We start from the raw sequence: 487,458 nt of genomic DNA on the forward strand, positions 1-487,458 counted from the left end.
GTAAGAAAGCTGGTGCTGTTCATTTTATTACTGTATATACAGTCAAGACACAGGTTTCATTGCTTACATGGTGTGTGTGTGTGTGTGTGTGTGTGTGTGTGTGTGTGTGTGTGTGTGTGTGTGTGTGTGTGTGTGTGTGTGTGTTATTAAATCAGTGACTGCAGGCTGCTCAGTGAAGCAGCTCCAAACACTAACCTTTCCATTACCGTGCTTTACAGCTGCTACGAGGTTCTTCTCCCGCGTTTTCTGGTCTGCACAAAATAGATGTTGCTCAGTCTGTTAGAGTAATCAAACAAATGACTACATTTGTGAATCCTGCACATCTTACTAAATATAGTTTTTACAAAGGCGCAGAATGGGAAACACATGTAAATTATTTTTCTTTGCTGCACGGTGTGATTTAATGCAGACTTTAATCTCTTAGCAGACTCAAAGGCATCCACAAGCTTTGTTCTGAGTCCCTGAGAGCTCTCTTTAGATCGTGGCGTGGTGATACACACTTCAAAAGCAAAGCCCACACCAGAACCCAGATGTTAGAGTTTTACATGAAGTAAAACATTTCACATTAGAAGCCCTCTAATTGATTACTTTGAATGCATGATAGATGTTGGGTTTGCTTACTTTTTCCATGAGATATCTTTTTTAGTTTCATTTGATTATTTAAAAAGTCAACAATCTATTTTGTATCTGACCCTTGTAAGAAATCTTTGTGCACAACCTGACCTCACTGTCATGTCCTGTACCCTGTCTGTGTAGGCTCTTTGGTTCAACATCACAGTCCTCACAAACTCTCTGAGTTGGGGTGCTGCCAGGGTCCCTTTTGGCTCCCTGGTCCTGCCCCCTGCTGGAGAATCAGTAGACCTGTATACAATTGAATTGTTATTTTTATGATATTCATAAATTTAAGAGACAGAATTTGCCCGAGCTGATCAGCGAGCAGGCTGTAGCATTGACTTTGTGCAGATCCTGCACATCCGCAGCACAGTGTAGATTTTACTGGAATAAAGGCCCATCTTTAAATTCACCACTGTAAGCTTAGATTCAAAGCAAAACTTGTTTAAATGCAACAGAAACTCCAACAAAGCTCTCAGCATTATACATTCATTCCTGATGTACTAACAGCACAAACTTAGAGACTAAGAGAGTCGTTTTTGATATTGTGTATTTGGGTTGAATGTTTCCTTTAAACTGCCCTGCATAGCAGCTACTGAGAGGGATGAGTGATTAATGGAAGCGACGGCTGGAACGCCACCATATTACATCCCAGAGTACTCAGAGAATATAGGCTGTGTGTGTGTGTGTGTGTGTGTGTGTGTGTGTGTGTGTGTGTGTGTGTGTGTGTGTGTGTGTGTGTGTGTGTGTGTGTTATTGGGTGGTGGGACTGGCGGAAATTTCATTCTTCATCAGTCCCATCTCAAAGATCATGACTACCTCAGCTGTGATCTCTCATGTGGAAATAAAGTCATAGGCTGAACGTCTTTGTTTGTTTTTGCAAAATTTCATCATCTGTATGATTCCAATGCAAAACTATGTTAAATTGTTTAATAGTGGAACACAGCTGCTTATCGTTCAGTTCAGCTCAATTTTATCAATATCGCGCCGAACCACAACGAGGAGAAGAACCAACAATAACAGAGAGAAAAGCCCACAGTGAGCTGCCACCCGAGCATTCGTTGACGGTGGGAAGGAAAACGGACGTTTTCCTCCAGCAAGTAACCTCCAGCAAAACCAGGTTCATGGAGGGACAGCCATCTGCCACAGAACCAAAGACACACTGTGGAAGAGACCCAGAGATTAATAATAACTAAACGCAGATCGGTGTGAGTGAAGAAGTTTCCCACGATGATCACGGGAAGCCCCCTAACTATGTTACATCTGTGCAGCACTGTAACACTAGAGTGGATCTGATGTCAAGACACACAAATGGGACAAAACCTAATTTAAACAATCAGTTAGCATCTTTATTTCATTTTTCGCTCAATTTGTAATTAGGAACAGTAAATGCAAATAGCATTTTTCAACCTCTGCTTTCATTTTCAGAACGATAAAGCTTCTCACAAAACAGAAGAGCTCAAATGTACACAAATGTATATGTGTGACAGTCGTCTCTGAAACAATGTAATGACTGGTGTGCGTCGTCTGTCTGAACTTTGTGATGTTCACGGTGCAGGACGTCAGTCATCCCTCGCCTACACAAAGATATGAAATACTGGAAGTGAGAATTTGTTTTTCTCTCACCGAGAGGAAAAAAATGCATGACTGGAAAGCTTCCTTAAAAGGATTGCATTATAAACACAGCGATTTCCCTCAGCAAGAAAAATCTTATACCGAGCCAGAATTGCATAATAAGGCAAACAGACTGCAGGCTACATATTTACACTAACAGGGATCATAAAACCAGCCCTCCTGAGTCATTTGTGCTCAGGGCAAAGTGCTCTCAAGGAAAGAGATTTATTTGGCTTCATTATGTTTGCATGGTGAGGCTGGTGCAGCCATCATTTCTATTAGACACTTTTCTGGCCCATTAAACCTCATTACATATTGATCCTGTTCCTCTGGATGATAACGTGCCATTTATTTCCATCGGTTCCACTTCTCCCTCTTTATACTTTCATTGTTCATTAAGTGTCACTGAGTGTCAGAGGAGATGTATGTGGTGGGTTTTAGATTGCAGCACTTCTCCTGTCAAGACAACAGCAGCAAACGAAATCTGGATGATTGTCTGACAAACATCTTTGGAATATTTACAGCCGACGCTGAATCTCATTACGCCGTCACCTGATAACATTTTATATTCAAAAGGTAGAACATCAACGGTGTGGTATAGATGATGTCTGCGTGAGACTGTTTTAAAAATCTATAAAAGGACCATATAAGTCAACTTGGTATCGTTCCTTCGTTCCGTCTGCTGTAGCAGCGCCTCTCTCCTCTCCTCGAGAATCAATCTGTCACGCGATTGATTCCTCAATGAGGCAGTGTATGACATACTTTTAGGACTGTTTGTGTAATACTCATAGGAAGGCCACTCTGCATGTTTCTGCACATATGCTTTACAGCCAGCATCTGCTGCATCATTTCCCTTACCCTAATTGCATCTAAGTTCTGTTTATGCAGTTTCCGCACTCTGCTTTACCCTCAGTGAGTCGCTCTGCACGTTGTCATATTCTGCTTACTTTGGAATGTAGATGACTCCAAACCATGATGGCACAAAACTACCAGTAAAATTTACATAACATGCCGTTTTCTTTATTACGCTGCTATCTGCAGCCCACGCTGAACGTTGCTATTGCATCTTTTTTTCTGCACTTCTGCTGCTGCAACAATGCAATTGCCCTGCAGGCATCATTAAAGTTTCATCTCATCCCTGCATACATTAGCCGGTTTTACCACCTCCCTTTTTACATCACACCAGACTGTCTCTGATGAAGAGAACCTGCCATTTAAGAGTATAACATCCAAGTCATCCGTATTTGTATTTGTTATTTTCTTGCCAATTAACGATAAAAAAGCCTGAGCTCTGTCTTATTTATATTAACACAGTAGTTTCTGTCAAGGCTGTAAACTCACCTCTGCGACGTGATCAGCTGGGACACGGGCACGGCCCCACAGTGGTCATTCTTGCTGCCACAGCGGTGAGGTCTCTGTCTGAGGCCACCTGGCTTCCCTCGGGGACGTAATTTATGATGCTAATGAAATGTGAGTATGCATAGACCATCTGAAAGCAAGTGATGAATCTCTTGCACAGACCTCGTCATCCATCACCGAGGTCCCCCCCCGCCTGTGGAAGCCTACAGGAAGCCCGAGCCTGTTCTTCTCTGATTAATGTTTAGACTGATGCACCTCCAAGATTATCTGTTTTGATCGTGTCATCTCTTTGTTTTGGCTGCTGCAGGCTTTCTCAGATTAGATCATAGACTCGGGGCTCTGTTTTAATATAAAGTCATAGTGAGAAATATTTGACTTTGCCTACAGTGGAATTAAATCATCAAGCAGAATAACGCATCTGCAAGGCTGCTCTGCAAACCAGATTTCCACTGCTGCCATTCCCTCACTTAACCTTGCCTATTTTCCACAGAGAAAGTTTAGCTGCATGCCAATTGTGCCAAATAAGTTCTATTGTTTAAATGCAGATTGGATCCATTTATTTTTACTCAGAGACAGAACATTTGAAGGGACAGTGGGGATTTTTGCAATTACATTTATCTGTGAATGTCCGTCTCTTTGTACGAGGAAAAGTAATTTTGGTCAGCAGAGATTTGCAACCACTGCCACAGCTGCTGAATTTTAACAGTCTTTAAGGCATGTTTATTAAAGCCCAGTATCAGTGGGAAAGTTTTACCCTCTGGAATGGCTGCTTCAATAAAAGGTGTTTTCAAATAAATGCAAATATATACCCCTCCCTCTCGCTGCCTGTCCTTGTCTATCAGTCTGTGGACAAATTAAATTTTTCATGCGAGGAAGGATTTAAGCAGATTCCAGATAGCTGGGTTTATGCCTTCCACCCCAGCCACGCATCATTATTTTGACAAGCTGCAACTCAGCATTGTTTTATTATTATTGTTATCATCATTATCTTCATCATAATTGTCATAATTATAATGCTATCGCTCTTTTCTGGGGCAAAAAGTGACGTGTGCAGATTGGTTGTGTTTAAGCAGACTGTTTGTACGGCTTCACATAATATGAGCAGTATTATTATTATTTAACAAACAAAAACTAGGATAATATGAGGGACATACGGTCACACCAAAAACACAAACCTGTGAAAAACTAGGTAAACCCCAGCTTGAGCAGCAATGAGGTGGAAGTGTTGCATCCATATGACTTTATCAGTCTGCCACAATCACTGTGGAAGAATTCTGGCCCACTCGTCTTTACAGCATTGCTTCAGCTCATTGAGGTTTGCAGCTATTCAGTTACCCACAGCTCCCACAGCTCCCACAGCATTTACGTTAGGGATCTGTGTCCTGTTGTATTTCCCTATCTGAGCCAAGCTTTAGCTATTGGACAGATAGAATAGAATACTTTAGTATACAGAGGAGTTCATGGGTGACTCAGTGACTGCAAGGCGCCCAAGACCTTGTTTCAAAACAAGCCCAAATCACCAGCCCAGCACCTCCGTGCTCGACAGCTGGCACCAGGCGCTTGTGCCGATACGCTGCAGTTTCCTCCAAACATGGTGGTGTGCACGACGACCAAACATTTCCACTTTGGTCTCATCTGTCCACAGGATATTGTTCCAGAAGTGTTGTTTCTTATTCAGATTCCAGTATTTAATGGTTCCAGTGACCTTTTAGTGAGAACAGGCTTTTGCCTGAGGCCTGCAGAGTTTGAGAGGTAGCTCTTCAGTTTGTTGCAGTTTCTCTGAACATTGTGTGCTCTGACCTTGGGGTGAATGCGCTACGACATCCACTCCTGGGACAACTGTGACATTGTGTTAACACACACTTGAATGCATTTGCTCTAATGGAGGTGTGCTTGCTGATTATCAATTGATCCAGTTTTAATCAAGGTAACTGACTGCTTTGTACTCTTAATTCCTATGAAAGCAGTAAGAGTGTACTTGGGTTTTTACAGGAGAGTCATGTGAAACTCTATTTATCACATGACTTTTCTAACAAAGCCTACAGATCCTTGAGTCTGTAAAGACACTGAATGAATCAATCTGAGTGAACTTTAACCACTGTGACTGCGCTGTAACCGATGCTTTGAGTGGCTTGCTGAGGCATAGAAACATGTTTCTGCATTTGCTGGTTATGTTTTCTTCTTTTTTTTCAGTGATTTACTGAATGCCTCTCACATTAAAGTCAAGCAGATCTGAGAGCCGCACTATGAGATTAATGGGACACTTACGTTGCTCCTGCTCCACAGAAGGTTATGCATTCAGGTTCTAACTGTCATGTTAGAAATAAATGCCAGCATTGAGAGTGCACTGAGTGGTAAAATAAAAATATTAACTCATGAATCCACAAGATTAATAGTATTCTGCAGCACTGCTCTCTTGCATTTATTTTTTTGAAGCATCTGTTTTCTGTTTTGCTGTGATATTTTTCTTTTAATGTCCTTGATATCTTTCCATAACCTGTTCCTCCTGGCTGAGTAGGCGGCACTTGGTCTATTTTGTGCAGAAGAGGTGAATTTGGTATATCGAATGATGCGTCAAATTCCATCTTTTATGAGTGCACCCAGAGCCTGAAGCAGAAAGCCTGGGTTAAAAAGAAAGTAAGTGATGCCCATTACCTGTGAAAGGGGTTTGAGGTTGTCTCGAGCCAGCTATCGCAAAGGAATTCCAGCTATTTTGAACTTGCTTCACAAGCACACCCATCCATCAGGATTATGTTCATGACAAGATTGCTCGCAGCAGGGCGCTACATCCGAAGTGCAAATTCAGTGAAAATTGATGCAGCGTTACTAAGTTCAGGTGTTCACAATGTTACAAACTCAGCCGAGGATGTGGAATCGCAAACGCACAACGAGAGAAACCAAACTGTCACGTTAACCTGTCGACAGTGAGCACAAACCCTGTGTGTGCCCTTTCCACACTATAAGTGGTGTTAATAAAGTGTGTGTGCATACCTCACACACTCTTCATGCATAGTTTTTCTTTTAGAGTGAGTCAAGTGAGCTAGCATTTCTAATTATCGTTATTTATTTTGTATTTACTAAAACACTGGCCTTTATTAACAATGCACAATTAACCAGTTACAAAATCCAGTTCAAAATGTTTTTTTTCTTGCTGTTGTTGGTAATTGTAGTGCTCAAAAGGACAGGAGCCTGAAGTAAAGGTGGTAAGATTTTCTTTTAGTGTGATCGGGTTGGCAAGGATCAGGACTGAGCCTATCAGAGGGACAGCTCAAGTTTGAGGGAAGACAAAGTGTGTGATAGTGGTTATCAGGTCTTTAAGTGATGACATGATGAATCCTGCTTCCGGGCCCAAGCTACCCTGCGTTTAATAATGCTGTTGTGTTTTTAACTTGTTTTAATGCTTTGTATCTTGTTCTATTTAATCTCAACAAGCTCCTAAATACAGTCAGTGATCACTGTCGGCCTCTCTCGGTTTTTATCACCACTGTTCATTTTAAAGCTCAGTTTTTAAACCCTTACGATGTAACTACAGTCCAGCCCATGCAGCAGTATATTAATGACTAACCTGGTATTGTGGATGGATTATCTCAGTTGTTCTCCTGACTGAAGTTTGGTCCGTTTACAGCATCCTGCCATGCGATTGCATTTGTCCCTAACCATCGGGAACCCTCACGTTAACTTTTATCGAGTGGAAAAAAGTTAGCATTCATCCTCCAGCTTCACTGTGTGTATGCTATGCTAACATAGCTGTTAGCTAGCGATCACATAGCACATCATTATATAGCAGCTAGCCCAACTTCAGTAACCCTACAAACGTCACTGCTGTTTAGTTTCCTTTCTTCATTTATGTTGGAAGTGATAGCAGAGCTGTACGTTTGAATGTTTCAGAAATCTCTCAGTCAGAACATGCTATATCATGTTTAGGTGGAAGCTAGCGAGCTAACTTCCTGCTAACTGCTAACTCTGTTAAATGTAATAAATTCTGTTTTCATGGATGTTAAACTTCATTGTTACACCTGGTAAAGCAGCAACACTGATCATTTTATTAAAGATGAAAGAATTTAGACAGTTTTTAACTCTCAGTGATGCCGCAGTGTTCGTTTGACTTTGACCTGAGGGGAAGTTTGGGTCCAGACACGGCTGATGACGTCAGACTTAAAGAGCAGATAGCAGACAAACAATGTTGAATATGGAGGAGGACACACTGAGGCTTGGTTTGACAGAAGAGGATGTTATAGAGAGGGTGAAATGGAGCCAGTTAAATGTAGCATAACAACAATAAGAAGAAAAGTTGTTATAGTGATGTAAATTCAGTTATAAGGAACTGCAGCGCCGGCTGCTCCCCTTCTGTGAATACTGCTTTACCTTTCACTTTTAGAGTCGGAAAACTTCATTGTCTCTTAACTGCCATCTCTAATAACTTGTGATGGACGCAGCTGTTTTATACGCAAATGAATCTACATATGTGGTGGACAACATATCTAAAACGTATCTGTCTCTGGGCCCTTTTATAAAAAAACACATCGCAAGCTGCGATTTACACATGAGGGCCATGTGTCCGCAGGGGTTTATGAAACTGATTAACAAACAATACTTTTGTCCATTTCTGTTTTTGTTTTAGTCATAAATTTCGGGTGTAGTTTGACCCCCAAAAAGAGCACTTACCCACCGCTTTCTGGAATACCAGCAAGCAGACACCGATCTCTGGACAACTGTGCAAAAGCAAAGTACTGGTGCGTCTGCACGGCGTGACACACCACTAGCTTTACAAAACAAATGAGGGAGTAGGAGGTTTACGCTGTGCTGTGTTCCTGCACACGTTTCCACGCAGTTCTGACATGACAGTCTACAGCACATGACAGCAAGTTTGGATTAGAACAGTGATGTGTTTGTTTTAATGCTGAGAAGCTCAACACGAACACCAAACATCTGGATCCAGAAATTTCCATTACTGATGAGTCATGATTTATATGCTGTTGAACCTCCTCTGCTAGCAGCAGCCACGCCTGGAGGCATCATGGTTTTGGCTCGTCTTTCCGTATCATGAACACAGCATCTATTACCGTATGGAGTCAAGGGAATTTCTTCAACTTTGGCACAAAAATCCAATTGAACTCAACTCATGTGCTGATCATGAACGTCTTATCGGATAAATTGGTCAGTTTGACTGAAGAGACACAGGCACCTAAGCGCTACTGTTTTATTAAAGTTAAAAGAGTCACAATATATGCTAGTACTGTTGCCATCTGAGCCCCCACAGTTACGCCTCTGACACAGTCCAGGCCTGCATATGTAGAGTATGTGCATGCAGCATATAAAGAATTAGTGTTTACATAATTAGGCGAGGGCAGCTCGTTATCTGGGCTGCTCTGTTCCCGCTCCTCCCTGCACACAGCAGGCTCTGCAGTGAGTCTGAACGAAACAACCCATTTAAGACACGCTCCTTCGCCCCCGCCCCTCCTGCCGCTGTCATCTCCGACAGATATGCGCGTTGCCTCAATGCAGTGCTGGGCTCTGCCCCCCCGTGCACACAGACTGGTGAGCCAGCAGAGTACAGAAAACAGACGCAGCTGGTGTGAGACATGAGGCAACACTTCCTGCACCCACTGTAGATGATGTGTTACAGGGCTGCACAGCACAAAACATAAACCACTTCTAAATTAATTAGCTGCAGTCTGAATAGTAATTAGTTTGAAAGTGCCAGGGATTTTCTTTCTGTGAGATAAATGTGTGGTGGAGGGGAGAGCGGCTTCACTCAGTGTAGGAACATGACAAGGGCCTCTTCTGCTCGTCTCACAGGCCAAGCTATACATGTTTGCCTTTTAAAATCTGCCATATTTTATCTTCTCCTCCTGCCTGTCTCGTTACAAAGCTGGCCCACTAATCACAGCTTTTTCCTTCTTTCTGTTTGCTTACCTATGTTAATATTGTTTCTAGAGATAAAACGACCTTGAGGCTGACACTAATTAAAGGGAGTGCGAAGAAAATAAAACACCTTTTTCTCCTGTAACCAAACTGTAATGAATTCCTGTGGAAATGAGACATGAAGGAGAAAAAAACATCATCATCATTAAATACTCTGGGTTTCCTTGTTCTTTAGTGTCTGTTTGTTGCTAATATATGCATGCATGGTGTAAATGCACACCTAAGATGCGGACGGAGAAATCTGAACATGAAGGATTTGGCTGCTGTTTTTTCCCTCTTTGTTTAAACACAGGCATTTCTGGGATGTGTACAGCTGAATAAAACATTAGCTATTTGGGGGTACTTGACATAAAAGCTGCACGTAAACAGTATGGGAACTAATATGGCGCGCACTGACTGTTAGACACTTTTCAGTTGTGTTGTTTGACTGCTGTTGTAGCGGCCTTGCATTTGTCAGACCAGGCTGTTTTTCACTACCCTTCCACCCTGCTGGAGGGGCTCATGCCATCTGTCAGCCAGCTCACTATTCACAAATGTACATTTCTGCTGTGTGGGTGCTTACATACAGATTTTACACACAATGGCATGTGGCATAACTCAATTTTACAGCAGTCAACCCCAGTCTGTCACCTCATACAGAAGGAAATTGTTAATGTGAAAAATATGCTCCATGCTGACACATTCATAACCACTCCAGAGCTGAATAGCTGTTGCTAAGAGTGATTTAATAGTTACTCCACAGCTTACACAACCAATTTTAATCTTATTCCCACCTTCCCCGTGGCTTACAGCACCCCAAACTACACAGTGATTACAGTAACATTAAATCTGCACATCTGTAAGAGTTTTATGATATTTTTTTTTGAGAAAAAATGGTTCCCACTGTTTTGTCTGTGTGTTTGTAAATAACATGAGGCTTGGATGGGAATAATAATTGTTCATTTTTATAGCTGGCTGTGTGATTGTGTGTGAACGTACATTATTGCACTTTGCACAGCTGGATCTCGCCTGCTAGTGGCTCAAAGACACTGAAGTCTTTATTATGCAGACTTTCCTGAATTAGTGCAGGTGACAAATTAAAAGAACAACCTGAAACAGCGATAGGATGATATGGGTCTACTTTTAGTAGTCGCTGGGGAAACGTGTGTATTATTTGACGAAACGATAGCAGGCTGTTGCAGGATGAAATCAGCTGCACCAAAAGCCTTCTTGTGATTGCTTTGGTTGGTAGCAGATTACTGTGGCGACTCATAGTTTGTGTGGAAGACACAGACTTATCTGCAAACACTCGTGAATCAACCGCTGAGTGGTAGTGAAACTTGAAATAGAGATGGGTTACCTTTAAAATAAATGTTTAAAAATCCCATTTTGCATTGAGCTGACAATAAAAATCTTAGGCTACAGACACCAACACAAATCCATATCCAACTGACGACACTCTTTAGTTTTTTACACGCGGACACAAAACAACAGCACAAAGTTGAACATCAGGCCGAAGAGCACCAGGCGCCACAGTGATGCTACTATAGGAATATGAGGAGGATGTTATAGACAGAGTGACATCTGCATTGTGTTTCGTTCATGTTCAATCAAACATGGATGCTACAGTGCTGCACGACTGCCTTTGTATAAAGGTTAGGGTCTGCTGCTGGGCTGGGCTCAACTTTAATAAAACATTATTCTTTGATGGGGTTTTTCTGTCTCCCCAGTGTGCAGATACCTAAAGAACCTTTGCAATGCAGGCAGCAACATGATTGTAACTATAATGAAATTACTGAATTGAGTAACAGGTAACATTACTGCACTGACAGACAGCACTTACTTTGAAAAAACATAGTAAAAAGTGTTTGTACAGATGAGTGAATGAGGCAAGTTGTATAAAGTGCTGTGATTGGTCAGGTAGAGTAGAAAAGCAGGATATAAGAAGCAGTACATTTACCAATACTTTGGTAAATGGATTTACACCCAATGCCAACTGCAGCATTTCTCAACAGTAGAAGAGAATACAGGTAACGTCCAGCTGTTTTCTGCCCTTCATCCTGTGGTTCGAAAGGTCAGGGGTCAAAGAGGCCGTATAATGGAAACAGATCTGTTTAGGATCACCCCACAAGGCTTAAAGACTGTAATGCCACATTGCAGAGCACCTGCGTCCTGAAATCCACTCAAAGCTAAGCAGCTAGCCCTCATGTGGTCAGCGTGATTACACTAATACGATTAGCGCTCGCGTTCTATCCAGTCTGGATTAGGCCGGTGGATAGCTGAACAGAGAGAAACATATTTTAGACTTTATTGATTCAAAAGATTACAAGCTCCATGGGACTACATCCTGCACACGTGCAGGGGGCGATGATGGCACGATGCATGCTGACTACTTTAATGAAGCTGTTGTGCAACTACGATGGATGACAGAAGACGGGCATCAGATTTTTCCATCAGTTAGTAGCTCTTTGCAAAATGTTACAATCCTTGCTTACTTAGAGCTAAACTACAAGATCTGCAGTTTTACAAATTTATTGCATTAGTGCTACAATTCAAAATATACTGTGTAGCCTGTACAGCCTTTTTGGTGGTTTTATTTGTTTTGAATAACCAATTAATCGTGTGAAAATTAAACTTAAACATTTTCTAAGAAATGAAAGTTTAGAGGTCTTATTTTCCCAACCATGAATTCAAAGATATTGATGGTATTGAAGTAAAAACAAAGAAAAAAAAGAAAGAAAAAAGATAAAATTATTTTAGGAGATGAAATTATCAAGTGTGTGACAATTTTGCTTGAAAGATAATTGTTCTATTATGTCAACCCGAGATCACACGCCGGTCCATCGTGTCCATTTTCCACTTTACTGCATGCAGAAGTTGCATTACCTGCAGGGGGAGAATGTATTTAAAGCTAAGAAGCAGACAGTAAGCAAAAAATGAATGAAGTACATTCCAGCATCCTTAATCGCCATAAACAATTAAGCTAGGCAGCTACTATGTAATTACCTCTAAATGTGTTATTAATGTCTGTTTGCCTTAGCTTGAAATAAGACATCTCCCTCTGCTGTTACTGCAGCTCACTGCAACTTCTGCATGCGTGTACATTTCACGGTTTGGAGAGCCAAAGCGAGAAATGGACACGGAGGACAGTTTTGCTATAATACTGGATTCAACCCTCAGTGATTTAATCTTACTAAGCCAGCTATATTTCTAAGAAAGTCACAACAACAAATTAAATTACTGTGTTTTTGCAGAAGTGTTTGCTTCAATCCAAACTTGTGTTCTCCTTTCACACTGTACAGTAAGTAGACACACTACCTGCTGCTGTCTCTGGCTTTTGGCAGTGACGTGGACTCTCTTTTCATCCTTGTGCCTTCAAGAACCGGGTTATTATCAACCCGGGTTGTGTTTAAGAGTAAGTGACAGTCCAATGAGTTCTAGATGACACACATTTTGGGAAAATGCCTATATTTGTAGCCCAGCAGGCTGAGCCATAACATTTTCCGTTTAATAAGCAACAGCCTGCAGGGAGCCCTGGGCTTATTCGTTCTCCGGTACCTTTCTGCTGAACACACGGCACTCAGCTGCGAGCAGAGCACTCAGCTGAGCTTCATCTGGTTTCTGAGGACATAAAAGCACCGGAAACACCAAGCTGGAGCTTTGGTTCAGTGGCTTAAAATGTGCCTGTGAGTTCACTCATGTGTGCTGCTTGGGTCCACGCTGGACACCTGAGACCGAGGCATGTTTACTCTAGTCATACATGCACCGGTGGTTACATTTAGAGATTGCTAGCAGGATGGATGGTGAGGCCCTTTACCTGAATGTAATAATGTTAAAATGCTGAACAATCCAGACAGTAATACAGGGCATCAATACTGCTGTCTTTAGACTGGTTGTAGGTCTGATACCCAACATAAGTGATGTCATGTAAACAATCACAGAACCATTTGAATGTGTTGGGGGGGGGGGGGTACCAAAGAGCCTTTTCTTTAGTTTATCAAAGGTCTCAGGTTTACAAAATATAAATAATAATAAAAAAACACTAATTTTCAAAGGATGCCACGGACGTCGCACGCTCGTACGTCACTGTCATGAGACACTCTCACAAACAAAATCACGGCTTAGTAACGCAGTAACGCAGTGCAAGGTAACAGTAATCTAATTACTTTGTTTTGCAATAGTTATCCCTTACATTACTACACTACTTCTTGAAAAAAGTAATCCGATTACAGTAAGACGTTACTTGTAACAGTTGAGTCAAAAGTGAAAGTACGTTTGTTGTTTTTACTCTAAGTTCGTGTTACAGCTTCTACATTCACACCAACTTTCTTAGTTTGGAAATTAGCAAAGATTCCGAGCATGAAAAAGACACTTTGTTGCTAGTTCATGTTGTTGATGATGTCATGTGATGACATGTGTGATGACTTGTTGGCTATTTTAGGAAGCAGTTTTTCTTCATTCAGCCTGTCACGTTTCTTTGTTGCCCTGCCAGATAGTGCTCAGTCTTGATAGCAGAGCGTCGCCCTACACTTCTTTCAGTGGAGACACTTTTCCCGGCCTTGTGTCTCATCCTTCTTGCTGTCCTCGTTTTAAGCCAGCTGCTTCTCTCCTTGCATCCTTTGTTCTTTTGCTCTGGGCAACACCTTTTTCTCCTCAGACTGAGATGCGAAAGAATGATGGCTGCTTTTGCAGCACAGCTGATATAGAATAAAAGCAGCTTGTCACACGAGGTGCTTTTCCCTCTCTAACAGATGGCAGATTTGCTATCACAAGACTTTGTCTTCATATCTGGAGGAGGGATGGCTCATGTCAAACACTGTGGAGAGGCTGCAGTGCAGCATTGTTTCTTTTTTGCCATCGGCGGTTTGACAATAAATCAAATTTCACGGCATAACTATAATCATCTCCCCCTGATTTGCACGAATTATATGCTATAACTGAGCAGAGTTTTTCATTTATCCTCCTATTTTCTTTATTTAACTGCATGGGTAGATAAATAATTTCCACTTCAATCTAAGCTAAACCTTTTTACATAAAAGCTGTTCACTCTCCCCAAGGCCCATTTCCTCGTCTTTTCTGAGGCTATTAGCAAGGATAAAGAACTACTAGGAAAAATCCTGCACCACCATGACTTATGGGCCATAATCCTCCTCTTATGCATTGACGAGGCATCCCAAACACACAAAGCGTATCCCTTTCTCTACACCCACACAGTCTAAAAGGATGAAGCAATAGGACCGAATCTCCTAATGGCTTTTATCCTCATTTCTCTATCAAGCGCTTTTCTCCTCTACAGACTCTGGCATGTAGTCCTGTTATATTTGTAGCTGGAAATAGATTAGCTTCTTATCAGATAAAGTACAAATTCCACCAGGTTTCACGTTGCATGTAGGTGATGTCAGGATCAAGCAGCAAATCTTGCAGCTATTACAACAGGCCAGAGAAAGGCCTACCCCAAGTTTATCATTGGATGTATAGGTAACAGGAGCTTGGACTACTGGCTTACACTAACTCCTTTTACCTCCTAGACTGGTATCTCTTTCATGGGAATGGCTGAGCCCTACTCAGTATGAAACAATATCATATAAACACTTTTCTCAGGTTTGAGCAAGTGGGGGTGAAATTTCATTTTTGATGTGTCGTGACCCAAGAGGACCAGAGAGAATCTTGATTCCTGAAGGTCTCGATGCAATCTTTTCTCATGTACCCATGGATCACTGCCAAAGTCTGTCTGAGCTGAGAGAGGATGAAGCTGCAGAGAGATATTGCCTGCGCAGACCCTCGATGGAAACATAGAGTGGCGTCGGTGAGATTCAAAGACACGCTGTAAAGACTAGAAAGGTGAAATACATAGCTCTGATTACACTGTAAAGCCACATTTTGACTTTGATAGATGAATCCTTTGTAAAGCAGCAATGGCACTTTACACTTCACAGCACGATCCCCCTGACACTAGTTACTGCTGCTGTCGCTGCACTTCACCAAAGGTCTACACTTGTGCTGTACAAAAGGGTGAAATCCTATCAGCGAGAAACTGGCTGACATACATAGGAGGCTTTGCTTGGATTAGACAGCATGGGTGACATCATTGGGTTTACACCAGCGTGGTTTTACTACAGCGTAGTTTTCCAGCACCAGAAAACTGTAAATATCATTCAATGATCAGTTTAATTTAGCAAAAATCGATTGAAATACACAAGAATGATGTTGATAATCAAAGTGAAGATGGGGGATGTTAAATAAAGCAATCACTATTTGTTACTGAAGCGAGTGAACATGCAACACGTTCTCACTCCCATTTTACGCTAGGTGACAAATCGTCAGTATGTTACGCTACCCAACACGGCCCTAGATTACAAGATCGGAAAAATGAGGAAACATGAGAACCGTTTGGAATGAATCTACACATGTATGTTCGTTTCACTTAAATCAGGTTGGAAAACACTGTCTTACATCATTAAAGTGCTAGTTAGTGTTGGGGATAAGTTTAGGGTTAGGGCTGGAATACAGGGCTGCAACGTGTATTACCGCAGGAGCGTCATTCTACCAGATTTCTTCCATAACCTGGCGCGTAGCATAAGAACACGGACGGTCATCTTTCCTCAGGAACGCCGCAGGACTTAACAAATCGTCATTATGTTACGTTCTCATTAGTGAGAACGGGCTGCAACACAAAAGTATTCGTGTTAGTGATGGCCTAGATATGACTGCAATAAAGGAAACCACTTCATTGATAAACTAGTACCCTATTCCACTATTCCAAGTCACTTTATATTGTAAGGTACAGGTATAAGGTCACAAACCCACTATGAGCAAACACTTGGCGACAATGGGAAGGACGAACTCCCTTTTAACAGGAAGAAGATGGAGTACATGGAGGGGGGCAGGAGGCTAAAGCTAAGGTTTGGTGGTTCAGTCCCTGGCTGATCCATTCTGTATGCAGAAGTATCCTTGTGACCTCAGGTTGCTCTCTGATATGTTCCCATCTTTACAATTCATATGCATCATGTCATGTATGAATGCTGGGTAGAAAGCACCGGGGTGTAGACAAACATGGTTGTGCGAATGGGTGAGGCATGGGTGAGGCATGGGTGAGGCATGGGTGAGGCACGTGGAAACATTGTATTAAAATGTTTTATTACAGTAGAAAAGTGGTGTGTAAGAAAATACAGAGCCAAAAAAAAAAAAAACTTAATGCATGATGGGATGGCAGGGTAACTAAGAGAGGGTTCAGGCGCACCTGATCCAGCCACAACTGTACGCTTTAAGCAGAACCTGCACAGGAAGCCTTTCACCATCGGGTACTACAGCTTCCTCTCACAGTCCAACAACATCCATGTAAGGTTAACTGGTGTGAATGGTTGTCTGCTTCTGTGTGTTAGCCCTGCAGTAGATGGTTATAGCATGCAAGCAGAAATATACCTAATATGCACACGCATGCATACTAAAAACACACATGCAAGCCCTCAGTAGCTGATTAATAAGCCCTAGGCATTTACCACCACTCCATTATTCAGTTTGATTATCTGGAGGAAATGATAGAGTATTTGAGCTTTTAATGACTTTGGCATCCCCTCGTGAATTACTTGCTGATGAGAATGGTTTTAATCATTGTGCTGCGCTAACTTGGTCCAGAATCACAGCAGCATATTAATGCAATGTGTTGCGAACTATACACAAACAGGTTAACGGGCCTCATAAGCAGAAAAAGAGCAACATGGGGACTCTGGCAAATTAAAATACATGATTAATACGCTGATGCTTTAGAAGAGCTGGGAATTTGTTCTATTGGACCTGTGATAGTGTCGGTGGGGAAAATTATGCAGCCTGCAAAGGTAAATAAGCCAACAAATGCTGACAGTGGATGCATAGATCATTTCTAATTCCCAGGGCCTGACAATTTATATTATACACAAGAGTGTGAAAAACAGCGGTCTAGGAAACAAGCCGGAACTGCTCGTCTTTGCATGGGAGCCGATTAAAAACAGGTTATTCATTTTGCTCACACTGCACAGTAGCTCCAACAGTGGTGGAGGATTGGTGACTGACTGGACAGTTTTGGCAATACCCAGAATCCCCAGTTGCTCCCAGCGTGTTCATCGGTGTATAAATGTTAGACAGAGAGCATCTGAGCATTCATGTGCAAGAAAAACAGCACTGTATAACATATATATTGTTGTTTTATACTATATAACAACGAGTCCACTTACCAGCTGTCCAAGTTAATGTTACAGGCTTACATTTTGTGCACTCCTTTTACTGTACATCTTCATAATTATTTAGGTAAAAATGAACGTCGGCTACAAAGAATAATCGAGACTTTTTCATGAACCATGGCATGTTGAGTGCCAAACCACCTGAATACTTTGAAAATTGGAGTGAATTATCCATTTAGTGCAGATGGACACTCAAATAACCAAAACTCTAATACCAGTTATTACTTATATTGAAGCTATTATGAGCCCTTTTATTTGCTGCTGACTGTGAAAATCCATTCAGAGGCCAGATGAGTAGAGCCAGAAGACTTGCCACCAGAGTAGCAGTTCATGATGCCAGGGAGTAAAACAGGTTGGAGGGGGTGTCCAAAAATGCCCCCTCCACATAACTTTACACATGGCACAATGCAGTCAGACAAGTACTTTTCTCCTGATAGCTGTCAAACCCAGACTCGTCCGTTGGATTGGAGACAGAGAAGCTTATTTCGTCATGAAAGAGAACACGTCTCCACTGCTCTAGAGTCCAGTGGCGGTGTGCTTTACACTGTTCCCTCTCTAATGTTGGTAATTCCACACATTGCCGGAAACCCAAACAAAACACAAAATAAGAGGCTCTAATGTGAGCACACAATGGACCCAGAGCCAGCACCACAGAGCCAGCAGTGCACGGGCAGGAATGCATGTCTGACTCCACATTTAAAGAAGAGAGGGATGGGTGAAATCTGAGCATGCAATGCAAACTCTGTTTGTCAGCAACCAAGCTGCTCTCAGCGTCAAACGACTCCAACCTAAAGAAACATCTGGAACTAAGTTCTTTTTTAAATGCTAATGTTAGCCTACTGCAGCTAGCTTGTTTTAGCTAGCTTGTGGTAGCTTCCTGGGTTATGTGCCACTTCAGTATCTTCGATGTACTACTGCTGTGTGTTACTATTACTGAAGGCTAACACCGAGCTAACATTGTTAGCTGGCGTTAGCTGAGTTAGTTCATAGACTGCAGACTGTTAGACTTGATGGACAGCATCACCTGCTAACTGCAAATAATCATGTGCAGTTCTTAAAGCAGTCTATGGATGCAGCTGCCATGAAAACCCATTCCATGAAGCTCTCTACACACTGTTGATCTAATCTGAAGGCCACATGAAGTCTGGAGGTCTGTAGTGATTGGCTCTGTAGAAACTTGGAAGAACCTGACTGGCCTGCACAGAGTCCTGATGTCAACCTGACAGAACACTTTTGGAATAAATTACAGCAGAGACTGGAAGTCAGGCCTTCATGTCAAACATGTGGAACAATGGTTCAAAATTCCCATGAACACACTCCTTTCCCAAAATAGGTGGTGTTATATGGAGGTGGAGGTGTTATAGCTGCAAATGGTGGGCCGACATCAAATTAAACCCTATGGATAAAGAATGGGACGTCACTGAAGTTAAAATGCATGTAAAGGCAGGTGAGCGAACACTTTTGACAGTACACTAAATCTCCACTTAGCTCACTCATTTCCAGGATGAACAACAACATTGCATGGATTTGGTCTCAGTGGGAATTAAATGCTATCATTTCACTGCGCAAGCATTTAAAAAATTACAGCACAGAGCTTATTATACAGTGTTTATTTAATAGATTTGACAGGTTGTCGATCTACAGCACACTGTGATATAAATGCTCTGAATACATTTGTTTCCTGTAACTTCGTCCTGGGAGGTCGAAGTCCAAGACACAAACAGCTTTCTCTGTGCGTCTCATGAATTTAGTTTAAGCCTGAAGCATTCGCTCGTGTTACTTTCATTATGTTTTCACACTGTATTATATTTTACACACTTAAACATGTAGTAGCTGCTCTGCTCTCACTGGCAGAATATGACTCTCTCGTCATTCTCCAGGATATAAAATACGCTCAGCACTGAGGTGGTGTCACCTCAGGCATGTCTGCCATCATCATAATATACAGTATCTGAGCAGCAGCAGAATCATAATGAAGCCTCGTGCTGTAATCATAGACACATATCTGCTTCGGGCTGAAAGACTGACCAGTATGATCTGTGACTACAGCAGTGATGGAAACCTCATATAACTGACTGAAGGATTTTTTGATTGCCTGAATGTGACGTACATTTACACAGCCAAAGTGATGTAGAAGATGATTTTCACAGCGCAGTCAGGTGAATGTGTTAGCGCGCTGACAGCTCGAGCATATGAGGTTAAACCTGGCGTTGCTAACTAGGACAGCAGGGCAGGATTTAATATGACACATAAATGACAGTGGCTTCCTAAAAAGGCTCGAGAATCAATTTTCAATCTGCCGCAGCCCGCTATGACCCACGCAGACCGGCAGTACCCCTCCTCCCCTCTGCTGCTCTTAGCAGAGTGCAGTCCAACCACAGGGCTTGAATAAATCTGCATTCAATTAACGGATTAGACACTGTTTAAACACGGCTTCCTCTATTTGCCACTAATCTGCCAAGTGGGTTTCTGTGAGTGACACAACGCAGCATTTCAACACGTTGATATTTGAAATAGCTGGAAGATGATTTGAGGAGGTTTTCTGTGTGCAAATGAAGATCTACAATCAGAAGAAAAAGATGCAATGGTACAGATACTCTGACAGGGAAGGAATGAAAACAAAATGTGTAGTATTTGCAGCGCAGTAAATCATTTCAGACAGCTCAGATGTTGTAATGGGAAACTGGCAGCAGAATGTCAGGATGCATGCAGGCTCTGAATATGGACGTGAGGGTAATTTTTGGTTGCTTTCTATATTTTCCCTCATTATTTCTTCATGCTGACACACTGTCTCTATGTCACATACACTTGAGCAATTATTGGCTGTGCATGCGCTGATCTTATTCCATGTGATGGCATTTCCACAGTTCACTGTCATTAATATCAATTCGGGGCTCATCTGTTTCATTCTGGCATCCTTACCTCTGACCTCATCTACTCGTGGCCTCAGCCTTCCTCTTTACCTCACATGAATCCTTCATCCTGTTTCTTCCCAGAAGTCATGACTTCATTGGTCCCATTTTGCAAAGGAAGCAGAAGAAAAAGGTATTAGGTTATAGGTATCATGCTATAGGTAAAATCATACCTATCACTATAAATAGTGATAGGTATGATTTTAAATTAATAAAAGACTATTCTAGACATCAAAAATGACCTTTTTACTTTCTTTTTGTTTTTAGTTTTTGATTTTCTGACAGTTTTATTTAAATTTTACTTCAAGAAGTGGTGACTTGTAAGATTACAAGATCATTAGTTTCCTGTTACTCTTGTCCAAATATCTCATCGGCTGGATGGATTTCCACAAAACTCTTTACAAACACAATCTCTATAAAATGAATCCTGGGAGGGGGGTCTGCTCTAAAGACAAGGTTTAAAATTCCTTGGATTGTGCCAACTGGGCTTTAGGCCAGCTGACTGAAGAGGGGCTAAAGTGTAAAAATCATCTCTCTAAAGTGCATTTACAGAATGCGCTTCTGGTGGAGTGGCATGTTTGCACACAGTGATGATGAGCTCTGTTAATTAGCTCAAATGACTCTGCTCCTTAATTTAAAGCAACCCACTTACGATCCTGTTCCATCTGCCAATCTGCCATGCAGTCTGACAAAGCCATGCATCGCACAGTCGCACCAAAGCTGTGCTCTGTGCACCACAAACAAATCTGTGATGTTGTATTTGGAGACTTTAATGGCGGACTGACGTTTATATGGTGGCCCTGAGAGGTCAAAACTACCAGCATGTCCACGCAATTGCATATAAAACACAACAGAAGACATTAAGGTGACAGAACAGCTGCAGAAGAGACCAACACATGCGAAGGACTGCAGAGGACTCTTCAGTGATGTGATGGAGAAACAGATAATTCAATTCAATTCAATTTTATTTATATATAGCGCCAAATCACAACAAAAGTCACCTCAAGGCGCTTCATAGATACAGAGAAAAACCCAACAATCATATGACCCCCTATGAGCAAGCACTTTGGCGACAGTGGGAAGGAAAAACTCCCTTTTAACAGGAAGAAACCTCCAGCAGAACCTGGCTCAGGGAGGGGCGGGGCCATCTGCTGCGACCGGTTGGGGTGAGAGAAGGAAAACAGGATAAAGACATGCTGTGGAAGAGAGACAGAGATTAATAACAGATATGATTCGATGCAGAGAGGTCTATTAACACATAGTGAGTGAGAAAGGTGACTGGAAAGGAAAAACTCAATGCATCATGGGAATCCCCGGCAGCCTACGTCTATTGCAGCATAACTAAGGGAGGATTCAGGGTCACCTGGTCCAGCCCTAACTATATGCTTTAGCAAAAAGGAAAGTTTGAAGCCTAATCTTGAAAGTAGAGATAGTGTCTGTCTCCTGAATCCAAACTGGAAGCTGGTTCCACAGAAGAGGGGCCTGAAAACTGAAGGCTCTGCCTCCCATTCTACTTTTAAATACTCTAGGAACAACAAGTAGGCCTGCAGTGTGAGAGCGAAGTGCTCTAATAGGGTGATAATGTAGGTTTTCATCACATGATCAATACAGTACTATAGATATAGGTTTGCTATTAGCTATTGTTAGCTTGTCACGTCTGCTCTGTCACCTTATTGTCTCCACCTATTTCTGCTGTGGTTTATTCAACTCCCATTATGTTACATGAGCTTTTTCAGAATTTTTCTATTCGATGGTGTTTTCTTAATTTGCTCTGGTTTAATTATTCACAGGTCAATTAATACATGTGATCAAGTGAGGTTGTTATTCATGGTTCATTTTGAAATGTTTCAAGAAATATTGGTATAAAGATTTCGTTCAAGCATTCATGATGAATCAAAAATAATTTGGCCAGTATGCCTCCTGTTTTCACCAGGTTTCACCGTCATCAGGGTGAAATTTGCAAAAACGTGTTCGGTGTTAATGCACAAAGTAGCATGCTAAAAAAAAAAAAGAACATGCACATCAGTATGCTACATTTGCCGCTCTGAGTATGTTAGCTTAAAGTGCTGCTATACATGACTGTGGTCCATAAAACCGCTAACATGCTGAAAAATGTATCTTAGCGAGCATAAAATTATTTTACCAAGTAAAAAATCTGTGCTGACCTCAGGGTTGAACAGAGATAAGAGGAAAGAGGAAAGAAGTAACTGAGAGAGTTTCTCAGCATTTTTGCTACACTGGCTGTTGGGGGCACATAAATACATATGGTGTTCAAATTCACTTCAATAAAGAAAAAAATAGCTTAGCTTACCTGCTCGACACCTTTATTCTTACAAAGAAGCCGCTGCTGTAACACCAATACAACACACTTCACTTGCTCTCTAACAGCAGTTGTTGTGTTCAGAGGAGAAAATCAAATCTTTACAGCTGGCAACAGCAGAATGTGTCAAGATTGTGATAAAGAGAACAAAAAGCAGCATTTTTCTATGCAAATGGGCGTAATGGATGAAACAGCTGTGATGGGCATGTGCGTAAGGATGTAATGGAACAGAGTTCTTTAATCAGCGAGCCAATATTAATGAAGGCCGCTGCGTTAGCCTCCACATTAGGACAGCACTCCAACTTTCCAATAACAACTCATTAACAGAGCTCCTATCTGCAGTCAGGACGGAGAAAAGTGCGTCAAACTCAATTTATTTTTCTCAGCGCGACATCCTTTCGGAGCAAGAACAGAGTCTGCACGCCCGCAGACATACTTGCACACGTTGCAGCATTTTGACAGCATGCTTCAAGCAGCCATTGAAACATACAGTACACACACACACACAGGCATGCTCGCATTCACAGGCTCGGCCCATCCTCACTGAGAAGACAGATCTTTTGAGCTGTAGCCGACATCATGTACTTAGCGTGTCATACAGATGTCACGGCGATGTAGCTCAGACTGCCAGAGAGAGAGAGCAGTCAGCTATGAATGGCAGAGCCTGCAATGAATTCCTCTGTCTGCCACAGCCAGTGGACCATCTCACGCCCCCGCAACCGCCCCAATGAATTACTGAGATAAGTGGCTTTCACGGGCCACTTTGTGCGTCTCTGTATCTGCCTCCTTGGCTGATAAGAGCCTGTATCATATATCTGGCTATAAAAAATATTAGCTCCTCCATCCTCTACAAACATAAACAAAAAAGGTTCATTTATTAATGCGTGTGGTCCACAGGATAACTGAGTTAGGAGTGGAAATAAGAAAGTGGGGAATATTTTTCCGCCACTCCTAAAAAGCTCGAAGATCTCAATTTCATTTGTATTCAGATGAACTTCTGAAAGCCATTAGCTTATTCATGCTGTGGAGCTACCACAGGTTCAGTCTCATTTCCCTGGTATTTGCAGGCCTCCTTCTTTAAAAGCTCGTCTTTCAAAATTCTGGTGAATGATTGCCCCAACAGTGCCAGACGAATTACTCAGTCGCTCAGTGCAAAAACAAAATTATAACTAAATAATGCTGGAAGTCATTGAAGCAGTAACAAATGTCTCTCCAAGTAAGTGGCAGGCTGAAGGCAGGAAAAACACTTTGTTCCTGCTGTAGTTCTTGGCATGCGGACAAGTGTGGCGCAGTGACACTGTAATAGAAGCTAATGAACCATTTATCAGGGGAGATGATGTGCTGCCTAGATATGGTGCTAATATTGATGACAGAGGCAAAGGTAGCCACAACAACACTTCAGACCACCCATCACATCCCACTGCCCCCAGAGGGAAGAAGAGACCAATTAATTACTGACTGGTAGTTCAATGGCAATTAGACTGCTTGTAAGCTCAAATTCACTCCACTCCACCAAGTTTCCTCTCCTCAGTGCCGCCGTTTAAAAACCCAACAAGGAACCCAGAAACAGGCTAAACGCAGCACAGATGCTAATCTGTTGCATGATGCTCGCATTTACATCCGCAGTGAATTTAGACCAATTAGGCTAACCCCATGGATGTTTTTGGACTGGGATGGTGCCAGAGTACCCAGAGAGACCAGTGCGGACACATAAGGGCCCCAGGAGGGTTTCCTTGCTGCGAGACAACAGTACCAACCATCATGGTTCCCAACATGAGACATCCAAAGCAATAAATGTATTACTGGATATCCAAAGCTGCTGATACAGTTTATAGCAAAGTTATACTGAGACATGTGAGACAACTTTGTTAAGATATTTTATTTGGACTTAAGTTGTCAGCTAACTGACAGATTCACTGACACGTTCCCCAGAGGACTTGAAACCTGATTTATTTAATGAAAAATGTGTCAAAATAATGAAGCAGCTCTGAAAATTATCCGTTTGGCTGTTTTTACTTCAAATCAAACTCAGAAAGCAGAAGAACCATCAGGATATTGCTGTGCTTTTCATCGCCACATGTGAAAATCCCAAAGTTTCGATAAAACAGTGCTTTGCCACTGACTTATCTATTGTATATTTGTTAAGACTCCTGCTGCAGGGCTGTGCATGCTAACTGCTGACTTCACCTTTGAAGGTCGTTTACTAACTTTTGACTCGTTTGACTCTATAAGTTCCAGCTGGTCTGTGAAATCTGGGGACAATCAAACATTACGAGGATACTGTAGTCTCTTTCTGGCTTTGAGAAAACCAGGCGTCTGAAATTATTAAAGACACTATACTACAAGAAATCTTCAAAGAAACTACAAAGTGTTTGTTTCTTTGTTTCTTTGCCACCCAGTGAAATGAATTGAAATCTACCATGGTAATGATTTTCTACTTAACAGTTTATTGACAATCTATAAACCGTTAATAAGTGTTATGGCTTTTGAATGTCTTATTTAACTATAAAAGTGCAACTATTGTTACTTCTGAAGTTATTATAAGGACTTACTAACTATTAACTCTTAGAAAGTTAATATATTGTTTTAGCCAGCCTTTATTTCATAGCAGAGCAATAACTGACATGTTTTGGATGAAAGGACAAACTTTAATGAGAAATGGAGAAAAGTGACTGCTTGTTTTTCTCCTATTTCAAAAGGAATAAGTGAGAAAAGAAGCCAAACTAAAGACAAACAGGTCTTTACAGATCATCTGTGATAACCTTGTAAATTAGAAGCATCAGAGTGTAACTGTAACAGCAATGATTCTGTGTGCTAACTGTAAATGATATGATCACGTGTGTTTCGGCAAAGTGCGCGCACACAGTTTAAAGGGTCATTTATCCTGCACGCCTGTTTCAAGCTGCGAGTGTGTAAATGCAGTGTGCCAGAGCCAGCATGATGTATCTGGGTTGGCCACCTGTCTGAGCGGCTGACAGGGGCATTTTCTAATCTGACAGATAATCTACGCCGAGGACACAGTGACAAACGACTCGCAGCGGTCACAGCCCCCTCCCCATTTCTGCCAAGACTGAGTCAGTCACATGACCAGATCAGTGTTCTGTTCAGAGACAGATGGAGCTGCCAGGTGTGGAAAGTGACGCCAATGTGGAAGTCCATTAAATTTTTTTAATACTGGCCATTCTTTTTATGTTCCACCACCAAAGGTGTTCCTTTCACAGTCAGTGTCCCGGTCTGGGTCTGGTTACTCGGTGTTTGTGTCTTTGGTTTAATATTTAATACTTAACTCACTTAATGTACAGAATTCACCTGCTTGCTGCTGCTGCTACTACTGCACATTCACCTAATGTATATACTATATATATAATGTTCTTCCATTATATAGTCTACCACAGCCTTTGTCACATCGCTGTGATGTAATCGGCCTACAAATGCGGCCTCGGGAGGATGCAGCCTATGAATTTGGGGACCCCCTCTATGTTCCCTGTGTCTCCCCAGTCACTATGTTGAGTGACGGTTCAGTGTATTCAGTTTGGCTTCCTCCCCATCTCGTTATGTTAGATTAGTCCCAGCTGTAGTCCTACCCCGTTCCCCTCCTTACTCCCTTGTGTATTTAAGCCCCGTGTTTTCCTCGGTCCGTTCTGTCCTTGCATTCCTTTGTTTTTGAGTCCTGCATTTGGGTCCTGCCTGCCACAGCACCAAACCATCACAGTCATCGGGCAGTTCTGTGATGGTCCATCTACCAGCAGTGTACAAAGTAGATGGTAGATCTGGACTGAAGGTCACGTTTGCTTCAACTGTTGTTGGTCCATCAGTCAGCTGAGCAGAAGAGCGACGTTATAACACAAGTGTCCACTGCAGCCATCGTCTGTTCTTTTCATGCTGTATTTTTTTAATCTTTGTTTTTTTGCAGTTCTCCCGTTTCCTGCTGTCACTCCCTTTCTGGTTCCAACCCAGTTGCCAACCAATCAGCAATCGAAAGATGCATACATCATCCGCGTCTAGCAACACACAGAAATCCGTACACAGATTTTGAAAGAGAGAGAAAACAGCCCTTGTCCCCGACCTCAGCAAAAACAATGATGAGTTTATGGTCTCATCACTCGTTTTGAGTCATAATAAATACAACATTAATATCATTTTTTGAATAATAGTTATTTAATTAAATTCACAACAGCAATAGAAAGCATTAGAAAGACACCTCAACAATGAGACAACTATCTACGAGCAAGGACTTGGTGACTTTGGAACTTGGGAAGGAAAAACTCCCTTTTAACAGCAATCCACCTTAACCAGTTAAGGTGGATTGCTGGTAAGAAATCAAAAAGGAGGCAATGGAGGAAATTATCCAGAATCTTCTCATTGTCAACAAATGAGCTTGTGGTTTCACAGTCAGATGCCTTCCTAACGTCCCATGTTTAGCTCGTGGCATCATCAAGCGGTGACATGGCTACAAACATCTTTTCTACTCTCTGTGGTTCTGCGTTTAAACGTGAAGCAGGTATGCACCGCGCAGAGCGGCTAAGTGTGTATTTACAGTACACAGAGTCTGATTAAAAAAAGCAGGTGGATCCAATATGTCCTGTGTGTTTGAATCATGTTAGGGCCTAACGATAGAGACTAATGAGGAAAAAATATCTATTGGTCCATTTAATCTCTGATGAAATATTTATAGACATTGCAGTTGTGATATAAAAAATAAAAGCTCAACATGAGTCCATTTCATCCCAGAGTTTATCAGTATGTTCTCCTGTAGTCCAACCAGTTCATCTAGCTGTATTTTATCTGTGTGACCGATGATCTGGACTATTAAAAATAAACAAACAGTGTTTCCTTGTGGTTATAATTGAGCTCACCACTATGAGAGAGCTTCCTTTCTCCTTGGGGACAAAGGAAGCTCTCTCATGTAAAGCAAATTAAACAAGGGAGCTAGCATTTCTTAATTTGCACTGCAAAGGTAAATTGCCCAAGGGGCGAGCGCCACCGCAAGCTCATTCCTTCATTTATAAACTGGCTGAGTTACTTTAAAGAAACTGCTAAATATTGTGGTTTTCCTGCAGTGCTTGAGGGTCAAGCCAAGATTCTAATTAATGACAAATATCTCGGCCTGGTTAGAGTATTTTCTATTACGGGCCGCTAGCATTGTATAATGAAGATATGAAGGGCGTGAAATTGGGCTATGGAGCTTTGGTGCTGATTCAAATTCAGCAGCACGTCTGCTGTAAAGGTGCGTCGAGCTTTGTGGTGCCCACAGGTCTTCTGGTGGACTGAGATCTGCTTCCTGTTAGTGGAGTATTGTCATTCTCAGACCTCGGAATGAAAATATTTCATCACTGGATAAAAATGGTTGCTTAGAATAATTAGATGTTAACGCTAACCTTTGTATCCCTCTAACTATCAACACATTCACTGCGTCCCATTGCTCTCAGGCCATAAGCCTTTCTTTGATTTGTTTGATGAGGGTTTTTTATTCTGATTTCATACCAATATATCAAATATCATCTCCTTTACAAAGGAATTATGTGCAAAGAAATATTTTTGTTAATAATTTGCAATAATACATTAACAAGTTAAGCCTGAGTGCTCTTGAGCTTGGAGCACATCCCAAACTTATGCAGTGAACAGCAGTGAAGTTAAAAACGAGCTTTTCCGTCTGCTGTCTGTAGCGTGTATGTGGACCTCCTTAAAAATGTAAATCTGTGTTGCAGGCTCTGTGAAAACTGGAACAGTCTATGTGAACTGATCGGGACTCTTGATTTGTGTTTACTGCAGCTGACAACAGCAGCTGGATGATAAAAGATGAAATTGGAAATAGAACAAATGAAAAAAGTCAAGCTGGAAATGACGTTTCTCTCGTGTCTAAATGTTAAAAAAACTGCAGAATCTGAACCTTGGTTGGTTTAGTGTACAACATTATTTCATTTCACAATAATAAACTGTCTGTACCTGACGCAGTTAGTTCACTATGTTACTGCCACTGACAATACAGAAGCAGGGACAGCACTGAGACATGCAAATAAAATGTCATCTCTCTGCTGCAAAATAAATCAGACTATTTGTGCAGCAAGCACATTGGCAATCTAGAGTTTTATTGTAAGTCTTCCTTCATTTGCTTTTGGCTGTCTTTTATGGTAAAGCAGACAGATAGCTTTGATTCATCAGTCGATTTGTGGAGAAGCGATTACTGAATATTGGAATGACTGCAGCAGCTTGGCCCTCTCCTCCCTCAATTTCTCCTGCTTTGCTCTGTAAAGGCCTCTCAGCATGGAGTGCATGGCTCCATCCTTCTCTCACTCAACACAGAAAGTGCAAAAAGCAAATTGTGACTATCGACTGCTGCTGTGAATTAGGAGACACTATTCTAACCAAGAACATTTCCCAGTGTTACAAGTGTTTGGGCAGGATCAGCTACGCTATCTGAAGCAGAAGCCTTAAATATTCTTCCCTACTCTTTTGGCTCTGAGATTGGTTATTTTCATTTACATATTTGGTGAGAATATGCAAGCAAATGAGGCAGGGAAATTGGAAGAAAGGGAAGCCAAAGTGGTTCCAGGTGGTGCACTGTGATTTTAACAGGGGTGGAATAATTGGATGTATTATGAAATCATAAAAGATTCATTATAGCCGCCGTGCAGGAAATGGGATGGGAGTGAGGCTGCTCTCTGCGACTCAGGTGGCACCGACACAGGAAGATGTGTAAGTCAAAATAAAGAATGCTGGGTGATTATGTGACAGCTTACTTTGAGGTTTCATCAAAATTCTCTCAGCGCGCTCATTGTTTTATGATGTTTATGTCTGCAGAAGCATTACTGCTTTAGCAGGAATGCAGTCCAAATGAGAAAAGTCACACGTTAAAAGAATCCATATTGTCAGTCGTTTTTCCAATATATGCAGTCAGCTGTGTGTGTGTGTGTGTGTGTGTGTGTGTGTGTGTGTGTGTGTGCATATGTGTGTGTGTGTGTGTGTGTGTGTGTGTGTGTGTGTGTGTGTAAGATGAACCACTTCAAATGCAAAAGAAAGAAAAGTCTAAAGCGGCCCATGCCAGCAGTAATTCCAGAGGTTCAGGAGAGCATGGATGGAAATGTGCAGTTGTCAGAGCCATGCAAGCCTTCAGCACTTGTCTGTGTGGGGTCAGTGCTGAGGTCAACTGTATTGGGTGTCGGCCGATTCACATGTCAAACTCGCTCAGATGGATATACAGCGGATGCCAGGTTCCTGTCATAACGAGACATGTGGAGGGAGAATGAAACTGGGAGAGCTAACAAAGCGTCTGAGTCCACAGTGTTATGCTGCACAGCTCTTTGCTTGATAATAAACACACCTCCTTTTACGTGACGCTTGTCACATAAACACCGAACAAGGCTAAAATATAAATATCCAGCATCTATGGAGCATGAAGAATTTATGAAACCTAATTAAGTCTTGTCGGTTTAATAGGCGTGGGGTATGTTCATCATTAGGAGACTCATCATATATTAATTATCGACCTAATTGTGTGTCTTCCTTGCAGCTTTGGTCCAAAAAAAGCTTTTATATAAAAAGAAATAATTGCACTCCTTTGATCCGTACAATAGCTCGTAAAATGTCTTTGGGTTGCATGTTGAAATGACTCTTTAATGGTGTACTATACCTTCAGGCATTGAACAACGAGCTCTGCCTGTTTTGTGCCAACTGTGACTTAAACTCTGCTTTTCTGAGTCATTAAGTACAAAAAATTAAGAAAAGTGTCATCAACTTTTAGCAGAACTCTGTGGAAATATGTAATGTCATGTCTTTGCACTGTGTATGTGTAGTAACAGATATATATATTAAACACATTAAAAATCTTTCAGGCTTTTTTTGTTCCGATCAAAAGTTATTTGTTTATATGGCCATTTACTTTCTGACCATTAGCAGCTTCTGTGCAAACATCACTGTTGTGCTCACGGCGTCAAAGCCGACAACCCCCGGAGAGGTGACTACTGTGAAACGGTCCTTAAATGTTGCCTCTGAGTTTAAGCGGCACACACAGAGGCATCATAGCCCCTACGCCTGCAAGAAGCTGCTTTTAGGTGCTTTTCATGAATATACTGCATATATGAACAGCCTTGTGTTTACGTTAAAATGCATAAGATGTAACTCTTATGAAAAACCAGGTCACAGGGTGAGCATTGCTTGAGTTTGGGGCTTTTCTTTATACGGTAAAGGAAAATTACAGGTAACGCAGGTATTTGAACAGTGACGCACTTTTTGTAGTTTTGTGTCCAAGAGCTCAAGGAAGGAGGATGTGAGAGATATCGATACGAGGCCTGTCAGAGCATCTTCAGGGAGGAAATACAGCATTTGGTAACATTGATGGGCTCATGACAGTTTTTAAACAGAATCAGTATGTCCAATTACTCTGAAAAAAGACGATTATACACAAAAAGAATTAATGCAGCACTTTTGTTAAAAGGCTGGAATTGAACCGCACGTCTGTATTGGTGCACAGAGGCAAAATTATATGAATTCGATTTATTATTGTCCAAATATTTAGGGACCTAATTTTAGATTTTACATGACCGTACGGGGTTTTTTGCTGTGCTTTTTTAGTTATTTCTGTTTCTACTTATCAGCAAACTTTGTGATTTCTACTGAGGTGCTGAATCGCTGTGTGATGCTGTTAGTTTGGCTAATTTGGTTTGTCCTCCTTCACTACATCCGTGAACTTTCTCTGTGGTCGTCCTCGTTTCCTCCTGCCTGGCAGCTCCGTCTTCAACATCCTTTATCCAGTATGTCAGCTATCCCTCCTCTGCACATGTCCAAACCACCTCACCACTACAGTCTCTAACTAGGGATAGCAATTGATAAGAATTTAGCAATTCTTATTACATTATCAATATCACTCATCAATTCTTTGTCGATTATCATTGCGTTCTCACTGGCTCCGCTTTGAGAGTCGCCGCCATTGCTAAGCAGCAATAAAGACATTACAGTCCTGTAAATTAGCTGCATACTGTGGGTGTTTGTGGGTGCTGGAGGTATTTCCCTTTTTGTTGCAATCAGGGTTGGAGTCATTCCTCAAAAAGCAGTTATTACACATATTACATGGAACACTTTTACTTACTTACACAGTACTTAATTACTCCCAGGAGAAAGTAATTAATTATACTGGTGGTTACATTATTTTCATGTTACTCTGTAAAACAGCTGAAACACACTGCCTCATAAATACCGTTTGACAATAAAAACTCTACCACACCAAACCGAGGACACATATGATCTTTGTCTCAGTATTTAGGTCCACTCACTGATTCTACTGTAGAAACATGAACAGGTAGCGCTGAGGCTGACTGCTCATCGGTTTGTTACCTGCTGAAGTTCAGAATTCTTGGCTAGCTTAGCGTTAGCATGCTTACTGCAAATAGCCAAAGTTGTGCTAGCAACATCATGCAGCTGTGTCTGTCCTGCATACACTGTACCAGTGCGTTCTCATCCTTCTGTGCAATAAAAATAAAAGTAATGCCCACATCCAGTCTTTAGACTGCGCCACTACTTTCCTTCTCTGAATGGTTGCAGCCCTGGTGCTGTACAGCAGCGGTCCCCAACCTTTTTTGCCTCACGGACCGGTTTATGCCCGACAATATTTTCACGGACCGGCCTTTAAGGTGTCGCGGATGAATACAACAAAATAAAACTAGTACCGGTACCGAAAAAAAGAAGATTTATTCATAACACACGTGAAAAGACCCAGGAAAACCGAGTTAACGATAAAAACGATAACAAAACAACGCTGAAAACTGATAAAAACCCTGAAAACCATACATTTCACACCTGAGCCTCAACTCTCGCGGCCCGGTACCAAACGACTCACGGACCGGTACCGGTCCGAGGCCCGGGGGTTGGGGACCGCTGCTGTACAGTGCACCACAGGACAGATATCAGTGAACTCTTCCAAACACAACGATCGGACGTTATCACGTCTCAAAATATTTGTTTTTAAATAAAAGCAACGCACTTCTGCAATTATCTGTATCACAGCTTCACAACCTGAGATGGAGTTTGATTGCTGGCACTATCATACAGCAGGACTGTCTTTCATAGTTACTGTTAGCACCACAGTTTCTACACATTAAAGATCACTCTCCCACAGACTGCTGCGCACACACCTTTTAGTATTTACAGACTGTTTACCACACAGAAGTGAGCCTTTGACGTGTGAGAGAAACAGCTGCTGGTGTCACAGAGATGCGTATAAATCCGGCTCATTTAGCCGAAGTTGTCGTGCTGCTGCGTAGCGGAGTACCTTCAGAGCGCAGAGATGTACCGTTGTAGCGCTGAGGCAACATGCTTTGTCCTCACCTTCATATGTTATTGTAGCGTGGTCATAAACAGTATGAACCTTTAGCTCCAAGCTGACAGCAAGCCGTATGATTTTACAGCCCAATGTAAACAATAACTGTGATGTGGTGACGGTAGCATAAATAATGCATTTCATGAATGAATGCGCAGGGGATTGCGAAAGGTCAGGGAAAGTTTACGCAGCAATGTGTGGCAGATGGAGGGCAAAAACCAAGTGTGAATAATTTAAAAGGGAAATTGACAGCGTGGTGACAGAAGGACGATTCAGAATTAATGTCGTTTACCAACCTCGTCCGCCAACGTATCTCACGTGTCTCTTATGGACCCCAGAGCAAAACTAACGTGATTTAACCTTCTGTTAACTTTGTTAAATTCGGTGTAGTTCCACATATATCAAGCGCACAGCTGCTGATTTGCATTAATAGCTTCTTAGCGAGCCACAAAACCACCAAGCAACAGCAGCAAATGTAAACTTGAAACAGTTACCAGACGAGCACCGTCACAACTTCAGTTGCAACACCAAATTCCAAATTGATGTCCACGGATGGATCATGCAGACCACAGCACTGAGCGCTGTCAGTCATGCAGTTAAACCTATAGCAGCTCTTTCATTCCCTTACAGTAGCCACCCAAGAGGTTTCACTCCTCTTTTACATAATGCAGCACAACATGCATGCCCATCTCCTGATGTGTGCCTCTAGTGTTCATTTTCTGGGAAGGAAAAGCGTGGCGCGTGTCTGCATGAGGTTGTACCTACACGTGTCCACGTCCGCTCAAGGCGGCCACTGTGCGCCCGTAACTCAGCCAAAGAATTCTGGACACATGTCAAGTCCTTTCATGTTTTATGAGGGTGCCGGCCGAGGGCTTGTTCACAGCGTGAGCTAAAGGCACAACAAGGGCACCTGTCACTTGATAGCACACCTATTGTGCTTTCCTTTCTCTCGGCCATGTTTCAAAGAGAAACCCTTAAGAGATGTAAGGGGAGGAGGAAGGAGCAGGGGAGGGGGAGGGGGTACAGCCTTGTATCTTTTACCTCGGCTCGCCGCTACTTCAATAATGACCGCAGCTGATAATTGACAGTAAAAGCTCAGCAAAGTAATGGGTGGCTTAATTCAGATCTACAGTGTGTCAGTCGGCTGGAGGGTATTGATGTTAAAATGTTAAGATCCACTGATGAACGCCTGCTGGCATATAATTTTTAAAGTGGATAAAGAGAGTCATACTGTAACTGCTCAATTTTTAACACTAGGCAGTCATTTGAAAGGTCTAACTGTAATTTTCTTTAAGACGCACATTATCAGGAGAGCAGTCATTATTGTTCACTGTCAGTGCGCAGCTACATTTCAGTTTTAGTCGGTCTGGCATTAATGCCACACTGGCCCAATATTGATATAAAACGTAACAGCGCTGCTGTTTGAAATGATCATTCTTCGAGCATTTGTACACCTCGCAGTTAATTTCTCATTAATTTGACACCGATAACAGGAAAAGCACATTGTTCTCCCTACATAGTACAGAGCAAGGTGACGTGCCGTGCATAGCAACTCTTCTTACCTCCGAGGTGTTTACATATTTTTGGTTCATTTGGAGCGAGTGCCTATTAACTTCTCTTAGATTAAACACAGGATAGCAGCACCAACAAACACGCAGCTTGTGAAGGCTTCCTGTTTGACAATGTTTTCCATTTGGATACTAAATGAGCCGAATTTTCTGCTGTGACATGGGAAACTCACACTCCTCATACCCAATGACTGCTCCATCACCAGTAGGTCCTGAAATGACACACACCAATCAGCTGTATCCATACTGGAGGGATCAGAAAAGGTCAGTATTTGGTATGACCACCTTTATGTGGTCACCGTTTGTGTTTTCCAAAAGTTTTATAGTAAGCAAAAAAGTTGGATCTAGTCCTGATTCCAGGTGGGATTTTGACATTTCAGGACTAGCAAGTGCGTGGGGACAAAAGAGAGAAGACAAACAGGTGATTCTGTCCTCGGTGGTCTGCCAGTATCTGAAAGAAAACTCATCGACGGACTTTAACCTGCTGCTGATCGGGGATAACTTCATATCTTTCAAATATTTCACTTCAGTTCATCTCATCACCGTTGATATATTTCAGTCTGAAGAAGGCGTGGCACTGAATCCAGCATCTCCTGACACATGCAGTTGTTTGACCTTGAGCTGGATTTACTGTTTTGCGTGTATTTGCTCTGCGGTTATGCAGGGAGAGGGTACAGAGACAGATCTGCATGCAGTCCTCAGCACCAGTGTTACTGATGTATGTGTTGGAACTACAGTGAAGTAAACATACCCATAGCTGCAATGGCTTCTAAATGCTTTCAGTTCTTAGTTTCACTGCAATATAAAGACGTTCTTTGACGTCCTTGTCTGCTCCTTGGCAGGACAAAGACATAAAGTACCAACAATAGTACAAACACAAACAAGAGTAGCCCAGTTTGCTGGATGCTATACATACACATACAGTTTTGAAGCTACAACATGTAGAAAGCTTGGCTTAGCACCCAAGCACTACCAACATAGCACCAAGCTATGCCTGTAAATTTACAGACTATTTGTTTTTCACTCACACACGGCATCCTTCAACAGACTAAGAGGAAGAGAAGCCTTCTACAAGACGGAGAAAGAAACAAAACAAAAAAACAAATGAAAAATGATCGTGAAAGCCCAAAGACCCGGCTCGGGAGCACCACCACTCCACCCAGGAGCTGTGACGCTGATGTCAGGGCAGACAGATGACATGAAGTGTTTCTTTTTCTGTGCGAGTGTAATGTCTCCCATCCCTCCTTTCTGAAGGACGGCTAAAGCTCCTTAGGCAAAGACAGAACTCGTATTAGCAAAAGAATTAGATGACACTGATAAGACTTTTTAAAGAAGCACTCGAAGGGACTCGTAAATTCCCCTGACATGTGTTCTTGTTAGTGCGTTAAATGCTAACAGCTAACAGAGACCAAATGTGATGGTTTAAACTCATTTCCACGCTTTTCCAAGCTAACAATACATTTAAGTGCTTGAAGTATAACAGGAGAGCAATGCAGCCAGCTCTTGTTTCTCCCCTGAATGCAGATCCCCCTTCGGTTGTAATTTAATCCAGAGTGCTTTAAATCCTTTATTGCAAATCATTTGCTTACTGTAGCTGTCGGGCTGCGTTGTAAGTCTGGCATTTATGGTCTATAATCAGCGTTTTGCTTTCATACACTAATGATTATTATACACTGTTAAAACCAAGTGTCAGAACATTTCTTGGCACCACATCGCTGCTGCAAAAAGCTTTTTTTCAAATTGGTTAGTGCAGTCTGACGATGGCTGCTCAGCTCTTGCATGTTTAAATGTGAACAGCAGCACGTATAGTAGGAGAGATGTCATAAAGAAACAGTTACCTTTAGCCCAGCTGTCTGTCAGTGTCACAGGCAGATAGTAATTCTTACTTGGACGTGTGACAGCTGAGACTTTGGCACACTGTAAAGCACAGTGAGTGAAACAAAGCAGAAAGCTCCGTGCATGAAGGATTTTTCTGCTTCTACACCAACATCACCCCCGCGCACCACTTTAAACTTTAAGACACAAGTTAGAGAAGGCCAATAGGCTCTCGAGCTTCTCTTTCAGCCGGCGAAGAGGTTTTATTTACAGTGACAGCAGCGTGTCTCTCGTTTTCTCTCAGCTGTTCATCGGGCTTGCTGCACCGTCAGCTCGCTGCTGCATTGTGGGAAAAGCCTGGCGGCGGCAGTATCTGTGCAAAGCTTCACAGGGAGCTCTGAGTGATCTCCTGGAAGAGGATTTAAACTCTGAGCTCTTTAATGTGTTTCTGGGGAGGCAGGCAGGTGAGCCCACGGTTCCCATCGTCTCCCCCTGGAGATGCTGTGGATGGTGCCTGAAATGTGAATAAATTAGGAGGCAGGCATTGTGTTGATGCTTCAGGAGATAACCGGGGAAACTAGTGAAAGATTCTTCTGCAAATAGTTCCCATGTGAGCGATAGCAAACTATTCATCTTTGCGCTTTTAAGCAAGGCACGCTTGTGGTCTGAGCCCAAGGTGATGCAGTGATGATTTATTTTCATCTTCTTTGCTTTGGGCTATGGCGCCCTTTTCTGCTCCTTTCTGCCAGGTAAACTACACCCTAAATGTTTTCCACCAGTGCAGAAGGTGTGGTGTTAACAGCATGAAACACAAATGCTCAGATGTCATCGACCAGTTTAAATGTAAATAGCCATGAGGCTGCAGACCTCATTAGACATTTATCAACTGTTTCAAGAAGCAATAAGAAATTAACATTATTCTCCATCTGAATCTGATCTCAGTGTGATTTTCTATAACATGGTGACTCAACAAACATCATAAATATAAAAAATATATATAAAACACAAAGTATAGAAACCAAAATCAAACAAAGAAACCTCATTTTCTCAAATGCATCTCCAAATAAGTGTCTACATAATCCCATGCTGCTCAAAGGAAGAGGTTTCAGTTGGATTCTGTTAGCATACATACCGTTCTTCCCATGCTGTGTCACTGTACTGTAGTCTTCAGAGTCATCATCACTGCCAGTGTCCTCTCCTCAAAGTCGCCAGCATTTTGATTCAGATCAGCAGCAATACGGCAGCCTAATATTAAGAGTGTGATGCTGTCAGAGCCATATGCTTTAGATGCATCACCTCGAGTCGTGCCGGTGCTTATTATGCATGAGCTTGCAACGAAAGACTGATAGACGTCGGCCTTGGGCATTCTGGCTTTTACAGCCTCCTCCTTCTCCTATCATCCCTAATGATTCACTCAGGACCTGATCTGAAAATCAAATCCCAATGGAAGGTTTGGAATATGCCATTAAACAAGCAACAACACATTATGCCCAGGGTCAGTGAAAGCCATTAGTAGAATTGCGTCAGTTTTTAGGTTCATTACCTCTGTGTGAGTGGAATGGCCTTATTGGAACGTTTTACTCTGCAGGCTTGTGTGGGCCAAGCTGCCCTGGTGAGCACACACTACACTGCAGGACTGAGCGCTGTTAATACAATTAGTTACTAACATTGTTGGGAAGGTTACTTTTAAAATGTATTCCACTACAGATTACACAATACATGCCCCAAAATGTAATGTATTCTATTAAGTTACTCAGTGTTAGTGAATACTTTGGATTACTTAATATATTATCATGCTTTTTACAGCTACATGAATGTACTACTGCTGTGTGTTACTATTACTGAAGGCTAACACTGAGCTAACATTGTTAGCCGGTGTTAGCTGAGGTTAGTTCATAGACTGCAGACTGTTAGACTTGATGGATAGCATTAACAACCTGCTAGCTGCAAATAATCATGTGCAGTTCTGAGAGCAGTCTATGAACTAACCTCAGCTAATGCCAGCTAACAATGTTAGCTCAGTGTTAGCCTTTAGTAATAGCAATAAATCACACAGCAAAAGTACATCGAAGATACTGAAGTGGCACATAACCCAGGTAGCTAGCACAACTAAAACAAGCTAGCTGCAGTAGGCTAAGGTTAGCTTTTTAAAAAGAACTTAGTTCCAGATGTCTCTTCAGGTTGGAGTCTTTGGATGCTGACAGTTTGCATTGCACGGTCAAATTTCACCCAGCCCCCTCTTCTTTAAATGTGAAGTCAGACATGCATTCCTGCCCGTGCACTGCTGGCTCTGTGGTGCTGGCTCCGTGTAACTGATGCCACCAACATTAACAGGGCACTCACATTAGAGCCTCTTATTTTGTGTTTTGTTTGGGTTACTGGCAATGTGTGGAATTACCAAAATTAGAGAGGGGACAGCCTAACATATGAAACTGGAAAAGACCGCTGTGTAATCCATTTATTTCAACAAAGTAACTGTATTCTAATTATCACCTATTTAAATGGCAACTGTAACGAAATACAGTTACTTGTATTTTGTATTTTAAAAATCTAACACCAGTACATGTACTCCATTCCTTCCCAACACCAATTACTAATAAATAGATAGATGTTTATAAACATTTGAAAGCACAGATGTTGCCATTTTATTGCTAGCAGGTTATCATTTTGTTACCAAAACATTTCTATAGTGTTACTAATTGGTTTTATTTTATAGGCGTGTCCTTGTTTCTCATCATTCTCTTCATGCCCGTCTGTTTTTACACAATTACATAAATTTCAATGTAATTTTACTTAGTAGTCCCCACTGTTAATACAAGATAATTATTTGAATAATGTAATTAAGTAGTAAAAACTTCCACCTTCATTTCCTACTATTGCCATATTATTACAGACTTAGGTTGACAGACTCTGCCCACAGACAGGTCTAAGAGTCATGTTTGTCTTTTCTTCTTCAAACCAAATGTACCTTTAAGATTGTTAAAATGCTCATTTTCTTCTCACCTAGTACGTTCTGAGAATGTCACCAACAAATGGCTGTAAGTGTTAGACATCTGTGACATCAGTGGTTTGGAGCTTTCAAGTCAATGAAGGCAATTTCTCATTCTTCACTTTGGTTCATAAGGCAGCTGTCAGGAATGTGACTCAGACTCTAAAATTGAAAATGAAATTGCTTGCAGAGTAGTGTTAATGTTATGAGGTTCAAGAGTCTTGGGTATTTCAGAATAGACATAAATATATTCGTCTTTTTCTGTCACGTTCTTGTGTTTAACATTACAACATTCATACCAGTGTTTGTAATTTCTCAGATCTAGAAAGAGTAAATAAAGCTTGACTCATCTGGTTACTATAAACTATAAGGAAAATGAAATTATACGGCCTTTCTTAAGTCAGCATACAGACTCAAACATGCTATGAAACTGTTACATAAGATGTACTGAGACAGTTCATGTTGGCAGAAATGATTCTTTGACTTCAGAAATATAAAAGCTGCAGACCTCATGGGGCCGTATTCATGCACACTGTTGTACCAAGTTGTTTTGCTTATTTGCATCATGTGTTCAATATGTGACACAGTTGTTTCTTTTGGATACACTCGTCTGTAGTGTTGATCTGTGCTTCCCTCTGATGAGCGAAGAAGTTAGAGAGAAACTTGTACAGGCTGGCAAAGAATGACTGGCTCCTAATTCAAAAACAGCATTTCAGCATTTTCAGCAGAAACCTTGATATGATCCAGGTAGACCGCATCCTGATGGAGGCTCCTGTGGAGGAAAATAATCCCAAAAGGCATTGTTTTCATTTTGAAGGCTTTTTTATGGAAGGAAAAATTAAAAAGAAGGAAAACGTGAGATATGAGGACGTGGCACAACGGCTTCTCTCAGTGAATGTGTCCAAAGCTTTTCATGTGCTGAAGTTCATTGATTCACACAGATGCAAAGGCACTCGCAGACACATTAGTCTGGAAATACCAGATCGACACACTCGCATGATGTGTATCGATTGCACTCAGGGGTAAGAAGAGTGTTAATTCTGTCAGACACAACATCACACTGATGCATTCTGCTCTGAGGATATAACATAATATAATAAGAACATATAAATTTGATTTAGATATATAAAAAATAGCATGTCTGGTGGATTGCAACTCCAGCTTATTTTATACAAAGACATATGTGCTCCTGTGGTTTAGCTCTATGTGGAGCATAACTGAGGCCAAACTATTACAGCATGAAGCTGCAGAATCTCTGTGATCGTTATTTTGCTGTGATGTCACCCACATTTAGAGTCATACACACTGCAAAATTAGCTCCGTATTGGAAGGACTGACATGAAAGCATGACATTTTACCCAGCACACATGATTTACATGCATGTCTTATTTTTATTGGGTTAGTAGCATTTATTCTTCGTCCTTCATTTCCACATAGCCCCTTGTGAGAGATTGAGGACCAAGTACAGGACACAGAAGATGAGACGAAAGTGAGCCTTTTATTCAAGTTTTAGGGATAAAAAGTCCAAAGATATGAAGATAAAAGTAATCTAAAGCACAGCTGTATACACAGGGAATAACAACAGATACTAAGACTGTGGACAGAGGGAAGACTGAATACTAATGAGAAACAGGAGGGAGTGGAAAACACCGGCTAAAGCAATTAACAACAGGCAAAACTAACCAGGGAGCCATTGGAGGGCAGACAGGAAGCCAAACAGGACACTAAAGAAAACAACCCTTCAAATTAAAACAGGAAACAAACAACACTAAACAGAATGTACGTGATAAGGAAACCAAGGTCTAAACACAGTATGAGACAGATCGTTGTCTACTCCTCACTCGTCACCACAGCAGGTAGCTCCACACGTTTGATTTGTCAGTTTCATGGTGAATGCTGTTTCACATCTCCAGCTGGAACCTCCAACATTTGTTATGTGAATGTGTAAACGTCACAGAGCCACACATCACTACCAAACAGACATGAACTAAAAACTAAAATGACTGATTTAAAGACTTGATAATGGCAGACTTAACAGTCACATAAAACTACAATAATGAGAAACTGGAACAAAACATCTGAAAATTCACCAAATAAAAACTGCAAACAATAAAATAAATTAAGACTCAAATAAATACATACGACTAACAATCCAAGACAGAAAAAACAGCACAGTCAGAGAACCAGGGCAGCTTTAAGTCAGTAATATGTTTTATGTTGTGCAAACTAGTGATTCTTTTTATTAGGATTATGTTGTGGACTTGGACAATAAAGCGAAATCATGCAATGCATGCTCATGTAATAAACAGTCTAAAATGGCATTGCATGGTACATATTTATCTATATGTATCTGATTTTAAAACTCCCGTGATGAAGGGACAACCTCGTTTTTAGCTGCTGTGTGCAGAGGCCTGTTACAGAGGGACATTTCCCTGTGCTGTGCTGCTCTGCAGGAGGCTCGAACACATGGAGATAAAACAATATAATGAGTTGTCGCTGGTATGTGTGTTTGTGCAGCTGAATGCCAACCGTATCTTTATCTAGCTTACGTCTCCTGTGATGGTCGACATTCAGTCTCTCAGAGCTGGTGGCGTTCAGGGTCAACATTATCCTTTTTTTCTCCCTCAGGCATAATGTTGTCAGCTTCACCGTGTCAAAGCAAAGGTAACTACATGGAACAGACAAGGGCAATGGCCACCTTTTCATTCAGCAGGTTGATGACATGAATCAGCAAAAACAGGACAGTCGCTGTCTGACACGTGGTGAGCTCTGCACCGTGGTGCTCCATGTCCTTTTGCTTTTTCTCACATGTGTTCTCAGAAGAAGATCATCAGTGTTCGATTTCCAAAAATATCACTCCTTATACTCACTGTCTAATAAACGGTCGTCAGTGAAGTATGTTTAGGTGACGTTCAAACAGTCCGTGTGCAGTGTTTCTATTGTGCTTTTCCAAACAATGCTCCGGCTTTCAAATCTCCAGATATTCTGTTCTGCTCCACGCTGATGCAACAGCTACCAACAATATGCAGAAGTGCAGCTGTGCTGAGGAGCTTGGCCTCCTTCCTGCTGCTTCTTTGTTCCCTCCTCATGCCACCTTTCTGCTGCTGTCTTTTTGTGACATAGCTCCTTATATTAACCGGCCGTGTTTCTAACTTACACCTTTTATGCGCGAACGCAAACACACATCTGGACTGTAGCCGAAGCGCCGTGAGGCACGAGTGGGGGGTGGGCAAAGGTTTGACGGGAGACAGCAACTGTTGCTTAACAGACAAGTGGTGAAATGCATGCTGGGGTAATTGCAATGAAGGGATAATTTGACAGGCGCTTGGTTACATTTCTCTTACTCTCCCAGAATCCTTACGCTGACACACGCAGACACTCGCTGCATACAAACAAGCTACACAAGCATGCTCTTTACAGCATTACCCTTGTTCTTACAGACTTACCTCTCGGTAAACCCCTGTCATATTCCTACGCCTGTTTTCACATTTCTTCTTCTATTAAAGTCATCTGTGTTTAGAGGTAGTGTATATAATCAGTGTCAAGACATTTCAGTGCAGGGGGAGGTAATGCGTCTGTGGCATATTATTTTTCAGAGAAAGGTTTCTGTTCTTAGTTCGCTGCAACTGACAGCGCAATTCATCACTCGCAGGTCTATGAGAATACCTTATTTAAACAATGCCAGTGCATCATTGCTCAAGGACTAAAGAGAAGGAGCATTGCATACCGGCCAAACATTTCATCTTTCATCTTTTCCTTTTTTCTTTTTTTTTGCTCTCTTTCTCGGGCAAAATGAAGCCGTCTCACTTGTGTTTCCTTCTGCTCAGACTCCTGCTTTGCTCAAGGACATGGAACTGAATAAAACATGACGGACATCCTGTCAACAGAGAAGACAGGCTGAGATCGGGAAGGGAAATAGAAAACCTCACCTCTGCTTACAGTATTTGTCGGTGTGGGCTCAAAAGTGGCAGTTATTGGTGCAATTTCTCAATCTCAGGATCTGAAACAATTTGTAGCTTTACCAGCTACCAGTCGTCTTTTATCAAAGCAGAATTTCCCAATCTTATACATTAAAACTGTACATCTGCTGGTTACTCAGGCAACTGCCCTGGGCTCTGTGAACACCAATACTTAATATCTCGGTAATCGCGCCGTAATGTTCTTCTGATCTTAATCCAACACTGATCTCATCCTTTGCTGAGGATTCTCCTCCTTCCAACCTAAACCTTACGTCACATTTCCTCCAGCTCTCTGGCCAGTTTATTTTTCCTCCCAGATACATCAGACAGAAAGCCTTTCACACACTCCGTCCCCCACCCGCCCCTCTGAGCTGAAGTGGCATGATGTACGACTTTACACCAGGCCTTCTGGCCCCATTGCCATCACTGCAATCACATGGAGCTAAAGTCATAACCTAGGAGGAAAAAATACTCTGTGAGCATACTGCATACACATGTGCTGGTGAGGTACATGAATACTATGAATCTGTCCCTAAAAATGAATAGTGACTTGTTTCATCACAGTCCTGTGAGCAACTAATTTTGATTGGAACAAGATGTCTGTGACGGTTCTCAGTCATCCAGGTCGTCGTAGTCTAAGGAGCTTGGAAAGAAAAGCCTTTTAAGTTGCTTGAAACATTGTAACAAGGCAGAGCAAGTAGATATTTTACAGAAGCAGAAATACCACAGTGCAGAAAATACCTACAAGTCCTCTTGTTTGCTGGCACGTCTGCTGTCAGAAAATAGCAAAGGTAAGTGGCTGTATAGTATCTCTGGGCTCTGTTGCTATGACCACTTTTAGTCTGAGATTTAGTAGAATTGTAAAAAGCAGTTTCGTTACATGATAAATTTGCCCATTTTCCTCCCTGAAACAGTAGTCGCAAGCTTTTGCTTCACTTATCAATACAAGAGAAACATTTCAGTGATATGTTGCTTAGAGCTTGCAGTTCTGGCTCCTCAGCATTACCGTTTATAGAAAAACAGCCTCATCTTATCAGTTTAGCTAAACTTCTCAGTGAGGATACAGCTGTGTCTGTGCGCATGTGAGGAAAAGGGATACTGTACATACACTGACCTCATTATATAGATACAGATCTAAGGAAAAGTGTAACCTGTTTGGTAACACAGCCACTGACGAAGTGTGTAATTCATGCATTCGTTCATTGTGGATGAGAAAATAATGAATATTAAATAAACATGTAAAAAAATGAACATTAATACAGCATTTGGGAGATATTTTTTGCTTTTTGCTTTGTGTCTAAAAATACCTGAAGTTATGCAATACTCAACTTGTACTGTAATTATTTCTTTGTTTCCAGTAAAAACCTGACATGTTACCACCTTATTCTAGTGTGCTTGATATGCTTTAAGTATGTATAGGTAAATATAACTATTAACTATATAAATATTACACTGTCATTAAAAGAAAATTCATTTAATTACAGAGCAATTAGGCCTTTAGTTGCTTGCCATATTATAAAGTGTTACTGGAAGTGTACTTATTTCCATCCTCTTACCAAACTCTAATTTCCTTAAATAAACATTTGAACTTTGGTCCACAGACTAATAAATGTTGAGCTCTAAGAGAAATCCCAGATCTGCCCATTAGTACCAAACGATCTTTCTTTGACACACGTAATCAAACAGCTCACACTCATTAAACTTGAAACATTGTTTTACATACGTTTATTGTGAGCCTGGGGGCAAATACATTACCGTTTTGGTAAGAACTTCCATCAGTGTGTAATGAAGGGATCATCACGGGAGGCTGTTATTAGAGCCAGCGTGTCTGCGGTGGCTGCTGACTCGGAAATTCTTCCACTCGTGCGTTCATGCTCTGTGGAGCCATGGATTAAACGTGGGTGGGGGCGTTTGGTAAATATTTCATTCTTTTCGTTGCTATAACAGTTCATTTGTTGCTTTTAAATTAAACACTTCTTGATGTAAATGATAAAATCATCCATTATCCTGGCTGCTTGGCTCTGAAATGCAATTTCCTCAAGTCACTTAAATTCTCTCCAACAGCTGTGCCGCTGACCTTACAAGAGAGTCGGAGGGATCCTTTCAACTAGTGCAATTAAAAGAACAGCGGGATATAGATTTCCTTTGGCTCGATAAATGTGGTTAGGAGAATTATAATGTGTGTGACTAATGGTATACCCGCAGTATTTAAGCATGCTTCTCATTAATATGCTAAGCAGCCAGCACTAGCTTTGTCTTTAACACGGCTCCTCAGCTCATTTGTTCAATGCTGGGCTCAAATCTTACACCCTTCCCATCTTGCCGGACATATGCTTTGAGATTTCACATTGTTCAAATAACTTTTAGAGGATATCAGTGGAGATGGAGAAGTCTTTGGGGCTGCAGGCGTGCCGGTAAATTTCCCTGTCACAAAGGTTGTAGAAGTGGTTTTGGAAGTGTAGGTTAGAGATTAGATGAAATCTAATAATCCCCCATATCATTCCTCAAACCACGAAACAGCCGTGGTTAATGATGAATGGCTTATTGATCATAAGGAACATTTTTCATGCTCACAGGTGCTGAGATCTGCAGTGCGAAGACCCGAATTGCACCCAGACCAGCTCTGTCAAGACCTGACAACCTGCAGTATTTCTAGCCTTGTTGCCAGATTGGACCACTTTGTTATCCACCTGTCACAAGCAGTCTATCAGTTTGTTTTGTAGCTTGCCATTCAGAGCGCACTCCTGCTGAATGTAAGTGTCAAGATACAGCAGGTCCATAATCGATGCCCTTGTCTTCCTCAATGAATTTATGATGCCACGTGGGCCTTTGAAATCCTTCAGAAGTATCCTATTACCTCTGGGCCGCTAAGATGCCTGCGTGTAATTACAAGCTGTGATCATAACCTACAAGCTCAGAGATAAAGAGCAAAAGATGCACCATAAACTTTGTATAAGATCTGAGGCAGGTTACCATGGCAACCTAGGTACATTTGTAAATAGTCCAACTCGGTTAATTTGCCTCGGGAACATAATATTCACCGCAGCCATGCAGCAACTCAAATGCGAGACCTTATTGTGAATGTTAATAGAATTCATCAGAACCACTTGTTTCCATAGCAGGTTTTTAATGTGGAACTTTGTGTTACATCGACTCCGGATGTTTTACGGTTCTTAAAGAAGAAAGCTAATTAAAGAGTTTGACATTAGCGAACACGAGTAAAATGATCTGCTACTTTAAAACGTAACAAAGCAAAGCGGAGCCTTTGTTTTGTGTGCGCTGCTTATTGTTCATTAGCGCATTGTCAGGAAATCTTTTCACCATCTCAACACAATGTTTTCATATTTTTTAGATTTGTTTATGTCATTTTTTTAATTTGAAAGACGATTAAAATTCATAAAGTGCATAGCCTCAGGATGTCTGATTTACAAACACTGATTCAAACATTTTGTGCTGTGTGGTGTTAATGTTGTTGCCAATCATCAGACTAAATCTGAGGTGTCTACAGTTGCTTGGCTTGAGTGGGAGTCACTGGCTTGTTTTCCTTGAGCAAACCACTTACTGTGGGGGACACGGGGGTATGAATAAAGCCGGTCAAGAGTCTGCAGCGGGAGATGGCAGCTGCACCGTCAGCCGTTTTACCTCGCGCCGATGCGTTCGAACAGACGACGCCGGGGTATGAGGGTAATTTTTCATTTGATTTGAGAATTCCACACTCGGATCAGTGCGCACAGGCGTTACAGTGTCCACCTAGCCAGCAGAAACAAAACCTGTGAACCGTGTACCAGTTTACTCAGACAGACAGCAAGGTCAGAGGCACTCGACTCGCTCACAGCAGCTCACTCTGCAAGGCCTTCGAAACAAACAAATCCTTTTGTGCCAAAGTAGATGAGATCAGGTGTTTTCCCATCATTCCTCGTGTGCTGCTTTGACGTGAACATTATCGGGAACATGGCTGTCACGGTGTGGGCACGCCCTGGAGGTATCGTGTGTTTTTTTTCTGCACCTCTATCACTCTAAATGTCCCTTTGAGTTCTAGGTAGAACGGTGGGTTCTGTGCAGTTCTGCTCAGGATTTCCTCGTCATCTTATTTAAGGGCTGCGTCTCAGTCAATTTACTGCCACGGTGATAATCAGGCTTCTTTTGTCTGCTCCGCTGTTTCTGCTTCTACAGAGGACGTTACCCAAGACTTACCTGCCTGCCCACTCACCACCTTCACACCATTCACCCTTCTGAAAGCCAGCCTGCCCTCCAAAGACCCCTGGAGCCTCCAAGTACCAGCTAATGCAGTTCTCCACCTCTTTCCACAAAACGCATGTCCATCCTGGCCTCAGCTAACTTCTCCTCTCGTCTCCCACAGAGCTCCCGATTGTGTCGCTGCTGTCAAAACAAAGTCTCAGTTTTCAGATTTGTTCCTTATTGAGAACTGGCTGTTTTTAATAAAACTTTTAAACTACCAACAGTGTTTTGAGTCTGAATCCAAAGTCCTGCACTGACCAAAATTTGACAGTTAGGGCTCCTTAAAAGTCAGTGAAACCATCAGATTAGTAAGACTTCCTCTACTAACTGATTAATTTTATTTATTTATTTTGCAATATGACATTTTCAGTCATTACGGAGGAGGATTTCTGTTTCCATGCCTTTTTCAGAGTTTCACTTATCACTTGGCAGTGCATCAGTCCTGAACAGTAACTTACTGTGTGTGCATGTGTTTGATTTTTTAATGATTGGAAAACATGTTCAGGATTTCTTTGTTTAAGTGTTGTTTAAATGATTAAACGGATACATTGGGAGAGAGACTCGATATTTGAATTATAATTGTTCCGTTTGCTTTGCACTGCATCCCATACAAATCTAAATGTAACTTGAAAAGAATTTGGTCCAATTATATCAGTCAAACGTCAGTTTAAAAATGTGTTTTTCAGATAAATATAAATTGCACTCCTCCCACCACACAACAACTTGACAGCATCCAGCGCCAGAACGGAGCTGGAGTCGTAAATACATCACAGAGTTGTCGTTTATCTCAATAAAAATGAAAGTGTGCTTTGAGAGCAGCTCATCTAAACTGCAGCACGCAGCAAAGCAGCCCTGTCAAGACAGAGATATTTTCTGCAGCTGGCATATGGACGAGATCGAGGCTGAGCCAGTACAGATGGAGCTTCTTGTTGCTCCCCATCAGCACGTACCGTCTGCGCAGTCTCGTGGGAATCTCAGCGAAGAGATTTGCTCGGCGTTTAATAAAACTTTCACTGGAACCGAACAAGTGTCACCCTTAATAATCCGCTTTTAATTGCACAGATTTCGGTTTCGATGTTGTGAATGCGCACCAGTATGATTGCAAAGACTTGGGGGATTTAAATTGCCGGCTTTTTTGATTCCACAAAATGGAAAAGAAATGATCAAAATCCCTCTGAAACTTTGAATTTAAACATAATTTAATACTATATATGAGTACAGTTGTTGCCTTTGCAAGCTGCTGCCATCCTTCTTTGTCATGATGTATGTGACCCTGTTTTCCTCGGTAACAACCTGTTTCCAGCAAGATAATGTGTCACATGTCACAAAGCTCAAATCATCTCAAGCGAGTTTCTTGAACATACAGCGTCAAATTTGCATCATTAATGTTTAGCCCACAAATCTGTGTGGTGCTGTCATGTCAACATAGACCAATATCTCTGAGGAAGCGTCTGCAGCTCCTGCGGGACTGAAGTGTATGTAACTCCGTGATTTAACATCATAGTCGTACTAATACACGGTGATGGATATTTTATCTCGTGTTACGCTCTTCTGATCGACATCTTTACATATTAATTTACTTTTTCTTTTTTGTTTTACATGGATTGTCTTTTTAAAGGCAAACCATATCATTTGGGCACCAGGTCAAATCCTCAGAAGAGAAGTATACTGGAAAGAGATCATCCTTCTGATCCCCATAATCTGTCTGGGAACAACGCCTCTCCATTATGAAAACAGAAAACAAGCATAACAAGTGTTATCCCCGGGGCTCCCTGCTACTCTCTTCTACATGTGATTTCACTGCTGTTGTGTAGATGTTTTGTTTTGTTGGGAGTTTTTTTAAGCAGAGCTAACAGTTTCCATGTTTCTATTGCACTGTGTGTTTATGGGCACGTAATGAAAGACATGCTGTAAAAACATCGTCACCCTGGAGGTTCGATTCTGATGACGCCAGCTTCCTCCATAACGCTCTGCTGTGTTAGGTGGGTCAGTAAATTAATGACTGTAAAACGACTCATCTCCAGTGATGCAAGCCAAAGGAGAGAGATGAGAATCAAACAGAGTCGTACTGCAGACGTCTCTCCCCTTTTTCCCATCTTTTTACCACCTCCTCTCACTCCTGGGTCCCTGCAGGGAACCTCCTGCGCCCCACCATGCAAGGAAAATATTACCCATGTCATTTTGTCTTTTACAATCCTTTTCATTTAGAAGCTTACAAATTCTATTAAGGTGATCTTGTGCGCATCGCATAGTTACTGCAGGAGTAGAGGGAGAGGCACTAATACTAATGCCTCCTCTGCCCTAAGACATGAGGGGAGACGGCCCACGGTAGTTGGAAAACAACCCTCCCTCACATTCCACAAAGACCCCCCCACCCCACCACCATGTATATGCACAAAACATCATCATACCCTCTTCAGGGCTTCACCAATTACACTGTATTTTTCATGGCACGGTGGACAGATCAAGTGTTTTTAAATAAAAAGCTAAAAAAACACACTCATAAATTGATGATGATCATATTAGCTTAAAGACTTCATCGTACCATATCACCCCAATAGAGCACTTGGCTTTACTGCTTTCTCTCTGCTGGCTTACTTGCAGCTCCTAGAGTCTTCCAGTTTTGTTTCGGGAGCCAGACGCTATCTCTACTTTTAAGATAAGGCTTAAAACATTCCTTTTTGATGAAGCTTATAGTTATGTGACAGTTACACTGTAATAGGCCCCTAGGCTGCGGGAAAATAAAAACTTTTATAAATAAAACCTTTCTTTATGAATGGCTGTAACCAAATTCTTAACTGTTACCAGCTATTCACTGGAAATTAAACCAGTAAACAAAAAAAATTAGATTTAAAAAAAAAATGTAAATTAAGTGTCTACCTTCTTATCAGCCCGCCCCTCCCTGAGCCCGGTTCTGCCGCAGGTTTCTTCCTGTTAAAAAGGAGTTTTTCCTTCCCACTGTCGCCAAAGTGCAAAGTGTGCCAAATCAGAGTCATCTGATTGGTGGGGTGTTTACCTTACAATATTGTACTATTTCCACCATGTGGCCTAGGGTTTGGGTGGGGGCGGTAGCCCCAAGGTTAAGAAAAGGACAGGAAGTATTAGGTGACAGGTGGGGGCCTGCATTGTGCAACCTTCAAAGGGAGCCTGTTCAGTGGATGTCGGTTGCAGCTATGAGTAATGGGTTGGATTAGCTAGCGAGAGAAACTTCGACAAATCAAGAAAAGGTGTCGAATTGCTCTGGTGATGCTTGTGGAAAAAAATGAACACATAGGTCATCGTTACAGCGTAAGCTCGAGAAACAAGAACAGACTGCTGAACAAGTGATCCACGTCCAAGGAATAATTTACACACGGCTCCGTACCAGAGCGAGGCTCCAGCTTTAATTTGAACCTTCATTATTTATGAATTTGACATTGTAATAGCAGAAATACTGCAACACATTCCCAACCTCACAGTCCCTCTGAAGACTCTCCATGACTTCATTATATTGGAATTGAAAACACATGCTTCTATCAGGCCTCAGTTGAGCTCGACATGAGTAAAGCAGACTGAAATCATTCTGTTTTATCTCAAGTGGCTCAACTTGATGTTGAACTTGTCGTCTCATGAATTAGTTAGTGCTGAATGTTTCTGTAATTGAGCTGTAGATGTGCTTTTCAAATAAAGCCATTTCTGTGCTTTGTTTGCCGTGTTCACATCTGACAGCATCTTTAGTTTAAAAAGCTGTATGTTGTTGTTTTAGTAGGTCAGCTATCATTTTCAATATTTCTACTTGTCATTCAAAGAACTTATCAGCAGCTCTTTATTTGTGGTCCATGTTGCTGGAGATAAACATAGCAGCGTGTTTGCTTTGTATTGCTTTCTGTTTCCATCTGTTTTTATATTATTCCTTGCCCTTGTGTTTGGACGTTTTTTCTGGTGTGTATGCACAGACGACAACTATAGAAAACCCCAGCATCAGAGAGAAAAAAGAAAGAATAACAGCTCGAGTGCATCGACTCATCTGGTGAAATAATGAATACACGTGTAAATGATTTCCTCTTCCAGCCGAACATGCAGTGAAAGGTCATCGTTGGCATTTCAAATGAGTGCGAGTTCACAGAGATGCCTCCAGAACCGCACACATCAAACCCGCACTTGTATTTTAAACTCAGCACACGTTAAATAAATGCTGCACTTACCTTCTAAGACTTAAAAGAACCCGTGACAGCCAGCTATTATTTGTTCACTTCTTCAACAGCACCTTTTCACAGCAGTTAATGGTGTTACTAATTACACCACCAACCCGACTGTGAGCACGCTCGCACTGTTCCAGGACGCAGAAGTGCAAGAAGCTAAACAGACTCTTTCTGCACACCTTTGTTTTTCAGAATGGGCGTAGTTATTGAAAATATACTCAAAATTCTGGAGAATGTTAAATCTACTGATAGACGGATTATCAAATAGCTTTTTACCTTTTAGCAGCTTTGATCTTGTCTAATGCACATGCTGTACTGCACAGCAGCATGCTGTAGCATAGAGTACAGCATGCTGTGCAAAGAGACTGACGTTGTTGCTTTTCGTGTCATTTCTGCTCAAAATTTAGTTGGATTTTTCTCAAATGTTGACAGTGTGGATTATTGTTATTATCTCATCATTTTATGTAAAATCTCACTTTGGTATAAATCTTTCAACATTGTTCTCATTCTAAAGTGACTCATGTTTTTCCTTCTATAACATCTGATCCAAAAAGTCATGCTAGCAGTCAAATCAAGCCGTTTAAGTGTAAACAGATGTTGCATCCTGATAGCAACCAGTGTTTGATTTTAGTGCAATTTAAATCCCCCCAAATCGATTTTTGAATAAATTGCAAATAAAAACAACTGGCAATGATTTGCTGATGATTTAAACCTTGAATTTAAAATGATTTCATCATACAGGACAAAAATTCTTAAACAGTTTTTGGGAAATATGTGCTGATGTAGAATTTGATGCCAGCAATACAGAGTGCATGAGGGGCATGTTTACCACTGTCTTGCCTTCTTTTAACATCACTTTAGCATTTGGAAACTGACAAGACCGATTTCTGTGGTTTTAGAAAGCAAATGTTTTTCCAGCAGTGCTGATATTGAGTTTCAGCTGCTCACTAGTTCAGGACCTCTCTGGTTAGTAGCAGCTCTGGACTACAGACAGGCCAACAGAGTCCCTAAATAAGCACTGAGACTCTTTGATGGCATCATCTACTGCTCAAAAATCTCCAGCTATCATTGAGCACTGATGGGACTGCCATGTGCATTAATACGCCCCCGGACCATAACGTTAGCTGGAATTTGAACTGAAAGCTAAAAAACCACATGGTCCCCGTCCTGTTTAGAAAGCAAAATGAATTTCGAATTTTAATTGGTCACATTTTTCCTCTTTCCCTTGAAATGAGTTTGGAGCCACCGACGGTGACTGGGTCTTAAATTTGTCAGCACAACCGTCCATCTGTTTTGAATGCACTGCTGTCTGAAGGTGCAAATATAATTCAGTGTGAGCGTGTGGCCTCGTTTGTCTGAACGCTGATGCTTTTAATAGTATTACTGTACTGTGTACTGCAGATAATGAAATCCTCAAATCCTCTGTAATTTTAGGTGGAGCAGTTTTGCTCATAAATTGTTGAATTATTTGCCCATGAAGTCTTTGACAGGATGCTGAAGCTCGCTGCACTTTTCCTCCTGACTTTTGTTTACGTCCTCCATCTTCAGTGTTAGCTCTGACCTAGCTTTCACAAAAGTAACGCTGCTGGACCTGAATACAAAATGATCGTGTCATCTTCAAAATATTCAAATAAATTCAATTTGCCATTTTAAACATTTGATTCATTTTTTCTTTGCTTGTTTCAGAGGGTTTAAATTGTTTCCATTCAAATTTTGTAAAACAACTTTTTTTTGAAATAATCAGTAAATTATTTAAAATTAACGTTCTATGATGGTGAATGCGAGTCTTATCCAAAGCCCAAACAGTCAACAATGATTGATTGTGTGAGCCAACTGAGGAACCATGAGCTAAGAGGATTTTGACAGGCCCCATATATTAAATCCAGAGAGGCTTTTCAGTCCATGCTGTCATCATTACAGGTACAAGCCTCACTCATACTGATCTGTATAATCAATCATTCTAATTCACTTTTCTGCTTTAAAAAGTCATTTTTCCAATGAAACATATTCACACATTAGCCTGTGGACGCTTTAAATGCTGCTTCTTCTTCTTTTTTTAATGTGACAGTAGAGACACATTGAAGCTATTCATAATTTAGGTCAGCTTTTAAACAGCAGGTCATGTGCCACAATTTAGCAGCGAGTATGTCACATGCCTGTCATGTATTGCTTGCACTTTAAGGTCATTACCCACTTGTAAGGCCTTCGGGGACAAGTCATTAGTGATGAATATTATACCTCCCACACGCAGTGTGTTAGAGACATTGTAGTCCCCACTATACCTTTGATGAATAGCATCAACAAATCCTATTTACTAAGTGAACACAACAACACAGAACAAAGAGGCAATAGTGCAACTCTACACAGATACAGTGGGATGAGAACTATTTAAAGTAATAAAGGCTATTATAGGGTTTGCTAGCACAGCTGTAGGAGGAAAAGGAATCTCTTTGTTGCTATAAGCGCTCAGGAAATCAAGCTGTATTGCACCCATGTTGTCATTACATCCCAGCTGAGCCTTTTCCCTGACAAGACGAGATAATAAGGATGAAGATGCACAAATGGGATAAAGGTAAAAGCTGGAAATGAGGAGGGTGTGATAATATGCACGATTCTATTTTGTTAATCTGATTCCTTAATTACTACCATCTGCTGTCTGAAGAGGAAAGCAGGGAGTGAAGTTTTGCATTCTGACTTGGCAATTAAAGATAAATAAGCACTGTAACAGGAGAAATGCATTTTCAGGTGGCATGATAGCCGATCTGTGATTGACCTATCCCCTCAGCTTCATCCTTTTACAGACTTCTCAGGTGGAAAATACCTGTGCTATAAAACAGTTGTTATAAAAGCCTGACTGTGTTGGCTTATTGGATTTTGAGTCTATTTTATAACAGTTTCTCAACTTTTGTCATTTAGTTCTTGAGTTTATTTTCTTCCAGCAGCTTCTGTTTTCCTGTGTAAAAAGCCTGATGATTGAATCCAATCACAAAATAGGGGTCAAGAAAACATTATTATAGCAAGCTGGAGACACTACAGCTGGAAAGAATGATCCCTGAGTCTTTTGTTGTGCAGAGAGTCGTGAAGGCAGTGGTCAGCGGTCCGAGCCACTTATCCAGATGACCACTTCACACATTTACTGAAAATATTTCCACTTTATCAGCCTTCAAATCCCTGGATCCAGTTTGTTGTGTGGCAGTGAATGAAGCTGTGGAGGCACAGAAAGTTTGGGCAAAGGTGTAATTAAAGCTAATTATGGCACGGCAGAGGAGAGGGTAGAGGAGCACATTTATCTTCCCCACAAATGAGCAGAGGCTGGGAGAGCTGAATTAGCTGCCTCGCTGTTGCCCTGCCACACCACTTCTCACAAGGACACTCCTCCTGGAAGATGAGGTGGGGTCAAGTGCATGTGTATCCCCCAGCATTATTCTTACAGGCAGATGGGGTCCCTGTTCCACTGGGCGCTGGGAATTGAAGCACTTTAAGCAAGCTCTGAGCCAAGCCACTCAGCCTCTGCATCATTAGACTGAGCTAAAAATACATATCCCACCCATGGTTGGGTGCAGAGGACCAGTTCACTGACTTTCCCCAATTCCTGTTTGTGAGAGGTGTGACATCCTCCCCCCCTTTTCTTTTTTTTTTTGTTAGATATGATCAGTTTCATGAGGTTTTGACACCCTACACCCAATAAAGCTGTTATTAAATTAAATTATTATTGAATATAGTACAAATTCACACTGTTGTAGTTACACTGTTATTAATGCTCACCCCACGGTATTAATGGACCCAAAAATCAATGCATGTTGTGGTAATGCTGCAGTGACATGTGCTACGAGGCATTCACTCGATCCACATTTATGGAACATAAAGCTGCAAATATTGAAATATTTTTAATATTATCTGATTAATTATCTCCATTAAAATATGCATTACTACTTTAATACTGATTTTCAGTCGGCAGAAAGCAAAAACATCTTCAGCCACGTTTTTTGCATCTAAATATATATAAAACTGTCCTCCTAGGTTATGTTGGTGAGCGTATTATTCACCTGGTATGTTTCCATGCAGAAGACTTTAAAAGAGCAAAACATGTTCCAGTGATATTCACCAGCAGCCACTGTAAATCTCAACCTGATGCTTGACTGCTTTTCATGAATGACACTGAACAACCTGAACTGAATAGATTTATTCCTGCCTAATGATGCACAACTTGGATGTTGAATAACTCCATGTTTTCTTTCTTTATTACAATATAAATGCAAAACACGATACCAACACAATGAATAAGCTACAGAACCTTTACTCCGAGCTTGTTTGCAGTCACTAAACTGCACGTATTGCTTTGACAGCTTATTGGGGCAACGGCGTGGGCGCTGGAAACTCGGGACACGCATAATCTCGTGGCCCCACACATGCAAGTAATTGTCTGATTGCAAAGTCTGGGGTGACTAACAACTCAGTGCTGCGAAGCAGCTTTCCAGGGTAAATATTTTCTTTAAATGTGGGAAATATGCTGTGCTTCTTTAGTCTTTTATTATTCACTGCCGCTGGTACCGTAAGGTCAGACACCACCTGCAGGGTGGGGGGAGAGTTAGTTGGCCACAGGTGTCCTTGAAGCGAGAGTTCGTATCACTTTTATGAGAACATTTTAGCTAATTTATCTGTTCTGAAGAAGGGGAATAAATAATGAATTATTTAAAATTACTAAATAATTTGGATAAAAATAAAGATACAGTCGTTAAACTAATAGGTGAATGACTATATGTTTAAACAAACTGCGTAAAAAATGAGTTGCTGCTTCTCTTCTCCATAAAATCAGTTATGTGCCTATAGCTTGGTGGGCGTTAACGATCTCAGGCTGCTGTTCAATTTAGTATTTAAGCAATTATGCTAATGAATGCACATTTTACCGTTTAATGATAAAGCCGAAGTTCATGAAGTAATGACCGGACACTGTCTCCTAGTATTGATTACCACCCACAGCCAACTTTACTGTGACATGCACTTCCTACTTGTACCGTTCACCTGACTTGCATTTGCAATTATTTTGTCATGTACGATAAAAACATAAAAAAATGCACCCATTGCAAATCATAATTAAGTTTGGAAATAACAAGACTGTATAAACCGACTCCAGCACATTTGACTTGCAGCTAAGTTACTAGCAGTACTGTATCTTTAGCGTTACTCGCAGAACAAATATCCACAGACAGCACTATTTGCGCCGAGGAGGAAGCGTGCAGCCTGTAAAGCGGCACTGCGGCATCGCCGTATCACTGCGCCCCGGTCTCCCTTCTCCGGGATCCTGAAGCTCGGATCTGGGGAGAGGAGGAGGAGATACCCTATGGTTTTCCTTCGCGGGATTTATTTTGCCAGCTCCAAACCTTCTTGTGCTTTATCTTTATTTTTTTTTTAGTGACTGAAGGCCTTCAACTTGTCCGGACGGTCCCTCCTCACTCGCAAGGGTTTGCAATTCTTGGTTTTGCATGACGTGTCTTGGAGCAAAAGGAAAAAAAAGAAGAGAGAGAGAGAGAGAGAGAGAGGCTTGCTTTTGTTGTGTGTCTTATAGTAGAAAATGAAGCTTGGAGAGCCGGAGCAGGAGGCAGTGCCAGTCCGCTGCTGCTGCTGCTGTGGGCTGGACTGGATTACAGAGCCTGAGATCTTTACTGACAGCACAGGCAGACAAAAAGGGACTGTGAGCTAAGACAAGAGAAAGAGTCTTTGCTGAGCTGGAAAAGCCAGGGCGAGTGCTAGGACACAGTTTGTGTGTGTGTGTGTGTGTTTTTAAATAAGCGATATTTTGGGAGCTATTTGCACAGTGTCTGTGTGCCATTAGATGAGTATTGGCATGGGGCATCAGGTTAAAGGCACAGGTACTTAAAAAAGGCTTAGAAGCATTATCACGGTAAAGGTGCATTTGCCTTCTTGTGGATTTGCCTTTTTGTGGGTGTTGTTAGAAGACTGAACATGTACTGTGAAATGAATAGCTTTAAATGGTTGATGCACACTTAATTGTTGGCATGCAGGCTTGTTAGTGCCTTTGTTATGTATCCCTTTGATCAAGCCCCCCAAAATGGTTGTGATTGTGCAAGCTTAAAACATTTGTCACTTTGCAGGGTCGAGCAGAGCATGTATGCTGCAGAATCCAGATGGGCTCCACTACATGACAGCCCGTGTCCAAGGAGACAATGTAAAGTTGAAGATGGTGGTTGACTGTGACAGACTGGTTTTTGGTTTGGGTGGTGATGCAGAAAAGGGTTCATTCCTCTGTGCTTGAAACGTCCACCTGGATTCTGGAGGCTTAGTAAAAGCCTGCAGTTTGTTCAGTCTGAAGCAGTTTTCTTCAACATACGAATACCATTTCTGTGATGTCATGGATGGGAATTATTATTCTGGACACACTGAGAAGCCATATGTGTTTTGGACTACAATGCCAGAGTGACTTTCTGTGGCTTTAGGCCTCGTCTGCTGGGCTGCTCCTTGAGAATGATGTAGAATAGCACTGCAAGCTGTTGAATGTTGCATCCTAATATTATAAAGCAGCCAGATGCCTTCAGTGTCAGTGAAGGTAGGCTCTGCTAAGCTCTGCAGCCACACAGGATAACATTAATAAAGGCTCGTGGCATTTGTTTAGAGTGTGTGTAAAACCTCAAACGCGTGTCTCTGTTCAATTAGACTGACTTTGAATTTGTGAAAGGGAGAAATGTAGTCATGTCTGTGAGCCAAGGTGACGTTTTGAAAGAAATGAATGGTGAACTGAAACAGGTAGTCAGGGGGAATTTGTTAATTTCAGCGATTCATTTATGGATGCCTACAAGTCAAAGCTATATTATTCAAGCACAGCTCCCAAGTCTTGACTCATCTAATATGTCTCTTATCTCTGTTTATGCTGCAACTTTATTATTAGTGAGGTTGCACAGTGAAAGTGAATGAAATGTCATTTCTGATGCATGTGTGTGTGTGCCAAAATGTTGATCATTTGAATTAAAACTAATGTAAGATAAGATAAGATAACCTTTATTAGTCCCACACGTGGGAAGTTTGTAGTGAGCAGACAAATAGAGCAAGTAAACAGGTGTATTGTTCACCTTGTCAGTTTAATTATTGTAGTAGGAACAAAGTGCTGCATAGTGCTGAAGCGCTGTCACAGAGTTTAGAGTTTATACATTTGTAGCTGTCACCAGGCCAAAAATAATCCCAAGAAACTTAAACCATCGTGTAGCAAAATAACAGTGGGATTATATAATTTACACAAGGAGCTCAATCATTTAAAAACACAGTTTATGTTAGAAAACTTGGCAAAAGCTTTTGAGACACCAGTAAAAGAGCACTTACAACACATAATCATCTCGTCTCAGGGCTTAATGACCTGGCAGTGTAAAAAGCACAGTATATTCAGCAGATGCGACTAATAAAACATTCATCTTGCATTATGCACAAAGCCAAGAACCTTCTGTTGTAGCATGCAGCACCTATCGCAAAATGGCTCATTAGCTCCAATGCACTGTTGAACTTGCTGAGTGAACATGTTGCAAATGCATGCACTCTCTCTTTCTCTCTCTGTCCATCTTTATTTTGCAGGAGGCTGAGTTTGCTGACCTTGGGTAAGAGCAGTTCCTGGAGAAGAAAGATGTGGCGGCACCTGCTCAACTCACCACGGCGGCGCACGTTCACCGAGCAGACATTTGCTTTAACTTGAAAAGTCCTTCCCCTGGCAAAATCGACAGCTTGGCGATAACGTGTTTAATAGATCCTTTTACACCTCCGTTGTAGGATTTGATGGACTGCCTTTGGGGATCTTTTCGTGAAGCCTAGCTCGGTTCACTGAGTCAGTGCGCTTTTGAGTTTCCCATAAAAGGCTTCATCTGTTGGATATTATGATTACCTTGGATCTATCCCACTGATAACATTCTCTTGGATATTGTGGAGATTCTCCTCAAGGGGCTCTTTGCCCAAGTGGAGGTTTAGCAGTGCCGCGTTGGGCCCTCGAAGGCTTTGATTCCCGGTTAACAGGAGGGTTTATTCGGATGTTTCCAATGAAGGACATGGATGGCCCTCGATCTAGTGGTCTCCGGAAGAAGAGGAAGTCGAGGTCCGAGAGGGATCGGGAGAGGAGATCAAATGGGATACAGAACAACCATGTGAAGGGCTCAGTGTTTCGCTTCTCCTCTGACTCAGAGCGGGAGGGTGACAGGGAGCCCTCGTCGTCCCGACCTCGACCTCCACGAAGAAAGCGGAAGGAGTCTACTTCTGCCGAAGAGGACATCATTGACGGCTTTTCCATCACAGGGTTCGTGACCCTCGAGGCTCTGGAGGTGAGTTCTTTACCACAGAGTGGGAGGGGACTTGTTTGCACTTACACATTAAACTCGAGCTGTCAGATTGGTCAGGTATTTTTGTTTTTAGCTCCTACCTGTGTGTTTGGCTGTGGTGTGAGCTGGTGTTCAGCAGATGCAGAGCCTTAGCCTCAGATTAGTATCTGTGCCGCCAAGAGGCTGATGTTGTCTGGATTTGTTTTCTTGCAAAGCCTCACACCAGATGAAGTATGTCGAGCTATGGTTGTAGAAGCTGTTGTGCCTTTGTGCGCTTTGGAACGAGAGAGCAATTTGATCCATGTTACAACAGTTTATTCACTGGTAGTAATTTATTATGTACTGGCTATCCATTTTCCTTGGAATGCAAACGGAGCGCAGGCTGACTTCCAGTGATATGGTTCTAAATTATGACTTGCATGAGCAAGCGTTTTATATAGAGCCTAACTGCTACATTTTTCTATAATGGCAATTTACACAGTTGTGTGACAAACTGAAAGTTGATCTCTTGGGGAAACCTTTGCAGTTTTGGAAATATTCTGCCCCAGGTGTTGCTATTTGTCCATGTCAGTTTTTAGCTATCGCTGAGTCTATTTTTAAGTGGCATCTGTTTTTGCCTATGGATATTGCACAATGTCATGACTGTAGAATAAGGACAGCGATTGACAGGAAGAAGCGTCATGAGGAAACAAACGGCAACAGGAAGTACAGATGTGTCTACATATTTGACCCACAGACATTTGAGCAGATAGGGTTGCTACATTAACCGGTGGTTATTCTCCATCCAACATTACTGATCTACATTATTGGCTTTAACCAGTATCTGTCCTCTCAAGGTTCGAGTGGGGGCCGTCTTGGTATAACTAAGTTTGACTTGCACTAATGTATCCAGTGCAGTGCTAATCTCTCGTTCACTAGTTTGACACATATCAAGGATATAAAGAGTCATACTTGTCCTCATTGTATCCTTTTGTTAGACAGAGCCATACTTTTCGCAGTTTAAGAGTTGCTTATAGTCATGTTTTTATTCCTCTGTATTCAGAGTGACTCCACTGAACAGTCGTGGGCTCTTGTGCTTCTCTGTGCGTCCTTTCTTTCTCCTCGCTCTGCCTGACCTTCTTTCAGTTGTTTTTTCCGTTGATGTTTTCTGCATCAGTCTGCTAAAGAATTGCTGTTCAGTTTGAGTGTCTGGCTAAAATGACAACGACCCAGCGTATATGCAAAACAGAAGGCAAGAGGAGACCTTGACAGAACTTCACCCCCCCCAACAAATGACTGCAGTGCAACCTGTGCTATGGACTACAGCTTCATATCAAGGGTGTCTTGATTGTTCAGTTTTAGTAAACTTTTGTCTTTGTCAGTAGTAAGCTCTACACCAGGGGTCCCCAATCCCAGTCCATGAGGGCCGGTGTCCCTGCAGGTTTTAGATCTCACCCTGGGTCAACACACCTGAATCACATGATTAGTTCATTACCAGGCCTCTGGAGAACTTCAGGACATGTTGAGAAGGTAATTTATCCATTTAAATCAGCTGTGATGATCAAGGACACATCTAAAACCTGCAGGGACACCGGCCCTCGTGGACTGCGATTGGGGACCCCTGCTCTACACTGTCTGCTGCTGTAGCCATGATACCCTCCAGGTCCCTGAACACACCCCAAATTGAGAGTTTACTAATACACAAAAATCTACTAATAGGTTTAATTGGTGGCATTATATGGTAAATGGACTGATTCTTATATAGCGCTTTTCTACTCTCCTGGAGTACTCAAAGCGCTCTATACAACATGCCTCATTCACCCAATCACACCCACTCATCAAGTGCAACTAATAAGCATTCACATACATTCACACTCCGATGGACGCATCGGAGGGCAATTTGGTGTTAGTATCTTTCCCAAGGATATTTGGCATGCAGACTGGAGGAGCCAGGAATCGAACCACCAACCTTCCAATCAGTAGCTGATGTGCTCTACCACCTGAGCCACAGCCACCCCCCCACATTACATCATACGTAAACGTTAGCTCTATAACTCGTCCCATAGCCTTTGTCGTTGAGACACGGTTCTTGGACCAGATCGATGGTGGAGTGCTGTTTTATTTGTAGCATATACATTTTGTTGTGTTACATATATACACACAAACACGGTGCATTTTTGTGCACCATGTGGAAAAAAATGGTGATGGTGAGCTGGTCCTGATGTTTTTAAAAGAAACTCAAATTATTGGTTCATCGAATATTCAAGAGAGAGAATTTCATGGTTTGATCAGCAGTTGAAGCGGTTTCGCGACCACTTTGGTCCATATTTCAGGATGTCGGGGGCAGTTTGAGCTCCTATTAGCAGAGTTGGAGGCAGAGAAATCATTTCAGGGACGGCTGACCCTGAGCAGCATCTAGCTGTGTGTCTGAGGTAAAATAGGATTATTTTACTGTTTGTATGTTCAGCACCAGAGTGCATTTTGAACTGCAGCACACTTGTTGCCAAACACAGTAGTCTGATTGGTCAGATTTGTTTATTCAGACCTAAGAAATCTTATTAAACAGGAAAAAACAAAAAACTGAGCATGGTTTGAAAAAATAAATGTTATAAATTTGTCTGTGCGGTCTGTGTGAATTTAAAATAGATTTGTCTGAAAATGATTTTTAATGCACAGAATAATCACGCGGATGTTACACATGCAGTAGTAGACCAGAAATCTTTAAAATCATCATATCATGTAATTACTTACTGGATGTTATCAATGCTGCTTTAACGCTGCTAAGATTTAAAATTAAAAAAGAGGGTTTTTTTAGATGCTCATAGATGTCAGATTTTCAAAAAAACCTTGTATAATTGAGGATTTTTATCCTCATGGTCTTCAAGCTGTCAGGTTTTCAAATTTAAATTTGGTTCTTAATTAGTCAAACTAAATAGCTTATAATAAAAATTCCCACCAACCTGCTGACCTCTGACTCTCTTTTTAGCAACAAACCACAGACCAACTCTGTAACAACAGGACCAGAGAAACTGCAGTTTACTGAAGGTTTAAGTTTGATTGTACTTTAACATTTGATTATAACAGATTTATTATCTGCAGCCTCGTCTCGGTGCCTTACGAGAGCCGTTTGCGTAGTCTGTTCATTTATCAGTCTGTTACTGAATTTTAAACAGAATAATGAATGAAAATATTTCAGTGTCATTAAATTAATATTGAGTCACAGCGATCTAGAACAATCTCGTCAGAGTGGTTTACTCAGTAATAAATATGCTCTTCAAGTAAGAGTAGCAGGAAAAACTAATTATACTTGGTTTGTGTGCCAGTTCTCTCTCTCTCACACACACACACTCTCACTCACACACACACACACACAGAGACATTTCTTTAATTCAGCATCCTCTAACAGAGAATAAAGATGGCACTATTGAAGTATACTATAATACTTCTACTTTTTGGAGAGCATTAAGTGCAGGGCTTTGTTGAAATGTGCCTCAGATGTAATAATTCAGACGCTGTGAAGTGAGAGAGGTTTATCTTTCGCTGGAAACCCACTTCCTCCTGACTGGATGTAATAACATGTTTTTCGGTCTTTGTCCGAGTGTGTTCAGTTCAAAATGTTTGCACGTGTGTTTCATCGGTCTGCTGATTTGTCCCCAACTCATCAATTAATTTTTAGATCTCTAAAATGTTTATTTTGTTTTTTTTTAATACAAAAAATGCTAATCTCAGGTTAAAGAATGAATGTAGCGAATATATTTTAATTCACTGATTGATTAATTGAACACATCAGGCTGACCGGAGCCGAAGTTTAGTGATTCAGATGTTGAGCTCTGAACAAGATTTCACTCTAGTTTCCACGTCTGGAGTCCCAGCACACACACACACACACACACACACACACACACACACACACACACACACACACACACACACACACACACACAGAGCTGCTGACTTTAAATTATGACTGAGGGGAATCGAGGAGTTTTTGATGCAGTCAGGTTTGTAAGTCTTCCAAAGAAAAACTGTGCAGTGTGTTTCCTTTCGAACGATTGCCATTTCCTGAGGAATGCTTTGATGTGATAAATGCTGTTGGTGAGACTCCTTACAGCTACTCGCATATGGATAAGACTACTTAGGATTGAAAGGATTTTCATGGCAGTAGACATGGTTTTCATTTTCATATGAATAATTAGGCAACACTTCAATCTTATCTTACTGAGAATCTTTGATTTCTCCGTCTCTGTGTTACTTTATCCCCCTTTATTTTATTTTTTTTATTATTATTTCTTTTAATTGCACACTAGTGACCCCAGTTTGCTTTGTTTGGACCACATAATATTTCGAGCACACGTATATCACAGGCACGAGTGGCTCTGTTTCTGTCTGGGTAAAGTTAAATTCTGATGAGGTCAGACCCCTGGAGGTAGATGCCAGTGCTCTCCATCTGTCACCACGGTGCACACTGCTCCCAGGCCTGCTTTCAGTCTGCATGCTGATATCCTAGCTTTAGGAGCTAAGGCTTCATTGATGAGGCTCCTGAGACCTTCGTCTACCAAGTAGCTTTTGGTAGCAGTTGTACAGTATGTGGTTGTCACAGTTCCTTTGTTGATTGTCGGTGCTTTTCAGTTCGTGTTCGTTGGTACTGTTGTTAAAAGAAGTAGTTGCTGCTTGAAAAAACCTCACAGCCTTCACCTGCAGTCAGCTCGTAATGTAACAGTTATAGAAGGTGGGCGATATAACCTTAAAATAATATCATCATATTTCTATAAAACTTGTGATCATATTTCTGATGATCTAAGGAAACTATCCAGTGAGTTACTGTCGCTGATGACAGACTACATAATTAAATGTGTGACTCTATTAGCATAAGCTGCTAGCTATAATGCCATAGTAGTGACACAGCGTAAGTCAAATCTAAGCCAAAATGTAACGTTGGTATTTTTCCTGAAAATTGTAAGTAAAAGTATAACGAGACACTGTAGTAGTAACACTGAACCTTGTAACTGTTCAGGAGTTGTTACATTTCATTTTAATGTTTTTATGTATTTTTTGCATGGGGTGTATCTTGCATTAAGCTTTTTAACCAGCTGCTCAAAGCCCTGTAGTTTTACCATTGAACCACATCAGTAATTTCGATCAACCGTCAGCTCTTCCTGTCTTATGGAGTGCAGCTCGCTGTTCTCGGTGGAGCCATTTGTGAACATTTGGGTCACGCGTCACCAGCTGCAAATATCTCTTCCTTCATAGTCTGGATGGACAGCGAAACATGTTTGTTGTTTCCACCTTTCGTGGAAAGTTTTCTCAAGGAAATAAGGGAAAGCACGTGTAACAGCCTGTGCTTTCCTAATTGTCGTGTGCATCAAGCAGTGTAAATTCATGGGAATGACACTTTTACATCATGTAAACATTTACACTGATATTATTGCAGATGCGGCAACAGTACTTTGTGCACATGTAGGATGTAAGGAATACTTGTACTCATACATGTTCATTACTGTGCAAACCTCTGTCTGTTGGTTTAAGGGATGTAGAAGTAGAAAACATCGTCGTCACAATCTTGTAAATGTGAACACAAAACAAGGCTACACATTTACTATTAGCAGTTCTTTATGAGCAGAAGGCTGTTTCTAGTCAAGCGTTAGCCCGAAGGCATTGTGATATTGCTTTATTGAGTGTAGAAACACTATGTACTTTCCTGCCCTCTGTGTGCAATCGTAGTTCATGGATAGCAGATCTAATGCAGTGATACTAAGCAGCTATTCAGTTATTATGACTGTTAGTGTAATAATGTAGCCAAAGCATGCTACAGTATCCAGTGTGACACTGACCATTTGCAACTGTTGTTTCCTTCTAATGTGTTTTTTCGGTCTCATACAGCTCAGTGTTCTCATTTTCACAAACTAAACCTGGTACAAAGACAGAGAAGTGTTTACTTGTTGCACTGAGATCAAAGTACGTAGCAGAAGCTGTCTGAAGGATTTGGTTTAGAGACAGATTTCTATTGAGAGAAGCCTGAGCAGCAACCTATTACACCATTTGAAGAAATGACTAAATTATTGAGTGCTTTGTCCTCCACAAACCTTTGCTGTCTTGCACCCATTTCAGTTGAAAGGGGTCCCTAACCTCAGCGTGGCCCCGCTGACCACAACTGATTTAAAAATGTTGCCTTAGTTAACCCGTTGCTCCGTTCTTTCCCCGTAATTAGTGCTCTGTGATGTCTTTATGTTTGCATTACATGCACACGTGCACAGAAAAGTTCCCCTTACCATTGGTCTCTGTCTATAGTAAGGACTGTATCAGTGCCATCACCATTTTAACCTCTTTCACTATTGTCCAAGGTTATGCCTGAAGGCTCGTTCTGTCTAATAACACCTGATCTTCTTACAAAGGAGGTTAACAGCAGTCTATTACATGACTGACTGCCCATGATAATACAGTGAACAGCATAAAAGCAGCACTGTGTTAATGAGTACATTTGTCTGTTCGACTTTGATTTTCACTCCAGAAAGACGTCTTCATTCACAGCACCCTGCAGAGTTCCTGCCAGGTTTCTTCTTCCTCTAAATAATTTTCCTCTCTAACTTAATTTGTTACACACTTTAAAAAGCAGAAGAAAACACATTGGCCTAATGCGCACACACACTGCATCGAACGGACCGGGCGTATAAATGGGTTACAATGCATATAGGTGAGATGGGGAGAGGAGCCTCGCGTTGGTAAGGACGAGCTGACACAAGCATTTTGCATCAGCATAGACTGGCTCTCTCTGTGACTTGGAGGAGGGTTAAAAAAACTGTGTGGGTGTGGAGGTGAAAGGAGGGGCTCTTTGTATATTTATGACACTTTTTTGTCACATTTGTAATGAATGTGAATTATGAGACTGAAGTGGTAGCTCTCTCAAAGTCTAGGTGCACTGAAGGGTCTTGATATTTTTCTTCATTTGAAATTTTGTCCCTGTTCACTTTGGAGCGAGTGCCATTTAATTAGACTATCCTGCTTTTTTTTGTACTGAATAAAACAGCTTACAAATGGTTTGATCCTGTGAATGTGCTACTGTGAGAGCAAATCTAACATCTTTGTAAGAATTATTAATCTGACAATTAATAATTTAATCCAGCAAATGTTAATCCACATCTGGATCTCTAAAGGATCTGGTGGTTATGATTTACCAAAAGCTTTAGATGAAGCTGTTGTTGCCATGTTGTTACTCTGAAGTGGAAATTACTCCACTTGAATTCTTTAAACAAATCTGAATGGCGGTTTTTGTAGCTGCCCCCGGTATCCCCTTCCCTTTCATCGGGTGTAACACTAGCTCGGTACCGGCGCGTCTGGTATCCAAGCTCATAAAAGCCCATATAAACCATTTCTGCGACCACTAAACAGTGAAACAATAAACAAATGAACATTTTCTAAAAGCCAAAATCGCACAGATTCCAAAACTGCAAGTTTTATCACGCTTCGACCAAAAGAACGCCACAAAAGTGTTTGACGCTTGATAAACGGTAACGTGAATCAGACTTACCTTTGCCGACTACGGCTCGTTTCATGACTAACTCGATCTCCCACAATGCCTCAGAGCCGTTTCCCATCAAAAATCACCAGTTACAGACATTTGATTGGACGAGGGCATGTGTTGTAAATTTAGCATCAGGTGTGTTTCTTGCCTTGCAGCTTCTGATTGGTGGAACTGATGTTACGGTGATTCTATTGGCTCAAACAATTAAAAAGAGTTACGGCTCCTCAGATTTTAACGGGAAAAGGCCCAGTGTATGTGAGTGTGTGGGTGATTCTTCACAAAATATTCAAAAAACAAGCAATTTTCTGCAGATGGTGTCAAAATGAGTTTGTAATTTCAGAGAAATCCTGTGTTCATGTTGGGCATGTCATTTTCGAGCAGGGACCTCAGAAAGACCCTTGGGGGCTCAAGAGGTTTAGAAAAAGTAAAGAGAAAAGATTTGGACTGGGAATTTCTGACTCCCAACTTTCTCCTCAGCATGTAAGCACTAGATCACTTGTAGCCCTTACTGTCCCCTTAAATTCTGGAAAAAATGGTCACCCTGGTACGTTTGCTGGCTGCGGTACCAAAGGACAACAAGTAATATTGCATTTTTCAAGTTTTAGTCAAAAACTGGTGCAGTGAGTATTGGTTTTGGTGGGATCCCGGCACAGAACTAAAAACCAGTTTTGAGGAGTGTGTCTGTTGTATACTTGTCCACCAAAAATCAGTCAGTATTTATAATATTGGTTTAAATTCAGATGACAAGAAACTATAACCAGAGCATGCTGTCTGTTCAGAGAAGGCTGGCTTGTGTTTATTAGACTGCAGCTCCCAAATATCATGTTAGCATTAGCCTGCACTGCAAATGCAGCTTCTAACGTGCTTGTGGAGCATAAAGACGAGGAAGCTGTGCTTTAGTTAGAAGGATTATACTTGAATTTGTCTTTCATTATCATTCATTGGCATTTTTGTCAGCAAGTGCTCGTTAATTTCTATATTGATGAACTGTTTCCTGTAGCACACGTACCAGTAAAAATGTCTGGAAGCCTAGCTAGATGTGCTAAACTAGATTTGGGGTCTCGCAGTACATAACAGATGAGGTTGGATACTGGAATCCACCACACCACAGTGCCTAAATGGACCAAACTGCAGAGTCCTTTGCTGCTGACCAGAAAGCTCAGCCCATTACAAAAGCCTTTAATGCATTTCACTGCAGGCTTCACATCACTCTAACAAAAAAGTCTATAAAAGTGATAGTATAGCATAAGTGTGTGCTGCAGTAGGAATGCGTCTGTAAAGCCTGTGGAAATCCTCCACCTGTCCTTTCTGACTGTTTACATTTGTTTTGCTTACACTCTACACCACCAGGACCTTGGTGCTTCCAATGAAGTGCCAATATTTTTTGCTTTTTCTTTTTTAATGTCTGCTGCTATTTCATTTTGGGCACCGGTTTCCCACCCATCTGTCACACCCACACTGGCCTCGGGAGACGTGGCACATTCAAACCGAGGCGCCGTCAAGATGCATGGATTAAGTTGAGTTATCAGCGTGTGTGGGCGAAGGCCGGAGGTGGTATGAAGCGAGGAGTTCAGCGAAATGATAAGTTCATCGATAAGTTGTCAGACCTTCAAATACCAAATAATGCTTAGCTCATTAATGGCTCGTGACATTTAAAAGTAGAGCAGGACAGGTTGGTAGCCTTAGCTAAGAGATCAGCTGCAGTAATGAAGTCAATAAACGATATTCCTCTCACGGCCAAATGAAGATGATGAATTACAGTTTAACGGTCTGGCATTTTTCTTTGTGTGTGCTGTTTGTGGGATGATGCCGTCAGCTCGCCAGCATTTCAAAAACAATTGATTTTCTCTGGCACAGCCCCCAGAAGTCTGCCTAGAGGAGGACTTGTAAGGGGGAGAAGAAGGCATCGATTGGTACTTCATTGTAAGAAAGAGGCTAATGTAAAATCAAATCTATTGACAGCTTGTTTCTGAAAGAATGTAAAAAAAAAAAAAACTAATAAAAGAAGACAGTTTGAACTGATTAATACAGACGAGTATGAAGCCAGGTCTTTTTAAAGCGCTGATCCTGTGAGAGAATCGCAGAATGATGAACACGAACACCTTCAGAAGAGCTTTTTGTCATGACTGCTCTCCTTTGGCCAAGCTAGCCTTGACAGATATTCCTGTCTGCTGAATAATACCTCTTTACCAGCCCCTTAATTAATTTTCCACCTTTCACACATGTATTTATTTCAGTCTCCTGGCAGTAATGGCAGATGTTCATTTAGCTACATTTTGGAGCCACGGTGATGTATGGCATGCATTAATATGCTGTGACAGCCCAGTGAGTGACGCACTAATGAAATAAGCTGTCATCTCTGAACATTCAAAGAAATATTGGGATTAGATGATCGCTCTGTTATTTGCAGTTGCTTGATGGATCTTAATGTGTGTACTAACATTGAACGTACTCATTAAATGAACTTCTCATTCCTCTTGTGGATGTGTGGTCGCTTTAGAGGCTGAGGATGTCTTTCATTTGAACATAATCTGAACCAGGGCCATGTTTAAACTAGTGTACATTCAGCATCCTGGCTGTGTAAAGGACCTCTCAAGCAACCAGTCTACTAAATGTTGGCCGGCGCTGATAAAACGCATCGTTCCCTTCAAATCGGGTTTATGGTCGTGCCTTTTTTTTCAGTCTCTCCACTGTGGGGACTCGGTTATGCTGTATCGGGCGTTTTGTTGGCATGGTAGGGATCCATTTGTCCCCATTGAGGGGAAGGTCACCACAAATCAATAGAGAGTTGTTCTGAGTAATAGCCCTGATTCTGTAATTAAATGTTTCCATCTGTTTCAGAGTGGCACCTATCCATAGAGGAGGAGGGCGTCACTGAACAGTTTGATAAGTTAGAAAATGAAACTGCGTAGTTCAGCCTAGGGCCACGATTAGTTGACTATCAAAATCGTCGACAACTAATTTAATAGTCGACGCGTCGTTTGAAGTTTTGTAAGATCCTGAAATACGCAGGAATAAGCCGTAGGATTTAAGAGTGTAATAACGGACTGGAACAGAAGATGGCAGCACTGCATGTACAAGGATGCCAGCTGCTAAAACTCCAAAGAAGAAGAAGCAGCAGTCTCCGGTATCGTAGCTGTGTCCAAATTCAGAGGCCACATTTGTAGGCCGATTACATCACAGCGGCGCGACAAAGGCGGTCCAAATTCAAAGACTCCTCCGAATGCGGCCGATAAATGCGTCCTTCTTTTCCCCAGATTTGAAGGATGGGTCGGGTGTGTCCTTCATGGCCCAACCTACCACTTGAAGCTGTAAGCTAATGATAGTTATATAAGTACAGATGCATGCTGGTGCAATAAGCTGTACGTTTTACATCCAGTGGATGCATAATCCGATTAGTCGACTATCAAAATAATCGTTTGTGGCAGCCCTAATCAGGCCCTTGTAGAGCAAAATTTAGTATTTTGGTCTAGACAACCCAAAATGAAGGTCCTAGGAGGTTAAATGCCATATGAGGAGTATGTCGTGGAACAATTCTCTTCTATCACTCCAGAGTGCACGTTTTAGACTCATTGTCTGATTTTTCTCCCCTCGGATTTGTCCGCTGTCTGCCTAGCAACAGGATTATCAGAAACGAACACTAAAGGAGAGTGACGAAATAAAAACAAGTGGTCTGACGTTGTGAACTGACTTTTGGCATGTTCATCTAACCATGTTACATCCTACCCAGAAACAACAAGTTGCGTCTGGAATGGGCTGTGCAACAGCTTTGATAGATGTCGTGATGTGAGCTCAGCTCATGAGCACTTGAGTCACGTGCCTAACACTGACACACTCTTCTCTCTCGCTGAGGGAGACACTGGTGCATTTATATGAACTTGGGCAAAACAAATAGCTCAGCAGCAGGGGAAATGTGCAACAACCAGCATCAGTGTTTGGAGTATACATACAGACAGAAGGAATGGGACTGTGGGATGTTGGAGCAAGGTGGAGAGATGATCGTCCTCACACACAGGGAAACTCCACAAACACAGTCTAAAACAGTCCTCTCCATTATTTTAATTTGAATTTAGTCGCTACAAAGAGCTGCGTCGGCTACTCTGATGGGGAGGGCTGGAATTGATTGAGAATCGATTGATTTTCAGAACCCACCGATGTTTAAGAAAGATGCTTTTTTTTTCATGGGGTGCAGAAATGAAATTGAAATTCGACTGTATTGTTTTGCTTTTACTTGATTGGCAATTTGATTAAACAGTTGAAACATGTTTCATTCAGTCTGTCTGGGTGAGACAAAGGGGACTTTATTTGTTTGCAGTGTTTGTAAAATGCATTGCTGGGACAGATTTATGAATAACAACCAGTGCCAGTTTCCACGCGAGTCCTCAGCTTAAGGCTACTTTACCAGCTAATGTTCGGTTAACGGCACATCAGGAGTGGCTGAAAAACGTCGGATTAATGCTTCCACCTCTCTAAGACCCAAGTCTCCTCGATACTTGTTGATGTAGTACGCAGCTCTGAAATGAAGTTCCAGTGTGTCCTTATCCATGTATTAGCACAGAAGCAAATCACATCCTTGTCGTAATGGAATCGACTTTTCTCTTTTAAGAGGAATACATTTCCCTGGTGTGTGCCACCAGGTCATTAAGTTCTCTGCTTTTCTTTTCACTTCTCCTCTGCTTAATTCAGGCAGGCTCCACAGGTGTGAGGGTTTAAAGACAAAAAATCAGATAAGGGTTTGCACAGGCTGATTGTAAATGCTATCTAGAAGCAGAGCTGCGACCAGTGTCACGCGGTCCCCTTTGTGCATAATGGTCCCCATCAGGGTGCATTTGGACAGATATTTTTCCTTCTTGAGAGAAGAACCTTTTCATTCTTAACTGCACAGTGCATACTCATGGTGGTGTGGTTAGGACTGTGTGGGCATTTGTGTGTCTTTGCACCACACCGCCTGTGGACTTATGGACAGAGCCCTGTTGAGATCTCTACCTGGAGCTTTTGATCCCCCCCTCTCTTCTCTGATCCTTCTTTAAAACGCAGCCAACCCACCACTGCTTCCATTTCCATCTGCTTCCATTGCTGCACACTCTGATAAGCTTTGCTCACTAACTGCACTGCTTTACTTGTTTTGGTTCTTAAGTGCCAAACTATAATCCAGAGTTACATGCTTTTTTGCAATATTTAGAAAATGAGCACACGTCATGGAAGCGTGTCCTCAGCGTTTTGCTTTGCTTTAAGCACCTTGGTTATCATGAGGCTTTACTATGCAGCCCAATTTGCAGTTACATATTTTCCAGGTCAGATGATATTGAGACACTAATTAAAGGCTTCATGGCTGTGTCTCAGTACGATGTCACCCCTCCCTGCCTTTGCTCAGTAGGAGGGTTTGAACTGAAACTGCTTCAGATGAAAATCACTGAGGTTCATGCGATACAGATTTTCAGTTAGTCATGCTCTGTACTTCAGTTCAACATCCACTGTGAAGTTGTTTTGGGCCATCGACTTTGGTTGGACATATTTGAAGCAGGCTTTTGCAAGCAGCTGTGGATATTTCACCCAGTCCCATTTAGTAAGTCCAGCCTACTGAATGTAGCCTGGGAAATGCTTTTGGCACATCTTCTCAATGAATAGATTTCAACCCACTGAAAAAGTAACTAAAGTTTTACTTTACTTTACAAGTGGCGAAGCACAGTGTGTCCACAATTACAGCATAGGGCTGTTCGATATAACGATATATATCGGATGACGATATAAAAACGTCTATCGTTTCATTTTACGCTATCGTTTGTTTCGTGGTGTCGCAAAATAAACTGTTTACGGCAACATTTTTTCATTATTTTGATGGTCACTGTAGTGGCTATATTAATTTCCTAAAGTTCTCTCTTTCTCTTATATTTAATATAACCACACTACAGACGGACAAGCGCTTGTTTTTATGCGTTGTCGTTAGCAACAACGACGGTAAAACCACCTCGTGTCCGCTTGTTTATTTTCCACATAAACCTTTCACAATAAAGCTCAAGATCCTGTTGAGACTTTTCAAAATAAACTGAATCACGTGAAAGATGCAGAGTATTTACGGATGAGAAGCAAAAAAGAGCCGTCAGGTGCTAAAAAATAAACCTTAGACTCAAACGTTAGAACAGGCTTTTCCCCGCAGCACGCTGTGTAATAAATACAAAGAAAACGGTGGCCGTTACAACTTATGTCTAAAAATGTATCGTTTCATGCATCAGTTAAAACACTCGACTCCAGGTACGACGCCCAGCTGGAAACACTTCACACAAGTCGAGCTGCCCGAGATTCACAGAATTTACAGAAAATGTTACATTTTTGTGATTTATATCGTTATCGGACGATAGATGTCTTAATATCGGGATATGAGATTTTGGTCATATCGCACAGCCCTATTACAGCACTATCCAAAGAAAACCATGTCAATTAAAAATGAATAAAAACACGACTAACAAAAAATATCAGAACGCTTGATTAAACTAAAACACTCACCCTACAACATTTAACATTAAACAGATGAGACACGACATTAGAGAATTACACTTGAATGACTTTTTGTTCAATAGCTGTTGATTTGTGTCTTCTGCATTTACCCTTCACTGTAATTGCAATAAGTGCAATATTTAGATAAATATTACATGTTTATGTGGATACTCTGCAATTTTCTAACATACCCTTAATCAAAAACGGAGCTGCTGTCCCCATGGCACAAGCTGCCCTTTCACTTTAACACCTTCAGGCCTCCTGGTAAAGATGGAAGAGTTTTACGTCTTTAAACAGATGTGGATGAAAACAGAATGTTAAGATTTACATTACAAAGTGAAGGGCAAGGCCAAAGATTGCAGGCAACAGACTATTTAAAATAATTATGAAGCATATTTGATCTGTAGTGATAGTCAATGCACGATGAAGACAGCCATGCAAAAGTGTTACAAAAGCTCCACCGGCTGCCGGTAAAATATGTTTCTTATCACGGAGCATGAAGGTGCATGGCATATCTGGTTCCAGCGCTTACATGGTTGGAATATTAAGCATGAAAGTGAAGGCTTAGGTGGGAGGAGTAAAGATGGTGGTAATATAAACGCACGGATCCTGTGACAAATGCTCTGCTGGGGAATTCCTCAAAAGGTTTGGTGGAATAGTGAAAGGAGAGCGAGGTGTGTTAGGCTGTGTGTGTGTGTGTGTGTGTGTGTGTGTGTGTGTGTGTGTGTGTGTGTGTGTGAGTGTGTGTGTGTGTGTGTGTGTGAGTGTAAAAATGGCTGTAACTGTTGATTTACACCTGTCATTGATCATACTGTTGTTCTGCATGCAGGATTGTTGCGATTTATGTAATCGCTAAGGATGAATCTGTAATGCTGCCGGGGTGAACAATGCAGGGACATTTTTCTTTTGTTGCTATGATGCTTGGAGCTGAAGCCAAGATTGTGTGTTTCTGTACACTGAAGAATACTTAGATGGCAAAAGATGTACAAAAGATGGCAGGGTGTGTTTTTCATTCATGTTTTTAAAGATGATGTTTCTTAAGATGTAAAGTTGTTTCTATTCAGTAAATATAAACTCTTGGTCAATTTGGGGCCAAGCCTTGTAATCATCCTGTAGCTTGACTGAGGGGAATTCATTTAAGTGTGGATAGCTGTGTGTGTGTGTGTGTGTGTGTTGGTAAATGTGTACGATGGGGACAGTTATGCTCCAGAAAGCCAGATGGATTTAGAGCTCTCTACTCCAAATGAAAACATTGGCCTGTATTGTTTTTGGTGAGTGCTGTACACTCTGTGCCTTCAGCTGCAGGGAACAGATCCCACAGTGTACCATCTACTGTGGGATGACTCGTTTCTTTACAGTATCCACAAACTGCTCAGTGATATAGTTTTCCACAGAAGAGTCATTGACACATTTGCTCCTGAGCATTATTTCCTTAAGAAGTTACACACGACAGCTTTTTCATTCCTTTTTAGATGATTCGGTTCTGTTCACTTTTTTATGTTTATGCTGTCGGGGCCTTTGTTACTGTGACAAAGTCTCAGTGTCCTAATGTTTATTGAGAACAGCTGAGGACTACAGAAAGTATCATTCCTGCTGTGACACCGGATTATTCCTGGTAATAAGAAGTATGTTTCATTTTTTTTAAATGTAATTTTAATTTTGCTGGCATTACACGTTATGATTTTCTTATTTTTGATGAACTTTAGCAAAATGAGTCCTGCGCAGAAGTGCTGCCTCACGATAATGAGATGTTTAATGTGTGCTTGTTTATGAAAACAGTTCATTTACACATTTATGTGACGCTGAGAAACTGAAATGTTTTTATGAAGATTAGCAGTGCGCTAAAATAAATCGCGTTTTACTGACATGAGAAGCGTGTTGCTGGCGAATCTTCACGTGTTCACGCTCAACGTGAAAAGTAGACCGTCACCGAGGCGCTCTCTGCTTCCTGTGAAAATACTTGAGGAAAACATCATTTTTAGGTGAAACTATTTGGCAGGTAGCTGTTTATCGTCTGCTGTGCCGTTAGCCTCCCGACGCTGCTCAGGTCAGGGTCAAAGGGCTTTGGAGGACCCTCTGTGTGACCCCTAAGGCTGCTGCTTTATCGCTCACCTGAACCCACCTGTGCTTCTGTAACCCTTCTGTCCTGTGGCAGTGCAAGACTTTTGTAAATGGGAGGTTTACATTGAAACAAAAGGTCCTCTTATGTAAATGCCAGCGGGGTCTTTGTTGATTTAGCACTTCCCAGTGTGTGTGTGTGAAGTGTACACACACACGCTGGCTCGCATTAACACACTCCCTCTCTGGCTAGGCAGGGCTTTAGGATGGATTTAGTTTTGCCAGCTAATAGCAGGGTATCAGCTGTATAGTACAAACAGTGAGTGGAAGCAGCCCGTAGGCTATCCACACAGGCCTTATCACTCAGAAAGCAGACCCCATGATAAGGTATTATGTTTTTCACAATAGTCTGCTCTGTTTTCTCCTGTTTGTGCAGTTTCCCCGTTGTGTGTGCTGTAATAACCCAAGGCTGCCAATTACACAGACCGAGTGTGTTAGTGGTGTGTAAGCCTCTGTCGTCACATCCATCGGGTTTGAAAGCACCGTTTTGATTCAGCAGCGCGAGCGGCAGTGAGGAATTTCCAGAAGCCTGAAATCTCGGCCCGTGCTATTTGATTTACAAGATTTCTACTCTGTGTGAGTTTAAGAGCACAGTTATACCGAACCCTCCTCATTTATCTGCTCTGCAGGATTACTCCTGGTTGAACGGGTATCAGAAGCTCGATGACTTGGCAGTCGTATCGATTTCTTTTATTCAGAGGTGTAAGAAGGTTTTGCCAGGATCTGAAAGAAATCTGATGATTGAAAAAAAATAGTGAAAAAATCCTTTCTTTTCTCCACTGGCTTGTGCAAGTGCTGGCACTATTTGTGTTTAGTTATTTTTGTGCTGTATTGCAGTTCTGTGAGGGCAGCAGAAATGTTCCAGAGTGAACATAATCCAATGGTTCTGCATTAATGTGCACTTTACCCAATCTCACAAAAACCACAGTGCTGAATATTGTTGTTATTCATCCTGTCGTCTCGTGTCAACATACTGTTGCTGTGCTTAGCTTCCATTTCGCCGGATCTGTGATGAAGGTATTTCTGCATCTAAAGGCTAAACGGGCGCTGCTCTTGTGGCGACCTGCAGCAGACGTTTTATAACAAACATGAGCTTAGGAGGCTCATTGTGTTGTTAAATGTTTGAACCATCCACTTCACAGTGAGTCTGACTTGCTGCTCTTTTCGAGGACCTGTGAGGAAGAACAAGAGACTCCAGGTTTCTTTTATTCCTACTGCAACTCATCTCCTTAATGGCAAATAACTGTCTTGTGGCTTTTTATTACTATTATTGTTATTGTGATTATTAATATTGTTGTTTTGTTTATTCTTAATGTTGCCTTGCTGCTAAACTCATTTCCCTTGTGAGACAATAAAGAATTTGAATTGAATTGAAAAAAGCAGTCAGCTTTTTGTGTGACAGGCTACTGCTGCTGTTGATTGGCTTAGAGAAATATGTTCCATGAGACATGGAAATAGTCCTGTCCTCCACATAATGCATCCTTTTCCTCGTTGGGGTAATGCAAATGCACGCCTAACTTCTTTGATATTTTTCCAGTGTGGATTATTCTGAAAGAAAATGGGAACATAATAACAATTTGTTAAAAACGGAGAAATATTCTGATTCAGAGGTGCAGCTTACAACTTCCCACCAACCAGGTCTCTCAGATGGATTTGCTATTTGTGGTGGTGTCATTTTTTTGGGGGGGGGGGAGTAGCTAAAAAGAAATGCAAAATACAGCCAATGGGTGCTTATCGTGTTGGGAATAAGAGGGTTGAGCAGTTTGTGACAGTGGCTGTACTGGATGTTTGTTTCTGTTGTGTCGACGAAATGCTTCTATTAAATCTTTCTGTCAGTAAACAGAAGGTTGATTTGAATTTCCCTCACCAGCAGACAACACACGGACATGCTGGTGATTTATCTGCCAATCTTTCCCACTTTCAACAGAGTCAAAGGATCATTCAAATGGATCAGTCCACTCTCTGCTCTCAGCTGTTGTTGGGTTTAGTTTTTTAAATTCTATTAAATCACGTCTGTCTGGATACTTTAGTCTCATTGGGTTTACCAGACGCCGAGATCCAAGTCTTACATTATTTTACTTGTTGTCAAATCCTGTCATCAAGTGGAAACCAACTTTAATTAGTGTGTTCACATATTTTACATCCTGTCAGTGCTGTTTGTGTTTCCACTGTAGGCTTCCTTCCAAACTGCAAAGTTATGGTTGACACAGTTGGTGTTAAATATTTGACCGTATGAGCATATGTGTCCGTGTCACCTGACGTTCCCCACTAAGGTGGAAAGTGTTTGGTTCTGTGGCCTCGAGGCACTCGACATAAGTCAGCTGGCACAGCGCCACGTGCAGCGAAAGTGATTCACTGCTCGCTCTGCAGCCTACGTCAGCATAAACGCCCCGTCACGCATCGCGTCCCCTTTGTTTGTATGTAAGAGTGTAAGAGTGCTAAAATGGAGTCTCAGTCCTTGCTGGGTTTGTAAGTGCAGCCCTGGGAAAGACAGCTTTGGGTGGAGATTGTTGGTTAGTGGTGACTTCTGTTTGTCAGCTGTCGTTCTGGCGCTCTCACAGGGCTCGGGCTTCAGGGCCGACGCTGGCGATCTGTGCTGATGCTGAGACCGTGGATGCTGACGCTCACCCACTGATCTCCTGCTCTGAGCAGCCCTTCTCCCAGAAGGAAGGTTATGAAATGAGGCATCGATTGCCCCGTGCATACGCCCCCCTCTGTACGATTTCAAAGCTTGGAACTGAAATGGGCGTATGGTTATTAGGCTTTTACATTAGATTTGAACCTTTTCTGTACTGTCTAATCAAACACCACTCAAAGTAAAACAGTGACTCGATTTGCTGGCGCATCACCGTCCTTTGTAAATCTTTAACTGCACTGTAGAGTGCCCGGTCGTGGCTCCGCACATGGTCTCTTTGGCCTGTTAGCTGAGTAGTAAAGCTGAAAAATGCTAAATAATGTGTTAGTGCAGCGGTCCCCAACCCCCGGGTCACGGACCAGTACTGGGCCGTGAGTCGTTTGGTACCGGGCTGCAAGAGTTGAGGCTCGGGTGCGAAATTTATGCTTTTCAGGGTTCTTGTCGATAACTCGGTTTCCCTGGGTTTTTCCCGTGTTGTAGTTGTGTGTCTTATTTTATAAGAAATATTTCCGTGTTACCATAGCGACCAGAGAGCATTAAGGGGCAGAGAGGAGGACGTTACTCTCAGTGTTGTTGGCGCATTTCAGGAGGACACTGCTAATACAGTTACTCAGTGAATTCATGTTTATTATTATATTTACAAAATACCACAGTTTTTGTCTTGGTCGTATCATTTTATTTTGTTGTATTTATCCACTGACACCTTAAAGGCCGGTCTGTGAAAATACTGTCTGACATTAAACTGGTCTGTGGCATAAAAAATGTTGGGGACCGCTGGTTTAGTGTACCACTTCTTGGCAGACAGCCCAAAAAATGAATTTCAGACAAGACCTGGATGAAAGTGGTCATCTGTAGGTTCCTTCTGGTCTTGATGCAGCTGCCTGTGCTCGGTTAGTTCTGCTGATAAGAAATCTCCTGCTGCTAATAATTACTGAACATTTCTTTATTAACCCCAAGAAAGCATTGATATTAAACCTGCCGAAGCTTTGAGAGATGAAAACGTTACACTGTTATTGCATCATTACCTGTAGTGCAGTGACAGTTTTGTTTTATAAAAACAGCTATTTTTTTAAGCATGTAATGAACTGTGAAGATCTGTCATTTGTGGTACTGTGGATCAGGATGTGACTGGTGGGTAGTGTTATCCAGATAATGATGCTAATTATTGTATTGTCATCCACTTGTTTTGACAGTTCCATTTGCTTTTCCCTTCATTAGAAATGATAAACAGTTTGCTGAACGCCAGCCAACAGTTTTGCTTCAGAGCTGTCCAGTGAGAGCGTACATAGCTCCCCAGGACGTGTCTTGGAGCTTGTTAATGATATACGCAGTGAAAAGAAACACACCTACACACACTTGGACAAACTGAAAATGCTCACATACAGTTTCTGTACGCCAAGTAAACAGTTTAGACATGAAACAGAAAACATGCATTTATTATGTTTACAACCCATAGCACAGCCAGACATGGAGCCTTTCCTACTCATTACATGTTATTCCAGCACATATCATGGTTTTTATCATTGTTAATGAAAGCATGAAGCCTTCTGTGAATTTGACATTTTACCTGCATGACAAAGGACGACATAAAGATCACAAAGTGTCTCTGCCACACAGTTTATTTGCACAGATCAAAACTTGCATTTTTCCACAATCAAGGCGGCAGGAACAGGATAGTACAGTTAGCTGCTAAGTGTCTGTAACGTTCCAGAACCAGGATATGAAACAGAGAGGTCACACGTCTCAAACAAGATTTACCAAAGTAGCATCGACTTAATGCGAGCACCAAATCACAACAGTCACCTCCAAAGGGCTTATAATAATAATATATTTTACTTTATCCGTCCCTTATATTATAGTCCCTCATAGCTTATCCCAGCATCTTTACACTCTACACATTTAAATATAAATATGTTATATGCATTGTTATTATCTGTGTGATGTTGCTTTTGTAGTATTGTCTGGAAAACAAAACCTAAAACCCTAAAAGACCCTAATTTTCTGTCCTGGTGTTCACCTGTGTGTCACCTCTGCTGTTACATCTACCAGACTGCTAATGAACTTAGTCAAACTACGTTGGTCAGCTAATGTGTTTGTGCTGTGACTTGTTGGTAAAGCAAATTAGACTGGCAGCACCTTCACACTTCTCAGAGGTGGGTGGCTGATGACTCACGGTAACCACAGAAATGAAAATGTTCATAAAATAACTATTAATGATTTTGATCCCTTGACAGAATTTACCGTTTGTCCCCCGGTTTGACTTTATAGCCTCATTTAAGCATTTTAACACTTGGTTATATCTTAGTCTAAACCAAGATCAGCTTCATTTGTTGGTGGGATTGGTAAATTACACGTTGCCTCCTACTGAAACTTTGTGTCTCTGCCTGAATAATTAGTGTTAGAGCACTTTCAGAGCGGCGCTGTAGCAGCAGGGAAACGACAGCAATGGACGTGAGCAGATCGAGGGTAATGATTGAAGCGTCGCTGTGAAGTTTTTTTATTCTGACCCATACAAGTCGGCACTTGATTCGAGTGGTGGTTGAGCAAGATTTTCTCTTAAGCTGCAACAACGTAACGCTTTTGTGAGTAGATTAAAGTGCTGGTGGAATGGTGTCAGGAAAACAAGCTGCCAAAGCCACGAATGGGTAGAGCCGTAATTACTGCCTCGCATTATTCTCTGTCCTTGTTGTCTGAAAGTGATGTGTAATGATCTTTGTGGAGATGATGATATGAGTGAAACCAGGGAAAGCACTCAGCAGGGTTCTTTTTATCACAGGAAAGCCCAGTTTAGAAAGGTGCAGGTATTTTTCAGTTTTGCTTCTAAAAGCGTTCCACAAAAGTCATAACAAAATGTTATTTCAGTTTAACTTCTTACATGTTTAAAGTTAATTATGTTGCCACAAAGCGACAACAGTCTTTGTTGTTTTTGTGCATCCCTGGTGGGATCAGCTACATGGTGACCCTGTCTGTGTATTGTTCTCCTTACTATCCAGTAAAGCAACTTCCTGCAAAATAACATTTTACAGAATAACCTTTTGACACATCTATCCTTTTTTCTCATTTATCTCAGGAACCCAAAAGGCACGTGTGGTTTCACGCTGAGGATCTTTTGTCTGCTTGGGAAGCTCAGTAACTTTCACTGTGTTCCGGTTCTGGTGTTGGTCTAACATTTGTAGGTTTGCACGCTCATGAGGCCTGGACTGGTGTGTGTGGTGTTTTTGAGGGTGGGGGTTGTAATGAATCTGAGATGGCCAGATTAAAAGGTCCACTACGCAGTTAAATCAGCACTGAGCGATACTGTTAGAAAAAAATTCAGAGAATGAGTAAAATAACAAACAAACAAAAATAACAAACATTTAAAGTGATTGTTGGTTAATTATGAAGGTACAGTTTATCTCCACTTGAAAATCTGAAGCATCTTTGAGCTGGTTTTTGTGGATATGTGGTTTAGAGGTGCAAGATGAGTGGTGAGGGAGACAGAATTTAATGTTTAAAGAATCAAACTTTGCATAAGAGCCTGAGCTAAACAGATGTGTTTATGTACATTTCCAGTAAAGCTTTTGTCAGACTTTAGTTCATTTACAAGACACGTTGGTATCGTCACGTACTGTTTCCTTCAAAGAGGTTATTTTTGCTCGTTGCTCGTGTCTGTCTCACTGTGGCTACTTGAAATTTTGTCTGCAGATTGCACATCTCCTCGTGTACATACGTACACACTTGATGTTTGAATTTCGAATTCAGCAAAGCTTGAAAGCCGGCGCTGTTGAATGTGCTTCTTGTCACAGCGCGGTCTTTTATCTCTAGGTGTCAAGAAAGAGCTGCTTTGCAAGGGAAATTGGGTTTTGGCAGACAGATCTGGAAAATCTAATCAGAGACAACAGAGTTGGAAGTAGTTAGCTTACCCACAGTCTGCCAGCCCACATTCTGTATGCTGTCACTGTCACAAATATTTTGCACGACTCTCACAATATTGTACAAAGCAGCAGAAAACCAGCATTTGCTGTTGCCCCTTACATTAATTGAATTGGTATGAAAGATGAAGTGAACACAAAAAATCAGGTAATTACATCTGTCACAGACGCAGTGTCAGCACTGGTTCTCTCCATTTTTAAACCATTTGCAGCAGAGAGCTTGGATCATGATTCAGCCTTAGGAAGGAGAAAAACTGGTTCATACAGTTTAATGCTTTCAAACACCAAACCTCTCAGACGGCCACGAGTGTGATGATGTACCAGGACACTGTGGAGTCTCTGTATTATCTTAGTTTGATCTGTTGTAATGTGAGAAGACTGGCCGTGTCTGACATTGATTGGGACACCTATACCATAGGGTGTGGACCTGCACCGTCATTAAACTCCTGTTTCAATTATCTATTTCCCATAATATTGGGTATATGTATACAACGAACCAATGTCTGGTCCCGATCCCTGATACTCTGACCAGAAACCAGATGAGCCACTGTTTTGGTAACTATTCAGATGAAGTGATGCGAGAGCAATGCAGAGCTGCAGGAATGTGACGAGAATCTGAGGAAATGCACTGAAAGAAAAACCAAAAATAGTTTTTTTTTTGGTTTTTTTTGCTCGTTCTTCTTTCTCCCAGAAGAGACAAAGTCATTGGCTAGTGAGGATGCACCTGACTGATGGTGTTTTGATGAATAACTAGTAAAGATGGGGTAGTAAGGTTGGGCGATTGGACGCGCTGTTTTAACGGCACCATCTTCCAGCTGCGAGCAAATGCAGCGATTCATTTATTCAAACTCAGAACAGAAAGAAAGGAAGAACTGCAGCAGCCTGTGTTCAGGGAAAAAACAACAAACATTTTATTTAAATAAAAACCCCACGATGGTGTGGAGGGAAACAAAGAGACACTGGCTTCTGTTTCCCACAGTAACCGTGTTTATCTGTCTGACACTCGACTAAACAACAGATAAGTTAAAAATCTAAATGTCTCTTCCAGCGAACATTAAAAAAATCTCTGACGTAAAGTTAAGTCTTTTGTGTGATTTGGCGCATCTCAAATAAATAAACAAATAAATAAATGAATAATCTAAAAAGTAGCTACATTAATACTGAAACAAACAAAAGAAAGTAAAATATTCCCTCCAAACAAAACATATAAATTCTAAATGTGCAAATCAGATTACTTTGCTCCGCCCATCAAAGAGTCTGCGGATGCGTGAATATATCGCCTATCGTTGGTTATTCTGGGATAGCTCAGTAGGTACAGTCTTAACCCCATGATCGGAAAGGGCGGGGGTTCGAATCCGCCGAACGGCTACCCTGAGGTGCCTTTGAGCAAGGTACCGTCTCTACACACTGCTCCCCGGGTGCTGGATGGGTAGCTGCTCACTGTGAATGAATGTGAATGGGTTAAATGCAGAGGACAACATGTGGGACTATCAGGGTGTAAAAATAAAAAATAAAATTATTGGACTGATGATTGGAAAATACATATCGCCCGACCTCGTGGGGCAGTGCACTAGGAAAAAGGTCATTTTGGACCAAAATGAGAATGGTTGGCAAGAATATTTTTTATGCGACAAAGAAGGTAATTTCAATACAATTTAAAAATTTCAGTCTTTTCCACTTTCCTTCTATAAGCCAAACTACATCTTTCTGGTTAAATACTGTCCTTGTAAGAAAGGCTGGGAGCATGACTCTGTTTTACTTTAGTATTAGCTTCATGTAAACAGCAAACCAAACTCAGCTGTGAGTAAGATGCTTATAGACCAAGGCTGTAAACTAAATGAATGTCTGGCAGATCTTTTCTTCCCTTTCTAAATGTATCATTTAGCAACAGTAATTGATATTGATATGTGCTGCAGGAAGTGGCCCTAAATCACAGCCAGACCAGTGGTGTGAGTTTAACAGTCCCAAAATGGTGTGAGTTACGTGTGAATAAGTAACCGCCGCCTTTAATGATGTGTTGCTGCCTCCTGCTCCTGCCGGGGAGCTCTGACAGGCCTGATGGATGAAGTGGTCCTGATGCGCCCTCCTGCAATCACCTCCGTGTGGTTTCAGTCAATAGTCCATTAGAATTTCTGATCACTGCAGTGAAGAAATGTTTCTTTTATACATTTATTTTTTGTATTTGATGGGGAATAAATAATCAGTCATGTGTGTTTTCTCCATGTAATTTATAGTTAGTTTCAGTTGTAGTTCATTTTTTGTGCAGACAAGACAGTAACGTCCTCGGTGTCCAGGTTAGTGTCCACTTTAGCATTCACATTCACTTCAAGTAGCTCTTAGCAGTGGGTGCTCTGTGTTAGTCAGAGTGCAAACATTAACATCGTGCTCCCTTGTCCCCATCTGCCCCTCCAAACAATCGAGCGGCACATTCATTCGTGTGCTCGCAGAATTGACTTTGTCCAGTTTGGCTTGTCGTTAGCAGCTGATCAATCAAGCATGGGAAAATGTAAGGACCAATTGGATTGATTCGATTTGGCGAGGTGATCGACCTGTCAGACATCTCCTCTGGTCATCGTAACCATCAAGTGAACACTTGAACTGCATTATAGTATTGGTTTTTAAGGGCTTCTGGGGATTTGGACCGTGCATTTAGCAGTAAATCAGTACAGCAATAAACTTTGCGCCTATGCGTAGATAACACTGTGAATGACCACGATGCATGAACATGCTTTGCAGCATCTCTTTATTATTATTTCACCACGGTTGCTGTATAAACCACAGCTGCAGCTCTTAGCTCACAGCTCAACACACCACCACCAACAAACAACGCAGGACCCAGTACAATATTTAAGTCTGCGGGGCATGATAGCGGATGCCGTGCAGGTGCGTCCGCCTTGCCTGCACGGCACCGCTGGCCACGCCCGCGGCATAGACATACTCCTATGATGCAACACAATTAATATTTGCAATAAAAAAACGTGGATAGTTTTAAAGCCTATGAGATTTTTATTATACTACTCTAAAAAAAATCTCACTTGGCAATTAATGAAGGCGGTCACTGCGTGATTTGTTAACAGGAAACACATAAACTATAAAATCCATCCTTTGTGATGCAATTACAATAATTTAGGACGATGATATTTTGATCAGCCCCGCCCATGTGTGCAGTTTACAGCAGCTGCATTGTCACTGGGTGTACTGTGGCGTGTTGGGTTACTCTGAAACAAAGCAAATGTTCTCACACTAATAGGCTGAGGTTAATTAAATCACCTCTTTGTCAGCCCTCAGGTGCTAATCTTCCCTTAATTGAAAGGATTGTGGTAAATCAGGGGAAACGTGCCCCCTGAGCACTGAATTACACAATCCTTCCTAATTGTGACTGGGTTTAGCAAAGTAATTTAACTCTCTATTGTCTGGTGGGCATCGGGATATGGAGATGAAAGAAAACCTCGGTCAGACTTGATAGTGTTCCTCCTACTATGGTTACAGTTTGCTTGTGCTGTATTATAGTGGGTTCTTTGACTCAACACAATGGGACCAGAGGGAGGCGAGAATGGAGAGGAGGAAGAAACGGGAGTTTGCTGTGCAACCTGACATTATTTGCTTTGTGGAAGGAGACTCCCGGGGACACTCGGAGAAGAGAGGAGAGGAGGGAAAGACTGATGTTTGTTTTCCTAAGAGGCTGAGCTCTGTGTGTGGCAGAGAAGATCCAGCCTGTGGGCAGACAGACACACGAGGAAAGAAAGGTGAACGGACAAGTGGAGATAGGGAAGAAAGCAAAGGCTGACTGACAAGCAAACATGCACAGGGAGAAAGCGGACGAGCCAGCCGACACTCCTTGCTGTCAGTGGGGTTGTGGGCTCATCCAAGCAAACTCGAGAACTGTTAGTGAAGATGGACGGCTCATTCTCGGCGCCTTTCGCACTGTGACAAAACACAAAAATAGCAGGCTAGAGAGAAATCTGTTATCTGCAGACAAATCAGAGAATTTCAGTGCACAAAGCATTTCTGCAGCTAGACCAGCAACTGAACAGAAAGACGTGAGGCAGCCCTTTGTGCTCAGAGTTTACAGTACGGCACCGCAGCCACAAAAGTAGACGCTAATGTGGCACAAGAGTCAACAGCTCCTCAACAGCCCGACGCACCGGGCGGCTGAGCGGGCTTCACAATGACAAACAGCTGTTAGCAGCCTGGAGCAATTTTTACACCGTAGTAATATTTGTAATAGAGGCAGATTACATCGCCACCAGCTAATATTCAGCCAGAGTCTGTATGTGCTCTGTCACAGCTTCACTTGCTCTTGTGCCCTTTAAGTTGGAAAAAATGGTCTAAATGTAGGTAAACTGGTAGTGGGAACATTTCCATCAGCAGCACCAGTGTCTGCTCGTTTGTGCAAGAAGCAACAGGAGAACCACAAGATGACGTCCAGTATGTCTCTGGCCAAATGATCAGGAACAGCCTGATTACAGACATCCACCTGTCAGGCCCCGCCCTGAGGAGCCTGATTGCCGTTTGCCTTAGAGTACTGGAATTGGCATGTCCACCACCACACTGTGCTTTTCACACATAAGACCAGGTTTACTCTGAGCACGTGTGACAAAAGGGAGCGGAGAAGCTGCGAACATCGTTCAGCATGAGGGATATTCGTTAGTCGGTGATGGTCTCGTGATCTGTCCATGGGAGGGATACACAGACCCACAGCCTGACTGCTATTTGATATCATGATGAAATCCTTTGGCCGCCTGTCAGACCCCTACGCTGGTGCAGTCCTGGGTTCCTCTGGTGCACAACAATGCCCGGCCTTATGGGTTGATTTTCATTTCCATCAAATGACGTGGCGTCCTTTCGTTCCTAATCTACATCACTATAGATATCAAACATGACTGTTTTTTCTCCATTGAGATCTGATTAATTTTTTTGAGCAGTGTACTCTGGTTTGTGTGTAAGATGGATCCACATCCATCCATTTTCTACCGCTTATCCTTGTCAGGGTCGCGGGGGGTGGAGCCTATCCCAACTGTCTTAGGGTGAGAGGCGGGGTCCACCCTGGACAGGTCGCCAGTCTGCCGCGGGGCTAACACACAGACACAGACAACCATTCGAGCTCACATTTACACCTATTTAGACTTTCCAGTTAAGCCATCCCCACTAACTGCACGTCTTTGGACTGTGGGAGGAAGCCGGAGTACCCGCAGAGACGCAAACGCAGGGAGAACATGCAGACTGAGTGGAAAATGAATTTTCCATTTTCACTTTGTTGTTTGCTCATTTTATTTGCCCTCTAACCATTTCTACACCCTGTTTTTAACCAGTTGCTAATTTAAACATGTCCCTATTATTACACATGCTAAATGTTAGTCATTTATCTCTGGACAGGATTAATTTTCCTTTTGACCTTTTAGCTAAAATTTGGGTACTCTTGGCTGAGTTGTTGCTGTAGCCTTATTGCATTTATGGCCTAAATCATGAAGCACTAGAACAGTCTCCGTCCCCAGTGTGCAGGCACACATGCATGATTGCACACATGGACACACACAGCATATCCACAGCTTTTACAGTGAGAGAGGGAGATGAGCGCTCTGCAGCGGAGGCTTTGGTGCCTCCCAGGTAATTGCAGTATCTGTTTCAACTGAGGGTAGTGATTTCTGAGAGGTGTGAATTGTTTTTGTTTTTTTCCTGCAGTTTAGCTCGTAATGCTGACGGTAACCCGAACAGCATGCTGGGTGTACCTCTCTCCTGCTGAGCCTTCTGATAAAAATTTCAGATGTGTGACCCGTCGCTTTCCTCACCCAGTGTCCCGGCATCCATCAGAGCGGGGTCCCTTCTCTCCCACCTTCTGCCCCCAGAGATGGCTCTCGTCGTACGGCTTCTGTCGTCGCTGGCAGGAGAAGGACCGCTGCGGGAAAGCACTGACCAACAAGTTGTTGGTGATAAACACGTATAATAGGCTGCATATTTTGTTGTGATTACACAGGAATTAGGCCACATATGGTTTTTCTGTAATGATGTCTCACACAGTAGCAGATGGTTTGTAACATGCTTAATGCCAGCATATGTGTGGAGTCATTTTAGACCCTCCCATTTTAACTGGACATCTTTTTTTCTTTGTACTCAGAGCTGCAAAGGGAGCGGAGCAGGAATTAGCCCAACACCTTCTCCTGTGTTATTCCTTTTATGGAAAAATGGGTCGGACTTTTAAAGGCAGATTTGATTCATGTAATAATAATGTCACTTTGGGAAACGCTGTCACTAAAGTAGTTTGGGCATCTTATTAGATTCTTGTTATTTCAACTAAATGAAAACAAATAAAACTAATACGAGCTGTCCAGTTTAAAAGGAAGAAGTGGTGGAAAAGCTCCACAGCAAACAAAGCAGCAGCGCCAGCGGAGCATGAAGTGGCTGGAAATGAGACAGCCTCAAGTTGATCTGGCATGTTTCACCTTCCTCACGAGGAATGGAGGAAAAATACAGTTTCAGGGTGATCTGTGTCTACGTTTGTTATGATTTCCTTTCCATGAGGCTCCATTATTCCCGGGATACGCAGCGTTTTGCAGGAGCTTTGTAAGATTCAAAGAGATCAGTGCGTTTCATTCTGCGTGCTTTTTCTAAACTTCAGGTTTCCATCGCCCTGTGAGGAAAGTTCACTACCAGAGGCTGCAGACGCCATCGCATGTCTTTTCCTGACCGTCAAATCAGCACATTCAGACAAATTGCATCTTGTTGCATCCCAGCCCAGGTGCCTCTTTGTTACTCTGTGCTTTTGTTCTCCTAGTTGCTATTTTCTGTGAAGGGTGAACTAACGTCTAAAGCTTTATGTCAATTTAAAGTTAGACACCTGTCAAACTGACACACCTCTCCCAAGCACGGGAGTGTTTTTGGAAAAGAAGCCAGGTCCAGAACAGCAACATGATTTCCTAAAGCTTCCCGACATCTTTTCCACACTTCAAAGGTAGCCAGCTTCTAAGCATTACAGTTAAGCACTCAGTTGATTCTGTTATTAATATTGTATTATCCAAGGCCGAAGAAGAAATTCTAATTACAGTGATTCACACAGAGTTTGTTTTTTTCAAACCTGCCAAGTTCAGGTCAAAGGCGTCTCTGTTCGGATCATATGAACATCTTATGATGACTCAGTGCTGCTGTGTGTGTTTGAATTATTCGACTGTTAAACTATTAGTTTGATTAGTAACTTGGAGTACGAGAGGAAACGAAGCCTCGACCAGAAGAACTAATGTTAGTGCTGAGTTCATAAAGTTTATGGAGGGTGGAATGATTATTGTACCTGCTGATAACACTGAGTGTGATTGTCGATGGCGGGGTCCTCCTCGACTCCATGCTGTCACTCATTAATATTACTTTGGCTATCACTGTGACGGGTGTTCTTTAATCAGTGATCTCTCTCTGTTATAACTGGCCATCGACTGAAGGATTGATTTTAACTCTGCGTTGGCAGGAGAAAAAAACTCCTCCTGTTCTGTGTGTGTTTTTGTCAGGGAGATGATGCAAAAATGAAGCCTGGACATGTGATCATGCTGAAAGCCTTTGTTCAGAGACAATAAGACTGTCTTTAAAGTGATAAAATGCACATAAATGTGTAGCTAACAACACCATAACAGGTGAGAAGAGTGTTCTGCTGTGGACTGTTGCCATCCAAGAGGGCACGAGCTGTGTGAATGACACAGTGGGAGACGGAGCAGTTTGATTTTAAACTGCACCACAGTTCTCACAATTAAGTTCACTGATGGCTTAAACATGCACAGAGGCTCTGTAGATAGAGCACGTGCAGGCAGCAACACAGACAGGAAAGCACTGCAGAGGGTCATCAACACAGCCCAGAAGATCACTGGCTGCTCTCTGCCCAGCCTGGAGGTCATTGCAAACTCTCGGTACCTCAGCAGAGCTGGCAATATCATCAAGGACTACTCTCACCCCAGTAACCAACTGTTTGAACTATTACCGTCAGGCCGACGGTACAGGTCACATAAAACCAGGACAAACAGATTCAGGGATAGCTTCTTTCCCAGAGCCATCACCGTTGTAAATAAGCACAAAAACAATTGAACCTGCTTAACTATACCATATTGTCACTGTCACTATATTATGCTGCTATTCATACTATCATTATATTAATGCTGCTATCCTGTACTTACGATTGTTTTATTGTACTTTTTATATTTTACATATTTTACATTTATATTTATTATTGCATTTTGCACCAAGGGAGTGGCACTCCAATTTCGTTGTACCCTGTGCAATGACAATAAAGGCTATTCTATTCTTATGTTTGCTAATTGATCTAATGGGATTGGTCTGTAATTCTTTCCTTGTGTGGCGCTGGCACCGCCAAACACTGAAATGAGACCGGCTTTATTCTTTGATTAACCTACGTGACACATTCTCACAGGTTTAGTCGCTGCCTAATTTGGCTGTCGGTGTTTCGGGGTAATTAGCATGACTCGTTTGATAGGCTGATGCAGCACATTGTTCCAGATTACATCTGCTGATTTGGCAGCTCCTTTTCAAACAGGAGATGTTGAACAAGTTGTGCACCAGCGTATTGTCAGGCTTGCATTAGATGAGCCATTTCCACATGAGCGCTGTTCCAACATTTGTGCACATGTGATCTGCATGTGTGCAAATGTCTGTCTTGGTCAGATTGTCCCAGAGAGCTGGAACAGTGAAGAACATTAATGTGCAAACTAATCTAATATGTATGAATAACACAGGTGAGTGGCTGGTGAGGTGGTCACGTGTCACGCCTCCTGCAAGCTATAAAGCATTCGATGCTAACAAATTTCTGTTGTTTGTTACGTTTGCAGCTTCAGAAGACGCCTCGATGCTAGTTCAAATATCTATAGTTTAAATAGGCTTTTTTATATCTCAGATTTCATCTGTGTCCTTGATATTTCTCCCCTTAATTAACGTTGGGTCAAGACGAGTGAACCTAACACAGTTGATGCAATGCGGCAATGGCAGATCTACTGTTACACTTATTATCTTCCTCAAACCACAGCTGTGGTCCTGCCAGAGTGGAACACAACGAGTAGCGCCAGCGGTGCTGTCTTGCATTATGGCAGTAACCTGCAGCGTTAACGCACCTGTATTTGCTGTGTGACTGGAAATGCTTTACGTCTGGATTAACATGTCATTTTCTATAATCTGACACTGCTAATTATGTTACAGTCGTGCGGTTGTTGAGCAACACCGCAGAATCTCATCACTCTGAAGCATTTAAAACTGAATAATTAATGTCACAGTAAAGTTTTGCGAGCGCTTTGAATTTGCAGTGCAAAGATTTATACGCACAGCACCCGGACACTCAGATTTGGAGGTGGCAGACCTTAACCACTGTTTTGGACTGCTGCACTAAGCAGAGGGGCAGTGTTAGCCTCCCACTCTGTTTCCTCATGATTCAGTTTACATGCTTTCAAGGACAGCATCGAGTCTCCAGCACCACTAAACTGTCCTCGTCTCCTTTCAGCTTCTTTTTCATTTCCTCTTTCCATCAGGTAGAGTGGTGGCAGTGCAAACAAGCCACTAAGATTATATTGCGCTAATTGGCAGCTCTGTGATCATTAAGAGCTCATAATCCCTGAGCAACTATTGCTTTTGATGATAAGCATTTGGTTTGCCTCATTACATTGCTGCTTACATTGTGTGTGTGCGCGTGTTTGTGTTTCTCAAGTGGAAATTCTCTGTGGTTAGTTTAATTATGCCTGCAAGGAGTGGAGCACGTCACGGGCCATCCCGACGAGGGCGACTCTTTACCATTCCTCTTTCATCCAGTCGCGTTATAATGACAGTGTGAGCAAACTAGGGCTGGGCGAAAAAAACTGACAAAACTTTTCAAATAATTTTTAAGATGTAACAGCTCCTTTTTCAAACAATGTAACACAAAATTCTTAAATAACAAATAAAAATGAAGATGAATGCACTAAAATTTTAAATTAAAAAATACAAGTAAAATATCAGTAAAACAGTAAATTGTAAGTTGTTTGTTTCTCAGTTGGAACAGATCAGTCTGCTGGTGTTAGGGCCTCCTTTCTTCTTTCCACCTGACTGACTGGGCGTTTGTGGAGGGTGCAGTTTTTGGCTTTCCTCATATTCCAAAATGTGTTTCGTCTCTTTGCTGTTACTGTCGCCCGGCATCATTTGTAGATGATATTTTTCTGCTCAACGTCCGACTGCTTAAACCCAAACCAGGTCCATATGACCGACGTCGCACCGTCTTCTTTGTAAGCACCTCCTCCTCCCCACCTGTAAGTGCCATGCTTGCAGCTACTGCGATGCTTTCGTCCAAAACAGGCGCAGATTGATGACATCATCAACATGCAGTAGAGTGGTATAGTCAAAATCTCTACTGTTGGCCAAATTCATATCGTTTCTACTGTATACCGTTTATACCGCCCACCCCTACTGCTAACATTTACAGGGCCACAGCCCCCCATGCTTCTTTCATGTGTTCCACTGTAGAAACATAAGTGGGCTCTGCTTGTTTCAACAACAGCGTCGAGTCAGGTTCATGAATATTTGGACTCACAGTGGATTTTTAAGTCAAGCAGGGGACTGAGTGCAGACTTTCATCTTCAGGGTGCATTAACTGTTTAGAAAACGTCTTTAACACCCCTTCCAGTTCTTCTGTAGTGGTATGGTGTGTTATCTGCCACCTCTGTCATCAGTTTTGCCAGTAACCGTGACACCCAGTGCTGTCAATGAGTTAGAAGTACTTCTTTAATAAATGTTATGTAAATACTACTCGAAAAGATTCTTTTTATAGTGACTGTAACTGTTTTTTACAGCCCGAACTCCCGAACTCCCAGACTCGTGTGCTCCTTTTTAATGAGATCATTGGACGAGGGCCTGTCCACTGAAGTAGCCGCTGAGCCGCCGTTCCTTTCACTTTCTTTCATGTGTGGAATGTATTTCATACAGCAGCTGTGTTCTCCCTCAGCGGTGACAAAGGGTCATCCCGCTATGATGAAAACAGCTCAGCAGCATGAGTCTCCTGTTTCTGTCTCACCCCAGGCTCTGTAACTCTTCTAAAGACACAAACAGCTCTTTCGCCTCATGGGGACATTTTAATGGCTGCAAACCACACATCCATCTCCTCCTACATGTCACCTTCAAATAGGCTCGGAGATGGCGAGGGACGGCAGATGCATGAAGAGGGGAGCTTGCTTGCTTTTGTGCGTGCACGTGTCTGTGCGTGTGAGCAAAAACAGGAGCGGGCTGGGTAGATTTTTCATTCGTGAGCCCTTCACCCCTGGCAGTCACAACAGAGCGTTTCATCTTCCTGTTCATTCATCTTGGATACATGGACCCGCGAAGAGCAGGGAAGCATAAATAATGCACTTTATACCACGAGGCCCCCAGACGCTCTAACAGTTCACGTGAGCTATACAATTCATGCAGTTGATGATACATTGGTGCTGTTTATGGCTGACCGCCATGCATTGCTCTGTCATAGGATTCAGTTATAGTTGTGTTTTTAATGGCATGTGTAAAAGCAGTAACTCGGTTCGTATCATTCAGAGTTTGTCCCTTATGTTACCATCAAATAAAAATATCTGTTTTTCATTTGACATTTTGGGCGCAGAGACACTCGAAGGAATTGAGCAGTGTGGGAGGGAATACCAGATGACTTTCTCAGAGAATCAATCACGTTGTCAGCTGCTCAGCTGGCAGCTTTATTGGGACTCCAGTGTTTGAGATCTCCTCAGATAACAATGATATGAACAGTTCATCAAAATATGGGATGACAGTGAATGTGGAAAAGGCAATGGCGCTACTTTTTATTTTCCCTTTTCTTTTATCTTTAATGTTTCTGGCCAACTTTTCCTTATGCCGCTGTATAGCATCGTGCTTTTGAGCTTTAATACTGTGCTTGAGTGAGATAAATGAAGTCTGGATATACCTAGTTGGCAAACATATTACCGTATTTTTCGGACAATAAGGCGCATTAAGCGAAACAAAACACTCAGATAAATCAAACTTTACTCAACTCATTCTTCTTGCTTCCTCCACTTCCGTACCATTGATTCATTAATGCTGAATTCTCTGGCAGCTGCTCTATTCCCATGTTGTTGCAGTATATTAATGACTAACCTCGTATTGTGGATGGATTATCTCAGTTGTTCTCCTGACTGAAGTTTGGTCCGTTTACAGCATCCTGCCATGCGATTGCATTTGTCCCTAACCATCAGGAACCCTCACGTTAACTTTTATCGAGTGGAAAAAAGTTAGCGTTCATCCTCCAGCTTCACTTTATGCTATGCTAACATAGCTGTGTCGCTAGCGATCACGTAGCACATCATTATATAGCAGCTAGCCCAACTTCAGTAACCCTACAAACGTCACTGCTGTTTAGTTTTCTGTCTTCATTTATGTTGGAAGTGATAGCAGAGCTGTACGTTTGAATGTTTCAGAAATCTCTCAGTCAGAACATGCTATATCATGTTTAGGTGGAAGCTAGCAAGCTAACTTCCTGCTAACTGCTAACTCTGTTAAATGTAATAAATTCTGTTTTCATGGATGCCTGGATGTTAAACTTAATAGTTACACCTGGTAAAGCAGCAACGCTGATCATTTTATTAAAGATGAAAGAATTTAGACAGTTTTTAACTCTCAGTGATGCCGCAGTGTTCGTTTGACTTTGGGACCTGAAGCTGATGGAGTTTAGGACCCAGATTACTCCGCGAGGCTCCTGACTACCGTAGCCATCAAGCAGTGCGGCTCCGTAGTTTACCAAAGTCGTACTAAAACATTTTTGACAGATTTTTGAGCGCCGTGTGCCACATAAGATTGGTTCGAGTTCAGTAAGCACAACCAGAATTCATACATAAGGTGCACTGTCGATTTTTGAGAAAATTAAAGGATTTAAGTGCGCCTTATAGTGCGGAAAATACGGTATATATGCTTTTGTACAAAGCAGCACTTTGCAGCTGATTAAGTTTTTCCGTCACAGAATAAGTTTGACATGTTTATAAATATCCAAAAAAACTTCATGTCTGCAATCAGACACATGTAGTGCTACTGTAAGTGAGAAAATGCCAAAAAAGCATAAAAATTGAAAGCATCTGTGGTCATCCATCACAGGAAATGACGTCATTGTGTTAGTGATTTCTAATATCAGCTCGAGACAGTCGTGTTTCCCTGTAAACCTGAACATGTTTTCATGCATACTAACAGCATCCATCTCCTGTGGATTTGGAAATAGTCAAATTTAGCTGGTGTCTACTTTAACTTTAGCTTTTTATTGGTAAGTTTCTCATTCTTGGAACTTGTTGAAAACTATAGCTTGAGCGTTAAATATGAGGATGAATCTCATTTTTTAAAAGCTGTACGCTGACAGTAATGCATCTGTCATGCTTCAGTGCAGATCATTCTTCGCACGATATGTAAATCTACAAACTTGCACACGCGTCATATCTGATTCATTGCTCATTTGTGTGTCCTCACATTTAGAGAGCTAGCACAGCCCTGCTGGCTCACTGACACTGTTCTGTGGTGGCGAGTGTTTGTGTTTACCTTGGCAGACAGCGCTCTGCTGCAGGCTGATGGGACCTGACTGTCTGGATTTGCAGGAGGGCCTTCCATTTGTCTTCATCAGGGACTGAGCCCAGATAATGAGAAGGGATTGCTGCGGCAGAAGTGATTAGTTGAATTAAAAGGGCAATATTACTTAATTAGAGGATTCACATCTGGTAATATTATGGTCTGTGACAGTCCAGTATCTTGTTTCTGCATACAACTGCCAAATATTTAATCTCCAGTTTAAATGGGTTAGCCTTAAAGGGAATAAAGCACTAAGGTCCCTGCAGGGCTTCATCTATTAAAGTGAATACAATGTGCTGTGCTGGGTTTTTAACATAGGTTTTGAATATTAAGAACAGGTGTAGAGGACCGTGATTGGCTGGTCCTGGTTCCAGATTGTAAAGAACAAAGTATGTTTGTTGTCACATATGAGGCAGTTATGTGTGAAAATTGCAGCTAATAAATAAGCTGGTAGTGTCAGTCATGTTGCTCGTGGGTCATGACTGTGGGGGGATTCATTTTATCAGAATGAAATGCACTGTGCATTTAAAGGTCGTTGTATGTGAACAGGGGGAAAACGGCATTTTTTATGTAAGAAGCTCGATGTGTATGTTTAACAAGCCGCCTGCTTTTCTAACTAAAAATGTTACTGTGTTACTCGAGTTATGCAGACTTACGTAGATGTTGTAATAGTATGCTAGTATGGAGTTAAGCTGAAAAACCTCATATTAATTTTAACTTTTTAAAAATTTGAATGTATAACACCAAAAAAAGCACCTGAGCAACTATTTTAATTTTCATTATCTATACACATTAGAAAAGCCTCATCTGTGAGTACTGTAAGGACGAATTTATCGACAATTGATGAAAGGCTGAGGCCATCGTCGATCGTTTTTACCAGGGCGATTTATTTATTTGTCCACGAATAAGTGTGCTAATAATGTTGGACGAAGCTAACAGAAGCAGTCAACAGAAATAAATTACAGGACTGTTTTAACAGCCCCCTCCTCAGAGTGCAGCAGCGATTCATTTACTCAAACTCAGAACAGAAAGAAAGAACGGCAGCAGCCTGTGTTCAGGAAAAACATTTTATTTAAATAAAAAACCACGATGGTGGGGAGGGAACGAAGAGACGTGGCTTCTTTTTCGTGTTTATCTGTCTGACACACTCGAACAAACAACAAATATGTTAAAAATCAAAATGTCTCTTCCAGCGAACATAAAAAAATCTCTGAGGTATAGTTTAGTCTTTTGTGCGATTCGGCGCATCTCAAATAAGTAATCCAAAAAGTAGCTACATTAATAAGAAACAAACGAGAAAAGAAGGTCAGATATTCCCTACAAACCAAACGTATAAATTCTTTGACAGGAAAACGAGCGTGTTTACTTCATCAGGTGTTAGCAGTATGGTTAGCAACATTAGCAGCGGTGCTGCAGGCGTGCTCGTGGCTGGTATACACAGATGTTTCCGTGTCATGTGTGACATCAGTGGGAAACGTTTTTTTAATGCATTTTTCACCGTGCCAGCGGATCGTCCTCTCCGGCTACGACCTCCTCGCTGAGCTAACAGTCCATTTCTATCTGCACCTTCTCCTCCAGTGACAATTAGTTCGTCCATGTTTGGACTTCTTCTGTGTTCTAAATGCTCAAATCAGTCCGTGCACGATTATATTGCTCCGCCCATCAAAAAGTCTGCGCATGCGTGAATATGTTGCCTGTCGGACTGACGATTGTCGGCTGGAAAACTTCTACACATCGCCCAACCTTAGCTTATTGTCCAATCTCTGCCAAATTATTCATTCATGTGACATCACAGATTAAAGATGAGTTAGTTTCAGCAAAGTCTGAGAGGACAGGACAACATTGGTCTCATCACTGCATTTGTGTTTAAAAGGGAACGTAGCAGAAAGCTTAGCAACATGTAAGTGAGATTAACACAGTTCAATGAAATAAAAAGGCATTAAATAGTTTTAACATCCAACTGGGATTAAAGGCAACCTTGGTTTCCTCAAGCTGTGTGATTAGACGAACGAACTGCTACAACTAGATTCAAGTAACTTTCGGATGTCCTACTGAATCAGCGGTCCCCAACCCCTGGGCCATGGACCGGTACCGGTCCGTGAGTCGTTTGGTACCAGGCTGGGAGAGTTGAGGCTCGGGTGTGAAATTTATGGTTTTTAAGGTTTTTATCGTTAACTCTGTTTCCCTGGGTCTTTTCCTGTGTGTTATGAATAAATCTTTTTTGGTACCAGTACTGGTTTTAGTTTGTTGTATTTATCCGCGACACCTTAAAGGCCGGTCCGTGAAAATATTGTCGGACATAAACCGGTTGCGCTTTGCTAAATGTTTTCACAGGCTTTTGCATTTTAATGAAAACTTTCTCAAAAAGGCCGTCATCTGATGTTTTCAATAACTGTTGATTCATTTTATTGACAGTAGAAAAAAGTTAAAAAAAACATCCATTGTAGGCGCCATCAGAGGGAATTTCTTAATTTCTGTGACTTAATCTCCATATTTGAGAAGCTGGAAGCATCGACTATTTTCTCATTTATTATTTTGAATCAAGCACTCAGATTAAATGCTGTCATGATTTTGGCTCAGTCATGACGTGCTTGTTTTCACACAAAGTTGCTGAGCAGTCGTTGCTGCTACGGTCTAAAAATGCACATCGACTAAAATGTACCTTAACGTTGTGTAACAGCTGGCTTTCACAAAACTCACCTGGACCTCTTTATCCGTGCAGGCGTGAACATCCTTGTTGTGCTGCGTTGTGTGTGTTCACGCACATGCTTGAGGAAATTAGCATACCAAGTATCATCATCGCTCTGCTGAGGTCACGACCCCACAGACTGCATGGAGACTATAGAGAAATACCAGGCTGCTGAAAGTGTTTGTTCTGCTGGCGTATCCCTCGGAGAGCTGTGCCGATGTGAATCATTCCCATTAAAATGTCCTCCTCCTGTTGGTTTCTGTGGGCTCGAGTGGGTGAACCCTGCACTGTTCAGGTTCAAGTGATTTTACGGGCCCAGCTCGATGCAAATTCACTTGGTTCCAAGACAAACACAGGTAATGAGCTAGATCCAGCTGAAAGCAAAGACATGGTCTGTGTCATCGTTCCCACCCACTCACTTTTGTGAGTGCTTTCAGTGGCTGCTGTGGTGTTTGTGTTCAGCTGATTGAGTGGGGGGTGTGGAGGGCTGGGATTCTCTAGTTAATCCGTTCTTAAGGCATCTATGGGTCCATCTCATGGAAGAGAGGATATTAAAGCGTCCCTCTCTATCGTCTTTCTTTCTTCTCCCTCTTTGTTTTCGTTCTTGCTCTTGTCTGCTTGTAGGAAAATCAGCTCTGCGCTGTCGAGCCTGCACGTTCACTGATTGATTTCTCCTCTGTTTTCAATCTGTCTGTCAGCCAAGCTTAGCGTTCCTGCTTCCCAGTCCATACAGTCGTTACATTCCCACTCTCTGCCGGCTTATAAACCCACGGTGACTTTCTGCAGGAAATCTGTTTTCGGCAAAGGAATATTATTTAAATGCACTGAAACTTTAGCTCTTCAAAGAGCGAGAGCCTTTCTTTGACTCGGTGCCTTCAGCTCAGACACGAGCTCGTTCCCCAGAATAACCAAAGAATAGTTTGGTGGTTTTTTCATGTTAAAGATTCGAGTAAAAAACAACTGAAAACTATTCACGTTGTTTTGTGACTGTATCTTGTGGGGTTATGATGCTGCTATGTCTACAAACCAATGTGTAAGCGCATGCTAATGTGCATTTCCTGCCACAGTATGTGTCTCCATGACCAACTTTTGCTGTGATGATGCATAAAAATCCACAATGCATGTAGAAAAGTGAAAAGAATATCATCCATGCAAAAACCACTCATGATACAAAAAGGACTTGTTATTAGGCAAAACGACAAAAGTACCACGTTATTCACTAAGTAATAAAGTAAGTTTAGCTGTCTGCACCACAGATGAACCCCGTTTACTGTAAATACCTGTGAACGGGTGAGCGCTTGGATTTGTTCTGTCCTGCGTGGTTGTCTCTAGTTATTTGTATCTAAACGTGTGTTTCATTTAAATTGAGGTGCTTACACACAGGAAGTGCTGGTGTTGCTTCAGCGTGTGTAGGTTTCTAGTCCTGCACTGCTGGAACATAAATATTGCAGTACTGAGTCAAAATGCTCTCAGCACGTTGTACTTTTGTCGCAGCACAACTCTCAGCATTGTTTGCATCTCAGGTTCTTGAACCAAAGCTGCTGAAATGGTGATGACCCTGCAGAGGCTATAAGTGAATGGTGACTGCAGGGGCCCTTCAGAGGAGCGGGAGGCAAGTGAGCGCCTGTATATTAATGTTGTAACAAAAAGCTGATTGCACAAGGTTTTGTTCATGGTACTATCTTATATGTAAAGTAAATAATAAAACCTATTCAATAATAAAACCATATTTGAGCAGCCTTAAATTCATGGTGTGAAATTGTTCAGTTTCATGATGTTTGATGTGATCGGCTTTATTACGGCAGTAAGGCTAGAGTCCCTAAAATCCAATCTATCATTTTCAGTTTTCTTTCCAATAATTAGCGGTCGTTGTTTCTCCGCTTACTAATGTTTCATGTAGGTTTTTTAAACATTGTGCCTGAAATTGCCATTCCCACACTAGAATCACATTATCGGAGTCGTAGGATGTAGAATTTCAGTAATTATCAGCACCAGTTTTAATTGTTAACTTCATATGTCAGTCATATGATAGGTACTGCCTATGAAACTGAAGCTGCTCCGTAATAAAGTGTTCAAATAAAGTACAAAGCTTTGCTTTCTGTGAAGGAAAAGCAGGAAAAACCATCCATATCGTCCCAACGACCAAAAATGCATCTACACAACACGACATGCGGCATCCTTTCTCACCAGTAGATTAATGAGCCACAGGGAATTATAAAATATAGCACACCTTTAGCTTCTCTTCTTTTACTCTGCTGTGCAGAAAGCCATTAGCTTAAAGATAATTTCCATCTCCCTGGATGTTGCACTGAGACGTGGATTTCACTGAAAAAATGTGGTGAGAGGAAAAGATCCTGTCTGTTAAATTCTCTTACTAAAGTCCTGCGATGGAGTTTCTACTGATTTAATGCCCGTTCCTCTGCCTGCTCCATAAACAAAAAACAAAACAAGTGCAAATCAGATTTGGAGAATGAAATTTCGTAAATATAAAATAAGATACACAAACAATCACAACATGCATTGTATTGTATAAAGGAAGATAATAATAAGATGCCCCAAACAGAGTCCTGAGGTTACGCATGCACGTTGTACGGATGAGCGAAGAGTTTTACATCCATTCTGCAGACGAATATCTAAATGTAACGCTGTTCATGCCAAACTTAGTCATGATATATGTGAACCTAAAACTGAATTTTATGTTGCAACATCTTATGTAGAGTCATAACTACAGCAACACAACGTCTGTGTCGAGATTTGCTCTCAGAAATGTCAGGGAGCTTGGTTTTGCTGAAATTGCTTACTCTGAAACCAGACTGCTTTTGGTATTTATCTAAATTGTTAGTGTTGGTACGTTTCTAGCCAACACATTCAGGAGGTCACTAAAGAACCCAGAGTAGAACCTAGAACATCTAAAGAACTGACGGCCTTACTTGTCTCAGTTAAGGTCAGAGTTCAACAGTAAGAAAGAGACCAGGCAAAAATGGCATCCATGAGAGTTTCAAGGTGAAAACCACTGCTAACTAAAAACACATGCTTATCATACATTTGCCAAAAAGCATCTCGATGAGCCCCAGACTAAAGTAAACTGGACTGACAAGACAAAAGTGGAACTTTCTGGAAGGTTTGAACACTGTTATATCTGCATGAAACAAAGCGTTTCATACAAAGTCTGTTTGTCTGCTTCAGGAACTGGATGATTTGTTGTAATTGATAGAACCACGAATCCTCTGAAATGTCAGTTTGTGGCCTGAAGCTTAACAAAAAAACAACATGAAGTGGTTTTGAAGTGGCTTAGTCAAAGTCCAGACTTAAATCCAACTGAAATGCTTTTCTATTCCTGCTCTTAAATCCTCCAGTGCAGCATAGTTCAAACAATTTTGCAGAGAAAAGTGGGCCAAAATTCCTCAGCAGTGGTGTGAACGACGTATTGTGAGTAATTGCAGTCGCAAATGGTTAAAGCAACGTTTGCAGCCAAGGGTGGCACAACCAATCATTGGGATGAGGGGGCAGGTACTTTCTCCCACAGCTAGGTTTGGAACGAGTAGTGTTACAAATTACTGGGTAGTTTTTTAATAACAGAATGCATTACGTTTAACAAAATGTGTAATAGATTACTTTGTTGAGTACTGACCCAACACTCCATGTGAAACCAGACCTCAGGGGTAACAAGAACAAATCCATTTGCACTATAGTGACCTGGTTACCGTACAGCAACAAGCAGACAGAACTGGACCACATACTGTAACGTGTGTGGAAGTGACTTATTCAGACATCTGGACTGAATGTTGGATGTTTGTGTGCAGATGTTTGGTGATCTGTCCTTTTATCGAGCTGCTCAGCTACTACTTTCCTTTCCTGCGCCTGTAGTCTGTTGATTTATGTGTAGGTGTAAGCAGCCATTTAAAACCTGGTTTCCTGAGGAGAAAATGGTGTTTTCCAAGAGAAATGCACAAAGGGAAACCAGGTCTGTCTGCTGCACCACCTCACATAAAGCAACCAAGATTCTAACTTAAACATTAAAAAGCGAGAGAGGAAGAATCATGTGAAAGTGTGGTTGGTACATAAGTGGATATAAACATTTTCTGGCTTCTATTAAACCAAAGAGCAGTTTAATAATCTGAGGAGCAGATGCTTCGTTCCTTCTGTCTGTCAGCAAAATCTGAAAATATAAATGATTTAAATTGAGGCTGGTAAGAGTTTTTCACACACTTCCTGAAGCCCAGTTGATTCGGTTATTTATGAACACAGACTGTGGCGCACTGTATCTGGTCACGTGTCCACAGCCTCTGAGTGTGATGTGAACGCCTGGACATTTTCTCTCCCCCCTCTGTATCCTTGGATTGTTCCCTGGTCTCTGTGGTGCTTTGATGGAATTCACAGATCTGTCTCAGTGTGTGTGGGTGTGGGCAGATGAGACGTGTGTGTGTTCTTTGTCGAACCCATTGTTCTCTCACCCTTGCTGTGCTGTACAGCTGTATGCTCTGAAACATGTACAAACGGATGGGGAACTCGATGTGCCAGCCTCTGTGAAACTGCAGAGGTTAGCTTGGGACAGAGCTGACAGCGAGCGACAGTGTGTGTGTTTCCATTTACCCGTGTGCATCCTGTTATGTCTGACACAGAGGGATGAGGTTTTGTCTTCCTTTTTACTCCATGAAACAATCTGAGCGACTTTCAAGTGTTTGTGTTCCAAGAACCTCCTACAAAGCATTTGTCTCCTTTCCAGTGTTTCTGCCTTCATAGACCTTTCACTGGCTTTGATCTTCACACGACAGGCTTGTACTGTGTGTGTGTGTGTGTGTGTGTGCGTGTGCGCACACTGCTTGAAAGGCTCCATCATTCATCTGTCTACAATACCATGGCAGAAAATGTCTGGCTGCATACAAAACAGTTATTGGATTTCGCACATTCTCAGTGCTGAGTAACAAATTACTTTGTTTTCTGTCACTGAATTTATAGAGCTGAGAAATGTTTAGTAAGGTTGGACGGTGTGTAAAAATCTTCCAGCCGACATTCGTCAGTCCGATAACTGACGACAGGCGATATAATCACGCTTGCGCAGACTTTTTGATGGGCGGAGCAATGTAATCGTGCACGGACTGATTTGCGCGTTTAGAACACAGAAGAAGTCCGAACATGGACGAACTAATTGTCACTGGAGGAGAAGGCACAGATAGAAATGGACTGTTAGCTCAGCGAGGAGGTCGTAGCCGGAGAACACGATCTGCTGGCTCAGTGGAAAATCCATGAAAAATGTTTCCCACTGATGTCACACATGGCAGTCAAGAAGTTTGGAGGGGAATATTTGACCTTCTTTTCTCGTTTGTTTCAGTACTAATGTAGCTACTTTTTGGATTTATCTATTTACAGTGGAACCCCGACTTACGAATACCCCATTTAACGAAAAATTCAAGTTACGAAGGCACTTAACGGCAATATTTCTGCCCGTGTTACGGCAAAATGCCCGTGTAACGAAATCCGCTGGCTCTGATTGGCTGAGCCCAGAATGCCCACAATGCCTTCCAAATCATGTGACAACCCCTTGGCTTTCGTACTTGCGCTTTGCTACCACTTGAACGACGTATTGTTGTTGCCGTTAGCAATTAGCCTATAGCCTATCGTTCACTCAAAAGGCACGATGGGTGCTTCGACTTACAAACATTTTCGACTTACGAAAGACCCTCGGGAACAAATTAATTTCGTAAGTCGGGGTTCCACTGTATTTATTTACTAATTTGAGATGCGCCGAATCGTACAAAAGACTTAACTTTACCTCAGAGATTGTTTTTAATGTTCGCTGAAAGAGACATTTTGATTTTTAACATATTTGTTGGTCGAGTGTGTCAGACAGATAAACACGGTTATAGTGGAAAAAAGAAGCACGCTTTTACAGCGCTATTACTTATTTCTGTTGACTGCTTCTGTTAGCTTCATCCAACATTATTAGCAAACTTACTCATGGACAAATAAATAAATCCTTGTAAAAACGAGCCTATCGTCGATAGTCGATTATTCGCCCAATCGCCTAACCTTAATGTTTAGTGTGTAGTTTGAATTCCCAGAAGGGCAAGTATTCAGGAATGTATATGTATATATTGACTCAACATTTGTAATGGTGATATTAACCTTGGTGATGCTCACTGCTAGCTTACAATAATGCTGAAAATGTAAGCTAAGAACTTTTAAACTGTTTATCAGGTGATAGTGAAGATATCCTCGTGTACCTTCAGCAGCTGTTGGAATGATTATTGTAACACGTGTTTCTGCTCATTGAAACGCTGACGTGTAGTTTAGTTACTTACTCTTTTGTCTGGTTTTGAACTGTTGATTTGACAAAATGTTTTCAGAACTCGTGCTTGGGGAGTTTTCTTGTTTTGGTTTGTTATTTACTGAAAGGCCGACAAAGTGATTGCCAAATGAATCTGTCATGACGATGGTCACACGTTTAAAACTAAATAAAAACTTGTGTAATGTGTTTTCCTTGCAGAGCCTTAGCTAGATGGCTAATATTTGTGTTTACTGGCTGAGTGTGATTCAGTGTTTCATATTAAAAGTTTTTTCCACTTTCAACCATCTGGGTACTCAAGCCCGCTTTCTCATTTCCTAAACTGCACATCCTTGATTCTTTTTATGAGCCTCTTGTTTTTTGTCTTAGTCCCTCCCACCGGGGGTTTAAATGGGTGTGGGCGGGAATAAAGAGTGGAGGCAGCAGTCATTTACCAAAATGAGAAGCACTTGTTTGGGAGCCTTCAATGTAAAGCAGCATCAGTTTAATGATGGTGTGCCTGTGTAATCTTTGCATTGTTGTGTTAAATCTTCCTTCCGCTTTCATATGTGCAGTGTGCATGACATTATTGTAACTTGACATTTGAGGCATTTCTTATCATAAGTGGTGCAATGCGATGAGATTACCTTTTTTAAAATAACACACTCAGTTGATCAAGGGCAGAAAGTTTGGTCGTCTGGAACAACAGAATTAAAAAGGATGAATCGTTCTCCCATCATTGTTTGTGTATCGTAGCCGAGCACCAGAAGGTTAAAATACTTCTGTAAGGAAACATGTGAACAGCCTTCATTATCAAGTTTCCTCCTCTGCCCGTTCTCTTTGTGACTGGAGGCCAGAGGAGATGAGTAATCGCAACAAAAGTCCTTGTCTCATTTCTCGTGTGCTGCTTTCATTAAAAATTCCAGCATATATGTCGAGTGTTGCTCTTCAGACTGAAAATATTTTTTGTTGTTTTTGTCCATATCACTGAGCCCTCACAGTTGCATCTTAATCCTCTCTGTGTTGCCCTCTAAGTTTAAAATCACGAGTGCTTTGTTTCCATGAATGCCAGGTGATCGGTGCTGCCGAAGTGTGAAGGATAAAAAATAGCAACAAAGAATAAAACACATAATTAACCTTCAGATACATCACAACAGTGAGAACAAAGCACTGCAGAGCTCATGCTGGTTAAATACTAAGAAAAGTTTCTTTACACTTGTTTTAGGACTTTCATTGTTTTTGCTAAACAAATCAATTAAACATTTATTAACAATCTTGATTAGAGATTATTTTAGAGATGAGACCACGACTCACACAGATCAGTTTAAGATGTGTTTACGTAGTTTGTGTTGGGCTGTAGTGTTAATGCCAAACATGTCAGGAATGTCTTGTTTTGCTTGATCTTTTGCTTGCAGCTGACTCTGGACTCATCACTGTCTCCATTCTCCTCGACCTTAAGGCAGCTACTATCTCCCACAGCGTCCTTCTTCATAGATTAACATCAGTTTGTTCAGTTACTCACTCACAGATCACTATCTGCTCCAGTTAACTCTGGTGTACCTCAAGGCTCTGTCCTGGGACCTTTACTTTTTATTATCTGTCCTCTACTCCTCGGTAATATTTTCAAGAAATATAACATCTCATTTCACTGCTACGCAGATGACACCCAGCTCAACTTACCTTCCACACCCACAGCTACTCTCCCACTCACATCCATTTCTGATTGTTTAAGTGAAATCAAAGTTTGATTTACTCAAAACTTTCTTAAGCTTAGTGGCAATAAACCAGAATTTATTCTAATAGGTACTATTAAAGTTCCAACCAGAGATCTTTTATTATCCATTGATAACTCTGTTGTCACACCTTCCCCTCAGGTTCACAGTCTTGGCGTCGTCCTCCACAACACATATAAATAATATCACTCAGTCTTCCTATTTTCATCTTCGTAATATGAACGGCCTTCGTCCTTCACTCGCTCCAAACAGTACCACCGTACTTGCAACGCAAATCTCTCCATAAACTGCAGTTGGTTCAAAATACAGCTGCTTGTATTGTATTCAGAATCAGATCTACTGAACATATAACAGCTGTTCTTCTCCAGTTCACCTCCGTGTCAAGATCCTGCTTCTTACGTTCAAAGTGCTTCATAACCTGGCCCCTCCACATTTATCCCATCTCCTCCATACGTACTCGCCCCCTCGTACACTTCGCTCTTCTTCAGCTTCCCTTCTGTCTGCTCCACCTGCTCGCCTGACTACCGTGGGACTCAGAGCCTTTAGTTGTTCTGAGACTTGGATGCACTTCCACCAGATCTCCAGACTACAAACTCTCTACTTTTCAATCGTGTCTTAAAACATCTAGTTGCATACCTTCGTCACGACTCCGTCTTAGTCTGTTTTTACCTCGATGAGCTTTCATACTTGTTTTTTTGTTTACCTGATGTTTTTATGTTGTCGTACTAATGTAAGGTGACTTTGAGGGTCTTTAAAGGCACCTATAAATAATATTAATATTAATATTACTATTATAAACTGTACTTGAGCTTGTCTCTGTCAGGTTCATGTCATGTTCCACGGTTTGCTGAGCCTCTCCTGCTGCCCACAGCGTTGCTTTGTTGACAGTGTTGACTGACAGACACAGAAAACGAAACCACCACATGGTAAAAACAAAAAAGATGGACCCGCGGGCATTTGATCTGTTGTGTCATTAGGTTCTTTGTGCATTAAAGGTCAAGTACCCGTCGAAGCACTGAAGTCTTCTTAGATCCATCGTCTGACTTTTGCAGTTCTGCTGAATCATGCTTTCCTTCACACACTCCCCTTTTGGAGTGTTTTTTATATTTTTCATGTTTCCTGTTTGAAGATTTCCTTATTCTTTTTAAACTCTGCTTCCTGAAACACAAGGTTGTTGTTGGCCTCACCATCATCGCACACACACGGCGTCCTTGACCTGTCTTTAATGGCCGTGTACCTGTCGTTTGCTACCTTCTCTCACTGTACCGCCTCCTGTTACCCGCTCTGACTTTCTCAGCGCACAGGCAGGCAGTGACTTTGTGCAGCGGGTGTCTGACAGGTGACAGGTGGCACAGATTTCACCGAGACAGGGTGTCACTTCTGCAAAGTGCTGCCTCTCTCGGTTTGACGTAAAGGTGAAATCGGCGGCCCGACAAGCCATTATTTATGCTCCCACAAAGCATTGACATCATCAGCAGCATGCAATTGCTTTGATAATTTGATAACCTCTAACTGTTGTGGAGGCAAGTTTATCTCTGGCTGACACATTATAGCTCTTTCTCGTGTCAGTGTGCCGAAAGCTGTCATCCGTATTAGGCGGAGACCCGAGGGGAGCTTGACAGACGGGTGAAAGGGGGCAGAATGGACTGTCATTGAGGTCACAGAGCCCTGGCATATTTTGGTTGCGCAGTCCATCTTCCCTGGGGACCCCCATGCCACAAAGAGACAGGAGTGCTGCAGGGCAACCTTGGGTGTGCGACCGCAACGGAGTGGCAGGTCCTTAAAATGTGTCAGATTCCTCTGTGAGGTTATGAATTTGCAGAAGCAGAGGCATAGCCCTCAGGAAATTGGTCATAAAACTGGATGCAACCCATATTTCCTGCCAGTGTACCATGTGTCAGGCCTGTAGTGTGTTTTTCAGGAGTTTCTTCGAAGCTGTAAAAGCTGTCATTTCCTTGGTGCTGCTGGATCCAGTGAGCCCATGAACATTAGTGCTGAGCTAAATCAAGCAATCATGCAAGGTGGAGCCAGAAGTGGCGTCACAGCGAGAGCATTCAGCACTTTGAGACGTTAGCAGCACTTTAAATACTCAATGGAGCTCAAGCTAGGAGATGACTACGTGTTTTTGTGTTTATTATATAACACAAGCATACGTGTGTATCAGTATGTGCATGCTTGCTCTGCTGTGCATCAAATAGAGTTTTCCTGTTAGTACTAAGAATGTGATAGATGATGCTGCACAGACAGATAATGAATGTAGGACAACAAAGAGAACTCGCCGCTGAGTCAACAGTCATTAAGTTCCATCACTTTGTCTGTAAATGATGCTGCAATGAATCCTTTGCTAAGCGAAATCTACACGTTTGTGAAAATGCCGTTAAAGTTGCCATACTGGTCCTAATACCTTATTAAACATCTCCATGTTAGCTCAGCATCATTGGGTGCCTCTCTTTCTGTTCCTTGTCCTTCATATGCTCCCTCTCTGGGTGTTTGTCCTCAGACCGTGTACAGTCTGTGTAGATAAAAATATAAAACACTTTCCTGAAAAGTATTCTGGCTGATTAATGGCAGGCACAGTGCTCCATATAATAAAGCACCACAGGAGTGGCATATGGATGTATTTCTCACTGTGTAATATTCCATTAACAAACTATTTAAAATGACTGTTTTTTTCCTGCCTGTTGTCTGATCATTTAAAATCCCCACGCTTGACACAAATGCTCCAGTTTGTCGAGGTTTTCATCTGTCGCTTCAGTCTGGCTTCTTATTCGAGCAGCGCTGAGTTTTGATTTTGTTTTAATGAATGCTTAACAGTGTGAAATGGATTAAGCACTTAATTGTGGCGTATACTTTCTTTTCCTAAGACAGACGTATCAATCTCTGTGTCAATATTCAGTAGGCTGCATCTTGTGCTCTGGTAATTGCATTCTGTTGGATTGTGATGATGAAGGAAAAATGGCTCAGCCTGAACACACTCCCCCTGGGACTGGAGCACCGTTGCTGCCTGAGATAACATAATTATACAGACTGTTAACTAATGTTCACATGTGCTAACCTTAGCAGCGGCTCGCTGATTTATTTCTGTTGACAGAACTTCTGTTGTTCAGCGATACTGGGTGGGCTGAGCGAGCATTAGAACAGACCAGTGAGCCGCTTTCATGTGAGCTTTAATGAACCTGGATGACTGAAGTAAGGCTCACCAAACATTTCTGTTCCAGCTGATGTTGTGAAAGTGCATCAGAATTTGTCTGCACGATTGACTCAATCATATGTGCCTGAAGCCCTTAAACCACTTCTAATGACAAAAGCTGCTATAGCTGCTTCCACTCGGTGGGTATCATTTGGTGGATAAGCTTCTTATCTTGCTTCTAGGCTGAAGAAGTTGTCACATGTAGGCTTTCCTAAGTGAGAGATGACAGTGAACACGTCGACTGTCTAGTTCTGTAGCTTTAGTCTCAAGAAGATGTTTGTGTGTTTGTGTGTTCAGGCATCAGGATATACAAGAAGTGATTTGCTGAACATTCAAAAAGATGATTTTGTTGAATTTTTATATATGTATATATATATATATATATATATATATATGTTAAGCAAATCATTTCTTCTTTGTATATCCTGATGCCTGAACACACAAACATCTTCTTGAGACTAATATATATACGAATATATATGTTTTTCACGCCTGTCTGAGAAACGTGTATAAAGTGTGTAGTGAGGGGTTTTACAGCCTTAAATCATCTATAATAATTGTAAAAAATAAAGATGACTACTTTTACCTATCACAGGTTATTTTTAGAACGTAACTCCCGCGATAAACGAGGGATATATAAAATAGGAGTTTGTCAAACAAAATGCTTTTCTTCGAGACAACCTCTGGTGCAACTGATTATCCTGTGGATTTGTCAGGTAAGCATCGATGTCAAAGTGCTCCTCTTTGTACTGAAAACTTATTTTGACCTGGTCTCACTATGACATGATCTTAAACACTGCTCAGAGAGATCACCAAGGTCTGGAAGTCAATCAAACTTAACTGTCACATTTAGAGTTCATGATGAGAAATGATGGCGTCTAACACAAATGACCTCAAATTTGTTTTCGCATTTCCATTTTTGAAGGTCACTTCAGCTAAATTAGATCTGATATTGTAAGAGTGGACAGAAAAGCATACCGTAGGCGGTTCCTACACTGTTGTGTGGGCTACGTTGGGTACATGACGTATATTTGACTGTTATGTTCAGGATTTTAGATTCTTTTCTTTTCTTGGTTCTGTATTGGTTACATTGTCATATGTAACTGGTTCAAGGTTCAAGACTCAAGAAGTTTATTGTCATTTCATATGTCAGACCCAGCCTGAAACGAAATACTGTTTCTCACCAGCCTCTACAGTGAAATAAGCATTACAGTTTAAAAAGAATAAAATTAAAAAGGCAGTAACGAATTGCAACAATAGTTATGGATAAATAGCATAAAATCTAAGTTCTAAAACAAACTCACATTTGTTCGGGTAGATAGCAGCAGTCCTTTCAGGGGATGGTTAAATTAGGTTGTGTGTGTGTGTGTGTGTGTGTGTGTGTGTGTGTTAAAATGTAGAGGGTTGCAACATGTTCTTCAACACTTCTTTCTTTAAATGTCAGGGTTTTTGTAAAGAGGACATACCCGTAGTAATGCCAAACATTAATCATGCTCACCGGCTAAACTCAGCCTAAAATAAACAGACAGTTATCAGCTGCTAAAACTAAATGATGCCGTGAGATTTGTTTGGGTTTTATTTTTGTTGTTGTATGTTTGAAGTGGCTCTAGGAAAGACAAACTGGTGAGATGCACTGGCTAAGTTAACACTCGCAGCTAAAAAAAACAAACAAAAAAGGACTTAAAAAGACATGTTTAAAAAATATAAAACATATAAAAATGGATGTTTATCATCTAGAGCTGTGCGATATGACCAAAATCTCATATCCTCATATGAGACGTTTATCGTCCCCAAAATTTTACATTTTCTGTAACTTCTGTGAATCTCGGGCAACTCGACTTGCGTGAAGTGTTTCCAGCTCTTCGTGAGTATTTATTAGACGGCGTGCTGCGGGGAAAAGCCTGTTCTAAGGTTTATTTTTTAGCACCTCACGGCTCTTTTTAGCTTCTCGTCCGTAAACACTCTGCAAACTATTTCATGTTATTCAGTTTATTTTGAAAAATCTCAACTGGATCTTCAGCGTTATTGAGAAGGGTTTATGTGGAAAACAAACAAGCCACGCGATCGTTTTACCATTTTACCATCATTGTTGCTAACGACAACGCGTAAAAACAGTCACCTGTCTGTCCGTAGTGTGGTTATTTTAAATATAAGAGAAAGAGAGAACTTTAGGAAATTAATTCTACAGTGACCATCAAAACAATGAAAAAATGTTGCTGTAAACAGATTATTTTGTGACACCACGAAACAAACGATAGTGTAATATGAAACGTTTTCGTATCATCATCTGATATATATCGTTATATTGAACAGCCCTGTCATGTCATTGTGCTTCTGGGGAAAAATCTGACACTGATTTAAAGTTACCGTATTTTCCACACTATAAGGCGCACTTAAAATCCTTTAATTTTCTCAAAAATCACACTGCGCCTTATGTATGAATTCTGGTTGTGCTTACTGACCTTGAATCGATGTTATGTGGCACACGGCGCTCAAAAATCTGTCCAAAATGTTTTAGTACGACTTTGGTAAACTACGAAGCCGCACCGCTTGATGGATTGTTGGAGCATTACGGCTACCGTAGTCAGGAGCCTCAGTAATACGTACTAAACAGCCAAGTAACAGCAACGAGACTGACTCAGATAATGACGAGAGGGATCCGGGCATGCTTGATCCCAAACTCGTCCAACTGTTAAACTCAGAAGAATTTGATGGATTTGTGAAAGAGAAACGTACTGAAAAAGTGAGTGTATCCTTCTGTATTTTATGTGTTACAATGTTGAGTTATTGTGAATGAGTTGCATAAAGTTTGACCTACCTGACTGTTTTGTTTCACTTTATGTATGAAAATAGAGCCGTTCATTGATATTATAGTCCGAAAAACAGGCTAATTGAATTTGCTGTGGTATATCAGTGATGAGCAGCTATCAGTCAGAGCAACAGCACCTTGCATGCAGCACCCAGCGGTGGTGGAGGCGAATCCACTGACAGAGAATATCTTCTCATGCTGCCTCCACCTACGTCTGTAAATGCCTGGATATTTTAAGACCTGTTCTCTCGCTGAGAGACATTCTGAGAAATCACTCAAGTAGAAAGTGGGCAAAACAGAAAGCAAAATTACAGCATTTTCATCTTTCATCTTGTTTGCTGTGATGACAAACCCACGGAAAGTACCCACAAAACACTTATCATATGCCATCTGTTTTTTATAGTAGCTTAGATTTTACAGAGAGTCACTTGGTGAAACAGCTTTTATGTGACAGATGAATTCAGCTGTTCGGTTCTCTTTCTGTTACACAGTTAAGCCGAGGGAATTTTTTGCTACGGGGAAAAACTGTGTTGTAGTTCTCCTGTACAATAAATGCACTTTTAGATTAGAATTTCAGACAATCGTTATTATTTGTGTTTTTAGTCCTGCTTAAGAACATAAGTACCAACTAGGAAGCACAGACAGGCTTACAGCTACGCTGTAGACTCTAATTAGCTAACCTTATAAAGAAAAGACATGCATGGACGGCCTTAACACAAAAACTAAAGAAGTAAAGCGGAATAGGAAATGCATGCTGTACTAAAAAAGTCACAAAGCATCATTTAGTTTCACGTGACGATTTTAAACCATTTGTGCACACGTGTGTTTAGGTACATTTAAACTCTACTAGCAAACTCAAACAGCACCATGATGCCAGAACAGCTGACAGCAAGTGAGTGGACAAGGGACAATCTGCAAGTTTATTATCAGCAGCACGCCGTAACCACGCCGTAACCACGCCGTATCGTTCCAACACTTAAAGAACATATTGTTACACTTCTACTGGGTAGTATTTAGATTCTTAGAAATAAGATATTGTTCTTTGGTTAGTTCATCAACGTCTGTGTGTGTGTGTGTGTGTGTGTGTGTGTCACTGTTTCAGCTATGCAAATTGAACATAATGATGTACGAATAACCTACGGTGAGAAAGTCCGACACCTTTAGATTCAGCCATGTTTCTGTACAAATAAAAGTCAGATCACAGTTCAAACCTTTAGGTCCATTATGATTGTTAAGTAACCAGCCAGCGTGGCTAAATTAGGCTTAGTTTAGAGTTAACTCTGCATCTGGCACAGTGCAGTTATTATCTGTGTGGACCTGCAGGACCAAACTACATTCACAGTGTCAGTGTGAAAAAACAACTTTGGAATTTATTGGAATTCAATTCAATTCAATTGTATTTATGTAGCGCAAAATCACAACAACAGTCGCCTCAAGGTGCTTTTGGAACAAATCTAATACGTCGTCATGCAGCCAAAGAACCATGGTGAGGAAGGATAATCCCAACACGTTCAGCCATTAAAATCTATCCATGAACTGCGACTGCTGCATTGAGGAGAAAAAAAGTAAAACATCAGAGCGCTTGAATTGTGATGACAAAAGGAGGTGATGACAATAGTCATCAGCTTCTTCCTACTGGTAAGATAATGGTATTGTCTCCTTTGTTGTTATCTGATTGCTTTAAGTAGATAATTTGATTTGTTTCAAAAACGATGAGTAAACGGATATTTTCACCTGCAGTTAACAGTAACTTAATAAAGGCTAGTAAAAAACATCCATCCATCATCTTCTGCTTGTCCGGGTCACGGCGGTGGCAGCCTAAGCAGAGGAGCCCAGACCTCCCTCTCCCCGGCCACCTCCTCCAGCGTGTCCTGGGTCTGCCCCGGGGCCTCCTCTCGGCGGGACATGCCCGGCACACCTCACCCAGGAGGCATCCCTGTCAGATGCCCAAACCACCTCAACTGGCTCCTTTCAATGTGGAGGAGCAGCGGCTCTACTCTGAGCCCCTCCCGGATGGCTGAAACTCTCTAAGGGAGAGGCCATTTCTGCTGCTTGTATCCTCGATCTCGTACAGCTCATGACCACAGGTGAGAGTAGGGATGTAGATCGACCGGTAAATCGAGAGCTTCGCTTTAACACTCGGCTCTCTCTTCACCACGATGGACCGGTACAAAACATTTATTCTTAATTTCTAATTAAAGTGAACTAACTTCTGTGAAGCTAATGGAATTTCTAGTGTTGCTGTCCAAAAGCAAGAGGACCTTTGGCTACTGAACCAATTGATACCATGATGAAAACACAGGAGCAACAGACTCTGTCAGTATACTTCGTAATAGACTTCATAATAAAGGTGTCAAATCAGACAGATGTGTCATATAAACATGGAGAATGTTGCAGGTTGAAAAAGTTCATACAATATAAACTGTACAGTAAACAGATGAAAGCATTGGCCTTTTTTTAAACAACTTGCTGATCACATACAAGCCTAAAGTTTGTGTAATGTCTTTTCTATAAATGCAGAGTTCTTTAAAGCAGGGCTGAACTGTCCTCGACCCCAAAGAGAAGATTAGAGAGGCTGTTTGTACGATATTCCACAAGTGGTTTCATCTGCGTTCTGTAATAGACGTAAGGACCCTTTGAGCTCGGTTTTCTAAGACATCGTGCACAACATACATAAGTGTTGAGATTGCTTGTTTCTACTGTACACAGTATAATTATGGAAACTGGGGAAATAATATAATGAATTCTGAAAGTTTCGATTTTACAGCACAGATTACAGATTTTTCCTAACATGTATCAACTCAGTTAAGTTCTGCGAATGTACTGTATGAGGTGTTTAATATATCACCTCACACAGTACATGTACTAACATGAATGATGAACACAAAATGAAAAGCTGATAAGGAGGGCTCACCGTATCACGTCACAGACGTTTAGACTGTTTTATTTCAGTTGGTCTAAGGTTGTAAATGAAACAAAAAGAGGACGAATGGGCTCTTAGTTCAGGTCTGAGACGCTGGTGTTCTAGTGACATATCCAGTAGTGTTAAGTGTCCAATGTAGCAAAGCGGAGTAGCCAAAATCATCTTCATATAACATGTATATGGGAATACTGTTAAAAATTCCATCAAGAGCTCGGAAGGGTCTTAAAATAATGTCGTTCCCATGTGGGTGCTAAGCTCTTTGTTTCAGTGAGACTGAGAGGCTGGAATGCAGCTCAGAGATAATGTGAATCAACAGCGTAACATCCTGCTTCTAACTTTAAGTGTTGTGCAGCTAACCTTTGAGCTGAAGTGAAACAAAGCGGTGATAGCACGTTGAGCTTAGAGCTGCAAGGCAAGAGCTCGAAATTGTTGCTTGCATATTTTTCCGTGCTGGCTTTTCCTTCAGATCCCTGTGTCGCTGGGTGAGATGTGTAGGGAATACCGTCGGTGGCTCTTTTAACGATGTGAAGTTCGCAGGTTTAGGAACTCCTCAGTTAAAAGTCGCTGTAGTTGAGCTGCAGATATGCTCATGCGCACTCTTAATGACTTCAGTGCAGCCTCAGCACGAATTATCAGTCTTGGATCACCAGATGTTGGCAATAAATGTTTTAATTGCTTGTTCGTAAATCCCTCTGCGTCATCACAGCTTTAAACTGCTCGCGCTACATCTGGCTCCTGCTCAGGCAGGTGCTGCAGTAAATATTTTCATTAGATCTTTGTCACAGTGTCAGTTTATTATCAAAGTTTGATAGATTTCAATATAATTAGTTGGAATGTTGGAAGTGAGATTCTTCACTGTGTAATGGACGTTTCCATGTGCCGTACATTTAATACAATTGTTTTAGTAAAGATGAGACATAAAAGGTTTAGCAGGGTCAAAATGCAGCAGGTTTGTTTATTGAATCAAATAAAACCGATTTCTCTGCATCAGACTCAAGTACACTTGATGGGCTGTGTTTAAACGAGCTGATTTAATAGCAGCTCTGTCCTGAGCTCTCAAAGCTGTGAACGTACGCTCGCAGCAGCCGTGCTCGTATTCACCCACAGAAGACACATTTGATTCTTTCCTGTTGCATTTCCTTCATTCAGTACAGGAAGCTTACGATCCTGCAGGCCAGAGTTAATTCAGTGCAGACATTAAAGTAATTGTCTAAATGTACGGTGGCTTTGAGAGGTCAAACGCACTGAAGCTTAATGAAACACCATCCGGCTGAAAAAGCACGGAAAACTAATAAAACACAACTGGCTAGACGCTGACATGAACAGCTGTACATCATGTGATTAAAACACACATACCTAACCCTCAGCTTATTTTAAGCATGTCTGTCTTCTGTGCATTGTTTGGTTCCTGTCACATCTGTAACTCGTCCATCCCCCAAAAACACTTCTGTTGTGTTTGGGAGATTTTTTTTTTCTACTTCCATCATGTTTTTTGTGAGCTCTTGCAATCTTTTTCCAAGTTGCAGTGTGTTTGACCTCTCAGAGCCACCATAGTAAAATGTGTAGTCTTAATTTTCACTGCAATAATCTGTGTTTTTATTGCATTTGCAGCTGTAGGGCTTATTGTAGTAAAAGCCTGACCAGGTGTTCTTCACATGAGGCTCGGACTAAGTGAACCACGTAATACAGTTGAGTAAGTGTTGCATAGAAACAGTAATCATTATAGGAACAGCTTCAGCGTTGGGAAAGCTCTGAATCCAAAATCCTGGAAATGTGTTTTGTCTCTTCTGGCGCTGTCTTCTCATCTATTGTGGAGATCATGAGCTTTCGCTGGGTTTCTAATTACCAGTCCAAGGCCGAGCGCGCAGTCTCGTATTACACCGTTAGCTTTAATGTCCGCGGGCTATAAATAGTGCAGGTGTCGGCTCTCTGGTGGAGCCCATGCTCGGTCTTCATAGAGACAGGAAATAGACTCTGCTCAGTGCGCTTCATTGATTTAACTTAATATTCTCTGAGATGAGGTAAGCTGTGTTTGTGCAATATGACACCATTTCCGCCTAAAGCACATTAAAGTGACGAAAACGTTTGATCTTTTTTCCTAAATATAAAGTTGATTGCTTTAATTATTGAAAATTAATGTACTTTTTTAATGGTTTACATGCTCATGCAATATTTGGGAAGTCACATCTGCTTTGTGATTATATATATTTAATTAGTTTTGCTTTCTTGTTATGAATCTTTCTAACTCCACCATCACGTTGAGGCTGCGCAGCACATTCATCAGAGTTCAGGTGAGGACAGATTCCTGATCACTGTGGGTCGGGGCAACAGGTTTTCATAACAGAAAACTGAGTGAGCATCAGTGCAATTTAATGATCTTCTTTCTGTACCCAGTTGCTAAGCAACCTGCACTATTCTGTCTGAAGCCGCGACGTCCCAAAAGAAACATCACATCATTGGTCTGGAGAGCTGAGGAATGATACGGGGAACGCAGAGAGGTTCACCCAAAGAGTCTGGCCATTAACCCGTTCTGATTATTTTCTTCTCTAAATGGTCCCGCATGTTTTTAATATTACCTCAAACGCTTCACTGTAACCAAAGGTGTGATAACATTAACAGAATTAATCACGTCCTGTTACACCAGACAAGCGTGAAGCCTAACGCTCCCCAGCCTCTTTCGTGGTTTAGAAAGAGATGCCAATTAAGCTGATTGCTTCAAGTTTCCTAAAACCTGATCTTCAGCGCCTGACGACAGTCTGTTGTTGGCGGTGGGCGGGAGAAGCTCACCGAGGACAGGAAGGCTTCGGCATCACCGGCTCTACACTCCCTGCCTCAGACAATTTTCTGCTGTGAATCATAGAGGTGGAGGAGAAAAGAGAGAAATAAGAGGGAGATGCTGCTGCAAAGACGCAGCTTGAGTGAAATCAAGCGTTTCAGTTTCCCTTCTCTCCAAATCCCAGGAGAGGTTGTTTTTCCTTCTCTGACTCCGGCGTGCACAGAAAACTTTATTTTTAAAACAACAGACAACAAATGGGCTGAAAAGGTCTGAGAGGACAGAAGGACTGTAAGAACTTTGTCGCTCATTCTGTGTACGAGTAAAGATGTTAATCTGAGACTTTGTTTCTGTCTTAATTCGTTGTGGTTTCATTCATGTGGTATCCTTGTGTTTCACAGTCCTTCACCTGAACAGTAAACGTTCACCATAGTTAAGCTGTGCTCTTCAGTAAAATCTCACTGGTGTTTTTCTGTCACTGCAACAGTGGGAACATATAAACACAGTTAGAAATGCTGTGTAGAAAATGTGTGTGCACTGACTGGTTTTGTTGTTCATACTCTGGCAGCATTGATGGAGACGCTTCTTCTTGGCCTTGAGTGGAGTTTCTCTCAGGGAAATCAGATCCAGGAGGCTCCTCGGAGAAAGTGCAGTCTGTCTGTAGGCGAGAACAAAGCCAAGAAAGTTTTTCCTTTAAAGCTGCAAACATGGACTAATATTTACATTTTAAAAAGGGAGGTAACACTGGCCCCTTTTAGCCCCCATGGAAAGTCAGTCCTTGCCTTCTGTCAGATATTCATACGAGCGATGGATGCACTTATTTATTGCCCGATATTTGCCTTGTTTGCTGCCAGTGACAGCGAATGAGACCAAATTTGTTACGCGCCGTCATTTTTGTGGCACTGCATCCAGTTTTATAAATTTGTGCTTATTCCAAAATAATTTGATGCATGGCTGAGAGGCTAAACATCTTAATGAATATTTCTGTGTTTCACCAGCATAAAGGAGGGCGATAAATTACAACAAAACAAAACAAACAGCAGATGTCGGCCTGCTTATTTTAAACCTTAGTATTAGCTAAAAATGTCACATTTTCCATGTTTCAAATGTGATTATTTGGGCTTAGTTTTTGAAACATTTGATTCAAACGTGGCAACGGCAGCTCCGGCTTCCTCCCACAGTCCAAAGACATGCAGTTATAATAATAATAATAATAATACTAATGGATTGCATTTATATAGCGCTTTTTGAGACCCTCAAAGCGCTTTACAATGCCACTATTCATTCACTCTCACATTCACACACTGGTGGAGGCAGCTACTGTTGTAGCCACAGCTGCCCTGGAGCAGACTGACAGAGGCGAGGCTGCCATATCGCGCCATCAGCCCCTCTGGCCATCACCAGTAGGCGGTAGGTGAAGTGTCTTAGTTAGTGGGGTTAGCTGTGGGTGTGGGTGGTTGTCTGTCTCTGGCGACCTGTCCAGGGTGTACCCTGCCTCTCGCCCTATGGTAGCAGTGATGTCTTAGTGCAAGAAGGTCCTGGGTTGTTTTCTGTGGAGTTTGTGTGATTTCTTTCCACAGGTATGTTCGTTATGTTAACTGGTATTTCTAAATTGGTTATATGTATGAACGTGGCAGTAAAAACATTCTCTTTGGGCTCTGCAGGTTAAGAAATTTGATTTTGTAGATTGTCTGAGAACTTCTAGGTACCACTTGAAAATAACAAACTGATCAGCTTTTAGATTTTTATTTGAAGTCGACTCCACCGGAGCCTTCGCACGGAGACAGTGTTTTTTAAACAGGCACAACGTGATAATAATGCTTAACATTAAGCTGCTCTTGAGCAAATATAAGGCCACATTTACCATACCGCTGCAAAAAAAGTACACAAAATGACTCTAAAACAATAACGGCCATAATGACAGTAAAAAGCCTCTTCACCTGTTTTTGCCATCCGTCCCTGGGTAATAATTACTAATTACAGTAGAGTTAATCATCCATATCCAGGTGAACACACCCAGCTGTGACTCAGTCCTCTCTGGCTCTTTCTCCTCCTGCTGCATCATAACGAGTGGTTGGTGCTGTGTGATTGTAGTACAACACTGTCCCCCGGCCTCTTTGCCACAGCGACGGGCTTAGTGATGTATCTGGGAGAAAACGTTGGACTCGCAGTAACGTTAGACATTTTCAGGTAACGCACGGCAAACGTTGGCGTTGCTTTTAGAGCTGTGTCCATCAGCAAGAGCGAGTTTACTGTTGTCTGCTCCTGTTTTCATCCTGTCTGAGTTCAGGAGGTGGTACTGCTGGGGATCCGTCTTTTTCCACTGAGTCATCAAAATATCTGTCGTTCCACATTTACTTGTAACTTTGCTTACTGGCAGGAACTTGAATGCAGTTTGGATCTTTATTCAGTCCAGGTAATAATAAAGTCTCAGTCCTGCCACAGACTACACCACAGCAGGTGTCCTAATACTGTATGATGCCCTCTCTTGGTCGTGAATGCCACTTCTTTGCTTCTAGTACCTCTTCATCATCATCATCTTCTTCTCAGCTCTCCTGAAACCTTGGTTTCTCTTTTAAAAGCTTGAAAACGATTCCATGGCTTCACTTTTCTCAGGTTCAACCTGATCTTCAGTCGCCGTGTGGCAGGCAGAGTTGTGTTGTAATTGTCTGCTGTGTGTGGTTCCACACTTGGCACCATATGTTTTTGTTTGCCTTCTAGCTCTGATTTGCCATGTGGGGATTTTTCTAATGCGCTTACATATGTTTGTGTTGGTTACGCGTCAGACGTGGTGCTCTGCTGCCCACAGACATGCTTTTGTAATGTTGCCAGCTGATCTGTGCGTTAGAGTGTGTTAGTAGTTAAAAAATGCACAAAAAAAGAGGAATCGCTGTAGGTGTTTGGTGCTGCCCAGCCCCCCCACCCCCAGCTCTTTCCCTCAGTTAAATGTATTGTTTGAGCATAAAAACTCGAGCTTAGAATTAGAGTTTGGTCAACTCAGAGGTGATGTCCCATGTTTAACTGTGAGAAGAGGATCCAGAATTTTCACATTTCCCTTGTATTTTCTCACAGGTCCATTTACACATCAAGGAGAATGAAACCAAATGCTGCTTGTTGCTCTTCTTTTTCGTGGTCGTTGTTTACACGGCCGCATGAATTCTCAGCCGAGGCTTAGAGGAGCTCTGAGCAAAACATGAATCATTGCATGCAGTTAACTGAAAACGGTACTTGTTCATTTGTTAATGCCTCTCATTTATTGCTTTGACAGTGGAATGACAGTAAATGTGACGTGCTCGTATTTTATTTTTTCATTCATTTATATTTAGTCACTCTGGACTTTTATCCAGGGTTTTCTAACCAAACAGTGTTCGTGCTGGTTTCATAGTTGTCAGCTGATCCCGCGTCTCACCAGCAGCTACGCTGCTGCTGTTGTTGTTGTTGATGTTTGTGACCATCGACTTCTCGAGCTATTAGTTGGTTAGTTAGTTACATTTTGTAATTGTTCCATCAGGTTACACAAAGCCACTTCTGTACCAACGCAGCTTACATTAGGTGAAACCACCATGAAGTAAAAGTTGATTTTCATGCAGCGTACTGTTACTGAACAAACATGTGGAGCGTAATATTGAGCAGTTAAAACACCTTCAGTGGTCACATGATTACCATTATATTTGCTACATTTCTGTTTTCTTGCCTGTTTGTGTTTTTCTCACATGTACGTGGCAGACAACTTAACAAATAGGCCTAATTTGCTGAGAGGGAATTCTCTTTAGCAAACGCAAATGGGAGAATCGGATAGAAGCTTTGACCACACGCGGTCATCGTCAGCGCTCCCTCTCCCGTGTAAGGAAATGCTTCATTTGCCTTTACATCTGTCAGCAATTAGCTGTAATTATTTAAGCCAACAAGGGCGGCTTCAGAGGCTGAAATCCATCCTGCCGTGCTGATCAGCCCGGGATTGTTACAGCTCATTGTTTCCTACCTTGCTGTTTGTTCTCATTTGATCTGTGCAGCCTGCACTTAGTCTTGTTTTCGCAATATGCTTTGCTTATTCAGGTTGTCACCGCATGTCATGCGCATTCGTGTAAACAGAATCGATGATATGATACTGTTAGTAAATATTCGTCTCTAGGATATCACAGAAAAGGTGTGTGTGTGTATGCATGTATATGTTTTTACATGTATGTATGAATAAAAGGCCTGCTGCTTTACATCCTTCCTTACATATGAAAAGGGCAACACTGCCCACTTTGTTTATTTAGTGATTACCATAAAAGAAGCAGGCTGACAGGCTCCAGCTCCTCCTCATGTTTATTAATAAGGGTAAATGTTGTGGGCTCTTATGGCTCAAGCTCAATATGTTTATATAAGTTGTACAAGAGCTGTACTGGCACTGTTAGAGTGGAATCACTCTGACATGTGCTGTGTCATAAATACAAACAGATCTGCTGACTTTGGCTTTTAGTACAAATCTCCTTTTGCTGATACACGTGTCTTATACCATACTTTGTAATTAAAAACTGACAGTGCAGGTTTTGTCTCCACTTCCAAGCTGGATTATTGTGGCTACAATGTAGCCATAAGTGTCTTTGGTAAGGATTTATGTGCTGCTTTCTTTTTGTTTGGGAATCAGTTGTACTTCTGATTCCCAAACAGATAAGACGAAATGATAGAGATAGAAACTGGTTTCCCATGACTCCAGTTCTTCTTGGCTGCTCTCTGAGCTTTGAGAGAAAAGAATCAGTGTTTGTTTAACAGACAGACAGGAACAGGACCTGGTTTTGGCTCATCATATCCAATCACCCACACGATATCCCCTTTTTGGTTTTTCCCCACACACCCATCTCTCTGATGGGGGGAAAAAGTGTCTGTGATTAGATGAGTGCCAGGAAATTGTGTAGGTGTCTTTGTAAAGCTGTGCATTTTTAAAGTGGACGCTGTTGTGTCGGCTCTCACTGTTGTGACATTATGAGAAACGAGGCAATGATACAAGCAGGAGCAAACATCCTGCAGATGCTTCTGTCTTTCAGGGAAATCATTTACTGAAAGCTGTCTGGCTTAGACGAGCTCATCCCCTCCGCCTCTGGAAACACTCGGGCTGTTAGCAGCTGGATCTACTTTGAGACACCAAAGATGGTTTTCAGAAGGGAAAAATGATATTTGTACATCAATTTATTTTTGTTTGCTTATAAAACACAAATTCTAACGGGTGAAACGAGCCACTGTGTTGAGATAATTGTTTGAGCATGCTCAGACAGCAGCACCTGAGGCACGTGACGTGGAACAAATGCTTTCGACCTCCATGCTCTGCTCTCACACTTTGCACGTTCTGCAATATAACTGTATTTATTTCAGCTACATCACAGTCGGCACTTAAGGGCTTAATTTTATTCATAAAGTGCATTGTTGTCATTCAACACCACATGAATCAGCCTGACCAAAAGTCAACACTGATTCATAATTTTTTAAAAAAATATTACTCTTTTGGATCAAATGTATTTTTTCTTCATTTTATCCCTACATGAATTTGCACTTGTATCCAGTAGTTTTGCTCCTCTTTTACTCGAGCCCTTCTCTTCCACGTTTTCTGTCTTGTTCTTGTATCAAAGTTGTGCCTCTTGAGCTGCGCTGTGTTTCTTTGCTTTCAGAAGAAACGGTCATCCAATGTGCATGAACTGAATGCTCAGTGACAAGATTAGCACTCAGGTGTAGCTGGATGGTCTGAGTGGTTCCTGAATGCAGTATTTCTAAGATGATGTGCACTTGTGTTTGTCCAGTAGTACTCGGCACCTTGTGGGCAGGTAATGGTTACTGTTGCTGTAGAATACAACACAAAACTTCTTTCCTTTATATTCTAAAACTTATAAAGGCCCATAAACAGTACTGTAGCACAGCAGTTTATAATGGCATGTAGCAGAACACCTTATAAAATATTCCTGTATTCTGGCCAGTATGACTTTGTCGGCTGCTACAGGAACATTTGGAGATTAAATTTGGGATTTAGCAAACTGAAACTGTCAGAGGGATCCGCCTCCAAACGAAGAATTTCACAAAACGTTTTGACTTAAAACCTCTTCAAAGAGCTCTTTCCTGTGTCTGACCTCAGCTCTCTGTTTCTCTAACTGATGCCGTGAGCACCTCGCCCGTGCCAAAGCGCCCACAGGCGGAGGATAGTCCTTCCCCCGATGCTATCACGGAAGGAGATGTTCACACCTATGCGTCCAAACTGCAAATGAATCGCGCATGAGCGAAGCCGCTGCTCCCGCACTGACTGTAACGCAGTCAGTTCTTCTTTTACATTATGCTGTTTTGTGGGTCACAAGGTTTAAAACTACTTATACACACACACACACACACAGTAACTCCGACAGAGCGCCTATTTTGGTCACTTTTGCCGGTCCAAGCCCGGGTGAAGGAGCAGGGTTGGAATTGTGACATTAAAAAAAAAAAAATTGCTAAAAAAAATTAATTTGTAGTTCTAAATAAACTCTAAATGCATTTAGGACGTATTTTACTCACTTTATGTCTCTTCCACGATGTTATTTCTCTCTCCAACAACGTAGGTTACAATTACATTAGCGTGACCAATTATGCAAATTAGGCAATGACGTCATTTAGCGACTTCTAGGGACTTTTAGGACAACCAATAGCGATTTTCCTTACTGAGGAGTTGGCAACACTGATTCCAAAGTAGGAAGTGTTATGAACAGCTGATCAGATCGGCAAAGCGTGTTTCTGGAATATTATGTTTTTGTTGCTGGAAGTGCTTTTTATGCAATTTTTGCAAAGCTATATGTGGAAGGAAACCGTGACTTAGGACAAGCTAATGGAATAAGATGTAAGTACAACTCCTCCGGTTTCATATGCAAAAAAAATTATTGCTACCTTAGGTGGTTCCAGTTCTACAGGGATTTAAAAATAGTTGGGCAAAACGGAGCGTGCCCGCTCTGACCGGTTGTAAAGGGTTAATGATATATTTTATGTAATAATTTATAAAATTAGGGTTAGAAACGATAGAAACGATAGAAGACAAATGGCACGATAGACACTTTTCTGTCGTCCACACGATATATATCGTCATATCGCCCAGCACTAATGGGAAGGTTCATTTGTCCTTGGTTCTCAGGAGGTTAATCAAATGTTGTTGGACATTAGGGTCACTGTAAGCATAAAGGTTTCTCAAAGGTGGCTTTTAAACGCAAGACAAACGAGGATGAAAAGAAATAAGGAGTAGCTCTGTAGTTTTCTTATTATAAATAAAACCTCATTTATTCTGTGGCAAGAACACTTCTACTGCGTAAGGCCTAGAGGAATATTCAGGAAATGTTATGTAATGCACTGTATTCAACTACTCACTGGCCACTTTATTATGTACACCTTGTTAGTACTGAGGTACTGGACACATTCTTCTGTCAGAGCTTCGGTCCATGCTGATGTGAGAGCATCACAGAGATCTCCACATTCACGATGCAAGGACTGATATCTGAGCCAGTTATCAGTTATCTGGTTTCACTTAACCTAGCATTTGTAATCAGGCTAAGGTAGTTATTAAAATAAACCTCCAGTTATTAGAGATGGGCTAAATACTGCAATATTTCAAGAAAATTTGTGATAATATTTCTGACAGTATATATATTTTTAAAACTATGATGTATACAGCCTGCAGAAGGCAGCAGTTCTGAATGTAAGTAAATGAGGCGCAGTCTTTCTTTTCCACTGAGCTACTACCGCTGATGACACACTTCCTAATTTAAAGTGTGAATCTATTGAAACAAGGTGTCAACAGCAGCATTACAGTAAGAACAAAGCATGGGTAATGTTTTCCCTGGAAATTTATTTCACAATAACTGAAGTAACTAAACCATGAAACCCTGCAGGAGCTGCACAGTCCTGTCACATAATAAAACATAATGTTGTATGTTGGGTCGAGCTTTTTAACCAGTTGCTTAAAGCACTGCTTTTCCACCAGTGATCTCTGTCCACCGTTTATATTAAGCCTACCCTCTTTGATACCAGGAAGGAAAAGAAAATGCTGATTGTGTAAGTTGAAGGAATCAATGCTCGATCATTAAGACACAGAGAAACAGAAGACAGATGTTAGTCCATTAAATGAACATTTAGATTTGTGTGAGAGAGTCTGCATTTTATTCTTTCAGTTGCAGCCTGCATGGTGTTTAATGAGAGAGGTGCCCAGCTTAGCATCCTATATTTAGGCACATATAGCAATCAAATTAAAATCAGTGGATAAAATTATCTATGAATCTATATTTTTTAACTCTAATCTATATATCTATAATTTTTAATATAGATTTGTAGGATTCATATGGAAAGACAAAGACTTGGTCAAAAAGGTCAAAAACAAAAAACCCTCACACTGAGGGATGGGTATCGTTTAGGTTTTATCCGATACCGGTGCCAAACCGGTACTTTTGAAACGGTGCCGGTGCTTAAACGGTGCTCGAACCGGTGCTTAAAGAATGGAGAACACAAAATTGGTCCAAAAACCTCTCATGTTTAGCTGTTTTTTTTGTAAAAAGATAACAATGTTAGCCTTTTCTGCAGCTATAGGGCATATATGGTATCACTCTTGGCTGGAAGCAGTGCTTAAACAATGGAAAAAACACAAACTTTGTCCAAAAACCTCTCATGTTTAACTGTTTCCCACTTTTCTTTGGTCATTTTAGCCTTTTTGGCCAGGGTGAAGGGAGTATCTGCCATCAAACAAGAAGACAGCCGCATGTAACTACGACGGTGTTTGCTAGTTCACCTTACATGCATTAATGTAATAACGTGGTTAGCGTACTCAACGTTAATTACACACGAACAACATGAAGCTACTCACGCAGAGGAGAACGGCTGCTGCTGCCATCATCATCCTCATCATTTCTGCTACGCTGACAGGGCTAGGGGCCAGGACTCTCCTCTTCGGGTTTTTGGGGGATGTTGCTAACTCCGGTCCGATAACAGGCACCACACCCGCAGTAGATGTGCTCGGTGTGAGGTCTCGCAGCAAGCTATCAAACACGGCGCATTTCTCGGCTTTAAAAAAACACTATGCGTCGCCAGGTGTGTCATCAGATTTGAGGTGTTACCTCCTTTGACAGTATCACAGTATCAGCTTAAAGCACTTGTTGCAGGCTGCTGAGTTTGCATCTTTTGCTGTGAAGTACAGCCAGACTTTGATCGCTTCGCCTTGGGCATTTTTAATCTGTAGCTCTGCTCTAAAAGAACGTACGTACCTGGGCCCGCCTACTACGCTTGCAAAGGTAAAATGATTGGCTAGAATCCAAAGTGTATGACATCTCAGTAAAAAATAAAGCACCGAAATGTGTGCTGCTTTTCGGTCTGGTTACTACCGTTTATGTCAGAACCGGACACCGGTACCCATCCCTACTCACACTGCTTTCAGCGCACAGAGGCTTGAGAGTTTGCAGTGGTTTTATACCTGTTGATTTCGTAATCCTTGCTTTCTTGTTGATACTGAATTCTGAACCTACCATCCAGCTGTTACATAGAGAATGGAGACCGTCAGACTGGGCAGTGTTCAGTGGTCTGTTCTGATGCTGTGTGTACGCTACCTGAGGCCTGTTCGATATGACGATATATATCCGATGACGATATGAAAACGTCTATCGTTTCATTTCACGCTATCGTTTGTTTCATGGTGTCACAAAATAAACTGTTCACGGCAATATTTTTTCATGGTTCTGATGGTCACTGTAGCGGCTATATTCATTTCTTAAAGTTCTCTTGTTCTCTTATATTTAAAATAACCACACAAGTGACTGTTTTTAGGCGTTGTCGTTAGCAACAACGACAGTAAACCCAGTGTGTGGCTCTGCCGTCCGCTTGTTTATTTTCCACGTAAACCTTTCACAATAAAGCTGAAGATCCTGTTGAGACTTTTCAAAATAAACTGAAATGATGACAAAATACATATCCTCAAACATCAAATTTCAGAATATGCATCAAACAAATGACCTCAAATAAAAACATAAGGTAACTATAAATGGCGCTTACAGTCACCACGTGGATGCGGGCACAGAGAATACCAGCATGGCCAGTGAGGATGAGGCAGAACCAGTTATGAAAGAGTCTGACACGGACAGAAAACTGTACTGTGCAAATTATGGCTCAAACCGGTGTTTGGCAGAAACTGATGCTCGTATTTAAACTGCTATAAATAACTTGTTGGGCTATAATAATTGAAACGTGTCAGATGTATCCCTCTTGAGCCCGACGCCACTTTTCTTTTTTACCTTTGGGTTTTGGGTGTTAGATGCAAACAAATACTTGAATATTATTCACACAGAAATGTGTGGCTTGAAAGTGAATTAACGTGTCGTAAACCCTCGTGTGGATACCTGCAGATATGCATTGTGACTTAATGCCACATTGTAATTAGTTTGTACACCGACAGACAATCATAGTAATGAAAGCTCGTGCAGACTGAGCCATACTGAGCAATTACTTGCTTTCAGTGTCATCGTAAGGCAGTGAAATAAGGAATTTGTCTTGCTATTGTTCAGTGAGCAGGGAAGACATATTGTGCATAATTTATTCCAGGCAATCAGTTGGTTTAAATGCTCAGAAGCACGCAGAAGACTGGCACAATGGAAGGTCTCTCAGCCTCATCATAACTTTGTCACTTATTCTGCGCGCTGACAATACATGTCATGTTACATTATTTGCCTTGGATGAGTGTGGGCGGAAAAGGCAAACAAGATTAGTTGATGCATGCACTTGTTTTTCTGTGAGTGAATTGAGGCCTTTAGAAATGGTTTAGTGAGTCAGTGCCAGTAGCACACCCATCAAGCTCATTTCTGACAGCAGTGGATATCTGTGAAACTGCTCGAGTAATTCTCTGCCGGCACGCTAAGGTTGCTTCGAGGTGGTCCATCTGAGTAGCGGCTGCTTGAGACAGGCTGGATTTTTCCCCCTAACCAGTGTGTGCTGGAAAATCTGCCTCGGTTTGATTCCTTATATGCACTGTACGCCAGCTGTGAAGCTCACTATGGTTTCTGTGGGCTGTGGGTTAAATCCTAGACCGAGTTGGGGTTTGGTAGACTCGTTCAGAGTCTACACTGAGCGGTGCTGAACAAATACAACTCATCCTTAAAGATGTTGATGGATTAAGAGGTTTTATTCAAACTAGAAAGACAGAGGGCAGCAGTAATAACTATGAACCACACAGGTTTGAACCAGAAGAATAAGACTTGACAGCTGATAAAGGAAAAATAACTACTTGTATAATTATTCTTTTATAAAATCTAAATGCTTACACGTCACAGAATGATTAAAGTTATTAGGTTAAGACAGAATTTGCAACAATTCAGGCTGTTTATCCAACTGGAAAAACAAAATTCCCGTCCACGTCCCGTCTGTGTTCCAGTATTGGGCTGACCGGGAGCAGACAGTAGCGCCATCAGCTTCAGAAATTTCCCTAAACTCTAAACTCAGGGCATTATCAATGGAAACAGTGGCAATACTGTAACACTGTGAGCGTGTTACTTCTGCACGTACTTCAAAATCATTCTGATTTAATCTCCAGAAAGTCGTTCCAGAGCTCAGCAGTCTCTTTTTTCTCAGATGCTTTCTTATCTTCTCCTTCTGCGCCTGACTGTTAAGTGAAGTGCGTCTTGATGTAAACCCTCAGTAGTAACGTTTGTGAAACAGCTCTTGACTGTAGACTTTGCCTGTAATGTATTCACCTCCTGACTTGGTTAGTGTGTTTTTTCTGCCTTCTTCACTTTCATCAAGGCGTCTTCATGTTACCAAATACATATTTACTTAAAGATGGAAAAGTTAATTCCATTTGTCAATAAATGGTGAGACAACGAGCCACACCTGCAACATTGATGTTACTGTTCTGCATTTAATCAGTCCAGTAGTTTCAAGCCCGTAAATATAAAATAAGCTATAATTGCATAAAAAACAAACATAAAGTGTACACTTGCATCATGTATCGGTGCTACAAATGCACACTGCATTAGAGCTGGTCTTTCCAGCCTCAGTGTTGTAGATTATTGACATGTTATCAGTGCAGCTGTGGCAGCTTTGCACTTCCATGCTGATAGCCGCTTCATCTGCTTAAACGTCTCCCTGGGGCTATTAACAGCAATGGCTCGAACAAAAAGAGTAAAATAGGTCACCACTCCAGATAACAAAGCTGATTTGCTCGATAACTTTTACAGTAGAGGCTGTAATACATCGCACAGCCCCTTCAGCTGCAGTCGATTAGTGTTGATGAGCGCTGTCAGACTCTATAACTCCCATATTGCAGTTGCAAGTTGTGTAACTCATCTTATTGGTTTGTTTTCAGTATCCAGTTTGTCCATGAAGAGAAATGTTCTCCTGTGTAGTTTTATGTTGACAGAAGACAAAATGGACCGAAATGTTCAGGGCTTCTGTTGCTAGCTCCGATATGAGCCTCTCAGCTACACGGTCGTGTTTTCTGTCTTCCATCAGATTTGATTTAACACCATTTTGCGATCAGTGCTACTTACTTTACCTCATCAAAGTCCTCCAAACACAACTGATGCATGAACAAGAGAGAGAGTGAGCAGTGTGTAGGTACATGCTAATGTCAGCGTGCTAACATAGTGATTAGTCATGTTTTGACACAGCTGTTTTATGAACATGTTAGCTAAAGTTGAAGCGGATGATCCGGTTTTCTGGTAAAGTCATCGCAGTTCATCCTTGGACCATGAATATGTGTTTTTAATTTATTTATCAGCCTCACGGAGGAATAATGAGTCACCTTTCATTAGCAGGTCATCCAGTAGCTGTGAATATCTGTTCAAGTCATGTTCCACAGAGAGGGTTTGCTCCGGTGACCTTTCACCTTCGCGATAAGAAGCATGTTAATCAAAGCAATTACAGTCTGTCCACTCAGTGACTACACAGGAAAAAACACTTAAAAATCGTCTTGTCTTTTGTAATCTGTGATCTGAATGCGCTGTTGCTCCAGACACCTCTCCTTTCCAACATGAGCTCTATAAATACACGAGAGGCTCGTCTTTTTCAGTGTATTTATTGGTTTCCACTCGTGTCACTTGTGTTATTACAGTCCATGTGCACATACATGGTAATGTCCGAGCTGACAGGCGGGAGGCAAAGGAAAAAAAGGATAAAAAAAGGAGCCAAAAATATAATATATTTTAAAAAAATTAAATCCATTTAAAATATGTCAACATGGACTTTGTGGTTGTGGCCGCTACAGTGACTGAAACCAAAGGGCAGCTGTGGTAAAGCATGCGGGTTGTGTAGCGTTGCGTGAGACGCAGCACTAAACTGTCCGCGGTTTAAACCCATCTGGCATTCGCTGGAAGCTCCACTGTGTTCTTTAAGAAAAGGAAAAAACTGTCAGTGACCTTGTTCTTTTCTTCTTTGTTGGAGAAAATTTAGTGATGGAACACCGTAGTCTTTCTGCATGATAGCCCTTCAATTTAGAGCAAATTCCCTCCACTGCTTATTGTAGAGGAGATTTGCCATCTGTCAAAATGGGCTTTTGTGAAAAGGTATTCAGCTATTTTTGAGCTCTGCAGTGTGTAATGAGCAGCTTTTCATAGATATAAAAATTCAGTCAAACACACATTTAACTGCTGATTGTTGGTGTGACTGCAGGCTTCTTACAGGCCAGTTGTCTGGCTGATACAGTCTGTAGCACATTGCTTGCACGAAGATGAAATGCTTGTTTTGACTCTAATAAAAGCTTGTTCTGTTTTCTTCGTAGAAGAACATGGCACTAAAGCCTCAGGAAGGCAGAGACAACCAGGCAGGATCCCTGCATAAGAAAACCCCTTCTAGGGTTCCCAATGGCCTGAGCCTGGAGCCCTGCAGGAACAATTTCCACCACCAGTCCTCAGACCAGGAGAACAACCCCCGCTTGGCTCACTCGCAAGGGAAAAAGAAGAAGCACCTGAACAAGAAACACACGATGGTGAGTCATCACAATGTTTAACCCCCCGATAAACCAAAGAAAGCAGTAGGAGTAGAAGGTTGGATACATCATTAAAAACATTTTTCTTATAAATGCTTGTTTAGTTTTAGTTGCCTTTAGTTTAAATAAAATGAGTACTTCACTCAACAACTGGTTGTTTACAGGCTCTGGAGATGAATGGCTGTGGGCTTAATGGAGCAGCTGTTGTTACACTGTGGCATTTGAACCAAAACCACAGTCTGTTCCTAACGCTAACCAAGTTATTCTTATTGCATAAACCTGACCAACGAGTCAATCTGAAAGTAAAAGGCCAAGCGCAGTGCCCAGAGGTCTCATGGGACTTCACACATCTGTAAAAATGGTATAGCTGCTATGTTAGAACACTTTGGTGGAAAGCAGTTTATAAAAAAATACAAATTTCACAGCAAAAAGCAAAAAAAATCAAATGGCATAGATGCAGAGTTGGGATGCAAAAAGCATATCAACATTTTAAGGACTGAGGTTTGTCCTGTGCTTTAAAGTGACGCTTGTTGAGCAGAAAATAGATCCTGTGATGGTGTCGATGTTAATAATTAATGCTAATGCTAATTCAGCGTCCAGCCGCTGCAGGTCAGATGCTCAGAGTTTTACTGGCACGTGTACATTTTTACTGATCTGTGCAGTGGGGAAAAAGCTTTTATATTTTAAAATATTAATACAGTTTAATTGATACAATGTAATTTATTGATCTAAATCTGTAACATAATGTTACTAAAGCCATGAAATAAATATGATTGAGTCTGACCGATGCGCCCCTTTTTGGTGAAAAAAGTGGGACGGCCAATTTTAATTTTCTAACACTTGTTATTCACACACGTTCTCCTAAATTGATTTCTGTTGGATTAAATGACTGAAGTAAATAATTTGTATCGATAAAACTTTGCACCTCTAATGGTTAAATCAAAGAAGTCCAAACGCTCTACAAGTGTGAAGTCTAGCTCCTGAGTGGTGTGGGTGTAGTTTAATGTATGACTCAGAACATGTTTTTGTGTGTAGCAAGGTGACGAGGTCATTCATGAATATTTGTGGCACCCTGATGCAGGAGCACAGTTTACAGCACTGTCACACACACAGTGCAGCACACAGGCAGAGGTCGAGCTGAATATGCAAGCGTGTTGCATAGGTTCATGAGGGAGAACATACACAAGGTTTGTTTCATATTCACACAGTTTGTTTCATATTCACACAGTTTGCTTAAATGTACACTGTGCAGTGAAGGTGTTTCAACTTTGACCTGCTGATCTGTTGGTCAAAAATCTGTGCTTTGCACACATGTGGATATCACATAAGCAAGTTGGATTGCATCACTTACATCACAATATTTTTCTTCTTATTTGCCTCATACCTGCCTAGTTTTAGGGGGATTTGCAGAAGTCTAAATGCTGTTCGAGCTAACTTTGTTCTCTGCTAGTATTTTTTCAAAGGACTCATTTGTCCCTGTTGCATCTTGTAATAAATGGATTAACACCTGATGGGAAACTTTTATTGCACTTAAATCAACATCACGAGTTGCCTTCCATTTGAATAATGTCATTTCACGGTTTTCTCCTTCGCTGCTGTTTGGACACGAGCACACACACACACACACACACACACACACACACACACACACACACACACACACACACACACACACCCTTGAGCAGAGCTGGTGCCAACGTAAACGGCAGCAAATATTCAGTAATAGGGCCTCTTAAGTAACACATGTGCATAGCTGCCTTTGACAATGTCAAAAATATGTTATATATGGTATGCTTTCATTTTATATGGTACACTGCGAGTAATGTAAAGCTCAGCTGGTGATCTCTTCAGTCTGTTACTTTCATTCATGTGTGCAGCTCTCGCAGCCTGTTTTGGGAGGGTGTTGTGACTGTTTCATGTCCTTTCCTGTTGTGACTAATATACATTGTTGCTATTACGTTTGTCTATAAAATAAATCTATACTCGGATATTAATATCAAACGAAGATACTCATTTACAGCAGTATGGATGCCGACAGTGCTGTATGTTCACACAGCACCACTGCAGACAGACACACAGCTCCTCCCTCACTCACAGCTGCAGTAGTTAACATTCATAACGCTGAGCAGTGCTTCAGGAGGAATGCCAGAAATCAGTAAAGCTCCTGTTTCAATAACACTGAAGTTAACATGTGCACATCTTAGTGTTAGCAGTCAGCTGTTGGTAATTATTGGCAGCCACAGTTGTCATCTCGTTAACATAGCAGCTAGTGCACTTCAGTTAAATAAAAGGTGAATAATATTTGACGGCTGAACAACCATGCAGAGCAGATTACTCTAGATTACCAGAGTGTGGAGAAGTAATCTGAGGGAACAGAGTGAAATTCAGAGCAGCAGAATCAGAGTTCAGGGCTGAGGGTGTAAAGAGCTGCAGATGTTACACTTTAATAAATTACTGTAAAAATAGGAAAGTGTTTCTTATTTTGTTGTAGCCAGCCAAAGACTGTTTCACACTGAGCGTCTTTATTTTAGCATGACTGTGCCGTCACACTCTGAATCACACAAATTCATTGGTCATTTTTCGAAAGTGGTCTTTGTCTGCAATAATTAAATTTCCTGGATGGTGGCAGCACGGGTGGTGCAGCGGTTAGCACTGTTGCTTCACAGTATGAAGACTCTGAGTTTGACTCGATCGCCTGACCAGGGTCTTCCTGCGTTTGCATGTTCTCTGCATTTGTGTCGCTTTTCTTTGGGCACTCGGTCTTTCTCCCACAGGTTGATGGATTTTGTGTTGCTGTGACTGTGATTGTGTGTTTCAGGGGAGAATGACGATCATGTCCAGTCCTGATCTTCTGAGCAGCCAGTGTCTGCAGACACATTCAGACACGCATGCCACATTTTCTCCCACATGTGAGCTGACATGCAGGCGAACATTAACTCGGCGTGCGTCACCACAGCGCGCTTTCCCGATGGCTCTATCTTGATAGTGGCAACACTAATGAGTTAATTGCAAGGCATTCAGGGTTTTCACTGGTGAGAGCTCTCCAAATTACAATGGCACACTCTGATCTCAGTAAATATCCTAAACGATTGTAACGATTACATTGCAGATGGTTTGGATAATGCAATACGCTGGCTGGCGTGCAGCTGTGACGCACAGCTACGGTCGTCTGTGTGGAGAAAATGTTTTGTTCCCTTTAAGATGCAGATCGACCCGTTCACCTTGATGCTCAATAACAACCTAATCTGACATCTGCATAATTGAAAAGATCATCATCTGTGCCTTACTCCACCCCTTTCTGTCCTCTTTGAGGAAAACGAGCTGCAGTGGAACTACGATCTGTCATTTTTGGCCTTCAGTATAAATAAATGTGAAGTCTTTGTCCTAACACAAGGTCAAAATTTTAAATGTCAGAGGTTTAATTGTCCCTTAGAAATCCTGCAGTCTGAAGAGGGGGGCTGTTATAAGTGCTTCTGTTACCTTTGACTTTAAGTACAGTGAAGGAGAAAGAAAGACGAAGAATTTGATGTTAAATAAAGCAAGAGGTGTTTTTTTCTCTTTTTTCTTCTTCTTTGTTCCCCTTCCAGCCAAGCTTGCAGATTGCAGCGAATGCTTTCGATCTCTGGCACTGACCCAATGTACTGAGCTGAGATACTGTAAGCTCAAGGGGGGAAATAGAGAAATGTTTATAAGCGCCTCTGACATATCGCCTCACAGTGAGGAAAGAGCCCAGATAGAGGAAGCTTCAGTGGAGATGGATGAGAGCGCAGTAACAAACCACGAATGATGACTCGCTGCTCTGCCTTTATCATATCACAGTTTGTTCTTTGTCTTTTGCCCCGGGGGATTGTTTTTGCTTAATTGTCACTTGTGCCATATTGAGTTACTGATCCTGTTTTTCTAAAGAATGGCTTCCAGGCTTTAGCTGTTAAAATGTAATCATAGCCTGTAAGGTCAAGGAGTATTGAACTAACCATTGTTTTCTGTGGTCAGTTAGCTCAAGGCAGTGTGTGTGTGTGTGTGTGTGTGTGTGTGTGTGTGTGTGTGTGTGTGTGCGTGTCTGTGTGTGTGTGTGTGTGTGCGTGTCTGTGTGTGTGCGTGTGTGCGTGTGCGTGTGTGTGTGTGTGTGTGTGTGTGCGCGTGTGTGTGTCTGTGTGTGTGTGTGTTAATAGAGGCTAAATCTTGTACAGACATCCAAGCAAACATATTATTGTAATCTTGCTCCCTCCCTGCATTCCCCATCTGTCTCTAATGTGCAGTATAAATAAAGTATAAAACTTCTTTATGTGCATAATATTTGTGTATCATAAAGGTTTATTACAGCAAGCAAACTGTGCAGAAGAAGAGCTCGCATTTGTTACTGGATATTTTGTGTGGATGAGCTTTGTTTGCTGTTTTTATTATGCGAGAGCTGCACTCGTACACGCTCTACAGTTAACAGCTGATAAATGGTAGAGATTCATTTCTTTTGAAAAGTCAGGAGATACCGTTGAATGTTAGAGTTAGTGTTTATGTTAAAGCGTTGTTGCTACTTATTGTAAAGACTGGTTTTAAACTCAAATGTAAAGATGTATATACCCACGTCACCAGTAAAGAAAACACACAAAGCTGGAAGGAAAAGTGCTCCAGCTGAGATCTCTGAATCGATTTTCACTAAACTGAGGAAAATCTTTGATTTTTGCCTGTTAGTAAATATTAAAGTGGCAAATTTGTGACTGTTGACCAGGATTCAGACTCGGACATCTTTTCTGTGCTCGAGCAACAATGTAGAAGTTTTCTGTGTGTGTGTGTGTGTGTGTGTGTGTGTGTGTGTGTGTGTGTGTGTGTGTGTGTGTGTGTGTGTGTGTGTGTGTGGTGGGGGGACCGGAGGTTTGTTCTGACGACACTGGTCTGATCACTGATGTTGGAGTGGTGGCCTGTGGTGAAGAGAGGGCCGTGCTGTGAGGCCCATCTGGTCTGTGGTGCTGGGGAATAGGAAGATGAGAAGTGGGGGTGGGATTTGGGGGAGGGCAACGAGGGCTTAGGTTGGACATCTCCCCCCCAATCCCCCACATCTCAGTCCAACCACCTGTCTGTCTGTCTGCCTGTCTGTCTGTCTGTGTTTGTTCTCAGACATCAGGAACAATGATATTTACGCTTGAACGATGCAGAAGTTTGTCTGAGTTAGAATTTGCTGAGAATCCATCAGCTTTAATTGCTACATACAGATTAGCCAAGTTAGCTGTTCACCACGAATATCTTTACAAAAACTGTGCGATTAGAAATATGTTTGAAGTTTGTCCCAGTAATGCTCCCATTTAAAAAATAGGAATTTAAATTTGGAATATTGTCATTATGCACACTGATTTTCATGGGACAAAGCTTTGCTTTTATTAGTCAGGAGTTTAGATTTAACTATAAAGTGTTTGATTCATGGAAACCGCTCAGTACTGTGAGAAAATGATTACAGCGGTCCCTCGTTTATCACAGGTTCTAAAAATAACCCGCGATAGGTGAAATCAGAAGCAGCCAACTTTATTTTTTACAATTATTATAGATGTTTTAAGGCTGTAAAACCCCTCACTACACACTTTCTACACTTTTCTCAGACAGGCACGAACATTTTCACACTTTTCTCTCTTGTTTAAACATAAGTCCAGTATTATAGAATGAAACCAAAGATCAAACCCTGTTTTCAGGTCCAGAACATGAGAACAGAGCCGCTGCGAGAGAATTCAGCATTAATGAATCAATGGTACGGAAGCAGAGGAAGCAAGAAGAGTGAGCTGAGTAAAGTTTGACTTATCTGACTGTTTTGTTTCGCTTAATGCGCCTTATAATCCGAAAAATATGGCAACTTCTACCTTCCGTTAGCATGTCCAGAAGTCCAAGTTTTTGTGCCATGGTTAGCATCTTCCTCTGCCTTTGGGTGCTGCTGCAGGAGCCTCTGACAACAACATTGTTGTGTTTGTTGTACAGCACAGAGTCACACTGCTAGCGATCGAAGATTTATGTCAATTTGACAAGCTGAACACATTCTGTACTGTACAGGAGACACGGCACAGGATTGATTGACAATGGTGTACAGCCAATCAGGACGCAGAACACAATGCGTAAAAAAAATCTGCAAAAGTTGAACCACGTTATAGCGAGGGACCACTGTACGTACTCATGCTACTGCAATCTTGCACCATAGCAGCTGAGCGTATGCACGTAGCCACTAGAGCTGGGCGATATATCGAGTTTTTTAAAAATATCGATATATTTTTATACGAGATATAAGATGTGACAATATCCTTTATATCGATATATATTTGCCTCTCTTTCGTCCACTTTTGTCTTTACACAACGTTACTCGACCTCGCCTCTCCTTCACTGAACACAACTCCCCCTCCTCCCCCATCGCTTCACCTGCAGGCAGCGACAAGATGGACACGGCAAATCTCCGTTAATGAGTTACCGCGCATCGCCCCGTGCGTGGGGCTGGACGGCGTCAACGTGTTAACGAGCTAACCACGCTAACAAGCTAGCCACGCTAACGCCATGCACGGCCTGAAATCCTTTCATTCTCTCAAAAGTTGACTGCGCGCCTTTTGTATGAATTCTGGTTGTGCTTGATGACCGCGAACCGATTTTATGTGATACACGGCGCTCAGCAATCTGTCAATAAATGTTTTAGTTCGACTTTGCTAAGCTACGGAGCTGCACCGCTTGATGGATTGTCGGAGCATTACGGCTACCGAGGAGCCTCGCGGAGTGATACGTACTGTGCTTCAACGTAATATTACCGTATTGTGTGTGTATAAGGACCATAAATGGCTCCTGTTCAGAGACATGGTTACGAAGCGGATTTCAAACTCCAGGCTGTCAGTCACGCAGTAGAAGTTGGGAACAGAGCAGCTGTGAAATCTGTCTTTGTTATTATGCTCAGCGTCTTTTAGTTTACATTTTGACTGCACAATTGTGAGCTCTTTGTTATGCACAAAACAACATAGTTTTCTTTTATTTATAGAGCATCATTATTTAATAAATGCTCATAATTTATTTTTGAGTAGTTTTTTTTCATGTACATCTATGCTGTATGTTAATAAAAGTGCCTGTGTGACATCTGGGACACAGCTTTGACTAAGAACTCTCTTTTTGTTCTTACTTTATGGCTTTAAAAAAAATATCAAGATATATATCTTATATCGCCATCCAGCTACAAAATATCGAGATATGAATTTTGGGTCTTACCGCCCAGCCCTAGTAGCCACCATATCTCACCGCAGTGCATGTGCAGAATAATTCTGTTTAACGAGCAAATTCTCACACTTGATTGTGTCTTTTTTCTTTTTTTTTTTGCATGTTTTGCTTTTAGGACGTTCTCACGAAAATACAACACGTGTAATTACTTTCATCTCACCATTAATAGTTTGCACTTTGATATCCTTTTTGTAAATCCCTCCAGCACAATAACTGAACTCTGGATTAAGTGCGATCTTTGGCATCACAGGCTGTCAGCTGCTCGTGGTGTTATATTGGCTCATATAACAGTGTAGTGTAATGGGGATAATGAGCCCCTTCTGTGTTTGAGCAAATCACACTGCTGGTTGTGGTCTTTGGAAATAAGCAGGTCTTTCAGAACAAATAAAAAGAAATCTGTGAATTCAACATGTTATTATCTTTTAAACACACAAATAGTCTTACTTTTCATGATGCTTTCCTCTAAAAAGGTAAAAAAAAAAAATCCATCCAGGATGTTTGCAGTTGAATATGTGTACTGTAAGGTTTTTGTGACAGTTTGACATTTTATTTTAAAAAGTAGGCGCCTGTCACCGCTTCACATTGTTGCCTTCTGTTAGTCACACCTGAAACGTGTGAAAAAGGAGATGTGCTCTTTGGGTTTGTCCCAGTTATGAGGAGTATTTGCTGTGTGGGCTGCAGAGGAGCGCCCAGCCCTAAGGGTTAAGGACGCTTCCTTGAGAAGTTTTAACCAGAGCAGCCAGTCAACCACAGGGTCCCGGCCTCTGGCCTCTGGCTCCACGAATCCTCTCACTGGCTAGATCCTCGGAAAAGCCGTGCCTTAGGCCTGCCAGAGGGCTCGTACTATCATTCAGCAGCAGTCCTGTGCTGTACTCTTATTTTAGTCAGCTAGTAACCAAGTGTAATGACTTCAAGGTAAAAGCTGTAATGGCAGATCTCTGGGCCTGGTTGTGTTTGCATCTGTGTAAATATTTGTACGGAAGCCCTGATTGTGTCAAGATGGGGGCAAGCGTGCATGCTTTTCAATCTGCAGTGAAAATGAAATATCACGTTCAGCTCTCTCAGCTTTGCGGGTCACCCTTAATAAGCTTATCCGCTAAGCCAATAAGAGATTCGAAGAAAAGCAATGTCCTGATTGTCAGATAAGATGCTAAATCCATTCTGATGGGAGCCTCAGTTGTGGGGGTGGTAATTATCACTGTCACAGTGGCAGTTTATAGAAGGGGATCAAATCAAATCCACTTTCAATGGATTGTTTTGCGCTCTTTGTGTCTTTGTAACACACATGACAACAATGTGTAAACATTTGGATGTAACGGGGCCTTGACAAAGCTGTGTGCGATTATTGTATATATGTGTTTTTACAGCACTGTGTGACACAATGTTAGCACAGCAACCAAGTCTGAGTTCATATTCATATGGCCATTAAAAAAACGAGTGAAATAAAACGGTTACATTTTTACTTTTAACTGCAGTGTCTGAACAAAGTAGCAGTAACAGCTCTAGGAGGGAATCGCAGACACAATGTTATCACAATTATTGGGATTTTTTACATTTTATGATATGCTAAATATTACAATAACATATATTTTAATTTTCCACATGGTTTAAAAAGAAATTATGTCTTAAAAATTCTCATCAAATATCACATATCTGTTGCTGTCTACATAGACTACATACACACACATTTAACTATTAGATTTGAAGTGAGCGGAGTCGAGTCCCCACGAATTGTGCAATAAGGCAGCAGGCTGGGAATCTGGCTGCATTCTTAAATTGGACAGCAATTATTTGCAAACCTTCAACAATCTCTTTGCAACTTTTTGCAGAAATCTGCAACTTGGATTTGCTGTGCAATTAAAAGTGGTTGTGAGCGTGCTCCTCAAGCTTTGGGCAACAATTTAGTAACTAATTGTAACAAATTTAGTAACAACATGCAGCCACTGTTTAGTTTAGTTTTGGGGTTTCTTGGTTGAGCCGATTTGATGCAAGTTCAGTCAGCTAATGTCGTCTGTGGGTGATGGTGCATGAGACAAGCCCTCGCTGTTCATATTTGAATTCATATCGATGCGATATCACCACCCAAATTAATGCAATATCACACTATATTTGTTTTGATTTTTCCCATCCTCCAGTAATTGCTCTTAATAGGTTAGTGCCTTATCTACATTCCAACTATTTCTTCCAGAGACAACATTGTAGACTATTGTGACTGCTCTCAGGTACACGCATATTTGTGGGGAAAAAGTGCACTTTTTGCTGGACTGAAAATAATGTACTGCTAGCTGCTGTGCAACCTAGTCAAATTGATCAGCCGTGTGTCTGTGTCATGCACCCCATGGTGCCAGAGCATCAATGAAAACACTTTGATTCTAGTTGTAGACAGAACACCGTCTGCCTAGTTATCAGGAAGAGATTGGTGGGTGGTGCTGTAGCTCGCCTGGGTTTGAGGCCTGCAGGTCATTATCCTGTTCAGTAAAGTCAAGGCGGAAAAAGAAAAACCCAAAGTGTGACCTTGCTTGACACGGCTGAGGTACCGAAATGTTACATTTAACCCATGATGTCTGTTGCATGTCTGTCTCTGTTACTGCTGTGGGTATGCCTGAATGACTGTGACAAACATCAGCAACAAAGTCACCTATGTGTAAATGACAGATTTCATGAAGCCAGCAATGCTCCTCTGATTACACCATAATTTGTTTTTCTTGTGAACTTGCAGCCCCCGTCCTCCTTAAGTCACTTTGTCAAAACACTCTGTGACACTCAGTAACCTCATGCATCCACCCACCCAGTCTCGAGCTGACGACTTGTGTGCGTTTATGTTGTCGCCTCCTCCAGCCTGTCTGCAGCAGAAACCCCCGATGCCGTGTGACAAGCCTGTGCCGGCATGTCTTTGAAAATGTTTTCATGTTGTTGTTTTTTTCCCGCACACTTCCAGCTCGCTCAGCTTTGAGAACCTTTTCTTTTGAAGTGTCACTTTTCTCGAAGGGAGGACAGGCAGCAAAAGGATGGAGGGTTGGACTACCCGCTCGGATGACTATTAAACGGAGTCATTTCATTGCACTCGTGCAGTGAAAACGCTGTCGCGGCTGTTGAAGGACAGAAATCTGCTCTTACTAGTCACTATCCAACCTGATGCAGGCTCTCACTCCTGACAGCCCTCACAATCAGTTCATGAAAAATGAAGTGGCTGTACTTTGAGTGTTGGCCACTTAAAGCGCAGAGCCATCTGAGCTGTCAGTCAATGCTGGCCAGTGGGCTGTAGGTTTTTGAAGAAGCTTTTATCAGCTGTCCAGCCCCTGTCACAAGCAGACCACTCCAGCACGGCTGTAAGACTCGTGTCTAATCCGATCTGCCACCGTTTACACTGCACAAGCTTTCTGATGAGCAGTCAGGATAGTTCAAGTCCACCTGGATGAGTATTTTTTCCACTTTACCCCTCTTAAGAAAAGTGATGTAAGACCTTGTGAAAAGGTGTAGACCCTTCCTCCAGCTCTTACTGCTGAAAACTGGTTTGTTTGTTTTTCCCTGTGTGACATCATGCAGATGCTCACCATCTTTGTCAAAGCAGTTTTTCTACCATGTTCACTGGCACAGACAACAGCAGGTCTAAAGAGACGACAGTATTTGCCATAGTCATGGTCATAGTGCAGGGATTCCTTTGAATGTTAGTGGAGTCAGCCATGGTTTCTTGGGGCAAAATGTTCTGCTGATGCTTCCTTGGAGATCATTATTGTTTATACACCCTGGGGCGCGTTACAGTGCTTAAAAACTAATTACAGCCTCAAACAGCACATAAAAGTTCTAAGTGGATCATTTCCTAAATGGAATCAATGGCTTTTATTGAATATATTCACCCCGTCCAGTGCAACTAGCAAGCCTAATTGCAAATAATATTTGAGTCACATTTAAAACGATGATTTTTTTTGTACAAATGTATGATTCCCACAGGGAGGCGATTATTTTGTTGATTCTTTTACTCATTTGTACAAAAGATAAGGGTTGGCTCGAAAGAGCAAAAGGAAAAAAGACTCCTGCATTTATTTTTTTTATTCCAGTCTTCAAATATATCATTATGCACACTGTATGCATATTTCTGATGTCTGTAGTCGGGTGCTTGAGACTGCAATACTGAACGTTAACTGTGGATCTGTCTCGACTCATGTGAAATCAAACGGCAGATCCAAATACCTTAAGTTTCTCCTGATGTATTTCCAGTATTTTGCGTTGCTTCTTAGGTTCTTAAACCTCTGTTGGATAATGGAAAACGACTTCTTACACAACATATGATGAACAAATTCAATAGTGATAGCTGTAAGAAGTCTCCTTTTTCTATTAGACACTACAGAAACTACGTCCAGTGAGTGCCTGTAGAATTAGACGTGTCTGGGAGGATAAACTGAATGTAGAAGCAACTGATGAGGTGCAGGAAGAGTGTATACATAACTCAGATATAGGCGTGTACATTGTAAAACAGTACATAGATCATATTACTCCAGACAGAGGCTTCACGCTCTCTCTCTGTCATAGATGCAGAGATGCTGCTGGTAATTTGGCTCATTGTTTCAGGTCATGTAGAAAACAAAGAGTGTTTTTCACTGTAACTCTGAAGCATTTGGAGGAGATGAGAACTAGATGCATTTAGAGCTGTCCTTGGTGTGAGCAGCTTTTTGATTTCTGCAATTTTGTTTGGAAACCAACTGAAAAACTGTTCACAGCAAGATAGAGGACCCACATTTAAGTTTTTCATGAGAGAAATGACAAATATGTCGCAGAGACTGGAACTGCTCAGTGAAACCGACTCAGTGTATCAGAAATGTGCAGGAATGGGAATAATTAGTTTGCTGTATGTGCACTTTTTTTCTTTTTCTTCTATTTTTGTGTTTGTATCTGTTCAGAATTCATCTTATAAACTTTTAATGCTGTATCGAGGTAACTGTGGCAAATGTTAAATGTGCTGCTGTTCACACATACAGTACTGTGCAAAAGTCTTGAGTCACCCATCATTTCTCTCTATTTTGCTTCTAAGGAGTCAGTGTTGTCTTTGACACTCTGAGATTCAGCTGAAGAAATTGGAACAAATGATCTGTGTTTGCAATAAGCTGCTAGTAACCAGTCGCCTGAAGATACAATTTAAAATTAGTTCTTTGCTACAGTTTTAGGAGACATGGTTCATCGTTTTTAAATGAGTTGCCTTTTTCATGCCTGAAGGATTCATGTCAGGCTCACCAAACGTTCCTCTGAAAGTGGTCGACTACAAAGACTGAAAACAAGTGAAGAAGCAGTCAGTGTCCAAAGGCATAAAATGTACCAGGGTAGGCTGGTTCGTGTGCAGTGTGTCCTCAAAAAACTGAGAAAACTGGACAAGTGGAGGACAAAAGAAGTGACGGGCCTAAAAAAACCAAACTATGTTTCGCAGATGAAGAATTTGAAAATCATGTTCTTAAGAAACAGGAAAAGCACAGGCAGCAGGTCTTGTTCTACAGCCATCTGTAAAACTTAGAGATGCCTCTGCCATGGTTAAGGGCTCCATCGGTGCTGGTGGTGGTCAGATTTTGATGCACCAAGTACTGCCATCTTAAAAGTGTCTGATTGGGACTGGCTTCATTTTTCATCATTGCATTGATCCCAAACACTCTGCCAATGCTGTAAGAAGCATACTTGGATAGTCGTGGATTGGCTTCCTCACAGCCCAGCCCTCAACAATGTGGTAGAGAACAGAAAGTCTACTTCAGTATCAGTATTCCTGAAGTCTGCTTAAAGAAATGACATTTCCTAATAGATTTCAGGCTGTTTTAAAGAATAAATATATATCTTAAATACCAAATATTGACTTTCAAGCTCATTAGAATTGTGCTGAGTCAGTGTTTGCCTTGTATGCTGTATTTCTGTGTATGTTTGCATGCACTTCAATAAACTGCTGCACTGTTTCCAATTTTCCCAGTAAAATGCAATTAGGAGTCGCCCAAGACTGCACGTTACTGTACTGGAAATGCACACGTACATGAACCTTCAAGGTTTCATCACACTAATATCCTTTAATAAGGTGTATAATTGCTTAAAGCCTCTTCTCTTGCTTCTCTTTGATGCAGTCTCCACACTACAAAGGCAATTACTTAATAAATTTCAATTAGGCATGTCCTAGATTTCAGCTCAGCACAGAGAATTAACCTATGCAAAGCTTCCTGTTTGGAGAGTGACTGCCTGGAAAGTGCTCCGCAGAGAATTTTTGTTATCCTTGCTGTATTGCCGTTGCTATATTTTGTTGATATCTATAAAAGAGAGGGTCAGGGAGCAGATAGTGGCTGAGTAAGAGAAGCATCAGTGGGTTAAAGGTTCTTGATGGAGTGAAATACTGGTATGTGGCCTGGAATGCATTTACAGGTTAAGAAAAGGACCTATTTACCCAGCATGTGGCTCACTAAACCGCTCAGTTCCAGTCCAGCTTCATCCATGACTGTCACTGACCTTTACCCCGCTAACTACGCCTGAGCGGTGACTGACGATGTGACTTAGACCAAAGCACAGAACATGTTTTGAGCTACTTTGTTATTGTTGAAAAAGGGTTGGAGTTAAATTCAGAGCAGTGTCCCTGAGACAGTCTACCTCGTTAATGTTGTTTTTACATATCAGAGCCTTACACTAAGTAGCTCAGTGTGTGTGTGCCCATATGTGCGTACGTTTTATTTTAATGTTTTCATTGTAAATCTCCACAGGTTTTTATCTTTCACCTTCAGTGTTAAGCATGTGAAGTTTGAGTATAATGGAATGTGCTCCATTAAAAAAACAAACAAAATTTCCACTATTTGTGCTTTGTGCTATTTTCACACCTTCTTAGAAGGGGTTTGTGTAATTGGACAGTTTGTAGGTTTCCTGCCGGCCAGTCTATAAAATGTGTTTTTAATTTGATCATGATCCCTTAACCTTAGCTCTAGCTGTTGACAGCCTCACACAGATCGGGACTTTTTACCTCAGCTCACAATGTTAGTGAGAAGTACTCGCATTTGTTTACAGTGGAGGAGACTGTAAAACTTTGAGAGTGCGATACAGATCAGTGAGTCAGAGAAGCTCACTTTTGATGAAAGACGGCCATAGATTAATTTATTCAGGATATCCTGATCTTTCAGTAAGCACTGCTGTTAGGCTGTGTTAACTCCTGTTAGCTGCTGTTAGCCTGAGTTAACGCCTGTTAGCTGCTGTTAGCCTGCGTTAGCGCCTGTTAGCTGCTGTTAGCCTTTGTTAACGCCTGTTAGTTGCTGTTAGCCTGTGTTAACACCTGTTAGCTGCTGTTAGCCTGTGTTAGCGCCTGTTAGCTGCTGTTAGCCTGAGTTAATGCCTGTTAGCTGCTGTTAGCCTGTGTTAACGCCTGTTAGCTGCTGTTAGCCTTTGTTAACGCCTGTTAGCTGCTGTTAGCCTGTGTTAACGCCTGTTAGCTGCTGTTAGTCTGTGTTAACTCCTGTACACCAAAAATTGTCTTTGAAGTGGATGTTACCTTGTTGGACTCTGATGCTTGAATAAACTCATATGACGTGAGAATGCAATTAAATGTTTTTGAGTAAAAGTGCAATTTTAAGAACATTTGAGCCTAACACTAGCTGGCATATTGTTAGCTTATAACCAGCTTCTGTTGTTGTTATTTAGACAGCTCACTGTCATGCTGACTATCCGGTCTTTAAGTGATGACGTGACGAATCCTGTTTCCGGGCCTAAAGTAGTCTGCGTTTGGCTTTTGTGTTGTTAACATGTTTAATGTTTTGTATTTTCTTCTATTTAATCTCAAAAAGCTCCTAAAAACAGTCAGTGATCACTGTTGACCTCCCTCGGCTTTTATTACCGCTAATCATTTATTTAAGCTCAGTTTTTAAAACCTTACGATGTAACTACAGCCCAGCCCATGCAGCAGTATATTAATGACTAACCTCGTATTGTGGATGAATTATCTCAGTTGTTCTCTTGGCTGAAGTTTGGTCCGTTTACAGCATCCTGCCATGCGATTGCATTTGTTCCTGACCACCGAGAATCCTCACGTTAACTTTTATCGAGTGGAAAAAAGTTAGCGTGTTTATATTATGCTCACATAGATGTGTCGCTAGCGGTCACGTAGGTAAGTAAGTATGTTCATGCAAGTCTTCATGTGTTAGAGCTCTGACTGCAGTTCAGTTCAGGAGCTGAGGCACACAGAAGCCAATTACTTCTCTTCTGCCTCTGGCATTGCCCGGTCTCAAAGATCCCATTAGTTGGAAGGGAGATGTCCTTCCCGGTGACTGTATTTGAATGTGATGGGTCAACATTGCAAGTGTCACAAAGCACAAACCCGATCTGGTGAATTTTTAATAGATTATTGTAACCTAATAAGAAGAGGTAATTACACACAGATAATTACACAGAGGTAATTACATACAGTCCCTGTAACATGACAGGTATTTTGGTTTTATACACTCCCTAGAGGCAATTTGTTCTAGACTGAGTTTTTGACTAAATGTGAGCCAAGAATAGTTGTAACAAGCACTCATTATATCCATAAGGGACAGTACAAGGTGTCAACATCTGATATGAAATGCTGGATATAAGCTTAAGTTTCAGCCAACAGTTTGGTCCAATCCTAATCTCCCCTTTTGTAGCACTCAGCACCATAGAGCACAGACAAGTAGAAGGGCAGTTGTTTGTCTGATATGTAGGGAAAGATAACTAGATAATGGCACTGCTGTTATTCCATATGTTTCATCTGCTTAATCATAAGCTGTAAAATAACCTCAACAGTGATACTGCAAATTTTAGTAATTCTTGCATAATATGATCCCATCTGTTCAAGAAATGATTAATTTCAGACTTTATAGAATAATCTTGACATCATTTGACAAATGTGACTGACATTTCTTCCTTATTCTCCTGCTGCTCAACAAAGTGACAGAAAACACATTTTTTGTCAGTTTATTACTTCCAACCAAAACCTTTTAAATGTGAGTCCGAAACTTGGAATGGGAGTTAATGATGAGCACTTGAAGTCGGTGTAAGTAGCCCTTCATCACATAGTAAATGAGAGAGAGGTTTTAATGACTGTGGAGAGCATGGCTGCAGGGAGTAGGAGGAACATCCGAAAGCTCATATTTGCATGTGTTGAGTCATTTCTGGAAAGTCCTTATCTCGCTTTGCTTTTCATCAGATCCACGCTCCCTGATGGGGGTAAAAAGAAAATCAGTTTGCCTCCATTCCCTTCTACCTCATTTCCCTCCTTTTGATAACACGGCAGACCACATCCTCTTAGTAATTGGTCCTTATTGGAGTTAGTCATTCCCAGTGAATTGTCTCTGATTTTTGGATTACTCAAAATCCACTGGTGAAGGAAGTTAACACTGCACCATGAAATTGTATGAATTAACAGAGGATAATAGTTGATAATAACTGGGGCACACTCGTGACTATTGTGTAATTATTACATGCAGTCTACCAGTTAACTGTCTGTAATGTCATCCTTATTTATCCCATCATGAACCAGCAGATTACATAAATGAACACTATATGAATCCACAGGAATACATTTCTTACATAAACTAAAGATATTTGGCTCATAGATTTGCTGTGATTGACCAATATCTCTCCATATTGTGCCCATGTCAGGATAGTATCATCATACCAACACGTGGAAGATGTTTCCAGGCTTAAGGCTGAACGTTGGTTCCAACATTTAGCCTGAGAACAGTTGAATCTCTCAAACACAGGAACACACAGGGTTTGCATGCATGCACCTGCATCCATGGCTTCGAAGGATGTTACATTAACCTTACTTTAGCACTCTTTTGCATACTGTTTGCCTGAAAAAATGCAGAGCGTGGGCTAGAGTTGAAACATCCTCATCATTGGTTTTAGTATTGCTTGAATACTGTGTGAAGGACTGGATTAGTACTGAGTCTTCAGAGTGAAGACTTGAGGTTTTATTTGAACACCCGTCATCAAACAGTTCATTTTAGAGGCCGAGCAGGTCATCTACGCAACTGGAAGGTTGATGGTTTGATTCCCAGTGGCTGCAGCGATGGGATCTTTACTCTATGACATAAGATGAGAACAACATAACATCATAAAGAACAAAACCCCTCCTTACAACACAAATTATGCCCCATGTCAGGTAAGCATTGAAAACATAACATTTGCTTAACATAATATTTGAATTAGCCATCATTACTAAAGCACACAGCCAAGTCCAAGTTCATGTTAACAAGTTTTACTTGTTGTCAAAATTCAGTGTTTTAAACTCCAGTTTTACTGGTTTCTTGAGTTATTTGCATTCGGCCAAACTGCTATAAGTTTCATTACCTTGCAATACACACCAAAGATGAATAATAGTAGACAAACCGTTTCGTCACAATAAAGATGAATCTTCTACTCTAGAGATGGACAAAAGCTTCAGTGGAGGCACGTTTACTGAATGACCAACCTCTTCATTTAGTGTTTCTGTACGTTAGCACAGTGAAGATGAGATGTTAGTGAACTGTTGTCACTTGATGTACTGTAATAGTCTCATAGCGCATATATAGTCAGTGATGATGGCTCGTTTACATGGAAGTAGTTTATTCAGTGTCAGAAATTAAAAGAGTTAGAGGCTTCAAGTGTCATCACACTTCAAAATAATTGCATTATTGAAATAATATGGATATAATATAATATAATATAATATAATTAATTGACACTCTAGTAGTTCTTTGGGTACTGCTTGTTTTTTCAGGCTGTGCAGCTCAGTTTAAGCATAAACAGAGTTTGAGAGTTGATGTTTATATTTCTTTGTCCTGCAGACCTGACTGGGCTGCCCTTTATTTCCCTCCTCAGTGATGACCATAACACCATGGCAACAGCAGCATGGTAATAAGACATAGTACAGTAGCACATCCTGATGTTGTTTGACATCCACTGTTACAGAATCATGGCAGGCCTGAACAAACTCTTCAAGCCAGATATGGGAGATAACATCAAAACGCATTCTTATTCTCTCTGTGCATGCATACAGGCAGAATCAGAATCCTGTTTGATGTGAGCTCATTTCCGACTGTTTTTGGGCTACATTCCCACAGGAATGCAGACAGACCTGAAATGGGAAGAGGATAAGACCTTGACCTTGGCTCAGCCTTTACTCTCCCTACTGCTTTCATCACTCAAAACAAAATGTTGTTGGAAACCCCTCTTAACCTGCACACAGGCACGAATTCAGAGAGAAAGGAGTGGTGTTGATCCTTTAACCTTACACAACACCAGATATGAAGGATGAGAGCTCCAGAACAAGTTATAATCCACTGTCAGAGAAAAACTGGTTGTACTTGACAGGAGAAAAAATACTTAAGTCAGTGTGCGTTCACTGTTTTAGGGGAGTATGTGCAACTACACAAAAGGAACAGTTTTAAAACACATCAGATCCTAATGAGAAAAAAATGATTTATAAAATAAATACCTGTGAGGATATTTAATAGAATATCATCGTTTAATAGAAATGAAAACGTTCAACCTGCAGAAGGCTGAATTCAAAACATCCTGGAAATTAAAGTGAAAACATTATGGGAGAAGCTGTTCCGATTTGCTACTGAGACGAGGGATGGTGTCCTGGAGTTTTCCTCCCTAATGTGGACCAGGGCATCGCTGAGCTTCTGGACACTCTGAAGTCCAACCTGGCGGTTAGATTGGACGCAAACCCAGAGATGTTCTATTGGCGAGTGTGTCCTTCATCTTCTAGGAACTCCCCACATGCAGTAGGAGGAAACCCAAGACCCATTGCACCAGCATGGAGCCTGACAGTGGATCCAGAGGTATCCTCCTGATACCTAATGGCAGTCAGACTGCCAGACATTCACACCATCGAGCTAAAGGAGGTTGTTTTGTAGAGCTGTGCCAGCGGTCAGTGTCTTCCTCCTTGTACAAAGGAGCAGATACCGGTCCTGGTGATGGGTTAAGGGCCTTGTACAGCCCTGTACAGTATCTGGCTGTCTCCTGGAATTTCCTCCACGTGTGTGAGACTGTGATGGGAGAGACTCTAACCTACTGTTGGACTACTTGTATCACCTCATGCTGCCAGCAGCCACACTGACCCTAGCCAAATGCAAAACTAGTGAAAAAACAGTCAGAAAGGACGAGGAGGGAAAAAGTGTCGTCCACCTTTAAAACCCTGTTTTGGGGCTTGTCTCACTGTTGCCCCTGTTGTTAATGTCATTAACACCAAAGCAGCTGAAACTGATTAAAGCCCCTCTGCTACTTAACTGACCAGATCAAATCCCAGATGTTTAACTGACTTAATGCTATATTCTGATTAAAAAGTATCTAATTATTTTAAAAACAGTGAGCGTAGTATGAAGGCAGTCTTACCTCTGGGTGTGCCCTCGAGTTTTGCCTTCCTCAGAGTCATGTACAGTAGAGTATAGAAGGAAATGGTAAAGTCTGTTGACTGTCAGATAGGGTCCAGATGAGCAGATGGAGACTGTTTCTCCAAGGAACCCGCAGGGAAGACCAGACTCCATCCTCTTCTTTTCTCTCCCGATCCTCTTGACTGTGCCAGTTCTTTGCCACCGCAGGCTGAGGAGGTGGCAGTCTCAGTTTTCCTGTCACCCTAGAGCAGAGAGAGAGAAATAGCCATCTGTGATTTACCCAGACCCTGGGCTCATCTGCCACCGACAGAGGAGCCAAGGAAAAGTATTCAATCTTGCTTAAAACCTTCGTGCATTTGAGCGCACGCCACATCTCTGCTGTGACAAATGCTTCTATCAGCCTCTGTGAAGCAAAGTGAAACGAGGACGGGTCGCTATGAAAATACAAGCGAAGAGCTTAATAGACTTGGAGGTAAAATGAAAAAAATATTACGGCTTATTTTGTTCTGTTGAAGTCGCCTTCTCTGCCATCACATAAAATCTCTCCTGCCTGGGAATCCTTTGACAGTAAGCTTGAATTTATATAAAGTCGCCATGTGAAACATCATTATATGGTTTCCTGGAATAAACACAGCATGTCTAGACCATGTCCCCTCTCAGCCAGAAACTGCAGTGACTGCCAGGAAAGATGGAATAATTGAATCCTGAGCAAAAAAACAAAAAACACAGCTACACCAACAATGGCTCCCTCTCTCTCTCTCTCTCTCTCTCCAGTTCAGATGAGTAAACTGGAGCTGGAGTCCTGAAATGTGTTGCATGCTGGGCTGTTTTTGTGATGTGTTGGCACCCTCTGCTGCTAGCTGAGGAGAATGCTCTGACCTTTTTCCAATTTCAGTGCTCAGATTGTGATATCTTAAATGTTACCTCTATTATTATTATTATTAGTTACTAATTTGGAACAAAAGCAGTGCCATAAAGCATTTGGTCAGCAGCTTTAATATAAAAACTCTGACATCTAATTGCACCATGTTTTACCCACCTATGGTCAGCTTTAGGGACACACTTTGATGAGTATAATTAAAATACACATGTGCACATTTAAAACCATTTTTTTTGTAATGTGCTTTGTGTAATCCAGACACACTGATGCACCCTCACACAGTCTGTTAGTTTATTATCACAGCCTGCCTCAAATCCAACTTGATGTGATTTTCTGTGATGCAGGCAAACCAGCTGGCAATAATGAAGCTAAAATAAGTAGAGCTTATTATACAGCAGTGCATGTGAGGGTCTGTCCACGTAGCAGTCACTTCTCCAGCAAAAATATGCCACTCTGCAGGGTTTGACTCTCGGTGACACGTCCTTGTTAGTGTGGAAGACTCCAGTGCCATGTGCATGGGTGTGTGCTGTCAGAGCCGTCGCCTCTGCATAAAGCAGATTCCTCGTGTTTTCAGAGCTAAGTGGGTGTAATGAGCAAAAAATAACGCTGCTTTGCAAAAACTAGATTCTTTTGATTATCGTATGGCATCAACAGCTCTCTACGAACATGCATGAATGTATCAAGAATATATCCAGATGTGTAAAGATGTTCCTGATTTGTACAGAATTATGCGCTTAAAAGGTTTGTGTTTAAGAAACAGTGTAAACATGTCTGCATGCAGTTTGCAGTTGAAATGTGCTAACTGATCACTGCCTGCTGGGCTCCTTACATCGCACCAGTGCAGGACAGCTGCACAAACTTAAAAGCTGGTTTACGTGTTACTGCATCAGAGTTCATCAAATTAAACTCTGAGGTCCATTTCTTGTTGGAATCTGCAGTCAAGTGGGAGAACATTACACATCACCTTCACATACAGAGCAACCATCATTGCTTTTGAAATACAGATTTGTCTTTGGGCAAAAGGTTCACGCGATCAATACGGCTATTCTAATAGAATCTACCTTTATTTCCTTTTAACTGTGCTTTAGATCACTTTGATAGCTCTCTCCCAAGCTGCCGTTAACCTTGATTCAAAGGTCTTTGGCTCAGTGCTATCTCTTGGAGTTGACCTGTTAAGAGCTGCGGTGGAGGTGACTGCTTTGATGCCTTTATGCTGCCTCTGCTGCTTCCCTGACTTGCCTCGAGCTATACAATACACTGCGCACAAGACTGTCAGAAGAAATGGAGGAGCTGAGAACACACGGATGTGTTTGCGTGTCTTGTGATGCTGAGATGTTGAACGATCCGAGTCAGAGGCCACATGCAGCACTTGTGCATCGCCCATCCCCCTCCTCCCTGATGCATTTCCCCTGTCAGCGTACACATGTAGTTCATAGGTTACAATCAATAATTTGCCCATCCTCCATCAACTAGACTGTTGTGAAGGAGCGCGGGTAATGAGATGCGGCCTGTTCTTCAGAGTTTGTAATGGGGTCGCTCCCCGTAAGAACCCCTGGGTGGATTGCCTCCTTCTTCTTCTAGAATCACGTGTTTTGGCTCAGAGGTCATTATCCTCGGCTCCCAGTCCCATGTGCCTTTGGCCCTGGGTGGGGGGTGGGGGATAAAGGAGGCACTGTCTGTAGCTACATAGAAACAAAATGTGTGAAATCCAAAACAAGATATTATTTTGTAAATTCTCACTGTGACCTTTGAAGGCCGTTTATAAATGTAATTATTTCTAAATTTAGCTTTATATGCTATAATTTGGTGAAATAGATGGTTACATGCTCAGATACACACTGTAATGGGAGTGATTGTTACAAGAAATTTTTTTTAATTAATATTATTATTCCAGCCTTTTGCTCCTCTGCCCTCCATCACTGCGCACATTTTCTGTGGGTCTCACAGCTTAGCTTGTTCTAGCTTTAGCATGTTACTGGTTAGTAGGATATTGTGGAACCGTGATCACCCATTTGGATAATTCATAAGAAATGAGATGAATACAAATTAAATTTCTTATTTTTATAGTTATAGTTTATTCAGCAGGGCTTTTTTATAAATATAAATGAATTTGAGTGGATTGGTGGACGCCTGTAGGACGACTATAACTGTATGAGAGCATAAACACAAGATAGAAGATGCTTACGCTGCAGATTTCTCAACTGTGACCAGTTGGAAGAGGTCACAGTGAGCACAGAGAGGTCTCCTTCATTATTGATCCAACACTTCCCATTTTTATTTTCTGTTCTTTGCTTTGAGTAGATTAGTTTGGCATCTGGTGCAGAATTCACATATTTCTGAGGTCAGGTTCTTGATCTCCTTCCTACACTGTTAGTGAGATGCTCTTATATTATCTTTCATCATAATACTTTTCTTACAAACAGCCTTTTTCTCCTGTTTTAATACTAGAAGCACCAAGAGGGTCATTTTAACCTTATCCTGCAAAGACAGCAGCCACTGAAGACATATAGTTGTTATTTTCTTTCAATTTTTCTAATTATAAGTAGCAGTTTAGGTTTTAAGGCTGTTATTAGTTTTAGAATTCATAATAAAGACTACATATCTGAATAATGTCATTTTCTGTGTGAGGAAGTGTTACACTGCACACCTGTCTGACAGGCAGACGGGGGAGGTAACCAAGCAACAGTTTGTGCACGGCTTGGCAAAAATCAATGAGTCCCGTATCTGGAAAGTTCATGTTTGTACTCTGTACCAGAGGAGGATGTGGCCATTGAAGGTCTGTGAAATCCCGAGCTTAAAGGTTGGCAAGATGGACAGCTTGGAAAACTTGCACCAATAAAAGTGGCTGTGCTTACCCTGTTGCTTCCCTGATATGGCGTAACCACTGAAGTCCATCACTGTAGGATACAAGCAGGAGAAGGTACGCCTAGCTGTGGAAATGAAGGACTCTCTGATGGAGCAGAAACGTTACCATCTGCACAGGCCGAAAGTGAAAGGGGCAAATCAAGGTCAGCCACACCATCGCAAACCTCCAACTTCAAGAAGTCATGGATGCAGTTAAAACTGGACATAATGGACTAAACTAACGTTCTGGTCCAAAGCAGGCAAGAAACAGCAGAAGACCACAGTATGGGCGCGTTGTGGTAACGGTGCATAGAGGCCCAGTAATGTGCTCGTGCTGGGTCAGCACTCCACCCTTTTTCCACAGACTCAGAGTATATGTGCTACTCCGTCACATTGAAAGGAACCAGCTGATGAGGTCTGGGTCATGTTTTCCCTGCTATGCAGTTGCATTTGTCTCTACCCATCAGGGACCCTCGTGTTAACTTTTGAGGGCAAAGCAGTTAGCATTTATCCTCCAGCTTCACTATGCTAATGTGCTTATATGATCCAAACCATAGCTGTGTAGCTAGCCACCATGTAGCACACCATTATACACCAGCTAGCCCAACTTCAGCAACCCTGCAAACGTCACTGCTGTTTAGTTTTCCGTCTTCATGTCTGAAATGACAGCAGAGCTGTACATTTGCATTTTTCAGAAATCCCTCAGTCTGAACCTGGTATATCATTATATGGAAACCAGCTCATTTGAGTTCGGGAACTGAAGAGGAGTTGCGACCAGGAAACGGCTAATGACATCGGATTGCCAGCAGCCGGAAGAAAGACTGGGCATCTCTGGACTGTTGCCCCCATGACATGAAGCTGGAAAAGTACTGTCCTATGGTGTCCTATCGGTAGATGGCTTGGTTTTGACATTTAGTATTTTAATGCACAGTGGAAAGATGGGAAGAATATGAAAGATTTTGTGGTCTTGCACTGGATTTAAGTCGATTCCTTTGCTTCTTTTCTCACTGTGTGATTTTCAGACTGTTGTGGCCGCACATCTATGTAAGAGATTTTGAGACCTTGTTTAGCATCACGAGTTCTGACCTAGCTTCCAGCCATCCTGTTTCTGAACATATAACTTACAGTGCCCCCACACACCACTCACCCTGTTTCTCATCTCTGTCTGTGAGCAATTAGTCTGTGTTTATCTGTTTCCTGCTTTCATCTGATCTGTTCGCTGACCAGTGCAGGGACAGCTGGGTCTGTAGGCTGCTTCCTAGGAGAGGGTGAATGCGTGCAAAGGAGCTGAGGAAGGGAGGAGGTGAACTGAAACATCATGGAGTTGGCATTGGCTCATGCATCTGAAACTCATTGGAACATGGAGTTATTTCCCCTCCTTTTTCTGTTCCTTGTTGCTCTCTGGAGTCTATTTTCCCCCTCTTCAACCAGACCCCCAACCAAATCGCGTGCTGAATTGTTTGGAAATGACTCCAAATGAAGCCTTGGCTCTGTACTCACACTGTGTGTGTGTGTGTGTGTGTGTGTGTGTGTGTGTGTGTGTGTGTGTGTGTGTGTGTGTTTTTGCACGCCAGTTTGAACCTGCAATCATTTCTGCAGGCCTTTGGCAAGGTCAGCACATGACATGGTGGTACTCTTACATGAATATGACAAACCATCTTCTTCTATCAGCACGGTGTAATAGAAACACTTTTGTGGAGGTTTATCTGGCATTTACTTTATTTACTTGTGTGGGGTTTAATTTATCTTTGCAGTATAAAAGCAAGGTCAGTCCATCAATCTGGCCTTTAAGTGATGACGTGATGAATCCTGCTTCTGGGCCCAAACTACTGCGTTTAATAAGGCTTTTGTGTTTTTAACTTGTTTTAATGCTTTGTATCTTGTTCTATTTAATCTCAACAAGCCCCTAAATACAGTCAGTGATCCCTGTCGGCCTCTCTCAGTTTTTTATTACCACTAATCATTTTAAAGCTCAGTTTTTAAAACCTTACGATGTAACTACAGCCCAGCCCATGCAGCAGTATATTAATGTCTAACCTGGTATTGTGGATGGATTATCTCAGTTGTTCTCCTGACTGAAGTTTGGTCCGTTTACAGCATCCTGCCATGCGGTTGCATTTGTCTCTAACCATCGGGAACCCTCACGTTAACTTTTATCGAGTGGAAAAAAGTTAGCATTCATCCTCCAGCTTCACTGTGTTTATGCTATGCTAACATAGCTGTGTCGCTAGCGATCACGTAGCACATCATTATATAGCAGCTAGCCCAACTTCAGTAACCCTACAAACGTCACTGCTGTTTAGTTTCCTGTCTTCATTTATGTTGGAAGTGATAGCAGAGCTGTACGTTTGAATGTTTCAGAAATCTCTCAGTCAGAACATGCTATATCATGTTTAGGTGGAAGCTAGCGCGCTAACTTCCTGCTAACTTCTAACTCTGTTAAATATAATAAATCCTGTTTTCATGGATGCCTGGATGTTAAACTTAATTGTTACACCTGGTAAAGCAGCAACGCTGATCATTTTATAAAAGATGAAAGAATTTAGACAGTTTTTAACTCTCAGTGATGCAGCAGTGTTCGTTTGACTTTGGGAACTGAAGCGGACGGAGTTTAGGACCCAGACACGGCTGATGATGTCAGACTTAAAGAGCAGATAGACGTCTGAGAGAAATACTTCACTGTTACATGAGTGTATCACTCCACCTTCCAGCTAATGCCATCCCAGAAAATTGATTCTGTTCATTTTGATACAAACTTTTTTGTAAAATCTCAGTTTTTGATAAGTCATCGAGGTATTTAACGGCATCTTCATGTCTGTGTATTTGATGCATTTTTGTATAACTAAATCAGTACAAGGACTTCTGTGTCCAAAAGCCTTAGTTGTACTTTGTTTATAATTAGTAAATGCTGTAGTTGCCCATTAATGTGTTAGCATGCTAGTTTTAGCATTCAGCTCAGAGCATTATGTATCAGCTGCTAGCTTTGACCAGTTTGAAGTTATTTCCTGTCCCAAAACTTGGTTAGGTAGATTAGCATTGAATACAGATTCCTTCTTCATCACATTAATGCTCGTTTGATTGACTGGTTTAGAGCTTTTTCCCCAACATGAATTATTTCCTTGTAAGTCTCGCTGCATACTACATACAGTAATAAAGCTAAACTATAAGTTTCAGTGGTCAGCTCTCCCAAAGGAACAAATTCAAAGTTATTACTGCACCTCATGGACCTTAATACACGTTTCTTCACTGCATTACAGCAAAAGTCATTTGTGCCAAGGCAGCCTGGTGCTATAATCCCCAGCAGTAGAAGGCAGAGGAGGGGGCAGGCTAACGTGATTTCCTGGCTGTGGCCTAGACAGGACTCAGACCTGTATTATCTGGCCATCAGAGAGACTTAGCTTCAACTGTAATATCTGTGTGGAGAGCAGGAAATGGCCTTTGTGTTGCTGGCCAATACGGCCTGCGGAGAGGAAGCGAGGAAACATGCACTGCAGCAGTGATGTAGAGGAGTGGGGGTGTCCTTTTCTGTAAAGCCTTCCCTCCCTCACTAACAGTTCCCACAGGTGAGCTTCATTAAAAAGTGTCTCCATTTATTTTTTTTAACCTTATATTTGATTATGTAAGAGAACTATGTTGCAGCACAGAGCTGCTTCTGAGTTTAAAAGATTAAAGCAAACTTTAAGGAAGTGTTTTGCAGGATGGCGTGCTCACTCTTCTTCATGCAGGTTTAATGGAAAATCGGAGCAGAGCTGAAGTGTTGTAGCTCACGGGGTTGAACATCTGGGCCGCTGCCGGAGGAGAGAGCAAGCTAGCACGTAAACAGAAAGTGGCAGGTTCACTGTATGTGCTCTCGTGCGTCATACACTGATCGCTTGTCAAAGTCCGTCCGACTTTGACAAGCGATCACGACAAAGATGTCCACGCTAAAAACACAGCGTCACGCTCGAGTCTGTGCAGCTCCAGAGCCTCTACAGCCTGCTAAAGCTTCTTCCCAGTTTGTGGTGAAAGTATTAAAGAAGAGACTCTTTTTTTAGACATATTGATATATGAGATATTTGTACAAAAACTGGAGCATTTCAGCCTCCTCCTCACTCCTGATGCTGGTAAAGCCATGCAGAAACAATGCTTATTGACCTCATGTTGGACTGTTCTGCTGCCCCTGAACTTAATCGTTTTGATATGATCTCTTTGCACGCTATATAATTGTGTAATTTGAGATCCAAGGGGATCTCAAGATAACCTTGTAATGCAATTGTGCACAGTCCTCAAAATATTATCAGCAAGCCACTGACTGCACCTTTCCAGCTCTGTTCAGCTCCGTGTTGTGCCTAAACGCACACCAGTCGCTGAAACGATACCCTAAACTCCCTTTTTTGTTTTTTTGGATTTCATCCCTCCGAGCTTTTGAAACTCTGTTATCCGGGCGCAGCAATGGCCGTGGGGGACATGGCCAAGCGTAGGCATGTGTGTGGGAAGTGAGCAGGCAGGCAGGCTGTCACTTAGCATTACAGCACTACAGGCTCCCCATGGGTGGCATGAGGAGAGTGGAAAGTGATAAGACAAGAGAGAAAGAAGAGGAAGGAGGAAGAACAGGACTGAAGCAAATGATATACAGCAGCCCACACAGCAAAATGCACTCGCTTGGCCCCCAGCAGCCCTGAGTCAAGGAAACCTGCTGTTTGTTTTTCCTCTGATTAGACCAGCTGCTGAAGATAAGCGCACCGTACGTCACTGCTGACCTAAATATGCAGACGAAGGGGTTAAAAGATCACACATAATGTTCATGTGGTGGGCTGTGGATCCTTAAATAATGGCAAAACTGTGACAGTACTTTGTTGAAATACAAGTTTATATAAAATAGACATAAATGTTACTGTACGACTATCACTGCAGGACAAACTGTGGTCGTAATGTCCCACTTTAATTGCTTAATAGTGCAGACGTCCTCAGTGACTAATAAAAGGAAAAATTAGCTGTTAGTTAATTTGATAGGTTGATGTTAAATGATGGTTTCTCTTCTGTAGTCGTGTATCCAATTTGTCATGCAGGAAAAATCAGTGACATTACCTGCTTTGTTTGTTTGTAGGCCAACCCCCTGCACGCATGCAGAGATGCTGTCTCCCAAATGTCAGCGTTGATATGTTTGAAGATAAGCAAATGTCTCATTTTCAGTGAGCAGTCCTCATCTTAGTGCATGCTCAGTAAACTAGATACAGGGAAATATGGTTCTGTGTTCTGTATCCATAATGAGCAGAGACCCTTCTTTACGCTCCTTTAAGCAACGCGTTGTGTAGTAAGCACAGAGTAGAACAGCTGTATTGACTATATTGATCTTTTGGAGATACCAATCTGTTCAGTTATCCTGCTTCACTGTTGTAAGCGTGACGTGTGAAAGAGTCAGTCCTCCGTGTTGGCCCGCGATGGCATTAGATTCTGTCCCCCCTCCATGCTGGCACAAACCCTGAGCAAAGGGAGATTATGTTTCCATGGATGCTGACGCAGTGGCACTCCTGCGTCTGATTACTTTTGTTTATAACCCACTGCTGTCCCATGATAGAGGGTTGCCTCAGTTTAACTCGGGAGCTGCCAAATTTGGATAAACCCTGTGGGATACAGGAGCCCATTGTAGTTTCAAACCATCGTCAAAAGTGACATGATTATATACACAGCAGCAGCATTGTGTGGATGGGATATGGGCCCTGTGCGCCAGCGGGAGTGGCAGAATGTAAACATTGACTGGGTGGCCCGTTCCCAGTCTCAGATGTGGCCTTTTTAGTCCTTAAGCCATTAGAGTAGATGACTAGACTTTTACACTCCAGTTCACAGCAGTTTAGCTGATACCCTGTGTCTGTGTTGCTTATATTTTTGTTGTGTTGGACATATTTTGTTTAGTCTAAGTTTGCAGTGTCTTTGTGGAAAACAGAAATATATAATTAGTCATAATAAATGAACATTTCGAGGTTATCGGGAGAGGTCACACTTTAAAGCTGCACTAATATATTAGCATAAATGTGTAATGTATGCTGTTTTTTCTTTTGTTTTTGTGTTTTATTTTTTAACATAATCTGGCTGCGATACCTCTGCTTAAAATGTTAGCAGCTAGTTGGTGAGCCTATGGTAGTTGCTAAGTTGACGTGTCCCTCAGTAGGTGGTGGAAACTCAAGGTGGGGCTAAAACTGAACTACATAACTTCAAGTCAAAGCTGAGTTTGTTTTATGTCTGCGTGATGGAGTATTAACTGCTGATTTAATCTCAAAATTAAATATATGAATGGATGGACGAGAGATCCAACCACAACCAGGACAGGTTGTCTGTCTCTCTGTGACAGACTGGCGACCTGTCCAGGCTGTACGATGCCTCTCGCCCTGTGGGAGGCGCTGGAGCCTATCGTGGCTACCGTGAGGTGAGAGGCGGGGCACAGAAAGAGACAGACAACCTTTCACACTTGCGGGCACTTTAGGATCACCAGTTAAACCCCTAACCCCGCTAACTGCATGAGTACCCGGAGAGAAGCCACACAAACACGGGGAGAACATGCAAACGACACACAGCCAGATGGTGGATTCAAACTCGCAACCCTGTTTGCTGCGAGACAGCAGCGCTAACCACCTTAGAGGGATATTTTATATCATGTAAAGTTGAATCAGGAAGCAAAGAAGAAGAATTAATTGAAATAAAATCAGTACCGGAATACATGGAATGTCCCAGTAGTTGGAATTGGATGAAACGGGAATGCTAGATAAGCCGCTAACGATAATCTTTGCTACAATCCTTGTAAATATTTGAAGCTCTCATGCAGAGGGGAGTTTTGCCCAATCTGATCTCAGCATAAATACATTTGACATAGCATTTAGGGGGTGCATTTGTTCAGCTGTCAGAGTGTATTTGGCCCAGGGGAGCTCTGAACCTTTGGAGTCAGACTAGCATCGGGCTGATTTCTGTAGAAATAATAAAGCAGACAGTGTTGGTTTACAGAGGGCAGAGAAACGTAAGATTGAAATAGATACAGAAGGGGGTTAAATGAGGTCGGAATGAAAGAGTTTACCGGTGCATAAAAGAGAGCAATGGGAAGCACGGAGAAGGTGATTTGAGTGAGCACAGGGCTCGAGAAGGGGAAACATAAAAAGAGTAAGTGAGGCAGAGAAAGTGAGCACATATGATAGGCAGAAAGGAAAGAGGGAGAGGGAAGTGCGGGAGGTTGGTGCTTCAGCGTGTAGAGTTTGCCCACCTAGAAGTAAAACATCTCTCTGCTGCGCCTCTGCTGGCATCTGCCACCACTGAGCACAGCTGAAGCCCATCTGAGGAGCTCCTCTGTCAGCCTTCCAAACCCGACATGAGACACACGGCACACACGGCACGCTGCAGCACGAAGACGACGGAGTGAAGCAAACGGGAGCTCGGAGGCTCGAAGTGAGAGACGCAGCAAGAAAGGAGCAGCACAGAGACCAACAGGATAAAGGAGCAGAAACGTTGGTGTCATTAGGCTGCACGCTGATCATCAGTCATTCCTCACACACTGAATCAGTCAGGAGCAGAAGAGACAAGGATGATCAAGTCCAGCTGGTTTTATGTCAAGTTCAAGTACAATGAGAAGGTACGTCCACATGCAGGTTTTACCTCGGGGCTGTAGGCCTGTGATAAACTGGAGGTTAAATACAAATGTTCTCAGTGTAACTGTGCAAACACACAGTTTTCTAAAGCCATCTGCATTATAATATTGCGTTTTTCTGGGAGCACTGCGCTTAAGTGAGAACACTTTCTACTTGTTGTTCAAGTGTTTGTGAAAGAATGTGTCCTATTCAGTTTTTTAAAAGTGTCCATTTGTGCTCTGAACTCTTCAAACAAGCCAAGCAAACATATTAATTTTGGTATTTCATATATCTGTCTGCCTCATTCTTCGCTCTTTGCTTTCACATTATGTTCAAAGTCCTTGCTCTGAATGATTTGTTTAAATGTAACGTGAAGCACATCCATACTTTAGATTTAATGCCATTGTAACGTCTGCTCGATGGCTCGATGTTTTCATGGGGGCAGACCTTATCTTGTGAGGTAGTGCACCTTTAGTGATGTCATCGTCTGGTCCTATAGCCCGTGTAATGTGATGAGTCTGATGGGATAGACTCTTCTGTGTGAGCCTGACATTAGGCTGTGAAAGCCAAGCTTTGGGCCAGCCACTAGCACTTTCGCTAACTGCTCGCTGCTCTGCTAATGAATAGCTACAGTTACAACTGCCTTCAGTCAGTTAACCAGTCATTTAGGCAGCGAGGCCATCTATCAGCCAGACGACAGCCACCAGCGACCATCTAGCCAGTCAGCTGTCCTCCTGCTGAGTTCCTGCCTCGTCTCTTTTTGTCTCGTGACCAGCGTTTTTTTTGTAGTGACCCCTTATGCTGATCGTGTTCTCCACTTAGCATCAGGTGTCTGCCCTGTGGGATCATCGGAGCTATCCGGTTACCAAAAAATGGTCAAGCATGGCTCCGTTTACTTTGGTTTACTCTTGGTAGGCTAAAGCATTCGGCGCTTTAAATATATGAAATAACAGTGTGCATGCGTTACACTGTCCCTGCTATAATCAGAGCTATTATAGCGGATAAGTGAGTGTGTGCCAAGTGGCCTCGTGGGAGCATCTGTTGGTGCCCGAGGTGCTCCGTTTCCATCTGGTCTGCCATTTTGTACTTGAGCAGTCTCGGGGTGTGGAAGTAGGAAGATGGCTGCTCTGGTTTGATCTTTTCCAACTGAAATCTGTTTTTACAGCATGTCGAATATTTCATGATGATGTGTGTTTTTAAAAAAACGTCATGAAAAAGAGGAGAGTGCTTCACTATGATACAGAGATATTTTAAAGCATCTGTTTCTAAAAATGAGATGCACAAGTTTGGAAAACACTCTAATGTGCCCTCCATTGTGTTTTATTGTGTTATATAAAACCTGCAAAGTGACATTAGAGATAAGTGGAACAGCTGGGGAGTGTCAGGCTAACAGTGTCAGTGTAACAGTGGATGCTGGTTAAGGCAACCATGCAAACAGCTGATGGCAGTGTAGAGTGTAAAAGTGTAGTGTCCTCCTCCTGTAGTGTTTTTTCAGTAACTCTATCATCCTTCCTGGATTCCACTATTTCCCTCCTTGTCTGTATACGAGCTAAAAGAAAGTGTGCACAACAGGATGTGTTTGTCAGTGCTTACGAGGGTAAGCTGAATGTGCGTTGGCGGAGGCAAGGCTTATGCAGTCGCCTCCTTTTCCTGCTCCCAGCTGTCTTGCTTCAGAAGCAGCCAGCCTCCGTGTGATTATGTGTGATTGACAGGCGTGCTTTCAGCAGCATGTGAATGGGAGCTGACCTTAAACAGGCGCTGCCATGTTTGACTGAGTGCCCGTCCCCCACCACCCACCTCTTTTGCTCTCTGAAGAAAAAGGGTGAGAAGGGCACAGAGTGCTGTAGCTTCTAGATCAAGAACGTGCGGGTCCTCAAAGTCTGGGGAAAGGGTAATTGCTGCCCCCGTGTGTGGGCTCATGCCTTAAGTGAGAAAGGTGTAGGTAACGACTGGTGAGAGGTGGGAGGTCAGTTACATTCCTCAGAGTGGAAAGAGAGCACAACACTGAAATTGTGCTCTGTCTGCCTTTGCCAGGACCCCCAGTGGGCTGACTGTGGGGCTGCAGACCTACAGAGGGCAAACAGTGACCTTCCTCCCACTGGACTAATTCAATTACACACACACCCTGTGATTAGTGTGTTAACTACAGCCTCTCCTATAGCTGGATGGCTGCACCCAGAGACACTTAGATTTTAGTACAGAACTATCAAACTGTGCCATATTTTTCGGACCCATAAGGCGCACCGGATTATAAGGCGCATTAAGCGAAACAGTCAGATAAGTCAAACTTTACTCAACTCATTCTTTTGCTTCCTCCACTTCTGTACCATTGATTCATTAATGCTGAATTCTCTGGCAGCTGCTCTATTCCCATGTTGTTGCAGTATATTAATGACTAACCTGGTATTGTGGATGGATTATCTCAGTTGTTCTCCTGACTGAAGTTTGGTCCGTTTACAGCATCCTGCCATGCGATTGCATTTTTCCCTAACCATCGGGAACCCTCAAAAAGTTAGCATTCATCCTCCAGCTTCACTGTGTTTATGCTATGCTAACATAGCTGTGTCGCTAGCGATCACGTAGCACATCATTATATAGCAGCTAGCCCAACTTCAGTAACCCTACAAACATCACTGCTGTTTAGTTTTCTGTCTTCATTTATGTTGGAAGTGATTGCAGAGCTGTACGTTTGAATGTTTCAGAAATCTCTCAGTCAGAACATGCTATATCATGTTTAGGTGGAAGCTAGCGAGCTAACTTCCTGCTAACTTCTAACTCCGTTAAATTTAATAAATCCTGTTTTCATGGATGCCTGGATGTTAAACTTAATTGTTACACCTGGTAAAGCAGCAACACTGATCATTTTATTAAAGATGAAAGAATTTAGACAGTTTTTAACTCTCAGTGATGCCGCAGTGTTCGTTTGACTTTGGGACCTGATGCTGACTGAGTTTAGGACCCAGATTACTCCGCGAGGCTCCTGACTACGGTAGCTGTAATGCTCCGACAATCCATCAAGCGGTGCGGCTTTGTAGCTTAGCAAAGTCGTACTAAAACATTTTTGACAGATTTTTGAGCGCCGTGTGCCACATAAGATTGGTTCGAGGTCAGTAAGCACAACCAGAATTCATACATAAGGCGCGCTGTCGATTTTTGAGAAAATTAAAGGATTTTAAGTGCGGAAAATACAGTACATTTTTCTCATGGATGGCTGCTTTACCGTCTTCGTTTTCCTGTCCCACACTTTTGATAAATACATTTTTTGCTCATCTTTAACCAGCACCCACAACTCCAGATTTAAATTTGCGGTATATTGTCAAACACAGACGGATGTAACTGGCACCGAAAGGCAGATTTAGCATTGTGTGATGTTCTTTGGAACGAGCTCGAATGTAAAGTCTGCCAGCTTAGAAATGAATACTTGAGCAAATATATTTACTTTCCAACACTGATCATCAAGAGATAAGTTAGCAACAAACATTTCTTAGTGCTTTGGAAAGTATCTGCTCCTGAGTATACATTTGGCAGATGGTTGGCTGCTTCTGCGGCTGGCACCTGTTAACCATTTACTGTAAGAGGCTTTTATTCATATTGCAGAAGTACAGTATGGTGACGTGCCCAATAGTTTCTTGGGTTTTTATACAAATAATGTCCGGCGCACATCACAATATTTATCTATGAAGTATATCTCGTATCCAATTTTGCCGTTCGCACAATGTTTTCTGCAAAATGACACACTCAGGGATCCTGTTATTACATTCAAACCTTGAAACAAATTGTGGCTTTCGTCGCATTTGCTTATTTATACGCAGACTCTTTTGGTAAATAGAAGCTGAGCCTGTGTTGCTCCATAACGTGGTGCGGAGCTGCTAAACCTCAGTCAGTTTCTGTTTTTCTGCAGCCTGTCAGTTATTTAAAGGCTTTAAAGGCAACAGAAATAATACGCTGAAGATTTTAAGTTCATACAAGTCACATGGGAAGACTTCAAATATGATGAACTCTCTTGTATAGGATAAATGGTGACAGATTTATTTCGGCATTAGACCGTGAGCCCCGAGCAGACTGCTCTGTTCCCCCTGTAGAGTGAGGGGCTGTGGGATTGTTCACTCTGTATTTACTGGGCCTGTATGCTAGGCTTGGGTTGTGAATACTGGGGGTGACTATAATGACTATAATGAATGTGAAAACGAGAGAGTGGGTGTGGGTTAACATTAAGGACGGCTAATTGCAGGCTCTGGTGATGCCACAGTGTGTTATGAGATATGAGACATAAATGGTGTGGAAGTCCCTCTTGGGTGGTTTCGTGCATTTCAAACAAACTCGGAGAGAAAGATGAAGCCAAATGCTATACGTCCGTGTGAAGCCTGGTGATTGGGGAACGTAATCCTTGTCCTGAAGACTTCTGGGAGACGTTTCTCCTTTGCTCCCAGTTTACATCTTATTTACCGTTTTCGAGGATTTCTCCAGCGTAGCCAAAGCTGTTTGCTTTTTATCAAATAATGAATGAGCAGAACACCATCAAAGTTTTATCCCTCTATCTATCCATCCACGCTTATAGGACTGTAATGAGAGTTTATTGGAGGCGTTTTAGTCAAGCCAGTTTAATTTATTTATGCTTAAAAGCTGGAGCACTAAGAAGCTTACAGAACTTTCGACCTCGGCAGCGCTTGTTGCAAAGCGGGACCGTCTTTTTTCTTTTTTCGCCATGAAATCCTTTCTTACTTTTACAGACATATTGAAATTCTAAGAAAGCACTCCAGAGCTTGCCAAAGGGATTACGGGTAAATCCCTGCAAACTCCAGATGTTTTCACAGACAGCACACAGCAAGGAAACATCGCCCAGCCCCTGTAAACATCTGTCAAACAAAAAGCCTCCGCCACAGAGGAGACAACAGAAGCTTAGAGGGAGTAAAGTAGCTCGACTAGTCAGATTTTCACTCTATTAGATCTGTTTGTTCGCAAAGAGCTAAGTGATTTTTGCAGGGCATGCATTGCTATGAGTGAAAACCCTAAACTACGACTGAAATGTGTGGCAGAAGATGGGGCCGTGAAGGCACGATGACTGTTCCGCCTACCTTCTGTCATGAAAACCCAGAGCTGAAAAAACTGTGACTGTTTTAAAAAATATGGTTTTAATGTTTGGAGGCTTTCAGTGACACATGGTCAAAGTCTCTGCCACATGTCTGAAAGACAGGGCCGCGGAGCTGCCAGTGAATGGTGAAGCCACGGGAGCAGTTTGCCTTTGTGTGTGTTTGTGTGTCAATGGCAGTCGCTGCTGGGTTCAGGCCTCGGGCAGGATCTCATATCTCCCTGCCATGTTTGTGTTAATTTGCTGGATGTAAACATGGTGAGTGGGCTGTAACAAGGCAGGGCCTGCCTCTGTGTCTCTGGTCTCTAGCCTCCTCAGCGGAAAACAGAATGGAGACGGGGAGCGGCTGACCAGTGTCTGGATCACTGAACAATTGCAGGCCGGAGAGAGCGCGTGAGCCCTCAGTGTAGCCACTAGGGACATAGCTGACAGATGGATGGAGCGAATGACTGGATGCCTAGCCAAGTGGAAAGACAACTTTTACCCACACGGGCTGTATGCTTTTGCTTGTTGCCTTTTATCTCCATCTCTTACACATAACCTGAAGGGCAAAAAACAAAAAAAGCAGGTTCTTCTACGTTATGCATACATGCTGTAGGTGGTGCAGACTTTGGTACGCATTTGTGTACAGTACTTATTAGAATGGTCTTCAAACTGGAGGTTGATGATGATGAAGCCTTTATTTGTCACCCGCCTGCAGCGAAGTTGGACCTCTTCTGACCGTACATGCAATACACAAACATCCCATTGGGGAGACAGGTCAGAACAGGTAGTGTAAAGAAAAACAATGAAATGTACAACACAGTAGGGAGACTGAGCTCCTGGTAGGCGATCGGTCTGAGAACAGAAAACAAAAACTCCTCAGCACAAAAAGCACATGAATGAAGCAACAGGGTAGGGGTACACTGCAAAAACTCAAAATCGGACCAAGTATATTTGTCTTATTTCTAGTCAAAATATCTCATCACACTTAAAATAAGACACACCATGTTGTTACAGTATATTAATGTCTAACCTGGTATTGTGGATGGATTATCTCAGTTGTTCTCCTGACTGAAGTTTGGTCCGTTTACAGCATCCTGCCATGCGATTGCATTTGTCCCTAACCATCAGGAACCCTCACGTTAACTTTTATCGAGTGGGAAAAAGTTAGCGTTCATCCTCCAGCTTCACTGTGTGTATGTTATGCTAACATAGCTGTGTCGCTAGCGATCACGTAGCACATCATTATATAGCAGCTAGTCCAACTTCAGTAACCCTACAAACGTCACTGCTGTTTAGTTTTCTGTCTTCATTTATGTTGGAAGTGATAGCAGAGCTGTACGTTTGAATGTTTCAGAAATCTCTCAGTCAGAACATGCTATATCATGTTTAGGTAACTAGCGAAACTAGCGAGCTAACTTCCGCTAACTTCTAACTCCTTTAAATGTAATAAATTCTGTTTTCATGGATGCCTGGATGTTAAACTTAATTGTTACACCTGGTAAAGCAGCAACACTGATCATTTTATTAAAGATGAAAGAATTTAGACAGTTTTTAACTCTGTGATGCCGCAGTGTTCGTTTGACTTTGGGACCTGAAGCTGACTGAGTTTAGGACCCAGATTACTCCGCGAGGCTCCTGACTACGGCAGCCGTAATGCTCCAACAATCGATCAAGCGGTGCGGCTTCGTAGCTTACCAAAGTCGTACTAAAACATTAAGACAGATTTTTGAGCGCCGTGTGCCACATAAAATCGGTTCAAGGTCAGTAAGCACAACCAGAATTCATACATAAGGCGCGCTGTCGATTTTTGAGAACATTAAAGGATTTTAAGTGTGCCTTATAGTATGCTATATGTTTTATGCAGACGGTGTAATAGGACGATTGTTACTGATCACAAACTTCCCAATTTGCTACTTCACTGGGAGTTAAGTGGCAAAAATGGCTTGGCACGTTAATCTGCAAACAGCTGTGTTTATCAGTTACCATGTTTTCCTTTACTGAGAGCGATGTTTGCTGTAAACCTTTGTGGCTATGAATCGCCTCCTCATCACCATCATATTTAAAAATGATTCTTTAAGTTATACTTCCATATAGTTTGTTTTTCCTGTTTTCTCCCTCTCAGTTCTACCTGAGCTCATTAGCCCCAGTCAAATTCCCACAGGAATGCTGGTCCTACCTGCCGTCTGCTGCTTGCTCCTGAGCAGCTCAGGTTTCAGCCTGGTGGATGACTGGGTACAGAGATGGTTCCCATAGTTGCGCTGCCTGAGTCCCATGGCTAGCCCCTGGTACCTTGGCTCAAAGAGCCCTCTGTTGTCTCTTTTGTGCGCTCCCATGCCGGGTCGAGTTGGTTCACATAGACGATGCGACCTACAGGAATGTCACAGATTAGGATAGATCACATGCTACAGCCTGCTGGAAAGTAAAACTCCAGCAGTTCATTACACAGGTATGAATGTAAATCTGTGTGACTGTCTGGCAGTACCACAATATAAGCCACAGAGCAGTCTTGTGCTTTTTTTTATTGACCTCAGGCTCATTTTGAGTGAGGCTTTCTTTAAGATCTGACTAATTTGGCCGTCAGTGTGGAACACAGACACGCACCAATGCATTTACACAATGCATGTTGTCTAGATGTTTATTTTTGTCTGGACAGTGGGAAAAAGTATGTTTATTGCTGTATACATCATAGTGTTCTGCGAGTGGCTGACAGTTTTTCTGTGAGATGGACGGTTCTTCCCTCTCTCCTGTTGTGCATACACCTCACTTATTTTTATTCCTCCAACCCAGAGCTAGCTGTGGTTTGAATCGTCCATCCATCCATATATCAATGCCTGTGCAGTCACACAAAGCAGCCTTTGTCCATTACTTCAGAAACCTTAAGAAACAGGGATGGGGATAATTCACAAATATTTGTAACCATTTTTCCATGTAGAAACTGACAAACAGAAAGTTTCAAATTTTGTTGGACACTTTGTGACGTCATCGCCTGCCTTAAGTCTGCTGTATGCATGTGAAGCATCCATGCTTAGAAATCCAGAGCCTCCTATTTGAAGCATTATTTACTTTTGTGGCTACAGCTTTGTAGTCCAAGTATGTGAACACATGCACACAAATACAGTTGATAATACAGTAGAAGAAACCTCTCCAAAATTGTTCTCAAAGGGGTTTCACAAGCTGCAACGGATTGAAGCATGCAACCGCAAGGGAGTAATTCTAGTTTTTCCCTAAAACTTTAACCAAGTGAGGTGGGGGGATGTAAGGGAGAGCAGGCCAGAGGAGAGTGCATTTCAAAGAGAAGCAGCCATCTGTCAGCACAGGCAGCAAACAGCTGGTGGAGGAGATGCAAGATGTCTGAACAAAGACTGACAAGATGGAAGATGACAGGAAACAGATTTCCCTCCCTTTTTACCCCTCCTGCAAGAGAAGAGGTTGACCATCAGAGTGCTGTGAAGTCGAGCAGCCTCCAGATGCCTCCTCTCCTCTCCTCCTCTCCTCTTCTCCTCCTCCTCTCCTCTCCTTCTCTTCTCTTCTCTCCTCTTCTCTTCTCTTCTCTTCTCTTCTCTTCTCTTCTCTTCTCTTCTCTTCTCTTCTCTTCTCTCTTGCATTACTGAACATATTCAGTCTGCTGCTTTGCTACTTAATTTGTTAATTTGCATTTCTCTCTCATCTCTCACATGTAGGCAAACTCTATTTCTGCTGAAATTATCCTGCAGTAATTAATACATGATGTGCTTTAATTATACTAATTATGATAGCATTTACTCAACGTAGAAGTTTTTCCTATTCAGAATAGGATTTTTTTTGTTAGATCTAAATATTACATTCTGTGAATTATTTAGCTTTAGTAATTGACCTGCTGTAGCTTAAGTAGATACACATCTCTCCACTCATTTGCTTAGATAAATGAAGCAATGCGAGTCGCGTTAAGTAAATTTTTAGGAAACGAGCGCGAGACCTCGTGTTAATTAGCGTAAGCCTCGTTACATCAGGTCTTCTTCTCTTCCTGCTTAGCGCAGTCTATTCCCCTTTGTGCCTTTATCCCCCTGCACTGTTAATTTGAACAGCAAATGCAGTCTGGTTTCTAAATAGAGCAGTGCTGCACACAAGCTGCAATCATTAAGTGAATTTTCTGCCAGCTTAGAGCTGCTGAAATGTCTGTAATGGAAGGAAAGCCCAAGTGTTTTTGTCTTCTCCCGTGTCCAGTGTGATGTGTGACATAAGCCAGTGTAATACAGTAATGGGCCTAATTGTCTAATTACTTTAATATGTGGCTGTTGCACTTGGATGTGGCAAGGGCAAAGTGAGCTAATAAACACTGATTACTGTCACTTGAACTCAGCACAGGAGGCGGGGAGATGTTAGCGGCTAGAGGATGACCGTTTCTTTCTCCTTTTACTTTCTGAGCTTGACAGACAGGGAAACAAGGTGTCGGCAAAAGGTCAGCTTGCGGGTTTCCTGTAAGTGATGGAATGACAGTGGGAAAGAGAGGGCTATAAATGGGACACTAATGGAGAGAGAAAGAGCTGTCATCTCCACATCTTGTCCCTTCGGTGGGTTAGATTGACAAGCTGCCAGCCTGGCCAGCTCATACTCTGTGGAACAAAGAATAGACGAGGCAGATCTTTCGATTTCCCCAGCCATCTGCCTCTTTCTGCTTCTCTTCAGTATACAGAGTTTGAAATCAAATTTGACATAAAAGTGGCAGTTGGTGAAGGCTGTGTTACAGTAGGTGCAAATGCCAGCTCTGTACTCGCTCACTGTGAGGTGAGGTACAGCCGTCTGTGCCCTGAAGGTTGCTGTTAAGAGCCAGAGCAAAGATGAGGTGACGGACAAAATTGAAACCACATGCAGCTTTTTTTTAGGAGGAAATGTGAACTGCAGGGTGCGAGTCAGACAGTCCGAGTCACTTATATTGCTATAAGTTATAAAAGTCTTATAATGTGGGAGTTTTTTTTCATGGGTCATAAATTACTCAGTGTTGGATTGGTTACTTTTAAAATGTATTCCACTACAGATTACAGATTACATGCCCCAAAATGTATTTTGTAACGTATTCCGTTACGTTACTCAATGAGAGTAACTTATTCTGAATACTTTGTAGCTGAAAACTAGCTTTACTTTGCTGTCTGGGTCGACTTTGCTAGCGAGAGACAGAGAGAGGCGTTGAAAGGCTGCTCCAACAGAAAAACATGAACACAGCGTACAGTCGAGTCTTAATAGCTTACTTACAGCTGGGCTCGTCAGGCACTGTTTTTGGCTGCAGTGGTTATTATTATATTTACATGCTTCCAGCTCCCGTTTCTGCTCGGGGACAACTCGTACTTTCCCTTTCTCTCCCTCCCTCGCTCACAGACACATCACGGGGATGGCAGTCCATTCTCCCTGCAGCACGGACTACACTGCCCATCAGGCTACATTCTTTAGGCCTATGCCTGTAACACTCTGCCTATTGCCTTCATCATGTAGAGGTGACATGGCCGCGAGATTGAGACGCAGGCATTAGAGCCTCTTAACGCGTGTTTTGCTTGGGTTTCCCCCGGCGTGGAATTACCAGAAATAGAGAGGGGACAGCCGAACATATGAAGCAGCAAAAGACCGCCGTGTAATCCATTTATTCCAACAAAGTAACTGTATTCTGATTATCCATGAGGAAATCTGGACATACAGAAAAGTGTTAGTAGGGAATCTCATTCATGTACTGTCACTGGTCAGTATACTCACGACTGCAATAATAAAATGCACAGTGTCATCAGAAGCTTTCATACAGCGTGCCCTTTGACACATACCAGGTAAAGGTGGAACGTAGGTGTAATATACACGTGTACACTGAAGTCATTGTTCCACTTTAAATTCCCAGTCACATATGAAAGGATGCAAGTTTTTCTTTCTGGTGGGCTCAGCCGGCAGCCTTGGCTAAAAAGTTTGTTTGCACTGTTTGTGCCTTGAGATGAATTTATGTGTGTGTTTGCAAGTGATGTTTTATGCAGTCTCCAGGCTATGAAGCCCTCATTTCCCCCCTGCTCCCCAGAGACCATTTAACCCTTCATTTCCTCCCCAGACTGCGGAGCAAGGACCACATCAGTTGTTTGCATCTGTGCGGTGAATCCTTGCCGTATCTTCTGTGGAGCAGACTTTGTCTTCAGTAGTCGGGCGTTCTGATAGCCTCCATTCATTATTCAGCTCTACTCTGGCTGTACCACACCCCCAAGCAGCACAGAAATAATACAAGGTTAAGAATTGGCATGAAATGTGTCTCAGTGGATCAAGTGGTTGGGTAGGATGGGCTGGAGGTTCTCAAGACTGGGGAGGTATGGGCCTTTATCTGTGCACCATCTTTTATTAATTGCCCTGGTGCTTAGACTGTGAGCTTCTCCGTGATCATTAATGCATGTGCGGAATAACGTATTTACATGTTCTCATGCATTATGCATGGGCAGGGAGGGAGGCTGCAGTGTTGTGGAGGACCCTCTGCCCACAGGTCTGGTGTTTTCTGAGTGTGTGTGCCGATTTGCATTCAGCCACACTGTAAAACCCACTCGTTGCCAGGCCCCTCTGCTGCTGCAGGAAAGCAATGGAGCATCGGACAACAAACAACATTCCCTGCGTTTACAGACGGGCTGCTGAGGGCTTGAACTGTCTGACAGGGCTGACAGGTCTCACTGTTGCAGAGAAGCTGTACGGGTCGTAAGTGCAGTGAAACATTTAGCTGCTCTCTTATTTTTCTTCTCACTCATAAAACCACCATAGTGACAGCTCTGGAGTTGCTGTCTGCTTTCTGTTCACTTCTGTAATGGTGGAAAATCAGTGGAAGGTCAAAATCCTGTGCGGTGTTTGAGCGCCACTTTTTGCCCTGGAGACGGTTGAACGGGCAACCGTGGCCCAGGCTTGAGCTCCATGCCTTGCCCCTTTCCTGTCTACTCTTCACTGTCCAATAAAGGTGGAAAATGCCCAAAAGTAACTTTAAAAAACTCTCATATAGTGTGCAAACAGAAAAAGGCAAACAGAGATCTGTGCTGGGATAGGGAACGAGATTTAGAAAGGCAGAGTAGAGTTTCTCTCCTGCTTGCTTTAAACACGGAGAAACAACATTTTGTTCTTCTTTGCCAGCAGGGATGCCGATTGATCATATCAAAGCAGAGCTCCCGATCGGCCTGTTCACCAATTGATCATGCACTGACTCAGTCAAACCACAGCTCTCATATTTCCATAAACTGTAGCTCACCAAGTCAGCGATCTCTGCACCTGAGCTCGCTTTTATTTATTTGATGCATTTCTTGTTCTCTTATTTCTGCCTCCATTATTATAAGTCCAGAGTCAGCAGATCCCACTGATATTGATCAGCGGCTGGCCCCAGCAGCTCTTGTTTAATCTGTAAGTGAGCCCTGTGCCTCTCATTATTTTTGTGCTGATTGCTGTGCGTTGTAATTTGTGTGTTGTAATTGTATCAGATAACTGCTGATGTGGTTGGTCATTATGCTGCCTGCTGCCTTACATCAGAACCAACACCGCAGGATAATTAGAATTGATTTGGTAACAATTTAATTAATCACACTGTTAAATCGCTGGTACTGACTGAAAACCCGCACTGCACACGAGGTTGTGTGTGTGCAGGTCTGTGCAACTCTTCAGGGTTATTAGTGGGCACAAAAGAAACAATTTACAGAAATGAACAGAGCTGCATTAAATAAGGCCAATTTGCTTCAGTAGTACGTGATGGTAATTTTAGCTGAAAAAACAAAACAAAAACCTTGAAACTAAATGTGCTTTAAAGATTTGGCTGTTCAGTCTTTGTGTTTGCGTCTTTTTAATACAGTTGAACAAAAGCCACACTCACAGTTATGTATAATGTTGAGCCTGATACTAAAAATCATATGTTATACAGCTGTAATTCCTGGGGAAACATATAGACCTAAAGCATTTATTGTCCAAGAGTGTAAACATGTTTATTTCTGCAGAGAAATTTGGAATTTTAACATTGGGATACAAGAAGCCCAGAGTTTCCAATACTTTTGTGTTGGCTTCGTTTTCCAGCCTCAATTTTAATTACATTTTATTTCTATAGCACCAAATCACAGGTAAACCTGCGCTACGATAATACAGAGGAAACCCCAACAGTCAGATCTGTGAACAAGCACTTTGGCAACAGTGGGAAGGAAAAACTCACTTTTGACAGGAAGTAACCTCAAGAAGGCGGGGACTTCATTTAGTTTGAACAGCATGAACACAGGTTTTGTTACTTTTTACCAAATGAATAGCTCGTAGCAGTGAAGAGTTTGGTTACAGCCTTTCATACAGAAAAGCAGACATGCAGACATGTTTGTGCTCTGTGTGTGTTTTCCTCAGTAGTTTATCTTGTTGCACTGTTGCTTGGAGTATAGGAACTTTAATTTAATTTGTGTTTAATGAAGCTTCTTGATATTCAGTTCAGGTAAAACAAAAAAACATTGTGTATTTATGCCTATATGAGCCACGGTGACTCTAAGTATTTGCTCAGCTGTGTGTATGCTGCACTAGAGATGACAAGAGGAGAACCGCTGCTGCTGTTCTCTTTAGATTTATTCATCCTAAAGAGGTGCTGGAGTGTTGTTGTGTGCACGCATACTCTTTGCTTTCTTCACAGCGTCACAGAAAACAAAGGGTCCTCGCTCTTGAAGGCCCTGATTGCAGTTATTAGGATGCACAGGCGCTCCTGCTGTGATGAGGCCTCTCCTCGAGGGGATTCAGCTTGGAAAGCGCCGCCGCTTGCCTGTTTTTAATAACAATCATCTAAAATTGCTGCAATTAGCCTGAAGCTACAAGGAGATGGAGAGCACAAGATGCAGAGGGGCTGGGGGAGTGCGCTAGGAAGGGCTACGAGCTCAGATTCAGTGAACCTTTCGAATGTCAGCTCCTCTTTCACGTGGAAAATTCAAGAGGGCCTTTGTGTTCATTAATTATTAGCCATGAAAGTTAAAAAGATCCATTGTGTATTTTTAATCAGAGTTACAGAGGAAATCTTTGAACTGATTCCCAGGCTGGCCTGAGGCTACGAGCAGAGGTAGCCTCAGCCACCCCAAACATCCCCTCCAACCAGTCCTCAGCACTCTGTGTGCAGCTCGGTGCTGTGTTATTCCTGCTATGCCCAGGCAAGCTACTCAGGCTGCTGCTCAGGCAAAAACAGCACAGTGGTGCGAAACCACAGAGGCTGCCGGTGCAGTGTATACACAAGTCTGTTTTAAGAAGAGAAGCTGAGAGAGAGAGCTGACTCTGCTGGAAAAATACAGGTCCTCTTCAGGGAAGAACAAAAGCAGGCAGGAGAACATTGAAGAGGTTTTCTGTAGTCGAGGGGTTTGACGTTCGGGGCGTAACTGAATGTTTTCCTCCACAAACGGGGTGTGCAGTATTTAACATTTGGAGGGGGCGTGGCCTCTGATGCCCTTGATGAGGTGTCTTTGCCAGAAGCGAAACTCGTCATAGACGACATGCAGAGTCGACTCACTCATTGTCTCCTTTCAGCTTTTACTGTTACTGCCTGCTTAAATCATTTACAGATCAGCCCTTTATCAAGCTACAAGTGCCTTTCCTTGACTAATACTTAATGCTGTGAAAATACGAGTGGAGAGTGCATCCTTGGTGCGGTTATCAGGGCTTTAAAGAGTACTTCACTAATGCAGCATTGCAACAGAGGTGATCTTTTTATTCTGCCAGTTCTTTTATGGATGCAATTCGATATGATTTCCTCAGCTGCACAGTTTGGGTGTAATTTTTGGGCATCGCTCATATTCATCAGTCTCACTGCAGCTTCCTCTGGAAACGCACCGTATTTTTCCACATATTTCAGTAGTGCTTCCCCTACAAACAGAATATGATGACTAAAATGTGAAAAGATATACTTTTCCTTTTGCTAACAGCCTGACACATCCAGCTGGAATTATTTGATGCATTAAAAATTGGCATAAAGTTGTCCTGCATCCCTGCTATCTATTCGCTCACCGTCTGAATCAGAACTAGAAGAAGAGAACTCGGTTTCAGTTTCGGTCGGCCGGTGCAAACAGTGACAGATATGCTTAACCCGCAGCTGTAGGTCATTGTGCGTGGCCTCCAATGGTGAAGCTGAGCTTTAAACTATCAGTAAGACCAAAGTGGAGCTGAAGGGGGGAGAAAGTAACCAGAGCAGAGGGGGGATGATGTTTGCCTCGAGTGCTCTGTTGGTTCTGATGTCTCTGTTATTGGATTTTGGCAGGTAGTGTGTCGATGCTTATGTATGTGTGTGAGAGAGAAAGTCTAATGCATTTTGTGTTTTTGTGCTTTTCTTTTAATATTGCTCTTGTTGGTTTTTGTTGTAAAAGCCATTTTCTTCTGTCCTCCTCCTTCACCTTCTCCTCCTGATGTGTTGTCATGTAGCACCACCCACAGGTCAGCAGGAGGGTGACAGGCTGGCGTGTCGCTGAACTCTGTCAGGAAAGAGCAGCAGAAACTCTGGTCGTGGGCTGAAAATCAAATCGTAAAGCAGAGAGATTGTCAGTGATGAACAGAGCAGTGCCCGACTCGTTGTTCCTTCTTGTGGGACGGGGAGAGAAAGTACAGCGTACACAGGAGAGCCCAGCACACTCTCGGATTCAGTCTTTGTTCAGGCTGTGCTGAATTATTTACCCGTGTGTTTAAAAGACTGCTCGGGGGAATTTCGACATTAGCTCTTCGGAGCCCGCGCTCAAGTCGTTCTGGCCTACAAAAACTTGGCATCCTTCAATGAAATGGAGTTCATACAGACAGCGGTAATTGAAGAGTTATCAGGAAAAATGAGCAAAAAAGTTTTGATTAAAAAAAGCATTGTTGAAAGTGTGCTTTTAAATGCATTGGGTGTTTGTTTTAACCTTGTTCTTGGCTCACATTGTACCTTCCTGTGAGACTGCAGCAAAGTAAAAGCATTTCTCACCCAAACCCCCAAAGCTCCCTCTTACTTTAAAGATCGCGCCCAGCTTTGCATGTTTCTCCTTCTTCTCCTTTTCTTTTTTTGAGGGATTGAAAATAAGCCTTGCATTGTTCTCGTTTGCATTCACCGAGCTTCTGTATAATTTATACTTCCAGTACCTTTACAGTCTTTGAAATCGCGATGCAGTCTGACAGTCTGACGCTTTAAGGTGCAGCTGTTTGCACAAACTAATGCCTGCAGTTTTGTAAACTTACTGGATTCTTTTAAAAGTCTACTTTCTCACCAAAAGTTCAGTTTTGCATGACGGCATGAAAAATGAGTAATTGCAGTAAATACTGGGTTTTGTGCTGCGCTCGGCAGAACTTAGATGGCTGTTATGATTGCATGAAGGTTTTGTTTCGGGTCGCACTTTATCGTTTAGTCTTTCTCCGCGACAAAACCTGGATTAACTTTAGAGGTTACATCACTGCGATCGTTGAGGCAGGTCAGCGTGTTGATTATGAGTTGACCTGAAAAAAGATTAGTTGACCCAGACTGAATTTCACACCTACCACTGAGACTGAAACACTTCCAAACTTCTTGCAACTTTGCTCTGAAGTCATATTTAATCTTATCAGCTGCTGTGATGGACAAGGTCTGGTGCAGGTTATCCCTCCTTTTAGTGCTCATTAGCTACAATTACGTGAGATCTGCCTATTTGGCCTGTTGTTTTTTGGCAGGATAATTGATTGTGTCTCTGGAATATGTGTACACTAGCAAATCTGCAGCCATGATTCTATGATCCTTTTCCTGGGTTGTTTGTGCAGCACTCCTGCCATCGACAGCCTATGCAGTTCAAAGCATTTTGACACAAAAGCTGTCACAGTGGAAAGCCACAGAAATGCAAAGTATACCCCCGCATTACTTCCTTCCAGTATTTCTTTGATTAGACCTCTGTGGATTCTCGCGCTGCTTATATAAAGTCATCTCACACTGGTCTATTTGAAATGATTACACCAGTTTTGTTCCAGTAAATGCCTGAAGTTTCGAGTGATGAACCTCAGGCTGAGAACCTAATTTTCCCCAGCAAACTCAGAAAGCCACAGGCACACTCCCACTCCTGCAGAGCCTGCCTTTTAAATTGTGTTTTATTTAATTTTCTGTGCTATTCACCAAAATTTCCACACCGAGGGTTGCAGAAATCATTTTCAGTGTTTCCCCGGGGGGGGGGTTGCAGTATTCCCCTTTTTTTCCCCACTTCCTTTTTGCCGTGGCACAACCAGGGGTGTGCACAAAAGGGAGACAAACGACTCAGTATCAGCTGCGATTTCCTGAATAGCCCAGTGGGAGCGCGGGAAGTCGGGGTGCATGCAGCAGATCGGCGTTGCCCTGAAACAGCAGCCGTGCTGTGAAGGAGATGGCTTTTCTCTGAGACAGTCCGACTGTGAGCCACGGGTCTGCAAATGAAACGGCGGGGAGGAGGGATGCAGCCTTTACAGATTCAAGGCCTCTGTTGCCTTGCCGGGCAAGTCTGCTGCTGCGGTGAGGCAGAGGGGAAAAAAACAGCAGTGGATAAACAGACAAAGAGCTGCAGATAATTCTGCTGGAAATACAGTGACGCTGTTTCCTGCTGTTTGTGAATTCATCAGGCCTCATGCTGTGCCACTAGTGATTTCTAAATATATGCAGCTCATCTGATGTAGATGTGTAAACTCTGTGTAGGGTTATGGATGGCTGTGCAGACAGATTGTTTGCTCTCGGTTCTCTGTGGTCCTGGTGGGTGGGATCTGTCAGCACCGTCTTACATTGTTTTCCACATGAGCTTTATTGAGTTCCCAATTACAATGCTGGTCCTCTTGTCTTGGGCTCAGTGCTGCTGCTGCTGCTGCTGCTGAATTGACCTTGCATTTTTGCAAGGGAGTGCTTTTGTGTATTCAGGCCAGCAGGCCTGTTAGGCAGGCAGACAGCGAGGCAGACTGACTGTTTCTCTCAGGCCCTGCTCTGGCAAGACCCTGCTTAACAGGCATCAGGCTTACACACTTAATACTTGGGATGGGGCAGCAGGCTTAGCTCTTAGCTCTCATTGCAGCTGACATTGTATCAGGCAGTGAGACGGGGCCAGACCGCTGCAGCCTTATTAGCCCTGTCTGAACTGGCTTCCCTGTGTCTGGCAGTAATGTTCAATGAGAGCGGTTGCTTTGGAATTTAATGGAATGGGTAGAAATAACATGAGAACTACACACGGAGCACCAGCTCCTGCTGGTGTTTTCTTTAAGATCACCTGAACACCGGAGGAAGGGGCACAGAGGAGGCACTTGCAGTAGGTGGAGCTCTTGTGTTGGATTTTGATGTTGGAGCTTGATTCACCTGCTTGTGAAGGACACTCCAGCTGCCTGTGCTGCGTGCGGTGCGTGCGAGCGCGTCCTTTCAGATGACGCTTATGCAAAATGCATAGATGGCGTATAACAGGAGATTTACAAGCCTTCTGTGCACTCGCACAAGCCCGGCAATGTAAACATGTTACGAGTGTAAAGCTAATTGACGGCTCGTGATTGGTGGTACGACAGTGCCAACTGTTTGCATTTCAGACCTTATTAGAAATTGTAATAGCAGCTTATGTTTTCATCTGGTAACAGTTTGTGTGTGTGTGTGGATATAGGATCCAGATGCTTTATTTACTGCCTACAACCCTTCACACCTTTCTCTCTGACACCTCGGCGCACTGGAACAAACATAAATGTCTCCCCCACAATTCCTCCTTGCTCTGCCCGCTTTCCCTCCCCCCTGCTCTCCCTCATTCCTCTCCCTCTTCCTCCCTCTTCCCCTCCCCTTGCGCCACCGCAATCTACCGCAGGCCCTCCATCTCTCCGGCCTGTCAGCGTGCTTTTTCATTTGGCTTGTTGCTACAGGGGGCTCGACGCTGGCAGATTACAACTCGGCAGCCAGTCATTTTCGATTTATCAGAGCCCCGCCTCCCCCCCCCCACACACTCTGTGCCTCCTCCTCCATTTCTCTCTACCCCACCTCAGCCTGCCATACTCACTACCCTCACCAGCGTCAGTCCAGACAACACAGCAATTCCTCATCACACCGCTGCCGTACAAACCTCCACACTCCCCTCTTGCCTCCCACCTTCCATATCTTCCACTTCGATCAGCGCAGAAAATTTAGCTCCCAAGCCCCGAGACAAAAAAAAGAGAAAGAAGTGGGGAAAAAAAGAAATATTGTGGCAGTGGAAGCATTTAGGTTGGAGAGGCAGCTCGAGCTGTATTATTACTTAGGCCTCTGTCACTGGTGATGACCCGGGAGAGTGGAGAATATCGATCGCATGTCACTCAAGGCATTCAGCAGATTGCATTGACAAAGCTTGTCGGGGCCTTTAATAGCAAGGTTAGCAGCTTGGCTAAGACCTGCTAGGAAACTCTAACTGTGCCCTATTTCATGGTGGCTTTTAACCATTGGCTGGGCCCAAAGAGGGGCTTGATAACAGTAAGGAAGTAATTTTACTCTCATAATAGCCTTCCTGTGGTTGACATTTGTGGCTTTAGTCCCTGTTAAAAAAAAAAAAAACGCGTGTTCCCAAGTGCAGGAGGAAGAAGGCGAGCATTGTGTGGCTGCTTTTATGACAGAAAATAGCTTTACGTGAACAAAGACATGGTACACCAAACAAAGCGTGGCAGGGGGAAAAAAAATCAAAAGGATTGTACAAGTGTGATTTATGAGTTGAAGGAAGTCCATTACTTGCTAGAGGAAGCCCAGACCAAAACACAAACAGAGTGAGGGCACGGTTTGCAAAGAGGGTCATGAAGTAATTCTTTTGGCCTGCCAAGATCGCTGATAGCTGCTGAAAACACTGCTCGTCAGAGGAGGGGGGAAACATGGACGGGATTTCGATTTCACTGTAATTCTCAACATAAATAAAAGCACTAAACCACCTAAATAGTCTCTCTTTAAGCCAAGTGATGTGGAACTAGGCTGAAATGTAACAGGTCCCTTGTGTGTTGTAATTTGCCTTACACACATGAGGGGAAGCTATTTCTACAAGCAGCGTAGTCATTGCTGGATGCTGGCAGGTCTTGTGTGGCAAGCTGCTATTCTGAGTGCTGTGTAGGCCTAAATCATAACGCTGGAGCAGACTGGACACAGGCAGGGAGCACTGGCTGCAGACAACGACCTCTGTAGGCTCCAGGTATGCTAGCAGCAGTGACACTGACCCCAGCCAAATGCTAAACTAGTGAAAAAAGTCAGAAAAGATGAGGAGGGAAAAATGTCAGTGTAGCATCGCTCCTGTTGCCCCGCTGCTGCTGCACCTGCTGTTAATGTCATTAACACCAAAGCAGCTGAAACTGATCAACAACCCCCCCCCCACCCCCCCCAACTGACCAGATCAATATCCCAGAAGTTTAGCTGACCTGATGCTGCACTCATGATACGTGATTAAAGGGTTCCTGTAATGTTTTTTGAGCAGTGTATTTATTCATATCTTGATGAATAAGTTGCCTCACCGAACCTGAAGGTGGACAGGTTGGACAGGTGTATTCTGGGTACACGTGACCGCTCTCAAATGTTAGGTCTCGCCAGCATTTTTGTTTTGATTGGAAGATGAAGAGGAAATCCTCCACCAGCGAGCCTTCAGTATAAAGATTGTTTATGTTCATTCCAGTGCTGCAATAATGACTATGTGGTTCTGTACAATGGAAGAATAAACATTCATTTTACAGTCTTTGCTTTCTACATGCAAGTATTTGAAATGTTAAATGAACATCACTGCCAACAAAGACGTCACAACATCGATTTCGTCGAGTATTCATCTTGTCATTCAGTGCCGGTTAAATGAAGGCTCTGTTTAAGGTTAATTTAAAACAAACTGCATTTTAATCGTCCTGCAGGTCAAACTATCTCACAGCACGTGTGGGAAGAGCGTTCTCCTGATGAAGAAACCAAGCTAAAGCAGTTCTGAGGTGTGCTGTATACATTTTACAGCGTCTGTGTGATAATGTGTTATAGGCTGCAGTATTTTCTCGTTCTCCACATTCGGATGTTTCGCATACACATAAAAATGACATTTCCAGCAGTCATTGCTTTACGAGATCGCTCTCCTGTCTACTGGGCACGTTCCAGCTGCATTTTACCACCACTTAGATGATAGGAAATCAGGTATGCGGTCAGCGTGTTTCCAATATAAAGTTAATGGACAATATTTGCTGTCATTATGGCTTTTTGTAGCATCAGAACAGCACCGTATGTTTTTGCATGATGCGCGAGTTATTTCTGGTCTCTGAAATCCTGATTATTTCAATTACAATCATGTTGTTAGACTGCGCTGTCGTTGCCCTTGGCTTTTTGCGCTTTCCCATTACCGGCCCGTTAAAGCAGCCAGAGCAGATGTTTACTAGCAGACGTCTCACGAGCCAGGAAAACGCAGGCTGCTATTAATATGGCGATACTATAGCACTGTCTTGTTTTATGACTTGATAACGACAGATGTGAATTTCAGGAAGGTAGCTAAATGAGGACGTTTACAGCCTGGATTAGTGATAACAGTGCTGGCCTCAGGCAAGCGCACTGGGTCAGCCAAATAGAAAATGTATATCCTGCCATCAGATTTTACAACCCCCTTTAATCCCCAAATAGCAGCACAGATGGAGCTGAATGCACGTAAGGTGAGACGCTCATTCCTGTTGGTTCACACCACAGTGGTGATTTTGGCATCACTACCTGCCCACTAAATGGCAACACCCGGCTGCTCACCATAGACGAGCGTGTGACTCCGTGACCTTGAATTCAAACTAGTCGTTTCTTAGATGTTGCTCGAGAGTTCTGCAGATATGTGCAGCTGATTTCAGAGGCTGTGTAGATTTGACAAATGGTAATCATATATGTAATATTAGACAGAAAAGAAATGAATGAATTTTAGCTCATTTAATCTTTGTTAAAAAAAACAGATAAAGGAATGCATCAGCTCTAAATTGGGAAAAAAACGATGCTAGATATCTATGGTGACATGGATTGGGTAAAGTGTTAGGAATGAAAGGATGCCATATTATTTGATGGAAATGGAAATGATCAACCTACAGAGAGCTGAATTCAGAGACACCCTGAAGATCAAACTGAAAAAGCACCTGCATGGCACTTTACTGAAATGTCATTGCAGCAATTTAAAATGGTACTGGGAGGCTACGTGTTTGTATGCATGGGGGGCATGCTCATAATGTGACAACAGATGGTGTCCTGGGCATCTCCTCCCAGGACCAGAACATCACTGAGCTCCTGCAGAGAAAAGTGCAACCTGGTGGCATCGGATGGACTGAAGCATCACATCAGAGGTGTTCTGTTGGTCAGCTGAGGGCTAGTCAATGGTAAAGATTCCTTCATCCTCCAGGAGCGGCCTACGTACACTCAGCACATTAGTGTACGCAATTTTCCAACCGACAATCGTCAGTCCAATAATCGACGATGGGCGACATATTCGTGCATGCGCAGACTTTTTGATGGGCGGAGCAATGTAATCATGCACGGACTGATTTGCACGTTTACAACACAGAAGAAGTCCAAACATGGACGAACTAATTTCCCAAAAATTAGGGCTGTGGCGTTAACGCGGTCATCACGATTAACGCGATTAAAATTTTTAACACGCTGAACCCATCGGGAGCGCAGAATGAACGAACTTTGGACAAACTGCCCGAAATGTGTTGACAGAGACATTTCAGGGATTTTGACTCAGTCTGCGCACTGATGGGTTACTTGTTAATCGCGTTAGTCGTGACGATGGCGCATTAACGCTGACAGCACTAAAATATATAAAGTTGCCAATTTGGGATTTTTAAGCCAGATGAAAGCAGTAAACCTGAGGATGTAACCAAAGCGGTGTGCGCTTGTGCAGACGTATAGTGCGAGCAAAGTACTCAAACACGGCTAACTTGCATGAGCATGCACGTGTCCACCGTCCAGCTGAGTATGCTAGGCTATCAGCAGCTTCTGCAGCTACATCATCAAGCATCTGGGCGCAGTGTTGCCAACTCCTCAGTAAGGAAAATCGCTATTGGTTGTCCTAAAAGTCGCTAGAAGTCGCTAAATGACGTCATCACCTAATTTGCATAATTGGTCATGCTAATATAATTGTAACCAATGTTGCTGGAGAGAGAAATAACATCGTGGAAGAGACATAAAGTGAGTAAAAAACGTCCTAAATGCATTTAGAGTTTATTTAGAACTATAAATTAAATTTCTTTTAGTAATTATTGTTTTTTTTAATGTCACAATTCCAGCCCTGCTCCTTTACCCGGGCTTGGACCGGCAAAAGTGACCGAAATAAGCACTCTGGTGGAGTTGTGTGTGTGTGTTTATAAGTAGTTTTAAACCTTGTGATCCACAAAACAGCATAAGAGTAAAGAAGAACTGACTGCGATAAAGCACCCGCTGCTTGTTGAGAGTAAAAGCGATACGCGCTTTCACGTCTTTTTTTTAGCGACTTCTTTTAGAAAAAAAGTCGCTAGGGGGTCTGAAAACTCGCTAAATATAGCGACAAAGTCGCTAAGTTGGCAACACTGTCTGGGCGCACTCTGAGGAGGGGGCGTTTGCTCGCAGATGAAAGAGGGTGCTGTTATCTTTTTTCTGTTGACTGCTTCTGTTAGCTCCATCATTCTTAGCAAACTTACTCATGGGCGGGCAAATAAATAAATAAATCACCCGTGTGAAAACGATCGCCGATGGGCCGATGGGCTCAGCCTGTTGTCAATAATCGATATTTTCATCCAGTCGCCCAACCTGAGTCTGAATAATGATTCCTGTTTTGGAGGTTGTCTCATTGTTGCCTGTTATTAGTTTCATTAACACCAAAGCAGCTGAAACTGATTGCCTGTGATTTAAGTGACCAGATCAATATCCCAGAGGTTTCATTGACTTGATGTTGTACTCAGACCTCAGTCATGAAGGCATCGCGACCAAACTGCCTGGGATTTGTTCCTGGTGCCTGAAAGGTTGGCACAGCGCAGCTATCGAAAAACTTTACACCAGGTCACTTAGACTTACTAAATTCAAATAAATGTTTTTTAGAGTTGAATGTTTTTTAATTGATCATTATTATTGGCTCATATATAGGTAGCTATATTCACTGTATTATTTTCCATCCAGTCATTGTTGACACCTCAGGGCAGAGCGCAGTGAAACGGCTCTGGCCTATAGAGCTTCTTCCTCAGTTGCGGCAGGGCGCTGTATAGTGCGAGGCCATTTTACAAATGTTTCTGTTGGATGCTTCCTTCTAAAAGGTTCTGCTTTTTCGTAGCAGTGTGTGTCACGGAGAGCACTCTCCGACTATTCCTGTAACATAAAAAAGCCCTCTTACCCTAAACTAGAAGCATTTGTCTATCATATTACCACCACACATGAGCCTCACACAAGGCTTGACCCAGTGTTAAGTGTCTGCGCTAAATTTCATTGCCTCCATCTACTGGAAGGCCTGCCAATATACTGGCAGTGAATTCCTTGAGGAAAATAAATGGCAATAAAAAAGAGAAATGATAGCCCCTGCAAGCTGATAGGAGAGGGCTTTTTCTCTGCTGTCTTTTTTCCATACCACTCTTTATTGAGGCTGGCCAGCTCGGGGAGCTGCGATTTGGCACACTGGCTGTGGCTTTAGTTGGATGGGAGTTGAAAAGCCAATATTGAAGCAGCACATATTGAAGAGCTGGGGGAATCATGTTAATAATTGCATGCAAATTTCTTTGAGCGGTCATATGTTGATAGGCACTCAACTGTACAAGTAGAAGTCAGATACTTCTCAGCTCTCCGGTGCATCCTTGGATGGAATATCCTCTTATTATTTAGTATATACGTATTATATTGTTAGCTTAGCGTGCTCGCTGTCTGCTGTACACGGGAAGTGTCGGGACTCAGGGAATTGAGGTGCGTAAAGTGGGCAGGCAGGTTATTTTACTGCCACGTTGGGCTACTATAACAAGATGTTCAGATATGATCTGAGAGAGCAGAGGTCTCTCGCTGCTCTTAAAGTCTCCTCACCCCTCCACCACAACCACCCACACACAGTTTTTCTCCACCTGTTCAGTTCATTATTAAATCTGGGAATTGTCCCTATAACTCAATCCACCAGACTACAGCATTATATGACCATTTGTGAGAAGGGTGATTGCGACGCAGGGCAGAGGATGGATGTTAAAAGCATATTGATTTGTCTGTAATGTCGTCATAGATCGGAGATTTATGGCAATATATAAATGCAGCCGCAAGCTCTCGTATCCTCCGGCCTGCGGTGGAGGAAATGGAGTCCTTAGTATGACTGATGAGATCAAGACAGTGCTCTCAACTGCGTTTACCCCCCTCCACTTCACCCCTCTAACACACATGAGCTTCCATTTCCCCACTCCTCCTCCTCTCAGGATGTTCTTACCCCGCGGCTGATGTGACTCGTCCTCAGTGGCTCCATATCTTTGCTTCGGCTTCACATTCCAGCACAGAGGCTAGAAAAGCCTCCTCTGTGGCCTGAGATCGGTTCGAGTGGGTGTCACTGATCTTTCCCCAGCAAGAAAAATGATGTCTGACAAGGTCGCCAGAGATCACTGCCACACAATGATGCTGGAAGATTGAAAGGAAATAGGGCTCCTTTGTGGTTACGTACCTTGATGCTAACAAATTACTGCATTCGCTGACTGGGAGTGACAGCCATGGGCGAACGGCAGGGGTTTTGATGATGTGATGCCCGTGCTTTACAGATAAAACGTGGAATTAAAGGTTTTTCATCCGGCTGTACGTGTCGATCTTTTGCCACACATGGAGCTAACGGTAAACAAATCTGGGGCAATGGAAGCCGAGCACTGATGCCCAGTGACAGGCTATAAAGCAAGGGTGGCAGAAAGGGTTATGGCTGATGTGGGCGCCAGGCGGGGCTGCTGTCTGTGGCAGTTAAAGCAGCTGGGCCTCAGAGCCAAGCACAGGGTCGGAGCCAGGCCACGCTGGTGGGCTGGCCTCCACAGCTGACGTAGGAGCCCCAGTGAACGCCCAGCTGTTATTTTCACATAAGTCTTGTCAGATAAACCCAGCTGTGAGTTAAAGAGACCCAGCAGTTTCCAACTGCTGCTGTCGACCAGCCCAAGGTGGTTTTACTAGATGGGCTCACTGTGAGGCTGATGTGACGCACAGGCCGGTCGGGGCATAATTAGCCATGCTTAATGTGGTTTAACGTTCAGAAATGGTGCATCCTAAGGCTGCAGTCACGTCGAGAGGAATTTCTTCAAGTTGTTCATGTTAACTGCTGAGTCGTGAAGCTCCCAGCCCTTTAATAGCCTCAGTATATAGACCTCTGAAGGTAGCATAAAGGAGATATTCAAAGTGTAGTCAGTGCGAACCGAGGGATTTGACAGTGCTGCAGGAAATAGACAATTTATTATCAGCAACAGAGCCTAGGTAGTGGATTATCTATAAAACATTCATGGTTCTCCCTCAGTGGCAAGGAGCCATAAAACTTCCCAAATGAGGGACTTGTTAATTTACTTGTTAAAGCAAATTAAAAATTTATAAGCGCTTTTAGGTAAATGAGATCCTCTTTCATTGCTGCCCTAGTGGGATTCTCCCTGCCAGATCCTGCGAGGACAGGTTAGCTGTTGTGAAAGCCGCAGAAGAACAATAAAAGCCGTTAAATTGTTCCAGGTTTTATTACCGCCGAGCTCTCCAGCTGCTGTTGTGCGTAACTAAGGGAAACCAGGAGCTGATGGCTACAGAATTCCACTGAGGCCAGTAGAAAAGCGCTCTGTCTATTTTTCTTTTTTGTGGGATAAGAGATGGGGGTGGGGGGCGGAGTTGCCAGGGCAGGTCAGCTGTGTGTGGGTCTGTTTAAAAAGGCCTTTGTGGTTAGAAATGTTAGCAGGCCTACTTTTGTGCTTGATTGCATTGAGTCTGTAGTGCAGCCCTTGAGAATAGGTCAATACACTTGTAAAATTCCACTATGGCAATGGTGAGCACTTTTCAGTAAGTGAGAAAATAATTGACTCCACATGTTCAAGACAGTGTTGTAATAGCTGTTTTAGTGTTTCAGGGTAACCGTGTTAAATGAGACATTTCAGCCTTGTGCCGAGAATCTGCATCATTTTCGTTCAACACTATAACCTCACTGTCGGCTTTGGGATGTTCAGTGTTGATTTGGTCTATCAACTTTGAGATTTGCATCATTGAGACAAAGATCTTTGTTTTCAGTGGGCAGCTGAACATAAGCAGCGCTAATTTTATTATTTATCTATTTCAAACATGTTATGAAAAAGGAGATCTTTCATCTATCCCTTAGGATTTAACATTGGCAGGGCTGGTGAGGCAAAGTTTTCACAACTGTCGGTTTTATTAATTCAACACTCAGAAATGTAAATTGCACTAATTCTGTCGCAGTTAGCTAGGTGGCGAGCTCAAAGTGAAGAACTGTCAAGCTAACTAGTGAGTCGTCAGTAAAATGATCTAGCCAGTTGAGATAACTTAACCAGCTTTGTTCATTTAACACAGACACGTTAATCTCTGTGTATTTTAAAACTGGAATGTAAATGTCTGCTAACGTACTTATGCTTGAACAAGTCTTATCAAACAATGGAGTCAGTCGGGGAGGGTGAACACGGGGGAAAAGAATCAAGATAACAAGACAGTGTGGTAGTAAAACTAAATACAGCTCACAAGAGACGAGGACTACCAAAATACAACAGGAAACAGCCAGACAGTAACCTGACAACAAAACACTACAGAGACTAGACTAATACGAGAACAAGTGAAACTGGAAACAGAATAACAAATATGACATAATTTCTTAATCGGAGAAATATGAGAATAATCAACAATAACAAATCTCAGCCTACAATAATAATTCAAACTAATGTTGATGAATACCAGTGAAAAGTAAAATCACACTTAAATATAAGATCATTCTGAACAGTTATAAATTGCTCTTCACTGGTTTGTCATACTTGGAACAAGAACTGAAGCTGTTAGTTTAACATTTTATTAAGTAATTGATTCAATTGTGGTACAAAGGTTTGTGTAGTGATATTTTGTGTGTCTTTATAAATGAATGCTACATGGGGCGGTTTAGATATATTAGAATTGGTGCTAGTGTTGCTGTAGCATCAGTAGTTATACAATCACACGCTCATATATCAAATTAAAACCTGATGACAAGTCGTGCCTGTTTATCTCTGTAACCCCGTATTAAACTTTCACTAGGTCGTGTGCAAAACTCAGACATTAACGACTCGTTGTAATTATTCAGTCACCAGTGAACAGATAAGGTGTGGCTATAACAATTTAAATAGGTCCTTAAGTAGAAACACCATTACACTTGAATTTCTTTCTGTGTATGTACCAAATATAAAATAATATATCATAACCTGCAGGCTAAACCACGCTGAGTTATTGCTGATTGAAAACAGTTGTTGATTCTCTCCTCCAGTAAATTCAGTCTGGTAAAAGAGACGAGGATGAAAAAACTTTCTCCCCTAACACAGAACAGATTGGAGGAAAACAAGACCTCACTGGGTGGAAATTAATGGCAGATGCGCTTACTAGTAGTTTAAATGTTTCATTAGATGCTAATGTCTTGCTGTGTCTTTAATTGTTGTGAAATTAGCCTCTGGAATATTAATACCATCTGTTTGTGATCTTCCTGCAGGGCCACTTCTAAAACCCAGACTGAGCAGATACAGTAAGGTCATTAAATACATGCGTCCATATGCCTCAACCTGCGTCTTAATTAATGCCTTTCGTTACTGCGTGTCGGTACGGCGCACCTGTCTGGGCGTCTGCGTGTGTGCTTCTCCTGTTTAGGTCGCATTAAATGCAGCGTAGCACACTGGTCTTCATTGCAGAAGGCTTAAAAGTGACGCTAACTTTAAAAGCCTGTAAACCGCATAGAAAATGTAACAAGTGGGAGTGATCAGATCAACACAGACTGGGTCACAGAGACAGCCTCTGCACCCACACACACATGCACACATGCACACACACGCACACACACACACACGCACACACACGCACGCGCACACACACACACGCACACACACACACACACACACACACACGCGTAGATTTATCATCAGACAGCAGGTCATTAAATTTCAGCCTCACTGTTTGATGGCACTGACCACCACTATTCCCTCCATTTGCTTAAGACATCCATTAATCACACCATAAAAAGAAATGAATCCATCATCAGAAGCTCAAAGAGGGGAGCGCAGATGGAAAAAAACACAATTCTCTGAAGTAATTTAAGGGAGCTCAGGGGGAAATTAAAGGGAACAAGCTGAGGGATACGTTTTCAAATAGCTGTGTAATCAGGACCTGAGCTAGTAATAGCCCTGAAAGATGAGCCGCTTTTTTTAATGTCTTTATTAGATATGTTCTGCAGACATTACGCAGTTAAATTTGTGTAAGATTTCTGATTTCATGGAGTACTTTCTCTCTGACGAGCCAGAATACAGATGGTGCGATTATGTGGAGCCTTATATGGACTCTGCAGTAAAGATACCACGTTGATTGATAAAAGACAAATCAGCAGTTCTACTTTGTCTGTGTGTGTGTGTGTGTGTGTACTGTCAGCAGGGATGTTATAGGTCAGCGTGTTTTGATGAAGGAGCTGTGGACTGGGGCATAAACAACATCCTCCGTCCTTTTTTCAAGGATCAGTCCACAGGCCAGGCTCGATGAGAGATTATTCTCCTTTTCTCTGCAAAAACATGTCGAGTCCCCTCAGAGTAGGTGGCATTTCCAGAAAAACGAGAGAAAATGCGCCCTGTGCTTTGTGAGAATAGAATGTAATTAGCGCTATCACGGTGCAGGGCACTGCTTTGCATGCGCGTGAGCACGGGCCGACATATAGACTCATCCTTACGGCCCGTCAGGCATTCCCAGCGCTGAGACTCTTATCACGTTCAGCACTCTGGTGAATCCACTTGCCTTCTACCCATCATGCAATTCTCCTAAGGAATAGGATTCTTTTCACACAGCTAATGGCTACCAGAAAAGGGAACATTTTCATTTTAATTACGCGTTCAGCTCGAGGGTTCGTTCGGTATTCCCACACCTTGTGCCCTTTCATCACGCTAAACGATGGCCGATCCTGAAAGGAGAATACTGAAGGAGAGCTTTAAAAAAGAAGCGCATACTGTTTCTATGTCAGCTCCCTCTTGTGTCCCAATCTTATAGTCCGATTCCTGTACAGTATGTGGGGCACGGCTCTCTGCTTTTCCCATCAGGTGGCAGAACAACTATTTACAAAGCCAGCTTTTTATTGGCTTTGAAAGGAAACCTGCGGCATCTGTCTCGTCTCGGAGAAGTAGCACGGACATCAGTCGCAGGCTCGAGCAGAGAATGTAGACCCCAGCTTCTCCCACTTAGCTTTGTCTCCCAGGAGTCTTTTATTGTTCTCCAGATTTTGAAGGATTCGCACGCTCACAGATTGCCACGTTGTCCTCTTTATTCTTGTCGTTTTGCTGCATCTTGAACAGAGTGTCTAGAGGATGACACTTGCTGAGCTCCTGCTGCCTCAGCATGTGGTGTCTGCTCGGGAAGGACGGTGGCTCCATTTGAAGGTTCTGGAGGGGTCTTTGTCCCTGTTCTCTATTTCGTGGGCTGAGAGGAGTTTCATACTGTGAGATCAGATGGTGTCTATCTTTGGCAAGTGGAGTGATGGCTACGAGTAGGCTCAGAAACATGACAGATTTAGAGAGACAGCACTGCAGCTCCTGCCAGTTCTCACATATTTCTGGACCAGTTTCTGTGGGATGCCTATCCATGCGCAGCTCTAAAGTGCACGTTAACACTCTGTGTATTAACCCTTGTTCTCTTTGTGTTCTTGTAGCTGAAGCCAGGGCAGAACAACTGTAAGGACAGCGACAGTGAGAGTGTAAGCGAAGAGTCCAAGCCTTCCATCAGGAGCAGCTCCAGAGACAGACTGACAGACGTAAGATCACCATAACTAACACACCTGCTGCTTGGCGGCTGTTACATATCATTATAGTATAACATGTTTACTGCATATATGCAGATGGCCTGGTCATTTAATAAAATAATCAGGATTACAAGAACATATTAAAAAGGCATTATAGTCATAAGCAGTTGATCTGAGATGTAAAGCTAAGATCTAAATTCCTGCCAGTCTTACAAAATGTTTCTGGTTACTGATAATATTTAAAATAACTGTTTAAACAGATTAAACTCAGCAGTTCAGCCAAAGACAAACTGTTTATTGCCTTAAAATGCTTACGTGTAAAGTGAAAGCTATGCCTGCAGTTTCAGTTTATTTCATTACACGTGCACTTTCAGAGAACTGGACTGTATTACTGTAAAGCCGGTTCATGTTGCAATAGCAGCAGGCTTACAGCTGAAATTTATATTGCGATGAACCAGCATTTTTCACCCAAACTAAAGGTAAGTTATTATTGGGTTTAGTCGGTCTTGACTGATCCAGATTGCACCTCAGAAAAGCACTTTGTGATTCTTCTTAAGCACCCAAGTCCACTCTCTGTTTGCATTCTGCTGTGAAACAAACACACTTACTCTGACATGTTGTTGATGATTAATGCACCAAAATAGCTCCATATTCATTGTGTACGAGCTGGAGGCAAGTATAACCTGACAAAAGGACGAGCAGCCGTGTGTCCCTTCGCCCTGCGACATATTCCGAGATGTAAAGCGAGCAGACTCGTGGGACCTCGCTGCCAGACACCCACCCCTGCTCTTTGATTTGTGTGGAGAATCTACAGCAAAGCGATCAGATATGTGGCCATAATTAAAGCTGTCAGTAGGGAGGCGAGCTCGTCTTTGAGAAAGACATGGCCGAACGACTGAAGCAAAACTGATTCTGCGTGTAGCTTTACAGTGCTTGACTGGGCATGAAATGAAATAAGTAATTTGATGTTGACAACAGAAACTGAAATGATATCTGCTGATTTCTGTCTGCACTGTAGTGACAGTGCTGCAGAGTGACGGGACACATTTTGCTTAAACAATGGAGGTTTTAAATCTGCTAACCTGAGATCCGTACGACTGACACGATGTTAGCTTCATCGTGACCTCCAGTAACCTCATGCTACACCACAGGTTTGAAACAAGAACGTAGGATAAAAGTCAGTTTAGTTCATATACAAGTTCTGATTTAATCAAAGATGTTTTCCTGTTGTCACACAGAATGCTATGAATCGGTTTATCATGGTATCATGCATGTTGTTGCATAAAGAAAAAAGTTGGCACAACTGATGTCACTGACCAGATTTTAATAAAAGGGCAGGAATCTAGGTAACGCTTTATAATACAGCCTGCAACTAAGGCTGTGATTCCTCTGTAATTAAATGGAATTTCGACACGTTTAATTTGAAATGACAAATATGTAAAGGTAGAAACACCAGAATGAGGCTTTAACAGGTCAGGTTTTTACAGGAAACAGTGAAATAATTAAACTGTAACTAAATTTAAGTGCTGCATAATTAACTTGATGTTGTGTCTAATTTCAAGGTAATTTTTCAGAAAAACAATATTACATCATAAATGTGTAAACATGCGTGGCTCAGGCCGTATTATAGAGTGGAATAATCTGTCCTTTTTACATAGCTGTTCAATGTGTAGTATGCTGACGTCCATGATGGATATCCTAATATTCAACTGTTCTTTTATTTGACCAGTGTAAATGTGATAACGACTGTTTCTCACCAACTTACAATAAAAATAAATACCATCAAAATGTGATCTTATAAAGATGGAGCCACTTCTTTTCTTTCATCATCGCTGTTCAAACATCACTTTCAAAAGGAGCGCACAAAACTGAGAAGTTAGGAAAGACTAAGCTGTTCCATAATATGGCCTGCCCCCCCCCCACCATGGCAGAAGATATGTACTACTTGAAAGTACTTATGCAATACTTAAAGTTTATTACAGACTAAAATTATCTTGTACTATAGTCATTTTTCCCTGTGAAAGTCCTGATTTGTTACCTCCTTATTCTAGTTTACCTACATTTAAGTATTTGTATGTAAACATAATCATATTGTAATTTCACATAAATGATGGAGATTCCATTTAATTACAGAGTCATAAATCACTGTCGATCTGTCTCGACTTCAGTGAGTAAACACTTTCCTCCGTTCAGACTCCATCACTGCGATGACACGCACTGCACACTGTTGGGGTCCACCTTTGTTTTTCAGCGACTTCTAAGAGCCTACAAAAGATTGCATTTATTTAAATTGCATTTAGATATATGAAACAAGCCCTTGAAGTAAATATCATGAGAGGTATTAGCTTATATGTGCATTTCATTGGAACTAAATTAAAAATGATGTTCCCAGTTTGTTTGTTGTTGCATCTTCTCATGTAGGAACCATGTGCTTAGCTGCAGCGCTGGTTCCCCCTGCTATCACAGGAGACTGAGCGTGTCCCAGACGATGTGCTGAAAGCTGGGCTGCATAAAGACCCCACGTCACTTTAGTCACACAACAGGGTCTTCACCTCCTGTCCCCACATGCTTCTTCAGACTTTTGCCTTAGTGACATTATTTGAGTGGGTCATGGTAGAATGATTTCAAATGGTAAATTTACTTGTTAATGTTATTAAAAGTTACTAGTAAAGCTACATGCCTGCAGCTCGCTCCGTGTGTCCGTGCTACAGAAGTCCGTGTATGAAATGTAGCACCGCACACTGAATCGGGACTGCTCGTGCAGTCCAGCTGCACAGAGGCTCCGTTGCAATGTGAAAACAAAGACAAAGCATCTAAGTCACTCATTAGTATCAGGGAGCAGTGTGAGACATGAGCTAGCTTTGACCCCAACTGTTCATTAGACCAACAGTTCGCTAATGATATTTGCTGTAGCACTCCCTTCCCCTCACGGAGGGACTTCGCTCCGATGAAGCAGATGAACCGAGTTTGCCGACCTGGCGCTGGCTGGCAGGGAGATCGAGGCCAGAGGAGGTCAGGCCTGGCAGCCTTTACTCTCCCGCTCGCCTTCCCTCCTCACTCCATCCTGCCAGCTCATTAAGGCCTACAAATGGCACATCAGCTCGGCCGTGTTTGCCTCAGCCCCAAACCCCAGCTAAATTGGCAGGCTTAGCTGCGTTTGCTCTGAAGCTCCGGGTTCCCTTTTGGGTTTGTTTGAAGCCGACATGGCAGCTAACCCCCACATCCCCCGCCGCACCCCACCCCTTCAGTCTGGGTGGCAGGCATTCAGGCAGGCAGCAGTCCTGAGCAGAGGGAGTTTGCTGGATCGGGGAGGGCAGGGAGCTCTGGATGAATCACTCCCGTTTAGTCTCTGCGGCAAGGGGTGAAATGCCATCATTACCCGGCTGCCTATCAAATAAATTGGCAATTACGGGCCTGGGATTGCGAGTAAACAGCATGTTACTCCTTTTTTTTCCCACCCAAGGCTCTTGATGAGAGGCGGGTGCAGTAGAGAGGAGTTGCACAGTACTGGGTCAGAGCCCGCCAGTCAGCATTAGCCAGCTTGATGAGAGACACAAGAGGGAGACTGTAATGAATGCACCCCTATATCTCAGTGGCCATTTTTATAGTCAGCCAAGCTTCCTGTTGTGTCCCGCATCAGCTGCCTTTCTTAGAGAATTCTGTCTGTCACATTGTAACAGAGGCAGTGCACTCCAGCCCTTTGGATACCTTTACCCTATGTTGGTGTAATATAGGGCAGTGATTTGTGTATGTTGTAATGCTGACAGCGTCCGTGCTCGTTTTTCTGACTGAAATGAAAATGTGAAAAATTGTGGGTTCTCAAACCCCGCCCCTCTCCGACTTGAAGGTTTTCTTTAAGTGAGCTCTTTGAAAGTTGTTTTTAATGAAACATCTGGAAGTGATATTGTTAAAAGTCAAGCACACAGTCTCCCTGTGCTTTTGAAGCGGTTTCAGTCCAAACATAGCTGAAGTCTCTCTTACAGCTAGTAAAACTGAACTCCGTTATTACTGGCTCTCCGACGAAAACGCGGCGGCCTGTTCGGAATCCCGTGTGCATGTGGTGAAACCATTTCAAATGCTCAAATTACAGCTTTTGGAAACCGATCAATGTCATAAAGCGTACTTGTTGTTGTAAAGATCACTATTCTGATTAGATTTGCTGAAGCGTACCAGGACTGCACATCGTGTGTTGTCCTTGACCCTGCAGTGAGGCCTTTTCCGTTTCAGACCAAGTTAACTGCTTATGTAATGCGACCGGACCAGTCTGTCCGTCCCACCTCCTCAGTACATTCTCCAATTATTTCCTGACACTCTGATGTAAATGAGGTCACAGTCCCCCTACATGTCCAGATATGCTGGCCAATTTGCTCCAACACAGAACTTGTAATTGCTTGCATCAATTATCTGTCTCTCTTTCTGCTGCTCGATAATTTGAAATGTTTCTTATTAGAGACGAGCGTTTAGATATGGAAGTTGGAATGTTGTACCTATAATTAGCTCATTATCCTGGGATCGTACTCCGAGGCTTCAGCGTGTGCATGGTGATGCTGTGAAATGCAGTGCAGGGACCTTTTCGACTCTTTCATGCTTTTCTTACAGGCACTGTGTTTGCTGTAATCCAGAATGTGAAGAACAGCAACAGAACAGATCTAACGGTACATTGGGCGCCGCTAGGAAAACACACTCGTAAAAAGACGGAACGGTATCTCCGCACATCCGCCACATTTATATGGACAAAAAGAAAATATTCCAGGACTTTTTAAATGACTTGGCAGATGCACGAGAGATGTTTTACCGTTAAATATCATCTGCTTCAATGGTCATAACGATAATATGAAATAGAAGCTTTTAACAGGAGTGCTGTTCAGGCCATCTGGGTTTAAATACATAGGTGTCTTCATGTCCACAGTCAGAGCCTCCAACCTTATTTTTCTTTTTTTGTCGGGTTTGTTGGCTCAAACGCAGCTTGGCAGACGGTTTAGACATCACCCGATTTGTCTTCTTCTACATCAACCTGATAGGCTCTCTCCCAGGAAGTGCTCTTCCCTTTGTTGTTCTTTCTTCTCATTGCCTTCAGCCAAGTCACGCGGGCAGATTATGACACTTTGTGACGTTGCAGTCTGGCAAAATTATGATGCGCCTCCATTGCCCTGCCAATTCCCGGCAGCCGAATGTCCGTCAGGGACCAGTGAGAGGTGCGTCTGGACGGCTTGTCTCTGCGAGTGCTGAGGGCACAACAGCCTCTCTGCCTACATTCACAAGAGTTTAGCTCTGCCACATCTCCTCTTAAGAAATATAATTCGAATGAGAGATGCACAATGGTGCGTCGCTCATTGTCTGAGCAGCCCTCGGGTGGAGAATACACGGCGCTTTGATAATGCTTTACTACTCCCAGAGGCCCCGACAGAAAAATCAGAGAAACATTGTGACCTTTGCTGTAAACATATTACTGTAAAACCAGCAAAGTAAGACGCTTTAATTGCTGAAAGTGATACGGAGAGATGTCGGTGTGGTAACAAACTGTTGGCTTATCCTGACTGAATGCAGTCTTTCACTGCTGGGGATGATAAATCTATTCTCATGGAAGATTAATGGACTGGAGAAGTGGTGTTGAATGTCATTGTTGAAGGTTGAAAGTATCGAGCGCCTGAATCCTATCCATATGTTTTCAGGAATGACATAAATAGGCTCAGCCGGAATCCATTTTGACTTATCAAGCTTAAACCAGTGCCAGCGCCATGCGATACTTGCCAAGTATTCAGGCTCTGAGGCTTCCAATAACAAATCCTATTCCACATAATTTGAACTGAAATTGGCTATGGCTATGCGCTGCCACCCTGTTTTTGCTTTTGCAGTGCATCCCGCTGCTCTCGGCTACATATTACTTCCGCATTCCCTGCAACCCGACCCTGTAGCCCCAATTTTTTATGTCATCCCCAGCTCTGGTGAGGGAGTCTCTCCTCTCTTTGTTCCAGCCTTTTCAGTGCGGAGGCTGTTCCGGTGGGGTAAGTTGAATAAGTGAAGCCCGGAGGAATCTCTACAAAGGTCTCACTCTGATTGGATGCATGCAGAGCCCAAGGAGAGAGCGCCGGTTGCCATAGCAATGAGAGCAATGTAGGAACTGGCTGCATGAAGGAGAAAAAAGGGAAGTGGTGCTTTCTTTTGTGATGGGAGGTCTTCATCGACTGGCATTCCTTTTTATAAGCACACACTGGCCAACGCGCATGTAAACACAAATATGCAAAGGCTCACAAACAGCACTACATGCACCTTTTTTACCCCCCACCCAAGGAGAAGCTGAGCAAGAGTGCGTATTTGAATCACAGTGGCCTGGTAGGGGTGTGCTCGCACCCAAGCTGGGAACCAGAGAAAACACAATCAAACGCACTGGGAGTCCAAGACCATCTCTCCCTCAGAAACACCGTTACTGCCCATTCATTGCTCATCACTTACCTCCTCTGTGCCAGCAAGGCTCATCATAACACCTTTAAACAAAGACGTGATGAAAGTACCTCTTTATTTTTCTGTACCGCTTCGTGTGCAGCTTTAGATCAGCGGCCCCCCACCACGGACCGGTTTATGTCTGACAGTATTTTCACGGACTGGCCTTTAAGGTGTCGCGGATAAATGCAACAAAATAAAACCAGTACTGGTACCAAAAAAAAGATTTATTCATAACAGACCCAGGGAAACCGAGTTAACGATTAAAAACGATAAAAAATAATGAAAAAAATCCTGAAAACCATAAATTTCACACCCGAGCCTGAACACTCGCGGCCTGGTACCAAACGACTCAAGGTACCGGGTCGTGGCCCGGGGGTTGGGGACCGCTGCTTTAGATGAATTCAATTAAACCACTCAAAGTTCTTCAGTGGGCAAATTGGGAATCCTGTATAGACATAGACCTGCTGAGGTCCGCCATATCTGAGGGCTAAACTGAATGTAAATATACCCGGGGAGGCCCCAGCAAACAAAACTGTGGCTGATCGGAAATGGGAATAACTGGAAGACGAACTGGGTGGGGAAGCGGGGAGGGTGGTGCAGTAAATGGTCACATGGTGGATTCATACGGGAGTCTCGTATTAGCTCTGTGGTGTAAGTTTACCTGACACCTACATTTTCTTTTTCTTATCTGTACAGTTTATTAAAACTCAGTTTATATACTGACTGTACTCGTGATGATGCTTTCATGTGTTATCATTCTTTAAAGAAGTGACTTTGAAAACAATAATAAACGACGTACAGGTTGGGAATGCTACACCTGTGCAGTATTGCCTCTGTGCTTGTTGGTTCATAACCTGGGTTTTGCTTTATACTGGTGAAAGTTATGTTTGATAAGTTTGTGTTTAGTAACAGTGGTTTATGTGAATACGCAGAGACAAACAAAGAAAAGGGTTAAACGACTCGGAGAATAACAGATCAACGACTGTTGGAAGGAAAAACACTTACATGAAATGCTTCTTCTCATCAAAAGACTCTTTTTCAATCAAATGATATGAATGAATTCTCTGGTTTCCAGTTTCAGAACTTTATTCTGATGAACGGTGCAAACACGGCTTTGTAAAGCCATTTTCTGTACAGGGATGTTGTCAACAGTTATTTCGGTGGTTGTGCCTGTTACGTACAGTGGAAAACGTATCATTTAAAAAAACTTCGCTACTTACATGATCAAAAATACTTCAAAATACTGGAGAAGTGTTTCAGAGCACAGAATGGCGGCGCACCATCTGAAAGCATCTTGCTAATATAGTGTTTTGCATGAGCCCGTGTTTTTCTTCGCAGCAGGATGAGCATTGCAATACTGCGGGTGTCAGAGCCACGCTTCATCCCGTGTGCCGGAGAAGGGTTTGTTCTCTTATTGAAGACCTCTGTGACTGACAGCGCGACTGTCAGACATTGGATGTCACTCCACATCTACCCCTAAAGCTAGTGCAATTTCCCTTAAACCACAAAACAACAGTGCCATCAACAAATAAGCAAATAGATGCTGTAGATAGATGGACAGACACATATATGTACCAAGGAAGGCACCAAGACAGCGCCTCTGGAATTACAGTTGGAGAAGATTATTCCAGAGACATTATTTCCCTCAAGTCGTGGGCTTAAGTCAAATTTGGAAGAGAAATGAAATTGCCAGCAGTGAAAAACCAGACTAGGTAGGAGTTCATGAGTAGAGAAATAACATTTTCATTTGTTTCTGCCCCAGTGGGAGACGAGCAGCCTTTCAGTAAATAGAGACAGCTATGAGAAATGATTTTTTTGGTCGGTGGGATATTGTTTTAACGTGCACTTATCCATCTGCAATCTAGATGTCAGGCCCCAGGAATCCGCAGAATGGCCATTCTACTGTTGTCTTTATGACACGCAAGTGCTGGCCTCGTCTCGCCTCCAATTGTCTCCCTTAGTGTCCCATTTCCACTGTAGATTTGGTCTCATATGTGGTCTTTTTTTAAAGCCCGCTTTGTTAAGAACGACCAGCTGATGCTTCTCTTTGGAATTCTGACTTTTTTTATGGAGTTTTGCTGTGAATTGAAATGAAAAATCCAATCCTGGCTTCTCAGATGGTCATCTCTCTGTGCCCAGCCTGGATATTGTGAGTGTAGCTACAGCATTGTTATTTTTCCCCTGCAATAATAATCAAAAAGCATGCTGCATTTTTACCAAGATTGGCAGAAAGCGCTGCTTTTAGCAGTCGTTCCTCTTTGTTTGTGTCTTGTGTGTGTTGTTGTCCAGTTTGCCTGAGGTTGCGATATGTCACCCTCTGCTCTGCCTTTGTTGTTCTTGTCACATGCATTTACACTTTGACTATAACTTCATATCTTTCTTTTCATAATTGCAGTAAAGTGATTTCTTCCCCAACTGCATAGATGCACTTGGAAAAATGGCCACGCTGTGTTATCTTGTTTCTAAGAGATTTTCAGCGGATTATTATGGGATTACTTCCACTTTGATAAACTGCAGCTGTCAACTTTTGTTACCTGTCTGATCAGTGAATATGTTTCCATATTCTACGACTCTCCATTGTAGTTATTTATATGGTGCATTACAATCTGAGATTAATTTGCAGAAGAAAAGCTTTGATCCACAGCTGTCAGCAGTGATGTACTCCCAGGTGGTTACGTCTCCGTCCTGTCGTGCACTGTCAGCACTACATAAAGGACTCGTCACATGGCACATTCTGATTATTATTGATATTGAAAGTGGAATTGAATAAATGTGTGCAGTAATAAGATTAGGGTTTCCCAAGAGGCACGTGTCCCCTGCTGCATTTGTTCCTGAAGAGGCTTGGCGATCGTTTTCAGAGGCTTGTTTTTCATTCAAGCAAATTTCCATTTCTGACAGCACAGTACCTGCATCGAAAACCCCCAGAAAGAATGAAACTAACATGGTTGGCCGTCTTAAATGGAACAACAGTGATCTAACTGTGAAGAAGGGTGAAACTGCACTGGAGCTATTTGTTTTGCATAATCAGAATTTTGCTCCATGTTGCTTTGCATATGCAATATCTGTCAATCCTGCCATGACACATTACAGAGCCATGTCCTCCAGAGCAGTATGAGAAATGTGTCTCCATCTTCTTTTCCACATTAACTGCTGCGATTAGCCCTCATGGAAGAATTTGTAAAATAATATAAGGACCAGGGTCTGTGTCTTCATTTTGTAAAGTGTAGTAAGCGTTACTGTTAGTAAGCTTACTCTGCTTAAAGTTTATGATCGTAAGAGACGATATCGTCATGTCACAACGTTACATGTTCAGCAAAAAGCTTTAAGCAGTGCGCTTGCATATGAAATGACGTGTGCACACCGTGCATGTGTAAAATCTCTGGTAAACTAATTAGACAATCTGGCTCTGACTTGTTCGAAAGGAGTCACATCAGCTGTGTTTGGGTAGCAGTGAGGTCATAGGGCAGTGAATGGGCGCGTAGTACAGGGGATTGGATGGGATTAACCTTGGCCTGCCCCTTTGGCCCCGGGCCCAGGCGGCCCAGGAAGAGTGGAATTAGCCAAGCCAGGCAGGGCCATCTGATTCCAAGCCCTCATCCAATTACTGCCTTATCTCTCGGCCAAATGAGATCAATGCATGGAGGGCCAGGAGACCTGGCAGCCTGGTGAAGGTGCGATAATCAGTAGTAGGGAGCATGGCACTTAACTCCCTTGTGTCCCTGAAAGAGCCAGAGCGTGTGTTCGCAGCACCATCACTGCCATTAGTTCTTGGTGCCTGCTGGTGCCTGACCTACACTTTGCATAAGGACAACCTGGTGTGGTGCATTTAGGCTTCTTGGCTTTTTGCATTCGAGTGCTGCACTTAGGGAGGTGAACGATGTGCATAATTACAGTTTTGCCTCTTATCCTCGGTGAATCTACTCTGCAGATTACGCTGGCTAAAAGGTGCTGGTAGAGAGGAGGAAAGATGCATAATTGCTTTTTACATGTACGCCATATAAAAGGCACTTTTAAGCCTTTTACTCTGGACTAATAAAGTCCACTGTTATTTCTTCTGTCAATTAGTTTGGAAAACAAATGTTTGACGTTTGGTGGTGTAATTATAAAAAGAATTAACCTGTTGTGCGTGCCATAAAAGCAGGCAATTTTGCTCCGCGCCAGCGCTTCTTGAGATGAAGTTGCATTCAGCTGAATGAGATTCTCCAGTAGTTTCATTTCATTAATTGTTTTCTTGTGTTCTTATTGATGTCTCCTTATTCAATAATGGTAAAATAGTGTTTGTAGACACCAAACCTCATGTCATGTTTTCCTTTAAAGCTGCACAACAAGAAGCAGATCCGCATGGAGAGGGCAGATTTTCTTTAAAAAATATATCATCGAAATGAAAGTTTTGGCCGAGTCTTTATATGATCTAAAGCTCTTTATATTTATTTCTGGTACTTTTGCCATGCTAGTGATTGTATTGCACCACTGGTGTGTCCCATAGCCATCTGGAGGACCATTCTGTGCTCACAATATGGCCGGTGAGGGAGCCATTCTGGTGAATTTATGTTTGACTGTTTCTTCTCATGCTTGTGTTCTGGGCACGCATATCCATTGGAGAGCAATAGGTAGCTCTGAAAGAGTGCCTGTCCTCAGCTGCGGCCCTGCGATTGTACATCTGTATCTGCCCTGCAGACCTCCTCCTCCCACCTGTCCCCGACTGCGTCTACTCTCTTCAGCCCAGTTGAATTAAAGTCCTCTTAAATTCTCCGCAGCAGGCCAGCCGCAGAGGGAAAGCTGGCATCACAGGGGCCCTCTGACAATCAGCACCCGGCTAGAACGCACTAATGAGCGCTGGGAGGAGACAGACAGTGTTGGCGGACTGCATAAAGGCAGCGGCGGCGGTGGCGGGGGGTGTTAGGGAGGGAGGCGGCGGGGCTGGGATGGGTCCGGCACAGCCCTGACTAGATTAGCTTCCAGGGGGCAGAGCTGCAGTCAGTTTTGGAAAATATCACAGCCCATTAGTTAGGAGCAATGAAATGGAGTCAACTTCTGGGACTCCATTAGGCACGCTGCGCTTAGGCAGACAGCGTCCCTCGGTGTGATGTTGCTATTCTGGAAGGATTGAGCACAGAGATATAATTGGACTGGGGAAATCAAGCAAGTTTCAGTAGTCCTGGTGGGGCTCTCAGACAGAAAATGAGAACACAGGCCTTTGTATTTTCTCTCCCTGTTAGCTTTGCAGGGTTTTGAAAAACACGAGTGAAAAGGCAGCCAGTGTGCTCTTTCCTCTCTGCCTATGTCCTCCACTCTCTCTGTCTGCACCCTCCTTCTGGTTTGCTTATTGGATTTTACCATCTGCTTTAAATTCATTTTTTTCTTTATTCCAGGCTCCAGCTCCGGCTAACCCTAAGCTAAACAATATGCATTTATTCATCCGTGCTTTTCTCTAAGCATTGATGAGGCTGAGGATTGTGCTTGATAATAAACATGGCTTAGTCTAACACAGGCTGCTTGCTAAGCCTCACAAGGCTGTTTACTGGAGATCAGCGCCAGCTAACTCCATTAGTTTGGAGCATACAATAGCACTGCCCAAGCATATTTTCGTTCTTCCCTGATGTGACCTCCTTCTGCATAGCTAGCTGACATTTTGGTTCTTTAGGCAGAACTCAGATGTAGATGGAGCAGACAGGCCTCAGTGCTTCAGGTAATTGATGTGCAGTTTTTAGCACCATCCTGGGAGATTTCCATCCCTCCAATTTCTAGTGGGCATGCATCACTTGGTTTGCCCAGAACGCTTGATAAACTCTGTCCTAAATAAAGGACATTTTGCCAATTCTCCAAGTTAATATACTTCACAGTCGCAGTCCATCGTGTTCTTCTCGTGCCTTCGGTTTAGTGGCGGGTGAATAATGAGATTCTGATGGTGTCCTACTGTTTGCTGCCTCGTAACAGTGTAACAGTAACACGGTGGCCAGTGCGTTAATGCTGTGAGGACCCCGATGTCGAATAATAACACGTACATGCGGATTTTTGAAAAACACCAATTTTTCTATGTGTTTGCGCCTTTTGTCCACACGTAACCGGCGTTTGGGTCACTGAAACCTGAGATATTTAAAAACTCCTGCCAGGGTGTTTTTGCGTTTAGGTGTGGACGAGGAAAACGGAGATTTAGTCACGCAACGTCAAAGGTGTGCAGCGTTTTTGACGTCACGCTGGGCGCCACATTGCACGAGATTAATTTCTACAATAAAAAATACTGTTGCTGTTAATCTGACTGCAGTTTTTACACAGTTACTGTCTGCATTTACAAAGACAGAGGCGTCAGAGTGAACTTCTCCATTCAACACAGACGCTCTCACAGCCCAAATCCCAACGTCGGTTTTGAATACATTTACTTTTTTTAATTAAATGTATGTAAGCTGTATGCGTTTTGTTCATTCCTAAGTTGTGAGTCTGCACCAACCAAAATACTGTTTTTAGTTATTAACATTTGAAATATCTGCCTTTCCAGAAAAACACAAACTTTTCAGAAGTGCTTCAGGTTTTGTGAGGGTACAAACCCTGTTTAGTCTTTGCCTCCCAGGCTTCTAGACCTCTGAGTGGCCAACATCTCGTCTTTAGTGTTCACATGTGGACGGGATTTTTTTTAAAACGGAAAATCTCCATTTTCAAAAACACCCGTGGACGTGTGGACGTAGAATATGACTGTTAAGCCTTTAATCAGGTGCCTTCGTGCCTCGACTTTGAAGGGATCGATAGATAAGATCTGTCCATTTAGTCTAACTGGTTTTGTGATTGATGAGCACAACTAAAGGTCACAGGGAGACATTCATTAAAACAAGCTTGTTGTTTCTTCTTTGATTGTTTAAAGTGGAGTCGTGGCCTTCAGCTCTGAGAAGCTGAAGCATGATAACATATGATTCACCGTGATAGTCCTTGCCAGAAGGACTGTGCTGCATCTTTTTGCCTCAGCTCTTTGTCCTTTTCTCTTCGCAGACTATATGCCCAAAGCAGGAGAGTGTTGACATTTGTGCACCTCTTGGGAACACATCACTGTGAATGTTATCAGCACCTTAAAGACAGCCCTCAGCCCCCTAGTAGGTGCTTTCAGCCGGTACCTCAAAGGGCACACCCAGCCTCAACCTTCCACCCCTGACCTGTCTGGCAGCGTAAAGAAAGAGCACCTAACAGCTTCTTTGATGGTTAAGGAGGGTTGTAAAGAATGGGTGAAATGGAGGGTAAAAAGGGTGCCCGCCATTTGAAATGTCTCCACTGAGATCTAATCAGGTTACAGCGGCTGTGCCCCTTTTAAAGTAGCAACACGACATTACTGCTGGCAGCCTCTCTGGAGTCCAGACCTCACAGGGCTTCTTATGTCAGCCCCCTTCTCCCTGAATGAGTAACCCTCTGGAACATATCATCCACCTCAGTCCGAGCTCTGGATTTATTCCCCCCCACAAAGCCGCCTTGACAGGTTTGTTATCTGTTCACCCGGTCGGCAAGCCCTGGAGAGTCGCGGCACTGGCAGTTAGGAAAGGGGAATGCTGCGGGAGAAGCAGGGCAAGTAAATGTCAAGTGAACCGCCAGAGATGGATATTATAGCTTCTGGGGACCGCAGAGAGAGCGGGGGAGGGATCTTTCCTGTATGTTTTGCCGTCTACCTCTGTAGGTGGCAGTCTGTGCTGAATTTGCTTTTCAGTTCCCAGACAGAGCCCTTCTTTTATGTGCAGGATACAGCGATGCTGCACACCACATATATCACCACGAATAAGGTGATAACAAATGCTCAAAAGCAAAATACTGTGAGCATGGAGAAGTTGCATGACCATCTGTTCACGACCATGTTTTAACCACATTAGTTGTTATTGTTAAAAAGAGGGAGCGGGATGCATCTGATGAGCGATTGTGTCCAACTACAGCTCTATTTTAACATCCGTCTGATCAGCTTTTGCCGTCACACTGTGACTCGTTTTGACCAGGGAGAGAGCTGGGTCAGAGGATGCATCGCTTTTATTAGCTCGATGAATAAACGTGGAGACGTCGGTCTCATCAGCTCTGTGGCTGTTGTGTAGTGCATTATTTAAGTTCTAACAATGAACCAAAAAGAAAAAAAGAAATGCTCATTTTTACTCATCTGGCAGTGACTCTAATTTGAAATAGAAACAATAAGTATAAAAATGTATAAAGTGTGATATAAAGCTGCACTCCTGTATTCAGACACATGTTCCAAAGATGTTCTGTTGAGGTTTTTTTCATTCGCTGTTGTTATTAAAAACAAAAATTCTGTTCCTGTGACTCACATCCCCTCCAACTACCCAAACTTGATTTCATAATAAAAACCAGAACGCTCTCTCTAAAGCGACTGGTGTGAAAAGTGTGTAAAATGACATTCATAATCAGTTTAACTCCAGACATCTGACGCACAGACAGCAGTCTTATTCCATGAGTGTGGAATCGTGAGGTTCTGTGTGGGTGTCGTGCTGCTCGGAGACGCCAACAATCAAACATTTTATATATGAAAAATAGCTGTCAAGATGTAAGCTACTTTCTGCTGTTTTAATATATATATGTGACTAAAATAACACAACGTGCAGCCTAAGCTAACAGTCAGCGGTAAAACTTTTAATAATAAGAGGCTGAAATCTGAATTCCCATCATCCACAGAGGGTTCGTTACACCCAGCATTCCTGCATCTCATTTGGATTTTCTTTGTTTATTTATTTATTTTTTCTGCCTGTGGATGATGTTTGTCAACATGCTAAGCAGCTCCAGGTTTCTAACTAAAATGATAAATGTCAGCTTTATTTATGTTTGTGTCACAATAGATTCACAGAAATAAGATAAACTGCACCTCTGGATTTGGAATATTGTGCACTGCATATTTCTTTACAACTCTAACCTTTGAGCTCTCCATGCTCTCTGGAGGTTTTCCAATTCATTTTCAGTTCAGCGATCATGTTCACAGAAATGCTTAAGTCACTTAACAGTGACCCGTGAATCATTAAAGCATAATCAAAGCACCTAAAGACTACCTGAGATGTTCATCTAGTCCTCCGGCTGATCCAACTCCTGTTTGCCGAAGCCTCATCAGAAGAGGAACCTCTTGTCAAACGAGATGGACTCATGAACATGGAAATGTACGATGAGATTTGGATCCACCATCTGGAAAGCATCTGATTGGCAACAGCTTAAAGATCCCAAACCCACTGCACTAAAAGCATACCTGGGTAGAAAGAGGAGCACTATTATTCACAGACCTCCACATTATTGGAGCCGTATGGAATCATCTTGACCGAGTACAGAACAAAAGCTGGTCAACATCTGAAAACAGCTTTGAGATCTGCTTTTAGAGAACGATTCCTGAAGAGTTCAGGCAGTCATGTATCCATGTTTCTCAGTTTCTCAAATTAACAGCTTATCGTTCAATTGCAGAAATGACACAATGACAATTATTGACTGAAATAGGACTGACATGACCCCAACTTTTTATACACCCACCCAACAAATTAGGAAAGAGTCTCATTTTGTAACGAATAAATCAAACAAAACAATGATCAGTAATTTAAGGCTCTGGGGGGGGGCAGAAGTGCGAAAAGTCCTGTTTCATGTTGGGAATTGTTACCAAAACAAAATTCCAAGATTCACTGTTTGTGCCTTAAGTTCATGAATTGCATTTAGTAAAGTCGCAGTGACATACAGGCCTCCAGGTATGCTGCTGTGTGAGAACAGATGAACTTAACATTTAACTTTCCCTTTTGTGGCGTCTCTGTTAATATGTGCACTTTCACCAGTTCTCCTATCGAGCTGGCCATCTTTGTATTGCTTGTTTGTCATATATCTCAGCAGGGGGAACAAAGCCCGTTAGTCTCCCACACTGATGGTGTTCAAATGTACCTGCAATACTGCACATCGCTCTAATTTTCTTCCTCTTAAATGCAAAGCCATTTGGGACATTTTGCCGTTTTGTTTCACCAGTAAGGACGTCTTTGTGTATTTACTGCCTGTCTTCTTGATTCCAACAAAGCCTGATGTTTAACATATTATCTTGCAGAATCTTTTATTTTGATGAACTTACTCAGGAATAAAAATTGTCACAACCTTTCCACCTTCCTGGTGTTCTGCTGCCAGATGACCTGAGCTGATCTAAAGCCTCAGCGTTGTATTCTTCTGCTTGTGTTTGTGATGAGTTTGTTATGTCTCACATATTCCCACATTTAATCTTGAAGTGTTAGTTTTCTGATCCTTTTGTGCTCAAAGAGGAGAATAGGATCTAAATTGTGAGATAATTTCTCTGGCCTTAATTGCATGGCTCCAGCGTAAGCTTTGCAGCTCCCACCAATCCTTTTAGAACTACTTAAATGTTCCGCTTGGATGTGGATTAGTGGATAATGGGCCCAGCAGCAGGCCAGGTACAAGCTATTGAAGTGTTCCTGAGATAGCCTTGGCGGGCCCTTGGGGTGGAGGGGGAGGGTTCATTGTTGGTGTGACAGTTTGGCTGAGTGGATTACATGCAGTTTAGGGACTGTATTGGATTGGGGCTGTGCCCAATTATCCTCTTGGATTGGATTGCAAGTGAGTAACCTCCTATCCCAATTTCCAGTGCACCAGGTGAAGCCTATAGGATCCTGCTGCTGCACATTCTCAGAAACCATTAAGCCAGTGAGCCCAAACATAAAGTAGTCATGTTCACAGCAGGATGTGATAGTAAAAAGTCTTGTCCCCACTATACCTCGTCTCCAAACTGCAAAGCCCAACGTAGATTCATGGAGTGGAAAACTACTTTTCCTACCTATCGCTGTGTTTTGCCCATAGAACACTTTGGCCACTAAATTTGACCGGCACAGAATCCAGAACATATTTAACTGTTTGAAAGAGAAACCTGCTTGAAGGTAGTATTACAGTCACAGCAGAAACAGTTTTATAAGCTCTGTGAAGAAACATATCATTAGGTTAATCTGGCTGCACCAACAGAAGTCAAGACATTCAGGACAGATCATCGTTATTGTGCGACTTTTTGTTGGAAGAATTAAACAATAAGGCTCATCACATCTGACAGCAATATTCAGCTTAGCTTCTTTTACTGTACTAATAACGTCAATAACCAAACAGTTATGAGTCTGCCTACGTCTTTCACTCCAGATCTTCTGTTGCATATAATAAAATCACACTTTTTCATTGTAATGCACATCTAAATGTTCTGTTTGTGTGACACGGCTGGCACACGAGAAGCTCAGATGTTGTTTTGAATTAAAAGATTTTTTTTAAAAAGCATCTCTGCCCTGATAACGGATGCCTAGTTGTTCATAATTAGTCATTTGAGCCGTCGAGTATGCGCTGTGGTGCATGTATGCATTATTATCAGATAAAATAATCACTCATGTCCATTCTTGACTGCACTGAAACTTCATTGTTGCCTTCTGGGTGAAATGGCTGATTAATTAGGCAAATCAATCGTTTACATGTTTGGTTTGATTAAAAGGGTTTGTCTCATTTTCTTGCTTTTGGTCATAAAAGCAACATCCACCCATAACAAATAACAACATTTGCATACTTCAGTAGAAACATTATTTGTGGACTGTATAACATACTACATCATATTGCTAGTACGATTTTCATTCTAAAAAACATTTTACTGGCAAAAGAGCTTGCACAGCCTGCTGTCACCCTCTCTTCTTTTTTACTTTTTCCTGGAGACTGCAAGTGGATAACAGCAGTCCTCTGGCAGCGCTCATCTGATTCCATCAGGAAGAGGAAAAGCAGCACTGGCCCTTGGGAATACTGTGCCTGAAAATGGTAATTTGCCAGCTCTAGCAAATCCTGGGAGAGCAGGGAAGATGAAGAGTAGACAGATTTCACTTGCTTTATTTATTAAATTTGATAACCGGTACAGGCCTCCAGAGAGGCAGAAACATTCTGCTCCATGTCATTTAGAAGGAGGAAGAGAATATGGTGGAGTTTTACCGCTGACTGCATTTCTGTCTAAGACCTCCCAATCATTCAGCTCGGATCGCATTAGGCATCACTGAGTTCACAGCCACATTCAAAGGCGTGATTCAGCTCTTGTCTGTCAAAGTGAAAATATCCTATTCAAAGACCTTTGTATATGTAGAGGTCTTGTTTTGGCTTCTCTGTTTGTGGAGCTAAATCTTTCATTGCAGGATTTAAGTTCATCCAATGCAAGAAAACTGACTTCACAATCGGATTTATTCGTTGTAATAGACCAAAAGTATCGCCATACCTCTTTTTTATAAGAGTACGTGGACGTGCCCTGAGCTGGCGTTTTGGTAAAGAGGAAGTAAGCTAATTGATTAGCTCACAAGCAATGTTTGGTGTCAGGCAAGCAAAGAGACTAGCTCAAGTCTTTGCTTCCCCAGGCTATTATTTAATACAACTGTGTTGTTCTCAGCTTCCTCCCTTTGTCCAGGAAAACTCGCTGCCCTCTCAGTCCTCAGAAAGCTCCTCAGGGACACTTCACACAACTCAAAGGGGAGGGGGGGGCGAACATAGCCACAAAGCCATACTTGAGAGGTATCGCTTTGCAATCTGCCCGTCTCCCAGCTCTGGCGTCTCATTTGTTCTGTGTGCTGATGTGCGTCAGGGCTTCGGGGCAAGGTGATAGTCTCAGGGGACAAGCTGCAAAGGAAAGTTACCTGAGGAGATAAGACAGTAAGGGAGAGGGGGGAAATCCTTTTTCTGCACTGTGGATCTTTGTGTTTCTGCAAAAGACAGTAGCAGCAGTTTAGCTGCAGAAACTTGACTGCAGAGCCAGAGGTCCTTGAATGGGTTGGCGTTGAATGGCTCGGGTCCTTTGAATATCCTCTCCTTGAATAAGAGGTCTTTGACAAGAGAGGGCTTTGTGATGCTTCTGTGCTGCTTTGCTGTTATCAGCGCTGCTGGCTCCATGCGCTGAGGAGCTGCAGCTCTGATGGCGCTTGTTTATGTTCACGTTTGAGGTCATGATTGAACGGCATTCTCGATCACCTTGTGATTTTAGGTAATAATGACGTGATTGACCACACCGCCAGGCAGTTCCAATTTTTAATCCCTCCTGCTAAATTCCTGAGCCTCGTAATTCTTCAAATTATAGAAGCTCATATAGTTTTTTTTGTAATTAACAAATCACAATTTAATCCACAGTGCATGACAATTCAATTTGTTGATTGCCCCCCTCCCCCCAAACCTCCATCTCTCCTCTATTTGGGAGTGAAAAGGAAAGAAAAATAATCTCGCTGAATGTATTAATTCAACATGATGAATCCTGTATTCAAGTCAGTGGAGTGAATAATTAAAATTAGCTGATAAAACTTTCAGCAGAATTACTTTGCCGAAATTGCTGAACAGATGTGTCATTTTAATGAAAATCCACAGCCAAGCTCCTTTCCCCTTCCCCTCTGTTGGATAAAAATATTATTCCCATGGCACATTCTTAATTTGGTGGTAAATACACTCACAGCCGTCTCCGGAAGGGTGGGCGGGAGCGGACTGAGAGCGAGGAAGAGCAACTTGTCACACTTAGTAACTTGATTTCTCCCCCTGCATGCAGTAACAGCAATCTACAGTAATTCACAGCACTCCATTGTTGCAGCAAGTCCCAAGGAGGACTTATTAAAATGCAATAATCTCCCTATTTAAACAGAAACAATAACCATTAGAATTCCCGCAGATCTAAAACAGAGCGTAAGCCCCCATCTGCTGTGAATGATTAGAGTCTTGACGAGGGAATTTAATTTGCAACATTCAAAGATGGGAATCTGAGCAGATCTCTCCTCCGAGACTCTCACCCTCATACTCATTTGCCTCTCGCTTTATTTGTCTTTTTAATTATTTATTTAGCTGCCACTAAAGTTGCTCTAGAGAGGAGGCATTGGATGCGCCCAGGCTACACAACAATGTGCTTTAGTGCAGCCCTTTGTAAAGCATTTGTTCTGTTGTGTATATACATGTGTATATATATCATCCTGCACTCATTTCAACGTGCAATAACGTGAGAGGGGAGTGCACTGACAGGCAAAGTGGCAGTTATCCATTTGTATTTTGTTGCATGCACACATCCTCTATTACACAGTGCGTCATAGAAACTGTCTGCCTACATCTGTGTGAGACGTTCTTAACCCTCTGGGGTCCAGGGTATAATTGGCCCTTTTTGACTACTTTTGATTTTACCTCTATATTTCACCTTTAAAAACTGTTTATCTTGCCTTGTTTGGTATCATTATTTTCAGCACAAACTCAAATATCTGAAATTTGAGTTATTTTTTCATTTTGGTATACTATATTATCACAATTGATCTAAATTCAGACAAAAATTTCAAAATCCGAGTAGAAAAAAGTTATATTTTTTACTGTAAAACCCACAAACATGTTTAACGAATCATTTTCATAACTTGAAATGCAAATAGAAATTGTACATTTCTAAAAATTATGCACAAGTTTTGCAAACAACAAAGTTATATGGTACTATTTACCTAAAAATGCAGCCAAGGCCTCAGGCGTTTTTTATATAACCATTTAAATCTATTTACAGAACAATCAGGCGTGCTCCATCAAATTAGAAGGCACAAATTATTTGTGCCAGTCCCAAAAAATAGTTTCTGTCCACTATAAGACGGAGGAGAACACCACAGGCCTAAACCCTACAGGTCTGACAACTGGAGGTGCATCAGTCCTGTTTTCCATGTGGGAACAGCGTTTACACTGGAATCTGCCTTTGGTGGCTTTTTTGGAGCAAATGTGACATTCAGCAGTATAACTGACACACAATACAAAACAATAACTACACAACACACTAACTGTAGCCTCCAAACACGCTAAACGTCACTAATGTCTCACATATGAAAACTCGCTCTCTCTCTTTCTTTCGCTCGCCCGCTTTCCGTCCCGGGTGTCCCTCCTAAAACTTCCCCTTCTCCCTAAACAACCAAGTGCCACATGTTGCCATATCATTTTTTCGATTGGCTGGTAAACTCTAACACCAATAGGGAAGGTGTGTTTTTTCTTTTTCTTTTTTCACTCGCAAGCGGAGAGTGTTTGCTAGCACTGTCCGTAGAAAACACCGTTTTTACCCTTCTTCCTGCTGTAAACGCCACTGTTTTGTTAAAAAAAAAACATCGCGTGTATTTTTTATCATAAGCCCATCGACACAATTCAAAAACTGGTATATAGTTTGAAGTCCGCACTTTCGACCCAAGTTGAAATGGAGACTCTGAGTCGCTGCATCTTGTAGCTGTGTCATCTTAAATTGGTCATGTGATTTTGACGCGCCGGCGTGTCCGTCGACCCCAGAGGGTTAAACAACAACAACAGCGTGTTAGTGGCTCTCTGAGGCTGTAAGAACAGTGCTTTACACAAAATGCTAGCAAACCCAAGTATGGTACATTTATGTCATTTAATTTTATACTAACTACACCTAGGAGTCAAACTTCTACTGTATTTTTCGGAGTATAAGGCGCACTTCTTTAATTTTCTCAAAAATCGACAGTGCACCTTATGTATGAATTCTGGTTATGCTTACTGACCTTGAACCGATTTTATGTGGTACACGGCGCTCAAAAATCTGTCTTAATGTTTTAGTACGACTTTGGTAAACTACGAAGCCGCACCGCTTGATGGATTGTTGGAGCATTACGGCTGCCGTAGTCAGGAGCCTCGCGGAGTAATCTGGGTAGTGTTGCCAACTTAGCGACTTTGTCGCTATATTTAGCGAGTTTTCAGACCCCCTTAGCGGCTGTATTTCTAAAAAGCGACTAGTGACAAATCTGGCAACTTTTTCTGGTGTTATTGGAGACTTATGACGACTTTTTGACGTGAAAGCACATGTCGCTCTTACTGTCAACAAGCAGCGGGTGCTACCGTGGGCACCTCGCCCGTGCCAAAGCGCTCACAGGCAGCAGGTAGTCCTCATGTATGGCACGCCATCAGTCGCCCCTAGCTAATGTCAGACCAGGAGATATTCACCCCTACGCGTACAAACTGCAAATGAATGGTGCATGAGCGAAGCCGCTGCTCCCCCCCAAGCCACCCCCCCGACTGTATTCGGTTTTGAATAAATTTACTTATATGAATAAATTGAATAAATTTCCCTCCCAGGCTCCTAGACTTCTGATTGGCCAACATTTCGTTTTTAGCGTTTACATTGGACGGAGATATTTTTTCAAAACTGCACGTATGGACGAGATTTTTTTTTAAAAACGAAAACAAAAATCTCTGTTTTCAAAAATACCCGTGTACGTGTGGACGTAGCCTTAGAAATCGGATGTCCTTGCAGAGCCTTAACTCCATGCTGTACATCCGATTTCTACTGGAGCTGTCTGGTGAGGCTTGCTATGTCCATTTTGATTGTTAATGGATAAAAATTTTCTTCTTTTACTGTTACTTTTTGCGGATCACAAAGTTTAAAACTACCTAAAAAAAACATAAACACACACACAAAGTAACTCTGCCAGAGTGTCTATTTCAGGTCACTTTTTCTGGTCCCAAGTCCAGTTTAACATCCAGGCATCCATGAAAACAGAATTTATTACATTTAATAGAGTTAGCAGTTAGCAGGAAGTTAGCTCGCTAGCTTCCACCTAAACATGATATAGCATGTTCTGACTGAGAGATTTCTGAAAGAATTCAAACGTACAGCTCTGCTATCACTTCCAACATAAATGAAGACAGAAAACTAAACAGCAGTGATGTTTGTAGGGTTACTGAAGTTGGGCTAGCTGGTATATAATGATGTGCTACGTGATCGCTAGCGACACAGCTATGTTAGCATAACATTAGGGTGGCTGTGGCTCAGGTGGTAGAGCAGATCAGCTACTGATCGGAAGGTTGGTGGTTCATCTTAGGAATGGGTGAATGAGGCATGTTGTATACAGCGCTTTGAGTACTCCGGGAGAGTAGAAAAGCGCTATATAAGAATCAGTCCATTTACCATAACTTAAACACAGTGAAGCTGGAGGATGAACGCTAACTTTTTTCCACTCGATAAAAGTTAACGTGAAGGTTCCTGATGGTTAGGGACAAATGCAGTCGCATGGCAGGATGCTGTAAATGGACCAAACTTCAATCAGGAGAACAACTGAGATAACCCATCCACAATACGAGGTTAGTCATTAATATACTGCAACAACACGGGAATAGAGCAGCTGCCAGGGGATTCAGCATTAATGAATCAATGGTACAGAAGTGGAGGAAGCAAGAAGAATGAGTTGAATAAAGTTTGATTTATCTGACTGTCTTGTTTCGCTTAATGCACCTTATGGTCCAAAAAATACGGTAATTGTTTAAAATGATCTTGAACACTAGTTTTGCAGGTTTTTTTTGTCCAACATTGGTTGCTTTTTGCTAATTTTTATCAATCTAGCCGTCGACCGCAACCAGTTGGGAAATGAATGTGAAGAGAGGAGAAAGGACAAGAACACTGAAGCGAAACACAAACTATTGAAGAGAGTAGACAAAAGTTACTGACATCAGCAGTGTCATGTAACATCAGGAGTAAAAAGAGTGGCATGAAGGAGAAATGCTCAGTGCATCATGGGAAGTCACCCACCAGCAGGGTAGCTGAGGGTCATCTGATCAAATCTTTGCTTTAGCAAAAAAAATGACAGTTGGAGGTGTCTATCTCCTGAAACCAGACTGGGAGTTGCTGCCTGCACACTGTTAGGATCATATGATACTGTCAGGCATTTAAGTTGTGGTCGGGGTCTGACCATTCGAGGTTATGCATTAGAGGAGGAGGATTTTTTTTCAATGCAGTTTTGGATTTAACAGGAAGCCAGTGATGAGATGCTAATATGGTAGAAAAAACATCTTCTTATTTAGTCCCTGTCAGGTCTCTAGGTGCTGCATTTTAGGACAGTCTGATAATAAAGATTACAGTTACAGAGAAGAATTACAGTAATCCAGCCTTGGACTAACGATGCATACACTAGTTTTTCAGCATCACTCTCAGACGGGACATTTCTAATTTTGGCAGTATTGCACAGATAAAGGATGGGCGTACCAAATGTTTGAAGCATTACTAGCAGCTAAGGTAAAGACAGGCAGAGCAAGTATCTGTTTCTGAAATACAAAAATTTAAAGTAGAAAATAAAAAAATCATACAGTCCTTTATGTCTCTAAGACATGCCCCTAGTTTAATCTGGTTGATGTTAAATCTGTGAACCACATGTAGCTCTTTCAAAGGCTGCTTGTTCCCAGCGATACGTTAGCGGTAATCGTTCAATGGTATCTCCGCTTGGATGCATATTTTTTCTTTTTTTGTGTCAACTAATGATCAGTACACAACCTTGCTCTAACCCTCCTTTTTGGATTCTGAGTGCATCAATCCATTGAAGCAGCATCATTTCAAATAAAGGAGAGCTCCACCCTTACTATTCAGTACCTTAGCAGGCTAAAATGTAGCAGGTGCATTGCTAAATATACGTTAAAAAGTGCCTTACTCTGCAAGTTTCTGTATTCCCGTGGGCTCCTTGTGCTACTGATCTCTCTGCCTGGTATCATCCATTTCTGGCTGAGAGTTCCAAGCGAATCCTAATTCCTGTCTGTGGTTACCGGTACACCCTAGAGACTTCAGATAATGAGCTTGGGGGTTTCAAAAAAGTAGAGTGCCAGTCTCAGAAGGTGTTGTTGAGTTATGGATGGGGGTGGGGTGTTGGAGGGGTTTCCACTGGAGCCTCCAGAGACCCAGTTAGGACCAGACCTTTGGCAGAAGGCACATTATTTCCCAATTTGAAAGGGAAGCTGTGCCATTTTGAATAGCATCTAATTGGCACTCGGTGGAGGAAGACATGAGGGGAAACATTTTACTCATACATTAGTGCCAGCAAAAGGTCTTTTAAATGTGGTAATAGCATAACATTTGTTATTGGAAGAAATCTCTTGTGACTTATTGCAACTCAGACTAACATAGAAACGGAGAAAAATGTGTTTGCTCACATTTTACTCATTTGATTTTTGTTGCTTTTGATGTAATCTTTTTTCACAATCTAATCTAATCTCGTATTTTTTAATTTGTAACTTTTCTGTTTTCTGAGCAATCATTGCATGTAACATGTTACGTTACCATGGTGATTACCATGGCTACATACATGTTAGCTTCATCTGTGGCCAGGTTAGTAGTAAAAGCACAGCTTTTCTGTTCATACATTGTTAGTGACTCTGCTTTGCAGACAAACAACAGGGGGACTCTGCTCATTAGATGCAATTAACTTTATTATTTCCAAACTGAAGCTTTTTGATAAGAAGTGTTTGTCCCGTCCACCGAGCGTTACCATTAGCAGTACAGGCACAGCTACCATGTTTTCCTCCTAGAGAGCAGCATCTCATTCAAAACATGAGTCACACTTGTTTGCTAAAACACTTCTGGGTCCCTGGGTTTAGCTCGAGGAGAGAGGCTAAATTGTTACACTAGCTCAGTAATATGTGAATATAATGAGCACCATCATTAGTTCACTCATTTCTTCTGACAGCAACATGAACAGTGAGACTGAAAGCAATTTGAATATTTCCTCTACATCATCTGATGATGTTCTTTTAGCACTGTCAGTGTCCCACTCGCTTTGTTGCTGCTTGGTTCAAATTGTTCTTTTAAAGAAGTTTTTTATATGAGCTCAAAAATCTCTCTGTTCCAAAAATGTATGAAATAACGTTAATGATAGATGCATAATGTTACGCAGTGTGAGGCCCCTTCTAGTAATATTGGATAAAGTTTATACAAAGGAGTAATTTGGGCAGTGGAGGAAACATACGCCCATCTGGGCCTGCAGATGTGAGTTTAACTGTAGAAAATCAGTTTTTGATAGAAAATGTAACTGTGTATCAAGTCTGCATATAGAATATGTATTTGTAATACACAAAGTCATGTTTCATTTTTATGTCTGTCACACAACAATGTGAAAAACCTCCGACTTTATATGTAAACCTTATCATAAATAAGGCTCGTATCTCTTGCCATAGTCTTAAACATGAACTCGGTGTGATGTAATTCTTCCTGTTATAACTCAATAATCTGTTGAATAAATGTCATTTTATCATGCCCCCATATTTCCATTTAAAAACGTAAGTACGCGTAATCTATCTTGATAAAGGTATGTGAACATGTTGCATTATGTAGCTTTAATTTATTAACCTCTCACTGAGTCCAAATAATTTGCTGTAAATCCAACAGAATTTGTGTTAATTTACTCAGCATCAATGGAATGCTTTAAAGCAACAAAATTTTGCATTATTATATCGACTGTTATGTACTTTGTATAACAAGTGTCACTCTTGTTGAACGAACTAACACAGGGTTAGAAAGTATTATGAATATCAATCTTTTCAATTAGATTCCAAGAAATGACATTATTAACACACGTCCAAAGAAATGGAACATTTTTCTGTAACTGGGACCAGTTCACAGCATCCAGCATTATTGTCACAACTAGTTCTTCCCCCTTTAACACCTCTTTGTTTATGCTATGTTTTCTTCAGTTGCTGTTTGCGGCCCACAAACCACAGAATTACTTTAAGGTTTAATTCGTGCTGAGGATGTTCAGCACTGTCGTGGATTTGTATGGATAATACATGTTTCTAAAGCTGTTTCCATTATTGCTCTGGGTTCTGTGGAGGGTGAATCAGAATGAAACACCCTGTACTGTGTTGTAATGGACACTCGTTTCACTTTTCTTTCTTCCATGTTGAAAACTTCAGTTTATATCTCAAGTTCATGTAAATGCACAGTAATTATGTATCAGTTATTGCATATCTCAGTGTCACCATGCACTGTGCACAGTAGGCTCTAGTGGAGTCCAAGAACAATAATAAGAAACTCACTCTAAGCCTAAGTACATAAATGTGCATCTGCTTTGACATGTGGATCAAAGAGGAGGTGCTCACGAGCAGATGAAGGACTTTATTTTGTGATGTACATCTATAAAGACAAGCATATTGCAACACTTACATTTCAACTGAAACACACACAAAGAGCTCTAATTTCAAACTTGATGCATGTGTTGTTGCTGTCATATTAACCAGTCAGAGTGGGTTTGTTTGGGTTCGTGTGGTTTTTTTTCCGATACTTACTGTGTTGAAAAGTTGGGAAGATGGGCTTAACCGTGCAGTTTCTGCCTATGATCACTTTGAGACAGCATAATGTACCTGGAGTATACTAGAAAACCAAACAACATAGCATAGGGTTGAGTTTAAGTAAATGTTTATTACTCATCACTCCTACAGAAATGAATAGATTCAGGCCTATATTTATACACATGCATTACTTGATATTAAACAACTGGTAGCTCTGAAGATGTGTCAGCTCGACAACCTTCCAGCGTTTGTTCCTGCTTACTTTGATTGGAGCATGTGGAGCATGTGCAACAGTTAGCAATGACAGACTCGTTGCCTGGAAGAAATTACTTCTCATTGGATAGATCTAGTTGATCTAAATCATCTTTGATCCATATACAACCAACAAGAAGGATTTGTTTAATAACCGTAAACATAATATATTCAGAGTAATCAAGCATTTTTATATCAAAGTAAAAGTGCGTTAGTTGACTTTTTTGACTGTGCATATGTGAAATAAGGCACCTTTGGGATGTGCGTGTGACGCTCTCATGGACCAAATTCTGGGGAATGTTTCCAGCACCTTGTTAAATTTATGCCATGAAGAATTCAGGCAGCTCTGGATGCAAAAGGTCTTCCAATCTGGTGCTAGCGAGCTGTACCTAATAAAGTGGCTGTTGAGTGTGTGTGTCTGTGTGTATAAGTTGAGAGTTTTGCGATGTAAATGGAGTAGAAGTAAATGTAAACTGATTCCTCATCCTTGGACAGTCGGGTCATGAAACGCTGCATGTTCTAGGTTTGCATGTGCGCCGTTAGACCAGCTGTGCTGCATCTTCAGAGAGCTCGCTTTGATTTTTTTTTTTTTAATCTTTTTTAATGTGGGTACCTAAATATTACACGGATTCCTTTGATGAATAATTCCTCTTGAATAGCATCGTGTCCTTTGTTGCCTTTTCGTACTCTACTCATCCTTTCCCTTTCAAGATGAGCAAGAACAGCAGCCTCCAAATCAAATAGTTGCCATAATGTGTAAATTGACTGATCTCAGCCAGCGTACCTCCACGTTCCACTCCTCATCTACTAAACCCCTCGCTCCCTGCAGCTTCTGATGCAGTTAATTAATGAAGGAAGAAAACTGGAAGTGCTCTCTGCAAAGGTAAGGTAGGGAAACTCTGGTGGCTCTGCTTAATGAGGCTAATTATCCATTGTGGATGTCCAATCCAGTTGGGCTTTTCTTTTGATTGCTTTGATTAATTACAACACACCGAGTGCTACTCTTACAGCCTATTAGAATGGCAGAAAATGAAAAGCACTGCAGCTAACTGCTAAAGCAGCAAAGGACTTGCAATCAGGAGAATATTGAAGGACTACAGGAGAATCCCGAACGTTGGCTTTTTTGAACCGGGTCAAGTGCAATTTAGTAAGCTTAGCCAATTGCTTCATTTTACGAGTTTATTAGCGTCTGATCAAAATCTTGTCATTTTTATATTTCTCCACATATTTACCGTAAAGAAGAAGGCAGACCTTTCCACTGGCAGCAAAAGCTCTTTATCAGGCAGCTTCCATGGTATTTACCTGAGTGTATTCATTCTGCATTCAGCTGACTGTGACATCAATGCCACCTGACTGGATGAGCTGCCTGCTTGTGTTTCGTCAGTGCACAATGTTTAAATATCGTGATGAGATATGCGTCTTTGTGTTTCCTTTTGTTACTCACCGAGAAGTTGATGGTAAATGCATCAGTCATTAGCTTTGGTTACTTTTGCTCGGCACCTTTCAGAGCTACCAGAAAACCGTTTTTACCATCTTTAGTACCTCGTATGGTTGTTTACGGCATTTTCTTGGATAACTATTGAAAATGGCACAAATCTAATTCATTGTGATAACGATTACGTGATGTTTTCTAATAAACGTCCTCATTGGAAATCAACTTCTGTGGAACGTGACGGCCGCTGACAGAAATAACGGAGGACGACGTTATTGCAAATCGTAAAACAGGTTATCAGTCCGTATCGTATTTCCCATGAGCGCAGCTAGTTGAAAGGTTTTACAGTGACTCATGCATGCGTTTAACATCAGTGTAGCAGAAAATAGTCGAAAATCTGTCAAGATTTATGCTCTTAAGGAACAGATTGTCTCCACAGCCATTTGGCTCCAACATAGTGTGGAAAATCATAATGAAGAGAGGCAAGTCGGGGGAAAAATCTTGACCTGAATTTTGTTGGTTTGGTGACAATGAGAAAGATAAGTGCTTTTGACAATTGTGAATGATGATCTGCCACGGGCCTGCGAGCTGCACTGCAGCTAAATTACCGCTGTCACACACACTTTTCACGATGGCCAACCCTCCTGCGAATCACCTAATGTGGCAAATCACAACCTTAATTCTTCATTAATTCACGGGAAAAAAGGAGGATTTGGTCATGTAATTTTTCCCTCACGGACGGTTCAAGACTCCAATAACCAGCCGTTTACAGCTGACTGAGCAAGAATTGCTCCACCCCCCAACCTCTACCCTCTCTTCTCCTCCACTTTTTACAACATCGACACGGTGGCTGTGAAACCTAGTGATGCTTACAGCCAGACTTATTGCTGTGGTTATCTTTAATGACTTTGAAATGTATTGGCCTCGTTAATAAGCAGCGAGGTTATCAATTCCTCTAATTAGGCTGCGTGCTCCCCCAAGAAATTTCACATTAAAGAGCCAAAAGATGAGTCAAGCGAGGGTGGGGGGGTGCAGAGGGTTACACAGTGCAGTGGGAGGTGGTGGTGGTGTTTGGAGCTACATTTCAAAGCCCGTTACCCCGTCTGGGAGGATTAGCATTAAGTTATTGTGCCCCCTACTACCACCCATCTCCCATCCGCCGCACTTCTTCCCTCTTCTCTTGAAAATGACTGTTTCGCTTAGACATTATAGCTAACAGCGGATGTGTCCGTGCGGGGGGTAGGTGGGTTTGGCGGGGTGGGCTGGGTGGTGGTAATGGGACATGAGCACTGCTGAGGTGTGTAATACGATCAGGAGTTACTGTCACAGAGCACTGATGTGCATATCTCAGGCTGACACGTTGAGGCCGCGGCGAGGCCATTTGGGTAAGCTTTATGTGGCGTTACGGGGCAGCTTCAGCCTCTTACATCAAATGTCTGCCTTCTGTTTATGTCACGTTTCTGTGCTTTCTCAGTATTTGTGTGTTATTTATTTCAGAAAAACTAAAAAAGTATTTTTGCATCAAAAGACGATTATTGCCGTCTGAATGCTCCTAATTATTTATTTAGATTTAGATGGGAGCAGTCCCGTATGATCCTTGTCCACAGGTAAAGGTGGAACCTTTTCTTTGTGACTTTCTGCTTATAATGTATTTGTGTGTGTGCACGTACACTTTGTACACACTCTTCTACTTGTGTGTCACCATTCATGCGCAAATGTGAAAATAGAGATTAGCCATAAATGGTTCTAATTTATTTGTGCTGCAGCCCAAGCAGCCAGACTGAGCTTCCTGCAAATTTATAGCCAAATGTCACTTTTACATGATGGGTTTGTAACAAATATCTGCTGCATATTGTTAAATTAATCTTCCATTTAAAATTAATGGAGTTAGACTCCCTGGGTTCAATGTAATTTGGTGTTCACGGGCAGCACGTAACGCGGTGTGAATACGGAATGAGTTGCGGCCAAATGGCCTAATCTTCCATCACCTTGAACCTGAGAGGAGAGGACGCCTCATTCAGCAGTGGCTAATGAGATTGTGCTCACCTCCCGGGAGAAAGAGAGACAGGGAGGGAGGCAGGCGGGGTTTGTTGGGAGGGAGGTTGGATCGACGGAGGAAACGAGGACGGATGCCTTGAAGGTGCGGGGAAAAGGAGAGTGGAGATGTATAGAGCAGGCACCTGATAGCAGCTCGCAGCTTCCACCACTTGTCTTATTTTGTTCAGCTCTAAGTCGTGCCGTAGGACGCGGCTGATGTATGTATGAGAGCCGGGGCACGTTCAGATGAAATGAATTCCATATCATTATTTCACAATCCTCACCTGGCCGTGACAAAGACAGAGGACATATTTCACAGTTAAGGATGCAGTACTCAGCGGGACTGTCTGTCTCTCCATAATTCATAAAATGAGAAAAGGTTCCTCTGCGCAAGCCAGGCCGTATTATTGTGGAAGAAACCACAGGGGATAGCTTTCACATGTTTCTTATCCAGCAGGCTCACCTTCCTGTTTCTGTGGAAACCTTTCGTGGTATCACTCGTGATATTTAAAAAAGTCAATTTGATGGTAAATTCTGTTCTTCTGAGTAAAATCAGAAGCGTGTGAAGTTCTTTAATTCTTATTTCTGCTGCCTGTGTGCTGCATTGCCGGTGACAGCAGTATGAGCCAGCCCTGGGCCGCGCTCTGCCAGCACTCAGGGCTCATATGGTTGGTTTTGGATGAAGGTGTAGCTTTCCTGGCCAGCTCTGTGGCTTAGCAGGTCTGTCCTGTACAGTGCAGTGCCATCACAAGATTGTCCCACAGTAAAGCCCATGGACATGCATAACAGAGACATCAATTCCATTTGCAGTAGTTTGTTCATTTCCTCGTCTCTAAAATATTGGAAATTATGTAGCAAACTGTAAACATTATTATTTTTTAAGAATATCTGATCCTGTAATGATATAAACACAAAAACAAAGTTAAATGCTAAGAACGTTGAAGTATATTATGGTTAGTACCTGTGATGTCATTTTTATATTTCTAAAGTGTCAATTTCATTAGTGATCAGTGTAGTTTGATGGTGTCTACAGCATCCGTGAGTATGGATACACTGATTAGGGGTAAGATGAACTGGCTCTGGATCAGTGCTCATGCTTCTTCTTTTCTACTGCTAATGTTATTAAAATACTGTTTACAGATGTATACAGATACTTGTGTTAAACCATGCCCAGTCATTGTGCATGCTCCTCGTTCTGTGCAAGGAAATGTGTCCTTTTGAACTGGATCCCGGACACGGCCCCATCTGAGACTCAGTGGCACCGGACGGTACTGGAGTATGTGTTATTAGACTTCCTAACATGCAAGTTACATAGTGGGTACAATAGGTTTCATAAAATATGGGACCCATTTATGGTGTATGCCGGTTTGGATATTGGTGCTATTTTCTCTCGGGCCCTGGTATAATATAAGCATGCCACTGCTACTTTATCTCATAATCAAAGTGTCTGATTTTCTATTTATTTACTTGTATTTTTGAGCCAGGTTGTCTGTTTTGTTCTGTTCTGTTGGTTTTGTTGTGTTTAATGTTGGTGTAATTGTAAAAGTTTAAAACTCAGTAAATACATGAAGAAACCAAACGATGCCCAGTACCTCGTAGCTTCTTTATTACCATTAATACATTTTTTGATTTTCTGTTAATGAGCCACTCATTTCATCACACCCTCAGCACTTTGTCCTTTCACTCCCGTTGGCTGTTCTTCTTCATTTCTCCTGACTTGCAGATACTAATTTACACGCCTACACTCTCATTTGTTTGTTTGTTTGTTCATTGATTCCATTGATCTGCTCTATTGATCCCTTACTCTCATTTTCCTTATGCCAGCGTATAATCAGTGTACCTTGGGCTTGCTAGTGTTGTGTAGAAGCTGAGCAACATGTTGAAAGCCTTAAAATGCTGCACATTATCCAAAATCAACTGATGCTCTCAGGCCCCTCCTCCCTGAGAGGAAATGACATGTTTCCACAGTTCTCAGCAGCTAATGAAACACACGATGTACCATCCATCTCTTTAGCATGTCTTGATGATCCTTCGAGTCTCTGAGGCACTACTTAGCTCAGTGGCATGCCAGCGCCGTTTGAGTTTACGTATCAGTGGCTCAGTATAGATCAGCAAATGAGTTGTTGTTGACCCAGCCTTAAAAATAGATGAAAGATTTTGCATTTGTCTCTAAAAAATTGATCTGCACGGTTTATACTGATAATCACAGCCCCTCCCCAGCTGCTTTTATGACTTCCTCCTAGGTCAAAATGTGTTGAGTGGGCGGAGGGTTATAAAGTTCCAGCTGGCAACATTTGTTTAATTACTTAAATCCGTCCAATCAAAGCTTTTCCAGCAATTATCTCAGTGCTTTCAGGTTCCTAACAAAGCGATACATGGATTAAAGCAGCTGGACTTGCTCACAGCAAATATTGCCCTTTACAGGGTCAAATGGGGGTCAGTAACAAGTGAGCTCAGTGTGTAGGTGGTGTATTGAAATTGCCAGCAGATGTGTTTGGCAAGGATAGACTTCTTAGCAGTCAGGCATTAGACAGGCATTAAAAGAGAATTGCAACCTTAAGATTAATCTTACAATTGAGGTTTCATTGAGGTCAGCTCTGTTAATGGAGTTAAGTGCATTTATCTAAAGGCTTATAAACCGTGTTCTCACTTCTCTCTGAGCCAGTCAGAAGCAAAGCTGCATTCACACTGGGAAACGTTTGCAGCAACATGACAACCACAGACCATACAAACTCAGGGACATCCAACTTTGAGTGAATGTAGGCAAAATAATCCCCGAGATGTGGCACACAGTTTCAATCAATCAATCAATCAATCAATCAATTAGAGAGCTCACTGATCTGTAATTGGATACTAATCTGCCTGCAAGATACACGATCCCCCTGCTCAGGAAGGCACGTGTGCAGACCTGTGTTAAGTTGGATGGGTCTTCCAACATGACAATGACTCTAAAGAAGAGGAACATTAAGGTTCTTTATAACTTTTATGTAACATGATTCTTTCCTGTCTCTCTTCTTTAAACTGAAATTACCATAAAAAATTAGAGACTTACAAATTGAGCAAGAGATCAACTAATTATTTCCCCCACTGTATTTAAGTGAGTTAAGTCTGGCTGTGATCAGTCCTGAGGTGGCAAATGAAACCAAGCTTTCCAAAAAATGTTGTTACTCAGGTTTGTAAAGCTTTTTTATCCTTAATAAATGAAGTCATCATTTAAAGGCTGTTTTTTTAATTTACTTTTTGAATTGTATTAGAATTTTTGGATGATGTGAAATGTGCGTGACAAATATGCAGAAAAGTAAGAAATTAAGGAGGCAAATACTTTAAGTTCATTTTAAAGCACTGCAGCAGTGCTAACATGTATCAGCGTGCATGTTAGTTTTTTCTAGTTTTATTTCTACCAGCGTTACTGAATTACTAAGTCTGATTTCAGTTACAAAATAATGAAGCAATTTAAAAATGTTGGTGGTTTTTGCCTCAACATTTATAGTTTATCAGCATAAGGAGCACAAGCTTGTAAACTGTCCATGCAGAGCTTCCTGGTACATTCAGTTTGTTAAAATGCTCGTCAGTCTGGGAAAACATGAACTGCTTGATTTGTATAAGTGTAGAAAACTTCTTGGAGTGCAGCGTAGAAGCTGCAGCTGCTGTAAGCTTTCAGGAGTTAAACCTCTGCAACAACATCAGACACAGAAACTTCCCTCCTCACTGTAATAGCTGAATAAACAGGCCACTGCTGTGCAATAAAACTTTTTCAGGGCCTTAGTATTTATTTGAAGAGTAAAGTTTTATCACACTGCTTCATGAGGCGGCTGTAAACACAGCTTTGCAATAAACATAAACAACTATAGTGGATGATCAGCTGTTTTTGTTGCAGTGCCAGATGTTTGTTATAACCGTTACAGTTAAAAACATCAGGCTCAAGAACATCTGGTCTGCATCCTGACTGCTTGAACCATTCAATACGTAGATGATGTGTTATGGTTGCAAACTGATGTGTACTGTACAGTATATGTATATCTTAGGAAGTTACATATTTGGATAAGGAAACATTTGATACAGGGTCTACTGATAAAGCCAATGTACTATATTTTTACTTATTATTTGAAAAAACAACAATGCATTTTTACAAGGAATATTTGGTGTGCACAAGGAGTTTTAGTTTTGTAGATGCACAAATGTTGATATTCTGTGTAAAATGTTTATACGAATAGAATGCAGGGATTCGTAAATTGTGTAAAATTCATATTTAATTGACAGTGGTGAAAAAACAACATCAATTAAAAAGTTGTTTTTCAAAAAAGAAATATGGTTAAATAAATTTGGCGCCAGCATCATCTCACAACTAACTACATTTACATGTAATATAACCAAGTATAATTAAAGCTTCCAGGGCTGAGTGTGTCAGAGGTAAAGACAGCGGCTGACCAAGCTTCACTCATGGTCCACAAACACGAGTTTAACAGCTTAACAACCACGAGTTGTAAACATGTTTCTTAATGTAAAATTGCAAAGAATCTGATATTTATTATCAGGAATACATAATTTAACACTTAACAACATCCAAAGAATTCATAGTAAACAATCGTCAAAAATCTGTCATGTAAAGAAAAAACTGATTCTGATGTCACAGATCAGCAGTAACTGCTGAGCTCCCGCTCATCCCTTTGAGTTAACCTTGACTTTATTATTCCAAGAAGTTTCGTTACTAATTTATGTTTCCTTATTAGATATAATATATATATATATATGTGTGTCAGGTGTTTTAAGGTGATCCAGATGTTGTAGCCAGTTATACATGAGTGTTACAGCATCTTAGTTTTGTTGAGCTGTTTCTTGCTGTGTGAACATTTGCAGAAAACAATGGCACAGATACAGCGCTGAACATTACTCGTGATCTCCTCACAGCAGATTTGTGGCCACATGTATTTTCAGACAAAAATAGCGCTACTGCCCTGCAAATCTCAGAAACAGTGTGTCTAACCGGATACAGGATGGCCTTGGCCTCCAGTAGCACTGTGGGGCACCTTGGAGTCTTTAACTCGCACATTAAACACATATCTCGGACTTCTTATTTGTGCAGCATTTCCAGAATTTGAAGCATCCTGTGTCGGACTGTTGGTGCATTGTTATTAATGTTTTTGCTTCTACAGGAGGACGGACTATTGTAATTCTTTGTTATCAGACTGTTCTAAAAGCTCCTGAAAATCCTTCTGTTGGTGCAGCCACAATCCTGGCAAGGACCAGACAGAGGAATTGCAGTTTTAGCGCATTAGCTTCTCTTCACTGGCTTCTTGTTAAATCCAAAAATCCTTCTCCTCGCACAGACAGCCTTGAATGGTCAGACCATCATATATTAAAGTCCTCTATCCTAATAGAGCACATTGAATTGAGTTCAGGCTTACTGCATCCGTGATGGTAAAAAATCGAGGGTTTGTCTTACACAGATTTTATTGGGCAACAGTAAAGCAGCTTGCCTGCTGGGATCACACTGCAGTCCTGCACAGGTTTTTGTTTCAAGTTTGTTTTTTGGTGTTTGCCAAAATAAAGAAATGGGGGAATTAATTATTTGATTCTCGGGTGAATTTGTAAGTTTGCTCGACTACAATCTTTTTTTTATGGGCATCAGGCAGGATATCAACCAAAAATCCAGAAAAACAACACATTACATAAAAATGTTAAATTGATTTGCATGTCGTTGAGTAAAATGAGCCCCAAGCAAAACACGACTTAGTACTTGGTGGTGAAACCCTTGTTAGCAAGCACAGCGGTAAGAAGTTTCTTGTAGTTGGTCACCAGGTTTGCACACATCTCAGGGAGGATTTTGGCTCACTCCTCTTTACGGGAACTCTATAAATACTTTATGTGTCTTGCTGCTGATTGGCAACTCAAAGTTCCCTCCACAGATTTTCTGGAGACTGGCTAGGCCATGACCTAAATTTGCTTCTTTAGCCACTCCTTTGTTGCCTCGGCGGTACTTTTTTAGTCATTGTCATGCTGGAAGAGTTATCCACACTCACCTTTAGTGTTCTGGCTGAAGAAAGGAGGTTCTCATCTAAAATTTCAAGTTGTCCTGTGACCTCAAACCATAATGGTTCTTTGTATGTGTGGATGGTGTTCTTTGGTTCATACTTTCTCTTCCTCCAAACACGGTGGGTCAAGTTGATGGCAGAGAGCTTGATTTTGGTCCCATCAGCACTTTCGCTCAAATCACTGACAGCTTTAAGCTACTGCTGCAAGATTTAAATCGATCACAGGGTCGTGTGTTACCAGTGCTGGTGGTGACTGTGGCCTTTGTAAGCTCTGTGGTCTCGCCCATCGTGGTGGAGAGGTTGGAATGGAAGGACCTGATTCTGTGGACAAACGTGCTTTATACACATTATGAGTTGGAGCCAGAATATCTGTGATTGCTTGATTGTAATCTATGGGCACACATAATCAATGTGTGGTAGCCAGAATTCAAATGCTTATTTCACTCAATGACATGCAAATCAATTTCTAATTTTAATGTAACAACTTTTCTGGATTTTTGGTTTGTTTTCTGTTTTTCTCCATTAAAATTAAACTAAAATGAAAGTTAGAGACTGTTCATTTCTTTGTAATTGAGCAAATTGCAAATTCAACAGGGAATCAAATCAATCAAATCTCCTAACTGTATGCTGCTAATACTGAGTACTGCTATTTTTTAAATTTAATTTGCTCAAATGTACGTTAAATCTCTAAACTTCACATAGACCAGGGTTATTTTTTAGATAATATCTTGTTGGAAGAAATATATTTCTTAGTATATAGTCAGGAGTAAGAGCAGGTGCTACTTATTTGACTGACAGAGCTTTGGAGTTTGAATACGTGAGGTTTTTCTTTGAATCATGGCTTTCTGAAAATTCAAAGAGAGTCTCAGAGTTCAAGCTCAAGGCTGCAAAGAAACCAGTTCATTCAGCAGCCTTGGTTCTGCTCAGTATTAAGTCATCATTAGCTGTTGTTTTCAAGTTTCCTGGAAGTGTTACATGTCAGGTATTCTGGAGGATTCCAGCTGAAGGCTTGGAAAGTCTAAAAGGGAGACTTCACTGGCATCTTCCATCTTTTTAAATGATTTGAAACTTTCTGTTGATGTTCAGCATGCGTTACTGAAACGTTTCCTGTCCACAAGCCTCCAGCTTATGACTTTCACCTTGTTTCCCCAAAATATCACCTCTGACTCTTTCTCTGTCTTACATCTGCACAGCCCTAGGCTCTACCCAAGGCTGTTTTCAAAGCCGTGTGAGCAGTATTAAACCCACTTTAACAACTGAAATACTTCCAGAGCTATCCTAGAAAAAAACATGTAAATAATACCATTTCTGTCTCTCAGCAGATGCACAGTTGACCTTTCCTTTTAGGTTTCACTGTTTTCTGAATCACTGTTTGTATTAATGTAGCATGCAAATGATGTATTATTAGGAAGTGTTGATGGAGCCTGCTTTTTACTGACAGCATGTCTGTTTTATGTAGCAGTGAAAGACTTGACTAGATTAAAATCTCATCACTGTATAAGAGTGTCTTTATTAAATAACACTGAACTCCAAATCAATGTCACAGCCAATGGCAGCATTCAGAGGATGATGTTGTCAACTCCTCGAAATTCCCCAAGGAAACATGTCGAACATTTCAAAAGCCTTGCGAGGGCGTATGGGGACGATGAATAATTGCATCTCTTCACCAAGTGAATGTGTGATAACATCGACTCCTATCAGATTTAACTCGCCTCGTTTTTCGCATGCACTCTTTCTTTTCCGAGCTTCACAACTTGTGATTCAATGACCTGCTTAATGATCAGCTCTTGGGAGTTTCAAAGACTAAGTACAGATTCGCATTTTGAAATGCAGGCTTAGCAGTAGCAGTCTCCACTGCCAAGAATGGATTTTCCCTGGTGCCCTGACGGTGAAGTAGTTAAGCTCCTCGTTGTAGCATATCCAAGTCTTTATGCTCCGGTCTGCATTCCTCTTTTTTTCATTCAGTGTTTCTAATGAAACACTAAGCGAAATCACAGAGTTTGTCTTATCCCATCCTGTCTGCTGCTTTGTGTTCCGTCTGGTTATTGGAAAAGAACAGGAATGCTGTTAATTGGAAGAAAGTCAGAGCTAGTGACACACTATTGGTGATCCCATACTGTGTGTCAACTCCCTGCAGGTATTCCATTGCATAACGTGAGGAAATTGTCCTCAGCTTACACTCGAATCAAAAAGAAATGGGAGGAAGAGGCCTTGAAACATTTATGAGATGTGACGGATCCGACCTGTGGGAAAACATCCCTGATCTGATTGTCGAACTTGGAGTGGATCTACTGTGCATGGAAAGGCTACCGTTAGACCGTGACCCTCAGTGGTTTTGCTAATTTATATCCCTTGTTGCTGACGCATACTCCTGTCCAGTGGAAAATACTGCAGCCTTCCCGAGTGAATAGCCTGCGGGTGACAAATAGCTCCTGCTTTACACTCCATTTGGTCTGAGGCAGCTCACGCCCTCCTCCCCGTCTTCCCCCACTTCCATCCTTGAGCTTCCATCATACCCTGCCCCTCCTGTTTCCTCTCCAGGCACTGACCTTTCAGATGATGCCTCTCCTGGCCTCCCTGGCCAGTAGCTCCCCTGGGAGCTATAATGGACTCAGTGTTAATTGCCTGTTGAAGGACAGAGGCAGTTCTGCACAGGCTGATTGCAGACTCCCTCGGGAGTACAGATGTCTGTTTGTGTGATCGCTGCTCTAATGCAGCACGGCTGGAGAATCAACCCAGCATGTGCTTGCACACATATAGACCAACACAGTTCAGCTCATACACACAGTGTGTGAATGTAAGATGTATGGTTTTGGATAGAGACGTCAGATTGTTTTGCTGGTGTAGGGCATTGTGTCTTGTTGTATTGACAGACACTTGCCCTTTCAGTCGTTTGCTAGTACCTTTTCCCACAGTGTGACCCACTGCATGGATTTTTGAAAAAATATTTTATTTGGGTGAATTGAGCTGGGTGTGAGGTCGACTTCTTTAGCTCTCTGATTCTTGAGGGTCACTGAATAATACTTCTCTGCTGAGCTACAGCCTCGGAAATAGTTGAAGGGATAAAGACATATTAAAGGGAAATGAGTCAACACTGTAGCACTTGCAGCATAGCAGGCCAGGTGAAAGGTTTCATTTTAAAATAGCTAAAAATAGCTTCACCTGACTTATGACTTGAGGTTATCTGTCAGCCTGGAGAAGGAGAATGCAGTCTCAGTATTGAGCTTTTAAGAAAATGTCAGGAGGAGCAGCCAGGTGAAAACTCCCCACTCCTTCCCCCCCACAGCTAAAGAACAGCCAGTGTGTGCATGGCCTATGGCTGGAGCTTGATCTTTACGGTTTGAAGTTGAAAGTGGGTCCCACGGCCCGGCGGCCAGAGAGCGATTTCTGCTAGATAAGGACTACCTTTCATCCCATGTTCACGTCTGAGCGTTGCTGTCACGGTGAGGCTGATTTGCATGATCAGCCTGCCTCCTGGGCAGAACGAGCTAGGAGATGCTGTGGATTTATTTTGCCACGCTGCTGATTTTGAGCTAGCCAGTAAAATTTCAAAAGAATTGAGATCTCAATATTGACCATGACAGCCCTTAAATGTTTTGCCACAGACACGAAGCACATGATGTATGTTTATTTGTCTTACTGAGCCCTTTTTTTCTGTTCTGTGCCTGTGAGATGTTTCCATGCCGTATTTATTATGGTCTTCGCCCAGTGTCATCATTTTCAATATGCGTATCTTTTCCAAGGAGAGCAGTAGTAAGTGCCTAAAAACAAGCTTCAGTTAACTAGAGATGCTTAATGCTTTTAAAATCCGTTTTGGTTAAGTGGACATGATAAATCATTTCCATTACACACATGACTAATTTTTTTTAATTTAGCCAGGGATTCAATTAGCTGGTGTCTGATGGGAGGACTGTGGGTGGAAGAGAGGTCCAGCATGCTACATACAGCAGCATAATCACATTAAAAAGCCATGAAGGGCCCCTTGTTAAGACCAGGAAATCAGCTTGAGTTAGGAAAAGAATAATTTCAGACGTCATAAACCTCATGGGTAAATTCAGCCACGAGCAGGTTTAGACTTGAAGCTTACTGTAGATAAATTTTTGCAATTACATCATGGACACGGAGAATACTCAATTGTGAGAATGGAGGGGGCGGCTTAATTTAAACAGAGTGCATTTGTTTGTATGTGTGCTTTACACATACGTGAGAAATATCAGTGTGAGGACTTTCACAATGTTGGGGGATTTTTATTTTTTTTGCCTTTATTGTCAGAAATGTAGGTAAACTGTTAAAGCTGTGCTGATTTATACAGTTTTAACAATTTATCTGCATCTTTCTGAAACATTAAGCAGTGTTGGTGTTGCTGAGCCAGGAAGATTATCAGCTTGTAGCCACAGTATGCCAGACCTGAAACCCTTATTTACCTAATATGCTAGTTAGTTGAATTAATACCATTCTTAGTTTGGCTGGTGGCCATAAAATATTGTCTGCTTGTCTCAATGTGACACGGTACTCACGGTGTTTTGTGTATTTTAGTTTTATTCTTTGATTATTGTATGTTCCCAGTGTTTCCTGTTTTATTTTGAAAGAATCTGTTGTGTCTTTATCATTGTGCTTAGGTTCACTTCCCCTGTGACGTCGTTGGGTTCATTAGCTGTTTCCTCATGTGTTTCCACTCCCCCTGATTACCCCGAGTGTGTGTTTAGTCTGTGTTTCCGTTCACTCGTTGTCAGGTCGTCTGTTATTCCACACCTTAGTCACAGTTGTTCGTAGCCTGTACTCAGTTTAGTCGTCATTTTCTGTTTTCTCCTTAGCGTTCTTGTTGTTTGCCTTCATTCAGCCCAAATAAAGGCTCGCGTTTGTTTCGCAATCCAGCTCCGCCTCCTGCAGTGTCTGCTCTTGGGTCTGTTTAAAACATACATGGGCGCACCCCGCTGTCACACAATGTTTCAGCTTCACTTTAGAACAGTGAAAAGAAAGTGTTACAAGTCAACAGTCTTTATGATGAGTGTGTGGTGTCTAATGTACACCGGTCAGGCATAACATCTCAGTCCACTCGAGCATCTGTGGGATGGACCAATGAGTTCGATCCATGGAGGCCCCGCCTCACAGCTTACAGGACTTAAAGGATCTGTTGCTAACATCTTGGTGCAGGTACCACAGCACACCTTAAGGAGTCTAGTAGGGCTGCCATGATTAGTCGACTAGTCGCGATTACGTCAACGACTAATTTAATAGTCAACGCGTCGTTTAAAGCTTTGTAAGATCCTGAAAGACGCAGGAATAAGTAGTAGGATTTAAGAGTGTAATAACAGACTGAAACAGAAGATGGCAGCACTGCATCTACAAGGATGCCAGCTGCTGTTAAACCCCGAAGAAGAAGAAGAAGTCCTCTCCGGTATCGTAGCTGTGTCCAAATTCAGGGGCCGCATCCTTTAGTAGGCCGCATTTGTAGGCCGATTACGTCACAGCGATGCGACAAAGACTCCTCCAAATGCGGCTGACAAATGCGTCCTTCTTTTCCCCAGATTTGAAGGATGGGTCGGGTGTATCCTTTGTGGCCTAATCTATCCCAGAATTCATAGCGCGGCCTAGCCAATTCCAATTTCCAACAATGGCGGTAGCTACTTAGTTTTAATATTACTCTTATTACTCTTTCTGAGTCACAAAATAAACTTTTACGATATTTTCAGGCGACAATATAGCTGTGTAAACCTCAAATATCTGCTCGGTTTATCAAGACATCACATATTTGTAAAAGTGCTCCGACGTTTTCGGAGACGTCTGTTACCCACCAGCTCGATAGCTGACCGGGAGGTCGAGGGTCACTAGAGCCGGCGAGAACAGCAAACTCCTGGCACATCGTTTTCAGATCCCCGCGGTCTTTGGCTACTCAGGTTAAACATGATATATAAGTCACTTAGATAACTTAAAAATGTTCTTGTTTGGCTTTTTTCAGTGTTTTATTTGTTCCTGAGTAAATCGGTTTGGCTGAGATTAAAGTTCTAGTTTTTACACAGATGAATAAACGTCAAACAGAAAACTGATTAAACAGAAGTGTGAGACGGTCGAGAGTTTACTCCAGTGTCCTGTTATATTTTAGATAGCAAGGAGCAGACGGCTGAGTTTATTAAACTCCACCGAGACAAGCTGCAAATTTCATTAAAAATTTAGTAAACTATCATCTTGTCTTTATTTTTAGTTAGCGCATACCTTAAATGATAGTTATATCAGAGCAGATGCTGCTGGTGCAATAAGCTGTACGTTTTACATCCAATGGATGCACAATCTGATTAGTCGACTAATCGCAAAAATAATCGGTGACTAGTCGACTATCAAAATAATCATTTGTAGCAGTCCTAGAGTCTGGTGGAGTCCACGCCTCGATGGGCCAGCGCTGCTTTGGAGGCAAAAGGTGGCCAACACAATGTTAGGCAGGTGGTCACAGCTGATTGGTGTATTTGGTGACTTATTCAGCTTTCTACTGCCCTTTGGTTCTCAGTACATGCTTACATATCAAACATGCAATCCCTCATCTCTTGTGAATAGGCTACCTGTGAATCAACCCTGTGGTTGCATGCTTTGGTTGCTCACATTTCTGTCTCCTGCTCGCAGAGAAAACTTGTGTAATGGTTGTCGATCATAAGAAAGTGGAGCCGAGGATGGCGAGTTTGATGGCTTTTTGTGTTTAATAAGAACTGCCACGCCTTTTTAGGTTTTTGTTAAAAGTGTGGAATCCATTATCATCCTCCCATAAGAACTATAAGAAAGCTAATAGTAGGTGGTGGTAGGTGTGAAATGAGCCTTTGGACTGGGCAGGCACGAAAGGGATAATGCAGCCATTCAGACTCTTTCTAGCAGGGGCTCCCTTTGTGCCCAGAACAGAAATGCTGCCTCACTGGGGCCCCTGAAAGCTTCAATTTTGTTCAATTTGTCTAAAAGCTGCTGACTTATGTGACAATTTAAAGACTCGGGATGTTAAAGTTTCTTTAACCCACCGACTGCTGAATGGCTATTTTGTGGTGCCCTGCGATCGGTCCGTCATTCCTCACATGGTCATACCAGAAAGAAAAGGATAAAGAAAGCGAGCTGAAGGCTTCAGAGAGGGCACCCTGGTGGGAGCTCCTCACAGATGACCAGGGCGCTCTGAAGAGGCCCACATGACTTTAATTTTGGAGAAAGCGTGAGAACTGGAATAGGAGCGAAGGTTTGATTTGCTTCCCGGTTAGTGCTGGCAAATGTATCCATTTCTACATGAGTTATGCTTTATTCAGTGGCTCTGATCACTAGACTGACTCTTAAAGCAAGCCAAATGTGACACTTGGCTTCTCTCTTTTTATAGTTCACAGGGTAAAATCCCAGACAAGGCTTTCACATGTCTCACTAGATTGCATACATGCCCTAGTGGGCACAGTAAAACTCTACAATGGAAGATGTTTACCATACAGTTTATTGTTAATACTGGTTTCTTTTCTTTAGTAATGACTGTCAGCAGTGCCAGTGGCGGTCCTGCTCAGAAATATCGTTCCATAATTCTGAGCCAGGATGTAAAATTGATATTAGTCTTTTACAAGTCAACAATGGAAAGGTCCCTGTGCACGCAAGCATTTTGACATAGATACAGCAGACACACACACACACACATGTTAGACCATTTCTACAGAGCCGTGTCCCTCACTGGCGTTTGATTAATCATTACTGGCTAACCGTGGAGCTGTCCCTGATGCACATGCAGAACAAGAACCTCACAATGGAGGTGCAGCGAACTGTTAAAAGCTATTATGTCTTTGAAATGAAAGTCAAGGTAAGGCACTGTCCTGAAAAACAATGCAGGAGTTCAAGGTTTAAATGGTGCCGAGCACTCTGGGGTGATTTCTGGCACTCTTTAAAGGGCAGCTAAACAAAAAAATGCCCAGTGTCAGGACTGGATAATAAAACTGAAACAGCCTTTCAGAGAACAGCTCTCCGAAAATCTGCAATGACATTTAATATTACAAATACTAATTATGCATTGGGGTAGGGTTCAAACAAAATGGACTGGACTCGAGTGTGAAGATGCAAGAAAATCTAGAAAGGGACAGAGATGTGACATATCCCAACGTTTTCTTCCTCTAAGACATTTTTAGACAATCTTTGCCTTGGAGATCAACAAAAACAACCATAATCCAAAATAATGATCTATAAGATATCAATATATTTACTGGCATGTCATTATGTTGCATATATTTGTTTTAAAAGCAGGATATTACATGGTATGTCCAGCTAGCACTCGGCAGAACAACAACCCAACACAGCCAATCTGGAAAAATAAACTTGTTGCCAGAGAAATGTCTTAATTATCAGCTAACATTATTGTAAACGGTGGAATAGATTCTCACTGCAGTTGGATTAAAGGTGGATTAAAGGTGACCTGTTAGTGGGTGGGTCATGTAAATGAGCAAGTCAACATTTTGTACTCAAAATCGAGGTGTTAGAAGTGGGAATAATGGGCAAGCGTACGGGTTTGAGCAAGTTTGACATGGACCAGACTGTGAAGGAGAGATGACTGGGTCAGAGCATCTCCAAAAATGCAAAAAATCTATCAAAACTGGTCCAAGGAAGGAACAGTGAACCAGCAACAGGGTCATTGAAGGATGGCCTGCATAGTTCGATACAGCAGAGAAGCTACTGTAGCTCAAATTCGGGATCACCTGGCACCAGGATGCACGATGGGAAGAAGCCAAGCCAGTGCTGCGCGTAGCACCTACCTAAGCATTGTTGCAGACCATGTATACCCTTTCCCGGGGTATTGCGCCTTGCCACATAGCAGAAATGGTTCAGGAATAGTTTGAGGTGCTGACTTGGTCTCAACAAAGACGTCTGGTCCATGGAGGCCTTGTTGCTAACATGTTGGTGCAGTCACCACAGCACAGCTTCAGGTGGAGTCCATGCCTCGATGGGTCAGGGCTGTTCTGGCAGCAAAAGAGGGGCCAGCCCAATATTATAGAATATTATTATATAATTATTATGATAGTTTTATGGAATATGGACACGTGTTGTGGTGATGTGAAGAAAGAATCCTGAACAATGTTCAAGTGACAGAAAATCGGACAAAAATCTGATTAGTGGGCAGATTAAAGCAAAATATTACTAATATTGCACTATAGTTTTAAGGTTTATAAATATTCATTTATTCTTCTGCATTAAGTTTAAACCCAACTGAATAACAGATGGTTTAATACAAGAGGAATAATTAACTTAATTAATCCACTGAAGTTGCCAATAATAGTAGGTACAATTAAGTGTTAGCTGGCAATGCTCCTACGACTACAGTGTGTGTGTGTGTGTGTGTGTGTGTGTGTGTGTGTGTGTGTGTGTGTGTGTGTGAGAGAGAGTTGAAATGTTAAGTTGGTCATGAAAGAGTTAACTTGGCAAAGACAGCCCTCGCTTGCTCTGTGTGACACGCTTCATCTCGGAGGCTGAATATTTCATGTGTTAATTAAAATTTGTAGGTCAAGTCTCCTATGACACCTATTTCTCCTGCTATAGGGGAAAAGCAGTGCTGCCCCTCTTTAATTTGCCTTCTTCACCCAGCTGGGATTTAAAGGATAAAGGGTGACATTTTCTCCCATTTTGTAAATTAATGCAATTGATCTGTCTAACAAGAACAAAGTTAGGTTTCCAAATACTGCATGATAAAGAGATTAAGCCTTTAAATGGCTTTCCAAAGGCAATCTTTATTGCAAGCCCTAACGTAAGGGCATTGAACTTTCAATTAGAATTTCTAATAGGCTATTGACTGGAATGTATTAAATGTTGCTGCACAGCTATATAGATCCAGAGAGGGGATTTTTCCTGGATCCAGAGTACACGACCCCAAAATCCCTCAGCGTGAGATGCACAAACACCTCAGCGCTGTCACCTGACGGTTTGTTTTTGAAATCATCTGTAACTTTTCGTCTTTTTTGTAAATGCTTTAAACTGCATTATACTGGCCTACCTTTTAATCTATGGTAATTCCATTAAAGCCTTGTATCCTTGTATCCTTTTATTTGTGGTCTGGATTTTTTCATCCCCATCAGCTTAGTTCATTCTTTTTTTGCGCTAAGCTTTCATGTTGCTCCAAGATCCTTTGTTAGCCTTAATTTCCAGGGTCCTTCGTATCCAAGCGTGTGAGCTGTTTCTAATTTTCTGTGATTGATCTCCGGGTCTAAATCTTGTCTAATTGCCTCTAATTCCGTATTAACTCTTGTCAAAATATTTTTAAATGTCATCCTAATTCAGCTCGCTACCCTGACGACGCACGGTCAAGGAATGTTCCATCTGTTGTTCATCGTCCCGCTCCTCTGTGCCGCTCACTTTTTCCATCTCTCGGCCGTAATTTTCTCTCTTTGTTTTCAGCCTCTTTTTCTGTTACGCACACATTGTAGCTGCAGGTGATTATAAGCTTTGAAAAAGCTGCATCAGGATACAATTTGTCAGGGCCTAACAGCCCATTCTGTTCTGAGGGGTTAACATTCTGTTTGTGTTACAGTGCATTCAAACTCTAATTAAAACAACATTACATTCCCCATCTGCCAATCTCCCATAATCTTCTTTAATTGCTGTAATTAAAGTATATTTACATGTGCAAAATACTTGTAATTTAGCAAATTGCACTCTACACTCTGCACATTTAATCAGTGGCGCTGCAGTGGAATGGAGTGATTTCAGTGTTTTGATTTCAGCGGTGGGCTGGTTCTGACAGGGTAAGTGGACCTCTGCCTGAGGTCTTGCGGAGGTTAGGAAAACAAGCCATTGCACAAGTATTGTCATTGGACTCTGATTGCAGCTCGTGTGGCTAATTACAAGCCTGAGCTCCCTGGTGAAGCCAGGCAGAGCTTAGGTATGCGCCTGTTTGTGTGAGTTTCCGTGTAGATTGTGTGTATTCAAACAAGCCACTGTGGCCTACTTCATTTGTGGCTCCGTGTGATTGACATCACTTATCCCCTTTCATCTATTAAAAATGCAAAGTGAATTTGCAGAGTTGTATCCCGACGAAGAGAACCGAGATGAGGAGCTAAATACCTGGGAGTTAAACCTGCAGCTGGCTAAGCAACTGCTCCTGTAATGAAAGCGTTAAGGCTCTGGCTGAAGGGGAACGGCATGCTTACTTTCAGATTAATGGCATTAGATAGGGATTAATCTAGAAGAGGGAATTTGTCGAGCTCTACTTGTATATTAGCATCGCTAATAAGCTAGCTTTAATATGCCACATGATGACACCGTATTTCAAAGGCTTCCCCTGCACCAAGTTCAGCAGCTGTCTCTAGGACGAGCCGGTGTTTGTCCTCGCCGTAGCCGCTGTTACAGTAAGTGCAGTTATTAGAAACGTCTCGGTTAACGTCAGTGAGGTCAGCGGGACGGTCGTTTCCGGAAAGGCTCCCTGGCTTTCCCTGACTGTTGCTCAGCAACCAGCATTACCCATGTCCTCCTGCCCTAATTACATTTCTGTGTGCTCGGGTGAGAAAAGCCCCAATCAGGCCAGATGGAACCAGATGGAACAGCTCAGCAGTTTAGAGTCGGGGGTCCTGCCCCGGATGACCTCCCCTCCAACCTGCAGGTACTGTCAGGTGGAGGCAGGTGGCAGCGGATCTGGTGGGAACTGCCACCATCGCCACCAACTAAGTAATTGCTGTTTCCCCGAGAGTTTTTCTGTCCTGCCAGAGCTGCTTATTAGCGTCACGCCAGCAGTATGCACATCATTAGGATCTGCCACAGAGGAAAGTGGGAGAACTGAAGGGAGATTTTGCAGAACAGGCTGCCTGGAATCGATGCTCTTCTAGTTTTAATGAAAACTTTTCTCTAGATATTCATTGTAACAGACACATCCGTTGTTCCTCTGACTGAGGTGTTAATCGCTTGTCCTATTAGTGCTGCAGCTGACGTTCAAATTACAGCTTATCTGATTGGTACGGATATAAAAGGGCCAAGTTGGAGAAGATATTTTCAAGAAGACCAGAAATAGCTGGTGGGCAGTGGAGTGGAAATTGTGCTATAAGATGGACACAGCCCCAAATCCTCATTAGCTGACATGTAGTTCCTCTTAATTAGTTTCCATTCACTGTAATTAGCATGGATGAAGCTAATCATCTGATGTGAAAGCAATCTAACGCTTGGGATACGACGTCCTTGGCCTCACTTTCATGTCAGGGATGCAAACATTCTTCATTCAGGTGCTTTTCCTGCAGTTTTTCAAAATAAGACACATTACTGTTTTTGGTTGCTTCTTCTTTTAAATACAACAGTAGCATAAGAAAACAAGAGCCAGGTGAAAACAACCAGATATTACAGTTTCCTGTTTTCTGTTAAACAAGCAATAGTTTGGTTTTAGTCTATGTTTATTAAAACATTATTTTGGCAGTGACATTTCCGAGACCTTACATGAACAAGGCTATATTGCGTCGACAGTGCTGTGATGTTTGATGCTGGTGTCCCAGATGTGGAGCAGTGGACCACTCGCAGGATGAAAGTGACTGAGGTTTGTATTGTTGGAAGTGGCTTCTGTAGATGATTGATACTCTCTCTCTCCTGTCAGACCCTTGAGAGAGATCTTCCTCCCACTGATGTTGCATCTGCTGCCAGTCACCCTCTGTCTTCCAGTAGTTACAGAGTTCCAACTATTTTTTTCCTTTGCTGTCATGTCTGTGTTTTAAAAATACATGCGGCTTATCCAGAGTCTTAAATGTATGATTCAGTTGTCTGAGTGTGATATTGGGCGGGGTTTATCGGCTTTTTATTTGATTTTCTCTTTTGTGGTGTGTTTGTCTTTTCCCTTCTGTGTCTTTATTAATACCAAATTGATACCGAGCGATCTTAAATGTGTATGCTCTGCAAAATGTCATCAAAGCCTAATCCATTGGTCTCAGACTAAAGGATCTGAGCTGTGGCCCAGCCAAGCGGCTGACTGTGCTTGCAGCATGCTCTCCCTCATTCAGACTGTGCAGCTATGCCTGTTTATCCCCTCCTCTTAATGCTATCATGACACTGATTATTAAAGTCTGAGGAGGGCTGGATGGGCCGGTGATGCCTATAGTATCATATTTCTGATACTTTTGACTTTGTCCTGTCATTCGCTCATCTCTCTCGCTCTTATTCTTTCGTTCCTAATATGCTTTTTCTTTCCCACAGGCTGTATCTTTTTGTGTGTGTGTGAAATAGAGTATTTGGCATGAACTTTTGCCATATGCCTGTAGACTTGCCAAAAAATATTCAGAGCAGCTCTTTTCTCGCGCCAAGCATTTGGCCATCTGCTTAAGTCCTTAACCAGCAGCATCCAGGGACTTCATCAAGCTTGAACTGTGAAGTCAAATGGTTTTCTTCAGCTCCCAAATCAAGCTAGGCACTGCTGTGCAGATTTACTGCTTTGGCAATTCCAGGCAATCAAACATAAATTTTATTATTCAGTACATAGCCACATTTATGGGTTCTGCACTTAATGACAGCAAAGGTTTTCCCAGAGCTGTTTCATGCCGTTAAAATTAAAATATAGCTAAATTGGACAAAGTAGTCACTCTCGAATCCTTTTAAATCACTTAAAGTTTAGCAGTCAAGAAATCTATTTGTGTTAGTTTTGGTGGTAAGTGTTAAGTATCTGCAAATAAGGGTGCAGACAAATGGCTGAAACAGCTGCAGCAGTCATTTCCCAGAGATGTCTTTGCTAGCCGTGACTCGTGTGTCTTGGCTTCTGTGGGCCACACTGCCACTTGCAGACGGAGGCTTTTAAAGCAGGAGACTGCTGAAGAATGCAGGGCAGATAGCTCTTCTGTGAGGGTGGGGTTCATTATGCGGCGCACCGGACACCATTATTAGCCCCATTACACACACTGACAGCCGCACATTCATTCTCCTATACCTGCTTTTTAAAACCTCCCATAAATAATGAGGGCTGCGGCTCGGCTCGTGGTGGAGAAAGGAAAAAAGGTCATTATGAAGCGGGCCTCCATTTGTCAAAATTATTTCATAATCTCGTGTCTCGAGGAGGGTTTTTGCTTTAGTTAATTGTAGATCGGACCACCGAGCATAAATTTCCATTAGCGATCGATTTGTTACTCGGCAGATTGTGACCCTGTCTGCTCTTTATTGTGACTGTCGGTGACAGCAGGGCAAGCAAAGATACATAGAATTAGTGAAGTTTAAGCAGCTGGCGTGTGCGTTTGTTGATAAACAGCCATTTAAAAAGGTGACAACGCTCATTACGCAAAGAAATCCCCTTTACAATTAAAAATTCTGCACGCTTCGATAATCCTATAAATTGCTCCCTATTGATTTTTTTTCCATTGATGAGCTTCAGTCGGTGTGGATTTACTGCCGCTCCGCTGTGATCTAGAGGTCACAGCGCTGTCCTGGTTAAATGTGCCCTGACTGGTAAACGGGGATGCTGTGCAGTATAATTACCCCAGCTTTTATCAGAGTGACCTCTCTGACAAACTTCCCTAGTGGAAGGAGACACCTGAGAGCTTCCACACTTCCTATCTGCCCTTGTTTTATCGAAAAGGCCCCGCCTGAATGGATAATAGAGCCCCTGTTCTCCCAACAGACGGATAATGGAGGGTGGAGTGGTCCTCTTTGGCAGACTGCTGCCTCTTCCCTGCACTAGAGAAACCAATACCAGGCCTATCGGCTGATATATGACACTAATACACAGGCTGACTGGGGCCCTAAACAGAAAAGAGGGATTGTTCCGACTTTCGACTGGCTGTAGGATCCATGACTCACAGGTACCACACTGTCTGGCCCCTGAGACCGCTCTAATTGCTTTACATCTGTACAAAGGTTTCTTGTAATCGGGCCTTCTGCCTCCATTTGTCTTCCTTTCAGTCTCCTAGTGAAGGCCTTAATTGGTCTTAGTGGGGCTTTTCTTTCAGTTAGCTCCTGGGCCTGAGCTAGTAGAAGATGTTACCTCGGGGGGCAGTGGGTTTTGCTGGCTGCTAGTGGTTGGGGAGGTTACAGGAGAGAGGAAGTCGATACTTCTTTTACCTTTAACACTTTAATTAATGTTCTCCTGACAAGCACTTTGTCCCATAGCTTCACATGAGTGGAGGGGCGGGTGCATGTGTGTGTGTGCAGGTGGGGAGGGAGGGAGGGAGGGAGGGAGGGGCACTCCACACAAGAATCAAGACGTGTACAGCTTAGTGAGAAAACCTCCCATGTAGTCTCCGGTGGCCAATCGACATTTGCAGAGAATCCAGTTCTTCTTTTGTTGATTGTTGTGCACATTTCTCTGCCTGTGTGACGGAGCGCTCGTTCACTTTGGCTCTGGTTGTTTTTTAGTATTTCTAGACGCTCTGACGCCTTTCACAGACTCTCGCCACCAGTTATGAAATGTTCCATTTTCTTCTGAGCTTTGGATTGCACTAGCACAAGCCTTTTATGACAGAGCACTGCCTTCTGTCCAGATGCAGGTTATGTCGTAGCCTTGCAGTTTGCATTTCTCACAAAAACGTAATGAGTGTCGATCCTGAGGTCAGGACCGTGATATGATATGGTTGGATTCCTCTCATCATTGAAAATATGGTAGCTCTTCTGAAAAGGCATTGCTGATGCTCCGAAATGTTTTAACTTGTAAAATAAATACTGAATATATTGAAAAAATGATACAGTTACAAATATGAGTACATGACGACAGATGCATCATTTGGAGGAAATATTCATAAAACTTGTCTCTGTTCTTCTCAAACTACTGGAAATGTTTACTCAGAGTTAACTGTTGCATGCACTGTTGCTCATGTGAACTTGAGAGTTTGACATTACACCCTGTTCACACAGACAGTCTTTAATTCTTGGCTTTGCGAATTTCTCTTCACACAGGCGAATGTACAGCAGCCTACATCTTTCTGATGTCTGCTCTCAGATGTGTAACACATTCAGAACTACGAGTGTCTTTATTAGAAATCAAGTTTTAAACGTTGATTAGTTTTCCACCACGGCTGGAGGACATATGCTTTGTATTTTGTCAGTCTTTCTGTCCATGTTCTATTGTATTTCACTAAATTCGAGAAAAGTTTATCAACTGAAGGAATTTACTTGGACTTAATAATGAACTAATTAGCATCTGTTAGTCAAAATGCACAAAAATGAATGCACTCACAATGACACAATTTCACCTGAATATCTATCAGGATAACATTAAAAAGTCACAACACTTTAACTGTATATAAACAAAACTTCAAAGATAAACTTTGATGCAGAATGCCATTTTTGTCTCTTTCGTGTTGTTCTTGAATCATGAACTCTGACCTTAACTGAGACAAGTAAGTTCTGCAGTTCTTTAGATGTTGTTCTGGGTTCTTTAGTGACCTCCTGGATGAGTCGTTGATGTGCTCTTGGAGTAATTTTGGTTGACCAGCAATTTCCAGGAAGGTTCATCACTATTCTGTGTTTCCTCCATTTGTGGATAAAGGCTCTCACTGTGGTTCGCTGGAGCCCCAAAGCTTTAGAAATGACTGTGTAGCACTTTCCAGACTGATAGATGTCACTGACTTTGTGTTGATGCTGCTTCACTTTGTCAGACAGATTCTATTGAAGTGAAGAATCCAGGGTGTGAAATTACATCTTTATTCATAATATATCTTTCCCACAAAGTTTCTGAAAAGTTGGTCTTTTTCCTGTCATTTCAAAAGTGCATTTTGAATTTACTCAGGACAGCTTTGTCTAATATTAAAGTTAGTTTGATCTGAAACCGGTCGCAGCAGATGGCCCCGCCCCTCCCTGAGCCTGGTTCTGCTGGAGGTTTCTTCCTGTTAAAAGGGAGTTTTTCCTTCCCACTGTCGCCAAAGTGCTTGCTCATAGGGGGTCATATGATTGTTGGGTTTTCTCTGTATTTATTATTGTAGAGTCTACCTTACAATATAAAGCGCCTTGAGGCGACTGCTGTTGTGATTTGATGCTGTATAAATAAAACTGAAATTAAAACATGCAAAAAATAATTGCGGTGCATATGCACACATTGCACTGTAGTTTTTTCTGTTGCTGTTTCCTACGTTGACTTTTCAGTCTTCTGCAGTTTTGGATGTCTTTTTTGTGTCTCTTTCCTACTTTTTAAAACTCTGTGGGTTTAGTGAATGAAAGACGGAGCAGCCTTATGCCAGGAGTGTCGAGCAGGAGCTCTGTGTAGCGAGCTCTCATCTGCTAGGTTCTGCTCTGCTGTGCTCCCTGCATTTCCTGCTGACTGACTGATATGAAGCTCAGTTGCCAGGGCTTAAATAGCAGCTGTACGCGTCCAGCTGCTCCCTGCCACGCTCCACTTCTCCCCAGATGGCTCCAAGACATTCCAGCAGCCCTCCGGAGGAGCGCTCATGAGGAAAGTGTTATGGAGTGGCTCTCTGAAACACCAGGGAGCTTCCCTCACTGCACCCCAGCCACCCTCCTCCTCCTTCAACCCCCGGGCCAAACGCCCAAATCAGGGGAGGGCTGCAGCCTCGTTTGCCAATTTACCAACAGGAGGCAGCACAGATGGTGGCGTCTGCAGCGTAGGCCAGTGTGCAGCAGGGCCTAGGGTGGGATGGGGAGCTGTTGGAAGGAGCACAAACCATACATGGCCTAGGATGCTACTGATATCCCCCAGGAAGAGCTCACACTGGCTCTCAGCAGATGACCAGCAGAAGCCCAGCAGCTCTGCTCGGCTCCAAGCGGTTCCAGTGGAAAGTTTTTCTTTATTGACTCGGTCATCTTTGATAAGCCAGTGCTGCTAATACCACAGGGAATGTAGTCATTGTATGTGGTTATTTTCCTCGAACGTTTACTCTTAATATATGATGCTGAGTGCAGAGCTGCGGGGCAACAGTCTCTGACCTTGGCTTTGTGTGTAAGTGATGAATGGTCCATCAGCTTCACACCGCTGAAACAAACCTCAGGGGTCACTTCAACCGTGGCATTTGTTTAAAGGCACCCTGAGGGAATTTGACCAATAGTGGTGCTGAGATTTGTTGAAAGGCAAAGGATAAAGTCGGTGTAGTGACTTTAATAGAGATAATAGAGATTTCAAAGCTTGTCTAAATATTTTATGGCCTTATTCTGGTGGGAAGCACTGTTCACAATGACAGTTTCTCTCTCACCGTTTCATGTTACACAACAGGTGGATTATATTTTACACTAGTTAAAGGATGAAGATCCATTTTTAAACTGTTTGATTTTCCTCTCTGTTACTGACCTGTTTCCATTCCTCATTACTTTCTTACTCCCCGTGGCCAGAACGAAGGGGTGGGGTATACTTCAGGGATGGATGGTGTTGCTGACCTCACTGTTATCCTTGTGGTGACAGGAAACATACATCATAGTAGGGCCACTAATGTGAAACACATTGTGCCACAACTTGATCAAAGCCAGACAGCCTGGACAACAAAGTGCCCTGTAATGACATATTTTGACCATATAATTGGAGAGTAATTACAGCTGACAAAATACTCTGTTTTTTGTTTTTCTCCCCTCGGCAGCGTCTGTGGATTGTAAGAAAGCCCCACTGAGGCCTGTCATAAACTATATGTTGGATATTGTGCTGAGCAAGCTTGAAAGTTGGGGAGTGGGGGTGGGGGTAATTACAGCGCGCAAACCGGTGGCTTAGAAAAACACCGGTGGGCCTCGTGACAGCTGACCCTTACTCACTGACAAGACACCAGTTACCCAAAAAGCTGTGCGCTCCACTCTTTTGACTCGAGATGGGTGGAGTCTGTTTCGCTCTGACGCAGTCGCATTGTGATGATTAGCCTCATAAGTCCTCATTAATTCACCCAGATGGATCTTTGAGCGCTGACCCTGAAAGAAATCTACAGACCAAGAATACTGTGCTGAAAAAAAAGGCTAAAATTGTCGTGTTAGTTCCAGATTGCTGAGCAAACCTTTCATTCATGGGCCGTCTTTCATTGAGTTCTTCTGTAAGCGTGACGCAGCTTATCAATCCCAGCTAATCCAGCCTGGTGACAAAAACTGGGATTATTCTTAAAAGGTAGAATTACAGCCTGGAAAACATCAGCAAAGTTGATATTTTAGTTGTAATTATCTCAGTGAGAGACTGTGGCGGGTCTGTTGTTTTAGTCTGTACCTGCATGCATTTGTCAGGAAATGAAATGAGGCCGTGAGCGGCTCGAACCGCAGCCATAATAATGTTGTACCGGTGCTGTGGGAGCTGGTGGATGTCAGGTGGCTGTCCTTAGGCTTTGGGGCTGCTATCGTGCTCTACCATTTAGCATGCTAATTAATCCCAACCAAAGGACCATGTCAGTCACCCCGCACCCCGCCAGGGATGCTCCCACTGGGCTCATCCTGCTTTAATTGAGCACGTTTTTCAGGAGCCTGCTGTCTGTGGGATTACATTAGATCCCTCTAATTCACCCAGCCTGCCACCAGCATGGGCGACGTGAGCGAGAGAGAGGGAGGGAGGGAGACGAGACGCGGGGCTGGGAAATGTATAAATAAACCACACAAACAAACAAACACACAAAAAACAGACAGAGTGTTTATTAACACCCCTGGGATGAAAAAGGAGGTGAGTGCAGGAAATCATTAGTGCAGGAGAGTCAAACTAGGCTCGTTTGATCTCGCTGATGGAGGAGCAAATGTAATTTAGCGTGCTGCGAGTAATTTGTTTTAGCAGTTAGCATGGGTTCCTTTTAATTTCATTTTGCCTTGCATCAGTCTTTCAAATTAAATATTTTTATTTTGTACAAAGCGCATCTTTGTGAGCCTCGCGGCTCAAAGACCAGCCCTCAACAACAACTAATGTTTATTCATCTTTGCTTGTTTGCATGTGTGGTAGACAGAATCCTGACAGGAGCGTGCAGTGTCTGCTTTTATTTGAGTACTTTCTGTATAATGAGGCAACTCAGATGTACACTGTGACAGCTAGCAAATCATAGTAGAGGAAAAACAAAGTGTTTTTGTCACTGCGGCTCTAATTATTTGGAAGACGGTGCTGAAGCAGCTGCATCTGTTAGAACGTCTCACCTTCTGTCCTTGTTTTACTGAATATTGTCAACTGCGCAGTCTGTTTGTCATACCAAGACACCAGTTTCATACTCGAGTAACTAGATTTCACCCAAATAATTACTTCCAAAATTCACAAAATTGTCATAGTTGAGCTAAATAACCTTTAGTAGGTGTTGTGTCTCATTACGTCACGCAAGTTCATGGATTTATTTTTCCATGATTTATGTCGGGTGGCACAGTGGAGCAGTGGTTAGCACTGTTGCCTCGCGCAAAGGAGGTCCTGGGTTTGAATCCATCTGGGCCTTCCTGTGTGGAGTTTGGGCTGTGGGAGGAGCCATGCAGACACAAAGGGGTGGAGTCAGAGGGGTTCGGTTATTCCAGGGCGTACCCCATCTCTCCTGCAACCCTGACTTGGAAAAATGGAAGAAGATGGATGGATGTTTTATACCTACTGGTGCAAATAGCAAATATGTAAATATCAGGCGTGAGTGCTGCTTCCATTCGTGACATAGGGCCAGCTACTCTTAGCTGAGGTGGATGGAGAAGAGGGTGGAGTCTTATCAGCAAGAGATGCAACTTATCTGTTCTCACTGCGTGTAGCCTGAGCACCAGCAGCTGTAATGTGAGATGCTCCTCCTTTGCTAACAGGAGGAGGAACAACCAGAATCATTTTAATCTGTGGAAGCTGCCATTTGTGTGCACATGCTAAACAAGAGCCGTCTAATGTTTAAGAATTTCCTCCTTATAAATTCACCTGTAATAATAAACAATAAAATCGTTATATTCTTGTTCTATATTATTGGGAAGCAGAGAAGGATCGTTCTCTAAATAAAAACCCTCCATGATGCTCAGACATGTCAGCATCTTGTACACGATTTCAATCCATTCCAAAGCACTGCTTTCCTGGCTGCCATTACACACTGATAAACAATGTGTGCTCTAATGTGAGAGCACAGGGAAGTCGGCGTATCTCAGCTGTGTACCTGGCAGAGCCTGCAGGGGTTGTTAGCACTGACAGCGCCGGTATATGAATGAGACTTCCAGGCAGATTGTTGGCAGAGTTAGCCAGTTTTTCTCAGACGGGTGTCAGCTGGCTGCAGCTCTCACAGCCTTCTCTTCCTCCACCTCCTCCTCCGCCACCACCTTGCTCTCCTTCCCATCATGGCAGAACCAGAAAAAGAGCTTTATGAAGCCCTATAATGATACGTGGCAAATGTGCAGCACTGGGGTGATTGTTAACAGCGGCAGCTGCACAGACAGCCTGGATGATGGAAAATCAGTGGGACCTCATTTTGGTTTGCCAGTATGAATATTAATGGCTCGTTTCCAGGCCATGGCTAATGATGAGGAAAATTCCCTAATAAAAACTTGATGTGATGGGCAACGACCCACGGGGTCACTGGAGACAGTCAAAGTTAATAGTGTGCCATCAGGTGTGAGGAGTTAAGTGATTAGAGGCACAGAACCTAATCCTGATGTTTTTCTCCCCCCTTAGCGATGAGTCAGTGTGAGAGGAGGGAGGGGAGGAGAGGAGCTGAAAGTGGGAGGTTAGGGGAGCAGATGAGGTTTATATCTCTCGCCTGCACAAGGTTGCAGCTCGTATACAGCGCGCTTGCGAGTGCGTGTAAACTGCAAATGTTGTAGGTAATTTTATATTATGGCTCCATTTTGCACAATTAATATTAGCAGTTGTTTTATTTCATAAGGGATCGTGTGAAAATTTGTGATGCCGGCAGCATAAGATATGCTCATTACATTACAACCTTTTCTAAAAGCTGATCATAGAATCTGTGCCGTTCTTTACTGCGTGGCCTTTTTCAGTGCAGTCACTACATTTGAAGCGACACCAGGGTGGATTCGGTGATACTCAGTGCTTCACTGATTCTAAATGGAAGAACATCTGCCTGCTCAGTCTCATCTGCTCAGCTGGTCAAAACTCTGCTGGTCCACTTCTTCATCTGGGAAATTCTTCTTCTTGTGTGCGTGACCAGATTGCTGTAACGAGGATGCCAAATCATATCACTATTAATGTCGAGCATGAGGGGGGTAATTAAAATGCACACCGAGCGGACTCATCTCGTGGGAGTCGCCATAACCACGCAAACAATGCAATTTGATGTATGTAATTATCTCAGAACCCTTCTATTAATCTTTGATTAATTCAGCATCTGCTTTGAGCCTCGGGCCTCTGTTGGCTTATATAAACAGAGCCGGGCTGAATGGTCCGTGTAGGGCCGCGTTTTATGCTTTTATCGCATAACCCTAAATGCTGTCCAGAGCCTGGAGAAATGCGTCGATATGACTCTCGAAACCGAGACGCTGAGAACGTAGCACTCGTATAACAACCAGATTTTTAAAAGACATAGTGCCGCAGCTGTGTTCCTTCTTCCTACCCCGGTCCTCTGTCAGGTGGTGTTGTGAGCGTGTTTGTTGGGTGGATGGGACTGATCAACAGAGAGCTTCACCCTGCGGCAACATCTGTTTCTGCCAAGCATCACTTCAGCACCGCGGTGCCTCCTCTCTGCTCGAGTTAGATGTCCTACCTTCCTCCAAACTAAAAAGGGAAGTAATATACACATGTAGCGCTTGTACTATCATCCAGTCAGCCGCCTCAGTCTGATTTGACATTATTGGTGATCAGGATGTAAAGCAAAAGAGATCTAACAACGAGGAAATGATAAGAATTTGATATTTTAAAAAAGGAGAGAGAGTCGTCAGATGTTGAAAATTCTCTCAGATATTCTTTCCATACATTTGGGAACGGCCCAGATAAATAAAAAATAAAAAGACACTGTGGTGCTGAATATTGAAAGCAAAGATCAGAGGCTGTAATGTTGTTGTTACTTTGTGGAAAGCTTCATTTTTCTGGCCTCCCTCCCTCCTTTATCTCGACCGTCTTACTGACTAGAAACTGGAGTTTGCGGTCACACTGAATATCTTCTGGATGAAGTTTTACATTTGAAGGGAAATTGCGTTCAGATGTTGGCCTGCTGCATTTGGCCAGCGTTGCACATGTGGATCAGACCTGCTTATATTAGTCCAGACAGAAATCTGGTCCTCCCTGACGAAGTATTCTTGGCTCCTGGAAGAAGAGTTTGCCTTATGTGACTGTATAGACTGTCTGAAACACTCAGGCTGTGCCTGTGATTTCTTTTGGGACTTATCTTTTCCCGCAGTACGTTCACGTAGCAGCTCAGAAATCAAGCAGATGCTGCAGAAACATTTTCGTCACCACAGAACGCGGCTTCTTTAAATGAGCTGTCCCAGTGAGGCGTGTTTTGTTAATCTTTCTTCCACTCCTTGAACTTATAGGTGTCCTTTATGGGCAACCTTTAATAACTAATGTGTTGCTAAAGTAAAGTAATCCCAGAGTTTATCCGAGGTTCACTTGGGTGTGAAGTCCCTTAAGCACGATACGGGTCTGGATGCGTATATGTTGCATCGTTTATTACTGTGAGCCAGTCTATAGCATTGGATAACACGAAGGAAACGTGGCTTTTAACAGATGTTCATCAAAACTGAACCAGCTTCTCTGTGAGCAAAATGTTCTTGTCAACCTTGATCATTTTGTGTTTATTTAAAAACTGAAAATTTAACTAAGTCAGTTTGTTTTTTGCTCGTTTTCTAGTTTTGTGTGCCAAAGTAGGTGCTGTGTAGCAAAACCTGAGCTCATCAGTCGCCTCTAGCTCATCTCTGTTTGTTGTTCCTCAATTCACAGCGGCGGGACTGGCAGACTTAGTAATGTGTGGGTGCAAAAGCGAAAGGGAGTAAGAGAAAGAGAGATAAATATGGGAGGTGTGAGTGGGGGATTGGAGAATATGCATGGCACAGATCCGCATTTCACCATCCCGGTCTTTCTCTATTCCCAGTGAATAATGTGGCACAGCCCCTACCCAGCGGTAGGCCAGGCACGCCGCCATATCAAGCTGCGGTGGAGGATGAGGTGTCCAGCTTGCCGAGTCTGGGCTCAGACTCATTCTAGCCCCAGAAGTCATCCCACCCCCATCCCCAACCTGCAGAGAAGAGCACTGGGCTCCAAGATGGCAATCAAGGCTTGATTTGCCAACACATTTCCAATGATTAAAATGTAATTAGCACAAGCGAGCACCTCCTCCCCAGCTAATTTCCACGCACGCTGTGACAGGCAGGCGGTCTGAGGCATCCAGGCCCCAGCAGCAGATGGAGGAGGATGCACCGGGAAGGGAGAAAACCATTTTGCCATGTGACTGTTTGCATCAGAAAACCATCAGGACATGCAGCTATATCAGGAAGGAGCCGCTAGGAGGAGGGATTGAGGAGCCCTTGACGACAGCACATCAAATTGGCAGTGTCAGAGCTGACCCTGGCAATGGCTGCCATCCTTCACGCTGTCTTTCCAGCTCCCAGGCTTGCAGGCAGGTTGGCGTCTTCCCTGGGCTTTAACCCCTTCAGCGCTCCTGTAGGACATCCAGTGTCGGTTTGATAAACAGGCACCATCCTCTGTGCACTAGTGTGCTTTAATGAAGACCATATCAATGATAATTAATTCCAAGGGCACGGGCAGAGGTTAATACTGATGGCACTTTTTCAAGCATAACCCGAGGCTAACTTCACGCAGCAGAGAGAGCGCACGGTTTAACTTGCAGCAACATAGACAGCCAATCAGGAATTACAAGGAGCATGTTAAACACACTGTGCTGGACCTTTATTGTTGTCATCTTGTTTTTTTCTTGATTGCTCCAACATCTGTTAGTATTTGTGGACCAGTGGATATCCAGAAGGTTATGCTGGAAAAGAGATCATGGCATACTTGCTTTGCACGCAAACATGTGTGATGTGGTTACCTCTTTAGTGCAGACTTTTTCGCTGTGGGTAGCTCTGGCAGGAGACGCTGCCGTGCCCTGCTGTTACAGACGATAGCATGGCTGCATCGTTTAGCATTCGGCCCGTGGCTCCTTCTGTTCCCCTTCTACTGGGCCAGTATTGCTCTCAGCTGGAGAGGATTTAGGACAAGAATAATTTACTTCTACTTTCAGACCAATATAAACAAAAGGCTCGATGCTTGGACAGAGTGTAGGGAAATTTGTAAGAGCACTCAGCCAAAAGAGAGGCCCGGGTGAGAGCAGAGCGGCAATCAGAAGTGGTCCGGATACAGGCCAACATCAACAGCTCTTAGAGCTGAAGCTAATGTTTGACATTCCTGTGTTACTTAAACTAAACACTGGGGTCTAGCTGTACAGTATAATGCTGGTCCTGTGTAAATAGCACCGGGCCTGGTAGACTATCACTTTCCTTTCTCAGCCCCCTCCCAGGACTAATGGTTTCCTTACTGTACATTACTGTTGCTTTAAATAAGACTTTGTACCTCGGCCTGTCAGAGATCTCAGTGGCACCACTTTTGTTGTTTTTTCTCTGTTCAGTACAATAGATTCATTTTAAACGTCTGACATACGTCTTTTCAATCGCCGCGGCCTCCCAGGATTGCTCTAAAGTGTTTTTGACGTAGTTAATCATAGCTGCGGGTTTTTGTTTTTTTCATGCTTGCATGTCAGCAGCTGTTGTATCACACAGAACTGTAGCTCGTGCTAACCTGTAAAAACAATGCTCAGTTTTAATGATGAGGTGTACCGATCTTTCATGACACTTCCAGCTGTGAAGTGCAAAGCTGAGACCTCGGCTCTGCTCCTGATGAAACAGTCAGTTAGTCAGATTTTTCTCCCCACCTCGGGTTGCGTTATGCATGAAGCGACACATTAGTTCACTATGATCACTTATCAGTGAGTGACAGCTCTGCCTCAAACGTGTTTTTTATCTTTCTCGAGATATTATTATTTACTACTTCCTGCCCGAGCTCAAACACAGAGTTCACGGGAGCTTTGGCGTCTGCGCCGTAAGGACGTTCATATCGCCTGCCCTCGGCTGTCAGGCCTGATCTTAGGATTTTTTACTTTGCTCATTATAAAGGTATTTCCATTTTATTAAGTTTTCCACTTTTTCCACCCCCCCCACCCTTTGCCGCTTTGGGAAATTTGCATACCTCTATTCCTAGGGGGAAAAAAGTAATGACAGCAATTTCTTTTCTTTTCTCTCCCCCACTAGCCGTGTGAGTGCTTCGTTTAGCAGCACCTGCGAAAGCGACAGGCTCGGGGATGAGAAGTGAAAGAGAGCAGTTGATTAAATCATCATCAAGTCGCAGCACAGAAAGTCAATTCTGCTTGCCGTCTACAATGATATCCCTTTATCTTAAAGTAATGAGCTATGGCACTTTTGCATCGGGTAATACGATGAGTTCCATTAGCATGTTCCATTTGCTTCACAAGCAAGGGCAAGTCATTCCAGCCGGCTTCTATCTTGGCAATCAAAGCAATTGGCTGCACAGCCAAGGAGCGGGGGAAGCAGGGAGAGCAAAATAAGAACAAAAAGGGAACACAGGGAAGAAAGGCTAGACTCCTTTTTTTCGTGGATCGCAACACACTGGAAAAAACTAAAATTATGTCAATTATTTGAACCCCTCGCTTGCTTGCGTCGTGCACAGACAGAGAAGCGGCTAATGAGTGCTTGGTCGCGTTCCTGTTGCTACATTCTCAAAAGCCTGAACGCCGTTGATCTCGTCGGCTGCGTTAGTCGGTCCTGTGTGGGAGGCCACGAGAGAGCGATGCAGGCAGACACGCCTATTTACTCAGGAGCTAGAAGAGATGCATAAATGCACGCAGTTTGGAGCTTTTAATATTACACAGACACCCGCGCGTAATCGTGATCTGCCGTCGTCTGTCGTTATCTTTATTTGTTCTCAGGGCTTCTACCTTTCTGCGCTGTATTAAAACGGGGTTGGAATGTATGGTGGAGAAGGAGTGAGAGCGTAATGGAGCAGGGAGCGTCTGAGGAGTGTTTGCCCAGTGCGTTTATTGCCTCTGCATAATTTATGAGCTGCTGGAGCTGACCATCATGGCAGTGTGCCGCAGGCAGCCCCTGGGGCTGTGCGGGACAGGCCTGTAAATTGGATGCTATGCTCCTGCTGAGCTCGCAAGCCCCCTTTTTACCATCCAGCCCGAGAAGCAGATCAGCCACAAACCCAGCCAGCTACCTTTGAGCTCTGCAGGGCCCAGATCAGCAAAAAAAAGAGCAAGAGATGGAAGGAAAAAAATGACACGGCCTTCTGTCGCTCACTCCGTGGGCTGTCAATCATCCCCCCCCCCTTCACTCCTGCCATACTTTAATCGTCACCCACCAACCCCTCCTCGCACTCCTGCCCACACACTGTACCAACCCCTGCCCGTATTCCCCCCCAGTGCCTTTTTCATTACTGACTCCAGTGCTTCCCTGCACCTCAGCCATATGCACAACTACGAGGGCCGCCATTCACCCAGCATCACGCTAATTAGTTGATAAAGAATTAAGTGGACCTTGAAATTGAAATTGGAACAAAAAATTGAAATCTAGCCCCCTTTTTCCTCCCACCATTACAAAGTTCCCTTCCTTCTCGTGTCAATCTGCCATCCCCAGCCTGAAGCAGGAACGCACATCATGCTATTAGAATTCCAGTGGCGATTAGAGTTTGGAGATTCCAGCTCTGTCTGAATTTTACATGGCGCCCAGTGTTAACAAGGGCACGGGTGGTCATGAGAAATTAACTTTATTTCACATTCTGCTGCTTGGATCAGCTAATGAACTGATCTGATGATATCCAGGTACAGAGTATGAGTGATGTGATAAATTTGTCATTAAAAAGTTGATAAGATGGATTTTTTTACAAAGATGAATGAGGCACTGGAATTGAATACAAACTGTTTAAACCCCCAAGAATTGGACATATTATTCCTAATTTTAGCTTTCTCTTTCCTTGTCTCGCAGTGCGACACTGAGAGTGACCAGGACGACAAGGTAAGATTTTTCCTATTGGGCTGAATGTGCCTGGATCCCTTCAAGCGTCTTTTATCAGTGTTTTAAAAAGATCCAAATGTTACTTTAAGACTGAGAATTGAATGTAATTAGAATTAAACATCCTGTTAATAAGTATGACAAAACCTTAATTAGTTGCGCATTAATTATGAATGACTTAATGATGTGCAAAATCTAAATTGAACTGTTCTGGCTTTTTAGGATTTCAATGACATTTAAATGAGACTGCTCCGGCAGCCAGGCTTTCTTTTACTTAAAGCACAGACGAGCATGTCTGCAGCACGGCTTCTATTTCTGTATCTATCCATCTACCTATATACTGGTGCCTCTGCCAGTCTGTTTTTGCTCCTGCATTTGTCTTTACTGCACACTGTAGTTCTGTCTGTAATCCCAGCAAAACCACCTCCTGCCGGGATCTAGAGTGTCTTCCTGTGTGTTGAGAGCTTCATTGCTTCAGTTTTGGCACTTTTGCTGCAGTTACATTGTTGCAGCAGCAACAAAACACACGGCAGTGATTAGCAGCAAACAGGCTCTACAGATTTAACAAAGTCCGGAAGTGTTTCTGGGAAAAAGCCAAAATAATGTGAGTTATGCGAATATCGTGGACTTCAACAGGTTATAGAATCTGTGCTGTCTTCATAAGTCAGGGGCGATGGTGGGAAAGCTGATGATGCTGTGTTGTGTACAACCTCAGTTTTTCTTAAATGTATTCTTAAGTGACTTTGCTGTAATTATTTTTAACTTTAATTTAACCCCAAAAACCACTAAACTGACTTTACTGGGAAAGTACACAATTACAAGGTTGCAAAAACTATAAACTGTAGTGCTAAATGACTACAGATGCAGGAAAAGCAACTTTTCATATACATTTTTTGTGATTAAGCTTCGGTGTTCTCGTGTCCTAGAGCAAGTACTGCGTACCCTGTAATTTTAGACAAGAAAGAAATCATAACAGATGTTGGCAAACATTTAAAGGTCACACAAGTAAAGAAGCTAATGTACCCGTTTATGGCTGTAAGTAACAGTATAGGGGCTGGTGTTGTTTTGAGGTTAACGATGTCCATCAGATCAGTTACACGTGGAATTCTTGGCCCCGACCAAAGAGGCGCTGCGAGCTTCTTGCTACTGTAACCCATTTTGCTAACAGACACTGAAAAATAACAGCTTTCCAACATCCAGAAAGAAGCCTAAAAGGAATCATCATCAGTGTCAGAACCTGAAGAATCAAATGAACAACACCCAGAGGTTTGTATGGTTGTGACTTTGTATCCAGACACCATAGACATGATATGAGTTTGTGGTTGAATTGTGATTCAGATCTTGTTTCAGGTCTTCAGATTGTCAAAGCACACGCCTGATTATATGTTGCTCATAACCAGTAAACAGTTTTGCAATGGTATAGCTTCTGCTCTGTGTGTGAGAACTGTAAATGTATAAATACTGCAAATCAATACAGGATTAAGAGGTCTGAAAGCTAAAGGCGACTGAGCGGGAGGATATTTTTGTTGGTTAGAAGGTAAAGAAACTCCGACGCTCATTGAAATGCATCATCTTCTCAGCCGTGTAAGGGGCGGGTATGAGAGGCTCGCCTTCTGTCTTTAAAATGTCACCGAGGTAAGCTCGATCACCCCGATTACTTTTGGAGCACTCTGAAAATTACGCCCAAACCTTTTCCTCACCTTCTTGCCAAGATCGAATCCTCGAACGAGACGGCGCTGGACATCGATGCGTAAATGTGCATCACCTGTGCAGCATTTCGTCTCCTGGGTTGCTTGTTTTTATTTCATGTGGTGATGCAATGATGAGGATGGTCACAGTTGGGTAAAATAAAAGCACCTGTAATTCTGATTGTAAAGCACTTTATAATCCAGGGGCTCAGTTTGAGCACACCTTATAGATTGTAAAAGCAGCCATATTAGCCACTGAATTCTAACCAGAGAGCTAGATGTGCTCTAATGATTTAGTAATGCCATTTGCTTGTAGTGTTTAGACTCTGCAGCAAATTGAGTCATTACTCAGTGTTGTCGATTTAAATTGCTCTTGTCTCGGTGGCAATTCCTTCTTGTTTCAGGAAGAGAGCGAGAGCACGGTAATCCCCCCAGTGACTGTATTAATTCACCCTGGCTCACGTTACGCTCCTGATGAACAGCACCGACTACACCTTCCTGTCATTGATTAATTGTGTGTTAAAGTAACAGAGGAGTGAATTAGTAAACGGGGACCCCTATGACAGGGCTGACTCACGCGTTCTTCTTCAATGTAAGGAGTAATTGGAGCTCCCACTCAACGGCCCTCCTTAGTCCACGTCACCTGCCACTATCTGCTCCTGCCAGGAGCCTCGCACGCTACGCCCAGTGCCGCTGCTGTCATTTGCATTCTGTGAGCGTGGCGGTCTACTTTGCAACGCCGCGGCAGAGCAGAGTCATTTTAATGGGTCAAATGTATTCAGATGAGGACAAACGTGGCTTATTTAGTTTCCCTTCAAAAGCAGGAAATGGAAAAAGTGTTCCCAGGAGAAATCATGTTCTGCCTGGTGTAGAAGGCCTCTGCCGTGGAGCTGCCGGGCTCTGATAAGAGACAGCTCTTCGTGTGCATGCGATCCCGTACGTGTGTCGCTGTGCGAGTGTGTCTCTGCGTGTGCTGGAAACTGTCAGAGCATTTGCTCATTACAAAGTGACCTGTAGGACGGGGCCTTCTGCAGCGTGAGATGTTAATGGCATGCTGGGAGACAGGTAGGAGGACGCCTATCAGCAGTCACTCACCGCACAACACTGGTATTATTAGCCCTGTATTCGTACTGTTAGCATCTCTTTCCCAGCAGCCAGTGTGCATGAAACTGTCCCTTCAGAGCTCGTGTAACGAGAAGGACAATTTTTGGGGGGTTGAAGTTATATGTGGGGGAAATGACCGTTCTTCCTGAATAATGATCTTGTTTATGGTCTGTCATGGTTCGGCTCATCCTTTGCTCCGAGGTGCAGAATTCGAGGTGTCCGAACAGGATCAGGTGGTCACGCAGGCCTGGACTTGTAGAGAACAGCTCATTTCCACTTGCACTTTGCTGTAGCATCAGGTATCGCTCATATTCATCCTCCAAAGGTCTATAAACAGTGAAGTCTTTTAGAAGCCTCTGAAAGGTCCACATCTCCACACACTTTAAATATAATAATAATAATACTAATGTGGATTTTTTATGAATGTAAATGCAGCCGGCCTCATTTATTTTCAAACTGAAACATTCCCTCAACATTTAATCTAACAGTGGTAAATTTCTCCACCTCGTCTTGGAACTCTGTAATATTGTCGAGAGGCTCCGGCTCTCCTCTGTCTGGACTCACGAATGCTTAGGCGATGTTTTTCCTTCTTACTTCCTAAGTGGCACCTTGAAACTGCCCGTCAAATATTTTTGCACCGATGTGCGCTGGTGCTCAAGTGCTTCTGTTCCCCAATCACGCACTTAGGCCCTCAGCTAAGACAATGAGTCTATACTGTAATCTGCACAACTTTATCACCGCATAGCTTTTATTTCTCTTGCCTCCGGCCTTTTTTATAGACCACACCTTCCTAAGTGTTATTTACTCGCTCTATCAGTAGCCACAAGCTGTAAATGCCATTTTGAAAATGTTCTGCGTCTTATTAATGGCCGTGCAGCAGAGTGCTGTAATTCGCTGTGCTCTGCTCTTATTGGAGGCAAGGGATCTAAGCAGGAACCTGTTTGTCCTTGACATAAAATAAAGATCTGAACTAGTAATATATTTGCTGTTTCTCCTCCTTTATTGTTTTGCTGTGTTTGCCCTCGGGCAATTATAGCAGAAGAGTCGTGTTTCTCAATCACTCAGCAGCACTGTACATAAAACCATTTTATATCTTCCATCCCCCCACACAGCCTCACCCCAAACCCTTCCTCTTCCGCTGCAGTGGGAAGGATGAGTAATAAAAAGGAGAGAGCAACTTGTCAGCGTTAAAAGATTATGTGTTTTGCCCCCTCCAAAGGAAGAGAGTAGTGTTTACAGGCTTGAGTGGGTGCTCGCTAGGCCGAGGCTGAGGCTGATTGCACTAGAGTACCCTGTCAGCCAGTGATTTGTCATGTACTTTATCATCCTTGTCACTCTGCAGAGCGTTGTCATAGGTAACATTCCCGCCTGCCCCCTCCCCGCTCTGTGCTTTGTACCCAGTCAGTGTAGGAAATTTGTATTTACTTTGGGGGAGTGTAATTTGTTCCTCATGGATAATATGACCCTTAGCAGAGCCGGATCACGGGTTAGTTGAAGTGATATTTTCCGGTAATGGTAGTCGTACATCATGGCTGTCAGGCCGGGTTAGGAGGCGAGCACATTACAGCTCCATTTTAGCACTGCAGGCATCTGGGATTATTTTCCATAACCAAGTATGACATGACTGCTCTGCGGAGTGCATTAAATTTTTACTAGCTTTTTTCCCTCCCCCGGCAACTTCTGTGGCTTTTCCCCCCGCTCTGGGTCTCGGGGCTGCCACGGTGATGGATACCCTCCAAGTCCCAGCAGCACTGGCCAAGGTTAGCGGGTGTCACAGACCTACACTGCTCCCCTCCATCCAATAACCGGCAAATCCCTGCTCCCTCTGAGGGGCGTGCACCGCCCACCGCTCTGTGTTGCAGCAAACCGAGAGCCTCCACTCACCGCCGCAAAAGCAGAATAGGATTATTCTGCTTTTAGACTTCAGTCATCAAGTTGGTGTGAATGTGCAATTAGAAGTTTACCAGTTTTCACCAAAAGAAGGACCAACCAAAGACAGACGGCGATTTGGACAGCATCCTTGAGCGGAGATCGTGTTTACGCGCAGCGGCTGCTCTCCACAGCTTCTGATGGCTTTTCTGTTCTTTGCCTGCTCCGCTAATTTTGATTCCTCTCTCCTTGGCAGCAAGGTCAGCAGTGTAAATGCCACCTCTTGCCATTGACAAATGGTCGCCCCCCTGTCTGATAATCACTGAGGTCTCAGAGGTGGACGAGCAGGCGGAGCTCATTAGGGCGCCACAGATGAGAAATTAATGTGGAGATTCCAGGCCTGGCAGAAAGCCGCAATGATGGGCCTCGGGTGGGGGCAGTGGAGGAGGTGGTGGTGTGTGTTGGGGGCTGGATGGATGGACCCTGTCTAATGGATGACCAGGTCAGCAGGCAGCAACACTCCCTAGACACTTCCACACAAACATACACACACGCCGTCCCACCCCGCTTCCTCCCCTCCTCTTAGTGCCTGTCACCTCACTCACCCCGCCCACAACTACAGTTCTGACGTACGTTCTTTACACTCCTCGATTTAGTGTTGCTATGCACGTGCTAAACATGCTGACGACTTGTAAGCAGACATGTTTTTTAAATGACCCTTTTTGTTGTGTAATGTCCCTCTTACCTTATTTTTTGTAACAATTTTTTGTAAATGAGACAAATCTAGAATGTAGAGAAACGAGCCTGCGCCAGTGTTATTAATGGAGCATAGCCAGTGAGACTTAAAGAGCTGTGATAGTGAACTGAGAGTCAGCAGTATGGCTAGCCTCTGGGGTTCGCCCCCCCTTCATTCTCCTTTACAGTCACTGTGACCCATTTACAGTAGCTCCAGATCCTGCGCCTCCTCATTGTCCCAGCAGGTAAATCCTCATTCTGTCACAGCGTCGTCTCCTGCTAACATTCACAGCCTCGGAGGTGGACAACGATCAGTACGTCATTAATGTTGGGATCTGTGAAAGTCAATTTTTACATCATTATAAGCGCGTAGCTTTGCAACCAATCTTTAGAGTCAGAGGACAGAGTACGAGCTGGAAAGTGTTTTTCATTTGTCAGAAGCTTTTAAAGTCCACAATTCAAAGTAGTGCCCCATGAAAGCTTCCAGCTTATTCCGGAGAAAAATGATCTAAACCTACGGCGCTGCATCGCCGTTGCCTTTTAGATTGGCTCCCGATGCTTTGTGATTGCTAATAGCGTGCCGGTTTTGGTGTCAAAACACAGAATTGTAGATGGTTTGACTCTTACCTTGAGATGCGATATTATACAAGCCCTAATGTGTGTTACACTTGCCTCTAGAGTGCTCAACCTCCCCATTCATTTATGGCCAACAATAAAATGTAATAATGCACACGTTTGAATAGGACAAGGTTGCCAAGTCCTTGAAATTGAATGGGGGAAAAACAGTCACAGCAGTGAATCATGTTTCTAAGGCAATGATTCAATTCCCAGTGCAAGCTGAGAACACAGGGGATGGAAAATAATTCTATCAGCAACAAAAACCATAAATATGCTGTTTGACTGAGATGTTTACTCCTGTGGAAAGAAAAAGCCATTTCCATCTTTCCTGACCTGGAAAAGAAAAATCTCTCAGACAAATTGTGTCCATATATCAAAGACTTTATGAGATTGTCCACATACAAAGAGGCTTTAGAGTGGAAACACAACCCCAGTTAAAGAAATATCAAGTCCAGTCTATATTTAAGGATAAGCATAATGAGGCGCTTATTTTCCACTGTTTCGCTTTTGCACACATGATATAACAGAGAGATTCTTTATCAGCAGAGTAGAGACGGCGTATTATTCTTGGTAAATGATTGAACTGCTTTCATAACCATCTGTTAAACCCCTCATTAGCTCTCCCCATATTTCTAATAGTTGCACTAATGTTATTTAAGCAGCATTATTAAAACTGGCCTGAGCTCCGAGTTAAAAATAGCCAAACATGTCGAGTCAAACTCAATTACATACATTTTTAATATCATTGACCTTCCCAATTACAAACCTGCTCCATACGGTGCCATTTATCAGCTGCCGCGATGCTAACAAAACAGAGGGGGGCTAGGTAGAAGCGTGCGCGGTGGTGTGCTGCGTATGTAGAACCTTCTGGGTCATGTTGGGCTGGCCGATCAAGAGCAAGCAGTGCCCCGACTCCTCAGGTGTCTGTGCTCATCTCTATTTATGAGGCAGTGTTGCCAGTTACCGGTGTTTAATAATACATGGAGCAAGACCTTGGGTTCAAACCAGTGTCTCTGGAAACAGGCTGCTTATGAAAAAAAATCGGTTGTTATGCAGGAAATCAGTTTTTCTCACATACGCTCTTCATCCCTCACTGTCTCTCTCCCTGCTGAGAGCGGCTTCTCCAGCACACCAAGGTTAAACTTTCTCAGCGCACTGGCTGAATGTCAGTCAAAGCCTGGCTCACCTGCGCGTAAGCCCCCCCCCAGCAACTGGGCCGGTGACTCGCACCCTCTGCCCCGTTATTGCCCTTTTGTCAAGCCAGTGATTTCTGCAGAATTGACTGGCTCTCCGCTGTGCACATCAGGATCAGCTCACACAAAGTGGAATCTTCCCCGGCTGTGTAAGGCAGCGGGGTTGTCATATGTCAAACCCGGTGATATTTGTACCAAATGAACAAGGCTGCAGATTAAAACCACCGTTTTACTGGTATCTGCTGAATGAATTAGTAACAGTTGTTAGCTCGGTGTCCAGCGGTGCTTTTAACTGTGCAGATGTTTTCTGGAATCACCTTCGGTGCTACTGTCACGGCAGGGTGCACCGGTGTGATGCTGAGGTGGACCCAGAAGCAGACACGGTGGAGACAAAACTCAGTTTCAAAAATAAAGCGAGCCTTTATTTGGCTGAAAGAATGAATAAGCAAACAAAACAGCAAACAAGGCTCAACTATGACTTTTTAAACTATGACCCTGAGGAGGGAAACATGGCGGTACGTAGGCAGACGCCGTGATGCTGGACACAGGAAGACTGAGGACTTAAATACACACATGAGGTGATCAGGGGAAGTGGAGACACATGAGGACACAGCTGACTAGAATGAAACATAATGACAACACAGGTGAGAGTAAAACTAAATACAATGAGCAAAGAACACCGGACTCTTTCAAAATAAAACAGGAACCATAATAAGACGCAGACATAACATGAACTTGACAGCAAGAAAACACACGACAGACATGAAACATGGACACACTAAATAACAAGGGGAACCTACCACAGGCACAATACAGTACATAACTCAGAATGCAGAGAGTAACCCAAACTAAACCTGTAACTCAAAGCAACCTGATAAGCCTCCTTCCAATATGCCTAAGAACACAAATATAATAACCTTAAAATGCTGGGTCACAGATCCAGCCCGTGACAACTGTACAGCAATATTTAGTCTGGCTAGCATCTCTCGAGTAGCCGCATTTGTAGTCATGGACTTGAGATTATTATACACCACAGAAATGCCTGTATTGCAAATCTCCCAAGCAAACAGCTGCTGTAGAGGGCCATAACTCTAATATCCTGCTGTGTATTTCACCACAGGGAGTGAGTCACTACAGAAGTAGATCCTTAATGAGGGAAATAGAAAGCAAGCCTGTCATAATGACAGCGACGTCCCAGCATGCATGGCGGCAGCCACAAACAATCTTAATGACATGAGGGGTTCTGAAGAGAGGCTGTATGCTGTCGGCTCCTGGGCTCGGCCCGGCTCCCTAACCCCTCCCACATCCTTTGCTTTAAACCGCCACCACCGCATTGCTTGTTAGAGGCAGTGTAATTAGGTGGCTGAGCTTGTTGCGAGTAGCCCAGGTCACAGAGGCATGTCCAACCCTTGTCCTGATTGCTCCTCGGGGAATTATTGACAAAACACAAGGAACATTGCATGTTGGGCTCTAATTATGTGTACAAGACATAGATGGCCCCGGGGAAATTAAATGAAATTCCCCAGCTTGATGGGTCCTCCACACTCTTGGGATCCATTCTGTTTCTTATTAAGCTCAGCCATTGTCTGCTTTTATGAGGCAGCTATGTGGAGCTCGGCACCAGCTAAATGCTTTTAAGTGTCTCTCTCTTCACAGTGGCAATACATCAATGACTCACGGTGGAAAATTGCCTGTCGATTTTGATCTACGCCGAAGAGCGTAAGCAATAAACCGGGAAATATATTTAACTAATGCTCGCTAATATCGTAAATGTAGGGTGTGAAATGGAGCACCTGCGTGGTGTTTCATTGTGTAATCAGATTCTTTTCACTGCAGCTTTGTGTGGACACATCCAAACACCTCTGCTCTAATTCCTGTGCTCCAGATACTGGACAGGAATTGATAGTCTCCCGCTTGTGCAAATGAAGTGATAAGGGGGTCTCACCCAGATTACACAAGGCCTAAGTGGCACAGAGAAAGCTTATGGAGATGAATGAATTCATGAGGCTGCCTGACAGATTCTTAAGAAGCTATGTAATAAGGGATAAATCAAACAGCTACCATTTTGCCTCTGAATGATTTCAAATTAAAGTGAAGGGAGATGGCAGACCTCCCAGGGGTGTTAGAGCTTGGCTATAGACCTGTGGCTGCCCCCCCCCCCCTGTATTTCTCTATCATTAAAACACCCTAATGACTGATGTACAGAAAAGAGTTTGCATACGCAGTAAATAAACAATTCCTCTTGAGTCAGCGCAGTAGGACGTCAGTGGTCCTGATCCCAGAGGTCTGCCCACTGATCATTCTTACCAGCATTCATAATTCACTATATGATGTTGTAAGATGGTGAAGCATCATTTGGATCTAGTTATCTCTTATGGTTAGAAAGTGATAAATTGACTGCACTTGTATATAATGCTTTTAGAGTCATGTAAACACATGTAGTCCACATATTTTTAAGAATTGCACCCGTGTGGCAGTGGAGAGCAATAACATGTAGCAAAGACAGGATTTCAAAATAAAATTAGCAGACCCATTAAAGAGGTCAACTAAATATGACTCTAATCAAAAAGTAACTTCCAAAAACTTAAACAAAGTGGACACAACTTAACTCACAAACTGAGCGAATCACAAAAACACAGGAGGGTCGCTTTTATAGTGGTTTGGCCAAACATTTACACACAATAGGAGGGAACAAAAACAAATGCCAATACTAACTAAGCACAGAACAACATACGTAAACCTAAAACACCCCTGTTCCTGGTAAGCACATGGTTGGTCCTGCTGAGCAGGCATGTTGTTGTCAGAGTCCTTGGCCACGCCTTGCGCCCAGACAGGGAACAGCCACACCCGCCTCACACCAGGTAACTCAGAGACAAACATAGTTAATATAACAGGAAACATTTTTAGAAAAAACACACAATGCTTCATGATATCAGTGTTAAGTAAAATGATTAATGAATTATATTAGTGAAGCAACTGTAAACCAAACAAATAAGTGAACGAATGAACTTGTTTTGCCCATGTGTGGCTGATGACATCACAAGCGTCTTACTCGGGAGCTGGAATCAAACTGCCAACCCACTCTTCCACCTGAGTCATTAGCACAGTCAATAACACTAACAGACCAAAGATTTTACACCATTCAGACGTAACACTACGACCTCCTGCCTAATATTGTGTTGGCCCCACGTTTTCTACCAAAACAGCCCTGATCCATCGAGGCGTGGACTCGACGAGACCCCTGAAGCTGTGCTGTGGTGTCTGACACAAAGAGATCCTTTAAGTTTTGAGGGGGGGCTCCACAGATCCCACAGATGCTTGACTGGATTGATATCCAGGAAATTTGGAGACCAAGTCAACATCTGAAACTCGTTGTTGAGCTTGTTGAGTACATTATTCTGTTCGAAGACGCCAAAGCCAACAGGGAATACTTTTTCCACGAAAGGGTGTACATGGTCTACAGTAATGATTGGGTAGGTGGTGTGTGTCAGAGTAACATCCCAGTACTGACTGCTGGCTTACCTTCTTCCCATAGCGAATCCTGGTGTTAGATGTTCCCCAGGTACCTGGAGATCCATGTGATAATAAAATATATATAAAAGAAAATGTCATTCATCAGATCAGGCCACCTTCTTTCTATTCTCCATGGTCTGGTTCTGATGCTCATGTGTAAATATTTGGTGCAACAAATTTCAGGACAAAATGTTAACTTGCTTCCTAACATATCCCACACAGCCACAGGTGCCATGATGAAGACATAATCAGTGTAGTGTTGTGCCTGATCTGTCCCTACATGTCCAGTCTGTCATTACAGGGTTCTACACATGGCCTCAGCAAGCAGCATATATGTAGGTCAGATCTTCCTGTGAAATTCCTAGAAACCGACGTTTCCCACTGTGACCATGCGGCATCGATTGCTCTTATGAAGGTCTGTAAAAGCAGACACCAAAGCTTCGGAAAAACACAGGTCTTACAGGAAAATGTCAGGTCACCTCATCGATACGACCCACATCGCAACAGCTCTCAGGTCAATTAAGCATGGGTCAGCCCTGTATTAGCCCATTCCTCCCAGTCCCACATGCCCTGTGGCTATGCAGGCAGCTAGCTCGCTAGTACAGCGAGCGTGCGCACACTCGAAATGTTACCGAGAACAGCATTCATAGAATAATTGGCAGAAGATGCAGATGCGCTGCAATCCGAGGCCAGAGAAAAGAATGTGATGTGTTCCGAATGGCAAGTGGAGGTGAGTCATACTGACACTGCTGGCCCTAATGATATTTCTGCTTGGCACTGCTCCACAGCCAGGGGAGGGAGACGGAATGTCAACGTGCAAACTAATGTCTGGATGGCATTTGCTGTTAGCTGTCATGTGTCGGCTTGAGTTATGCGCTTTAGCATCTACAGTTGCAGCCCAGACACCAATTTCATGATGTTAATCAGCGCCGGGCCGTGTCTACCCTCGCTTTCCTAAATCCGCCCCCGCGTCCTCATACATAGAAACATGTCACGAGAGTCCACAAAGCACATGCTCGCAAGCGAGCTCGCATGTCAGCCATGAAGTCGTAGGCATGCAGTTCTAAATAACTAAAAGACGTGCCCTTTGGGTGGTGAGATAGCTCATTACCTATGAGCGACCTTCCATCTGCACTCATGGCTGCTCTGGGAGCCATTATGATTATGATGGAAATCTCACAAGCCATTACTGGGAGACAGCGCAGGGCTCACTGCAGACACACTAATGGACTCATTTGTAATTGGGAGAGAGGGAAATGACTGTGAGCTAGCAGTGGCTTTGTTTGATGGAGTATGGGGGAGCGCATTCTAGATGTGACAAATGAAATGGGTTTGTTGTATGTGAACTAAACTCGCGTTTCCTGGATCACTGCATACGTGTGCACGCACGCTTCTAAACATCGTCGTCTCCGTTTCCTGCCTCGACTTGTAGGAGTCTGGTCATATTATCCTTTGATGAAGGGGGAGCAGAGCTGAGAGTTTAAGGATGAGTCTGCGGGACGTGCAGGAGCAGTTATTAAAGAATACTTTTCTTACAGATGATGGTGGTGTTGAAACTGGCTGGTTGGGGATCGCTGGGTCTTCGTAGATCTTGAGATTTAATGGTAAAACACTTACCCCCCAGCACGTTGTTCATTTCTGACTAAAGGACAGGAGGAGCACAGGAGTGGGTTCACCTATAAGATTAATGTGCTTGTCTTGGTGTTTTTCTGGTATTTGCCTGTTTTGGTAATTATTCTGCAAGGAAACGGGACATTTACACTGCATTATGTTCTTCAGCCCATAACTCGCAACTTTTTCACATTTGATTCCAGCAGCATCGGAAAAGTTGTTGCTGATTATTTCCTATTCTCTTTATTTTTTTAATTACTTGAAATTCCTTGTTTTGTTTTTTATTTTCTCCCCTTGCATTGTCCGTGCGACGTTGCTCTGCAGATTAGTGTGATTTGCTTGTTATCCCCCCAAATCCCAGGGGATTAGGATAGCCATAAGTGCCATTGTGGCAAAACATAAGCTCTGCATGTTTTTAGAACAATAAATGTTTTAAAAACTGAGGAAATGACTCTTTTAGGAAATGAAAAAAGTTTGGGGCAAGTAGCATGGAGTAATGACGAGATTTAAGCTAAATATGTTCAGAAAAAGCCACATTTTATTCTTTATTTCATTCCAAATACAAGGAATGACTAAAATAACATGAAACATGTCAAATAATGTAGTAAATGTATTAATATTATAACCCAAGACGTTTTTGATAAGTATTATATATGACCTGTAGGCCTGTGAGATGGACTGGAACACCTCTGTGATGATAAAAGTCGCTGTATTGCTCTGTATTATGCTGTTATGGTGTTGGTGGTATTTGACCACTCTTTGCTGGTGATCCAACATATCAAACTGGTTTTATGATGGTGGGAGCCAGATTGCTGATTCAGCACGTTTTCATAGAAGCCATGATTTACTTAGCAGTGACATCATAGTTTAATAATGTTGTACTCAAGTGAACAAGTGCGCTTCTGCAGAATGCATTAAGTTCTGCATGGCACTGTTCTCCGGGTTGTTAGTCCATGTCCTACATATTAAACCAACAGGACATTTAACTGCGTGTTTATACAAGGCAGCCCCCCCAGCAGGAGCCTGACGGCTGCAAATCAGGGAGAGATGGGAGGAGGTGATGTGGGGGGAGGGTAGCTAATAAGATTGCCCTGACCTGTGTGATTTATAGATTCATTTGTGTGCTTGTTTAGAAACCTGATCTGCATTATTCATGTCGAGAGAGGAGCAGTGCTGAGGACATTAGCTGGTTAACCTCTGCTTAGGTTAGGCCACATTATTTTAATAGCCATTGCGAGGGCAGGCCTCTCAACCCCGCTCTCAGAGCGAGCGAGGGGGAAGAGGAAGGAGGATCAGGGAGGAAGAGGAAAGCACAGCTCATTTATTCCAACCAGTGCAGCTACACGGGGAACAGGTGGGGCCGTGGCATTATTATTCAATTACATCTGTTAACGGTAAACAATGCACAGCGCTTTAATGCTCACAAGAGAAGGATAATTGGTAACCGAATGCCTTGTGACTTTTGACTGCTGCGCATTTTGTTTTTATCCGCTGCACGCCACCTCTCATGCATGTCAAGTCACAGCGTTTTCTGCACATGTAATTACTTTCATCTCTATAGTAATTATGCCATGTAGCCATGAAATATATTGCACCAGCTTTGACACAAAGCCACATTTGTCATCATCCCTGCAGATTGATGTGTCAGTTATTAATGACACGTCTCCTCACTTGGATCTGATTCAGGAAAAACAAGAAGCGCAAACCTCCAGCAGGGCAGCTCACTCTCTGGGCAGTTTTCACTGAATAGTTCTATATATTAATATTGCTATTACCTCTAATATTAAAAGGTTATAACCTGTTACTGTAATGTACATAACAAAATCAGTCCCCATATATCATCATCATCTTTGAGTCTTACAGTACTCACCAAAAGGCTCAAAAACAACAAAAACATACACAAATCCACTACAAACTGACCTGGGAACAATCTGCTTATCTGCACACTCAGTCACATGATTACTGAACATCTAAATTATGCTATATTTGCACATTTTGCATCTTGCACATGTCTTCGTCATGTCTCGTCTACAATATCCTGACAATAACCTGAACCTGGTATTCGATAACTGCTGCACAATCCACTTTGTATTGTCTCTGTACAGTTAGTATTGTATAGTTAGTAATTAGTACCTTTTTATCCCTTAATTTTCCCAAAATTTAGCACATTATTTATTTGTAAATCCTAGTTTTATATCTTGAATCCACTGTGTGGATATATGTTGCCAGTACAAACATTTGCAGTGAGAAACTCTCTTTAAAAACTGTATAATATTATTATCACTTTAACATTCAGACCAGTCTATTGGCCTTAAGGGAGAGGTCAAAGGTCAAATGTGACATGATATTTTAGATCTTTACACAGGACTTTCTGTATGTTTCCAACAGAATCGTAGATTCCTACAAGGCTTTTAAGTCAAAGATGTCGGTGGATGTAAGGAAGATGTAAATGGATTGTTACCATGACCCCACTGCAGATCCAGAAGTTTGATCATAGTCAAAACTTTTCGAGCTGTCGTGTTTACAGATAGAATGATGAAACTTGCAAACATGGCAGAGGTAAAAAAAACCAACAAAAGCAAATTAAACTTCAACATCAGAGGATCGCTTTAATTTGCATTTGACTTTCTGGGTCACTGGGTTTACTTGAAACAAAGTTTAGTCAGAAATTCAAGTAATATTTTGGAGTTTGTAACATGATAAAGGCAAAAATCTGTTGATTTTGTTTTTCAAATATATTTATTACAGTTTTGCAGTAATACTGAAATGTTGAGGAATAAGTAGCTACAGCACAGGAGTAGCTTTATAACAGGAGAAACTGCATACAGTATCACAGGTTGAAATCATACCTTTAAATAAAATTAATGATTTTTCATGAATGGCTTTTCTATCACAGCAATTCTGATTAGTTTTCCATTTGATTTCAATTCAAAACAAATGTGCTTTTCTCTCATACACGAGTTCATTACTAAGACTCCAAACGTGTCGTGATCTCTTTACTGCAACAAAAGCCACCTCAGTTTAAGTGAGGACAAGATGTAATAAATTTCCTCCCACCTTCCCGGTGTGGATGATCCACCCCTTTCTGTGCTTTCTCCCCCCTCTCCCCCTCTCTGGAGAGAATACCATCATGCATAAAGAAAGACGCGGAGAGCGGCAGCAGCATATGTCTGTGGCAGAGGATGCGGCGCTGACAGGCCGAGCTTATCGTCTCCGCAGCTCTTCACTACAAGCGTGATTACCGCTGACAGCTCCGACTGCTGATAAAAGCGGGAACATTAAAGAAAACAGAAGAGCCGCACAGTCAACGCATCAGTGTTTCTTCTCATCAAGCCCACTCCCCCGCCCCACCATCCCATCTACCAGCACCACCTCCACGAGCGGCTCCTTCTATTCCTCTTCTTCCCAGTACCCAACGCCAGGGTGTCAGAGCTGTCGAGTGCGGGAAGTGACATCACAAGAATTCGCCAGCAGTCTCGAGGCTCATCATGTCAGCGGCAGCCTGTCTTGTGTCAGGCTTCCCCCAGGCAAGCTGTGATCCAGCCCTCGTCTCGGCACATCAAGACTCCTCGCCGAGGAGGGGAGGGAAGAAGGGAGAGAAAAAATTAACAGAATGTTTTTCCATCTTGTTAACTGACAGCATCGTTTGTTAGAGCGCTGTCTCAGCAAGCGGAGTGTGTAGAAGGCTTTCAGATTGGCAGAGGGAAGAATTGGCAAGTGGAAGCATGGTGAATTATTGAGTTTGGATGAGGTGTCAGAGCTACCGCATTGCTTTGCGTGGGTTTTCCAGAAAGCATCTGAGGTGTGATAGGAGAACAAGCGTGGGGGAGTGCTTGATTAAAAAGCTGTGAAGAACGTGGGGCATCGTTTTCTTGGGCTGGTCCGACTATTTGTGTTTGTATGTCTGTATATGTGTGCATACTGTATATAATTACTTTGAACATCCAAAAGAAAATGGTACAAAAGCTGTCTCTGGTTTCTTCCAGAACTACTTTGTGCTTTGCCAGAGTGAGTCGGTGCTTCACGAGTCATGGAAAATCTGCTCCATCTCCTGGGTAAATCTCCATCTCGCAGATCTGGCCCTCTGTCAGCTCATTTGGACAGAGAGAGGACTGCCTCGGCAAAGAATGCTTTTGATTCTCTTTTCATTTATTTGAACTGATCTGCTGTGATTAAGAGCTCCGTGTCTCATTATTCTCTTTTGGAGAGGAACGGGGCACTGCCTTTTGCCAAAATATTTGAATGATTAGGGCCCAGGCACGAGCTATGCCAAAGCGACGGGAAGCATTCACTCTGCTTATTAGATTCACTTAAATGCTGTTGTAAATCATCGCTGCCAGTGCACGCTGCCAGGCCCGGGCTTTACTTCGAGAAGCTTCCACTGCCAATGCATGTGCGCGGTGCAGAGCCACTAGAGGCAGCTGAGGCTGCTGGTCTGTGCTGCTGTTTGTTTTAGCTCGGCCTATTAATGCTGCAAAACGGTTGTTTGACCACTTTTGGATGGATTTCCCAGATGAAAATGCAATTAATCCAGCAGCTGCAAGACAGGTTGAGTTTGAAAAGGCTGAGCAGCTGGAAACGGTTTCTGTGTCTGAGATGAGGAATGAGCATTTCAGCTTTAAGGTGCAGGAACCTTTATTAATACCACGATGCCATTGTTTAGCCATTTTACCAGTTCGGTTCAGTGCGAATGTCGCAGATCGTTGTCACGCTTGATTATGGCCCTGAGACTGAGCCAGTGTGATTAGCACTAGAGTTAAACCTGAGTGTTCTTCTATTGTTCTGTCAATTTCAAGATTGCAGAGTGAGAGGAAAAGAGGGAAAAAAATGGCAGCTTGCTGAGCACTCAAGGAAAAATACCGGCTTTGGACTTTGAAACTACCACTGGAAGCTCAATCATGCCTTCCATTTTGGCACATTGTCAAGAAGCAAATGCAACAAATCAGAACATATTGTTCCTCGGGGGGCATAATAAGAGCCTTTGAACCGTGAGCTTCCCCACTCTGCTTTTGCCCTCTTAGTGACAAACTGACTCCATCAGTTTGTTATTCATATTACCCCAGTCAGTCAGTCTCCGCCATCTGCGCTGATACGGCCTCCGTGTTTGTCATTCGGTCACTTCCTTCACAAAATAACATGTCATCAGTCTGTCTGCTGAAGTAAAGGTCAGTGTGCCGGGATGGCAGAAACACGAGTGGGATTTCCTCCATTCTAAATGGCCTATAAACACTCACCACCTGCTTTGACTCCAGTGCAGCTTGGTTTGCAATAAATGCTGCGGTACAAAAGAGGACAGATGAGGATCGTGAGGTGTGACTGGGACAGGGGAGGGTGGGGGAAGAGGAAAAGGAAAAGGAGAGAAAGGAACAGGCAATTTAGCAGTGGCTGTGACTCGGGAGGAGAGGGGAGAGATGTATGGCGCCCAGCCAGCAGAGCAGTGGAAAACAGTGGTCCAGACTAATGATCCACAGCGTGATCGTTATGGCCCCCACAGAAAGGATGGGCACAAGGCATGGTTCCCTGGAAATCAATTCCCAGAAGGCACATGAGTACTAGTTGTAAATCATAGCGCTATGGAAGGTACCGGCAATGAGAGCAGAAGAAGGCCGTGGAAGAGGGGAAGGGCAGAGGGGGGAACCTTCTTCGGGTGGGTGGGTAGAGCGAGAAGGGAGAGCTCTTTCCATCATAAACCCTAAAGCAAAATTACTCCCCAGCCCTGCCCCTCCTTCCCAGAAAAGCAAAACCAATGATGTGGCTGTTCCAGCCTCTTGCCCCTCGGCCACCCCTCCACTTGATGGCTTCATTGCAGGTTGAGGTTTAGAAAAATCTTCTCAAATTGATTTATATCACACAGAAGACTCCCATCAATCCTAATATGAAAGTAATGAAATTGTTGGGTGTTGAGGGGAGAAGCGTGTGTATGTGTATGAGAACATGTGTTTTGTCAGTGGTAGTGGAGGCGATTGGGGGGTTCAGTTTATCGTGAAACATCACGATAAAGAAGGCAGCGATAAAGGGGAATCCAAAGATGACACATGCCGCAGCTCGCGAGATAAACAGCCTAAAGCAACAGAAATGTGGTTCAGTACCTTCAGCCTGCAGGTCCTCAAGGCTGTCTTGAAGATGTCGTGTGGATGATAGAGGCAAGTTCAGTTGGTGGACATGTCTGATTTTGCAGCTTTGCAAACTATTTTCTGTAAAGTCCAGTTACAGCGTCATCGTCGTGTTCGGATGAATTATCTTGCTGTTCGACATCACCGAGTCGTTTTCCTTAATCTAGAAAACAGAAAGACAAAAGGAAGTTGGGCAAGAAATATCACCAGTAAGACTCTCAGATGGTTACTGTGGTACTGTAAACATGGTAGAGAGAGTGATTTCTGGAAAAGCTTTGCAGTAGTTTCTGGCACACACTGTTTTTTGTGCAATTAAATAAACGAAATTTTAGTCTTTTATATAAATGTTTATGTATAGCTCATATTACATGCTCCATCTGACGTTGGTTTTTATGCTCATTGTTTACTTTGGTAAGGAAACATTATATCAACTGAAAGAAAAGACTACCGGTATAGTGGATGCACTTTTCATTTACACACACAGGTAACTGATGGAGGTATTTGCATTAAACATTTGACTGAAACATGTTCAAAATCTAAAATGCGTGATATTTGGAAAGAAACACACCAGATTTCATCTGTCCTTCCAGTAAGTATTATATCATGGAAAAACATCAAAACCGGATGGAAAAGGCTTAAGATTGCTGTCCTAACAACGATGTCATTTCCAGATAACTGGGCGGTCTCGCCTAAAGAAAGGCCTTCACACATTTGGGAACATATCAGCAGATTAGCACATAGGCCATAATTGATAAACTGGCCATGTATTCGACATTTAAACTATCACCTTCTTGCTTGGAGACACAGTAAAAGCTAATGTGGATTTTTTTCTTATTAAAAAAATGTTTGTGCTGAAGGTTTGGTGATTCAGTCCTTCAAAATCTTTGTGACTGTGAACACAACAAATGTGTTACTGATGTGCTTCCATGACCCTGTAGTGTTTCAGTAACACTGGTTGTTAAATAAAGGCCGTAACCCATATATATGCATTATTTAGGGAAAAAAATAGTGCCCCTTAGACTTAACATTAATCAGCCTACAAATGAATCTTGCTTATGAACTATAGTTCCTGCAGCTTTTCATTCTGTGCTGGAGCTGCATAAGTTTCAGCAATAACAAATGATGCTATCCCACATTTCTTTTTCTTTTTTTGTCTCCCACCGTTGTTCTCGTCACTTCATTATGCAGGCAGTCTGACGCTATTTGACAGAATGTGCTATCTGCAGCCCCCAGCTGCAGTCACCCTCTCACTATCATTGCATCGCTGGCAGCTTAACCCCACTGCTGCCTGCCACAGTAAAGCACAGAGGAAATGATGATACTGCTGTCTAAATAGAGACTGAGAGGAAGGAAATACAGAGCACCTATGTGGATGCTGCTACTTTGCTATCACAACTATGCCATGCTTTTAGCAAAGGTGTCTTAGATCCATATTATTGCATGTAAAACGGTCCGATTTCATTTAAAACAGTTTTGCCCTCCGCTTGAGATTATTTGTGCATGCAACTTGTATTGACAAGACCCTAAAAACAGCGACTTGAGCACTGTAATTGATTTCTAGGAAGAGAAGCAGAATCGTCAAATTGTAAAATCCTGATTCTGACATGGATATGAAAACTGTTAGACATGCATCCTTTAGCCACACTGTATAAAACTTAGTTTAGGGCTGGGCGATATGGCCTAAAATCCATATTGCGGTATAATTTGAAGCATGTGTGCTAATGATATATATTGCGATATATTCTTTTCTTCTGTATGCCGAATTTTCTGCATTATTTTTGTTTACTTAAAATCCTTTAATTTTCTCAAAAATCGACAGTGCGCCTTATGTATGAATTCTGGTTGTGCTTACTGACCTTGAACCGATTTTATGTGGCACACGGCGCTCAAAAATCTGTCTTAATGTTTTAGTACGACTTTGGTAAGCTACAAAGCCGCACCGCTTGATGGATTGTTGGAGCATTACAGCTACCGTAGTCAGGAGCCTCGCGGAGTAATCTGGGTCCTAAACTCAGTCAGCTTCAGGTCCCAAAGTCAAACGAACACTGCAGCATCACTGAGAGTTACAAACTGTCTAAATTCTTTCATCTTTAATAAAACGATCAGCATTGCTGCTTTACCGGGTGTAACTATTAAGTTTAACATCCAGGCATCCATGAAAACAGAATTTATTAAATTTAACGGAGTTAGAAGTTAGCAGGAAGTTAGCTCGCTAGTTTCCACCTAAACATGATATAGCATGTTCTGACTGAGAGAGTTCTGAAACATTCAAACGTACAGCTCTGCTATCACTTCCAACATAAATGAAGACAGAAAACTAAACAGCAGTGACATTTGTAGGGTTACTGAAGTTGGACTAGCTGCTATATAATGATGTGCTACGTGATCGCTAGCGACACAGCTATGTTAGCATAGCATAAACACAGTGAAGCTGGAGGATGAATGCTAACTTAAGGTTATGTATATAACCCCGGTTCTCTGAGTAGCATGAGTGAGTGTCTCACTATGGGAACGCCTCCTGCGTGACCTCATCAGAAGCTCAAATACCATTACGCCAGCCCTTACAGGCTGGCTAAGTGACGCCCATGTCAGGAGGGGCTAGCACCTCCCTATATAATAGGCTGACATAGCGTCAGATGTCATTCAAAACAAGCCCACCTCTTCCTCGCTTCCATAGCAAGGAGGGCAGTCTGGTGAGACACTCACTCATGCTACTCAGAGAACCGGGGTTATATACATAACCTTAAGTTCTCTTTCATAGCATTCGTTTCATGTCTCACTATGGGAGAAATACTGACTCCCAGATTGCCAGACATGCCTGTTAAGAAGACAACTGTCCCCAACAGCACTTCACAGGGGAGAAGCTCCCACCTGGGAAGAACCTGCACTGAGGACTGAATGCGCTAGGTTAGGTGCTGTTACATCTAACCTGTAAAACCTAGCAAATGTGTGAGGTGAGGCCCAGCATGCAGCTGCACACACCTCCTGAATAGAAACTCCCCTAAAAAGAGCCCATGAGGTTGCCAGACCTCTAGTGGAATGCGCACGCAAGCCAGCAGCAGCTGCTAGTATAGGCCAGGGCAATTGCTCCTACTATCCAATGGGAGAGGCGCTGTTTAGACACAGGCTTTCCCATGTGTGGTTTAGCCCAGGACACGAACAGCTGGTCACTTTGTCTGACACTCTGGGTTCTGTCCATATAAATGCGCAGAGCACGGACTGGACACAAGGTATGCAGCCGCTGTTGCTCCTCTGAGGAGAAAGGCGGTGGGTAAAAGGCCAGCAGTTCTATAGGGGAACATGTGCCAACAACCTTTGGGATAAAGGCAGGGTTGAGCCGCATACTGACCCTCGTGTTATCCGAGGAGAACTGAATGCATGACTGATGCACTGAGAGAGCGTGGATCTCTCCTACACGCTTAGCTGAAGCTAAAGCAATTAATAGAGCTGTCTTCAAGGACAGAAATTTTAACTCAACCTGTTCCAGGGGTTCAAATGGGCAACAGGAGAGCGCAGCTAATACTGTGGGAAGGTCCCACGATGGAGCCAGTGGCCTAGATGTGGGCAATTTACGCCGTGCACCCTTCATGAAACGGCATATTAAGGGATGCTGACCAACAGTCTTTCCCTCAAAACCAATATGGCAGGCTGAAATTGCTGCCAAATACACCTTGATGGTGGAGAAGGCTTTACCTTCATCAATCAGGGCCTGAAGAAATGACAAAATCACAGCCACAGAGCACTGAAAAGGGATGGCCTGTGATTCTAAGCACCAGCTTTCAAACACACGTCACTTGTGCTCATATAGCGTCCTAGTAGATGATGCTCTAGAACTCTGAATAGTGTCGATAACACTATGAGGGAGCCCCACTGTGTTCAGGTTAAACCACTCACGGGCCAAGCCCGTAGAGCTAGCCTCTCTGGGTGGGGGTGGAATATTTCCCCCCGTGCCTGAGACAGGAGGTCTCTGCGTAGTGGTAATGGACAAGGTGGGCCGCACAGCAGCTGAAAAATCTCCGCCAGCCAGTGCTTTTCTGGCCAGTGTGGGGCTATCAGGATCATATAGTGACCTCTCTCTCTCACTCTGGCCAGAGTTGGAGAAATGAGGGCCACTGGGGGAAAAGCATAGAGGAGGGTTCTTGGCCACTCGTGAGTGCCTTCGTGGGTGGCCCCCCAGCCCGAAAGAGAGGCATCTGTGGAGACCACCTTCCTGGCTGAAACTGCCCCCATGGCAACGCCCTGAGACAAGAAACCTGGCTTCTTCCACTCGCGGAGAGCGAGTGAACAGTCTGCAGAGACTCTCATGCGACAGTGGCCGTCTCGGTGAGGGTCTAGTCCCCGCGAGCCCACCCAGCGCTGAAAGCCTCTCATGTGCAGGCGTCCCAGTGTTATCGCCACTAGAGAAGAAGCCATCAGACCGAGCAGCCTCTGGCACTGTTTGAGGGTCACCGGGTTGCCTCTGCGAAACAGTGCTAGGGATGACCGTATGGTCGCTGTTCTCTCTGGGGACAGAAAAGCTCTCACCCGGAGGGAGTCTAGGCTGAGCCCTATGAAAGTAATGCACTGAGTTGGCTTCAATGTGCTCTTTTCCATGTTTATCTGGAAACCCAAACTCTCTAGGTGGTGTATGAGAGCATTTGTGTGACAAGCCGCTTCCTGGCGGGTTGGGGCTGCCACCAGCCAGTCGTCGATGGCCACCCGAATGCCCTTTTCTCTGAGCGGGGCCACTGCTGCCTCGGTGCATTTTACAAACACCCCTGGGCTCAGTGAGAGACCAAAAAGCAGGACTACAAACTCGTATGCTAGCCCCTGGAAAGCAAATCTTAGATACTTTCGGTGTGGGGGATATATGGGGATGTGGAAATAAGCATCCCTCAGGTCGATTGATGTGAACCAGTCGCCCACTTGTACAAACCGTAGCAGCGAGGCGTGCGTCAACATCCTGAACTTGTATGTCCTTAAATGGCGGTTCAGGGCACGGAGATCCAGAATGGCTCTCATCCCCCTCCCCCCTTTCTTTGGCACAAGGAAATACCTTGAATAAAATCCGCTGTGCATTTCCTCGGCAGGGACAACTCTTATAGCTCCTTTGTCTCTCAAGTTGGAAATTTCCTCCAGGAGAAAGCCAGCAGACTCGCCCAGAGCACGAGAGTAAATTATTTCTTTGAAATGTGGTGGAGCGACATTGAATTGCAGCCTGTAGCCCTTTTCCAATGTCCTCAGCACCCATGCTGACTGAGTGCAGGTAGCCCAGCTCTTTATGTGGAGAGACAGAGGGCTCACTGGCCACTCCACCGAAGATAGCGTTTTGGCGCCCCCTTGTGGTTGTAGCGCGAAACATACGCCATTTCGGTGTCCCGTCACCTCTGTCGCAGGCGAGGGAAGTGACGGGCTCACCTGCATTATCACAGCCGTGGAAACGCGAGTCTCCACGGGCTGCGTTATGGCAGACGTTGCTCTGTTTTTCAGCATGTTTGATTTTTCCATGTGTTTTACAACACTCAACAGCGCCCTCGGCAAACTGCCTGGATGCGCGTGTCGGGGCTTTCTTAATACAGAATGCATGAGAGAAATGCTTGTGAAACAACACTGCCAACTTTGGCTCTCTTTCCCTCTGGCGGGTCCAGTGACAGGAACGCCGGCCCGAGTTATGCACTCTGTATGGAGCATGTCCCGTTGAACTTGCTCTGGAACGGAGCTGGTTGGCGGCAGAGCGGCCCATGAAGGGGGGAAACTGGGTTCGCTCTCGCCTAGAGGAGAGGCTGTCAGGCCGGCCGCTTCTTCCTCCTCACGGTAGCGGCAGCAGGGGGAGGAGGAGGGGCCGCTCGAGGTCTGGCCTGGGGAGACTGTTTCCGAGTCCAAGGATTCTTAGGAGCCCCAGCAGCCTGGGGGGCTGCCTGCGTCTTAGGCACTTTGGGGATCCTGAAAGCGGGGACCGGGTGAGACGCTGCCTGCGCGAATAACTGGCGCGGTGCCGCTGGGGTGGTGTGCTGGGCCCTCCTCGGCAGGCAGAGTTTCAGAGCCTCATCATCTCTCTTTTTCTTCTCACATCTCTTACCGACAGAGCCGCTGCCTTGTATCACTTATCTGTAAGGCTAGACTGGAAGCGGTCTGTCTTGGAGGGGAGAGATGGAGCCGGTGAGGACAGAGACGTCTTTGGGTGAAGATGGCTCGCTACCAATGGCTCCACTTGTGGCATCTGGCGGAGGCCGATAGACTCCATCCCCTCACAATCCAGCAGAGAGCTCCCCGCGATGGGGTGTTTCTCGCTGTAAGGTTTTGCTTTCCACGTCACCGCTATCTCATCGAGTAGCTCCGGGAAAACAGGCAACACATGCTTCCCCGTCTTTTTCGCCTTCGGCAATTTCTTACCGTCAAAACGAGATTTTACAACCTCTGTTTGTATGGCGGGCCACGGGATGTTGAGGCTAGCAGCTGCGTGCTTGCACATGTCCTGCATGTCGAGATCCAGGGAAGACGGCGGTGTCGGTTTTTCAACCTCGCCGGTAGCCGAGTGCTTTGCAGCCCAGCTGATGCTAGCCAAGGAGGTGGAATCTTCCTCCTCCTCGTCAGACAGCAGGAGCTCCGAGTCAGCCGACTCATCTCCGTCCTCGTTAGCATCTCCTCCCCGGGTGACTCCAGCATGGGGGAAAAACTCACAATCTCCGTGTGCCTCCAGCGACAGGAAAGCCGTCGCGATGGGCTGAGGGTCTACCTCTGCCCAGCTCGGCCCTGGCGTTGCGGCCAAATCATCAGGCATCTCAATTTCGCCTTGCGCCGCAGCAGCCTCACACAGCAAAGGGTCGCCACCCGACAGGTTAGCCTGGCGAGCTAGCCTGCAGCGGAGTAGTTTGCGTGGGAAAGCCGCGGAGTGGATACAGTCGTGTGCGGGTGTCAAGGCAGCCTGAGCGTGAGATAAACCCAGGCATGCTGCACACACGAGGTGTGTATCCCAGGCAGAAATCTTCTTGCTGCAAGGACAAAGTTTTGCAACTTCGTTGTCAGTCATAGCCATGGTTAGCTAGAGGGTTGCGCACGTTAGCGAGACCAACACTGAGTGTGGAAAACATTGCTATTCCTCAGCTAACGTGGGGTGAAAAGTAGTGCTACTTTTCTACAGGTATTGCTGCCTAATGTGTAAAAACCGCTAGCACCGAAGGGTATTGCTATCTGATGGTGAAGCTAGTGGTACCTTTATTAGCAAAGTGTTGCTACTTCGCTTTGGGAAAATATTGCTACTTGACACCAGCACTAGCTACAGAACAGTATTGCTACTGCTTGTATGCTAGTGGACAACTGAAATGCGGGGAACAAAGCGCCCGGCGACCGAGTTGTTCACTCGAATCTGTGGACAGTTTAGCTTAGCACCCAATAGCACAGTTGTCTACAGGCTTCTGTGAGAAGCGAGAAGAGGTTTTTGAATGACATCTGACGCTATGTCAGCCTATTATATAGGGAGGTGCTAGCCCCTCCTGACATGGGCGTCACTTAGCCAGCCTGTAAGGGCTGGCGTAATGGTATTTGAGCTTCTGATGAGGTCACGCAGGAGGCGTTCCCATAGTGAGACACGAAACGAATGCTATGAAAGAGAACTTTTTTCCACTCGATAAAAGTTAACGTGAGGGTTCCCGATGGTTAGGGACAAATGCAATCGCATGGCAGGATGCTGTAAACGGACCAAACTTCAGTCAGGAGAACAAGTGAGATAATCCATCCACAATACGAGGTTAGTCATTAATATACTGCAACAACACGGGAATAGAGCAGCTGCCAGAGAATTCAGCATTAATGAATCAATGGTACGGAAGTGGAGGAAGCGCAGTTTTTGGCTTTCCACATATTCCAAAACGTGCTTCCTCTCTTCGCTGTTACTGTCACCGCATGATTTGCAGATGATATTGCTTAAAGCTGCCCTGCGATACTTTCGACCAAAACAGGCGCAGCTTGATGACTCCATCAACATGCGCTATCACTGTAGAGAGTGGTATAGTCAAAATCTCTACCATTGGCCAAATTCATATTGTTTCTACCGTATACCTTTTATACCGCCCACCCCTAACGTATATTGCTTTTCACATTTACACTTGTGTGTAAATCTACAGAGTCCTCCAGTGCAGACTTAAATCTGTGGGGCTGGCTATATGTAGCATCCCGACTTTGTAAACACTTGCCAACAGACAGCATTCAGATCAATCTCCAGAGAGCTGTGAATAAGCTTAATGAAGAAACAAACAAACGGCTTTAAGGGCGAGCCTCAGAAAGCTGCACTTTTGCAAAGCATAGCATATCTCATTTGTAGGTTAATGTCTGCGCCGGCTTATTTATCTAGGTTATCCTCTGCACCAGCTAATTAGATGTGCCCATGCAGCACCGGGGACAGTGTCAACAGAGGCATGACTGGTGTCTGGCATCTGTAGCTTTTATTGTTTCTGTCCTTGGCTGTCACAGGAGCATATTGTGAAGTTGCTGTCAATTTTTAAAATTAGGCCTGAATTGGATGGAGATTGCTTTGGTTGGGTTCCATTATTATTTCATTTGCTTACATCGCCTTTGAATGCAGTACTTGAAAAGATGAGAATCGAATAAAGAACGTGATATTGTGCTGCAAATCCTAATCAAATAGCCACTTAGACAGTAAAATGTGTTTGCTTATCGCATGCATATGGCTAGCACTAATGATGCATGATGTTGAATCGTAAGCATTGTTGCTGAGCGGTGCATTGTGGGTAGCGGCATAATGAGTTTGGTCTGAGATTTACCAGTGACAGGTCCTCGTTCCCTGGACTTGGCTCTGGTCTGTCTCTCCCAATGTGTGTTAACTGTCAGGTGCCGAGAGCCAGACTGCCGTTGAAGCTTCTCTTTTTTCTTTCCTCTTTCCCCCCTACGCTGTCTGCTTTTGATTTCTTTTCCCAGAGGTGTTTAAAAAAGCAGCTCGATTGTTAGTGACAATCAGCCGCTCTGGCCCTTTTGAACAGAAGGTTTGATTTAATCGCGAGGCTGTCATTTATTATTCTGGAGCGGCAGCCGCCCCTGCGAGGCCTGGGCCTGATCAAGCGCCTCGGAGCTGTCCCCAAGATCTCACTCTCTTCCCTTTTCCCCCCTGTTATGTCTAAATCCTCAATACAAATCGCAGTGTTTCGGCTCTCCCAGTGGGGCCTATTACTGCCTGTGGGGCATTAAAGATCATTAATAGTGCTGTCAGAGAAAGAGAGGGAGAAAGGGAGCAAAGAGGAGGGAGAGTGGGGAGCAGCAGCGAGTTGCTTAGCTGCTCATAAATGGGAAATTAATACATCTGCTTCATTAATGCTGCCTCGTGTTTGATGTTTGTTAGCTGGCAACTTTAATGATGTAGGTTTGAGCCGACGGGGCGCTTGACTAAATTTGATTCCTCCAATTAAGTAGTCAGGCTTCTTTTCTTTTGGGAAAATGGTTAGAAAGGGAAAACTGCTGCCTAATTATGGACTCCAAACCTTCAGTTATGCGGCTCCCGCTCTTTCTTTTTATCACTCCTTCTGTTTCCCCCCCTCCACTTCTCTCACTCTTCATCTGTCAGCCACTGACTGCAGTGACACGTTCATCAGCAATGGCCACACTGGGGTTGCTTATCAAGATCTCCTTTTTTTAATCAGTGTGTGCAACTTTCTTAATCATTAACACTACCAAACAGTGTATGTTAATTGATATATAGTGCAAGGTAATGATAGCCAGCGTTCAGTGCGAGTGATAAAATTACTGCTATCAAGGTTGCAGACTAGAACAACAGCATCTTAATGGCAGCCTTGGAAAACGAACATGCAGGAGACATAAAAGCCTCTGAAAGCTTTTTCTTATGCATGAATTCCGCCCCGCCATACAGTTTAAAGCAGAAAATACGAGAGATTGCAGAAAACCACATTCGCCCTGCTGACTGAGGCTCAGGATGAGATTGTCCTTTCATGTAGTTGTGCTTGGAGGGAGGTTCGCAGAATGAAAGCAGCCTCATCATTAAAAAAATAACAGGTAATATCTCTGCGTTGTTGACAATGTGTCATTTGTAATGTACTGTACATGGAGGAGGCTACCAAAGCATTAAGTTACATAAACAACAAACAGTTTGGATGATGAGGAAATTAATTGTCCGGTTATCTGGGATGACAGACACAGACTAAGCAACGCAGCACTCAGGATCACAGTTTATTAGATTGCTGTATTTGTGCTTCAAACAGTTTGTTCACCAGTCCCATCACTGATTTTATATGTGGTCAGTACTGTAAAATCAAATCAAATCAAATCAAATCAAATCACCTTTATTGTCACATCACATGTGCAGGTACACTGGTACAGTACATGCGAGTGAAATTCTTGTGTGCAAGCTTCACAAGCAACAGAGTTGTGCAAAATACAATAACGTGCAACAAGCAAAATATAAAAATGGTTAATCTAAAAAGTAATAAATATATGTACCATATATAAAGGTATATACATTACTGAATGTGTATACTAAATATGTTTTTTTCACGTGTGTGTGTGTGTGTGTGTGTGTGAGTGTGTATATACATGTTTTACAAATGAAATAGAGTAAACAATAAAATAAGATATATAAAATATAAAATATACAGAGGTAGGTATGTGCAAAACAGTGGCATTAATGTACAGTATGGAGTGCATAATGTTGAAGTTCCAGTAGTGAGGGTGAGGTGTCTATGACGTGTTCAGCAGTCTGATGGCCTGGTGGAAAAAGCTGTCTCTCAGTCTGCTGGTTCGGGACCGGATGCTGCAGAACCTCCTTCCTGATGGAAGTAGTCTGAAGAGTTTATGGCTGGGGTGACTGGAGTCCTTGATGATCCTCCCGCTTTCCTCAGGCACCGCTTCCTGTAGATGTCTTGGAGGAGGAAGCTCACCTCAATTATCCGTTCAGCACACCGCACTACTCTCTGGAGAGCTTTGCGGTTGTAAGCGGTGGTGTTGCCATACCAGGTGGTGATGCATCCAGTGAGGATGCTCTCAATGGCACAGCGATAGAAGGTCCTGAGGATGCGGGGGCTCATGCCGAATCTTTTCAGTCTCCTGAGAAAGAAGAGGCGCTGCTGCGCCTTCTTCACTGTCTTGTTTATGTGTACTGACCACGTAAGATCCTCAGCCAGATGTACACCAAGGAAGCGGAAGCTGCTCACTCTCTCCACAGCGGCGCCGTTGATGGTGATGGGGGTGTGTACTCCTCTGCACCTCCGGAAGTCCACTATCAGAAAAAGAGAGTGATGGTTGATTCCATACACATACTTTATGACTGTATTCATCCACATAGCTTTTTGAGAGAGTCACCCAAAACGTTGACTTGGAAAGGAACCTCGTTACGTTTGTGCTGGAGTCTGAGATTGAAGTTGCACAGAGTCAAAAGATGTAGAGTTCTGTAGATGCTCTTTGGACTCACCTAAAGATGATTAAAGTAAGCAGAACCTTGAATATATGAGAAAAGTCTGCTTTACAGCTCTGAACTTTGAGTATAGCCAGTTATATTGTATATGTATCTGTAAGTGAATCCAGAACAGCTTCAGACCAGAACATGAATATAAATGTATATCACATTATAATGTTATTTTTACATTTGTATTATTTCTCCTTTTTGCCCTCATATTTTCCTTCGGTTTAAGGCCTTAATTTATTGCTCACAGGAATAGCGTGCTGCCCCTATTTAATATGAACATCCACAGTTAGAACTATATATACTAGCAAAAACCAGAATGTTGCCATTTGTCTTGAGATCGGCTACTACACACATACAAATATATAATTTGCAAGGATTTGAGGATGATTGAATAAATCCCAGAAGCTATATTAATAACCAGTCTGTTTAGATAGTAAGTTTCATGCAGATTGAATGTTAAATGGTTCTTATACAGGGAGTGCAGAATTATTAGGCAAATGAGTATTTTGTCCACATCATCCTCTTCATGCATGTTGTCTTACTCCAAGCTGTATAGGCTTGAAAGCCTACTACCAATTAAGCATATTAGGTGATGTGCATCTCTGTAATGAGAAGGGGTGTGGTCTAATGACATCAACACCCTATATCAGGTGTGCAGAATTATTAGGCAACTTCCTTTCCTTTGGCAAAATGGGTCAAAAGAAGGACTTGACAGGCTCAGAAAAGTCAAAAATAGTGAGATATCTTGCAGAGGGATGCAGCAGTCTTAAAATTGCAAAGCTTCTGAAACGTGATCATCGAACAATCAAGCGTTTCATTCAAAATAGTCAACAGGGTCGCAAGAAGCGTGTGGAAAAACCAAGGCGCAAAATAACTGCCCATGAACTGAGAAAAGTCAAGCGTGCAGCTGCCAAGATGCCACTTGCCACCAGTTTGGCCATATTTCAGAGCTGCAACATCACTGGAGTGCCCAAAAGCACAAGGTGTGCAATACTCAGAGACATGGCCAAGGTAAGAAAGGCTGAAAGACGACCACCACTGAACAAGACACACAAGCTGAAACGTCAAGACTGGGCCAAGAAATATCTCAAGACTGATTTTTCTAAGGTTTTATGGACTGATGAAATGAGAGTGAGTCTTGATGGGCCAGATGGATGGGCCCGTGGCTGGATTGGTAAAGGGCAGAGAGCTCCAGTCCGACTCAGACGCCAGCAAGGTGGAGGTGGAGTACTGGTTTGGGCTGGTATCATCAAAGATGAGCTTGTGGGGCCTTTTCGGGTTGAGGATGGAGTCAAGCTCAACTCCCAGTCCTACTGCCAGTTTCTGGAAGACACCTTCTTCAAGCAGTGGTACAGGAAGAAGTCTGCATCCTTCAAGAAAAACATGATTTTCATGCAGGACAATGCTCCATCACACGCGTCCAAGTACTCCACAGCGTGGCTGGCAAGAAAGGGTTTAAAAGAAGAAAAACTAATGACATGGCCTCCTTGTTCACCTGATCTGAACCCCATTGAGAACCTGTGGTCCATCATCAAATGTGAGATTTACAAGGAGGGAAAACAGTACACCTCTCTGAACAGTGTCTGGGAGGCTGTGGTTGCTGCTGCACGCAATGTTGATGGTGAACAGATCAAAACACTGACAGAATCCATGGATGGCAGGCTTTTGAGTGTCCTTGCAAAGAAAGGTGGCTATATTGGTCGCTGATTTGTTTTTGTTTTGTTTTTGAATGTCAGAAATGTATATTTGTGAATGTGGAGATGTTATATTGGTTTCACTGGTAAAAATAAATAATTGAAATGGGTACATATTTGTTATTTAAGTTAAGTTGCCTAATAATTATGCACAGTAATAGTCACCTGCACACACAGATATCCCCCTAAAATAGCTAAAACTAAAAACAAACTAAAAACTACTTCCACAAACATTCAGCTTTGATATTGAGTTTTTTGGGTTCATTGAGAACATGGTTGTTGTTCAATAATAAAATTATTCCTCAAAAATACAACTTGCCTAATAATTCTGCACTCCCTGTATAGCGCTTTTCTACTCTATTGGAGAACTCAAAGCGCTTCCATGCACTTTTTTCCTTCACTGTTTCTAAGTGCTTCTTATCTAACATCCACACTCTGATGGATGCATAGGAGAGCAACATGGGGTTAGTATCTTGGGTACGGGCATGCAGACTGGGATCGAACCACCAACCTTCCAGTTAGCAGGTGACCTGCTCTACCACCTGAGCTACAGCCACTCATCAGGAATAACAGGAGGAGGAGTTAGGAAACAGTTACACTACGATCATAGTGTGTGTGTGTGTGTGTGTGTGTGTGTGTGTGTGTGCATAATTTGACATTAAAATACTTTTTTACCAAGTGGTTTGGTACTTTTGCCAGTATCGTGTAAACATAAGAGATTCTAAGCAGCAGTAGATTGGTGTTACACAACACCAATCTATTTGGAGAGTTTTCCCATTTGTGTGACATCATTAGAGACGGATGGTGGCACCTTCAAGGGTTAAAAAGATTACAGCCAACCAAATGAACACCTTTTTCATGCAGAGTGAATTGAAGAAGCGACCCACCACTCGTTACTTCTGCTTCACATGCCTCAGGTGTCCCCTGCTTGTGCTTGAAAATGCAAAAACTAGTGACTAACCATTCAAACAGTGCTGTTCTGTGTTGTAAATATTTCATGTACTGCAACAACTGCACAACTGTGTAGTATTATAAGTTTTTCTGGTTTGCTTCAGAAAGAATAACTCATGTAAACTGATGCTGAACAGGGAATGTTTTTGTGAACCACAACAAACACAGCTACAGCCGACGCTTAATGTTTTGTCATAGCCGTTATTATACTTCAGACATCCACGAGTCCATCGAGAACTGCTGGCCATTGAATTCATCGACTGTTTGAACTATTTTAACTTTTACTCGATGATTTCCTGTTTATTCAGGTGTAGTTTTCTTTGCGCTTTTTTGTGTGGCATAGGAGGAAACGGTGCAAAAACATTGAAACTATTTCTCACTGATGCATAACCAACATCTATTATCAGTATAAATGAACCTCCAACTTTGCTGTTTAAATGGGAACAAAGTGGAAAGTGTGCTTGCAGGCATGCTGCGGGAAGACGTAAGGAGCAAAGAGGGAAATGAGAGCTGCGCACAAACAAGCCATTATTAAACACATTTCTTCTTTAAGCTGCTTTCAGAAGAGCATCAAGCCTCGAGCACTTTAACTTGCCAAAAACAAGCTCTTTTTGTGCTTTGAAATCAGGAGGTAAGATCAGCGCAGGATAAAAAGCTCAGCACACAGGAAAGCAGAAGGACGCTTTATTTGTTTACCATGCGGCAGGCCGAGGGCGATAGTCGGGCTTCTCTTCATCCACAGGAGAGCTCCTGCTTGGCGGCTGCACCAATGCAGCACACTGCCTCCCACCAGCATCGCATACAGCGCCATCTGCTAGGACCTGTTGGCTTGTTTGTTTTCCAGAGCAAACAGCAAATCACTTCTTTCCTGTTCCTGCTTTTTACCATATGCCACTGCCTGTGTATCAGAGCGAGGCATGTATATTAATGAAGTTAATCAAAGACGTGCACGCAGCCACATCTGCCAGGGGAATTTTCAAATGATTGCACCCGCCAGTTGATTCATCACGTCACTACCCTCGCCTGCCACTGTGGCCACCTTTCAGGGTGGCAAATGGCAACTACATCATCTGCATAAAAGGTTTGGAGTGAAGCAGAAATAACTGATGTTTTTTTTAAAAGTATAAAAATCCTCACAACTTTAATAGATCTAGGAATTCTGCCCCTGAATGTCTCCAGAGTCCTTACTGTTATGAAACAGTGTGGCTCAAGATGTAATGAATGATGTATTTGGCTTACATTTTGATACATTTTACCTTTACACATCCTAAGAATAACATGTGAAAAATGTTTCCCCTGAAGAGAAACTAAGATTCCAGTGTCATTCCAATTAGTAGCTACATTAAACAGTGGGAACCACACTGTAAACAGTGCATCCCTGTACAGATGGCAAATTATCCTGCTGACTAGTTGAAACCCTCTGAGCCTGTCAGGTGCACATGGCGGGCTGATGTTTTTAAGAGCGCTGACCTACACTTCAGGTGCAGTGATGGAATTGCGTGGCAGGTATGCAACCAATAGCTGCCAAGTTTTAATGGTGCTTGCCATACTGCTTGTTAAATTAGATAACGCTAATAAGATGTAGCATCACAGTAGTGCAAGTTCAAATGTGTTTGTGGACTTTGTTCTCCCTGTGCCTGCGTTGGGGAGCAAACTCTCCCTCCTGCAGTTAAATTAACTGGTTATTGTAAACTGGTCGTATACGTGAACACAAATCATTGTCTGTCCCTTTCATTGTATACTCAATGAAAGCTGGGATAGGTTCATTCACACTGATTTGCTGTGTGGAAGATCTGAACTTTGCTCTTATTCTTTTTATGTGGGAGTGAATTGTTGTCTCTCTGTGTTAGCCCTGTGATAGACTGGTAAGTTCTCCAGGCCATGTCTACAACTCTCACCTTATGACAGCTGGAAATAAGCTCCAGTGCCCCGATGATCCAGACTTGGATAAGGGGATAAAACATGGAACGATGGATTCTTCTTCTTCTGAAGCATTTAGTCTTCAAAATCATCTACGTTCACTATCTGTTCATCTTCTCCTGTTCTGTTTCACTTCCTTTTGTTTTCATTCCTCTTATCTCCAGCACATAACTCCAGCTCTCTGAGCTCTCATCCACCTGCTACCTACACTCACTCCAGATCAGTGTCATCTCCACAGATAGTCCACAGACTCCCGCCTGACTTTATCTGTCAGTCTGACCGCTGCAAACAAGAAGATCCCTGAAGGAATCTCGTCACCACTGTGTCACTGTCCTCATACATGTCCAGAACCAGTCCCACGTCTGACTTCCTTGTTCAGTACTGAGGTTTGTTTCTTGGCGCTCTAACATATACTTTCTCTGATCCTCAATGACACAGTGAACTCCTTCTGGCTGTCTCTACACTCCTCTATCAACACTCTTGAAGCAAACATCACATCTGCAGCGCTCGTTCTCAGCATGAAGCCACACTGCTGCTGACTGATCGTCACCTCTCCTTAACATAGCTTCAACCACTCGATCACATGTCTTCACGACAGGGCTCTGTATATATTATAGCTCTGCACGCTTGTTCTTGAAGATTGGTACCAGTACACTTCTTCTCCATTCTTCATGCATTCTCTTAGTCTCAAAGATTGTGTTAAACACAAATCTCTTCAAACCAATCTGAACAAACACAGGTGCACTATAGGCTTGAAAGGTGATGGCGTTTTTTAGTTGTTACCTTCACTCATCATAGTTGCTGTGGTCTTAGAGATGTAACCGTGATCCCAGACTTTTGTGTCTTTTCGTTTATTAACAGCTAACGTTTTTCCTCTGAATTAAAAAGAATATTCCGATGTCTGGCTGTGCATCACATCCGAAGTGCCAAATTTACCTTACAGTGATGAACTCTGGCTGAAGTTTCACATGGGCAGTTCTTTCAGCTGCTTATCTTGTATCACCATTATCTGTACTCAACACATTGTTACATTATAATCATATTCTGCTTCTTTGTGTTGGGGCTCGGCAATATGGATGTTGTACAGATCTCTACTATGACCTGTGGTGCCCTTCACAGTGTAAAAATGCTTTTAAATCTAATGAAATTTCAGACTATACAGATGTCAACACAGACAACTTTATCTGACTCTGTTTCTACTGTTGATGTGTTTTGCTGAGCATTTTAACCCACTTGTCTGGCAGATAACATGACAGGTAATTGTGAGACTTTCAAAATGAATTCCTACCATTTCATTTATGTTACTTAGCACGAATTACCTGATCCTGTGAGATCCACCTGTACGTGCAACCTGCTAACGAAGCTTGCTAATGTTGGTCAGTAACCTCGGCTTTCCACCCGCTCACCACGGCACTGGTCCTAAAAAACACAAATAAAACAAAAGGCAGCAGAAACTAAAATCAAGGATTCATCAGAGGCGTTCATATATCAGCAGGTGATTAAATCCTTTTTCCTGCATAAACCTACAGCATTTGAAGCATCATTCAAATCCCTTATCAGAATATTAGTTCGTGCTATTTTCCCCGTGTTTTGTCCACAACATGGTTTCTGTTCTGATCACACAGCTAATCTCCTCAATCTCTTTAACAGTTTTTCCCCATTTGCACATTTTTCATTTGTGCCACAAACGGCTCGCACGCCGACCTGCCACATAAGAATTCATATGAGACTGGGCAGAATTAAAAACAAAGGGCCTCAGAGAGGAAATGCCACTCTCAAATCACAATGGATACTGAAGCTGTTCTTTTCATATTACAAAAATTATTACCGTTAGTTTTCATGAAAGGAAGCTTGTTCCTTAAATTGCTAATTGAAAGCGACAGCAGAAAAGATAACTGCTACTTTCAAGCTAGTAACTTCTATTCTCTCTCAGTTCAGAAAATACTGTGTGTCAATATTACTATACGACTGCTCTGCATGTGTTGATTTGCTCCCACTTAGTGCATAATTACACTTGCGGGTTTGCTGAGAGGAACTTAATTTGATTGTTCTGCCTGTCACTCAGTATGAAAAAAGACAAATATGAAATGACATGTTTGAGGTTGCTTGATTATTGGCTTTGGATGGACATAATTGTGGACATATTTTATTAAACTCAGTTTTTGCGGCTTTCGGCCTGAACTTTGCCAGCTTTTCAGCAACAGCGTTACTGTAATCCATCTTTAATATAGCTCTGTGCAAGTGGTTTGCTTTGTTTTTGTTTTCATGCTGCATCTGCTCCTTTTTTTCCTCCTCCTCTGATCCGACAAGGCTTTCCTGTCCTGTCTGGTCCAATAAAGTCTGCTCAAATCCAAACATAGATTCCAAGGACTTATGGGCCCGCGCTGGACCCATGTGTCTCTGCCTCAGGCTGTGTCATGCGTGATTGCCTACATGATGCCTACAGGAGTTATAGAAAAGAGGGGGCATCAAAACACCGTACACCAACCTATCAAGACTTAACCCCACACTGAGGTAGATCCGAGGCTTGAAAGGATGAACACTCTGTCTGTCTCAAGGTCTCCTCCTGGGTTCTTGTTGATGAGTCAGTCGAAGGCTTGGCAGGTTTCCAGGAGCCAATTTTACCCCCCTCAAGCCCTCCAAAACCACGAAACTGATCTCCTCCTACCGCTTAGGTTGGCTCTGGGCAGCAGTCTAGCTGAAGGCGATGCCCTGATCAAGCACAGTAGTGGGCTAACATCCTCCGCTCAGGAAAAGATGTACTGTGGGCTGCAGTCTGGGAGCTACTGACCTTTTGTTAACTTGACTGATGGGTTTATACTTAGTCAACATGATATGCTCGCTAACAACTCCATTGAATGATTTTCCTGGCTTCGAGTTACTTCCACTTACTTACTGTTTGACAGCTGTAGGTGTGCAGATAACCAGTTCTCTGCAGGGTAAACTGGGGATTTCATTAAAAGTCCTACTTTGGTCGTAGGCAGCCTGATCAGTTGTGCTAGACTGTGTAGTTTCTCTCTCTCAGAAATATTTTGGAACAGCCGAATACTGCTTCTAATTTTAAGGACAAGCTGATTCATAGTTTCAGAGCGTGTACATTCCTTTGCAGTCAGACCGATACGAGCCAGCCTACTTTATAGAAAGCCCGAGGCTGTCAGAGGGAGATGGATAGCATCAGCCCTACACCCTTGACCTCGTGCTATCAGTCCCGTGCTGACCTCCACCTCCGTGGTCAGCATCTCAGCCTCTTTGCCTGCTGCTGTTCAGCACTGCCGCAGGCCAAGGCCACATGGTAAATCAGCCAGCATGGTGAAACCTAAGGCCAAAGGTCACCATGAGCCAGTCCAGTAGATATTCACACCACCACATTACCAGCTGTTGATTCAAGGGTTGTGCAACAAGAAAAAAAGGGCATTTAGTGTGATGAATGTCATATTTGATTATATACAGTTTTTCTCTACATAGAAAAACCTACATTTCAATATTAGATAAAGACATGAATATAAAATGCAGTTTTTATATGCGTCCAGTTTTTAAATGATCTATCCAACCTACCTGGCTCAATGTGGAAAGAACTAATTGCCTCCTTAAACCTAATAACAGCCACCGTTATGCAAGAAGAACTGCAGCCAAGTGTTTGCATTGAGGTATTAGAGGAATTGTGGCCCACTGTTTTTTGCAGAATTGTTTTAATTCAGTCACAGTGAAGGATTTTTGAGCATGAGTGGCCTGTTTAGGGTCATGCCAAAGCATTTCTATCTGATTTAAGCCGGGTTTAAGTCTAGGCCGTTTCAAGACCTCTGTTTTCTTTGTTTTACGACCCATTCAGAGGTGCACTTGTGTTTCCGATCATTGTTTTGCTCCTTAAACAAACTGCGTTTGAGCTTTGGGCACAAACTGGCCTGAAGCACTAAAGCAGCCCCAGACCATCACACTACCTCCACCATGTTTGACTGCTGGTGTGATGTTTGTTTTATAAAATGATGTTAGTTTTACACCAGGTGTAACAGGATGCAAATCTTCCACAATATTTTCCACAAGTCTCAGGGATCATTGAGATGTTCATTGGAAGCTGAGTCTTTGTGTTCGCTTTGATCATCAGTGATTTTTGCCTTGGAATTCTCCCATGGACGCCATTTTTGCCCAGACTCTCTCTCTGATTGAATTATGAACACTGTCACACTTTAAATGATTTGAGCAGATGCACCAAAGATCAGTCTGACTTTACAAAGTTCTCGCCCAAATCGGGGTTGTGTAAACATGTTGGGTCAACACCCAGTCAGATAATCTTGTGTCTCGTGTCCCACCCTGGGATCCAGTTATGTGCAGCTGCTATCAGGAGGTACCTGAGCTCCATTGAAAGCAGGTATATCATAAAGCTGTGGGGGTTCACTAGTCTGTTAACAGCAGTCTATATACAGTACATACAGTATATAACCCCCACAGCTTTATGACATTATAGTTATGGGACGAAAGAACATTTTTTTCGTAGCTGTCCGTCAAGAGTTGGCAGTTCATCTTGTAATCGGAAGGTTGCCGGTTCGATCCCCCTGCTCTCTCTGTCCTGGTCGTTGTGTCCTTGGGCAAGACACTTCACCTACCGCCTACTGGTGATGGCTAGAGGGGCCAATGGCGTGATATGGCAGCCTCGCTTCTGTCAGTCTGCCCCAGGGCAGCTGTGGCTACAACTGTAGCTGCCTCCACTAGTGAGTGAATGTGAGAGTGAATGAATAGTGGCATTGTAAAGCACTTTGAGTGCCTCAAAAAGCGCTATATAAATGCAATCCATTAGTATTATTATTATTATTATTGTTATGAAATGATAGCATAGCAGTTCTCACCATGTACTGCTATGCTACGTGTACACGTACCACCATGGATGAGCAGCAGTCCCCAACCCCTGGGCCACGGACCGGTACCGGTCCATGAGTTGTTTGGTACCGGGCCGCGAGAGTTGAGGTTCAGGTGTGAAATTTATGGTTTTCAGGGTTTTTATCGTTAACTCTGTTTCCCTGGGTCTTTTCCCGTGTTGTAGTTGTGTGTCTTATTTTGAAAGAAATATCTACGCATTGCCATAGCGACCAGAGCGCATTAAGGGGCAGAGAGGATGATGTTACTCTCAATGTTGTTGGTGCATTTCAGGAGGGCGCTGCTAATAAAGTTACACATATAGACAGTGAATTCGCGTTTACTGTTATATTTACAAAATACCACAGTTTTTGTCATTTTATTTTGTCGTATTTATCCACGACACCTTAAAGGCCGGTCTGTGAAAATATTGTCGGACATTAAACTGGTCCGTGGAGCAAAAAAGGTTGGGACCGCTGGAGTACAGCATTGTGCAAACGATCCCTGCTGAGTAAATCTGAAAGAATCCAAAAACAATCGTACTTGCAAAAAGCCAAATCAGGACACATTATTCCAGGTACTGTATGTATTCCTGAACTCTCATTTTAGAAAAACTGTGTAGAAAAAGTAAAAAATAAAAAAACAAATATCACTGGCCAAGAAGGGCCACATTTGAGGGAGCCCACATCTGTTTGACCAGCACAGATTATTGTGTTTATGCAGGGGTAGTTTGACATGATGTGAAACAAATGGTGCTGTTGGTGAAAATGTCTAGAGTCTCTCATAAAACAAAGTTGTTTTAACTGATTATACCTCAAATCCAGTTTGGCGACCCTTCTGTCTGGGATTCATTTTCCTGAAAGTGAAGATGCTGAAAGACTTTATTCACCCCCCCTCCAAAAAAACCCAACAAATTGTTTCAGCCCAGAATTTCCCAGTTGGAGCATCGTCAGATAAACTGATTAATGTACATAAAAACTACGAGTTGCAGCATTTAGAGTTTTAGAAGCAGTTTATCGTGTTTTGGTAATGCTCAGTGCTTTTCGTTTACAACCTGCTCAAGTCTTTTATAAGCATATTGTTTCTGGAAATTAACTTGAGGCTCTTTTAACACCGTGGTAAAGGCTCATTAAACAACCCAGATGGTGCTTTCTAGTGTCATCCTAATAATAGCGCAGTGTTTTAGTTCTGATCGCCCTGAAGGCCTCTGCGCCTCTTCCCCACATCTTCCTTCTGTCACACACACTCAGGCTCACACCCTCGGCCCCCGCTTCGACGGGACGAGCGGAACAATAACCACGCGCCAGCTGATGCATGATCCATGGGTTTGACCCGCTGACCCCAGGACACATTGTTACAGCCTGTTTACATTGTACAAATTGACAAATGTTTTCATGAGGCCTTTTGTCTGGCTCCCAATGTCTTTTTCTCTCCCTCTCTGGCTTTCTCACTTCCTCTGTAGCCGGTTCATCCTTCCTACCTTGTTACACAAAAGATCGCCTGAAAGGACCCCAGACGAGAGTAAGGAAGAGTGGAAAGAGCACATTTATATTCTTGCCATGTTCTTAGACATTAGAGGGGCATCAAGGTGCAAATACGAGTCAGACAGCTCTCATAATGAAAGAATCGAGACGCATTATGAAATAAGTGGAAGTGACCAATGAAGAGAGACGCTGCACTAGCTGCTTTGAATTCCAATTAGGCTAACTGCTAGAGAGTGAGGGGCCTCTAATGTCTTGTGAGTCGCTGTGGGGCTTGGATATGAAGACTGAGACTCACAAATAGGTCAGCGTGGCAGGGGTCGGCAGGTCACAGGAAATAGACTCGAGCTTCTTCTCAACTGCATCAAAAGGGAGATATGAATATCAGATAAATACAGACGGGCTCCCTTTTTTCCCCGTAGCCCCAAGAGATGTTCAGCACCTCCACAGAGGGGCGGCAGGGGTGAAAGGGAGGAGCCAGGACCACTATTGAAGAGAGTGGATTATCTCATGAAGGGAAATCAATTAGAACGTTACGGTGGACTGTGAACATTTATCCATTTAGCTTGACCACTATTGAATTTCCATGATGGGCTTTGACTGTTCAGAGCGAGAGATCAGAGTTAATGGCGATTGTTCTGCTCTCCTCCAAATGTATTATCTGCCTCATTCAATGAGGGACACTTCATCAAACCAGAGAGAACCCCGCGGCCTATTGATAGATGGGCTTTGTGTGGGGTTTGAAGAAGAACGATGAGGCATGGGGCTTTAAGGCTGAGGGGAGAAACGGGAGGGAGTTTGACGGGGTGGGGGGGGTTGTCACAGATGTCCAGCCCTTTGAAAGAAAATTAAACAAGTACCTCATTAGCCAACGCTTCAGTGCTCCCTGGAGGTGGCCACTGAGCCAGGCTTTTTAATGAGCTGGGAACTTAAAGGCTGCCAAAGTTTACCCCGGCCTTGCCTTTCTCCGTTAGGCCATTGGGAAGAGCCATGCCCTCCCCCTTCACCCTGGTCACTTCCACCCCCCACCTCACCCTGGCCCTCCTCTTCCATTGAGGGCTGCTCATGCAGAGGAGAGAGAGGCACCACGCTGATTCCCTGCCTTTCAGCTCCAGAGAGGGGGGATAATGCTGTTTTTGTACCACGCATCCAGAGGAATTATGTGCGCTAATTTGATTAGGGGAAGATTTGATTAACTGGAAAATGAGGGCTTTGCTTAGACTTTCACACGCTTAATTTATCCCTTGCAAAGCAGACGCAACATTGTGTCATGAAACTCAGAAGGCATATGAGAAGCCCATTCAGCAGCTAGATGGCCCTTTCAGACTCAACAATATCTAGGACTGCCACGGTTCAAATTGGGATAATCAGTTTAGAGCTTTTTGCTTGGCCTTAGAATACAAATTGCATTTGGCATTAACAGTGAAAAGGTTCAAAGGATAATGAGATTAATGTAGCAGGGAACTGAGCTAAGGCAGAAAATTTTCAGAAGAAAATGCAAGACTAGTGGCATTGTTGCACAAGGTGGATGTGGGGAGTTTTTTCCTTCCCCTTCTATGATTTATGTTTTTCTGATTCCTACTGTGGTTGCTAGGAGATTATGATAATGCTTTGGCAGCAAATGTCAATCAAAAGATGCAGTGTGTCAAACACAGAAACTGTAGCAGCATTTAACACATATGCGCTGCACACAAATTTACATTCCTGCGCATAGTCAAAGGGCTATTATTCTGTGATGCTTTGAATGCGTTTAGTGGTTTCTGCTTGCGTCTATGATCCCTTTGTATACTCTGAAATGGCCACAGGGACTGAAGGAGCTGAATGCTTTGCTTTTTCTCCTTTTAACATGCAGCCATGAAGGTCATATTACTGCGCGGTGATGATTACATTTGAATGAAAAGTGACTTCTTCTGGGAGAGAGGAGAAAAAAAGAGCCACGGGCAGGCTTGATCTTTTTTCTGATCTAAAACCCTACACTGAGTGACCTTCCCCTCTGTCTGCCTCTATCTGTGCTCAGCGGTTCTCTATTTTAAACAAATAGCTCTTTTATTTTACACAGGGATTGCCTGGATTACCTTTTAATAAGGGCTTAGCCACTCTCCAGCAAAACATCCCTGCCCCAGCGCTGGGCCGGCCGGCTCGAGCCCAGCCCATAATTATCCACAGCAAACTAAAGGCCCGTGTTCCTTCAAGAGCCCATGTGAGCTCGGTTATTTATTTTTCCCCTTGTTTTTGTCGCCTGTCACACTGCCAGTGTGCAAGCTTTGAATTGGGACGCTCTGAATGCCAAGAATTTATCTAAAAAAGAAAAAAAACTCGGGAGATGAGAGAGGGAGGCGGATGGGGAGAGATGGAGAGAGAAATGTGAAAACCCAAACAGATGAGCTGTCTCCTGTTGGACTTCACTCCATCTTCCCCATCTGTTCACCCCAGTTTTAATTAAATCTACAGAGATGAGGATTTTTTCCCTCTCATGCTACCTATCTCGAGTTTTTTCCCTTGCTGTTCCACTCTTCCCGCTTGCTCGCGCGCTGTACTGAAGTGATGGTGGGCTGATGCCAGCGTCCACTCATCTCTCCACCTTGCTGCCAGCTGCTAATGAGAATGAGCCAGGGTGGCACGAGGAAGTTGCCAGCTATTATGAGCTGTTAATGAGGAGCATTCGAGAAAGGCCCCGGCCTAGGCCTCCTGCCATGAGTGACTGCTGCCTTTATCTCCTGCACGCAGAGATACATACTGTACACATGCACACACACTTTGTTGGACATTCATACATATTAAATCGGGCTCTGTTAACACCTCTAGAAACAGCGCATTCACGCCACACTATTTAGCACAAAGCAGCATATTTTAATAAGCTATTTCCCAGGTGATGTGCTCATGTTCGGTTGGATAACCTCCCCCAGCCTCATGTAGGAATCCTCTGTTCTTTGCTATTGACACGTTCCTGGCAGGCTAGTCCCCTATTACCATAATGGCCTTCACGTCTCGTCCACGGGCCAACCCCCTGTCAGCCAATCGCTGTGCGCTTCACCTGTTCTTGGCCGGGAAAGCGAATCCAGCTGAACCTGTTGACCGTGCGATGGAGCAGGTTGTGAGGACGCTCTCTCTTTTCAGGTTGGCACGGTCACCTGAACTCTTTGTTTGCCATGTTGGCTAACTGTAATGTAAAACTGGGCCAGTGGCCTCTGCTGATCGAAATCCAAGAGAGATTTAACGAGTGATTGTTTTTTTCACTGTATTTGATTATCTCACTTTACCTTCCATGTGAACTTTGGGAGCTATAAATGCAAATTATATCTTGATGATGCTTGCACTCCTTCGCACCACTTTTCTTTTTGATAATGTCCGATTGCCCACTTCAACAACTTGTAAGTGCAAAGCGCATCTCTTGCATGTCCCAGCTGAATGCACAGCCATTCTATATTCAGGATTATTTTGTCTTTTTTTTAAGCATGTACTTCTCATCCTCTCCGCCTCTGAAATGCAATCATCTGTCTTTTCCCTTTGTCTCACCAGCCTATGCCAAACGGCTTTTGCACTGTTGAGCGACTGACGCTTGCTCAGCACTGGAGTTCCTATCACTTCATTTGCATTGTGGTGGCACTTGAAGCTCTGTAAATGCTTTAACAGCTTGCCATTTGCAGTTATAAGAGAAGGGCTAGACTTTTAGCAGCACCTTGGGTTAAGAACAATCACATGACACCTCTCAAGCTGAGGCCACACTTTTTTACTGTGGCTGCAAAAGCAAACGCTGTTACATTATGTTGTGTTAAAAAGACCAAATCTATCATCTCCGTTGTAGTGCCCTCTGTTGAAGTTCTTTTGCTTCACTGATTAACTTTGGTGCCAGTACTGATACGATGAATGAGATGTACAGTATGACAGAAGTCTTCTTTTGATGTTAGATGGTGATAGGTTGGACTTGATAATTGATTAAAGGTGAGATTTTCTTGTTGTGTGGTGTTAATGCACCAACCGAACCACAGCATCCCCGGTGGCATCTTACTGGGTGACATGAGCTATCGTTCTTTTCTTGTTTCTAACACAGATGCCCCGAATGAAACTGAAACATGTTTCAACTTGTCATCATTTAATGTCAAATGAATGTGGAGTTTAGTTTTATCATTTCTTGTACTACCGTGCATTTTATTACATGATACATTTGGATCTGTAGTTGAAATAAAGGCTGTATCCTATTACATTGATGGAAGCGCCAAAAGATTTAAAATGGTGATGTCACAACATCCTGGTAGCCGAGTAATTATGAAAAAAGGAAAAACCTCTATCGATCCGTTGGCAGTAAAGTGAGGGTTGGACACATTTTTCAGTTTGTCGCTGCTCACTTTGAGCTCAGTAGCTACTACACTGCAGACTTTTTGGTGACAGTGCTTCTTTTCTTTTACTGCACACATCTCTCTCAGGTGTTGTATCTGATATCCCCGTGTTGTTGTTGTTGTTCCATCATACCATTGGTCCGGGATCAATATTGTAACATCCCAATCATGTTGTTGTGATGTCATGGCAAAGAAGAAAAAACCATTTGTTTATATAAACGTCTCTCCTGGAAAAATTGTAAGCATTCCAGGTACTTTTTTATTTATGCAACAAATATGTTACCAAGTTATGTTTACTGTTTACTACAAATTTACATCACGCATGTTTTGCTTGTGATAGGTAATACTGTTATAAACTAACTGAATACCCAGACGATGTTCCAATGTTGAGGGTTGACCAACATTGTTATGATGAAGCTGCTTTGTTAAAATGTGATGCTGTGCCCTGCACCTTGACTCACAGGTGTATTCTCAGTGCAGTTTGGTGCTGTACAAATACTATGCTACTGTATGCCCTATTAGAGGTTATTGTGATGTACATTTTTTTAACACACTAGTCTATTTACGTGCATTAATTGCTTACTATCCTCCGTCAGTGCCGTTGCATCTACTCCTGTGCCAGGTGTAACCGCCCCCACCTTGCACTAACCTGGTTCACACTCGCACCAACTTTTAAAAATGTTGTTTTCATCTTCGACAAACTGAAGTACAGGTATCTGATTTCCAGTCGAGACGAAAAATACCCGGGTGTGCACTAAAGCGTAGGCGTATTTTTAACTTGTTGGCAAACAAACATGGAAACATTACATCTCTACTTTAGAACAAGCAAAAAATGTAATTAAAGCTTGTGTGTGTTTGTTTATGTCAGGCGACATTCAGCGTTCTTGTCACAACTGTTATGTCAGGTGGCAGCAAAGCTAATGTTTCCGTGGTGGTGATGAATATCAAATCTGACGTGACGGGGGGGAAACGTACTCCTCTGCAGTGACAGTAAAACAAGTGCTGTCATCGTTCTGTGTCACATGCTCGTCACATGATCACGACAGCCAGATTATTGGCAGCAGGCGCCATAGTTCTCTCAGTGAATTCAGCACTTAAAGTGTTGGGCTTGTATCATATAATTAAGGTCTGCTGGAAGACTTATTTTAGACACATACTGACGAGAAATGCAACAATTTGCTCGCAGACGGATGAAAATGAGAGGATTATTAAAAAGATGGAACGGCAACAGTTTGTTTGAGCGTTCTTACGAAACCACACAAAAGAAGAGGTGGACTGGCGTGGCAGCGACTGCCACCAGCTCTATGATCTGCAGGCAGGATTTAGCATGTTTACACTGAGGTTGTATTTGCTTTGGCTGAAGAGAAAATTAGGGCCAATATCAAAGGAAATATTTCATAGTTTACGGGCAGCAGGGCTGCAGGCTTTCTGTATTCCTTTGTGTCACTCTTGGTGCTTTTTCTGTTGGAATAAATGGTACATAATTCGTTCCTGTTTGATTTTTTCTGTTTTTGTTTTTTTTTCACCTCTGGGCTTTGGGTGGTGCGTGTGGAAGAGAAGAAGGAGTGTGCACTTGTAATAATTACTCCGAGGGTGGACATTAAAATAATGTAAACAGTATCTGTGAAAGAGAAAACACTGCGCTTCGCCAGTTTACATTTGTTTGCCCGAGGGCTCGTATTTTTCGAACGCTCCGCACAAATTGTTTCATGCATTTGGTTTGAGAACTGCAAAATCTGACAACCTGAATAACTCAGCAGCATGCCCACATTGCTTTTGCCTTCCAGTAGTTTTTCCTCTGGTGTCCTGTCCAAAGTGGATAATTGACAACAGCAGCAGCGTGAAGTCCAAACCGAGGCCCTTTCCAGCTTCAAAGCTTTCTCACGTCCAAAGGAGCTCAGACTTAAAGCCCTAGCACTGTGTCTAAGCATCTTCAATTCCTTTCACACACATTGGGAATCATTGATTCTTCAGTCGATTGTTCTAGTCTAGTCATCAGGAAAAGCCTTGCCTGTCAGTAGTGAGAGCAGCTGCGAGTGTGTGTGTGTTCCTCTGTGTAAATGAGTTCCAGCTAGATTTAGTGGAGGCTTTTAGTTCTAGGCGAGGCTGAGCCCGTGGCACAGCCAGAACAGGTTGAGTTTCAAAGGGGCTTATCAGGGGAATTAGGCAAGCCTTTGGAGTTTGAGCGTAGCCTAATTTCTGGTGACCTTTCCTTGGCTCTGGTTTGACTTTTTGTGGTGATCAGCAAGTGCTCTAACAAGCTTTTCCGTCTGTGTGGCTGGGGATTACTGTGGAACTGCTGTGCCCTCCCCTGCACTCACAAGAAGCCATCTGTGGTGAGGAGAGATTAGGTGAGAGAGAGGGAGAGCAGAAGTAGGCAATACCCTGAAGGGGCATTGTCATGCCTGTCTGTGTGTTGGTGAGGATTCTGCGCTTGTCAGAGTCTCCTTTTGTGACAAATTGGTATGTTTTGTTCTGCCATTTTAAACCGTCAGGCACTGGCAACAGTATGAGCCTATTATTCAAGCATTCATGGATATTTGACTCTTTTTTGGGTTATTTATTTATTTTTATGTATTTTTTATGGGAGTGCCTTACCTCCTTTTTTTTCTTGGACTATCGCCTTGATATTCATTTCACCTTGTCTTTGGTGTAGAAGCTAGGATTATCATTACTTACAGAAATGGCTTAGAGGTGTCTAAGGTAAGGTTATACTTTGTTTCATCATTTCTTACTGGACCTTATGTAAAATACTTTCATGAGACGCGCATCAGGTGCCAAAACTTTTCCACGGTGAGTTCATGAATCCGACATTTATTACCAAACTATTCCTAATGCAGTGTCACTATTTAGTACCATTTAACGCCTGTGTTTCTTTGTGTGCGCGTTAATATAACAATATGCAGATGCGACGTTATGTCATCTGATTACATTCATTATACTTCCACAGATGATCTTTGTTCAGAAACCCCTGCCGTGTTAACAATTGAATTGATTGCATTTAATCAGAACACTTTTGAATTAATTATGGAAACAGAATGTCACATCACTCGTAATTAGGCACTGGATAGCTTGTTGACTGAGTGAAAAACACAACAATGCTGTTTTTGCTCGTAGTACTATGTGAAATAGTCGAGTGCATCAGTGCTTCTCTCGAGGTCATGAGGAATTGTGATTATAAGACTCTTTATTGGATCCAGCACTTGCCAGCTGTTGTACAACTGTTGGCAGTCTGATTATTTTTTTCTTGGATCGACTGTACCCGTGGTTCTCCTTTAGCAACACACATAATGTGGAAGACTCCTGTGTTTGTTTATTGTTGTTTATTATTTTACTCAGTTTTATCATTTTTAAATCGTCTGACATGTTGTCTGTGACGGACGAGACGCAGATGATTTGCTGAAATGAAATAGCTTTTAACATATCTGTTACCAAATACATTTTGACTTGTTTGTTGTTGTTTCTTTGTTTGTAATTGCACATGCTGCGAATTTTGTGCTTCTGGCCTGGATTACACACATAAAGGTTATTAAAGAATGAAATATTTTTTATTGCATTTAACTTGCAATAAACACACACCAAATAAAATCATACTTTTGCAGTCTCCATATAAATGCGTATTAAAGACTTACTGATAGTCAGCAGTAACACATGTTGCTTTAACATCAATACTTTTCCTTGGAGCTGCTGTTTTCTGAACACTGTTCTGCAGACACACTAACCAATCAGCTGTATGCATATCTGGTTCTGTGCCAGTATGGTACCAGTATGCATGCATTACCTTATGAAGCCAGTCATCTGTCAATATAACCAGTTGCCATAGTTTCCCAATCGTTGTATCCATGAGACAAGTTATTACATTTTTATTGTACTTAAACCAGCTTAGGTGTAATTTCCATTAAAGCTACAAAAATATTTGCAAGTAACTAAACTAATAATTGAAACTAAAGAGATTACTAGCTGACCTGAAAGCTTGTTTACTCTGAAAGCTGCATTAGAACTGGTTTGAACTATGGTTTCCTGATAAGGGCTGGGAACAGTAAAGGGAGAGTCAGTACCTGTTAGTATATCCCTTTAAGAATGGGTACAAGGGTGGGGAGAGAAGAGCCTCATCATCATCATGCAGGAGTCATCTGGGTAGCCTCTCCTCCCTCTCTACTGCATTATCATAAAAAGTGATTTAGGACTGATTGATGCAAATGGCCCTCTGTTCTTTTCTATCATTAACGGGTCCTTCGCTGTGGCCACAGGCGGTGATTAAAGCTGTCATTTCCAGCTACTCATTAAAGGAGAGCGCCGGGCTGTGGGAGGGATTGAGAGAGGGTTGGGGAGGAAGAGAGGGAGGAAGGAAGAGAGGGAGGAAGGAAGAGAGGGAGGACGACAGGCTGGAGGAGGAGAGATGGAACCATTTTATTCCTGAAGAAGTGCCGTGTAGTGGAACTGGCTTTCTGGGGAAAAAAGAGGCAATGTTTTCATAATTGTTGTATTCCACCCAGTCTGCCGTATGCAGCGGTCCAAATTCATTACAATAGCATCTTTTATGAGTCCCCAAATGCTTTTTAGTTTAGCCTGCCAGTGGGGTTGCTTATAAAAAAGTGGGGCGAAAAATAGCAATAACAAGCGACAGTAGGGTTCAAATCGAAGTCACTTTACAGTCTGTATTAATTTTCACATTTTGTGTGGAACCAGGAAAAACTTGTGACGCACATAACTATAAAAAAAATCAATACAACTTTGTTTTTTATTTCTGTTTTGCTCGTGGCTGTAAATCACCAACAATACTGTCAAAGAAAGTGAAACTGTTGACAAACAAGCCCAAATACTGAAGTGTGTCTGCAGCCGCCCCATGACTCCTGGCAAAGACATTATTCTGTGTGGCTCCTGGCTTACTCTTGAACATGAATGAGTGCGTGTTTGTGTGTGCTGCTTGCCGATAGGAACCTTATCTACTCTAATGTGTGTGTGTGTGTGTGGGGGGGGGCGTTCTTGGCTGTGAGATCCGAAGCTCCAGCTGAGCTTTCCTCTGCGGGAGCCTACAAAACCACCATGTCCTGGGGACCTGTGCTAATGGCCTGGGGTGCCCTTACTGCTATTGTGCCCAGCAGGCCCACCACTCCATGAACATACACAACCCTGAGCTGTCTCCATCTGTACCCCCTACATCTCTTTTATCTTTCAGTACAATCCAGTCTGCCTCAGATAGCATACTGAGCTTCTGGTCTGGGTGCGCCTGGCTTATAGCGATGGGACTGAGGGGTTTGGGGGATTGGAGAAGACGATGAATGGGAGAAGATATGTTTTCTTAGTGGCGCAGCACCAGGGCACTAAGCTTCAAGCAGAGAGGTCCATCGATCGACATCATTTTGGAGCGAAGGTTTCCTGGCCTAAGATGCGATACCCTGTGCAGACCCCACGATGCATGCTGCTGGGGAATACTAATGAGGTTTAGCCCGTTCGTCTCGTTGCTAGCTGATCTAATAGAATTACTCCTGTCCTGTGGCCAGCACATACACTGTGTTCTCACAGCATTATCCTGTCCACATCTGAAGATGAAAAAGAGCTGATTGATACCAAGTCTTCATTAAAAGGGACGGCATCTGGGAAGAGGTGAGACTGTAGCTCAGGAGGTAGAGCAGGTCACCTACTGATCGGAAGGTCGGTGGTTCGATCCCTGGCTCCTCCAGTCTGCATGCCAAGTATCCTTGGGCAAGATGCTAACCCCAACTTGCTCTCCGATGCATCCATCGGAGTATGAATGTGTATGAATGTTGTTAGAAAGCACTAAGTGTAGATAAAGTGCTTGTGAGAATGGGTGTGATTGGGTGAATGAGGCATGTTGTATAGAGCGCTTTGAGGACTCCGTGAGAGTAGAAAAGCGCTATATAAGAATCAGTCGATTTACCATTTACTGTCAAAGTGTGAGATTGAATTATTTACTTTTACCTGAGCGGGTGAACGAGTCGGTGCTGTGCAGGACGGCTTCCAGGATAATAGTGCAGATTTCTTTTTAGATACATTAGAAGCGATTAGTCACCAGATGAAAGTCCAATAATTATTTGCCAAAGGCAAACAACAGCAATTATTTAAGTGGAAATTAAAAGCCAGGATGCTGACTTAGACTTCCTCGTCACACCTTAGCTGACACCTTGCATTTGCGAAGCACAGAATGCAGCATTTTGCTTGCTTTTCTTTTTTAATAAGTAATCATGTTCAGTGTTAAGTTTCTGGAGATGTACTGTACCTGTGAAATCAATCCAAAAGCCCTTATGTAAATATTCCAGTTCTTTGGAACAGTTTTCTGTTTGTTTTTATTGCCCATGAAATCCAACATTTTTCATGGTAAAAGATGCTATAATCACCTGTTTAAGAGCAACGTGTAGGCACACATGCATGTGTGAAGGAAAGCCATAGCAGCGCCTAATGCCGTCATTAATTTTGTTCTGGAGACTTTCAAGAAAAATGGATGGATTTTTCCTCCCCGCTTGCTCTCTAAACTGGTTTTAATGAAGAAGATAAAGTGGTTTCTTGAGTGTCTCACAGGCTCCCTGCAGTCACTTCATTTGACATTATTCTAGTGCAGCTGAATGGAGGTAGCAGCCCGCCTCCTCCTTGGCTACGTGTTGACATGCCAGCAGCACCCTCCCAGGGCTGCTATAATGAGGAACCAGCTTCCTCCCAGGGTTAGGACCAGGTGGGACCATTTCAGAGTTTGCACTGGTAAAGGAGGAAACGGACAGATGGAGCAAGGCACCCATTCTCCATCTGCAGCCTCAACACCACCTTAACTCGGATTATGTCATATGTCACATCATACCCCACTGCTGTTCCAGCTGTATCTGCAATTGCCTTAAGCCCTGGAGGTGCCCAGACAGCTGACAGTGGGATTATTACTCTCTCGAATATGTCTGCAGGGCCCACCTCTCTGGGGAGGCTCTGCCTGCAGACTGTGGTGCCCACTGAGGGAGGGGCTGACAGGGTCTTTATGACTAGACACTCTCTCTGGGGACCACTCGGGAATAAATTAGCATGGCCACAACCCTTCTGGCATAATGTGATTGGACATGAGGGAGGCAGCCCCACCCCTCACCCCTCCCAGAGGACAAGTATACTCAGTGCTCAACCTAATCTTTGTTGAGCATTAAAATACATGATCACGCCTCCGGGGCATGCACAGAATCTGTCCTTTGTGTGCATTCATCCTGCCATCCACCCCGTAATCATAGATCATAAACTTGCTGAACCACCGTGGTATTAAAAGAAAAAAAAGATTTTGTTTGTGAGTTAATAAACATACTTGCTGATCTTGTAAAAGTTTAAAATTGTCTCCAGAGCCGTTTCCTGTCGTTTGTTTGGTGGCTAAATGTGAACCAGGGGAGAAAGGGAGGAGTGGAGCACGAGACCAAGGAGGAGAGTGGCTTAGTGTAAGACGTTAAATCCTAAGCTAAAATACATAGCCCTCAGGAGGTGCAGCTTCTTAACCTCAACCTGCTTGGTCTGATAAGAATGTTTCTTTGTTGTTGGCTGGAGAGTAATGCGGACTAGCTAAAGGCTATTAAAACAAGCTTTGCCTGGGAGTGGTTTATCAGGAGATTTCATCACTCCATCGTGTATTAAGAACAGAAACAAAGCCTCTGAACTGTGTTCGGCAATCAGACAAAGCAATAAACGCATATTTTTGGTTGCTCACGTTTATTTTTAACTAACTAAAGGTACGTCACAGCCTGCCCCATCAGTGCAAATCCCCTCCCAGGATGAAACTGTCTGTGACCTCCAGCCAATATCACAGAAACGTTTCACCGGAATCTGCCAGCTGTTTTTCTGTAAGTCAGACTCCCAGCTGTCAATGATTACTGCTCTGGACCGTGCCCGGAGCTTTGCCGACAGTCCCCTTTTGATTAGCAATTATCCAGAAAAAAGGCTAGGGGAAACTCAGACGCTCATGAGAACACGAGTTCAACCTGTTTTTCCATTGAGTAAAAATCTGTCGGGGCAGCCGAAGGTTGCCGTGGTTCACCGGGGTCCACAGCACCACTTGGCTTTGATTCCTTCATGCCTCCCAGATGTTGGCCCATATGGTTCCACTTACTCTCCGGGGGAGGAAAATAAATGGTTTGTTTTTCTATTGTGGTCTCACTCATTATGCACTTATAAAACCAGCTTTTGAAGATTAGAAACGTATGCCTGTGTTGAGCCAGATATAAGCTGGCATGTTAGCATGGAATGTGTGGCTTTTCCTCTTAAGCTCACATTTCCCTGAGTTCAGTTTTATTTTAACAGTAACACAGATCAGTGCTGGAGTAGTGCATTATATATAGTTTTAGCTTTGCCCGTTTTGCCTAACCTCAGAAATTCAAACCAAGAAATGTAACGTGCAACCTTAGCATTCATCTTTTGGTCCACGTGTTAAATGTGAAAATGTAAAACCATAAGAGACTGTCATGGCAATAAATGATGGAGAAACGTACTTGTCTTTACACGCTCTTGGCTTGGTGACCTATTGTAAATCTGTCAGTTTATAAGGAAAGTGTTCTAAATGCTAAATATTTAGAATTAGCAGCTTAATTTATATTCTGCATGAATACGGTCATGTGAAAACCGAAGTACACCCTTATTTCTTCCATTAAGAGGGTAAGTAGCAGCAGCAAGTCCTGCTCATCAGGTGCATTTGGTTTATTGATCACACTGGGACAATGATCCCAAATCTCTCTATAAAAGCAGAAGTGGACGTCCCAGCAAATTCACCCCAAGGTCAGCAATGCAAAAACCCACGAGCTACATCTCCGACTCTACAGGCCTCACTTATCATGTGAAAGTTCATAATAATCAGTGTTGGGAAGGTTACTTTTAAAATGTATTCCACTACAGATTACAGAATACATCGCACTAAATGTAGTTTGTAACATATTCTGTTAAGTTACTCAATCTGAGTAACATATTCTGAATACTTTTGATTACTTGATATATTGTCATGCTTTTACAACTACATGAATGTACTGTTAGCTGGCGTTAGCTGAGGTTAGCTCATAGACTGCAGACTGTTACACTTGATGGATAGCATTGACAACCTGCTAGCTGCAAACAATCATGTGCAGTGTCAGCTCGGTGTTAGCCTTCAGTAATGGTAATAAATCACACAGCAGTAGTACATCGACGACACTGAAGTGGCACATAACCCAGGTAGCTACCACAACTAAAACAAGCTAGCTGCAGTAGGCTAATGTTAGCTTTTAAAAAAGAACTTAGTTCCAGATGTTTCTTTAGGTTGGAGTCTTTGGGCGCTGAGAGCAGCTTGGTTGGTGGCAAACAGAGTTTGCATTGCACAGTCAGATTTCCAGTCAGAGCCTCTTATTGCGTGTTTTATTTGCGTGGAATTACCAACAATAGAGAGGGGACAGCCTAACATATGAAACAGGAAAAGACTCTGGTGTAATCCATGTATTTCAACAAAGTAACTGTATTCTAACCTATTTAAGCAGTAACTGTAGCGGAATACAGGCACTCATATTTTGTATTTTAAATACGTAACACTGGTACATGTATTCTGTTACTCCCCAACACGGGTAATAGTTCAGTTAGAAAAAGACTGAACAGGTTTGGCTTTTTTGGAAGGCTTGAAAGAAGGTCTTTAAAAAAGAATATGGCAGCGCAGTTTAGGCTTAGCTTCTGTAAAGCATGGTAGGTAGGGGAGGGTTGATGATTTGGGCTTTTTTGCAGCCACAGTTTCTGGACCATGGATGTACCAAAGTACTCAGGTGTGAGGCCGTCTGACCAACAGCTAAAGCTTGGCTTAAATTGTGTTATGCAACAGGACAATGACAAAGACACCAATAAATCTACAATGAAGTGAGTTAAAAAGAAGGTCAAGATGTTTCTTGCTGCTCAAGTCCAGACCTAAAGCTCATTAAAATGTGGGACCTTTGGAGATGTGCGCATAAAAGAATGACCATAAGCCTCTATGAACTGAAACAATGTTATAAAGAAGAGGAGACTAAAAATAGACTGATGAAGTCATACAGAAAACATAAACCTTAAGTTACTGCTGCTAAACTTGGTTCTACGAGCTTTTCGTTGTATTCGTACTTTTTCACATGGTTGTATAGAGTAATAACACAAAATTAGAACTGGAAGTTGCTTGACTGTTTCTCAGGACCTCACCCAGTCTTGCCTCCTGCTTACCTAAAAAAGGAGTTTCCTTAACCATGTTTTCCTTTCAAACTGCTGCTTTCAACTTTTCTTCTGACTGACAACAACTTTGTTTTACTCTTTGGCATTCCTTCCCATCCTCAATAACTCATTCCTCACGCTCACAGCTCTTCTGAGCATTTAAGGAAGTGTTAGTTCTGTGGGGTAGCAGGTGTTCCCAGCCTTTCCTGCCCTGACCTTTCAAGTGCTGGTCGTCTATCAGTGGGTGTCAGGCTTATAAGTAAGATTCAGGTCACCCGTCTAACTGAGAGGTCACCCTTCACTCACACTGTGAAAGGAAGAGAGGGAACTAAAGATAAGAGAGAAGAACGTAGACAAGAGAGGGCCCTCTTCAGATTTTTTACCTTGGACTTTTGTGGTTCTTGAACAATGAGAGCACATCTGGCTGCTTCTCACTAGTTTGTCACAGTTGTCCCTCATCCTTGAAAGGAAGCGCCTGAGAGAAAAACAGGAGAAAGACAGCCAGTGTTGTTCTTTACTCTCTGCCTGGTTTGAAAATAAAAGGAAAGTCCTTTGGATTGTGGGTGCGTCCAGCCGGAGGCTACATAGTATGGATCAATATAAAACGACATGGGCGCAAGCACGGGGTGTGTAAAGTTTCATTTAATGGATCTGTTTGTTTGTCTGTTTTATAGCTGGTCATAAAGACAAATGACAAGACAATATGAGGGCAAGAGCATCTTTTCTTTTCCATAAAGGCTGTTATTTTTAGCCCGCAGTTCTGTGATAGACTCCTTTCAGCAGAACTGACAAGTCTTCTTTCAAATTAGAGCACCTTGTCAAAAGTACAGAGGGGCGGATGGATCTAGCCTATCTTCATTAAGTGTTCTTTAATTGGCTTTGTAAGGAATAATCTCTCCGTCTCTCTGAGCTCCACGGTTGGCAGGCAGGCTGTATAACGGCACCGCTCGTCTGTCAAAACGTCAGCAGCATCTCAAAAATGAAAGCGACACATGCCAGCAAGTTGTTCAACACTGTGTACAAATACTCCAGATCACACGTCAGTAGAAAGGCCTGTCATAATCCTCTTTCAAGGAAATTAGAGTTTAGGTAAACACAACTGTCATGTGCAGTGTTCCTTAGAAAAGTTTTTTTTCCCTTTTCTTAGCTCGTAATCTTAAAAGGACCCTGAGCTCAGAGTATAAGCACATTTCCATTTATCACACGGCATATCTTCTATTGTTGCCGAAGCGCTGACAGTATCCACAAATTTTGAAGGCCCCGGAGCGTTGGTGTTGTCAAATTGAAATGTGGGAAGCAGAATTGCTTCCCACCTGCGTAGCTCAAAAAGCGCTCCAGGTCTTGCCTTGATGTGTGATAGAAATGAGGCACCAAACAAAACATGCTGTGTCCTCTTCTGATTAGCAGACATCGGCGTGATCTTCCATGTCCTTCACCGAGGCTCTGCGCTACCACAAATGCGCACTGACGACCCAGCAAAATAGCAGCGAGCAACTCGCCAGCTTGTCAGTCTGTTTGCTCCGTCTTCTGTCTCGGAGCATTCTCGTCTCTGCACTGCATCCTGGAGCTTAATGGACTGTAGAGGTCTCAATTGAAAATGTGAACGTGCCCTCAGAATGTGTAACCTTGTTTGCCCTAGGTATTTAACACAGGACATCTAAAGGCGGTGGCTTGACCGAGGCATGTCACGGACAAATGAAAAGCTATTAGAGAAGACATGCCTTTGTGTGTGTGTGTGTGTGTGTGTGTGTGTGTGTGTGTGTGTGTGTGTGTGTGCGCCTCCCAGCAAACCCTCCAAGTCCCTCGATTTCCAGCCAGTGCATCAGTCCAAGCAGGAGATGACATGACAGTGGCATTCTGTGTTTATCTACTCCGGGGCCGTGCTCCTCACGTCTCTTTGTGCTGCTGTCACAAGCGCAGTAAGCACTGGAAGAGATGGCAACGCGGTAATAACGGAGAAGATGCGTTTGTTTGTTAAGACAGCTCGGGCTCTCCAGGCGAGGGCATTGCTGGATTTGTCTTCTTTTTTTCTTTTCTGTTTATGTAGGAAAAATTCAAAGCTGCCATTCTTTGTCAGATTTGAATCACTTGTGAGCAAAGCTGACAAAGAATGGCAATTAATATCTGATTACTGTTTCAATGTAAAAATGGGACGTCATGTGTAAAGGTCAAGCTTTGCTCGAGTCGCACCGCAGTCTGCTCATAAACCTTTTGCAATTTTTTGTGATGCAGTAGCTCAACGGAATAAAGCAAAAATATACGTTTGGTGAAGGCCAGGTTTAGGCCCCATGCACACGGTGCAGCTGACAAGGGTCGAGTGAAATGCTCATCAAGGGTCAAATAATAGAAGGTGAGGATTAAGTGTACCAGTGAATCCATGTTGCTCACATGCACCTGGCTACGTGTTGTTTTGTTTCATCATCATTGGCTGAATGAAGCACTCTGGCTCATAAAGCCCATTAATCACTATGAATACGGCCTTTCAAAGTGACATTGCACCGGGCCGTTCGTGTCGGTGCCGTTTCTCGTGGCACCTGTCATCATAGCACTCTGCACATTCGCACAGGGGGGAGAGGCCGCACCAGGCATTTTGCTTTTAATGAGTATAGCGCTGAACACACGCGTTCCCCCGTCATTGCTCTAAAGAGCTTGATTGCAGATGCCGACGCTTCCGATGACAAAAACGACATCTGTGAACATCTGCTTTGGAAATTGAAGCTGGCCTTGGAACGGAACATTGACTTTGTTTTCCGTCTTTGTGGACCAATTAGGGCTAACAGATTTACACAGCCAGATCAATCTGAAAACAATAATGGCATTGCTGTTATTTCTCTCATTTGATAGCTGTGTGGCTCCATTGTGTCCATTAGCATTACAGAACAGCACGCGCCCTGACCTCCAACATCTTCCCTCCATCTCATGCACATCCCCGGAGACGTTTTTCTTCCTTTAATCTAGCGAACACACAAGGCCATGTATGTGTGTGTGAAAGAGTGTGTTTTTCTCCCTTGCTTCTCCTCTCAGGCATCCCTGCTACAGTTAATTAACAGTTATTAGTGTTAGCGCAGAGCACCGGATAAGATGTCACAAATCATCAAGTCTCTAGGTGCAGTTCCAGCAATTAAGAGCTCTGTCGCACCTTCCCTCTCCACAATCATTTGGTACGCATCCAGATTCCTTTTTAGACCTGAAAGAACTAATCAAATCATTTCTGCTCAGAGATTCTGTCATTATTTCAAGCCCTAACCATGTGAGACTCCCAACTTTTGATTGCACTTATGTCCTGCTGGCCTTTGTAAACCCAGAGATAAGGAAAGATGTAGGTACAGTTAGAAAGTGTTGCTCAGTCAAATGCCTGTGCATGATGTAATGATGTGTTTTTAAAAATGTTATTAAGAGATGGGGCATCAGATTAGGAGTGTTTATTTGCTCATTTTAATGCTGGCTGTGACTTCTCTGCTGCGATCAATTTGTCATCCCTCTAAATGGAAACTTAATTGCATCCGTCTGAAGTAGAGACCTTGAATCGTGCTTCTTGTTGTTTTCAGCAGCCAGTCCTTGCCCTAGCTTTTATTTATTTCCTTTCTTTTGTGCTTGATATATAGTCTGGGCTCTTACCGTCCTAGGCCCAGAAGTGTTACGCAGCAGAGTGCTACTCAATGGTGCCAAAGGTTAGCTCTGTTAAATGAGCAGTAGTCACTAGATAACTTGCAAGTATTAGTATTAACGCTTATGAGGAAGTCGGAGGTGTTGAAACAAACGTGTTGCGTGTCATTTTGCCTTCGTGTGACGCTGCGCTGCACTTAAAAAGACTTTAGAGCAGAGTGTCCAAGGTCAGCGCAGTGCGTGTACGGGCTAAGTAGGCCATGGCAGTTTATCAAATGTAAAATGGTAAAGTCTGGAAAAGCTCAGTTTGGCCTAAAAATAGCAACATGACAACAGAGTTTTAGGGCCAAGCTGGTCTGGTCAGACAGAGAAAACACAAACTTGGAAGGGTTGCTAGATTTGTGCGACATTAAATGGGTGACAATGAACAGATGCAAGGATACACATGAGGCGGGTATGTAGTGTTCAAAGACAGTTGATCAGGTAGTTTCACTTTAATCTGCACTTTTTTCTCAAAATAATCATTTGAATTTAATATTGAAATATTGACTTGCCGTATTTTTTGGACCATAAGGCGCATTAAGCGAAACAGTCAGATGAGTCAAACTTTACTCAACTCATTCTTCTTGCTTCCTCCACTTCTGTACCATTGATTCATTAATGCTGAATTCTCTGGCAGCTGCTCTATTCCCGTGTTGTTGCAGTATATTAATGACTAACCTCGTATTGTGGATGGATTATCTCACTTGTTCTCCTGACTAAAGTTTGGTCCGTTTACAGCATCCTGCCATGCGATTGCATTTGTCCATAACCATCGGGAACCTTCACGTTAACTTTTATCGAGTGGAAAAAAGTTAGCGTTCATCCTCCAGCTTCACTGTGTTTATGCTATGCTAACATAGCTGTGTCGCTAGCGATCACGTAGCACATCATTATATACCAGCTAGCCCAACTTCAGTAACCCTACAAACGTCACTGCTGTTTAGTTTTCTGTCTTCATTTATGTTGGAAGTGATAGCAGAGCTGTACGTTTGAATGTTTCAGAAATCTCTCAGTCAGGACATGCTATATCATGTTTAGGTGGAAGCTAGCGAGCTAACTTCCTGCTAACTTCTAACTCTGTTAAATATAATAAATTCTGTTTTCATGGATGCCTGGATGTTAAACTTAATAGTTACACCTGGTAAAGCAGCAACGCTGATCATTTTATTAAAGATGAAAGAATTTAGACAGTCGTACTGTTTAAAAAGAATTTAGAATTTAGAAAGAAAACATTTTTTGATAGATTTTTGAGCGCCGTGTACCACATAACATCGATTCGAGGTCAGTAAGCACAACCAGAATTCTTACATAAGGCACACTGTCGATTTTTGAGAAAATTAAAGGATTTTAAGTGCGCCTTATACTGCAGAAAATATGGTAATCCTCTGTCATAGTTTCTGTTCTTGAGAGAAAAGCATGAACTACTACAGCAGCTAATGATATCCTTGCTGTTATCCTTTTACGTACAACTAATGCTCAACTAGTGTGAAATGCATTTTGGTGTGAGTCCTGATTTTATGTTGCGAGAAAGTGGCGGCTATCACTTTTCACCCGGCCTTTACTCAGTAACTTTATAATTCAGGGTTAGCCATCACCAGGCAGGCTGCAGATGACTGTACTGAAGGGTCATTTAAACCCTCTTTTGTAGCAGTCTTTAGAGTGTGATTACAGTTGAAACACTAAGAAAAGGTGATACAACACTGACTAAAAGTGATGAAAAATGCAATGAAAGAGCAGACCCACAGAAGCCTGTAACTCGTTAATTTATGTGTCTGAGTAAATCCAAAAGGAAATGTAAAAAAACCCCCCAAAAAACAGAAAAACTAAAATCAAGATGGCAAGCTACGGAAAAAACAATTTACATAACTGAATTTAAAGACAACAGAAATATTGTGGTGAGCTGCATACAGATATGAGTCTGTAATATGGCAATAGGAAGAGTGAAGAAATATAATCACCAAACTCCCTGATGCTGGAAATGTAATTATAGAGCAGGTTAGTCTGATGAATTCACTACTTTTCAAATCAAATCAAATCAAATCACCTTTATTGTCACATCACATGTGCAGGTACACTGGTACAGTACATGCGAGTGAAATTCTTGTGTGCAAGCTTCACAAGCAACAGAGTTGTGCAAAATACAATAACGTGCAACAAGCAAAATATAAAAATGGTTAATCTAAAAAGTAATAAATATATGTACCATATATAAAGGTATATACATTACTGAATGTGTGTACTAAATATGTTTTTCTACACGTGTGTGTGTGTGTGTGTGTGTGTGAGTGTGTATATACATGTTTTACAAATGAAATAGAGTAAACAATAAAATAAGATATATAAAATATAAAATATACAGAGGTAGGTATGTGCAAAACAGTGGCATTAATGTACAGTATGGAGTGCATAATGTTGAAGTTCCAGTAGTGAGGGTGAGGTGTCTATGACGTGTTCAGCAGTCTGATGGCCTGGTGGAAAAAGCTGTCTCTCAGTCTGCTGGTACGGGACCGGATGCTGCAGAACCTCCTTCCTGATGGAAGTAGTCTGAAGAGTTTATGGCTGGGGTGACTGGAGTCCTTGATGATCCTCCCGCTTTCCTCAGGCACCGCTTCCTGTAGATGTCTTGGAGGAGGAAGCTCACCTCCAATTATCCGTTCAGCACACCGCACTACTCTCTGGAGAGCTTTGCGGTTGTAAGCGGTGGTGTTGCCATACCAGGTGGTGATGCATCCAGTGAGGATGCTCTCAATGGCACAGCGATAGAAGGTCCTGAGGATGCGGGGCTCATGCCGAATCTTTTCAGTCTCCTGAGAAAGAAGAGGCGCTGCTGCGCCTTCTTCACTGTCTTGTTTATGTGTACTGACCACGTAAGATCCTCAGCCAGATGTACACCAAGGAAGCGGAAGCTGCTCACTCTCTCCACAGCGGCGCCGTTGATGGTGATGGGGTGTGTACTCCTCTGCACCTCGGAAGTCCACTATCAGCTCCTTTGTCTTTGCGACGTTGAGGGTGAGATGGTTGTCTTGACACCAGTGGGTCAGGGCGCTGACCTCCTCCCTGTAGGCTGTCTCATCACCGTTGGTGATAAGACCCACCACTGTAGTGTCGTCCGCAAACTTCACAATGATGTTGGAGTTGTTAGTGGCCGTGCAGTCGTAGGTGTAGAGTGAGTACAGGAGAGGGCTCAGTACACACCCCTGTGGAGCACCAGTGTTCAGTGTGATGGGGGATGAGGTGGTGCTGCCCAGTCTGACCACTTGGCGTCTGTCAGACAGGAAGTTAAGGATCCAGCTGCAGAGGAGCTGCTCAGTCCTAGATCCTGCAGTTTCCTGTCCAGCTTCGAGGAACGATGGTGTTGAATGCTGAGCTGTAATCTACAAACAGCATTCTCACATACGTGTCTCTCTTCTCCAGGTGTGACAGGGCAGCATGGAGTGTCAGGGCTATGGCATCATCAGTGGACCTGTTGTGGCGGTATGCGAACTGTAGAGGGTCCAGTGAGTCGGGTAGTGCGGAGCAGATGAAGTCCCTGACCAGCTTCTCGAAGCATTTGCTCACGATGGGGTCAGGGCTACAGGTCGCCAGTCGTTCAATGATGAGATGGTGGAGGATTTGGGTACAGGGACGATGGTGGCCATTTTGAAGCAGGCTGGGACTACAGACAGAGAGAGGAAAGGTTGAAGATATGTGTAAACACTCCAGCCAGCTGAGCCGCGCATGACTTGAGGACGCGGCCGGGAATCCCGTCCGGACCAGTAGCTTTGCGTGGGTTCACTCTCCTGAAGTACCTCCGCACATCCTCCTCAGACACAGTGTGCGCACTGACGTCATCCGCGGTGCGCACACTGTCCGGTCTCCTGGTGTTCGCTGTGTCGAATCTAGCGTAGAATACGTTTAGATCCTCACACAGAGAGGCCGTGGTCTGCGGTGTGCTGGTTTTCCTCTAAAGTCTGTGATCGTGTTTAGTCCCTGCCACATACTCCGAGGGTTGTCAAACTGTTGCTCCACCCTGTCCCTGTACTCACGTTTGGCTGCTTTGATCGTCTTCCGGAGTTGGTAATGTGCGTGTTTGTAGTCCGATGTGTTCGCGGAGGCAAAAGCGGTGCTCCGTGCCGCTAGCGCCGTGCGAACATCTCCGTTAATCCAGGGTTTTTGATTTGGGAAGGATTTAACTGTTCTGGATGGGACGACATCTTCCACGCATTTTCTGATAAATCCACAGACTGAGTCTGTGTATTCATCGATGTCTTTAGCAGCCACGTGAAACATTTCCCAGTCCGCGTGATCAAAACAGTCCCGCAGCGTAGACTCGATTGGTCCGACCAACGATGCACCGCCCTCAGGGTTGGAGCTTCCTGTTTCAGCTTCTGCCTGTAGGCGGGTAGAAGCAGGATGGAGCGGTGATCTGATTGGCCGAATGGGGCGCGGGGAGGGCTTTGTACGCATCCCGGAAAGAGGTGTAGCAGTGGTCAGAAGCCGGTCTCCACGAGTGTTGAAATGGATGTGTTGGTGGAGTTTTGGTGAGACTTTCTTCAGGTTACCCTTATTAAAGTCCCCGGTCGTGATAAACGCCGCCTCTGGGTGTGAGGTTTCCTCACTGCTGATCGCGCTGTACAGTTCCCTGAGTGCTCGGTCAGTGTCGGCTTGTGGGGAATGTAAACAGCCGTAATAATCACTGCTGTAAATTCCCTCGGTAGCCAGAATGGCCGGCACTTAACCATCAGGTACTCCAGGTCCGGTGAGCAGAAGGATTTGACCGGTGCACGTTCGCATAATCACACCAGCTGTTGTTGATCATGAAACACACACCACCGCCTCTGCTTTTCCCAGTAAGCTCCTGTGACCTGTCCGCGCGGTGCACAGAGAACCCCGGTAGTTGTACTGCGGAGTCCGGTACCTTGTCCGATAGCCAGGTTTCTGTGAGGCAGATCACGCAGCAGTCCCGCATCTCTCGCTGGAATGAGATCCGTGCCCGAAGCTCGCACAGCTTGTTCTCCAGAGACTGCACATTAGCCAGTAATAAGCTGGGTAACGGTGGTCTGTTAGTGCGCCGTCTCAGTCGAACCAGAACGCCAGATCTTCTCCCTCTGCGTCGGCGTTTGCGGCCTCCACGGGCCCAGAACAAAGGCGTCTCAGGTGAGATGAATGGGGGTCTGCAAACGGAGGTCCGTGTTGCAAAACTTGAACTCCGGAAAGTGATGAGAAAGTCCGTCTTTTATGTCCAGTAAGGTTTGTCGGTCGTACACAAGGAGACATGTGCTACTCGTGAAAAAATAAAGAAAAAGTAAAATTAAACACAAAAAACAGCTGTTGCTTGGGGGAGCTCGCGACGAGGCTGCCATACTCGGCGCCATCTTGACATCTTTTAGTATACAATCTAAACGGCTTCATTCTCATCCAGATACACAGCAAACTGTACAAATACACGAGAAAGAGCTGCTCCGGTCTCAGGTCATCCTTTGTTTTTACTCTTTAAAGCCTGCTTTAATTCCCTACATAAGGGTGGTAAAATGCAGCTATTTGTGTTCCCTGAAAATCTCGAGAACAAATATTTGCTCTTGTTCGGGGCACGCTGCCAGCTTTGTTGTTGGCTTTCGGTGTGGGAGGCAGTTAGCGTGTTTCTTGCTCTTCGGCGTCCAAATTCTTCCTCCCAGGGGTCGGCTGCTGTCAGGTGTCAGCAAAATAATCACGAGTTAACAGTTGTTCGAAATGACACAAGAGCCGCCATCGATCAGCAGTCATGAATCATCAGCCGAACAGAACGAGACAGGCAGTGTGTTTTGGGAGGAAAGAAGAGCAGAGGGTCATAGCTCAGTGCAGACAGGCTGCTGATGTGACCGGACCGGCCAGTCGTATCTCCCCGGTTTTCATTAAAGCAGAAGATGAGATCAGGGAAGTGCAGGCAGAATGTGTCTTTAGGTTGTGTGGAAGTGTGCGTTTGTGTACTGTATGTCTGTCGACGTGCGCGTAGGTATCTTGCAGTGTGGCTGTATTAGCAACAATGATAGCTATCACTGCTGAGAAGGGTGATATCGGGTCTCGCGGCTCCTGGGGGGCGTTATTATCCTGCAGTGATGTGGACTGAGGGGTCAGACTCTGACACACATGCATACACACAGAGATACTCCCTTGCACACACACAAGCGGCTTTGGCATTCAGGCAATGAAAAATAAAAACGAACATACTGGCTTGGTACAGTATGAGACCACGCATCTGCACCGTGTCTCAGTGTGCACAGGCACTCATAATAGCATATTATTAGGATGAAGCATACAGTGATAGCTATATATAATCTCTTTAATCAGTCATTTTGAGATTGAGTTGAGTGCTCTGTGAAACAGAACAAAGATAAAACACATAAGAGTACAAAGGATGTTACAGATAAATATGCAGAAGAACAAATGTTCCACATTAGTTAATTGTTTATGTTCACCCAGCAGAATCAGACTTTCAAGTATGAATGTCCTTGAAAACTATTTTAACTCATGTGGTGCAAAGTAATCTAGTTAAATATTTAAATCCAGTATGTTTCACTTTATAATATACTCTGTCATCATTTTTGCCAAACTCAGAATAACAAAACTAGACTGGCCAAACCGACAACAATTGTGTGATAAAACACAAACTGTTCTTTGCTTCACACTGAAACTCACTATATCACATGGTTTGAGTGTAGTGTTGAACGGGTTTTATGGCTTTTTAAAGAAATATTAGCATAGCGTGCGTAAGACCAAGACAGAAGGCTGCACACAACCTGGCTCTCTTCCATCTACCTGAACTTTGAATCCTTGGTGTTTCACTCTCTAATGTTGTCCTCTTAGTCTCTCACTCTGGCAGACTGTGCTCATACATATTGAACTTCACTATATCCATTAAGTCCTGGTGTAGTTCATCTCTTTCAAAAAGTTGGAAGTGTAATTTCTGCAGCGTGTACTTTCAGGATTAGCACAACTGTAAGTGTAACGTTTGCCTGTGTTTGGGTAGGAGACCTGGAGGTATAGAGGGCAGTAGAAGACAGACAGTGGAACTCTGATATCTGTCGTGATCAACATGAATATAGCTGGTAGTTAAAGGCAGTCACCTCCATCAGCACCTCCATCAGCACGTGCAGACACAATCAAAGTTTTATGCAGCCCAGCAGCAGAATTGAAAGGGCTACACCCTGCACATGTTGCATGAAATTATTAGTTTGCATGACTTCTTTTGCTTACTGGAGTAAGTAACTGATCAGAGTATATATATCTATATATTCACCACACGTACTGGAAAATCTGCTTTAAAAACAAAAAGTAACAACTTACACCTGAATGACCATCAGCAGGTTACTGCTGACTTTATCTCATTAATGATGAAGATGTTCACAGATTTACATAACCTCCTACCTGGATTACTATATACTATGTGCTGGTGGTGCCGCGATTCCACAGATGTTGTTCCGTAACCCTGCTTGGACTCTGGCTGAAGTTCCAGGAGTTCATTTTAAATGCTCTTTCTTAGTGTGTCTCCCTCCCTCTTTCTAATGAAGGTCTCATCAGAGGGTTAGTCAGACACTGAGGGAACGGTTTCATTTTCCCCTCATTACAGCAGGCACTGGAGAATCACGGCACTTCAAAGCTGCTTGATTGCATTATCAGGCATTTGGTGTAGCACAGGCGTAATCTATGCCATGTGACCAGGGAGCAGGGCCAACATTAGGCTGTTGGGCAGAATGCGAGAGAGTGGCTGCCGAGTCTGTACTAAATATGATGTTTACATTTTCTGTTATAGATCAATGTTATTGATCTGATTTAAAAGCCATATCCAAAAACCTGTTTACTTTATAAGGCACTGTATATGGTGGTTTTAACACATCAGATTTGTGGATTTTAAATCAAACAGTCGAAGTGTGATGGAAGTGCAGAGTTTCAGATTTAATTTGATTCAATCACCTTGAGGCACTAAAGACATAAAACATTATTACAGAGAAAATCCCACCAATCAGACGACTCCATCCCACTGTCCCCAAGCAGTTGGTGACAGTGGGAAGGAAAAACTCCCTTTTAACAGGAAGTAACCCCCAGCAGAACCAGACTCAGGGAGGCACAACCATGAAGGTCCAGACAGTCAAACAGGAAATGAAAGATTCCAAAGGTTTTTATAGCACGGGGGTTTTGGGGTGCGTGTGGGAGGATCTAATGCAGGTGTCCATTGCTCTACATAATGACATTAGGTAGAAACAACAGTAAATAACGTTAAACTGTAGATTATGAGCAATAAGTGTCTAAAGTAAAACGCTTATTGCATCCTGGAGGTCTTTTTTCTTTATGTTGGTGCTTTCAAAGGTCAAACTCTGACAATCTCTGTTTATCACTCTACCAATCATTATCAAGATTGTCTGCAGATAAAGAGCCATAAAAGAATTCTAATTATCACCATTTTAGGAACGGTAATTACGGGCATCATTAGCATCCATCATGGGGTTTAAGTGGGTCTACGGTCCACTAAATGAGTATTCATCCTCCTCTTTTTCTTTTTTTTTTCTCCTCTCCTTTGTTTTCTCACTGGAGTGCAAAGAAACAGTAGAGGACACTTTGTGGAGTCATAGCCAGCTTATACATGGATGTCTACAGGCCCACAGCGCCCTTCACCCTGCTATGGTTCACATCACAGAGATCACTGATGCCATGTTGGAATTTGAGTGCTCTCCTTTTCCTGTTATCTCAGTATAAAGTGTGGACAGTATATGGATTTATAGAATAAGGGTTCACGGGGACAGCTCTCAGCATGTCTAAGTGAACAGAAGAGGCACAGCTTGAAAGAAATAAAAGAACCGAGAAAAGTAGGTTACATTTAACAATCCCTGCTGATGGATATCCACCTAGTGTGCACGCGTTTGACGAGATGTAGCTCAGCCTCGGCACTGTGTTTGTATTCTGCTGTGGAGTTGCGCACAACATCTCAACCACAGCTTTCCTGCGGATGAATTAGTAATGCTAAAAGATTCCATTTCGTCTATCTAAATGCTGTGTGCTGCGCTCAACCTGGTTAATATAAGGAGCCACTCAATTTTTCATACCCACACCAAGTGTAGCCTTCAATTTAACATGCGCTTTTAATCCTGGGAGTGCTAAATTGCTTTTTAATGTCTAGGAACATGGTGTTTTCGGAGTAACTCGTGAAAAATGCATCAGCAGTATGCAGTGCAAATCAGATCCAGTGTTTTTTTCCTGCTTCTGCTGTTAGGGTAAAGAAACAAAGCAACACCGTGACAAAAAGGAGTGAAACCAATATGTTGTTTTGACACATCTGTCACCTCGGGTGTCTCAAGAGGGCACCTGCAGGCGACGTGTGCGACTGTGTTTGTGTGATGAATTGTGTGTATATTTTCGCACACATATAGTGTGGATATTTTTAATGGTATGGGAATGCATCAGCAGCATATAGCTCGTGAAGAAGCATACTAGGCGGTGAGTATGTCACATATGTAGCGTCTGCATGCCTCTCTCCGTGTGAATTCATGAGCAGTGTCAGGTGTTGTTGTGCCTGAAGCGCTACTGAATGACAGGTGCTTTCCTGGCCCGGCTAGATTCCCCTGCACGCCAGAGGCTTTAGTGCAGTCGGAGCCTGGACTCCCTCAAGCATGACTAAAAGACGCTGCTCTAATATCCCTGGTCAGAGAGTCAGTGAACTCGCTCTGATTGACTTCCTCGGGGCCAGCCAACTAAATGCCCTCTGTTGCCACGTAACAATGTGGCCATCGGAGCAGACTAATCAGTTGACAGCAAAGAAATACACAGCCGGAGGTGCTTCTGCCGGCAGCTCCATTCAAACTCTGATTGTCTCGGCTTGCAAACAGACTTTAAAAGAAAGACGCGATTAAAGCACGCGATGACAACTTTTCATATGCCATCGAGACAGTCAAGAATATGACGATGAGAAGGTTTCATATTTTGCTCAGTGTTGCAAAAATAACATGCTCTAGCAGTTTACAAAAATGTATCTATTAGCACGAAGCCTAACATGTATCGACCCCAAACTGTGGGCTGTCATATTGTTCATTCAGCCTTCATCTTATTTCAAGCTTTATTGTGTAACAAACTGTTTAGCCCTGTGTCAGTGGAGCCAGCAAAGACCCGGCCAAACCACAGTTTCCATCAGGGAATCTTGTTTGTTTACCTGTGCATCCGACCATGTGAGGTTGGGTCAAGATGTGTGTGGCGCTTTAGCTTTCGCTCTGGATAATCCTGTGCCTGTTGCTGCTGGAAATCCTCTTACAGGCTGCGTGTTTGTGTACGAGTGTCAGCAAGAGCCAGTGAGACAGACAGCAAGCTGTCCCACATCATCTTGTTGAAGCTTGGTGTTGGTAAACACGCTGCATGGTAAGCCCGACTGAGATGGCCACTGATGATTGGCCCCCACCGACACATGACCGTGGAGATCTGTGTCCGTTTCAGTTTTTAGTCACATGATCACACACGCTTTATGATCTCCACTGATGCGACTGCAGTGTCAAAAGCAAACTTTAAGGTGGATCTTTGACACGCTTAAATAAGACACCCATTTACAAAGTATCACACACGTTAGAGAGAGCACGCTCTGTCTGTGCCCTGAGAGACTGGGTCCACTCAAATAACCCCATGGTGAATGTTCTGCTGTCAGGCAGCCAGCGAGGCAGCCTCACAATGTGCACATTTAGGACCCAGAGCCTGACAGCGGCACTGAGTTTGTGGAGGAAAGCGTGGAATGTGTCCCGCAGGCAGACGCGGGCCGCTCTCAAAGGCATCTCTATTACAAGCGCACAAGCAGGGCCTTATGTCATGGTCACCAGTCTCAGAGATGCATTTCTAGACTGGTGCTCTGCACCGAGCCAGCACGCGCCCTCGTGGAAATCTACTGGCACATGCCACACTCCGCCTTGCTGCAATAAAGTCGCATCATTCACGTTTGTGTAATTTCTATTATCAGAACTTTTCACTGCGGGAGCAGAGCCGTGACCGCTTTGCTGAGATCCTAAAAGTGTCTTTGACAATAATGATCTTCTCTTATTTGATGTCATTGTGCAGTTAATAAGACTTCTTGTGAAGTCTCCCGTCAAACCCACCGTGCATTAACTGACACTAGATAGTCGACGCACGAGTTAGTGCCGAAACGCAGCTCTGCTCGGCTCCATCTCCAGCCGGTGGCCTTTTATCAACAGTGACGGATAAAGAGCCCTGTGATCATGTGAAGTACCAGGCACTAGCCTTGATTACCATCCCTGATGATAACACTGCATGCTAATCATTGTAAACATCATGTTGTGGCTTTGACACAGTTAGGCTTATCTGTAATTGGTGTAATTGTTACTAGCATTTAACAAGATCGTCTTCCAGATATGGAGAGTGCCAAAAGGGCCCGGGTACGGGAGAGGCTCTCTCAGATCTGCTTCGCTGATGGGTGCATTAGATCGACACTAACTTCCCTCTCTGTGCCGCTAATGAAAGGCAGCCACGAGCCAGAGCACAAATCTGATAAAAGGGTCTGGAGATGAGGGGGTCATGAAATATTTAAATATACAGGGCTTCAAAGCGGAAGAGGCCTCGCCTTTTTGTCAACAGACAGACCCCCTGCGGATCAGTTGTGGCCCCAGTCTCTGGCCCACCACCAGTTTCACATGTAGGTCACAAACCATCATCTCCTTTTTACACTTTTGGGACACCACCAGGGGAAAGGAGGGCATTCACTGACGAAATGGCTTGTGTCTCCAAACACACGCTTAGATGGACATACCCAGACATACATACAGAGTTCTCCTTGTTCAACCAGACTCCCGTGTTCTGGTGTTACACAGAGGGGCAATAAGCAGCAAAGGGGCAGTGAGGTCAGGGAGGGTATCCAAGCAGCGTCTCAGTGCATCCTGACATGTTAAAACACTCAGAGTCACATGATAGAGGCAGAAGATCCTCTGCAGTACACGTGCTCACTCACACAGTCTGCAAGCATAAGGCCCTGATCGCAGTGAGAGTTAAAGACGTGCAATTTGAAGAACTGTCCTTTTTAGGAGCTGCTACGAGCACAGACAGCAGATAGCCTGTCAGCCGCCGTCTGACAGGGAGCCTAAAAGCAAGGCTTTCTAGCTGTCTTCTCAATGTGGCGGCTCCCAGAATTGTCCCTCCTCGGTGACCTGCGAAGCACCTTGTGTTTACCTTTCATTTTTTTGTCTCAAAAGGGCCTAACGTCCAATTTCTCTCCATCCCATCATTCATCCTCCCAGCAGGGGATCTACTATGGGCAGAACAACGACCTCATTTATTCCGGGCCCTGCAAAATGCAATTAGAATCCCTTCAATGGCCAGGGGGCGTAGATGGAGAGAGAGGGGGACAACAACAAAACGAAAAAGAAGAAAGGTTGAGGATGGGCAGAGACCTCCCTGCTGTCTATCACGCTGCTGGCTTTTGATGTCCACGGCCCATCTCGTATCCCTCTAGAGAGCCTATCATCAGGCCCCCACTCTGGTGCTGTTGAGCATAGAGAGGCCCCTGGAGGGGCTTGTTTGAGTGGAGCATGCGGTTGCAAGCAGGGGGAGTGGGTGGGGCTTGTCTCCATCGGCGCCTGACAGAATGGTCTTGACGGAGCGTTTCAGAAGACCTAATCCCTCTGACCGTGCTATGTCAGCCGAGGGGGTCTGCAGAGGGTCAGACAGGTTTTAATACAGCGCCTTAGTGGTGACTTCCTCAGTGCTTCCTGTAGCTATTCCTTTTTAACAGACACAGCAGGCTGCCCCCCCCCCAGCTCTACTACCTCCCAGTTGGCTTTTTCTCCCTCCCCATCTTGTCTGTCTCCCCTCATCTGCCCTTGTTTTGTTTTCCTCTCTAGTTCCCTGTCCTTTATCTCCCCGCCTCCCCTCGTCTCCTCGCTCTCATCGCGCCGCTGAGAAGAAAGAAACAAAAAGGGGAAATATTATTCCTGCGAGCGTGGCTGCTCTCAGTTAGTATTAAGTTGAGGCCTTGTGGGGGTTCCAACAGCAGACTTCTTAAGTTGTAGATGTCTGCTGGGTCCCCGCAAATATAAAGACATGCAGATTAGGGAGAAAATGAAAGCTAGGGCTTTGTCATGCAGTGGGTTATCTGTTATGAATGTTTCTGTCTGGGATACGGCTCCATGGTAAAGCTTCACAGAAAGAATTGGGGTCAAATTAAGAATGCAACACAAGCTCTATTTTATTTATTTATTTATTGTTTTGAGGTTTTTGTCATTGAGCTCACGTGACATCACAGCTCGGTGAAGTTAACAGTACGATAATTAATGAATTTGTATGACAAGCAGCACTAAATCTTGTTTATGCCGTCGTTTCAGGCGAAAAGTAATACTTCAGAGATGTACTGAAGGCCACTAACATGATGTAGAGATGAAAGCAAACAAATAATTTCTCAGAATTCGGTGCATTAAAATTCCGATTTCCCTGCCACGTGCCTTTGTTTCGAACCCTAATGCAATTCATTTTCTTAGTCCATTAAATCTCCATATGAACATTAAGCAACAGTGCCAAAAATAAGCACACAGATTTAGTAATTATCCTGACATTACATGAAAATGTTCAAGGTAAAATATGCCAAATATGTATGATGTTTGGTGTGGGCTGCACATATGCTGCTTTCTGCTAGAAGGGACGGGAGTGATTGGTCTGAAATTATCACCGGCTTTGCTGCCCACAGACCACATTCCACAGCGACGTCTGTAATTTAGCCAAAAAGGTCTCCCATTTTTCTTCTGACTGGGCAGAGTACTGGTGGGGGGTGGGGGTGGGGGTGGGGGTGGGGCTGCAATCTGGATGTAACCAAAGCATTGGAGGCAGGAAAGGTTAAACCAATTTTCTTGTCTGCATTGTTTTCCAAAGCGAGTCCCACGGCGGCGATATTAGACCGATAGCGAGCGCAGTAGGCTTGTTCCCGCTGACAGGCCAGTTCTTTCTGCGGCTGTGATGTCAACTGGATCTGATTATTGCCTACCAGATCCAGATAATGTCTGCCATTGATCAGGCCATTTATTTTGAACTCCTACGGCCCCGGCCTGCTTTCAGAGACCATGGGGAGATAAGCAGATACAGATAAGCAGATAACATGGTCTCTACAGGCTTTTAACAACCGGAAGAAATACTTTTCTGCTGCTTAACTGGCTGGCATGATGTGAGAGTCATATCTCTCGGCTCTGGAATCTTTATTATAACATAGAGCGTCTGCTTTTAGGGGTTTCGTCATTGAATCAGATAGCTGCTTTCATTCCTGCGTCGACCAATCTGCCTTAATGTTCCCAGAATGCCATGCTGTTTGAACAGGATGGGAGAGAGATGCAAAGTGGAGATTCATTTTTAGCATTTTTAGTTACAAGTTTAACACTGAAAAGCAATTCCATGGAAATGAAGTTGTGAGCTCAAAAGTTCTCAAATCTCTCATTCTCTGTTTTTTTGGGGTTTTTTTGATTGATGCATTTCAACAGATGAGACTGTCAGCTTTTCCAAAGGCTTTTGCCACTCTGCCAGTGCTGTGGTGTCCCAGTTTGTGTAGTGGTTTTTAATGTTGGACGCGTCTGTCTTTTGTGTGCTTGCGTGCACAGCCCTGTGCCATCCCCACATTAATATTAGCAATGAGTGACAGATTAATTTATGTCTGGCTGTGTGTCTGAGGAATTGGAAAGAAAGGGCCTGTCAGTACTGCTTGTCAGGAGGGGGTAGAGATTAGAGCCGGTTGTCAATGACAAACCAGTGCAGGCTCTGGGAGATAAGGTCGGATGTAATGACTGTAAAAAAAAATAAAAATAAATAAATATATAAAACAATAACATTTTGTATATTAAAAAAAATGAAACGCCCTCTCTCCACCCTCCAGAGTCTGTGAGAAGCAGTGTTGGCATGTGTAAGTGTGTGGGTTTGTATGTGTGCAATTAGAAATATTTCACAGTTCTTAGAGGTGCGTTACATTTCCATGTTTCTGAACTTAAGCAACAAGGAGGGTGTGATCTAATCCCAGCCTTTCCTCTGAAGGCAGGGATTTATTTAAAAATAATCCTTGTAACACCGTACAGGTTTTAATCAGGCATTATTTCGATAAGTCCAATAGCTCCAGAAACTCAGTCGCGCCACCTGCCAATCAAGTGGTGTTTGGGGGGGCGGGGGTCAGTATCTATTGTGTAACGACTATGGCTCCAACCTTTTCTTTAAGGTGGAATTATTACTTAATTTTAGCTACACATTGTTAGGCAGTCAGTCCACTGAAATATTGTTGGACGGCTTGCAATGATGTTTCCCTCAGGATGGAATATAATATCTTTTCATCCACCAGTGGCAACAAACTAACATTTTAATTTGCCCGATACTTTGGTTTATGAACAAATACCTGCGGGCTAATGAGTTTCCAATTACCTTTTGCTGTATTTTTTCCCCTTTCCTAATTAGCAAATATTAGCATGCTAATATAAAAAAAAGTATCAATATTAAACTTGCTAAGTACAGCATCAGCACGCTAACATGAGCCCCTTAACGCATCATGTTCCAGACGGGAATATTACGCTGTTCTTCCACCTCAGCGGTGCGTATAAAAGGCATGAAGGTAGACTGGGGTGGCTTTGTTATTGCCTTTAAGATGATGGTAACAGAGCAGAGCCCCCTCCTGAGGCCCCGGTGTTTGAGCCACTGGGGTGTGAGCAGTGGTTGAGTTTCTTTGTGTAAAGTGGGCTAAGTAAAGTTTCAGTTGTTTAACCTTCACAAATTTTTCTTTGAGAAATGAGTAGTGTTGTTGATAATGCTTTACTCATATCTATGGGACGAAATTTTAAAAACTGACTTCTGCCCCACCGCTCCCTGCTTGGCTCAGGGTCGGCCTACTATTTACTCCTTTTATTTTAAAAGCTGTAGGAATAAAGCAAGTATATTTAGAATGTAAATATTATGTCGTGCATTCTTAAGTGCACAGGTGCAGAATAAATCATGTCTTAAATGTCGTTAAGACATGTTCATTACTAAAGTAGCTTTTTTGCCAGCCGATGGCACATCATGTGTGACGGCAGGTTTCACCCTGCTTGTTATTAACCTTTGTTGTTTGCAGGAAAACGTATTCAAGGATCCATCGTGAGGAGTTACTTTTTTCAGTACATCCTTTTATGTAAATAATAATATCATCGTGCCCGTCAGCTGTTCAGCAGAACATTTCTAGAAACGCCCACACTGATGATTTCAGACAGCTGGACTATACGGCAACAAGTATATAATAAATGTTTGACTAACCAATCAGCATACATCAGAATGCCAGAATCAGCTTCCCTGTAGGAAGAACAGAAATTGTCATTAGTAATTCTTACATTAAAATTCCGATTACACAGTATTTGCAAAACATCTGGGATTTTATTTGTTTCTATTTTGGTCTAGAAGTTAGACTTCGTTCTTATTTAACGAGGAACTTCTCCCAAACACTAATTGCAGTACCGTCTCATTAGTAGGAAGTGTGCAGGCTCACCACAGACACTCGGTTATACCTGGTGGTCACTCCCATTCTAGTATTCTGTTCAGAGAGTGCAAGTGCTTCCACATGATCCAGTGGCTTTTAGGACCACCTGGATGACGTTTGTGGAGGAATGTTAGGGCACCTGATTTGCAGGCATTCATTTATACATTTATTTCTTAAGGTGCAACCACACTTTGGTGCACAGAGGAGTGTAAAGTCTTTTGCACTTTGCATTGCACAGCTTCTTGGAAGATTGGCAAGTGTCTTGAATGTTTTCTGCTGGTGAGTAATCTCTGTCACTGTTGACTGATGGGCTCGAGTCGGGCTATACCAGGTGCTTCCTTAAGATCATTGCTGATGTCGTTCCTCCGTGTTCCAGACCAGCAAGCTTCCAAAACTTGTGCTTATGGAGGTGCTGACACTGGCTGCTGGTCATTTAATTGAGCGTTTTTGATTAGCAGCACCTGGCTTCAGTTTACCCTCTGAAATCTGTATGGAAGCAGCGTGGGTGTATTTAGTTTTACACAGTAATGCATAAAACGTTCAGTTTCATGTGACTGCACACATACAGTTACACCAAGAGTTCAAGCGTATCATTCTGACAGAGGTTTCAGTGTGTGGTGAAACTGCTCCTGAAGTACCCACCTACCTGAGATGAATGCTGTTCACCTCTGATGATGATGATGATGACTGTTCAGTGTCAGGTTGAATACACGAGCACTGCAAAGCAACAACAGAGTTTGGAGCCAACAGGCAAATGTAGTAAGAGCTTTTAACATATTACATTGGCAGCACTCATCTTACACTTATCAGTAATATTTTAAATGAGGGTAGTTTGGCGTAATGGCAGGAAGGCTCATAAAGGCAAACCAGTCCCTTGTGATTGTAATCTAGGAGAGTTCCTGTAAAATTAAACCAAGCTTGCGGGGGAGACAAACATGTTCATGGCTTCTTTGAAGTGGAGAATCAGCGTCCAAAAAACAGAATAAAAGATGACAAAATGTCAGTGTTGAAGCTGATGCTCTATAGATAGAACTTGCATGCCCAGACAGCAATTACTGAGATACATAGCATTCATCCAGACATTGCGTTTGATCTCGGTGCCTCATTCTCTTGCACAGAAGATTTTTTTTTCCATGTGAAATTGTGCAGGGTCCTCATTTGAATGTGTGTTTGTCTCTGTCCATTTCATTTGAATTAAAAATAATGTGAGATCCGGGCGATTGTTTGGCAGTGGGGCTGTAATCACAGACTTGCGGTCGCTCTCACATCTGATAATGACCATTTCGAATGGAGAACAACAGCTTGTTCGTAGCTGCTGCTGCTGCATCGCACAGGCCTGTGAAAAGGACTGGTAGCCATTTTCTGTCAGTGGCAGTCACGTAAATACATATCATGAAGCCAAACCACAAAACGCTCTTGATGTTTCCTCACAATCGCCGCTTTAAACATAAGAATCCATGTGATCTGATTACATGTAACCACCGTTTTTACATTTGCAACTCATTTGAGACTTCTTGTGCATTATTCCTGTGCTCACACAGAGCTCGTGGGTGTGCAGCGTACAGCTACATCATTTCACTGTAGCGATCAAAGATGTTTTCCCAGCCTATGAGCAGCAGCAATCAAGACATTAATTATTTCATTAGTTAAAGCTGTTCAGCGCACAATGCATACACAAGGATGCTTAACAGCAGCCTCTAACTTGATGAACACATGGTCTGGTCTTTCTCCCAGGCCCTCTGTGACCGAGCATTTATCCTCTGTAGCTGAACCGAGTGGCTGGACTTTTCCCGGTCACCTCCCTCCCATTGCCTGATGGTACTTCACATTCTTTGTTCTGTAAGCCGCAAGTGTTTCCAGAAACATCCCCACAAAGTGTGTGTTTAATTCTTTCTCTTCTGCTAAATGTGAAATGTTCTGCTTAATCAGACTGGGAATCTGACTCCAGTTTGGAGGAATGCTGTTGTGTTAACTCAAAGTGAGGATTTGTTTTGCCGTTGTAAATCTCAGGCCACTGTATATCCCATTTGATGTTTGTATGGCCTATCCCAGCCAGCCAACAGATCCTCTCCGTTACCGAGGGACGGATTAGCATCTCAGCTATGAGCTAAGTCTGTTTTCTGCTCTGTGGTTGCTCGACTGAGCTGGCAGCAAAAGCTTGTGCAATGTGACTCTATTGTACATCCACTGACCTCCCAGCCAGTGGGTTAGTGCTCATTAGACAAGCCATAGGATGCAACACTCGCACTATTAAGAGGATTTTCTTTCCGTCCGGATTCATTTGGTGTGATATTGGCAAAAAAGGATGAGCGCCATTGCTTCTCAGATCAGAAGTGGGAATCCTGCAGAATAGTGTTCCTCTAAATCAATATGCTGCTTTCAAAATACACATGCTGTCATACCAAGACATGGAAACAACTAGAAGGTGCAATGTTCTGTTATCCTGGACAGCCAAACAAATAACCTTACATAGCCTGGGAGCCTCATACAGTCAGTAGGCATGGCTTCTTCCTGTAGTTTAAGGGCTGGAAGCTAGTTAGCTTTCTGCTCTGTCGGGGTGGACCACGGAGAGCGCAGCACTCAAATTGGAGGCTGAATGACCCAAAGTGCTTTTTATATTACCAGTTGACCTCCCTTCAGGCCAGTGGAGTGGGAGTTGATTCAACAGGAAGACAGCGCCTGTGGGCTGCGAGGAGGTGCATGCTGCTCATAAAGGAGCGTTTTGTTTTTCCTCCCCTCACGGTAGCAGCACCCTACTGGGGAATTCATTAGCGGCTGACATCATCTTGCTCTGTACAGAGTGACAGACTATCTTTCTGCCCTGGCTCTCCCCTCCCTCTCGCCTTTCTCTTCTTCCCTCTTCTCCTCTCTCTCTCTCTCTCTCTCGCTGCCTCCTTATCTTTCTGTGGTGCGCTGCCGTCGAAGCTTTTGCGCGCCATTTACGCAAAAGGTAAATGCGTCGATGTGCACTTCTGCAATCAAGGTTCAAGCTTTTCGGAAGCCCCAAAAAACACAAGTGTGTTTATCTTGTCAAGGAGGACTACTGTGGTTGAATCCAAGACCGCCTGGAAATCAGGAAGTGGGAGGACCCGACCGTTAAGGCAGCAGCACACAAGCAGTCAGTTGCTGGATGAATGGGAGTTTGTCTGGTGCTTAGGAGCGGACGGGGAGAGGCTGTAGCGTGCCCACGATCGGAATCTGTCAGCGCACCCAGCGCGACAGTGGGTCTATACCTAGTGAATTTTTGCTCACTGCTCGTGTGATTTCCCTGCGTTTCTGTCTCCACGGAGAAAAGTGGCCGTGCGCTTTGTTGGATTGGTTTGCTCCATCGGACGCAGCCCCTTTCTGCGCACCGACTCACAAACCCTCCAGGATCCTGTTTGTTACCTCTCACGGATATTTCCGACAGGAGAATATACGTGAAAAAATCACACACGCACACACACTGAGTCCCGAACAGGAAAGGAAGGTGGATCAAAGGATTTTTTTCTCCCTCCTCGCCTCATTGCTGATGCAAAAGCTCTCCGTGGCGAGACACATGGTTCTCTTTGTCCAAAGGGCGCAGTAGCTTTGTGAACGGCTTTGGATTTTTTTTCTTGGAAAGGCTTCTTCTCTTTTCGCATGGCTGTCTTCAGTTTAAACGGAGTAGACTTCGCTGCCTCTTGTATGGATTATACTATTTGAAAAGCAGAATGTGAGACGAGGCCATATTTACCAGACCGAGAAAAGTAATATCCTGACTCCTTGCTACCCTTGCCACATCGAAGGTATGCGCGCTGGCTCGGAGCCGCTTCTTAATCCACGACGTGTTTGTCATTGTGTGTGGTAATGTGCAAAATAACGTGAGGAAGACTTTTTTTAAAGCGTGCAAAGAAAACGGTCTGTGTGTTGCCATTTATCCTGCAGCTTTCATTGTTTACATCCTGTCCGTGCTGCATTAGTGAACAAACCCAAGTGTATGATTTTAATAATAAAAAATGTCTTTCTCACGAGCACCATTTCCTATTATTTTGAATTTATTGCCGTGCTTAACGTGAAAATAAAAGACACAAGTGCGCATAACTAAGCTGTCACTGGCCGCAGATTTCGAATATTCTTGTCATTAAGGTTATGTCATGTCAACAAGAAAACAAAGCACTGCTCTTAAAATGTAATCTTCCGAAATTCAGATTTTCTGCATTAAACAAAACCAAAGCGAATGAGTCCACAAAGCCAGTTATTAGAAATTGGTTTTATTCAGAGAAAGCTGTCAGTCCGTCTTCACATGGGGCTCAACGGGTGTTGTTCCGTTTCTTTCCTGTCTTCACTACGTGCGTTTTGTGGCATTTTGTGATGATGTGAAATGTGTCAAAAGCAGTGTTTGAAATGTAGTTTAAGCGTGACCTGTTTTAAAAACTACGCGTGGCTTTTGTTGTCTAATTCAGGTTTAAATCCCATCACCGCACATGTTATTCTAGCACGCTGATGGTGTCGGCGCGCTGCTGCCTGAGACGCTTGGAGGAATCGTGAGGCTTTAAAAACAAATTGGCACGGAGCAACAGTGCCATCAAGTGGCCAGAATAAGAAGTGCCACTTGTTTTGTTTCAGTCTGATGCCCAGTGTTGGTTTTGATCACGATACTCAGGCTGTCCTGATAATTATAGACAGGATTTGGGGAAAGCGGCATGCACACACGTGCCCTAACAATGACTGCATGACTGCATGCGTGCCAGTAAAACTGGAGCACACAGCTCAGCAACACATTTCCAGAATTGTATATTTAAAAAAAAAAAAAAACTTCTGCTAATTTAAGACCAGAGTTTGCTTTATGTTTTAGTGACTGCTGTGAGTGTGATATGTGTTTTGTTCTCTCGGTTAGCACAGGCATTGTTGTACATCATCTCTAAAAATGTCATAAAAGAGTTTGGAAAGTTTGGTGGAGGAGAAAAGAACCAAAATCGGTTTGCTCCAGTGTCATCTTGGGGAATTGTAACTCTGTGCTGAATGTGATGTTTTCCTCTTTTTTCCCAGGTCTCCGATGCCAGCTCCGAGAAATTTTTCAGCACAGCTGCAGTTAAAGGTATGCATTTCTGTTTCTGTGATGATGTGTTGTCACCATTGCACTTTCTGCAGATATCGCCACGTTGACATTTGTGTACTTTGTCTCCGTGCGGTGTTCTCTTCATATTCCACACATTTCTTATTTGTGGGCATTTAAAACAATAGCAGTTTACCCAGGTTGCATCTGTATGTAACGTCGCCGTACACAAAGACTCAAACAGTTATCGTCTAATGTGAAAATATTTCTCCGCGTCGGTGTGTGACGCTGTGAGGCTGTGTGAGCGTTTTGGTGAGCCTTTGTTTCAAATGTGCTGAAATGCACCAGGACCTTTGCTGAAGCCAGAGCAGGAGGAGGATGTACTTATGCTGTGAGGGCAGGAAAGGCATCTGTTTATGGCCTCAGTGTGCCAACACCACATGTGACCTCATTATCAAGTCACTAATTTGCTGTTAAAAGCAGCCCCATTTTCTCTGGCTCAGGGATAATGGAGGTGCCCCCATGAAAGGACATTCCTCTGTAATGGAGGGGAGTTACCACGCGGGGCGAGAGGGAGGCTAGGAGACCAAGGTTATGACCCCTTCGGGGCTTTGGTAGAAATGGGTGAGATAGTTGGGATAGGTCCTTGTAGCCCCAACCCCCCACCCTTAATGCTTGTTCCAGACCTCCATACACACTTCCCATATTCTGGCCTTTGATTCCCTCCCGGCCTTGATTTGTGGCATCCATTGGTGTGTTCAATGGCCGTGCTTGACAAGAAGCTTCTCTGCGGACTGATTTGGTTCCCTTGAAAGGATTAAGGCCTCCTTTGTGCAGCCTAAATCAACAGAGGGCCACCCTCTCTCCCCTACCATGAAAGGATCTGACTGGGGAAACAGTACACAAAATCTGCTTTCTCTCTGCTCCATGATAGCCCGCTCTCTTGGCCCCTATTTCCATTTAAATATGCCCTCTTTTCTTCTCTTTTACCACCTCTGCCCCCTGTCATCCAGTCCTGCCATATGCTAATACCTGACACAATTGCAAAAGACGAGTAAAAGAATCCAGGTGCCGAGAGAGCAGAGACCACTGGTATTTTTATTGAGGGTAGTGTTGAGATTAAAAGAGTCGGGTGGGTTTTTGTTGGAGGGGATTACCAGCACGCTAATGCAGCAAACCTCTGGACAAGCAACAGCTCCAGCAAAAATAGAGAGTGTGTGTGTGTGTGCGTGTGTGAGAGAGAGAGAGCGAGAGAGTACTCGTTTGTGGGATGATGAGTGTCAATATTTGCTCAAAGGCAGGTGCAAAAAGTCTCCATTTGTTTGACAGTTGGTGCGCTTTCTTCATACATCATATTTCTTTTTGCACTTTTGGACAAACAGTTCATCATAAAGCAAAGCAAGGGTTTATTTGTTACGAAGCTCTTCAGTGAAGAAATGGTTCATAACATGTTTATTCTACTCGAATATTCAATAAGTGAACATATCAAACATATTGTAGATTTTAAACTCTAAGAATCACTTCATGCTGATTTTCTACTAGCTTGACGTTTCTGTGACACAGTGTTATTACAGCGTTTCTGTGCAGTTTATGCACCGAATGTTTGTTTTGACAGAGGTTGTTAATAATGTAGTTTGTTAATAATCTCGTGACTCATTGGAATAAAGCTAATAATCCTTCAAATAACAAAGTGAAGAAAAGGCCATTGTAATTCTGCTGCTGATGTGCAGCTTTGGTAACGACTGACTTTTGGCTGTGTGTGTGTGTGTGTGTGTGCGTGTGTGTGAGTGTGTTTTTCCTTCTACTGCCGCAAGACTGGAAATCAGCCCAGGGCAAGCTCGGGTCTCTTTGAAGGCTTAGTGCTGGTCCCTCATCTTTTAAACAGCCTTCTCACCTACTCGATAATTACAGTGTATTTTCTGTGTTCCCTCTGAAGCCTGAGGCTACACTGCATTTTGAAAAGAAAATCCAACTGATGAAAATGCGTCTTTTGTGTTTTCAGACGTTGATTTGTTTTCTTCCCTCTTCGTGCGGCTTCACCTCGAGGCTGTCAGCGTCAGCTGTATGTCGCTCTCTGCGGCTCTCCTCGTCCTGGGTGCACTTTTGCTCACGAACGGATTTCATTAACCGTTGTCTCTAATTACCACGGTCGTCAGTGCACCTGCAGGTGTCGGTTAACCTGATTGGTGTGCTCTGCAGGAGGATTGGCCGCAGCGAGAAAGCCGCGGCCGCCAGTGAAATAAACAACTTTTGTAAAGTCTAAGCTGCTTCCAAGGTGCTGTGGGTGGAAAACAGAGTTTTATTAAACCTCTGACTGCTGTCCAGGGAGTGGATTGAAGTGCTGGCTTGAACAGATACTGATGATGACAAAGCAGCACGGCGTGTCACCACCAAGGTCTGCAGACAGATCTATCACATGATTAAAGCTGTCTCCCAGGGCAATGATATCTTGTCACTTGGTTACATTCCCATCTTTTATGATACTGTCAATCGACAGCCTGTCAGAGAAACACGGCTAAGTTTGTCATCGGAGAGCCCAGACTGAGCTCGCGGCGCTTTGTTTGCCGAGTGCAGCCGGCAGCCAGATTAAAGCAATGCTGGATGACATTTAAAAAGGTCCGCAGTCCCATTTTAATCAGGTGGCCTGAGAATGTTCTCGTGGGTGAATTGTTAAAATCTACTGAGAACAGAATCTACGTTTCCTGTTGGAAGTGTAAAAAAATATGATATTAAATGCGCAATAATAAAGAAATGTATTTGGCTCTCACCTGTGTCTCCTTTAAAATACCGTTAGTGTTAGCGATGACTTCATCGTGGCCTTTCAGTTAAGGGTGCAGCAGAGCAGCTCTCCCCTTTTTCTTTTCCTTTTTTTCCCCAAAAATTTCATCTGGTAGATATATTGGAGAAGCTCGTCCCTCATGAGATATCTCCTGCAGCTGTGTCTGCGATGTGAGACCAAGTTCAGTGCGGGGGTGAATTGAAGTGCACAGTGGAGTGATTCTCAGTTTCCCCCCCTCAGCACAACGCTGATTTCACCACGCTTTACTGGAGTTAATGTGAAAATGAAGCGGTGCTACAGCGAGACCCGGGGCTGACGCCACTGTGAAGAGCGCCGCTAGTGAAGTGTGTCAGGCTTGAGTACGTCTGTCACCAGGGGAGAGAATAATGTGCGATGTGGAAGGTGTAATTTGCAGCGCTGATGGCATTGTTTAAAAAAATAGTGGAAAGAGAGAAGCGGAGGTGAACTTTGTGGCAGATATCAGAGCTGAAGAGCTCCCTGGATTGTCATAGAGAGCTCTGCTGGCAGCAAAATTGCCTGTGAGCACATTACTGCTGTGTGGGAGGCAGCCGAGGGCTTGTTTTTCTCTCTGCCTCATTCTCTCGGCGTTTCCTGAGAGGAGGACTGGTGATATAGCTGTGTGTACTTCTAGGCTGTGGGCCACCACCTGCTGTAATCTCAAGTGATATAGAGAGCAACAATCACGCCACAAATCACCCAGGCAGCTCCCTAACTCATTCAGTCGACTGGAAAGAGAAGGTTGGCCTTTTGCAGCGCCAGTGTTGGTTTACTGCCCCGGGCTGCCTGCGCTGCCCTCACGCTGACCTCTGCCGTCTGTGTGGGTTTTGGTGTCCAGAAAGCAGGGCTGCCTCTGGAACTTGACCTGATGCGCAATGGAAAGATGACCTGACCACCGCTGGCCTTTTGTGCATTCTGAGAAACGGCCGCAGTCGAGGATGAGCTCTCTTTCTCTGCCGGGGGGCGCGAGGTCACCGAGAGGTTGCTGCCCGATCCCTCTAGACTAAAGCATCGTTCCTGCTTTGGCTCAGACACAACTGTAATTCACATCAGAGCTCTCTTTTGATATTTAATAAGCAAGCGTGTTTGGAGAAATAATGTGGCGATCTGAAGGATTTAACTCTGAGGGATGCACAAGTGAAACGGACTGAAGGCGTTTCAGCTGTGATCTCTGCTCCTGTTGGTAACCCATCACCCAGCCAGGAGCATTTAATGCACAGCTGGAAGGGCTAAAAAGGAAGCTCAATATCCTGTGCTGCACAGAGGGAAGCCCCCCTCCCGCCCAGTGAGTACAGCTACAATCACCCAGGCTGTATTTTACAGTGTGACCATGAAAGGAGCCACTTCAGCCATGCCTCATCTACTGACACGGCCAAACAAAGGTTAACAAATCAAAGGAAGCACTGCTTGATTTAGTGCCTTGCAGATGCAAACAATTGCCCAAGTCCCCATGGAAAAATGAAAAATGTAGTCATTTCCAACTGGACATATTTTCAAATCCCATGTAAATGTTTGTATTGATCACAGCTCATTAGTCCTGATTGCAGCTATGAAGAAAAGCTTTTCCAGACGTTATAGTTTGGTTTAAATGAGTCTTAGTTCTGCCTTGCTTCCTCTTCTAACATAAGTGTACACACAGTTTTTATTGGAAGTATTTGCTTGGCATTAACTGTTTGAAGGATGACAAGTCTGCCTGTCACAGTCACCCTGTGCAACCGGGTCTAATTGTGGATTTTTTGGCTCTAGCTGGCGGGGACCACGACTGTAGCCGGTGCACCCTCGGTACAAGTTTGTTGACTGAGGATCGGTTTTAAGGACATGCTGTAAGTGGGTCTGTTGACACTGAAGAAACACAGTCAGCAGTGTGGGCCAGTTTCCTTCGGTGCCCTCCTGTAACACAAAGAGGTCATTCAGAGTTTGTTCCCCGAGTCCCTGAGGTTAGAGACTAAGTAAATCCATCCATCTTAATGCACTTATTTCAGCACCAGGAGAGCTGGAGGGAGACTGTGTAAACACTCCCATATCCGACATGCCACGCTAAACCCAAAGAGCCTGGAACCCATCAGGCCAAAATTAAAGGTCTACATCTCAAACACAAACATTTAAATGGGCTGAACTCCAGAGATCAAAGTGAAAGGCTTTAGTTTTCCTGCCGCCCTCCCCCGCCGCGTCTGCCACACTGAGATATGTGGCGGGGTAGAAGCTGAATGGTGAGTGGCTCCTACTGTACGTGTCTGTTTGTCTCAGGTGTCTAAGGTAACATTTTGGCATATGTTGCACTAAGGTGGAATGAATTTTGTGAGCATGCTCAGTTTATTCATGACTGTAGTGGGTTTGAAGGTGATACAGCAGCTCTGTATCTGCATCCTGCTAAATCCATTTAAATTTATGGGTTATGGGATTGCAGATTATCTTATGTGAATCATCTATATATGTCATTTTAACATGTAGCTGCTATTTTTTTAAATTAGTTGTGTAGTTGAAGTAGTTTTTTTCTGTGTCATTGAGACACTGGAACTAGTGGAAGCAAATAGGAGGGGACCAGTCTCCCGTTCCCAGGAGAGGTCCTCCCCCATCACCGTCACCAGCATCCACTGATCCGTTGTGACGCGAGCCACTCTCCTGCCAACTGTGCGGCATTAACAGGGTCAAACCCCCCCACACGTGCACACACATCCCACTTATCAAGACCCAGCCATTCCCAGCGTGCTGTTGGTGTGTTCAGGCCAATTATGCCTGTGTCAGTCTTTGGTCCCTGTGGCAGAGGTGACATTGCCAAAGAGGGGGAGAGAGAGAGAGCCTTAATGAGGCCTCATGGTGCCTTAGAGGTGAATGTGCATATGCGTGTGTAAGCACATGCGTGCATGCATAAAAGAAGCAGTGCTGGTTGGGATGATCTACCTTTTATCATGATCTACCATGTGTGTCTGACAGCCGTCTCCCTTCTCAAGGTTTTCACCCTGCAGCCATCAGGCCCTCTCGTTTGTGTTTTGGAAGTAACTGCGGGCCCTGAGATGACACCGGAGCAAACCGATTTTGGTTCTTTTCAATTACTTGAGGCATTTTTTCCCCCCAGAAATGTGCAGCCACGTTTCTAAAAAGGAGATGGGATTAACACAAGATTTTACTGTCCACTGTGAAATGATTAACTCCTGCAGTGTTGGTGTTGCTCTGAGCAGCGTGCAGGATTTAGTCTGTTTAAAAAGAGCAACAACAAGAACAAGTCTGATAAAGTAGGAGGTGAATAACAACTCAAAGGGTCATAGAACATTTTGAAAGGCCAGCTGTTCTAAAAGTGTCTGTAATCGTGTCTCCTGTATCACATAAGTGACCGCGGCTGTAATCTATGTACTCTCACTGCAGGAAGCCAGGATATAGAAGCTTAGAGTGAGATTATGGTGTGTTGCCATCTTACTGCTGTGGTGTTTTTTTGTGTTTTTAGGCTTTTTCCTCTCCGATCCAGTCTTGTAAAACATACAGGGGGAGAAGTGGAAGTGTAAACACAGCTTGTAAAGACAGAAAGGCTAAGAGAGAGCACGAGCACAAAGACTGATCAGGTTTGATGGAAGCAAGGCTCTAATTGCTCCCACAAGAGAAGGGGTTTTACCCTTCACACACACACACACACACACACACACACACACACACACACACACACTCTCTCTCTCTCACCCGCTCTGATTCACATATATATGCAGTACAGAAAGCCCTGATGAGCCCTGGGGCAGATTAGAGAGGACTACAGAGCAGGATCCTGGTTTGTTAGTGACAGTCTGTAGATCCCTTTGCATGTGTTTCTGCTCTGCACACACTGCACGGCTTTCATTTGTTTCAGCCCACATTTCATTTGTTATGCAGGCTACTGACTACAAAAGATGGCGTGCTGTAAAGCCTCGATAATACTCCGTTGCAGACGGGGATACTGACGGCCGAGCAAACATTTCTGCTAAGCCTCAGTTATACTTTACGCATCCGCGACTGCGCGAGGGTCCGTGAGGGTGCACACGCACCTCTGCATGCCTGCCTATTGTTTTGTGACTGCGCAGATTCGAGCAAGGAAAGTTTACATTAGTGCGCTTAACTACACATGCACGCCGCACTGTGGACTTCAAGCTGATGCCAAAGAAGTATAACAGGAATGACTGTCTGGCTGTTGGGTCTCCAACCATCCATGAGTATAAACACGGCTTTATAATTTGTTTTTCCTGTCCGCTGCCTGTGGTGCAGGCATAGCTGGTGCAGTATACGCATGCCGACATCTGCACAAACCCTCGCACTCAACATCTAATGATAACATTATGTGGACTCGCAGGCACAAAAATATACTTGAGACTTTACAGCAGGCTTCTGTGTTAAACTTACGCCATCGTAACCGCAGACCCCTCTGAAAACCTGCGTGGGAACCGACACTGTAACTTTTCACCTCCCTAGAAATGCGAAGATGTGTCGCATCAGTGTTGCAGCTGTCCTGTTCCACACAGCTGAGCCTTCCTATGTATTTCTGGCTCTTTTTGTTCAGTGCTGTTTTTCAGTGGATGGGTGAGAGAATAACCTTTACTATAAGGAATAACAATATAATGAGCCACACATCTCAACAAATGTCTGGATTGTTTTGGATGCAACGTGTGATTGCATCCAAAAAAAGACCAACAAAAAGGAACCAGGAGGGAACAAAGTCCCAGCGTTCTATTGTTTCTATCGTGGCCAGCTCCATATCTAAAGCACCAGGACACAACCACAACGTAACACATGATGCAGGCCAGAAACGGCGTCGGTCATCGGCGTTGGTTACGCTGTAGTCTCTGCAGAGATTCATGTGCTGCACAGTGATGGCTGTCAGACCTGTAGGTCAACATCTCCCCCTTGTGTTGGGTGCAGTCTAAGCTTCGTGGATGTGTGTGTGTGTGTGTGTGTGTGTGTGTGTGTGTGTGTGTGTGTGTAAAATCATGCTGCTATCCTGGAAATGAAATTTTAAGGCATGTGCATTTGATATAAACAAAGCATAACAAACTGCACATTGTTCCATTTTGAAACCCTCTCTTTGCTTCGTCCTCTCTGGCTTTTGGCCACTGTTCTTAGAAGCCTGCCCAAACCCATCAACGTCGGTTGGACCGTCACCATCTGTTACAGATTAAGCTGCTTCTGGAGGGAGCTATTTGATTTCAGGGCTCGAGCATCCCCTCCTTATTCCACGTGTCAGGTTTTACTGTAAACACTGTTGTACAAAAACCAAAATCCCAGAAGGGGGGCCTTTTAAGCCAAGAGCAAACGGGCCGTTGCGCCGGGTTGGGCTTCGTGTCTGGTTTAGCTCTTAGCGTGCTGAGACAGGGGCTCTGCTGGGCCATTTAGAGGCAAAGCTGGGACGCCATGTTTGGAAGCTTTTTCTCTAAACCCCGCATTCAGGCAGTGTGCCGTGTGGTGTTGTGATGTATGAATCCCCTGGCCTCGCCTGACACAAGCGAGCCTGTCTGAGCCCATGTCTTCGCTGAGTAGGAGGCCGTGGACAGAGGCTGCATTGTTCCCCCAAAGTAACCCAAGCTGAGGGCAGCCGCTGCCCAGAGGGGGATATCAAGTTGTTCTCTCCCCACCAACAGCAAATCCCAGCTTAAGCTCCGGGGCTTGACGAGAAAGTAGAGAGGCAGCTGACTGTTTGGACGACGGCACAGTTCAAATAAACAGTTCAAATCCCAACCAGCCTCCCCTGTACTAACCCTCCCTCGCCAAGCGCTGCAGTCCAACAGCCATAGCTCATCACTCTGAAGCTCGCCAGCGGCTCTCGGCTAATTTGTGGTATTATTTTGAATAGTTTGTTGATGTAGCTGCACTGAGGTTTCTGGAGAAAAAGGCTTCAGGAGAAAGTGAGAATTCAGGCCCGGCCTAAACTCGCTGCTTCCTTTTTATTTTCTGAGCAACTTGTAAGTTTGCCACCACGTCAGCAGACCGCACTGCACTCCCCAGCTACGTGAGGATAGGAGAGAAGGGGCAGCCATTAACAGCTTCATTTCTGCCGCGGGTGCCCCGCTAAACTGACTGCAGTGAAACCTGAGCAAGGTGGTAATGAGACGGCACTTGACACACCCGCATATGCGCTCGCATAGACACATTAGCTACTTGTGTAATGCCAGTGAAAATTTAAGAAAAGAGGCTGTGTGCAATCGATACTTCACCAGAATGTTAGACATTTGATCCAAGTGTTCAAGCTGTTGCCTATCTGAGTTTTTCTTCTATAGCTTTAACACACAGCTCGGGCTGACTGCGCAGTGTGGACATGTGTAAAACCAGTTGGCCTGTCTGAAAGAGAGAAAGAGGCCCAGACTGATGACTCTCTGGGGACAGATTTCTCTTTCCAGCCTTCCATGCTTCTCTCCCCAGTGAAATCATGGCGGTGTCAGCGTGTCAGCTCGAGCTGTCACTCTGCGTACTGCTGCAAGCCAGTTGCTCTCATACTCTACCTCCTGGCTACAGAGAGAAGGGGGGAGGGAGAAGAAAAGAGGAGGAAAAGGGTTTTTTCTGCACTTGACACAGCAGATGAGCAGAGTGTCAGCACCCCTTAGTGCAACTCGAGAGTCTTGAAAATAAGAAAGTGGGAGCCAAAGCTGTCCATCACCTCAGAGAGGCAGCTGCACAATTAGGAGTCACCCCTTCCCCAAGGGCTGCTTTAGTATAGTCCACTATGCTTGGCTGACAAACTGACAGGTCTTCATGGAGGACAGGCCAGCGCTGAGCAGCTCCAGTGCTCTAGCCATGCATCTCAAGCAGGCTGGCAGTGGACATGTTGCCTGGTAGTTTTTCATGTGTGTGAGAGGGAGGAAGCTGTTTATGAGCCGGGTTTTTTTTATCAGCATGTGACTGTAATTGAGATTTAAGCATGTCTGTGTTTGAAGTTTGTCCGCTCTGATTGTCTATTGTTTCTCTAAGCTGCCACGATGACTGACAAGAAACATGTCGCGCTGCCAACCGGCGTGTTGTGAAAAGCTTGAGTTGTGCCGACACACGTCAGTATTCCTGTCCAGTTTTGGAGACTGAAATAATGTAAGCTCCTGGATAGAAAAACGTTTCATCCACATTTAACTTAAAAGATAAAAATAAATCTGTTTGTGTGTAGATGTTTGTTTCACAGCAGGCCTTTGCTGAGGATTTATGTTTGTGCTGGAAATCAAACCCCTGTAAAAGCCTGTGGCATACAGCGCAGGGTGTAGCTACACATGGCATCAGCACAGCACACGACGACTGTGATTGGCTTGTTCTCTACCGTCATTCATCCTGTGCAGGAAATTCCTGGAGGGAGCGCTGAAGCTTTGGGGAAGTGTACATGAAATGGAAAAGATTCCCCCACAGAGGTCTAAATCGGGCTTTAGTCCCACATAGCAAAGCCTTTATGGCTTGGCCTGCTATATTTTCATAGCATCTGTATACTCACCTGCAGGAACTGTCCTCCCTGCTAATTTTATGCTGTTGCGCTGACTGAAAAACAAGCCATCCGCTCCAAGACTGAAACAATGTGTGGTTTTTGGTTATGTCGTGCACCGTGCACACACCATAATGTAAAGAGTCATCCAGTTTTTTTCTCGATGGGAAAGCCTTAGTACAGCTCAACTTTAGGGGAAAGACGGCTTACGTTTAATAACCTGCTACACGACAAAAACAAAAATTGCTCGAATATCAAGTTAATAAATATTTTGGACTTCTGCAAAAGTCCTGTCGCAACAGCAAAGTGATAAAGCTAATCACAAGCAATGTGATGTTTAACCATCCAGCCTTGAACATATTGTGTAAATCAAAATGCACCCAGCTTAAGTTTAACTGGTAAAGGAATCAGAGACGTTTCATGGCTGGCTGAGAAAGTGAAGCACTGACATGCGATACGCCTCGAGTCTCTCGGCAGCCTTTAGATTTTGCATCCGGGCAATGACACGCATACAGAAAATGGCCACGTCACATTTTCTTACAGCGATATCAAGCCCTGTGAGAAACCCCAGCAGCTCGCTTGCATACACTGGACATGCCTGAGGTCAAACGGTCTGGTTGGCTCCACAGCTGCCTTGTCTCTCAGTGTAGATTTACACCAGTGTGACAGTGTGTGCACACTGACCAATTGCTGCGGACTGCATGGATCTGACACATTACACGCTACTGTTATTTCAAAGCCTCAGTGAGCCGGAGTACATGACAGCCAGGCCTGCAGAGAATCTGTCAACCGCCGGCAACAAGTGTCCCCCCGAGAGCTGCCCCGCAGACCCCTGGCAGGAGATGTCTATCCCTTTGGCCAGCTTTCCACCCATCCCTTCTGCTGGTCACCTGTGCCAGCATGCCCGTCATCGAGTCCCTGACCCGGCTCTTCTCCCATTACGTTCCCTTCAGCCTGACCTCACACCCTCGGTGATATATAAAGATTTGCTCTCTAAAGGAGAGCTAGAAATGAGACACTGTCCCGCCACTGATCCCACTGCTGCATCCTCATATGCACATAAAGATGGTGATGGTGGAGAGGGTGAGGGCCAGTTTCAGGGGGAAGGTGACCTAACACCTTAGGCCCAGAGAGCTTGTCTAAGACGGAAAGATTTTCCATGTTGTTGGGCTGAGCGCTGAGATCGAGACGCAGTTGAGAGCCATTACAGAAACAGCTGTAATCAGACCTGCTGTGGGTGGAAGAATATTTTCGCTGCAGCTCTCTGTTAGTAAATGGCTTCATTATGACTCAGGAGAGAGGAGCCCGAGCACATTCTGTCAACTAAGAGAGTTTCAGTGCAGTGCCGATGGATGCTAGCAAAGGTAGGAGACGGGACAGAGAGCGTTTCCGCACCTTTCTGCTCCTTTCTGTCACTCGTGTGTTTTCCTCCTCCCATTTGCCGCTTGTACGCTTGTCATACTGTAAACATGTGTAAGTGCTTATTGGCTGTGGTCTGGCAGCTGATCTTCTATGGCTTTGCATCTGTCAGAAGAGCTCAGAACATTCATTGGCTTATGAAGCCCAATTACCCGAGATTGCTACCATTTCACAGAGGATCACAGTCACAGACGGCCTTTCTCAGAAGAGGAGTCGGGGTTTTATGTCTCGGTTAACCACACGCACCGTGCACCATGACTCTGCTGCGCATACGCACACACGCAGTCGCACTATTTATATTTATATACGCACTTGGCTTCTCATCTCATGCTTTGGCTTCCCGTCTTGTAATACAAAATTCATAAACTAAATGAGACAGCCATGAAATATAGATGTTCAGAGAGGCGGCTTAACAACTCCCCCCACCTCCCACTGCTTGTGGCCTTTTGCTCAATCACAGCTTGTTAAAGCAGCAGTTTGTGTTACTGTGAGGTGATATCAGCACGCTGTGGTATTCTCACTGAAAGATTACACATGTCACGCTCTCACAGCCAGAATAGTTGCCCCGCTCACCCCAAACCTCCCCCCAGCCACCAGCTTTATTTCTGTTTAGTTTCCCACTCCCCTTCGCCTGCCACCCCTGGGAGTCTAGGACTAATAAAACAGCTCCAGTCCTAGACCCTCCACAGGGCGAGATGTCCAAGCGTTGCAACCCGACACCCCTCGCAGCTCTGGCTTTAGAGAGCTGCTGACATGACAGAGAATCCTGGAGAGCCAGCAGGGGAGCATTCATCATTGTCAGCCCACAGAGCCCTAAACACCCATCTGGGGAATGTCCAATACGCATACATGTGCACGGTGAGCCCCCCCTTGCTGAGAGGTGCCTCGAAACTCTGGAGACGCAAAGAGGCATCACTGAGTGTGATGTTACCGCTCTTAAAGCAGCTAATGCTGTTAAAGTCTTTAGAGCTGAAGAAGGGAGGGATAAGGAGCTAATAGACTGGAGATTCTCTGGAGGCTTTAGCTGTGAGATCAGGGGGAAAGCTTGCCCGGCGAAGGTTACTGCCACTGGGTTTCAGCTTCTCTGGAACTAATATCGTGAGGCCAAAGTCTCGAGTCTTCTGACCAACATCGTATTTAGAAATATTTGGTCAGAATAATGGAAACACCCACTTCCACCCAGTAAAACTTAAAGCCTCTGTAGAGGTGACGGTTGATTGATGGGGATAATCCTGTGCACAGCTCAAGTCGCTGAACTGGTCGTCAGCTGTCTGGATCATCTTTATTTGTTCTACATTTGTATAATTTGCAAATCTGGAAGATAATTTGCATAATTTGCCTTCCTTGGAATAGGTCCTTACATGATCTGCGCTTGGTGTGTGCCTTCTCCAGTGCTCACGAGCACTACAGAGGAGGACTGAAACATGAGGGATCCGTTGTATACAGCGCTTTGAGTACTCTGGGAGAGTAGAGAAGTGCTATATAAGAATCTGTCCTTTTACCATTCCCTCACATCTCTTTTGCTAATATATCCTCCATGCTGTTCTGTTGGGAAAAGATGGACTTTCCTGCTAATGTGAAGCAAGTTTTGTATTAATTGAAGGGCTGGATTGCAGTGAGCCCGTACGTCATAAAGCTGCAGAGGCATGAAAAGAAAGGAGCCCTTTGCTGTGGACTGAGTGTGCGAGCTCTGACAGAAACTGGTGGCCTGCTGTTTATTGTTCTCTTCTGTGTGGGAGCGAGATCTGTTAAAGATGTCTGCCATTAATGCGACTGCAGGCTTCATTAAGAACAAATAAACAGAAACCGGTCCCTCACCGAGGAGCTCTTTGGGGAACATATGCTGTCTAAAGCACTCCCGAGGTCAGAGCGCTGTCAACACTTGCTGCTCAATTACAACTCTAATTTTGTTGTTAAACAAAATATGGAGAAAGGAGAGGAGCAAGTGTCAGGGAGTAAATGGTTCCATGCTAAGACCTGAGGATGAAAAACAGGAGTGGGAATGTTTTCTGTTGTCTGGAAGCCCAGCTCTGCACAGGGAGAGATCCTGATTATAACTAATGTTTACTGAGGCATACCAATGAGCGGCAGAGTTTTCAGTGAGGGCCACAAATTCTTGTTCATGGCTGTGTGTGCACTTTAATTGATTGAAGTTGAGCAAACGGCCTCTCTCTGTTTGTTTATGTGAGGCAGGATGATGCTTTCAGACGACGCTGCGTGAAGGATAGCACATAGCCTTCTCTCAGCAATGCTTTGAATCTAGCCTCAGTAGCTCTATAGCAAATTAACCAGTTTCTTCTGATTGCCTGATGCAGAGCACAAGTGTCTCAGCTGCAGTGCGCTAACTCTGCAACAGCTTTGATTCTGCTGATTTTTGCACACAAGAGTGTTGAAGCGGTGACAGTGGAGCATCAGAAGTCTCTGGGCGGTCCACGTTCGCCTTTCATAGTTTTTTAATGCTTTGCTTTTGCAGCCTGTCGATGTACCGTAGTGCTCCATATACAGCGAGGTCCAGCCTACATCTCCTGGACTGGCAGTCAAAACGATTTAATTAAACATTAGTTACACAATAATATGTCATGAAACAATTTAATGATAGTTGCCGTGTTGGTTGGTTGATCCAGACTGTTTCCCTTAAACTTGCTACAGATATTAACGGCCTTTTTCTAATGATCTTCTCTTCACTTCACCACTGAATTGATATTTTAGGCTTTTGGCAGGCACTTCAACATTAGATAGATTGACATAAAGAATATTTATGGTGTCGGGTGGATTACAGTGATTTCGGATGATTGTTTATGAAAGTTGTCAAAATTTTAGTCCCGTCAGTCTTAGTTTTTCTTTATTTTAGTGCTACTTAAAAATATTCGTCATACCAGCATACCTGCTCAATGCCAGTATGTAGGTATGGTGACATCAGCCTTTAGCTGCCACTCATGGGCAGGTTCACCACGGTTCCTCCACGGTTCCTCCGTTTGTGGATGATGGCTCTCACAGCGGTTCACTGGACTGCTAAAGTTCGAGAAATGGCTTTGTAACATTTTCTAGACTGACTGTGTTTCTTATTTGTTGTTGGGCTTATTTAAATCATAGCCTGATGTGTTGCTTCTTCAGCTCTTTCAGCCTACTTCACTTTGTCAGGTTCTATTTAAGTGCTTTCTTGGTTGAACAGGCCGGGGTTTGGCTGGTGAAATTGAACTCAGCTGTCCAAAAAATGTGGTTAATCGCTGTTAGTTGATGTGGGAGCAGTTACTTTTTCAAGTGGGACTAGATAGGTTTGGATAGCTTCCCCCCCCCTAATAAATTAAACCATCATTTAAAAACATGATTATATATTTACCTGGGTTATCTTTGTCTAATGTTACATTTTTTTAATGGTCTGAAACATCAGCAGTATGTGCCTCTCCTCTGACAGTAACAGTTACAACAAGGCCTCGATACAGGACAAACTCACAGTCACTGCCGGAGGTTACCTGCTGTTGCATCATCTGCTGTCATGTTAGTATCTAATGTGCAGCAGTGTGTCCCTGCAGACCCCCCCTCTGCTGTTACCACCTGTTTCCTAGATGTTCTCAACATTTGCCGTGACTGTGACCCACCTCATGCAAACGGTTTGTGATGACTGTTGTTTAACAAGTTTATTGCAACTGGTGCTGTACTTAGTCAGAAATCAACCAAAGCAGGGATTTCTACAGCTAGAAAAAACTTAGTTACAGTTTAGAGTTTTCTGTGACATTTCTTAAACTTTCTTTACATTATCTACAAACTGCACTAGTTTCTTTGTAGATAATGAGTTTTCAAAGTGAGTTTTAAGGATTTTGATAATGATAAATAATTCTGTAGATTATACTTCTTATTGTATTCTTATCGTTCTCATTGGCCTGTATCTGTTACTGTAGAATCTACTGTACAATATAAAGCACCGTGAGGCGACCGTTGTTGTGATTTGGCGCTATATAAATAAAGTTGAATTGAATTGAATAAGACCATCAACGCTGTCGTCCTCTGCTAGCATAGCACAGCAGGTTCAGGTCTCTCTGAATTTCACCTCTGCTCTCTACATAACTGTACGCACAGCGGTCACGGCTCAGCTGCCAGTCCCGTGGCTCCTGCTATGTGTCAGGTTGTTGGTTTTGTGTGATTGGAGCCATGAGATCCCTGGCAGGTTGAAATCCCATAAACGAGTATGAGGGTTTAGAATGTATCTAGGGGCTATTTTGAGGAGGGTGAGACGGAAGGGGTGACGGCAACGAACAGAAGCCTGGGATGTCACGGAGGTCTCTACAGACATCAATTTGTCAGGATGCCTCCCGACCTGGGTGTAGCCTGTCACTCGCACATGAAAGAGACAGATCTGCTTTGGCTGGAGTTGGACATAAGTGTATTTTTCAGAAGGACAGGTGCTGACCTGCCAGTTGCACTTTTAAACTGTGATGTTGTTGCCACTTGTTGTTAAACACTTCCATGCACCAGGCTGTATCCAGCGATGACATTGAAATATAATATGCTAAATTAATCCCCTTATGTACTGCAGTAATGACCTGACACTATATTAAACTACCTAATGTTGTGCAGCTCTCTTTGCCAGGCCTGCTGTCACTCCCTCTGTGGATCATTGCGCTGCAGTAGATTGGTTTCTCTCTCTGCACCAAACCAAACACCTTCCTGAAGGACTATGACCCAACCAATACAGCGCTCTATTAAGCAACGTGATATTAGGATTGCATTAAAACTGTACGGCAGAACATTTACAGCCGAGGTGAGATGAAAAGCAGAGCAGTGCAACTGAACTTCTGCTTCTAATAACACTTAAAGGGGCCACAGGCTCCTGATCCATGCTCGTCATGTTGTCTCTTGTGTCTTAATGTTGGTACAGTATATTCAGTTCACCCAAATCACTGCTGTAATCTAATCGATGCGAGGCAGCATGTCATTTTAAGCAGGTAGATGGATAGAAATCAGAAGTGGTGCTGTGCAGCTAAAGCTCTGTGAACAATAGAAGCTGGCTCTTCCCTGGATAATGACTTATCCCTCTAAGTCTCTCATTGCGACTCCTGACAGCTGCACCTAATGAATGGCTTTCCTCCACACACACACAGACACACACAGCTCTTCGATGCCCCCTGTACCTCTTGAATCCAGCCTTTGGCTCGCCCGCTAAACAACGCACTCACAGGCTTCAGTTTTTACTTGCGCCTACAAGTGCAACATGCTGCTTAAAAAACTGCAATAGTGAGAAAACAGCAGGGCTCTACATTTTCAGAGCCCCAAGTGGGAATTGCACTTATTTGTTTCCAGGGATGAAGAAGACTGACAAATGAACCCTCGCGGGAGGGAAGCTGGCATATTCTCTTTTTCTCTTCTTCCTGCCTCACACGGCCCTAGAGTGTTCATTATGACCAGAATAGACACCTTCTTTTTAGCGTGTTAGCACATTCTCAAAACAAGCCTTGGACCTCAGGGACCCAGAGGTGCAACAGGAGACTTGAGAATTGGGAATTTCTTCTCTCCCTGCCTGCTGTGGTGAAGCTGTTTGCCAGCAGCAGTCTCTCTTGACTGGTAATAGCATCTGTAAGTGGAGAAGATTGACATAGATTAGGGTGATGGATATAAGGGCTGCTGGGCTTTCTTCATTGATGCACATGAGGGTAGATTGGAGATGTCTTAATGTGGAAACGGCACACAGGAGCGGTTGGCTAGCTTTGAAGACACCTCCCTCTGTTTTTGGGACATTTTTCTTTTTCTGGACTGCGTTAAATTCAATTCAATTCAATTTTATTTATATAGCGCCAAATCACAACAGAAGTCGCCTCAAGGTGCTTTATATTGTACAGTAGATCGCACAATAATACATACAGAGAACAACCCAACAATCATATGACCCCCTATGAGCAAGCACTTTGGCGACAGTGGGAAGGAAAAACTCCCTTTTAACAGGAAGAAACCTCCGGCAGAACCAGGCTCAGGGAGGGGCGGGGCCATCTGCCACGATTGGTTGGGGTGAAAGAAGGAAAACAGGATAAAGACATGCTGTGGAAGAGAGACAGAGATTAATAACAGATATGATTCGATGCAGAGAGGTCTATTAACACATAGTGAGTGAGAAAGGTGACTGGAAGGAAAAACTCAATGCATCATGGGAATCCCGGCAGCCTACGTCTATTGCAGCATAACTAAGGGAGGATTCAGGGTCACCTGGTCCAGCCCTAACTATATGCTTTAGCAAAAAGGAAAGTTTGAAGCCTAATCTTGAAAGTAGAGCTAGTGACAGTTAAAGACACAGAGACCATTTTAAAACAACACAAACACACTCGCCAACCTTGCAAAGTGTCCTTTTGTCTCCTGACAGGCTGGCAGATGTCCTGGTAAGCTCTTCCGTGTAGAGCAGGAGTCAATAGCCGTTATTTTGGATCTCGATTGTGATCTTGCACCAGAATGGACCTCCCCTGACCTTATCTGTAATATTACGTGCACCTGGGGCTGCTAATACCTCGCTTAGCATTTCAGTGCTGAATGTTAGAGCTCTGTTAGCTCAGCCTGCTCCCATTGGAGTGTCTCAGGGGAGTAGTGTCAGGGAGATGGAAGCCACCAGTGACAGGCGGCTGCTCTGCAGTGCGGGTTGCTGCCTCAGCCCAGGGGAACTGGTTCCCATCTACACCTCTTTGGCAGGTAAAGGATTTAGCTGCTTCACCAAGGGGGAGGAGGAGCCCTTGCCCCAGCTCTAAACTCCCCTGAGGCCCAGAGAGAGAGCTAATTACAGTTTACGTATGCACTGTCATCTCCCATGAGCCTCTCTGCCTCTGGAGGAGTCAAGCTGATGGCTGATGTCTGAGCACTTTGTTCTGTAGGAGGAGGTCCCTGCAGAGAAATACCCCGGACAGAGCTTATTATCCTTTTTTTTAAAGTTCAGCATTGCACAGCGCTTATTCATTCTTTAGATGCAGTCACATTTTGGACTAATGGAGTCCAAACAGGCTGTTTAAATGACACGTAAGTGCTGTTGCTTAGCAATTACTGAAAGTCCGTAAAATGATTTCTCATCATGTCAGATGGCTATCACACTACATGCAAAGTTGAATTCATTCCCTGAAATGTTTTTACCCCACACAGTGCTCTTTTTATGCATATCATCAGTTGAGCTAGTTTGCATGTGGTAAAGAACATGCGCCAGTGTTTCCAGAGGAGATTAGCACAACTGCACGTCCTATTTGAATAAGCTAATTTTTCAACTGTAGAACAGATGAAAAGGTGAACGGCAACAGAAACCTGATAAACGGCAAAAACTATGCACACACATCTGCACGCTGTTACTAACACTCAGCTCCGGTTTGCTTCTGGTATGGAACAGATCAGTTTGTGCAAGGTGCATGGAAAAGTGCCTCATTAAAAATGTAATGTGGCCTACAAGCGAAAGCACAGAAAACGAGAATGCTCTTAAAATGAAGGTCTTGAGTACAATGCACTACTGGTTCATTCTGAACGAGCACAACACGTTTTGGTTTGTGTAGTTTTCCCCCTGGACACGGTGTTAAAGGGTGCAGTGGTGTTTGTGCTGGCAGATCTGCAGAGCCTAAGGAAGGTGTGTCAGTATGAGGAGGAAGGAGGAAAAACTGTGTCAGTTTGTGGAGCTGTCAGCTGAAAAGCTCGCACACCAAACATGACAAAGGAGATGTCACTAACAAGGACAGGAGCTGACAACATGCCGAGTGCTCACACTCACAGCTCACTCACTTTAGTGTCTGCAGTCGGTGGCTGTGGCTCTGCAGGTACAGCAGGTCGTGTGTTATTTGGAAGGTCAGTGCTTCAATCTCTGGTTCCTCGAGTCCACATCAAGATATCGTTGGGCAAGCATGTTAAAGTTACATCATCGACACATTCATTGTGGCACATCACAGTTAATCTGCGCGTTTTATCTGTTTTTAACACTTTTTTTGTTTTGTGCAGTTCCAGATTTTGGCATCGATGTGCTCTCCACCAATGGCAGCCAGGAGCCTCACGGCCCAGGCCTCCTCAAGGTGTCAGGCCTAGAACGCAGTCAAGAGAGGAGCCAGGAGAGTTGCAGAGACACCCAGCTGCCTGTACCCAGCACCCCCAATCCGCCTTTGTCCCCCCCAACCCTCCCCGTGTCACTGCCCCAACCCCAACCCCAGCCATCCATCCCCCACACCCTGTCCCCTCTTCGAACCCAGCCAAACGGGCCCACTCAGCCTTTAAACCACCTGCCCCCACGCTCAGAGGCTCTTCCCAGGCCTCAGTCACCCGCAGCCCTGCCTCTTGCCCAGGGCCAAGAGCCCTCACCAACCCCCCCTCCCCGGCACCAGCACCAGCCTGAAGTGCTATCCCACCCGAGGCCTCCACCTACACCTAGCCTTCACCCACACCCACCATCTCCCGCCCTTCCGAACCACCACTCTCACCAACAGCACCCCATCCAGTCAGGGTCTCACCGGCCCCCATCGCGCTGCCACCCCCGACCCCTTTCTGCCTACAACAGCCTCAGCCTCAACGGCCACAGGTAAGCTGATGTCAGACAGCCTCAAAGTGCCTGGGAAAAAAACCTCCACACACCCACAGCTCTCATGTTCTCACATGCGCTGATGCAGAAAATTCATGCAGAGCTGTTCAGGCAACACCTCCATATTCACACACACTTGAAAATTCAAGAATATCTCTTGAGCTGGAAGTGCATATACGGCCCGATCAGTATGTAAATTGCCATCAGGAAGAGCTTTAAGTCCCCCAGCCAAATTGTAGCACTGATTATTAACAGCAGAATAAAAGGGCCACACTGCACCCTGAGTGCTGGGCTTTTTTTTAATCCACCCACACATCTGAGCTCTGCATGGTCTCCTAATAGTTTGGTGTAACCTTGAATCAGCACCATATTGTTCATGTTTCGTGGATTTAAGGATGTTTTGGATGAAAACAGAAGGAAAATTGGCTCCGCAGAAATGTTCTTAATTTAAAAGGATCTTCTGTGTATTCAAATATATGTAGTTTATATCATTGAAAACAACAGCAGCTAAACGTACTCTGTTGTATCAGTTGAGAAGCACCGAACCCTGTGAGCCTCTCCATTAATGTTAGACCTTGAGATACCTCCTTCAGAACCCACTCAGTCCCAACAACAGCTCTGCCTAGCGGGCTCTCAGGACTTGGCTTTCTCTGCCTGACTCTGCGCCAGCCCTGCCAGTCTGCCAGCGTGCCAACAGGGCCTGGCACCCGCTGTGAATAATCGCGGCTGGGGCCCACAGCGACGAGCGAACGCTGCAAATGAGCTTTTAGGCTTAGTGCGTGGAGCTGTGGAGACGCTAGCTCCGTGACTGCCCCGGGGGGAAACCCACACACACTACAAAAGACTGTTTGCTCACACACGCCCTCTCTCCCTCTCATCCCATTTCCGATGCACATGTTCTGTACCTGGCTCTGGAGGAAGTGCCTTAGCAGAAGCTGTTCAAAGACAGATGCTCGTTCTGTTATGTTTGCCAGCAGTGGTTTATTTGCATCCGAGGGTGCTGCGAACGCGGGGTTTTCGCAGATCGTGTTTGCCCTGGATTCTGTGAAGCACGAGAGAGAGACGGGGAGGCATTTGTAAATGGAAGGCAGCTGAGGCGTGAAAACGGCGTGCTAGGAATTGAACGTCAGGAGCAGATGGAGACGAGGGGATGTGGAGGAACAAGTGTTAATTTTGACTGATCACGCCTGGCTTAACCACTTATCTGCCTTTTTCTCTCTCTCCCTCTGTCTTAATCTTTACAGCAGTAGCAGGAGCAGCACCCCAGGCACCAAGCCCCACGGACCCCCTACGCCCTCCCTGCACCTCCCCCACCACCCACCGCCTCCTCCGGCGGCCGCGGCAGCCTCCACCTTTCCCTTGGCCTTGCCCGCTAACCAGAGTAACCCCCACAGCTTCCCGTCTGCCTTGCAGTCGTCTCCACACCCACACCACCCCAATATGTTTGCTCCTCCAGCAGCCTTGCCTCCACCGCCACCACTGACGTCTAGCACCCTGCCAGTACCCGGACATCCTGCTGCTGGGAGTGCCTACTCAGGTAAACAGCACAAGCAGCTCACGGACGTCTCCACATCGCCCCCCAGTGGTTTGACAGAGGACTGCACATTTGGCTGCAAAAGCAATCAGCAGGCTCTTATTTAAACCAGTTGTTGCTGGGAAGTTTGAGACACATGACAAGTACATAATGAATGATGGACGCAGAGCGGCATTTCATTTTAAAGCATTCGATACGCAGAGATGCAAACGCTGCCCCGGTAATTATTTAAAGAAACAAGCAACCACATCCAAGATGATCCACATGCACTTCATGCCGTCGCTTTGTGTGTTTATAGTTGTGTGGACAGTTCAAGTTCACGCTCTCGGTCTGCACACATTACAAGAGCGATCACAGACCCTGTGCACATTTCTGCGCGGTGCTGTCAAGCTAAATGTCAGGGTCAGTCCGGGGAAGAAGACGAGGGGCGGGGGGAGGGCGCCTCTAGCAACATTCCCAGAACGTCCATTTTCACCTGGAACGGCAATCATGTGCAACAAATCAATTTGGTCAATACGGGACGGAGCGAGCTGGATTTTTTCCAAAGATACTAATGAAATTTTTATGAAGAGAAAATTCCAGCGCCGCTCCCAGCCCAATAAAGCCTGAAACGAATGCAGAAAATATTGTAGCGAGCCACTGTGGAATAGGAAGGATAAGGTTACTCTGGAGGAGATATAATCTCTCAAGCCAGGTTTTGTTGAATTTAGAAGAAAAGCCAATGATTACTCGAAATCCATTCTTCACAAAGGTTATTAGAAAAAACCGAGCGGCGCTCTCAGAGGGCTCGAGTGTATCAAATCGCCACATTTTGACAGTTCCAGCAGTCAGACTGTTCTAATCATGTCGAGCTTCACTTCAAGTGAAAATGACACGCTGGTAATCACAACCATTTCCTGCTTGTTTCCTTTTTTGACAGCTTGGCTTCTTATTTTGATGACATACAGAGCTCTCACACGGGAGCGCGAGGTCCTCCAGGGGTCTGCGTGTGACCTACAGCTGGACGGCCTGCAGGGGGTCTTAATTAAAGAGAAATGTATTTAAGTTCTTAGATGAGGGTTATTTGACAGAGTCTGCGGCTCTAATTGCTAATAGCGCTCTGCTGTCCTAATGCTCCGCCCTCTTCTCTACAGAGCAAGACCTTCTGCGCCAAGAGCTCAACACCCGTTTCCTGGCGTCCCAGAGCGCCGACCGCGGTGCCTCGCTCGGCCCCCCGCCGTACCTGCGCACTGAGTTCCACCAGCATCAGCACCAGCATCAGCACCAACACACCCACCAGCACACCCACCAGCACACCTTCACGCCCTTCCCACACGCCATCATGCCCACCCCAGCACCGCCCATGGTGCGTACCCCTGCCAGAAATGTGAGGATAAGTAGAACACACCTGTGTTGGGTTGGGGCGGTGGGCGGGGGGGTCTATGTTCTCGTAATGACTTTTACATGTGCGCAGCGGTGGGCGGCTATGGCACCAAAAAGTGTTTTCGCGTTGCGGTTTGGGACAGCAAAGACTTCGTATTTGATTTTTTAAATACTCAGCCTGACATGTGTGAGAGCGGCACGCCGTGGGGACCTGCGGGTTTCTGTGGCGGCCGTTCAACGATGACCGTGCGCGTCCGTCCACGCCACAGCGATGCCTTTATTCTCCCACAAAGCCTTTCTAGTGTTTTCTCTGGCATACGCTGAGACTCCAGACTTGAACGCTGTTATTTTCTAAATTGGCAATAACTTGCCCTGGAGCATGTTAACTTCAGAGGCAGCTTTCAGAACATAATACACTTAATTCATTCTGATTTTAATGACATCATTTGGTCCCATTTGGGGGTTTTCATTACTGGCAAATGTATTGCATTAAGAGCCGCGCAGTTTGGGAGAGAACCACAGGCAATGGGTGCCTGAACCTAAAACTCTCACAAACACATACGCATTTGTAACTGCCTGACCCACAGAGGTTTCGCCTGGCTCTGATGATACCTCAAAGGCAGCATAGCGAGGCCTCTGACAGCTAATGAGGCCATAAAAAGGCTCTTTATGGCTGCAGTGTTTAGTCTTGACTGTGGAAATGTTCGCCCTGAGCCTGCGCCGCACCACTAAAAGCCAACCAAATGAGAGCCAGCTCATGCTAGTTTACAAGGTCTTCAGATGATCAGGAAACGGGGGAGGATGAAAACATTGTGGCGTGGGGAGTGGTTGAACTTGGATCCCGCTCGGTAGACATCTTAGATCTTAAATCATATTTCCAGTTTTAAATGCAGTTTGTGATGTTTTTTTGTGTGTTGGCCTGAAACAAAAGAGGCCAATCCTAGGTTGTCATCTCTTGTCGACATCTTTGTACTTAGCTCTGTTTCATTTCTCCTACAGTTTGACAAATATCCAACAAAAGTCGACCCCTTCTACAGACACAGTGTGAGTTTCTCTACTGCGTACTGGCTTCCAGCTTCAGAGCCATTTGTTGCTTGGCCATTTTGCCATTTCAGCCCATGCACCGTGCTGTTTTGTGTGTGGCTTTCATTCATCTGCTTCCTAACGGCTACTGCTCCATGTCATCCTTCGGCCGTAGCTAATGATGTGATTAATGTTAAATCCTGGAGTTTAACATTTACTGTGTGCATGTGATGATAAACACAGTTGCTATGTTACCTCTCTGTCTCGCTTATTTCCTTTTTTCCAGTCACCAGCAGTGGCGTCCTCAAAATTATTATTCAATAAAAGCAAATGATTTCAAACACTGGACTCACCGTCCTACCGTTTCGCTGAGATTTTCAGAGTGTGCTTCTGCCTAGTGTGCTTCTTCTACAGACTATTAAACTGATTTGTCCTCGATAGCTAGGAGGCAGATTTTACTATCATAAAAACCTATTTGTATTCAGATCGACCCTGGTTCCTAGTTTGTTTTTAAGTGCTTCATCTTTTTTTGTTTTTTCCCCCGCTGGTATAATGGTCCCGGCAAACACGCTGAAAGCATTCCCTCTCTATAAAACATAGTGACATCTTAATACTTGGTGCACAAGAGGAGTGGAGTTGCATTTAAAAAGCTTGCAGCACACCCTCGAGTCCAGCTTTAAAGAATTCCAATGCACGACTGCAGCAATGCAAGCATGTTTGCCAAACATGCACACGTTACTTTGGCTAATATGACTGTTAGGGACAATTATGCAAAGCAGATGATTGCATATCTGTTTCTCTACATACGGATACATTTATGAAAGCCTTGAGCGCTTGTTTGACTTACTTGTGTTTTGCGTGTATTACAACATTCTGCTTTTCATATCAAAGGAGGTTTTTTTCTCCTCCTGATTTAAATCCAGCGGGAACAAGCAGTGAATATTCGATAAACAAGCAGTTTGTGTAACACGTAGGCAATCATTTGTAACTAAGCAGTCATTGCGATTAAACGGCGAGGTTTAAACACCACCACAAACCGCTTGCTCTGTTTAGACTGACTCATAAAGCTGCATTTCACCGATAGACCGAATCGTCCTCACGCCTCCTCTCGCTCTTTTCTTCTTTCAGCTCTTCCACTCCTACCCACCAGCCATGTCTGGCCTTCCCCCTGTCATCCCCCCAACCGGGCCCTTCAGCTCGCTGCAGGGGGCCTTTCAGCCCAAGGTGAGACACCACCACACACCCACGGATAGACTAGCCGGGAGGGGGCGAGTTACATACAGGGAATCATTTTTCAATCTGTGTCTGCTTCTCTCCAGACCTCTAATCCACTGGATGTTTCCACAAGACCCGGAGCCGTCCCACACACGTTCTTACAGAAGGACCCCAGGGTAAGAGCACGTGCACGCCACCCACCGTGCACCAGGAGACTGGGCTGTACAGGCTCCATAGGTTTGCTTTATTAGGATCCACATTAGCAGCAGCCTCAGCAAGCAAGCTGCTCTCATACAGATAGTGTTGAAATTCAGAGGAAATGTTAAAAATGCATTAAAATATATATGAATAATTTACCACACAGAGTCTATTTCTGATCTATTGATCAGCGGTGAGTCGTAGATTGACAGACGTGTCAGCGTGTCTTCCTCTCAGCTGCCGTATTTGTTTGCAGAAGGCCGCGCAGGAGGAACGCGTTTAAACACCCGAGTGTTAATTACCCCGAAACGCTTCATTTTAAAGTGAACAGTTTGACATTTTAATTTGGTTCGTAATGAATGCTACACACAAGGACTAATTAGAAATGATTTGACTGACAGCAAAATAATTCATGTTCTCCCCCCCACCCCCACCCCCCTCCTTCCTGAAGCTAACGGATCCGTTTCGGCCGATTCTCAGGGTGAGTGCTCGCTCCCTGCAGTGTCTCCTGCTCCCTCACACACAATAATCACTGCGATGCCTTGACGGGTCTTTGCTAATGGAGTTGATAGTGTCTTTAATTAAATGGGGGTTGAGTGTACCCATTTACGGGGCTCATTTTGAAGAACGCTGCAGCCCGTGCGTTGTGAAACTTGTCAGATGGCCGACAGTGACTTCTATCTGTCGCCTCGCTGTCACACGCCAGCATGTGCATCGTTCATTCAGCACACCTACGTTTGCATGTACCAGGTCTTTTTTTGACAGAGGAATTTCTTTCTTAGCCTTTTAATATGTGATCAGTAGTCATGGTGCCGTATTGATTAGTTGACACTGTGTTTTTTAGTCACACCATTTTTTTTTCTTGTTCTTAATTAAATTAATTTTCTTGTTCTTACAGAAACCAGGGAAGTGGTGTGCCATGCATGTCCATATTGCCTGGCAGATATACCACCACCAACAGAAAGTAAAGGTGAGGACTCATTTAATCCCTCCTAACACAGTGTGGCCAAAGCTGGACGTAATACTGGGTCAGTTTAGCAAAGTCCAGTTCAATTCAGTTTTACTTATACAACAACAGTCGCCTCGAGGCGCTTTATAATGTAAGGTAGACCCTACAAAAAAACAAAACAAAAAACAATCATATGACCCCCTATGAGCAAGCACTTTGGCGACAGTGGGAAGGAAAAACTCCCTTTTAACAGGAAGAAACCTCCGGCTGAATCAGGCTCAGGGAGGGGCGGGGCCATCTGCTGTGATTGGTTGGGATGAGAGAAGGAAGACAGGATAAAGACATGCTGTGGAAGAGAGACAGAGATTAATAACACACAGGGTGAGAGACAGCCATGAGGGAGACGCTGACATAAATATACAGAAGGATAACGAGGGAAGTGAGGACACACGGAGAACACGAATAACCATAACGAGACGGGGGAAGCAAAACTGAACAGAACGAACATGGTAACACGAGACCTTCACAATAAAACAGGAAGGAGGAGAGGCAGACGAGACGGGCTTGGGCAAACTTAAACGTGATGGGATAAAACACAAGGAGGGAAAACACGGCACAAGAACTCACACAACTATATAAACACAGACGCACAGAAGGGGCCGCGGAGGGCAAAGGTTAGCATAGAATAATCTCAGGACTACCACTAAGAATAATAAACCATAACACAAAAGGTCACAAAAACACAAGAAACACAAAATGCTGGGTCCAAAGGACCCAGAACCATGACACACTCTTCATTATTCACCTGTTCAATACCCACTGATAGCTCAGCCTTGCATAGAGAGGTTTTACATGTTTCTCTCTGTACCTCTGGCGTCTTTCAGCAGCAGATGCAGGTCGACCCTCACAAGCTAGACTTCGGCCTCAAGCCCGAGTTTCTGAGTCGACCCCCGGGCCCCAGCCTCTTTGGCGCTATCCATCACCCCAGCGACTTGGCACGGCCCGCCACGCTTTTCTCCGCTGCAGGTGAGTGCATCAGTTGTCCGATTGATCAGTGGCAGCCTCTCATATTCAGCAGCAGTCAGTCCTGCAGAGCTAGCATCGTCTGTAGTGAGCGAGTGAAATCGGCAAACCCGACAGAATGATCTCCACCAGAGTAAACATAAATATATCTCACCTTTCTCTAAGTTGGAGCTGTTGGGTCAATCTCTGACTTTCTGTTTCTGTTTCTGGACACTGTCGTAGCTCTCCACGTTCACTCATACTGACCCACGCTTAGCTCCTGTATATGAAACATTTACATGCATCATGTTTAAAACAGCCATGAGCATGTGACAACAAAACACACAAATCAGAGGGAACGAACAGGTCATCCAACGTGCCTCTTAGAGGAACACTTTGAGAAAGCAGAGGATATTCGATTAGTCCATGAAATGGGTTTTAGTGATGTCAACAAGGTCCCCGCTTGCTGTTAAATACAGGCAGACCTTTAATTGCTTCCATTTTCCAAAGTCACACTTTGGGTTAGTAAAGTCGTCTCTGGTGCTCCTGGTGTAGTTTAAGTCTCCAGGTGCACGTTTGGTTCTGGGTATCCACAGACTGCAGATAAGAAGATGTTGGATCTGGTTATTAAACTGCTTCAGTCAGCAGAGCAGAGCGCAGGGTTTGCTTTGCTCAGCCTGTAACTAGCCAAGTATCACCAAGACATAACAATGACAGTTTTCCAGGCAGTGTGTGTAATTCCTGAGTTTAGCTTAACTATCCCAAGATTAGGTCATTAAACTACCACAACGCCCCCCTCTGCTACTATTACTTATTTGGCTCTGCGTCAGTGTCCCAAAATGTCAGTTTGTCATCATGTCCGATGCTGCAACTGGACAAAACACCAACAAATGAAGACAATATCTTTACTAAAGATGAGATACGACAAAACAGCAGGAAAAAAGCAACGTTTTCCCGGGACTCTCTGCAGTGTTTGGTCTGTGCATTAGGGCCAAACGCCTGTTTTAGTCTCGTCTGTCTGAAGGACTCGGACGTCATTTCAAACATTCGCCATTCTGCCATGTTCACTTTAAAGAGGCCAAGCTGTCTCCTTGCACTCTGTCCAAATAAGCCACACTTGTTCATTCTTTCTAACTATACTGTAATACTGTGTAGCATTTAGCATGCTAACAGAGGCCTGCAGCTTTGTGTCATCTCCTGGGAAGATTGTGGCATTTTATTAACACACCTGAGTGTTTTCATAGAGGTGCTAACACAAACCGATGATCAGAAATTAAAGTGAATTTGATTATCAGTATCTGGGTGCTGTTAATTCATTTAGAAGTAAGGGAGGTGCTTAGTCTGCAGACCGGTGTACTCACTGCATAGAGCCCTGAGAAAACTGTTTTTATACACTTCAATCTTTTATTAATCCCAAAAGTTGTAAAGCTGTAAGCATTGCAGCTTTCTGCTTGCTTACTTTTAGCCTTCTAGTGCAAATAATCTTGGGATAACTAGCTGGCTTTATCCTCATTAGTTACACCAACAGGGACCAAGCTGAGTTAAAGCTGATCATCTGGGAGAGCATGATCAGGCTGTACAATAAGTCATCTGGGCAGCAGATTTGTGCAGCGATATGTAACAACTTAGATCGTAGTCATTGTCCCCACAACATCTGAGTGATATCTGTCCTCAGCCTGTTTGTCTTTGTGTGGAGCTCTCAGGGCCAAAGTCGTATAAGAAAAGTCTCAAATCTTTCTGGAGCTTTCAGCTGATTCTCCTTGTTTGCTATGCACAGTATCATTAAATGCAATTAATCTCATACTAACAGCAGCATCACTGCTGCTTTAATCGCTGTACCTGAAATCTACAGTCGACTCATAAGTTCTTTATTTTACAGATGCTTTTGTCTGCACAAAAATACTGAAGGACGTTTTTCTGAAGTCTTTTACTTAATGCTCTCATGTGGGCGAATTTAACAGTTAAAGTTTTTAAAATACTAATTATTTATCGATTGGCTCTTACTGACAGCTCCAGAAAGAGTTCACCGGTTGACCAGTTAACACTTACTTTTGCTGATATTACAGTCTGTGGTTATCCTCCTCCTCAGGTCCTACGCACCCATCTGCAGCTCCCTTTGGCCATCCACCCCACCATCCTGGAAACTTTCTTCCTCCAGCATCTCATTTAGGTAACAGCACGCTTCATTTCATCTCAGTCTGACCGATCCAAAACGAGGGTGTTGATTGCATCAGCACTAACATGCTGTGTCTTCTCCCAGAGCCTTTCAGTAGACCTCCATCGTTTGGAGGACTGGGATCTCTCAGTTCGTCGGCCTTCGGGGGATTGGGAAATCCAGCACTAAGTGAGTTTCAGCCTTAAGAAAGAAACTTGCTCGGGAGTGGCCACATGAGAAACTGTGACTGCTGTGGAGGCTCACAGAACCATGTCACAGTTTCTCGTGTGGTCCCTCGGGAAAATTAGTCGCCCACCTGTAGTTTAGGTGGAGTAATCCTCTCACTGTTTGTAATGCTCCCTGCGTATGAGGATCAGCAGAGATACGCATTTAACTTGCGTTCCATGTTTTTCCACGTGTTGAATCCCTAACAGCGGCCAACTCGGTGTTTGGCCACAAAGATGGCCCAAACGCGCCGCAGCACTTCAACAGCAGCAGTAACAACAGCCACCAGGAGCCGTGGAACCGCCTGCATCGCACGCCACCTTCGTTCCCCACGCCGCCACCCTGGCTGAAACCCGGAGAGTCTGAGAGGAGCGCGTCGGTGAGCTCACACGAGAGGGACCGAGACTCTGACAAACGGGACTCGTTGGGCAGTAAAGAGGACAAGGACAGGTGGGTGGTGAACAATGTAACAACTACATGAGTAGTGTGTTCATTGTGTGAGTGCAACAAAGTGACAGTTTAATGAAGAAAAGATCAGCGCGCTTGTGCTCCTGCTGGGGAGAGGAGAGAGGAAAAGGTTAGCATCGCCCATATTTGATAACAGCTACTCGTGTGGCGTACAGGAGGAGGAGGGGTGATCAGCTAAAGTGGCTGCTGTCAGGACTCTGGTTAACCAGCCTTTCTGGGTCATCAGCTGGACTTTAAAAACATGTTTACATTGTGATTTAAAGCAGTACTTTAACTACTGAGCTAACTCTTCTTTGGAGTACAACTGCACTGATCTCAGTGGAGTTATGAATTCAGTTTCACTTTATTAGTTTCAGTGCTGGTTTTCATAATTATTATTAAAGGATGCTCATTAATTAGCAGCAGCATTGAATTTAGCTGAGTCAGAGTCATGTAGACAAGACAGCAGCAGCATCAGGCAGGTGGTGATAAGCAGATTGACAAAGGCTTAAATTAAAGATGTTTCCTGTATGTTTTACATAATCATGATTTTCCATAAGATGTTTTTTTCTCTGTACAGTTATTTAACTAAATCCAAACGTAAAACTCTCATAACCTTGTTTGTGCCTGTAGGGACTCTGTTGAAAAGCGTCATCCAAGCCATCCGTCTCCGGTCCCCGTCAATCCAATCAGCCTTCTTAGCCACAGTCGACCTCCTGAGCACCACAGGAACCACCTGCCACCTGCTTCTGGAGAGCCTCAGAGGGAGAAGGAGAACAAGGCCAAAGAGAGGGAAAGGGAACACTCGGATTCCTGGAAAGACAACGGCACCGACGACCACAAGCTCAAGGACAGCCAGCACAGTGACAAGGACACGCCTGTCATCCATGACGGCCGAACGTCGGAGGACAAAATGTCAAACAGAGGATCGGCGTCACCCTATGTCCGGCAGACCAGCTTGGAACGTCCCAACGGTGGCCTGACGAGGGATGTCCTGGAGAAGAAGGTGGAGCTGCCATATGAGCACCAGAAGAAGAGCAGTGAGGTGAAAGTAAAGGAGGAGAGGAAGGAGGAGCAGGATGGAGGCACAGAGAGGGCCAGTGAGCACCTGCAACAGGCGTCCTCCACCCCAAATCTCCACCCTCCCTCCTCAGTGCCTGTGTCCATGGGCATGCCCGGTGTCCACCCCATCAACAGCATCAGCAGCCTAGAGAGAACTCGAGTCGTGGCGCCCTTTATGGGTATCAGTCCCATCCCAGGAGCTGACAGATTCCCCTACCCTTCCTTCCACTGGGACCCAATGAGAGACCCCTACAGGGGCCTGGACATTCACAGGCGAGACCCTTTGGCCAGGGACCTGCTGCTGAGGAACGATCCTCTGCACCGGTTGGCAGGGCCGCGCCTGTACGAGGCAGAGCGCTCCTACAGGGACCGCGAGCCTCATGACTTTAATCGCGACCACGCCCACCCCCTGGCCCTGGAGCAGAGGAGGGAACAGGAGCGCGCCCATCTGGAGGAGCGCGATCGCCTCAACATGCTCCGAGAGGACTACGAACACGGGCGCCTCCACCCCACGGTGCACCATCCTGCCCTCGACGGACACCTCCCCCACCCTGCCCCGGGCCTCATGGCCCCCGGGCTCGCTGGCATGCACTACTCCAGGGTGAGCCCCTCGGCCGCAGCGGCAGCAGCAGCCGCCGCCGCCGCTGCAGCCACCGCCCATCAGAATGGTATCCTGAACAAAACGCCACCCACCGCGTCTCTGAGTGCACCGCCCCCACTCATTCCCACACTGGGCGCCCGGCCCGGCTCGCCCAGACGGACTACTCCCCTGGGCACAGATATCAGAGACAGACCGGCTCACAAAGACATCGAGGCGCGGTGAGCAGCCCCTGCAGCCCCTGCAGCCCCGTGCCTCACCAACACTGAACTCACAACCAAGCACTTAGCTTTGGCAAAGCAAGACTGTAACATAGCTGTGAATAATTTATGTGGGCACACAGATGCCCATGCGATGAATCGTTTTTGTATAAAACTACAAAGAGACAATAATCATGGAACAAAAAAAAGCTTTTTTCAGAGATTTTGTTTTCCCGTTTTGCTCCAGCTTTCCGTGTGCATTCTTTCTCTTGTATAGAAAAGTGATGTGGAGTCAGAATGAGCAACTTTGGATTGTACAGGTACTTTAGCACTGAGTGTGTAGATAATGTGTACAGTCGCTGTGCTCGCCCTGTACGGATTCAAATTCATGGTACAAATATGCAAAAGAGTGTTTCGAAAGCTTTACTTTGACAGATGTAAATACAGGAGTATGATTCAGAATGTGCTTTTGCAATTTCTTTTTCGTTTGGTTGACGCAGGTGATTCGCATTGTACCAGATCCCCAGATTCAACTATGCAACAAATGTCTCGGTTCCCTTTCTGAAAGCTGGCCTTCAACACTACTGACTGCGTGCCACTGTGTACCATTCACGGACACCAGGCTGTATTCTCTCCACAACGCAGACTTGACATTAACTTTGCGTCCGTGCTGACAGATGCGAGCTTTAACTGATCCGCACAGGGTTTCAGATTCCCATTTAAGAAAAACAAAATTATTTTTATCTTATAATAATGTGTGGTGACAATCCCATTGAACTGAATATTAAATTGTGATGTAAAAAGCCAGCAGCACAAATGTGTGGATGGATTTTTTGTTGTTCTCTCAGTTAACACCAGTCTTGTTCTGGGGAGAATGCAGCGCATTAAACACCATGACGGCACATTAGCCCTAGCGGAGGAGTGTAAAGTACATGTTTTGGATAAAAAAATCTTCTGTTGGTCAAACAGTGTATTAAAGTGCTTTCCTAAGTTGTTGTACCTACAAAATCAAAATACAAAAAAAGCAAGTCTCAACCATGGACGGTTTGTTTCTAACAAGCAGAGATCTATTTTAGTAGTCCACTGAAGGTTTAGTTGTGCGCTTCAAACTCTGTGATATCATGTTGTGCAGTGTTTTTTAATCCAACATAAAATTGTCCACCCGAGCCATAGTGGTTAGTCGATACGTATCGCAAAAAGATTGTTCAACGAGAAACCTTTGTTGCTGTTTACCATGTACAGGGGAAAAAAAGTCTTTCTAGATCGTGTACAATGAGAAAAAATGAAGCGACTGAATCTTCAGCATGCTCCTCATTTAAACTTGTGTTATGTAAATTGTGCCATGTTATTAAAAAATGTGTACTAACCCCGTGTTTGGGTGTTTATTTCTCCGCCTTTGTGCGCTGCACAGACACCGTATGTGACGCCTTCCATAGAGGATAAAGTGTCCTGGCCCCACTTCTCACCCAACAAAGTGTTTTTATAGCGCTACAGGTTGTGTGTGCCATCAATATTTATTCTTTTAATCCTCTGTCACCCACAGCGTGTCACATCCCTGCTGACGGAGAAGAGAACTTGATGTTTACCCCAGAATTGTGTATTCATGAGCAGATGCAAGAGTTATTGGCATTACACTGAGTAACTACAGGTTCGTGCCACCTTCTCTGTCTGATGTTTGGCACTGAGGCGCGTGGGTGCATCAATCACTGCTGGCTGAAATATTGGCTGCTTTTATTTCCTCAAAGTGAATGCCTCCTGCCCCCGGGACCAACACTGCTTTTCCTCTCAGACCTGCACGCATGAAATGATATAGGGCCACAGCATGGGGGTAATTTAGCCTTTGGACCAGCAGAGGGCGCCAAACTACAAGAACTCTTATAGCGTGGATGAAATTCTTTAAACAAACCATTACTCTGCGTAACAGCTACCGTTTGACACCTACTGTCAAAGTAACGCGAGGTTGGAGGTCGGGCTATAAACCAGCCTGAACCATATCTCAGGACCAACACATTCAAACTCACACGTACATCTACTACAGCCAATTAACATGGATGTCTTTGGACTGGTGAAGGAAGCCAGAGCCCCCATAGAGAGCACAGACAGGCTATTTGTGTCGTTTCACAGGCAGTGAAGAAAATAATAAGTACATTACAAGAATAAATCTTTCGAATCATTTGTTTAAAAATCGTGAGGTGAAAAGGAGACATGCAGCAGGGGATTGCAGCATTTTCAGACCAAGCATAGTGTTTTATGTTCAAGAGTTTACAGAAATCAAAGAAGCAAAACTTCACATTTAAGAAGCTTCAGAAACAGCCAATAAAAGCAGAAGGCAGCAGTTTGCAAATCTCATATTCACAACAGAACATAAGAAAACACACCGAATGTTTAAAAAGAGACCGTTTTTAGAGACCACTTAAATTTTGAATTTGATGACAGCGTCATGTCTCAAAAACGTTTGGATGGGGAAAAGTAAGCGGTACAAAAAAGAAACAGCTGGAGGAACATTTAGCAACTAATGAGGTTTCTTGGCCTCACATCAGTAAAAATGGGCAGATTTTCAGCAATCTGCAAAAATGTCTACAAATTTTGGAACAATTTCAGGATTATGTTTCCCAACATGAAATCTTGAAGACTTCATATCATCTATATCATAGACAGGATAGCATGGGCGCATTTTGTTGTTATCAAGATTCAGAAAAGCTTAATGAGATGCTGTTAGGTCCAAGCTCGTGATTAATGATGTGTGACAGCAGGGTGTCTGATGGGCTTCAGGGTAAATGTGATCCTGTGGTGTGATTTCTTTATCAGACTGATAACAAAGACATAATAAACCTGCTCCGGTGGTGTACACATGGCAGAGTATGTAGAGGTTTTATGTGATGAAATCCTGACAGTGACTCAACATTAAACTCTTACTTTGCTTGTTAAACTGAAAAACAGCTGAGAACACTTTCTCTCCAACGACCTCCTGCAGTCTGAACTACATTTACATCAAATCATAACATTGTTTTGTGCAAACCTGGCTGCTAATAAGCTCACTGTGATTTTTATGGTTTCAAACAGAGGGTGCTCATTAATCCTGCCGTCTAGACCAGTACGCACAAAACGGCAGATTTCAAAAGTTAAAAAGAAGAAAATGTTTGATCTGAACTCTTTCCAGGACCCAGTCTTCAGTTTTCAATCACTAAAGTTCAAACAGGCAATTCTGGTAATTTGGAAATGTGGGTGTGCCAGTAAAGTTTAACATTTATACATAAACTACACGTTGCCGTGTCAAATATATATCCAAAAGACTTGAGCTACACCTCATTTCTTTATATTTTGCCTCCAAGGAGACAGACTCTGGTCTTGAAGAAAAGCTCTTCGAGGTTTCTAAAGGTCTTGTTTTTGTTTGTTTAGCCTTACAAGGAGTTACAGTTCAACTCAGTTTTATTTATATGGCACCAAATCACAGCTGCAGTCACCTTAAGACCCCGAGGTACAGACTAACAACACTAGAGAACAAACCCCAACACTGCTCTCGCCTTCCTCTTGTAAGCGCTGCTCTTTCGCTTTGCTTGCTAAAACTGCTAAATTTAAAATGCTGATGTGCTGCCTCACTAAGACTCCCGAAAAACAAATTCCAAATATGAAGCTGGCATCAACAGGGTTGCTGGTAGGAAGTGCAAGTAATGTTTTTTTTCCAGTATGCTGCTCGACCATCAAAACTCAAAGTGGGCCTATTTTAATTAGTAGAGTGTAAAATGACTTAGTAATTAGTTTACTTGGCATCACAATCAAATTCATATGGAAATGAAAACTGCATAAAAAATGAAGAATTTGGCTCACGAGATAGAAACGTGACTTCAACATACTGAAAATATTATAATATTTGGCATCCAGTAAAGTAGTGGTGCTGCAACCTCTGCTGTGACCCAAAGTAAATGTAAGGCTGGTATTTACCAATACTTCTAGGTAGGATAGGGATTTGTGTGTGTGTGTGTGTGTGTGTGTGTGTGTGTGTGTGTGTGTGTGTGTGTGTGTGTGTGTGTGTGTGTGTGTGTGTGTGTGTTACAGGAAGGTGTTTCGGGTTTCAGGCCACACCATGGAGTAACGCAGAAGAAAAGTAACAAGTAGGGATAATTTGGTAAAGTAACGTCTTGATGCATGCTCAGTCATCCAGGTAGGTGAATCCCCGAAAGTTGCTTCTGTTCATCTGGACGCAGCATTTTCAGTGGTGCTGGTTTCAGTCATTATGCAAATGTCCTGTTTATAAGGTTGAAACCTGCAGTCAGCTGAGACTGAAGAAGTCACCTGGATGATTATCAAATGTTTCTCCCACTGAATAGAATAGAATAGAATAGAATAGAATAGAATAGAATAATCCTTTAATTGTCCCACAAGGGGAAATTTGGTTGTAACAGCAGCCAGAAAGACACATATACAAACAAACAGTACACAGGACACAGAACAGAAACATACACAATTATTCTTACATATTTACATTAAGGACAATGGTTACTATAAACAGAGTACTGTACAGTTATTAAATTAAATATAAATAACTACAGATAAGAGGCAAACCCAGGTTATAGTGCGAATCGGTTGATTAACTTATTGCAGTTACAGCGCTGATGTAAACATCTGTGATTGTTGGGAGCAGTTCTGATTGTACAGTCTGACAGCTGCAGGGAGGAAGGACCTGCGGAAACGCTCCTTCATGCATCGAGGATGCAGCAGTCTGTCACTGAAGGAGCTCTGCAGTTCAGCAGCATTTCCATGCATGGGGTGGGAGACTCTGTCCATCAGAGATGTTATTTTGGCCAGAGTCCTTCTGTCTCCCACCACCTGCACTGGGTCCAGGGTGCATCCCAGAACAGAGCTGGCCTTCCTGATGAGCTTAAAACGTTGAGTTGAAACGTCCAGATGAACAGAATCAACCTTTGGGGATGAGTAAAGTAACGCATTACTTTAACAAGTAACAAGTAATATCTAATACTTTTGCTTTTTTGAGTAACAATCTGCAAATATTCAAACACAGAGTTTAGAAATGACGCTTCCTTTAAAACACTGAGTAAATGCTGGAACCTGCACTGAAACAAGCCTCATGTATGACCTGTGCGTCCCCGCCTCTGCACTGATGGCCACAAAACTCTGCTTATATAATTTTCAACACAAGGTGGCGTCAGTGCACACTGACGGACTGCAAGGTGAAACAAAGGCAGCAACAAAGGGCTCATCTACAGCAGATAGTACACACTGCCTGTCATCGCTAACCCACGAGCAGAGAACCAGTTTGCCTAGGTCAGCTTCCTCTGACCAATGCACAAATGGTATTTGCTTCAACACTGACAGTCATGCATGCTGTCAAACCTGAAGAGCAGCATTGCGTGCCAGACGCTCCTTGATTGACATTTATTTCCTTTGTGAGCTTAAACACATGACAGAAACTAAGCAGGCTGACGGTCCTCGTCCAGTTACGACACAGAGTTGTCTGTGTCGTAACTGGAGGCACACCCGTATTTGTACCTGAACCCACAGCAAACAGGAATCTGACGCCTCAGTGCTATATCTCAGTGTTACTGCAAACAAAGCCAGTCTCTGGGAAATAAGATCATATTTCATAAGAATAATAAAGCAACCCGAGAACCACACATTCCCCATCACCTGATCATACAAGCTCCACATCGTCTTAATCTTATGTAGCACCTCACACTGGCTCTGGCTAACATGTCACCCTTTTCCCCTACAAAAAAAGGGAAGTACATAGGAAGGTTCAGTATTTTCTCCCCGCTGACAACACTTCTAATCACCTCCAAACAAACTTGGCTCGGTCGCTCCTAAAAATATTTTCCTGTTTGTAAAAAAGGAAAGGCATCCCACTCTCAGTGGTAATGTTCCCCTAGTTTTTCACTCCTCAGCTTAGAAAAAAGAAGAGAAAGCCTATAAACACGAGCCCAGTGAAGCTGTCGGTTCAGGATTAACTTAATGCTCAGCCTGTTCAAAAAGGAGTTCATTCGTTTGTCACTGTGAGTCGTTTCAGCATGGTAACACAGCTGCTTGGTGGGGTAATATTACAAATCTGCAAAGGATGAGATGAAAAGAGGAAGAGCTGCTCTCATATATATAAATGCTGAATTGGAGCAGAGTGCATACAGGCCTCCACTGAACCCAAGGAAATCACCATAAATCTTCAGACGTATGTGATCTTACACACACTCAGTGGAGCTGGTGAGAGCTTCTGTTTATAGTGAGGAGAAGATGAGGCGTCAGAGGAGGATCCACAGCCTGGTCATACCAGAGAGATTAATAGATTCCCAACATTATCATGTTGGACATAAGAGGTCTGAATAGCTGAACGACAGTTTGCTGCAATGGTGGGAAAAGAGTATTTCAGGCTTTCTGTGGGCAGTAATGAAAACAGGAGTGTTTTTACACAGCAGTGACCTTCAAAAGGAAACACACACAGCTGCAGTGTGGCAGAAGAAAACAGAGGAAAAAGTCTTTGTCACAACTGACGCAACCAGATAGCCGCTTTAGCAGCACTCTCAGACACATTGTATTTTATTACTCCTACCTGTTCAGTATTCTTTCTTCACGCTGACCTAGATATCATATGAGCCGCCCCAGTCCTGCTGCTCTTTTCGTCTGATTTCAACAAAGACAGGTTCGGATGACCTTCATGCGTTCGATGCAGCGGGGCCTCATTAGCGGTGAGATTCAGATCTGCCAGTGCAGACTGATGAACTTTAATTACTGCAGGAGCTGCTTTAGCTGCACACCAACGTTTCAGCCAGCTCATGTGGAACATCCCGACTGAATGCAGAGGATGTACAGAGCTGATGTTTGGCGTCTGGACTCTGACCTTCTCCGAGCAGGCACTGAACAGTTATGGTCATAATAATATAGAGCTGAACACCAGCTGCAGTGTGAAACCTACTATGGGATAAGAAGAAGACAACAAGTGGCCTGCTGGGGGGCATGCACCATCTACTGACATCTCATTTTAACAGTGACCTGGAGAGGAAGTGGAGGAAAGAAGGGTCACACCTACTGCTGTACATATAGTACATAACCAAACTCAGTGTGTAGACTGTTAGTGTTTAGTTAAGCATGTTAAACCAAAAACAGGCATGTAACTAGCAGAAATTATGACTTTAACTAGCGAACAGAAAAATAATCAGCTAGGATCAATGGTTCCAGTCATCTTCCCTCCCAGCTGTAAGGACTTTTTTGTCTTCTATTATTGGTAAACTGAACGTCAGTGTGGGAAAAGAAACGTAAATCATTTTATAACATCTGACATTTATAGACCACATTATGAAATGTCAAATCGTCCTAATTACATTTTCCCATTTCTGATCAGAACTGTCACATCCAAAATATTATGCAACACGTTACAGACACAAATATTCACATAAGAAAAGTTGGAAGCAAGTTTCACAAAGTCAGCCACAAAAGCAGGTCTTTTTCTCACATAACTAATTTTAGTGGAGTTCAGTGTGGAGAGTGTGTTATTCTTAACCTTGAATAATTCCAGAAGCATCGGGTTAAACCACAGAGGAGGAGTTAGCCTCAGCAGCTGCTGCTAAAATAGTGATTATCTTCTATGCTAATTATCACACACTGACACAAACTGGTTTAAAGGGCACGTATCACATGTTTCCTTATTTTCTGCATACAGATATATATTTTTATCAGATTGTATATTTGTACATTTTATATATTTTTTCTCTAAATCCTGTTCACATGTATATGTTTGTACATCTGTATAGTGACAATAAAGGCATTCTATTCTATTCTATTCTATTGTTACTGTTATAGTGAAAGCTCATATTAATCATGGAAAAGTTTTAAATAACAGTAATTCACTGTAAGGCAAAAACTCAGGTTTTAAAAGGGAAAACAGCTACAGGTAAATTTTTAGTTTCTTTCATACGGAGCCTGAGCAGAAAAATAGTGAATATACATGTGTGACATGTGCAACACATATGTTCTGTTTTCAGTGTGTAAATTGTGTCTCATTGTGCATTCACAGTGGTGCCAATACAGGAGAGACAGAAACTCAGACTGAAATAAGTTCTTAATAATAACTTAATTACTTTTTCCATTCATTAACTTAATATGTAATCCCATTGAGGCAGCACGTAAACTATCCTAAAAGAGACCAATGTAACAGAGGCGCAGCCATTACAAATTTTACTATGAACCTTTGTGAGTTTCCTGCCATGACATGTCAACAAGACTGCGGTAAAAACCCAGTGAGCAAATAGACATTAGCCTTACAGTCAGTGTGCTAGCACAGAGTCAACAGAAATTTCCTCAAACAACAGCAAAAGTTTGGCAAAGATCCACTTTATGTTTCTGTTCTGCAGCACCAACACATCTCAAAGCTCCTGTCAGCACATACACAAACAGTTCAGCCTGCTACGCTGTGCCAACAGGTAGCATCTACACTGCCCTGCAAGCTTAACCAACATCAGTAAGACAGCAGATGTTAGCAGCCTCGAAATGAGAAAGAGTATCCAAGATGTAAGATTTTTACACTCTGCAACAGAAACAGGTGGACACTTTGGAAATAAGACCTCCTAAAGTTCATCTCATTTAGCAGTGGTCCAAAAACATCTGTTACCTTAACAGCGACAGAAGTGAAAAGAAATTTTTATCACTTAATGTTTAATGTCCTGACTAAATTACACTCTATCAATAATGGGTCAGTGCCGCAAGTAACACCTGAGGCATTTACCCAACATCCAAACTCATAAGTTTATGAACTGGTACAGCACCTGCAGAATAACCTGCAAGATGCACCACTGGCGTCCCAGTGCCAGACACCAGAGGACACCTTTGTCCACACCTGGGTCAAAGATGTTTTTGGTGGCAATAGCAATGCGTAGTGTAAGGAAGGTGAATTATATGTTGTGGATGACTGGTTCCTGTTACTTTGTCCTTTTCTCATATCTGACCTTCCAGGTTATCAGTGTCATTTCTCCTTCTTCATCGATGTATTCATGGAAATGGAAATGTATAGTTGCAAGAAAAGACAGGGTGTTTCTAATTTTAGAGATATTCCGCAAATGCAAGAAAGCAACATACTTGTCTAATATGCACAGTGAAGGACATATCCTGGTCAAAACCGACTCCAAGATTCCTCACAGTGTTGCTGGAGGCAAAGGTCGTTCCACCCAGGGTAGGTATCTGGTTAGACTCCATGTTTCTAAGATTCTTAGGGCTGAGTACAATGACCTTTGATCTGAACTCAGAAGCAGGAAATTAGAGGTCGTTCATGCAACTAACTGGTGTATCGTTTGGCTTATGATGCAATGAAAATTATGCTTCTCGTCTGAAAAATACTGCCTATAGGGGAAGCAATGGTCCTAACACATGACCCTGTGGAACTCCATTATTAAGCTTAGTTTGTGAACTCCCCATTTACATGAACAAGCTGCAGTTTATTAGATAGATATGATTCAAACCACTGAGCGCAGTACCTTTAATGCCTACAGCGTGCTCTAATTACTGTAATAAAATATTATGTTCAACTGCTGTCATAGGGACATAAAGCTGTGTGTCATCTGCATAGCTATTAATGATGCGGCTGAGAGAAAGCATGTATACCGTCACTTCATGTCAACATGTCCAGTATGGAGAAACAATCCCGTCTTAATTTCTCAGCTGGAAATAGCCTGAGGTGGTGTAAGTGTTAGCTGTGCTGGTGCAGAGGGAACTGGGATCGCCCCATCTTGTTAAATCAGTAACCTGACCTTTGCCCCGACTGTGGCCACGCAGGAAACATGGAAGCACACGCCAGCATTAATATATATGAACTCACACATGGACAGGCACTGAGAGACTCACACACGTAATATATCACTGACATCACTGTGGTAATAACAAAGATGACCCCAATCATCAGAAGGAGAAAAGAAGGGAAACTGTGGCCCGCTCCCTTTGCCGAGGCGACATTTTATTGTTGGCCTCGATTGTGCCCTCCCGATGACACGGCATTGGAGGTTGATCACCTATAATAGAGTCCAGCCGAGGTTCAGATTAAAAGTACAAATCACATTGTAAACGACTGCGGCAAGCTGCACCGTGTAACCTCCATCTTGCCGTGCAAGGTTTTAACTGCAGTGCTCCCGATTCCAATCTCTCAGCTTCAGCCAAGGAAGACAGGAGATAACGGCGCAGGGCTGGGACAAAAGATCAGAGGTACTGGGTGACTGAAGCTGTGTTCAGGGAGGATATTAAACCAGGAGTCGTTTCTCTGAGCACGTTGTTTCATCTAGCGCTCTCACTGTTCTTTTGTCCTCCACTGCCATATGCTTACGTGATGAGGAGCAACTGAACATGTTTATTTTCCAATGCATTGTGCAGTTAAGGAACTTCGTTTTTTGTTCATGCCACATGCAATGATCTTCCTGCCAGTAAATAAAATGTCACATGTGCAGATGAGCATCACTTTACCGATCCATGAAGCTCACCAAAATCAGTCCAGAGAGCAGAGAGAGCAGGATCTTGAGGGAAAAAACATGATGTTGTTGGACTGAGTGCAATCTCAGCGTGAATCCGCCTCTGCTCCCCTTTTCTCCCTTGAGCACAGAGGGGAAGGTCATTCATCAAAAGTCACATATTAGTCATCCAAATGTGAGCAGCATGCGGTCGAAAATAGTGACCCAAGATGACGCTGAGATGCAGCGTGTGCAGAGGTCAACCTTTAAACGGATGACTCCGTATCGACCAAATGGCGAGGCACGGATGCGTGGAGGATGTGGGGGGGGGCAATGGTTGGTGTACCAGCGGTCTCTTCCTCCCAGTCTGACAAATGAGTACATGCCAGCTGGGTGGTCCCCACGAGAGATCCAGGCTGTCTGTGGGCACAGCAGACAGGGCGGGATGATTGGCTCAGGTTTCGACTCAACTCCCTCTTCACAGAGCATCCTCCGAGGTCTCCAGCCTCAGCGTGCGGGTTGTTCAAGGCAACATATGGCTGAGAGCTGTGGCTGTTTGCATGGTGACAAATTGATGTTGTGCCTCCTTTTCCCATTCCTGTTCCTCTGACATGGCACGGTGACATGCATTTAAAGTTCAGGCTGTCAGCTTTATTTAGGTGTATTTTCACATCCAGCATCCCACGTGTGTGACATTAATATTATGACCATTAAAGTATGAGAAGATGCTGGATTTAGAGCGTGAAGCTAAAAGCTTCTGAAAAGTGCTGCAGCATTGCACGTACGACTTAAAGCTTCTTGTTTTGACATCAGGGAGTTAGATTGCAGAGCAGAATCCAGATTCTACACTCAGACAGACGCTGTATCCATCAGAATACTATAGAGACCAAAACATGAGGGAGGCCATGTCCAAAAAGGGCTGAACTCCTCAGTCATTCATCCGAAGTGGCTGTAAAAGCTTACTTTCACATCATAATCTGTGTGCCATTTTTGCATCCAAAGCGCTAAGAGCGCCGAGCCAAAAACTTAATGTACTGCTGTGCCGATGGAGCTGATGGAGCCGACTCTTCACATTATGCATATTCCACCATCCTGCCCAGAATTCCCCCTGCAACCCTCTCCCAACCTGAGGGAGGTTTCTAAAAATGGCAGAAAGCTTAGCGTCTGTGACAGGAGACATCACGCAGGAGGATAGCGACTTTGATGAGACCTGTGCTTTTAGAGGCCTCTTTTGTTAGCAGGCAGATAAATCATCCCTCTAGCAGCCAGCTTAGACTGTATACAACCAGATAAGGTTGCCAAGGAAACCCTCCTGGAGAACCAATTTTTGGTGTTTTTTTCTGCTGTACCAGCCTCCTTTATCTGTACAAACAATTAATACCTTAGCCAGGCAGAAGGGGGGGGAGCTGGGGAAGTGGGAGGCAGGCACAAATCCCCAGGTGCTCAGTGCACCACCACTCTCTCCCCTCAGCTATGTGAATGAGGACATGAGGTAAAAAAAAAAATGCTACAAATGGATATTGGGCTGGAGGAGACTGAGAGATGATGTATGACTCATTGTACATTAATTCAATGAGAGAACAGCGCTTAGTCCATAAATCTAATCTCTGCACGTGCACTAGCACACATCACTAATGTCCTTTTAATGAATGTTTTGAATGCGCAGCCATAAAAGTGCCATTACATCCAGTCACATCCATTTGTAAAGGTGGCTGAGATTGCACTGGTATCAGTGCAGCTGCACACACCCCGATGTGCACAACTGCTGGGGAGCTATTAGGTTCCACAGGAGACTTGGACTCGCCACAGATCAATGCTCTGTGGCCCTATCTGTTACTGACATCCAATTACAGCAATGGACGTCCACTTAGCAGTGCTACTAAGTGCTTTAGTCTGGTTATTGACTACCTGTCCACAGCCTGCACGCGGTGTAGCCTTTGGCTAATAATCATCTATTGATGCATCCACATGTCAAGATCACCAGCATGTTAAGTGTATAAAGAGGATGAGGACAGTGATTGCAATAGAAAGACGTGTGTGCCTCAGCTGTAAACCAGGCGTTTCACATCATTCAGCATACTTAATTAGGAAGCAAATTTTGCACAAGTTTGATTAGTGCAGGCTTGCAATAAACGTAATTACCCACCACATTAACTAAGGGAGGAAATTGGCTGTAATTGAAAAAGCTAAGCAAATGTGAAAACAAATGACAAAGATGCCAGAGACCGAACGGCGCAACCAGGGAGCGACGATGAGTCGATCTAAGTGGCGCACAGAATAGGTGGGCAGCCAGGTCTCAAACCTCTGCATGTTTATTCTGAGCTCGAACGGCGTGGAGTGGAAATGGCAGGCGTAACCGCCGCCTGCCTGCTTCACTGACTAATGGCGGTCATTAAGCGGTTAGAAAGTCACCTCATCTGGTGTAAGGGGTGGAACTCAGCGACTGCCTGAAATTAATCACAATCAGAAAGCTGGACAGGAGACCGGGTCCCCAGTGAGCGCGCTGCTGGACGGGAGAAACGTTTTAGTGCTCAGAGAAACAACAAAAAACGACAACAGCCAAGCATTTCTTGTTTCATGGACTTTTATTATTCAAAAATAAAGCACAAATGATACACACAAAAAAGAAAAGCGGTTTCCACGCACGTGCAAACCTTAAAAGTAGATCTTCATATAGTATTAGTAGGCTGATTTCAAAGCTACTATTAGTACGGTTAGTAATATTAGTTATTAATGTTGTGAGCACAGAGAGGGACAGTAGCAGGAGCGCCTCTCTGTGAGCTCTGTACACTTTGCCAGCAGGTGAAGGGTCTAAATAGAATCCTATAGGGGCCCACCAACAAACTCCCCTCAGCAATACATCTGCCAGTTCTCGCTCTCGCACACAAACCTGCACACAGAAGAGTGTTTAAGTAGATCTGACAGATGTAATTTCTTTGTCTAGACAGGCCCGCATCTCACTTTTCTTGGTGTTACATCAAATCTGCAGTCCAGGGGCCAAGACTTTTCTACAGCTGTCACCTCCTCTTAGATACACACACGAAAACCTGACGCACACGCGCTCTGTACTAACCCCCTCCTAGATATAGATGTGTCAAGCACAGCAGAGCATCACAAACATCCATATAGACAGTGTCGTCTTTACATCTTTCATTTTGTTGCGATTAGATAGGGTTACTTTGACAAAATATTTATACATACAGCCGGAGCCATTTAGCTGTTTTTTTCTCTTTTCTTAAAAAGAGAAAAAAAAAAACTGCTTACTGAGGTTTAAAATGAAGTTTAAAAAAAAAGAACAAAATCATGTTTTTGGAATAAAAAAATAGAAGGTTTAAGACAGTCGTAAAGGTTTTGCAAGCTGTGGGGGAATCTATGAGGTAAGTGGGTGTGGGACAACAGAAAGTACAAAACAGGCTGTGTACAGATTATTGTTCTTTGATATCGTGGCACTGGCGGCCATGCAGGGCGATGTTACTGCACACGGCGCAGTGTACCAGTGGCAGACGTGCTACAACACAACTGAACTGGGAAAACAAGGCACGATAGAAGTCATCATAACTGAGCTGTGAGGAAGTGAACGAAGGAGGAGTGTGTAAGGCTAAAACAAGGAGCACAATAAGGCGTCAGAGTGAAAAGAAACACTTTTCCCCGCTAAATTACTACTTTTTATCTTGGAAAATAGAAAACAGAAGATGAGATTTTTGGTCTTCCAAATGGTGGAAGAATGGAAATTAAATAACAGACGTCATTATGGCAACTTAAACCGACCGACCGCACCAACGTTCACAGGATCTGAGAGCAAAATAAACTTGGATTGGTTATAATGTAGACAGAATATTCACCATTTGTTTCTCTGTGTGGGAACTTTCTTCATCCTGCTTTACATCATTAAAAAAACATCTTAATTAAGCCACAAAAGGTTTCACATTAACCACACAGAGAAGGTTCATTAAGATATAGGATCCTTGTAATGCACCTCAGATACAGAGGATTGCATACGTGGCACCTCTGAGGGGGGTGAGCTACTACCGATGATAAATTAAAACTTGGTGTTTAATCCGTTCGGTACGCCTACACGTCCTTCGGGTGGTTAAAGGCCTGCGGACAGTCAAACAAAATCAGTGCCGAGTGCTCAGTGAACCTTGTTGTCCAGCTGCCTCCATTATTTCTCTGCACCTCTTCAAAGTTTTCTGGAGAAGAGTTGGGGGATGGACACTGGTTCTTTTTAAGCTCACTCAAGAAGCAACAATACACCCAATCACAAGATCTGCTCGCCTGAACCTCCCCCTCGCTGCCAGCCAATCCTGTCCACCCTCAAATCCCCAGCCAACCCCACAGTGGACAATTCAAACAACAGAAGAAGCGTTGGAAAGAAAACGGCTGACCCACATAAGCAGTCGGTGCACTCGGTGCAGGGATTAAACCAGATCTGTGACTTTCCTCCTAACGAGCGTCTCTGAAGAGGTTTTACACTGAAGTTTTATCATCAGGACCAAGTGAAGACCGGCTCAAACAGTTATTTAGTATTTTAAAGAAAGTAAATGAACGAGAAACTTCTCATACTGCCTTACAGACACACGCACGCACACAGCTGTAATTTTATACATGCATGCATACAGCTGTGCAGCAGGCCATTCAGGGGCCTGGATCTGTTTTAAACATACAGTACAACTCTACAGCAACGGCCATGTATGTTTAAAAAAAAGACAAGAAACAGAAACAAAACAAAAAAACATGCATATATACAACAGACATTTATTTACTTTGCCGGCCTGCTTTATACCCACATTAACTGGACACTAATTTTGTCTCCTGGACATTAATTCATGAAAGTTTTTTTTTTGTATGTTTTTGCATTTGATAAAAACTTCATTTACTCTGTTGTGTACAACTCAAATTCTCTTCTCAGCACCACAGCAGAGCCGGGTCTCCATAAGCAGAGAATATTCCCGTATGTAAATAATGAAGAGCTAAAAATCAGGCGAGTGCATCCATCCCAGCTCCATTCTTCATCAGCTTTTGTCCCACTTCCTTCTGTTCAGTCCCCTCTTTGCACAGTCCTTTCCCGTGAAGACGATGTGCTAGACGATTGAACCGTCCCTTGTCTGGGCAGGAACCATGACAGGGATGCCCCCCATGCGGCTCAGGTTGTAGCCGGCCATCTTGGCGGCGGAGGGCGGCGGCATCGGAGCCTGGCTCGGAGGCCTGTCGTACTCCTCTGATGAGGGAATCTTGTCGTACTGAGGCTTCAGGGCATACTCGTGCAGGTTGGAAGGCGACATGGAGCCCAGTGAGGAGCGCTGGCTGGCCACAGTGAAGCTTCGAGCAGTTGAAGCGCGACTCTTGGGAGGGGGCACATCCTCTCTGAGGGGGGAAAACAGACAGCAGCACGTTTAGACAACAAACATGGAAACTCGTCATCGTGGACTTGGTGTCAAATACACTGAGAATGATTTTGTGATGCCCTGCAAATCAAGAGAAAGTCCACAAGTAGGAACAGCGAGGAACATAATGAATCGACTATGAGTCATTTCAAAAATGAAACATGACTTGACTCGATAACAAGGGGCAAATAATTGAAGTCAATTGGTCAGGCATTGTCTCGGAGCCTGGAGAGACTGAGCCGAGCATCCAAATACAGCTATGCCCTCGACTCCCTCTGCCACCACATTAACAGCTAATAAGCAGCAATAATCCAGTTAAATGCTCAATCAAACTGAGCCTGAGGGGCCGGCACTTGTTTAGTCCGTAGTTTCATGCTGTGGTGTTTCAGCAAATGTGCGTCTGTGTGTGCGAGACAGGACTATTGGTCTAATCCTTTGTGTCCTACAGCGTGAGCGGTGTCACATTGTGGTGTAAGACAGATTCAGTCCACAGCAGAGCGATGGTGCAGAGCCCACAGGCCGGACGAAGAGTCGGACGTCGAGGGGAGTTAGGTGGCTGTGGAGGGGGGGCTGAGGGGGAGGGCGGCCGGCAGCAACACGAAACAGGATGCACAGAACAAACAAAGCTTTCAAACTGATTACCACAGCTGTTTATTTGAGGAGGGGTGAAAAAAGAAAAACGCTGAGAGATAAAAACCATTTCCACAGTTGTTTTGTGTGTGTGTGTGTGTGTGTGTGTGTGTGTGTGTGTGTGTGTGTGCGCGCGCGCACGCGCCTGAGAAGATGACTACCAATCATGCTACACGCTGAGCCGACACCAATAATCACATGTTACCTATGGCATTTTTGGCGCCCACTGTAATCCAACATTACGTAACCCTGACACGCTCCACCTCTCACACCAAACAGTAACACAAAATATTAATCCATCAGATTGGAGCTCTGTGCATCTGAGGGACAAATCTCACCTTATCTCATTGCAGATTTCCTTCTCGTACTTTTTCCTGTTACGAGCACGGCAGAAGCAGAACAGGATAATGGCGATGATGAGGAGGATCAAGAGGACAGCAATTATGGATCCCGCGACGATGCCGGCAGTATTTGGGACTGGACGACACAAAGAAGGGAGAAGGTTGAAGGTGCTGGGCGTAGCAGAGTACTCATGAGTCATAACAAGCATGTCATCTTTCTTCCACTTCCTTTTAAGCTAATCAGGCACATAAAGCACATGAAACACACGTAATGTACTGAACTGAACAAAATATCGTGGTTGGCATCCATGTGATGGGAACTGTGTTTGCTGACAGCACGTCTGGATTTCCAGTGAAATATAAACAAAACCATAGCGTGGTGTTTGACGATTAGAAGAACGAGTACTTCTAATTTTCTCTCTCTCACACACTCACACACACACACACACACACACACTCACACACACACACACACACACAGTGGCTCAGTGACATTTAACAATAGCTGCGATGGAGAAATCTGATGATCTCATAAACGAAGGCTCCACATTCCTGCATGGCAGCAACACGCCGCTCTAACATTCTGTCTTTTAAAAGCAGAATTCATCAGACTTTACGCTTGACTGATGGTTGACCTGCTGACCTGGCAATCCATTTCCTGTTATAATAACCTGGGAGGCTTTTCATGCACTCACCTTTACTTTGTATGTTGAGGAAAACTTTTCATATACTAATGACAAACGCTACAGCAACAGCAGTAATGAAGTTTTCCTACAAACACTTTTTACACTAACATTTAAAAAGAACAAACCAATAAAAACAAGAAAACAAACAAACAAAGCCCGACTTAAATGCAGCCTATAAAAGGGACAGAGTCAGTAGAATAAGTAATAGTTGTACTTTAAGCATCAGTGGAAATAAAATCAGCAACTTTTACTGAATATCAACAAAGCAAATAAGCACCGAAATGACGATGCAAAGTGTTTATATATAGGAATGATATCACTGACATCCTCCCCCATGTTTAAAGGTTTATAGACTATCCTATAACTTCAGAGGAGGAAGAATGACATCAAATTATGTTATAAATACATTTTAATGACCTGTTTTCTCTTAAACAAATAGCACGTCGTCATTTTCACCATCTAAAAGATTCCAACAAGGTCTGTGTTGATTTTTCCTCCTTTTTCCTTTTTAACAGTTACTGATGACCACTGCGGTTTATACTGTTAAGGTCAGGGGTGGGAACTCTGTGTCCTGCAGGTTTTAGATCTCACCCTGAGTCAGCACACCTGAATCAAATGTTTTCATTGGCAGGCCTCTGGAGAACTTCAAGACATGCTGAGGAGGTTGTATAGCCGTTTAAATCAGCTGTGTTGGATCAAGGACACGTCTAAAACCTGCAGGACACCAGCCCTCGAGGCCTGGAGTTCCCCACCCCTGATGTAGGTATAAACTCTGTCCTAAAAGCGAGGGCAGCTCATTGTTTGCACGGGGTTATAACCTTTTAAACTTCTACTCCGACTATTCCAAACCTGATCGTTAAACACCAGAATACAGAAAGGTCTAAATGTGAAATGGACTGAATAGACACTAATTAAGATGGTTGGGTACTTACTAGGTGTCACGCTGAGGTCGAGCACACACTGCTCTGCGCCAACGCGATTGGTAGTGGTGCAGCGATACGTGCCAGATGCACTGGCAGATGCATTCTTCACGCTGACTGTGCCTGACACAGGATCTAAACAAAAAAAACACAAACAAACAAACAAAACACAAACACAGTGAAAAGATGACAGAGTTAAACACAAACAGTTATGTGCAGGACCTTTAAACAGTTTTCGACCTTGTAAAAAGCTGCATTACCCAGCACTGAGGAGGCGGGCAGCACTTTGCTGCCAGTAGTCTTCTCCCAGCTGTATGTCATGGGTTTGCTTCCCGCATCAGATGTGCACCTCAGCACAACGTCTTTGCCTTCATGTGAGGAGCCCTCAATGTAGCATCTGGGCTTGGACGGCTTCTCTGTGGAGAGTAAAGAGGCAGAGGGAAGCCATTTAGAGGGGCGACACATCCAGGTGGTCACACTGGCACAGAATAACACACCTGCCTACAACCCAGTGATTTTCCAATCTTACAGTGTGCGTCTGTGTATTGTGTAGCTCTAAAGTTGAGTTTCCTTCCTTACTCAAAGCAGCGCTCATCTGACAAATTAGAGCAGTAATCAGAGTAATTGATACAGCTGTTGTTATTAACAGCTGTCACTCAGGATAATGGAGTAGAAGAAGGGCGCTGCGTCAGTGGACACGCAAGCACACGTGTGCTCTCGTTCAGTCGGGGTGTTGGTAAGAGATGAGACGGATTCAAAAACAAGCCCAGACACACGGTGAGTGAGGGCAGGGAGAGAAAGGGAGAGTGACGGGTAATATTTGGACAGAGGAAATCTAAGGCCACAGACTGTGCTCTGTGTTCACTGTCAGAAAGCTGACTTCATGGTGCTGTAACAACAAAACCCTGGAGTGGGGCTCTACAGATCTGAACCAGGTGTCAGGCGGGGAGGGAGGAGCTTAGCAGGCATAACCATAAGGATTAACAGTACACTGACAGCACTGAGTGCACCTTCCAATCTAATAAACACACAGGGCGAGGTTAGAGGGGGTAAAACAGAAAGCAGGAGAGCACAAATGAAGCAGGTGCTAATGGACAGATGGTAGAGTGATGGAGGCCAAGGCGGCGTGGCTCCCAAGTCTCTGGCCTGCACTTTGCTGCAGTTGTGTTTCACCTAGACACACATTGGCTCACCACACACACACACACACACACACACACACACACACACACACACACACACACACACACACACACACACACACACACACACACACACACACACACACACACACACACACACACACAAAATGTCAGTGAGTTATGACATTTTTAAAAGCGTCTTTTAAAGGTGAAAGTCAAGTCGACACATCTGAGCGTTGAAACGCACAGCTCCTCTTTTTTTAGGGCTTCTGTCCTTTGAGTGGATTTATTCTTCTGAATGATGAGGTCAGAAGGAGACCGGCTGGAAGAGCGCAGAGACAACGCGATACAGACAACCCTACAGTGTTAAATGAAGAGATTCATTACGTGCACAAGGCTTTTTGTCATGCGTGGAAAAGAAAAAAATAGATCTTGGTATGCATTACAGACAGGAGATGCACCGCTTCACAAATAACTGATGTCTAACTGTGGAACCGTAAAGTGAAATATAAGTGACTCGCGGGCCAGGCAGACTGAATTAATGAGATTGGCTGTTGAGCTTTGAGCTGGATGTGATGAGGATTGTCTGAACACGGGCAGGGCCGAGTGATTGGCTGCTGAGAGCGTAGGCGGGGCCTAGTCAGAAACAGTTGTTAGAGATGCTGACGTGCAGCACTGAACTGCAGGTGGGTACTCTCCTCCTGTTAACTTCAATGTCCTGCTGCAACCAGAGGAGAATACACAACAAGGCATGCTACCCTGTGCACAGCACCTGGACACCATGTACACTGCAGGTGTCAGCATGTGTGTGTGCGTATGGCAGCGATCGTGATAAACCACGGCAAAAACCCGGTAAATATACTGAGGTTTATTTATGTTCATGCACACAGACACACACATGTGCACGCCTGCCCTGCTCTTGGGGATCATCCACCTCGTGACAACATCAACCTCAAGGTAAAATGCAGAGCAGGCAAGATGTCCTCACCTGTCCTTTTAACATCCCCTACCCCTGGGGTCAACAACTAGCAGCCTGTCAGCTTCTGTAGCCTCGAGCCATCTCTCAAACACACACAAACACTCACAGCTAAAGCTATCCGGATTTCAGCCTCACTACATGTTTATTCATTAGCCGATGCCCTTATCCACAGCAGCTCAGAATGAACAAATACAGTCAAATGATCTAAATAAGGAGGATAACTAGAACACCTCGACAGCAGTGAGAGGGGTGTACGTTTCGTTAATACTTTAACAGGAGGCAGTGACTGTAACAGATCTGTAGAAACAGGTGGATAAAACACAGCAGGCTCATGCATCATATTATGCTGCTAAACAATAAGATCAACCACTGCCTGTGCTGCATGCGGCCTATGTTTCATACGGGAATGATAACTAGGCTGTTTTTTTTAAAGCACTAAGCAAAATTTCAAACAAATGAGAATTTAGTATGAGAATGTAGAAGCATAGCTGGCAGGAGAAGCTATCGCAGTACATGCAGAGTCAAATGTATTAGCGCTGGCTCAAGCAGTGACTAATTTCTTCAGTTTGCCTCCCTGAAGGCCTTGTCGATGCCTCTCGAGTCAGATGCTGCCACGTTTTTTGGCCAAATTATCAGCAGCATTCATCCTTTATTAGAGCACTGCTTTGTGCTGCTGCATCACAAGTTTGCTTCTCACCAACTCGTATTTTTCTGGTTGAGCTAGTTGGTGCGGTGCGGTCACTCTTCTTCACGATATCGCGTCAGCAGGACAGGCAGCCATTTCTGGAGCTCGTCCTATCTTTAGAACAGAAACTGTGCTGATAACAGAGCTTCCACAGCAGCTAAATACACAGCTTATCCCACAACACACACACACACACACACACACACACACTATAGTGTTACACGTGTAGGCTGTTTTTTCCCCACATGCAAATAGCGGGCTGGTTTCGGGAGGCGATTCACTTTCAACATCATTTAGCTGCCTGACTGACCAGTGAGGCCACTGTGCGTGAGTGTGTTTGCCTCGGGACTGAATCGTCTGACTTATACAACTATGATGTGTCACCCATCTCACTCTGCGCAATAAAAACAACAGCTGAGCGCATTCACTTCCTTTCAGCCTGTTCGCCTTTTCAGTCTGATTTGTAACAGTGGAAATGATCTTTCATTAGCAATGCCATGGCGATCTCAGCTGTTAATTAAGGTTAAGTGGAAAAGCATAACTTTTCCTGAGTGACATTATAAGAAGATAGCTAATGAAATATTAATAAAACCAAAGTGAATTAAGTTTTTTTGTGAAATTTGTGCTCAAATGTACAGAGCAGGTATTAAAATGGGTAAAATACAAAAAAATATTTAAAAATGTCTGTATAATCCTTTTAGACACCATCGCGGCGAGCGTAGGGGCAGTGCTCTGCAGCCACAGGGAAGGTTATGCTCTCTTAGGAGGGATTACATCAAAACAGCCAAAGTGGACAAAGGGCGTATGATCTGGTGTGTTTCCACAGCAGAGGCAGAATTTACCCTGTGAGGGAAAAAAGTGCTAGGACACTGCTAGCCTGATGCTAATGTGACCGTCCTACATACCCAAAACAACCAGCTGCATTTTCTTGTTGCGGACACCAGGGGCCTTCTTCACTTTGCACTGGTAGGTGCCGGTGTCCGTTGGCTTCACCGTTAGAATGTTGACTGAGGCGTCGCCATTCTTTGGATCGGGCGAATTGAAGTGGACCCGACCTTTGACGGGTGTGTCGTAGTTCTCATAGGCTCTGTCGCCCGAATACAAAATGATCTGTTTTGGAAATAAAGCAAAGGAAAGATTAACATTTAAACCTAAAAAAACCCATAAAAATAGTGCTAGAAAAAGAAAGTGAACAAAGCCCCTGAGACGAAAGTTGTTTACTTCCTGCAAGCATTGGCTTTGTTTACTGAACCAGCTGAAATGCACAGAAGCAATAAAGGACAGTCTCTTATCTCTGCGCTGCCCTTCAGCCTGCCAGCCTCTGCTGCTTTGCCCTTTCTGTGCGTAAGAAGAATGAAGGTGGAACAAACAAAGCCAGCACTGTGGAGCTAAATCAACACCTGCTGTGTCAACAAAGCTCCCAATTCTATCCAACCACTTCACCACACACATGCACACAACTGTCTGGGTCTTGAAAGCAGCAAGGAAATGCCTCGAAATAAAGGCCAGGTGGAGCTAATGAGAAGCTTTGTAGCTAGAAGTGGGCAGATAGTGGAGGGGGAAACAGAAACACACGGAAAAAGAACAGAGGGGACAAGAAACACAAACAACAATGAAAAGAATTTTCATTCTCTTTCACAGACGCTGGCATATTCTACACATTTCCATGGAGACAGTCATCAGCAGGCTTTTCTGTGCCATGATCAACAGCAGACACTCGCACAGCAATACCCCAGAGTGGAGACGAGCAGAGAGAAAACTTAACATGGCAGGAGGAGAGGAGGAATAATGAACCTATCAGAGGAAGCAGAGCACTCAAAGGAAGCACAAGGTGCAAAACAAAGAGAACGAGTCAGCGAGCTTCTAATGTGCCTACGCCGAGTCGACCTGCTGCTCAATTCCCGACTGGACGCCTGGTTTCTCGAGACAGGCGAACTCACAGTGCCCGCTGTGTTCATCTTGTACGTATTAGCCATGTAAACAGGTAATTCTGGTAAAATTCCTCTTGGCTCTCAGGGGAGGAAAACCTATCCGTCTGACTTCACTGGGGATCACAACATCAGCAGCAATAACAGAGATGAGCGAGATGAGACCACGGTGAAGAGGAAATTAAATTGCCCCGAGCTCAGCCAGACAAGAGCTCTCACTTGGGCTCAACTACTTCACAGATGGGAGTGCTTATGCACATGCACACCTCCAGCTAAAATAAATAAAGAAATAAACTGCACAATAACCTTGAGAATTAAAAAAAAAAAGATCATGAAACCTTAAAGGGCAAATGACTAGACGAGCTGGAGAAGGACAGAAGTGCTGCATCTCACAACAGGTAGGCTGTGTAACGATGCAATCGCCAGCTGGCCTACCATACAACGTGGATGGATCGTGCTGCAGAGGTAAGAAGAGCTCTACTGGCCAGCCCCAGTTTCATGGAGCACACGTTGAGATGAGATCATTGTCATGTGACGCTGTTGCTCGGGGAGTGAAAGAGGAAAAGCTGCAGCTCATTTGAGAGGCAAAGCACACAGCAGCAATACCTGTATTATCTAAACAACCTGCATAGCTCAAGGGGAGCCCCCTTCTGTCTCTGCACTCCCACTGAGGCTGGTAACTCGAAGTGCTGCTGCCGCCACCTTTCAGGGGACGAGCTCAAACCGATTCACGAGGTTAGCGCTCAATCTCTACCTGAAAATGTAATCAACGTCCAACAAACACATTTTTACACACAAATCCTTCAATATGCAGAAATTCCTGTTTCAATAACTTCAACAAACAAAAGGCTCTGCTGTTACACTCAAAGGCAAGGAAGCAGTTTGTGGGATAGAGCTGTGTTTTCTTTCTCCTGCTGACATCAGGTTTCATAATTGTTTTCTGTTGCTGTTGTTTTCACATTGGTGGTGAATGCTCAGTCAGGGCACGCCCTCCCTCCAGCAGCTCTGTAGCCAGGCAATGAGAGCCAAATGCAAATGACTGATACTGTAGGCATGTCTGGCATCTCACACTGAGGCCTAACAAAGCAGGATGCATTAGCTATGCTCCACCACCCTGAAAAAGACCCTGACGATATGCAGGATATGTCAAATAAAAGGCGCTGCCACTACACACATTGATGCTGAGAAAAGCTCAAAACATAAAGCACAGAACAAAAAGCTTCGAATGAGGTCACTGGCATATGCCAGACATGCCATACAACCCCTTATGTATGCCATGTATGGCCTTATGTCCTGCTCTTACAGACTAGTTCTCTATTTAAAAATATTATCTGCTTTTCCCTTTGTCCGGTCTGGATTTGCACAGCTCAGGTGAGCAAAGGTTCTGAGCATCTGGGAGCCTCTGGCTAAAAACTTTCATTGTTCCGACTGGCCCGGCAGCTTTGTTCTTAGCAGGTTGGCCTAATTCTATTGAACACTGCCACATATATTAAAATAGCAATTTGGAGTCAACACGCCACTAATTACAAAGAATTTACTGTGCGCACGACTTCATGTTGGTTAACGGCTACACAAATCTGAGTGTGTGTATATAGCGAGAAAAATCTGATAGGTCAAGGAGAACAAATATGTTCAGAGAGAGATGTCCGACTTGTCTAAATCCCTCCAAAGGTTTGGTAACATTAACACATGTGCACACTGGAGCCAGCAAAATGGCCCGTAATAAAGACAAACTGTGGAATCAAAGGCTTTTCGGGGATATTTGATATATTTCTGCAGCTGTATTCAGACACAAGGAAGAGGCCGTCCCAGGGAACCACAATCACACAGTTCATACAAAAACGAGACATGAGCTTTCATCATGACAATCACAGATATACCAGGAACAAAAGACAAAGTTTTTAAGCGAACGTGTATTTCCTCCCACACTCCAGCTAATGAGTCACAGCAAAAACAGACTGAAAGGCAATCTGTGCAAATGAAAAGGCAAAACTCTGTGCAGTCAGTTCTACCTGACTGAGAGGAGGGCTGGTTGGGACTGCAGACAGAAACAACAGTGGGTGGAGGACAGAGATGCCTAATGATGAGGCTGTGACCCACTTATAACATTTGGCTCACAAAAAAGCCATAGGACACAAGGGAAGGAAAAAAGGGAGAGAGGGATGAAAAAGCTTTGTGACAGGTGGCAGAGCAGAGAGCCACAGGAGAGGACCGTCCCACAGTAGAAACCATCTCCAAAGGCTGTTTCAGGCACTCCGCTGGCTTCATCTGTTAAAGTGATGGCATTCTTTCATTCAGACATAGTTAATATTCCTCATGGCTTCACATTTAAACACTGAACGAGGCTGCCATTAAATGGAGGATCTCCACGTGCTGTCAGGGCTTCAGCAGCTTCCCAAGCTCTTTTCAGAGGCCCAGGGTTTACCTTTTCATAGCCCAGAGACCGTTATGAATTAAAGACAGCACACACGCGACATATTTTCATTTTAAAACACTTACCACTTGGTCGTCTTTCTGGTTGTCAGACGCCACCAAGCTCCATTCAATATCCAGTGGTCCAGAATCCTCAGAAGCCAGAGTGAACTGGCAATCCAGCTTCACGCTCTGTCCGCTGGCCACCTCTGTGGGCGTAGACGCTGAAGATGATGTGATCTGTAGACCTGAGGTCAAGCCTGGAACCAAAGAACGCCAATTAATGTCACTAACGGCAACATTTATAATAAAACAAGGACAACTACGTTTGCAAGAGCTGTTAACAGGGTTCGTACGCTTTTTTCAGGGTCAAATTCAAGCACTTTTTAAGCACTTTCAAGATCCATTTTTAAGCTTTTCCACGCGCCCCCCCAAAAAAAAAAAAGAATGCCTGTTTCAATTCGCATCACCTCAGTAAGACCATGTGAAAAGACACCTTAGCTCCCCTTTTGTTCAGACATAGGAAAACGCACCACACAAAAATACTGCAAAAGGAACGGTCACCTTATATACTTAGTGTATAAACTCAAAATGCACATTTCACTTAAAAATTAAGATGTGCAAATGTGAACAAATCAACTTGCTACAGATATTCTTCTCCTGTTGAAAAAAAATAATAAAGAAAAACGAAAAATAAAGAAATAAGTCTTCTGATCAGATATTGATGCTTCTTTCCTGTGTGACAAAAAAAATAGGAGACAGATGTTTGTTTGTTTTTTAAGTTAATTCCCAATAAAACTGTTTATTGCCAACTAGATTGTTGTCTGTATTATTGCTAAAGTCCTAAATGATCACCTTTAAAGTGTTTGTGCTAATAACATCATGTCAGACAGGCATGGAGAACAGCACTGACTGTTTAAGTAGTTTAATGTGTAGGTGGCGATAAACACATTTTGAATGAAAGCCGGGGAACCTTGGTAGCAAAGAAACAAGTGGCTATTCTTTGTGACCATATGGATCAGTCCCTCATATTACCATTATTTCACCCAAAGGCACCAAATTAATACTCAAAAACCTGCAGCAATACACACAAATATAAACAGTACTTGGTGACAACTTTGCTTCTAGCCTTTAACCCTCTGGGGTCCAGGGTATAATTGGCCGTTTTCGACTACTTTTGATTTGGCCTCTATATTTCACCATTAAAAACTGTTTATCTTGCCAAACTGTTATTTACTCATTTTGACATAATGTGTCATCACAATTTATCTAAATTCAGACAAAATTTAAAATACAAGTAGAAAGTGGTATTTTTGACTGTAAAACCCACAAGCATGTTTAACGAATCATTTTCATAACTTGAAATGCAAATAGAAATTGGACATTTTTAAAAAATATGAACAAGTTTTGCAAACAACAAAGTTACATTGGTACTATTTACCTAAAAATGCAGCCAAGGCTCAGACGTTTTTTATATAACCATTCAAAACTATTTACAGAACAATCAGGTGCTCTTCGTCAAATAAGAAGGCACACAAATTATTTATGCAACTCCAAAAAATAGTTAGTGTCCACTATAACACAGATGAGAACAGCACAGGGATGAATCCTGCAGGTCTGACAGCAGGTGTGTCACTCAGCGTTTACACTGCAATCTGCCTTTGGTGGCTTTTTGCAGCAACTGTAACGTTCACTAGTAGAACTGGCACACAAAACAAAACGACTACACTACACACACTAACGACACAAGATAACACACTAACTTGAGACTACAAACACGATAAACGTCACAAATCTCGTATCAAAACTCTCTCTCTCTCTTTATCGCTCACTCGCTCTCTGTCTTCCCAACAACCAAATATCACATGTTGCCGTATCATTTTTTGATTGGTCGACATGGTACATTTTTCCACCAATGGGGAAGGAGTGTTTTTTCTTTTTTCACTCACAAGCAAAGCGTCTTTGCTAGCGCTCTCCATAAAAAACGCCGTTTTTACCGTTTCTTCCCGGAGTAAACGCCACTGTTGTACCTATCAACACAATTAAAACTGGTATATAGCTTGAAGTCCGCACATTCGACCCAAGTTGAAATGGAGACTCTGGGTCCGTCGACCCCAGAGGGTTAATCAGAAAGCCTTAAGTTAGCTAGTTATGTATCGGGCTAATGTTTAAAGCTTTCACTTGAGTAAATTAACTCATATTATTGCTAAGTAATATTCCGTAATAGCGCTGCCATACTGCATCACACTCAGTGCATTTCAATCATTTCTGCAGCGAGTTTGACAGCTAGCAAAACAATAATCATATTTTTTTTTTTTAAAAATAGCATGTGTAACGTAGGCGTACTGGAAAATTATTTACTAGGACTCACCTATCATGCGACCAGAGAGTGCAAACTCCGCCATTGTTGTTTTCCATCATTAAAAGCATTAAAACAGCAGCCTACAGATATGTTAGCGCACTCATCCCCGACTGTCTGAGGGAGGGCGGGGTCTATATTGAAACAGACGCAAGGCAGCCCAGGCGGGGAAATTTTGCTTTTGCTTTTTGCAACTCATTTTTATTTCTCTATCTGATAAGAAAACTATTCAATCAGATAGCTATTTATTGTGAATGAAATACAGTTACATTTTCAAGCACTTTTAAGCACCACATCTGAAATTCAAGCACTTTCCAAACCTTGAAAAGAGGACATTAGAATTCAAGCACTTTCCAGGATTTCAAGCACCCGTACGAACCCTGTGTTAACTGTGAGCTTGCTGACAGTTTTGGAGATGACTTTATATTGTGTTTAACATCATTTGAAAGATGGCCTAAAAATGAGAATAAAGCATGTTTTTCATAATTAGGATGGGAGTTTTTATTCTGAGGCCAAAGAGCTTAGAGTGTGTGATAAGGGTGACAGCACTAAGCTTCAGTAAAGAGAGCAAGCCTTGTGCTAAAAACACTGCATCGGAGCATAAAGGGTTAAAATTTACTGACAGAAAAACAAAAAATAAATAAAAAAAAATAGCAAAAGAAATTATTTTTGCATATATATTATATATATACACACACACACACACACACACACACACACACACACACACACACACACACACACACACACACACTATACATTTGCAGAATGTAAAGCAAGACTAACACAGCAGATCATAGCTTAGCTGAACGAATGGTGATAATAATAAAGACAAACTGAAGCAGGCTCTCAAGCATTTATTCTTAGAATGAATAAACATAATTTCCAGGGCGACATCATCTGGGTTAAGATTTTTTATTCAATAAGAGATTTAAGCTCCAGCAGGAACACAGCCCATAGAGAATGGAGCTGTCACATGCTGCCTCAATGTATTAAAATCCTGACAGCTTGCCACCGTCCAACCAACGAGCAGGAGAACTTCTTAAAAAAAAAAAAAAAATCATCTCAATATGTTGCTGCTAAAAAGTGCTTTAAATGTGTTACACTTAAAAATACTGCAAAATGGCATCAAACATGTAACTGAATGTATCTGCTGGGTATTTTTGTCCATAGCTACATCTGCATCTCATTTTAGCTCCTTTCATATACCAACTGACAGATGGAGCGGACTAATCTGCAGACGTATTTGGTGGAACAGCAGCCAAACCTGGTGACTGTTTACACATATTAACAGCAAAAAATTAAAATCAAAGGAGGGAAAAAAAATCAGCTTCCAAGGTGTAGATGTAGCAAACAAACAGTGTTTCAGTGCATCGTGTACCATAGAGGGTTACTACTATGGCTACAATTCATCGTTTAACCTTCGAGATATTCTGTTATCCAAACCAGCTGATCGCAGATGCCTAACCCCAACGTTTCAATGTCATCATACAGTAGAGTTAGCCAGGATATCTAATGTGGCAATTCTAACATCGAGACAGCTCACTGCAGAGGAAATATGTTTCCTGGCTCTCAAGGTGAAGAAAGGTTTAGCTACAAGTCAAGTCCCTCAGTGGCTTCATGCCCCTGTGGTAGACGAAAGAAAGAAACTTATACACAGAGTGTGACAATCTGAGTCAAACCCACGACTGCTGAAGCTCAGAGAATGTGAGCACTTGATATGACAGGATAGCACAAGCTCAGTTTTATTCCCATGGCCACCGGGGCTGCAGCTGGTTGTTTCGGCCCACAGATTTTGACAGATGCCCTTGATGGGAACGATCCACCGCCGTCAGCAGAAGCACGAGAAATGGGAAGCAAAATAGAGAAAAGCTAGACATGTGTCTGTCACTGTCAAAGCGGATACTCAGCCTGGCATCAGCATTAAGGAACGCCGTGTCGATTCATCAAACACTTAAAGAAGCTACAGCACATTTTAAAGTTGCTTAGAGAGGGGAGAAAAAGAAAGTATTCAGCTGGACTGGTTTATCGCAGTGACTGCTTTCTCTGATGAGTAATGATGTACCTGTTGAATCAATGGCAGCTATCTGGAACCTTGGGTAGCATTTGTTTCAATTACAGTGCAGCTAGAGGCCTTTTCATTAGACACCACACAAATGAGAAAAAATGCCATTTCAGGATGTTACACCTTCAACGGGCAGACACATTTGATTGCCTATACACCTCAATGACAACATATTCTGTGATAGACACGCCAAAGAAAAAGAAACACAGGAAGTGTATTCTTGATTCTTCATCAAGCTCAACATGCAGACACAACTCCCCCCCCAACGATGATATAAATCCATTTAATCCTACTTCAGGAAGTATAAACTCAAGCACAGGAAGTGCAATGCAAATAAGATAATCTGAGTATTCATAAGCCCTTTTCAGACATTAAATGTGTAACGTAACTAGCTTTAATGATCTGTTAAAGTGACAGCATGTCATCCATGGGTGTCTATGTCACTGTTTTCCAAAGCTTCATTTAGACATAGCCATGAAAATAATGGAGAGAGCCAATGTGCCCACGAGTTTTGCCATATGGCCATAGTTGCCATGAGCATAGTCAACATCACCTGCAGTGAATTTGAGCTTTTATTTCCCCCTGCTATTGTAGCTAAGAGCAGAGTCTGTGTATGTAGAAGCAGTGCAGCTCAGGTCGCCAACAGAGACCTCTCGCAGGTAAATGACAGTTTTAGACTTAATGAAAGCAAAAAACAGACTCGATTTGATGTAAGAGGCAGCATGCAGGGGAGATTTGTACCTTTCTAAAAGTGATAGTGATGAACGTCACAAGCAGGGATGCAGCAGTTGACTGACCTCACCTGTGTCTGATTATAAGATGTGTTTTCATGTACACACAACATGCACACAACAGTGCAGCTCGTGCACATACTCACGGCCACATGCTAACATGTTGTCTGATGCGGCCCAAAAACAACAATACACATTAGATCAAATCATGTGCTGAAAATAAAGCTCTGAAACATCTTTAAAATCAGATAATCTGCTGTATCAGGACTTGTGAGTGCGACAGCACACAGCATATGGCATCACATTAGCTGGGCCCCATCTTCTTTAACCACTGACAAGAATCTGCCCCATACATAAAAACTTTAACTGAGCTGTGTGTGAAAAAAGGTTTTCAAGGCCTTTAAGACCACTAATGAATAATATTTCTAAAACACACCCACTGGCTGCATTATAAACACACTAGGACATATCAATTGAGCTCATTGTTATGATTTCAACATTACCAACAGGAAAAAAAAAAGCCTTCTTATGTCACAAGACAAACCACACTGTTTGTAGCTCACACAGTGTTGAGCAACATATACTGTATTCAGGATGTGAAACACCACAATCACAACAGATATGATCTCACTGAGGTCAAAGTCTGCAGCTGTGAGACGGTGCTGCATACAATCATCGGCTTATATAGGATGAGCTTCAGTGTTTATTAAGAGAAATAGCAGCAGAGCAAAAGTAAACGGGCCTTCTTCCCTGAGGGTAATATAATCGAGTGATAAGGAAGGCCATCATTAAAGTCCAAGGAAAACTATGAAAAATGGGCTGGTTCTAAACGCAGTCATGCAAAGACACCAGCCACAGATTTATTTCCTTGAGCTTACTGCCATTGCAGTAAGATGCGTGTCGTCCTGTGTGTGCGCATGTAGGAGGAGAGCTGAGCAATGAGGGAGTGAGTGCTGGCTAATTAAAGTCTATCCTAATAACTATTCGTGGCTGTCTGTGAGCGACTCACTGTCTGACGCAGCACACCCAGCATGGTTACTGGGAGACCAGGAATGAACAGAAGGAATTTAGGGTGTCAGCGTGCTCCACCCTATAACACCCCCCCCCCCACTACCACTATCTCTCACTCACTCATCCCCCTCTCTGTCCCTCCCAGCCTCTGTCTCCCTTCTCTCCAACACACCCGTGATTGTAAAGTGCCAGTCCCACAGGCCTCCAATTCTCCACAGTCCTGCTGATTGTAACCCCCCCACCTCACCGCCAGCTTTGTTGGCATACAATGGGGAGCGAATCCTGTCTCCTGGCAACCAATCCCTCAGAGAAGGTTGCCGTGGTGCTTAAAAGACTGCATGGGAGGAAGCGAGGGGGAAAGTGAGCGAGTCAGTGAGTGAGGTAAAGAGAGGTAGAAAGAGGTTAAGTCAGAGGACACAGCAGGAAGATTCATAAAAAGGAGACGTTGATGTTACTTCAGCATTTGAAAGTGTTTATGGGGCTCGAACTGACTCAGACGTCCACGTGGTTTCATTAAAAAGTAACAGTGCAGACACAGGCACGGTCTCACAGTACAGATTTCAAACTGTTTACCATACAGCTCATTCACCCACTCGCTAACTCAATGTTAGCAGCTGTCCATCACCCATCAGTGTACCCAAAGCTTTCTAGACTACCCAAAACTATTCCCAGTAGTACTGCAGAATCATGTTAGAGCTGGTGTAGTTATGTGCTGGTAAACAGTCCATATAGAAAACAAATGAGGAAACGTATTTTCTGAAGTATGACAATAAAACCCTTTGCTATTGTCTGTAACCAGAACACTATCCAAAAACGACTCTTCAGCTCCTTTTAATGTTGAACTCAGTAAACACTTTACTAATAAAGCTATGGTCTGAGCTAATAGACAGGAAGATGTTCATTTTTTTTTTTTTTTTTTTTTTCTTAAACAGCATGCTTCTCATTAGTGTGAAATAAAATAAAATGATAAAGCAGGGTTTATGATGGGTGGAGTGTCTCTGGCCGCTTACTTCACATCCAGTTTTTAATCTCAAAGAGAACATTTATGAAAACTTCACCACCCAACGTGTGACAATCACAAAAGTCCTCCGACCTGATGTAGCTCAGTATATATTTGAATGGACTGATATTTATACAACGGTTTTCTACTCTACTTGAATTCAATTCAATTTTATTTATACAGCACCAAATCACAACAACAGTGGCCTCAAGGTGCTGTATAATGTAAGGTAGACCCTACAATAATACATACAGAGAAAAACCCAACAATCATATGACCCCTGTGAGCAAGCACTTTGGCGACAGTGGGAAGGAAAAACTCCCTTTTAACAGGAAGAAACCTCCAGCAGAACACTCAACACTCACTCATTTGAGCACTCAAAGCGCTTTCTTACTACAACCCCAACTCACCCACCCACCCAACTTGGGGTTCAGCATCTTCCCCGGGGATACATCTAAATGCAGATTAGAGGAGCCAGGGATTGAACCACAAAACCTCCGATTAGCAGACGACCCACAGCTGTAACCACTCGCCAGCGCCATGACTCAGGACTGTGAATGTAGCCTTGAATGATACACTTTCAGACTCAAATGCACAAAAGAAATGAAAGAAATGTTTTTAAAGAAATGGAAAAAAAGGTTAATTTTTAATATTTACACATTTCAAATGAATTTCTCTATTTTAAACTATATAATTCAAGATAATTATAAGTTAATAAACCTGAGCAATGTCCTCTACTAACCTAATCTGAAATCAGAACACATTAGTTTCTCATGTGCATAGATTTCAAAGCATGGCTATCACTTTTATAGATTTTTCTTTCTTCCCCTCAGTTCTTCTAGACAACATGTGGTGCAAAGAGCAGCTCCACCATTTGCTAAGCTAACAGCTCCTGACCCAAACTAAAGACCCTCAGAGTCTTGGCACGGGTCACAGTGCACCATAAGCTTCTTGTGAAGTCTGAGAAACCAGCTCTTACTGTGGGGAGATAAAGGCAGCAACTATTTCAGTCACTTGACGAAACAACAGCTACAAATAAAGCCTGGCTAGACGACGGAGGTGAATGACACTGCAGTGAGATTTACTTTCTTTAAGTTTTGCATATCCTTAATGCAGTTACACTATCATTTGGTTTGACGTAAGCTTAAAGTGTTTTGATATTTCAATCAAGTCTGATGTATTGCAGCCTGCTGCTAAAACACGTATAAGAGTGCATGGCAGAGGAAACAATCTGACAAATAAGACGTGCATGTATGAATTTACATTTTTTCCTCATAAGCAGCACTGTGGGTGGAATATGTTGAGCTCACTGGAAACCACAAAAACAAACATTAAAACAATCTTAAAAAGCATTAATTCCAACCGAGAGAAAGGAAAATAATCTCATGCGCAAGAACAAACACACAGCGGCGACAGAGCTTTCGAAAAACGTGGCACATTTTTCCAGCGAGGCAATGACGGTGGGATGAACATTAGCAATTTATTACAGTACATTTGCAGTCTGTGGGGCTCTGGAATGAGCACATTAAACCGCACAGACGCTCTACCCATCATAAACAGGCAAGCCGATCCCCTGTGACAATGCTGAAGAACATCAATTATGTTGGGCACGGCAGAGGATAACTTCATAACTTGGTTGCTGCTCAAAAAAGGTGGCTCTGAATGCTCGGCCTAGTATTCCCACTGGAGCTATTCAATTTGAAGCAATGTGGGTGCCCTGAGAGCGAGCTTGGCAGGAGTTTATGTAGTGTTGCAGAGGGCTGGGACTGTTGAACCATACTGATTGTGCTGTAATGCAGCCTGAAAGCTCCACTTGCCACACAGAGTAGGCATCAATCCCCATTGCGGATGACCTAAAGGCTGTTTTGACATAATTGGACATTAAATGATGAAGGGGTGACGAATGACAGGCACTTTACTCAGTCGTCTGACAGCTTTTACACAAGCCTATGGGGGATGTGGTTAATACAGTATCTGTGAAGCTTCCATTTGCTGACCCATCTATGCGCATTTAATGTGGCGCTGTCTCTTAATTACTGCAATTATAAGAGCGAGGTTGACCAACAATCCTGGTATTTTATGACATCACCCAACCGGTGAAAACAGATTAAGGATGATGATTTTATTTTTCACATACATTTAAGTTCATTTGGACTCTCACCATTACCGATGTTAAATTACTGAGGGAATAAAGGAACGATGGGAAGGAAGCAACAAAAGAAGAAAGGGACCACAAAGGACACTTTCCGTTAGCTCTGTCCTTAATGGACAGTTAAGTTGTCATCACAGGCTTGGAATTTGTGTGCACTACTCATAGAATTCCTAAGCATGTGTGGACACCAAAATCCCCTTTCCAAAGTTCAGGATAGGGGATTTTCTTAACTTGCTGCAATCCTGAACTGCTGTAAAGCTACATGCGAAGCATTAAAAGCAATACTGGCCCATTCCAAATCCCTTCCTCCCTACACCCCATGTGAGAAGAGGGCAAATTTATCTCAAGCACTCTGAAGAATCAGATAACAGTGGCCATCATCTCCAGTATCTCTGAGACCTGTAGAAACAGACTCACGTACATACAGGGACACACATAAAAGGCCTGTGTCCTTCAGGATTTGTCGAAGCCCAGTGACAGAGTGAGCTGGTGACAATGTGGGGCCTGGCTATGCCATAAAGCTGATAGGCAATACGCCAGTCCAAGGAGCAGCACACAGATATCCCACTGATAACATCCTCGTGGGAAACATTAAGAAATGTGCCAATGTAGCCATGTGAGGAGGAAAGTAAAACAGTAAAGAGGCAAAACACGCTGGAGCTAAATAATAAAAGCCGCTTCGAGCGCATTTGGTGGGCCTTGGTATTAAAAAAAACTAAACAAAAACCCCTTCACCTGGATGCAAACATAGCTGTTGCACTGAAACAGCAGGAATGCTTTTCCCAGTTGCAGAAGCCAGAGGGATAATTACAAAATCATGTACCACTAATTTTGCAAGGGGCAAAAAAAACAATCTCTGCAAGCAATTAGTTAACACATGAAAGCATTTTGCATGACTTGAGAAAGGGTGCAAAACAGAAATATGCCTCATGACAGCACACGCGCATTCATGCGTTTCTGCTGACATTTACTTCCCATTAGTGGAGGAAGAGATGCCGTGGATCAGCTAAAGGATTTAAATCATGAGCCCGTGGTTAATGATGGTATGTGTGTCAGGTACGTGTTGCTAAACAACAACAACATCAAACCTGCAGCTGCTGCACGTGTTAAAATATGCGTCGTTCACTACTGTACAGCCCGAATACAAATATGGCCGCAGTATTTCATCGATTTTCACAATACTCTTTACTGACACATTCAGTTAAGGAGAAGAATGTGAAGCAAAACCTTTTTTAATGCAATACATAACAAATGAGGGTTGGGTGAGGCTGTTGGGGGGGAAAAAAGCCAATGTTTATAGAAGGGAGGTATTTGTCTTCTAAGCTTCCAGCAGCTTACTATGAACAACAAAATGAAAACCACATGTCTCAGTGGGATATACTGATGGGGTGTCTCTCTCCTGACACAGGAGTTTCTATGAATGCGAGCGGGGGACGGCCATGCTGCTGCCTATTCGACCCCCTAAACAAATAAAATGTCTGATAGAGACCAGGCCTCTGCCGGCACTCCCGCCTTTGTCCGGGCCCCAGGGCACAAAGCCAGCTGCGATCAGGAGGCAGCGCTGCTGATCAAACACTGAGACACAATCACAGCAGAGTGCAACTACTATATTCAGACTGTTGATGGGCAGATAGGTTTAAAAGCCAAGTCAGATTATATGGCTTATCGAACACATGCAAACGCACACATGAGCACTTGCAATGCAGAAAATGACGAAAATATGCGCGTGAACCAAACAAAGGTTTTCTCATGGGTGTGATTCATTATGAGAGAGGTGAACACTCAAGAAGTCAGCTTAAAGCAACAGAGCGTGAACATCGCGCTAGAACATTTCTCCCGAAACACTGAGCTAAATTAGGGATCACAACCAGCCTGCTTTCACAATCATTACTGATGGAATTCCACAAAAAAACTCCAGGTGGGAAAATTCAGAGATCAGCAGTTTGGTCTGCTCAGTCTGAGGTGAGGTGGATGACTGTAACATGCTCAGTGGGAGTAATGACAAAGAGTAAGAAGAATTTCAGTCCGACTTGCGTTTCTGTGTATTTCCTCATACTTCTGAGAACGATTAATTCACACCATGCTGGCTGCAGAGATTGCTCAACCTAAAGCTGCTTGGATGAATCAGCCACACATAAACAACATGTATGTTAAGTAAACACCTACTGAGACTTAAAGACTCCTATGGCTCACTGCCAAACCATTAAAAGGATTAAGGTGTCGGTCCAGACTGCAGACGGTGCAGAAACAGCTAAAAAAAAAAAAAAAAAAAAAAAAAACCCAACAAGAATTCAAGCAGAAATGACTTCAGATGAATTCCTGGATTCCTCCCTTGTCCATCCAAGGAGGAGTGTAGCATGTTTTAAAACTTTAAATCTGACCACTAAACCCACAGTCTCCTCAGAAAGCTGATATACCAGTGATGTAAAAGACCAGAATTTCAGCTGACATTGATTGCATCAAATTTGTCCTCTGCTACGTTAGATTAAAGCATCCAGTCATTTTCAGTGTAGCGCAGAGAAACGTATGGCTGTTTCTGTACTGGAGGCTGTCATTGGGTATGCTCATGCCATTTCCTCTAGGTTCTGGTCTAAAATTAGGTCTCCTGCCTGAAGGACATTACACGATGGTGGTCTTCTGGACACTGAGCAAAGTACACAGTTCCAAATGTGTTGCATATCCAGCCCAAAGTGGGCTGTTAGCAGGCAGCGGGGCCGACTGCAGCGCAATCTATTGAAAGTATATTTGATTGGTGTTGAAAGTTGCCCGAGGACTTCGGCGAAAAAGGCACATGAAAAAAAGCACTTTGTAATAACTGCTAAAACATCAATTCCTTTTCAAATGCTATTGTAACTTCCCTTCTGACTAAACCCTCTCATCCTGTCCAAAGCAGCCCTGACCAGGCAGAATGAGGTCTTTGTGAAAGTGTAACAACACAGACAGTCCCTTCCTGTCCTCTGTGTGGGGGAAACTGTGCTGCAGGACATCCAGATAAGGCTGCTGTTAAAAGATAAGACAGATAATCCTCCTTTTCTCAGTTTTTGCTCAGCGCAGGAAATAAACAGACCTGATACTTCAATGCTGTAGTCTCTTCTTCAGTGTGAGGTTTTGAAGGCAGGTGTAGTCAAGGCACCTGAGTGGTGGGCCCTGTAGGAAGCTGCAGGCAAACACTGTCAGTTGTTGTTACAGCTTAACCAAGACTGCTGGGTTTATTCATGCCCAGAGCTCACACTCTCAGCCTCGACATGAGGAGAGAGCTCAAAACGACCGCTCCTGTTGACATACATCGTTAAGTGACAGGACACAAATGGGAATGTTAAAAATAACTCACAGCGCTAGTTCAGTGATCCAGTATAAAAGAGGAAAGCCTACAAATGTTGTTATGACATAGCATGAAGACATTTACTCTCCACGTTGAGTTCTTTACGCGAGCGAGAGATAACCCCGTCAAACTCAAAGAAAAGCCGCGAGTCTGGACAGTCGAGATAAATTAAAAGAAGCAGAGCTCAGATTTGAGCACATCTAATATTCCAGGAGGAACGCTACGAGCTGCAGTTATGTACTTTGGCACTGACTAGCTAATTAGAAATAAAACAAATAGAAGCTTCTTTAGAAAACATCAGGCACGTTTTCTATCGATATTTGTTGATCCCACATTAAACTGGGCTTCAGAGCATGAAACCCAGACTGCACACACCTCTCTTATCTCCGCAAAATTACAATGAAAAAAGCAACAAATAAATTAACGTAAGTTTTTTTGTAACAAATGCTGCATTTCTGCTTCTAATGTACTGTAATATTCTCCCCCCAGAGGGGTTTAAAAAAGAGAAGACAACTGATTCAAAGCGCGAATCCTCGGGAATTCACTTCATTTTGATTTGGGAAGTGCTGAATTTTCCTTGATAACCGTAAGAACTTTTCTGGTATTTTTTTTTTAAACAAGGAAGGAAAATCTACTGTCATTTGTCCAAAATAAAGCAACTCAGTGGTATAATATAAAATGAGAGGAATGCATTAGCATTTTCAGTCACAAAGGTGGCTCTCTTTTAGCCCGGGGAGATTTTTGCAAGAATGTTTTATATTCTGCATGAGCGAGTCTTGTCTGTCTCAATCTGTTTATTTTGTGCAGAAGTAGTTGTTCCTTTTATCTGAGCTTGGAGCAGAAAGCCTGGGCTAACACTGAAAGTTGATAACAACCACTCATCATCTCTGGCTGGAGTTTAGCTTTTGATAAGCCAGCTAATGCAAAGAAAGCCTGGCTTTGTCGAACGTGCTCCATAGTGCACGCCTCAGATATATTTCTTTACAGTGCTATTTTTAATAAACAAGTCATTAAACACGGCAAATCATGTGCCGACAGCCCACAGGTCACTGTGGTTGTTTCTTAACTTTCCATCACCCACTTTAAAAAGATAAATGCAGCTTTTGGCAATTTTGTTGCACATTCCTGATTTCCATTTGCAGTGATGGCTAACCAAGTGCAGCGTGTCCCACACATATACTCAGGTATACCAAAAGCTGCCCAAGTATATTTTCCACCGTATCTTCAGATTTTTCTCTTGCTCGAGAGGATGGACGATTTATTAGTTGTCTTATTTTAAAAGGTCAGTTGTTGATAAGAAACTAAGGAGTACAGCATCTCAATGTTTTGGGGGTTTTTCAAGTTGTAACTGTTTCCATGTCTCCGACTTGTGTGGAAAAAGGGAAAAAATGCTACAAACAACCTTACACCTGCAGAAGATTTGTCAAGGTCAGCTCAGTGTGCAGTGAGTGTTTTTGCCTGAAACCTTCCTCAGAAGCAAACTCCCCGATGGCTCCTAATGACATCTAAAGAGGTCTGAACCCTGAGTAGACTGAAGTTGCAGCCAAACACTGCTTATAAGGGCATCTCGAACAGGCTTACAGCTACAGTAGATTATATCAGTGAAAGACGACCCACACAATTGTTTACCTACCTTGGTGTGGTAGAACAATTTAAACCAGCAAACTGTAGAAGTTTTCTGGTACAAGAAAGGCTCTACAGTTCAGACACATCCATCTGGGAGGCCCAGCTGGGCAGCGATGTGTATGGAAACGCTGCAATGGAAACACACCTAACACAAGTATGCGTTGTCCTTACTGGATCGATGTCTGACAGCTTCAAAGCTGTAAGGAACCAACGTGGGCTGAACACCCTAGGACTGCTGTCTAAAGGCTCTGTTAGTTGACAAAATGTTGGGTGACATTGAAGGCAGACAGAGGATCTTTTTTATGTGTTCACAGGTCATTAATCTACAGGTCTAGCTGCCGAGTTGTGTTATAGCTTTAGCTGTCATGTATAAATCATAGTCAGATAGATGCCTTGTATGAAAGGAAATAAATGTAGAGGCGATGCTCCCCTGCCACTTTTTAAAGGAGCTGGGTGCCATGTATGCTGGTGTGATTGGAGATTTGGTGATGGGTCTTTTCTTCTTGCAATTATCAGCCATTCATAGCAGGCCAGCCAGCTAAACACCTCTGCATGTGCCTATGAATTATACATGGGCTCCATTAAGACACTTAACAGCTGGTTTCTCAGGAACTTGCCAGCAACAACTGCAGCCGGGCTGCCCCTTTGTGACTGCTTATTAAAACAGCAGCACTTGTGATTAAGGTTGTGCAGTAATGTGAGTTCTGACCATCATAAACCAGCCAGTCACAGAGCCAATTTCAGAGCAGTCTCATCTCTCCGGAGGGCAGCTGGGCAAGCTGTCGATTTCCTCGCATGGCAGTAAGATGCAATGCAGTAATTAAATCTCTGTTGTGGCTTGCTGACCTTGCTGTGGTTTGGACACTTAGCCTTTTCTATAGCCAGCTGTAACAGATGTCCTGGTCATCATACCTATACATCCAACAAAGAGCCAGAAGTAATGACTTGAGAGGAAGTAGAGGTTGAGAAGACAGTTTTAATGAATATTAATGGGAGAGGGAGGAGATGGCAGACAGCCACACTCGTTCTGGACACCCGGTTATAAAACCATAGCAAGCAAATGAATGTCATTTAAATGCGATGAAGACCTGTTGAATTTATAAAACAATCACAACAATCACAACTTCCCTTAACGTAAGAGAAACACACCAGTTGATCCTTTAAATAATACAATACCCCTCGATATAAGGAAAAGGTCAATCATACCTTGTATTTCTACTTGGGAAGATCAAACAGGGAACGACTGCATTATCATTATCTGATCCTTATGCAAAGATAAACTTGATTAGTCTGATCTCGTATTAATTATCTCATCAACCCGAACATTATATCCATCCATCCATCCTTCTTCCGCTTATCCAGGGCCGGGTCAGGGGGCGGCAGCCTAAGCAGAGAAGCCCAGACCTCCCTCTCCCCGGCCACCTCCTCCAGCTTGTCCGGGGGAACACCAAGGCGTTCCCAGGCCAGCCGAGAGATATAATCTCTGCTGGGTCTGCCTCCCAGTGGGACGTGCCCAGAACACCTCGCCCAGGACGCATCCTTGTCAGATGCCCGAACCACCTCAACTGGCTCCTTTCGATGTGGAAGAGCGGCGGCTCTACCCTGAGCCCATCCCGGATGGCCGAACCTCTCACTCCATCTCTAAGGGGGAGGCCAGCCACCCTTCAGAGGAAGCTCATTTTCGGCGCTTGTATCCGCGATCTCGTTCTTTCGGTCACTACCCACAGCTCGTGACCACAGGTGAGGGTAGAGATGTAGGTCGTGTCTCACTAGCATAAGCAATCAAAGCACATTAATATCATATATCATTACATAATGCAAGGTATCAATCCCCAGCTTTGCCTATTTTTATGTACCTGCTGTTTATAGAGAAAATGTTGTCTAGTCTAAATCCATGTATGTTTGTATGTGTCATTAACATTACCTCCATCATTCTGAACCATACAAATCTCAGTGAACTGAAGGGGTGACGTTCATTTGATGCCATGAAACACAGCGTCCTGATATTTAAAGCTGCATTTAATATCTGGCCTCGTCAGAGATTCTGACATTTTTCATTACAGTCTTTGGCTTCGCTTTAGCACCAGCTCGATAATGAGGCAACGAATGTCACAACAAATTGGATTTATGTCCTGGATCTAATTCTGTGCCTCTTTGTATCAATTCTCCTTTAACGCTCCTAACAAGATTGGGACTCTGTCATAAAATTTCACCACACGACTGCTTCAATATTATTCACAAATGTCAAATACAAGCCATCGCAGCACTGTACAAACTGCTTCCATCAGGATAACACGCATTTGCTTTTATTACAAATCAATTTTTTCCATGGACTGGAGTTATTACCATAAGTATATAATTTGACAAGATGATTAAATGCCAGACAAAGACACACTTGAAAATCAGCACCACAGGGAGCAAAAAAAAAAGTGGGAACGAATGAAGAAAGAGGCTCTCTCCAGACACCACTTATTTGCCTTTTTCACCGTACCTGCAGCTGGCAATGCGTAATGTTTTTCAATGAGACGAGGTGCTAAAAATGGCTCCTTCAACAGCTGCTTCACCCCCTCTCCCACCTCTCAAAAATCACCCCACCTTCTGCTTATGGAGCTTTTTTCCTGAGCCATAATATTTTTCAAGATTAGACACACAATTAACTCTAATGTTCTTAGAGGAGAAGAGGGGGAGGGCAACACTGCTGGAGGACAAAATATAATCATTGCCCCACAACTCAGCTCTGTGTAAGACAATGCCTGTACATTAGCTGATAATAATGTGACACACACAAAACAATACAAAATGTTAATCTCTGAAATGACACATCTACTGTAAACCACAGCTGAGGAGGAAAAATGTATCGCAGCAGTAAATTTTCAGGTCTGCTTTACAAGATAAGGAGACGTTTTTTTAAATATATAGTAGTGCACCACAACAGGCCTGCTTTTTTACCACACACAACAGAATCTGTCAGAGGTTCGAGCACACAGCAGAGTCGAGCTGACATCTACCTAGCAAGTAAGCTGGAACAAGCTGCACAACACTACCTGCAGCACCCTGGGGCTCTGCCTGCCACACTGTGTACCCTCAATGAGATGTCTAGCTCAGAGTGTTATGCAAAAACAAAAAGGATATGAACCTGTAATGTGGGGAGAAAAATGGGACTAGTGCTTTCGGACCTGGATGGTCTCTCAAGGCAATTCCATTGTTTTGGAGCAAAAGATGCACAAATTTCAATAGAAAATTAGGAACAACTTAAAAACCTTTAAGGGTGGAAAACTCTTTATTTAACAGCGGGTAACTCTTCATGCTTGATTTGGCTGATTTTTGATTTGATTTATTAGTTATTTGTATTTAAATGCTACACTACTTATTATATAAGCAAATACAAGGAAGGGAACACCCCAGAAATGATTATACAGAAATCCTTCAAGTCTCCTTCACTGCTTGCTGCGCTGTAGCGTCTTTGCTTCGGTGCAATTTATCTACAGAAAAATGGGATTCTGGATGTGTTCATTTGAGATACGAGGCACATGAAAACCCTTATTATCGTCTCAGTGAACATCTTTTTTGTCACTGAGCCCATTATTCCTCATTAGGAGCACCAGGCCTTGTTTGCACCACGAAACTGGGCATTGAGCAGCAAAGTCATCAATGCGCTTTAAGGGTTATCCCCCTAACGGTGCGACACGGCGATGATGACCGATGGGCTCAGAGAGCGGAGAGCATCGGCACTACTGTGACCTTGTTTTAACTAACAGGTTACATGGATAGCAAGAGGCTGTGTGCTGACAACAGGTAGACACAAAGGGCAGCCAATGATATTTCAAACGGTGTATCGGTGTAACGAGCCAAAAGACTTTCTAAAGACTCCAGGGATCATGACAGGACGTGGAAATTTAACTACTCAGGAGATGCACTTGGGCCAGATGAATAAAGATATAATTTTACTCCAAAGAAGTTTTAATGAAGAGAAATATATACTCAGTGTAAAAGTGAAACCACTGCCCTGCTGATTTAATTCTGGCCCAATTTTTTATTTATATTTTTCTTCTAAGAGATGCACTCGCACTAGATGATTAAAGAAGACCAATTTCAGACCATACTTTATTAATCCCTAAGGACATTATGTGGGTTACAGTTGCTCCAGTACAGTAACAGACTAGACTATTCAATACAACATGTTACAGATTTAATAATAATTAATATCAAGGATTGACAGAGGTGATTATAAATAAATATCAAGAATGCTGACAACAACATTACTGAGTAGAAAAGAGCGTGTGCAAAAAGGCTGTAACTATTGCAGTGTTTACAGTGCATTAGATGGAGGAGTTGTACAGGGAGGTGGCCACGGGCAGGAATGACTTCCTGTGTCGTTCAGTGGTGCATTATGGGTAATCTCAGTCTCTCACTGAGCATGCTCCTGTGGCTAGCCAGCATGTCATGGAGTGGGTGGGAGGTATTATCCAACGCTGTCTTTATCTTGGACATTTTACTTTGCTCCAAAAGTTTACATTGCTATAGTTAGTGCCATGAATTGATCGGTGTTTCATAGTTGCGGCTAACTTGCTGTAAATATGAGAGCATCCCACATAAGGTAAAGAAACTGCACTAAAACATTTGCTAATGTTATAAGTCTGAGACAAACGTCAGCATCCACATTTTAATGAGTATGTATAACATGTCTCATCTTGTGGAGCCAATTAGCACTGACATTTGAAGTATTTAGGTTTAGCCAAGTTCGGATTACTCGATTACTTGCCCTCTCTCCTATCATCCTTAGCCTTCAAACCCCTATGCTTTATTTATAACATGTATACAATTAATTGCGTTTTGTTCTAGTGGCTCAAAGAGCTTACAGGACATGCAATGTTACAATTTACTGTGCAAAAATATTAAACATTCACTTTCAGCCTTTCAAATGAGTTTGCTGAACAACATAGTCTAGCAAATCAATTATTGGACAATGAATCATAGAACTGAAGTAATATGCAACTGATGAGGTTGATGATGCCATGTCAACACTGACAGGCCAAAGTGTTATAGAAGTTGGACAGAGGCTACACAAGATGACGATGATCCGTCAGTGTAATACTGACTTTATGACCAAGGGTTCAAGATAAACCTTGCCAATATATCTTCCTACAAGAATGCTTTGGCAGCAGCCCCAGAATGCAGGTTTCACTCTCAACCCTGTGAAAAGCAATGAGCTCTGAATACAAAGTGCTCTCACACCCATTAACAGGACTCTCAAACAGGCACCACTATTAATCATTTTCATTTATTCTCTAGCTGGCAATAATTTGTTCATTTAATAATTCAGATATGAAATGGAAGATAGAAGAGAGGTAATGTGGCGAGGTAAAGGTGGGCTCAGTATTTCACACTTCTACGTAGGTGAGCAGGAGCCTGCACAGGGCTGGCATGCTAAAATATTAACGTGTGGGCTGTGAATATTCATGCGCGGCCATCCCCATCGTGAGATTGTGGAGGACACACCAGTGTCCCTGGAGTGTAATCCGATTCTACGTGTCCCTGCTTCATTTCCAAGGACAAGGGGCTTTGGGTGGGGAAGGCGCTCGGCTGAATAAAAAACAGTGACTGCAACATGTTTCAGCCAACAGGAGGCAGGGAGTGGCTTTAGACTGATGGGTCACGACGAGGTTGACCTCCAGTCATTACTGTCTGTGTGAGCTGATAATGGATCAGGTTGTGCTGCCATTGTCATAGCTTTACGTAAAAGTGACAACAGTTATTATCCTAATAACAATTGATGTTTCAAGACATTTAAATGAATCTGAAATAGGAGTTTCGATCTGCTATAAAAGAGGATCCATATATAGAAGAGGGAGCCTAGCTTTAGAGAGAACACACACACGCGTACACACACACACACACACACACGTACACACACACACACCCACGTACTCCCTGTGTCTGTTTTCAAAAGGTAACCAAGCAACCGGGTTCTTGTCATGGCCTTTGGTTATAGGCTTATCAGGTAACTCCCTTCTGTGCCCGTCCTGCTCACATTTTTACAAGGTTGCTTTGTGTTTCATTTTGTTTTACGGCAGTGGCCTCACTCTTGACCCAAACAAGAGTAAAGCCACTTTTGTCTGGGTCAAGCATGGAGTGGAGGGGGTTGAGAGAGTACCAGGGAAGGCTTCTAATACTGTTCCTGGAAGAATGACTACTCTGACCATACGAGGCACGCAGAGTGCCAAATCCAAATCAACAGGTTATGTAACCAAAGCAAATAAATGACAAGCATGTCAGACAGAGCTAAGGACACTGTTTTCACCTACCCATGACAAAAATTGTTTCCCTGATGAGCTATCTGATTACAGTTATAAGAAACAAGCTATTTTCTTCTCTGCAGCATTGAGACTAACAGCTTATTTGCAACTGCAACCAGCCAATCTCCCCGAGCGCCATTGTTTATTTTCATTTATTTTCTAAATACTGTTTTCCTTCATTTCCTTCCTTCAGTCATGAGAATTAGGAGAGTATTAAACTGTAGTTTATGCACCAAGAGTATGTGCTAGCGCACCTGTCTAAAGTACAGTACACACCATCAGCTGCTGATCGATCCTGACTTCATGATGCAGATCATTTATTCTAAATAAATAATGAAGGTATAGCTGTTCTGCTGTATGTCTAAATGTGTCCAACTCTCACAGCTTATGGACAGAGCACGCTGTTGCCTGGTGCTGCAGGAACAGGATAAACACACAAGACCCCGAGAAACAGCTGGAAGCCACAAACTAAACTCCAGGACACTGATAACATCATTCCTCCTCAGACTTATTCGTCTGATCTGTCACCGAGATGTAAATGGAAAACTTCACACACATGAAAGGCTTATGGTGATTTTAGAGATGTGATGTGAGCTCTGCTGGGTGCTAACGGCATGCAAACTGTGTCTTCAGTATGAAACCTCCAAGCCTTTAGTGTTTCAAATATAATTGTTATCTTATCCTATGATTGACCTGTGAGTATTTCTCATTTGTACTTACAAACACTTTGCATTAAATCATTTTAAGATTTAAAGGCTAAAGCACAGCATGAGACATGCTTATATTATACATAATTGCAAACCCATGCGTACTGTAAATATGTACAAATTCATCTAGGAGGAGATAGGGAACATACAAATAAACACATATTCACTCCAATCATTACTGTTTCAACCCTGAGAGAAACAGACACAGACAACACTAAGACATCTGAGTAATGGTGATTTCTGCATAAATCCAAAATACAAACACACTTCAGAAAAACGTCTGGAGCGCCGTCTGCCAAACAAACCAATGCTGCTTACTTTGTAGTGCACACTGCAAAAAATATTTATGTTTGTTACAGGGAACACATTCAATTTAAGCTTGTGTGCGTCAGGATTTAAAGACACACATTGTTGTTGTTTTGTCACTTTTGAATATGCCAATATATCAACATAATAACTGGAATTTTAACTATTTCCATTTAAATTGTTTTAATGTGGTTCATTCTGAAAACAAACCAGTAGGTGATACCAGAGACATGTTAACATATATCTCTGTCACTTTATGCAGAAACGTCTAAAACACTTGCTTGTACCAACACCAACTACAAAAGCCAACCTTGTACATCTTAATTAAAATCACTCCCCATGCTCATCACCGACATCGCCTAGGTTTGGTGGACAAAGTTGCGATCAGAATGTAAAAAGTGCATCTTCAGTTCGGTGGTATGTTTTCAGCATTGTACACGAGCTCAGCATAATTCTGTGCTCTGTGACTGCCAAGAAATTTCTGGACAACCTGCACAGACGCCTCCCTCGCTGCCGATTCAGTTGGCTTCAGTTTCGTTTTGAACTTGTTGTCAAGCACCAGTTTGAGGGCTTTACAACAAAAACACCTTAAATTAGGCTTCAGTTTTCTCGGGACCAAACATTAATCAACTGTTCTCGTTTCGAAACAGAAAAACAAGTCAGAAACATTTGTGTCACAGCTGACTGACGGTGCTGACAGAAACGTTGACAGCATGTGAAAAACATGAAAAGAGTAGCCCGCATTACCAGTAGTTTCACACAAAAAAATGCCCACAGGGAGCAGTAGATATCGACACCAACAACGGTATGTGCGCAACACTCTGGGCAACACCTGCAGACTACCAATGCAGCATGACGGAGGCCTTAAAAGCATGATTAACAAGCTTGCTGTCAGGCCACTTGTAATGGCAGTAACATCTAAAGTGAATCTAACATTGTGCTGTAACTAATAAGCTGCCTGTCTAGCTGAAGCATCCTGCTTGTAAACATGAAGCACAAGCCATCACCACAAATCTGAGTATTTGGTTATGCTAGCAGTCCAGCAGGATTAGTGCGTTCGCTGTCCGCTTGCAGTCCAGGTGATGGAGCGTCTCCCTGCAGAGAGCGCTGCTGTCAGATGGAGGCAGTGTAGAAAGTATGTGGTGCAAGTGGTCTGTGGTTACTCTTGTGCTGTTGTCGGTCTGTCAGTCAGCCGCAGAGAACAGCAAAGTTAAAACAAAAAGCTGAAGTGAAAGCGAGTATTAAAAACAATGAAAACCGTCCACTGCAGCCACTGTCTGTGCTCTCCATGTTGTATTTTTTATGATCTTCGATTTCTAATTTTCCCCCACGATTCCCAGCGAATACTCCCTTTCCTATTCTGGCCCACTTCTCAACCAATCAGCATTTGGCAGATGCATACATCACACGCTTCCAGCGAATCTTTGGAGGACTCCGTGTGAGCACATCCCATCCAATCGGAAACATGCAAGCACATGGACACTTTGCAGGACCATAAAATGACACTTCAGTTAGCAAGCAGCTAAATTAAAGTTAAAACTGAGACCACTAGAACAGCAAATTAAAGAAAATGAAGGAGGGTAGCAGACGTAACAACAGAAGAACAGATAAACTGGTCAATCTGACATTATGACGCCATCACTTTTATTGCCATTGACTTTTTGTTTGTTTTTTTAAATTTTGCTTTAGAAGAAGGCAGAAAACATTAATATGAACTCTTACATCCAACTATTAAATGTACCAGATTCATTTTCATTGGCAGACCCGGAGATGTTGACCGAGAAACAATGACATAATCATGTGTGGTATACAAACACTGACGGGAGTATAAACACTGACAACACTATAAACAAATATTACAGAACAGCTACTATCCCAGTTTATGACAGCATATATATTCAGCCATTTAGTTAATAAGCAACAGCCTGGTTTTAAATGACAGGTTCTCTGCTATGTTAATACATAACATTAAAATGATTGAAATAGTATTACATTCAAATTTGACACCATAGTTTTCACTGGAAATGTGTATTGGTTCCAAATACTGACTGTTTCCTTATTATACAATATATAGCTATAATCCTACAATCATCTGAGGCAAGTTCAAAGTGTCATTTTCATTTATTTGATCTCTGATTTCTTTTCCCCATAGATTTATCTAGAATTTATCTAGAAAAGATGTATTCTTTTTCATTCAAGAGCACTACCACAACGCTAATATTTATCAGATTTATTTATGATCATACTGTATATAGCTCACATCTACACCTTGAAAAATGGAAAAACATGACCACATTTAATCCCATTATAAAATCTGAGACCAAAGTTTAGATTCTTATTCCCTGATGATAAATGGTACAATTTAAATGACTTAGACTTCCTATTACAAACGCATTACTTTTGTCAACCCTTCATAGCTCACAAAGAGCCACATATAAATAGGACAAAGAAAATGGAGCAGAAAGACCCCACTTGTTATTTTTGCCATTAAAGCGAGGTGAGCACATTTATGGTGGATTTCTAAGCCAATCAAAGAATGTTTCGAATCCGGCGGATACTGTTCTTGTCTGATGAAGTGGAACAGTGACCCCATAACGAGACTATGGTGCCATTAAGATGTTAATGAGTCAAACTGGTGTACACAACAATGTGAATGATGAGACAAAAGGCTAAACAGCACACTATGCAAACCTTAATATTACACTCAGTGACACTCACAGCTTTTATACAGAGAGATAGACTAGGAAAACCTAAACAAAGGATTGCTTTATTACATTTAATTCTCTCACTAACAAGCCAACTGGATTGCAATGCCTTGACCTCTGCGGCTTCCCATCAAAAGCTCAGAAATGTTTTCAATAAGTACCACAGCATATTGAACTCAAGTTTCACATTATTGTTTAGAGTGGGAGGAGCGACTTGTTAGTTTCAGTGTAAATTCCAGTACACTAAACAGCTACACCCTCACCATGAGCCTAAATAACACGGGGAAACTCGTTCTAATGCAGATTTGAGATGAATTCTCATTAATTCTCATGTATCATTTGGTTTCGTTTTGATGGTAACAACTAGTAACCCAAATAACATCTCAAAATGTTTTAGAAATGAAACCATGCAAAGCCAGATACATTATTTCAAATGCACAAAGCCTTAAGAGGAAACACGCCCAAGCTAGTTAAAATGGAAAAAGGTGAAGAAAAGCTGGACTCCACTGTTAAACCATTGACAGTTTAAAAATAACCGGTCTAATCAGAGGTTTCACACACACTGTCAACACAACAACATAAACCCTCTTAGGTGAGGGTCACTAGGACTAACAGAGTCCTGGCAGTGAGGCGTTAAAAACGATAAATAAATGATACCGACGTGAAGGAAGCTGTCACAGCAGCAAACATGCGCTGAAGTTGGTGTGATACCAGGATTTGGGGCTGGGGGAGGGGAGGGTAAGGGCAGATGGCAGACGGGGGGGACGGGGGGGGCAGCACTTTGAAGTCCTGCAGCCACAGGTTTAAAAGCGGATCAAGCTATTGTGTTAGCCACCCGACGATAAACCAAAAGACATGGACACACGGAGGGAAATACACTGATTTTTGGCACCGGGGAAATGTCCTTTTTAAAAAAAAAATATATATATATATATAAAATAATCCCCCGGCTCGTTAACATTTAAAATCCCAGTTCAGCACAATTTTTAAAAAAGCATTCAGCTCAGGTACAAAACACAGCCACTGGGTAAGGCTGATTAAAAGTGTGAACTAAACCACTGTCCTTTACTGGTCACTGAGATGAGATATGTCCACAAATGACTGAAATGCTGTTCGCCGACCGACCCGTGTGTCAATGCAGAAAACAGACATGTTTTTCACAGTTACTTCAGTTTGACTACAACTTCACCGTTTCACTTTAAACCTGCTTTCGCAGTTCGTTTGTTCTGCTTTGTAACACGACTAAACTGACCTTGGGTCACAGGTAGCTCTGTTGGGAAGTGCTTTGTGTTTAACCGCTAAAGTTACAGCTTCATTATCAACTCGAACTACTGACAAACACGACTTTTACAAATTATTTAACTCGTCGAAAAACACGAGTTTCGGTGTCCACGTCAACGGCTAGCGTCGTTGTACACGTCTGACCGCTCCGAGCCCGTTTCACAGAAATATTCATTAGAGTCAAAGTAGCTCAGCTTCAGCTCTGTCGACAAACTTACCTGCGAAGAGGCTCAACAGTGTGACACACCACCGGGCCGCCGAAAGCTCCATTCCTGCTCAACTATTCCGCCGCTTGTTCAGTGAAACTTGGTCGAAGAACTTGTACTGAATTTGAAGTGAGACTCGGCAGCTCAGCCCCGATACAGCATCCAAACTCCACACCGCCTCGTCCTTTTCCTCCACTCTGTGCAGGTGCACAGCGAAGCGCGCCGCACTGCGTCACGTGACCGCCGCTTGCCTTATCCATCCCACGTCCAGCGACGCCCTCTGCCGGTGTCCATGCTACGGTTCGTTCAAGAGTGCCTGCGTCTTCTTATCCGCTGGATCTTTGAAGAATGATTTACGGTACAACTGCACTGCTCCGTGTGGGTCCCAGCCAGAGGCCTTCGTGGACCTTTCCTTTAATGGTTCTCTAAAGATTACGCTTCAGTCAGACCCACAGGGAATTTTTCTTCACGGAAGTTTATTTTGTGAAACCACCAGGATGTGCTGGAAGAGAACTGACATATAAAATATTGGATACAACGTTCAACATTTCACAATCATACAACATTACTTAAAAAGCTAAAGAAGACTTAACACTTTTTAGTTAAAAATAAAATAAAAATAAATGAAATAAATAAATCACAAGACTACTTAAGTAATAGTACAAGAGATTTAGCACCAACATATACTCAAGGAATTCATGATTGCATTGTGCAGCTGGAAATTATTTTAATTACTTATATTGAGCTGGGTATTTTTATCTATAGTATCATCTGTAATAATCTGCAAAATAAGTAAACAACTAAAGCTGTTAATAAATGACATCTTGCTAATACGAATTACAATATTTGGATGGGGAAATGTAGTAGAGCAGAAGTACAATGACACAGAAATATTGTACTGTAAAACATTTGAGTTACAGTTCTCAGGTACATTCCACAACTTGACACCCTGGCATCCAGCTGCAATGAGTATGATTGTATTTATATAGCATCAGCTCAACTGTTGTCTCAAGGTGCTTTATATTGTAACCAACAATCAGACGATCCCGATGAGCAAGCACGTGGTGAAAGTGGGGAGGAAAAACTCCCTTAGAACAGGGGCAGCCATCTGCCGTGACCAATTTGGGGTGGCAGTGAAGAGAAGAAGGAGAGGGGACAAAAGACACTATAAGAGAGAACCAGAGTTTAGTACAATCACACAGAGTAAAAAAAAGAGGTGAGTGAAGGAGAAACAGTTAGTGCATCATGGGAAGCCCGCCGCAGTGAGGTGTATGTCAGCATAAGTGCTTAGCACCTATTTATGTCCAGCTGAACCAAAGAACTGGAAAAATGAACAGAAAAAGCTCAGTGACTCAAACTTGATTGTCAAAGCAAAAGCCTCACATGTGTGAGGAATACACAAACTGGGAAATATATTTAAATATATTTAGTTAAACACAGCAAACGTGTAGCAAATCGATTGAATAAGTAGTAGCTCAGTAAAAGAAAATACAATGTGACCAAGCAAATATGTGAATAAGATCAAAACTCATCTGAAATCAAAAGAAATACCACAAAATCAAAAAAGTATTGTCGTGAGCCACCGTCACTTCTTTACATTTTATCAGGAAGACACTTTTAAAACAAGTGCAAACATAAATAGAAAATACAGTTTGTAAGCCAACATAAGAGTTTCTAAAAAGCTTGAAGTCAATGTTTGACAACCTTTATTCTTCAACACAGACTCTCTCAGACAAACTTTCCTGTAACTTCTTTAAGTAGTGTTCAGAAATAGTTCTCCAGGCTTTGATCTCTACCGTGTTTTACAGATTTCTGTAGAGACTCACTGTTGTACTTCTCTCCTGACCTTCAAACACATTAAAGACAGTTTAAACTAAAATTTCAAGTTTGGATTAATCACCCCATGACATCGTTGCCACTGATCTTTAGTCCAGCTCCTGTGTAATTTTGCATATCTCACCTTTTGGCTGGTAGAAATAGAGTTTCTAAAGATAAAATTTAAAATTGTTTGTTAACCTTCCTCTGAAAATGGTCAGGCACAACGACAGGGCTGAAAACAAGTGAAAAAGTAGCCAAAGTCCAAAGTAAACTTTGAAAGACCTCCCGGGAATCTGGAACAGTATTGCTCAAGATCACTTTAAAAAAGACACAGTACTGTATAATTTCAAGTAAAAATAATGTTGTGTATAACATGAGTGAAACAGTGGTGCAGTGGTTAGCACTGTCACCTCACAGGAAGCAGGTTCCTGGTCCCTGTTCTCCTCGTGCCTGCACTGGTTGTGTCAGGATACTCCAGCTTCCTCACACAGTTCAAAATCATGCACGTTAGGTTAACTTGTGGTTCTAATATGGCCATGACTGTGAATGGTGGTCTTTCTGTGTTAGCCCTGTGACAGACTGGGAACCTGTGCCAGATGTACCCGGCTCTATGACACATAGGACAGAGGTGCACAACAGAGTAGATTAGAGTGTGTTAAGGTTACTGTTTGTTTAGTGACCTCCTCCACACCACAGCTTCAGATGTTTCCAGTTGGCAGAAATAAACAGCTGAAATACATGTAGGGTTTTTTGTTTTTTTTATATTTAGAATTATTGATAAATTATTCAGGTCTTCTTTGTCAGAAGTTATGAGGTATTTTTTCTTAAACACAGGATTGGTTTCTGTGGGATTTACAATGAGTCTTTCTGAGTTTTCAGAAGACTCCTTCTTCCCCTTTAGGTCTTCGGGGTACTCTGTAATAATGATAACAGGTGCAGGAGGAGGGCTAAAAGGAGCCTTGAGAGTCTTGTATTCTGGCGACCCTGGAGTGCTCCTACAGGTTGGGCTTCTGAGCTCCGGTGTCGACATATTCTTACAGAAAGTATTTTTGATATGAGGTTGTACAGCAGAGGAAGGTGACGTTACATCAGTGGGTCTCTCTGGAAGGGCTGTTGGCTTTGTAATTAATTTTCATTGTAAAAATGTTTCACACACTTGTGTTTTAAATTTACTAAATTACAGAAAAAAATTAATAAATGTGTAAATTTATATTTGCTCATCAACCTGGAGAACCAATATTCTGTCCAACCATCGGCACTTACAGCTGCAAGTCTTTTGGAGTGTCTCTCCCAGCTTTGCACATCGATCAGTGATGTGTTACTTTGTGTCTCCTCGCTCTGTTCCTTTATGTTTTTTGCACTTGACTATCAGCATTAAAAGCTCATTTTGAGTGTCACATCTGTCCTGCCATTGAATCTTCTAAAATTAAATAAGTGCACAGCAGAATATGACAATTATTAATTATATATAGAAATCAACTGTAGAGCTAATGGCAGGTTATCAGCCAGAGTGCCTGCAGTTTTAAGTAACTTTATCATTAGGAAACTATAAACATAACTAACATACAATTACTTGTGGAAACATCTCTTTCTTTTCAGGCCAGAGGAACTATTCCTTGCAAAGACTGTGTGTGACCGTCACCCTGGCTGTGCCAGTAAAAACGATTAAACCTGTAGCACAAAGGTGTGTTTACCAAAATATTTACCCTGATATGATTACTATTATACCACATGCTCTGAAAAATGTTCATCTAGTTTACACATTTGCCTAATAAGTAAAAGATCACTGGTTTGATCCCCTGCAGAGACAAATCTCTTGATTTTTTTGCAGGCAGAATGGCAGCCTGTGTGAAATATCCACCAAATCAAGCAGGGAGAGGGCCCACTGTGGAATCCCCTTGCAATTAAGAGAGCAGCTGTCAAACTGTCTTGTGCGACATTTCAGGTGGTCCCAGAGATCTGCCGCTGGTGTAAGAGCCCCAACCAGCAGGTTAGCTGGTGCTCGTATGATTTCGTCACATCACCCACGTCTGTGACCATTTTAATATGTATATCTCAGGTATTTTAGTGAATGTGACTGAAGAGTCAAGCAACATTAGTTGAGATTAGTTAGGAACTGAGCAACAGCTCTTCACCTGAAAAGCCGGAATTTCTGTCCTGATATTGGACCTCATACACACAACACCAGGGAAAGACACTGTGTGTGAGTGTTTGAGTAATTTCTAGTTGACCACAAAACATACAGGGGGGGAATAATAATAATAATAATAAAAAAAACTATTTGCACATGTTCATAGAATTTTAAGAAGTGTGCATATTTGCACTTATTTCAGATGGTAGCAAGTTGATAGGCGGTAACACAAAGACAAACAGAAGGTAACACAGTTTAGGGGAGAAAATCAGAGAGCGTGTTGTGATGCTATTAGTATTTAATAAAACTCCATAAATTTAAGCCTTTACTTCTGACAATTCTTCACTATGAATAAATAAAACATTTTATCACAAAGGACAGTCAGTGGCAAACATGAACATTTCCCTTAGTAAAAATACAGTACTTCAAGACTATACGTGTAGTATTCCAATATCAATATCTAATTTAATACAAGTGATTTCTTCCAACTATAACAAATAGTCTAAAGTGCAAAACAGACTTTGTCAAAAAAACATTTCATTTATAAAAAGTTCATGTTTAAAAAGAAACAACAACAAATGGTCAGTCATATTAAAGTTGCCTTCAGGTTTAATGTCCAGTGTGAACAATAAGCACCATGATTCCTAACTGTAACAATGTGCCAGATTTTGGTGCGTTTCCCAGTATCCAGGCCCTCCCCTGTACACAGGAGGGACCCACAGGTTGTTCCTCAAACTGTGTGGGGCTCTGTTCCGAGGCCTGTAGTTGTAGTGGGGCTGTGGAAGGATATGACCTTTTCCTTTCTTTTTGGGATGCCACATAGGAGCAGATGGATTCATTTTCTTAAACAGAAAAAAGAAGAAGAAAAACTAAATATGTTACATATATACAAGCTGCCAATTATAGTGGACAAACCAAAAAACATTCATAATACTGTGGCTAGGCCAAGCTTGACCAAGTTGAGTCAAGTAGGTTCTAGTGGACAAGGACTATTGATTGATAATACTTTATTTATCCCAAGGGAAATTGTTTTGTTTTTGTTTTTATTAGTGGACCAAGTTTTCATTGTTGAAAAGGTTATTATTTATCATCATCACCCGACTCCTTCACTCAAGCTCAAGTATAATTTTGATCATTTATGGGGTGAAGCTTAACCCAAGAAGCATAGGTGCAAATTTGGCATGCAAACATACACCCATCATTCATCAACTTCATGCATGAAATATCCTTTAAAACAATTAATCCAGGCCTTGGCTAACCATTTAGCCAGAGTGCTCACTGCAATGTCTCCTTGTTGCAACAAGTTCAGAATCATTAGCATTAGCCTGTGTTATCAGGAGTCTTGGTTTGTGTGTGCACTCAAATATTCATTGACAGCAGCAAGATTTTTCCTCTCATAAAAGACAGAATATACTTGAATGTAGGCAGCCCTGATTTCATGACAGAATACCTGGGAAGCAGAGCATCTGCTGGGGATCGTGAGGGGAGAAGTGTGGGCACTCTCCTCATCAGAAGAGGAACCAGAGTGGTAGTCTGATGTCACCCTCTCCAGTGCACTGGTCACCTTCTTTGCAACATCTTTGCCATCCTCATCGTCACTTGAGAAAGTGGCAATTGAGAAGCAAGGATTTTGCTCACCATACCTAACAATTAGGAGAGACATTAATTAATCATTATTACCTTTAATTAAACACTTAGTCAATTTTTTTTTTTAGTCAAGAACAATTTTCTTTAGAAGATTTTAGAGAAAACCTATTACAAAACAAGAACCGCTGTTTTTTGTTCATAATTAAACAAAGCCACCAGAGGGCAGAAGCACATGTACCAGTTTATATCCAAGTTTCAACACAATGTTTAGCTGCTGTTTCATAAAGATAGTGTTTTCTTGTTGCCAGTAGTCTCATTTGAAATTACAGGAAAGCCTTGGGGTTAATTAAACTTTATTTATAGCCTCTATCACCACTATACATGAAGCATGTGAGGAATATTAACATGAATGGGTTATCTCACTTTCCGTTTGCCTTAATTACCGTGTTTAGATTGATGAGAAAGCAATCAACTGAAGCACATTTAAGTGTACAAGATTTACAAGCGTTTCTACACTTTCCTTATGGCAACCCTACAAACTCTTAATCTCACCTGCAACAAACCTCCCCAGGGTCCACCCACAATGTGAGTTCTCGAGGCAGTCCCAGGTCACTGTACTGGATACCACTCTCACGACAGGCCCGAAGGAGCTCTGGATCCTGCCTGTGAAACCTGTTCACTCGGATGCACCTTCAAAGCACACACACAACATAAACTGCCTTCAGCTTAAACATGCCACCAGAACAATCCAAGTTTTACTCATTCGCTTCCCAGAGCAGCCCCACCTGTATGCTTGTCCCTTGCTGGGGTTTTCAGGATACCAGTGCCCCTTAAACTTCTCCTGCAGTGCCACAGCCAGCCTCTCAACAAACAGCTCGACCTTCTCCGCTTCCAACTTCTCCCCCTTTTTCACAAGCCTCTTCAGAAAGAACACCACAGCTGCAATCTCTCTCCTCATATTTTACAAGTGTTTCATCACGTATGGACAGCTTCTGTAACGAAAGGCATGTGACAGATCATGTAAAACAAACAAACAAACTAGATATACAGGTATAGATCCTACCTACAAAATGTTTTCTGATGCCCAAATTGGAAAAAACAAGTTTCCCGACAAATTCCACTTTACAGTCTATCACTGCAACATTTTAGGCGGTTTGAGTGTTTGACCGTTTTAACTATTCTGTACACACGCCAAAACTCCCTCCGTATCAACGATATGCCTGCGTTCACGTGGCAACACCTGCTGTTGTAGGAAACCTTCCTTCGTTTAAAATGTGGACACAACACCGAATAATAATAATAGTACTAATAATACTGCCAGTATTTACGCAGAGTTCTTTTTGTTTATGGTCTGCTGCCCTCGGTTAACGGTTCGAACCAGAGAAAGGCGGGCTGTGACGCACAAGTTCCATTTAGCCACGCACTTGCCTCGTTCCATAACACGAGCTACTGTTCTAAATGCGCTAACTATTTAGGCTAACTGGAACACGATAAGGCCCGAGTAGCATTTAAGTTAACTTCAGCTGTGGTTTAAGTTATTGTTATGATAGCTATATCTTCACTGGTAATTACGGCCTGTTAGTAAAAACGTAAGGGTATTATTCCTCCAAGATATTGTGAACCTGTTAGCATTAGCAACACGCCTAACGTGGTCATGCTACTAACAACAGCATTATAAATTTCGCGATGAAATCTATAAAGTCTCATAAAATACATCTGCATCCTGAAAAACACTTATATTAATAGGTTCAAATATGGAATAACTATGTAAACAATTTCACTTACCTCTCCTTGTGGTCTCCACCGACATGCGGACTAAAACGAATGCTTAACAGGAGGAAGCAACAGAAGAACCAGTCAGTTTTTGTTATTAACTCCGCCCTTTACAAACCAATCCCCGCCCACGGGTAATTTTTATTGGTTCCATCCAGCCCAATATAGCGGGTTCACTGGTCGAGTGTATGCCCGTCTTACATAATGAGTCATTCTCGTGATTGTTATGACTCATAAGGTGAGGTTTGTGTTTGTTGCTTATTATTACTGTGGTTACATCCTCTGATGTAATTTCATCTTAACACTGGAGAAAGAGAAAGTAGTTCTTCGTATGGCTCAGATGAAAAAGATTAATTTATAGTTTAACTGCGGGTTGCCATGGGAAGCTATTAAAGTTAGTGAAAGCTGCAGTTTATGATACACGAATAATGTATGATACAACGTGTGATAATGAGTAACAATAATAATTTGATAGTTTTTATTTTTAAAGACTTTAAAAGTTTAAAGTTCTGGGGTTTGTTTGTGTTTAAATTTACTTTTTAACACAACGCTGAGTAAGCGATTGTTGCATCCATTTCCTGGAAATAACCCTTTTTAGCGGCATTGCTTGACGTAATACGCCCATTCGCCACTTGGGTGCGCTAGACCTCTACAGAACCCACGACTGGAACCAGCACTCACGTTCACGTTGTCTCACGTTGTCTATGCATTCATCAGCTTCAAATCCAACGGTGCTTTTAGTGGCATGACAGTTTCTAAAAATTAGATTCCCAGAGTGTTATAAAATAACACAAAAATAAAATAAATGAACATTTCACTTCAATATTCTCAAACTGTACATCGCATGCAGACGTGTGCACGGCCATGCCATTAACTGCCCTCCAGCATGTTGGTATATATATACAGAACAGCCACATTTGCCCTGACTGCTTCACCTAGGAGTATTTGTAATTTTTGCTTAGCTCACTAAAATTTGAAATAATACAACTGAATTGGTTATGTAAAATATAATAAAATAAAATGTTCTCCATCAAAGTTGCACAGTAAGAAGTTATTCTTGTGGGTTTTGTGATTTTTGGAAACAAGGTTAAACTACACATTGTGTTTTAAAAATGTCATAAAGACTTCTGCTCTTAGTATGACTTATTAACAACATCTGATCTGTATTTGTAATTTCATTTAGTTGCTTACCCTGGTAATGAATAAAAATAGTCTTGATATGATTTAAAAAGTTGCTGTCTGGATCAATATCACCTACAATGTCATGTGGTCGCTGTTCAATGCATTTATATTCCTGTCTTCACTATTACATCAGGAGGGATAATTAGACTGGATGTAAACATGAAGTATGTTAGTGACTTGTACCTGTCCAGTTCATGTCATTCTTTTATCCATATAACTTTTGCCTCCTCTGGTGTCCCTTTTAGTTTGATGTGCATGTTGCTTGGATCCTATTTTGTCTTTCTTCTCTTGCGATGTCTGTATTCTTGTTTGGTAAGATGCTTGTTGATGAAGATGTTAGTCCCTTTCCATTTTCTCTCTTGCTTTAGTCCAGCATTTTTCTGCTTTTTGTTCACAAACCTCACTATCACTGCAGGCTTTGACCGTTTGTTTTTTTTCTTGACCAGGAAAGAGTGTGGGGTACACCCTGGACAGGTCCAAATACACGCAAATTGGTTTTCATGCAGTACCTGGAGGTGGTGGTGGGAGGGGGGGGGGGGTTAAAAGAGGCGTTTTCAATATAGATATTTCCAGTATGATAAGTTATATTCAATACATTGTATAACAATATTCAGGAAGCAGCTGCACAACCATAAGACTGAGCTATAAATATGCGAAGGGGGTGGGACTACACAACTTTTACTTCTTCCCACGACTTTTTGAGCACCTGTTGTACTACGGGACACTATTTTCCTTCCTGTATATATGCTCTAGTTTGTATATATGTATGAATATGCTCAAAATAAATGATCTAATGAAATAAATGAATGATGAAGTTAGCATTCCTTATTTGACGGATTCATTTACATTTTAAGTAACAGAGGAAATCCATCTCCAATTGGATCTCACCCAATGCCATTAAGAGCTTGCGTGTATATATTAGTTTCCCGCCATCATTAGCCCAGCCTCAACTTTTTTTTCCATGCTGCAGTGGCTACAATGAAGAAAACAACACCATGTTCTAGCATGTAATAAAAATAGTTTTTATTTTATTTTGCAAAAACAAAATATACAAATGGTCACTTAAACACAAAAAACTTAATCTGTGTAAGATCCATAAAATGCACACAATAAATAAAAGATAAAAGTCACAAAAATACCTCAAATGCAGAGATGTTCAAAATCAGAGAACAAATCAACAGTCCAGTCTAAATAAAGAGAGTGGAAGTATAACAGGTATGGTAACAGTAGAAGATCATAAAACCACCCCCAAAAAAACCAAGAGATCCAAATCAGGCAGCTAGAGTTTCCTGCTGAGCAGGGGCACGGGCCCAGGCATGTTTCCGTAGCACGCAAAAACACACACAGCATTCAGAAGCAAAACACACATAACAAAACCCCCCAAAAAAGACTTAAGGACTGAGCTTTAGGACCAGGAATCTAACTATTCACGCTCTCAAGCACTGAACACAGGTATCCAACTAAAACCAAAACTACAATTTAAAATGGAGATAAAGTCTTTTAAACCCCAAAATGGGCCAAACACATTTAATCTCTTACAAAGAGAACGCACAACACATACAATGCTGAGTTTTTCTAAACATCACTCTAACCTTGTCCTTTCCCAGCTTATTATATTCGAGTAGCTCTGTGAGCCCTGAAACACCTATAATCAATATATATTTCATATTTATAAGGATTCTCATTTATTTGTCTCTTTCTTTGCATAGGGTCCTGAACAACATACTAAATCAAAAACTGTCTCTACATCTCTCGTTGACTCATTTAGGGACCTGCAGAGAGACAGAGTACACCAGACTATCCCATATGTGTTGCTATGACATCAACTTAGCTCTTTAACACATGAGAGAGGGCAAGCCAAGGTAACAGTGAAGATAAATACACATACGCTGAATACACACAGGAACGAATCATTTCAAAAGCTGTTCAAAAATCAAACGTTTGTAATTCACACACAAAACAGAACAAATAGAAACTTTGGTTTGGCAGCCTGTTCACTTCCATTCAGTGCATAGCCTCTCATACACCACGGTTAAAAAAAAAGAAAAAAAGACAGCTTTGTATTATACAGTGAACAAATCCTGTCAGCAAGAATAGTTCTAATAAACCCAGAAGCTGAATTAAATCTAAAGTTTTCACTATTAGGATTTCAGATACTCTGATTTGTCTTTCACAAACTGATGCTCTTGGTGTTATCGTGCACATTTCCAGATGAGAAATTACCCATAACCATTTTCCATAATGTCTTATTTGGAATAAGTGTGGCAAGCAGTCACATATAACTTACTTGCCACTACTTGTAGTAACACGTATAACTATTTGAAACTTTGCCAGTTACGGTCGTAGTCTTGTCAAAATCTGTAGTCAACTTTAAAATAGACATTTCAACCCATAATACTGTCAGTAGATGCTAACTTGTTGGGGCTTTCATGACACTAATAACCAAACTGCTGTCAGTGCTTTACAGTATGATTGGGACGGTCACTGTTCATTTGAAATCATCCAAAAAAACCAAACAAACAAACAAACAGGATCAAACTCTCAGAATCCAAAACAAAAGAAAAGAAAATCTACTGTAAAACTGAAATGTGTCAGAAAACTAAAACAAAAGTATGATAAAACTAATAACAAATGTGTTTGGAACATTTTTAAAACCGTTTTTCAGTCTTTGAAAATAATAACATATTTGAAATTAAAAAAGTGATCTTGTCCATTAAAAGCAGCCTCATCCAGTCCCAGGAACCTCTGTGCTGATTTTACCTGCTGCTAACATCTCATGTGAACTCGGTTTGGCTGGAATTCAGAGCAGAAATGTATTTTCAAACCACCTTTAAACCTCGCATCATTACTCCAGCCATGAAAACGAACACCACGTCAGTCCAGCCCTTTAACGTTGCTCTAGTGTCCTCCGGGTTACACGTTCTGCATTCTGCAGTCTGAAGCGTTCGTCTGTTTCCTCCCAGCAGCCAATCAAAAGCTACCTCACTGCCTCCCAGCACCTCACTCCACAGTGCCGCTGCTGCTGGCCTTGACCCCGGCCCTGCTAATGTGCAGCCAGGGCAGCTTGGCGCAGTTTTTAAAGAGCTGTTCGATGGCAATGTGACGCACGTGCAGCTCAGATGCCAGCGAGTCTTTCTCCTGCACAGCAACTGTCAACTCCTCAAAGACCTCTGTGAAGAGAGACAGGAGGGGTGGATAGAGGGGATCAGCATTTTTATTCACAAGGTACACACACATGCACACACACACACGCACACACTGAGAGAACCGACAATATAGAGGAAATAAATAATACTGATTTGAAAAGGGGGAACGTTAGAGAACTCATCTGTTCTTCCTTTTTAATAAAAAGACAAGTCAAGGATGGTGTTACGCAGCACTGAGGAAGACGCATTCCAAAGTTTATGGACATTAACATATTTCCAAAATGAAACGCACTGCAGATCATTAAATCACGGGCTCATGTGGTCTTTCAAATTATTAAACATGAGTAATTAACATCCTCATCTGCTCTGGGTAAAAATCAGGAACATTTGTCGAAGTGACTGCTCTTAAAGGATGAACAAAAATGTGCAGGACGTGCTCCCACTAGACCACTATTGAGGACGATATCTCACATTAGCTCGGGTAATTTGCCTCTCGGCAAAAGAAGAATGATACTTTTACTCATCCAAAAGAATCAAGATAAAAATAACAAGACAGTTTAATAACGATTGAGCTGCTCATTTAAGCAGGTGTGTGATAGGTCAGTCAGAGGTCACATGGTGCGCTGGACTCTTGAGAAAAGAATGAAAACTGAGATAAGATGCTTGTACCAGCAAACAATGGCTCTAATAGAGCCGGCAGTGCAAGGAGATGATGTGTTGACCAGAAGCCTTTTAGTCTATTTTAGGCACTAATTCATTGAGTATTAAGTTCTGAATTGGGGAGCTAAAGTCAGACTGGGAATTAAACAGACCCTTTCACTAGAGCAGCTTCTTTCCTGAGGGCACCAAAAATCTCATGTGGGGATTTATCAGAGAGGAGGATTTCACACTGAAGCAAAGATTTAAAAAAAAAAAAATGCTTCAAATATAGATGACTATGACTGCTGAGCCTTCTGTGAAAGGAACTGTTCAATTGTTCAATCAGGATATCAGTAAAAACCACTTACTTTGAATCTGCAGGAGTAGCTGGGCACTTAGCTGATGGAGCTCATCCGCACTCATTTTAGTCACTAAAAGAAAAGAGATCACTTTTAATGGTGTGTGAGCACAGTGGATGTCATTTAGCTGCCAATAAGAATAGACTTTAAGCATGCTGCAAACTTGTGCTACTTTTTGATGTCATAAATTGTGAATAATATACACTCAAACTTCATTTGCTCTGTTTAAATAACCTCTAAGGTCTGTGCAATCTCAAGTGTTAGAGGGTGATGCTGATCTCATGTAGAAATATGCAGAGTTTAAACAGTGTACCTGTGAACAGCCTGTCATCTTTCATTTATAAGCAGAGAATTTGAAAACTGCTGGCCTCTAACAGGCTCAGTCACATTCCTGCAGGATCTGTAGTTATAAACAGCTTTACTGGAGATGAGACGTGAAGAAGCCAAGGACACAGCCTATCTCGAGGTTAGAGGAAAATTAACCTCTCTCTGGAGAGATCACAGCTAAGAGGAACATGAAGGACAGAGTAAAAACGTTCTGCTGTTGTACACGCAGAGGTTTTTGAAGATAAAACTGAATAATGTGAGAGGAGAGGTGAGAGCAGCTTTCCCTTTCTGCTCACAGATGATTTGTGCTCAGTATTTTTCTTTTTTAAAAGAAGAAGAAGAACGAAAATGTTCCACTGCTTCAACTCCAAATTGATAAAACCAAAGTCTGCTAAAGTTTGTTTGTGAAAAGGAGAAATGCGCTTACACTCTTCTCTGCTGTGACCCTGGTGCGTGTGCTGCTGTCCTCCTCCTGATGGCTTCCGGCTGTGAAGACCTCGCCTGCTGTCGTTGGACCAAACGTCAGAATGCGACTCCTGCAGCAGTCCTAGCTCCTCGGCTGTGTGGCGCTCCAGCATACCCATCGTGTAGTCAGCCGGCCCTGTTGATTTGGCTGTGTCCCAGCGGGGTGTGTAGCGGGGCACCTGGGCGTCTGACTGGGGGAGCAGCTTGCGGTCATTTTGCTGGCCGTAACACAGAAGCTTAGCCCCCCGTCTGTTCGGGCCATTGGGGGAGACAGAGTCTTTGTTCTGGGCGTACTGAATGATGCGGTTCAGTTTCTGGCTGAGGGCCAGCTTCATGCCCTCGTAGGCACTTCGGGAGACCTTGGATCGTGACAGCTTCTGGTTGGCAATGAGATGACATTTCTCAAAGCAGTCTCTGTGGCCTCGCAGGGACTTGGAGTGCAACAAGGTAGCAGAGGAGACACCTGCATTCACACGGACAAAGTGGGGAGTCAATAAGACGACGGCAAACGCAATGACACAGTGCAAAACGACAGTCAACTAAAGCTTCTATTGCAAGAAGAGCCGTTATTGAGTGAGCTCACGTGAAGTGGAAAAAAACCTGTTTTCCTAGCGTCCGAAACAGCAGTGCTTGTTCTTGTAACCACCATAAAAACCTTTAGTGGGAAAAAGCTGCCCTTAAATAAACTTACAGTACAGCTACAGAAGAAAAGAACAGAAAATAAAAGAAAAAGAAACATGAACTGTTCTATTGCTGTGAGCTACTGTACTGAATCATGTTTATTTCAAGGCTTCAGTCACATTATTTTGCAGATTTAGATTATTATAAATATAAAATAATTATAAAGATAAAGATAGACTTTTTTCCCCTGAAGGCCAGTAAAACGCCACTGATCTGGGGCTGCTAGGCTGGACGCTAAATTATTAACATTAATAAGTAACATCTGCAGAGTGTCCGTTGTCTGCAGCAGGAAACGCTGTACTAAGGTGCAGTGAAAACCTCAGTTCTGAGAATGTTAGCATGCCAGCTTTTCTTCATTGCAGCCACCACATACTGCTTCAAAAGCTTATAGATACACACACACACATATTCAGTAGCACATCTAGACACACACATACAAACACACATCAAATCTACCACATGCAGTAGAAACAATACTGTCAGAAAGCTCTTTCTGCCTCCTGCTAATATAAGAACACCTTCCAAGAAGACAGAGTAACTGCTATTTTAGCTTATGCCTTAATTCATGTTGCATGTATACCATATTCTGGTGGCTTAATAACCTACTGAACTTGCCACAGCAAATAAAAGTAAGACGTAAACTAGTATGAAAGCAAGCTAAAACTGACAGACTGACCTGCCACAATCTCTCAGTAAAAGCTGCTTAGCGCTCAGTGGATTAGCCAGTAGAGCTTGAGATGGGAGGGATAATAGATTAACTCAGTCTCAATGCAAATATAAAGCATTTTTTAAAGCCGAAGAATTCATGAGAGGAAATTGGTCTCTCTCTGTCCACATGAAGCAGCACTTCATTTACATTAATTTATGAGATTTACCTGTGCCTGCTTCTATCAAACAATATTTTTTATGACTTCACTACCCAGCAGTGACTACATTTTAACCTTGGCCTGAAAAACGGCACAATACAGCACTTGTTGATGGAAAAGAGACTGAAAAGATACATTCCCTGGTGTAAAATAATAAATTCTGCATTCCTTGTGGTTATCTTTACACATAAAAAGTAATGTTTCATGGATCCAAAAATTAAAAGAGGGTCACACTGTGCCCAGTGTTGCCTGCAACAGGAAATTACTCCAAATAAGTAGAACAGAGCTGTAATAACCTTTGAGTAAAATGGCTTTATAAACAATGGGAGGCTGAAGGTGAAAGAGAAAGCGTTAAAACAAAGTGTGTGTGTGTGTGTGTGTGTGTGTGTGTGTGTGTGTGTGTGTGTGTGTGTGTGTTAGAGAGCGAGAGATGGAGAGGTGACCTTCTTACAGCCTCTATTTCTCAGTAGACAGGCATACGTGTTGGAGTCTGAGGTGAGGAGATTAGTCACTGTTGTTCATCTTGATTTAGAAGCTCACACAGAGACATTTACCTCGCAAGCGCCTCTCTGCACTTTACCAGTGACTGTTTTCACTACACGACCCGACCACAGCACACACTCACTCATAAGCCCTCATGTTTGGCATTTGTAGTGCAGGGCTGCTCTAAAGTTACACACACGCAAAACAACATAAGGAAACACACACACACACACACACACACACACACACACACACACACACACACACACACACACACACACACACACACACACACACACACACACACACACACACACACACACACACACACACACACACACACACACACACACACACACACACACACACACACAGGTTCAACAAATTCCACCTAGTCTAAGTAAGAAGAGAACCCATACTAATGTTAATGACTGAAATGGAGAGAAAATATTAATGAAGTCAACACAGAGGGTTAAGTTATTTGTCATTGTAAAAACTGGCTCTAAGAATGATAATAATAATAATAATGATAATAATGATAATAATAATGATAACAACAACAACAACAACAAGCAAAACTAACATGAGAAAAGGAAACTTGACATATAAAATGTCTGAGAAACAGAACTAAGCGGCAAAAGGTCACTGGAGGAACAGCAGGGACTGTAAGCAAAGTTGTGCTGGGCGAAAAATTATCAACAGAATTTTAGTTTTAGTGGTTTGAGGTTGCATGTTGTATGAATTGTAAAAGTCAGTTTTTTGCCTAGAAATTAGTTATATAGAAATAGAAGCAGCTCACATCAAAAGGAAGACAATTATATTTTTTTTCACAAATTTATTTGTAGGCAGTGCTTTTGAAAGCTTCTGTTTTGTAACCTTGTGGAATCATCCCTAATTTGGGACAGACTGCATTAATAGATCTTAAATGCCTCAGCACACAGGAAGGTTTTAGACCATTACACAACTGTGTGGCAGAAATCTATTCTTAGCTTCAGCATATTTGGGTTTTGACACTGAGTGCCTTAAAAGTCAGATGTTTGCAACGGATTAGTCTTATGAGGGAACCAAATATTATCAGAGTTTTGAGTCGTGTGAGTGTGTGAATAATTGTCTAACAAATAGTCGATGACTCTTCAGACACTCTACTAATAGCTGTAAGAGCTCTGTGCCAGTCAAACAGCCATGGATTTATCTGATCAGTCTTAGCCTTTGGATGTCCACAAAAACAGTGACTACCACTTGCCTAGCAGAAAAATCATTGGCTCACAACCAGGGCAGTGCAGCACCAGCAAAAGACCTCACACCAGCTAAGCAGCTTAGCGCTACTGTCTTTCATGGCTGCACACATAAAAACAGGCACACACAGACTATTCACTGGAGGTGACTCAACATTGTTAGGCTGTGACATCCAGAGACATTAGTCACACTTGTTTTGGTCTCCTCGTCTGGGGAAGGGGTGAGGTTAAACTGTTGTAGACAAAAACACAAACGCAAGCTGAAGTTTAATGAACAAATCCAAGCCTGTAATCAGTAATCCCTGCCTACAGATAATTATACAAAAGTAGAATCAGGCAAGTCAGATCCACACTCGAATCAGAAATCACGTCGCTAGTTTCATTAAAATAACATAATCAGACTTCAGGCAGGAGGGAAAGATTTCCCTTTGAGACAAGGATTACGTTTCAGTAGAACTCAAACACTTTATAAGAAGGGCAATAACAACTAAATCACAAGGTTTTAGTCACAAGGAAAACATGCATTTAGAAAACTAGGGGAACAAGACAAAACCACAGAGATATTACTTCCTCTGTTTGACAGTCCAGCTTCTTTTAGTGGCAAATGTTTTGGCCAAACTGAACTCTGACCTGCACTTACAGATTTGTTCTTGTGGTTTCCATCAAGGAAAGAAAACTCACTGATACATGTTTGCAGAGCATTATATGGATAATATGAGATATATTAGTAATGTCTGTTTCATCAAACTTCTGAACCGCCTGCCCACTCAATCCTTGACACACTTTAATAACGTGTTGAGAGTTGGCATGGAGACAGCGACACACAGGTCACTGATGGTAAGGTGTCAATAAGAGCTGCATGCCACCGCTTAGGAGAACGTGTTGTCAGCAGCTGCACACGGCAACCTGAGCAACAACGAACTCAATGACTTGTGAACTCAGACTGCATGTTAACCACTACAGATGTCCTGCAGTGCTTCCTACAGACTAGCTGCCATCACAGGTGCAGGAAACCCGTCTAACTGAAACTCTGAAACAGCAACTGTTTCAGCCTGGAAGACACAGATACGATTACAGAAAGCTAGCACTCATGCGCACAACTCTGTATATTTCCACCAATATGGCAGCCATAAAAAAACAAAACAAAAAAAACAAAACAACAGCAAACAAACTTTGACTTTCCGCACTGTTTCGTTTTTTTGAGCAAATTCTAACTTGGACATGATCCAAACATGTTTAAAAGACTTATTTATTTTGTGTGTGTTTTGTTGCCAACCTTGAAAAACAGACTACAGCACAAGGTGACCTTGTTCATTACCGTTATTATTATTATTGTTAATATAAATCAACTAAATATAGATCAGGAATGCTTCTGTTCAAGGCGTGTTTATTTTACTCTGAGGCTTACAGTCACACTGTGGACACGGTACAGTGAGTGCCAGGGAGAGCAACACTTCTTATGCCTAAACCATGTTTATGCAGACACTGCTGTGATCTAACAGTCCTACATTCAAACACAAACTCCACGTTTAGGAAGTACTCAGATTCCAGAAAATAAAGAACAAACTGTTCATGGAAAAGGATATTAATGCATGACAAATGCTGATTAATTTGTTTAACAACATAAGCATAATGGCCCATGTACACTATTTTCTATCATTTTTATAGCACTGCCTGCTAACTATGTAGCGTCTGTTGCTTTCTCCAAGGCACATGCAATGAACCCCAGATTAAACTGATGCTGTTACTGAAACGAGGCTTATACCCTGCACGTACACCACACAAGGTGGAAAAAGATAATGTTCTTTACAACAGAGTTACTTATTTATACTACAGAAATGTACTGGTTTAAACACCATGAGGCAATTTATATGTCAGGCTAAAGGAGACTTAAGGCTTTTAAAAAGAGCCTGTTCATTCAAACGCATGTATTAGTACAAAACTAGTAGACCACGCCGTGGGTTCAGCAAATATCCGGACCCCAGCTGTGTTCAATCAAACAGCTACCACAGGCTGCAACATAATTGGGCCTCTCGATACACCCCAGGGTGAAGAGTTCACCCACAATAAATGAGCCGTTTATAGAAGCATGCTGCAGTCAGAATCAGCACCGTCTACAATATTCCAGCCTTTCGCTGTAGGAATGTTATCTTTATTCATTCCAAGCCCTAATGAAGTCTGGTATAATAATAACACCAGACTTCATCATGAATTCACTCAGAATTATAGAAGAAAAAATAAAGAAATAAAAAATGTTTCTGGGTTCCAGCTGAACGTGACGGTTCAGCAGACTGACCGTCTGACAAGGAGCCACAGAAGTCCAATAACAAGAAACCATCTGTGATGGGGCTGGATAAAAAATATTCACCTATCCACCTTGTGTCAGTTCTCTCAGGTATTTACAGATCACAGCTTGCACAATATATTAATAGAAAGTGTGCGATACCATAACAGCCAAAGGTACTCTGCTCCTTTAATAAGGTCCTTTAGAGATCACATGTGATAATAATTAGTTGTCCACGCTATTTTCCATTACACATCTGACAACCAAACCAACATTTATACCAACAAGCCACAACTGAAAGGGACCTCTGGCTCTATTAGTCATCTTATAATCTTTGGTATCACTGGCATTTCTGGGTTTGATTATTGGCAGGTTAGTCTGAGCGGTTATAAAGATGTCCTAATTATAAAACTTCCTCTGAAACATGCACATTCTTTTAGCATGAAACAGCTCTTCCACAGAACATAAGTAGTAATTGGCTGGCTCTGAGTGTTTGGGTGTGGGATTGCAGTCACCCCCTTGTTCTCTGCAGCAATGTGTTGACGCTCAGGGCTAGAATCCCACTCAGCTGGTATAGTAAGAAAAGGGAAAAGAAACACTGTAAATAAGACGTGCCAACCTAAGCAGAGGTTGAGCAGTATAAAAATACGTACAAAATTTTGATTGATGCTTTCTGATAGAACAAGCAGATGCAGGCCAAAGTGATTTCCTCAGGAAACAGCCACTTGGAGATGCAACAAAGACTGCACTTCCTGTCCATTCATTTGACTTTAAACTGTGAACAAAGCCTTAACCACAAACAGCATTTACATTCATATCTGCAACCGCTGCTACCGTCGGCTGAAGCTTTGGTGATAAACAACAACGCACAAAAGTGTCTTTAAATAGGGAACGCAATATACTGACGTCTGGAAATGACAAAGTTCCAACATTACTGGCTTGTTGGTGCATACTATCCAACAACAGTTATGAACACTCTGCATGTCAGCAGCTGCCGGACATGTCTGAACAACACCGCTTCATGCATATCTGTAATCACATCTGTGGGAGGATGTGGACTGAAAAGAATACTTGAGTGTAACTCATAGTGGGTTCTTTTGTGCTGCTTAGCTACAATGTGGCAGTGTCAAGTTGTGGTGAGTGTCACCACCACACCACTGAGCAGTGAAACATTATTTAAAAAAAATAAAAACATCTGCTAAAAAAAAGGACAACTTGATTGATTTTAGAAAAAATGTTCAGCTGTGGTCAAAATGTTATACAAAAAGAGAATATTGTGGAAACTTGTCACCATTCTTCAGGTCACGTGTACCCTTATGGTCACTCAGCTTTGCAAAAGTGCAGTACTAAATCAGTCTTCTCCAAATATGGTGCGTTTAAGTAAAAAATAAACCCTTCTCCTTGTCTTTAGATGCAATTGGACTGTGCAAGGACGTGCATGTGGTGGCTCATCTTCACACCATCACCTGGTCTAAAAATATCATTTTTGACACAGAAAGACTTGATCTCTATCCATCTACATCTGAAAACAGCAATTGTCACCATTTAGTTTCTGCCTGTAGAAAACACTTATCTTTGTTCATAAAATAAAAATAAAAGTTCTTTGGGGTGATGGCATTTTCTTAAACCACACCAATAAATGTACTTGATAATTCTGTTAATACTCTGTTCATGTAGAAAGTAATACATACAAAGGGGCCACTATCTACCACAAAAAAGTAAATAAATAAAAAAAAAAACAAGAAATAATTCTGACTCTACTGTTTATTGAATATTCAAAGCCAACATAGAGCATGATAGCAATGAATGATAGTGATAGCATGATGTGACCTGGGACACAAGGGCTCTGTGTGTGTGTGTTTGTGTATAAAAGAGATAAACACCACTATGAAGGTGTTTATAGACTCGTGTTTATACTCATGTTTATCAGTGTTAACAGATTTGCCTTTGAGTAAATTGTAGCCTTGCTTCTTCTCTTTTAACAAACAAACAGTGGCGCAGGATGAATGGGTGCTACATGCGCAGTCAGCGAGCACATGGCTAGGCTTTAGTTTCCAGTCAGCCATGCTGAAAGTGGCCACATGAAGCTTGGCAGGCTTTTCTCCAACCAATGATATGCTTAGCTGCACCAGAAACACGTGCTTGTCTGCAAACTCTACCTTTTCTCCCAGCATATCCGACAGTTACATAACAGCCATTTCTATGTTACACACGCTGACATCAAAACTTGCACCACAAAAAACAGAATCTGGGAGGGTTTTTTTCTGACACATCAGGGCCAAAGGGCACCTCAGATTTGGAGATACACTTTTAGTACTTGGACTCAACTGAAATAGAATATGCAAAGACAGCGTAAGTGAGCAAAACAATCCAGCCCATCTCAAAATGATATACCATCCTGAAGGCACTCGGGCAGTTCCCAGAATCCTCTATAGCTGTTTTACACATCATACACAATCACACTATGTGCAGATAAAAATATACACACAGTTCAACTCTTGCAAACAAGAGCCTTTGTGCATCTGTGAGACGAGTGCCAAATGAAAGGCATGTCCAATCCCTTTTGATTCCCTATTCTTCCTCAAATAGGCCACTCATTAATTAAGAGATGAAAAAACTTCAAACACATGCTCTTGAGTTGGAGTGGCACATCAAACGGGAGAATCACAGCAGCCTGCCATACTTAGGGCTTCGGTCGTGCAGTCCCATTACCCTGCATGTGTAGCTTATTCATTGTTTCTAGAGAGGATAAAAGAAGCGACTGTGGCAGGCAATCCTATAAGACATCAAACTGATGAAAAACTGAAAGGCTCTCAGACTTTATCGCAACAACTGGTGCAGCCATATTTGCCATGATGGGAACTGATGACCGAAGAAGAATCTGGATGATTCTAAATAATTCAAAACGTCTTAGAAACTAAGAGCAGCACTGATATATTCATGCAAGCCTGCCTGTTGATAAAAGCTCTGAAATTGCTGGAGATTAAGACAAAGGTAAATTCAGAATCCCACCAGACAGACATTAGTATGTGGCAATTAAGAAAAGGTCACACTTAAAAATGTTGTTTTTTTAAAAAAAAAAAAATGAGGGAGCTCTTTTCTTTTTTCCCCATAGCACTTTGTTGCTGAACACACACGCAGCCCACAGCCTTACCTTCAATGCTGAGTTCAAAGCAGACGTGGCAGAAAGATAAGGTCCCCGTTTCTGTCTCTAGCTTACAGACGCTGCAGATATTGTCATCATTCAGATCAATGTTAACAAACTGCTCCTCTTCATCCATAGTGTGCCTGTGTTCAAAGTGACAGTGACAGATAACATGGTTAGCATGCACAACTTCTAAGTGTCTTTCTTACTAATTAGGTCACACTTTCATATAAACTTATTAAAAATGTACTTTTCAGTTGGGAGGAACGCTTTTTTTTGGATCTAAACTATTTTTGGTACAGATACAGTAAAAGGGACAGTGTCCTTTTAATACATCTGTAGTCGATGAGATAGAAAAATGATGACCCCAAAATGATAAAATGGTTGTGGTGATCATTGAAGTGCTAGATTAAAAATGCCAGTCACTCTCTCAACACTGTGTGAACATGCTCCAACCCCTCCAAACTGAACCAGCAATACAAACATTAATGGCCTGGTCTTAAAACAACTGTTGTCTCAGTGGGAAATATGTCAGGACACTCTAGAAACACGCATAACAATGAACACAAGCAAGTATTGTAAACTACCCAATCCTTTCTTTGAAGTTGTTTAGACTGACGTTCAGTAACTTTACTCAAAATTACAACTACTCCATTAGGTGATTGAAAGCTTCGTCTTGGGAAAAAAAAAAAACAAGAGCAGAAGCAAAACAACAAACTTGCCAATTAGTAACCATCTTGAAACACCACTGGCCATTTCTAGGGTAGTTATTTTGTGATATTATCTAAATTTGCTTTAGTCTCATTGGTCACAGTTTGTTTGGTCTTGTTGGTACGCTAGTTTGTCAGCTGCTACAGAGGAGGCACCTGGCTCTCTTAGATTAGTTCACTTGGTTTGATTGAAAAAAGAGAGAGCCCCAACAAACAATGCTGACTGAGAGCTCTAGCCACCAGACGTGTATGACCCCTTCTTGTCTGTAGGTCTCGACGGTAAAACTCCAGGCAGAGAGCTTTAAGTGCAACTTTCAGCTCTGCAATGCCCCAAGACTAAGGCCTTCACATGTAGTAACATTTAGCCAGAGCATGGAAAGTCAAGGCCTTTGCCAAGTCTGCACAATCTTATGCCGAGCTTTCCCAGCTCCTTTGAAGGAGAGGCTTTCTGACTGCACTACAGGCTCTATTTAAAACCTCTGCTGGACAGAAGTAATAACAACAATGATTATGTTCTAGATCACGTAATCAGGACATCATGAATACAGTGACAGAGTGGAGGAAAACTTCTCCCACTGGCAGGTTTGATTTAATAAGAAATCCAACACAACTCAAGACAAAAACAAAGGCTCTTTTTCATATTTCTTCTATTGAATGTGTCTGAGTTATAGCCACTAATTTCAGCTTCAGAATTCAAAGAATTTGTGGATTCTCTGTCGGAAGATATAACGAGCATAGCTCAACGTACATCACAATAAGTCTGTGCAAAAAAGCTAATAACGATGTTTGCATGTGGGTTTTTTGTCTTTCGTACCCGTATTTGTATTTACAAAGGTGCTACATATAGAATAAAGAAATGAATTCTTTTGCCAGTATACTTATGACTCTGCACTGTTGTACCTACTCTGTGTGCTACATTATAATGAATCCAGTCCCTTTTTTGCTATTTAAAATTGATTTATAGAGCTGTTAAAAGTCCTTTCGCCAAAAACTGATTGCAGCTTCTACCTTTTGACAGGAATGTTGTTAGAGGACATTATTCAATAACATATGTTGTTGTTGTAGATGATATACTCGGTTTAAATACTGGCAATCACTTTTTGGCACAACATCAGACAAAAAGAGTGAATGATTATTACTGTGCCTTTGGATCTCTGCATTGAATATTTTAGTTATTATGGGGTTTGTCTCCACACAGTCAATACCTTTTACAACTGGACGAGATAGCGGGATTCACCTAACAACTGATCTGAGAACATGCAACAACATACATGATCATTCAGTAGAGCTGGAATCATTTAAAATGTTTTGTAAATAACCTAAAAGAAAAACCTATTGTTTGTTCTATTTATCTCCGTGTGTCGTAACACGACATAAATATTAATCAAGGAAAGAGAACGAGCTAAGCAACGTTACCAACACCAATCCCAGTACAGACAACACACACAAAAACATATAAAACTCAAAAAGTTTTAGAATTGAACTAACATTTGGTATAACCAAAACATTATACGTACATCTACAAGCACTCCCAATTCACTACGTTAAATTTCTAACGCTAACACAGGATTAAGACCAGTAGCAGACCTTCAGCTGTGAATCAACAGAATAGCCAATGGTTTTCTACTTGAACTTTTCAGTCTGTTGAAACCACAGTTAACCTTCAGCAATGCCCATTTTTCTTTCCGTCGGTAGTTTAAATGGCCTGCAGAATGCTACCTCAAATGCTGGCAGCTAAAAGTAACCCGAGCGTCCTTTTAACTACCGTTTAACAAATTCCTGCTAACAAGAAGTTAAGCTAGCAGCACACTGGCATCCTCCGAGTACTCCAGTCTGGCTGATTCGTGACCGTTATTTGGCGTTGTTAAACAACGATGGACTCATTTTAACGACAACACCGCCACTATTTTAGGACTCCACTTTTGTGAAACTCACCCTGTCTTCAAGATCCGCTCCGGACAGCTAGTCCTGGTTTATGTGGACTCCACGGTTCTCCTATACCCGAGTGAAGCACCCAAACATAGGACGAGGCTGCGCGTCACGGCAAATCCAGAGAAGCTACAGGAACCTCTCTACACCCCCTCTGCGGAACGAACCACTAGTTTATACGAGGGGTGAAATGAATAACTTACAGTTCAAGCATTAAGTTTTCTGGCACTAATATTAACACAAATAAAAAATACTGATACTCTATAATATTAAAGATATAACTAACGCCCATAAGTACAATAGTCTCGGCACACAAACGGCGTATTACAATAATATCATAAATGCACCCCTATGATCAAAAAATATCTACGCCTTTCTTGCGTCATCAAAACAGTTCAGTGTTAGGTAGAAGACGTGATTTTTCTAGATAAACACAGGGATAACTACAAAAAAGCAACAGAAAAGCATTTTGTCTTCGTTTAGCGGTTTGTCCGAGTCTACACACTTGTGTTTCAGACGACTCTCGCGTCGTTAGCTTCTTTCTGTTTTTATTCTCCTTCACGTGAAGTCACACGCGGGAAATTCCAGCGTGAAGACCGAGTGGAACAGCCATTTATAGCACTGCGAGGGCAACTCTGGTCTCACTTCCCCCAAAATATATGCCAGAAAATGGAACCGCTAAAGAAGACAGTCTTAGCTTTGAATGCAGAACGCTGGGTCTGTGTCTCTGTATTTGTACTTTGTTTTAAAAACAGTTAATAGGCACAGTAATGAAAGCCGATAAACCTTACTGTACACCCCGATGCCAGTCTGTCTAACACTGATCATCTATAATTATGCTAAAACAATAAAACAAACCCATTTCAATAGGAGATAAACTCCTAGCCAAAGTATGACCTTCTAATGTCATTTATCCAATGAAAACATAATGAGTTTCAGCTTCAAGGTCTACATGAAGGCATTTAATGGTGTTTTGAGCTTTGATTTACCTGCTCCACAAAAATAGCTTTTCTTTTGTCTGTAGCAGAAATGAAAGGACAGTGTGATTAGACCCTGAATATATTTATGTATCATCATTGGTGTTGCTGATGCTTTCAGTTCATTTTTTCAGTTACTATTAATTGAAAGGCTGTGATCCCTTTTTCAGTCCTGTATGTTCTCAAGGAACTGTGACTGTATCACTTTAAAAACTGCTATAATGGCAAGCTGCTCTAGGCTTCTCATGTCACTGGTATTAAGTTTTCACTCATCCTGTTCACTGTGTTTCATGACATTCTGATGATAACATGAAATAAGGCTGCTCTTTTAACGGAAATATCTAATCAACCAGTCTCATTGCAGTGCTTTTGGGCATGTAGGTGTGGTCAAGACGAGCTGTCTACGTTCAAATTAGGCTTTAGAATGGGCAAGAAATGTGATTAATGAGACTTTGAATGTGGCATGGTTGTTTATGTATTTCTGTGTTAGACTGGTGGGTGTGAGTATTTAAGGAACTACTGCTTGGATTTTCTCACTCAACAATCTCTCACCAAGAATGGTCTGAAAAGAAAAAATAACCAGTAAGCAGCAGTTCTCTGAGTAAAAATACCTTGTCAGTACAGTACAGTAACTAAAGAAACCACCTGTTTCAACTAAAGTGTGCAGAAGAGCATCTCTGAATGCACAACATATCAAACCTTGAAGGGTAACACCGTGTGCCGCTCCTGGCAGCTAAGAATGGGAAATTGAGGCTATAGATTTCACCAAAATCGCACAATAGAAGAATAGAAAAACATGATTAATCTTAAATTTTTATGTGACATTTAGAGGTTAGGGCTAGGATTTGGGGTAAACAACATGAAAGGATCCATCCTGCCCTCTATCAACAGTTCAGGCTGCTGCTGGCGGTGTAATTATGTTTGGGATTTTTCTCAACCATGGGGTGCCACAAGCCAGTGTGCTCCTAGTGTCAATACCAAGCCTGGATAAATTTGGAGGGTTGTATCAGGAAGGGTAACTAATGGAAAACCTTTACCAAAAAAAACCCAACCATGCAGATCATTAATAAAAAAAAAATCTGTTTAAGTGAACTCATTCTTTAGTGTAATTTTCTATTTTGTTATGTGATGTATTTATTTTCTCAAGTTGTTTTTCCTGTTTGGCTGCTATACACAGTAAAGTACTTCTGCTTCTTGGTCTTCTTCTAACATGGAAAATGAAGCCATTGCCAATCAGACACCTTCCAGATAGTTTTGTGTGGTTGGTTAATATTGGATGCTACCTTTCCATCTTCACAATTCTATCAGTTTTGAAGAGACCCCCATCACCACTGGCTGAAATGCAGCCCCAGACTATCACGGAGCCTCCACCATATTTTACAAATGGTTGTAGACACTCACTGTTGTACCTCTCTCCTGACTTCCTCTGGACATACTGACCAAAATTTCCACAACAGACCTGTTGCCACTGATTTTCAGTCCAGTTCTGTAATCTTGCGTACCTTGGCTTTTTCTCACCGTTTGATTCTTTAAGACGGAAACTTTGGACATAATTTCTGATGAAGTGTCAGCAAACAGTAGATGGTGCAGTCAAGTGCATCTAGACACAAAACTGGTTCATCCTTGGTTTAGGTGCCTTTTTGCTCGAATGATTCACAGGTCTGTGTTAACTTGCTTAAAAAAACAGCCAACTTCCAAAGAAAGACGTTAGAATACCTGGAGAACAAAGTCTGTCTCACTCCAAGCAAAACATGAAGAAATAAGGGTTGGCTGAAGACTTTTACACAATATTGCTATAAAACAAACAAACAAAAACAAAACAACAGTTGACTGAAGTTTGACAGATAGTGCTGGAGACTGCTGAAATGTTATAATAATCCTGCAAGAGTCACCTCTGACAAAGAGTTTGCACCATCTCCTGGCCAAAGATTAGCATTACAACCATCTCAAAACTTTGCTCTTCCTTGTGTTTTGCATTAATGCCAGTAAAGCAGGTATAAAATGAAATATTATAACATAATATAATAACAAGGAAGTTAAAGGACAGTAACACATATACTGTATTATGTTGCACACCAAATGTGGCTCCTACGTGTTCCTCAGACTGCGCAGACATACTGTACAGCCACCAAGCATGCTCTGTCTTCACACTGTATACATTCAATCCAGCTGAAATTTGGGTGGGCTTCTGGTGCGCCTGGTACCCCTCAGCACAGTCATCTGTGAAGCCACGTTACTGTCTAGTTATTCACAGCTTTTATATATGCAATTGTGTGTGAGGGAGCATCTGAATGCTGGACTACAGCATGGCGCTGCACTACAGCATGGCGCTGCACTACAGCATGGCGCTGCACTTCAGCATGGTGCTGCACTTCAGCACCTTGCTGTAGTGCAGCATTCACATGTTCTGTCAAGAGTCACGAGTCACACCAGACCTAACATCATCAGCAGTGCTTCTGCAGTTCAGACTCCATTTGTAATCACGAAACACGTCAGTTTATTGCAAAGGCAGAGTCAACTAAGACTGATGTCATCAAGGAGCAAATCCTGACATGTCCCCAAGCTGCTCCATTACCAAACAGGAGGGAGATGTGTTGACACAGTGGCAGTACGTGGGTTACTCTGTGGCGATATGGGCATGTTTTCTGTTTCACATATGCCCCCCCCCCCAGTGTGGACTTTAACCTTGCTACATTCAACGCCCGCAGTCTCATGTTTTCCAGGAAACTGCTTTTCCCTGACAGTGTGCTTTTATCAGACAAACAATTTCACTACAACCCAACTAAATAATATAATAAACATATAAAAATGGTCTCCTCTGCATCTTTGAGTGGTTTCGTGACATTTTAGTGGTACATTCATCGCCTGGTTAACCATAAATCTTATTCATCAGTGCTGAGTGAGCCCACATTTACCAGAGGCTACATCCACATGTTGCAGCTTGCCTCACTTCTCAAGAGACATGATGGCTGAGCTTGTTCTGCGAGTTCTGTGAGGTTAGAATAAGGGGACAGAGGGAAGAAAAAAAGTAGTGCGGGGGAGAAAACAGTCTTTAGCACACAGTGTGAGCGTCATGCTCTCAGCAGCCAGTCGTGCAGCAAATAACAGATGTTTGCCCGCTAACAGCTAACAGTTTAATAGACCTAGCAGAATAATTCTGATGAAAAAAAAATGCTGTTCCCTTTGTAGAGATTGCAGTCATTGTCCACTTTTTATTTGCCAGTGTGTGGATAAAGGGCTTGCATCACTTGCATCACAGTAAATGTTCTGTGCTTTATGAGGGCTTTGTTGCTGATCTGTTGATCAGACAGTGCAATGAGCTGTGACTCAGCCAATCCAAAAAGTCCCTGTCATCGTCAAACAAAGGAGCAGCCACACACCTCATCTGACGAGAAGGAAGTCTTGCAGTCTTTCAGGCACTTGCTGATCAAATGTACTAGTCTGTCCGGACAGCTGTGAGTCTACAGACTTCCTGGGCTGCGTTAGTGGCATCCGGTATTTTTATGGAAATCTGTCAAAGTCATTTAATCACTTTAATGTCCTTAATCTTAATAAATTTAAAATAAAAGCCTACCACATCAACCCCTGTCACACATGATGGCATCATTCTACAACCCCAGTTCCAAGAAGGACGCTGTGTAAAAGCTAAATAAAAACAGAACGATTGACGATTTGCAGATTTGTCAATTTTGAATTATTAGAAAAAAGGGTGGCTGGAAAGGTAAGTGGTCCTAAAAAGCCACACCAGGAGGAACATTTTGCAACTAATTAGGTGAACTGGCAACAGGTCAGTAGCATGACTGAATCTCTCAGATGTTTGCTCAAAAGTAAAGATGTGCAAAGCCTGAAAAAAACACCACTTCATTTACAAATTGTGGAACCGTTTCAGAATAATGTATCTTAAAGCAAAATTGTAAAGATTATGTATATCTGATCATCTGTAGTACATACCATGATCAAAATGTCCCGGGAGTCTGGAGAAATGTCTGTGTGCAAGGGACAAGGCCAAAAATCAATACTGGATGCATGTGATGTTCGGCCCTCAGGTAGCACTGCTGTGGGAATCTCTGCACGGGCTCAGGAACATTTCCAGAAATCGCTGTCTGTGAACACAGCAGTGCCATTCACAAATGCAGGTTAAAGATAGCCTGCAAGGACATGTAAGGAAGAAGCCATATATGAACATGATCCAGAAATGCCACTGTCTTCTATGAGTCAAAGCTCATTCAAACTGAAGTGAAAACTTCTTTTTTTTTGTACTAAAAAATGCCTTGCTCAAATGCCTGCATCTCTGATTGCATGGTGGTGCATTTGTGCTTATGGAATCAACAGTTTTCACATCCGGAAAGCCGCCATCAGCACTTTAAGGTATATACAGGTTGGTGTAACATATACTCCCATGCAGTGTGTGCAGCGTAGCGAGCTTTTCCCTCTTTGCTCAGTATACTTGAATCCCTGATTTTTGAGTTTCTCCTGTGGAAATGGCTAAAGTGTGCTTTCTGCAGCTGTGGCTGAACTTTGGCAAGCAGGCTGTATACAGGCGTAAGGACACAATTTGGCCTAGCAGACATTATGGACAATAGGTTGTGCAACATCCTGTCGCTAACAAGGACGACTAATGCCTTCATTTTAATGTAACCGTTTGGCTGTACCTTAGCATAATGCAGTGTGAGCCCTAGGGAGGTTTCCTTTGCCCCAGGCTACATGACTAATGTGATGGCAGAGAATGACTTAATCCTTTATCTATCAGGGCGTGAGGTACCAGGACAGACTCAAGGCTTAACAGAAGACATGACAAACCAACAGGAAGAAAAAGAAATAACTTTTGTGATTTTGTAAATCAGGAACACTCCTGAAAGCTATTGGAAAATTCCACAACACCAAAGATGTTCGTAGATTTCTCATTTCCAAGGGAAGCAAAAGGAGAAAGAAAGAAAACCTTTTCAGAGTTTAAAAAAAATCTGATTGAACTGGTGATTATATGCAAGTAGATTTTTATGTTCCAGTGACCACTGAAATGAACATTTGTTTAGATCAGGGGTGGCTAACTCCAGGCCTCGAGGGCTGGTGTCCTGCAGGTTTTAGATAACACCCCGGGTCAACACACCTGAATCAAATGATAAGTTCATTACCACACTGTAAAATGTAATTCTAGATGTTTGTTATTTCAACATATTATTCTATATCAGTTTGACGATAGATGACTGAAGTTGTTGTTATAACATAGAATTATAAGTTAAAAACGTCCCAATTACACCAAAAAAAGCTAACTTGAAAACTCATGTCCAGCTAAATCAGCAACTTATGTGAACTTGACAATGTGGGTAAGTTGAGCACAGCAGGATTCAAAACTGCCTCACGTGACTGCTACCGAGGTGCATCATGGGGAATTGGCGGTTAACGACATGCTCACTTTACTTGGACGTTTTCTAATCGTCTTCTTTGGAATATGCTTTCAAGGTGAGTAACATTGGTTATAACTATAAGGAAAGAGAGCTACAAAAGTTGGAACATGTTTTGAATTTATGGCATGATGTGTGTTTTTCTCTTTTACCGAAATGTTTGCTTTAGCTAATGTAGCTTTAGCGGACAAGGTCCAGCTTGTATGTCATGACCAAACTTGATAAAGTGCCATAATAAACTGACATATGGCCTTTTTTATGGGTTTAATGTGGCGCTGAGCAAATCACAAGTATTGTGCCGCTAGCTTTAAGGTTGTGCACTCAACCACTGTTGCGATATTAGCAAGCTAACTCAGCTAATTAATAAAGCTTATTTCATATTGTCTCTGTACTTGTAAATTTCTTTCAAGTTCACAGGCTGTTGTATTTTGGTGGAAGTTCATTTTGGCAATATTTCCAATAACTGACTGGGTTCAAAAAGAACTTTTTGGCAGGACTCGGATGCTTGTTGTCATCTGTTTACCCCTATGTAATCACTTAAGTTGTTATTAACTGCTGCATGCTAAGCTGCAAGAGTGCACTGAGGACTGAGACAAAATATGGTCTACAAACCAGCATTATATTAGTTTTTATCAGATAGTCCTCCAGTGTGTTTAGTTTTTGCTTTAATTCTATTGTGCAGTTATTTGTTACCCTGAAATGCTTTATGCTTAACAACAGCTCACTATTTTGACTTATTTTTGAACTCTTGTGATCAGTATGACTAGATTGTGTGAGTTTCCATACTAAAAGAGCTGTAGTGATAAAATAATTGGCATCAGAGACACTGATTTTTGGCATGGTATACTGCAGAAGTTTTTTTTTTTTTTTTTTTTTGCAGAAAATTAGCAAACATGAATAAATGGCGAAAACAATATAATTATAACATATATTTTTATTTTACTTATTTTAGGTCTGTGATGCCAAACTTGATGCTGGGGATTTATTTTTGTCAGTGGAGTCAAATGGTAAGTTACAATTTGTGCATTTTGTCATACTGGAAACACCACAGATTATATTGTAACTTAATAGCTCTGTAGAACAAATGATATAAAGATTGTAGTGTCAGGGTACTTCTTAAGAAGTAATATGGCACTATTGATGATCACATGCAGGTGGCATAAACTAAATATTCAGACGTGTTACCAACAAATGATTCATTAACAAAAGCAATGGAGCAGACTGTTTAGGTTCTTGTGGTTGTAATAACATCCATAACTGCAAGTTTGTCATTAATTTATTTTCACAGGTCTAGATGATCACATCTGTCTTTGTCATTTAAATGAGGTGGACTTGCAAACTTTGCGCTCTTTTGGGTAAATTGCTGTCCACTACATATACACAGAATCTGCACAGTATTTCAGATCTAAAAGGAGTATGTAATGGACTTGCTGGCTTTAATGTAAAAAGCCTATTGTGTAACTTTAATGAGGCAGTTGGACTAAACCAGTATTGCTCATCAAGGTAAACATCTGAGGAATAAGGAAATTGTTACTTGTCCTTTTACTCAGTGTTCTTTTAATCGCACGTTTACTAAAGTTTTACATCACATAAGTCATTTTCACAATCATTCTACTTTAAAAGATTTCGAGACAGACCTTATTGTTCTCTGAACTTCCTTGTTCGCTGAACGGCAGGTAAAGTGCATCTTTTGTTTGTTTGCTTTTGTGTGTTTGTGTTTTCTCTAATGGGCCTCAGATGACTGTTTGCTTAAATTTGGGTCTCAAAGAATCTTTTTTTATTCTGCCTGTACTCTCCACCCCTCTTCTTCTATTGCTCAGGTTGAAGCAGAATTTGCCTGTCTTACATCTGTTGACCTGAAAGGGTTCCTTTTTGCTGTGCTTGACCATTATGGAGAGGTTCGTGGAGCTGTTCAAAATCAAGAGCGGCATAGGAGGGCTAACCAGGCTCATAAGATGCTTCGGTGATGATGTAAGTGTTCAACTGCGAAATCTAATCCTTTGTTTAAGTTTTAGGTTATCCAGTTCAACTGATGAACTCATTGAAAGAAAGCTGATAAGTAAAGTCTGTCATCATATTTCACAACCGGACATTTAGTGTGGTAACTTTTACAGAATCTGTGTATATTGGTGGTAGGTTGGATATCATATTCTACTTGAATGTCCTGATAAGCCTGATTCAAAATCTCCAATGATAATCATATATTGATGGAATTATGCATCAAAAAGCTGTGAATTTGGAGCTGTCTACATGCTTTATAAACACTGTTTAAAAAGTGTTTTTGTTTTCTTTTTGACTTCTTTGACCAGAGCCCTACACAAAGGAAGAGGACAGAGGACCTCATTTTCTAAAGGAAGATCCCTCACACACTTTCAAGACTGTGAAGGTTAGCATTGTTTCTTTTAGTAAATTTAATAATGACAGCACCACAGTGAATTTTAAATGAAACATGTGGCATCTATGAAACAATAGATGCCACATGATAACATGTGTACTTTTTCCTCACCAAATGTATTATTACAAGATCTTTGACACTGGATTTGGTCTGGGTTTCAGAGAAACTAACTGGCAAGCTAGGATTGATATTATTAGTGTCTTGTGTTTATTCATTTCTTCACCAGGGTCTTTGACATTTCGCTGCTGTACTGTTCACTTCAGCTTTACGTTTGATTTCTGACATTGTATATTGTAATGGCAGAGATATTAGGATATTTAAGGGGCTGCAGTGGCGGCTACAGCTGTGGGGGGCAATACTTTGGTGAAATGTCCTGGACCCTGGAAAAGAGACTGTGTAGACTGGGTAAGCAATTAAAGGTTACTGGCCGAGAGTCATTGGGCAGCTGGGTAAAGGTGGATGTTGATATTCAGTGCCAATTATGCAACCTGTTCAGCCATGTCTATATGCTCTTTTTTCATGCTGTTAATAGAGGGGGAAAATAAACTTTAATCAATAAACTGATTAAAGAAGCATTGTCTATGGAGCCATAATCTGATCCTGTAGTGTAGCTGCAGTTTGCACATTTCATGTATTCTCAGCCAGATTTGGTTTAGAGCACAGCCAATATTTAGCATAAGTAGATTTAAATTCACACACTGGTGATGGCGAGCTACATTGTAGCCACAGCCGCCCTGGGGTGCACTGACAGAGGCGAGGCTGCCGGACACTGGCACCACTGGGCCCTCTGACCACCACCAGTAGGCAACAGGTGAAGTGTCTTGCCCAAGGACACAACGACTGAAACTGTCGGAGCCGGGGCTCGAACCGGCAACCTTCCGATTATAAGACGAACTGTCAACTCTTGAGTCACGATTCAGTCATCCACCCATGTGTGTGAATGACTGAATGTGTAAAGCGCTTTGGAGTCCTTAGGGGACTAGTAAAGCGCTATACAAATACAGGCCATTTACCATTTAAATTGAAAATTTTGTTTGAATTCTGCAATTGAAGACATGCTCAGTTATTTATGAACATGGTCTTTGTTTAAAGCAAGAAATGGATTTGTAACATGGGGGTGCATATCTCATTCTGAAAAAACTTTAACAACTAATAAGTGTTACCCAAAGCCAATCACCATCATCCAAAGCATCAGTATGGCTCTTCTTTGGAAAGACATGAATTATTAAGCACAAGGGATATTGTGTAATTGTAATTGTGTAATTTTTTTTTTTTTTTGTCTTTGAACCCTTTTATAGCCGACAGGTATTGAAGACACGTTTTCTAAGAGGATGAAAGTTGGCATTGCGATGGTGAAAGAAGAAGACATCATCGATGTGTTGGTTGTCCTTGAGGCGGCAGTAATCCTGTCTAATCTGAGGAATGTCTCAAGTGCCATTTCCATGCTGATGGGCCTTCTTTTGCCCTCAACATAGACTATCCAAAGGAACTTAAGGACATCTTTGAAGTCATTCAGAACATCCTAATGAACATTGGTGGAAGGCAGTGCATCTCACTAGTGCATGGTCTAAGAAACAGACTCTTGCAGAAAGCCATGCAGAACTGTAATTGTATGCTCACAGCATACAATTGCCTTAGTGTTAAGGACAGTTTTTATTTTACTGTTTGTTTTTTTATTCTTGCAAGTTCTCATTCTCACTTTTGTATGTCACTAAATGACTACACTTTACATTCCAGATTAGACAATTTGTTCATGGTTTAAGAAGCTTATGTGAACAACAATATAATGGTGGACTTTGCAGATGCTTATCTCATGCAAGTCAGTAGTTTTTCCTTTGTTTTGCAATTGAGCAGACTCAAACTGATGTTTCTGAAATATCCATCTTATCAAATGTTTCAGAAGCATGCACTCATTTTCAGAGATATTGGTTCTGTGGAATTTGTTGCAATTGTAAACGAAGACACATACAAGAGTTTGATGTCTTAGTTGTTATAAACTGATCTTTACTGTCACTTATCAAAAGTTTTGTACTATTTTAATATTTCAAGTTTTATGCTAACAGGTGTGACTGAGCACAATGAAGTTTAAAAATTTTGCAAATGTAAAGAATAACTTTTCTAAAATAGCAAGTGTCCCGTTGATACATTACATTAATGCAGACTTTATGTTGTTACTTCACAAGAATCACTACTGCTCCTAGAGTATTGGTCAGAATTTAATCTTCACCCAAACTGGGCTCAAGACCAAGTTCAAATTTATTGTTTCACAGGAGCAACCTTTGAGTTTTGATGGATTGTGAGCCTGATGAGCTACGTCACTGATTTTTCTGTTTCTCAGATGACTAAGATGGCACAATAAATGGTGAATGTTGGGTGCTCATGAGTAATTGTCTTGTCATGTTCTTAAAACAAACTTTCTGTATGAAATGATCAGATAGACTTTAATGGAATCTGTGGGGTTTTATTTTTTTTCTGTAAACAACAGAAAATTAATTTAAAGGAATGTAGATATTTAAACCTGAGATCTAAGATAAACCTAACAGGTAGTTTTGCTGAAATGGATGTTAGAAAGCTAAAAAACAAAACAAAACTTAAGATGTTTAATACACATTTTTCTTTACATCCAGTCAATCAACTCTGATAATTAAAATGAAACTGATTTACAAGTTCACTCAGCTACCTTAAGGAGCTCAGTTAATTAATAAACTTAAATCAACTTAGCTAACAGATTATGTTAGTTAAGCTAAAATAGATTCCTAAGTTAAAAGAACTACTAAAGTATTTGAATTAACTAAAAAACCCAAGTCAACTGAACTAGGACAAGAGTTTAAACAATAGATTATTTTAATTTAGCTGAAAGGGTTTTCCCAAGTAAAAATGACAATTAAAGGAGTTGAACTGACTAACAAATCTCAGTCAACTAAACTAAGACGAAAGTTTAGACAACATGTGATTTTTCATTAAGATAACAATTGGTTGTGTTATAAGAACAAACTCTATTTCTTGACTTAACTTAAAATTTTAAGGCAGCCCTTTACCTCATATTTTTAAGTTGAAACAACAAGTTATATTTTACAGTGCAGGCCTCTGGAGAACTACAAGACATGTTCAGGAGAAAATTTAGCCATTTAAATCAGCTGCACAACACCGGCCCTCGAGGCCTGGAGTTGGACACCCCTGGTTTAGATCATGATTCAAAGTGAGCACACAGGTGGATCTAAATGGCTGCCGCAGAAGAACTTTTGTTAAAAAAAAGAAAAGGTGGATATTCACAGCAGGTACAAATCAGCTCGTGCAATCCTAGAATTAGTTAACATCACCAGTATATAATGCTTACACGTTTAATAAATACTAGCGTGTGTTGTGCCTGTTTAAAGGAGTCACAGGAGACTTTTTACACATGTTCTATAAACTGTATAAAGACAGTAAAGTTAACTAATTTAGGTCCATCTTAAACCAAGACACGCATGAACAAACAATACAAATCCCTGACATTAATCAAACAATATAATTAACAAATCCTTCTGTATATTTAAAGCCTCTATTGACAGAGTTCTGGGGATTAGCACTGCTGGTCAAGTCCAGGAACATATTGTATTTCTGGGATTTACACCTTTACAAACAGAAGTAACACCATTCCAGCCTGTTACACTTAAATACAATGAGAGGGGCATGATGGTTGGTCAGGTTTAGCTTTACCGGCATGATGACTTCCTTCAAACTGTGGGCAAGAGCAGGCAAAATCCTTTAAGAGATCCTTTAGTTTCTTTTTCAGTAGCGCACAGGCTCTCTTACAGACGACCCAGCGGTCAGAGATATATGCAAACAGCCTTGACCTTGCTGGTGTCTTGTACATGTCAGCATGCCAGAAAGATCCCTATCTCCTATATTTTGACTATAAGCATGAATGAGTGATGGGCACAGGCTACATCTATCTCTTTGCTTCACCTTTTGACAGTTCAAAGAGGCCCACAACCATCATGATGCATGGCCTTGTCCCATACAAAGTTCATCTATTAAATCTAAAATGTCAAACCATGCACTGTTACAGTGCTTGTAATATGTCAGAATACTGATATATGCCTGTTAGTAGAATTACCCTTAGTGTCTTTTACAAAGATCTCATATTGTTTCCTAAAGTATGTGATGACATAAGATCAAAAATTTGATGTTAACGACTGTGACACTGTGAAACTGCACATCTCTGTTGTGGTTTGTGTCGTGCTTTGCTCTGCTGGGGCTGATGGGAGAATTGGCTGCATGTGCTACACCTGGGGCCAGTGAGCTTGGTCATAAAGGCTCCCTTCTCTGCTCACTGCTTTGATTTGGTTAGTAGTTTCATCGGTTGGAGCAACTCAGCTAAGTTTGTGTTTTAGCAGCTCGTGCCTGCTGTATGCTACTGACGGGCTGACAAACATGTTTTGCTGTAATACATTTTTCTCCACCAGGTTCTGCATCGTCCTGTCTGCCTCTGTTTTGCCGTGCTGTGACACAATTAGCTTTGTGGAACAATTGGCTTCACATCTACTTTGCTTAACAGGCAAAATCTGACTTTTTTGTTTTGAAATGGTTAATAGTGATGGTAGTGTGCTCTGGCATTCTGCTGTTGACCAGCTTGGACTTACAAGGGTATAATCTGGTTCTCCCGGAGACCCTGACAGGTGGTAAGCTGAGAGTTATGAGTTTATTGGAGTAGCTGTAGTGACTCGTAAAACACTGTTTTGTAAAAGTTATGGTCACCGAGCTGTCTTTGCCTTGTGATTTGTTTGGTTTGGAGCTTGGTTGTGCCTATAGCTGTTTGTATAAGGTTGCTACTGTTCTGTCCCTGTTAGGCGTAGGAGAGGCTAAAAAGACAGTGCTGCTTTTTGGTTGTGTGAGGTTCTAGCTGTTTTCCATCCATTGTTCTGATTTCGAAGCATGCTCAATCATCCAAGTAAGTAAATCCCCAAAATTTGATTCTCTTCATCTGTAGCGTTTTCAGTGGGAGAAACTTTCGTCACTCATCCAAGACTTCTTCAGTCTCAGCTGACTGCAGGTTTCCCCAGAGGGCTGAGAGGTCAGTTGGTCATGAGAATTTGCATATTAATGATCAAGGAACTGACCTCCCAGCCCAGTGTTCCTTCAGTGGGCTGGTTTCAGTCATTATGCAAATGTACTGTTTATAAGGTTTGGGGAAACCTGCAGTCAGCTGAGACTGAAAAGGTCACCTGATCTCCCACTGAAAACGCTACGTCCAGATGAACAGAATCAACTTTTGGAGATCCATTGTTCTGATTTCGATGTGTATTTGGGGTGGTGGTTAGCCACCTTACTCTTAGCTATAGCTGTGTCTAGCAAAACTTTAAAATCTCCATCAGAGAAGTTGTTAGACCAGTGCTGACGAGAATAATTGGTGACAACTGGAGAAGATTACAAAATGGATTTTTATGAGAAGCGTCTAAAACAAATGCTGAAAGAGAACTTGTTGGTATTGGAGGTTCTTCCACGAGTTGCATTCTGCAGGCTCATTGAGCACAGCTGAATCATCTGGCCCCGAGGCTGGGTTAGCTTCCGAGCAGCAAAGAGAGGTACTGTTGTTAAGCTGGAAACAAAAAATAAAATATCAATAAAATTAACTGGAAAGGTTTAGCCTAAGTATGAGTAATATAAATGCTGACGGTCTGGCCTGTGTTTCTCCTGGGCCTTGGCTTTCTCCTCATTGCATGAGTAATCTGCATTTAGTGCCCCAGGGTAGAATTTGCCCTGTAAGCATAAAGCAAACAGTAGGGACTGGTCTGATGCTCATTTAGCTGATAGCTTGGACGACGAACTCAGACTGTGACATTTAGCGCTGGTGCAGAGACATCCGATGTCCCTGAAGTTCCATAAGTGATGTGTGACATGGGGTATTGGGGTATTTGGATTTCCATAAGACTTGCAACTATATTCTGATGTTCTATTTTTTTGGGCCTCGCCTGAAGACGGGTGCGGCACCTGACCTACCCCAGGCACCCTTCCAGTTACCCATTTCCATTGTTGCCAACCAAGAAGAGGTTTGTGCTTCTTCTGGCCTCCATGGGTCACTGCAGTTATAGATTTTGTAAGAATGTTTCATCTGTGTTTGCTCTGACTTTTAAAGGCTAAGACAAAGCATGTGTGGTATTCTGTGTCAGCAAACTAACTTTAAAAGTGCTTCTCCGGGCACTGGAGTTGCTTGGTCACAGGGTGGAACTGGACATGCTGGCTGGGTTGTTGTTGCTGTAAATTTGGTGAGTATGATAAAATTGTAACGAGTAAATATTTTGAATTTACTAGTATAAATAAGGGGGGGACAAGGTTAAGGATGTTTGATTCAGGTGCTGTCCAGGTTCCCGATGGGAATTCCCACCTAAGACACTTTGTTCCTACAGGTTGTCGCACAACCCGCAGGGACAAAGTGTGTGTTTTGGTTTTTGTGTTGCGGTTTGTGCTGTGCTCTGTTTTACAGCAGCTGATTAAAGGAGCTTTTGGCTGCATGACCTACACCTGGGCCTGTGAGCTGGGTTATTAAAGCTTCCTCCTCTCTGCAAATGCCTGTTCTCTTTTGCTCACTGCCCTGATTTATATACCAGATTCCTGAATTAGCGCTTAGCTACAGCATGCATAAGGAAAAAGAAAACCTTTTTAAGGTTCTGCCATACACCTGTGCACGCTTTACACTAAAAACAAGTTCTATATGTTCTGTGAGGTAGTATTAGTTACTACCTTGTCCAGCCACTCTGCTTTGTTGGGAAAAAGAAATGCATTACATTCATAACTTTGAGTCAGCATTCCTTGGTTGTTGCTAACTTCCTGTAAGGAAGCTAACTGAACGGGCCTACCTTTTAAATACAGGTCGACATCCAGTGGATTTTTAAAAATAGATCAAACCCAAGTGGCAGAGATGGCTCTGATTGGTTAACTTCAATGAGTTTTTCAGAATGATACAGCAACGCAAAATAGTCTGTGGTCAGGTGGGTTGTATTACATTTGCTGAGAAATTATTTAAGTGACAGGAAAGTTTGTGTGACTATATCCATTAGCTCCTTTAAACTTCACATAAACTGTGTGAAACAAAAAATAATTTGACAGGAAGAATCATTAAATCTAAGTAAAACTACCATTTTGTTATTCTCTAATTGTAACACACAAGTTCAGATACATATAGATGATGCGGACACCGGCACAGTGGCGGTAGAATAAGCTTGAAGTTTCATTAAACGTGCATAAAATTCCCAAAGGCATTTTAATATCGAGTTATTGACTAAAGCAAAACACATTCTGGAGCACAAATCACTCACGTTTTCTACTGTTTACCGGTTTGACTGTTTGAATTATGCTGGATACAGTTTGAGAGGGGAATTCAATTTAAAACACTGCGTGTCCTTCACTTCACTAAAAATCTTTGCATCTCTGTGTGAGGAGAACAGATTGAGTGATAAACTGAAGCGTGTCCAAGCATGACCCAGTTTAAACACAGCACAAATTTTTCTTTTTGCAACGTAGAATAACCTTTGACCCACTACTTACACACTATGTGTGTATATCTGTAAATACAGGCTTTGCTTTGGTTTCAGTATTATTTTAACATGTTCAAAATTAAACCTTATATCTATATTTAGCTATATCTAAACTGGTGTACCCGGTAATGCTTTAGCGATAATACCGGTGCTGCGATGGCCGTCTCACCGGTTCATAAAGAATGCAACGGTGAGTCAGAGACTTTGTGCTTCTAAAAAAACACGGTTAAAGCTGCGATTAAAGCTCTTTGCCTGTGAGTTTCCTGTCCAGGAAGAGGTTGAGCACAACTCTCCTCAGAGCTCTGATTGTCTCCTCTGTTTGAGTTCAGAGGCGCTTTAACAGCATAAAAATTCCTAAAAACCAATAATGCAAAAGAATCAAAATTCACAGTTCAGCCAAGTATCACAATAAAGTAACACAAAGATGGATAAATATCAATCTTCTTATCAGTCTTCCTTGTTTGACTGCAGGTTTGTCATCACTGAGACTGTATTTGGTTACGATCCATCTTGGCGTTGTGTCTCTGACAGTTAAGCGGCATCCTGCCAGTTCATAATCTCTGGTTAGGGCCAGATAACATTCTAATCTTTGGATTTTAGTGTCTTTTTTTCCTAGTATTTCAGATAGGTTTCTTTGCATTGTGTAGAAACCGGGGTTGTTGTCAGACTGGTCAGGGGTTGTTTCAGAGGAGGCATTTAATCAGTCAGGCAGTTAGTTACTCTTTTCTGGGCTCGACTCCAGCGTTTTGAGGACTTTAGACTGGATTATGCACTGGGACAAGATTTAAGGTTGAATAAAAACAAACTGAGGGCTCTCTTTTGAATATAAATGATCACTGTGTATCTGCATATTATGTTCAATAGGAATTTGTTGGTGTTGTTATTTGCAGAATGCTGCGTCTTTCTTTATTGCTCGCTCTTTAACCTGGGGTCAGTCCGTACGGTTTAATTGCCTCGTCAGTGTTCAGTAACACCAACAAGAATAGAAAGCTTATTGCTGTTAAGTAACTGAAGATAAACTAATTTAGATTAAACACACATTGCTTGGGCAGCATGAAGGTTACTGCTGTTGCACCAAGAAGGTCCTAGGTTTGAATCCGCCATCTGACCAGGGCCTTTCTGTGTGGAGTTTTGCCTGTTCTCTCCACGTACTCTGGCTTCTTCCCACAGTCCAATGACATGCAGTTAGTGGGGTTAGGTTAACTGGTGATGAAGTGTGAATGGGTAGTTTCACACAGAAGGGCGTCCCCTGCCTCTTGCTCTTAGGCAGCTGTTATAGGCTTCAGCTCCCCTGCAACCCTGAATTGGATGAGCAGAAGAAAGTGGATGGCTAGACATCTTTCTCTAATCTGAATTTGCTCTGAATGAACACATTAACACATGTTTACAGGTTAGGCAGTTTTGGGGAGTGTAATGTCCTTTATTCAAAGCGTTCCTCGTCCAAACATTTGAAGCTGGCTTTCCTCACATTTTATGTCACCTTATGAAATTTCTGCAAATCTACACAGGGTCACTTCTGGTTTGAACAAGTTGAACACGCTCACAGCCACAAAGCTCAAGTCAGCAATTTATATGCGTTGCATTCTTCACATAACAACACACATTCCTTAATATATGGGGCAACAGAGAACTCCTACAAAACAAACTCAGCTAAAAATAGCCGGTCATTGCTAATGATTATTTTGAGTGCTTTATTCTGTACTCCAGAGTGGGTGAAAAAGCAGTACTGTAAGTTATTGTCCAACACAAACCTAACCTCCTTCCTAACAGGAAATGGATGCTGCGATTGGGCAACAAGAGAAGATTATCTACAGATAAGACGCATCACCAAGCAACGCATAAGACAGAGTGCTATGTACACAAAGCAGAGGCACCATACTGCAGATATTTAACATGCTCATTTTCTGGGTCTCTGCAAACATGAGCTTAAAAAAACCCAGAACAATTATAAGCATCAGCCACCCGCACTGTTTCTCTGCTTACAAAAAGCTGAGCCCTCGAGGCATCAGCAGTGGCATGTTGGCTTTAGAGTACGATGAAAAGTTAAAGTGGTCTGAGGAATTAGCCAGCAGGCTGGAATTGCAGGTAGCACATCAGCGCCCCTTCTCACTCATCCATCATCTTGGAGCCTGTGATCCCCCTCAGGGGCAGTTCCCATGGTCTGCGCCAAGCTGAATATGCTCCTCGGCAGAGCTGAGGCATAAAAATAATAATAACACTCCAGGTGAGGCTGCAGATGCAGACACGCCAACTGCGCCTGACATAAAGGCTTCTAATGCCTGCACACGTGCAGCTGGAGCAGTCGGCAGAGACACGCCGACTGCGAAACACAACACGAGCTGTCGAGAGAACCTTCTCAGAAAGCACTTCTTGAATTTTGCTTTAGAAGAAGAAGACTACACAAAAGATATTTTGTGGCGAGGAGAGTGAAATGACTTTGTTGCACAAACACTCATGTTGATGCTATCAAAGTTTAGTTCCCATTTTGAGTGAACAAGTTAAATCTGTATGCTTTCTCTCACTGCAAAACATTTCAGAAAATGGAGATAAATTGGGCTGTTGCACAAACATTACTTTGAAAATTATGCACATTTCAGCTAACCATTAAAGCATGAGGAACTATAGTTAGTCTGTTCTTACCACGTCTGACTTTTCATGCATGTCGTTTTTATTTGAGCTTCTTTCTTACAAAATGCAAAAAGGAAACGAAAACTTTTGCACACCAACATTTACGCTGCATCTTTGAAACAAACACCAGGGTCCAACAAAAGATTTTCAAATGTTTAATGGATGATTCACTGATATGTAACAAGTTAAAGAACACTGAATGTTTTTTTCCTAAAAGCTCAAAATAGCTGTGACGAGTTACGGCACTCAATGAGTCAGTTTTTGTGAATCTATTAAAAATAACTTACAGGCATGCCAGCTGCATTAATGATGGTGTAAAAGGATTCCAGGAGGACACGGGCTCCCTAGCTAACAAACACAACACATGCTTGTTACGTACAAAGAAAACAAAAAGAAACCAAAATGTGCTTGTTAGGTAAAAAAAGTAAACAAAATTTTTAACTCAAACACAAAATGGTATTAATACTTTCTATTTACAGTATGTATTTACAACAATATTACAGTGCTTGTAGGGCACAATTAAAAAAAAAAAAGACTGGAATACTATCCCATGCCTATTTGTGAGGCAGCAGAGGATTAGCATGGAAAAAAAACAAACCAAAACAGTCCTGTACAGTGTTGTTGCTCCTGTTAGCATGGAGCGGAGGCACAGTGTGCACTGACGGATTGTGGGCAGTCTTTGTCACTGTGCTCCGTCAGTTTGAGAATGACAACTTTCCTCTGGAGGTGCCTAGCTTCTGCTGGTGCGGGCTCTTCGGCTGCTGGTTGCACAGAGCTCTCTGCAACTAAGTCCTGGCAGTCCTGCGGCAGCAGCATAGTAATGATGTTCGAGTGTCCGCCCTGCACCGCCAGGTGTAAAGGGCTGAGGCCCTGCTCATCTGATAGGTTGGCACCGTCTGGACAGTGATGGAGCAGCTCTTTCAGGACTTCACAGTGTCCGCCCTCTGCCGCCATGTGGCAGGGGGTGCGTAGGGCGCTGTTAGCTTTGTAGGGGTCTGCCCCTTCTTCTATCAGCATCTTGACTGTGGGCAGGTGGCCCCGCTGGGAGGCTAGGTGGAGGGGAGTGAGTCCGTGGGCGCTCTGGGCGTTGATATCTGCCTGGTGCTTGATCAAGAGCCGAGAGGTGCTGGTGTGACCCGTTTCAGCCGCCACATGTAGCGGCGTCTTTGATCCAGCTGATGTCATGTGGACATCGGCTCCCAGCTCAATCAGGATCCGTGCCACTCGATACTGCCCCCTCTGAGAAGCCAGGTGCAGCGGCGTGCGCCCATCTGTCGTTTGACCATCTACGTCGGCGCCGGCTTGCTTTACCAGCAGTTTGACGATGCCCAGATGTCCTTGCCAGGCAGCATAGTGGAGCGCCGTCCAGTTGTCCTTGCCCTTGATCTGAACATCAGCACCACGACTCAGCAGCACCCTGAACACATTTTCCTGGCCATGCTGGCAGGCCACGTGAGCTGGCGTGCGTCCCTGTCCGTCGGTCTCGTTGATGGCCGCCGCCCGGTCGAGCAGCAGGCGCGTGATAGCCTCGTCGCCATTTTGGGCTGCCCAGTGCAAAGCTGTGTACTGGTCCTCATCTTTGGCATTCACGTTGGTGCTGCGGCGGCCGAGCAGAAGCTCTGCCAGTGACTTCAGGTGCTTCTCTGTGGCCAGGTGTAGGGGTGTGGAGCCGCGGGCGTTGGCGAGGTTAGGATTTGCGTTGTTCAGGAGGAGGAATTTGACAGCCTCATCGTTACCCAAGTTGATGGCATGGTGGAGCAGACTGTCTCCTCCGTCAAGGAGAAGGTCGACATCCTGAGGCTGGAGGATCTTCATCAGCTTGGCAGTGTCTTTGTTCCTGATGGCCTCACACAGTTTTCGTTTCTGGACCTCAGCAGAATCTGAGCAGTAAGGAGGAAAAGTGATAAATCATGATACATTTTTTCATGTTATTTAATAAAATTCATAGGTGAGGTCTTTAATGCACGCTTACCGTATGTGCCTTCTTTCTCAAAAGACAGCGTGATAGAGTCTTGGGACGAGAAGGCAGAATCTGCAGAGGAAATCCCAGACAGTCTCTTGCAGGTGCTCTCTTTGCTGTGGCAGCTGTCCTCTTTCACGCGATCAAAGCTCCTAGAGATCCCAGAATCCACCTGGCTCAGAAGCTCCGACAGGCTGTAATCCTTCTCGGGCAACATGGCTGACTTTGGACGCACTGGCTTGTTGTCGTTAACCTGTAGAGCAAAAAAGCCAGGTAGGGTAGTCTATTGGCATGCAGTTTGACACAATGCTACAGTATACAGTGTGTAACACATACGTCATAAAACTTTGTTGAAATGGGTCTGAAAGTTCACACAGCTGATTTATCTAAACACTACTGAGTAGGAGCCATCAGTTCCTGTGAACAGGATGTTTGTTTCCAGTCACGTACACAACAGCACAGAGTTTTAACAATGCCATCAGTCTACATTCCTCGTATGTGATGCAATGATTGGTCAGGATCAAACATACGAATTATGTCTGGCGCACTGTAAAGATAAGCCTCTCATTGTCTGGACGAGTAGTTAAATATTGATGGGAGAACACATCAGCTGAGGGAGACTGAAGTATAGAACCACTGTGAGTGGTCACATTTTAAATTCAGGCTAACAAAATGTTTATGAGAACACATGGCTATGTCTTTCATAGAACAAAACAAAAAGAACATGTAGCTTTTTCGTGTAGAAGCAGTAAACGTTTCACTGTCGTATCGTACCTGGTCACCTGTGAGTGCTTTAGGGGTCATGGGCTCTGGGTCAGATGTTGATAACCTGGGTGATTTGGGTTCCTCCTGAGGCTTAGAGCAGAGCTCCTCGGCTTCAGATGTGATTTCTGGAACAACAACGTCTCAAGGTCAGGTTGCGTTAACAGCAGAGATGGGATTATGCAATACAAAAAGGAAGAAGAGCGCCATAGCACTGCATTTCACACAGCCAATGAGGGAACAGAGTGTGCAGTTCAAAGGACAAGCTCATTCCTATAGTGCTAACGAGGGTTGACCACTGTTTGTTACCAGGTAGAGGCACAACCTACCCTGGAAGCTGGGTCTGGCTTCGGGCTTCGTGGCCCAGCATCGCTGCATGAGGGTCAGGAAACCTGTGCAGGCTGAAGGTCGACATCGTGGCACCGCTCCCAGGTCTGGACGCACCCCTTTCACCACCTTCACCATGATCTGCAGGATATTGTTCTCTCCTGAGGGGCAAAATCATGCAGTACTTCAGTTTCTAAAAGTCATTTTTGTTTGACTCAAAAAGCACATGGTCAAAAGTCCGAGTCTGCTTTAATGCCTTTTCTGGTAATGACATATAGAACCAGCGTCTATTGTTACGCCATCATCACTTCTTTATCATCGCCTTTCTGTATCCTCAGATAGAGAAGTGCGTGGTCTGTTGTTTCCCACGGAAGCACTCCGAGCTCCTCGTCTAGCCAATTCTATCTGAATGTGGGATCAGCCAAGTCAATGATTCAGAACAAACAGGTGGAGGCTTTACAGCTACTTCACCTCCTTTTGTAGCCGTAATACCCTTTGCAGGTGGAGGAGGAAAACGGGAAGGGATGGTAGCCAGGCCACTTATCACTTTTTAATTATATCTGGATCAACAGAGGCGGTGCCAGTGCCAACCCAGCTACCTCACCTAGGCACCGGGCTTCAGAAAGTGAACTGCTACCTGATACGCCTGGGAAAAAAAACATCGCGCTTGCCAGTCTGGCCCTGTCCACCTGCCTCCTCTGGAATTTACAGAGTAAACACACACTACAGCTTCTGTGTGCAGAGCCCCACACACACACAAACACACCTTGAAAGGTGCAACTATTTTTACCTTGTGTTAACTGGAAATTTAGAGAGTCGACTCCAGCTAGTAAAATGATACAACTAGATTGAAAGTCGATTTATTAAGTAGAAGCTTGTGTAGAATTGTAGTTTAGAGCTTCTGTTATTAATAAGCAAAGTTGTTAATAATTTATTTAGCCAGTTCAGCCATCGCTTGTGGCCAAACTACAGAAGAAAGTATTTCTATTGAGTACATTTATGCTCCGTCTGTCACCCCCACCATCAAGCAGAGCCACTCCAGTGGAAAATGGGGAGACACAAAGTTGATGAGAATTTAAAAAAGAAAAAAGGTTTTCTGATGATAATAATACTGACCTGTTTTCTAAAACTCATCATTGACCTTTTATTTGTTACTGATTGATTACAGATGTTACAGAGGTAGGGGAGGCATGGCACACGAACTCTTACATCTGCTGTTCTAGCTAAACTATCAGACTGACATTGGTGATCATAAAAGACACGGTTGGTTGGATATCTTTTTTTAACTCCACTGCAAGGCTCACCTTGATAGGGTTTCTTCTGTGTGAGAATCCCCCAGATCACAATAGAGAAACTGGAAAACAGGCAAAAATATAAATATAAATATATATAAATCTTTTATGGAATAGGTCTGAGATGTCAGGTTGTGCAGCAGTCCGTAGAAGACAGTGTGTAAATAAAGTACATTTACCCTACTCTACAGGTTCTACTTTAGGGAATGAAATTTCTATTTCCACTGTAGGAATAAGTTATTTGTTTCCTTTAACAGAGAAAATATCGTACCAAATCCATGTGATTAATCTTAGTATGAGTCAGAGCTTAACTGAACACACAAAATGTCCCAACCAAAAAAAAAAACAAAAAACCCCCCTGCGTTCATACAAAAAGCTTTGCATGAAAAAAAAAGCCTAACCTGTAAACATCGTGCTTGGTGTCCGACACTCTGTCCTTCTCTATGATGCTCTCAGGGGGAAGGTAGGCAATAGTGCCGCAGAAGCCGTCTCTACTGATGTCATCAGCCCGTGACAAGCCGTTCCAACGGGCCAGCCCAAAATCAGATATCTGAGACAGAAAGAGATCAGATAAGACCCTCAAACAGAGCAACCCCTCTGACTTTCTCATGAAACACCACGGCAGTGATGACTAACTTTGCCCGCTGACTATGACAGGCTGCTAAGCTCTTATTATGTGCACTCAGCGGTATGATGAGGGCAACCCAGCCATGTCCCAGCCTGCAGGAGAGGAGAGGCCCTTCAGATTTGTGTTGGGGAGTGCACACCCACACACACACACACAGACAAGGAGATTTAATAGGAGCTAAATTAATCCTGTTGGGACAAGCCCGGGTGAGGTGTTTACATCCAGGTATTAAACTCTAGAAATGACGGTTCCCACCCATTACTCTTAGTACAGCTTAGCTGTTTAGAGGTTGGACAGAGGCTAGGAGACACCTGTAGACAACAAACATGTGCAGGACTAATTTAAGATAAAGGTAGCAGAAAAGCACCTCATGACTGGGATTCCTCCTGAAAGCTCCAAACAAAGAGTTTTAAAACAAAGAGGGCTGTGGTTTGACTTCATGTCTGATCTTTCTTCCAGCAATTAAAACATGAAATCATCAAATTTCCATAAATATACTGTAGATTTCCATACTTACTTATTCCATTACAAATTACAGAATGCAAAAGGATCATGCAAACTACTAAAAACAAACACACACCTGGGTCAAAACTAAATATTACAACAAACTGTGTGTGTGTGTGTTTCCTCCCTTCTAAGCTTCATCACCACAAATACTGCTTCATCACAAACTCTCTACCTTGACATGATAGTGAGCATCCAGCAGGATGTTGGCCGGCTTCAGGTCCAGATGGAGCAGCGGTGGGTTCATGCAGTGCAGGAAGTTCATTCCCACCGCAGTCTCGTGGATGATGCGAAAGCGGAGCTCCCAGGGCAGCGGCTCATTGGCCAGCAGGGTCTCCAGTGAGCCGGTCTCCATGTACTCCATGACCAGGCCCTGGGGGTCTTCACAGATCCCATACACAGGCAGGATGTATCGGAACTTGGCTGCCTCCATCTTTTTAGCTTCCTCGAGCAGCTCAGAACGATCCCTGTGTTCAAGGAGGAAAATAAAAATAAAAATAAAAAAATCACGGACTACACAACACTGCATTTTATTGCATTTCCTGAACCAGGCTCTGTCACTGAGGATGACTCAGCAGTTTTAACAGTGCAATAAACCCCATCCTTTAGTTTACTGCTGCTTCTCCACTCATCCAATTAGGATTGGGGGTTTGGTTGAGGGTGGGGATGTGGGGGTGAAACCTGTTTTGAAGTTATTTGGGTCATCTCATTTTTAAACAAAGGCTCACACATTCCTTGGCTCATGTTATCTATCAAACCTGCCCTCCCATAAAACATTAACATGATGACTTTGAAGTCAGGCTTTGCTCATTAAGCTGCAATAGTTGGTATAACATTTTGTCCTAACCAAAATTCCTGCACATCACACATCATCCTTACTGATCTCTTAGCTATGCCAAATATTTCTGAACATTAACCTTGAAGGGTGTAGAGGTGTGACCTCTGTATACAACTATAAACTATAATCCAGGTCTTCCCTGGCCTGGTGGTTCTGCTCAAGACAGTCCACCTTGTTCTGCAGAGCACGTGGGGCTCAAACCCAGGTCTTGTTCTGTGTCGCTCAACCTTTGCGCACAGTGCCCCTTATCAGTCTGCCGGGCCTGCTGACATACCTCAAACACAACTGTGTGGGCCATTCATGACCTCACTGCATGCCTTAAGCAAAGGTTGCTTTTAAAATGGAGCCTCTTAATGAGGGCAGATGAGAGAGAGATAAATCACAGTTCATGAGTTTATTTGTAGGAATGTGCTCCAGAGGCAGAGCTGGAGCAGGGGTTGTGTTTTTCTATCATCAATGAAAAGAAATTAGACGAACATAAGTCCGAAGCATAGTTTGTGATTAATTTTTAAAAAATATAAAAAAGCGTGTGTCTGGTTATAATTGTTCTTTGTGGCAGTACAAGTGAAGGAGGTACGGATCTCCCCGAATCTGCCTGGTAGGAATAATCAAACATTTCATGGAAGAATGGGCTAGCACTTGTTTGCTAAGTATTTCATCTAATCCAAAGTGCTGCTCAGCGGCTCTGCTGAACCAAACAATGTCCCTGTTTTAACAGAGAGGCCCGGTAAGACCGGTTCTGCCGCTTCTCGTATTGTCTGTGCCACACAGTGGCAGCCTGCGACACAGGCAGACAAAGGTGGCTTTGAGTCCTGGCTGCTGGATGTTATGTGTGGCTGAACGACGGTCGCAGTCAAATGACTGTTTATGCGCTCTGCAGATGTTTGAGGGTGATAGTATCTTTGGTTCAGCCTCATCGGATGCTATAAGTTGCACCACAGGTTTGGGGGGAAGTCATCACGTCGGCAAAGTTCCTGTTTTGGTCACGATAAGAAAATCTGACTGTCTTTGTTGCATCAGTGTAGCTGAGGATTGATGTCAATGATGACTGATATCAATTAAACCATTTTTTTTTTTTTTTTTAAATGAAGAGGTCTTATCACCAATCAGCAGCTGGGCTAGGCTCCAGCCCCCCTGTGACCCTGAAGTGGGTAAGGGGAAGAAAATGGATGAATGGATCTTGTCAGTGAATATTTCTAATGTGTGGCTGATGAAGTCAGTTTTTATATGCAGAGTTAAGTGGAAATGGGAACTTCCATTCTTCCAAAGCCGGTTTGAGGCAGGTCAGCCTCAAACAGACTCGAGAAATGTACAACTCACTAATTTTCCTTTCATTTGTGAGATCCCGGCAGAGCAAAAGAGTGATTTATCAGTCTGAAGCATGAAAGAGAATTCTAGATGGTGATGTAATTTGTAGCATTTCCTAGAGACCATTCTCCCCGCCTATTGAAATGTCCACAATAACAACACTGTTTATTGGGGAAATCAACAGTGAACCTTTCATAGCAGGAAAATCAAACAGCTCAGCGCTGTGGAGCTGCCCCAGAGATCAACCTGCATGCCAGTGCTCCCTCCAACACAACTCAGCAGTGTTGAAATATCCAAACATGCCCTCTTGCTTAGCGTTGAGGCACCTTTACAGCCCCCACAGTGTTTCTAGGCTGGCAGAGGATGAGTCACACGTTATCTGGTGTTCACTTTCTCATGCCCATGTCTACCATTTGCCCAGAGATTTCTTCAAACGATCAAGCTGACATATAAGGACCTGGTTAAGACTGATTTCTACATCCGGAACTTAGAAAGACCAAAAACACAGGAAACATCTGAACTATGCCAGAGGACAATACTACTTTTTTTCATCAACACCAGGAAAAAATGAACACTAAACAGCTGTGACTTACTTATCATCCACATGAAGGCAGGGAGGGCACTTGATAGCCAGCCATGTTTTCCACTGTACATGCCGGACTTTGTATACTTGTCCAAATCCACCTGAGCCTATTTTCTCCCAGCTTCCAAACTCAGAGGAATCAAAGGTCCTTAACAGCCCCATATTCCCGTGTGGAGAATCCGGGACATCCATATCCATGTTGAGAAACCCGCAAGCAGGGTAAACTCCTTTTTCTTCTTTGACTCCAACCACAAAATCAGGGGAAGTGTACACACACACACCACCTACCTACTTGTGGGCTCTTCCTTGTTTTTCCCCTTGTCTAGCTCAGCACGGCTCCTCCCTCTGTTCAGGTGAAAAGGAGGGGCTGGGCTTGTTGCTGCACTGTGACATCATACCCTGATTTTGAAACACAGAGCAGAGATGGAAAAGTTCACTGGAGGAACTTGACAAGCCACACCACACTGCCACCGAAAGGCTTTACACATGTGCTTTCCAAATGTCCTAAAGTCCCACGCTGTCTCATATATGTTCCAAGAAAGCAGGAGAACGGTCTCTGCAACAAAGCCCGAATCCATGAACTCAGGAAGCCATTTCATAAACACACCTTTGTCCCACTGTAGTCCACTTTACTGCTAAAGCCGCCTGAGGTACAAGGGGAATTAGTTTCAACAACAGGTAGGTTATGTGATATTGACCCAGCGGTTATAGAATATGTGGACTCATCTTTTGCTCAGCTGAGGGAACACTATGTTCTGTTACAGCTGAGGTAAGTTACTACCAGTGACAAAGATCTGTGTTATTTGATATATTCCATTTCTGTGCAGGCCTTTAATGTCTCCACATTCTCTGCTACTTCATACATATGCTTTCAATGATTCATATGTTCATTAAATGCCTTCTGCAGAAACACCGCATCGATGAAAGGACGCAGGCACACAGGAGTTTTGGTTTCATATCAGTTGTGTGCTTAAAGTAAAATTGTATTTCTTTGGGTTGCCAGTTAATGAGTGCGACACTTTTTCCTATGTGCACCTGTCCCACAGGTGTGTGTTGGATTTGATACTTTTTAAGTTCAAGGTCAGAAATAAAATATCAGCTGTGGAGCTGATAGAGCTACAGCATATCTATTCAAGGACACCTCTTGCACGCAGGAACCTGCTGGTAAATTATTTATTTTTGTGCTATCATAAAAAGAAGAGTAGCCTGTTATCTCCGACTGCTGTTTTAAAAATTTTTTTACATATTGTACTTTAGACTGACTTTGGTTTTTTGAAATCATGGAATTATTTTCGGTGAGGTTGGTTCAGGGAAACATTTTGCCTCAAATCCTAAACACCGGATTATAACGTCTCTTGGATTAAGAGCTTTTTGCCTTCGTCCCCATTCTCTGTCCTCCCATCTCTCACAGCAGACGAGTCTCGTTCCTTAGCCTCATTCTGCAGAATGACTCTTCCTGTTTAAAGGGAGTTCTTCCTTACCGCTGTCATCAAGTGCGTCCTCATAGGTGACATCTGATTGCTCTCTCTCTCTGATATAGTAACTTCTTTATTTTATATAAAGCACCTTGGGGCAACTGTTGTTGTGGAAAACTAAACTGAATAAACATAACAAGCCCCTTCCTCAAATTATTACCTAAACTGTTAGATAATAAACATGATTAAGCTCTCAGGCAGCCTCACAGAGCGGACAGAAGATGCATGGATGGCGAGGAGGGCTGAATGTAACAAATACAAATAAGACACAATTTTCCTAAAACATATATTGAATTTATGACAGCGTAACAAAATGAAGACTATTTCAGCCACTTCAGTTTTGTCACGTAAGTCTACCTCTGATAGACCTCAGCACTGCAATATTTTCAGTCCCAGGGTCCTGCCAAATAATTATATAGGTTAAACTGGAGCTTGACATATATGAGAACCTGTGTTACGCCTTTAACACGTCGTTAAATATGAAAATGATCATTGTAGTTGAACTATTCCAAAATTCCCTCTCTTGGACTTTACCAAAGCAGTGTTCTTCCGGTGTTCTTCGGCTTGTGTGGGCAACGGTACGTGACTGTAAAAGCATGATTTCTCCAAATGTGTGAATTTGTTCTGTGTTGCCGTTTGCTATTAGTGTCTGACAAACCAACCTCTCTGTTTACCTCTGCTTAGGATGTGATATCACCTTACCTCTCCCTGCACCTCAGAGTTAATGAGAAAACTGGAATGACCAGGTATGAGGTATAAATATGTCATCTGGGAGGCTGTTGGGACAATAAGCAGATATAGTGGTATGTGAGGAGCCAGGCGGCCTGCTGGCTCCCATCACTGCAGCAGTTATCAGTGTTCAGCTCCCTGAGGCTACAGCTCTGCAGAAAGACCGGGGCAGCAGTTACTGTAGAAGGGGAAAGCTGCAGGGCCTTTTGAGTGTGTTTGCACTCTCTCTTGGTCATTAGAATGAAAGAAGAACATGTATGAAATGATAATTAAATGTGCTCTTTTTACCTGCTTTTACTTATCTGATTAAAACCAAGAGGGGAAATCAGGACCGTCTACTGTTAATTACAAACACAACTAAGCCTAAATGACCTGCAACAGAGAGCGCGAGGTAGCGCCAACAGTGTACAAATATAAATGCTCGTCTAATTGATATTAAAACATATTAATGACTGCAGTCTCATGGTTTGAATGCCACAGAGGAAGTGTCAGCCTGCGACAGCCTGTGTGTGTGTGTTGGCATTGTGTTTGCTTCTGACATTTTTTCAGTATGTTTTGTTCTTCCCATCATGCACTTTGTCCCCTCGGGCAGTTCCTTAAGGCAAGTGCGTGGGCACACATATTACCATAAATGCAGAAGGTGGTGGCGTGTTTATTAATGTTTTAATGAGTGAACACAATGGGTGCAAGGAATTCAAAGTCTTGAGTGGAAAATCAACATCAAATAGTTGTCAGTGAAACTTTATCGCCATCTACTGGAGGTAGTTTCATATTAACCCATTAAGCTTGGCATGAGATATGAGACCTCATGTAAATAGAACAAAAGAATAGAAAGCAAAACTAATTCGACCTTTCTAAATATTACAGAATCTGCGGTGTTAAAATCGTTGCTTGCACTTTTTTTTCTAGAAGCAGGTCAGTAATCCTGTACCCACATCAGCCATGTTTAAACAACATTAAACATCTGTGTGCTCGTGATCCAGGTTTACTAAAGTTTACATACTATAGCCTGTAAATTATAACCTTCCCCTCTAACCCTCATCCAACCAATCACACACACACATTCATACACGTGCTTCCTTCTGTATCTAAACATCTTGTCTAACAACCACGTGAAACTCGTACTCTTGAGTGCGAGTGGAATCTGGGCCAATTCACGGTTCAGTATGTTGCCCAAGGATACTTCAACGTGCAGACTGGAAGAGCCAGGGATCAAACCGCCAACTTTCCGAGTGGACTGCTCCACCTCCCGAGACACAGCCACCCATTGTGTGACACCACCCAGTGTGTAGGCCTTTTGTTAGAAATTTGGAAAAGTAGAATGGAAGGAGAGTCTGCTGACAGACTTTTAAGGACTCTCCGCATGTCATTAGCCTTTGTCTCCTGTAGTTTGTGTTTGTTCTGTTTGTGGTCTCTACGCTCCTCTCTTCCCTTCAGTCTCAGATGGCTGCCTCTCCTCAGATTGTTTTAGACTGAGAGGCTGGAAAGTGTGTAAACACTGAACCAGTAACATGAATGAGTGCTTGATTAATCTACTAACTACTGACAAAACAATCATATTCCACTGACTCTCAGTTTCTAAATAACACTGAATTAGTCTGTAAATCAAGAGTCAGAAAAGCTAAAACTAACCTGACTAACCCTTAACGTAAGACTGAGTGTGGTATTTCTTTTAAAAAGAACATTTAAACTTAACATAGTATAGTTCTGTAACTCATATAAGTAACATGGATATCACCGGGTGTTCCCAGTAAGTTGATTCTGTTGTATATTCAGCAGGAGAAATGTTTCATCACTTATCCAAGTGACTTCTTCAGTCTCTCCAGCGTTAAAAACAGTACATTTGCCTAATGATTGAAACTAGCACCACTGACTAACAATGGGCCTCGAGTCAGTTTCATGACAAGATGTAAATTCATGTAAATTGATGTAAATTGTCATGACAATTGATCAATAGCTGCAATCACAGCATTGCAAGATGATGAAAGATGTCTCCTTAGGTCCCCTCCACAGTTCAGAGATGCTCGTTCACTTTTTGTGTAGGCTTTGTCTTACTTCTCTCTATCACCTTTTTTTTATCCCTTTGAAGAAGTGACGCTCCATAAATGCTAAAGAGGTAAGTATTATTTCTCAGTTGCAGTGAATAGATAGAAGAAATTAAGCTGTAAAAAACTAAGAAGAAAGAAGAAGAGAAATAACAATTTAACATAAACCAGTGACACACTCCGGGGCCTGATCGACCCTGGCAGGGCCTCCTTGGATGAGGGTGTCTAGTGATAATGGCCGAAAACATCCAAGGTCCACTGCTGACGATGTGTCCCAAATTTTAATTTGATAATTTAGATCAGATCTCTAATCCCTAAACCTAACCAAGGAGGAAAAATGGCAGATTAGCCTGGGTAAAAGACCAAAAGTTGAGGCACACAACGATGTGTGCTGCTGATAAAAGTATGGGCTGCCTTTCCTCATAACAGCCATCCCCCAAGATTCTCTCCATTTAAAGTAATGCATTATCAGGGACTGCAACATCTAGTCCTTTTACTGAATCATGATAAGATGTAAATTCATGTAAATTGATGTAAATTGTCATGACAATTGATCAATGGCTGCAATCACAGCATTGCAAGATGATGAAAGATGTCTCCTTAGGTCCGCTTCTCGGTTCAGAGATGCTCGTTCACTTTTTGTGTACTTGTCTCCTTGACTCTCCCGAAACTAAAAACACAAATATTCTCAATAAGTAACTTTATTTACCAATTAGCTAATATCTTTGACATGATATGATAACTCGTAATCACTTCATACAGTTTAAGCTAAACTTTGCGCACTAACTTTAAGCCAGTGCCACAAAGATCAATAAAACATTTGCAAATCTGTTATATCGGCACTCCTGTTGTTCTAACAATCACTGTTTAAATTATATCAATTTAAATGGTCTTACCTTCAAAAACTACCTTAACTGGCAGAATTCGGTTTAGTGTGAAGTAAGCTTTATTGGTTCCCCTTGAACCGGATCTGGAGCATTCGTGTATTCCTGGGTTTGATAATAAGTACTTATCATGATCAAGCTGACTGTTCTCAGCATCCAAAACCACTATAGGACTACCAGAAATGTCCTGGTGTTTCCAATGGCAAGTAGGCTACACGGCTGCATGGAGGCTTTGTCCTCAAGAGAAGGGGAATTTTGCTCTAATTTATTTTAATCCTAAAGAATTTGGCTTAATGTGATTTAAAGAAAAGAAACAACATCCTCAAAGAAATGTTGAAGCTGAACTGTTTAACTGTTATCTCCAAAAGTTGAATCTGTTCATCTGGACGTAGCGTTTTGTGGGAGAAACGTTTCGTCACTCATCCAAGTGACTTCTTCAGTCTCAGCTGACTGCAGGTTTCCCCAAACCTTATAAACAGTACATTTGCATAATGACTGAAACCAGCCCACTGAAGGAACAATGGGCTGTGAGGTCAGTTCCTTAATCATAATTATGCAAATTCCCATGACCATTGATCAACAATCACTGACCAAAACCCACTGATCAAAGAACACTGATCAATGGCCATGAGTCCCATTCACAGAGAGTTGGGGAATGGCTGCAATCACAGCATTGTAAGATGGTGACAGATGTACCCTTAGGCCCCCTCCTCCATTCAGAGATGGTCTTTCCCTTTTCACGTAAATGGCCTCCTTGACTCTGCGCTCAAACCAGCGTTCCTCCCTGTCCAGGATGTGTACATCCTCATTGTTGAAAGAGTGTCCACTGGCCTGTAGGTGTAAATAAACTGCAGAGTCCTGGCCTGATGAGGTTGCTCTTCTGTGTTGTGCCATCCGCTTCGCTAGAGGTTGTTTGGTTTCCCGATGTATAAATCCTGGCAATCCTCCTGGCACTTAACAGCGTACACTATGTTACTCTGTTTGTGTCGGGGACCCGATCCTTGGGGTGGACCAGTTTTGGCGCAGCGTATTTTGGGGTTTAAAAGCCACAGAGACCCGGTGTTTAGAAAAAATGCGTCTCAACTGTTCCGATACTCCTGACACATATGGGATCACTACAGGTTTTCGCCTGGGCAGGGGTTCTTTGATCAGTGGGTTTTAGTCAGTGATTGTTGATCAGTGGTCATGGGAATTTGCATAATTATGATTAAGGAACTGACCTCCCAGCCCATTGTTCCTTCAGTGGGCTGGTTTCAGTCATTATGCAAATGTACTGTTTATAAGGTTTGGGGAAACCTGCAGTCAGCTGAGACTGAAGAAGTCACTTGGATGAGTGACGAAACGTTTCTCCCACAAAACGCTACGTCCAGGTGAACAGATTCAACTTTTGGAGATTTACTTTCCTGGATGATTGAGAATGCATCAAGATGTTTAACTGTTAGTCTCTCACTCATGAAAAAGTTTTACGGTCTCTTAGCAGCAAATAACGTAATCTGTATAGCCGTGAGACCAGTTTACCCGTGCTTCACTCGTGTACGTTAGTTTGAAGAGGAAAAAGAACTCCACGGTACTCCGATGTGAAAAGATGTAACAAAAAGTTTATTCCACAGTTTGCCGGTGTTGTGCCAAAAGTGATTCTCTGCCAAAAACTGATTTCCGGTATTTGCCAAAAACTGATTGCTCGTATTTAAACTGCTATAAGTAACTTGTTGGGCTATAATATGTGAAACATATGTCAAATGCATCCCTCATGGATGACATAAAGTCATCTTGAGCCACAAACAACATTCGTGTAACAAGGTAGAAGCCGCAATCAGTTTTTGGCAGTGACTTTTATATAACCTTTATTTATGCAGTTAAAAAAAATCTCATTAACATTAAAAATGTCTTTTGTAAGAGTAAGCTGGCCAAGAGGACAGAAGAAATGGCAGCAAATATTACAATAGTTCAGTAAAAATATTTTACGTGGGGATAAAGGAGCTGATTGGTTATGTAGGCTACAATAACACAGAGTTGTAAAGATACTTGAAAAACAGATAATTTTTTAATTCTATATATAACCCCTTTGTAAACCCTGTTCACCGAAGTCTATTTACGAAGATACGTAAAGATATTACACATCAAAAATACACAGAAACATTGGAAATCATTTTTTGGCAAGCAATCACTTTTGGCACAACACCGGTCATCTTACAGGAGTGGTCAGATTGAACTCATCCTCAACAAAATAACCTACTACGGTAGGAAAACCGTGTGGCTCTGTCCCCCCCCCCCCGCTGCCGCGTATTGCTTATGCCGTATTAACCCTTTTTCTCTCTCTCCCCCCTCCCGCACCGCCTGCACTCATTTGCATAAATCCGTGACACCCGGATTTTAACTATAAACACAAGCCTTTAAGGCACATGTATTCACGGTACTACGTAACCAAGCCAACACAGCAATAAAATAATTTTAGTTCCACCATAAACATGCATTTACTTCTTAAATTATTAATTACACAAACAAGTTTAACAACAGCGAAATATAAATACTAAAATATATGAACTATATTAACTTGGCTCCCACATAATCCTTTGCGGAGGATGTAGAAGGTAAATAAATGATGAGCCATTGTCAGCGCAATATTAACGGTGCAGGCCTGCAGAGGGCCAGGAGTGACAAAATGAATTGATTAAATAGATCAATAAATAATTAAATATGTCATTAATTAACTAAAATTTTTGAATAATTTATTAAATGTTTCAAATGAAATAAATGGGCATTTAATTAATTATCAAGTCACACTAAGAAAAAATACCATGTGAAGGTAAAAATATTACTTGGTGATTGCTGACATGCGACAGCACAGAGCCCAGCCTCGCCGCCGGATGCTGGGATGGAGGCTGCTGATCCGGAGCCGAGCTCTGGCATCCTCTCCTCACACCGCAGCCTTCACACGACTCCTCACAAACCGAAAGCATCTTGAGCAACGAGGACAAACTTGACTTCATGTGTAGTTAGGTGTGAGCAGAAATGTGTCGATTGCCTGTAGCTTCATACATATGCATATGCAGATATTTGTTTCTAGACGACATTTTTAAAGAGTCGTTACTTATGGCCCTTGAACAGAAAGTACTCCAAGTTTGAAGTCAGTTAAGTTGTTGCTTAAAATGTCTTTTGAATCTTAAGAAGAAGGAAGGTAACGGCTGCATTTTCCTGCTGTCATGCCTTCTTTCATTTTAGTAAACGGTCGCACACACAAGTCTAAAGAATCACGTCTGTGAGGCACCAGTGAAGAACTAAAGGCAGTGTGTTGGAGTGATTTTGATGGAAAAATCACTCCAACTCCAAATCACTAAATTTTCTTCAGCTAATAAAAGACAAAGTGGCTGAGCTGATGGTTGATACGGTATTATCAGTCGTGTGATGAAATATTTAAATGATAGCCTTTTGCTGCAACCACCAGTTGCTTAGCAGTGTAACACACACACACACACACACACACACACACACACACACACACACACACACACACACACACACACACACACACACACAGCAGATTGTTTAAGGCTTGCAGCTGAGCTATATCTATTAAAAATCTGAGCGTTAACGAGCTTGTGTTGCTCAGCCTTTAATTTAGTTCTAAAATTCCACAGGTACAGGTTTAGGTTAGCACAGAGCCTGATGCATCAGCAGAAACTTGAGGACGCGGCGCGCCACGCCCAGAAGCCACTGGCACGTCACCATGACGATGAGGATCTTGACGGCACGTTGAAGAGGAAAGAGAAGGAGATCTATGGCTGCTATGCTCAGGCGTACAAAGCACCGTGGCACAAAAACACAAAGTATTTAACATTATATGTTGTATTTATGACTATTTTATTTCAGCAGGTAAATCATTCTAAGAAGCTTTTCAGTGCTGCTGCAGCTCCATGAGAGGACTACAGCAGCAGTTTGGCTTTTGCTGTTTGTATTTGTATGTTTTGTTGTGTAGAGAAACGTCCAAACAGGTTCAATATCCCACCGGGAACGCAGCTGACAGAGTTTGAGCTGGCAGAGAAGAAAACTACTGAGGACAGATTTACAGTTTAATATTGAATGTGTTTAATACACACATCAGTTTGTCATTCATTCCCTTCAAACACACTTTGTGCCATTAATTGTAAAGCACTTGTGATCATATTTTTGCACGTCTACATTAAATTGGCCACTTTGTTGGCTTGTTCTTTATGTACACTTTAGAGCTTTTATTGTCATTGTGCAGTGAAAATTGGGTAGCTGGACCACAAAGGTGCAAAAAGTAAAGCAAATTCATCCACCTGGACCTTACACAGAGCTTCTGTCTGATTTCTCAGACTTTTTATCAGCTCAGATAAAATAATTATTGTGGGTGATTTTAACATCCATGTAGATGCTAAAAAGCCTCAACACGACATTTAATCTGTTATTAGACTCAACTGGCTCCTCACAAAATGTAAAAGAACCAACCCATCACTTTAATCACACTCTAGATCTTGTTTTAACATATGGCATGGCTATTAATATATTAAAAGATGGAACTTAATACCAATCCCATATTTCGAGTCACGTATTGATACAGTCAAAATGAAGGTTTTGCCTAGGATGCTTTATTTGTTCCAAACACTGCCAGTTGAAATAACTGATAAACAATTTCAGGAGTGGGACAAATTAATTTCCAGGTTTATATGGCAGGGAAAAGACCAAATCAAATCAAATCAAATCACCTTTATTGTCACGTCACATGTGCAGGTACACTGGTACAGTACATGCGAGTGAAATTCTTGTGTGCGAGCTTCACAAGCAACAGAGTTGTGCAAAATACAATAACGTGCAACAAGCAAAATATAAAAATGGCTGATCTAAAAAGTAATAAATATATGTACCATATATAAAGGTATATACATTACTGAATGTGTATACTAAAATGTTTTTCTACGTGTGTGTGTGAGTGTGTATATAGTGTGTATATACATGTTTTACAAATGAAATAAAGTAAACAATAAAATAAGATATATAAAATATACAGAGGTTGGTAGTTGGACATGTGCAAAACAGTGGCATTAATGTACAGTATGGAGTGCATAATGTTGAAGTTCCAGTAGTGAGGGTGAGGTGTCTATGACGTGTTCAGCAGTCTGATGGCCTGGTGGAAAAAGTTGTCTCTCAGTCTGCTGGTACGGGACCGGATGCTGCAGAACCTCCTTCCTGATGGAAGTAGTCTGAACAGTTTGTGGCTGGGGTGACTGGAGTCCTTGATGATCCTCCCCGCTTTCCTCAGGCACCGCTTCCTGTAGCTGTCCTGGAGGGAGGGAAGCTCACCTCCAATTATCCGTTCAGCACACCGCACTACTCTCTGGAGAGCTTTGCGGTTGTAAGTGGTGCTGTTGCCGTACCAGGTGGTGATGCATCCAGTGAGGATGCTCTCAATGGCACAGCGATAGAAGGTCCTGAGGATGCGGGGGCTCATGCCGAATCTTTTCAGTCTCCTGAGAAAGAAGAGGCGCTGCTGCGCCTTCTTCACTGTTTTGTTTATGTGTACTGACCACGTAAGATCCTCAGCCAGATGTACACCAAGGAAGCGGAAGCTGCTCACTCTCTCCACAGCGGCGCCGTTGATGGTGATGGGGGTGTGTACTCCTCTGCACCTCCGGAAGTCCACTATCAACTCCTTTGTCTTTGCGACGTTGAGGGTGAGATGGTTGTCTTGACACCAGTGGGTCAGGGCGCTGACCTCCTCCCTGTAGGCCGTCTCATCACCTTTGGTGATAAGACCCACCACTGTAGTGTCGTCCGCAAACTTCACAATGATGTTGGAGTTTCTAGTGGCCGTGCAGTCGTGGGTGTAGAGTGAGTACAGGAGGGGTCAGTACACACCCCTGTGGAGCACCAGTGTTCAGTGTGATGGGGATGAGGTGGTGCTGCCCAGTCTGACCACTTGGCGTCTGTCAGACAGGAAGTTAAGGATCCAGCTGCAGAGGGAGCTGCTCAGTCCTAGATCCTGCAGTTTCCTGTCCAGCTTCGAGGGAACGATGGTGTTGAATGCTGAGCTGTAATCTACAAACAGCATTCTCACATACGTGTCTCTCTTCTCCAGGTGTGACAGGGCAGCATGGAGTGTCAGGGCTATGGCATCATCAGTGGACCTGTTGTGGCGGTACACAAATTAAGTACCAAACTATGCAGCTGGCTAGGAATAAAGGGGGGTTGGTGTTGCCATGTATGAAAGATTATTATGTTTCAGCTCAACTGAGGACCCTAGTGTGTTGGTGTAATGTAGATTACCAAGCAAGATGGATAGAAATAGAAATAGATGCCTCAAGAGATTTTCCAATTCAGGGAAGCTTAGGGGACATGACACTTATTAAAAAACAAATTAATCAAGCAAACCAATGGATTAACCTGGCTTTAAAACTCTGGTTACAGTTTCTTAACAAGAATGACTGGAACGAAGAGGCCAGGATCTTAAGATGGTACGCTTACGACCTTGATTTTTTTACCCAATAAGTTAGATGTGAGATATAAAAACTGGGCAGGACAAGGCTTAACCCTTGTATGGTGTTCGTATTTTTGTTACTCAGCCAGTGTTCATGGGTCTGGTGGACCCACTAGAGTTTTGGCTCTCCAATTAACACTATCAAACAATTTTATGTTAAATTACTCAACAGATGTTTACTTTATCCCAATTACGAGCCATGTGAACAGCAAACATGGTTAATTTTTTCCTTTTACCTTTGTTTGATCACATTTATGAATTAATGTGCTTCTCGTTTTTTGTCAATAAAATATTATAAAAAAAATAAAATCAGTTCTAATCAAGTGTACATATCCTTATACCATATTTTGCAGGTTTTGATGGTATATACTGCCTAAAGGGGCAACGGCCTCTAAATGGCATGGGTCTCACAGACCCGAACACCATACAAGGGTTAATGGCATACTGTATGTTTTATGATAAGGGAACTCTTAGGGACTTCCAGTCAATAAAAGATCAATACCAGTTAAGCA

The 487,458-nt window shown here is 42.8% G+C and overlaps 5 protein-coding genes across 20 annotated transcripts; 1 reads left to right on the forward strand and 4 right to left on the reverse strand.

Moving 5' to 3' along the window:
* The first annotated feature begins 57,300 nt into the window (after nt 1-57,300).
* auts2a (activator of transcription and developmental regulator AUTS2 a) lies at nt 57,301-373,498 on the forward strand. 15 transcript variants are annotated; one of them, XM_039618431.1, is made up of 19 exons: nt 57,301-57,462; nt 59,579-60,312; nt 132,638-132,844; nt 194,533-194,634; nt 259,630-259,659; nt 340,017-340,065; nt 359,592-360,162; nt 361,407-361,699; nt 362,830-363,062; nt 364,058-364,102; nt 365,210-365,305; nt 365,401-365,472; nt 365,946-365,975; nt 366,393-366,464; nt 367,328-367,469; nt 369,535-369,615; nt 369,706-369,789; nt 370,023-370,275; nt 370,906-373,498. In XM_039618431.1, exons 2-19 carry the CDS (start codon nt 60,025-60,027, stop codon nt 372,155-372,157), a joined length of 3,900 nt encoding a protein of 1,299 aa, XP_039474365.1. In that variant the 5' UTR covers nt 57,301-57,462; nt 59,579-60,024; the 3' UTR covers nt 372,158-373,498. The 15 variants fall into 15 exon arrangements, with proteins under 15 accessions (XP_039474365.1, XP_039474367.1, XP_039474366.1 ...); XM_039618433.1 differs by having other exon boundaries at nt 370,035-370,275; XM_039618432.1 differs by having other exon boundaries at nt 367,331-367,469.
* Nucleotides 373,499-385,128: 11,630 nt separating this feature from the next.
* cxadr (CXADR Ig-like cell adhesion molecule) lies at nt 385,129-423,687 on the reverse strand. The gene is made up of 7 exons (XM_031740211.2): nt 423,449-423,687; nt 397,757-397,929; nt 394,235-394,439; nt 390,784-390,939; nt 390,536-390,658; nt 388,915-389,053; nt 385,129-387,926 (listed from the first exon to the last, which is right to left on the reverse strand). The coding sequence occupies exons 1-7, from the start codon at nt 423,498-423,500 to the stop codon at nt 387,644-387,646; spliced, it is 1,131 nt and encodes a 376-aa protein (XP_031596071.1). The 5' UTR covers nt 423,501-423,687; the 3' UTR covers nt 385,129-387,643.
* A 3,978-nt stretch (nt 423,688-427,665) lies between these two features.
* btg3 (B-cell translocation gene 3) lies at nt 427,666-430,905 on the reverse strand. 2 transcript variants are annotated; one of them, XM_031740209.2, is made up of 5 exons: nt 430,758-430,905; nt 429,758-429,964; nt 429,525-429,662; nt 428,836-429,028; nt 427,666-428,227 (listed from the first exon to the last, which is right to left on the reverse strand). In XM_031740209.2, the coding sequence occupies exons 2-5, from the start codon at nt 429,928-429,930 to the stop codon at nt 428,030-428,032; spliced, it is 702 nt and encodes a 233-aa protein (XP_031596069.1). In that variant the 5' UTR covers nt 429,931-429,964; nt 430,758-430,905; the 3' UTR covers nt 427,666-428,029. The 2 variants fall into 2 exon arrangements, with proteins under 2 accessions (XP_031596069.1, XP_039474364.1); XM_039618430.1 differs by lacking the exon at nt 430,758-430,905 and adding an exon at nt 430,036-430,183.
* A 2,033-nt stretch (nt 430,906-432,938) lies between these two features.
* On the reverse strand, nt 432,939-448,345 carry c10h21orf91 (chromosome 10 C21orf91 homolog). The gene is made up of 5 exons (XM_031740208.2): nt 448,203-448,345; nt 445,567-445,700; nt 436,826-437,326; nt 436,081-436,143; nt 432,939-435,097 (listed from the first exon to the last, which is right to left on the reverse strand). Exons 2-5 carry the CDS (start codon nt 445,691-445,693, stop codon nt 434,928-434,930), a joined length of 861 nt encoding a protein of 286 aa, XP_031596068.1. The 5' UTR covers nt 445,694-445,700; nt 448,203-448,345; the 3' UTR covers nt 432,939-434,927.
* Nucleotides 448,346-467,257: 18,912 nt separating this feature from the next.
* ripk4 (receptor-interacting serine-threonine kinase 4) lies at nt 467,258-475,627 on the reverse strand. Its single transcript, XM_031740212.2, has 8 exons — nt 475,328-475,627; nt 472,764-473,055; nt 471,858-472,006; nt 471,469-471,518; nt 470,167-470,325; nt 469,850-469,965; nt 469,088-469,328; nt 467,258-468,995 (listed from the first exon to the last, which is right to left on the reverse strand). The coding sequence occupies exons 1-8, from the start codon at nt 475,513-475,515 to the stop codon at nt 467,746-467,748; spliced, it is 2,445 nt and encodes an 814-aa protein (XP_031596072.1). The 5' UTR covers nt 475,516-475,627; the 3' UTR covers nt 467,258-467,745.
* Nucleotides 475,628-487,458: the final 11,831 nt, after the last annotated feature.

Source organism: Oreochromis aureus, linkage group 10 (assembly GCF_013358895.1).
Source record: "Oreochromis aureus strain Israel breed Guangdong linkage group 10, ZZ_aureus, whole genome shotgun sequence".
NCBI lineage: Eukaryota > Metazoa > Chordata > Actinopteri > Cichliformes > Cichlidae > Oreochromis > Oreochromis aureus.

What these genes read in the sequence shown, in the direction of transcription:
- auts2a (XM_039618431.1), top strand. Translation starts at nt 60,025, where the DNA reads ATGTTTCCAATGAAGGACATGGATGGCCCTCGATCTAGTGGTCTCCGG. An exon ending in TGCTGGGAGTGCCTACTCAG is followed by an intron (nt 361,700 to 362,829) that starts GTAAACAGCACA and finishes TCTTCTCTACAG; the next exon opens with AGCAAGACCTTCTGCGCCAA. An exon ending in AGGGGGCCTTTCAGCCCAAG is followed by an intron (nt 365,306 to 365,400) that starts GTGAGACACCAC and finishes GCTTCTCTCCAG; the next exon opens with ACCTCTAATCCACTGGATGT.
- cxadr (XM_031740211.2), bottom strand. Translation starts at nt 423,500, where the DNA reads ATGGAGCTTTCGGCGGCCCGGTGGTGTGTCACACTGTTGAGCCTCTTC. An exon ending in GCCCGCCTCCTCAGTGCTGG is followed by an intron (nt 390,659 to 390,783) that starts GTAATGCAGCTT and finishes TTTTTTGTTTAG; the next exon opens with ATCCTGTGTCAGGCACAGTC. An exon ending in GAAATCTGCAATGAGATAAG is followed by an intron (nt 387,927 to 388,914) that starts GTGAGATTTGTC and finishes TTCCCCCCTCAG; the next exon opens with AGAGGATGTGCCCCCTCCCA.
- btg3 (XM_031740209.2), bottom strand. Translation starts at nt 429,930, where the DNA reads ATGAGGAGAGAGATTGCAGCTGTGGTGTTCTTTCTGAAGAGGCTTGTG. An exon ending in AGCAAGGGACAAGCATACAG is followed by an intron (nt 429,663 to 429,757) that starts GTGGGGCTGCTC and finishes TGTGCTTTGAAG; the next exon opens with GTGCATCCGAGTGAACAGGT. An exon ending in CCTGGGGAGGTTTGTTGCAG is followed by an intron (nt 429,029 to 429,524) that starts GTGAGATTAAGA and finishes CCTAATTGTTAG; the next exon opens with GTATGGTGAGCAAAATCCTT.
- c10h21orf91 (XM_031740208.2), bottom strand. Translation starts at nt 445,693, where the DNA reads ATGGATGAAGAGGAGCAGTTTGTTAACATTGATCTGAATGATGACAAT. An exon ending in CTTTGAACTCAGCATTGAAG is followed by an intron (nt 437,327 to 445,566) that starts GTAAGGCTGTGG and finishes GTGTGAATGCAG; the next exon opens with GTGTCTCCTCTGCTACCTTG. An exon ending in GCTACTCCTGCAGATTCAAA is followed by an intron (nt 435,098 to 436,080) that starts GTAAGTGGTTTT and finishes CTCTCTTCACAG; the next exon opens with AGGTCTTTGAGGAGTTGACA.
- ripk4 (XM_031740212.2), bottom strand. Translation starts at nt 475,515, where the DNA reads ATGGATATGGATGTCCCGGATTCTCCACACGGGAATATGGGGCTGTTA. An exon ending in TGCCTTCATGTGGATGATAA is followed by an intron (nt 473,056 to 475,327) that starts GTAAGTCACAGC and finishes CCTTGAACACAG; the next exon opens with GGATCGTTCTGAGCTGCTCG. An exon ending in AAGCACTCACAGGTGACCAG is followed by an intron (nt 469,329 to 469,849) that starts GTACGATACGAC and finishes TTTGCTCTACAG; the next exon opens with GTTAACGACAACAAGCCAGT.